Below are 422140 nucleotides of genomic sequence, written 5' to 3'. Positions count from 1 at the left end.
TGGTTAGGGGTTAGAAGGTGGAGTGGGTGGTGTTTAGGGGTTTGAGGGTAGAATGGGTGGTGGTTAGGGGTTAGAAGGTGGAGTGGGTGGTGTTTAGGGGTTTGAGGGTAGAATGGGTGGTGGTTAGGGGTTAGAAGGTGGAGTGGGTGGTGTTTAGGGGTTTGAGGGTAGAATGGGTGGTGGTTAGGGGTTAGAAGGTGGAGTGGGTGGTGTTTAGGGGGTTTGAGGGTAGAATGGGTGGTGGTTAGGGGTTAGAAGGTGGAGTGGGTGGTGTTTAGGGGTTTGAGGGTAGAATGGGTGGTGGTTAGGGGTTAGAAGGTGGAGTGAGTGGTGGTTAGGGGGTTTGAGGGTAGAGTTGGTGTTGGTTACAAGGTTTGGGGGTAGAATGAGTGGTGGTTAGGGGTTAGAGGGTGGAGTGGGTGAGGGTTGTGGGGTTTGGGGGTGGGGTGGGTGGTGGAAGGGGGTTTTGGGGTGAGTGATTGAGTGAAAAAGTATCTTGTGGTGCACATTGCCTGTTTGAGTGTACATTCCCACTGATTTGAGAATAATTTGATTGTCAAATTTAGTTTTCCAGCTATAAGTAAGGTCTCTCCTGCTTCTCTTCACAGAGGTAACTACAGTTACTGTTGGAGGTGTCCAGACTGCAGACGACAATGTATTCTCAACATCTGTCGCCGCAGCAACCTCTATCCCTGAGCATGTGCTTGTGAGTATTTGGGGTGATTTCAACAAAGTCTTAAAAGTGTCCCTTTTCTTATTTGGAATTGATGCAAATAATCAACTGCATCAAATTCAGAGGTATGAATTTAATTTTCTGACTACCAGTTTTAAGTCCGGTAAGCAAGATTTGCTCTTTTGCTGGTTTGGACCTACCAGCACCAACGATGTTTTTGTAAAATAATGGTGACAGAACACAATGCATTTACAGGACTAAAGAAGTGTACCATGTCTCTGACTGCTGTTTGTGGTGTGTGTAGTCAGGCAGAACCACCCTGCAGATCAGGGACAGTCTCAGCACACAGAAGGCCACACTGATCGTTGTGCACACAGATGGGAGTATAGTGGATGCCACAGGCCTGAAGGCAGCAGCTGCACCCATGACTCCAGGTGGGGGTGGGTGGCTGGGTGGCTGTTTTAAGTTTGCAGTAGAACTTGCCTTTGTGTAGACATAGATAAGGGAACTGGTTCATGTGCAACTATTATAAAGATCAAATAATTATCTGACTAACCCCTGTAGTAGTTCTTGATGAAAGCCTGTAGCTATAATTTAATGTTATCATATAATTGTTTCTGTTATGAGGAAACTTGGTGCTTCTCTCCCCTCATTGCTTAAAACTTTTGAACACCATTCTAGGATCTCAGACTCCCTCTACCCCGCTGACTGCGAGCCATGACAAAGATGTGTCCAAGTATAACTGGGATCCGTCTGTGTATGACAATGAACTGCCGGTCCGATGCAGGAACACTAGCGGGATCCTCTACAAAAACAGACTGGGTTCAGGTATCCTCTGCCCACTAGGTGGCACCAGAGCACTATCGACTGAGGGGCCAGTCTTGTAATCGAGCCTCAAGTAATCTGTGTACAAATAAAGAATGTAATACACTGTATTGTTATGAATGTATCTTAGTGTGCGCTTTGAATATGTATGTACACGTTGCTATCAGGGGGCAAAGGGCATTGTGTCAAGCACAACAATAAGTGGTACACTCCCACGGAGTTCGAGGGACTTTCAGGGAGGGCCAGCAGTAAGGACTGGAAGAGGAGCATTCGCTATGCTGGCCGACCTCTACAGTGCCTTATACAGGTCGGACTGGGAACAGTGTGTTCTCACCCTCACACGGTCCGCAACCAGAAGCAGTTGATGTTTCAAATGTTTTTGGAATAGAAGAACAGCTGCCGATTGTGAGGATGCAATTGTGATCGCGTGTTGGCGTTTTTTTTACAGGAGCGCATCCTCAACCCCCACGCTGCCTCCTGTACCTGTGCGGCCTGCTGTGATGACCTAACTATGGTCGGTGTCCTGGCCTCTTTTCCTCTCTGCATTATTAATACACAGACTGTCAGGGATGCAGGGTTTAGCAGTTTTCTCGTCATTTGGTAAATCAGTTTTGTTGTTGTTTGTTCGTCTGAATGTTTTTTAGCAAGGAGAACGGAGAACTTCTAAGCAACTCCAGGTTGTAAATCACAGGTTTTAAAATCTCAAGAGATAACAAGGCCAGCAGTCCCTTGACAGTTTACACTAAGCTTTTCTCTTGTTGTAGTAGATGGGGGTTCAGGCCAACATAAGCTGCTGGTAGTGGCTCATTCAGGCCCTGTCTGTCCATTTTGTTATTTAAAGACTCACTATTCTCCTCATTCTGCTATCTCTGTCCTCCCCTCATTCAGAGCAAGGATGGTTCGTTCGGAGGAGACAGCGTGTCCATGGTAAAGACAGACGGCTCTGTTGTTAATGTGCTGCTTTGCGCTCTCAGTGACGGTCGTGTCTGATACACGGCTGCTCCCTCTCCCGCAGACGGGCCCCGTGCGACTTTTCGTCCCCTACAAGAGGCGCAAGAAAGATAGCGAGCCTCCGGCCTCTCCAGAGAAGAAGGAGACCCCTCCGGCTAAGAGCATCGCACTGGCTCCAGGGGCCACGTGTGAGTGTGATCCCGCTGCTGCTCTCATGTGACATCACACCAGGCACAGATGCACACACACACACACACACACACACGCGCACACACACACACAGGCTTCTTCTGTTTATGATGTAGAAGCCACCCGATATTTTGTCTCCGTCAGGGCTCTGATCTGTTTAAGCAGAATTGTTAGTCTTACTCCTGACAGTCTGCATTTGTTTTCTGGTTTTATTTGACATGCAGGGAGGGAAGAGTACCACTTGACTTTATTTGGTTTGTTTTTCTTGTTTGTGTTGATCTTTTTTGGAGTGAGGTGGGAAGTAGAAGTCAGAGGTCACAGTTACACTAACCTTTTGGTATGAGAAGCACTGAATCCTGTTGGTTCAATCAGAGAAAAAAAACCTACAATTCTTTTGTCGTTTGAGAGTGTTGACATATAACACAAGAATGGGAGCAGATGTTTCCTGACACAACAGAAGACCTCTCTACCCCCCTACCCCCTACCTGTGTCTCTACATAAAGATGTTTCCTTTAGTAACCCCTGCCAAGAGGAACTAGCTCATGTGTCTGCAGCATTGCTTTATAGCTAAAGCAAAATCTTTAGAGTTGCATCTGTGTCTGTCTTCAGTCACGGTAACCCCATCAGGTCAACTCACTACGTCAAGCACGCTGACCTTTGACCGAGCAGCCACAGGAGATGCGACCGCCATCATCTCAGAGAGTCCTGCCCCGCCAGACGTCTTCAGCAACACAGCAGGTGGGTGATGGCCAATTTTACACAAGCATGCGTGCAAATATACATCTCCCCCGCAACACCTTTTCATTAATTGAGGTGTGACAAGAGAACAGTCCTGCCCTTGGGGCCATTCACCATCTATGGCCACTTTCATGCTTGTACATGCATATGTCCTGCTCTCCTTAGAGGTTTGTTGACTCTACGGGAAGAGTCCCGATTTAAAAATGAGTCTCTCCGCCTGGCTGGGTCAATTCAGGGGCTAGCCCCATCCTGATGGCTGTAATTGCAGGTTGCATTTAGGTACGTGACACCAGTGCACCCGTCCTCAGTTCAAAACTGATCTGTTTTGTACCTCTCAGTCAGCTGTACGAGTCTCGGAAAGAGAAAGGTGTTTTGGCAAGAGTATTGAATGGAGAAATAATTGGGTAATCAATCAGTGTGCTGGTTCTTCCTCAGGATGTGACTTTAGCTTACCACCTGTCATTGTAATGACAGGCTATACAGGCAAATTTTTACACACAAATAACTGGATCATTTTTTTTCCAGAATAGCCCACTGCTATCCAAATATCTCCACATACATCCTTCTCCATGTTCCTCCCTCTCTAAACTCCCACCAAACTCAGCTCTACATGCATCCTTCTCCATGCCCCCTGCCCTAAACTCTCAGTGACAGTTTTGACATGGCCTGATTCTGAGGGCCCTTCAGGCAGGTGTCTCCTGATGTTTGAGCATGGTGAGCCTGACACAGCACTGATGCCCTCTCGTTCACTTTTGGCTGGGGGCCTGACACACGGACACGGCCTCTCTCAGGTCACCTCTACCAGCTCACACTATTGCCTTTTACTCTGCAGTGAGAAAATATGGCTGCCAGGCTTGCAGACAATGAACTATGAACTTGGAAATGTGTTGGCTATGTTACTGGATATATAAATAATTCTATTTATAATTATAACTAAATTATAATTAATTATAACTAAAGAATATAATTGTCATTTTATTACTACTTGAATTGTCACCGGAAGAAGGCACATTAATTGCCATTAAAATGTACATGGTAGTGTTAGACATGCAACTGATCTTAATTGCTAGTAATGTTTAATACTTTTCTACCAAATTCCTTTTCCTTAATTTTTACTGCAGAATTTTGTGGAATCAGGTGCTACAGACCATGTGATCTGCCAGGGTCATCTTCCTTTGCAGGTTTCATTACATATTCTCTACACTGGCTTTAATCAGAATGCTGATTCAATTGCCATGGGCCAGTTAATCCACGTGGCCACCTGTGAAAAATGCCTTGGAATCAAGGAAAAGACAAATAAGAACATTATTGGATATATATGATCAGATTGGCTTGGCTTGTAACTGAAGCTGACTTTGCCCATGTGTGTGTGTGTGTGTGTGTGTGTGTGTGTGTGTGTGTGTGTGTGTGTGTGTGTGTGTGTGTGTGTGTGTGTGTGTGTGTGTGTGTGTGTGTGTGTGTGTGTATAAACACAGCCCCATATCTCTCACTCTCCTCTCAGAGAAAGAGGTAGTTGGGGAGTCAAGATTATGCTCGCGACTTTTCTATAAATTCCATAACTTCTAACTATAAGGATAGTGGAACCGTTAACATCTAACGTTATCAATACTACAGATTTTACTAATCTTTAACCAGTTTGTACTCAGGAACAGCTTTCAGGTGCATTCCTAGGCTGCAGTGTATCCGCTGCCCTGTAGAACGTCCTAGAGTACATGCACCAAGCTATGTAAGCTCTTCTGAGCAGAGCAACACAGAAAAAGCAGAAATGTTTTTTTCCCTTAGTGTTTAGCTCCCAGTTGTTCATTTTGGAACCCGCTCCTTTATATGGCGGAGATAGCCAGGAAACCTAAATGTAATTACAAGCCAATAACAGATCTAGTGTCTCAAAGTGTATATTGCTCCTCTCTCTGTGTGCTAAGAACAGGGATCAAGTGTCAAACATAATAGTGTACATATTGATTGAAGACTTGTTTGACTCTCATTTCTTAATTGATATTTTAATGTGCATGTGATAGTGGGTTCTGGTTTGTAGGTGCCTGATTTGTTTAAGGATCTGGAAACATAGGTCATAGCCAAAGCCCGATAGGTTCATCATGAATGGGCAGCCCAATTTCAGGAAAACAAGCAGAGCCTTGGTTGATAGCATAGCTGGTGAAGAGGCTCTGGACATGTAAATAAAGCATTACCGTTACACTACCTGTGTTCTAAATGACCTTTAATTACAGCAGGCATGGGTGGAGCTGATCATATGTCTGAGCTTCTGTCAGAAAGTTATAAGCACAGGTATAGAATAATACAGGGAGCTAAAGTAACATGCTGTGGTTATTATTCCTCTCTGGGCACGCCAGGCCAGCTGTGTCTCTGTGTGCAGGAGCCCCACGGTAGCTGCTGCCCTCAGTAGAGAACAAGGACAGAATGAAAATGAGGGTTAGCCCAGAGTCCTTGAGGACTGGGTTGGACAGCACTTCTCTACACTAAGGCGGAGAGAAGTTGTTTGCGTAGGACGCACAGCTATAGGGAACCCCGTGTCTGGGTCTGTAATGAATTATGTTATGGTTTGAGGTGATAAACTGTTGAAATGTGGAACACTGCTAGAACATTTAGGTCCCCTCCCCACTCTCACACCACATACTAGCAGGTTTAATGGGAAGATCTGTCCTGTGTGAGGTTTGTCCTTGGGCTGATAAATCAGGAACTGTTGAAATCTGTGGTGGGGATAAAATGTTTAGTGCTATGCTTTTTGACAAGTCACCTGCAACCAACCTTCAGCACAGCCTGCAGGCCCAACAAAGCAGCTTAATAGAGCCTGTCTTTATATTCCCTTTGCCCTCTGTTAGCTCCACCACTGCTGCTCCTAAACATCGGTGCTCTTCCACACGTTTCTGTTCCTTTTGCAGTGTTGGCCACACTGCCGGCACTGGCCGTCCTCCCTCAGCAGACCATGGTGCAGCCTAAAGCCGGGGCGGGCGGAGCAGAGGCGGGTGAGCAGCGCTCCACCTGGCTCTACCTGGAGGAGACGGCCAACGCTCTGCTCCACACGGCGCAGCATCTCCGGGCCCTCATCGCCCAGGCCAAGCAGGCCAGCCAGTCGTCTGGCACCGGCTCTGGAGGCCTGGAGAAGAGCGCTTGCTGCAGGAAGGACGTAAGTATCATGCGTCTGCGTGCACCGCCGCTGCACGGGGAAGAGGTTTGTGCTGAGCATGGATCAGTTTCCTTTCCTCACAGAAGCCCAGTCTTTCTTGGATAAGAAACTGCAAAACTATTTCCAGATCAGTGTAAAAGTGCATAGTATTAAATCTGCAAGTATGAAATATATTGATCTTTTAAAGAGTTTTAAAGGAATATTTAAGTAACCACACGTTTCTGATTGTCTGAACAGAGTTAAAACATTTTTTCATTAGTATTTTAATACCTCTCTAAAAATAGCTTGCGTCCCTTTTACAGATCAGCTCTAGTATAGTTGCTGAGAGGGTCCATCTCTGACCCACTGCCAGGGCTGATGAGCGGGAAGTTGTGACTGGTACACAGCTTTGCCAGCTTTGTGTGTAGCTTTTGAACACTGGGACTCCAAGGTGACCTGCCCAAGTGGCTGGTGTTCCCTAAAGAAAATAATTCAGTATACCAGTTCACTGGGTCCTTAATCATTTATTCATTTGTAGTGATAAAGTCTTGTACAGAATCCTTCATTAAGTCAGTAGTGTGACCCAGACTGCTTGAAAGAAAAAGCTCTAGACAAAGGCTACTTTAGCGAACAATTATTCTAACACCTTTAGCAAGTGGAATTGATGTATCATTATTATTATAAGGATGAATAATAATCTTAAAACCAAAGACCAGTATAAACATGAGGAAAGAGTCATTTTGTGCTTTGACTTACAGGAGGAGTTTTCAGACAGAAAAAAAAAAGATTGATACCATACTTTTTTACTAAATTTGTGGTTTTTCAGTACCATTAACAAAGATTTTACATTTAAATTCATGATCATAGTATGTTAGAGGAACTAGAGAAATTCCTGTGAATCACTTGCACTGCATTTAGTGGGTGAATGTGACTGCAGTAGTAGTAGTAGTAGTAGTAGTAGCTCAGTGGATAAAGTACTTGACTTGTAATTAGAAGGTTGCTGTTCAAGCCCCACTGTTGGGCCCCTGAGGCCCTTAACCCTCAATTGCTCAAGTTATACTCAGTCATAATTGTAACTTGTTTTGGATAAAAGCATCAGTTAAATATGTGCAGTGCTGAATGCTAGACTTTGATGTTGTGGGAATTTTCCTAAATAGAATGTCTTTTAGAGTCAGCCTGATGGAAAGACAAAATCTTTAACTGTTAATATGGAAGTAACCGTGCAGCATTGTAGTCTTGTGCAGCTTAGCTTTTACCATTCTGTGCAGAAATTATTCTCATACTAGTGTACCACGGCAGCTCAGTTCACCACTACAGAGACACCTTGTGATATGTGCTAAGAATGTGAAGGTGATGCTTAACAATGCCATTTCCCCTCCGCATCAGCTCTTAGTGGATCTCTCATCACTAAAGCTAATCATCACCTTTTACTGGGTCTGTCATCACTAAGTGGGCCAATCATGAGCTTCTCTCCTTCAGCCTTTTCCGAGCCAGCTGTCACTTGCTGATGACCCAGAGGGGAAGATTACTGAAATTATCATCAAGGCAAGTGGGCGTACTTCTTTCTCTCTGTCTCTCACCTTCTTTTCCTCTTTCTGCATCTCTGTGTCTCTGTTTCCCCCAGTCTTTCTCTTTTATGTACTTTTGTCTCCCACATTTGTCTTTGAACTCAGATTTCTGAAACCAAGAGTGTGTCTGTGTGTATTTCTGCCAGTATTTGTGTGAGTGTGCAAACACCAATCTATTCCTGATACAAGGAATATGCTTCTGTGAAGCTTCATAAGACAAATGTCTCTTCACAGCCGTGTCATGCCTTTTTGTCGTCACTACAGGGGGCTTGACTGGTATAGTTCTGATGTCCTGTAGTGCAGCTGACTGCTTTAGTTCACTATAACAGTAGAGTTTACAAAGAAACCTGCATTTTCTCATTACCTTCATTAGATCTGGTGCTTAACTACCATTATACTATATACAACAGAAGTGAGTACACCCTGTGCAAAATCAGTTAAATGTTCATTGAATTACAAATGGATCAATTTACAGTAATTGCATTATTTGTAAGTTGAACAGTAGGGTTGCACATATTTCTGGAGAGATGTTCTACCATTAGAGACTATTTTTTCAGCTGCTCTTTGGTGGAGGGTTTGTGTTGCTCTACCTTGCACTTAGCTTTAATTTTGGAAGGTGATAGTTTTCACCTTTTTTCTTCATTAGAAACTATTGTATGATTTTGGCAGTGAGATTTGGATTTTTATCATGCTGGAATATTCCTATTCTGCCAAGCTTATGGCAACTGGGAGTCATCCAGTATTTTGGTATATCCACAGGTATTCATGTTACCACCTATAAATGTCATATCCCCAACACCTTTTGCACTCATGCAGCCCCATATCATCACATTTCACAGTGTGCTGCACTATCTGAGCTGGGCGTTCACTGTGGTAGTCCTGGCTATGTTTACCCCAAACACGCTGGACCCCATCTGAGCTGAACACATTTACCTAGATCTCATCTGACCAAAGAATGAGCCCCCAGTATTCATTAGGCTTCTTACCATGTTCATGTTTTATGTAAAGTTTAATCTTGCAGTTTTGTGCCAAAGAGCAAGCAAAGCGTTTTTTTAGAGACTGACTTAATTGCAATGTCCTTCACACTGCCTGAGCTGTCAGAGAAACTCTGTTTTTCATTGATAGTCCCTGTAGCAAGCACTCTGTTTTTCAGAGCTAGACTGGGCAAGTAGCACACTGTGGCATCATTTTATGAGGACAGCCTCCACAGTTTAAATTAGTGCTCCTATATGGCTTGTTTTATACCTTCTGATTACTGCTGCATTTGTGTTTTGACTGATTTTAATTGGTGACTGATTTTATTGTTCTATGTTTGAGAAGTTTCACAATCAGATTTTTCAATACCTCTGGATATTATTTTCCATGTGAAGTCATGATACAGACATGCATATTGACACAGCCCATAGGTCAAATATTCTGCTGTTCAAAGGTCTCTTAATAACCTTGTCATGCAATTTGGCTAATGGGAAAACACAGGTGTACTAAATTTTGCTTCAGTGATCACAGATTTTCTAACTTTTGTGTCAGAAATCACAAGTATATTCAGTTGTGTTGCACTGTGTTCTACTTTAGAGCCTGTATTTTCAATAAAGTCTAAAGAATTTATTATTAAAGTATTTATTTTTGATTGTGTATAAGAGAAAATATTCTATTGTCAGCTTTGACATAATGCAATTATTAAGAAGATATTGCACAGGGGTGTACTCACTTTTGTTGTGTACTGTATATTTAACATAAACTATGGTCCTCCAGTAGTAATAAACTATAAATAACGCTAAGTAGTGATTAAATTTGTTTACATTTAAAGTGATTTTATTGTGTTAATATCACTGTGTTAATAGTCTTCTGTGAGCAAATTGGCTATTATGAACAAATTGGCTATTATGAGATGAGCAGGATTAGAACACTGTAGAGGTGATAGGAAGTAAAGACATATGGGGTTTCATGCGTTCTGGTTTATTATTGCTGAAGTGTACAGTGTGTTAATCTTAACTAGTTCCATAAATATTGTAAATTAAGGGAACCATAAACATAAGGTGTTGCTGCTTTGGCCTCTGTGTAGAGCTTGGTATCAGCCCTGGTGTCTGGATTCTATTTGATTTAGTTAACAAGGTCCTGTTGTGATTCTGTATCCATTCTATGTGATTCATTTTGGGACTAATGAATCGATACAATTCCCAAATTGTGTATGATGGTATTATAATTAGTGTTGCACATGGAACATCAAGTTATAATTTGTATATAGAGAATTAATGTAATGGGTAATGTTAAGCATTCAAAATGGGGCTCAAATCATTACATTAATTCTTTTTTTTTACTCCAAAATTTGGAATTGTTATGTAAGTATGCTAAGATTAAAAGTCTAAATATGTACAATGGAAATGACCACAACACCAAATATATAAGTTAAGTGTGCACTGTTAAGTGATAGGGGCAGAATTGCACGCAAGAGCCTGAAACTTATAAGCCAAAATCTTCACTGAAACAACAACACAAGAGTACACATGCTGATTATGAAAATCTGATTTATGAGATCAGTCTTATGATTTTAAGAATTGTTGGTAGATTAACAAAAGAAAATCATAAAAAATGTAAATGTTTGTGGTTTTATTTAAAGGTAGTTGTGTAAAGCCTTAGGCTGTAGAAACAAGACCTTTTGTGCTTCACAAACAAACAGTGTTATGTGTATTTGGAGCAGTTGCACAGAGGAATGGCAGTCCAGATGCCTATCCAGCTCACAGCTCTGTGTGTGGGGGTAGCTAGGAGGTCAACGGAGGAGGGGTTGGAGAATTGTTCTGTGGAGTATGATGTTGACTGAGTTGTTTTGTGGAGTGAACTGGGGTTTTGGGGTGTTGTTTTGTGGGGTGAACTGGGTTTGGCGAGTTATTTTGTGAACTGGGTTTGGGGAGTTGTTTTGTGGAATGTGATGTGTTTGGGTGAACTGGGGGTTTGGTGATCCCCAATATGGTCACATATATTAAGAAATTTTGTAAATTCTATATATTAATCCCGTATATACACTAAATATGTATCATTTTCTTTCATTTCTAGAACTTGTATTTAGGACTATTTTTTAAATCTCTTCTGCTGTTACCTGTCCTACATGTGTAAAAGTCTGAGCTGAAAAGGTGTTTGCCTTGTCCTTTACAGCACACCTGTGTGAACTGTGGCCGTGAAGCTTCGAGTGAATGTGCAGGGTGCCATAAAGTCCACTACTGCTCCAGCTTCTGCCAGAAAAAGGTGAGCAGCACCTCTCCAGAGTCAAAGACCAACCGCCTGCATCGTTAAATCCTGTGTGGTTGGTTTAGCCTCATATCATAATCTTGTCATATAATTTATACAAAATATTATATGGTTATATATTCTATAATTATTATATTATACTTACTGGTGACCTACAGAAAAACCTGATGCTTGGTGGTCTTCATCAATACCTAAAGAACACATTCACCGTAAATCTCAGTAACATGTCTCACAATCCAATGATGTTTCATAGCTCTGTGAAATACAAAGCAATGATTTGTTTGTCCAAATAATAAACTGTGTACATCCAGCACTGTGGTTATGTTGGTTGGGTGCATCCTTCTCAAATATCTCTTTGCAGGACTGGAAGGATCACCAGCACAGCTGCCCTCAGCCGAGTGGAGGTGTGGGCACACACGAGGAGGCTCACATAGCAAGCCTGGACACAGAGAAGGTTAAAGCCTAGCCCCCTCTACCACACAGCACATCTCCCCACACGACACTCACAGACTGCCTGGATCAGGACGATATGTGCATTTTCGATTCCCTGAAGATCTGACATGTGTGCATGCATGTGTGAGTGTGTGCGTGAATGTGTGAGTGTGTGTGAGTGTGTGTGCATAAGCGCACTTGCAAGTCCATGTGTAAAGCAAGAGACTGAAGCAAGCAGGAGAACCAACCTCATAAAGGATGGATGCATATTTCCCCTTCTGTATAACTCCAGCTGCAGCTGTAACGATGGATGCATATTTATGCCTCTGTATGACTCTAACTGCACTTGTAAAGCTCATTCACATAGATTTGGTTAAAGTTGTTTTTTACTTCAATAGTCATTGGCATTTTCAGAGCACACACACTAAACCAGGAGTCACTGCAACTGACAGAAGGTTTGTGATATGCTATCAACAGTAGCCTTTCAGGACTCTAACTTTACCCTTTACAGGGTAGCAATATCTATATTTTCCATCTATTTTAATAAATTAAGACTTAATAAACACAACTGGCAAAAATTAGAACTTTGCCAAGGTTTTTGTTCAAATAAATGTTAAGATGTTAGATTATTTTTTTCCATATTATATCCACACAGGTGTCCAACAGGAAAAGAAACCTTAGCACCAGCCCCTCAGTCCCAGCACTCATACACAAATAAATACATTTTACAGCCAGGCTTTGACAAAGCAGAAATAGATCATATGAATAAAATGAAATGACAAAAATAAAGGTTACATTGTGACTCTAAGTTTCTGTGCCCTCAACAAAGGTTAAAAAAGGATGCCAAATAGTATAAAACCTCCTGGAACACCCTCTGACAATGAAATTAATCTTCTCCAATTTGAGATGGTACATGATTTCTCTGACCCAGTGACTGTGTGTCAGTGAAATAGTGTCTTTCCATTTAAACTAAGAAATGTTCGAACAGTTAGGAGTTTTAATGAAATCATGCCAGTGAAGTACATCATCTAATCCAAATGTCAGGCCTAGCAATGTGGAACAGCAAATTAGTCTTGACCTAAAAATGTAATGATGTCATCCTAATTACTCAAATTAATGAATTTTAGACCTTCATACTGACATGCACTTATGATTACATTAGTAGCACCCAGAAAGCTGCAACACACCCTATGACCTTTTGAAAAGGAATTTATATGGGAATGTATATCTTATTTTTTTCATGCATCATGGTTATCCAGTTAGTCTGAATATAATCAGTATTAGTATTGACTGTAATGTTGATTTTATTACTGACACACTTCAGTTACTGGTGAACTTTGAGTTTATTGTCCCAAGACTGAATTCATGAACTGTATGTATTAAATATGCACAGACCATTTAAGATCTTTATTATGTCACTATCGCAAACTACCAGACAGGAGTAAAACCTGCACTTTCACATTCTTCAGGATTCAGCTTTGACACTGTGTGACCTGTAAAATTCAAGATACAAAGAACTACAAATCATCAACAATTTCTTGTATCATTGTTGCTTTATTGTTGAAAATATTTGCCATTTTCCCATACAGGACTGAATCCCTTTATTTATCTGTTGTAATGTGCCTGATACCATTGTCGAGTTTCTGTCTTTTGTAGCACATGCCATTATCTTCCCCATCTGTGGCTGTCTGCACTCTAATTGGCTTAGATGCCACATGCCTGTCAGTTTAAGCAAAAAATCTACAAGTTCTAATGGAGAATGAACACTATTGTGACATGTGGAGCTGTAAAGGTTTCATGAAGGTTTTGTACCAACCCACACTAATCAGCAAAAGTACAGGAAAACAACAAGTGTTCTGTTGTTATTTACATTTGTATCTCGGGTACAGAATCTCTGCTCTGTTATTAGGACTTGTGTCTCTTTAATCAGTGTCAGCCTGATAGGCAATCTGCACTTCCACCTGTTCCACTGAGCTGTATAAAATAATAACACACATGTACAAACAGATTAGTGTTTTGGAATTTATTTACACAGTTGGTCTAAGGCATGCGAGGCAGTGCTTGCCAGTGCTAATTGCCTTCCCACATCTTGGGTTAGTCTCTTGGTGCCAGGACCCTGGGCCTTGCCTCCTCTTTACAACATGGGCTAGTGTTGCTGTTGTAGTATCGCTAACTAGCAGTAGACTCCAGTAGACAGTAGACTAGCAGTGCACCAAGCAAAACCAGGCCAAGTAAAGAAAATTTGGCCATGAACCTGACAGAAACGGAGCAGGAGAGGAGGAAGAGTAACTGAAAAAGTAAAGCACTTTCTTTCTTGAAATTCATAAAGTTAATTTCTCTGGGTTTGCGATATTCAAACTGCATGAAAACTGAAAACTGCTCTTTGCTGTTAGTCTGCTGAGTTTTAAGGTGGATTTGACATTTTGAATAAGAAGCTGGAGAATAAGATAATGTTCACAAACTCTTTGTAGATTTAGTAGATTTTTGTTTGTTTTTTGCTAGAAAGAATAACCATTATGTAAACATTATCAGTTTAAATTTCTATTGGTTTTCAGCAGTGTTCGAGTGAAGAAAGATTCGTAGTACAGGTAGCTTCTCTGTGTGTTTGGTGCATATCTGGTAGAACAGCTGAAACAGCTGATTTACTGCTGAAGAACACAAGAAGAACAATTATAAGATTATTATTAAGTTGATGTTGTATTACTGTTGCATTCAGTAATGAGAAAAAATGCAGATGAACTATAATGGGAATTTCAGGACTGAGTGAGGCAGTCGTATACAGTGGAAACAGACAGACAAACATACCGTGTGGGTGTTTGTGTGTGTTGAGGGTCAGTACAGTAAAGCTGAGAACCAAGAAGGTGATGACCAAGGCAAGAAATATCAGCTCACTGAAACATTGACTCTAGGGTTAACAATTTTAGTTCTATTTATCTGTCATATCCATGCATGACAGCCGTAAAAACTGCATAATACATCCCACACAAAACAATTCCCCCAAACAAATGAACCACAGCTCCACTGTGGTTTTAATGAAAAACTATCACATTGGTGTTGATATCGGGTGACGTTCAAATACAAGATGTTGGTATTGGCTTGGTACAGAAAAACCAACTCCACCATTATCTTTTAATTTCAAGTATTAAGCCATGCACTACTTACTAATTTCAGCCAAAACCAGTACAGAAGACAATCATGACCTTGTGTTTCCTCTTTCTTGGAATTCTGAATTGTAAATGACACACACACACAGAGTAAAGTGCATTCCTGAAATGGCTTTTAGATAATGGCTGTGGCACATTGCAGAGATGACCTGGGCTTGCCCCTGAGGTGGCCATCCAATGTCATGCATCTGACATCATCCACATTAATCCAGAGCTGATGAACTATGCACCTCCGAGAATTACTACATTTGTACCTTTTCCTGAAAATGTTCACTTTTTGCACTATAGAAGGACAATTTGTAAAAGGTTTTCTTTGTAGTCGAATTGTTCCATGGATCTAGGATGCAAATAACAATAAAAAGTGCTGTTCGTACCATTTTGAAATGCTTTTGACTGAATATAGTTTTTGGTTTTAATGATAACCTTGGTGTTCTACGCTCATCTTAGTATAGCTCACCTTGCAGTTATAATAAATCCAAATAAACAGGTAAATATGGTATATTCCAAGGAGGTAATGACATTGTAAAACTTCAATGTTGGCCACAAGGTATGCCAGTGTTATGGGCCTGTTTTAGGAGGAACTCTCCAGGGTTGTCTAGTCAAATCTACCTGTGGGCGATTCGTGAGCCCACTATAATTTATTCTGCCTCTCTGTGTCCCTCGGCTTTCTACCTCTGTATGTATGCTCTCATGTCAAGGTCAGCTCCCTCGTGGTACGCTCATAACCAGACTCACAGAAACTACCCTGAACACACCCAGTGTTTCCATGACAACAAATATTACATCGTGGGCCAAAAGGAATTCAAAAGTGCCGTTTCATTGGTGTTTTGAAGTTGTCGAAAATCTGGCTTGGCTTCACTTTGCATTTGTAAGAAAAAGTTGATGGAAAAAGTATGTGAACTGCTAGAGAGGAAAAAGACACATTCTGGTGTTCTGATGAGTTCAGGTATGGGTTTGACCTGCCATGCTATAAAAATTTTCATTTTTCAAATTTGGCTACATGTTCTGCACCAATAAATTCTATTGCAATATTTGCAATATAGCTAAGGATCTGCAGATGTCCCTTACACTCGATAACATCTATGTCCGTGAGTACTATAGGAGCAATATTGTGTGGACAGATGATATAAAAGTTACAATTTTAGGTAGATCTACACAACAATATATTTAATGAAGGGCATATCACCAAACATGGGCCTGTTTATCATCTCAAAGCAGAATGTCAGGAGTTTGTTTCTAAAACATAAACAGGTTATGCAGCATGACAATAAAATAGGATCAACAGTGTCTCAAATATATTTTGTATTTTAGAACAGCCCTGCCCTAATCTTGAAAATGCTGTGCTGTGGATTGAAGCATGCCATTCATGCAAGACATCCCAAAATTATACATAAACTGCAATTTTTGGATAGAACAATATGCCAAATTACTGCTCTGTGGACTGATCATCTGCTCCAGAAAGAGTTTGGTTAGTTATCAATAATCATTAAGTATTTACCTGACACTTTTATCCAAAGCAGTTTGCAATTCTGACAGAACACAACTTGAGTTTAAGGGCCTTGCTCAGGGACCCAACAGTGGCAACTTGCCAGTGGTCAGGCTTGAACTGACATCCTTCTGATTACTAGTCAAGTACCTTAATCACTGAGCTTGACATCATAGGTACAAGTTACACTGAAATCCAGGTAATTCTGAAACATTTTCTTTTAACTGTTAACTTTATTGATATTTACCTGAAGACAAATTCAGAAAGAATTTTGAAGACAATAACTTCTTTTGACGTGATCTGTTGAACCACTAAAATGAGAAGGTGTATGTTTGTAGGTGTATGTTTCCTGCCTGTACTTGCATTATGTCTAGTTTCCATCTGTGCACCACAGAGAGAGGGCACAAAAGGTGTCGTCTCATTCATCAGCTAGCAATGACACACTGTAACCGTGATTGTCGTATGACATTTCATACTGAGGTGGTTTTATTCCCTGCTACCCCCTGTATTCATTCAGTGCTTCCGCTGGTACAGTTGTGTGGTTAGTTGCCATTGTCATATTTTAGGCTCCTCAAGACCCCACTGGGGGAAAAGCTTATTACTCGTTTTTCTCTTCAGGAGGTGACACCTCTGTGAGTTAGAGTTGGAGGCTTATTTTTGGTCTTTTGAAGAGTGCCAGAAACATCCTTCTGGCTTTTTAGGTGGAATCAAAAGTTCCTCCAAAAGACCAAATTTAAGTTGACGAAAGCTGATTGATTTGTTCATAGAAAAGGGAGTTGAGTAGAGTCAAAGACCAGGTATATATAAATTAAACCATAGGACAGCAAGGAAGGCTGAGCCGTGATGGACTGTTTCTCACAATGATAACAGAAATGAGTCCAGACATATGCACCCTGTCAAAATGAAATGACTGCATGCCCCCAATGTGCAGGAGGTTCAAATGTGGTCTGATGTGATTGGTTGCACCTGCAGTGCACTAGCGAGTCCTTGCTAATAGCCTGTGCTTGTGTTGTGAGAGGCCTAATAAAATCTGGTCACAGATTAGGTACATATTACCTATTATCACTTTAGATCCTAGTCACCTGTCAAGGTCATTTGACAGGACCTTTTTCTTCACTGGACAAAAGTTGTTCTGGAGTAATTGTGTGTGGCTGTTTCCTGAATTTAATGAAGACTGTCACTGTCCTGGTAAAAGCACTGAGAACTTCACTCACCCTGCCACAAAAGATGTACCTTTTTATTTTACCTTGATTCCATTACTATCTTTACTATCTTTGTTTTGGAAAAGTGAAAGGGATTTTCATTTTTTGATTTGGAAAAGGCTGCCTGGAGAGAATGACAAACATCATCAGAAAAGTGACAATTATTATCATCTGGAAGAACCATATTGACTCTTTATAAAAAAAAAGGTTAAAAAAAATTGAAAATGTGATTAATTGTCCTTTTAAAAATCCTATGATTTGTTTGTAAGTCATTTTAGTATTATTTCATCATCAACAACATCACAAGGTAGCTAGTGTGTCTGAAAAACAATGTATTTATTAGATCAGTCAAATACAAAGTCAATATCCTTCAAACAGCAGACTTGCTGGTACTGAAAAGCACGTGTCAGTCTTGAGAATGAGATCACCAATATGCAGAATAAGAGCCTGTGAATATGAGGTCAACAATAGCACTCTGCCCCACTGAACTGAAAAAGGTAAACTGTAAAAGAATGTAACAACAGTGTAATTGCAAGATATACATTCTAGCAGAAACAATGTATGATTACTGCTACACATGGCCTGCTGAACATTAGGCATGCAATTTGAACACTGAACATTATGCCAAATGAACATTAAGCATGCAAATTTGGCAAGAACTTTCTAAAGAATTTCCTGAACTCAGTGTTGAAGACGGTGTAGATGATGGGATTGAGGGCGCTGTTGACGTAGCCCAGCCAGGTGACGATGCTCATTAGGTTGCTGGGAATTTTGCAATCATCGCAGAGTGCACGCATCGTGTGAACCACAAAAAACGGAGTCCAGCAAACCAGGAAGGCACCTGGTGGATGAGAGAAAGGCACAGCCAACGTCAGGAGAAGAGCAAAGACTGTTGTGATGTCGGAACGCCCGTGTCACACAGCGTACTGTGAAGAAGGCTGGATGATTTAGACGATAAAAATGAGACATTTAGTGAAATTTGCTAAATTTGCATCTGCAAGATGCAGCCAGGGCAGAAAATTAGATTTGGCTAGTCGCTTCTGACAGTGGACACTTGAGTGGTATTGGCAGCCTGTGACTCAGCTGTCTTCGGATTATGAATTATAGACCAGCTATCTATCATTCTGCCTACTGTCAAATACTGAAGACCATCGTCACTTCATCATACTGGACAGGAAAAAAAAGGGTGGAGGGGTGAGAGGAAGATGGAGCTGGACAGTGGGAGGGCCTTGACACAGAATCATGAATGGGAATCAGGTGTCCCTTGGTATTACTGCATATTTATATCAGTGGTGCAGCATGTAGCAAGGGGAAGCTATAGACTTCACAAGACCCAGCATGTAAGCCCAACCTCTGAGAACATCCAGCATAATGAGTCTCTTAAGGGTTCTGGACAGTCTGACTTTCAGAAATACACTTACTGACTGAGTTTGATAAATGAGCCTGTCCTAGACTGAGCTTCTTAACAAGGCTTCGCTATATATGCTTTAGGAATAGACCATCTGCAAGACATATATATACCCAGGACAAGAAGAAACTTTCTGGATTTATGTGGCTCCAGTATAGGCCGTGTGTTCTGACACCTTTTTTTTTCATTACATAAAGTCTGTTGAATGTTTTAGGATATTAATACAACATAGCAATAGAGGAACTCTCTTGCATGGTGGTTGTGTTTTGACCTTTGTCTTAGCTCAATATGGCTGACCCTTGCGTCAGGCCTGGGATAAAGGCTAGGTCATAATAGGATTGAAGGATTTAAGTGAAATGATTAGCCAGTGTGGCCCAGAAGGGTTTACCTCATTTCACTGCATGTGTCTTTTTTCTAGATTTATAGACATATATGTTTTGCTTACCTGAAAATAAGGTGCAGTTTAGTCTACAGTTTAATGTAAGAGGTACAGCTTGAATATTATATTTTCTTACACACACACACACACACACACACACACACACACACACACACACACACACATATATATATAAATCCAAAGAAGATTCCATGTGAACAACTGAAGTGTACTGTAGTAAGAAATGTAGAGATATTCAAAATTGTTGTACACAGAATTCCAGAGAAACAGAACATTTTGGACAGAGCTGTGCAAGCAAAGTGCTTCTGAATTTGTTGACAGGGATCTGTATGAAGTGCCAGAAGTAGGTTCTTTGCCATTCTTCAAAAGAAGGGGTATAAATGCTTGAGTCAGGGTTGGGGGAAATTAACTTTTGACTGGTGCTGTGTGTGTGTGTGTGTGTGTGTGTGTGTGTGTGTGTGTGTGTGTGTGTGTGTGTGTGTGACCTGTATATGTGGAAAAATATTAGGCAGAAATACATCCGGAAAATGCTCACTAAACTGGTGCTGTACACTACAGAATTTAGACATTCAGTCATTCAGTGTCATCCTCAGTGTTTTTTTTTTAGTTTTGCTGTAGCCATCCCCTGTGTGTTTCAGCAGTAGTGTAAAGTTCAGAATGAACATCCACTCACCCACTACAACAGGAAGCACCCTCATGGCCTTCCTCTCTCTCCCATTAATCTTTGCCCTCTTCCTCTCTTGGTTCTTATTCTGATCTGCATTATAACCTCCATGAGGGTAGGCGAGAGAAGGCATAGGCCTGTCCTTGCAGTGTGTGGGACAGTGGCTGTCCTGATAAGCATCCTGGTCCAGCTCTTCCAGGTTAATGTCTGTGAACTTTCTCTCTATGATTGGGGGTAGGGGGTGTGGTAGGGAAGACGGAGGGCTTAGTCCTGCCGGCAGCCGCTGGAGCTTCGGAGGGGGCCGCGCGCCTCTCTTCAGCTTGGCCTTCCTTAGCTCTTCCCATCGCCTCAGGCCCTGGAATATTCCGCAGTAGAGCAGCAGCATGATGGGGCAGGGCACGAAGAATGAGCAGACGGAGGAGTACACCACGTAGTTGTCGTCCTCCAGCTTGCACTCACCATGCCTTCGGTTCGGCACGTCGTTGATGCCAAACAGCACAGGCGAGGCCACCGCCAGCGCCAACACCCACGTGGCCGACAGCAGCACGACCTGCCGCTGGTCCACGCGTTTGCGATTGTAGTTGAGTGGGACAGACACTGCGATGAACCTGCGCCAAGCAAAGCAGAGAGGTCATTAATGCCGGCGCCAGCCCACACGTTTGGAAAGATGGCCCTCTCTTGTCCTGTATATTCATACACAACAGCAAAGGTCAGACAGATGACCTGCCAAATACCTGCACGAGCAGAACTCTTTTTGCTGCGTATGTTCCCTTTGACCTGGTGGTATGTTCTTTTCCTCTGATACAGCACAAAGGCATGAGCCCTGCAGCTGATCTCTGACGTAATCTTAGGGCAGGTTTGTGAATGAGGATTCCACAGGCAACCTCTGCGTTTTAATACTCATGATCCCCAAGCTCTCTGACTCACTTTCTCAGGCACACTCTTTTACTGATACTGTTTCTCTCTTTAACATTCACGCTATTTCATCAAGGACACACATATGACCATTTTTGAAATATTCAAAACTCTCCCTCTCTCCCAACTAACCTGTCTATGCTGATGGCACACAGGTTGAATATGGAGGCAGTGCATAGCATAACATCCATGGTCATCAGGCCATCACAGACTGTCATGTTCAGTGTCCAGACTCCATCCAGGAACTGCAACACAGAAGAACCAGATGCCTCTTATCTCTGCCTTCATCCCTTGACCATATCTACCTACTACTTGCAGTATGGCAGCACATGGGCTGTGTTTGAATCTGAACATCCTCATTAGGTACCTTGTCTCATCAGTACATGCACTCCAGGGCCCTTGAGTTCATAAATAATTCTAGGCCTGATGCAGATCTCATTGTCCAAAAAAAAAAAAGTGGGGGAAAATGGAAACCTTTGAGAAGAGCATTTAATGGCATTTTAATGATGAGGCCCAAGAAGCGGACAGACTTTTAATTAGTCTTGAGTAATGGCTTCTATGCCATGCCAGTGACCCATATTCCACCCAAGTGGCAAGCATGAGCCCCTGAGAACAGGGTCTAGAGTACGTTAATGGGGAATCTCTGATGGATTACATGGCGACCATGTCATGCATGTCCATGCTCAAAGGTGACTGCCAAGTGTCTAATGCTACCTCTTTCCTGAGCCTTCTTTTTCCATTGGGTAGAAAAGCCAGAGGGGAGTAGTACAGGTGTATCTGCATTTGAGACATGTTCGTGGGCTCCCAGCGCTCTGAGTTTCAGTATGGGACTGCACATTTATAAAAGCTTTGACAGCAAAGCATGTCTATTGTCATGTGACCACACAGTCATCCAGATCTACTGAAAACAAATTAGCATGACGCACAATTGTGTGAAGAAATGACAGCTAATTGGGTTAATCAAACGAGTCATTTTTAGATTTACTGGTATTTTTCAGCACCCTGTGAAGGATTCAGGTTGGTGTAAATAAGAATATACATTTTAAAGTGTGAGTATAATTAAAGCAGAAATAATACGAGTGCCCTAGACTGATTTTTTAAAGATACGAAGTAGCTAAAGCAAAAACAAACTGTTAAAATACTTACCTCTTCGTACACAAATAGTGGCAATACCAGCACTGCAAGTAGCAGGTCTGCGACAGCTAAACTTACTATAAAGTAATTTGTTGTAGTCTTTAGAGCCTTTTCTGTATATACACTGAGGCAAACCAGCATATTTCCGCATATAATCACAACAATGAGCAATATTCCTAATATTAGCGCGGTAAAGTTGTAGTCCGTGACCGAGAGTTCCGTGGAATCCGAAAGGTTCGCTGGCATTTCTGTCGAAAACCAGCCACTATCCAGGGTCTGGATGTCCCTTCAACATGAGCTGTACTGGCAGCATCGGCATTGCTTGTGGGCTGCGCTCTGATGTGGAACTTGTATAAAGTAGTGATCTGAGGACGGCATCTTTTTTGCCATAATTTAAACGTAACTGCAACTTCTCCAGTTCCCCTTCGTTCTTTGTAAGCACAACGGACCCACTACCTGGCGCTCACGGTGAGACGCGTGAAATTTCTTCGTTGCATATTAACTTGTACCTACATATTAACTAAATAACCAATTTCTCCAAATAATTTAAAAAGTTGAATTAAATTTAATAGAGTGCCTGCTTTAACTGTTTAAAACTACACCGTAATCGATGAGGCATGTTTCTACTTTGACGACTTAGAACCTGCTTGCGCAACGCTCTTGTTATTTCCAGCCACCTGCGTGAAGGGCTTATCAAGATGCCGCTCCAGTTCAGATAGCTGAAAGCCGCTTATTGCCCGTGGTTGCCTGCCCCTTCTTGAGAACAAATGCTGTTATTATCTGTCAATGGATGACACGGGTACACAAAGCCTTAAGATACTGAAAATTCTTATAATAGGGAGAAAATTTTTGCTTATTCGCAACGAGAACTTTCTTTGCTTTTAGTCTTACTTTCTAATTAAGACCAATCAGGCAATGACATGCTTTTCATTTGATTCCATAATGTAAGTGCATCCTGCGTGCAAGAATTAACATTAGATTGACATTTAGTAATTAAACTTTTCTAGCTGTTTTCTCCCTTTGTTATGTTGGTAGGTTGGGGAAAGAGGTTGTCATGCATGACATCTCATGTTTTTTCCAAGCTAAACAGAAAATCTTTGCTGCTCAACTGATCTTATTTTGGAATTAAAACAATTATGTGCTCAATAAAATCAATCAAATATGTTCTTTGCAGGGAAATGTCTTTAGAAGCATCATGTTCTTGCTTATGATTAATCAAAACAAATTAGTGCAATTTTAACTTACTGCATGTGCAAAGACCAGTGCAATTAGGGTCTTTCTGCATGCAGTAGTTTGGTATGCTAAATACAAATAAGCCCGTGTCTCACAGCACCTTTCAGATATGTCCTTGTGGGCTGGGACACAGAAATGGGCCTGTTTTTGAAATCTGATTTTTGGTATGTGGTTTATGATTGTTCTTGTCATGCCTGAGTGGTTTAAGTTTTTGATTTAAAATATGTAAAATGGAAAACAATTACACAAATGTTCATGTCTTTTCTAAACTCATTGTGTGAAGAGCCAGAAAAATCCTATTATTTTTCATTACTTGGTTGTTTAGATTTTCACAAATCCTGCTTCATGAATATAAAATACTTGTCATGTTGGCACCATTGTCAAACATATAGTTCTCCAGATGTCTATGCACCAAATACTTTCATTTTACCTATACTGAAACCCAGTGAGTAGGTATAAATTAAATATAAAACTCAGTACATTTTTCAATTTTGAGTGATTATTGTCTCTACATGTTTAAGAAATGACATAGCAAACATGAGATGATGCATTCTAGTGGCAAATTATATGTGCACTGAACAGTGTCATCCCTATTCCTCAGCCTTTAGGGAAAATAAATGAGTTTTCCTGGTTGAATTTTAAAATTTGTTCAGACTGAAGGAATCATTAAAATTGTGCCAGCAACTGTATATACACTGCAGTGAGAAACACTGGTTTGCAGCTGTCTGTGCAGATTGTGAAGAGCTTGTAAACTCCATTCAGTCAACACCTCCACATAGAATATATGTAAGGATGCTGCTTCATTTAGGGATCAAAGACCTGGAGACGTATGCATCATCCATCACATAAGAAACCTATGCACTATATATAAATAAAAAGAATTTAACCAATAACAACACACAACATATGTGGCAGGGCATTTTGACTGTCACTGTATAAAAGAGGCAGAATCCCCTCACCTACATCAGTGCCACCCACCTAGATGTGCTAGAATCCAGCCGTGAAGCAGCAGTGAGGATCATACCTCCCACTGGTGACCAGGTGCTGTCTGTGAATGTGAACCCCACAAACCTGTCAGCCTTGACAGTATTCCCAGTCATGCCTTCAAGGACTGGGTTCACTGCATCTTCCTGATGCAGGCTGCTCTCCTCAAATCAGCAACTATCATTCCAGTACAAAAATGCAGTCAATTTCTTGCCGTAATAATTATCATCCTGTTGGACTTACACCAACTGCCATTAAGAGCTTTGAGCAGCTAGACATGATTCACATTAAGAACTTCACCCCACCAATGGATGCCATAACATCTGCCTTCCAACTGGCTTTATCCCACTTGGAAAGTAAAAATGCTCATTAGAATGCCTTTTAGAGACCTCAACTCAGTTTAGCACCCCACACCATTATACCCCAGGAGCTATTAGCGGTTTTCACTCACTTGGACTAAGCTCTTCAGTCTACAACTGGGTTCTTGTCATTGTGAGCAATGTCTCACACTGGATCTAGTAGAGGTTTCATGCTCCTGACTTTGAAAACCAGATACCCTCAAGGCTGTGCATTAAGTCCTCTGTTATACACACTGCTCATCCATAACTGGGTTGATGTAAACATGATGTAAACATCATAGCAATGACATCATCATGTTTGCTGGTGACATCATGGTCATGGAGCTCAGAACTAAAAAAAGACATCCTACAGATAAGAGGTGAGGCAATTGGAGTACTGGTAAAAGGACAACAACCTCTCTGAATGTCAGTAAAGCAATAAAGGTGATTTTGGCCCTCAGAAGGACACAAACCCCCTCCCCCCATGCACATCAACGGTACTAAAGTGGAAACAGTTCACAGCTTCAGGCCTCTCATGAACCTTGAACAGCCATGGACCTTGAATAGGATGGGGTTCTAGCATGTATAAACCCATCCTCTACTGCTTCTACTTATGCGCCTTAGGGAACATCGTGACCTGAAGGATCACTGCCTGTATGTAAACGGCCCTACCTCAGACAGGAAAGCACTGGCTGGTAAAGGCTGCTCAGCACATTACTGGGTCAAGTTTTCCTGCTAGCAAGGATGTTTACACTAAGCAGTTTATAAAGCTTTGTGTATAAGGCAAGACTCTTGTCTGCCCTAACACATAGGTAGTGGAATGAATTTTCCCTGACTGTCCATACATCTTAGACACTGGCCGTCTTCAAATGAAGACTAAAGATTCACTTCTTCACTGAATGACTAAGCATTTATTTATTTATTTTCTACAGCTCTTGACTCTCTTCTTTTCCAGTGTAGCCGAGGCTTTAGCTCGATAGTATTCTTAACAGTAACGTATCTATGCTGATATGAGCATGTTTCTGATAGACTACAAAGAATGTCTGTGCATTGTTTTGGACAAGCGTATCTGCCAAACGATGTAAATGTAATGCAAATGTAAATGTAATGCCAATGTAAGGAAGGCTTGCAACATCTGGTAGTCTCTCTCTCACCCCAACACTGTCTGTTTGCATTGCTCCCACCTGGACGTAGGTTAGGGAACATCTAGGGCAAGCCCTCTACGCCCATGGACAGTTTCTTCTTGCTGAACAGACCAAACTAATTCAAACTGAAGTGTTGCTTCAGCCCTGTTCTCACAGGTATTGTACTAGCTACTGCACCTTGCACTTTACACTTGAGATTACACTTCACTCACTTTAATCTGTACACATTGTCTAATCCTCTGACAGTGTTAAAGCAGCTAAGGTATAATACCCATCATCAATGGGCACTGAATGATACCTGTAAAATAGTCATTTTCCCACCCCATTTCCCACTCCCTGACATCTAGTCTACTGTTCTGGGCTTTGTTATTGTTTAATCTAATGTTTTGTGATCTATTTAGTTTATTTTATAGTGTTTTTAGCTTAGCGTATTTAGCTCAGTGGTTAAGGTACTTGACTTATAATTGGAAGGTTGCTGGTTCAAGCTCCACCACTGCCAAGCTGCCACTGTTGGGCCCCTGAGCAAGGCCCTTAACTTTCAATTGCTCAAGTTGTACTCAGTCATAATTGTAAGTTGCTTTGGATAAAAGTGTCAGGTAAATGTAACTATTATCTAAAATGGAGTATTGGCTAGGTATCAACAGATACTCATTGTGGCCATGGTTAGTACTGAAGACCAACTGACATTCATCACTTTCCTGAATCCTGACAAGTTTTAGGTACTGTTTAAATCCATTTTTGGGAAGCACTGTGTAAATCAATTTTTCTAGCTCTCTGCAGTTGGTATGTAATTGCTGTGGCATATGGGGTGTTGAATCCTTTATAGTCTTTGCAGGGCAAATGATTACAAACCTGTTTTACAGTGAAAGAGAAATATGCTGATGGCAGAGAGGTGGACAGTCTGATTAATTCTGCCTGTATGATAAACTCCTCGATGGATGTTGTCTCCTTTTCAGAAAGCAAGTAGTGTCTGAGAGAGGGGGAGTGGATTTTTGAACAGGGCCATGAGGTAGTTTATTAGTAGTAGTGAGGTAGAAGTTTTGTAGTAGTAGTTTTGTAGTAGTAGTGAAGCAGTAATTTTGTAGGACTACTGAGGTAGCAATTATGATTCTCTGGTTTTACTGAACACATCTTCATGGTTTTGATATGGGGGAGGGTCACCAGCTACATCTCATGCATGGAGATCCTATCTGAAATAGGCTTGCTGGATGATGCTAGACGAGTGTGCACACATGACAGGATCTTTCTTTTGGACCAGGAGATAAATAGAATGTTTTTTAAGACCCTCTCCAAACCCAGGAGTTGACCATTAGGGCACTCACAAGGAAAGGTAGGGTATAGAAAGGTAGGTATAATTGGCCATCAGAGAGACTTAGTCAAGATGGAATCAATGTGCACTTTATAATTAGATTTTTAAGGGAAATGTGGTGTGAAAAGATTGTGTAACAAGATCACTGATTGGCTCCATCACTAGGGTTTTTGCTGTGATCCTGAATAGTAGGTCAAGCAGGGTAGATGGATTTCAGATGACCAGAGCCACTGCAGTAGCAACACAGGCCTGCTCTTAATCACCTCTGTCTCTCTGCTGGGAACTGATGAATCCTTGTCGCTCATTTGGTTGAGGAGCCATATTCTTGACTCCTGATTCTGAGGTCATTGAGCAGGAAGGACAGTGTGATGAAGTGTGATGAGCTGACCCAGGCACAGAAAGTGTCCCGCAATTCTGAGTGTGAATCGCAGGCAGGGCAGTTCCCCTCATTGCTTGCAGCCAGGGTGCATACAGTGAGCATGTAATTATTGGATTAATAGGGCTTTGAGGTTGAACTCATCTAATCTGCCCATGTTAAATCTTCTGGTACAGTCAGGAGTACTAAAGTGAAGATGAGTAAACAGGCTACACTCCTGAAACTTTTTTTTTTTTTTACATTTTGAAACCACACAGTAAATTAAAAAAAAAGAAACATTTGGACGACACTCATATAATATGCTTGTGAACACACTGATCAAGGCATAGAGGTCAAAATGTTCGTGTTTTGTTTTACTACAGTCAGGAGGACTCCAGAGGCCCAGGTTTGCTTGGACACGTGTGTGCTGGATGTTTACTGAATACAGTGGCAGACAAATACAAAACAGGTCAAAATAATGACCAAAACACGAGTCAACATATAATACGCTTATGACAATTAGAATAACAACTAAGTGACAAAGACTGACTTAGTTATGCATAGGCAAGACTTCACAAGACCAGGAATTATTTTTTGGTCTATTTATAAAGCTATGTAATAGGAATGATAAAGTACAGGAGCAATGAAGAGATATGGTGCAGAGACATGAGTAGGACAGTTAAGTATATATTTAATCTATTTTTCCTCTGATATTTTGTAACGGTGAGCGGTAAGGAGGCGGAAGCATATGCGGTGAGCGAGATTTATTAAGGGCAAATCCAAAGCGAGAGTCGTTATAGCAGCCCAGGGTCATAAAGCCAACACGGAGATCACGAGAATACATGACAAAACAAAAACACACGAAGGCAAACAGGGGAATGAGGCTATAACAAAAGACGCTAGGAAAACTCGGGGCTAAGAAACATAAAGGCTAGGATATACGGAGTACAAACCAACATTCAATACAGCGAAACACAATGAACCTAACACACGCATTCAGTAAACGCAATTAAGTAAACAATAAACAGCCAAGACACAAGGCACAAGACAGGCTTTAAATACATGAAATTAACAAGCCTAGAAACGAGGAACAGGTGTGGAAAATCAAACGAGGGGCCGAGAAAACGAAACTACGGAATGGAGCTGAAATACACAAGACAGAGAAAACATGGAGCATATAAACTGGGAGGGACTAATCGTGGCATATATTTTGATATATGTTTATATGTATGTATATATACATACATACATACATATATATATATATATATATATATATATATATATATATATATATATATATATATATATATATATATATATATATATGTCACAATACAGCAATAGTACAGATTAAAGATATACTTTTTAAAAATACTTTTATATGTATATTTCTATACTTTTTTACTTCACAACTTTCAAAGTAAATTGACCTAAAAAATATTGGACATATTTTTAACAGTCATTGCAATAACTCTGGTCATGCTGTTTGCCTGGAGCTGATTAGATATTAGATCCTTGTATATTGTCTTATTTATTTGCCAGTGTTGTCTGTGACTCAAGATACTTCATTTCTATATATAATTTAAAGATTTACATTTTATTATTAAGCTGTTATTTGAAGTGTTTTAATTTCTGTAAACGTAACTAAATAATTGTTTAATGGACCAAGAGTAAACTGTTTATTTGATTCATTTAGTTACTATTTATTTATTTAAATGAATGTGTTTTAAAATTAATATGTTTATTTAAACTAATGTACCTCAATAAAGGATGAAATTCCAAGCATATTTTTAGAGCAAGATCTAGCTGATTAACAACAAAGGCTTTTTTCCATACTTTTCCCTTCATATTTAGGATGCCAATGCTAACCAGGATTAACATTAGTCAGGAATGGATTGCATCAACTTTTTTTTGGAGGAAATTTCTTTTGCTTGTCCCTTAGAGATGCTTGTGTGTGTAACTGAGACGCCCTCAGGCTGAGTCTTTGAATAAATGTTCTTTTTCTTTTTCACCCTTGCCTTCGAGTCATTTCATAGCACAGCAATTGCTGCGATCATTAAATTGTTTCTCTAACCTGTCTGGAAAGATTTCCACCACAAAACCTGGCACCCCAGATGGGACCCCGTGATTGAGGATGGTAGGGGAACCTCAGGGGGTATGGTGCACGTTACCCTGGAGGCTGTTACTCCATCCAGCTGACACCAAACCGTCGAAGGACCTGGGTTCGTGAGCCACCTCAACACTGGGGTCTCACCCTAAAAGGAAATCTCCAGGGCAGTAAGTATTATTAAAAATACATAGACTGTTCAGGATGTCTTAATGAAAATAACCCCATAAATCTGTTAATGGTTTGGGACCATGGGAATAGATTTCAGGGAAATCTAAAATATGGGGTTTTACACCAGTTTATTCTGTAAAAGACATGCAGAATCTATGTCAAGGTGCTCTTTCTGGTGGCCTGTGCTGGACCAACACTTTAATAGGATATGTTGCTTTATGTTGCTTTTTCTTTTGTCACACGTAATTTGGGAAACCATAGAACATCCAATTACATTGTCAGTTGCTTTTGGGATGTTCTGAACAAGAGCATAAAATATCCTACTTATATAGTCATTTGGGACAAAATGGTACATTAAACTGAGTCTTTCAATATGAGTGGGACACTCCCATGAGGGAACATCCACATTTATTTTAGATGGTATCAATTATTGGAATTGTTTGGAGTTTTCACATAAGACGTAGCTTTTCTACAACTAATAAAATACAATACACATATGCCTTTATAGCCCAGAGTGAACAAATAGCTAATTACTTTCTATAAAATCTGCAGTTTGTCTTATTAAAACATAACATCTGCCACTATCTAACACAGATTGAAACTGAATAGCTCAATGGCAATCCACTATTCTCACATTCACCCATACAGCATATTCCCTTTACTGGGAAGTGGCAATGTTAGATAGGGAAGATATGGCATGTAATATAGATGTGATGGGATACTGTGGCAAAATAAATCTACCAATCTTTCTTTGTGTCTAAAAGGTTTTTCCTTTTGAACATCTATGTCTGATTTGTACTTTTGTTCTAAAAGCTCATTTGCACCTTCAAACATTTACAATTTGAATTAATATTTTCTCTCGCCCTCCCGGTCTGGATGGATTGAAGCACATGGATGTATAATCCATCCAGACCCCAGTCCTGGTCTCCCCCAGTCCTGTTACGTAAATCTGTCCTGTGCAGGACACACACTCAGGACACACACTCTCTCCGAGTGCAGACCTGTGCAGGACACGCACTCACTTCGAGCACGGACCCATGCAGGACACACACTCACTCTGAGTACAGACTTGTGCAGGACACACACACACTCTGAGTGCTGTCTGACACACATGCCAATGTGAATCAAACTCCTGCTGTAATTACTGCAGCCTTTTCCAGCTCGCTAACCTTAGCGCCTGAAAGAGTGTGTTATTGAGATATCTGCCCTTCCACTGTCACCTGTCCTGTGACCCGGATGCATGACATGGCAGTTCACATTCAGTAAACTGTATGCTAACCCCAGGAGAGAGACTGATACCTTCAGTAACCTTACAGGAAACAGTATATTTTATTCCGCTCTCATTTTGTCATTACAATGAAGATGCAGACTACTGAAGCGTCAAATTAGGCAATGCTATTTACACTGTAGTAGGCACCATACCACTGAAAGGTCTATAAATCAAAAATGGGAAGTTAGTCTGTAGGGGTGTATGTGAATGTGTTGGTTTGGGGGCAGGACATCATCTAATAACTTAAATCATATTAAATCATATTCAGGTAAAGAACAGCAAATCTGGTTTGTTTTTGTGACAACTCTACAGTGTGACAAGAAGCATGAATTTTCTCATACACATTTTAATTAGTTGTTATTGCAGGTCCTGCTTTGCTTTTCAGAAATAACAGGCCATGGTTTTCACTCACACATAAAGTTTTTCTCCTTGTATTATATTGTGGATAATGCACTTTTGACAGGTTTTATTTGTTTCTACTAGTACGCTATTATAGCATTAGCCATAATATACACAGAAAAACTGGCATATGAAATCAAATTTAATTTGTTTGCTGAGTTATGGTGAGAGTATTTTGTAATTTAGTAATGCCTGCTAAAGCCATTCAACCAGCTCTATTTTTTATGCTTCAATCAGACCTAGAGTAGGAAATGCTTTATTGTTGTCAATTACAAACCTTGGGCTATCTTCTAATTTAAAGCTTTTCTTTCAGTTGTCGAGGTAGCAGAAAATTGTAAGTTAACATTGCCCCCTGTTGGCCACTGGCTGTTTTGAATACTAAGAAACTTCTTATGAAGTGAGTTTTTCAATGACAATGACTTTTTTATGAACACACTTTATGTGTGAACACACTTTATGACCTACCTTTGGACACTACCCACAAAAAAATATATAAAAACTTAAATCTGAATATTTCTTCTTATTCATAAGAAGACACACACACACACACACACACACACACACACACATAGTCTAGCACTGAGTCTAATATAATCACTTTATGAAACAAATCTATCACAATTTTGTGTAAATCTTTGTGTATTTGTGTGTCTGTACATACATGATTAGCCAATGTGATATTGTTTGTGAAACTGTTGAGGCACCTAATTTGTAATCGATGCATTGGCCAATGACATGGAAAAACTGCTCCAAAAACATCTCAGCATTTTCAAATACGATATGCAACACAGGAAGCCTAATCGGTAAGTCTTGTGTTCAAATGCAATGTTTCACTGTCAGTCAAACAATCCATTTCCCTCCCTGCATTGATTTTTCAGTGATTTCATCCATAACAAATTGAACTCTTAAATTTTATTATTTTATAGTCCACCAATTAAGGAAGTATGTATTACTAATGATATTTAACGTTATTAGCAAGCCCACACAAATTTCCCTTTAAACTCTGGAAAGTTAAAACTATGGAAAACACTCATAATGATGAATGTAAATAAGTAGAGTCATAAAGTCCTGGGTCTGTGGTTAATACATCCAGGATGTGAGTGCACCGCCCTCAGTAAGTCACCTTTCATTTTTTTTCCCCCTGGTCAATAATTTCTGGGGTACAAAAAGCAGTGCTTGGAACGAAGTCAGCACCATCACCCTGCCACTCCAGGTTCCTCGTAGCAAGCGGACTGTCTTGACTACCTCGTAGGTGAGTGGGACAGCTTCTCATTTTCGTCTTGGGTGTCCACATGAGCGAGGCTTCTAGGCCAGTCAAGAGTGCTGACCAGCTCTAGGACCTGATCCTGTTTCTCCAGAGTTGGTGTAACTGGGAACAGTGCCCCTAAGCTGATTTTATTCCTCATGTTCCTGGTAGGTATTGCCATGCCTTGTCTGCTGAGCTTAATGAAGGTTCTCCTGCTACCAGTGCTGCTCTTTCAGTACACGGCCACACTCCCAGCCCTGGACAGGTAGGACAGCACTCGTCTTCAAACTCGTCAAAAGAAGGAATTCTGTCCTTCTTTACCTTTGGGCTTTGTTTTTTCTGCCCTTGCTTGCATAGAAAAGGTAGATTTGCTGAATGAGAGCTTTGTCAGCTTCATTTTCATTCACATCTGATTCTCTCACAAAGGAGACCCTTGGCTTGCAATAACTTTGATTTCCAAACCACTTCTTTCTTTCTTGCGCTTTTACTCTCTCTCCCCCTATTGAGAGCTAATCATGGATATGGGCTAGGACCATTTCATGTGCTTGAACATCAGTGGGTCTACCACACTGCAGTGCATATTACTGCTGTCAGATAAACTGTGTGTTTTCACTAAAGGGGCACTGAGGAGGTTGACAGACTCATAAGAATGGACAGTCTTTCCTGCAGCAGTTGCTGTTTTCCCAGAGACGATGCAGATGCAGGTGGCTTTGTTGGAGAAGATAGAGGGTGGGTTGCAGATTGCCCTGCATTCTCTAGCCTCACCAGCGCTATGGAACTGTTCTGAGCAAATGTCAGACTGTTTTTATGAAAGCAAATGTAATATAAAACCTGTTATGTAATTAGATTTTTAATCTAGATTTGCAATCATTGGGCCAGATGAAGTTTGTGGTGAATAGGACTCTTGTGAAAGTGCTCTGCTACTTAGGTACAGGGGTGTGAAGCTGCACGCCAGGCAGCTGGGAGACCTGGAGTTCACCAACCGCTATGCTGAACTGCTTAAGTCTAAAGCCAAGCTCTCCTCTCTCTGCTCCTTCCTGCGGCGGATGCAGAACAGCAAGAAGAGGTAAGCCTTTTTTATCAGTGCACTGACATACCTGCAGCTGTCGCTCATTTACAGCTTTAGAACATTCTGGAAATCTCTAATCTGCACTATAGGTGCTTTCTTTATTAACTCTGTGAGAGTCATGCACATGCTATTTCATTATCCCTGTGCTATATTCCAGTGGACTTACTGGAGACACAGATCGAGTGAACATACTGATGAAACAATACATGTGTGCCAGCATCTACCAGTGACACATCCAACAGAACCATATCCAACAGTGCAACATGTGAAGACTGAACACAATAAACTGGTTATATTGGTTAACTTGCCTGACATTTATAATTATACAGGACAAACTGCTGTATACTTGAAAATAAACATTTCTTTTGTCAGATCTGTCACATGGACTTCTATTAGTCATACATACTATACACTGTACTCTAGTGAAAATGACTGTGTAAGACTGAATCCTGTTGAACTGTTGTGGAACTTAACTTTTAGTTCCTGCAAACTGAAATATGTAACTAGTTACATATACGTATTTGATCTTTTCAAAACTAACCAGCAGATTCATATTCCATCATACGCATTATGTTTCACATTTGCCTATACATATAATTTATAATAGGTAAAAAAAAAATAATTTGAATATTGTGTAGTGTAGCATTAATGGGTATATTTATTATACAATAATAACAGACTCTACCATGTGATGACACTGATAAGGTGTACATACCCACAAGGCAAGCACTTACCATTGAAGGCTATTACAGACTAGGTAAGGTAAAACCACATCAGGCTGCTTTAAAAGACATGTAAATGACAAAACCAGTTCATACTTTCATAATCTAAGCACTTAATGTGTTAAAATATGGGTATTGCTGTATCATAGCATAGATCATATGCTCAGGGAATGGCAAAAGCTACCTTTTAGAGTGAAAGGAAATTAGCTGTTCTGTTTCTCTTTTATAAAATTAAAAGTCTTTCCCAACTTTATACAGATCCAAAAGCTCAAATGCTATTACTCAAATATCTCCCTATCTGACAAAAAAACTATTACCTCAAAAAACATGTCAGCTTTGTTCACAATCAAAATTTTCCTTCAAAACACAAAAATAATGATACTACTGGTACAACTAGACAATAGTGCAATAAATTGAAAACATGGTATAAATGCAGGTTGGTGAAATGCATGGAAAAAGTCTAGCAGGATCAATGTAGTACCTGACGGATATTCCACTAAGGCTACTTCCCAGTAAGGGATATAAGGCACAAGGAAGGTATTTGAGACCTGTGGATTGTCGTTGAACTATAAGCTGAATACTGCAGTGAAAAACTGATTTTGTCCTAAATGACTATGTAAGCAGAATATTCTGGATGTGCTTTGCACTCTTATTCAATCATAGCATCTCAAAGACCATAGAGAAATATCACTGTACAGTTATCATAACTGTCGATTACTTATTAAAGTGGTGGACCAACGTGAGCCATCAGAAAGAGCTTTAATGTGCCATAACAGATTCTTCTGGTCTCTGGAATTGTACTGAAGGAATTTTCCAAAAGATATTCCTTCATTTGGTGATTTAATGGTGGTGGTGCACATTAATCCAAAATTGACCCTGTAGATGTTCAATTGGGTTGAAATCTGGTGATGGAAGTATTTAGATAATTTTTATGTTTTGATTTGCAGTGACCCTTACATACTACAATAGTGCGTAAGCATCATGGTCATTGAATGTACTCTTTGGACCACAAGTTTTACTTTTTTAACTATTTACTTTTATCTTTCCTATACATCTAAACACAGATGTCATTTTATTCAGTGCTGCAATATTAAATGTTCCTCAACAGTCTTGCTGAGCAGCTTTAGTGATTGAAACTCCTTCCCAAATAATTAACTGTCTCAAAGTTTCTAAGATTTTTTCCCCGTTCCATCTTTATCCAAAACAGATGTTAACCGGGCTGGCTCAGCATACTACTATATTGATTATATATCATGCAGTACACAAGTCTGGAAGTATCCACATGTCAAGTTTCTCCACTCATTTTCCATTAGTTTGTCACACATCTATATTGATTCAAATCACATTACTGTCTTCTCAATAGTTAACTGCATGTTTATAAAGATGTGTTAACAACTGTATAACTGTGTATTTAGGTCCATGAATAGTTCAATGACAATTCACAGTTTTCAACTGCCTTCTTCCCACCTTATTCCCCTTTTTGGGAAGGGGCCTTACTAGCCAGGGATCAAATCACACTTGATGTAGATGGAGGCCCAGAGATGGAATACTATGGCAGAATAAATCTGTATTTTCTGTCTAAAAGAGTCTTCTTATGGAACTTAAATGTCTGATTTGCACATTTGACTCAAAAACTGTTTTGTATCACCATAAACAAGAGTTTACAATTTGAATATCCCTTTTGTTCTACATTGATGCTCCTCTAATCAGATGGAATTCTCCTTCATGCATGTTTATACGTTTTTTCTCTTGTGCATGTATCAATTTATTAACATATTTGATAACAGTTGATTGCCCTAGTGTCTGATGATGAGTACTGACTATGCATTTGATTAATTTGTGTGTTTTGAAGGCAAAGTTTCACTCTGAACAAAGTTACCATCATTTTGAGTCAGTAGTTTGCGTTTGCCATACAATTCACTTGAAACTCATTTTCTCCTCAGCTAAGGCCTTCCTACTCCTACTCCTCATCTTCCTCGTGTAACTACGCCCTCCCGTCATTCTCTCACGCTACACCCACCCTTTTTCATTGTACTGTAAGATGCTGTTTTATTTGTGGTCATAGTTCAAACATTATGTTGATATCTATCCATCTGCACCATTTCTACATTAAAAGAAAATGTAATATATTTAATTTCTTAGACCTATCAGCCTGTGTTTGTCTTTGGTGTAATATTCTTTAATGAAATAACTCACGGAACGCTCCCATTGCCGCTGGTCACGTGGTACGGCCCACCGCGTGCAGTGGGAATTCACGTTGTCTCGCTTGTAGCCTATGTTGTACACCTATGTTGTTTAGTACCTGGTTCGTCTCGTTATGTCTCTGTGTATTTAATCCTCTGTTGATGTGTGCATCATTGTCGGTCGTTGTTCATGTTCTTGTTCACATCGTTCATATTAGCCGTATTCGTATTCATGTTCACTGTTTATTTTATATGTGAGCGGCGTTGTCTTTGTCGCGTGTCGGAGGGAGTTTGTACGTGCAGCAACTTGCCCTGCGGCACTCGGGCATTTACAATAACATTTTAACTATTTTGTCTATTGGCTTTGGGCATTTTCTGTTAATCTTATTAAAACTGTCCTAGTGTTTTGAAAAAGAGTATTGAGGGTCATTAGTAGTAAAAGGTGGTTAGAGTTTTGCACTACTGAAACAATCAAAAGAAACCTGCGCGTCAGTACAGACTCATATGACAGTTGTCAATAACATGTAAGCAGTAAGGAACTCTGTACATCTACAACAGCTCTGCACATCTGTAGCAATCACTTACATTCAGTTCGGTTTTTATCACTCATTCCAGCATGAATTATATTTAAAATAAAGGACAACTTATTTAAAGGGGCATGGACAGAGTTTCTTCCTTTTATCATTTCTTTCTTTCGTTCTTGGTCTGTATGTTGATTTGTTACTTTCTGTAAAAATGTAATATAAGAGAAATACCAGATAAGTGACAGTTGGCACAATCATGTCTGTATGGATAAGAGTTCAAGTAAAGCAGAGTTCTTTAATGCTCTACTTATGACAGTGTGATCTCATCAGTATGTTGAAGACAGTATGACAGTATGTCTGTCATTTATTTCCTCATGAATGTGGACAGTGAGTCCTGGACATGATCTGTCATTCTCGCTCTTTCTCTTTTTCTCTCTCTCTTAGATTCTTGATACATACTTGTGATGAAAACATTGGACACACTGTTAGCCTTTTTTTCTTTCATTATATATTTCCACCAATGCCCCTGCCAACAGTAAAAGCTTGAATACAATAGTTTGCATGATGCATGGTGAGGGTTTAGTATCGCTGCATAAACTACTTCCACATAGACAAGCATGTAAGCAGGGGGAAAGTCCATAGCTTTTATAGCCTATAAAGTTCCCATCTCAAAGGTTGGCTTACAATCCTGCTGTCCCTCTTATCAGCCCACACAAGAACTGTTGTATAAATATAAATCTGACAGCAGAGAAGTCTTGATGCTCCCTCACTTCTCATTCCTAATGTAACACGAAGCAATGGATCTAAAACATCTTCGTTTTTCACTCAAAACAGTTTTCTGTCTCCTGGCTGTGTTCTCTTCCAACACTTTTGGTCAAAACTGTAAGTGCTGTATCTGATTGAAAATACAATATATTGGTGTTAAACATGACCGTTTTCAAAAAGAATGTTTTAGAGTCTATAAAATATGATTTTGGTTAAGACTATGGCAATTGACATACAGCTCAGTTTTAGAATTGCAAAATAGAAATTTCTAGAAACCTTTTAAAGCACAGTATATGATGGTATACAGTATATATGATTTTATGAAATTATAAGAGGGTCTTGCATTCCATCTTGCCTTTAAAAACAAACATGTTCAAATATTCGTGATGAAATGCTGAAATTTAACCTTTTGATTACATGACATAACATAACATACTTCTTCTAACGAATAATTAATAAGAAGCAACAAAGCTTTAGACATGGCAGAAATCTTATCTCACATTTACCTGTAATAGGGTTTGTTAGGTTGAATTTGTATTATTTATATTTTCAAAGAAGCATGTCAGGCCAGTTCTCAGACCCAGATTAACCCTAAAGTAAAACTAAACAGAATTTCATGATTAGCAATGCAGTTTAGACTAGATTTAGGCCTAACAGATGTCCAGGAAAATAGCCCATTTTGTATTGTAATTCTGTAAATTGTAATTATTTTGGAAAAACCTCCCACAAGGGTTTCTGGTTTCTGGCTAATTTAAAAGTCTATATACAGGGACTATATATAGGACACGTACTACAAAAAGTGATTTTGATTTTCAAATAAATATAAATATAATATTATTTTTATTGTGTTCTCTTGCCACAGTATGCTCAGTTAAAGAGAATACATTTTTCATCAAAGAGAACAACATTATAGGGACTGAAATCACTTCCATAACCACTGAGGAAGGGGTGACACTTGCTATCACAGTCAACCCAGAGGAGGCTTTTGGCTTAAATGGCAATCTGCTTGTAGTAGTTAAAGTACTGGACTTTGAGGTAAATACTCCTGTTACCATTTTCAACTTTAGTTGTAATTTAAAGCCTGTGAGACACAACACTGGTGACCCAATATAGAAAATATGACTTTATATAACAAAAACCTTTTACAAGTTTACAGTGACTTGCTGGTGAAGTGAAATAAAGTTGATTTAACTTGGAAGATATCAGAATTAGATTAAAACACTTCTGCATTTCTGTTTGACTACAGTTTCTATAATTTGGTTTAAAACTTTACATGGATTAACATCTTTTTTAAAATTCATTTTCTCCAGGCCCTCAAAGAACCCAGTCTAGCTGTCAGTATACAGTGTAGAAGGGATGGCGGGACTCCGGTAGGTTCCAGCTTTTTGTACAAGATCAATTGTTTTCTTACTTTGTAATTCTGTATCTACAATCATTATTGTTAGTTTGTTATAAACCATGACCATGTTCCTATAATTCCTCGTGATGTTTGTTTCAGATAACTCTAACACTGTTTGTGTTTGTGGATAACATTAATGACAATCCCCCAGTGTTTAAACAAAGCCACTATGATCTGGAAGTTAATGAGGTAAAATCACAGTTCACTCAGACCCCACCTCTATGGGTTTTGTGAATGCTATTGGTATCAGGCTAGTAAAATTTGTGTTTCTTTCCTATAATTAGCTATCAGCAATTGATACAAGCATTGGTAAAATTGAGGCTATAGACCTTGACCAAAATAGGCTGTACTACATTCTTCAGTCTCCCAAGGTAAAGCCTTAAAGCTTTTCTGGAACCATTTTCCTAAATAATTATTATGCCACAGTTTAAATGGCCTAAATACTTGCCTAATCTTGGCCTAAAAGCACTAAGAGTACACCCTGCCCCCAGGATGAATTTATGCTCCGATCAGACATAAACCCAGAGATTCTGACACAGAAGGTCTTGTATTATGACACCACTCCAGAAGTCAATTTGATTCTCTTTGCTCAGGTGAGTGTTAGGTCTTTTAGGTATATGAGCATCTGATAACCTAAGGTGAAGTGATTACAGGTTAATCTTAAATAGGCTATTCAAATGGTGAAGTTATCTTTTCACTTGCAGTTGATCTGTTTGCCCCGAGAGATTGCTGCCTAACCCCCTTTCAATTTGACATTTCAGGACACACCCTTAATTGTACCTGAGTCACCATCTCATACTGCCTCAGCCACCATCAAAGTCACTGTTGTAGACATAAACAACCGTCCACCATGGTTTCAGCCTTGCACAGAGACCAATATTAACTCTGCCACAGTCTGCCTCAACTTCGGCTACCAAGGGACAGTCAACTTAACTGAGCAAGCAGTGCGTACCTCTCACCATGATTCCAATAATGACACTATCCATGTTGTTGGCTGGTAAAACAGACCCTACCAATTCTCTTCAGTTTTGAGATGTGTTTAACATACTTTTAAAATTTGTCTGCTGCCTAAAGCAAACCTGTGGATGGAAAGTGCTTTTATTACCATAGTTTGTGCTCTCGAAAGAGAGGTTCGCCAGATAAATAAGGTTGCTTCTGTTATCACAGACTGGTGTTTTACCATTGGAGCCTGCTCCACTGTATGCCATTGATGGAGACAAAGGCAGGAATGATCCAATCAGATACAAGATTTTTGGAGGTCAGACAACATATCTGATATTGTTGTATTGTGTGAACCCAGTGAACTGTGTGGCTTCGTGCATTTCTGCTCCATCCATCATCTGTTGAGTGGTTTGACTTCTGCCTGTTGAGTCTGTCACTATCCTTGAACAGGAAATACAGATGGAATCTTCAATATAAATTCAGAAACTGGGAGTATTATTATGGAGAAACCAGTGGGCGTAGCAGGACCCATCATATTATCAGTCATGGTAAGAAAATGCTTTATTTATAAAATAATAGGCCAATATAATATAATATTTCCCTGCATTTGCTCTGTATGTATATTTTCATTTGCACTGTTATAGAGGCAAATCACCTGTTAAATATATGCAGATCAAAATTTACTTTGATACATTATGTGAATGTATCAATTCAAAAACCTTGGTCCAAACAAACCAAAGTTTATGTTACTGCCACTGTATATTTATCCGGTCCACTGTGTGAGTTCGTGACACTCTATGTACACTATTTAAACATTCTGCAGGCCTTTGAAATGCTGAACCCAGACCAGTTTGCCACCACCAGTGTCACTCTGAAGGTGGTGAGAAAGAGCTTGCACCCACCACAGTTTGTCCAACCCAGTTATGAGGGCTTCATCTCAGAAGATGCAAACATGGGGAGCCTGGTGTTGGAGAGCAAGACCACCAACAATCCCCTCCAGGTTCAGGCAACTGATGCAGACTTCACTAATGTAAGAATCTGACTTCTAAAAATCAAATTCTGATTTTGACTTTTTTGTTTGTTTTTATTCCATTCTTATTTAGCCCAATGCAGTTCCACAAATACTAAAAGGGTCATGAAAATAATTGCCAGTAAGGGTGTGCTGGAGCAATATGCAGTATGAAAAATGCAGTCAGATTGGTGGTAAAGTTAATGAAGAAACTTACAAAGGATGTTACCTGGAGATTGAGAAACATACTTCTTTGTCTATACGAGTGAGAGCGCCTGGTAGGGTTCAGTTGTTCCCAGTGACGCATTCTGTAGCAAGTCTGAGCCCTTTTCTGCCCCAGACACAGCAGTCATAAGGCGTCTTATTGTGAATGCTTTTGGATGTATAAAAAAACTGGAATGTAAACTTTGCAGCTTGGGGGGGAATGGGACTCATGGGACACTTTCCCAGTCATGGGCATTGGACATTTGGCACTGGCATTTACTGGACAAAACAAGAAAGTTGATGACTGAAAATTTGAAGGCTCCTCTAGCCATCATCTAGACATATAACACCATGACAATAACGCTTCAAAGGATTATCCATGGTGAACAGCCAATGACTCCAGTGGACAGAGCCCTAACATTATAGTGTCACACCTTTTGAATGAGCACAAAGAAAAAAGAAAAAATTATATAGGCTTACTTTTACAGAAATCACCTTCACTGACTATATTGAGCTGTTTTATGTGACTCTCTTTTGTAGGGAATAAATCCTGACATTACATTTGAAGTGCCAAAAGACAGTGGCTTCAGAATTACTCCAGAGGGTTTTGTACTCACAACAGGAGCAGTTTCCACTGGCAGTGTTGAATTACAAGTAATAGTTTCATTTGAACCAGATGCTAACCTTTTAGAATTTTTCTTGGTTGTTTTTCTCTTACCTCTTGCAAAGTTGTAAAAATATGACTTTTTTTGTCATAGATACGTGTAATTGATACAACCAATGATGAATCCAGCACAGCTTCTCTTTCTGTAGAAATTACTCCAGGTGAGACCAAATGACCATGTGCTGTGGGAACATGTGATCTCACATTTACTACATAACAATGCCTAATATTATAGCCATAATAGAAACCAGGTGAAATCACCTTTATAATATAAGGAAATACATGGTGCCCTTTAGCCTTTTGAGCAGTCAGGTTTTTAAAGAATACCATCTACGGGAATTTGCATAATGCTGTAGACATCTTGCTTGCTTTTGGCGGGGGGCGTGAGAGGGGGAAATTGCTGGAGTTAACAGGTTTATGAGCAGGTCTCATTCTATCCAGCCAATTCAAGAAATGTGTTACTGCTCTTCCTGTAGGGATTTCTACCACTATGGATATGCACACCACAGTCATCACTAATGCTACCATATCCACAGACATGGCTACAACCCCTGCCATAACGACAAATATAACTGCAAATACTCCCATAGCCACAGACATGGCTACAGGTACTACCATAACCATAGCCATGGTTACACAGCTAAACGAGACCACCTCCAATCCCAACACCATCTTCCTGGTAGTACTCCCAGTCCTCACACATGTACATGCACATGTAGACAGGTGTACTTGCATGATCCACACTACTTTGTAATACTTGAGCAGCAAGGCACAACACACAATCTCTGCCTGCATTTGGTTGTCTAACGGGGTCCCTGCAATTCACTGCAAGTGCACAGTGGCTGACTGCTGCTACAGGCTGCTTGAGCTCTGTTTCTGCTGCTGCATGTATGTGCTGATTACAGTGAAATGCACTTAGGGATTACCTCTAGGGTCAGTTTAGGGTATATAAAAATCATTAGTTTTATCATTACAGTTAATCAAAAACTTTGCTATCAAGAACCTAATGCTGGACATTTGCATGCAGGCTGTTAAGATGTGTTGTGATTTGTTGTTAATTTTGTTCCCTCCCTATTGGTGCTGTTATGAAAAGATATTGGTTTATTGCCTGGTTTTTTTATTGTTTTAGATGGTCTGCCCGTGCTGGTTAGTGGTGGCTTCAGTGTGGAGGAAATGGTGGCCCTGGGAGCCAGCCTGGCTGTGGTGGTGAGCCTCTGCCTCGTGGTCATTGGGCTGCTGGCCCACCACCTCAGACGCCACCGTACCAACTGGAGAAAGATGTCTGAGGCTAGCGTCTTCCGTAGCATGGTGGGACACTTGTACATTAGTATTAAGTACTTCAGTATCTGCTCATGTACAGTGTAACTCTTTAAACCTAACCATGTTATGCATTATTTCTGGTACTGTATAAATATGCCTTAGTTCTTGAGGCAAAGCTGTAATGAAAACTTACATGGGTAAAGATAATGTGGATTATTGTTGAAAACGTTATTATAGTTTCACTCTTATTGATGCCTATAGCTGAGTGGGGGATCAGTTGGGCCTAAGGATGGCATGCAGTACACCAACCAGGGCTTCCAGAGTGATGGAGATGCAGGCAGCATAAGCTCCCAGAAGGCAGCAGAGCTGGACCTACCGCTGGGGCCCAAGCAGAGCTGCAGGGAGCTGGAAGAACAGGCAGCCCCAGGTGGTACTGTAGCTCTGCAGAGCAGGAGTGCTGAGCCCAGCAGCACTCCTCAACCAGACTCCAGCAGCCTCACCGCTTCAGACCACACAGACGGCGAGAAGGAGGTGAAGCCCATTCTCACCAAGGAACGACGTGTGGAGGATGGCTACAAAGCCGTGTGGTTTAGGGAGGACATCGATCCCAATGTCAAGGAAGAAGTGGTCATCATCCCTGACAGCGAAGAGCAAGACATCAGACATGAGGATGATGAGGATGATGAGGATGAGGATGAGGAGGAGGAGGACCTTACAAACACAGACATGGATGAAGTGTTGTCTGAGAGATACTTGACACAGCAGAGGGACTCAGACTCTGAGGATCAGGAGGGTATGACTTCAGACTTGTAGACTTCTCTCTGGAGATGAGTTGTCAGTCAGCAATGAACCCAATGCCCATTAAAATATCAGAGAAACCACTGCTGTGTCTCATCTCTGAAACAAAGATTCACTCTGGAGAATCATAGTATACTATCAATATTATGTACTTATGACAGCATCAACAATTTATGGGAGGTTGTTTCAAAATATATAGGACCTCTGGTACATTTGTCATTTTAAACTCTGTATTAATGCAATTATTTGGAAAGATGTGCATTAATCAGGACAAAATAATAGTCCACTGTAAATAGTTTTAACTGCCTAATAAAATAAATTAAAAACAGTAAATTATTGCAGGAGTTAAAGAATTAAATACAGTAACAGGGTTTGAAGACACATAAATAAGACTACTTTCAATTCGTGTCACTTGTCACTTGCTAATCCAACTCAAGGTAATAAATACTCAGATTATGAACATACTGCATTTGTGCTTTCATCCAGAACAGGTGCAGTGGGGGTTGCCTTAGCAACCTTCCACTGCAACTCTGTTTATAGGATAAGGTTCTCTGGAGCATGCAAGCTGTGTGGAGCAGTGTACAAGTGCCTTTTGGCCTCTAATCATAAAATCAATATTATAATTGCCTTATCTCAGAGACGCTAAGTTTTAATCATTAACCTGAGGTAAAGCTCCTGCATTATGATTAACCTTTTATTCTTTGCTGTCATTTAGTAAACTGGTGGGTTTTCTGTGCTGGATCCTATCACTTAAACATCAATTTTAAAATGCCTATACAAATGTAATACATAGAACAAACATTACATGCTGATATAAGTGTGATATATCATGCCTTTTACAACAGAGGGAAACAAACATTACAAACATAAACATCCTCACATGAGGCAAAACTAGTCTTTAACCTTATGTAATATACAAAGAACTGGAAGAACACTTAACACATCCAAATAGAATAATGAACCTTCTTGTAACTCTATACAGCAACCACATGTCAGGTGACAGAAGTTCTATTTAGTGTTGTATTTAGTCAGCCATTTTATAGTGTTGAATGATTTCTCTGAGATATATGGCTGAAGTAACAGGAGTTGGAGTTTAATAAAAGAAGGCCTGCTTCTGTTTGTCCTAATCCTCCCAACTTCTTATCTGCACCTCCTATACACACTCAGTGCTCTTCTCATGAGCCTGCTGGCACCCCTTCTCCTGTGTCTGAGTCCCGGATTTCTCAATCTCCTCTGTCTGCTCTATGTGCATCCATGAGTGCCTGTTCTGGTGACTGCACCTCGGAACGCCACACCTTCAACCTTCCACCATTTTGCTTGAGTTCAGTAGAGGAGTTCTTGACAATGTGCTGATATGTTAGACCTTATAGAGTCTATCCCAAGTAAGTATAAATGGCAATAAGTGTGAGGTCCTGATTTCATCAACAGGAGTTATCATGTGTTAGTTGTCTGCACTGATGAGCAGTCTCAACGGCTTGGGATAAGATCAATGTGCATTGAGAACCATTGTAGAAGTGCATAAGCTTCACAAGACTGTCCTTTATAAGTGAGTTCTCATTTTCAAGAGAGCTCTAGGAGAGTAACTTTGTGGGTTCACATAAAACATATTGTAATGTGCTGTTGGATGTACTCTTTGTTGACATGTAGAGCTCAGATGATGGCTATAATACTGTAAACTTGGTTTCCTGAGGGCACACACTTTTGCCTGGTGAGACATTGCACATTTCCAACACAATCCATTGCTCTTAATCCATTCCTTTATTTCACTAAGATTCAGCAGGATTTCTGTTTAGTCTTACAATATGGAGAGGACTCTGGGGTTTTGTTGGGCTTACATGGCCAAGACTCATGTTTGGTCTGTTGGAGAAAGGAAGTAGTGGGAGCCAGGTAAGAGGATTCAGTCAAACTTAGGTTTGACCGATGTGGGTCTATATGGCTTCATACTGTCACCACCATCCACAACTCTTGTGGCTATAACTTGACACTACAACATTTATCTGAATGCAATGATGATCCAATTTTGTATACCATGCAAATTTGGCAATTTAGTCAGTTTGAATTTCTGGTGTGAACAGTCAGGTTTAAGGAAAATAACACTGTGTATGAAAACAGTGGGGGGTAGGATGTAAGGTGGATGGGATGGAGATAGATGGTAGAGGTGGATGAGGTAGCTGTAGATGGATGCAGATGTATAGTTTATAAATACTACAGTAGAGGGAAACAAACAAACATTACCATATCCATCCTCACATATGGTATAACTAGTCTTTAACATCAGGTGCAACATTATAAAAAAATGAAGGACACTTGCATAAGACATTCAAACATGTTTATGAACACCTTCATGTAACTCAGCTATACAGCAACCACATGGCAGGAGACCAAAGCTTCCTGTTCCTGTTCCTTAGTCCCAACATGCTAAGCATGTGCCAGATGGACTATGGGTAATTGTTTTAGATTTGATGAATTTCTAACTGTGAGTGAAAATGACAACTGTCAATTTAATTCACAACCAACAGTTATCGAAAAACAGAACCATGTGTAATAACATTTTTATGCTACAGAGTTACTGTAATACTTTGTGTATATTGCAGGTTTATGTACATTTTGCATGTTAAGCATTGGTTTATCTTTTGCTTAAGATTTCAAACCAAAAAGAAGAATAAAGTTGAAATAGCCCCCTCCCCCTTCTCAACCACATGGTGAAGCTTGCCATGTGGCTTTGTGTTTGTGTTTAGTTTCTCCTTTGATGCATCTCCATGTGCTTGTGTGTACCTTTCCCCCACATGTTGGCATGACCCACTGTCTATTCCTCAGTTCACCTGCTCCTTATCCCAATCAGTGTGTATATATAAACCCCTTTGTTGAATGCAGTCGTGTCAGTTATTGTCTACTGTTTGGCAAAAGTTAGTATGTTCTTCTTCCATTACTGTTGGTAGTATGTTTTTCTTCGTTGTGTCTGCCTTGCCTTGCAAGTGTTTGTATATCTTTCATCATTGTGTTTCGTACTTTGTTATGTTTCATTTTTGTAATAAATGTTTCTACTTTGGATTTGTACATTTGCATTCTACCTTTCGCCAATGCGACAAAAAACTTTTCAGGAAAGAAAGTGTGTGAGATGGAATCTAATTTAACCTTTACATCTAGCAAACATCAATGCAGTAATTGGTTCCCTTCCTCTTCAGCTGGAGAGAAAAAGCTTCATTCATTCATGTGGCGCTGGGTCAGTCTGACCTGCCTCTGCAAATCTCTTCAGATGATGGATTGGAGAGGCCCTGGAACAAAAACAAAGGTGAATTAAACCCCCAGAAAATAACAAGAAAGGGATATCAGTACCATCATGTTTGGGAGAGCTAAGCACACTCATTGCATTGCCCTGTTTTATCTTGCTTTCTGTTATATAGGATTGCCTCTACTTAACATGTTCATCAGTGTTGTATTGTTCAGGACTGGATGAATAAGACAGAATGTGCAGGGTTTTCAATGACTCTTCACAAATAAAGTAGGGTGGTATCCAAGCAACGAGCAAAGTAAAAAGGCGTACAAGACTTTTTTCCAGCCCTGAAGAGACTTGATGTAAAATTGATCAGCTTTAAAATGAGGAGAGCAGACAAACTTCAGCTGGACTCAACTCACGCGGGCTAGTGAAGGATAAGCTGCTTATGAAGATATCAAATTATTCAGAGAACGTCTTTGAGTTTCTAGGAGACTATAGCTCAAAGCACAAAGTAAGTATAATTTATTTCCTTAAACTTACCGTATTTAAGGAAAAGTAGCTTGTAGGGTTTTTTGGGGGCTTTTTTTGTTTTAAAGCAGATTCACGTTTCTCCATTCAAGTTACGTCTCAATCTTTCTAAATACAACCCTATTGAAGATGTAGGAGATTAAAGCTTTATCATGTTGATAATATCTGTCTTATATTAAACATAACATTAAATTCACAGCACAAGGTCACTAGAAGGTTGCCTGATCATCTGAATTTTTCTCTAATGATTTTAATGTTATTAAAAAAACACAATAAAGTCCTTGATTTGAAAAACTGGAAATTGAATGGCTGACTGCCAAATCTCTTTAAATGACTCTTCTTTTTAGCGAAAGATAGAAAAATGAGAATAGGGAAGAAATCTAGAATAAGGAAGATTTTAGCTCACACAAAAAATCTTTGGAGCCATTAAAAACTTCCACACAGTCAATCATTTATTCACTCACTGCTGTTTTTTAGAGGGCTGCCCCCTCTGAGTCACTAAGACAGTTGACGTTAACAAATACAGAGCATTCAAATGGAGCCACAGGACCTGACCGAAACCATAACCACAATGGAGGGAACAGCATTAGAGGTTATGGCAGCATTACTGCTATTCCTACTCATCATTTTATTTGCAGCCTGTAACAGAAAAGACAAATCCACTGTACCAGGTGAGTGTCTACTTACTAGTTTAAAAAGAAATAATGGAATTTGCCTGAAATATTTAGGTGAGATTCTTGCACTTACATCTCTCTCTAGCTGTGATGAGGATAGGGCATGGGCATGCAGCAGTATTGATCAGCAAATGTTACAGATAGGTAAATATTAAGCAGAGAATCAGGGTGTCAAGTAGCACTGAAGTGATGCTACTTGACATAACCAGTTTCACTTCTGCCAGGCCCCTGTTGGTTGCTGGGTCTTGGTCCCACTCTGAGCTATTCTAGATTTCTGTGGACTGGTATTGGAACAGCCTGCAATTACTACAATGAAAGATATGGCAGCATGGTGCGGGTTTGGATTCAAGGAGAGGAGACACTTATTCTAAGCAAGTGAGTTGTCTAAAATGTGCATTTATGTATATGTGCATTCAGTCCATTTTTGCTTTCATTATATAACAGTAAATTCCAAGTCTGAGCATTTAACCCAAACCATCCCAATTGACTTTTGGAACTGTGTTTCAGAGCCTCTGCTGTGTACCAGGTTCTGAAGAGCAGTAACTACATTGCCAGATTTGCCAGTAAGAAGGGACTCCGATGCATTGGAATGGATGAGCAAGGCATTGTCTTCAACAGCAATGTTCTGCTTTGGAAAAAAGTGCGCACATATTTTGCCAAAGGTATTTTTATCTGGTCTCAGATAAATGTTTTGAAAAATATGCCTCTATTCTAATTATTTAGTTAATAGTTAATTAGTAATTCATTATATTATAGTTGATATATTTTTTTGCTTTATTATAGTCCAGTAAAAAAAGCTGAAAATAGATGAGTCTTAGTGTGAAAGTGTATATATATATATATATATATGTGTGTGTGTGTGTGTGTGTGTGTGTGTGTGTGTGTGTGTGTGTGTGTGTGTGAGAAACAGCCTTAAGTGGTCCTGGTCTGCAGAGGACAGTGGGAGTATGTGTCAGTGCAACCACAAAGCACCTTGGCAACCTAAATGAGCTCACTGACTCCTCCGGTCATGTGGACGTTCTGAACTTGCTACGCTGTATTGTGGTGGACATTTCCAACCGACTCTTCCTCCGAATCCCTCTCAACGGTCAGTCTACAATCATTGGCAGCTGCAAAATATGGCCACTCAACTACTTTTAATAAGTACTGTTTATTGGAATAAGGTGAAAAATACAAAACAACTGGAGTTGCACTACTTCTGACAATGCATAAATTACTGCAGTTACAGAAGTGATCAGCTACGTCTGTGTTTTAAAACATGATCTAAGTTAGTACCTTTAGAGAGAGGTGCTTGGCGACACCTGTTTCAAAACCTGTGTTTTTAGAACCGATCTAGATTCAACATCCAAAACTTTCAACTCAACCATGTAATTATTTCACTGCCTCGTCTATTTTTCCAGAGAAAGACCTGCTATTGAAGATCCACAAATACTTTGACACCTGGCAAACAGTCCTCATCCTGCCTGATATTTTCTTCAGACTAGGCTGGATGTGTAATAAACATCAACAAGCAGCGTTAGTTCCCTATCAAATAGAAAATGACAGGTAATATGAACTTATTTTTTTTTAAGTCTGTAGAATATTCTAACCAAAGCTGCTCTCTTGTAGCATGGAACTACAGGAGGAGATGGGGAGCTTAGTGGAAGAAAAGCGCAATGCGATCAATGCCATGGAGAAACTAGACGAGTCTGACTTTGCAACAGAGCTGATATTTGCACAGGTGTGTTCGTGCTCAGAAAACCAGACACCACAACTGCAAAGAGTACACTGAATAGACTACAACTACAACTGTTGACTACAACTGTGTATGCATGTCTCCATCAGAACCACGGAGACCTGTCAGTGCATGACGTGCGACAGTGTGTGCTGGAGATGGTGATTGCAGCACCAGACACGCTGTCGCTCAGTCTCTTCTTTATGTTGGTGCTGCTGAAACAGAACCCAACAGTGGAGCAGCGTATAGTGCAGGAGATGCACTCTGTTCTAGGTAACACTTACAGTGGACCTTAAAGCTGCTAAGCTCCAGTACATGGCTCTTTTGGTAGTGGAGAACAATTAAATCTTAAAGCAAACCCAGCTATGCTTTCAGGTGAGCGGGAGTTGGAGAATGATGACCTACAGAAGTTAAATGTGATGGAGAGTTTTATAAAGGAGTCGCTACGCTTCCATCCTGTGGTGGATTTTATTATGAGGAGAGCACTTGAAGATGACTGCATTGAGGGCTACAAGGTGACCAAAGGGACAAACATCATTCTGAACATTGGGCGTATGCACAAGTCTGAGTTCTTCCCTAAACCCAATGAATTCAACTTGGAGAACTTTGATAAAAATGTAAGCAACAAGTGGAGCACATGCATGTGGGTAAAAAAAAATAATACAGCACAAAGAAAATAACATTTTAAAATATTTAAAATAATAGAATGCATCTTTAAAATGTTTAGACAGTCGCTTCACAATGACCAGATCAGTAGGAGGGTGTACATTTGTATATTTCCCAATACTTATCAGCATGTCCATTACAAGTAGAGCTACATCCAGCAGAACCATACTGACTCTCCTTCCTCTCAGGTGCCGAGTCGCTTCTTCCAGCCATTTGGTTGTGGGCCACGTGCGTGTGTGGGGAAACACATCGCCATGGTGATGATGAAGGCCATCCTAGTGACGCTACTGTCACGGTACACAGTGTGCCCTCGGCCCGGCTGCACTGTCAGCAACATCAGGCAGACCAACAACTTGTCTCAGCAACCAGTGGAGGAGGAGCCGCAGGGCCTGGCCATGCGCTTCATACCCCGCACCCACACCAGCCAACCCTGATACCCCATGCCCACCCAGCTAGTCCGGCAAACCCGAGGCCACACCAACTAGCCCTGATACCTTGTGCCCACCCCAGCCAGCCAGCCCTGATACCACGCAAACACCCACACAGGCTTCTGTCCAGCCATCTCAAAACCAGGAACTCTTGGGCATCATCTAAGGATCAATATTTTCAATTTTTTCAAATGTGTGGCAGAGTGGAATGTTTATCCTTGACAAATTGTATACTTTATTATACTCTGTAAATCTCAAAACAGAACTTCCAGTTTTTAAATGGAAAAGGTTTGTGGATGCTTTCAGATGTAGATAATCTATTAGCATTTATTAAATTCTTATGTTACTTAGGCAGGTGATCAGTTGTGCTAAATATAATTTCAAAACTGAAACATATTTAGAGAACAGCAAGAAGAAAGACCACATCCCACAAATTAACAGAAAAAAGGAAACATTTGACAACTTTGTGTAGTGCTATGGTAAACAGTCAATGGCTTGAAATTATCGTCATTTCATAGGGCATGGCTCCACTAGCTCCAGTGGCAAAAATGATCCTCATAGGCATCATAGCAGATAAAGCATAACAGAGAACTCAGTGCCACCCCAGAGCTGTCTCCTTGGGTACACATGCTATTAGACCTCACTCCAGTCAGTGGCCACTTTTTGGTATTCACGCCACATCATAAAACCTTCAACTGAGAAAAAATGTTGCTCATTTAAAAAAAAAAAACAAGTTGTTTAATATGCCCCATCTCACCCAGATATGAATCTTAAACTAACGTAAATATAAAATAAAATAACAGGGCTGTCTGGTAACAGAGGAACTGAATGAACTGTACCAATATAACAATATCGTACAAAAAATAAAAGGCACATAGAACCAGATAATTATTTTAAATGATTGCAGAATGCCGTATCTCACACTCCATTGTGTATTACTGTAGGTGTAATCATAAAATAGCATATTTGTTTACATTCAGACTGTGCACTCCTTAAGGGTTGTACTTCTTATGAGCTCCACTGTATCATTCAACAGGTAACCAAACACTGTATTGCTTCATGGTGCATAGGCCAGAGTAACATTTTTCAAGGATTACCTGTATTCTTAGTATTTCATTAAACATCTCTTGTTGATGGAAGAGATAAATTTCATAACAGATGCATCTAAAAATAAAATTGCAGCAAACCAGACATGGGTATAGTTAATGTGTCTTATCAACAATATTAAAAAATATAGAATGAAACTAGAAGGACAACCAAGGGGTGAAAATGAAAAAGGACAAAGGGTTCAAAATATTAAAATCTATCTATCTATCTATCTATCTATCTATCTATCTATAGACACATACACACATCTATATACACACATACACACACGCACACTTGTAATAAGACAACACTGTAGCCCCAGGAATTTAATTAAATTTTTAAAATGTTAATAGACAATAAAGCTTCGCATTAGAGTGATATAATACACATATTGCTTTACAGATCAGTCAGTATTTCAAAGAAAAACACTATCTGCTTCACAAACAAACATGGGCTTCTTTAGCACATGCCCTTTGAATTCCATGTTCCTGGCAGAATGGAAGATTGTAAATCATTGCAGTGGATTGGATGTTCCAGAAAGTTCTAGATCTCAGTGTTCTTGCAGAGCTCTCTGGCAGTGGTAGAGGAGGCAGTCAGGGAAACTAGACAGCGAGGAACGCAGCCAAACCGCTAGAGAGGCACCGTGCACACGGCAGTGCATCAGACAGGGGGCGCCATCGAGCAAACGACAAGCCACAATACCCTCTGAACCTGCAAATTTCAGCAAATTCCATTATGCGCAAGAAAAACTAACAGTACAGTTATAAAATCCCCAAATGTGGTCTAAAATATATCATAACATGTACAGTATGGTTTTAAAAAAGAGATAAAAATTATCTGTTAATTAACCACAGCTGTGCAAAATCAGCCAAAACTCACTTCACTGTACTTCAGACAATTGAAATGGAAGTGTGAATGTTATTACCAATAATGTCTACTATGTGAAGCTGGAGGCAATCCTTCAGGACATTGAGTGTGGCTATGAGAGGATCTCCAGCATCTGTCAGGAGTCTCAGGTTCTGCTTCACATCATGAGAGAAGGACAACCACAGTTTCCCATACTCCTCGGTGCTTAGGACCAGGGGCCTATAGGCCAGGGAAGTAAGGAATACTCATGGTCATGTTCCTGGAAACAATTCATAACTATACATCCCTTGCAGCATGGTGCATTATCCTGCTGAAAGTGTTCTTCTGCCATAGGGTAAACAGCTGCCATGAAATAACCCCAAATTGCTGAATTTATTTTACTTTTTTTGTATACTGGCCCGTAACCACCTTTTAGGGATTACACTTTAAATAGTGTTATCTTTGACATCACAGAAAACGGTAAATCACGATAGCAAATTATGAGCTACTTTAAATCAACTCACCCTCCCATATTTCACTCACTCCGCATTGCTCTACTGGAGTAATAGAAATGGTGCTTATATACAAATGCTCAGTGTTTGGATACAAGCAGGAGGTTACTCTACATTTTACTGAGGACTCCTTTGCAAATTGGGTTCCATACAGCTCCGGATTTGCCTGTAGATTTACTGGAGGCAATGTGGTTAAGTTGGCAATCTCCAAGTCTTTGTTTTTAATAACTGTTTTCATTTGACACTTGGTCAATAATGTAGACAGTAATGAGAATATAAAAATGTACAGGCTAACCTTGTTCATTTTATGTAATTTAGCTCAGTTACAAAGTTATTTTTATAACTGATTTACACTTTAGCTCCCAACTTGTAAGTATAGTCAAAGCCCGTTAGCTAGACCTGGTTAAGCAGCCGAATACAAGATCACAAGCTAACACTAGCTAACGTTAGCCGATAGCTTTAATGTAAATGTGATCAATATTTAAGAAATGTACAGATGATACCACTCTAAATACGTTCTTAAAATGTGCATTGTGGCTTCTTCTAATTTAACCAGATAACTTGATTTGAAACAGACTCCACAGTTGATAGAGACCCCTAACTTGCAACCTTGCACCTCTTCAGGTTTGTACAAGTAGAGCCGCGTTGAGTCGATCCCATTTCCAGCCTGCTCTATACTAACTACGCGGTTACATTGGACACTGAGGCTGTCAAATCAATGTGCTGGGGACCACGCACACAGTAGAATGTTAAAAGGCAACAGAAAAAAAGCACTACTTTTAAGGTTGTTTTAAGAAAAAAAATCCGAAGGAAACTGGATTATTGTAGAGCATTCTTTGCGGAAATGTTTATTTTGTACAGATTTTAGAAAACAACTGTGCAGCACCTTTAAAATGAGCAATTCCATCTCCTACGTTGCCTTATAGATACTACAATAGAATAATCCATCTACACAGTCCACAAAATAACTTCCTGCTGATGGCATCCACTAATCAATCATAAGCTAAAAATAATCAAAGATCAGAATAACTTCATAATAATTATTCTCATGACTGTAATTGTCATACCTGATAAAGTCAGCTGTGGTGAGCTTGCCAGAAAAGTGCAGGGTGTGTTTGTGTCCAGGCTGTGTTTGGTATGAGACCGTGCCAGTGAAGGGTACATGAGTGTGAGGTCTCTCCATAAAGACAGTATAATGGCACACAGATGAAGTCCTGCCAGCCATACTCTCCATCACATTTCCTCTTAGACTGCCCATCTGGGAGGGGATAAAAACGGTGATGAGGCTGCATTCAGTTAGGACTCTGAGGGCCATGGTATTCTGACATGTTATCTCTTTGGTGCATGCAGAAATCAGTTAATCAAGCAAGTATGCAGAGCTACTTGACAACTGCATATTTTGTCTGATCTGATATGAAATCAATCACACCAGTTTAGAACTTGAAAAGTGCTACTAGTGAAATATGAAGAGAAACTAGAAGAAGCAATGTTAGAGTGACCAGACAAATTCTTTTTTTTGCTAAGGGTAATTAGATACATTTTACCACATCTGGCTAGATTTAATATAGCAAGCAACATGTTAAAATGGTAAGCACACAATATGATGATCAGTGGCTATATTTCAGTAAATACACAGTCAGGCACTAACGGATCCTTCCTGACCAATTAGCAGATGCACCTGGTAGACACAATGTACCTCCAAGATCCCAGCATACCTGCAGCTCCTCACAGCTGAGCTCCAGGGCCACGTCGCACAGCACCATCTCCGTGGAGTTAGAGAGGAACAGCACAATCAGCAAAGCATCTTCTCTGAACACACGGCAGCAAGAGATGCACAGGTGGGAGTCAGAGATCAAGCTTATGATGTCAGAGTGAGGCAGGTTTTGTAGTTCAAAGGGCAACTTAAGAACTTCAGAGTCAGAGCCACAGGAGGAGGTGGACGGCAGGTGTCTGCTGCAGTTTTGAGGGGGTACTACGGCACCTTCTGCTAATGCGTTGGGTCTCACTCTCACCATATCACTTTCTATAAGCTGAGTCGGGTGCGCTCGTTTCTCCTCCTTTGCACAGACAACAGCACCACCCCTGTTTTCATCCACACCATTGACTGTGAGGCCGTGCTGCCTGGCTTCACAGCTGCCACTGGCTGCGATAGGCTGTGGGGCGTGGCGTGAGCTCTGTATGGGTGTAGCTGGCTCCTCCTCTAGCAGACCACCATACAAGAAGCTGTCTGCTGTGCTGTGGGAGGAGTGGGAGGAGTCAGAGGACCTCTCACTGGTGCCTGATGATGATGCATCATTTAGGTGGGGCTTCCTTCTGAAGCGGGGAACTGTAGCTTCCGTTTTTCCCAACTGAAAGACACAGAACACATGAACAGAGCTTCAAAAATTTACAGCTAAATTACAGCTGGATTTGTAATATTTATAGCTGGCTGATGTTTCATAACACAAAATAAAGATACAGACACAGACCACCACAAACTTGTTATATAAATGTTATTTGCAGCAAATTCACCAAACATGCAGAGTTCTGGGATCCAAGACCAACAAACAGAGAGGAAGCCAGTTGCTGCTTCTTGTCCAGCTGTGGCGGCTCAGGTTCAGGCTCTGGCTGTGAGATGTCTATCACCACTTGCTGGTGGGAGGACTGAACTACATCACTAGGCTCCTCTACTGTGGCTGGTGTTTCTGAAGTATCTCTCTGAGGCAGGTATCCCTCTTTCCCCCACACTCTCTTCACCCCCTCCAACATGAGCGTGGCCACACTGCAAAAAACACACACACCAATCCCCTCACAACCATGTAAAGGTCCGAACAAACAAACACTGCTTATCCCATAGCTATAAAGATATAGAAAATATACACACGAACCCTGCCCTCTGGGATGGCTCAGTGCTGTTGGCAGAGAGGCCAGAGCTCATGGACAACACGCTGGGAGACTGTCTGTCTGTGACGGTGCATGACGACAGGCTCATGGGCAGAGACAGTGCATATGGCTCCAAAGTCGGGGCTAAGCACACACACAGGGAGGAGAAGACATTCAGGATTCTCTTATTCCATTACTACTCACCCAAGTCACGTCATCCTGTCAGTTAGCAGATGTTTGTGTATAATTACTGTAATAAAAATACTAAAATAGCAAATCCTAAAACAAAATAATAATATAGACAAAACAGTAAAAGATGGATATAGTAAGACTGCAACAAAATAAAGGATATAATAAACATGCAGCAGGGCAAGTCAGAAGAGGAGGGGTGAGAAAACCCTGCCATGTGCACACTAGTGTCTTGCAAAGCAGTAGAAAAGCGGTATAACGGAAATTGGCCAACGAACACTTTAATGTATGTGAGTTTTTCCAAAACAAACTTACACAGCTAACAGAGTTCTAAAGAGGACAAACATTCAGTGTGCAAACCGCAGGTATGTCGATCACAAAACCCACAAAATAATTTAATGTGTTGAAAATGAATGTCTTAAAACTCATGACAGCATATGCCAAGCACCAGAGTCATAGACCAAGACGGAGCTAAACAGACACAGCTAAATACCACAAAACTACGGCAAGCCAGCTATAAAAAAAAAAAAAAAAACCTGTGTAGTGGGAACTTCAGAAAGCTTTTTTTTCATTGGTATACTACTAGTATCCTCAGCTAATGCACATTCACAAAGAGCACAGGACCAGGAGCACAAGCATATACAAGGAATGTGGAGGGGAAAGCTCTGGGTGCTTAGTGAGAAGAGTCATTTCCATCTGCTTTCATCCTGAAAACTGGTCCAGTATCATGCTATACACATTATTTAGTTATGATTGCATTCCAAGAAGACTACCACTAAATCAACACACTGAAAATATATTGCACTGTTATTATATTGTGCTTCTGTTATTTTGTTCAGCATTGCTGAGTAATTATACAGGTTACACAAGTGCTGTCAAGTTTCAGAAAATAAAACACATCTCATGGCAGTACCTCTCTGCTGACCCAGCTCCTCCTGCCTCTGGTGGGGTGGTTTATATGGAGCGGCTCCTGCTGCAAGAGCGTCAGACACAAAACCATCCAGGAAGGAGAGCGAGGAGTCGACCTGTGTCACAGTCCCACCCCGCACCCAATTAGAGAACGCTGCAACAAACAACTAGCACCCCTTCCTAGAGGGATTCAACACGTTCTATATGCATTTCTGTCTATAACGAGTAGCATGCAGGAGCGCGCATTTCCGTCTTCACCTCCAGGCTGTTGGCAGGAGCAGGCTGGGGCAGCACCCGAGCATGGAGGCTCCCGTCCTGGATGAGGTGGCGCAGCTCATGGCCCTGCTGCCGAAGCACTGTGTCTAGGGTGGAGGAGAGGCTCTCTGCTACTGCCAGTGCCAGCTCTGCCCGCCCGGAGCCCCTGCACAGCTTGGTGAGGGCCGAGAGCACCCAGCTGCGGGTCTCCGCGCTCACTCCTCTCTGATCCAGGAGCTTCTTCAGGAGCAAGATGACCTCCTCCTGATCCAGCCCCTCCCTCAAGTAGGAGTACTCTCCCAGCACCTGAGGAGAAACACACAGATGACCCAGATGATGTCAGACCACTGTTGTTCCTAAATCCCCAGTCAGCTAGTTGTTAAGTTAAACATTCAAATATAAAAAGATGATGCAGACTTCAGAATTAGTTAAAGAGAACAGCTGGTCCTGTCCTTTATTGCAGGTTAACATTAACAAGCATTATTGAGGCACCCTCCAGAGAATGTATAACAATCAAACAAAGAACCCACATTTTTATACATTAGTCAGAAGTGATTATGTATTCACCCCACCGTTTTACATACTAGTGTTTGCATTCGCCACCATTACATCCAAACTATTCATTAGTCAACATGTGCAAACAGATTCAACAGCCGCACCAGCTAGAACGCGTTACCACCACATTCCAACAGAAGACTTCTCTTAACCTTGTCCTAAAGAAGATTGTTTTTCTTTATCATCATGACCAGGGTGGAGAGGTCATATATCTTACCCTGAGGTCCACCAAAGCCTACCCAGGATCCTTTGCTGAAGCTTTGTACACAATTCATTCTGAAAGGAGAAAGAATCTCTATACTCCTTTATGTTTTACGTTATTAATATGTCTATTAAGCCTCTTTTCCCTGTTAACACTCCTTTTATTACCTCACCACTAACCACAAACCCTGACAACCCAGCTCTGCAGCACTAATACCCACACTGGGCTGAATCTGCAGCCCTCCAGCTGCTCTGTCTGTGTGTGTGTGTGTGTGTATATATATATATGTGTGTGTACCCACCCAGCTTATGACCTGCAGGAAGCGTTGGGGCAGGTGAGAGCAGTCATCATTTAACACTGACAAATAGGAGTTCACTGCATATACCTTCAGCTGCCTGTCATCCACCTCACTCTGGGACCCTGAGAGAGACACACACAAGCGCACACAAAAGCAGTACAGCTACTAAATACATTTTTAAACATTGTATGCTAAAACACAGCAAAGAGAATCTGCTTATAAGAGTATAAGTTCGCACTACACTCCAGTCTTACCCTCGGCAAGCAGTCTGAGGAAGCTGCTGGGAATGTCTGGTGGCATGAGGTCACCACCGAGAGAAAACACCACAGTCATAGTCTGGATGAACCACTCGTTGTCTGGGGCATACGTACAGGGATTTTATAGGAATGCAACAATATGAGACTGTACAAGTCATCTGTAACTTACCAACTCATTTATCATCCTATAAAATAAACCCAATTGTACAAGTCCCTTAATATATAATATAGTGCATTTAAATATATATATATATATATATATATATATATATATATATATATATATATACATTTACTTCATATAAATGGTTTTAGAAAAAATATAATTTAATCAACAGATGGAAGGAAACTTCTGGCAACAATAAAAAGATATTTTTCAGCAAGCTCTGCCACTTTCCCCACAAGATCAATGATGGTGTAGTCATCATTACAGAGACGCAGGAAGCTCAAGATCCTCTCCACAATCACAGTGACATTCTGAGCATTAGTGATCCGGAAAAGTAGCTCTAGAGTCTGAGAGACAGACAGACAGAATTCTCAGGTAATCTAATGCAAATTGCATCTGAGCAGTTTCAGACGAATGAAAAGTTGGTGAATTATAGCACTACTCCTGAACTCATTGGTCACAAAAGAGTGGCGTTGGCAGTGTTCTTTTCCTATACTCTCAAAGCTATATGATGTAGGATGACCAGGTCAGAAGCCAAGCATGTCCTCCTCACCTCTCTCTTGATGAGGAGATCCGAGTGGTCCAAACATTCTATAATAGTCATCTGGTGCTGCAGAGCCAGACTGGCGTCATGCTGAACTACATACGTCAGAGCTTTCAAACCTACACCATACAAACAGAGGGAGAGGAGCTGCGGTTCAGTTATAGCAGAGGGTTCATGAGTGCTTGGCTTGGAGCTCTGCTTCAGTAGTTCATAGGAAACAGCGCTGGCTGGAGAAGGTGGAATAGGTATAACCCTTACCCAGGTACTTTAGGTTGATCTTCGGAGACAGCACAAAGTTTCCAATGCATTTAGCAGCTTTTTCCAGCAGCTCAGCTTTGGGGTGTATTGTGTAAATAGCCTTGACACACTCATACAAAATAGCTGAAAAAGTTATTATGTGCTGTCAGAGCCATGTGACTGCAAAATAACTACATTTACAGTTAGTTTACCCAGCGAGAACCCACCATATGTAATATTGTGGTTCATTTCTGCTCTCCGCAGCGATTCATTTAAGACATCGTACATCGTCTCGCTGGTGCTAGAAATGCAAAGAGCATCTTTGACCATCAATCTCAGCAGCGACCAATGATCAGCACACATGTGCAACAGGCTGGCTGTGCTGTAGCTACCTCTGGTCCTCTCTACCCAGCAAGGAGAGGATACGCAGCAGCTGCATCTGCAACCATGGAGCTGGAATACTGTGGTAGTTAAAGTCAAGCGGCAGCTTGCCTCCCACCACCTGCCTCAGGATGGTCACGAAGCTGCCCACCAGGTCCTTGTAGCTGTCTGGACTCTCCTGATGACAGGACAGAAGCAGGTAGTCACTCTCACTGGACCAGACCAGAAACAGAAAAGGATGGGGTGTGTTAACTGGGCTAAAGCCGTGACCCAATACACAAGAGGACTTTCAGAAAGAGCCATGTTGATAGAATGAGCGTGAGGTGAAAGCATCACACTCGTCCCTCAGTGCTTCCAGTGACAGTTTGAAAATGATGATTCCTGAAGTGAAAAGTAATGCCACTTGCTGTTTAGGTGCCATCATATCAAGTTTAAAAACACAAAAAAATCTAATGCTGAGAGGAAATTGTTAAATGAGTTACCTGTATCATCTGTAGGTAGATGTGTAAGGATGATGTCATGACACCCGGATCTTTGTCACACAAGGCTTTCCGGAACTTGCCATGAATGTGCTGAACTTGATTCGGTGCAATCAGGTAAAACTTGTACAAAGCAAGCACTGCTTTCCGCCTTATGATTTCCCTAAAGCAGAGTGGCTCAAATATCAGAGTGGATCACATACCTTACTTAAAAAAATGCAAGACTAAATAAGCAAAGGAAGTCCAGCAATGGAACTGACCCTCTATGAATGTTCATCAAACTTACTTTGGATGTGACAGCTTCTCCTCCACCAGTGGTAGAACAGCCGGAATCATATCTTTAGGAAATATTTGACTAACAACAGTCAGAGCCATGCAAACCTCAATGATATTGGTGCTTTGAAGATCCTGTAAATGACATATTTGGTTTCTGAAGTGAAATTCTTTACATAAGATCACAAGAGAACAGAACTGTAATAAATGTACATTAAGACACATACCTTTAACACTGTATTAACTAGCAGCAACAGCAGTTCATGATTCTCATTAAGAAACAGTGACACTGCAAGGTAACCTGAGACCATATGGAAATAAGATATTATACGATATTGTGACAAATAATAAAGATTAGAATTCTAAAATGTACTGTAATAGTGGCCTTTGTTAAAAGATCAAGTGGGTGCACACACCAGCTCTCTTCTCCAGTACTGTGCCTTGTTGTGCCAGTTTGATAGCATGGATGTAGGCAAAGGAGGCTTCATATCCAAGCATCTCGCAGTACATTGATCTTACCATGAGTTCCCTCATCTGTCTCTGAAAATACAATTTCTCTGTGTTGGGTTGGTGCCTCAGAGCAGGAAAACACATTCACCAGCAAATAGCTGTGCAAGAACTGTGCAGTCAGGTAATATAAACCCCAGACTAGGGTACAGAAAATAGACTCACCATCGTCGTATAAGGTGAAGACACCTGATCTTTGATGACAGCAAGTTCCTTCTTAATAAGCTTCTCCTCTTCCTAAAAAATCGGTATATTATAAAGCTAGGTAAAGTTGCTAGCTATCCAGCGAAAGGAGTAGCCAAGTCAGCACATCACTACCACAGACTGCCTGCTCACAGGAGAGGAAAGAGCATCGAAACTCATAAATAGTGGCATGGTATGCGTTGTGTGGACACATACTCACATGTTTCGATGTCAGTTCAGTGATATTTCTAATGAACTGTCCTAATTTCGAGGTAGATGAAAGTTTGCCGGCCCCTGGTTGAGAGTCCAGCGATAGCAGACTCGGGAGAGCTGTGAGTGTCTTCTCAACGACATCACTCATTGCAGCTTGGAAAGACACAAATTAAAATTAGCCCTATTATTTTAGACACTTCCTCAGAGAGAAAGTATAGAATCGCCCCCAAAAAAGCTCAAAAAACAAATCCTGACATTGCAGAACAGGAAATGTTTACAGTACAGCTAGGATATTACTAAACACAGCCATTACTTGACAGGACAGCAAAAAAAAAAAAAGCTTTTACTTCCCAGTCTGGCTTGTTCTTTTCCTGTGTGCTATTATGAGCAAAAATAATTAGTATCGCCACCTCCTGGCCAATTGCAACAATACAGCACAGGTCAAATCTTCCAAAGTAACTATGGGGAGCATTTATGTCCTTGTTAGAGGAGACGTGTGTCTACAACGTATGTAATATGTTTTTAACTATTGAATGAAGTTTAATGGGGAAGGGGGGCCAGCTTTATTTGAATCACCTTCAACTTTTTTTAAGAAACTAAAAACTGAGTGAGGTGCCTAGACATCCAATAGGGCTCTAATGTAAAATAAGATGAACGCTCCTTTAAATAATTATTTTGTAATATTACAAACAAGATAAATCACAGATCTTTCAATATGTAAAACCCATTTATTTTCATTGATGATGCTCTTATTGTGGACATTATTATTTACACTTCGCTACAACTGGTACCATAGTGCAAGTGTTACTTAATAACAATTAGACATATATATTTCAGAGGATAATGTATACTTTCTACTGAGTAAGGTTTGTTTGCATATTAGATTAACAATCTGCACATAAATCTCTGCTTTCTCTTGCTGCTTTGCTATTTGAGTCTAGGATCAGATACAGTAAATTAGTTAAATGGATCAACACACCAGCCTCTAGCAAAGATCTACACTATGTTACATACAGTTTATAACCATCTGTGTTCCTAACGTTATTATTATGTCATCAGGGAACAGAGATACATTTGCAGATTTGTAGTTTTTAAAGAGAGGGTCATCTTTTATTAAAGATAATGGTATAAATGATTTTAGGACAGGGGGCAATACACTGCACAGTTGTATAGACCCTTGTTTTAATGCTTCCTGTAGGTATCAACAAGCAAATGATCTGCATGTTGGTGTATAAACTAACATCTCCCTCAGTCCTGTTCTACTCTACTGTACATTTCTTATGAATCCCACACATTGACTTTCTGGTTGTTCTTGTAAATCTTGCTGATATTACTGAAACCAGCACTGAGCCGCTTGTAACGTTGTTAGGCCCAGACCTAGAGAGACCCCAAAAAAGGAAAGAGAAAACAGACAGTGTTAGGTAAGCCTGGATAAAGGATGCGGCAAGTTCTCTTTTGATAATCTTAACAAGCCTGTGTGTGTGTGTGTGTGTGTGTGTGTGTGTGTGTGTGTGTGTGTGTGTGTGTGTGTGTGTGTTATAGCTATTGTAGGTATGTATCCTCTTCCTACATACATATCATTTCAAGTGGTTTTCAAGTGGTCATTTCAAACAAATCTCTGAATAAGAATCAATGGATTTTTGATTTTTTGGATTTTGTAATATTAGTATTAACTGCTGGTTAATTGTTTCCACTCATTCAGAGCCATGGATTAATGTTTTACTGTGTTATGTTTTAAAAAAAAGATTTGAAGAATGCTGCAGGGAATTGAAGAATATGCACATGCTGCTGGGTCCTCTCACCCGTAGAGTGTGGTCCCAGGACCCAGAGCAGAATGCTGTCCCATCTGGGGACACCCGCAGGGTACTGACTCGGTTCTCATGTCCGAATAGAATGGCCACACGAGTTCCCTTTAGGACGTCCCACACATTGATCGTATAATCATTATAGCCACCAAATAGTAGTCTGCCTGCAAGACGAAATTTACAATGACATTTGCAGTGGGCAGTTTCATAAGAGTTATAGGTGTTATCATATTAGGTAGTTATGGTTATTATCAAATTAGGCATTATATACTTACATAAATGTAATTTATGCACATTTCACCATGTTATTAAATTAATTACCAATGTTACGATCATCATTACTGATGATATCAAATTAGGTATTATATACTTACAAGTCTATACAAATACACATAGGACCACTGAAAGACGAAATCTGATCATAGATCAGTGCTTTCTCTTTCTGGGAAGTCTGATGATATACATGTGCTCCTTAATAACTGCAACTGCAGATTCACATGGACAGCATAAGCAGCACTCACCACTGAGAGAGAAGTCCACACTGGAAGCTCCAAAGATGATGCTCTCTTTGGAATAGATTGCCACTTCTCTATCTGCTCTCAAGTCATAGAGACGACACTGAAAACAAAGCAGAATGATGAAGCTGCAGTAGTGCAATGGCATCTCACAGGACTGTGAGTTTATGGAAAGGACGGGATAAGGAAAACTCACAGTAGCATCATCTGATCCAGAGGCAAAAGCATCCCCACTAGGATAGTATCTACAAAAACCCCACAAGAAATCATTTGTTATGAATGCAAAAGCACATTTTTAGCAGTGCAAACACCTTCTGAAGGAACAAAGAAGCAATAAAGGAAATCTTAATTACAGTTGCTGCTTGGCTCCTGGGTTAATAAACCCAGGGCAAACTCACCGCACACTGTTAATATCTGACTCATGCGTCTCGAATGACTGGATGCACTGGCCCGTGCGCATGTCCCATACATTTGCCTTCTTATCACAGCCCTGAGAAAGAAGTGAGAGAATGAGACAATACAGGTCCCTGCTCACACGCCACAACCCCCTGTGTGGGAGTGTGTGGTGGGGAGGGCAGATATCAAGAAAACGCTGATTTATTTCTAGTGTATTTTGGCATCTTCTGACCCCAGAGACAAAGGTGTTGCCCGTTTCTGAAGGAGCAAGATCCAGGCACAGCACATCAGCTGCATGACCATGGAAACTCTGCAGAAGCTGCCCACTCTCCACATCCCACAATGCACATGTTCCATCACCGCTCGATGTTAGGATCTGGAATAAGAAAGGAGCTTTTGAACAGGTAAAATCCATAACTGTTACTAAAACTTTGTGATAGCAACGGTGTGGCACATGTGCTGTGTGTTCATTTATTGTCCATCTTAAATGTCACATGTTCTGTACCTGCATGTCTGAGTTGGTGAAGCTGCAGGCAGACAGATAATTGGTGTGCATGGCAACAGACTTCTTCTTAGCTGCCAAGTTCTCGTTCTTGTCCAGGGATAAAGGGTACACGGAACACTTGTTGTCAAGGCCACTAAGAGACACAAAAAGCTCACTTAACTCACAAGTTAGGGAGCTTCTAAATGTTAACTGCTTAACTATGTGGCTCTGCTGTAAAGTCCAGCACTTGGCATTGGCAAAGTGCAATTTATCCTATATATTACTATGAACACAGCATTCTGAGGACACATTCCTTTGAGTGCAAGAAACCACAGAGGGCCCAATGTCCTTACCCACAAGCCACTGCACACCCAGAAGGGGCGTATGCACAGGCCATCACCCATGTACATGGCATAGTCACAGCATGCTCCTATGGAAAGCAGAATGTAGATGAATCACTGTGTGCATATGAGCTAGATGAGCCTCAAACTGTCAACATTTTGTGCTTAATTTACCTTATTGGTTGTAAATGCATCCCATACGATCACCTTTCCATCCTATAGGGTGGACATACAGGTTTGAAAACTCAACACTGGAATACACAACATGAAACACTCAAAACTCAACACTGGAATACACAACATGAAAGTGTGCTGCCCTGAGGCTTCTTTACATGTACAAACGTAACATTTTTTTCTCAAAAAAATGTAATTTATGCACATTTCACCATGCTTTTAAATTAACTGCTGATGTAAAATGGAAAGCTTCTTTAAAGAGAATGTTTTAAAATCTAGGCCTACAATGCGTTCAAATTCAGATACAGTTATTTCATTTCCTTAAGCTTCCATGAGGCACAGAAAGAGATATTAAAATAGCCTTTAGAAACTCTGATATAACATAACAGCGCAGTACTATCCTAAAGTGTTGGTATTTACATCTTATATAATTTTAACTCACATGAGAGTATTTCGTTAATCATTGTGATTCGTCACGGCTTTCCGATTTAATTGAGCGTGTAAGCTTCAGCGTGTATACAAGCAAGAAAAGCCAAACGTAGGCGCACAGATAACATTAACCGAACTGCTAATTCTTTTTCGTTATAAAACCATATGGAAAGCTCACTGAAAAAAATACGCCGTACGGAGGTACGGTTTGCGGTTACAGTTTTATATTTTAATTACGTAACCATAAATTGGACATTAAATTGTGCTGTGAAATGTGCGGTGGAAATATAAGTCCTACACATTGGGGAAAACATTAGACTTTTACGTTAACAGAGATCCTATTTGGGACCACGGACAGCGCTAACTCTGGACAACTCTTTAGAGAACATGTATGGATACGTTTTTAAAAGAAACGTTAACCACCTGTGACGAGCTCACAATTCTTCTCTTGTCCTTACACCAGTCCATGCAAAGTACTTTATTCCCGTGTCCTTTCAGAGTCCTCCTCGTCTTCATGACAAACTGGCCGAGCGGCTCCACCTTTTCAGCCACTTGGTGTACTGTGTATAAGGGATCACGGTTTTAATAACACTCTGTTAACACAGGCTATTTTACCATTCCATGGAAACTTTAGCATTAATTATTTCCTCATCACCAAAGGGCACGTAGACGGTCAAGGAAACAATGTTATTAAATACACGCATTCGCATGATAACCTTTAGAAAGATTGAACAGCGATGTTTTTATCCTCAGCGAAAGACACGGCAGGCCTAAAGCTCAGAAAACAAATTAGGATGCAGCAATAACGCCATGATAACCTCATCAGGTAAAGGAGACCCACAAGCATCCATCTCGGTGCAGTAATGTAATATGAAAACACGATCCACTAAAGTGATGTTTGCTATATCCGATAAAGCTACACAAAGGCTGCGGATGTTTTAAAACGCTATAGGGATCATATGCTTTCTAAATATTGGTGTAAGTCACTCCAGATTTTGATTTGCCAGGCCCGTCTTCTATAGGCTACTTACGCTCGACATCGTGCAGTTTTGCTCTTTCCTCTTCAAGCTTCGTCTTCAAAGTCTCCGATTCCAATTTTAACTTGGCTATTGTTTCACTAGGCTGCACCTCCTGTGCAGCCATTTTCCGAGGAAGATAGCGTTCACCTGGCCCACTATTGTTATTATTAATTTTCCCGACGGGAGAAAGCGAGCCACGGAAAGACCGTATTACACAGCTAACAGCTGATGCAGCTGGTGTTACGTCACAGGAGGATGCTCTACCCAGCATCAACTGTGGCCCTCGCTCTTGCCTCTGGGGTATTCTGCCACGATCTTTAACGCTCTCCTTCCGCCAAAAGTCGATATGCAAATTCCAGCCTAAATAGAGCAGGACAGATCGTAGCGCCTCCTTTCACGTATTAGCCAGATCCGTGTTTGACAGTAACTTAATACGTGAATGTCTTTTTATACGAGTAAAAGTGTGTACATTACTATTTATAATGACCCACACGTGGAAGATATACTGAAATATAAATAATGAATACTTACAGGTTGCATCAGCCATAGTGGAGGTAGTAAACAGATTCCAGCAGTGATATTGATTTATTTCAAACAATGTGAAAGTCACAGAAATGATTTTAGTACATAAGACTAAAAAAAAAATACATTTAATACATATATGGCTTTTGTTGTCAAAAATATTGATTGGCACAATAAAAAATGAACACGATTGTTGGTTATGTTGACCATAACATTTTAAAAAATAAAATATATATAAAACAAAACAAACCTAAACAAAATATGTGCCTTTTACAGGAACATTTTCTTTTCATTCCTTGAAATATTAGAACTATAAGATTTCATGTCACAACATCTAAAATAACCAGACAGCCCCTTTTAAAGAGTGAATCAAAAATAATCATGAGGTTACCAGTTTGTGATTATTATAATACCATGTCGATCCAAGTAATTCTTGACGCATGAAGCTGAAGAGTCAGTGGGAGGTCAGGGTCAGAGGTCATATGCGGGTGAGAAATCCCAGGTGAAGACTGCTGGGTACTTGCAGGAGCTCCAGTGCTTGTGTGGAGTGGCAGAAAGGGAACGTGACCTGGAAGCGATACTGCGCATCCATCATGAGCTGGCTTGAGCTCTCCCGTTCCTGCAAAAGTGCCTGTCACCATAAAAACCATAAACAAGGATGAACCAGGTGGCCAAGGACACTCTTCAACTGCAGTGATTACTCTAATCTACCTTTCATATCATGAGATAAACCACTCAACTAGCAACAAAACCCTGCAATCCAACATTTCTGTAAGAAGATTAATGTTTTCAATGTGAAAAATTGAAAGTAGCAATGCCCCCCCCCCCCTTAAAAAAGTGAACATACGTGTGTACGTATGGTGGGGGTGGGGTTTATAGAGATGAGCTGAGTACTATTAAGCAGATGAGCAGTTCAGTGTAGAGATCCATGATTGTTTTTGTGCCTAGATTCATTCAGTTAAGATATACTGTATAATATGTATTTTGTGACAATTTTCAATAAAAACTGAATTACAAAAGAAATGTTTGCAAAATGATTATGGCAGCTGTAAACTTACCTGCACTTTACGCACAAACGACGGTGCAACCCGCTTTTCAAAATCATCAATAGGGGTGTAAGAGTTGAGGATCTTTACAATCTGAAAAGGCCCAGAGGTGAGAAACCATAGAGTGGAGCAGGCAGAAGTAGGCTTCAGGCCTGCATAACAGCTGAGAGGATGATGCACGTGTGTGTGTGTGTGTGTGTGTGTGTGGTCTGCTCTACCTGGACGGTGTAGAGTTCGCGACATCTCTGCTGGATCTCGGCTGCATCCTCGTCAGTGGTTTTGTTGACCTGAAGGAGCCAGGCAGCCTGTGCCAAAGGCCCGAGAGTCTCCATAGCACTGCAGGACTGCAGACCTTTCTCCCGCAGCCATTCCTCCAGGTAGCTGATGTTACACCTGCAGGAGAAATACAGAGGGAACCCACCACCGCCCGTCATTAACATGTAAAATCTTCTGTGTTAGGTCATAGTTATGCCAAATGCTAAAACTAAGTGGAGTGGCATCTGATCGATTGTGAACAGCATGCAATATTAGTTTTATTCGACTAACATTTGACCGCACCCCCTGGCTCACCTGATCTGCATGCCCTTGCGGCAGGAGCAGAGGTCCTTGCGGAGCAGGATGCTGTTGAGCGCCGTGGCTCCTATCAGGTAGAAAAGCTGGCGGAGCACCTGGTCCTGCAGCTGTGCCTCCATGCCCTGCTGCGCCATGGTGCTGTGGAAGCTGGAGAGCAGCTGCAGGATGGAGGCCACGCTGCAGGCCTGGCTCTCGCCCCCACCGCTCTCGCCCAGCACGCTGCGGGAGCGCTTGCGCAAGCCCGTGGGCTTCATGCTGGAGATGCCTTGCAGGCTCTCGTGCTCCAGCATCCCGGGAACTGCAGTGAGATGTGAACTGCATTTGCAAGTGGTTTTTTTCCCCACTGTGATGTTTCAGTAGCAATACTTACTATGTATACAAACACCTCAAGAGGTGTTTAATACTACTTATGGTAAAATCTTTTTATTTCGCTATAGATATTACTATCTGTCCATATACGCCCAATTTTGGATGTTGACAGGAAACACAAAACTGCTCTCAGCATACATACCAATCATAGGGAAAAGGGCATCTTCCATGACATTGATGAACTGATGATAGATGTGAATAGCAAGATCACTGAGGATCTGCCTGTGCTCAGACAGGTCAAAGTTCTGAAGGCAATTCTTATTCTGCCGAGGTGTGTTGTGCTTCATGAACTCCTGTTGGTGAGAGAATATGACACTTCTTCACTCCTGCATTTCCAAACAAACTTCCTAAGTGGTAATAAATCATTAATAAGACGTTAATGCTGGGTGGAGATGATGGGCTTTTAGGGTGGTAATGAAACCCACTTCCTCTCCACTGTACTGTTTGAGGCAGTTGAGCAGGTGGTAGGTGTTGGACAGCCAGAAGGACAAAATCCCAAAGTCCTCTTCATGGTCCTTAAAACAGATGGACAAACAATTATCATCATCATCATCATCACCAGTCCCATTGATACCTCTGTAGGTACTTTCATATTTAGTAGACCATTTAAAGACAATAAGGCAAGCCCCTATCCTCTTCCTCTCTCATGAAGATCTCCAGCACTCTGGATGCCTTACCATGATGACCTGTTTGATGCCACTGATGATGGCATGCATGAGGGACTTGAGCTTGGTTCCATCGTTAAGGTAGTCGGCGTGCCGCATGCACATGAAGAGAAGATGGGCCACCAAGCCAGGGATCATATTCACCACCACACCCCTCGGCTTCAGCTCTGCAAAACGACACATGCAGCTGAAAGTGTGTGTGCATGTGTACGTTCATGTATGCCCTTGAAGGCCTCTCTTTCACACACTTTTCAAGCCATACAATTCAGAGGAGAAGGACTTGGTTGTGTGTTATCTATATAGGGTTGGAAATGTGGTGGTGCAGAACAGGAGAATACCAAGTATGAGTGTTCGCACAAGCCTGTCCTCATCTTGCCTCTTATACTCCAGCATGCCAAGGTATTCTTTAGGAACGGCTGGTGCTGCCTTCTGACTGACTGTTGAGGACATCAAGCACAAGGAAGAGTAAGCGGAATCTAAACCCAGATGAGAAGATGTCTAGGTATGTTGAATGTAAACCCAGGCGAGCAAACCCACCTGTCACAGGTGCCTGGAGGGCTTTGACCTGGTCCTGCAGCCTCTTTATGGTTCTGTCCTTCATGTCCATTTGCTCTTCAAAGTCCTGAAAACAAAAAAAGAGTGCAATATATGCAATCAGATACATTATTCATGAAATGTGATTCACACGGGAAGCAGCCCCCCCCCCCCCCAACACACACACACACACACACACACACACACACACAGGCACAGTCACACATAGGGGCAGACACACCATGTTTTCAGCAGTGAGGCGTGAGGTCTCCTGTCGGAGTTTGATTTTCACTTCGTTCTCTGTGTCCTGGAGTCTCTTCAGCTGCACCATCTCTTCCTTGAGCTCCTCTAGTCTCCTTTCCAACTCTTCTCTTTCTCTCTTGCTCTCTCTAGAACCTTCCTCCAATAGCCTGTGTGCATGCAGTCAGTACCATTGGTTTTCCAGGTTTAAAAAGAGCAATGTAGACCATGAGTAGCTGCTTTATGACAAAACGCCATTTACCGTCTTTTGGCGCATTCCTCCTCAAGCCTGCCCTGAAGGTCATTGGATACCTTCGTCATTTTTTCTATCAAATAAATTTGAAAAAACTCTTTGGTATAAGAAGAAAGGTTAAGAACCCAGTTGTGGCTTGGCCAGCTGTTAAACCATGTTTGAGCTCAGTGGTGCTGTAGAGCTTACCAGTCATCGCAGTGCTTTGCTCCTTTAGCTGAGTTTCCAGCTCTTGTCTGTGGCGTTGCATCTCTGATAACTGCTGCTTCAGTTCTGGGATCACCTACCCACAGCACGTGGAATATCAGCACTCTTTAAACCTTAATAACCTCATTAAAACGGTGGTGACAACAGTTTGTGTGTTACAGATTCCCAGTAGTATCATAACAGTGATGTGCCACAGAAGCACAGGGCTGTGCCACACTGCACACACATACAGCATGGTTCTACACTCCCACTCAAGAACAAGTATAGTACTCTACAGTTTAGGGCTTTCTCAGCTCTGACACCTTTTGAAGCTGAATTAGGTGATCAGGAGATGTGAATAGATAAAGAGCAGTGTTGTGTCCAACCAGGAACAGGACTGAAGAACACGACATACGGTTTGTTTAGTGACAGTATTGCACGGCAGTTTGGATGGATGTATTGAACAGTACCATGTTCTCAGATGTGAGGCGTGCCACCTCTTGTCCAATGCTGTGGTTGACATTGCTTTTCTCCTGAAAGAGGGCTTGCAACTGCTGGTTCTCTCTGGTCAGGTGATCGTTTTTGAAGACCAGTGCCTCTAGCTGGCTCTCATAGTTCTCCTTCTGCTCCTGCAGCTGGGATTCCACCAACCTGACACACAACACGAGAGAGAGAGAGAGAGAGAGAGAGAGAGAGAGAGAGAGAGAGAGACAGAGACAGATAAGGGGGGAGGCAAAGAGAGAGAGAGGCAGGTAAAAACAAACATATGAAAATTTATGTTAAAGAGAAAACATCCACAAAGTTGCACACAACGGGGCTTAAACCTGGTAGCATTCTGCAGTCCATCAAAGGCAAACAGGAGATTTCCTTTGTCATTAGCAGCCTCTGTGGTCTCCTTTTTCAACCTGCAATTAGACCTTCAAAATCAGTGAGACATCATATACATCATCCTTTAGCATTTTAATAGCCTAAAGGGCTTGCATCTCACAAATGTCTTTTCATAGAAAACGTGCATATCAATGTCAGCTCATGAGAAAGGGAAGAAGGATGAAAAAAATCAGGCAGGAATGTCTGTCAGAACCTCAGAATGAGCTCCTCTTCTTTCGCCTCACCAAGAAGCTGCCTTGTAATCAAATTAATTTTCTCTAAGGAAAGAAAAGAATCTCTCTCACCACCTTACAAGTAACTGTAAAATACTAGCTTTAATTTGATTAGCTTTAATACTAGGACATGTATATTGTACATGTATATTGTACATGTATATTGTACATGTATATTGGGCATAAACCATAAAGGAGTGGTTTAATGCATGCGAGCATTTTATTACTGGTTTAAGCAAAAAAAAAAAAAAAAGCATTCTTAGAAATCACAAAAAATGTACATGAAATATTTTATATTTATTTAAATATTTTAGCTCTTTCAACAGTACCTGAGGTCTGCTGAGTTTGCTCACTCAATTTTCTGTCTGTTTCATCTTTCTCGATTTTGAGGCTGTTAATCTCCCTACGTAATTCTGGTATGACCTGCACAGACGACAACAGACAGTCAAATCACTTATGAAGCCCATCATTCCTCTCTGGATTATAACAATCTCACCTTAATCTCTCTTCCCCTCTGGATTATAAATCACACATCCTCAATCAAGTGTGGCATCCACCACTGACTTTGTGGCTGAAGCCAATAGGAGAGCAGCGCCTTAAGAGCATTCCCTTAATGCTGTGCGCCTCGCCACGGTTTATTTAGTTAAAAGTTAATGTTTTTGTATAATGTGTGGTTAAAATGTTGATGTGTGTTTATGTAATGGTTCTGTTTAGTCGCATCTCTTTTGCTCTCTGTTCGTTACCTCGTTCCATCGCCGCTGTATTGTTTATTTCTCTTTTTGCTTATTTGTGCTGTGTGCAAGCCTTGTTAAAGGCTTCACCATTTGGTAGAAAACAGAAATGTTTATTAGTGTGCTACAAATTGTGTACCTTCCCCTCCGGATTATAACATCATCATCCTCAGTCCACCTTCCTCTCGGGATTATGGCGATCTCATCCTCTGACCACTTCCCCCTCATAATTACGCCCTCAGTCAACCTTCCCTTGGGATTACAGTGATCTCATCCTCAATCTACTGTCCCTTGGGATTACTGCAACTTCATCTTCAGTCTACTTTGTCTCGGGATTACAGCGACCTCATCCTCGGTCTACTTTGTCTCGGGATTACAGCGACCTCATCCTCGGTCTACTTTGTCTCGGGATTACAGCGACCTCATCCTCGGTCTACCTTGACATGCTTGGCAAGTTGGCTGAGCTGCTCCTGGAGCTCCTGGTGGAGGCGTGTGTCCTCCTCGGCCTGCCCCTGCAGCCGCACCTTCTCCTCCCGCAGTCGGCGGCTATCTTCCTTCAACTTTGTGATCTCCTTAGCCACGTCCTCCTTCTGCAGCTCGCTGTTGTGCTCGGCCACCCTGACAGAGCAGAGCCAAAAGGCTGTCACTGGGCGCAGAGGAGGCTGAAAGACAACTGATACACTGCGGTGGCAGGAGAGGCAGAATGTGGTCTGCCAAGGTGAGGTTTTTTATTTATTTATTTATTTTTTTACTTGCGAAGTCTCTCCTCCCGCTCCAAGTCCTCCATGAGCTTTTTCTTGACGTCCTCAAAATTGTCTGAAAAAAGAAATACATTTTAACATCTAGCTAAAAAAAAAAAAGTGTTGATATTTTTAAAGGAGATCTCAGAATGTACTTGTCATCTGCTGTAGGGAGTCTTTCAGTTTCTGCTCAACATCCTTCTTCTCCAGGCTGATCTTGTCCCTCTCGCGCCGAAGCTGAGCAATAACCTTTTGGAATAAAATGTACAGTTACTACGGAAACAAATTATCATATGTTTTATGTGGAGCATACCAAATGTTTCATGTGGAAATATCCAGGCAACATTCAGTGATTTACAGTCTGTGACTGTAGGTTTTATGAAGGATGCAATTAGAAATTAGAAATCTTAGCAGACTCTTAGTCTCTGCCTTAACTTTTAAATCACACATTGATAAATGTTACAAAAACTACATTTTTCGTTTAAGAAATATTACATGAATTAGACGTTTTGTCAAACTACAAGATCCTGAGAACCTGATCCACGCTTTTGTTTTTTCATGTCTTGACTACTGTAGTGCGTTACTTGATTACCAAAAAGCACAACTGACAGACTGCAATTTGTTCAGAATGCTGCAGCCAGAATACTAACACACACACAAAACAAAACACCTGTTTTATCTTCACTTTACTGGCTGCCGGCCTTAAATCCTATCTTGAATAAATGAATGAATACAGTTTATCTTCTTCATTTGTTCTTATTTTTCATCATCCTGTTTATATTATTCTATATTCAATACCTTTCTCATAGATCTATTTAACTTTTTGTTATTACTGTTTTTAATTAGACAAACACGTCAATTGTTAATTTACTTCTTACTATTTCTTTTTGTCCTAATTGTTTTGCCTCTATTTCTGTGTTTTATTACATTTATTATTATTAGTAGTAGTGTCGGACTGCACCTGTCCCACAGGTCACATGGTACGGCCCGCTGCGTGATGCGGGAGTTTGTCTTTTCGTTTGTAACCACGCCCATGTTTGCACACCTGCTTCTGTGTCTAATGTTTGCATGTATTTAAACTGTTGCAGGAGAGTGCAGGGTTGTCGGTCTTTGTCCATGTTCATGTTCATGTCACAGTAGCATCGCGGGTTATGTTTGTAACTTGTTGTCCGTGTTCACATACATGGTTTTCTGTGAGTGCCGATATGTTCGTCCTTCGTGTATGTATAATAAATGTCTGTCTACATCAAGAGAGCCTGTCTGTCCTGCTCCTCGCCCTGCGGCACTTACAAGTAGTAGTAATTGTAGTAATTGTAGGTGTATTAGTATTTACACACTTTTTTTCAATTGCCTTTTATTTTGTTACTGTTTTAGGTAAATTATTTTTATTGTGAAGCACTTTGAGCTGCATTTTTATGTTTGAAAGGTGCGATATAAAGTTATTATTGTTACCTGATTGCTCTCCTCTTTAGCTTTCTTTTCCCTCTCCTCTACAGATGCCCTCTCATTGGATGCTTTGCTAAGCTCCACCTCCAGAGCCTGTATCCTGTCCATTGCCTGAGCATGGGTGTTTGCCAGACTCGTCAGTCTCTCCATCAGACCTCGGTTCTCTTTATTCTGCCGACAAGAAGACAGCTGTTTGTACTGAAAGGCTTAAAGAGCATTTCTGTTCAAAATAAATACACTGAAAAAACAAACAAACAAACAAAGAAAATCCCCCCAAAATATCTTTTTTGCCAGAAAATCCCTCAAAAATATATTTTTTGCCAGTGTTGAACAAACCTTGTATATAAATAACGCAGATTACAGCCCTCTTACAACAATACAGAAGATATAGAAGATACCTAATATATTAGTGCATTTATAGAATTAGTAATGCTGATATAATACCCAGGTGAGTTTATGGCCTCACCTGCTCCTCCACCTGTCACCCTTCATTATGAGTTTATGGCCTCACCTGCTCCTCCACCTGTCACCCTTCATTATGAGTTTATGGTCTCACCTGCTCCTCCACCTGTCACCCTTCATTATGAGTTTATGGTCTCACTTGCTCCTCCACCTGTCACCCTTCATTATGAGTTTATGGTCTCACCTGCTCCTCCACCTTCTTGCGCAGCTGCTGAACTCTGTAGGACAGCTGCACATTCAGGACAAGCCTGCGCATGGTCTGGAACCGACGTCGTACCAACCATGCTCGGGCATACTTCTGCAGAACCAGCGCTTTATGCTCCTCCACCATCTATGAGTGGTGCACACACGCATGTACACAAACATATAAAACAGATTCAGGTACAGAATACGTGCAAGCAAAGTTAAAGATGACAATTAAGCTGATAATTAAATAATTATACGTTTAATTATATTGCAGTATACAAACGCTTTGCCTTTTTGTAACGCTTGCGGGCCTTCCACCCCCTGACATAAGACTGGACTGTAACCGTGGCGATGAGGAGTAGCTGGAAGACCCGCCGTACAAGATAGCCACGGCAGTGTCTCTGGATGACCACCGCAGCCCAAGCCTGCTTCAATGCCAATGCCGTCAATGAGCGTCTAGAAAAAACACACACATACAAGTGAGGTGAGCACACAGAGATTCTAGCAGTGCTGTCTGAAGGCTTCTTGTGTAGCAGTAGTTACACTTAGGTGTAACTAAGTGCACTTAGTCAGGAATTAATAACTGACTTTTAATTCATGTCTCTTAAAAGAGACACCTTAATTCATGTCTCTTAAAAGATATCTCCAGGCTAATATGATACAGTGCAATTAGATACAATCCAATCTTTCAGATTTCTCTGAAACTTGTCTTTTGTCCTATAAGCTCCATTATAGAAATTTGCATACTTCATAGAACACCGATACATAGTAGCTGAATTCAGGGTAGGTTGGTTTCACCTAAGGGAGGATTAAATAATATATCTCGTGCCTGTCTGATTGTGAACTATCTTGAGGCTGCACACACTGACCCCAATACTACATAACATCATATACATAGTTTGATCAAAAAGGGATGCAAAGTGGGAATGGCAATTTTACAAGGGGGAGAGATTCTGTCTCTGTTGGGGGTATGGCATTCACATACAGCCCCCTCAAATGAACCACTGCCTACACACATAGTTACAACACACACTCTCCACACATAGTTACAACACACATACACCACACAACACCTACACACATAGTTACAAGACACATGCACCACACAACACCTATACACAGTTACAACACACACTCCACAGAAAACCTATACAGTTACAACACACTTACACACTCCATACTACCCAAACATAACATTGTACCTTTCTCATTGTACCTTTGCTAGTGCATACTACAGCTGAGAAATATTACTACCAATTTATGTAACTAAACTACACCACTTATTAAGTAGTAGGATTGACTGAGTTATAAAGGAGTCTTAAATCTATTTAGGCTTATCCTTGGATAATTTAAACCATCTATTTGAGTACTATAAGGCAGAACACTGTATTCACTGTGCAGCACACATGATGGATCAGATGAAATGCCACTCATTAGTCTGTCTGTGCTTTTCCTGTATGCAATTATAAAACCATTATCTAGACATTGACTCACAATCTTGAAGCAAATTCATACTAGTCCACACCTTCTGTTCCTTAATTTCACTGAAAGAAAACTGTACTTTGTTATAGGACAGTACAACAAAACACTGTATAAGAGAAGTGTAAAACACTTAAGGCATACAGTGAATCATTCAGTAATTAAATATATATGAATGCTATATAGATAAAGTGAAAAATGAGATTCTCGCAGCACCAGTCAGACCAGGGTATAATTTGTTATAGGTATCATGGAGCTGTGTGCACAACACCTCTCAGATTGACAATGTTGTCATGCTTCTCCCACTCACCTGACCTGCCTGGTGCCGCGGAAGTACTGTTGGATGGTGATAGCGGCGTGCTTCATGAGCAGGTAGCGCCGTCTCTGGCTCCAGCCTCTCACGTGCTTCTGGATGGTAATGCAGGCGGTGCGCAGACAATCCAAGCGCAGCTTCTCCAGGTAGGCCACCTGCCCTGCCCGCAGGAAGATCTTGGTTCGCCCAAACTTATACTGGTTCGAGTCCTGTTAAAACCACAGTTGGATATGTTCAGACTTGACAAAAACCTTTTTTATCTGGTGGTATCTGTTAATAATGCAAGCTCTTAACAAAAATACATATAGAGTGAGTCAGGCTTTTGTTTGTCGGGAATAAAAGGGATCAATAGGTGAAAAAAGAATCAGAGTGTACTGGAACTTAAGCAGTTGGTACACGAGGTTAACAGACTAAAAGTGGCCTTGTGTATGGTGAGAGGTGCGGGCGAGGGCGCGTCTTACAGGGATGAGTCTCTGCAACACGGTTTGACATGTCTGCTTCTTCTCTCCCAGCCTGAGCTCCACCTGGCTCATCAGAATACTGTAGCGGCTGTAGAACTCAATGTACGTCCACCTGCAAAGCAGCAAGAACAGCTCACGCCTTGATCCAGGTTCAGAAGTGTGCATGCCGGAGGCACTGAAGTTGTAATACCTCCTAATTCAGAAACAGGCCACTAAATACAAAGCTTTTGCAAATGCGATGCTGATGTTGCGGTAAATGTTTGTTTTTTTACACATTGGCCACCTATGGACCTACAGTGAAGAGAGCTAAAAGGCAGAAAGGTTATCAAAGCAGTGGTGACATTGGTGTGATTGGCCAGTGGATGCACCTGGATGGGTAGCTCTGAGCACTGATGTGAACAGTCTCTAGTACACCGCAGGCTCGAAGTTGCTGCACCACACGCTTTGAGTCATATCTGAACACACACACAAAAAAAATACATGAAAATAAATAGAGACATGCCATTGAATATCAAAAGCTGGTTGGGATCACTCACTCGAAAGGCAGTTTCTCCTCATTAGGTTTAATACAGCGGACGTAATGGGGTGTGGTAGCATTGAGTGTCTCCATTAACAGATACAAAGAACTGCGAAACTGCAATGACAAACAGAAAGAATGGAAAGATTTTGCTACTGTGAAAACAAACCGGATGACAATATCAAGTTGGCTAGTTACTGAGTTGTGCTTGCTATAAAAGTCACCCACAATCCACCAGGCATATGTGATTGTGCACCTTGTCTCCTACTGTGCTTCTAAGTTGCTTATTGACTGGTTTGACTCCAGGTCGTGCTGCTTTCACTTTGACAGCCTTTGTAACGGAATTATGTCTCTCTTCATTAAAGAAATCTGCCAAGAGAGGAACCTAACAACAACAAGTTTCAATCATCTTCAGCCATGCACATATGAGAAAAGTTGTTACTGTGCAAGAAGAAACATCTTTTCGCATATAAAGTGAACTTAATCTCAAAAACATTAAACAAAATTATTGGATACATTTTAGAGACGAATGTATCTTAGAAAGCCCCATACATCTTAGATGTCTATTGGTCAATCGGTTTATAGTGACAAATCCTCAGATCCTTATCCATACCCTGCACAAGCTGCGGTACACAGAAATTTACAACAAATGCCTTTATATTTTGAAACTTAAATGACACCTACTGGTCAAATCTGTAATCTGTAAAGTATTTAAAACTTCTGACAAATATAACTCTTTCTTTAAACACTCAGTCAATTTAAAGAGAAGGTTTGGTTTAGTGTAATAAGTTGTTTTTACCTTACTAGCTCGCATTATGTCCACCAACTCTTCATACAGGGTATCTCTGTTCTTTTCAAGAAAACCTTTACACTGATATTCTACCTACAGAAATGACAAGTGGCTTGAATAACATCTTCATACTGTCAATTATCCACTGGAGAGTAATGTGTCATGCTGATGATTCACTCATTACAAAACGCACAGTACACCTTCTCACCTTGTCTGCAAAGTGCTGGATCACAAACGCCTGATTGGACAGGCGGGGTTTCTCAAACATGGGCCTTGAGCCCAGATAATTATAGAGCTTCTGCAGCCAATTTTTATCAGTCCCCTGAAGAAACTGTGGACCATACACAACACATCTATCAAACATTTGAGCAAAGTCTAAATTCAGCTAGACATATGAGACAAAGCTGAACAACTAAAATATAATAATTTAGTCCTCAGTGAGATGTTATGTTGACTGGCTAAGGTCTGTTGTCAAAGTGAAGTGCTTCATTATAGTAACTATTGTTTTTAGAGAGGTTTGTCACCAGACACTCCTCATCCAGCAAGTCCAGGATGCCCATCTTTGCCTCAATAAGATCAATGACTGGCTGGTTGTCATAGAAATCGATTAATGTCCATGGGATGCCCTCCTTCATGTACTCATCTTGCTCTAGCTTAAACACGTGCTGGCAGGAAAAAACGAAGCACCAGGTCAAAAAATTATGCTCATGCTAGTTTGACATTCATTAATTCAATGAGCAAACTAAAGTGGAACGCGAACACAGAAACAGGGAGGCAACATACCAAGTTGAACTGCTGTTGCAACTTCTCATTTGCATAGTTGATGCAAAACTGCTCAAAACTATTCACATCAAATGTCTCAAATCTGTAATATCCCAAAAGCATGGTAAAGTCAGGAAAACCTTGATTATGTAATGAAGTACACTGTGAAGTTAGAAATATTAGCCTATATAGAAATGTTACTGAATATACAGTTGTGTTCAAAATAATAGCAGTGTGTTTAAAAATGTGAGTAAAGCTCATAATCCTTACAATAGTTTTTCTGTCCATGCATTGGGAACACTGCACATTATATTCTAAATCAGAACATGTATCAATTTTTAAATTACTTTACAGAAAATGAAGAAAAAATGAATATAGGGCAGTTAAAAAAAATAGCAATGTCCGCATTTTTCTTCACAAACTCAAATATTTGCTGTATAAACTGAAAAATCTTTAGGATTTAGCATTGTTGTGAATCACTAAACTAATATTTAGTTGTATAACCACTGTCTCTGAGAACTGCTTCACATCTGTGCTGCATGAAGTCGACCAACTTCTGGCACCTGTCAACAGGTATTCCAGCCCAGGATGATTTGACGACTTTCCACAATTCCTCTGCATTTCTTGGTTTTGCCTCAGAAACAGCATTTTTGATGTCCCCCTACAAGTTTTCTATCAGATTAAGGTCTGGGGATTGGGCTGGCCATTCCATAAGTTTAATTTTGTTGGTCTGGAACCAAGATGCTGCTCGCTTACTGGTGTGTTTGGGGTCGTTGTCTTGTTGAAACACCCATTTCAAGGGCATTGCCTCTTCAGCATAAGGCAACATGACCTCTTCAAGTATTTTGATATATACAAACTGATCCATGATCCCTGGTATGCGATAAATAGGCCCGACACCATAGTAAGAGAAACATCCCCATATCATGATGCCTGCACCACCATGCTTCACTGTCTTCAGAGTGTACTGTGGATTGAATTCAGTATTTGAGGGTTGTCTGACAAACTGTCTGCGGCCCTTGGATCCAAAAAGAACAATCTTACTTTCATCAGTCCACAAAATGTTTCTCCAATTCTCTTTAGGCAAATCCAAGTGTTCTTTGGCAAACTGTAACCTCTTCAGCACGTCTTTTTTTAACAATGGGACTTTGCGGGGGCTTCTTGCCAATAGATTAGCTTCACACAGGCATCTTCTAATTGTCACAGTACTCACAGGTAACTTCAGACCATCTTTGATCACCCTGGGGCTGATCATTGGCTGAGTCTTTGCCATTCTGGCTATTCTTCAATCCATTCGAATGGTAGTCTTCTGTTGTCTTCCACATCTCTCTGGTTTTGCTTTCCATTTGAAAGCATTGGAGATCATTTTAGCTGAGCAGCCTATCATTTTCTGCACTTCTTTATACGTTTTCCCCTCTCCAATCAATCAATCTTCTGTTCTTCTGAACAATATCTGGAACAATCCATTTTTCTCAGGTTTTCAGAGAGAAATGCATGTACAACATGTGCCACCTGATTGACATCTTTTTTTTCATAGAATGAATGACCTCACTAATTGAACCCCACTCTGCTATTATTTTGAACACACCTGTTTCAGTGATTTATTCAATTACACAAACTCAGGAGCATACATATCATAAATGTTGGGTCTGATGGTTTTCTATGACTCTACCACACCTACTGGTAAGTTATTTGCCATGTAGTAATATAATTTCTACCAAAAACAGTGATTGATCTGGTTAGTCATGTTGGACTGCTATTATTCTGAACACAACTGTAAACAGAATTGCTCATCCATTGTTTGTAGATATCTGTAAAGTCAAATGAGCCGAGCCAAAGGGGAAAATCCCCCAAAAATTGTACTCAGTCAGGAAATGAACAAATAAAACAAACAAACAAGAATTACATTCCTTTATTTACCCATAGATATCCAGCACTCCGATGAAGGAATGCTGCTTGCCAGGGACCTGCAGCGCCTGGTTGATCCTGCGGATGACGCAGTCGAAGAGGAAGGCGTACAGGTGCTTGGCCAGTGCATCACGGGCGTTGATGGCGCGCTCCACAGGCTGCGGCTTCACCACAGTCTCAGACGACAGGACAATACGCCGATGACACAGCCAGCGACACATTTCTTCCCCTCTGACTCCAAGCAGGTCACAGAATGCAGTCAAGTGAGCGTCTGTAGTCTGGGAGAAAGAAACAGAGAGGACTGATGCCACAAGAAGGAATTTTAGTGGATGTGCTGGATTTTCATGCGCAACCTACAAATCTTGTAGACCTGCATTTTAAAAAGTGATCAACCAATAAATGAATTGGTTGAATTGTAAAAGAATACTTAAACACTGGATTCTGATGAATGGGTGCTATGACATGGTATTGCTATAACGGGTTATGTAAAACACACAGCTGAAATATGTCTTACATTGACGGATGATTTATCTGAGTTAACTGCTTTGATCACCACATTGCCCAAGTGCAGAATCCCTGCCAGCATCTTAAATAAATCGGCCTGAAAGTCCTTCTTCAGCCCTGTAGAGAGGTCAGGACAATACCACCACACAACTACAATCAACTGGCTAAATGCTCAGTGTATGGAACTTTCTGCAGTTCTACTTTATGAATGTTGATGTCTCAATAATATAAAACTTCAAACTAAGTCATGCTGCAGAAAAGGAAACAGCCAGACAAAAGTCCAGGTATCCTACCCAGCAGGGTGAAAGTTCGGCAGGTTTCAGCCATCTCGGCGCGATCGTCCACTCCGGGGATCTCCATCTCCCCTCCCATATTAGTGTAATTAAACTTGTCGGCACTCACTGAAGTGAAATGCAGAGAAGACACCACATGAGTGTCATCTGTAGCGAAAATAAACTTAATTCACTGCTTATTATTCTTCTACTTTCAATCACTATTGTAATAATATACTGACTGGGTATAATATACTGACTGGGAAAAGCTCTACTTAAACAGAAAACATACTCACACAGTCTTAAGCTCTTAAAATCTGGTTGGTCTGCAGAAGCACACATCTGGTAGAAGATGTGATAGTTTCGTTCATTCTCCGACTGCAGGGTGTACAAAAATTAGCTAATAAGAAATCATTAAGCATATAAATTCAATGTTATATAAAAGAGCAGAAGAGGGCCATAGTAATAGATGTAGCAATTCCAAGTGTAGAGGACCTGACCTTGAAGCATAAAGAGACCCATCACATATACCCATCAAACCAAACCCATCACATATATCAACATTACTCACTTAAGTTCATTACCTGAAAAACAACCCTAGACTTTTCCAGAAGGTATGTCCTCATGTTGGCTCCAATAATCTGGTATCTTTTATCAAAGCTGATTTCTGTGTACTTCCCAAAACGGCTGCTGTTGTCATTCCTCGTTGTCTTTGCGTTACCTATAGCCTTCAGAAATACACCTGGTTAACTATTGCCTTAGCTACTGCCTCCAAATATACATCTAAAGCACTGATGAGTGACCAAAGCAATGCACAGAATGCTCTTGAACTTTTAGGACTCCAGGTTATTCCCTTTACCTAACAGCAGGCCATAAGTGCTGCTGAGATCAACAGTACCTCAGTGACTGGGTTTGATGCCAGAACCTTGTCCTCCACATGTTTATTGCTACCAGACTTGCTGACCATTGCAAAGTATCTCATGGCATAGCGAGCAGACACAGTCTTCCCTGCTCCAGACTCCCCACTGACTATGATAGACTGGTTCCTGTTGTTCCTGGATAAACATGTTAGGAGGATGAAATTAATAAATGGGAAGGAAAACTGTACAATTATATTGAATCTTAAACTCCACAACCACAAATCTAGTGAAGTTGAAAGAATGTTTTAACAGTAAACCCACAAAACAACTGGTTTGTTTAAACACTATAACACTCTTGCCTTGCCATCTGTTTGTAAGCTTCTTCTGCCACTGCAAATATATGAGGGTCCAGATCTCCCATATTCTGTCCAGAATAAGCATGGATGACTGCATCTCCATAAATGGGCAGTTGTTTATATGGGTTAACAGCCACTAGGATAATGCCTAAAGGATATGATGGTAAAGAGATGTATGGGAAGATAATGTTTATCTGATATATGGGAAGATAATCAGTACAGAAAGAGGAATTGTAAAATATTTCCTCAAATGCCACCCCATGAAGTTGTAAGCCCCTGGCCAGTTGTAAAGAAGTTCCAAGTCAGTTCCGAGTCAGGTTCTACAGCTTGTGTTGTTATCTCTAAGTTAGAACCACTAAATATCAAGGTTCTCTGAATGAATGACATGTTTATTGGCTACTTGACACTAATTTACTCACCACAGTATGTGTAGATGATTTTAGAGTCCACAAATCTCACGCGGAGGTTGTGCAGTACTGCTGGCTCGTGGAGGTAGCTCAGAGCAGTGAGGTCATTCTCCCCCACCAGGATATCTGGGTTGCGGAGGGGAGGTAACCGCCCATCCCCCTCCAAAGGCAATTGCAATTCCTGTTGCACAGAATTATTCATACTAATCAAACATATTAGTGCATAAAAATCTCACTACAGCATAATACATTGTATTGGTCTTGCTACTGTGTAAACCTATAAAGGTTTCCACAAATAAGTGAAGTGCTGGCTAGGCATTTAGATATTTACTGTTCCATCGTCAAGATGCAGCTGTAGAAAACGATCTCCCGGTGTGAAATCCTTTAAAATTTCCGCCGATTTCCAAACATCCTCTGCGTCGGGAATCCAAACTCTGTTGTACTGAAGTAGAGACAGGCAGAAGAAAGATGAATACGCGTTTATGAAAGAGTTGATCTTTGAAAAGTCGCTCAGGAGATGCATAAAAAGAACGAGTACAAATGAGTACGTATAGGCCAGTTGGACTTGATTTTTACACTTATAAAACAAGAGTCACGTGGAGCCTGCTTCCATTTCTACCATATGTTTGGGATTCAATAGAGAGTTTACAGTAGCCTATATAAGTTGTTGCTAAAAAAAAAAAAAACCCCAAAAAAACCCAAAACGGTAGACTACAGCGCCTAAGATAGTTTTGGACAGATATAAAAAGATTTGTTACTTTGTTAGCTAAGCTAGAGCACTTTCGTTTTCTATCTTACCTTAGTGTACAACTCCAACAATGCCATGGCAACAGGTTTCGTTTCACCTGACACCGTTTTGTTTCATGTTCTTTGCGTCCCTCGGCGTAAGTAAACTACATTATATTAAAATCTCAGAAGACTGAGGCGTCATTAAGCTCATTAGGTCACTCTCTAACCTTCCTTTACACACCTACGTACTTCGCGTCCTGTCGCCCTCGAGTCTTGTGACACCTGCTTGCAGTAGGGGTGTGTTCATTTGAACAAGGACTTAGAAAACAAAAGAAACAGGATCCTCACTCGTGTGCTCCCGCGACACGAATTCATACATTCTTGAAAGCAAAAAAATAAAAATTAAAAAAAATAACTGATGAAAATGCAACATAGAATTGGTCGATGAAGGCTATAATTTGCACATTTCAGTACAAAAAAAAAAACCACAAAACACAAAACACACAACTCGATGGGACAAGGAATGGATTTAGAACACATTTAGAAGTAAAAAAAAATAACTTTTATTTTTACATAATGCATTTAGTTTTAGTTGAAATAACATTTATTTAAAATTGTACCTAAATGTGTGTAAAGTATCTCTAAAGTTTGCACTTTTAAAAATATATCTTTATTATTCATATAAATGTAAAGAAAGATATTACAGATTACAAGGCTATCAAACAAATTAAAATTTTACATTTTAGCTTTAGAGAGAGTGAAATTCAACAAAAGGCTGAAATTCATCCAATCACAATCATCTTTTAATAAACAAACAATCAGTAATAAGTTAATGCAATAATTTAATCACCATATCACCTAAAGACTGGATAATAGTATTCAATTTCTGCCAACTATGACACATTAAAGGAGACTAGTCCTGGTTTCTTAGGTGCTCGGACATGAAGGTAGACAAGAGAAATGAAGTCATATTTAAAATGATCAATTTTGCATGTTCCCAGTTAACGCAAGCATGTATTGATATGTACCAGATAAGAAACAGCATACAGCAGAGATGCATCGAGTTCAAGAAACTTTTCATTTCAAACTTAAGAGGCAGAAATCCACAGACACCAAGTCTAAATTCAGTTTACAAAAGTAAATTCTTCAATCTGGGAAGGCATGACTGCATGAAAAATCTGTATCTGCTGACACATCAATATCCCTATTGTCACTTAAGTAACAGGCAACATGCCTGTTTTTTTTGTTTGTTTATTTTTTTAATGGAAAGTAACTTTTAGTGAGAAACTGAAGTAGGTTAATCTATGTACTTTTTAAAAAAACGTGCTTAAAATTGGGTGAAAAATTATTTTTTACTAATGTAGTTTTTGTGAGATTCTTCAGAACCATGTGCCTAGTAATAGAAGGTGAATACATCTGAAGATGGTGAGGGAATTAACCTCTTCATTTCTAAATATGTTCAGAAACAGCATTTTCACATTCCCATATTCCAAATAGTGAAGGCTACATCAAGTTTTGTTGTAGATGGTCAGAACAGATTGTTACCAATCATGCACCTCAAGACTGCAACTAAACGGAACACACTTTAAAGTAATACGGGCCATTCTGCAACTAATGTAGTTATCCAAGCTTACGTCTCATAAGTGCACCGGGTATGACTCCCCACTACCCCCTGCTCAGTGGTCAGAAGCATGTGAGGAAACTGAGGTTGAGGCTAGAGGGGATCTGGAGGTTCTCTAGGGCCACAGCAGATGGGCTGAAGGGAAGGAAGATGGGGAAGACGGTCTTACTATCCATCAGCAACTGAGGAGACTCCTGACGGCCCTTCAGGAAAGCCTGAAGAGAACATGTGCAGCAGAAAATTACAACACACGCACACATGCGCGCACACCCAGTAATGCACAACACCACGAGCAAAAAACTCACCTGTACAGATTTCATGAAGGAGACAGACACTCTTTCCTCAAACTCATTGAGTGGTGTGTAAAGGTTGAGTATCTTCACAATCTTTTGCATGGAAAGAAGATACATAAAAGGATTCAAAAGGTTAAAATAAATTTCCACAAAACAGTGTGGAAAAATTGGCAGCTACTGCACAACATGCATCCCCACCAGCATGCCAAAAGCATTAATACATTATATAGTTTTCATATTCTCTCTCTCTCTCCTCAGCCAGAGTGATTGTCAAGTTTAAACCATTATAAGGACACTTTATAGGGCACTGCATCAGGTTTTCTCCACTAGAAGGAGAAAAGGGCATATCAGGGACACGTCAGCGAATTTTCTTGCTCTAGAGGGCGGATCATAATTTATTACATGAACAGGCACTCTAGAGGGTACTCAATCATTCCCCCCCCCCCATTAAGGTCACTCAATAGGGCACTTCCTCTTATTTTCACATCTCCAGAGTGCATTATAGAAATGCATCATCAACTATGGGGGCACGAGATGGCTCCGTCCCCCAGCGCGTCTCTCTGAAACACAAACCCCCATGCTACATTGCCATACCTCCCCACCTCTGCATGTGTTTGAGTCATTACCTGTGGAGCTGTGAGGGCAGTGCACATTGTGGCGATGGCCTCTGCATCTTCCCCACTCTTCTTCTTGACCTGCAGCAGCTGAGCAGCCTGGATGAGGGGCTCCAGTGTCTCCTTCACCCCGCCCCCCTGGACACCCTTATCCATCAGCCACTCCTCCAGCTGACACACGTTATACCTGTGCATACGCACACCAGACCCGTAATTCAATCCTTATCTCTAAACAAAGATAATCAGAATAACAACAAGCTTAGACAGGGCTTTGGACAAAAATGTATTGGAGATGACCACTCATTCATGCTCACCTTAAAACTTCAATTAAGAAAACAAAAACAAAAAAAGTGTCCAAACTTTATTGTGCATAAGACATGGCACAGTGGTGCACCCTGCTGGCCAGTACCTGATCTGCAGCCCTTTGCTCCAGGAGCACATGTCCTTGCGCAGGAGCAGATTGTTGAGTGTGACGGCACAGATGATGTGAAACTGCTGTTTGACAGCCTGTCTGATGAGATCAGGGTCATTACCATGCTTGACCAGGGTGGAGTGGAAGGAATCGAGTTGTTTGACGATGGACTCCAGTGTATAGGAGACCTCCTCAGGGAAACTGGAGGTACGCTTTCTAAGCCCAGTGGGCTTCAGCCCCAAGACACCTGGGATGGTGTCCTGTTCCAACATGCCCGCCGCTAGGCGAGAAGGGCAAAGGTAAGGGAAACATTAGGACAGAGGCAAGAGAAACTGGAAGAAAAGTTCAACATTAGCAGCTCCGAGGGAGCAGAACCTGGCCCTCACCAGTCATAGGCTGCAGGATGTTCTCCATGCACTTGATGAGCTGCTGGTAGATCTGGATCACCAAGTCACTTAAAACCTGTCTGTACTCAGTCAAGTCAAAGTTCAGTAGGCACTGCTCATTCTGCTGTGGAGTGTTGTGCTTCGTGTAGGCCTAACAGTGTTCAAACAGGGGTCAAAGATCAGGGATCAAACACACAAAAAAGCATGAGAATAGAAAACAACACACACCCACACCTACCTCTTCTCCACTGTACTGTTTCAGGCAATGTAGGAAGCGACAGGTGTTGGCCAGCCAAAATGAAACTGTTTCAAAGTCATCACCTCTTTTCTGTAAAGAGAGGACAGATTCAATTCCATTTAAACTTAATCCTAATTACAATGGTGAAAATCTAAAAACAGTATATATCATTAAGGGCTAAGATGCTCATACAAAAAGACATTCTGTAATCCCCCCCTGTGCTCAGGCTCTCCACAGTGGCACCCATTAAACTAATGAGCTCGCCTCCTTAACAAAGAAGGGAACTCAATTAGTGAAATCTAGTTTTGTGGTACACAACTGGAACAAGCAAGAAACGGATTACCCATGGAATAACAGCACCCTAGGACCAGCCTGCTAAAAGGGCGTGCTGTGAGCAGCATCATTCTCGTTCTCTCACCTTCAGCACGTTCTTGATGCAGTTGATGGAGGAGTTGAGCAGCGTGTAAACCCTCTGGTCATCAGTGGTGTAGTCAGCATGACGCAAGCACATGAAGAGGAGGTACGCTGGCAGGTCTGGGATCAGGCTCACAGCAGACGCTCTGGGCTTCATATCTGAGGCATACAGCAGTGCATGCATCCAACAATAATATAAACACCAAACTACAAGCTACTCCCCCAGGAATCTGTCCCCAGATGAGGTCTAAAGCCACCTCACTGGCTCCAGGACAGGCTTTGAACTGTCGGTTATTTGAATACTTCAATTCCACAAATGTCAGAGTGCAAGAACTGCAGGCGAGTTGGTTTAATGAAAGCTTGTCACCTGTGATGAGGGTCCTGAGCAGCTTGCTCTCGTCCTGCTTCTTGTACTCCAGCATGCCCTCGCAGTGGCGCGCCTTACGCATGAGCGCCGGCAAAGCTGCACCCGCCCGAGCCTCTACACTCAAACCGCACTCGGCAGAGCCTTTCAGCATGTAGTAATGTGTCAGTAAACACCACATGAACTACTGCACCACTGCAACATGTCTAATAGACATTCATCATAAGATTAGATAGCATGAGATTAGATAGGGTTTATTGTAATGAACTTACTGTCGGATGCCTCAACCTTCTTCAGGTGAATCTTCAGCTGTTTCTTCAGCTTGCGAATGGTCTTGTCCTGCTTGTCCATCTGCTCCATGAGGTCCTACAGTTATTAAAATGATCTGTCATTCATTTAAAGGACAGAAAATCCCCCCCACCCAAGACCTCATTTCTAAAAGGGGAGGCTACATAGGGAAGGGCCAAATCATGCACGTGGGTGGAAGCTGTCTCTGTCTGCCTCACTGCATCTCCATCTCACCAGGTTGTGACGGGTGAGGCGGTTGATCTCGCACTCCAGGCCAACGTTCCTGCATCCGTCCTGAGGCTGGAGGGTGTGCAGGAGGAGCTGCTGCTCCTTCCTCTCCTCCTGGAGGGCATGCAGCTCCACTCTCAAAGCCTCCAATTCCTCAGTGTGGGCCTGCCTGTCACTCTGCAGCTGAGACTCCAACAACCTACAGCGAGGTAGGTCAGATATGGTGCATGAGGAACAGAGGGTCCTTTTCTTAAAATGAATTGTACATAAATGGACATGGGCAACTGTCTCTTTGCAGCTCACTTGTTAGTTTCCTTCAGGCCCTCGTATGCCAGCCACAACTCTCCATCCTCATTTAGCTCATGCAGATCCAGAGTTGGGGATCTTAATACGCAGACACATGAAGAGAGAGGAGTGGTCTCTGACAATTGCTGGATTTAGTAGGGTGGTGAATGCAGCCATGATGGGAGCAAGTGATCAGAGTTAGAATGTGGTAGGAGGGTACCTGCTAGCGTGACCAGAGTCACCTTCAGTCGCCGCTTCCTGAAAGAGAGCAGAAACGTGGTGTGGGAGTGAGAGAATGAGCAGGACCCGGCGGTAAGCATAAGCAGAATGGCTTCACGTCATAGCTGAATGACAGTTCCAGAACTAGTCCTGATGCTGTCATGTACGTGTACATGTGTGTGTGATATTATATATAAAAATGCCATATCTCTGGACCATGCCTTTATGCCTTTACCTTATTCTTGAAGGCCTCCAGGTTTACTAGCTGAGTGCGCAGAATGAGCACCTCCTCCTTGCGCATTTCCAGCTCCTCATTGGTGGAGTTCAGCTGTTCTAGAAGCACATTATAGGCTGGAGCTCCAGGGGACACCAGCCCTGAGCCCTCCCCAAGACTGAGAGCCACCCGCAGCTCCTTCAGGTCCTTCTTCAGCCTCTTATTCTCTGCCTCCAGCTCCTGCCGCTGTCATCAGGGAGCAGACCACAAAATGGATATTTCAGGGGTGAAAAAATAAAATAAGTCACAACCTGAGATTGAAGATTTTACAGATAGCTCATAGCATCATGTAAAAATGTACTACTAGTGATGGCCAGTAAGTGAACCAGACATTTTTAGATTTTATTCATAAGACACTGCTAGTATTGATCATAAATAATAAATACAATACAGTTAAAGGCAAAAGCTGCAGTACACATGTCTGTATATGGTCTTACCTTCTGTGCTTCGTAGTCTCTCTCAGCTCCTATCGCTCTCTGACACTCTTCCAGGTCCTGAAGGCCAGAAAGCATACACATTCATGAATGATGCTCATGAATAAAGCTCATCTCCTGAAGCAAGATGTGAAAGGGTCTTACAATATCTTTTTCTTTTTACAGATCAAGGCATTTATTCCCCACACCAGAGATGTAATTGCCGGCGTTCCTCAAAACAGTAACACTAAGCATGACAGGCTTGTGGCAGCCTGATGGAGATTACATTAGTAGACTTCCCTGGTCTTAGCGAGGCAGTATTCATGTGTTCTGGGCTGTGTGGGCACTACATGATGAAGTGGTGTACTTAAGCTGTGCCAGTGTGCTGATGGGAAAGGAGATTTCAATTTAGGGTAAATTTTATTCTAGATGGAGCACTTAAATTGTGCTCCAGTAACCAATAACAAAAGTGGAGGATTCCACTAAAACCATTCCAGTTTTGAAATCACATGCAACCTCTGAAGTGTTGTGAACCTGGTCTGATGTGGTTACATTGGCACGGTCCTGCTGGAGCTGCTCCTCTCTGGAGTCGCACTCGTTCTGCAGGTGGAGCCTCTGCTTCTCCAGCTCAGCCACTCGCCTCTGCAGCTTCAGCAGAAGGGCCATGTCCACGCCTCCATTCAGCTCCTCCTCCTTACAAGGCAAGATAAGGCAGTTATGCTGTGCATTCATATTTGTTACCATTTGTCAAATAGGTATATGTATTGTATAGTACTGACTGAAGCATAAAGCACATTAATTGAGAAACGAAACTCTCTAGATGTGAACATTGGCAGTAGCAAATGGGGCATGCTCAGGGAAAAAGACCACAAAAAGAAAAATAATTTCTCATTTTAAGCATTAAATATGCTGAGCTTCTCAATTGCCAAACATTTTATGAAAGCATGGGCCTTACTTTTGCAGCCTCTCTCTCTGATTTCAGATCAGCATGCTGTTCTTCCAGTCGGAGGTGTTCAGACAGAAGGTTCTGGTAGTGAGTACGCTCTTCATTTAGCTCCATCTCCAGACGCTCAGCATATTCCTGATGAGTCTTCTCCAGCTTATCTATAAATGTATTAGAGAATAAAAATATAACTGGAAAAATAACTTGACAGGGAAACCAGCGGGATAAGACCAACCAGTAATCTGCTGGCCCTGGTCCTGGATTAGCCTGTTCAGTTCATCTTTCTCACTCTTCAGCATACCATTCTTCTCATTCAGCTCTGCAACCACCTTCAAGGAGAGCACAGAAGATCAAAGCCCTTTTATATTATATACATACACACACACACACACCCCTATTTATTTATGTGTTTTTACACTTTGCTATCCTTTCATGACACGTCAAGACTCTTGACCTGCCAGTAAGTAAGTATTAGTAGATCTAAAAGAACATGAACTCATTATTGACATAATTCAGTTGTCTTGATGTTAAGGCTGCTATTCTGTGCATGAGCACCATCACAACTTTGTTCATAGTGGTTAAAACTCTTAGAACTGCCCTTCTGTTGCATATTCCTTACATCTTACCTTTCTGCTCCTATCCAGTTCCTGATGTACCAATCCCAGCTCCTCTTCCAGGGCAGACACCCGGATGCCAAGGTGACGTGCATCCTCTTCCACTCCTTGCAGAGTCTCTAGGTGGTGACGCAACTTCTCCAGCTCGGCCACACTAGTGCTCTCAACCACGCTCAAGTGCTCAGACAGCTGCCTGTTCTCCTTATGCTGGACATGGGGAGCATAAACACACATGCACACACGCACCTTTATCAGTAAAAAAAAATAAATACATTTACTCCTTACTTTAAAAAACAAAAAGCAAACAACAACAACAACAACAACAACAACGACGCAGCCTGAGATGCCAGGATAGACTCCACCCCCCCCCCACCACTATGACCCTCAGTTCCTAATAAGTAGTTTAGAAGATTAATGAAAACAAAAATGAAATAACACCACACCTGCTCATCCACTTTCCTCTGCAGTTGTATGATCTTGTTCTCCATTCCAATGCTGAGTTTCTTGTAGTGCTCGATGGAGCGTGCTTCAATCCTGAGTCTCTTGAGCTGTCGGCGGGCCAGTGTGCGGCGCACGCAGCACTGCAGGTAGATGACCGCCTGCACAGAACGTTTGTAGTGCAGCCGAGCCAGCCAGCCCCGCACCCACCTCTGTACCACCACCGCCTTCTGCTCACAGCGCAGCTGAACACGACACACAAACACATTAAAAATGACTGTGTATAATGGTCTAAATCCTAATGCAAACACATTAATTACATTTGTGTAGATCTCAGTTGTGACCTTTTTCTGTTCTTCTCAGCATTGCCAGTTTAAAGTGTCTGACTTGCATTCTACTCAGTCAAGCGTTAATTAGTTAATACCAAAATACCATACCCTCTGAGGCTGTCACACTGGTATAAAAATAAATTCCAGTGTAATGACTATGCTCATGTTTTAACCTAAACAAATCACCAAAACTATTGCTTTGAAACTGGTATTGTCCTACGCTCAACAACTGAAAAATAGCAGCACGCGTTTGGTATGACCCCGACACTGATACTATAGGAGGCCGCGGGCTCTACCTGTGTGTACCGTAGCCGTGCTGCGTGGCCACGGAGCAGACGCTGGAGCAGCACTGCGGCAGCTCGCTGGCGCTGGAACAGCCGCCTGGCTACACACATGCGCTGGTACTTTTGCAGGACCACCACCGCCCTGGTCCGCCTCAGCGACTTACAAAAGCTGACCAGTAGGAAGGTAAAAGCCGGTTACAGCGCTGCCCCTGAACAAAAGCTACACCACCAACAGCAGCTGGATGACGTCTAATGTAACAGAGGCACTGGTAATACTCAAACAATCAAAGCTTTGTGGGGGAACTCACGCTCGTGCCTGCTGGCCCCGTGCGCATCTCTGGATGGTGACCGCAGCTCTGCGGACACACAGGTATTTCTTGCGGGCAAGCCAGCAGCGGATGGTCTTCTGAATCATGACGCAGGCAGCACGCAGCTTCTCGGCTCGCAGTTTCTCCAGATACGCCACCTGTCCCGCCCTGAAGAAGATCTTGGTCTTACCAAATTTGTACTTATCACTGTCCTGTGAGAAACGAAAAGGAATGTTACAGACCGGCATGGCCAGCCTCATTCAACATATGCTATTAAGAGAGTTAACAAGTAATTAAAAGCAGCAGTGTTTACATTTGGTGTCCAGTGTTTTTTCACCACTACATAAATAACCTTGTTACCTGTATGAGCTTCTCTAGAACATTCTGGCATGACAACTTTCTGTCTGAGAGCACATCTTTCTGTTTCATCAGCACTCTGTAGCGGATGAAGAACTCCTGATATGTCCATCTGACAAAAGTGTTTATAAAACATCAAAGTCATCCTCCAAGGCATTTTAGCAGTTGGTCATAACCATTTTTATTGGTTTGGAGTAGAATAAATGAACCTGGATGGAAAGCCTGCTGCCGAGATACGGATAGTCTCCAGAACACCACACGCTCTCAGCTGCTGCGCTGCTCTACTGTTCTCCATCCTGAAGAGATAGCGAGAGAGAAAAAGAAGAAGGGGCAAGAGAGAAACTGTAATGCATCTGAACAACAGAGAATGCATCTTAATTAAGCCATCCAAGATGAAAGTTCAGGTTACTGACATGAAAGGGGATTTGTGGTCATTGGGTTTAATGCAGCGTACATAGTGTGGGGTTGTAGCATTCAGAGTCTCCATGAGCAAGTGGAGAGAGTTCCGAAACTAAAACAGAGAAGGAGAAGCTAAGCAAACACTCCAGCCGTGGCTAACAAAATTCAGATCTCTTGAATGGTGAATTAAACAGCTGGGACTGACAGGTGGTTTTAGAGGAACATGAAAGGTCAGTATAGGGTTGTCCCTCGAACCTGCAGCCCAACCGATTTCTTGTGCTCTCTGAAGGACTGCCCCACACGCGTCATCTTTGTGCGGCCAGATGCTGCGATGCTACTAGGACCAGAAGCATTTGCCTCTTCCTGGAAGAGCTCCAGCAGTAAAGCAAACTGAAAGAGGGAATTTCAAGGGAGATGCATTGAAACATGAGCAGAATCAAAACATATCCCACGTGCACACTGCACTAATATTCATTCAACGAACACTGTTTAAAAAATAAAATAAATCTAAATACAGGCAGATTATTATTCAACACATATTAAATATTTCCGGTCTTAAAATCACTTTCTAGTCTGCAAGATAAAATTGTTCTAAACCACAATTAAACCATTGGGAACTTTATAATGGCGTGTAATTTGCATTAGCTGTAATACATAAGTCTCAACTATGCATGTGTCTGAACTCATGACAAAGAAGTGCTCTCACAGCGCTCACAAATACTAAGAGTAAGCATTTTACTACACCAAAAAGACATCACAGAGACTAAAATTTCCAAGAAGTTCCAAGATAGGGAGTTGGGTGGAGGGGGAGGGGTTAATTCTACAAATCTTGAAAAAATGGCAACTGCACAAAGATCGTGACAGCAAAAACGACAGCAGTGTGGCAGATTCCCAAGCTTTGAATCAGCAGGAGAGATCGTACTGCATCTTACTTGATGTGATGTGTGGTACTGTGCACTACAAATGATCTATAAACTGACACCCTGTATATAGCCTCTCCATGGCAACAGATTAAATAGACAAAACAGTCCAATTGAATTTAGAAAAAATAAATCACAAGCACATGAAATTTAAGTGATTTTTAAAATTTAACCTGTTAAAATTTTAAATCTGTCAAAATGTCATGATGGCTGTTGCATGAAATTTGACAGCAAAGTTCAACTTTACGCTATAGCATGTTCCTCACAAGAGCAGAACTAACGGGTGACTTGGTAGAGTGGGTAATACTCCCAGGCTGCACAGACCTGACTCAACTTCAGCACTTGTATCTGCTCCTCGTTGACAGTGTCTTTGTTCTTCTCCAGAAACCCCTCACACTGATACTCCACCTGAGGTATAAACAAAAGTACAATAAGAAAACAAAAAGGAATAAACTCATGAAAAGAATTCTGGTTGTAGTTCTTGAACCAGAAATATTTCTGTACCTTGTCAGCAAAATGGTGGACGATGAAGGCTTTGTTGGACATGCGTGGTTTGTCAAAGTGACTGCTCTTCTTCAGGTGGCTGTTATAGAGCTTCTGAGCCCATGAGTCATCTGATCCCTTTGGCATCTGAGGAAATTATGGCAAGTTAGGAGACTAAAGCATCCACAATGAAGTGAAAAACCATCACACTGTTCATCTGCAAGGTACACACGCAAGATAAAATAAAAGAACATTTGGTTTGGTTTGGAGAGAGGGAGGGATGGATACATGTTTACCATGCATTCCTCATCAAGCAGATCCAGCAGTCCCATCTTGGCTTCAATCAGGTTAATGCACGTCTGATTGTCATAGAAATCAATTAGAGTCCATGGGATCTGCTCTCTCAAATATTCCTCTTGCTCCAGTTTGAAGACATGCTGGATAGAAAATGTCCAAGTTAAGGTGATGAGATGTTTCAGAAATAGTAAATAGTTTCGCTTATCTAAATAATGGAGAGCACATGCAACATCCCGCACTTACCACATTAAACTGTTGCTGGAGTTTCTCATTGGCATAGTTGATACAAAACTGCTCAAAGCTGTTGATTTCAAATGTTTCAAACCTAGACATATGAAATATTTGATTAATCGATCCTAGACTAACAAAACAACGCCTAGTAATCAAGCGGGCAACTCCCTCCAACAACACTATTCCCAACAATGTTTTCAATATTAAAGCCACAAGCATGTGTAAATCTTTTCACTTGCCCATAGATATCCAGCACACCAATGAAGGAGTGCTGCTGGCTGGACGAATGTAGAGCCCGATTGATCTGGCCGACTATCCAGGTGAAGAGCCTGGCATAGATGAGCTTAGCCAAGGCATCGCGCCCGTCCATTGCCTCTGCCTTGGACAGGGGTTTGCTGAAGGTTTCTGTGACTGTCTTCAGTTTTTTATGACACAACCAGTGGGCCATGGGCTCACATGACACCATCATCAGCTCACAGAACTTAGACAGGTGGCTGTTTTCAGCCTAAATATTGAATAGCATAAGCAAAAACAAGGGGAGAAGCATATTAAACAGGCTGTTCACGATATACGTTTGCATAATGGTAAAGGATTGCCTATAACAGTGATAAGTCACTCCTTGAGGCCAAGAACATAAGAGCACTGATCCACTCTACTAATGTTTCTGGTAATGTAGTTCATTCATCAGTCAAATGTACTACAGAGGGTCTAACTACCATTAAGGATAAATTCCATATAGATTTGTACCATGACATCATTTAAATGTGAAGAAACAGGACCTGAGTTTAGGTGTTTTACTTCCAAAAACAATGCTACTCTCAGGCAACTTAACATTAAAATTTTGGCCATCAGTTTGAGCTCCATTCAGATCAAGCCCTCTTCCATAAATATGCTAGATCTTAAAAATGTGTACTGGTATTCAGATTTGAAATTCCTTTTGGAAATGGTGTTCTGAATGGAGCTCTACTGCATGCTCACTGCAGTTTTATTTTCTCCATCTAAAACTCACTGAGATGCTGCAATTGGCTGAGCCTCTCCCCGACACCGCCACGTTGCCCAGGTGAAGGATGGCTGCCAGGACTCGGAACAAATCCAACTGTTGCCTTTCACCAATTCCTGCAGGTATCATTCACATGAATCTGACATTGCACAACACTGGTCCACTATGAGGCCTTCATTTGGTGAAATCAAAACTACCTCCAATAGAGAGAAAAAGAGACTTTTTTACCCAGGAGTAAGAATGCCTTGCAGGTGGCCTGCATCTCCTGGGCATCATCCACTTCTTCTATGATGGGGCTTCTGCCTTGGTTAGTGCAGTGGAAGTCACTCGCGCTGCCTTCAGAAAGAGACTGCTCATTCAGTGGGAAGTGGGTAAGGTACTAGGAAACTGGTCCAAGCTGATGCAGTAGGTGGGTGGGTGGGGAAATAAGACAATCTACTGTACTGGTGTCATCTTCCCCATTAACTAGAATATCTCAATTAACAGGCTTATTCACTCATCATATTTATCACTTATGTTTAAATCATAGCGATACTTCATGAAACAGGCAAGGTTTTTTGCATACATTTTGTTTCCTGAAACCTGTATGAACTTGAATGATCTTTAATGAACAGTGAACCGCATGTTGATGTAGATCACACAGAACGTGTGTCATACCTAACTGCAGAGCTCTGAACTCAGGCAGATGAGCAGAAGCACAGAGCTGGTAAAAGATGTGATAGTTGCGTTCTTCAGCCGCCTGAAATGCAGGTTATGGTCATTAAGGTTATGATCCTTATTGATCAGTTATTGAGCTTGTTTAAAGAACAAGTTGCAGTTTTTAAAAAAAGACCACATTATGACTTTTGGGAATTATTAGTCAGCTTGACTTAGGACATAACCAGCTTCTGCTTTTATAGCCAAACAGTATGCCAAAAACAGGGAAGCAAAGTTACTCTGGAAGTCATCCAGCATTAGGACAGAATAATGAGCATCTCAGTAAAAAAAGGCCCTCCAAAGCCAGTGAAGTACTGCAGTGAATAGTCAGCAAGATAAACAAATGACCTGAAACACCACTCTTGACTTCTCCAGTAGGTATGTCCTCATGTTGGCGCCAATGATGTGATGCTTCCTGTCAAATCCGATCTCTATATACTTTCCAAAGCGACTGCTGTTGTCATTCCGTGTTGTCTTGGCATTTCCAATGGCCTGGTAATGAATGTATCGAGTGTACATAGAGAACAAAATTTACTTGCTTCATCATAAAAATGCAGACAACACATTTGTAATACAGTTAAGTGGGCTGCTATGGCTTTACCCATCTGATAAGACACTAACATTTGTTCTACCATAGGCTTTCAAAAATGATTAATTTTCAGTACATTAAAAGATTAATAACAATAAATAAATACCTCCATTATGGGGCTGGAAGCCAACACTCTCTCCTCCACACTGGCCTTGGTAAAGGAGCCACTGACGGTTGCAAAATAGCGCATGGCATATTTAGCAGAGACAGTCTTCCCTGCTCCAGACTCCCCACTAACTATGATGGACTGGTTCCTCTCATCTCTAATGAGAGCGGACAAGATCATCCATTTCAGAATATACAAGCAAAGGAGTGCTCCAAACAAACAGGGAGAAAAAAAAAAAAAAAAAAAGATATTCAGGTATAAAGGTAATCTATTTATACTGCATTAGACTTCTTATTAAATGGTTTTTGATTAATGGCTTATCTATACTCATTAGGAAGGTATTGCTTTTACAAAGCAATTTAGTGTGCAGATTTACCTGTCCTAAGTGAGTGAACAGTGTTAAAGAACCTCAAACCAGTAAAGTGCATGAAACAGAAGTGTTTGACAATAAGATAATAACTAGAACTGGACTGTACAAGACACAGATAGGGCCTTTTTAAAGGGGAGAACTTTAACAACTGAAAAGCCTAGAACAAGGTCACAAACCTGGCCATCTGTTTATAGGCTTCCTCAGCCACGGAAAAGATATGAGGGTCCATGTCCCCCATGTTCTGCCCACTGTATGCATTGATGATGTCAGTTCCATAGATTGGCAGGGGCTCATAAGGATTGATGGCCACCAGGATGATTCCTAATTAGAAACTGCCATTTAACCCAAGAAGCTTCAGTGTGGAGTAGCTCAATAACGTGAAACTGAACAGCACAAGTGACAATTTTGCAAATAAAGCTACCAAGAAGCGCTCTCCTCCTCTTAGCAGCCTATTACTCAGTGCTGAAAGACTCAACAGCTGCCTGTAAAGATCTCTACACAATTATCTAAATGCATACTAAAGTTTGCAGCACACAGCTCTGCAGTGCAATATTCATGGGCCAGGCACGTAATCAAGCAACTCCAAAGTCTACAGTACACGCGACTATGGCCAGAGACCAGCTGACGTCAGAGTGGGCAACTCACCACAGTACGTGTAGATAAGCTTTGAGTCGATGAATCTCACGCGGAGGTTGTGCAGCACAGCCGGCTCATTGAGGAAGCTCAGGGCAGTGAGGTCATTCTCCCCCACCAGGAAGTCTGGGTTACGGAGGGGAGGTAGAGCGTTGCCTTTGGGGTCCAATTTATACTCCAACTCCTTTATTAACGTCAAAGGACACCATAAAGGAATGACCATCATAAATAACAACTTATGTAAAAATAAATCACTTTATTAGAAAGGAAGATGACAAACAGATCAGCTAGTCTGTAATTATACATAAATAAAATGCACCTAAGACAGGTGTAGTTTACCTTACAAAATGGCCAGTGACAGTAGGTGCAGTATATGTAGTTTCTAATATGGTTGGTGATGCGTGTATATCAAACTTTTTTGGAGTTTTTGTGGTGGTACGTTGTGGTGGATCTGCAGATTTTGTGCTACTTAGTCGAGTGAACTGGATCATGGAAGCATGGGCCCTGACACTAGATTAACAGCCTCAATTTGTGAAGCTTGACTAAATTGACTTATAAAGGAGCCTTGAGTACATTTGAGCTAGACACCCTCTCGACTGCGGATTCAGCAGGACAGCGAAGCTTTGGATAAAACATGCAAAGCAGCTTTAACTCATCAGTAAGACATATGCAGGCTACATCTAAATTTAAACGGACAGCTGTGGCACACAAATGACTCAATATCTTGATCCCACTGCAAGTGTTTTTTAAACAAGGATTCAATTATTGTGCAGTAGAATTTTGAGTATTCACAAACAAACTTCCTGCCATCTTTCACAATTAAGTCACTCTTTCCACCTGGGCTTGCTTCTCATGATATTTTTGTACCATCTTTGTCTTCCCTTCTCTTCCTTCCAAATGTAGATACACTTGTGACCAGTTACATACTGGCATCAGTTTCATTGTTATAACTGTTGTTTTTTTTACTGAGTATATTGGTGTCATTTGTACTTCACTCAGTAAAAAGCATTTTCTATACTTAGAGCTAGTTCATTTGTCTTGCAAAGAAAAATACTTCAGTACCTAGTAATGGATCAAGTCAACTTCTAGCTTGAGCATCAGGTTCAGAATTTGAGTCGATATTTACAGAAAGAAAAGAACATATGCAACGTTTCCCACTAACCGTGCCGTCCTCCAGTTGCAGCTGAAGAGCACCGTCTCCAGGGTTGTAGTCTTTTGTCAGCTCTGCTGATATCCACACCTCCGTAAGGTGGGTGATCCAAACCCGAGCATACTACAGAAGGAAAGGCTCGGAGTTCTCATCTCAAGCATAGAACCAATAATGACAAACGCCGTTTATACAAATTGGTTGCCTTTGTAGTAGTACAGGTTCTTTAGCACAAAATTTGTTCACGGACGTTTTTTTTTTCGTAGGCCACACAGTTGGCGTCTAGGGTCAGGTTACACTGACATGTAGACACGTGCAATAATGTTACCAAAAAACAAAAAGACAAAAAAAAGCGATTACAGACCAACTTAAACGCATATTGAGGGCAATTGCTGTTTGTTGCAGAGCTTTAGAGAGCACTCGAGTGCACTGGCAGTGAAGGTACAGATCCTTCCGATGCACTGATCAAAACAGCATAAAATGGAATGATTTACCTTTGAATACAGAGCCGGCGATGCCATAACGCTTTCTAAAAAATTATTATAATTTATTTTAGGAATAGGACGTAGTTCTTCATGTGGCGAACATTCACAAGTGTCGACATCTGTAATCTCCATGAACTTGCCATGCACTCTTTAATGAGTTGTATGAGTGCAGGCGAGTTTAAGATCATCCTTACAAAGTCTCTAGGCATTCTGGGTATAACGCTTAATGGATTCTATGATAAACCGCTGCTTGCTGAAGTTGTGCAAAAATCGCCACCCAGTCGTAAAGTAACCTGTTTCTTTTCCAAGACATATTAGGTGGATAGTAAGATCATAATTCTAAAATGACTAACAGGCAGTGTAAATACAGACACATTTTGAAATGTTTACTTTGATGTAATAAATGTCATTTTAAGCACCTGCACAACCTGTAGTGTATGCAACATTTAGCTACATAAGTTAAAGGTTGTGATTTTCCTACTTACAGGCATTAAATCAAAGCTTAAATTTTAATTCATGTTATGTCTTTTGAAATCAGTTGCAATACTTTTGGGAGTGGACAGTCTCGGTAGTCTACCTCCAAGTTGCAGTATCTATTTATCCACTGCTTTGAAAATTAAAAATATTTTATCAAAAAGACTAAACACCTCTACTAACTTTGTCAATAAACATTACAGGACATAGAAATTACAAGGGAAAAACATTCACTGCTCATTTGCACTTTGGACAGTGAAAGGAGTCAGAATTTATTTTCTAGTGAATTTATCAGTTATTAATTTTTTGCAAGTTTGTGTGGTCACATTAAAATGCAAATTAGTTTATGCATCTATGACAAGGGAGAACAATATGCTTATTAGGCCACCAATATTCAGATAAACAGACTAAAAAGTAGTCTGTCAGCTTTTTTTTTTTTTTTTTTTTTTAAAATCACTCTGCATACCACCGTGCAGATACAGGGATGACAAGAGAACATAGATCTGTAAGTTTATGTGCAAAACTATTTTATTTACAAAACAAATGGCACAGTTGTGACTAAGTGCTTGTGCAGTTTGAATATTATTTGCTGCACCAACTAGAAGACATAAGAGATGAAAGAAGATGAAATATCAGCACAAGCTCCTGACCAAAGCCACAAATGCCCCCCACCCACCCAGAGTGGGCAAATATTGCCCAGGAGAAACTGTGCCAGATACAATTAAGGCCGTTAACACAAGTCACAGACAGGAGGCAAGCAGCGCTAATCAAAAAATCCCTCTGCTTTTCACGAGACATAGTTTAGACAAATGAGATCTGTTCAAGCCTTTCAATCAAACAGCAAAATACACATAAATCACTGCAGGGAAGTGAGTACTTAAAAATCTAAAATCCTAAAAATGTTTGTTCAAGTCAAGATTACAGTGTGTTTAAACCTGAGAGTAGACTTTATAGCTACATCTACTTCTACAGCCAAAACCTTGATACCACAGATGAATAGGTTAAGAGAGCACCCAGCAAACAAGTGTTCAATTTTATCAAAATGTTTTCCCAATCAATTAAACAGGCAATAAGGGGGTGGGGTGGAGGCAAGGGAAAAAATAGAAAAATGGAGAAAGGGGTATTAACAAGCTCAAGACACTAGGAATGGTAAAGGGACACAAAGTCCACAGGGTTCATATCAGACAGCCAGTTTACTGGCAACCAGTGAGGGCTTCCTTTGGGGTAGATCCTGAGGTGTGGGGATGTGGTCTCCAGTGATCTCAGTTTTTTCAGCTGTGGCTGATGGAAGCTGTTTATTCTTCATCTTGGCTTTGGCCATATTATAATCTCCTGAATCAAAGTATTTTTGCTGCAAAAAGAGTAAAAACTAGGTTATACAGATACAATTACAATGTTTTTGGTCTGGTTTGATACCCCCCCCCCCCATCACGACACCAGCTTCCCCCAAAAAGTGTTTGACACATCAGTCTGTAAAAAACACTGGTCAGTTATTTTGGGATGGAACCATACCCCTTTCTGTAGCCTTTTCCTCAGCAGGTCTGACCCGCCAGGCTTAGTGCCGAGATGGGGGTACCGAGCCTTTAGTTTGGCTTCCTCTGCTTTCTCGGGACTCACAACCTTATCCTGCATCTCCTGCAAAATACGATATTGTTAATACAGACTGCAAGCATTAACTAAGCAAATACCAGATAAACAACTACAACAACAAAAAAAAGACAAACAAAGCTATCCAATAACAGAGTATAACAAATACAAAGCTAGCCTACGCCTTGGAACTTGCAAGGTATCGAGCATTGTAGCTAGCTAGCCAGGCAAGTTAGACAACATTGCCAAAATTAATACAATTTAAAAAGCTAAAGCGGGGTAATATAAATCTAAAAAGCTAATTAATGACTTGGCATAACAGTATATTTAGCTATGGTGATATGATGCATTTGCTTTCGACTAAGCTAACATTAGCTTCGGGACATCATGGTAACAATTAGCAAGCAAGCTAGGTTAGCGACCTAGCTAGTTAGCTACGTTGTGAGTTCTGATCAGCTAACCTGCTGCTCCTCCGTGGTCGCCTCCTCCATAGCTTGATTTGCAATTTCAGTTTCGTTAGACATTGTGATTAATTTAACTGTGACAGATTTAGTGTAAACAACACTATTTCCCTTCTTTACCACGACACCGCTAGCTAAGTCGTCCGTCTCCCACTGTCCAGAGCCTCTGCCACAATGCTGGTAGAGGTAGGTAATCTAGCTATTTTAGCTAAAATAACTTTTATTAACGGAGTAGACAGGCGTGCGTTGTTCAGTGCAATACCGCCCTCTATCGAAGTGGCGGTACCACTAGAAAATAATTAGCTACAGTACGTGCGAAAAATATCTTAGTTGTGGCAGCGTCACGTATGAATAAGTAAAATCATACCCATCTAGTATTTTTGGTATTAATAAACGTAGACTACCAAAGTAAACTTTCCGGGCAGTTTTGGTAGTCAAAATTCTTTGCATATTGATGGCATTAGAAAGGAAATAGTGGAAGTTTTATTTCCTCTGCACATAGGGAGCATGTCATAATGACAATAAAACATTTGCTTTATATAGCACCTTTAAGATACTCAACCTCACTACAATACATTCTTAAATTAGAGGGAAACAACTGAACACCGTTACAGTGACACACACTGACAGTTCAAGGGTTTAGAAGGATAAGGGCTGTGTGTCTGAAAAAACTGGATTTTAAATTCAGAAAGTGATAAGGAGTGGCTAATAGTGAGGGGAAGAGAAATCCATAGTTGCTGATCAGCTCTAGATAAGGCTTGCAAAAATGTTTAGAAGAATAGTAAAGAAGTCAGAGATTTAAGACCCGAGTGTGCAACATGGTTGGTAGAGAGAAAAGGAATCAGACAGACTGGAAAGAGCGAGGCTGATGACTGCTGTACAAGTGAGGATAATGATTAAGTGAATGTGTTACTTTATAGGAGTCAATGAAGGTCATTAAGCACAGGTGTAATATAAGGTTTGGAAGAAATGTTCAGGAGCCAAGCGGCTGTTTTGGAAAATGAGGATGTTAATAGCCACTGATTTGGCAGCAGCAAGTAATTGAACATCTTAACCACATAGTCTTTCAGAAAAGGTTCATACATATTGAGCTAAAGGTAAGCTGAAAGATAACCTGTTCCAAGATGTTTGGGAAGGAGAAGCTAGTGGTGGTATTGCAATTACTCATAAACTCCAGTGTCTAGACAAAAAAAAGGCCTAGTAGAAAAATCATACAAGAAAAATATTTTATTGGATAGAAGAAAAAAAATCTTCTGAAAAAGAAGAAAAAGAAAAAATAAATAACAATATCCCTTTGCCTATTCATAGTTACATGCTCCATAAGCAATACAGCCATAAAAATTCCACGATTTTAGTTAATATCCACAATGAGATTTTATTGACGCATATCATGTGGAAATGTTTAAAATAATGGAAATTAGTTCATAGAGTATTCATAAGGGAATAGTCCTTATATTTTCCAAACATACAAAACTTTGGTAAACAGAATTTTATTTTGTTACATTACTGATTCTACTGTAATTGAAGCAGTTACTGTTAAGCTTCGCACACATCTCAGAACAAAACAGACAGGAATGTATTCAGGAGCTCTCAATTTTATTCACCCCTTCCTTTCAAATGAACCAGGATGAAGCAAAATGAGATCAGCGAAAACAATTCCTTGTGTAAATAAGGATGAAGTACTGTATTGAAACAAAATAATAAATTTCTCATAAAACTGAGAACACATAGCAGAAAGGTTTGGAGAAACATCTCAGTTCTGTATTCGCCTAACTAGGTAGTAAAGCACAAAGAATAATAGCACCAGGCCTACTGATACATAGCACAGGATCTTCCGGTTATCTCTACCAGAGCGAACCATTGTGGAAAACCTCTTCACACTCCCTGTCAATAGTCCAGTTGCACTGAGGAAGTTTGAATCCTGAAAAAAATAAAAACACCTATGAATGTTACTGAAATGATCAAATAACTAAAAAAGGTATTCACAATTTTATTCCATGAATTATTAATAAATAAAAAATTTCCCCAAGCACATGCATGTATGTCTTGGACTACGTTATACCATTTTTCTAAAACTAGACTTCTTAGATTTTTAAGGTCAGTGTGTGTCAGCAATATCCTGGGGGTCATTAACAGCATAACACACCATGCCATCCAAGTATGAATTCTGGTCTTCTGCCTCTTTATCAATATCATATGCAAGCTGTGGATGAAAAGCAGAAAAAGTTCTCATTGTGAACTGAGGAACTCTAAATATACAGCATGTAGATGGTCCTCATTGATTGTATTGAGCAATGCCGACATACAGACTTCAGCCTGGATACTTTGCTTGCCAGATTCTCAGCCAGGAGTTTGTTTTCTCCATCCAGCATATCATCTACAGCACCATGTCCTAAAAATGCAATGGTAGAACAGGGACACAGTTCCTTCATCTTAATAGAAGTAAAATAAATGCATGCAATATTACTCTGTTAAAAGCAAAAGTGCTGCAGCCACCTGTCATGAAGTATTAAAGTTTTAAAAAGTGATAAAATGGAATGGAGTTAACTCTTTAAGGGTTGATGTCAGACTGACATTAAATTTGATTATCCAAGATGTGTTAACAGAGAATGCTAATTTAGGAGGTACAAACACCTGCGACCAGAAATAATCTATGCGAAAGACAAAGATTGTGATTTTGAATGCAACTCGACTGTGGATAGCATGACAATCGCATACACGAATTTATTTGGTTACTCGGATTGGCTTGCTAGCTAGCTAGTCGACTAATCTAGGTTAAATCAGACATAAAATACATTCCGATGTTAACCTTGCTAGCACATGCGTAAAACTTTAAAGATTCTATAATTCGTGCCCTCTTTGTAATTATTATTCTCAAGCAACTAATGGTTATTCTTAGATGTTAAAGAAGAACCAGAAATGTCCGTATGGACCAAAATGGCAATACACAATCCAACTTTAATAAACAGCTGTGCCTAGCTGGCTACGTGTCACTTACCCCTATTCCAGTTATCAGCCATTTTAACGCATAAACTTTCAGTGTTCTGCCAACGCTGAAGCCGTCAAAACACGTCGAAGAAGGAGTAGAACTAAAACCTAAACGCCTTAAAACAAAAACATTTATCAAAACTGAGGACTATCTGTAAGACAGTTTCACTATAAATATCAAAACAAGCCAGGTAAGCTCCGGAACTCTCCAAATGGAAATGTAGGAAGAAGGCATTGTGGGATATGTTAGTCCGCCCGCTTGAGCGCGTTCAGATGGACCAGTAGGAACGTCACCCAGCCGCCAATGCGTTTCATAAGATGTCTGGCTGGAGCGCATCCTCAATTTAAAGCCAGCCAACAGGTAACGAAGCTAATACTCTGCCTTTATATGTGAACCATGATTATGATTATGCATATAACACTTTAGCATAATACTTGTAGCTAAAATATATCTTATATTTTTGAACGGATGATGACATGTTGTCTTAACATGTTGCTATTGATAAGGGCCGGCTTGATAAACGTTACCTAGCTAACCTAGACAGGCTATCCATTAGCAAGTGTGATAGTTTAACTCGGCTTCTGCTATTCTTTAGCTATGATGGGTTGCTATTTACTCTTTTGTATTTGCTTATTACATTTTCTATCTTGATAAATTACCTTTTTAAAAAATATGTCTTAGTAAGTAATGGCAACATTAACGGTAGAATTATTACCCTTATTTTACATTCGTCAGTTATCTGTTTATTTTTTTGTGGATTGTTGTTTTATTTTATAGTCTAGTTCAGAAACACTAATCACGGTTTAATCTTGAAAAAAGTCCATAATAACCTCTTTTTGGTCTGGAGATATATATTTTTGGATATGTGCTCACTTTTTCACAAAGGCCAAAACTTCCGGTTAACGTAGGGACATTTAAACAAGCTATTGAGAAGCTCTTATGTTAGTAAGGTCCTTATGTTCACATTGTGTGTGAAATTCCCTGTGTAGTGTTCTGTATTGTAGCCTGGTTCCCATTCTGTCAAATACAACAAAATAAGTGACAATTAAAAAAAAATCGCCTCTCTTTTATATAATAGTCTATAACCCTATCACAACTGAGTATAAAAAGGACATATAAAGCTGTGATTAGAAGTATTTTAAATTTAGAACCCAAAACATTCTAGCATAGACTGTGCTGTTGTTTTATAGCAGCATTTCATGCTAAATAATGTTTGTAAAGTAATCTTGGATGAGTTTTGCCAACAATATTTGGCATTCTATAATTTGGCTCTCTAGGCAATTATATTACTTCTCCACCAAATATACAGTAATTTTGACATGAATTATTGATTCAGTATCATATTTAATCTCCTAGTTTAATAGAACAAAGCTAAAAACCCAGCAATGTTGGCCCGAAAAGGCCTGCTGCCAGAGGGATTTCTGTTGACCCGACTGGCTGAAGATGCCACACAGCCCAGCCGCTTTCGCACCAAATCACAGCGGGCTCGTTTCATTACCAAAAGTGGATCATGCAACGTCGCTCATAAGAATATAAGGGAACAGGTACAACACACTACTCATTGCTTTATGTATTGTAATGCATTCTCAGCCTTCATAGTGCTTTTCAAATAATTTTATATTGAAGACCAGTTTTACTCACTTCCTTTTGAAGTGAGCAAGCTCTTTATTTCAGACTATAGCAGTACGTTTTAGATTGTTACAGAAAAAACCTTCATTTTCATTTCGCTTTGTAGGGTCGGTTTCTCCAGGATGTTTTCACCACCATGGTGGACCTCAAGTGGCAGCATTCGTTCCTCATCTTCACTTCAGCATTCCTCTGCTCTTGGATGCTCTTTGCCATGGTGTGGTGGCTCTTGGCCTTCGCCCATGGCGACCTGGAACCGCGTGACCCCAACGAGCCTGGACCTGTCCCCTGTGTCACTGCTATTCATTCATTCACCTCAGCATTCCTCTTTTCCATTGAGGTGCAGGTGAGGAAAGGGTGTGATGGAATGAAGATGAACTGCAGTTCATCCAGATAGCTTTAAATCTGCACGTGAGTTTGAACTGTTCTTTGAAATAATAAATGAACGTTGCTGGACTGATTTACACCAGCGAGAAGCTGATTTTGAGACCTTTTGGCCTGTGTGCACAGATCATGATAAGATTATTATGGATGCAGCTTTTGTGTACTGATTGACTTATTCTAAATGAGCCTTCTACCACAATTTGTACCACCTATATTAGTGATGTATTTTCGTAGCTAGTTCGGTAAAGATTTGCTTAAACGATTCCACATTGTACCATTTTATCTCCTATGTTAATAATGTCAGGTGACCATTGGCTTTGGTGGAAGGATGGTGACCGAGGAATGCCCCCTGGCTATTACAGTTCTAATCATCCAGAATATTCTGGGCCTCATCATCAATGCTGTCATGCTAGGCTGTGTCTTTATGAAGACAGCTCAAGCTAATCGTCGAGCAGAGACGCTCATCTTCTCTCGCAATGCTGTGATTGCCCCACGCAATGGCAGACCCACATTCATGTTCCGGGTTGGAGACCTGAGGAAGAGTATGATAATCTCAGCTACCATCCAGTTGCAGGTGAGCAGGAATTCACAGGGGAAATTGAAGGAATTTAATTCAACCTATTTCTTGCATGGTCTTACAGTATACTTGCCTGGTTATGCATTATTGCACTAGGATCACCTTGTCTGATGTGATATATATATATATATATATATATATATATATATATATATATATATATTATAGGAAATATGACAAATGATGGTGAAAATTAACTGGCTGCTGATAGGTTGCCCTTTTCTACTCAACAATCAGGTCATTCGTAGGACAGTGACTGCAGAAGGGGAAGTGATTCCAGTATGCCAGCTGGACATACAGGTTGAAAACCCACTCAGGAGTAATGGCATCTTCCTTGTCTCACCCCTCATCATCAGTCACACTATCGAGAGAGGAAGCCCCCTTTATGAGATCTCCGCCCAGTCCCTGGCCACAGAAGATTTGGAGATCATTGTTATACTGGAAGGTAGTTTGGTTTCTTCTTTAACCATAATTCATACTATTATGAGTGCTCTGTGTGCAAAGTGATAAAGTGTGATTAAAGACATTGTTTGCATGCATATCATAGTTGCCTTTCACAGTAAAAGCACTGATTTGTACATGTTGGATGCAAAAGGCAAAATTGTCTGCATTTTGATGCACTCAAAGTAGGGTTGCTTGGATCCAACTATAATGTATTGGACAATGTTTTTGACTCCCTGTATGTCTTTGTTATTGACAGGCGTTGTGGAGACCACAGGCATCACTATGCAGGCACGCACATCTTACATACCAGAGGAGATCCTCTGGGGCCGGCGCTTTGTCTCCATCATGACTGAGGAGGACAGCCGCTACTCGGTGGACTACTCCAAGTTCGGCAACACGGTGCCTGTTCGAATGCCTGCCCTCAGCGCCAAGGAGCTGGACCAGACCCGTGGGGTGCAGGACAGGGGCCCCCACGAGGGCAAGCCACAGGGTTGGGGCCTGGTGCGAGCAGGTCGTGGGGGCTACAGGAGGGGTGGGGCACAAGCTTGCGAGGACACCACCACTAGGCCTTGGTATGCCCCCGCAGAGAAAGATGAAGATGAAAGGGGCAAAGAAAAGAAGGGGCAAAAGAAAATGGTGAAACTAGAGGTGATTGGAAGAGAGATCGAGGAGGAGACCATGGAGGATATGAGTGATTAAACTATAAATGGTTGACATAGGTTATTGATATGGAGATTAAATAGTGTGACTACATTCTGCGAATGCTTTTAATGGTGTTGAGATGTTTCTTTTTAAAATGAAGCATTATGTTGTATTTTATTTGGCAGTTTTTTAAATTATTTTTTTAATGAATGAATGGTAAAGCTGTTTGCTAATGAATTGTACTTTTCCTCCCTTATCTGCATTACTGAATTACTGGGCTATTCTACTTTTTCCTCAGGACCTCAACAACCTATTCTTGTAAAACCTGCAGAAACATCCACAAGCACACACAGTCCAAACAATAGAAAAATATTAATATAAGGCAGCTGTACATGGTGTTTTATTTCTACACCCCCATATTTTAAGAGAATGTTATCATGTTTTTTTTTTTTATCTTGTTGTTTTGTGCTTTATTTTGTGGTCTTGTATGTGCCAGTATTTCAGTGCTCCAGTTTTAGGAATCCTTGTTACTGTAACTGTTATTGATTTGTTTCCTTGTACTTTGTATGTCTTTGTAACCTTATCGTTATGGTCTTGTGCAAATATGTTTTGTAAATGAAGCACTGAATTTGACTTTTTTTACTTGTTTAAATTCCCTTTTTTCTTTGTGATACCACTGAAGCTACTATATTGTGTGGACCTCCATACATTCTTCACCAGTATGGTTGTAGGTTGAGGTATGAATCAATTTATTTGTGTATTTATAGTCTAAATTAAATACTTAATAAATGATTTTTATCTGAGCATTCTCGTGATTAACCTTTTTTGTTAACAAACATTGTAAACCATAATAGCTGATTTTGATGTTCACATTTTGTCCCCTATGGTTTTTAAATCTGTTTTTAGATTTGGTTTTAGCATTAGTTTAGATTTGGAGTATTTTTTTCCACAAACAGCTTTCAAGTATTAATGCAAGTTTATATAAATTTACTTCAAAAGCTGATGCTGAAACCAGATGATGAGACTTGTGGCATTATGTGCTCTAATGATGCTGAAGCTCTCTGCTAACATTGCACATTATTAGATTTGACCTCTTTCATTATTTGATAGTGTTTAATCAGACTTCAGTATCCATATTTTTAGTTAGGGAGGAAATTATGTTCTCCCCAGCACTGCTGTAAGGAAATAGATTTTTTTGTTTCGAACGTAGAATGTTTTTACATATTTAAAGATTTTTTAGAAGATAATCACATGAAAAAAACTTCAATTACCTTGAATGGTTAGGAGCAACCCATATGTAAGGCTGTGCACTTGATGTTTAGTCAGCAAGACTTGTTTTTGCAGATTGTATCTTTTAATGGATATATTAATCCCTAACAGTTCACCATTCCCAAGTCAGTGAACTTTCAAACTTTGTTCATTTTGAATAGTTTGACCTTTAAACCACAACTCTTTGTGTGAGTGGCATACACTACATCTCACGTCAGTTTATTCAATAATTAATACTGATTCTAAGATTTAAACTTTTTAGTTGAAACATAGTCACTTAAAATAATATTTGAATATTGGAACTTTTTGACTGGTATTACTTTGTCCATTGCAGAGGTTCATACTTTATATTTCAAATGTTATTTAATTTTTATAATAAAATTAGTATTATAACAGTAACTGTTAGAATAGATGTTACTCCTTTGGGAACAAAAAAGTAATAGTCTCTTTAACTCACTGTGGAGCTATCCATGGTGCTGAAACGCCCTTTTGCTTTGTTAGGTAGTATACACACACAGCAGGTGGAACTAGCTAGAAGTGTTTGGGACCTAGTTGTAGAGTCTGAAAGAAGAAACAGCTAATAAACATTTTTAAATGTTCTTTTTGTAACTTTTTTTCCCCTCAGAATACTTTGTAATTAGATATAACCTTTAAACTTAAGTTTCATGAAGAATGTGAACACCACATTAGTTTGTCTTAGTGAGTTTACTGATATAAAAACAAACTGAGACAAGATCCAGGATAACCTTTAGTTCCACATTTACATGATAATCAGCAACAAGCAAAGTGAATTAAAAAACTGAAAAAGTACAAAACAGGTTTTTTCATTAAAGTTCTGAAAATTGTTTAATTTGATTAAGCTCAAATGAGTTAATTTTCAAAAAAGGCTGTGTGGTTGTTAATTTAAAAGCATTAAGGTTTTCACTGTCTACAATCTCCCAGTATACCATACATATAAAACGTTCATATGAATTTGTAAGTTGGCCACAAAAGTTTTTTATAACTTTTGTGCAAAAGCTAAACTCTCACACTGCGTTCCAGCACCACCATAGGCCGAGAAGGGAGATCAACAGGCAGAGGAGAGACATACCCACAGTGTGACCACTGTTGCATAAATTACTGTTGCAACACCTGTAAGTAAATCCGGACACCGCTGGAAACATCTGAGACAGGCGAGAGTTGTCGCAGTCGGTGTACCTGATGCATTGCCGAATCGTTTTCCCTCCTACCACAGATACATTTTACGCATAAATGGCGGTTAGGTGATGATTTTGAACTAATTATTTGGTTAAATTAATGTTTCAACTAAATCCCGGACAGGCCTACCTTTCTCATGCAGAGACAAACAGGAGTCCTCGTAAGAGCATTCTTGTACGTTTTCACACCGTCCACCGTAATAATCCGAGCATTTATAGCATCGGAGAGACGAGCCTACAGAGGAGAAGCGCATTCCATAATGCTTATTGCCTGTTTCGAATAAAAAACACCGGGGTCATACACAAAACAATAGATAACGGTCGAAAATTCAAGGTATCGATTAAATAAACCTACCAAGGCTGATAGTCACCAAACATACTAAAGCGAAAAGTCCAACGGAGTATTTCATTGTGCTGGTGCTGGATACCTACACATATTAAGAAACCCTTTACATTCTAGCATAAACATCAAGTAAAAAAGTAACCAGACTATGCAGAGTTCAAATGAATAATAAGCCAAATATTTTTAAAAAATATTACTCTACTTACAAAAGTGGTTAACGTTTAATGAAGCTTTCAGCTGAAAAGAGTCAAACCCACACAGAAGACACCCGTTCACTGCAAAGATCGCCAATCATTCCTAATGCCGCCTCTTCTCTGCACGAGCTCTCGCCCAAGCTCACCCTTGCCCTACTTGAATGATGTCATTGATTGCAATTGTAGGCATCCTGGGTTTACCCATGCCACGCCGCACATGGCAAATAAAAGCCCAATCACTGACTAAGATACAAACCTCCATTAGTAGCCAGAAAAAAGACTACTACCCACGATGACCCTCATTTTATCTAAAATCACTGTCCAGTGTCTGTAATAAATATTTTATATATGCACAACATTGCTGTATGTTATTACTGTCGTTACTTTCCTCAACATCTCAACAGACGTTTTAAACATTGAACATGGGAATCAGGTTGCTGGCTACAATGTGGTGTCAAACAGATCTAAAATGCTATATAAGATTTACAAAGTCTGAAGTAAATGACAGAGTTTTAGTAAAAGCTACATAAACTGAATATCAATAGAACACTTGATATAGTTCCAAACAATGTTCTGTATAAGTACATGGTGATGACTGGTCTTTGGGAATGAAAAAAGGATTCAGCCATGTTTTTTGTGCTGCAGCTGTGGTGACAATAACAGCGCTGTGTCAGATTTTCCATGGACTTGCTGCAACAGACATTCAGGCGTCTAGCTGAACTGGGTTTTCTTTTTTCTTCAATTGGTTGCTTATAACTCTTGGGACTAGTAAAACCACTATATACTCTTGTAATTCTGGCTGTTAAAACATTGCTGAACTGAGAGCACAAGGTTTTATTTTCTTTTATCCTGGAACTGCTTTAGTTTCATTAAATCAAAGTTCTGATTTATTGCTCTTTGTGTGTGTCTCATCTCACAAAACATCATAGTAACAAATGTGCAAACACACATCTACCCAGTCATCAGCATGCTGAAACAATGTGACAATGACATGATATTTGTTCTAATGCCAGGCATCAGCATGCAGCGAGCGGAACTGGGGACAGATGAACAATGAGGTCGCGGTTGGACTTCAACAAAGAGGACTTGATCTTTGTTTCTGTGGCCTTCATTACTTTTCAACCATCTGAAGGCTACAGAATGAGACGCTTCATGTTTTCAACCTGATCAACTTTGCATTATCATTCAGCATTAATGCATTCATTCTTAAGAGAAATACTTTTATTTAAAAAGCTACACTCATGGGACACTCTTGAATTAGACTATCAAATTCCTTAAGACTGGATTACTGAAAAGACAGTTAAACATGGAAGCTTTTCAAATTCAGACAGATCAAAATAACACAAAAACTAAAATAAATAAAATACAAAATCTTTATTAACCATTATATGCAGAGGATACATAATTAAGCTTACATTTTGAGTGGATTTACACATTACTACAATCTTCAGCTATATAATTTCTTAAGTTCACATATAGTTTGTAACTAAGTATTTCCAGTGTTACAGTGTGTTCATGCAAATACAAAGAGTGCGATGTACAGAACTGTGTAAATGTATATATTTAGTGACAAAACGTATGTCTTCACAAAAATAATAAAAACATTCATTTGAATATAAACCTGAAATCAGAAATGTTTTTGTTCCTATAAATCTTAAAATGTTGCTCCCCAAAATTGGTTAATAAACAAAACACCAACAGCATATAGTGGGGTATCAATACAAAATACAATACAGATTATTGTGAATACAATTACAAAAAGATGTGAATCATGAAATACAAAAGTATGAATTTTGACTTGGAATTTACATTTTGGTACGTAATGTTTTTGAAGAAACAGACAAACAAAGCTCGCCAAGAGATAAAATCCTAAGATTGTTTTTGGCTCATGTTATAAGAATCTAAAAAAATGGGGTTGGGTGGTGAGTAAACAGATACATAGAAAGACTGATTCCTAGAGTGTGTGTGCGCGCGCCATTTGGTTAATTAAGGTAGACAACAAAAAGTTCAACAAATGTATATCATAACATTAAATTAGAAAAGAAAGCCCAACAATTATTCTTTACACACCAGGAAGACCATAAGCAGCAATGGCAGTTCCACACCACCCTAATGATAGAGCGTACACTGAACACACAAAAACTAAACAGAGAAATAGACCACTACTACAGTTTGTTGAATTATAGAGCTAGAGTACTGTATGTACAAAAATGCAAAAGCTATTCCATTTAATGGCATACCTCATTATGAGATAACAGTCTGTACAACAATAAAGAACATATTACAAAACATACAAACAACTAAATAGAACACACCGTACTACTATCCAGTACAACAGAGCCAATAAATTGGGCTTTAACTAGAATTAAAATCAAGGAATGCTATGCTATTAAATGCTACCAAAAGTAACAAAGTACACAAATATATATGTAGATAACATGCATCACATGGAAGTATAATAGTTTAACATACAACAGTAGAATGAGGTTATTTCTGGAAAAATCAGATGGTGCATTTTAAAGCTTTATCAAGGTGATTATCTTAAATCACACTTAAATCAAAAGCAGGAAGATTTAAATGCAAAATAATTTTCTAAAGCCATGAGCACATGCTTAAAAGTCTGTAAAAGACCAAAAACATTACAAAATAAAGACTATATCCATAATTTTATATAAATTCCTACAGGTGTTACAGCATAAAATCTTTTTTTGCAAATATAAAAGCTTTGAACAGTATTATTTGAACTATATATAGTAGTTGTGCAGATAACATGCAAGATTACTTACTGCATCAAATTTCTCTCAAATAAAGTTAAAATAAAGTGTATAATCAATACATAGTGTACAACAAATACTGCATAGGGGCATATTCTCCATTTAAGTGCTTCTTTTAAATGCAAGATATGTTACAGAGTTTCAAAGTAATACCAAAAATTATAAGGATACATCCCACTTTATTTCTAAGTTTTTTAATTATCGTTTCCGCAGAAACTTTGGCAATAAGGGTTAAGACTTTTTAGCAGCATCATAATGATTAAAAATCTACTAATTTCACTTTGTCCACAGAAAAGAGAGTGAGTGACTCACCCACTATAAGTAAAAATAATCAATGCCAGTATACAGAATTTTTAGATGACACGAGCTTTTTAAATCCACAGTATTCCGCATAAAAGATTTTTCTAACTACTTAATGTCCACAAATGTATAATAATTCATTGCACATGATAATGATATTTAGTGGCAAACCAGAAAGATTGTACACTGTAAATAATAAAGTAAAATAAAACAAGTTGTACTTGAAAGTATAAAGGTATTCCATGTATACCATGTATTCAAAATCTTTGTTCTTACAATCTACTTAAGTTTATAAAAGAACTGTTCGGAAGTTTAAATGTCCAATGTTGAAATGTTCATCTTAATACTTATACAGCACAAAGGGATATAATTCCACAAGAACAGCAAATTCTGTAAGTATAAGGCATTAGCATTTTGCATATTGCATTTCAAACAATGTTGAAGATTGGACATAAATTGCACCTTGCACGGTTATGATTGCATAATGCATAATGGCACATCCATAATCTAATCAATCAGTAATCATAAGAATTTTGCTTGAGCAAAGACATGAGACATAAAATAAAATGATTAACGAAATGAAAAGATTGGCTCTTAGTTCAAAGAACAAAATCTTTGAATTTCACTTTTTAAAAGGGAACATTTTATGTCCAAATGCATAACAGCAAGAAAGATGGCAAACAAACATTTCCTTCCATCTAAACAAATGTTTGAAACATGCGACAACGATCAATTGCCTTGCATTATATATAATTCTCATAAGGTAAGTAACCCCCCAAAAATATATATATATAAAACAAATAACAAAACAAAATGCAAAATATTGTAACTAGATGCTGAGAAGATAATATCTAAAGAAAAGAAATTCCATAAATTGTAGTATCCAATTTACGTATTTCCACAATTTTTTATACCCTCAAACAATAAGTGCTTTCCTTTTTCTTTGGAGCATCAGATCACATGAAATAACACATTCCAGAATAGCTGTAGGCGTGCAAGTGCCAATGTCCTGCAAAGGCATTCAGACTACTCTTATACAAGAATAGTATCAATAAGAACAGCTAACCAGGCCATTGTAGCAGCAGGGCCAATGTCATATATATATTGGCCAATCACATAATAGCCCCTAATCAGCTTACACCTACCGAGATGGCTTTTTGGAATATTACTGGTTAAAGGACAGGCTCTGTTCAGTCAAATATCAGGATAAAACTCTGAATTCACATCCATAGTGTGCAGCACAGGCTTTTGTTCGGTGTTAGACATTTTGCTTAGCACTTCTGATGAAAGTGTATAGCTGTTCCCCGACTTCTCCTCAAACCAGCTGTCTAACGACCTCTTGCCATCGAAGTTGGCAATGGGTGGGCCATTAACAGCCAGGTTGAGCAGGTCATTCATCTGCTCTAGGGTTAATCTGGAGCGGTTGTTCCTTCTCAATTTGTGTAAAGATCCACGTCCTTTATCACAGCAGACAGTTGATGTTGGCAGAACCCTGACCACCTGCAGAATCTGATTGAGCCAAGGAAATCGTTGTTTGTTTCTGCATATATGATTCATCACTTCCTTAAAGCCATTCATGCTATAATAGTCAGCTTTGAGATCCCTCCATTCTCCTATCAAGCTTCCTCTTACATCCATTCTGTCATGTGACAGCTCATGACCCGATGAGGGAATTGTTTCCATGTGGTCATAGATGAGGAGAATCTCTTCTTCTCCATAGGTTCTGAGGTCATTCCTGTTGCATGGCCACGAGGCCAGATCAAGCACACTGCAAGCTTGCACAACAGAACGGCTACGCTGGTCAATGCGCTGGGCCAGTATGCCCTGGCTCCGCTGGCAGATCTTTTCCCGAATAGACTGAAACTTGGATTCTGCTACCCGCAGGTTCTTGAGGTCAACACCATTGAAGCTTTCGCGGAAGTTCTCCTCAAACTCTTGTAGATACTCTCCTGGGGAATCTACCAACTGGCCAATCTCATGAATGGCCTCCTCAATCTTGGCATCAACATGAGAGACTAGAAGATAGTCTCCCTGAAAGACAAAGGCAAGGCGTGACAGAACAGCAATGATATCCAAAAGGAAATAGATCAGCTTTACAGACTGATAATCCATAAGGAATTGCAAGAGAGACAGAGCAATGGCTGCTGCATCTGCCCGCTGGGTCTGAGTGCTGATACACTTAAGATGAGTCACCACTTCCAGGTAGTCTTTGATGAGGGCATTAAGAACATTAGGCTCCCCAATGATCCACCGAACTGCTCGTATATCCCCAAGGAACTCTGTCTCCTCTGACAGAGTAGGTGCTGTTGATCTCAGCTCAGCCATCATACGCGGTGAGTATCTGTAGAAGCTCAATAGCTGCTTCAGGTTGTTCTCCAAATCATCTAAACATGACAATTCCTTCCCACATATGGCATCTAGTATCTCCAGATGGGGGCGATGGATCATAATGGGCAGACACAACACAAATGGAATAGTCTTCCGTATGGCTACATAGAGGTTTGCCCTAAGACTACAGGAAATGTTGGAACCATCTATTCCCAAACCCACCACTAGCATGTCCTGTAGCTTCAGGCCCAATACACCAAAGGCACGATCAACAGCCTGGAGGTAGCCATCTACATTGCAACTATTCAGCCTCTGTAAAGAGAGAAACTCCGTAGCAGGTGGGCCCTCTGTGGTGATGAACTGCACATAAACAGCAACAGTGTCTGCCAGCAAATCATCATTCTGCCCATCCATGATTACGCCAAGGTATGGTGAGAGGCGGATCTTCTCTGCCAAGTCCTCTTTGAATGCCCGAGAAATGTGGTGGATAAGTATCTGGCAATCACTCTCGTTCATGTATTGATCAACTACTTTAAGTTCACACTTCTTTAGGAGCTCAGCCAAAGGTCGAAGGTCAGAAAATGGCCTACCTTCAACCGCAAGATGGTAAGCAGCATTGAAAAGTGTCATCATGTTCCGACACATCTCCTCCGTCTTCTCGGGATGCATGCGTAGCTTGTACAATTGCAGACATTTCTTGTGAAGGTTGCTCTGGCTATGAAGCTTGATAGTGTGAATTTTGAACTGCTTGGAACCAATAATGAAAGCGGAAGTCCTTGAGGACTGCACAGTATACTGCCTGCACACGTGACACCACATCTCATTTAGCGTGGGAGAATAACGCAAGAACCAGAATTTCTTCAACCACTCCTGCTTGAAGCGGCGAATCCGCCGACCTGGACCAACAGACAATTTAGACGAGTCGTCAGTAGCTACCAGCATGTCAGCGGCAATGGATTCGTCTGCGGAGTCGAGGTCCTGGTCATCTTCCTCCAACACTGCTGGGATGGCTGTCATGCCTTCCACTGCTGCAAGAGAACAGAAATGTTCAGTTTACATAAACCTCCTTACACTGCTTACAATCAAACCGCCTGGTTTTCTTTTTGTCATATGCTGCTCTATGATAAATCCCTTACAAAAATCTCAAAGCGAAAAACAATATCATTGAACTGTTTCAAACACCCACACCTGCTCTTAGAACCTTTAACAGCACTGCAGTGCAATTCGTTTATTTACTAAACACCTAGTCATCTAATTTACCATATATACTGCAATATACCATTAAAAGTTGATCAGACAGCAAAATGAGAAGACAATGTTTTTTTTTTCAAATATTTAATAAGAAAATTAAGTTTACAATTAAATATGTTTACAATTCAATAAAAATCACACCGACAAATGTGATACACCAAAGCTTTGATGGAAACATTATTACCAAAGAAAAAACAGAAATGTATCCAAGCATATAAGATCATGCGCAGGAGAATGTATATGGACAACTAATTATATGAATAAGGTGCCAGTAGACATCTAAAACATAGCATGACATCATTCCACAGTAGTTTGTGCCCAGTAACAAACCTACCTCTGAGGTCATCACTGGGCAGGGGCTCAGATGGGGGTAATGCCAATGTCTCAGCCTGTTCCTGTTGTTTAAAACGGAGCAGCTCAGCCTCCAGTTCTCGTATACGTCTCTTCAGTCTCACACAGTTTGGGCAGAAAGATGTAGATGGGCCTTCACTAGTCATATTCTGTGGTGTAGGCTCTTCCTCTGTCTCCTCCATTTTGACATATCTTTCATTAAGGCTACTCTCTAACTGCTCCACAGGAGCCAGCCCAGAGGCCAAAGGAGCCACCTTACACTCCGTCTGGCTGAGGAATGTCTCCGCTACATGGTGGGAAAATGTCCCAGATTGGTTGAAGACATTGCTGACTTGTGCTCTTGCCCTCGGTAATGATAGAGTGCTATTTAACGGATTGTCCTGACTTTGGCTTGCTTCCAGCGAGGCTTCTAGAACATCTTTAAATATAAGATCAATCTTTTTCTTTTTGGCTTGAGGCTGGCTATCGGCCTCATCGCTCCCATGCTTGCTAATGGTCCTCCTCCCATGCAGAGCTGAACGTAGAATTGGACCTTGAACTTCTTCTTGGTATTGGGTGAGGCCTTCTGAATTTAACCCTAAAGAACCAAAAGACAGGGTTAAAATAAGGGTACCATTACTTACTAACACATCAAAAAGTGTGTTTACAGGAAAATAATATAAGAAAAGACATTTGAAAACAAGAACAAACAAATTGACCAAAAAGAACAAAACCTACATTACTTACCTGTAAAACCATTGTAGGTAAACCGCCAGGAACATTTCCTCTGTGATAATTTTATTGTTGACAAAAGTTGTTAAAGCTCAGTTTATATCATAACAATTAATTATATTTAGAAAGGTGTGTTTATCCTTAATATGACAATTACACTTTGTAGGTATTATATGTTTACTAAAAGATGTAAAACATACTATTTTGCCCCATAATATTTGATGGTGTTTGTCCATGGAAGAAGCCATATATAACATTTTCTTGCAACATATGATTTCAGTCTATTTAACATATGAACACACACACACACACACACACACACACACACACACACACACACACACACACACACACACACATATATATATATATATATATATATATATATATATATATATATGTGTGTGTGTGTGTGTGTGGTAGAAATGTTGCCATGAACATTACATTTTGAAGTTTGTATCTGCTGCATTTTATGTTGGTTGTTCATGATCCTATGGTGAATATACAGATTAATTTAAAACCAGTGCCTAGGGAAAAAGGCAACCTAAACTACACATTTAGACATTAATTTTAAAAACGTGACTATTTTAAGGGTTAGTGTCAAAAATCCACCAAACATATCTCAGAAGTTGATTACTGGGCGCTCAGGACCCCAGTAACAGCTTAGTACCATAGCAAGCGTTCACCTAATAAAACTGACAGGTTTTTTTTTCAATCAGAGTTAGCAGGAGGTAGCTCACCTGTGTCCAGGTGATGGTCGATCCTGTCCTGGGAGATGCTCTGCAGACGTTTCATGTAGTCATCACTGTACCATACACAAAGCCTCTCTCCCACTGCCAGTCTACGACACACACTAAAGTAAATGTGCTCGCCATGCTGGAAAGCACTCAAGTTCCTCTCATTCTCCTCGGAAGACACCCGGACATACCTGATAAAAGCAGCACATGGAGGAGGCATTTTTTAAGTAGAGACAGTTGTGTCTGTATGGTGCTTTAATGTACTGGGTAAAGCCAGAACTGTAGCCTTTACCTCATCCAATTTGCTATGGTTTCTTCACGGCCATCAATAGATTTGTAAGTGTTGTCCTCATTAACAATCTAAAACAAACCATTTACATCTCAAAATGTTAACAGAAATGTTGGTCAATTCAGAAGGAACACTTAAAAACAGACATACCATCCATGAGTACTTTCCTGACTGCTTGTCATTGGTTATCAGCTGGCCTTGGTACGGACCAAAGAGTGCCCCCTTGGGGATATTTTCATCCATGCAGCAAACTTCCACCTCCTGGCCCTCCTCAATAATCTCAATTCCTGAAGGCACAGTGAGGGCTGCCCGATTAGGCACACCCAGTGCAACAGGTGTATCAGGCACAAAGACAGGGGGACCATGGGTAGGGCATTCCTCCAAAAAGAACTCCCTACAATCTTCACAGACTGCAAGAACAAAAACTCATTTAGAATCTTTATTTGTAACGTACACTTCAAAACATGAATTATATGATCTTTGATCCTGATTTATTTCATTTGAAGACCCAATACCTACACCAGAAGTCAACATTTTGTTGTCCCACGTTGGCACAATGCTCATGGTTCACTTTTAACTTTTTGTGTGGCTCCTCAGAACGTTTGTTGATGACACTGAAATTGTACATATTTTACAGTTAATGAATGCATTAATTATCTTAATCACTTATATTGTCCATGCAGGTTGAACAACTAGAAAATGGAAGTTACTTCTCGATTCATCACTGTAAATGACATGTCTTTGGCACCCAACTTGAGGGAAGCCTTCAAGTGTGTGTTTGCTTAGGGTTAATTTTATTACCCTGTGTTGCAGTTTGGCTCAGTTTCCATACACGGCTCAGTTGGAAAGGTGGCAGGGTCTGCCATGGTCAGTACAGGGAGGAGGGCCAAACCCTGTGTGTGCCCCTTTCATGCAAACGTCATAGCACTGAGGAAAGAAATTGAAAAAGTAAACCTACAAACCCACTTAAATTATGCATTTAGGATAAAGGCATAGGTAAGATCTCTCTGCTCCAAGTTTTATATTCTGAGACACATGTGAATATCTTTATTTCGGTTTTACAGCGTATATGTCAAATCAGTAGCCAATGGGAGATTTAGGAAGAGGTGAAACATGATATATTACCATCATTTTAATAACAATGAAAACAGGAAAAGACATATAAGAAACTTAATCGACTTAAGAAAAGACAAAACAACAAAGCAGGTAGGTTTTTGATTATTCACTTTGATTAAGTGCGAAATAAATGTGAAACTCCTGTATGCATTTAAAAATGTACATAGCAAAAGGGCACACGCTGCGTTTCCTAATATACCGATCTGTTCATTTTTCCGATGTGAAACGATCACTTTCGAAGTAGTTCTGTTAGAAAGCTGAATTGTGATTGGCCATGAGCACTGTCGCTCTTGGTCCACTCACGCTATGAACACAGTACAACAAACAAGACAGTCATGGTCCTCAAAAAGAGTAAACTTCACTCCACCGGTTGGATTCTCCAACAAAATGAAGCAAAGTAACAAGGGCCACCGTGCACATATGATGTCCGTAACTATGAGCGAGGCTTTCGACGCTAGTCTACATTCGCAATTCACTTATGCAGACAACTGGCAATTTGCCTAACGCTTTCGGAAGCCATTTTCATTGGCCACATTGGCTAGTAAGAGAAACTCACCTTTTGGAGAATACGCAGTCCGTTGGGGGGGTCTTTGCTAGGCTCCCTAGCGAACAACCTATGCTGTACCCACATGTAAAGCGATGGTGACACAATAGTACAGGTTCATTTCACTAGTCCAAGGCGATGTAAAGTTTATCATCTCAAATATTTGTAACGAGTCAGCTGCTTCTCTCAGCTTTGACCACCATCTTTTTTTATTACAGGAAATGACATGGAAAACGGAAGAAAGCGGCGTTTATGGAGAAGGGGGTAAAATGCAAAAATGACAAGAAAGTTACATTTTACACACAAGTGTTACAGTGTTTAACCAGTCATACGTCTATTTCTGTTTAGGGAAAGCTATATCTGTCATAGCGTGCCTGTAAATACGTTCAGGTCGAATTTATCATCAATATTTAAAAATGTAAGTATTTCTACTCTTAGAGCAACAAATTAATATTATATGAACGTTACTTATTGCCCAGAAATGGGCTTTCCGAATATATTGTAAACATAAACCTCCATAGTTTAGACATGTTCATTGCAAAATGAATCTGGCAGAGCTCCTCCAAAGATGATCAATTTCTTAATATTTGACTGAAGTGCTTTTTTCGCCTCAGCACTGAATTGAAGTTTTGATCTCAAATCTGGCCAATCCATTAAAAAAAAACAAAACACGTAGCTAATTATATAGGGTTCATCGCCCTCAGAAGCTGTCAATCTGCCAATTATGTGCTCTATCAGACATGCCTAAGGAAGGTCGCCCACTAAAACATCATGCTCTTTAACAAATTTAATAGGTACTAGTAAAGTTATCGGTACCAAATAGTATGAAACAGCAGTGTTTGGTTACTCAAAATATGTAGAAGGAGACTAATTTTCTTGGTCAATTTATTAACAAAAATGATAAAATAAATAAATACAAATTGATCAAATGCTCCTAATATTAATTTCTTCTCACGGTCCCTACAGTATTTCTAAACACTGCATACAAACAACTCAGCACAGGCTCAAATACAGGAGAGAGGTAAGAGAACCAACCGATTCACTCACAATGTCAGGCGAACGAACAAAGCAAGAGCTCTGTAACAGAAGTCAAAAAAATAAACACACTCCTTTTTAAAATCATTATTAAAAAATACAAACAATTTTACAAATATTCATATTGTGTAATAAACAAATTTACACATAGTTCAGCACACCAGGTGAATGTTTTGTAATTACTCAAATCGCTACAATGCATCCTCTTTTGTGTTTTATTAGTGGAAGATTTTTTAATCCTTTTTTTTTTTTTGCACACGTAAACAAAAGTCCTCCAATTTAACAGCTGACTGCAGATGAGGTAAAGGACAAACACATACCCTCACATACACACAGACAGACCGACAGACACACAAAAAGGTGTACAACATCAGGGAGGTTACAGCTGTATAGATGAAATGTATCAACAATACTAGAAGGCCACAATCATGACTGAGTATAAGGAAAAATAACTAAAACTACAGTATCACTGAGGGAATATAATGCACGTTAAATATGGATCTAAATATTAAAAGGAAAAAGTAACTAGATGTACGGCTGGAATGAGTCTGCAGAGGCTCCCATTTACGTATAAACATGGTAAATGGTCCCTATAGTCCCACTTCTCAAACATTGTAAACCCTCAATTACACAGCATTGAAGAATGATGGAGAAAACTTAAAAAGCTTAAAAAATTAGACACCAGGCTAGTTCCACTTGTGACACGATGCTGTAATCCATTACTCATAGCAGAAATAGTGTGGGATTTTACTGATACGTCTTAAAAATAAAAATGTTTATAAAAGGCTTCCTAAAAGCAAAATGCACATTTGCCATCTCTTTGGATAAACAGACTGTAGAATGTGAATGTAGGCCGTTTCATACATTCCTCTCACTCCCCCCCTCTAAACCTATAAGACCACATTAGACCATTGTCCATCCTCTCTCTCCTCCCCTAGTGGTCCAAGGGAACTAATTCAGCGTGGCAAGTTCATCTCAGCACAGAACGTCCAAGTTTATGGCATACTGATATTTCCTGCACGTAGCTGTTAAAGTGTATGACTGATTACTAACAAACATATGCTAGAGATACCACTTTGAAAATGTATTTGTTCATTATCCCCCGCAAAAACCCTCAACAAAACAAAACAAAAAAACAAAACAAAACCAACAACAAAAAAAAAAAACCCAGCATACATGCATACCTTTCTATTTTGGCATCTTCCTGCCAGACATGTGAAAAGGAAAATGACAATTCTGCATACAAATCTTAGAAAATAAATTAAAACTTAATGCATATTAAAATAGATAAAACATTTATGTAAAAAACTTGCATAAGAAGGTATGTTTTAGGTTGAAGCAATTGGTCATGTGTTTTGATGATCTCTAAGTCTATCTAGTCAGCTTGCAGGCTCTTTGATCATTCCTAAGCTGCCCAGGTCTAGGCTAAATTTTGAATACCTGATTAACTTTATTTGATTTTTCAGTGTGAAACAGAAACAGAAAAAAGGTGGTGCGAGATATGATGAAATATTGGCTACCAGCACAAAACAGTCCTAGTTAGTGATTCAGTAGGAAAAACAGGAAAAAAGACTTCCAGTTATAAAGCTGTTGTATATTTGGAAAACAAAACATACAAAAAAAAGTACCAACTTTTTCACTAAACCTCAGTGAAATAAAGAAAAAGTAATTATGTAACAGTAGCAGATATGGATTATTATATAGCCTTAAGTCTTTCCCACTTGTAAGTGTTACACTGGAGATTTCATCAAATTCTGATGTCATGACAAGCCATGTGGCAAAACGAGTTATTAATGTATGATTTGCAAATGAACTGTGAAAGTATTACTTAGTATACCTTTAAGTAATACTACGGGTATTACTGCTGAAAGTGCATAAACAATTTATAAAATTACGAATATCTATTCACATGTATGTTTTATTCTGAATTGCATCCACAAAAAGGGAAAAGAAATAAGCATTCAAGCTTTCAAACTCTTGTATATGCCACAAATAACCGCGCTAAAAAAGGGACTAATTTTATCACAATATAAGGAACGTTTCCCCTTTACAGACAATTTTAGCTTGTGCAATTATTGATAAATATATTTTGTTCAGGATGTTTAAAAACAAAACCAAACCAAAAATTAAAATACCTCTTAAGGCAACTCCTTATAGAACAATTTTTTCTTATTTCCTTTTTATGTTCTCTCTCTCCTTTTTTTTTACATTTTAAAAGGGAACATGTGGGGAAACATCTACGTCAACTACAGACAGTCAGAGAAAACCAGACAATCACATCATTAACACCACATTATTACACCCAATTTACTTTTACCCAATAAAAATCACACACAACCTGCAGCTGTGCTAGTTATATTCTGAAGATTGAGGATTCAACACAAGGGCTTTAGAGAATAAATGTCCAATCAGCTCATCTGTGGTAATGTAATGGTAGCACAGGAGAGGGACCACTGGGAGATGATACTGTATGAAACAAGGCACTCTAAGGCACCTGTACAGGGAAAAGGTGGAGTAGTTTTGCTTTAACAACAAAACTCTCACACACTCAGAATGACCTTGACAATGACAGCTTTTAGAAGGCCATAACATGTCCTTTCAGGTTATGTGATTTTATATTATGATAACAGCTTGCAGTGATATGAAGAATTTGAAGCCTGTTACCCAGCCCTAGTTCAGAGGGTAATGCAGGTTAAACGGAATGCTTAAGGTTGATCAATGGTTCACAGTAGAGTGGGAGGAACTGCAGCTCGCTTCCCATGCACATGGAAGCAATAACTTAATCTGGATTTGACCATTTTTGTTAAAAAAAAATATATATAAATAAAAAATCAATTGGTCATGGTTCTCATAAAACAAACTCTAAACAGGATATTTACTATGCCTTGTTTGGTTACATCTTAGCAAAACAGTCTGATTTAACTAGACCTATCCTGCCCTGGAAACAATGACAATTGTGCAATTTTTTTTTAAAACATTGTAATGAACAGAAGCACATTTCAGTTGTCCCCACGCCCTAAATAGGAGTTTTACATTTATCATTTAAAAATAGCCCAATGGTGTGTCAACATGGATAAAGTACATATGACAAGTTAAAGACAGACTATGTAAAGATATGTAAGTTTGGGAAGAATAAGATGTAAACATACTGGAGGTGCCAACTGTGCGGTACCATTAAGATGTGATGTAACCCCGGATGACTCAAGAATGTATGCAAAAGAAACAAAACAGAAGGGGTTAATTCAGAGGAGCTAACAGGTCAAATCTGGGTCTGATCTTTTGGTCTTAAGGATGGCAAAAAGAAAGGCTCAAGGTGACTAGGTACAAAGCCTTACAGAGGATCCCTCCACTTGCAAGGTAAGTCAGCATCACAGCTTCATTACACGTTCTTCATATAGAAGAAACGTTGGCAAGCACAATGAACAGGAGTAGATATAGGGATAAGCTAACGTTAATAAGTTTTGCCATGCCTAACAAAGTCTTTCAAGAAGTTTTTAGTGCGTTTGCTTGAGTTATTTGCAATAAGCTTGTGCTTTAAATTCAGGGTTTTCTGTCTTATTACTAAATTTGGCTCAAACATCAAACCCTCAAGTTTAAGACAGCAAATTGTGAAATATTATTGTCATTTATGTATGTTTAACATACAGAATGGTTTAGGGGGTCAGGGGTGTAATATTTTTGTTGTTTTTTAGGCTATACATAAAATATGCTAATGTATCTATATTCTGGACTTAGAAAAAACCATTTGGCAGTTTAGAATATTAAAAAAATAAACATTACACTCATTATGCAAATGCTCCTCTCTTTGCAACAAAGAGAGCTACTTGCATAAATTATGCCATTTTAACACCTTCAATAACAAATTACTGTTTTAAGAAACAGAAAAGCACTTATTTTTTGTGAAAACTAGGAAGACCTGAATACATTTTCCTATAAAAAAAAAATACTCCTTAGTCATGGACACCTTTTTTTCTTCTCCTTAGTATGGGGAGTCTACAGTGCTTCCTAAAAAGGGCACAGGTAAGACCACCAGCACAGGTGTGCATGTCCAAATCGAAAAATAAAAAGTCCCACCATGTTTTTTGATTTTTCTAATTGATTCTGCCTGCTGGGCTGAACTTATCAGCACATCCGGGTGGTTTGAACAATCTCCTGGGGAGGACCTTTTGCTTTCTGAACCCAAATTATTCACCTTTGCACCAGACCAACATGATTTCCTGGTGTGTGGAGACGTAGCAGTCTCCTCTCCCAGCTCTGTCCTTTATAGAGTGCTTGCCTCAGCCAGCCATCTGTCTGAGTGGAGCAGCAGCTGTGAGCTGCGCCTGCCTCTCTCCTGGTGTTCAGCCTGAGGTCGACCCGACATGGAGCATGGGTGCATCACTCACATCCTATCCTAAGGCTCACTACTGAATGAACCCGGGCAGCAGGATGAAGGTGGATGGATGGAAGGGTTGTTACAGTTCTGACAGAGTCTGACAAATGACTTCAGAAGCCTCGATGCTGCCCACCCCTGGCAAATACTGTCCTGCTAAGAAAAAGAGACTTTTGGTTTTGGATGGGTCTTTCCAGGCCTGGCTATTGAGTCTCACGGGGACACAGCATGCCGTCTTTGGACGTGTGACCTGACACCCTCATCCCAGAGGGAAAAAAACTAAGACAACCTCAGAAACAAACCCTATGAGTCTCAAGGGTAACTGTTACAGGCACACACTGGTGTGATGTGATGTATTAAGGAGCCTCTTCCTTCATAATTATTCACTTAATTCTTTGTTGTTTTTATTTATTTTTATTGTTTTTTTTCCTCCCCAGTAAATGGCATGACACTATTACCCCCTGACTACACGCAATCCTTTGGGCCTATTGGTTGACAAGAACCATGACTAGTTCACCTTGGATGTAGAAGCACTGTTGTCACAGTCTCACCTTACACACACAAAAAAAAACAAACAGGAAAAAAAAACAAAAGCAAAAAAAACAAAACAAACATTTGCGTGTGTATATGTGTAATATATATATATATGTGTTATGTTTATTTATATATATATATATATATATATATATATATATATATATATATATATATATATATATATATATATATATAAAAATAAAAAAAAACATTGGCAATTTGGCACACCAGTGCTGGGTGCAGTAGAAGTTGTTTGAAATGTTTGCGAGCCGGAGAGGTGTACTTGATGTGACAAGGATGGGCATTATTTGGAGATGTCCACGTCATTGAGAAGCTGCTGGGAGGGTTCTGAGGTTTTGCTGTTGTTGGTGCCATTGCCATGGTCTGTGTTCTCTGGCTGCTCAGCCTCCATCTTGACTGCCTCTTCGGTGCTGCTTTCGCTAGAGTTGGGAGTTGGATTTTGAGCGTCAGTGGATTTCACGGGACTCTGCCCCTCCTTCTGGCTCACGCCCGGGCTCTGAGAATCCGTGGTGCCATTTGCTTTGACTTCCGTGGCTTCTGTCTTCGCCACCACTGTTTCACTGCTGCCTGCTGCCTGCTGCAGGGAGTCTACGGATCCCGCGTCCATTGAGCCAGCCTCTGGAGTGACCGTGGTGGCCGACCCAGCCGCCTCCCCCAGATCTGGCTGAGCCTGCACTTCTGGCATGCCACCTGCAGTCAGGACCTGTGCGCCGAGCTGGGCAGGATTCTGCTCTCGCCCTGAGGGCTTGGCAAGTGTGAGGATGGTGTCCTGTGGGTCGTCGCTCTTGTCCTCGGTGCTTTCGTCATGGGATGCCTCCACCTCCATTGGCTGAGACATGTTAAAGCTGTGGATGAGGCGCACCAGGTTCTTCACTTTGTCCAGTGAGGCCTGCATTTCCTTCTGGCGAGCTAGGATACTGTTCTTGGTCTCCATGCATTTCTTTGACAGGGAAGGAAACCAAATGACAGATTAAAGATTTGGCACAATTAAATGCGCAAATATATTCTACCTTGCATAGTGGCTGTATTACAACTGGAAGACATGTCTATAAATGTTCAAATTAACAGTAAAAATGATTTTGAAATTCTACATATGGTCGTCCTATCGTATCACCGATCATCTTTATAACTTAACTGCACAAAACTATGTACGGTCCTCATGGACAGTAGAACAAATTATCATCATCTCTTCTGACACATTCTTTCCATTTAATAATGGCCCATCAGTTCCAGGCTTTTACCGTTATCGAGTTGCTGAGCTGCTTGACTCGTTGTTCTAGTTGCTCTCGCTCCAGCTTGAGCTCAGCACTCCACTTCATTAGCTTCTGCTTCTCTTCCTCTTTTGCTGTTGAACAGAAACCAATGATTGTTTTGTTGTAAAGACTTCCAAGTATTGGAGGCATAGTTCATAGTTCTAAGATAACTGCTTTCAGTGTGTCACTGAAGTGTGAATAGCTGATAAAAATAATGCATGGAATGATACATTTTGTTTATTCTGCATTCTTGAGTATTTGCATAGAGCAGACAATGCTCAGAACAGTGAATTCCAATACAGTCAGTACTCCGACCTCAGAGTACAATAGAACAGTGGTGGATTCCAACTCACTGTAAAATGTGGTTCGCATGATTGCATTCCCATGTTAGTAATAACTGTCAGCAGACAGTTATAAAGTACTCCAAAAAATCCAAATCCTCAAAATAAATACTGAATAACTCTAGTTTTCTATCTAAAGCCAACCCAAAAACCTCCATTATATTTAAAGACTGGCTCTAGGATTAAATATTCTTCCCAAGGGCTTGTTTTCACAGCCTGTTTGAATTCTTTGGAGAGAAGTGATGAGTTTCAGTGTCACATCCTGGACCCTAACTTTAGCAGTACCAAAGAGCAACAAGAGTCACATTTTACCTTCCTTATATGCAATGTAGGAATGCACAATTGCCAGAGTACCTGGCCATGGAATGGCCTCCTCTTTCTTCAGTATCTGAAAAATAACACAAGGTGTTATTAGTGTGGCACCACTGGCTAGAGCTGGAGTTCTGGGTCAGCAGAAGAGAGCCCCTCCCCACCCTGGTGATCAACCACTAATGGTGTAGTGATGAACAAAGAAAGGAGTTCAATGGGAGTGTCGGATGCCATCTTCCATTTACATGATGAGTGAAATAAAAGAACGATCAATATCGGACCATATGGAAGCTTACAAAGGAGAAAACAGCCTTATTTCGATTATACATTAGGGGCAATGTATGGTTGCGACTGATCAGGCTTTAGGTCAACTGATCTAACATAATATATTCCATTAGTGTATCTATGTAAATAGCCTGGGAACCTGAGGTCAGGTTAGCGGGAGTCACTGCAGGCTGCTTCAGGGGTTTGGAGCTCTTGGTGGTGGAGTGAAGTGGTTTACCTGGTCTTGACATTTGGGACAGATCCACATGCCTTTGGGAATGTTTTTGAGGGGTGGGTCCAGGCAGTCGAGGTGGTAGACGCGTGAGCACGTGTCGCACATGAGTAACTGGCCACTGCGTCTGCACACAGTGCAGAAGTCCTCATGGATGTCTCCCTGTCAGGAAGAACGGCACGGGTCAGTACCACCGCTCCTTTGTGCCGGACCAATAAGACAAGGAAGGGGCGGGGCGGAGCAGGAAGGAGTTGGCTACTGACCGGCTGACTGGTCTAGAACTTCCTGATGGCCTTTATTAGTGACCTTGAAAAAAGTCACGTGGGTAGTTCAAATGCTTATGCGTGCAACGTAAAACGTGTGTGTAATGACTACATGCACGTATTTTATCACTATAAAATTGGCTTCTTAGTTACCTAGTTAATGCAATGTTTGCCTTAAAAGGCCAACAGGCAAAAGGGGCGGGAAAAGGAGCTGAAGAAGAGAACCTTTAAAATCACCTTAGAACATGATGACATTTTCACCAGCAGGGGAAACAACACACTAAGACTGTTTACTTTGTAAGGCTGTGGGCTCCGTTTGATGACGTAACAAAAAGGCAAATGGATGATGGTGTGCATGAAGGTCAATCTACTTCCGTCCACGAAGGGGTCATTTTGAACAGGGTATGCGTAAGAGAGGGGGCAGCAGCAGGCTGTGCCGCATAGCAGAGTACTCTACAACAGAGTAAAAAGTGGGGTGACCTCTCTGGCTACTTACATCCCCGGAGCTAGGGCTGGGCTGGGGGAGAGGGTGGGGGTGGACGGGGAGGGGGAAGCCCCCTATTTCGGGCCGCTCGGCGGCTGGGGAGGCAGGGTGACTGCTGGATGGGGAGAGCAGGGGGTGGCAGCCCAGCTCCGGCCCTGCCGCACTGCTGCTGTATTTGGGAGGGCGACCTGGGTGAAATGAGACAGACGAGAAAAGAGGGGGGGAAAAAGAAAAGGGAAACAAACAAACAAACAAAGAAACAAACAAAACAACAGAAAAAGATGGAAGGGGGGGGAAAAGAAAAACAAAACAAAAACACAAAAGGTGAAATAAAACACAGATGGCATATACTGGTCGCAACATACCTTTGAAAGGGGATCCTCATTGGCTAGCATGAAAATGAAGGGGTGAGGGAAAGCAGAGGATGAAGAGAGGAGGGACAGAAAGCAATTAATGCTCCAAATGATGATTGCAAGCAGGGAGTTAGAGCAGAAATAGAGAGGTGGATAGAAAAGGAGAGAGAGAGAGAGAGAGAGAGAGAGAGAGAAGTAGAGAGAGAGAAAGAGAGGAAACAAGAAACTCAAGCCAGACATATGTAATTCTCAAAAGAGAATTTCTGGCTTTCCTGCAAATTCTCCAAGCAGACTGAAGCGCACATTGTGAATTACAAAGAACAACAGATGTCCAGTCTCACTGTAAGGAGCATGTCAAAAGGGTTTGATAAAATTAAAATTTTATCTGATCACTAGGGTTTATCGTTTCGACCTAGGGTGAGTGGAATTCATGCTGGCCTTTCTTCCCACCCGCCGAACTTATGACTCCAACATTATAAAGGACTGCCATTTAAAAATCTACACTTCTTCCAACATGGTGGAAATATTTAAGCAGTTCTTCAAAACTGAATATGAGGCAAGGAAATAGAAGGCTGCCTCTTTTGCCTGGGATTAGGATATGTGGAATAGAAACATTTTAGCTAGTTTCTGCCTTGCTCATTTTTAGGGATACACAACACACTACAGTAGACAGGGTTTCTAGGGGTTGGCTGTGAGCACAGCTTGAAAGGAAGCAGCAGCGGTAAAAGTCATAGTAGTTAGTACGGTTATCGCTAAAGGGTTCTAAAAACTCTATTCAGCAAGGGTGCATGTGAAAGCAAGAGGCACAAGAAGCAAACTTACAAGACACACACAATGTGAGCTTACCCAAAACAAGCACACAGCTGCACCAACCAAGTTAATCAGTGTTAAAAGTGATGTGACAGCAGTGTGCAGATACAGACCTCTCTTTCTCGTTCCTTGATGGAGGGGAGTGTTCAGATAGGTGACGGCACTCTTTTTTCTCTGCAGGGAGGTAAGAGGAGGCGGATCATTAGAGTGTGTATTCATAAAGCCATGCCAAAGCTGTTTGTAGGTCTACTTAGGTCCACTTAGACTTAGGAAAAGCCAAGCCTTAATTAAAATTGAGCTGACTGTTCATAGACTGGGTTGAATTTATACAATTCTTTAAGGCTTTGCACAATCCAGAGTTTTCCGTTAATTAAAAATGCAAAATCATATTCTTAGATTGTGAACAACCCAACTGACAACTGAGTCATCTTTAGGAAGGTAGCCGTTTCACTTTTAACGCTCCCGAAGCAACATTAATTGATCTTTCATACGGAAAAATGCAGCTCAAATTCACAGCTAAATACTAAGGAGAACTGCAACATGATAAGTTCAGACCTCCTGTGTCACAGAAGTCTCAATCTGTCTGTTCCTTATTGATACTAGGTGCTTTTTTGAATGGGCCTGAGTCGCCTTGAACCTCTGGCTGCTAAACTAAGGCTGCTAAACTAAGAGATAGCACAAGTTTATCTTCAGACCTCACATGCAAACCTATAGATGTTATGTAGAGTGAAAGCAAGGGAAAATGAGCTATACCTCTGGCTCGAACACCGCTCCGCTGTACACAGGGTTGGCTGTCGTTCTTCTTTTCCGTTCCTGCCTTCTGCTCTGAATCTCTGCAACATGAGCACGGCAGAGAAAATGCTTAGCATTTAACTCACTACCAGTTTAACTTCACTGATCATTGTAGAAGCTAGTAGTTCTTACCTTCCAGATGGTCATGTGTGACCAACCCCAGAGACACCATGAAGGCAAGTTTCTACCAGAGAAAATGAGAAATTCTCACTTTCTGAATAGTTTAAATATGTGTTGGTGCATACTCAGTCACAAATATTGAAGCAAACAGCGTTTTATTCACTCCCTGAATTCTGTATAATGCTGAAGTTACCAAGATATGCAAAAAGTAAATGAGTGTCCTTCTGAGATGAGCAAAAAGAAAAAAAAGTCAGATTTGCTCATACTAGCACAGTATTTTCCTACCTGTGGATTCTCCTCTCGTTTAACCTTCGGAACAGGAGGAAGAGGAGGAGGCGATGAAGGAGTGCTCGTAGTCACCTGCTCTGAACCTCCCTGAGATTTCACAGTCTGTCAGTATAAGAAAAAGACGAGATGATGGATGTGTTTAGATTTTACAGATCATTGGCAATATTATGAAGGGTTGATTGCCACTCAGTGCTACGCCTTACCACTTTAAAAAGGGATCTCATAAAATAACAAGAGGGGAATTTTATTTTAATAAACTGGGTGTTTAAACATTCAAGATCATGTCAATACCTTCCCATCCCACAATATCTGGATGTCACATTGCTATACAATACAAAAAACTCTCACCTTGGTGTCTGGATTTAGGCTGCTGATCTGCAGTGTCTGCACAGGGCTGCTGATCATGATGCCTGTGACCTGGCCTGTGGTGGCCCCCACTGTGCCCAAGCCCGTTTTGGGCACAGCACTGCAAGTCTGCCCGTTGACAATGCGCAACTGGTGAATGGGCCCAGCCGAGGCGGGCAGCGCTGGCGTCAACTTGGTGGTGAGCATGACGGGCCGCTGGAGCAGCTGCGGTGCCGCCATCATGGGTGGAGGCGGGGCTGGTGCGATAGGCACGTTGTTGGGGGCGGTGGGTTTCGTACGCACCTGATGGGCACACAGGAGTGAATTGGAGTGTGGCACATCAAAAAATACGACCCACCAACCCCCCGTCGACAGTGGTTTGGTTAAGGAGAAGTCAATGCCCTTTATCAAGCATCATGCTGCATTTTGAGGCCACAAGTAATGCTAATGAGGAGCTCTGGTTAACTTTTTATCGCCAATGAGAAGCTCCCAAATTATTCTTTTCTGCTGCTGGAAAGCCCTTGAGCATTAACAAGGGTACCTGTTTAAGAGCTAGTTTAAGCACATCCTTCAAATTATACTTCTGGACTAAATGTTTAAAAAAACCCAACAAAAAAACCCCCTCTATCTGTCTTGTAAACAAACAACAACAACAACTTCACTCTTTACAAAATTGCCTAATCACAGGACTGTTACTAAGTAATAAAAATAACATTTAATCTATTTAACCCAGTGTTTGACAAGAATAAAATGGTTGGACTACAGAGCTCCCAGTAGCATTACATAGCTTTGCTTAAAGGTATTGCATATACATTTTTTAACACTGAAGGTCAATAAAAGGATCAGCCAAAGCACAAAAGGGGGAAAAATTAAGGTCAAACCAGTATAAAGAGCAAAATACAACACAGCAGCACAAACATGTAAGTAAAGCACTGCAAATGCTGCAACCTGTATACACGTGACACACACACGGACAATATTCACAGAAAACATTAATGGACACAGCACATTATGGACAACAACAACAAAACTGCAGCCAGTGCTGGGCTGGAAACCAACAACAGGAACAGCAGAACGAGGAGTATGGAGAATGGGGCCTTGCACTACGTGAGCGAGTGCACTACGTGAGCGAGTGCAGGCTTGCTATGAAACCTACTGGCTTTAAAACAGCAGTTGTGCTTATGCGTAAAGCACTGGATACATGACGCCATTCTTAAGTAATGAAGAGCAATGTGATGAAGAAAATCCACAAGGCTGAGCGTGCTGAGCAACAGTTTTATCAAATTGCCTGTAAACATGTTTTGATCAGTGTGGGTCAGAACTGAAGTTTTAAGTAAAGTGTCCTGATAGATTTGATCTGTTTGTTATGAAACAATGAGTCCCATGTATACATGGTGGCAACTTTGTACTTTATCCAAGTCTAAAGTTATTTAGCTATTAGAGTCCCTCTAGTGGCTTTTGTGTTGAACTGCACACACTGTGGAGAGGGAAGGGAGTGGGCGGGTCTTACATAGACGCACCTGTGGCAGAAAGGTGGGCCGAGGCGTCAGTCTAGGAGGAGGTACAAACTGGGGAACTTTGATAGGCTGAGTTGAGGTGGTGCTGGCCTGCACCTGTGACAAAACCAGTGCTTTATTGGCAACCAAAATGTTGAGCAGCTCTTCACTGTTTGGAGAACTTTCTTTCAATTAAATAATTTCCATAAGATTATAACATGTCAATTCTCAGTTTTAGTTAATTTAACTTTAGAACATTATCCTTGCCCTCTTCTCTTGGTTTTAAATCACAGATGAAGGCCAACATGCAACAAAGCCTAGAGCATCATCACAGGGGAAGTCGTCTCTTCAGTCATACATACAGATCATTTTCCATCCACAATATATCAAAGTACTTCATAGTTGAATACTGACTCATTCTGCATTTTTTAAAACCCTGAAATGAAACTGAATTTAATGGGACACATACGGGCCATGTCCTTTAAGTATATTGCACAGGGAAAACAAAGGAGAGATTTGAGGCAAAAATTTCCACTCACTACAATAAGGTTCTTAGTCACGACCCGCGTTGCCGCCTCCGTGTCTTGGTTGGTGAATTTGCTGGCCACCTGAAGGTTGACTGGTGCACTGTGGGAGTCTAGGATCGGGGTGGGCCTGGCGGGATTGCAATTGGCAGTGACCATGGTGACATTGGGGCATGGCAAGGGGGTGGTGGCAGCTTTCAGCACTAGAGGTAGAGTCTTCGTGTGCAGGACCGGTGGGACAGTCTTCTATTGGGGGAGGAATGAAATGGCAGGGGAACAGGGAAGGACAGTGTGAGTACAAGGCAGAGATCACATGTAGCACCAACACAGTAGAACTGTTAGAAGGCATGTTTTCCACTGCTTCTCTTTACATACAGCACTATTTCTATAGGCAGGAAAAAGAAAAGGTGAAAAGCAACCACTCTCACTAAACACCACCACTTCTCCGAGACTACACTTAGTTTTCCTCATTTGGATACACACTTTAACTGAATTAATAAATCAAGAAATTGATTGCTTATGCCAAAATCCTAATATTTCTTCACAATAAACACATTCTTATTAAGTCTTAACACAGTTTCTCAGCACACTATGCAGTTCACACTGGGAACACACCTGTGTCATTTACCCCCAAACACTGGCATCACTAATCAAAACTCAGTATGGCAATGAAATAAACCACAATCCCACATGTGAAAACATAGTACATGATTATTTACTAAGTTATTCTAATTGCCTGGGGCATATAAACTCACATACTGATTCAGGAAAAAAAAAAAAGCAAAGGCAAGAGAAAAACAGAGCAAGACAGACCACAGAGAGGAAGAGACAGAAGACGATAAAGAAATATTTCCAAAAACATCTGAGTAATTCTTGTGGATAGTGTCATACCTGTAAATCATGGAATGAGCATGAGAGAAGCTGTGCAGATTTGTGGCCAAATCCTCATGCCAAGATGAGGCCTGACATTGTGGGGGGTGGTTTTGTTTGTTTTTACTGTATCTAATTTTTTGGGATTTGTTTTTGTGTATTTACGTAAATATAATGTAAACATGCAGTACTGCTGCAATATTGCATTTGCCTCAGTTTTTTTCCGTAATACAGCAGTTCAGACGTTTTTGTGTCTCAGCACATTTTGTGTAGATTTCTGAACAGTTACATGAATGTAAATACTGTAAATGGCTTATCCAGAGACTGTTTCCGAGGCATTTGTATTTTGATAAAGTGCGTTTGCAGCACACAGCATAATTGGGTACATACCTACTGTATGTGTGTGGATTATTTGGTTTTGAGTCGTGAGTGTAGACTGTTTCTGTCAAATGTAAGGTTTTCCTCTACTGGTGTAAGGTTTTGAGAATAGTTTGTATGGTTAAGAACTCTGAGTTTTTAGGTTTGGGAACCTGGCCCACGGTCACATTCTTTGGGGATACTAAGCAAGAACAGAAGTTCCTGCTGCTTTACCTGTGGAGAGGTCTGGTGGTGAGGCGGTCCTGCTGTCTGCTGTTGGCTGGGGGGTGAGAGCAGCATAGCTTTGCCCTCTGCTGCTCCCTGCACCGCCTGCTGCTTCACCTCTGGCTCCTGCTTCACCAACAGCTCCTTTCTTAACTGCTCCACCACCTTTTTCTGAGACATGGGGGAGGATGGAGAGAGGTATTTAAACAAATTCTCCTCAAAAGGTGTTGCATTTGAACGTGGATAGCTGGATGTTGAAAAGGAACACAAGAATCCCCTGCTATGCAATGCCACTCCATTAGTTTTCTAGATATGCAATTTGGCCAAGTTTAGATTCACCTATACAGACACCCGTACACCCACAAACCCACACACACATTGAAATTCATCTCACACATTTCATTGCCTCCAAGTTTGCTGAGGCAAAGCATACCTCCAGGAGGACTAGTGCACAGACATACACCCCCAAATGCCCTCAGTTCAGATTTAAGTCCTTTCAGTTTGCACAAAATTAAGTATACGAAGGGGTAACCGATTCAACTTTATCATCAAGATAATCTAGTTTTGCATACAAACTGTGTGTCATTAGTTTAAAAGCTCAGAGCTCCTTTAAAGCACAGAGCTTCAAAATAAAGACTCATCGGGGTGGGGCAGGGCCACATGCCAAGGGCATACAGTGAACATGAAGTAATGTAAAGTGTAATAAGCACCAGGCTTTCATGGTTCATTAAATGCTCTCATGATAAATGAATTTTGTGAAAGGATTTACACTACCATTACATTTTCTGTCTATGCATATAAAATATAAAACATTCTAAATTAATCTAAAAATAAGATGACAATATTTTGCTGTTGCTTGCTGTAGTCCACACCCTGACTATGTTAAATCTAAAAGGTTAAAAGATTGTACAAAAGAAGGAATGATTTGATTTACGATATGATGCTAAATCAAAACAAAATATATTATTGTGACACATATTTTTCATGCTAATATCACCTAGCCTTGGGAAGTGAAAAACCACATGGTATGACAAATTTGTATGGACAAACAGGACACAAAAGAAAAAGGGCAGATACCATTCCATTCCACTTTGAATTCACAGCTTACTGGATTCACAAGAATCTCAGTAGGATACACAAACAAATGCACTTTCATCCAGCATCTCTTTATAAACGTGACTGGACAGGCCTAAATCAGTATTCCCTGCACTTGGGCTTAACTCCATCTGCCATGACAGGAGTTGCATATTTTCTCTCTCACACCCACCCACCCACACACACACACACACACCTCCTCAGAAGAAGGTACAGTATAAACACAATCAGGTTTGCCTAGAGTGATTATGTTTTACAACAGAATCTGCCTATACTCTCATTTAAGACATCAAGCAGAACTGGCGCTCCCTGCAGACACAAGTAGCCTCATTGATATAGAAATACATGTACACACATATTTACTAATTTGTTCATTCTTTACCATTATTTAAACCGTTTAATGCACCTAAAAAGAACTTCCACAAAATCCATCTGACCAAGAGTCAGGAGGTCAGAGTGAATAGTAGAGAATGCAGCAGGAAGGACCTCAAAGAGGGGGTGTGTTGCTGTGGAGTGCAGGGTTTCCCCAGCTATCCCAGTCCTGAAGTTCTTGTGCACTGCACAGGCCAGAGTTCCTCCAGCTGAGTCAGCTCACCACCAGCATGTTCTGTCAGGTCCGTGAGCAGGCAGAGTTGGCAGTGCACTGGTGACCTGGGCCCTTCCCCCGCTGGCACACCCAGCAGATAAAAAGCAAAGTTGGCAAGTGAGAGGTGAAAATGGCCATATGCTTGCGATGGGTCAGCATCGCTTTGCAAGACATGTAAACGGGCACAGTGGGGAACAGAGATGGGTCATAAACAAATAACAACAGAGGCCAAGAGGAGGGGAAGAAAAAAGCCATTGTAAAACAAAACAAAAAAACACCACCATCATAATCAAAGTCTTTACAATCACAAAAGGCAACAGCCAGCGATGAAGCCGCCTGCCTCAACTGCATCCAAACCCTGGCAGTACATCTTGGCCTTAAGATACGTTCTCAAAGTATCACAGTTTGCTGCTGGGTTACAGCCATCCCTGCAGTCCACGGTGCCCTGCCTTTGTGCCTCTGATACAACAGCCTGCACAAAAAGTGCTTTTAGTGACCAAAGCTTTAACACTACCTAATAAAAGCATGTAAAACGGGCACACGCAAGATTGATATAGGAAGTAAGACTTAAGAAAAAATGCTTAGAAAAAAAGTGCATTGTAGCTAATTATATGGGTAAACCGCGCATGACCAACATATATGAATGATTAATATGTTCAACTTTGAGCAACTTTTGTTCAATGCACAACCCCCCCAAACACACACACACACACACACACAGACACACCAGTAGTGATACTGTTTAAAAAATTTTTTTTTGGGGTCAAATGCTTGGCTTTGGAGTTAAAAACAGCCAAAAATTGACTTCCTATAGACTTCCACAAGGTGTATAATTCATCATTTGTAACTCTAAAACAAAGCATTACATAAATCCAGCCTAAAACTGTTAAACTCCTGTCAATGCTAAATAAAATAAATAGTTTGAGGTTTTAGGGCTGGAAAATTCCTTGAGCATTTCTGTAAAAGAAATTAGTAGCAACTGGTGCAGAATGATAAAAGGTCATAAATTTGGTGGTTCTTGGCAACATTTTTAATCATAGAGAATAATCAAAGCTGCCCTAACCAAGTTCCAGGAAGACGACATCCACATGCATACAAATGAGGACACATGGGGAAGGACATACGCCAGGAACACTTGACATCAACAAGCTCATTAAAAGATATCGTTTGGACAAAAATGGACTATGTTATGTTATTGACCTTGTATGGGACAGAATCTGTTGCCACAGAAACCAAAGCTCTTCAAACTTTGCTCTTGGCACAAAAGAAAATAGAACTTTGAAGCAACAGTGACCTGTGTCTGGCACAGGCAGCTATTTCCAGAGTCATAAACCACCTCTGATGACTCTTCCAGGGCCTCTGATCAGATGCATTCATTAACTTCCCGACCATTCAGCATCACGGTATGCAAAAACAAGCTGTATTCATGCAAGCAGCTGGTTTGCCTGGAGGTGTCTTTGTCACAGATGACATGCACATTCAGACTGCTATCCCATAGACACAAGCATACTACATAAAATCCATAAATAAATCACATGTGGTATGTGGTTTTCTTGTTAATTTTGATAATAGATGTTTTGGTCTATAGCCGAGTTTGTTTTCTCTATACACAAATACAAGTAGTGCTATTTGTTTCATTCCATGTTTTTTCCCAGTAGAAAAGAAAAGGCAAAAGTTCAAGCGGACTGCAGCGTATTTGAAATAATAAATAATATCTTTATTAAATAATATCTGTGAATGTGTTCAATCCACAGCACAACTATCAGAAAAATAAGCTCTACTCTTTGCTATAATGAGGTGTAGAAAGCTTTATAACAGCTGTGTCCTAGTCAGAACAGTGCAATTCATATTATAAATTTAAGCCTCGACAATTTTAGTCCTCAATAAATCAAAGTATATTAAAAAATTCACCAATAAGAGATATTACTGCACACAAGGTTGCAAAATTAGTGAATTTCAAACTCCCACTGAGTGGTGTACCTGTTTCTCACTCAGAGCAGTGATCTTGGCCTGAAGTTCATGAAGCTGTTTCTTCAGATCTGCATTCTGGAGGAAAAGAGAAGCAGCACAACTGAGATTCCTAGGTCTTCAGGTCTTGCTAATTATACTTCACAGATATTAAAGATGAGCAGTGTGCATAAGTCCCTTAATTCTTCAAATCAAGAGAGGTGAACAGAATTAGAATACAAAATCACTAATGCATTTGTTCAACAGTACTTCTGGTGCCGCCCACCAAAACACACTAGCAGATTCAGTGACAGAAACTAAAATATACTAAGACTGCACAATCACATATTAGGGGCACTCATGCTAAATAAGCCACGTCAGACACTAAGGATGTGATGAAGCTCTCAGTGACTGAGATGGCTACTACACTTTCTTTTTACAGAGACGTTGGCTGTGAGGAATCTCAAGGACCCAACTGCAGCTTTCATTTCATTGCTGTTTGTAGAGGTCTATTAACAGCTGATGCACAGTAGTTATAATTGCAGACACACAGTGAGAAGAGTAGGGGAGAGCAAAGCATTGTGGGGAACAGCATGAGAACCTAAGCTTTCAGTGCCTGTATAGCAATTTGTCACTGGCTGCTTTTGAAGCACAACATGCTCATACACTCCAATAAAAGGACTTTGTCGCTGTTCTGACTCCTAAAAACTGCAGGATTTTTTGGAAATAAAAGAAGAACAGTCTAAATGGGTCAACCAGAGACCTTTTCTTTTCCTAAGAACATGAAAGAATGCACATACTATTATGCTGCACTATAATCAGCTCCCTGAAATCTCCTGCTTAACTATCCATCCTGCTCAGGGGCGTGATTCTTAGCGTTACAGTGTGCTGCAAGAAATACAAAAGCTAGCAGCATGCACTGCTGCTCTGTGTGGAGCACTGTCAAACCAGGACAGTACATCTCATAGCTTTTCTCGTTGGCCCACTATGACTATACTGGGAGCCAAGCAGTGACAGAAAGCCCAGCTGAGAAACTAGATACACTTATACACTCGTTTTTAATGCTAAGCCACAAATGCATTGTCCTTCTCACAAGGGCACTGAACTTCCAAGTTTAATAACAGCAAAATCCTCCTTAGGTGGAAACAACCACATCCAGTGCACTTTCATTTGGCCAACTTTAAATCAATAACCATGGCTTTAGTAGATTTATACACAGCACATCATATACACTGCCTGGCCAAAAAAAAAAAAAAGGTCACCACCTGGATTTAACTAAGCAAATAGGCAAGAGCCTCCCACTGGATAATTACTGCATGGGTGATTATGTTTCAGCTGGCAACAAGTTATTGTTGACTGATGCAGTGAGTAACTTCTCATTTGTTAATCAACCATGTCGAAAGACATCCTGTGGTCATGGAAAAGATGTTAATCTGTTTCAGAAGGGTTAAATTATTGGCATGCATCAAGCAGAGAAAACATCTAAGGAGATTGCTGAAACTGCTAAGATCAGGTTAAGAACTGTCCAACGCATTAATAAAAAGTGGAAGGACAGTGGGGAAACATCATCTTCGAGGAAGGAATGTGGTCGGAAAAAAAATCTTGAGTAATGGTGATCGACGATCACTTAAATGTGTGGTGAAATCAAATCGTAGAAAAACAGCAGTAGAACTCAGGGATATGTTTATATATAGTGAAAGTAAGAGCATTTCCACAAACACAATGCTAAGGGAATGCAAGGGATTGGGACTAAACAGCTGTGTAGCCTTAAGAAAACCACTTGTCAGTGAGGCTAACCGGCAAAAACGGCTTCAATTTGCTAGGGAGCATAAAGATTGTACTCTGGAGCAATGGAAGAAGGTCAAGTGGTCTGATGAGTCCAGATTTACCCTGTTCCAGAGTGATGGGTGCATGAGGGTAAGAAGAGAGGCGGCTGAAGTGATGCACCCATCATGCCTAGTGCCTACCGTACAAGCCTGTGGGGGCAGTGCTATGATCTGGGGTTGCTGCAGTTGGTCAGGTCTAGGTTCAGCAATGTTATGTGCCCAAAGAATGAGGTCAGCTGACTACCTGAATATACTGAACGACCAGGTTATTCCATCAATGGATTTTTTTCTGCCCTAATGGCACAGGCATATTCCAAGATGACAATGCCAGGATTCATCGGGCTCAAATTGTGAAAGAGTGGTTCAGGGAGCATGAGACATCATTTTCACACATGGATTGGCCACCACAGGGTCCAGACCTGAACCCCATTGAGAATCTTTGGGATGTTCTGGAGAAGACTTTCCGCAGTGTTCCAAATCTCCCATCATCAATACAAGATCTTGAGGAAAAATTGCAGAAGTTTGTGGAAATGATGCCACAGCAGATGCGTGCCATAATCCAAGCGAAAGGTGGTCCATCGAAATATTAGAGTATGTGACCTTTTTTTTGGCCAGGCACTGTATGTAGCACATGCAAATGAACAGTTTATGAAAGTGTTTACCTGTGGGTCCTGCTTCATTTGTGCTACAAGTTTCTGTGAGGGGAAAAAATACAAAACAAAAACACAAAAACAAAAAGCAAACAAAACAGAATTTCAGTTAGATCATCAGTGCCACATATTTAACACAGAGCATCAGTGACACTTACAGGCCAAACTTTGGACTGCAGCATAATACACCTGTCCTGCTCTTGTTCAGGAAGTACCCCAGTACTGAGCAGCCATGTAAAGGCATTCCACAGACATGAGGGTATCATCCAGTTTTTTCCTCCCTCTCTCTTTTTTTTTAATTTACATTAATACATGGGGATAATTGGATGCATATTTCTAGTATCATGACTCATGAAAATAGTTTTGGGGTGTACACTGACTGACATTAGGACAAATAATCACAAATAATGCCAAATAACTGATAGAAAACACTTTACACTTTTGGGTGAACTCTTTCAGTGCAATTCCCCTGCTGTGATTTTTAAACAATTTTTCACCACCAGCTGGCAGCAGAGAGTCAATTCTCTAAAATCAGTGGCAAGTCATGGTCAGTAGAAAGGAGCAAGATTGGGGATGTACGAGCAGGAGACCCCTGTACACCCCTAACCACACTACAGAGGTTCTGCACACACAGACCTATGTAAAGACTCCTGACATATCATTAGTATGAAGCACCTGTTGACTGCTGTTGCCCATTACTGGAAAATGTTTTTTGCCATGTACCAAGAGTCGGTAGCCTGTCTTCTCCGGCATGTAAATGCAGAGGCTGTAAAGTAGCTAAGACTTGGCTTCAGTGGATGAGCATTCACACAGTGTTGTTGTGATCTCACCTGGATGCCCCCTAAACCCCGATTCAGGCATCTACGCTCATTCCCTACCTGCTGGAACACGCAGCTCCTAGCTACACTACAAAAAGAGGCAAAAAAGTGTTTGCGCCTATGCTTTTCACCAGGGCCCTTACAATAAATGATACAAGAAACGTGTCTGAAACTAGATGCATCAAACAGCAAAATGCACCATGTCCTGGAGTTAGGTTAAGCAAAAAGATCGAGAAAAATAGCGTTTGCTTATTTTGATTCAACAACATTCTTGTGCAAAGTCCCTTCCTCCACCCATGCCTGTTCCCCCAATGAAAAGTGCAAATCTTATTAATTCAAAGCTTCACTTAAAAATGAAATGGATTAAAGACACTTGTGTCAGAAGTCTCCAACCTGATGGACTTGTATTTCCACTTTCAGGGCCTCCTGTAATGTTTGTAATTCCATCATTAATCCAGTTCGCCAGCAAATTAGTCCCAGAAATCTTACAGCCTATACAAAAAGGGAAAAGACCGTTAAACAGTTCTTATAAAATGTTTATTTTCAACAGTTGATCAGGTTCTATTTAATCAAGTAGGTCCACTGGTAATTAAAATAAGACTATGAATTCCTATTGGTGCTGAATTAAAGCTGTGCTGTGAGGTACCTAGTGAACACTAGATTAAAGCATCTAAACAAGACTATAATGCACCCACCCTATTCAGGTATCTGCAACAATAATTTGTTCCATGAGTTCGAATATGTGCCTTCTTCTGGTTTAAGAGTACTATAAAGGCATAAGTGTGGCATACAACCACATTTATAGCTGAAATAAAAATAATGTAAAACTGAGCAAGAGATGGAAGGAAGCAGTAGGAAAGAACTTGGGGTGGGGGGGGTTGGATATAGATATACTTTTAACAGCAATATCCATTTGGCTCTGCACAGAGCATCACAATTACTCCACAGCAATGACTTCTGTGAAAGTGAGTCAGAGGCAGCCTTACAGACATTCGGTCCCATTGATTTTACTGTGCGAGGCACTGAGCCAAGAGAACAATTATAACTGAAGCTATTACAGGACTCACCAGCTGGCAATGAGACTGGTGTCCACTCACTCTCCAACTCCCTGCACAAAAGGAAACGCACACAAACACACAGCTTATTAGGTCGAGGGAGAGACACTCTTGCAGCCTGTGAGATGGTGCACCATTCAGCTGTCAGCTCATTACTGCTCCCACCTGTGAGCTCGGAGTTTTACTACAGAATAAGGAGAAAGAATCTATTACTGTACCTCATCCCTGTAGTCCTGAGTACATGGACATGTTAAACTACATCTAAAGGCTCCATCAGCAATTGCTGCAACTGCCAACCCGTTATTGATACTGCAACAAAACAAGCGTGCTTTCTATTTTTTTTTAAGGCAACCAGATAAGGCTACAGGACAACATACATATGGATATTTTTAAACCTTTTTGTCAATAGATAAAATATACATTTCAAGATAAAATGCACTCTCTTGGAAACAGCTTTAGAGAGTTAATATTATAAAACCCATGTCACACAATAACTGCCTTATTTTTCCAATAAACATTCCAAATATTTAAATGTTTTGATACTTTAAATACTCATTATAAATGCTAGTGCTGGTAGGTTTGCTCTGCTCTGAAAGTCCTTCAAGTAATCCCTCAGCTATTAATTTACCTGTGTGATTGTTGGGAATGTAGCTTGTTTGAAGACAAGCTGACTTCAGCAGATAGTCCTCTATGAAACATATAGTTATGCTGAGGTAAGACTCACAGATTCTGCTCAACCAGCTGTAAAATGAGTCACTTTGGAGAGTCTCTCACAAAGTTGGTCTTGAAGCAGAACACACAGCTTGGGGAGAGCTTCCTCTGCCATGAATTCAGTGCTTTGGGGTACAATGTACAATAGGCTCAACAGTCTTGAGCGGATGTTTGAACCCGGCGTTCTCTGTAGAATTGACAGGAACCATATCTTCGGCTCAGTGGCCATTTCTTTCCACTGTTTTACTACACTGCACTGTTCAACAGAACGAATGTATGGGTTCCACAGCACTGAGACAGGGCAGTGCTCACAGCAGACAGGCCCGCAAAGGTTCAGGCATTTGCCCAGGGTTCCGTTTCAGGTGTTGAAAGGTGCGTTTAGATTTAGAAGCAATCTCTGGGGCCAGTTTGCAAATGCCCATGCTTTGTTCTTACTTAATGCCAAAACATATCACTGAGCACAGGTTCATAGGGAGAAAACCATGTTACACCTTCACCCATTTCTCTCTGATTAAACTCTAGCTAGTCCTGGGGCAGTCATTGCACTGTCACAGCAGGTCTTCATCTGGGCCTTAATACTTCATGGGGGAGAGGGGTCATGAAGCTGGCCACTAGTTTACCAGCCCAGTTAGAAAATGTACAGGTTCTGATGCATGTTGCAGTCATTTACCATGACCACAGATGTGCACATATACACACCATATGTTTGACAGCTATTGTTAAAAGCCTTTTCATGTAAACACCACTTTATAACCTAGGACCATTGTAAATGTAAGTTTGCAGTTTTTTGGGGGTGGGGGGGTTATGATGGGTTACTGAAATAGTGTATTTGCAGAGGTCCATTGATATTTGGTATCTCAATTTGTGAAAAATCCATATGACATGAATGAAATCTGTATAGACATGAATGATATGTACATTACTCAAACAGGTTTATTTTATTCAAACTTTTGATGTACAATTTGACAATAGGGTGAATGCCTATTATGCAATAACTTGAAGTCTCTTAACAATAACATGAGTACAATATTTTATCATGACTAAAATATCTGTTGTACAAAATATAGCCCAAGACGTGTTTCCCCCCCTAAAAATGATTTTAATTTTCAGATTTTATTATCTATATTGCACACAGAACTATAAGGGCTACAACACACACACACACACACACTCCAACAAAGTCCCAACAATTATGCGTTTGGGAAAGTCATTTCATACATTTCTCTGGATTAACCCATTAGAAGATATAAATGAGTGACCTGAAGGTCTGCAAAATCTCAGTGCATACTATATATCATTCTGATTATTTAAACAACACTCAATTCAATATCATACTCTGATTACATCTAACTGCTGTTTTCATACTAATTACATTCCATTTAAAGACTATAGTAAAGAGTAAACTAAAGTGTGTGGGGTGTGTTTCTATATATTGAAAGCTTGTGTCATATTTCAGCATAACTAATTCTTTTATTTAGCTTGTTTTCTCACACTGATGGAGGGTGTTGCTAGATTAATCCACCCATCTAGTGCTTTTCATCCTCTCAAAATATTCCAATGCAGTGCTGATCCCATCTTCAAAGGTATCTTTAATCCAGTTATTTTCCTGTTTTTATTGTGATGCAATCATCACTTGTTATCTACTTGCATGTGCATATATATATATATATATATATATATATATATATATATATATATATATATATGGTCAGCATAGCACAAATTCACAACATTAATTCAAGTAACTTTCTGACAATAACGAAGTTGGTGAACAACAGCCTATACCCATGTTTATCACTACTTTGCTAATTCACATTGGCATTGGAATCAAATGCAAAAAGCTTAATCAAAGCATACAAGCATGACATTAATTGTACCGATGGTAGTTAAAACACTGCTTTAATGTACTAACTCCACCTTGAGTTAATTTCATTAAAAAGAGCATAATTTAGCTACGGTTCCTTGCAAGCTGATTAAAGCACTGTGACAATACAAGAACAGCACTACAGGTTAACTTCCAATACACTAGTGTACTACATATAATCAAATAAAATCAATATTTGCGTTTAATATTTGCGAGAGAGAGAGAGAGAGAGAGAGAGAGAGAGAGGCGTAAATAGGGGTTAACGCAACTATGCTGTTTTAACCTGATGGGTCGTCGTAAGCAACATCCTCAAACATGAACAACTACAAACAGTTTTGGTCAACTATATACACAGATATGATCAAAACTGACGTACATATTGGTCATTGTAATTAGCTGATTTTGTTATAATCTATCACGCAACACTAAAACGGCCAAATCCCACGTATCGCGGGCTCATCTGGCGCCCCTCAGGTTTTAATAGTGGCTGCATGTTGAACACCTGCAAACTATTATAAAGAGACTGATATGAATCTGCTTTGCACACAATTTGCGGAGACAACACACGTTTTCGCGATAGATTTAACGGGGAGAGTACTTGTTCCACGAACCAAACTTTACACAGTTCAGTCTCATTGTATCTAGCCTGCAAGGTGCAGACAACAGGAAAAGTAGTTTCGCCTACTAATAGTAGGCCTACTATTAAGTGAGGATGCGGTACTCGAAAACCTAAGAGGGGGAAAAGTGCAGTTTATTCTAAGATGGGCCTAGACTCAGATTCAGTTGTTCACGTGGCGAAATTATTCCACTACTATGAGTGGGAAAAACTAAAATCAGTATTATACAAAGTTTTTAACAAGCTTGCACTTGCGTTACAGTAACTAACATTACTGCTCCAACACGTTTACCTTTGCTAATTTAGCTAGCTAGCTAACTGTTTCTCCAAAAGAATCTGCTCAGTTTTGTACTTGGTGCAAGCTAGCTGGGTATGTTAGCAAGCCGAACAACTTAGCAGGAAACCAATAAAACACTTCTTACACATGGAACTGATTTTAAAGAGCGGTTGTCGATCGAACAATTCGTCTTAAGTTTCGTCAGCCGTTGTATAAACTACAACGCTAGCTCGCTTGACAAATAACTAGCTAAGCTACCAGACCTGAGGCTCACACACTGATGGGCTATGCTAGCACTTCGCTTCAGATCGAGCAGGCTAACGTTTTCCAGATGAGAAGCTAATACAGCTAGCTAACAGGCTAACAGTAGCCAATTGAAACGACAAATAACTGTTACAGCAAGCTAACTGTGATGAGCACGTTTCAAGCCGCGTGGCCGTTTCCAAACACCGCAACAAATTTGCTTGCATAAAGAGATTTTTTTTCTTGGCCCATGTTCCTTTGCTGTGTTGTAAACGAAGCTGGTGGTTGCAAGTTAAAATCGGCCCCTTTGCTGTTCGCTCGCTGTCCTCCAATAAGCACTGCACTTAGGAATACCACTCAACTCCTAGAATAAGGATAAATGAACGAAAATGCAGACATCCAGACTTCCTCACCTACCAGAAGACAACGATATCTTGAGTGAATGAAAGCAAAAGCGGGTCAATAAACGATCAAAGTCCAAAAACGCTGAGAATAAAAGTTCTAATAATAAAAAGATCCCAAGGTGCACTTACCCTGCACTACTCACTTGAGCAGTAGTCCTTCTCTCCTCACAATTATTTAAATAAATATTTACAAACACCCCAATATCTCGGCAAAGAATCCCCGATACAATCCCTTACATAACTGGAATAATACACCCGATTGAATTTAGTTAGATTATCCAGTCTTATTTTTGTTTGTTTAAATTTAATTTGTGTGTAAAAAAGAGAGAAACTGAGATACAAAACAAGAACTCTTCTTCAATCTCATTCACCACAGCCTAAGCACAGGGTGATCAATGCGCGCAGGAAGAGGGAGACGAAGGGGGTATGAAAACTCTGCTGTAAAAAGCCTAATTTTGCTTACTTACGCATCAAACTGGTTCAGGAACAATGGAGTGATGTAAAAGTGGGAACGGTTACTCTAATCCTTCTCATAAAGTAAAAACTAAACGGGTTTTAAAACAGAACTATTTTTGTGACGGTGCGGCGAATTTATTTCACTTTGCCTAGGGAACAGTGGTAGTACGACTTCCATTGCCTAGGGAAAAACCCGGATGTAAACTCGGCGAAACTCATCTGGAGAGAAGTGGCAGTCTAACTCAGTTCAACTCACACTGAGCGAAGAAGTAGGCGAAAGAGGCGTTTCATTATTCCAGACAACCATTTTTACCTGACGCTAGCCTTTCTCATTCGCCCTATCAATTCCGCATGGACAGTAATCCCTTTACTTTGCTGCAGTATAACACATTTTGTGACGGCTCTTGTTAATCAAATCAAACACGTGCATCGCTAACATTATAGAATATCTACGCCAGCGAACGCTACCATGTTATGAAAGAGGAGGGTGCTCCGTTAACCAATGGAAATGTCTCAAGCGAACAGTTTTTGCTGGGCCGCCATGACATATTTTGAAACTGATCGAAATAGTGGATCTTTTTTGACAGGCGTTTTAACTTATGCCAAATTCTACAAGCACTTTAATGATGACATTTAAAATATGAAATTAAAACCTGACAAAACGTTAAATTGTTCATTACAAATATCCATACGTCGTTACTATTACTACACTATGGGGTTACAGATTCAATTGCTGGTTTTTAAACAGCCTTTCTAGCAAACTGGTTATTGCCGGACCGTGCATAAATCATTTTTAAACTATAAAAGGTGGATCCAAGGAGAGCAAAAGATATGAAGGGCCCGAAAATCAGTTTAATGCCTATAACATACTTACCACAAAAAGCTTAAGATGGATGTTTTACATTACATGCCCACATTGGTATAGCCCAAGACTTAAAAGAGTATTGGTTTCTATAGACTATTATTAAGTCATGCCTTGTGTCCAAAACGTATCACATCAGTCACATAAAAACCACAATCTATATATGGCATTGGCTATCTTACCTCTACTTAGATTCTAATCTTAATGTGTCTTTTAAACTCAGTGTCTTCACTGAGATTGACCCTGCAGTAAGTCATTGTTTTATTGTGTGTGTGTATTTTGTTATATACTCTGGTGAAGGCATTGTATGTCTTTCCTTATGTCTTTTCTTACAGGTTTTATAAAATATGAATAACTAAGTTGTTATTTCAACAAGGAAAATAATTGGAACATGTGACCTCTAATTTAAAGTATTATGTATTGAATTTTTGCCCAGAAAAACAGATTAACTATAGCATTCTTGATATTGAAAGTAGCATACCACAAAACATGGAATGGCAAATCATCTTAGCATACTTGACCCCAAAGGTCTGTGGTGCCAGTGTGTTGGTCTTCCAGTCTAGACTGTTCAAATGTCTTACATTTAAGTTTGGTTTATTCTTAGGACCACTGGGCAAATCTTTTCATTACTTAGAATTAAGTTCCCTGTTAAAACAATGTTCAGTACTCAATATGTACTTTCATCCTTTCAGTGCAAGAAGCATTCCATTAATGATGAAAAAGACAAAAGATTAGCAATGGCCCTGTACTAAACCCTTCATTTGAAATAATTAAAAGGTTAAAATCACACACACACACACACACACACACACACACACACACACACACACACACACACACACAAAGTATTTACATTTACAGGTTAATTAAATTTATAGTTTAATTAATAGGTTGGTTGTGAGTAGGCATGCTACTACAGAACCAACTGAAAGTACAGTGACAAATGTTTTGTCTAGTATATATAGTATTCGTTTTTGTCAATAGAGGGAGACATTGTACAGAGTATTCTCTTACAGGCAGTGGACCAATGGACTTTTCATGTTTATAAATAAAGTACCTCTACCCATCCATCACCATTATACCTGTAAATCTCAGTTTCACACAAATTAATACTACCAAATTACCATCCTGACTGGACAGTACAAGCAAGCCATTTGTGATAGCACTGAACTTGCCACAGTATTCCGTTTTGACTGTTTAAATTAAGAGCAACTAAGCAGAGATAGGCAAGGTTGTAAATTAAACATGGCTGATGCAAAAGCTGTGAAAAATGTCTACAAACATTTCTTGTTTTTGAAAAAATGTTAATTACATTGCTTAAATAGCATTTTCCCAGAAGTATAAGTCCCAATTATTTTAGACATTTTCAATAAATTAAATTGAATTATATCTGTTTTCCTGAGCCTTTGACTGAAGTTAGAGGTTAAGCTTCCAATTAAAATCTTTAAAATTTTGACATAGATGAAATAGGGGACTGGACTGATCTTTAGATTCTTAAATGTTTATTTGCACACTTGGGGGATCTTCTCATCAATATTTTCCTCACCAGACATCTAGTAGTCAGTCAGTCTATCATCATTCTAACTACATAGTGAAAATTTGAATTTAAGGACAGAGATTAGTGATGAAGTGAAAGGATGGGGGATTTTAAAAGTGTATGGGACGTATGTGCAGACTGTGCCAGGAAGTGTTATCACCTCTGTGTTCTGTCACAGAGACACCTAGTACTGTGACATGTAGAATAAGAATTTTTACTCATTGACAGGCCTAAATATAAACCTTTCATGAAAAATAAGGTACATGCTTATATAGATTATTTAACATAAATCTAAAGAGTCAGACATAGCAAATGGTTAGAGAGCCTGAGGTATATAACTGTAATTTTTAAATTACAGTGCAGTTTCACTCACTACATGTAAAGCACTTTGGATTACTTCCACACAAAAATAAATTGATGTCAAGTTGGCTGATTTAGAATTTTGAATATATCAGCGCTTTGAAATAATTCTTACACATGGAGATGAAAAAATTAAAGTTTAATCTAAAAATAGGGGGATAACAGAAACAAACCTCCCATTATCTCACATCAGAAAAAGAATGGTAGTTTGTGACTTAAAAGGACTCGTAAAAATCCAAGTCCAAAAACACTGGCTGGATCATCAAGCATGGATTAAGCACTGACTTCAGTTAAACTTCAGCATCAATGGTGAATTACCATTGAAAATTGATTTTAGTCCAGGCCTAAGAATAATCGATACCTTGTAAATCGGACGTGTGATTCTAAAGGACCAGAAAACGGGAATAAGTATACATGATACAACTTACTCTAAAGATCCAAGTTGAAGCGCTCAAATGTTCTAAAACCGAACTACGTTTATTATATTTATCGACAGAGGGCGATGTTGTACACAAAATAATGAAGCGTTTATTTTACATCCAGCAAGTCTTTGTTACGCCTCCGTTCACCTCCGTTGGAGGTGAATAAATAATCGAGTTATTTAAACTCTATTTGGCAATACAGAGTTTAAACGCGGCTCACGTTAGTAGCCTTGATAAAACATAATAAAATAATACTTTATAATAATACTATTTTGTGGAAAGCGTTTTCGTTTAAATAGTAGATGTTTTGTGTGTGTGTGTGTGTGTGTGTGTGTGTGTGTGTGTGTGTGTGTATGCCTTAGAACTGAGACCTTAAGAGAAATTAGGATAAAAGTACTCAGGTCTAAACACAGAAAACCTGTATTAACATTACGTAACCCACAGCTATAACAAGGTACTTGGCGTTATAGGTTCTCCAGTGTGTCCTGTATAATAGGCTCAACAACAAAAGCAGGACTCGTGACATCCTAAGGGCGCCTTAACCTAACGTTCAAAGAAAAAAACAAACAGTTAAATTCGGCTTTCGGAAAGGAATAATCCTGAATGTCAGGTCTTTTAACAGGCAAGGCATCAAAGAGCTTTCCCCGTTAATGTTTTACGTTTCTTCTAAACTAGCCTCTACATATCAAAGGCACAGAGTATGTTATCTGTATCTATTTAGAGGCTTTCTGTCATTATATCATGTTACATTATAAAAATCAAAGGTTGATGGCGTCCACAACCTTTTTGTGCAGCTTGTACAAAACGTAATTTAATAATGCTGTCAGACATTTTTAGCAGACCCTACCCACACAACTCAACCTTTTTTGTACTGTACCATGAAATGAAATGGTACAGAACAATTTTATTATTGTTGTTGCTGTTGTTGTATTTTACTAGTCTTTTTTTCTTTTTAGTTTTATTAGTGCAAGCAGAACTATTTTTTTAATGTCCACTAAAAATAAATTGGTAACAAAATTAATCACTTGGCATTGATTTATTCTGTGTATGTGCTGATGTTACCATCAGGCTGATAGACTGAGCTCTACATTTATTTTAATTTTTTTTTTTTTTTTTTGGCAGAGACATGACCTCATGGGCTACATGGGTATTGCAGTGTGGGTTTGTTAGAACAAAGGATGTCCAGCCACACCTGGCCCATCACATCAAACAACAATGTTCCCAAATAACTTTAAATTCATCAGCTCAGAACAGGCTTTGTGTAGGCAGACCTGGAGCTCAAAGCATACTCTGATGCAGACATTAAAGGGGTTGCATAAAAGATAATGGGTCCTGGCTCGTGCACCGTTCTTTGGTCTCTGGATGCTCTGGTGTTGCTCAATTCACCAGCATGCACTTGGTCTGCTTTTTCAAGCAAAGGTATTATCTATATGTGGGCCTAGCTTTTCACACACACACACACACACACACACACACACACACACACACACACACACACACACACACACACACACACACACACAGATAGAGAGAGAGAGAGAGAGAGAGAGAGAGAGAGAGAGAGAGAGAGAGAGAGAGAAACGTACTCACAAACATACTCACAGATTTTTTTGTCTTCAGTGAGGAAAAAACTATCTCTGCCATGTGTATTCAATGTCTGGATGGTTTAGACTTCCAAAAATTGTCTTGCCATCATGACTGCAGAAGTTACTGTACTGTATAGAAATTCAAAGTTGCTAAGCAGTAAAATCAGCATCTACAGGTCTCTGCTAGTGCCTATAAAGGTACAGAGGAGATTGCTGAGGAATGGAACCCAAATATGGTGAGGTCACTGAAAATGGGAAGCGTGGGTATTTTTTTATTATTTTTTTTTACCATCATCCTATCTACAGACACATACATCACATGAGCATTATTACCTACATATCTGTCTTAGGTCTGAAACTAGTATCACATGTTTAGTCTTAAGGCAGTGCTGTGTGCTATTTGGAGCAGTATTTATGATACATTTTCCTCAAATTGTCTTGGAGCACAAAATGTCATTTAACTGACTTACAAGACCTAAAGTCTGTCTATAATAATTCCTCTCTTTGGTTCCCAAGCTATCCTTGGTCTTTGCATTATGTTATTGTTTTAGCTTTTGGCTGTATGGATTTTGCCTTTCCTGCCCAGACCACAGACTCATCCCTCAACATCACGTCAGTTTCCGTAATTCTGTGTTGCGCGCATCGGAAGTACGCAGGTGAAAACGCAGTCGAGCTGACCTGAAGCGAACAGGTGAAAACAGTGTATGCTGCGAGGTGACACCTCATTAAGACCTGGCTGAAACGCCTCAACTCATATTGCCCGATACCCACTTACCAAAATGAAAGCTTGGATTAATCATGGATATTTTCAATGTGTTAGCCAAAGCAGATTTTTGATGTCAAATATTTGATATTAAATGTTTTGATATTTTGATACACCTACAATGCACCACAGTTGGTAACTGCTGTACGGTGATGTGGTGAGACATCATCCTTTTATGCTAGAAATATTTTTTTTTAACTGAGTTATCTCTATATGAAAGGAAGAAAGTGAGAAGAATGATAAGCTTGTCTTAGTTTGGCTTCTTTTTCTTTCCTTTCTTTTCAGTTGTTCTGGCTCTAATCACGTCTTTTTCCTTATTTTCCCATTCCCCTTCCATTCTTTCCTCACTCCCTGTCCAGAACACTCCCTCTCTCCGCCTCTCTGTACCTGAGCTGCTCCATGCGTTATCTAACCGCGTGTAGGAGGTGGATTTTGTCCCGGCGTTCGCGCATAGCAGACGCGCATGTGTGCAGCAGAAATGTACTGCTGCAGTCCACGCTGCGCTAGCAGGCTGCAGGCCCACGGAGCACCAGCGGAGCATATTCACATCAGCGCAGCGCTGCCGTTAGCCTCCAGCCCGGAGCAGAGATAGGCGTTAGCCTCCATCCCAGAGCAGTGCTGTCGCAGAGCTGAATCAGCGTGCGCCACAGTTTTGTTTCACCTCGCAGGCTGTTTAAACAGCGCAGCGAGCAAAGTTGGCAGATTGAGAGACTGTGGAAGATGATGGTGGTTTCAGTTGTATAAACTGTGTTGACAAGGGTGAGGTCTGATTTGATCTTGTCATTGAAATGATTTCAGTCTTGTGGAATGATACATTTTAAATTAAAAACTTATATTTCTATAAACTTCACTGGCTAACTCAGTACAATCATTTCGGTTTTGAACATTCTTGTGTAACTTTTACCTCAGAAACCTAGTTTTAGTCAGTTGCATTTATTCCCGTAGTGCATCAAACCGCTATTGCTGAGCGATTTAATTGCACCTCCTAGCCATGTAACTGAGTTGACGAACTAACTCTCTGACACTTCAGAAGTGTACGTGAGTACATGTGCATGTGAGTGTGTGGGACCAGCCGTGTGTGAACCAGTGGCTTGCTGCGGCGCGTGTTCTAAAAGTGGCGTGTGGCGCGTGGGTTCCAGTGCGCCCAGCTTTATGTAAAGCTGAGTAGGCGCGAGGCCTCAGCAGCGCGGAGACTGCGGCGCACTCAGGAAGCCATAACAGTGCCAGTGGAGGGGGAAACACCCGCTCTTACCCGACAAAAGACGCTGTTTTGTTTTAACTCCAGTTATGGTTTTATAACTTCCAGAGCATGTTATCCACAGATTATGTGAGTTCTGATTTATTATAAACAGTGCTGTCCAATCTGCTTAGAATTCAAAATGTTTGACCAGTAGATGGCAACACAGGTTCATCTACATTGGGCTAATATGAGCGGGAGTGAGGGGAGGGTTGGAGCTTGCTCAGAGCGGTGCGCTGATAAAAGCGTGCCTCTGTGTGTGCGAGGCAGTCAGTCAGGAAGTGCATGAAGGGAGACCAGACCAGTGTGGCTTCAGCCAGGGGTGGAATAAAAAGGCAGACGACAAGACGACTATGGGTCCTGCTACTGCTGCCGCCTGAGGGTTTGACATTTCCTGGACTTGGTCCGCTCTTTTGAGACGGTGACTGATGTGAGAGCCAGAAGAGAAAGAAAGAAAAAGAAAAAACGAAAGGGGGCAAAAAGAAGCCGCTCCCTGGAAGAAGCGTCAGCCTGAGGCAAAGCTGTGGTCTTGTCAGTGGGTGGTGGAAGAACAGGCGGAGGAAGTCAGCAGGCTCCAGAACATGGAGGAGGAGAAAGAAAAGTTTACTGTGAGAGCCACACACAGACATGCACACATGAGGCGCACTTCCTGGTGCTGCCTGTGACTGATTGCCTGAGCTGCTTGGTGGAATGAACTCCCACAGCATGGAGGCCAACCGCACTGCAATACTCTTTCAAAAATCAGGGAAATTTCCTCAAGTAACGTTAAAGCTGTGAGAGAAGTTTTTTTCCCCTCTCTCTCTCTCTCTCTCTCTCTCTCTCTCTCTCTCTCAGCCTGTTGTTTTTTGTCCCACTGGAAGTGGTTTCTTGATGTATGACTGTGTGTGTGCGCGCATGCATGCATGCATCTGTGTGTGTGGGTGATGGATTGTCTTTACCTGGACTCTGTTTGCATTACTCAAAAGTGTCTAGCTGTGCGAGAAGGAGCAGTGCTGTGGGTGCGTGTTTGAGCTCACGATGGAAGGTCAGAGAGAGGGAAATGGGCCATCTGCCCACCTGGAGCCTCTGCTGTCAGGCGAGGATCCGGCTGCCCCAAACTCCGTCTCCTCCTCCTGCTCGGACCTGTCCAGCTCTGCCCCTTCTGTGCAGCCCTGCCCCCACCCCAGCAAGACCTTCACTGGCCTCCGGCTCTTCGGCAGAAAGTAAGTGTGTTTTTGTGCGTGCACATTTGTGCGCATGTGCAAATACGTGGGTTGTTTTGGGTCAGGGCAAAAATAATAAAATAAGGTGTAACCTCACCCTAAAGCAAAGCAACCAATGACACCACAGGCGAGTTAAAACCTGCACTTTCAGAAGAATTTGGCACTTTGGGTGTCAGTGTACCTTGCAGTTTACTTCCCATACAAACTTCTGTAGAGTCCAAATATCAGTATTATGGCTGTAAACAAGTACAAAAGTTCCTTTTCAGTTCATTAGAAAGCTTCATAGATGCCACAGATCTGCTAGAAGGATACTTATTTAAAATTTAAAATGGTCATGTTTGGTGCAAGTCCTTCCAGATTAGAATCCACTGTTCCTTTTAAAGTAGATACTTTTCCATTAGAACTGGACCATACTTATGTCAGTAGTGTCTTTCCTGCCTCTGTTGGTGTGCTGACACATTCATACACCACACAGCATTCCTATAACATACCTCCCTAACTTCAGTCTAGATATTTTTAAAATGTAAGTTTAGATTTCATCTGGCAGTTATATTAATACTAAAGTCTCTAATGATTCACTAAAAATGGCCTTAATGGATGGGTAAAGCAATTAATTAACATCTATTACGGTCAGGCCTGTCGGGACCTTAGTTACACCCACGTGTGTGGTGCACTACTGACCTTATGTTTTCAGAAGTGACACAAGAACTACAGTGTACTCAGATTTGAATTTAGAATGGTAGGTTAGAACTTGTACTCTATTGGAGACTAGCTATACTAATTGGAATATAGACCTTTACTGAACTATACAAGTAATGTGTTATGAGAAGTGTTTGTGTAGTATACATATTAACATGTAATATGCTAGTGTAAGATCTCAGGATAAGATAAGGTAAGACTATGAATAATATAGGAAGCAAAAATGGGAAGCAAACATTTTATTCATATTGTGGTTTCATATCATCTAATTTCAGTTGCTACCACATTTTAACTACATTTTACTGTAGAACTTCTAGAACTTTTGTCGCACTGTTTGTGTGTTTGAGGAGGAATGAAACAGTACAATCAAAACTCAAATACATACCAGAAATATTTGGGCATGCGATGTTGGTTCTTTATTTATTCCACTGTGATGTCAGTGTAGCACTGGCCATCTGCCTCAGTGTGGAATTACTCCTGGCATGTGGAAAGTTTGAGGGTGTGTGTGGTTGACTTGGAAAGAAACATGAAAACTGGATCATGGAATGAAATACAGTTGTGAGAGTTTTTGAACCCTTTGGAATTATCTGGATTTCTAAAAGGCTCCTAAAATGTGGTGTAATTCATAAAAATAAATTAAAGGCAAATAATGCATAGAACATTGTACATTGCTTTTACTGATCAAATCATTTAAATAGTCAATGTAATTAATAAACAGATACATTAAGTGTTATATTTAAAAGCTTGTGGAACCTACTTTATTGGAATAATCATCTGTTAAATGCTTTTAGTCATGCAGAGTAGTTAGGAGGTATTTTGACTCACTACTCTAAGCAAAACAACCTAAGGTCTTGTCTATTTTTTGGCATATTTTGCCAAAATGGCCTAATTCATATGACAACACTCTGTTTAAATGACACTGACGTCAAGACTGTCTAAAACACATAATTTCTTGTTTTCTGTTCCACTGTAGATTTACTACTGTGTTTTGGATCATTGTCATGTAGCATTACTCTGGGGATTTAGATAATGGACAGATGGTCTGACATTCTACTGTAGAATTTCCTGATACAAATTTGAAACTCATTTGTACCTCATTGCTGTCTGGGCCCTCAGGAAACAGAACAACCACACACCATGATATTCCATTCCTCATGCTTCACAGTTGTGATAAGATTTTGGCGTTGCAGCAGTTTATCAAAAAGTTACACTATAGACTCTTCTGTTCACGGGCCGTTGTTCTTGTAATGATCTGTAATGTTTCTATTTGAATATTCTACTTTGTGCACTTATCTTTGATGGATGCCCATTCCTAGGGAGGCCAGCAACAAGAGAGACCAGCAATTCATTTTATACTTTACATTTATGGCATTTAGCTGATGCTTTTATCCAAAGCAACTTACAATTATGACTGAATACAGCTTGAACAATTGAGGGTTAAGGGCCTTGCTCAGGGGCCCAACAGTGCCAGCTTGGCAGTGGTGGGGCTTGAACTAGCACCCTTCCAATTTTTGATTTGGTTGATCAGAATTCTATTTTGAAGATTTGGCAACCAAAATAGTGTTATGGTATGTTTTATTAATTTATTTACGTACTTTAAATTGAACAGTTCTAGCTGAATTATTGAAATAACAATTCACATTTCATTTTAGGAGCTATTTATGCAGCAAATCAAACTTTTCCAAAGGGTTTACTTTTTTTTTTTTTTCACCTTATTTTACACTGAGACAGATGATTCTGGTCTAAGTATTATTAGACTGAGGGTGGAGCTTTCCTGATGCACAATTGAAACCTAACTTCATCTGCTCCAGACAGGCTCTTCACTATGTTAGTAAACATCAGTGTATTTTGAAACTGAGTTCTCACCCATTACTTAGTCCAGCATTTTAAACCCCGGATTTCAGTAGGTAGGTGTGTGTATGTATGTGTACATGCATGCGTGTGTATGCAAGTGCACATGTGTTTCACCTGTTCTGCAGAGGGCTGAGGCAACTGCCTTGGCTCTTGGTAATGCGTGTTCCCTGACCGAGTGTAATCTGATAATGTCACCACAGCGCAGGCAACCGTGTTGTGCTGTGAAAAAGCAGGAGACCACTGTGATAGTGCAGCACAAGGGGGATGCTGTCTTGTCCCACACAGAGCCATCTTCTCCTCTACCTCACCACCTAAACCAGCTTTCAGACGAACTGATTCATTTCAGATACTTAGTCATTACAGAGGGACAAATCAAATATGTCCTATCAACATGTACACGTGCTGCTTCATGTGCATGTGCAGATATACACACAAACAAATCTTCAAGCTACTAGTCCACATTCGCATGGCTTCACTTTCCCTGTCAAGACCTTAATAGACACAGGCCAACTTTGCTTTTGGCTATACCAAATCTGCCTCTCTTCTGCTATATATTGATCAAGATCTATATATGTCTCTCTCTCTGTGTGTGTGTGTGTGTGTGTGTGTGTGTGTGTGTGTGTGTGTGTGTGTGTGTGTGTGTGTGTGTGTGTGTGTGTGTGTGTGTAGTGAGTAATGGGGAAGTAGGGATGCTCTGTGTTCAGGCCAGAAATCAGGGCACCTGCTTGTTTTGAAGTTTGTCTGTAGTGGGGAGGAAAGCTAGAGGTTGAACTGGAGTACAGGTCCCAAACACAATCTACATCGTATTGATGGAGTTATCCTCAAAGTGCTCCATTTAGACATGGAGGAAAACATTTTTTTATTCATATTTTTTCTTGAAGCCTAAACCTCATTTGGGAACCCCATTTGGTAGCATTTATGTATTTAAGTTTTAGTTTTAATAAATGATCTTTTTGACAGCACATATCCACCCAAAGGTTTTTGTGGTGGCATGCATCTCGCTGAGACAGAGTATGGACATCTTTCTCCTTGCAGTGAGCACATTAGAAAGTGAAGGTAGCTGGGACACTTGGGATTTTAAAGGAATAATGAGTTCTGGGACAGAATCTGGGATGCTGGTGCTAACTGTTGCATGATGTATTTTCTCTCTAGGATTACTGGAGAATAAAAAGTTCATTTTAGGTTCTTTGAAGTGGGTCTCTCTCGCTTTCTCTCTCTCTCTCTAACTCTCTTTCCACACACACACACACACATATATATTTCCATCTCTCTTGATTTTAACATGCAGCATGTGCTTTTTAACGTTGTCCTGCAGATGGCAGAAGTGCTACATGTTGCCTTCTTAATAACAGCATCTCTTCATCAGCTCACTAGGTTTTATGCCGACAGAGGAGTGTAAATTTAAAGTTGCAGTTACAGCAAATCAGTTTTTCCAAAAATCAAGCCAATAAACTCTTAAATGGCTGTGCTTTGTAAGTTTATTCTTATTGGTATTCTGTAAAAACATAAGGAAATATCTGAATTCAATATGTGGAAAGTCTTATGAGAATGTTATCCATTCATTTTCTGTCAAAGGAGCCAGGACAGACAATGAAGTACCATCCAGCAGCCAGGAGCAACTCTGGACTTATTTTAAAAGGTGAAATCAGTGCTGAAAGTTTTGCTCTACGTCCCAAACGGAAGAGAGACTAGCTGGTATGGGTGCCACGGCCCACTCCATAGTAACAGTGACAGTAAGCAGCAGAATTCTCCTTCTTAAAGAGCAGTCATTGTTTTCCTCATGTTGTGTGCCTGCGTGCCATAGCGCGTCCATCCAGAGCGGAACAGTTGTCAAGGATAACTTAATCAAACGGTTGGGACTGACACATTGTATTTTAAGTGACGCTCATAAGAGACGGTTAGGGCTTGGGCAGCCATGGCCAGCGCTCTGTGCTGCTAAATTAGTATGCAACTTTTATTTATTTATTTATTTATTTATTTATTTATTTGTATCCGGCCTTTGGCTGGTTTACCCGCACTGATCCATAATGCAAGAGTCTGGTGGCTTTGAAGTGGAAATGAATGGCATTGTGGTGGTGTTGGAGTGGCTCTGCCTTGCCTTTTTATCTGGTGAGATGCGCAGTAAGGAGCTGTCACAATGGAGGATGCTGGCCGTGTGCCAGACTGACCTGAGCTCAGTTGCAGTGCGTATCCTGATAACAAAAGTGAAGAGAAATTGAAAGTCAGTAGGAAGTAGAAAGCAGTAGACCAGTAGAAGGTTAAAAAAAGGTAATAAAACACACACACGCATGCTGTTTACATCACACAAGTGCGTTTATGTAAGGTGGAAGGAAACCCAGTAGGAGCCTGCACCACTTCTCTGATTGTTCCTCATGTAAAGCTTGCACTTTGTGTGCAGCTGGTTGCTTAGTTGTTTGAGTAAAAGCGCCATTAGTTCTCATTACTGCTAAAGGAGATTAGTGCAGAGAGGTTACCATTACACCATCCATCTTCCGGTCATGGTTTGTGATGGAGCCTCTGTAGTTTTAGTCGTCCTTAAAACAAATAAATACAGATTGCTTATTAAAAAGGCTAATGAAGTGAGGGAGTCTTCACAGGAGGTGTGCGTGCATGTGTGCCTCAGTAGTAACCACACTAGCGAGTTCTGCTAATCAGTAATGATTTCAAACCACAAGCTTGGTGTGTGGCTGCACTCCTCCTGTCTCCTGCACAGCCAATCGATGAGCCCCTTGTGTCCATGTGCTGTGTAGATACCTCCTCTTCCTTCACCTGATCATCCTCTCTCTTTATCAGTCTATTGTGTTTCGGGGCGACAGGAGGAGATCTACGTCTCTCAGGTTGTACGCGCCTACTTTCTCTACACCTTGATAAGGAGACATTCTGCTTGTATAGGAGTAGCCTAGGGCTGCAGTACAGCTTTTGGACAGGGTTCAGTAATAAGTATTGCAGTAAAGCTCAGTTCCTTAAGGTTGTCTATAGAAGAATATGTAGTATGTAGTTTTGGGGCACTTGTTAAATCTAGTACAAGTGGTTTGTGATTCCTAAAGGAAAGTTTTAATGGAATGGTGGACAGTGAGCTGCTTCTCAGATAACAATGTGTAAAGCTCCTCTTCATTTGTATGTTTTGATTCACTATAATAAGAGTTTAGGGCTCAGTCACCAGCATCTGACCAAGACATTCTGTATATGGGCAAAGTAGTTATTTCTACCAAGATGTTTTTAGAAATATTGCCTTTGAAAGTTATTATTAATATTTTCTCTTGAAAGATATTTGGTAGGAGGTTTTTTTGAGAGGCATTGTCATGGTGGTTTTGAACAGAGCTTACAAGTTTATAACATGTAATTCCTGTAACTGCCTGAATGTTAATCGAGTCTGTGTGCAAAGTAATCATTGTCAGTAATATGTGGGAAAACTGTACATATTGCAGGTTTGTAGCCTGGTAAACAAGGCTACAAGCCAATCAAAAGAAATTAATTTTTGGCACTGCTCTTCAACTTATTATTTTGTGCTTTATTCACAATTTTGCTCTGAAAGATTTGTCTGGTAATATAATTAGCTAGCTGGACTGACTGAGTATTAACAAAGAAAGATCTGGAAAGCTTCCTAATTATATCCTGTTCCTTCAGCTGGTCCCTGGCTGACATTGGTATGGATTTAGGCTGGTATGGCCCATGTGCTCCAGACAAGCTGTTAATGAATGTTATTCAACATTAAAACAGAGTTTCTGTATTTTCAAGTCTCCAGTAAAATTGCAGGATCACTTTGTTTAATTTAGAGTGAAAACAATTCGCAGTTTCATCACCAGTCAAAGGAGGATATTTATGGTTATTAAACACAGTGCTACATCATGCAGACAGACAACAGTGTTTGACTTGAGTGTAATTTCCACAGGTTTTAATAACTTTAGATGAAACCGAACACCTGCTCATCACCTCTAAATGAGCTAGAGAAAGGCTAAGTTGCTATAATTAGCCCAGGAAGCCATTAGTGAAGTGTCCAGAAAGCCCATTTAATCTGCTCTGGGCATCTACATATCCATCTCCATCTCCGCGTCACACGCTGATCATCAGAAGGTAAACGTCATCTCATTTCCTCGAAAGACTTATATGTCACTGAATGATAATGTCATCAGGGCTTTTCAAAGCAGCTCTACAGGGGCTGTTCTACTAGTAAACACCACTGGCTTAAGCTCTCAAACTACAAACTTTTCCATGGAGGTTATGAGTAGCCTAAGAGAAATCATTACATATTAGCTTAAGGTCTAATACAAACTGTAATGCATTTTAGTACACCTTTGAATGCACTGTTTTGGTGGCACATTTATCTAGTAAATAACGTAATAAAATAGCACATGCTTTGAGTGTAATAGCAAGAAGGGACAATTCTCTGGAGACCTGTGTTAGTTGAAGAAAATTTGTGTTATTCCACTAATGATTAGAATTAATTTGGAATTTAAGTCATTATGAAAATGTTTAGGATTGTGCTTAAATAAGTACCACTTCAAGGCTAAGGCTTGTGTTGGAAATTAATACTTCATGCTGACAGGTTGAATTTTACATCAACAGCCCCATAGAGTCGTTAGAAAGGGAGTTGAGCTTTTGTGGCGACCATGGACACATTTTTCCGTCGGCACTTTAAGAGGAAGAAGGTAGCGCTTGCTACAACAGAAGGGGAGGAGCCAGAGCCCTGTCGACCCCGGCGACCCAGCATGGCTGTGCCATCCAGCCGTGCCCGCAGGCGTTCCAGCGTAGGCCTTCCTTCGGCCATGCTGACCCAGCGCCGTCGATCTGTCGTCCAGCTGCAGCCTCTGCCCCATGCTGTGTCTGCTCGACCCGCCAAGAGTGCAGGGGTTGTGGGGAGCTTGGGGGCCTCGGGGGCAGTGGGGGGGGTACGGTGCCGCTCCAGCACCACCACGCCAGGGGCCAACCCACGTTTCGCTGTACGACAAAAGAGGGTGAGCAAGCTGCGTAACATCGACACGCACCTCCTCGGCCCTTCCATGCTGCTGGCCAGCCTCATTCAGATGACGGAGGAGGATGAGGAGGTTTGCGACCCAGCCATGGGGAAGTTGGCGCTCCAAGGGAACGTGTCCCGGGCCCTCATCAGATCAGACCTGGTGCTCTCTGGAGGAGACAGTGACAGTGCCAGTGCCAGTAACAGTACTAGCCCAAGTTCCGCTGCTGACTCAGATGATGGCCAGTGCTCAGAGCTGTGTGAGAGGCATTTTATCGAGGCAAATTCACCCGAATTGGGTTTCAGAAACTCCTCTCTTTGGTGCCAAAGTGATTGCTTGTCGCTAGGTGTAGTTATGGAGCAAGTCCAGGCTCACACACGAATTAGTGTGCCGCGCTGTCTGAGGAGGAACTCTTCCCATCTGGGACATGGCGAAGCTGGTCCACAAGGGCGCTATTGCCGCAGCAGTCAGAGGAGGCGCCGCAGGCGCGTTTCCACCATCTGCAAGGCAGGCAGCCCTTGGCCAGGGAGAGGCTTACCGCCGCCCAACCGCAGGAACTCCACCTGCTGGAAGACTCACACTTCCTTCAGCCCGCTTCTCGGAGCCCATTATGATCCCAGACTGGAGTCGTGGAGTGGGTTCCTCTCGTATGTAAAAATTCTACTTTTATTCTGTCCATAGGATCATCATCTCTCTTTGTAGTGTTTTTTGCCTAATCCCAAATTCAGATTAAGGTTCTCCTGCGCCTCTTGACTATTTATTTACCTTTCTTTGGAAATTATTTGCTACATTTTTGTTTCCTTACATTAAAACACAAGCATTAGCTGAGGAGCACTTTTAGAGCTCTTATGAAACAGATAAACCATTTTTTTTGTGTCAGGAATAACCCTCACAGCATGATCAAATGTGACCAGTTACCCCTGGCTGTTTCTTGACCTTAGAGACAAACTCTGCGATCACTGGCCAGATGTTAGAACATACAGACAAGCAATCAGAGTGAATGAGTACAGACAGCTGTCTATGCGTAAGGTTTTTCCCTCTGTGATGACCTTCTCATTCTCTATCCTGGGGCTCAGAGCTCCATGGCGCTTGCTCATTAGTGGAGCCGCTACTATAGCGCAGCGACGTGACTAATCAGTGCCGCTGATCACCCAGTGGGCTACCTTACCTCAGGTTGCTAATCGTCACTGATTTGCACAGCAGGGATTGAACACAAAGGTCACAGTGAGCAAAGTTTTGATCAAAACAGGAAGCAGAAGTGCATTGAACCTCCTCTTTCCTAACCCCATGGAACTGTACCTTTTTGGTGTAAAATTCAGACCTGTCCTGACGGCAATTGTTGCTTTGTGCAGTTTTGCGTATGAGCAATGGGTGTGTCAGGTTCGGGTGCATATGAGCTACCTAGAGACCTGCTAGTAATTTTTTTTCCTTTGTTTTCTTTCCATTTGTTCCTTTCTTTGTGTATCTTGGTTACAACAAAGTACTTGGGTTGGATTTGCCCGGAAAGCTATAACCAACTGAAGTGCTCATTGGAGGAGGATGGTGAAAATAGAATCATTGATTAATATGGGCATAAAACAGGAGGAGGTCTCTAGGTCTCTAGAGTGTGCTCGTCCAGATGAATGACCACACAGAGCCCTAATAGAGAGTCGGTTTCTAAAATAAATGAAAATCTATAACAAATCAAACAATATACACACAATATCTAAAAAAAAGAATTGTAGTGAATTACACAAGGTTTACAGAGAAAAAGGATGTTGCGGACAGAGGTTCCTTCATCAGCTATGCAAGCAAAGTGCTTCTGAATTTATGGTTCCTCCTATAACTTCAGAAGCACTTTGCTGAAAGGTCCTGTTTCTCTGGGAACCTTGTGTACATCACTGCAATTTTTAATGTATGTACATATTTTACTTCAGTACACTGCAGATATATATATATATATATATATATATATATATATATATATATATATATATATATATATATATATATATATATATATATATATATATATATATATATATATAATATGTGTAAAGCCACCAGGAAGAATGAAGAATATATATATTCTTCTATATATATATATTCATATTCTTATATATATATATAAAATATAAAAATACTTTGTTCTCATTCTTCCTGGTGGCTTAAGACAGCTTCAATCAGAATTCTGATTTAGACTTTTATTTTCTGAACTGCCTTTCCCTGAACTTGGCTTCCTCTGTTTACATTTGTGCCTATGATGTGTGTGAGTGTGTTGCCTTTCTCCCTGGTTAATGCTCTTTAGGATTTGAATATTGAACTGAATATGACTCACACACATGAGTTCATCAGCATGTGCATGTTGTTGTTTTAGGAAAGCTATTGCTAAGTCTGGTATTCAGCACCTGACTGCCCAGTCCAGTGCATCAATGCCAAACAAGTGTGAAGCTAACCAAGAGATCCCCCAGAAAGTCGACTGGACCGTGAGTTCCTCTGCTGTTCTAGAAACAACACTTTAAACAAAATCAAATTTACATAAGCGCTAATGAGGGAATGTCAGCACTGCGGCTTTCACATTTTAGCAATTATATCTTTCTGATTGGTGGCTGTTTGCAGTCTTCATTAAAATAGTTCATTAGTTCCTTAGAGCTAGACTGCATGTAACCAGATGCAAACCATTATTATTAACCATTATTACCATTTACATATAAGATTAAAAACTCAATTAAAAATCAATTAATTTTTAAGATCTGTATAAATTCCTAGATAAATACATGCTGATTGTAACTTATATCAATGATCAGAAATTTGATTTCAGATTAGCCTTATAATTACCATACAAATGGGTAGTACCCATGTTGACAATAAAGAGGTAATAGATTTGTTCTAAGTCTGGTTATAGGTTTACTGTTCCCAATAGGAGAATGCTCAGTTTGGACAACATGTCTGGTTTGAGACCAGTCTTTCTGGAGACTTCTGCTATGTTGGAGAGATTTACTGCTTTGCCAAATCACTGGTGAGCTGTGTTGAAAGCATCTGTTCTTGTATGTTCTACCCTTCTCTTTTCTTCTGCTTTTCTCTCGAGCAGAGAATCACTAACAAATTTGAACACCACTCAGAAGTTCTTTTGTTTTTTTATTCAAAAAAGAAAAAGAAAAGATGAGTGGCATGGCTGTGAATTAGGAAGTTCAGATAAATCTATTGGTCTCAGCTCTGCCTAACTCCAAATCTCTTTGGAAAGTCTTGTGCAAGAGCTCCCACCACTGTTGAAAGTGTGTAAGGACAGGTCCTATAGCAGACATCAGTGATGCTTGAAGAGTAAGACAGATTTTTTTTTCTCACCAACAGCAAAAATCACTGCCTCGCTATAAATGTGCTGCCTGCAAAATAGCGGTGCACACAGTGTGCATGGAACAGCTAGAGAAGGTAAAGGCCTAAACCCGTGGAAGACATATCTCATGTTGTACAGTACTTCATAGCAGTGTTCACTGATTTGGGCTTTTCCTTGCAGATTAATTTCAGGTGTAAACCTTCGTTCAGGGACCCGGGAATGAGGAATGTGCGAGAGGTAAGGAAATGCCCCATGAACCTGTTTTTACCTGTTTACTCTGTAAAGTTCGCAAGTTTCTCAGTCTAGCAGAACTAGCTAAGGTGTGTTTTCTGATGGAGACTTGATGCTTTCACAGGCTTCCACTGTCAGGCATCACTGGGTGCACAGGCGCCGGCAGGACGGGAAGTGCCGGCAGTGTGGAAAGGTTTATTATCAAAATGTCTATTACACTGTGAAGTGGTGCAGAAATGTCACTGTGTGATGCTCACTAGCTCTGAAGTTTTTGTTAGCATTATTAGCATGTGAAGAAATATGTATATTGTCCTTATTCTTGTTTGTAATTTTTAGTGTTATCTTTGTTGCTAAGAAAATTAGAAGAATAAATACTACATCAAATTGATATATCATTCTTGTTCCATTTCCTTACCTTACTCAGGGTTTCCAGCAGAAGTTCTCCTTTCACAGTAAAGACATAGTGGCTATCAGCTGCTCATGGTGCAAACAAGCAGTGAGTGTTTAATGAATCATACCACAGTTAGTGGCTGGAGGGAGGGAGCAAAGAGCTGATGGCGCTGTCCGGTTTGCAGTACCACAATAAGGTGACGTGCTTCATGCTGCAGCAGATTGAGGAGACCTGTTCTCTTGGGGCCCATGCTGCAGTCATAGTACCTCCTACCTGGATTATCCGAGTCCGCAGACAACAGGTACCTGTTTACACCTCCTTTCCAGGCCTGTTCATACTATCTGTAATGTGTAATAATGCACAATGTCTGATTTGCGGTTAATCAGCCTTTTAAAAAATTTATCCATTTAGATCAGCTTTTTATTGTCAAAACAACAATAATAGCAGCAACAACAACAACGACAGTGGCTGTTTGGTAACGTGAAGAAGAATCATTGGAAAAATAATTTATTGCTCCTTTAAAGACTACTTTACTTAATCCAGGCATCACTAAAGTCAAGTAAAAGGAGGAAGAAGGCATCTCTGAAAAGCAAGGGCAGCAAGAAAGGACCAGAGGTAGTCCATTCAGCCATGTTATCCAGGAGCATTAATGTGCTGCTTATCAAAGTGGCAAATGATCAAATCTCATCTCATGTGAATATGTTTCCTGTATGTGTAGTCCCATGCTAAGTCTGTGTATAATCGGTGTACTAGGATGGCAAATGGAAGAGCTTTATAGTGAAGCCAATTCCCTCCCCACTCATGAAGCCATTGCTGGTGTTTGTTAACCCAAAGAGTGGTGGAAATCAGGTCAGTGTTTTCTAAAGATACACCCCTTCCCCAGGTAACATTTTGTAGTATTTGTGGAGAAATGCAACATTCTACAAATGCATTTAATTTGTTATCTTTATAAGGGAGCAAAAATTATCCGGTCTTTAATGTGGTACCTAAACCCACGGCAAGTGTTTGATCTGACACAGGGAGGGCCCAAAGAGGGGTAAGTAATAGAATGTTAGTGGTTCTGATCAAATGAACCTCAGTGTTCATATGTCTTTCTTAGTGCAATTTCTAATTTCTCATGACCGCTTTCATTCTTGTTTTCCATTGTGTTTGTTTATTAAGGTTGGAAATGTACTGCAAAGTGCCCAACCTGCGCATTCTAGTGTGTGGAGGAGATGGAACGGTCAGTAAAATACCTGCGATCAGCCAGATGTCAAGCCCGATGCTGAGTGAGTGAGAGCGTGTGCTAATGAGTCTGTGGATTGCTTGTGTGCTGGACATGCAGGTTGGCTGGATTCTATCCGTGCTAGATGAGCTGCGGCTGAACCCTCAGCCCGCCGTGGCTGTGCTCCCTCTGGGCACAGGAAACGATCTGGCCAGGACACTCAACTGGGGAGGGGTGAGATAACCATAATGCTCTTATATGTTGAAATATGAGATGATGTGGGGTAGCAATGGCTAGCACAGATTGCTGAATGACGTGCTTTGATTTTTCTGCTTGTTTTGGGGAAAGTGATCAACTGAGTTGATAAATGTTATTAGATCAACTGAATTGATCACTTAGGATAGACATGTATGTCTCAGCTGAAGCTTCCAACTGTAATAAGTGTGTCTGTCTGACAGCTCATGTGGTGCTGTTTGTGATGCAGTTTGGTGCTGTTCATTTTTCAGGGATACACAGATGAGCCTGTATCTAAAATCCTGTCTCATGTGGAGGATGGGAACATAGTGCAGCTGGACCGCTGGAACCTGAGTGTGGAGCCCAACCTGGAGGCCAGTGAGGAAGAGAAGGATGAACAGCAGACCGACAAGGTGAGCTCTAACCTACAGCTACACACAATGCAGTGATCACCAAAAGCTCAATCTGATATCAGTTGCATGATGGAAGTTAAAGGGAGTGTTAAGGGAATTAAAGGGAGTGGAAGTTAAGGGAGTTTTATTGGTGAAATGATCAATATTAGTACAGCTGCTCATTTCCTGTTTTGTCTGTTTGTAAGCTTCCCATTGATGTATTCAATAATTACTTCAGCTTGGGTTTTGATGCACATGTTACCTTGGAGTTCCATGAATCCCGAGGTATGTATCTTTTAAAGATTTAAAGATATATATATATATATATATATATATATAGCAACTTGTTGGTTTCAGAGAACTTAACTTCCCCTATCTGTTTTTCAGAAGCCAACCCTGAGAAATTCAACAGCCGTCTTCGGAACAAGATGTTCTATGCAGGGGTGAGTCTGTTGTCATGCCTGTGAGGGTTTATCAGCTGTTATTTTTTTGCATCTTACAGTTCATGTGATTTTATTCTAGACGGCGTTCTCAGACTTTCTCATGCGCAGCTCCAAAGACCTGTCCAAGCACATCAAAGTCGTGGTGAGTAGACACAAGATCTTGTGTGAGAGCTATATTGTTGGTTATAGAAAAAAAGCAAACACACTCCTCACAGACTCATTTTGGATGTTTTGTGTTTAATTTATAATTATTTAAATATAAAGTGCTTCTTAATCCTTTTGGTGTGTTTTTGTCATATTTATCTGTTTGACATGTCCAGTGTGATGGCATGGACCTCACTAGTAAAGTTCAGGAACTGAAGTTGCAGTGTCTGCTCTTCCTCAACATTCCTAGGTAATGGTGCCTATAACAGTGCCCTCTGCTGTTTGTTCCCCATATCCTGACTTGGGCTCCTAGGCTAGTAAATAACAGCTAGCGAATGGTTTTCTTTCAAAGTATGTACATGTCTAGTGCAAAGCCTAACATCACATACTGAGTAGTTGTTATGTTTTGAAGGTACTGTGCTGGTACAATGCCTTGGGGTAACCCTAGTGAGCACCATGACTTTGGGCCTCAGAGACACGATGACGGCTGTATCGAAGTTATTGGATTTACTATGACTTCTCTGGTAAATCACCAAAGCCAGTCAAAACAAATGCTAAATATGCACCATGAACAATATATCATATCTTATTTTTCTTATATTTACATGCTCCTTTAATTTGCCAGTGTAACTGATGGGGAAAATCATCATGTGCACATGTGCAGTGTGTCCTGGCTCTGTGAGTAAAGCTGCTGGTCTTGTGCTGGCTGTGCAGGCCACCCTGCAGGTGGGGGGCCATGGGGAGAGGCTGCACCAGTGCCGGCAGGTGACACTTACCACCTTTAAGCCCATCCCTGTGCAGGTGGACGGCGAGCCCTGCAGGCTGGCCCCATCTGTTATCTGTATCAGCCTCAGGAACCAAGCCAACATGGTGCAGAAGACCAAGAGGAGGATCTCCATTCCCCAGCTCAACGAGTGAGTATAAGAGAGGTGGCGTGGTCTTCCACTTCTGTGGACCATCAATGTACTGCTACTGTTGTTTTTTGAGTTTTAATTTTTGTTTTTATTTGTTTTTATATCCAAAAAGACTTATTAAAACATGGATGGTCATATACAGCTATAACAAAACAGCATAGTATTAATATACTGAACACTTTTCTGTGTGCGTGTGCGTGCGTGTGCATGTGAAATAGTCAGCAGCCCATATCTGAACAGCTGCAGATTCGAGTGAGCTGCATCAGCATGCATGATTATGAGACCCTGCACTATGACAAAGACCAGCTCAAAGAGGCCTGTGAGTTACACTGCTCTTCAAACTGCAATATGCACAAATGTAATATAGTACATGGTACTCAGTAACATACTACATGATGAATCAAAAACTCAGATGTTGACTTTTATAATGTAAGCATAATCTCTGAGACTATGATATGTGTACCTTTTGTGGTTGGTGTTCTATTAATGCACACTCATCACAGCTTGTTTTCTCCAATTGGTTCTTCAGCAATCCACCTGGGCTTCATCACTGTCCCAGGAGACAGCGATTTGGAGACGTGTCGGCTGCATGTTGAAAAGCTGCATGAGGTACATTTGAATCGTTAACCTGATCTGAGAGTGTTCAATCACAGGGGATCAGGGTAGAGATAAAAAAGGATTGCAACAGGTCATTCTTCTACACTTTAAATATGCCTTTACACATTTAAACTGTGCTCTAGATGAGTATAAATCTATTGGTGCATGCCACTGTGTTAAATTGTTAACTGTTGCATTCAAATTGTTAAAATGTTGTTGTTGTAAACTGATAAAAACATAAGATACTTCCTCTAGAACATTTTAAAATGTGAATTTCCCATTGTTTAAAATATTAAGAACAGATATGTGGTGCAAGTGTCATATGAAGATGATGATAATGCGTGTAACTGGATAAATCAAAGTCCATGAGAGATTTGCTGGGGCAGGTCTTCCTCTTGTTCAGTCTTGTTGGTCTTTCTGTTTTCAGAACAGGTGTGGAGTGCATTCAGATACAGTAACTGCACCACAGCTCTCCCCCAAATGGTGCTTCCTAGACTGTAAGCAGTGTTCTCAAAATGGGTAGCAAAAGATTATGAAAATATCTTTGTTGTGTTTAAAAATGGTACTGCATATCTTCCTCCACTGTGTGAACTGAAGAGTCAAAATACGAACTCTTGCTTGCATGCATATTTTTGATAACATCGACTTATTTTCTTTTCCAGCAACAACTGCAGATCGTTTCTACAGAATAGACCGTGCTCAGGTATGAACACAAATGGATTAGATAATTTCTGAGCAGATTGACAGAATGATAGAAATATTAAACAACACAAAGTTAAAATGTACATCAGAGAAATATGTTAACTAGATTCGATATTTTAATTACTACAAAAACGGTAAAGCATGTGAGTATACTTTCTGTCACTCTGCAGACTCTAAAACACTGTTTACTGTTTCATTCTAAAATCTTGTGTCTTTCATGCAGGAGCATCTGAACTATGTGACTGAGATCTCCCAGGATGAGCTTTTTATCCTCGACCCGGAGATGGTCACTAAGGAGACAGTGGGCACATCCCCAGGAATGCCCGGAACGACAGACGTAGTGGAAGAGTGTTCCAATGGCTCCGACAAGTTTGCTTTCCCTGTGTACTCCCCCACCCCCCGATCACTGGACAGGTATAACTGGAACTCAGGGCATGGAGCACTGAAACGTGCTACATGTTACAGAATTGGACGGACTGAGCAGTTTTGTTGCTCGCTTGCTGTGTGTGTGTGTGTGTGTGTGTGTACATGCGTGTATAACTCTGTGTGTGTGTGTGTGTACATGCGTGTATAACTCTCTACTGTACGTCTCTCTACAGGGTTATTAAGGAACAGGCTACGAGTCTGGTGGCAAGACTGCCATGTGACGGCACCACTGCAGAGGAGCAGACTGTAACAGCACTGTCCTCAGGTGCAGGCTTGTCCAGGTGGGACCTTTTCCGGAGGGGCGTAAGGAGTTAGGCTTGGCTTACGCACAACTAGGCACTGACTTTTTGTCAGTGCCTGGTCATGTGTGAAAAAGCTGGTTCGTACCCCATTGGCCAATTATTGGTTTGAGTCAGCTCTGGGCACAGTGGGAGCATTTGGTCTTGTTCCAGAACACTGTGGGGTTTAGGGGTGCTGCCAAAATGGATAGGGCACCATTGTTGCTCTTTCGTAAAAAAACTATCAAACAAAAAAAAAACCCAGAAAAATGTTCCAATCTGAATGCAACAAAAAAGGTTTAAGGAATCTTGTGCTTGAGTGAGGGTCATACTTGTATTCTTTTCCCTCTGTGCTACTTGAACAGTGAGGAGAAAAAATTGTGAATATCACTTGTTCTAACACAACTGAGGAAGGCTCTGATCCGTCAGTGGGGAACTGTACATGAAATTAACATAAAATTAACATGCAATCACAAATACATACACACATGTTCTTTCTATGCTAATTCAGTAGTCTTTAAATATAATATCATGGTTTTTAATTATTAATATTGATGATGTCTAATGACTGAATTACTTCCTCTGTCTGCCTCCTGAACTCATAGGTCAGGTGGTGCTATCCAGAATGAAGCTGATAAAGGTAAAATCACATCACATCACATTGGGAAATGCTTTAGAGCAGTGATTCCAACTGAACTCAAAACCAGCCAGTCCAGGCCAAATGTTGTCCAGAATTACAGAACAGGCTTTTTCCATATATGCCACTACCCCTGAACCCTGGTTTGACATATTGTGAAAGTGTGCAGACAAACGATGCTACTAGCTTTTGGAAACAAAGTCTGTCTGGCAACACTTTGCTTGTAAAGCAATAAACAAACTTCTCAGGCTAAACTTTATTTGTGCTGTTTGTTTGTGTTGTTGCCAGTGTTACGATATCCAGTCAAAATGATCAATGACCAGTTGCTCTGGAGAATCCAACTGAAGCTGCAGACTTGTGCACTAGGAGCATTTTGGCTCTCTTGTTGCAAACACTACAAGTGAGGCAAAACTAAATTGCCTATAATTTTTTTAGTAGAGACTATGAAGATGCTAACTGAAGTTGTGAAGTCTGATAACTTAGAAAAGGTATGACATTTTTTCCACATACAGGTCACATCTTTGTATGATACAGTGTCACTTTTTGTTTTTGCTCTTGTCTAAGCTCAGCTTCCCATAAATCACTGCAGTCCTGCTGTTTTGCAGCTCGTGGCACAACACAAAGCAGGGGCCAGTCTGGGGCTGTGTGATGAGATGGGCTGCACTCTGCTCCACTATGCTGTAGATATGGGCAACAAGGACATGGTCAGATACATCTTAGATAATGGTACAGTGAAATGGTTATTAATTTAAACTTGGATGAGTAGTGGAAATCAAGGATTGAAATGCTAGTGCACTGAATGCTCTGAGTATTTCCTCTCCATGTTATTCTGTGCAGCTCCACCGAGTATTCTGGATGCTGTGGAAAAAGAGACGTAAGTAAAGCTGTAATTCATTCTTGCCCCCTCTTTCAAACCCTTAAGATCTCTTTGCTGGGTAGTGTCATGGTTTTCGTTGCTATACATAATACGTTTGCTTTGCACTGATGACCAAGAACTATAATATTCCAGCATAGTTTTTAAACCTTCTTATGTTTGTTACATTCCAATCATGCTACTTTATGTACATATCCAGAGGTGAGACCGCTCTGCACAAGGCAGCAGCTTTGTGCCAAAGGACAATCTGTGGCTACCTGGTGGAGGCTGGAGCCTCCCTTGTGAAGGCCGACCTGCAGGTAAGACCAGAGAAGCGAGCACCAACAACCCCCACCCCCCACCCCCATCAGCAGCGCTGATCCCATCCTGTGGCTTCCCTTAGGGTGACAGTGCGAAGGTGCGGGCGCAGAGGGCTCACGATCGGCCACTAGCTGACTATCTTGAGAACCAGCAGCACCGGCAGATGATCCAGAGGGATGACCACGAGACAGCAGTGTAGCCAGCGTCCTACACGTGCCTCTTCTTCCTCTGGGGAGTGGAATTGTTGGCTTGGGCAAATGAGTATTCTGGGACAGCATGTCAGAAGAGAAAGAGCCTGTTGTTGTTAACTCATGAGGGTAACGCCCCTTAAACGAGGCAACTTGTGATGTCTTTATGTATGACAATGCATGAAAGTGTTTATTTTACAGTTGTGTTGGCAACATGCTGTTTGCTCCTAAGGAAATAATGTGCAAAACCTTTTGGACTTAAGTATGTGTATGTGTGTGTATATGTATATATATATGTATGTATGTGTGTGTGTGTGTGTGTGTGTGTGTGTGTGTGTGTGTGTGTGTGTGTGTGTGTGTGTGTGTATATATATATATATATATATATATATATATATATATATATATATTACACATTACACACACACACACACACACACACACACACACACACGCTTTCACCTTCTACAAATCAAACCATCTAGACCTAAAAGAAATGTATGAAAGAATGGAATGAATTGAGTGGAGTTGGTCTCCATTCAATTCATGTTCATTGATCCTTCTTTTGACTTGGTATCAGTTTTGCATAACTGATAACATTTGCCATTGTTGCCAGATACATATATACTTATATTATTCCAGTGAACTTTTGTCAATTATTTTGAAAATGTTTTAGTTATAAGTATAAATATCCACCTCCTGTAGCTTTACTACTTCAACTGCTGGCTTTGACACAGGCTGTATTGGAATTGATTTGACAGACCCCTGTCTTTAAAATTGTAACCTGAGATGTTGCTTTTTGGGCTGTTTATGACTTTCTTAAGAAATGCCTGAAATTTGTGTTGCATTGTATCAAAACAACATAGTTACTGTAAATTTTTTAATATATGACACTTTTGGTTGCCATCACTATTTGTTAATGATATTGCTCGCATTACTACTAATTTCACTAATTTTCAGCTTAAAGATGGAACTCTCTGTAGAATTATTTGTTTCCTACAAGAGCCATTATAGAATACTATGTTTGCTTACTATACTAGCTTTAATGATTTATTGCAAAAAGGGGCCAAAATACTAGGAAATTTCATGAGGGTTTTAACAAAAACCCTAAGGTTCCATTATCATTTCTTTCCATGTGCTTGAAGTAGCCTAGTTTTCAGTAATATGTTCCAGAGACAAGGTCATTACAATGTGTCACTGTCAATATTTAACGACTAGACATATCAGTGACCTAGTGTGGTGGGTTACACTAAAATATTCAAATGCTCAGCTCTTTAAGGTTGTCCGTTTTATGTGTAGTTTTAAAGGTAAATGTATGTCAGCATATATTTTGATGAGTAAATTCTTGTGTATTGTAGTTAGTTTGGTTTTTGCTTACATGCACTCTGATTGTGACATCCTAAGGTATTAGATACGCACGAGGTTGACTGAATGTGTTCTCGATTCAACTGATTTTTTTTTTTTTTCTTTGAGTGCCATCTGCCACTATTGCCACAATGTTTATTTCAGTGCACAGTAATGATGGAGTTCAACTGCATTGTCAGGGCTGTTTCCAGTTGCTGTGCAATTCAACATTAGATAGTATATGTACATATCAGACATTTTACAAATGTGTCAATAACTACCAATATCCTGACCAAACTTGTATAACATTATCAACACATATATGTATTGTTTTATTTATAATAGATTTTAAAGTGTTATCTACTGAGGATTGTTAGATGTATATTTGTACTTTGGGCTGGTTTATTACTGTAATAATAATTAATAATAATAATAATAAAGTTATTAAATTTCAATATTTGTGTTTTAATTTTTACTATATTTGAGTATTGGAATAAGTTGTCTTTGGGTTAAAATATTTGCAGAATGTTCAGTAAGCTTCAAGGCAAATGGAACACTATGGGAAACACCATGTATGCCAGCATTACACTGTGTATTGATCCCAACAGCTACAGCCCTTCGAAACTGCGGTACTTACCTTAATGGTAGAGTTTTTAAGGGTAAAAGCTGCAGTAAAAGTCAGTTTCCAGAAATGAATATGTAACAGTAGATTGAGGTGTCTTGAAACATATACGTACCACTCCTCGTATTATATGTAAACCTTTTTTCCCCATCAGTATGACTTTGTATAGAAAAAAAAAGAGAACGGTGATGTTTAATTCTACATAAAACAATATTTGACTAGATATGTCTTCGTATAAAGTTTGGGTCACGTGAAACAATGGTGTCATTGGGGTGCATTTAAATTCAGTGCCGTGCGACCAGCTCAAACTAGTTTTCAAAAACAAAGAGTAGGCGAAACAGAGGGGGGAGCTGTCGTTTGGAGAGCAGGGCATACACCGAACTCTCGTGTTAAAAGGACCTTTATCACAACGAGGCGAGTATGCTCATTCTCTTTTTATGTATTTTAATGTAGCAGGAAATTCTCTCGACAGAAAAAGAAAATACCTGCTTTGCGTTTAAACAGACTTGAAATTGTGCGCTCTTTCAGTTTTGTGGCTATTTGAGAGGTGCATTGCACAGTGATTTTATTATCGTTAGCGTATAGTTGCTTAATTGTGCTATTCATGCCATTTTTCTTTGCTCTCTTCACAATGTAGTAGGCAGACAGGTTACTGGTATTTTGCGTGTCATCGGATAAAAAAAAAACAACTTATGGCACATTAAATATAGAATTGGTGTAGGTTTCACTAATGCAATAAAGACTATTCTAGTAGACTAATGATTTGTTATGATGCAGCAATGGTCCATCTGTTTAAATAATAAAATTGTGTTTCCACTATATATTAATTTTTTTTTTTAATGTTAGTATAAGTTTATTGCTTTGTTGAAATCTCTTACTTAAGCCCATTACTGCAAACATCCAGTTGGATGGTTAACTTGTGGAGCTTCGATGTCTCTGAAGTGTCGGTAGTTTAGTGATGCAGACGTTGCTCTCTTGAAAACAGTTGCTGCTGATGCTAGTTCTGCTGGCCCACTTCGGAAACTCATTGCAAACTGGGCTGCTCGCACCGGTTCCCTTTTTCATGGCATCAGTTAATCATTAATAGAAATACAGAACATAGTTGTCAAAAGATGCTCAGATCCCCGGATGCCGCTCATTTTAAGAACCGGCTTCAAATGTGTTTGTCGGTGAACTCTACGCGCTGTGAGGAAGTGTTCAAAATGTCGAGGCCTGCATTTTTAATCAAAAGCGGCATCCCCCGTCCCCTCGCTCTTCCACAGAGCTGTTTTTGTCCTTCGATGCAAATAAGCTTACATTCAGCAGTCCTGCCGAGAGAGACAGCATGGGATCTGTTTTTTTTTTCCTCAAAAAAGGGAAGGAAAACAGGCGAGACGCCTTTGTTCAGAGCCACTGAATCGGGCTCCTCTGAGGCTGAGCTGAAGTCCTTTGAGCGCTTGGCCTCTCTCTCAGTGCCTGGGCCCGAGGAGGGGAGGGCACCCCTGCTGAGCACTGCCTCTCTTCCCACAAAAAGCCCCTCTACATTTATGAGTCGGGGAAGAATGGCAGCCGTACTGCAGGCTGCGCAATGAAAGAGGAGGCTTTAATGGAGGGATAAGGATAATGAAAAGGAGAAGTGGTGTGTGCGCTATCCGGGAGGAGAGGGGCAAAATATAGAGAGGCACTTAAATGGAGTCACACACAGTAGAGCCTCAGGATGTTAGTTGAGTGCCTTATTGAGATGCTTTGTAGGAATGAAATATCCATCATGAGGTCTGTTTAGGATCCCAGCCTTTGCTTTCATGCCTGTATTTTGTTTGTATTTTTTTCATGTTTAATGTGATGTGAAAAACGCTGGTTAGTGCACGCCTCCAATGATGTATACATTAAAAAGTCACAATTGCTTATGTACTAAACAGTGCATTATGTTTCTGTAACTTTCCCAGATGAGGATCACCCACAATATCTGCTAATAAAAGCCACCCAGGGTGTCACCATACCAGTGTTATTCTAGTGCATCTATGAATTAGATTAAAATTTTGTCAATTATACTTTCTGCTTGCATTAACATACTGTCTGGGTTAGTTCTGTGCAGCCCTTCTGTGCAGTTCTTTTTTCTTAGCTATTTAGCTTACTGGAAAAGCCTTAAACACAGTAAGATCGAATGCCTGTTGGGACTTTTAAATCATTAATACTATATATTTTTGTTTGCTTAATCTTGATCATGTAAGATAGCTGTCTTCCTAGCAAGTGTTGGAGTTTGCAGGATCACCCTGTCCTGTATAGTGTTGTTACAGCACTTATAGCAAGAACAAACACAATCTCATTTGTTGTATTTTGACAGCCCTTCAGCTCACACTGGACTGTTCACACTGCTCACACTGGACTGTCACATTCCCAGTCTCAGTATCAGCCAATTATTCAATCAGCATCAACCAATTAATTAGTCACTACTTCATGACAAGGATACAGTGCTAACTGTAACCCCTTCTCCACTCACTTACTAATACTTTTCAAGAGAAAATATAATCTATATATGCCATGAAATTACATAATAATCTGTCCATGTATGGGTGTGTGTGTAAATATTTTAGCTGATGTTGGTACTTGCTGGCCATAGGATGCGGAGTTTATTCTCAATAACGATTGCGCTGCTGGTGGCTTTGACGGTCACTGTGGAAGCCATAAAGAGAAAAGGTCAGATTCAGATTCTGCACAGTCTGCAATCAAACATTCACCACTTTCCTCTTTTTAACGGCATTGATAACAGTAATGTACATGCATGTAATATTCATGTTCCTGCAGAGAATGGGAAAGACATCAAAGCACATGCGGAATGCTCTGAGTGGGTGTATGGAAAATGTGTCCCCAATAGCGGTGACTGTGGAGTGGGTGTCCGTGAGGCCACCTGCCATGAGCAGACCAAGAAACACAAGTGTAAAGTGCCATGCAACTGGAGGAAGGACTTTGGTGGTAAGACATTAGCATATATAAAAACATTTCAAATCATTAGCAACCTTGGTATATAAAGATGACTTGTGTAACCACATCTTTGATTTCTCTTAAGCTGAATGCAAGTACAAGTTTAGCCGCTGGGCAGAGTGTGATACAGCCACAGGCACTCGGAGCAGATCTGGGATGCTGAAGAAAGCCTTGTTCAATGCAGACTGCCAGACCACCATTAAGGTATCCAAACCCTGCACTCCAAAGACGCCCAAACCCAAGGGCGTGGAGAAGAAGGGAAAGAAAGGGAAAGAAAACTAAGTGGTACAGCCCATCTCCCCAGCCCCAAATGTCAATGGAACATCCCTGTGAACCCCTCCTTAACACTCACTGTGGTGAGTGGAGTTTCATCTGCAATGAGGGAAAAAAACAAACTGTAACCCTATCTATATTTGATCCTCGTTTGTTGATATGATTGTTGTTTCCATTATCGTATTTTAAAATAATTTCTATAGCAAATGGTTAACTGTAATTTACTTTTCATATATGAATAGAAAACCACAGAATACCATTGTTTACTAAAGGTATAGGCCTATATGGAGAAACCCACATTTTTGGGCCTTGGAGAATTTATCCAAAAACTGCAACTGTAGAAAAAAGATAAGTGATTTAACACAAAGACTTTCCCTTCAAACAATATCTGTGTACATTGCATAAATCAAACCTCAAAATTTTTAGTTTGCTGCACCAGTAGACAACCACAAATATGTATGTTTAAAATGTTCTGTTCCTAGATTTGTAATCAATGTACAATCAAAATTTCATCATCACTAACTGATTACGTCTTCAGGTTTGTGAATAAATAAGAAAAGTGTATTTTCAATAGTATCCCCATGTGTGTTTTCAGACAGACAGACACAAACAGTATGAAATTGAGTGACTTCCTTGTACCATAATGTAAATCCTTTGTACACCCTTGGAAACAGCCCACATGGTTCTGTATACTTCTTCCTCTTAGTGTTGCTTAGACAATAAATATAGCATATTTCTTTATAAGCTAATTTAGCCATTTTCTAAAAAGTAGTTCTATGGAACAAGTAGCAGGCAGGTTTAAGAGTGCTGCTGATGTAGCAGAGCCAGTATCCAGCTGTCCGCTGTCAGGAACGGATCATCTTCACCATTATGTTGAGTGGGGAGTGGTTGAAGGCCAGGAGCATGTCTGGATCACCCTCCTCTCCATTGCATATCTCCAGACTCTGCTCACCTGGCTTCCCCAAAAAAAGACCAAGATGGACAGTCTGCATCTTACTTCCTCCACACAAACATGAGTATTCCCTCTTTTGTTTTTGATGGGAGAAGAGCTTTCCAACTTAAACATGTAATTAAACTGAAACAATCCCATCCAGTGCCTTGTAGACTCCCCAGTTTGGCCCCCAGAGAGGCTGTTCTCCCTGCCCTCATGCTCAATAGGTTTTGGCAGCTCTGTATATTCTGGCCACAGGAGTCCAGCCTGTCCTGGTTGGCCAGCAATATTTTCACTATGCAAGTAGAAAACCAGGTAACAGTGGTCATAGTTACAATACTGATGGAGGATATCTGTCTTGGGGATTAAGTGGGTGGATTATGTCTCCCGCTATAACAGGATGGCAGGGTTCCCAGATCACCAGGAACAGTAACCATGCCATACACCTGGCCAGAAAAACTGAAGTTATTAACAACCGGCCATAGTCCATCACAAGCCAGAAGTCACACTGTCCCAGAGGTCAGCAGCCTCTAACTATGTTTACAACAGTGTCATGGGTCATGGAGAAGACCCTGGTGAGGCCAGTGCAGGGAAGACTGAAGAGGAAGTAGTTGGTGACTGTTGGAAGGGGATGGTTCATTTTGACCGACAGAAGTACCAGGATGTTGCCATGTTTACGCAGACAGGGTCAGTGAGCAAGACCCCATGTCTCTGGTGCTTCTCATACATGCCGTAGGATTCTGCAGGCAGAGGAAACCACCAAGGGTGGACCTGTACAGGGAGCAGCAGGAAGTGAACATAGAGACTGGTGCTGATAAAACAAAATGCCACTTTCTTTAACTGACTTGTATTCACTCATAACTCTAAACTGTGAATGTTTTGAAATGACACTGAACAGGTTGTATTGTCCAATCGAAATATACAAAAGAATTGCTTCAACGCTTGCATTCAGTTTGATGCTAACAGCTAATGAACCCCAGAGTGAGTCACCAGTTTAGCTGAACCATTTGACTTCCTTCATAACAAGCTGCAAGTCCATGCTACATTGGGGGAAAGCCTCTCACTACATTGGTCTTGCATATTATGGTTAGTAGAATATGCCAGACAGTAATGAAATATGTATGTCAAAGTGTGCTTGGTGGGCTGACAGGTAAGGTAGGAAGTAAGCAGAGTCTGAGCACCCCTCCCTTCTCTAGACACTCACTGGGCACAGAAGAAGGCCATTATGTTAGAGCTGAAATGAAATTCAACTATTATTGTTGGAAAACATTGTTGGATTCCTTCCATTTTAAACCTGCAGATGTGTTCAAACAAATAGAGAAACTAAGACCAAGTACAAGCAGCTGCATACGTTCAATATTCCCCATTTTTATTAAATCTCTTTTTCGCATCATAACACTGAATCTTTGGTGTCCCACAGCACTTTGTCAAACAAACACCTAACCCCTATTTTAGCTAATAAAAGAATGAACTTTCTTTGCTTGATAAAAGATGCTCCTCATATGTGAGGAGGAGAGACTTTTAAGTCCTATTTTTGCCACAATCATGCCTTTGATTTCTTCAGCACTGGCCCAGCAGTGAGGACATTAAAACTGGCAGAGTCAAGGTGTAGATCTATCAACTTTATGTTTTGCTTTGCTGGTATCTCTTCTAATGTCACATGGTTCAGTTCACCAATATGTACACAAGCTTCTCATGAAAGCCTAAAACACTAAAACAAACTCCATTGAGATACACGAGACATTCTCTCAAAATCAAATGTTCTGAAATGGGCACATGTTCTGAAATTATATGAAAGAAGAAAAAAGGATTACATCTTAATTGATATCTCTGTGATTAGATTTACAAGGAGACAAGAGGAAATAGGACACCATCCCAACCCTAAATGGTGAAGGATACATTTTGATGATACAATAAATCCATCTTTGCTTTATATTGCCCTACTTCAGTTCTCATGTTAGTAACAGTGCGTGGGGAAACAAAAATACAGAAATGTAATCAGTGTCTTTTCAACATATGTACCAGGCTAACCATATAAAGTGGAAAAAGACAACAAAACAGCACCAACAAGGATTTTAGTTTTACATACATTTGAAACAACAGCACTCAAAATCACTCAGTTCTTAAAAGGCATAAAGGCTTGACAGTTAAGTCACAAATAATGTTTTAAAGGATTCAAATGTTCTCACTCCCTCAGTTCCATTTGACAAGGGGCACGTGTAGATGACGGCTGGCCAAGGCTCCCGTAGACTTAGTACAGAAACTTAGAAGGTCAGGTCCTCCAGGAAATTCGGTGGTGGCAAAAACTACTGGACAAATACTAGCCAGATAAAAGGGGGACTACATTATCAGATGCATTAGATCTGTTAAAAGAATCAATCTGTTTTCCAGACACCAATAAAATCAAACCACAACATTAAGGGCTTGTTTTTCCACCAAGCAATGAAGATGGGGAAAGGCCACCTTAACGTGACCTTATATGACGCCCATGACAGGTCCTTGGCTCTACACCAGACGTCTCCGCAGGACAGAGGTGACCAGAGGTACAAGACCGTCAAAGGCGCACAGGCAAACAGAAGAAATATTATATACTTAACTAAAATTAATCAAAGAAAGAAAAAAATAATAATTGAGCTTTCAAGTCTTTTTCTTGAAAATAGTCATTTCTTGGTTGGAGATGCTACGCCTCCCTGTGATATAACCACTCATGCACAGTAGTACACGCACATGCAAGCACACATTCCCTCTACAAGGAGTTTAAGCAACATGTTTGTGTTTCAACGCAATCAAGTTAAAGTCGCTGGTTCAAGGCTGCCCCCCCCCACCAAACAGGAGTACTCCGCTTCACCCATTACAGATATTTGTACTGTACATAATTCAAGTATTATTTCCCCTCTATATGTAGGTTTGCTGTGGGAGACATGTCCCACCTGGCCTCCTAACGACTTTTACCCCTGCATGGATATTTCTGAACGAAAGCAGGGTGCTTAGTGCAATCAGATACTAGTCGTTACTGCAGCTGGCTCAGGCATGCTGTGCCGTTAGTGACAAGTTCTACAGAACTCGGCACCAGCAGCACCTTTCAGGGGACTGGTGCCAAAATGAGAACTAGGCAAACCCTGAACTGACCTGGCCATTGCGAACACGCTGATAAGCGACAGAACCTTCGGCAGGCAAACAATAGCAACGTGCTGACAGCTTTCGTTTTTTGGCCCTTGTCAAAAGGTTTAAAAGAAAATTTCTGACCCAACTAAACTTAGGATGAACCTTATGCATTGACAGTTTTCTAGTGAAAAGGTTTTCCAGTTAACAAATAATATGAAAGATGTATTCTTTAAAGGAACTTAAAAGTCATCATGGCGACACAGTTGGATGAACAGTTTGCTGCTTTGGGCTCACCCACCATACATATTGGTTGTTGAAAATCTAGAACATTTTGTGCGATAAATGGGGAACCGTTATAACTCTGTCATCATAATCTCTGCCCAGCACATCAAGCCAACATGTCACTAACTAATGTGTATTACACATGATTACAGATGAACTGACAGCAGTGCCTAAGAGAGTTTGTATAGCTCCACTCCATTTTTCGGACTGATGCAATTCGCTTACAGAAATGAATGCATAACCAGCTGGCACAGGTGGATGCAGCTGTGTTTTTTACTGAGCGGACCAGTGGCCCTGGACCCATTAGCCTGGCCCCGCAGGCCTGGTCCAGCGGCACTGGCCCCGCAACCCTGCGTGGCACTTTGACTGGTTGTGTATGACATTAATGAGGCCTAAAAGCAAGCAGTGTACTGTGTAAATAAAAGAGAAAGAAAGAGGGGAAAAAAACAAAACAAAAACAAACCAGTAAACTGAACCCCGCCAACTCTGTACCATGGTACGAGAACAACTCAAGTAGAAGCCCTTTCTGGCATGGAATGCTCAAACGTCCAAGGACTTGTATCAAAGGAAGCAAAACTACAACCGAAGTGCAATGACCAAGTGCAATAATGATGGCCTACCACGAAGAAATCGTCCACTGAAATGTCCGTTTGGGAGAGAGGCCGACACCGCCTCTGGAAGGAGGAGGCCCGGGGAAATTGGCACTCATACTTCTGCAAGTAAGGCCATACCAGGAGGCAGAACAGACAGGCACGCAGTCCCATTCCGTCAGCTCCACCACGCAGTCCTGATCCATCAGGCTCTATGGAAAACCTTTCCACAGCCAGCCCTCTGCAGCCTGCCTGCTGCACTGACATGTGGGTCTAGGACAGACCAAGGTAGCACTATCTGCTGTATAGGTCACCAGGGTAACCTCGGCTGCTACCCTCTTGGCTGTTGCTGCTATGGATGTCGGTCGCGTATGCACTGTTGGAGGAGGGCTGGGGTTGGGGCTCCACTGACGGGCCGTCCTCCAACATATCGTCCTCGGCCACAGAGGGTGCTGCTGCCTCCGGTGCTGCACTTGAGCCCGGAGGCGGAAGGACTGGACTTGAGGGACTTTCAGGAGGAAGAATGGAGTATCGAGAGCCTGAAGTCATGAGATCTTCCACAGCGTCAGAGAAGGGCTGTGTGGTGTTGAGGCTGTCCCCCGTGGGAGCTGCTGCGGCTGGGTGGCAGGCCTGCGCTGCCCCCGCCGGTGTCTGTGAGCCACGGTGGATGCGGTGGCTCACCACGATGTTGTTGCCAAAGCCGCCCATGGAGGCCATAGTGGTGCTGCGCTCCCTCTGGACAACCGCTGTCATGCCCCCCTCGGCCATCAGGCGCCGGATACGAGACAGAGCATCCTCCCCTTGGCCTGCCTCAGCCTGGGACTCCCCTGAGATGGATGAAGGTGTTATTTTGTGTCTCAAACCAAAGAGTTTGGAATGAAGGTTTAAGTGAGAATATGAGAGGATAAATTAGCGAGAATATGATGACAGCTCTTAGCTTAGGAAGTATAGATTCACACCATTTCTCTCCTCTTGCATTTACATTTACGGCATTTAGTCGACGCTTTTATCTAAAGCAACTTACAATTATGACTGAGTACAGCTTGAACAATTGAGGGTTAAGGGCCTTGCTCAGGTGCCCAACAGTGGTAACTTGGCAGTGGTGGGGTTTGAACCCACAATCTTCCGATTACAAGTCAATTACTTTAACCACTGCAAATAACCAAATAAATAAACAAACAAAGGGGGCTGTGTAGCAAATTTTTTGAGGGTGATCATCTGCAGATAATCAAAGATGCCCATCACTGTGACAAAGAGTGAAAATTAAATTACACCAGCAGCAGCAGGTGATCCCACAATAGTAACTGCCTGAACTACTCAGGTGGACATAAAACAGGCCCCTGTGCTCTTCTTCAGTTTCCACTTGTATCACAAGCAGTGCTTCCAGCATGGGCCTGGCTGGGAACACTAATGGCCAAAGTACAGTGATGCAAAGAAAGATACGAGATATGGACAAGAATGGATTGGGAAAGCAAGCAAACAAACAAAAAAGCCTATAGTGAGATACGTACCGTGGCTGGTAGTGAACGAGTCTGTATGTGTGGAGCGCTCGTACGAAGCTGCTCCAGGAGCCAGTGTGTGTCGGGTCTCGCTGTGTGGGAGTGTCTCTGTGCTGGTGGTCTGCACCTCACTGGTCTCCACCACTGAGAAGATCACCGTGAGAAAAAGAAGGCCCCGGGAGAGAATAAATACTTTATGGTACAGTAATGTTTTACACAAAGACTAAAGCAAGACTAAAAGGGAAAACCTTAGCATAAAAATAACCACAGTGTACAAGCAGGAGCTACTGCAGTGGCTGCAGTGTGTGAGAGCATCTCTTACAGTGTTGGGGCATTTGTCCGGTCTGTGAAACACTTGCTGAGGGAAGCTCTCTCTCCGTCTGCGTTTCTGCATTCTGCAGACGGACCACCGGTGTTTGTGTGCCCTGTGAGGTCACTGAAGGGGTGGGTTGACGGGGCTGCAAGCCAATGGCATTCATCAGCCCCATGTCTCTGTCCAATCGCCAGCCAGATCTACTTGTCCTACATCAGAGAGTGAAAATTATGAAAATCATAAGCTGCAGAAGATGATTACTGCATTGATTTGTGGATTTGGAAATGGTATTCATTTGAGTAACTTTGTAAAAGTGATGAGGACAGTAGAGAGCATTCGGACCCTGGCCGTTCCACTCCACGAGTCCGACTGCTACTGTTACTGTTGATGTTGAAGGGAGGATCTGAGCCCTGATCAGCACCACTGTCTCCATCGCTGCGATAATCTCTGCAAACACAAAACCACTTGGACTTTAATACACTTCAACACTGGGACATCTTATTCCATCAACAATACTGTAAAACTAATTGGCCAATTAATCATTATGTTGTTCCAAAAAAAACCCGAGAAGGTTCAATAATCCGAAACTGGCGTGATCTATGTGGGCTTTCACCTAGTTACAAATGAAGTAGGCACATCACAGTCTCCGAGCTCCTTGCAAACTGTGTTAAGAGTGAATACCTTGAAAGCAATGAGTTCCAAAAGACATTCAGTGCAGAGAGAATCTACCCAGAAACCTTGTTAAAAAGCAATCAAGGGCCAGTCATTTTCCAGAAGCCGCCCCCAGTTTCCTGCCAATAATAGTGACAGCAATCTAATAAGAAACTGCAGCTGGCAGCAGTGAGTCAGCTAGAAGCTGACCTGCTAAGATCCTGACCCTCACTCAGACTAACCCGTTACCGAGCTCCTGACCCTCACTTTGACCTGCATGTTAGCAAGCTCCTGACCCTCACTCAGACCTGAGTGTTACTGAGTTCCTCATGCTCACTCTTCACTATTAATAAATAACTCCTGTAACTGCATACATTAAGTACTCCATTAATAAAGCCTCACTCTGAAGCTGTCTGTATTTATACATTTTTAGCATGAGAAAATATTGAAAGGAGCGAGAATGAGTCAGTCATGCCTCAGACCCCTGCTGGTAGTAATAGAAGGTCAGCTCTTTGGGAGTCAGTGTCTTCCAAGGTACTCTTTCCAAGTTGGTATGGGTGCCTGTGGTATTCGCACTAGCAGATTTACTATATTTTGATCAATACCAATTGACTACACAAGATATGCCAACACAACCCATAGTAACTGTGTGCCATTAAGCAAGCTAACTAACGGAATTTTGGGTAGAAAACCCTGCGGCCGCCTGAAACCTGAGGGAGTGGGGGGGGGGGAGTGGGACGGCACTGACTCACACAGGCCTGCAGATGACCAGGTCTCCTTTATTGGTGCCATAAGCCAGGCCCATGCCAGGCTCTGGCAGCCAACGTGCAGAGTTAATGCTGACATGCCTGCGCTGGTCTGGAGCCATGGGGTACACCACATTATACACCATCTGCACAGCATGCACGCACACACGCGCACACGCGCGCACACACACACACACACACACACACACACACACACACACACACACACACACACACACACACACACACACACACACACGATGTGCTTTATTGTATGAAACAGATTGCAGGTTTTTTTGCAGATTGCAAAAAAAAAGGTAAAACTTAAATGGACAGAAGCAGAAGACCACACACACTTACCCTGATAGATGTCTCTCCTCCATGTGGCTGCTGCAGGCGAAACACTTGTGCCACCATGTGGTCAGTGCTAGGATGGAGCAGGATTCTGCGAGAAGCCAGTCCCACCATCACATAGCAGCCCATTGGAGACAGGCTCACGGAGATGGCATTGGGACCTGAAGACAGCATGAGGGCTATTGGGATATTTCAGTGGTTATATAATTCCCATTTAATTTAGCATTCTTACTTGACAAATTTCCAGCAACATAAAATGGCCAGAGCTCCAGTGTACACCTGAACATGTCCAGATACAGTCCAGATGAGCAATCCTCCTGCACAGTTTACTTACAAACAAAATCAAAACATGAATATTCAGGTATTACCAAAAAGAGTAACTAGCAGGAACTACCATATAAGGACAATCAGCCTTATACACTGGGTTACGGCTAGGAGTATGAGCCCTCCCACACTTTTTACGTCCACACAAAGCAGCTCACTGACCGAATCTCTTGGTGTAGAGCATCTCTCCCAGGTTATGGGGGGCAAGAGAGTAGATGGCAAGGATGCCCTCGTCCGGAAAGCCCCGCTGACTACTCGGGATGAACACAGCCAGGAGCTGCCCGTCCGCCGATATGTCACAGCTTGCATCGTTATAGATTTTACAGTGTGGAACCAGCACATTCACAGAGGCTGCACAAGACACGATTGATTTAAGGAAAAATTAATAAAGGCAACACCCTCAGTTAATTAGTGCTTCACCTTCAATGAGTCATTTTAAATCATATTTTTTTATATAGTGCAAGATGACAAGTCTTCTCTACTCTTCACTTATAAAAATCTGGCTCAGTCTATGTATCTACAAAAAGATTTTGCTTTATGTACCTTATTGAAAAATAAAACAGGCCTTTATAAAAAGTTCCAAGTCAGCTTTGCTACTCTAAGGTAGTGTGTAGTAACTATTATTAACTACCACGGCAGATAACTACCATTGCTGATCTCAGGCAGGTCAAACTTGGTGAAGTCCCACCACTGCAGTCTGTAAGTGGTATTGGCTATGTTACTAGCAACTGCAGACTGGCCATCACCAATCGATGCACCTGAAAGAAAAAGTACATTACAAACTGAATCTGAGCGCAAATTAGATCTTCACTACGCTAAGCATTACCCACACACCAATTGTTTCCTGTACTTACATGGAACCCATAATTATGGTAATGGTTTACAAGAGAAAATCTTTTAAAACCAGGTTAAATATTTCACTCAATGTTATTTTGTTGCTGGGAGAGCAGTAAATGCACTGAGGATACCTGCTAGCACTCGGTTGATTGAGGAATGGGTTGCCAGACCTGACTGACCCCTCTCATGAAAAATACCAGCATAAGGAAGATATTCAGGCAACAGGAACCTCCTTCAAAAGACAACAATTAATAAGTCAAAACCTTTTCCTCCTGCCAAACCTTTGAAACACACAGATTATTCTTTACTTTATTATAAGTAAAAAGAGTCCACTGAAATCAAAAGCCCCAGGCACCCAAAGCAAGCAAATACAACTTTCAAGAGAAGGAGTACGGCAGAGGAGGTCTTACGAATGATAGAGCTTGGCGGGGGTGATCTTACCGTGGCACAAATCTGCCGAGGGAGGGGGCAGACATCCGCGCATTGCGGGGCATTCTGTGCCTCGCCCGGTCTCCAGGCTCCCTGGAGACCAAAAGAAAAAACTTGAGACGAAACATCTCATTTGCTGAAAGAAGTAAACAGCAGCAACAACAATAACAACCGCCCTCGGCTCATTAACATACTCACACAGACTGTTCAGAGGGAAAAGGAAAAACAACCTACCCATCTCATTTCAAAACAGGTAAGGTCAGATAAAAACAACTGCCATTTTGTAAAAATGGGATTAGAATAGCAAACCAAAAAGTTTCTGCAAATGATTGAATGAATCGATCAAGTTATATTTATATTGCACCTTTCAAGGAACCCAAGGTTAACACAAGCACAGCTTGTCAAGTGTCCTAAAAAAACCCAACAACAAACAAACAAAAAAACCACCACCTTACACTGTACAGATAATCACTGCCAGTCCAATCAGAAACTTACTGTGAACAGATGGATACTGCCAATCCAATCAAAAACTTGTCCTATATACTGCCATGAAAAACTGTCATGAGTAGCCCAACAAGCCTAAAAATATACCTATGAAAATGATTATCTAATAGATATTTTTGCCAAAAACACCTTGATATTGAAGGAGGTTATATCATACATGTGCTTTAAGGAAAGAGAGGTGCTATGATGGAATCTACATGATGGAAGCTAACAATCTAATTGAATGCAAGATCTGAAATCTAAAGGGAAATAAGACCCACTCTATCTCCTCGTAGTCAGCATCGCTGCCCTCTGCTGGTGCGGAGGAAGGGTTGCTGGCCTGGTTGTCAGAGGAAGAGGAGAGAGTACGCAAGCGGTTCTGTAGGGAACGCTGACGAATGCTTTCCCTCCGGGACAGATACTGGATCATTCTCTGGGCATAATATGCCGCTGGAGATAACCTGCACAAAAGCAAACTGCTGGCACGAAACCAAAAATCAGGTGCATTGTAGCTAACTGGTTTTAAATTCTAAATTATATACCTGGCGGGATCCGGGTAAATAGGATGATCTCGGGATCCAGACATATCGTACCGGGAGAAAGGGAACAACGATGACTCCAAAAGCCTCCTAAAACAGGGGAACTCACATTGCCTGATTTTCTACACAAGCAAGACCAAAAACACTGTTCTGAGATTTTGAAAACTATGCTGGAAGATAATTGCAAGGTGGTGCTGAGCCAAACCAGGTTACCTTCTGAGCGAGTCCTCATCAGGGTTGTCCACAGGCACCTCTGGGTTTAAGGCTTCTTGCGCTGCTTCTGTTGAGGGGCTGCCTGTGGCCTGCCGGTACACTCTCTCCCACTGCCCCGACGCTTGGTTATATACCAAGCCCATGGGCTGTTGGCCCTGTAGGCCAGAAGATGCCTCGGTGGGCTCCAGTGCCCTTACCTCAGCAGGGTGGGACTCCCCTCTGGAACCCTGGCCAGGGTCCTCGAAAGCAGGCACGGGGAGCTGCCAAGGGGGGCCCTCTTGAGTGGAGGTGGAGGAAGCCTGGGCTGAGCGCTCCCAGCGCTGGGTGTCGTGGTTGAAGGTGAGGAGGTTGTGGCACGAGCGGCAGCGGTTAGGGTGGCTGGGTTGTGGCCCAGCGCCTCCGTCTGCTCCGTGGGAGGAGGCGCGGTGAGACGGCCCGGGTCTCTCAGAGTCCATGCTGCTGGCTAGCAACTCCTGCACGGGACCCTGGCTGGCCACTTCGCGGCTGCCGCTGGGCCTCTCCAGGTCCTGCATGCGTTCGTACTCCATAAAATATCGGCTCAGGTTGCACTGGAGAACGTTCCGGATGGATGCGGGGTTGCCGCGCTGGGTGCTGTCGTAGAACGGGTGGTGACCACTGCTTGTTCCGTCAGTGGCGCGGCCCTGGCGGGGGTCAGCACCGGGCACTGCCAGGCCACGCCCCTCTGTGGCTGACGTGTAGATGGGGGAGGAGGAGGAGCCGTCAGGGTACCGGTGCAAGGGGTGCAGACCCATGGAGGACGAGCTAGTCCTGGGAGGCAGTATGACACCCCTGCCCCCCATGCCCCCTGCAAGAGTGCCCAGGGCAGCCTCAGGACCAGTGCTTAGCAGGCTACCAGCCCAGTCTGGTCCAGGCATGCGTGCTGAGAGCTCTGCAGGGCCACCCGACTGTTGGCCCAAGGGTAGATTTGTTCTGAGAGACAACAGGCCTCTATGTAGAGAGCTCCCCGCGGTCCCGCTGTAAACACTACTGAAAGCTGAGGGCCTGTCCGAGGGAGGCTGTGGCTGGCTGGGGGCGGTGGAGAAGGCAGAGGCTGGCGGCGGGGCGTGGGTCTGGGGGTGGGACTCCGTAGGCTGGAGGGCTGAGGGGTTCTGGCCGAGCAGGTTTCGGGACGCAGCACAGCGGCTGCACAGGCAGCCGAGCCCCAGGTGTTGAGTGCAGCCCTGTGGGGGAGGGCGATCCCCCGGATCCCCCCGCCCGGGGTACTGGAACAGAGGCAGACTGGCAGGGGTCTCGCGGGGCTCCTGTGTGGCCCGCGCCTGGTCGCCTGCTGCCACGCCGCTGGAACGCGAAGACAGGATGTGCAGGAAGTTGTGCAAGATCGGTGTGCGGCGGACTGGAGGGGAGCGTAACAGGGAGCGCTGACGGAACAGGGCCATTTCCATGCTGTCCATGGGAACATCCGAGTCCTCTTCATTCTACAGAACACAGTGGAGAAACACACTTCAGTCTCAAAACCTGGCCAGTATCCGCTTCACAAGGTCTGCATGGACACAAGGTCTACATGGAGGAACATATCAGTTTTATATCTCACATATTTATTTTTCTAGTGTAAACAGGCCAGGCCAAACCAACATGAACCTTATAGGCATGTAAGAGACTTTTCATGCATATGGACAGACTGAAGAAGAGAATGGTTCTTACCTGCTGGTTGGATGGGTTAACAATAGCTGTCAGAAGATTGTGGCCAAGAGGATCAAACCTTACTAACCTAAAAAAAAAGAAGCAAAATTTGAACATGTGTCGAGATGCGACAAAAATTAAGGCTACAGGAAACCACGTTTACACACATACATACACACACACGCACGTTCTTATTAACCGTCCTACCTGACACGCTCAGCCTCACTGCCCGTCTTGACCACAGCGAAGGGCTCAGGTCGGCTCCAGTCCCAGAAGTGCAGCTCGTTGTTGGTGGCGATGAGCAGCAGCTGGGCAGTGGGGTGGAAGGCCAGCGAGGCAATGGCTATGTTCCCCTCAGTGAACCAGCTTTCACTGCCACCCTGCACAATGCGCACAGCATACTGTAACATCCCATTACAGCAACAGACACACAGCACACCCTAACATCCCACCACAGTAAGACACACAGCATACCACCATAGACAGAAACATACGTGTAGATCCCAAATGCGGACTTCCCCATCTAGGCACCCAGAAGCCACAAGGCCTGGGATTGTTGGGTGAAAGGTCAGACACCATGGCGTGCGCCGGTGACCGACCAGAGAATGCAGGCACTTTCCTGTCTTCACCTCTGTGATGTAAATGTTGTGGTTGACATGAGTGGAGGCCATAAGATTCCTGAAAGCCCATAAAACCACCATGAGCAGGATGCACTGTGATTGCACAATGGTCATTATTAGTTCTAAATATGAGCATTAATAACAGTGCTAATTAGAACAAAATCAAATTTCACAATACCAGAAGTTATGTACTGATAGTTCTTAATTGCCTACCTGTCTGGGCTGAAGGCCAGTAAGAATGTTGATCGAGGGTTATCTGGGAGTTCCACCTTCTATTTAAGGCACAATGAAATGATATGGCTGCTCAAAACCAATTACAATTACCAATTACACAATACCAAAGTCAACACCACCAATTACATCAAAGAAGGTCAACACCACCACAACAGCATCCCCTCCTGCAGTGCCCTCTGGGATGTCTATCGGCAACAGGATCATGAACTTCCATGTGCATGGTAGGCACTGGCAGGTGGAACTACAGAGACCACATTCGGTAGAACTGCTGCTGAAAGGATCAGTGTACCTGACTCTGCAGTTTCATCCAACGGGTTCTCTCCTCTGCCAACTGCTGCAAGAACCGGTGGGAGCCTAATATCCGGGCCCCACGCTCCCGCCCCGACAGAACCAGCACTGCGTTCCTGTTCTGTACGGCCATTTTCCTCTCCCCCTCTCAGGCCGAGCGTTCCGCTCAGCCCTTCAGCACACAAAGGCCAGTCACTAACTCAGCAGCACACAGGCCATGCAGACTAGGAGAGAGGAGACAGTGCACTCAGGCTAGTGCTATAGAACCATTTCGATTATAGATATTTTTATATAGGTATAAAACTGAATCTTTTAAGAAACCCCTAGTTATAGTGTATTTAAAACACAGGATACAGAAATGGATGGCACTCTAATACCAATACAATGAACATGTGAAAAAGTTCAGTTACAGTACTATAATATATAAGCAAACAATTATTAAGTGCTGGACACAGTAAGGAGTAGCCATGATTTGTTATTTGTAACCCAACAACTGCTGGTTATACATTTTAAAAGACTATTAAATCCCCCTTACTATCCTCTAGAATTACATGACATACTTATAGCTCACTGATATAAAGGAACAGCTTCAGTTTCTTAAATGTGTGGAAACTAATTCAACACCAATCTGGCTGGCTAACTTAAGAAAAAACAAATATAACTAGAGTTGACTTAATGGTTAATTTGACAGCATTATCTCCAGCTAAATTCAAGTTGACTTGTACTGCACTATTAGCCATTATTTCAAAGGAAAAAACAACCCGGATGTCCCAAAATTGACAATGTGGCAGCATTGCACCCATTGCTGCTCTCTTAACCTACTCTAGCTAGATAGTTCTCCAACATCTAAGTTCCCCTTCTATAAATATTGCTAGCTGAGATGGTTAACTACGCTACCTAGTTAGCCATCCTTGCTAGAAACTGCGTCAAATCTGCTCAGCCTTAGATAGTCCTAGCTAGTGGCGACTGATTACTATGCGGCTGAGGTGTTAACCCTGTACATACTGCTTTGGCTGACATACAAAAAACCCTCAACATCAGAACAGTCCATTGCATAAACCTCCTGTCTGACCGTAGCTAACAATAACTTGATAACGATAGTCACTAGTGTACCCGCCCAAATATGGAAACTGGTTGGCAGCTAGCAATGATTACATTAGCAACAATCAGCTAGCCAGATAGCCAGGAGGGACACTGCTTTTCCTCCCTAAACTAACCCTGCTAGAAACAAAAAATAACGTTTGATCAGATGAAGATACATCAAAGACAGCATAATAAAATAAAGCAGTTGGAACAGAACATACCCATTTTCGTGTATTTTCGTTGAAATGTGTCATCGAAGGCGTAGCTAAAGACTAGCTAGCCAGCTTACATAGCTAGCTAGCTAGCTAACAAGCCAACAAGCTTGTTTGCTACTTGAAACCAACCAGAACTGACAATTCCGTTTTTGAACATATAATGACGATGCCGTATAATTTCTTACACATCCATCGGATTACAGTCATATCCTTTAGTAATGTTTTAAATAATTCATTCTGATAACTTTATTCTTTAAAATCGATTTCTAAGAACCCAAGAAAAATATCGTTAGCTAGCTAGCTAGCTTATTGGTTAGTGAATACCTTGGTGTAGACAGGCATTTTAGACGAGCTAAGATGCTGTATCGTTGTGGTAGGTAATATAATAGACAACAGAGCATATAGATTCATCTTCATAAGCTACAGTTCGATGTTAAAGGTACAGCGCGATACAATATCAACAAATTGGTTGTATAAGAAACACTTTATGTAGTGTATAAGAAACAGTTTAAGTAGTGATTAACTAATTCATTGATAGGACTTTAAACTATTATTTTTAACCAAAACTAATGAGAAGGGAACTGTCTTCAAGAAAGGGCGATTTGCGGTGTGAGTTTAACTGAAGTGTATTTATCTTGAAATCATCTGTATGAGATATCTCTGTTTAGTCACAAGTTAATAAGGACAGGTTATTGATTTGTAAATATAGCTTATAGAATGTGAAATCACAAATATTTCTAGCTGAGGCTGTCTTTCTGGCAGTTTGTTTCATTCATTGCTCATCGTGGGGGATGCTAAATAGTACAAATCAGGTTTACACAGTTAACATTAAAGTATGCTCATTTTAGTTATTTTTAGTCATTTTTAGAACAATTTGTCAAATGTGGGTTTATTGGTGGTTGTCACATGAAATATTGATGAAATTAGTAAAACAATTAATGAGTGAATAATTTTTATTTAAACTTCAAAGCTTCTCAATATAAAACTATACAGCTATGTTATAACACCAGCACATCTGCAGTGTTGCATTAACTGTGTCTCAAAATTGAAATTCTACGTGCATATAAACATACTGACAGTGAATTTTCACGAAAATATAAATACAACGTATGCTACACTGCTTAAAACTACTGCACACCAGCAAGACCTTGAATGCAGCCACTACTCCTCATCATGAAGTAAAACAATTTACTGCCCACCACTGCACAATTTAATTGTACACGTACCCACAGTCATAGTATTTGCTTCTGTTACTACTCAACAATAGTTTAATAAGCAAAACTGGATGTGCTATTCTTAAAGTGCATGTAGGTGTCTGCATTGCTTTTCAGGAGTTGCCGCTAATTTGCGAGTATTAAACAACTGTGCAAAGTTGCACACTGTCGCTGTCAGTGGGACACTTTTTCAAATATAGAAATCAAATCCTCTGAAATGCTCCTTGAAATGGAGTTATGAAAGCTTATTAACTTCACAAACTGTGCATCTATATCTGAGCTGAACAAAGCTTAGACTACTGGCTTACATTTCAACAAGTCTTTAAATCCACACCATGATTCTGTCTCTAACATAAGTTACCTTGCAGGACATCACATATCTTTTTTGAAACTAACCTAGTTGTGCTTGGCACGACCCCCTTTCAGGTAAGTCTTCCAGCGCTTGGCATACTCTCTGAAAATGGGAGTGCTATCTATGGAAGCTAGCAGCTGCAGCTGGTTTATGTGAGTGGTGTGGTAGTCCCAGCGTGCCAGATTTGGTGCCACACCCAATGTGAAATGTCTCAGGTCATAGACAGTTCCCGAACCTGTATCAAACAGCGGCAACATGGCTTTCAGTGACTCTAATCCTCGGCCAAACAGCACACCTGCCTCACGGCCAAATTTGTCCCCTGCTATTTCTGCCACATCGTACAGTCCGATCAGAGAGTAAATGAAGCCATTGAGCACGAAGGAGCTAGGTGTGGTGGGGTACTCTTCATACCAGTCGTACTTGTTCATGAACAGGGCCTTCACACCGTGTTGCTCCGAGGTCCGTTTGAAAGGTGCCGTGGCCCGCATGGCAGCAATGAGGTACACAGGGTCACGTGTGACAAGGTAAGCCCTCACCAGCGTAGACATGGCCTGGCCCTGTGCCATGGCTGAGTACCAGCCAGGCTCTAAGGTCTTGAAGGCCTCCCCTAGCTTTCGAGTCACTTTTATTGGCCAACCTCCCCGCTCATCCTGGTTCTGGAGAAGCCAATCACTTGCAGCGAAGAAGGCAGCCATATGAGCTGTGGAGGAGATAGTGATGTTGCTGATGAAGCCTGAGCCGTGTAGTCCCAGCTGGACCACACGTCGGGGCATGATCCGAGTAGGCTTTACCACTTTTGTGTTGGACAGGCCAACTCCCTTACGCAGATCAGTCACCAAGTCTCGAGTCAGTGTACTCCAAGCTGTTCGGAGCCCAATGCCATAGATAACTTCCCTGTCCTTAAAGGAAATGAGAAGGGAGCTAGTGATGTATTGGATGACATAAGGGGGTCCTTTCTCTGTTGTCTCAAGCACCACCGTCAGGCTACCATTGGAAGTGAACTTCACATCGAAGGAGAGAACAAAGTCTTTTGAGTTGTCCAGAGGCAGAGATACACCCTCAGAACTGTCTGCACAAAATAAATGGGTCAGAGGTAAACATACATGGACATGCAGTGAGAGGGCATCCTATCTTAGAAATAAAAGTCTTTTTTTTTTTTTGTGACACATTTTCTGCAAATCAAAAAATCAAATAACATCACTCCAATGCTATAGCATGTTATAGTTCAAACTGTTATTTTGACTTGTCCTGCATGTGTGACATTAACATTTGAGCATTTACCTGGTGTGCTGAACTGATGAACAGTGGATGGGTAGCCTGGGTCATGGACCTTGGTAAAGGAGCAGCCCTTAGGGACCATCCAGGGATTGGGGCTGCCGTCTCTCTCCTCTACCACACCATAGTTCTTTATCTCAGGTGCTTTCTCTGTAAGATTCTTACTGTAGTGACTTAGTCCATACTGAGCTATCTGGATTGGGTAGAAGTAGCCCTGTGGGCCCCACTGTGTGGATATGGGCACACCTGAAGAAAGGCAAAGAAACAGAGGATTAAGCTGAAGTCAAAAAACATTATTAATTGATTAATTTCAGTCCACTCATGTTCTTGATCACCCAAGTCCAATCTTAGAGTTGGCTCTATTGTTGACTTACTATAATTGCTGGCTGTGGGTGTAAAACTATAAATGTAAATGATGAAAAACAGAAACTTTCCACAAAATACTGTAAACTTTAACAGCTGAAGAAGTAACATACCCTCCACGCCACTGATGCACTTCACCCGATCTCTCACCTCCACGTTGTAGCCCTCGAATGACATAAAGACACCATCTGGGTGATAGGGCTCCCTCTGGGCATACACACGTGAGTAGCTGTGAGAGAACTCAAACCGCTCCATACCCTCATGCTGCACCAGACGTCCATACACATCAAAGTACTTCTCCATCCAGCTGAAGGGCAGGTAAACCTCGTTGCCTTCCCGGCGGCCCTTGATCGTTACATCCTCATTTATGAGGCAATCGATTTGCTCGTACTGTACCTCCCTGGCCACCGGGGGCGCTTCCGGAGGCTGTCCATTGTCCCCTTCGTTCCCCAGCGTGGGTGCGGGCTCAGGTTGGGGCTTGGTTGGAGTGTGGAAGGATATGTCGCTGGAGCACTTGTTCCATAACAGCACAGTAATGAGAGTGAAAATTGCACAGATGACTATGAGAGTCTTGTGGTTGACTCTTGCCACCAGACAGCGCATCCTCACATCAGAGCCATGTAGGGGTAGCAGAGCGTACCATGAAAGACGTTCTCCACAAATACGGCATGAGCTGTCTGACTAAAAAATCCATTAGTGATCAAGAGCCAATTAAAACATGTAAAACATTATAGACATAAGCACTTTTATAACTTCTTGATGATTTTATTTCAAAATTAAAACACACGAGATGAGAGGTTACAGTACTATCAAGGTTTCGTGGAGATGTGACGATGATGACAAACAGGTTAACGTAATTTAGTTATTAATGATATTAATGAAGCTGGAGCTTAGAGGACATTTCAGTGTGACGGATAAATCTAACTTTATTAGTGGTGTTAAGATGAACGAATGTAAATCTTTATATTCTAACAGTTGAGCTGTATGGTTCCGATCTGAAGCTGCAAGGATTCACGTGATTGTTGAATGCTAAAGAGGGGCGTTTGGTAGAATGCAGTAAAGCGGAAAGGTAACACTTACCTGTTAAATACGGCCAAGAAGCAGACTAGAAAAGAGAAGTGCTGTTATAATCTAATTTTTAAAGCTATTTTAATAAGCAAAAAATCTGGGTTCAAAGCCCCCTTCTGCCAAACCCACAGAACCCACATCACAGAGTGACACAGCTCTGAGCCAATGACAACACAACGGACAGTCCCAAAGGCCAATCATCCAAACAGGGAGGTGTGGTCTGAAGAGGTTTTAATTACTGTATTACATGAACTAGGGCTTTGTGGTAATAACAATTCCACTATAGGCTCTGATCGAACGATCATGATATGTATTTAGAACTTGAATTAGGAATTAGAGGTAAAAAAACCCCCAATGGTCATCAATATTATTACACTCGTATGCAGTTGTATAACGCTGAAAATGACTGAACTAATCGGGCAATTGTTTATTCAACGGCTTAGACCTATACATTTATAAATTTTTAACCAAGTGCAGTTGCAAACCTGATCACGAGATGGCATTGTTTATTTACTACATCTTCCTCTTTTTTTAAGCATTTTTTTAATTTTTGTTACAATGAAAATTTAACATAAACCTTTTGAAGTAAACAAAGAAATAAATTAAACATATATAAGTAAAGCAATATTGGCACTGAATACTTACATTTTTGAAAACGTTTACATCCATGAATCCCAAGTATTGTATAACTGAGTAAATGTTTTTTAAATAAATGAAAGTCATGGTACACAATACAAATGACACATTATTATCATATTATTACACCACAGCATCTAGTCTGTGATCAAATATATATGGATAATATATATGGAGTCAAACCACACAAAGTCTAGTGACTAGTAGTGACCTCCAGCAGACAGTAAAGATAGATATGTAAATGTAATGTCTAATATGCTTATCATTAAAGTATGGTGTTCTATTTAAAGTGAATAAAGTGAATAAAGTGAATTTGCAATGGCAAGTGCATGCATACAGAAACATGGACAAATATACTTTCGATGAAAGAGGAAATGTCATACAGTTGAAATTAAATTAACAGTAGTTGCTAAGGATTATGTGAAAAAAACATGAATAGATATCAGAAGTTTTCCTTGTAGAAACTGAATCCAAATTGCTCACAATGTGCCTTGATGACCTTAGCAAGTGCAGGGGATCCACAGTAGAACACATGGACCTTGCCTTTCTTCTCCTCAGACACCTTCTGGAACACCTAGGACACATTCAACACAACATTTGAGAAGTCTAATCAGACTTATTAAGAGACAAACTGATGAATTCCTGAATGATCATGAAAAAAGTGCTACTACATTATCAGAAAGAACTGAGACTATTGCAAATGGCCAAGGCTCAAACTGCACCCTATGGAAAATTCAACAGTAGGTTCTATAGGAGCTGGTGATTTCCCACTGTGGCAGGCATCCTACCACGCACCTTCCTCCACTCAGGTCTGCCCGGCTGGGTGCGGGTGCGCAGGCCAGTGATCGAGTCCCTCTTCTCTTTCTTTGCCAGCAGGTCCAGTGCCATCTGCAGTCCAATAGCCTTCATGTCATTCTTACTCAGGGCTGAGGTCATGTACATGTGCATCTCCAAAAATCGACCTGCAGCCAAATGAATAGACACCTGTACAAACTAGTCTCTGGAATCTCTCTCTCTCTCTCTCTCTCTCTCTCTCTCTCTCTCTCTCTCTCTCTCTCAATTCAATTAATCAAAGGTGCTTTATAGACATGACAAATATTCACATTTGTATTGCCAAAACGTTGATGAAAAAATGAACATTAAACAAAAGGTAGAATAGATAACAACAATACTATAACCACTTCCATTAACAGTAATAACAACAACAACAATAATAATATAACTACAACAGCAGTACTCCTATTACCATTATTATTTCTACTGTTACCTCTATAACAGATAATACAATTCACTGTATTTCTGGTATCTGATATGGTCACTCACTGTCCCTCAGATTGTGGCAGGAGTGAACGTACAGCGCTGCCAGTGTGCAGCTTCTCCTCATCAGGGAGACTTTTAAACTCATGGAATATGTGATTAATTTGATTAAAGAATTTATTTATAATCTGAGTAAATTTTGTACATTCAGTTAGGAAGTGCAGCTATGTCTTGAGCTTATTGTCTACTCTTATCTACTCTTTAGGTAGCCAGGACTGTTTATGTCTGCTGGTCTCCATGGCCAGGCGGTGGTCACTGAGTCTGTACTTGGTCAGGGTAGACCTCAGTTTTAGATCAGACAGCATGCTTAGGCAAATTGCCATGCTGTACTGTCAATATAGGGCCAGAAAACATTCCATTTTACCTATGATTTCCCAATAAGTGATATAGTTTTGTTTGCATCATTCTGATTGGGTTTGCTGTTATTTTCTGGCCCTAAGCATGTGTAGTGTTAGTGTAGTGTTAGTGTGTGTTAATGTTGAACTGTGTTTCAGGACCAGTGGAATGAGGGGACTGTTCTCTTTGCTCACCTCTTGGTACTGCAGAGCTTTAGAATGATCTCTCTCTCTCTCTCTCTCTCTCTCTCTCTCTCTCTCTCTCTCTCTCTCTCTCTCTCTCTCTCTCTCTCTCTCTCTCTCTCTGCTCTATCTGTCCTCTCTCTATCCTCTCTCTGTGTGCTCTCTCTTTGTGCTCTCTCTGATTCCTCACCTTCGGGCTCCTCATCAGCCTGGTCCATCTCCAGCTTGGTCAGCAGGCTTACAAACCACTCAAAAGACTTCTGGTCTCGGTTTATCCAAATAAAGTCCACCTGTAAGGGGATTTAAAAGTCTAGCTCAGTTTAATTGATTAAATTATGCTAAAATCTTGTTTTAGTCCAAGTTTTCAAAATAACTCTTTAACAAATTCACAAAATTTGATATTAGCACTGCCATCCAGTTCTCAGGCCAGGGGGTGTAAGGGCTCACTTGTGTCCCCAGACCTCATTGTGCTTGTTTTTCTGCCAGCTTTACCTTCCTCAGATTCATCTCACTGTCTTTAATAGTCGCACACCACGAGTAGCTGCAGTTGGGACAGTTCTGTTTCCTCATTCGATAGCTGCAGGGGAAGGTTTGTTTTGATTCTTTCAGATTGTTAGAAACTTCACATTATGTTTGCAGTGTCTCGGATAGCAGTGCTGTTTGAAATATATTGTGTACTATGAGAGAAAATACGGTCTCCTATACATATTGTTGGAGCATCTTACCGGTACATGATGCTCTGCAGAATGGATGCAAAGGGTGTGATGCCAATGCCAGCCCCTATCAGCACTGCATGCTCTGAGGCGAAAATTTGCCTGGTGGGGGTCCCATAGGGCCCATCTACATAACACTATGGCAGAGAGTAATGTGACAGTTTATGAATTACAATACTAATCCCTCCTTTGTCATGTCTATGATAATATTATAAGTATTAAAATATACCATTACTTCATAATCATGCTTATGTAATCACCACTTACCTTGATATTACAAAATCTATGATTCTCACTCAGTTTGGCAGTGATCTGTAAGATGACAGATCATATTTGTAACATGTAAATGTCATAGCCAGCCAACAAAAGTATACACACAAGTTGTTATGAGTGAAACCTGACCCAATCTTTTTTGATTGCATATGGAGGTAGAATAAATGTTGATGAAATGAATCATTTGATTTCCCTTCGCATTCCTGAGGTAAGTATATTAAAACTTTAATAATGAGCAACTGGCAACACAGAATTAGGTCTGTTTGCCTAGAGCAGTGCAGGCCATTGCGGTCTCCAGCAGAAACATAACTTACATCTCTAGTGGCTAGAGGTGCATCCCCCTGTTCTGTCTGGACTGCGAGATCTGGGTATGGCCTCTGGTGGGCACTCCGTGTCCCACTCTTCCGATACATAGTTAGCTCGACAGCATTGTCCTCATTAGATGCTACAGTCCCATCGCAGCTCATTGACTTGAACAGCTCCTCCTACCATGCATTTGAGAGAAATGCATCAGCAGTGTGTAATACTGATGACGTCTACCACCAAAATGCCCTACTGCCCCCCCCAAAAAACCCAAACAGCCTTTGATTAAACAGCATGGTAGATCTGACTGAATTATAAGTTAGCTTGACTCTGATTAAAGAAACAGAGGGGTGTGTGGTCACAAGGGTTTGTGTCTGGTGATGTCGGTTCCTCAGGCTGGCTGTGAGTCTCTTGGTGCTGGTGGTTTGGCTCTCAGACTGAAAATACTCATACAAGCGATTTGTCCACTGGCCCATTGAGCGCACATGGAGCCACATGATATCTATGAAGACAAATTACAGACACATCAGCACTTTGCATTTACAGTATACAAAACATGATTGATATTTCTATGGAAAGAAATATGTGTAAATGCAAAAGTACAGTTATCCAAAGTACAGATTTTATTTTGCATTGGACTGAAATGGGCCTCAGAGAGAGAGAGAGATTCACAATTAATAGTGCATTTTAAACTGCTTATTGACTTCTGCGTGCTGTTTTATCTGGCTGAACTTGTTTCCATGTTTCCTCTATGTGCACCTATATTACTTCATATGTATAAAATTGGAATACAGTTGAAATACTTTGGACTGTACCTTGTTGCTCAGGAGCACTGCTGATGGTGAAGGGGTGCCACTCATACTTGGCTATTACTGGGATATTGATGTAGATAAAGTCTCCAGGTTTGAAGTGGAAGAAAGGTGGCCGTTTGATCACCAGATGCGTTACCTTCAATGTCCAACAAAAGAAAACCAAAGGTCATAGCGCAGTGTATGGATAAAGAACACGCTTCAATGTGTACTGTCAAGGATACTCTTTTGGCTCTTTGCTCTAGATATCTGAAGTTTGAACCCTGCAGATATCACCACACTCTGGGTATCCTTGGATACTCTGCATGGCTTGTATGGCCCTGAAAAACTTTGTTTTTTGGGTTATTGTCTGCTGACTTTTGACGCATCCACTGACGTTTGAGGCATATGGCTGAATCCGAGCAGTTAACATGCTACTGTACACTATAGCTCTTTAACCTCATAGTCAATGTTTAATTCCAAATCCCTTCCTCTCCAGGCAGCTACAAATTATATTGTTGGGATAACATAGAAAGCACATACAGTGATGGCCCATGTGCCACAGGGCTAGGAGCAGGACGCACAGACCTCTCTCGATGTAGCCAGACATTTATTAGACATTTATTACGCACTCATATAAACTAGTGCAGCATGATTATGATATACGAGAAACAGCACAAACGCTAATATAACCATTTAATATCTACACAAACGTGAACAATAACTGACACTGAATATCACACACGAGTTTAAATACATACATAAATGAAACAAATGAAATGTGTGCTAACAAGGGGGGCATGGTTACAAACAAGACACAAGTCACAATGAACAGTCAACAGTGAACATGGTGGGCCATACCATGTGATCAGTGGGAAGGGGAGCATACTGTGACAGACATTTTAAAGAATGCTTGTAATAGTACCTTAGATGGCAGCAAGTTGACTTCAATGATGTACTGGCCACTCATGCGAGAAACTGCAATGCCAACTAACTTCTCCACAATAAAGACTATACCAGGCACCACAAACCACTTCCAGAAATTTGCACAGTGGACTATGAGCAGTATCCAAACCCAAACATAGGAAAGATGGGTCCAATAGAAGACCTAAACAAATGAAAAATTCCTCTTGGTGACAGTGTATGGGTTGGGTAAAACTAGGACACTATGGCAAATAAAGGTTTTACTACACTCATGATGAGAACCTTATTATTTCCACAAATTTATGTTATGGTGCGGGGGTATTCAACATTCGGTTTCAGTGTTATAAAGAAACATCCTCAACACTAGCTTGCTTTTGGCTTCAAGCATCCCAACACCAGAAGAAATCACTTGGTTTACCTCAAAATGGCCACTGCGTCTCACAAATGTGCTGGAGCAAACCACCATGAGGCAGATGAGGACCTGAAGCACAACCCCCGTAATGGAGGCTGTGCCGTAAATCCAGCCTATACCAGGACGTGTGGTCAGGAGGTATTCCCACATGTGATACCTCCCATCCATCTGGATTAGGCGACCTGGGAGAGGACAGCACACATACAGCCAGAATATATGTAATTTAAATATAGTAAATGAAAGAATGCCATTTGCATGCCAAATAACAATGTATTTATTAGATTTTTAATGTACAGTTATAGACACATTTTCTTTAGCAATTGTACCATAATTTGTCATTGAAACAGTACTAGTAATTGCTTTCTAAAAGGTACATTAATCTTGGAACTAGGAGTAGTAGAGCTGTTTCTTGTGTAGTTACATTATAAAAATGAAAAAAATAAAAACTACACTATGACAAATCCACAAGCAAATACATTTCTTACACTTAATATGAAAATCTGGAACTTGACTCCAGTTGCAAAATATGGTACAGAAATAATGGTTTCAATTAGGGTACAAAATGTTTTGTACAATGGAGGTAAAAAAACAATGTTACCAAAGTTCATGACATGTGCCATCGTATGCCCTATGGTGAAGATGAGGATGGCATAACCCACTATATGATGCAGGAGGATGTTCTGGTCCAAAGGTAAGACTCTCACCACCCAAGTGGCCCGTAGCCAGGTGAGGCAACGCCGCAACATAAGAACCTATAAAAAGAGTAAGTCATTAGAAACTGACCTTCAAGCTGGGTAATGACTAAAGCCAAGATAGCCAGGAGGGCAAGGGGAAGGCCGCCAGAAGGCCGGTGTGCACTTTACAATGTGTATTTCAGAGTCGCACACAGACATGCTCACCATAATGAAAGTGCAGTTGAGGTCAAGACATGTGCCACAGCCTTTGGCCAACATGAGCCAGATGCCACCAGGGGCATGCTGTAGCATGGCCATGATGAACAGGAGCACATTAATAAGGCAGTAAAAGCAGAGAAAGAGCAGCTTGCGACTATTGTTTTGCCAGTATGCTCGGGTCAGGTAGCGAGGTGTATTCCGCTTCTTTTGCTCCATTTCAGGAGGCTTTAACCAGTTGGCAGCACTGAGAGAGTACAAAAATCACCAATACAGCAAACCTAATGTCAATGAGAAATGTTGATGCTACATTTAGGGAAACTTCTTCAGTGTACAGGAGGAGCCATATTACTTTCTAATAATAATAGTTTTCTATTAATGTCCAGAGTACTCACAAACAGTGCTGACCGGATTATTGAATAAATCTCTTAGGTCAAACCTGATGGTGAGGTTCTCCATGACCTCAGGGAATGTCTCAAGCTCTGCTTTTAGTTCTTCAAATGTGATGGAGCCGCTGTTGTCTTTATCTGCAGACTCAAACAGGGCCAGTGTCAGGTCGTCCAATTTTTCCTCGGGCAGGGAGATGGCGCTCTCCCTCAGGCAGGATTTCAGCACTGTACGCAACTCATCAGGGTCTATAGAGCCACTACCTGTAGAGTCAGGGTTGGATAGATGAATAAGTGAGATATCCTTGAAAGGAAGTCTGGCAGTGCTGAGTGGTAATTAACAAACCAATCAAAGAGCATCTGACATTGACACTTATTAACCACAGGCAGCATTCTTCCTTGGTGGTTGGAGCTGCCCATTCAGGGGGTGAGGACACTATCAGCAATCTCTCCTCTGGCCACCAGAAGTCCTTTTCCCATGAATTCTAGCCTAGTCACCATGACAACCATACCTACCTGTCACCAGTTCCCACTCAAATCAGCTACCCTTTTAAAATCCTTCAATTTCCCCACACCAGAGCAAAGCATTGCCAATTCCTGTATGTCTTCATACCAAGCCTGGTCTAGTGTTTTATTTGCGTCTCTTGAATGTTTTGCCTGTTTTTGGATTGTTTGCTATTTTTTCCTTTTTGTACCTTTTCTAGCATTTATTAGGACTGATTTAGTTTTGACCTCCTTTTGCTCTTGGGTTGGAATTTTGCATTGTTCCTTCTTGCATTAAAAAGTTTGAAAATAGATCCATCACAGTTATCTGAGTTTCAGACTTTACAGAATACTTTGCATCAAGCAGATTTTCAGGAAATACTTGCAGCTTTAGCTTCTCAAGAAAAACTGTTGGGGACTCATGAACAGCATCTTCAACACCCCAGGAAATAGAAGATCTTGCTCACACCGTCATCTAACCACCTAAAACACCCCCATGGCACTAGCCAACACTGCACCTCCTCAACCCCCATGAACAACTGAACATCCCATGCTTTCTCTAGTACATCTTTATCTTACCAATCCAGATAAACATGTGATGAAAAGGGGCATTTCTGGGATGAGTGTAGGACCCTTTGGTGAAATCTTGCAGTGTTGATGGTGGGTGTCAACATCATACCCTCAACAGAGACTTGCAAACTCACTGTTCCTGTTAGACTGACATGGTGTTCTTCCCTTTTGTTTCATTTCAGCTCTTATTGATTCTGGATCTGCCGGAAATTTCATAGATGCAACTTATGTTTAGGCCAAGTCTATTCCTTTACTTCAAATAAAGGACCTATTGGCTGGTACTATTGGGTGGTACTTTTACTGAATTGACAATTCCACTTACACTCAGTGTTGGTATTTTTCATACAGGAAGCACTTCCTTTTTTGTCATTGATTCCTGAAAATCCTTTAGTACTAGGATTCTCATGGCTAGCCAACCAAGTTGCCCTTTCCTGGACCATGAGTGACCTAACAAAATAAAGGACATATTGTCATACACACTGTTTAGCCATGTGGTACTTGACCACTAACATTGAAAGTCCTGACACTCAAACACATGCCATCTTACCCCTTGAGTACACAGACCTATCCATTATCTTTGGCAAAACCCAAGCTGCACAATTATTCTTGGATTGCCATGGGATTGTGCTATCAATTTCTTACTAGGAAGCACAAGAGTAGAGTTTCCCTCATTTCCATTCTTGAATCTGCTGCTATAGAGGAGGAGATCCAAGAAGCCCTTAAACCTCTGGAGGCCAACATGCTTGCATGAAATTCAAATGCTTTGATGATCTAATGTACTCTAAATTCTAATGAGTAAATTCTTATGAGTGCATTCTTATCATTCATATCAGGGTATTCTTGGATATTAGCCACCTCTCTTTTCCTGATCTGGTGAATCCTCAGAAGTCCCTGCGGTTGTCAACTGGTTCAGATGATGTGAGCAGACCTGTGACTATGCCCATGTGTGTCTGCCAAGGACAGTCCACAGACAGACTGCAGAGAATGTCCTTTGTATGTTCAGTTGGTACATACAAATGTGCATTTGGTATGGCTGTCCACCAAAGATCACAAGACCTCATGCAAAAAAGCATAATCCCAGAGATATATCTCACTTTGAAATCCTACAGAGAATAAATCTATTCTCATAACAATTTCCAATTGTCCTCACATTGTTGCATATCTTCTACCTTCCATTTATGACTGTTGAAACATGTTTCCTCTTCTGGTCATTTGTCCTGTGTCCTGATGGATCCTCCTCCTCCACTGGGTTATTGATTGGTGTCTGGGTCGTTTTGCTGGACTTTCTATGGTGTGGTTGCGTACTGTAGTTGATTCTGAGAGGTACAGCCCAAAATAATAAAATTGGGTCATCTCAGAAGATGTACTGTACCTATCTTTTATCTGGGACTTCCCCACCACCCTGCTCCTCATCCTCGTGGTTACCACCTGGAGCATACTTCCTTGGTGGTTGGAGCCGACTGCTTGGGGCAGGGGGTACTGTCAGCAAGCCCTCCTCAGGCCACCAGAGGTCCTCTTCCCTTGAATTCTAATCTAGTCACCATGACAACCATTATCCTACCAACCTGTCACTAGTCCCCACTATAATCAGCCATCCTTCTTAAACCCTTCAGTTTCAACACACCAGTACAAAGTATTACTGGTTCCTTTGTGTCTGAATGCCAAACTTTGTCTACTGTCTTGTTTCTCTTGTGCCTTTAACATTTTGCCTTATTTTTGTGACTGTATTTGCTCCTTTATCCTTTTTGCACCTAGATTTTTTCAATCTTGGTTTTGATCTCTTTTTGCTCTACTTGATTTCTGGACTGCCCTGTGCATTTTTGCATTAAAAAGAACATGCAAATGTGTCCCTCACAGTTCTCAGTAGTGCCAGTAATTACACCAACCAAGTAATTAATCATTGTTCATTATATAGCACTCACGCCTGTCTTCTACAGACTGATTGCTGTATTATATGCTAAAATGTAACTGACCATCCACATCGTAGACCTGGAAGAGGAAGCGCAGTTTGTCTGTCTTGCTGCCATGGATGAGGAGGTTCAAAGCTTTTAGCAGTTCATCCAGACTGATAGACCTACTTCCATCAGAATCAAAGAGCTCAAAAAATCTCTCTGCAAAGAATGACTGGAAGCAGAATAAACAAGAACAGACAATTAAGGCTGCTATTATTTACAGTTCTACTTCAAGCTGAGTGAAGTTTTGATATTCAGAACATCATGTTCACCAACACACATTTTATGACATGGATGAAAGAAGGTCGTTAAGTTCAGGTTATAATTTAAAAATGAATATTCTACTTGTTTTGCCAATATGAATGTAGATGACATTAATAGCTGCTTTATATTAGATCAGATGTTCATGAGATGAAACTGACATATTCTCTACAGTGTGGTTCATAAGTAAATGGTCAGTCAGGTGATTTCTTTTGCTTTAAAATTTCTTTATTTTGTACTGTAAATGTAATTTAATTTTAAATTAAATATTGACTATTGGAATAAAATATAAAATGCCATTTTAGGACTTTTTATCAGCAATGTCTATGAATAGTTCTCAAACTTTAGTATACTATATGGTTCCTAATGCTGCGTAAAGACTTGAGTCTGTGACCCACAGACATCATCACATCTCAGAAGACGCTCTGCCAAGAAATGTATGCTGAATGTTGGGGTTCAATTTGGGTAACAGACTTATTTAGTCAAGAACATTCCGCATAAGGAGCTTTGCACAACTCCATAGTGTCTAGCAGTGTGTTTTGTGTCTTGTCTTGCTGGAAAGTGAAGTGCAGTCCAGTGAGACATTTGGTTTGATCTGAGCCATTTACTTGTACACATCAGAATTCCTCCTGCTGCTGACCACTGGTAGTCACTTCATTACGGAAGACAAACCAGGATGTCCCCAGGCAGCCTGTCATGCCCATGTCCTGATGTTTCACAGCTAAGGTAATGTTCTTTGGATCTAAGGTTCTATTCTTTGGATCTTTACAGTTTCTGTTCCTTTTTTCTGTTCACATTTTCTTCATTGCATAATTTAATGGTTAAGAGTATTTGTATTAGAATGTGGCATTTTATTTACTCTCTAGAAAACATGGACCTCACCTGTACATTCTGATTTCTTAACAACTAACTTATTTATTATTATTATTATTATTATTATTATTATTTTGTCTTGAAATGGCATAATTTAATTAAATTGACATTTCATGGGTCAATGTGAGACAAACGTCATGGGTCCCTGTGAGTATGTATATTTAATTATTTTTCTACAAATATGAATGTTGAATAATTTTTCTAGAAATATGCATATTCTATTCTTTTTCTGGAAGTATACATATTGCCTCCTTTTTTTAGAAGTATGTATATTGAAATTTTTCAGGTGATATGTAGGTTCAGCCATACAATCTATATAAAGAACATGAAACAGATGCTATACAACTGCTTTGATCACAATTCTTTCTACTAATTCGTCTGCTGTTTCTATCTTTTGTAAGGTTTGCACTTGCAACATCAGCTCTCACCTCCTTCACTTTAAGGGCTGTTTTAAACTCGTCCAGATCAATCTCCTTGTCATCTCCTGCAATATTCCCAAACTGTTTGGTGACCCACTCAAGCCAACGTGTGTCCTCATCCAGACTCATGTCTCTAAAGTAATAGTATTTTAAATACACAAGAGAGAAAATGTATTTCACAACAATGTGAACATATATTCATATGCAGCAACTTTAAATTTAATTTGATAATGTCTAAGCAAGATACATCAACAGTATATAAACCAATATTTTTAGTGTAAAAAGTTTATAGCTATTTAAATAAGACCTACAGTGCACATTTTGAGACCAGTATAAAATCTTTTCTCAAACTCACTGCATACATATCTGCAATATATGACATAGATATGAAAATGAATGCCACATATCAAAAGTGTAAAATAGTCATACTGCATAATTACATCAGAAACTTACTTGATCAAGTATTTTCCACTATCCTGATGAGTATTTCCTTGAAATCTTAGGCAGGCAGGCTTTGACTTTTCTATGTATTACTTTTAATTTATTTTTCAGTTTCTGATATTCTCTCAGTCGGTTTTGAGAAAAATGTAAATATTTATGGGAAAGAGACACAAACACATGCATGCACTAACAAACAGGTAGAGAAAGATGGAGAGGTAGAGAGAGGCAGAGAAGGAGAAAAAGGAGAAAAGATGGAGGGAGAGAGAGAAAGAGAGAGAGAGCGAGAGAGAGAGAGAGAGAGAGAGAGAGAAAGAGATGTAGAAAAAGAGTGTAGTTGTGCATTATTAAGCGTTCCTAGTACACACAGAGCAGCTGTCTCTGACATCCCATTCCCTGCTGTGTGGCTCACTATAGCGGAGCCCCATTTCTTTTACACTGCCTACTGCATCCCAGCTCATTATAGGAGCTGACCAGGCATAAACTAACTGCCTCGACTGGATGAAATACATTTTAAAAAAAATGAATGGATTCAGGAAACATGTACCCAAGGATGAAAATCACATTCACAACAGGTATAAGAAATATTTATGTTTTAGAGGTTCATTAATTATTGAGGGAATTTTATTACAGTTCCCTCATGAGCAATTCTTTACATTACTTGGCATGGCACTAGCTCAGTAAGAATGTCTAACACTGGACAGTCATAGTTGAAGAAAAGTAGGAAAATTAAATTTTAGTGGCATAAAACTATTCTGTTCCAAGGTCAGTTTAGGGCACTTTGCTATGAAAAACAAATCCAACCAGCTAGATGCACATGTGGTCCTGTCTTTGTTGGGCAATTGCAACAATCGGCACATTCTTCAATGTGCTTCACAATGTAACAAGGATATGAGGGCAGATCAGTTTTTGTTGGGATAGTGCAGTGCATGCATGCCACAGCTGGCAAAAATGCAGGGGGAGATGAAGTAGAAATAAAGAGATGTGATTAATATCTGCTTAGACAACATTTTTGCTCATCTCAGATATTTTAAACACCTGCACTAAGCATGAAAATGGCACTTCTGTTTCATATCAGTGTTCTATGGAGCATTCTATGTGTTTGTTTGGGTGTGAGTGTGTGTTCATTGTGTGTGGGTGTGTGTCCACTGGTTGTCCGGAGTCCCTTGCAGTCTTCTATTTATGGAATATTTAGATGACCATTGATCCTGCAGCTATGTTGTGTAATTGAAACTCTAATACTTATTGTTTGGTATTGTTTGTTATTGCACTTATTATTGTCTGATATAGAGCTTATGCTTATTTTGCACTTCTTCTGGGTATCAGCATTGATTCCTATATTTCAGCAGTATTCTAGTTCAACAGTATCATGAACTCTAACCCATTATACTGGCTAGGATACATTCTATGGGTAAATGACAAAGCACTTTTGTAAGTTGCTCTGTGTTAGACACTGGAGCCTTTCAGTCTTCGGGCACCCAACACAAAGTCTCTGCTTATCAGCCATGACATGATGGCTTGACCGTGAGCTGATCACCCGAGGTTATTCGTTCCCTCTTCTTGTCTTCTCTCTTTCTCTTTCTCTCTCTCCCTGTCTCTCTCTATGCACAGAAGTGGCTCATGGCTCACACGGGAACAGCTTGTGGCTCGATCATGCAGAGAACATCTAATGTTTACTAACCTTGTCTCTTTCCTTTCTACGTAGACCTTTAGAACATGCCTCACTTTCCCCCGTCATCCTGTAGATTTAGATAGTAGATATAGGACACATATATACTCTGTGCTTTCCTCAATAAAGTGGAACTCTCTTGATTCACTACCCTGGTGTCAGTGTCTCTTGACTTCCTTGGATTGATCCGGCTACAGAGTACAGAGGGCAGAAGGTAACTTAGAGGAGATCGAACCTGAAGTACTGGTCACTTTGAAACAGTTTCTAACACTCTGGATAACAGCGTCTGCTACATGCTGAAAATGTCATAGTAAATGTGTATGTTAGACTGTAAGACTTATCTCATTTATGCCCCTCTTAGAGACATCAAGTAACAGTGAAGCTTTGACTTATGAAACTTTTACTTATGAAGTGATCTATAAGGTCACAAGCTGTTAAGCTATACCATATAATGCATGTCAAAACTGCTCTATAACTGTTAATACCCTGCACTGCACTAACCTCCCCTCTCTTGCACAATTGTACAAGTTGTACTGGGCACCCATGACACCCATTCCAAGGTCACAAGGAGCTTAATATGGTGTGAAGCTGCATGTAACGAAGATGAGAGCCAGAAGCTCTGAACACCCTCCCTCTGAATATTTGTCAAATGTTTACTGTCTTTAAATACATATTTGAATTTTTAAGTGGGTGTGGGTAGCACACTGCACACTGTACTCTACCAGTATATGATGATCTTAGACCTCCTCCAGTTGTTGTTTTTTTTTCTTCATTTTGGTCTTTGTTTGCAAGACCTCTGAGTTTCAGAGTCTTTTGTCAAAAGTTTGTAAATTATTAGTGATGACAGAAAATAGATGGCATAGGCATGATCAATGCAGCCCAGATGTATTCTTGGCAAATGCAAGAAGGATAAGAAACATTTTCATCTTAGATTACACACTATAATTAATTACAATATAGCACATCCAAAGTTAATGCAAGCTGATAATGCATTTGATACAAAATTCCATTGTTGCATATAATAAAGATGATCTTTATCAACAATGTATATAAAGATGTCTTAAATCAAACATATTCATTGGTGCTTGACAGAGGATAATATTTGAATCACTCCAATCTGAGGCGTTTCTGTGGTGATGGGGGTGGATCCAGAGAGAAAGCAGTGGGAGATGAAGGGCGTGACTCAGGGAAATGATCTGTACAGTACTTCTCAATGTATGGCTTAGCGATGTTCCACACCTGAGCAAAGAAGGGCACTCCTTAAGCAAGCTGAAGATAACTTGGCAGCTGAAGCCAGCTTTGTTGGCTCTTGTATAATAGTTAAAACTGACATTTGAATAGCATCTGTCCAGGTTGCAAGATGAAGTGGGTGAGTGCTATTCTTCAGTTAGAAATGCTGATAATTATTTTGTACATTAGTGTTATGTAAGCATTATGCAAAAAAGATTATCTTTTATTTAGGACTGTTTTAGCTCCAGAATAAGACTCACCTTTTGGTCTACAAGAAGTCTGTGAACAGCTTCAATGTCTGCAGCCATAAATCTGTCTTTTATCCATGGTCTGCTCATTAAAGAGAATGACAGAGGGAAAGTAACAGAGAGAGCAACAGAATAGCATAGTGACAGATGAAGGGAGAAAGAGACATGTAATTAAAATAACCAGTGTACTGGTTCAGCCATTTTAGTTAAAGATGTGTGAGTTTAAAAAATTTATTCCTTACTTACTTGACAACAGAGCGCACAAGGTCATACACCTTCTCCAGTGGTGTAGTGGTACGGAGTGGCCGGAGGAACTCAATACCCTGACAAGCCGCTAGTAGTTCAATAGCCAACACTGAGAGGGAACACATCCAACACACCTTCAATCCAGAACCTCACCAGACACACACCAGACCCTCTGCATTGTTGGGAGAGTTATCATATTTGATACTAGCACTTGATTATGGCCACACTGTTGATGAAACAATTACTGTTGACTGGAGTGGTTTGGAGAACCACATTCATTTGCATTACCAGCATTCAGCACTGTTCACCGTTCTGGACAAAACTGAGCTGTTTGGACTGTACAGTGCAATTCTGAGAGACTGAAGTGTTGTAAGTGATATACGATGCTTCGCATGCATGTGGTGTGAGCAGGCATGGGCCAGGCTTGTACCCTGCTCCACATGCTCAATTACACGCAGGGCCTTCCTGGCAGCCCAGCCTCCCATGGACACGTGGTCTTCTGTGGCTGCGCTGGTTGACAGCGAGTCCACCGAGGAAGGGTGGCACAGCACCTTGTTTTCGGAAACTGGAAGAAAAGAAGGCCCCTCAGTAAGTGTGCTCACAGAGCTAACATGAATTAAATACTTCAGCCTCACTGCTCAGTGCTTAGGCCTTTGGCACCATATGATAACTTGGAGGTGTGCACGTGTGTGTGTGTGTGTGAGTGGTGGACAACTGACCAAGGGCTGCAGCAGTGCAGTGCGCAATCATAAAGCCAGAGTTTAGTCCTCCTTCATTGACCAGGAATGCTGGCAACTCACTGAGAGATGGGTTACACAGACGCTCAATACGCCTCTCACTGATGGATGCCAACTCATGTACTCCTATACACAAATAATCTAATGCCTATATAAAAGGGGAGAAAGAAAACAAAATATGGGAGATCTGTCTAGGCAGTTAGAAAAACACATAGTTATATTACACATGGACGCAACATAAGTATGTACCCTAAACTCTAGTAACCTAGATTCTACTAACCTTTGCTGGATACTCTCCATGGAAATTTCCTCCTGAAATGGTCTCTCCCCTCTCTGAAAACACCATCTAGTGTATTTGTTATGGTTAAAACACTAACAAGGTTTAAAGCTGAGGAAAGTGGTTGTTTTTAATAACACTTAACCTAACCTCTCTTTCCATCCTGATGGCTTTCACTAAAACACATGCTCTGGGAAAGAAAAAAAGAGTGAGTTATGGCTGAAAGACTGGAAGGTGTGTGACTGAGGGGAGGGGTGGACTCTTTCAGTAACAACATCTGGCTGAATTTAGAAATCACTTTAAAAGCCATTACAGCAGCTTTAAAATGAGAAGTCAAGAGAAGCGCTGCAAGGCCTGCATCCTGCAGCAAGCGCAATGTTGCTTTAACAATGAAGAGACATCACTTCTAGAGCTTATTAGAATACAGGGAGGATACAGGATTGTCTGTAGCACTGTTAATTTCTGTATTTATGACATTTTTCACAAAAGCAATTGTATCATTGACAATACCATGGACCTGTAAAATAAAATGTGGATTAGATCTGTTTAGAAGAGCACAACACCATAAGTGATTTTCAGTGCTGATAGAGGGGTTGTTCATCAGTAAGATGAGTCTGGATTTACCTGAGGACAACAGCGCATGGTGTATGCGTCCTGGACTCGCTCACAAAACCTGTGGCTTTCTGTGGATGCAAACAGAAAACATGGTCAGCCAGAGATGGCCAGATGCAGTATACGGTAAGTATGTGTGAAGTAAGTATGTGTGAAGAGTGTATCCACCGGCGATCTCTGAGGCATGGTGGTCAGAGTCCAGAAGGGCACGGAAGCGCAAGGCCACCTGTTTCTGGCCTGGGTGGGGGCGCAGCTCATGAATGTCTGGAGGGGGGTGGAGAGTGTGTGTGAGACAAACATGTAGCACTGGGACAGGTAGCACTGTAAAAGGAATGTCATTACATTTGCACAGTTATATGTTCCTGATAAGCTGAGACATCACCTCTGGAACAGATGGATACATTTTGTGATAGGGAAAGGTCTGCTTTTGAAATGAAACATTCAGTACCAGCTGTTTTGGAACTCATCAGGTGACAATGAGTCCAAATATGGTTTTTGACTCAAACCAATGGGTATTCCTACATGTGCCTAACCATGTAGCAGGTCAATGAGCATGTGTTTCCTCAACACATATGTGTCAGCCAAATGGAGAAGAAAAAATGCATCCAGGTGAAAAATCTTTTGAAACCAGCATCTTATCTAAAGAGAAGAGCCATAGCTAAGAACAAAAAAGGTTTTTAGCATGTATACACTATATTATTTCCATAGGTCAGAAGGATTGGATTATAGAACTGTGGGACAGAACCATTTTCAGATTTAAAACATAGAATCTATATATAGTCTATGGTTTATTAAAAACATTTTTGTCAAACAAAATTCCAAAACTCCCCAAAATCCAAAAATCATCATATACTTCCAGGGATTAGTAGGAAATAGGAAAATAAGTGTTTTTACCACTATCAAATGCTTTGGTGGTTCCCTTCAGGACCTCCAGGGTGAGTGCAGCAATGATGTCAGCTTGCTGGGCCATGGACTCGGCTCTCTCCACGGCCTCTGCACCCAGTGATGTGATCATTTGTGTCCCATTAATCAGAGCTAGACCCTGCAGATGGAAACACTGTCAATTCATCCACAAAACAATTTAAATGGAGAAAGCATCATTGGGCCAGCCGTATTAAGTGTGATGGATATCAAGGTATTATAGTTCAATGCACAACTATTGCCAGTCACTGCTTCCAGCAATTACTATACGTTTTTAGGCTGGTGTTTTTATTTCTGACAGGTCATATTAATTTATCTTCTTTATCAACGTAAATTCCAGCCTGTTATGAAACCAATCTTTAGGTGGGTCAAGGACACATTTTTAGCTGAGTAAACTGTTTGTTAATACAGAGAAAGATAGAAGTGGTTAAACCTTAACAGAGGTAATCAGAGTAGTACCTCTTTTGGTTTCAGTGTTATAGGCCTCAGGCCATGGGCCTCCAATACCTGCGGGCAATGCAAAGGTCAACGATGAGGCTTTAAAAGGGGGTTGAGAGAAGTTAATATATTTCACAATGTTCCAGTTGCATCAGTTAGTTTGGCAAACCCAGGCCATGAATGAAGTTTTGAGTACTGGTATCTTACATATTTGGCATCAGCCCAGCCACTCTTAGGTGACCACATCTTCCCTTCCCCCATCAGCCCCAGAGCCAGGTGAGAAAGAGGAGCTAGGTCTCCACTGGCACCCACTGTTCCTTTCTCAGGAACAAAAGACAAACAGGATGCTGGGAAAACAAGATGGAAGGATATGATAAGCAACTAGCCCCCAAACATCAGGAAAGGGAAAAATTATATTGGGGAGTCCTTTCAGAAATGTCTTTTATTGTGTTAAATCTATGTTCATCAAAGCAGCGTCATTAATAGTGATGTGTCTTCTGAAAGAGACTTTGTGTCTCTAAAAGAACACCTAGGCACATCAAGGGCAAAACAGTATTCCCCAGAGATCAGCCCCTGCGAAAAGCTTTCATTTACCATTGAAGGCCTTAACCATGCAGTGCAGAGTTTCCAGGGAGATGCCACTGTATCCTTTAGCTAAGATGTTTATCCGGAGAGCCAGTAACATTCGGGTCTTCTCAGGACTCAGTGGACTGCCCAACCCTGCACAGCCACACATGCCACGCACATAACACACAACCACACACAAAAACCACCCAAAACACACACAGAAATACACACACCATACATCACACACAATCACAAGGCACCACACACAACACACATAGTTGCAAAGCAATATACAGAACACACACAGAAACATGCACAATGCAACACAGCCACAGCAAAAAACACAACATACAATCACACAGCAATACACCACACACACAACACACACAACCACACCACAAAATACAACACAGCACCACATAACACAACACACACAGTCAAAAAATACACAAAGCAACACACCACACACATAACACACAGCCACACAACAAAACTCCAAACACACAATAGGAGAAACAGATGGGAGAAACAGATGACAGGAGCACACTGCTTGCCAATGGCTGTGTTGTAATGGAGAAAGCAAGATAATTGTAGTCAACAATTGAATTCTGATTAGAAAATCCTATAATCTTACCAGCTGAATGTGAGCGAATAAGGTTCTCCTGTAATTCCCTATAAGGAAAAAATATATCAGACACACTGAAGGAGGTTACAAGACTGCAGGTGTATAGGGGTGAACTTGATACAAAGTTACACCTTGTACCTCAGGAAACCAGGAAAATAGAGAAAATATATAAAAGCAGTACAAAACACAACATAGACACACTATCCCACTACCCAAGCCATCAAAACTATGACTGTACTTGAGCTTGCTGTTAGGAATGACAGTCCGTGCAAACTTCCCAAATCCTGTGGTGATTCCATACACAACTGCGAAAGAACCAGAGTTTAGATTCATTACGCTTAACCTGAAAAAAAGTGCATTTACCCAAAGTGCATTTGATAAAAATTCTCAACAGGTTAAATGTTTTGGTTTTCATAATTCTCATTTGAACTGTAGGAGATGGCTCTATGGTATCTAACCAGAAACAGTTTGGAAATGAATTGCTGTAGTTGGTGTGCCCTCTGGCTTATGGTGTGACACCTCCTGACACAGTGTGTTCTTCATGGCTCCTCCACATCCACATATATCCTGCTTACCTTTCTTCTCTTTCACTATGGTGTCCAGAAGTTCTCGTGACTGCTCAACCTTTCTCTCAGCTTCAGGGGTCAGCTAGAGGTAATAAAATGTTTTTAGCAATGCCCACACTTTCTGTTCAGATGATATATACATCTCCAGGTAGAAGTTCACTGTTACTGATGTTAATTTCAGCATGTGTTTAAAAATATGCTGGTATAAAAGGTTTTAAATGCACAGTAATTATAATTTTTTTACAATTGTTTTCACACTTTTACAATTGTTTTCACACTTTTCTCAATACCATGTCCACTTTTTCAAAACACTTAATGCAATCTCCATACCAGTAGACTATATGTAACAATTGGACCCTCCGAACAGCCCTGTCTCCATGGTTTCCCTGTCTCGTGTCTTTCTTTTGCTTCTGTGTTTCATTTTCTCCACCTTTCATTTGTATCACCTGTGTCTTGTTTAATGTTCACTATACCATGTATTTAAGCTCTGTGTTTGTTCTGTGTTGTTGCTGGTCATTGTAATCCATGCCTTGTTTGTGTTTCCTCTGCCTGTGGTTGTTGTTGACATAGCCTTTGTTGTGTTTCTTTGTCCTAGTTATTTGTGCACATCCCTGCTCCCATAAGTTGTTTTATTTGTTATAGCCTGCTTCTCTTCTGTTATCGTGTGGTTTTTGGTCTCTTGTTTGCCATGTATCCCAGAACTCTTTGTGTTGACCCTGGACTGTGACTATGACTCCCGTTATGGATTTGCCCCTAATAAATCTCGCTCTTCTCAGCGAATGCTTCCACCTCAAAGTCCCTCCATGTTACACTATGTGAACTAAACTGTCTATACATTGGCATTGCTTTGATACAAAATGCATTCAAGCACCACTTCTTCCAAAATTCATGAATACCTCTCTCAGTCAATGTTCACCACCAGCAAAAGTCTGTACAACTACAGCACATTTTGCAGGCATTTACATACTCTTTTCAAAACAGTCAGGTTTCTTATTTTAGAAATATTTCTTATTTGGATACATACTGTAACTGAATTAATGCATCAAAAAATGTATTCCTTATGCTAAAATCCCATAATCATACAATAATTCTTCACAACAAAAAACATTATTTTTAATTCTTAAGATAGTTTGCAGTTCTGCTGCACTCAATTTGCAAAACTCTGCACACTTCTCAGCACACTATGCAGTTCTCATTGGGAACACACCTGTGTCCATTCAAAACTCAGTATGCCAATGAACTAAACCATAATCCCAAATGTGAAAATACAGTACACCATCATTATTTACTCAGATCTTATAATTGCCTGAGGTATATAAACACACACTGATTCAGGGAAAAACAAACTCAGCAAAGATGAAACAAAAATGGAGCAAGAAAGACCACAGAGAGGAAAAGGCAGAAGAAGAGGAAGAGCACGGGTAAGACAAAAAACATTTCCAAAAACATCTGAGTAATTCTTGTGGATAGTGTCATACCTGTAAATCATGGAATGAGCACAAGGGAAGCTGTGCAGATTTGTGGCCAAATCCTCATGCCAAGATGAGGCCTGACATTGTGGGGGTTTATTTGTTTTTACTGTAAGAGTAATTAATTTTATTTTATTTATATGTTTGTTTTTGTGTGTTTATGTAAATATAATGTAAACATGCAGTACTGCATTTCCCTCAGTTTTTTTATTGTAATACAGCAGTTCAGAAGTTTGTTTTGTGTCTCAACACATTTTATGGGTAGATTTGTGAACAGTTACATGCTGTTTTTTGAGGTCTTTGTTTTTTGATAACATGAACTCTGTGTTTTGCAGCATACAGTATAACTGTGGATTGTATGCATACATACCTGCTTTATGTGTGTGGTATTCAGTATAGATTATTTGGTTTTGAGTGATCAAAACCAAATCAAAAGTTTCTTTAGCTGGCTTGAAATATTTGTAGATGCAAAAATAGAGGAAAGGGAAACACAGTATATGTAGTTCTCAGTGTTACAAGTTGTTTCTGTTTTAAAGTTCATTGTACATTGAGCGACAAAGCAGTCTTGTGGGAAAGAGCATATGTTATATTTATGGCAGCATGAGTCACTTCTGGGTGAAATATGACGTGTTTTGGTGGTCGAAGTGCATTTCACATGAAAAGTTAACTGATGTGCTGAGATACATGTATCAAAAGCACGCTGTGTGATGAGTTTTGAAGAAGTGGACATGGTATTTAGACAGGTGTGAAAATGATTGGAAAACCTGTAAAATGGCAAGAATAATACAACCAACATATTCAGCATTATTCAGTCTATAGTTACATGACAAATTTTGGAGCTATCAGCAGCAATTTTTATGCAGTGCCAAATGTGTCAAATTCCTCTACCTTGATCTTGTAGAGGCCATGTCCTAGCTTAACTAGGTCAGTGGACGTCAGGCTGTTGCCATCTAGAGAAATGTACTGAACATAGCCACATGTGCTCAAGTCATCATTCAGGGGTAGATATATAAACATACATATGTATATTTTTTATTAGCATCATCTGTGCAAATTATTGATATGCCCTTATTGAAAAATATCTTAAAAGGAACATTTTGAAAGTATTTTAAAATAACCATTAAAATCAATTTAGTTAGTTAAAAGTTATTTCAAAGACCTAATTCTTCTAACAGATCATTTTCTTCAAGATCTTTACATTAAACCTCTATTAATTCATTAGACATCTCAAGTTCTTGGTAGTTCTCTAAAGATGTATGATGGATTCTTACCTCCTCTGGCTCTCTGTAGGCTCTTGTTCTGGTTACTGTTGTTAAGTTGTATAGGTTAACTGTTAATATAGTGCTTGCAAACAGCTTTACAACAATTTGCTACATTAATGAGTTTCCATTTTCACTGCAAGCGGTGATGTACTGTTACCAGGTGTTACTAAACACATTTCATTTACTATGGAATACATAGCACCAACACAATGATGTTTTTTCTAAGGATACAAGTATGACAGTCCAGGTTGGCTGGGAATGAAGTCAGATGACATGGTGTCTCCTTCAATCTCTAAACAAATCAGAGTGAAACAGAAAATTTCACTGAGCACTTTATCTTAAAACATTTGTCATATCTTTGACATTATCTTTGACATATCATCAGAAGAACTTTAAATGTAAATGTGTAGCTAGATATATTTAATATTACCAAGCTCAACAAAGTCATTGTCTTCCAAGACATCGTGTATCATGTCATCTGCGTCCAGCAGTCCATGTCCCTGGCACCTCCTGGATGTGAAGCACACATCTTTTACCTGCTGGATCCCTCCATTATCAGGTTTGTTTTTGGCATAGCGTTTGAGAGCCTCTAATCCTAACCATCTTATAGTGCTGGACGTGTCCTTACAAGGAACTGTCAGCCACTCATCCCTGACATGCACAGTGAACCGTGGCATTGTGCTTCTTTTGTAAAACAGGTTTGATGTCCACCTGTTTTTGGAATAAGGATCGGTGATATGAGGGAGCACATTTGGTGGAGGGCCAACTGACCAATCAGAGAGAGTTTGATGAACCCCTCCTCAGTGCATGAGCAGCTGAACCCATGACTGTGTTTGAGCAAGCTATCTCTACCCTCCTCAGGTTTGTTACACACACACGCACCCACACCCACACCCACACACACACCCACACACAGGTATACAAGAACGCACACCCACCCACCCATACAAACTACAAATGATTTTCAGGTGCTTCCAATTCAATAAGCAAAAATGCATTGGAAAAAAAGCCATTCTATTCATATAGTCATACTATACAATTTCTCACTGAGGAACTTTAGTAACATTAGTCAAAAGATTAAAACAAAAACACAAATTTATCACAAAGAATAATTAATTTTGGGCTGATGAAATGAAAAACAATAGCCTCATGGTTAGCATGCATTAAAATGCTATCTATATTTCCACACCTTTAGAGAGAAACAATGACCTTAAAACTAAAACAGCCACTAATTCAGTCCATCGTGTAATTTTAACTGTTGAGGTAAAACACGGTGGCACCCATGGAAGAATCTTGCTCATTAATGGCGTTCGTTTAATTACCATGAGTAAAATGTGTAGCCAATTTGAAAGAGGCTATATATTTATTTCAAAGGTCAGTTTTGGCATCCCTATGTCCTGTTTACTGACTGCATATTGCAGTCTACTTTAAAAGGGCACGCTTTTTGCCTGTCCAACACACGAGCAAGCTCTTTTTGTCTCCAAAAGTACAGACTTTCAAACATCTCCACTTTTGTCCCTGAACTTCAGAAGCTACACTTCACAGTTTATACATTCATTCACCCAGTCCTGAGGCTTGGCCAGATTCTAGGTGAACGAACACCCGTGCAGGTAAACCCCTCCAGTAGACTTCACTCTCACTGCAGCTGCTATGAGAGAGCCCTTGTGTGAAGGGCCCCATAGCCTTACACCTCAAATGCAAAACACTCCCTGCTGCAATAACATTTCATAGGCCTGGGATGTGAGTCATCTCGGTGTTGACAAATAATTGGATAAATAAGATGGATAAAGTAATGTTTTGGATGTTAATGAGGAGGGAGTAGAGTAGGCTTTCATCACAGGATTAAGGACATTATTTATCTACATCCTATGAATAACTCATGTAAAGTGTAAATGTTAATAAAATGCTTTTTAAAAGAAATAACATGACATAAATAAATAAACAAATGTCTGATTAACTAGAAACATGGACAAATAAACAGCATTCCATTGACTCTTAAAGGGAGGGCTAGTTCACCAGAAACAAATTCTCTCTGCTCCTCCCACTCTTCAGTTTTCTAGTTCCTGAATTCAATTCTTCTCCCAGCAGTGAGCTCTGCCTCAGAGGAGAGCTCCCTGCCATTCCTGTCTGGATCCCCTTTATAGCTGGCCTTCCTGAAGCTTGGAAACAGCCCTAAAAATGTTTTGGATGCGGCCTGTCTTGCTTAACTGTCTGGCTGTGCTGTTCATCCTCAAATGTGAGTATGACTGATACTCACAACCTACCTTACATAGAGTTTCTTGGTTTATGGAGTAAATGTTTTGGTCCTAACAAGAATAACAACAGTGTTCCAAATTATGTACCATGTAGCTGTGATTGCTTTCACATGGATCTGGGGGTGGGAAACACTTACTTGTGATGTTCTTTCTGATCTACTGCAGTGTTCCACAAAGCTGACAGTACGACTTTGTCTGATGGCAAGAAAGCAGCAGGTCCACAAGGTAACCAAAACACTATCAGCTCTCACCTTCACCCAGCCTGAGATGATTATTGCAGTGGTTGAATGCATCAAGGTTCTCAGGGAGGAGAGTAAATCAGGTTTCCCATAACAGTGAAAGTCTGTTGTGGTTGGGCGAGGGAACGTTTGTGTCCTTGAAACTTGACAAATGTAATATGTTTTTTTTCATTATCATGTGAATTAAAGGTGAGCTAAAGGGGATTTTCATGCAAGAGAGGGATGCCACTAACTTCTTCAGGCGCCGTAACAGAAGGGCAGTGAAATCACAGGATGAGATCAATGGTGAGTTTCTTTATATTGCACTAGGAGTTCATCCTGCTGAGGCTGAGGGCTGAAGTAAATCTGTATGATGTCTAGGTTGTAGGAACGAGTCTTGGGTAATATTCCACTCTGGAACACCAGTCTTCACACTGATCATTAGGATATTCCAGCTGCCTATAAGGTTTGACATGAATATTACAGTGAGATGGAAACAACACAAACTGACTACTGAAGCCTAAGAAATATGTTGGTGGTTATGCAGATGTGTGAATACTACAGGCAGAAAATACTTTTTTAATAAACATTGCTAGAGGTGTCTTTTAACCAAATGCTATGATTGAATGCTTCTCTATCAGCCAGTTAAGCATGAATGGAGCTGCTTACTTCTTCACAGGGAGTAGAATTATTTAGTATATATCTAGAATATTTTATATATATATCTCTTTTTTTTTAAAGTCAAGTTGGTGCTGGTGAGGTCGTCTGCCATCATGATTGCTCTGGCTACACTTTACACTTTTTGCACTTTTTCAAAGCAATTCTCTGCTAGTTATACCATGTATGACTATGTATGCAACAAATAAACTTTGAACTTTGAGAATTTAATTTTTTAAATTATTATTATTAAGCCTAAATGTTAAGGTGTATGGCTGTGGGAGAGAGGTGTGTGAGCACTGCAAGTGCTGCCTCTGGTCTGCCAAGTCTGGAGGTAGCTGAGGAATGTGATGAGGGCTAACCACAGTGGTAGGTAGGAGCCACAGGCAAACATGGAGAAACCAGCAATAAGCTGTCTGCTACTGTCAAAAGGAGAAGCTACATACACTGTTTGATTCGTCTTGTTTTGCCTTGAATGGCGTCTGTTTCTGTCTTTCACCCTCCCTAACATGACCTTCCAATAAGAGTTCATTATCTACTGTTTATGTTTAATGCAAATGTAAGGTGCATCGCCCATGCAGTGTGGGCCATGTCTAAACTGGAGTAATGGCAACAGATGCTTCACCACTCTCCCCTTTCCTACAACTTTTTTTTTTAATTGTGGCCCTGCAGCTGAGCTGAGACAGAGGCTGGCAGCTGATGAAAGGAAGAGAGAATACCATGAAGAGCGGATGAATCAGTTTGAGACTTATGCTGAGGAAGAGCATGATGGTACCACCAACTCTCCTGAAAAGCAATCTCTGTCTGTCTACTGATATATGTATTCTATGGATCTATTTATCTAGCCTCATGTTCATTATATCGTGAAGTCATTTTTCATCAAACACTCTTTCAGAGCAAGACGAGAGGACCCAAGAGAAGACTGAGCAGTGGAGAGAATTCCACTATGATGGCCTTGACCCATCTCATGAGTATAACCAGGGCACCATTTAAAACCACCCAGCACAGGTTTTGTATATTAAAATGTGCTAATGAACAAAAATAATGGTCCCAAACAATTGCATAATGCATTAAAGCACCTTCACCAGCAAGTATTCAGATTTGTTTACTAGAAAAAGGCCTCTTCTTCTATCTTCAGCGGGGCTTTTGACTCACTTGGGTCCAAGCTACAGTGCCAACCACTGGGGATCTTTTAAACAACAGTTACTTATGCTGTTTAAAAAATGCAAATGGAAGAGTGAAAGGCTCTGATATCACATAAAATGGTGTTTTTTCCAACTTATGATTTGATTTACTAATGCCATCAGAAAAGCAGAAATTTGAACATGAATTAGACAAGCGGCAGGACAGAATCAACTGCCATTCAATTCTTGCTCTTTCTATTAAAATTACTTCTGCACCATTTTTCATGTGCTAAATGCTTTGGCATTTCTGCACCTTAGCAGAGTGTGTAATGTGCAATGGAACGAATCACAACAATGCTAAAATGAAGCATGCACATAACCTAAATATATTGTGCAAAATATAAAAAAGCTAACAGTATCCTATATACATTGCTTTACTTGCAGATATACTGAGAAGATTTAATTTATGTAAAGGTATGTTGTTATGCATGCTGTGTGATCAGCCTCTTGTGTCAATGTTTTAAGTTTGTTATAATATATGACTTTGTAAACAATCCTGTATGATGTATTACATCTACAAAAGTATGTTTACATTTCAGAAATTCAGCAGAGGTCATATTCGGCTGTAGTCATAAGTAAATAATTTTTTATATCCAAAAATGAATATCGGGACATGATATCACTAATGGCAAAATATGCTATTAAGGCAAACAAAGTTAGCATATGTATGAATGTGACTATGTGCAAACTTTGTCATTACTTAAATTAAAAAAGGTTTTATCCAATCCTAAGGCATTTCTCCTTAAGAGTGAAAAAATATTGATGAAATAAGTTCTAAATCTGGACAACAGAAGCAAAGAGCTAAACAAGGCTTCTCTCAGCTTTGAGAGGGCAATGAAAAAAACTGCACCTAGCTGCTAAATTCAGAGTGCTTCTACGAAGAATGGGTAAAACAGGAGGTAGCTGTTTTCATCTTTCATATTTCAATATATACAGTACATAGCAGCAATCAAGATTGCATTAAATTGAATAATATACTGGAAGAAAGGCATACATTTGTGCAAATACAAAGCACCACTTTAATTAAATGTTTTCCAACTCCAACTTCACAAGATTCTTCTCTTGATCAAGGATTAAATTTGCCTATGAAACAAATTGCGTTACAATATACAATTATTTTAATAACAATTGAACATCCCTTTCCTGACACCATTTATTATCATTCAATAAAAATAACAAAATGTTGCAATCCACCATTATTAAAAGTACTCCTGAGAAAATGTATACAGTTCAATAACATAATAAATATTGCAACCAAAAATATACAGATAACCAAGACTACATGTAAAAATATGTAGATCCACTAACTTTGATAAATATTCAATTCAGGTAACATTACAAATAAGGTTTCATAAATCTGACACTCAAATACACCACAGTATATATTTCTTTATCAATAATCACACTGACAAAATTAAACCATATATTTCAGTACTGCACAAGGTCTGTGTTACTCAGTAATGTATGCATATATGATTAAACAAATGATAATCCAGTGTGTTGTTTGCCAAGACCAATGTTCTACACACAAGAGTGTAAAACAGGTAAGCAAGTATCACTGAGGACATCCACAGTACAGTGATTTGGAAAACTGCCTCCTGGTTGTCTGGTTAACTAAGCACATAGTCATATAGTATGTAGTCATATAGTTTGACTAACTTGATGATTGAATTACTATACCAATGAATGAATTACTACTATGCTATAAACATGAAGTTGACATCATTAAGAAATGAACACACAGCTTTTTCTTCTTTATCTTGTATGCTGTAATAGTGCTTAATTAGTGGTTTGTTGATGATCATGTGACCACTCACACAATTGCAACAAGATATTAATTCAAAATGCAGACCAAGGCCCAGGACCAGGTCAGTTCACGTTATCATCTAAATTTACATTTGGCTTTAGTGGAAGCTGCCGTTCTGTCTGGTTGCCCAGTCAATGTTAGCCCAGCTTAAACACACAATGGTCCACATAATGATTCTATATACACCTTCTCTATGTTACATAGTTAATTTTAATTTCAGTCTAAAGTGAGCATTTATATAGTCCATTAACTCAGTAGTGCATCATTTCATGAAGAAGTCACACCAGCTGAACTCAGCTGCAGTATCCAGATAAGACACCCACAGGTCCTCAAATGCAATTCTGATCCCTAACAGAGCCTCTCATCACACCTGCTGTTGCTTTCAACTCCTGAAGGACATGGCACTTTCTGACCCAGTCCTGCAGACCAGGATGCTACACTCCCATGGACAGGCCAGGGACTGAACAGAGTGCATAAAGAGCAGAAAGCACATGTCTGAAGGTAATGTTACCAGTGGATGACACAGATGATGCTTCACGTGTTTGATGCTTCTGTGGCCTGATGCTCCTGGGAGGAAGCGCCATCACTTGGAGCCGGTGATGATGGTGGTGACAGTGGTAGGGTGTGTGCATCGCTCCACCGCTGCCCCTGTGTTCACCACTCCCTGCGACTCATCTACCAAAAAATAAGACCCTCCTGACAAATTGCTCTAAGGTGGGTTTCCCAAAACTTTTGTAACACTAAATACTTCGTAACCTTGAATTTAAGAACTTACTTAAATTTATGAGCGTTTCCCAAAACCCATCATAACTAATGTAGTACTTAAATTCATTTGTAACTTAAGAGTATTCTGACCAGAGTACTTCTTAACTTGAAGTTCACATGCAGTTCTACCTCAAAAAGGATAGAAGTCACTAATTTTCCACATGCATGACAACAGCATATTTGCATATATAAAAACACAAAATCATGAAAATATTTATTTTTGAAAATGTAAACTGGATCACTTACACTATATCCAATGCCAACAGAAATTATTGTAGTTAGTATTTTCCTAGCATTAAATTAACTTTGGATGTATGTATATGGTTTAGTGGGTAGTGTCACAACTTCCCACTATGAAGGTCTTTTAGTTCAATTCTTAGCATAAACATATATTCTTTCATTTTATTCCAGGGTTTAAATAATTTCATTCACATGAAACAAACAATAACACCTGATTAATGTACAGTAGATTATTTGGTGATGTACAGATTTAATTGAAATAATTTAAATAAAATACATTTCCCATTGTATCATTATTATTATTATTATTATTATTAGTAGTAGTAGTGGTGGTGGTAGTAGAGTTAAATTAATAAATGCATTCTTTGAAAAGAAGTGCCTTCATTTAGGCTACTAAACTTGTTATGACAACCAATCAACTGGACTGTGTCACAGCCGAGGAGGCAGAGGCAGGATGCTGAGACAAGTCGTCCCTCAGAAAACACAGATGTTTATTGAACATGAAACAAAAATAAAACACAAAGAACAACACTGAGCAATAACAAGACAAAAATACTATATGCAATAAATGGTTTTAAGCACAGAGGGGCAGCTGAAACAGCATACACTGGGTCAAACACTGACAAAGAGAGGAACAAACACAGGGCCTTAAATACATGAGAGAAAGAGAACTGAAATGAGGAACAGGTGCAAGGAATAACTGACAAACCAGAAAGGGGTGTCACAATAAGGAGAAAGACACACACATACACACACATAGCAAGGACAAGACGCATACATGAAAGCCACGTGCCGATAGGCTACATGAGCTTAGGGGGAGGAGTCGAGGAGGGGGCTGTGACAGACTTACTTTTATACAATTATACAAGGTGGTGAAATAAGACAGTCTTCATTTTATAAATTTCATATACATATATGTCTTCACCACCTAGTATATATATTTTTAGTTTTCTCATTTTCTTTACTAAGTAGCTCAGCAGAGAAATCACAGAGAATTTCACTGTACTTGTACAATGACAATAAAGACTAATCTATTCTATTCTATTCTATGCACACTCTCAGACTCTTGAGCTCTAACTACATCTGCCATAAAGGCTTCTCTGCATTGAATTTGCAAGTCATATGCAAGACCTCTTGACAGACATTGTGGTCAAGTTTCCTGAGAGTACTAATGACTCCTTCATCTGGAGTGTGGTCAATTCTGGAGTGTGTCAGATGGCAAGGGATGGTACTTTTGTGGGCAGATATGTGTACTAGAGGACAGCAGGTATCCACTCCGAAGCTACTTACTCACTATTGTCATGAATTACCAGGAGAAAGGGAAGTAAGTACTTTACCAGGCTGGCTTGGAAACACAAAAGCAAATGATGAGATGTTTTTGCCTAAATTTATAGAAACATTTGTTTGGGATAAGTGACCTGTGTTTATTGTTTTTGTTATAAACTTAATATAGACTCCAAGGCATTTATTGGGGGGCAAGTTTCACTTTCACTAAACTTTATTTGTGCCTACCACTTGAAAGATAATTAATGAAATACAACAATCACTGAAAAAATATTTTCCTTGCAACTTTGTTAATCTCCTACAAAATCTGTAGCTTTGGAAAGAGTATTTTTCTTCAGTGTCTTCCAAAATTTGGGTGAGTTACATCTTTGCAAAAATTCCGTTTGCGCTGCTGTTTGGCATACTCTGGACTGATGCATGAAAGGTTAATTGTGCACCTTATTTGTAGACTTGATATGCGATAGCTAGGAATTGCAAGTGTAATGTTTTTCATTTTTCTTTTTTAACCAGTAATTTAAATACCTATTAATGATAAGTTTATAATAATTGTTTTCCTAATGATACCTTTGTGGTATAATAATGAGAAACTGTGTATAAATCGGTGGTTCAGTTTTCGACTGGTGGTGCTTTTCCAGCGCATATGCAGAGTAGGAGTAACCCGCTCCTAATTTTGGAGACTAAGGAGGCTTTTGGGAAACACTCTCGAAAGCTGGCCTTTTAAAAGTTGTGTCCTTCTTAAATTTTTCGTAAATCGCTAAGATTAATCGTTATCGGGAAACACACCCCTACATTCTAACTAGAACATAAGAACAGTTAGTCAGCAAAACCTCAGTTAAGTACACTGCACAGATATATTGTTAAACAACTTTAGGGGCTTTTACAATGTGTGTTAACAATTCAAGTGAGAATGGTAAAAAAAAATTAGGAAGAAGCTCAGTGAAAACAATATAGACAACGTACAGTCATTGCGGTTGTAAGAGGATACATCGACAGACTGGCTCTTGACAAGCACAGAGGTTTGCTTGGGGTTCATTTGCTGAGTGGAATCCATACTGCTGCCCAGATGCAGACGTCTCATATGCCTGATTACGGCTGCTGCGTTGAAGGCTTGCTAGGAGGGAGAGAGGCTGGTTGGCTCCCACAGCTTACTGCAGAACTATAAGAAGCGCACATCTGGAGAAGCTACTCACCCTCCATTTAGCCTTAGCAAAGTTCTTCTTCATCTGCCGACTCACTGACTCATGGATATTCTTACAAAGAGCCGTGTCGCCAGCTATCCTGAGGTGAGAAAAAAATATATTGATATTTGTCATTTGAAGGACGGACATATGAACGAGCAAAATAAAACCATTTGTCAGCTGGGGGAGGTAAAATTATTTAGTGTAAAATAATTTCTTTATTTACGATTGGCTGTTTTTGTCATAGACTTAAATGTGGCAGACCACATTGTGCAGCTCAGCGGAGCAAACGAGAGGTAGCTTGGTTAGCTATTATGGAAATTTAGACAATTTTACGAATTTAAACTCACATCCACACGATAACGTTATCTTAATTTTGGTGATTTATTGCTTGCTATTCTTCACCTTTCTAATTAAATTCACTTTTAATATTTTTGCTGCTTGCCTGATAAACCTGTTTTATTATCAGTTAGCCGTTAGCTAATGGCAGCTAATCTCATTTAAATCGGCCTGTTATTATAATTGATATATCACTGATATATCTTTTCGTATTTTTTATTGTGTGTTTCTCACTCAATAAACCTATATCAATAAGAAAACGGATCGTGCATCGTTTTCTGCTTCAAATTCAAACAAACAACATCTTAAATGACATCACATTAATCCACAACCGGTGGAAAGGAACATAAGTTTTACGGGGGGGAGGGGGGCGGGGTTGTCCTCGCTTTCTTAACTGGCGCATTGGCGTCTCCTCGCATCCCTCCTCCAATAAAGCTCTGGCTTTCAAAATATGACTGAACACACTAACCGCCCCGCCAATATATTTTTAAACACGAATATAAAACAATTAAATAATTAGATGCTTTTAAAATATAAAGGCTTTTATACAGATAGATGTTTTGTATACGTAATGGAGCAATAAGTCCTTTTTAACACCAAAAAGTAGAAAGCAGTGTTTATGAAAGTGATTATTATTATTATTATTATTATTTTGAAACGTGATGAACAATCAAATTTCTTTGTAGTCGTAGAATGAACTAGTTAATGCTCCATAGAACTGGTCCCCCACAAGCATGTTTAAAATATATTTAGTACAGAATCTCTGAAACATAACATCTGGGACACTTGCTGTCTTTATAATGGCCTCAAATGCCTCAAAAGAAGAAGAAAAACAATCCTTTGAAAAATGACTTAGTGCTCCTTTAAAAGTGTATGTCTAGTTTGATTTGGCACTTCTGTGTCTTCATAGTGAGGGTTACTAGTAAGTCTTTATTAAAATAAGTTATGTAATGTTGGGAAACTTTTGGATCTATCTTGCATTCCTTACATTACACTGGTCTCAACTTGGAATTTGATGACATAACAGAACTAGACATAAACTGGCACTTGCATAATTCCCCCTCACCCTACCACAAAACCTTTGAGAAGATGAATATATATTGAGTATGTGTACATCACCATCTAGCTGCTCAGACATGACCCACATTGTTAGTCAAGCGAACACAGCGATTCAAACACAGCACAGGATATTATTTGTCTCTAAGTCTGGGCTGAATTATTCAAAAGCATTATGTTCTAAATTATTAGACATGGTAATTACAGTGTCTCTTATACTACAGTCCAAGACTTACATACTATTCCAACCCTAATAGCCCAAAACCTCTAAAAGCTCTAGTACATGCACACACCTACTATGTCTTGTTTGTTGTGTAAAGTAGTACTAACCAGGGATGGCGAAGAGCCTCAGAACATGTGAACCGTTTCTCAGCATCCTTCTGCATTAGATTACTAATAAAATCTTTAGCTGTCAGAAAGCAATTTGCATTCAGTCATGCAGAGTTGCAGAATAGCAATCATCCGTATGTTTTTAAAACATGCATAGTAGAGAAACCTGAAAGCTTCTGAAATAATCATGTTATGTACAATGATACATTTTACAAACAGATGCATCTTCTCAGTATCAAATCCACTATTCACCTGAGTCTGATATGTCATCCCAGTATGGTGAATCAAACTCATATTCAGCCTTAAGGATCTGCTCAAAGAGTTTGGAGTCATTCTCATCGTAAAAAGGAGGATAGCCACATAATCTGTGACAGAGAAGACAGACAAACACTCAGTTTACAGTACAGCATTCATTCAAATGTTATTTTCTATAACTATAGAAATCAGGTAGCTATAACTACCTGGAAGTAGCTATAGCTAACTGGAAATAGCTACTCACAGTATGTAAGAAATAACTCCAATAGACCAGCAGTCTACTGCTTTGCTGTATGGCTTTTGTGCAAGCACCTCTGGAGCTAAGGTAAAGGGAAAAAACAATGCTGAATACACCAACAAATGATTAAAGGCTAACAGTGAGTGGCTAGTTGAAATTAACCAGTGACTAGACAATGTAACTGTGTACTGCTCTCTAGTGGAAAGTTTGTCTTTAAGGGTAGGATGGATAATGTCGAAAGTTCCTCAGAATAGATAAACTATAGCTAGCATTTGACTGACAACCTCACCAACATATCCTGGAGTCCCACAAGCTGTGGACATAATATCACTTGCAGCTCCTTCCATCTTTGACAGGCCAAAGTCACTGATCATTATTTTGGACTCATCATGGGGGTTGAAGTATAACAAGTTCTCTGGCTAACAAGACAGAGGACATTGAGGAGGAAATGACAACAGAGGATTCATATAGAAAACAGCCTTAATTACTATAGCCTCCAAATGGGAATGTTTCTCTATGTCTTGTTGCACCTTTAACTGACTGAGGGGAAAGGAGCAGCCCATACCTTGAGGTCCCTGTGGACTATGCCCAGAGAGTGCAGGTAGTTGACTGCATCTAGAACTTGTTTTATCAAAGCACTGGCATCTTGCTCTGTGTAAAAGCCTTTTTCCACGATCCGATCAAACAGTTCCCCTCCAGACACACTTGGAACAAATACAATGAACCCAGCACATTCATTACCTGCCCTCCATTTTAGACAATTAGTTGTTGATCCTGTTATAAATCTTCTGAAAATAACATTAAATAAACATAGAAACACACACACACACAAACAGGTACCATGACAAATGCTTGTAGTCTATTCTTTTTGTACGGATGCAAGAAGTCTCTTTTCTTCTGCTTAATATAAGCCACTCAGTAGACTAATTAGATTTGCCTTTTCTTTTTATTTATTAATTTTTTTTTACAGTCTAGCTGGTTTGCTGATGGTGATAAGTTAGTTTCAGTACAGAGTGAGCCATAGGTAGTCCCTCTCAATAAGCTCTCACTCACAGCTGCATGATGAGGTACAGGTAGTTGGGGCTCTCATAGATGTCTTCAAGAGCCACTATATTCTCATGCTTAATTCTGAAAAAAGGAACAAAACACGATCAGCTTGTGCAGTTTGGCAGTTGATGTACAACAGAACAGTGTGATGTGGTGTTGTGTTGTGTTGGAAATGTAAATGATTCAGACCTACATCTCCCTGACTCAATATTCCATATTCCATTTCACTCTCCACTAAGACATATTAAAGTATTGAATACTACTTATACTCCCACTAGGCCGACAGTCAATTCAGGCTTTTTAACTCACTATTGGTATGTGCAATGCAAATATATGCATCAAACACTTTATTATAATGACTGGTAGGTGTCCTATTAGTTTCAACACACAGCAAGTACTTTATTAGAAACATCTACAATGTATAGTACCTACACACACTGGTGACCTTATGAGGCATAACTGTTTGTAGGAAGGGTTTATAAGTGTATTCCTAAAGGCTGTAGCTCATATATTACTATGCACAATTCATCAGTCACTGCCATCTACGCCATTTATGTTGATGTGGTTTTACAATAGCACAGGACAGGGATGTTCCACCTATCTTAAAATTTAACTTCTATACAATAAAATAAAAACAGTAGGATTAATGCCAATACACAGACAATTCCTCTTGCGCATGTGCAGTGAGATCACAATTGAGTTTGATTTCTGTGGTAAAACACAAACATACCCTATCAAACTCTTAGGCATGTTGATATGTCCTGGTAGTTACAGTATACATGACTTCATAATGTTGATAATTACATACATCAAAATTACATATCAATCAATTACAAATCAATTTTAAGAAAGGTCTTTTACAAGCCTGCTAAAGTGTATATCTTAACAGTGCATAAGCCCTCAGTAGGGGTAGTGATATCCTAGTGGGTAGGCCTTTGGGCTAGCAAATGGAAGTTTTGGAGTTTGAGTCCTGGCTCAGCCGTGCAGTCACTGTTGGGCCCTTGAGCAAGTCCCTGAACCCCCTCAGCTCCAGGGGTGCTGTACAATGGCTAATCCTGTGCTCTTACCCCATTTTCCAAAAGAAGCTGGGTTGCCTTTTACTGAGTAACACCAAACTGAACCATAGCAGTTACCATATAGTTTATATGTATGTGTACACAGTTATTAGAAATAAACTATAAAGTTGCACTTTTATGTCAAATCCAATGGACTGGTGTACAGAGCCTTGACAGAACCCGTCACCTTCCAATTACTTATGGACTACGTTGTATCTGTAGCTTAACCCATGTGTGTGGCCTGGTGTGCCAGAGTATGATTCACAGCTGTCTGCACAGCCCCTCTGCCTCATCACAAGCAGCCATGTTCTCAGTGCTGCTCTTTTACCATGACAACCATCAAACAGTGCTCACGTGCAAACGTGCATAGAATAGCAATGGGAGCTTAAGGCATCCTGTGAGTCACCGCTGTGTGGGGGAGAGCACCGCAGCCCTGTGAACACTGCAGACCCTTAAAGAGAAGGTGCATCCGGGTGGGTGGGATAGGTAGGGCAGATTGAGGGCACTTTTAAAAAGCCTGACATATCTAGCTTTCAGTAGAGTAGATGCAACAGTTAGCACTGATTAGTATTTCAGTTTGTCTTAGGGACTCTTAGGGACTGTCTGCTATGTTGGCATTTCAACTGTTTAAAGGAAAATTGACATAGTAAGGGTGTATTCTAAGTGTGTGTGCATGTGTGTGTGTCCTGTTGATATTAACGGAGGAAAAGCAGTGACAGTTTTGAATGTCTGGAGTATATATCACTATTATCATCATATGATGGCTTTTAACAATTTCTCTACTGTTTCATATTAAGGAATTAATAAGCTGAGCAATACCTACTTCCTGAGTACAGCAATTTCATTCTCAATACTGCTCTCCTTCCCCCTCAGAGCCTTCTTAGGAATACACTTCACTGCATACATCTTCCCCGTGGTCCGCTCCTGAGCAAGAACTACTTCTGAGAAGGCACCCCTGCCACAGAATCAGAGGGAGAAATCACTCAAAAGAAAGATTAAAGCTGCTGTAAGATGTTAGCATTTCTTGCTTCCATCCAAGCATCTCATCTCATCACTCAGTCCCGCTTCATTGTGCTGTATTCACACACAAAATCATTAACAAGCCGAGATCGGTACCTCTGCTTTACTGACCATTTATTACTAACACACCATACTGAAATTTTAGGTTGCTGTTATGGAGACATTTATTTCTCTCATACCATCTATTTTAGTGAATGCTCTCAAAAGAAAAAGACCGTTTAGCCAAAGTGTTTCTCAACATATTGCTTATATCAGCTTTGAAAAGATGTGTTAAATGTATTAACAAAAAATTGTAGTTGTAAGAAAGTGTGAAATGCCATTTAACTCTATTGTAAATCAACATAGAGACATGCACATGTCAATTCTGTATTGGCCGTTCCAGAACATCCTATTTTATTTACTGAGTGCAATCGGTTGTGCACAATGGGTTCTTAAATCAACTACAGTTTGCAGTCTGTAGCTAAGCCTTCAGTGGTCACTGAAAATCCACAGTAATCCCTCTTGCCTGCCACTGCCACACACACACACACACACACACACACACAATCCAGCACAAGGACACAGATGTTCAGGTCTAACCCAGCAAGAGGTGGCTAATCAGTTCCCTCAGGCTGATGTCATGACACAAGTGAAGCTTTGACTCCTTACAATCTAGTAAAACCAAAGGTAATTTTTTTTGCCCAATAAATGTCTTTTAGCACTGAACTAAGATGTGCTATTTTCAAGTATTTTATAAGTATTTATCATAAAAAAAACCAAAAACCAAAAAAAACCCCCACACATTCTGACATCAAATTTATAAATGATCTGTAACTAGACCCCTGCACACTGGTTTTAAGATAGCTCCAGTTACACAGACTTTCCATTTATAGAGAAACCATGAAAATCAGATTAAACATGTCGGTCTCAATGAGAGGTGCAAAGTAAATAAATCTGAAAGATGGACGAAAATAGGACAAACATCATTTATATTTGATCAAAGCTGATCCATTTTAATACATTTATACTTGATAAACACTAATCCATTTTAATACCTTCACCAAGTTCACTACAATAGTATCTGCTCCATATTTCAATGTATTTAGCTGATATAACAGTCACTAAAAATATCTTCTTCTCAGATCAAAATGGCTTTCTGAAAAAAAACAAAAAAAAAAACAAACTGGAGTAAGAAATGATTATTCATGAATCAACAGTACTGTAAATACATTACACATACTTTTTTTTGATTGCTCTCTATTAGATTTGTACACAGGTTACACACACATGTATACAGGTTAATAGGAACTGAACTGAACAAGCGGAAAATAACAGACAGAAATCAGTTGCCCTCTTTTGCCAAACAATGTGGTATTTGTTTGTATTTACAGTCGGTATTTACAGTATTTGTCAGTATATTACAGTCAGTATTATCAGACCTTTGTAGCCCAGGACTGGGACAAAACTGAGTGTGGGAAAGAAACCTGTTCTTAGGTTTATTCTCAATAGGCACAGCCTACCACATTAAGAGTGCTTTAATTCAGCAGCAGCAGTTCTGGGTGAGCACAGGTAACTCGTACATGAATGGAGTCGCAAAATGAGAAGAAGATGGTGCATGCCAGCATCACATGACAGCACACTACTGAGTGTAGGCTGCACAATAATAACTAAATATTGCTTATTTGATTATTTTTCTTGAGATACATTACAAAACACATTAATGACTTCTTGATGCAACATGCCTAAACACTACTTGCTTTATTTTCACCTAAATAATTTACATTTGCCGATTCATCCAAACACCCATCCCTCTCTCATCTGGAACATCCTGATCAGGGTGCTCATAACACACAGTAAAAATGTAAGTTTTGAGAGCTTAATACTGCAAAGTTCAGTCCTGTGATGATCAATAGACAATGTTTGTGCTGCCTTGAGATGATGTGCAGCAACACTATGTTCAGCATGAACCATTACTATAGTATTGAGGGTTACGAGCGTCTCAGTCTAAAATGGTAGGTGGATTGAAGCTTGAACAATGGAATTATCCACCGCAAAAAGCACCCACAGGATGAGAATGAGGAAGTGTATATATATGTGTGTGTGTGTGTGTGGGGGGGGATTTTTGAGAGAACTAAGAGTCAAAACTAGAGAGGACAACAAAGCTGACAGGAGGAATCAAAAATGTGTCAATACATGCAACAGTTGTTTTTGTGTTCTAATGTACACAAGAAAACCAAAGGTGGTCTGAGTGTAAAAATCCAATAAATATTCACTTTTAGCATTGACAATTTTAGAGCCATAGTGTTGTTAATTGTTGCCAGCAGGTCTTCCAGTAGGCTGAATAATTAGAAGCATCTTGTGATAACAGTCTTATGTAAATTATGATGGGAAATCCTTAGAAAATTAGTCAAATAGACCTCTCAGCTTTCAGTCTGATCTTTCTTTAATGAGCTTTGCAAAACAGTCACTAAACCACTAACTTCTGAAACAATCTCTTGCTTCATTATGTTGTAATCCACAGTGCTGGAAATAGTTTGCTTGTGTATGTAGGGTGGGGTGGGTGAATGCTGATTCATTGGAGACTTAGGGATGACCTGTAAGAGGACAGCACATTATAATAGCACAGTAGTGCGCTGACAACTGCTGCCACTGCCACAAGAAAAGTAGTAATACAACTATTTGACCATAGTATACTGAAGGTTTAGAACTAACATAAGACTATATAGAAAAACACAAAATTATTTGAATACATGCAATTCAAACTACAAAACTTCTGTAAAGCAGAAGGTTTTCTGAGTCAAACTGCAGCCTTTTCTTGTTAGAGATTTATTTCACAAAACTTTGGGGGGGGGGGGGGGGGAGCACTTTTCTTTTTTTGCAGTGTTTCCGACTTGATTGTGCTGTATGTGACTTTTTTGTAAGGGTATGAGGACATGTCTGCAGATAATACCTGCCCTGTTCCACTCCAGTTCTTTCTCAGTTTTACTAAACCAGATATCAGGACACTGAATTACCTAAAATTAATTAATTATCCAGATATATTACCAAAAACCATTAGATGAAGGCTCTAAGAAAATTCCTTTATGGAGCTTTCATAATACGTTTACCACCGATTCTTGTCGTGATATGCGATTGTCATAGTTTACAACACAGTGGTTCATTTGTATCAAAAATTCCCCAAAGCAACACTGTTAGGAACGTGAACACACAGAGAGAGAGAGAGAGAGAGAGAGAGAGAGAGAGAGAGAGAGAGAGAGAGAGAGAGAGAGAGAGAGAGAGAGAGAGAGAGAGAGAGAGAGAGAGAGAGAGAGAGAGAGAGAGAGAGAGAGAGAGAGAGAGAGAGAGAGAGAGAGAGAGAGAGAGAGAGTCAAAGCGCTTTAGAGCCTGCACGAACTCGGGTACTGTTATTTTGAGAGCAAAAAAATCACAGATGCCAGAACAATAACATGTAGGTCTGGCAGTGAATCCGTTATCTAAAACATTATGAGGAGGTTTCCCTTTACACGTTCTTGATTCTGGTTTTAAAGCTTATGTAAGATAGGCTACATAGAGCCAGAGGTTTGCATCCCATAACAAGCTGACATTCCTTTAGTGTGCTACAACCGTGACGGCAGAATCTTAAGTACCATAACAAGGCCGTGTTGTGAAATACTAGAACTGACGTCCTATTCAATTTTTATTATGTAAATAAACACGAGTTTATAATTTTAGTAGCCCACCTGATGTGTAGTGTATATGAAGAGGCCTAACGTCGTGCGAAAGTTTTCTAACAGCTTTGGACAAAGCCAACATATACCTCGAATCAATGAAAAAAAAAAGTTAATCAAACCGTTATTGATTGGTCCGTGAATGAGTTAGATACTCACGTTCCTAAGATCTCCTTAACCTCAAAAATCTTCTTGATGTCATCGACTTGCTTTTTCCAACATTCATTCACGGACTCTTCGTTTCCGATGTCCATGTTGGCGCCAATAATAATATTCCGTAAATAACCTTGTTAACAAGGATTAAAAAAAATACCCTCCTCTTTTTAATTAGGATACATCGGTAACGCGAAAAAATAAAACAAGAACGCTGGTACAATTGTCACCGTTCACAGTCGCACCTCTCGCTTGAAGCGCCGACCGGCTCGAAACATTGCGGTCATTGCACTGGAGACAGTACCATAAAGATGACTTACGCAGTCAACCTAAAAATGGAACTAATTCAGTCAACATGAGCTGCTGCGCTTTGCCAGATCACTCCTACAGGGGATAACCAAGACTATCCGACACAGAAAGTGTAATATGACTGCATCATATTAAAGCTTTACGTGGACTAGTTTCGTTGCGCAAGAGATGTTGAGTCTATTGTGTGTTTTAAAAAAAAAAAAAAAAAAAAAAAGCAGTGGTGGTATGAGAGCAGACGTAGTCGGATTAGCAGTTTAACCAACGGCAGGCGGAGCAGCTCGGTGTAGTTTACATATTAAATCACCAAGGCTGATTTGATTGAGACCCGAATTTTAATGTGAAATTCAGCTCAGTCAAAGGCAAGCAAGCAAAAGCCAGCTCACCAAAATTCAGTTCATCAATGTATGTTCGGCACGTACCAATGTTTATCCACTAAGGATATTGCACTACTGATTAAATATATACGAAGATCTGTAGCAGCAATCAAGAAAAGCAAGACAAATTAGAAAAAAAGTCACTATAAAAGGCTTCTCAATATATTCAATGCTTCCCTTCATAACATTCACGGTCTCCTCAGATGTATTATGCATACGCCAGAGGTGAAGAGCAAGAGACTTGGTCACATAAAAACCATGTTTATTTGCTCCCCTAACAACTCATGTCTTTAAAAGTCATCGTAAAATGACAAGATACAAGATGCTGAATTAGGCCTTCATGTAATCAATTTCCAGTTGAAATGAAGACTGGAAGAGAGAATGAAATTTCAGACATCAAGTCTAGTTTTATACTACTAAGCAGTTTCATGGGACGACAGGATTTACCTGAAGATCATACTGGTGTTCAAAGTTACCTGAGATTAAAAACTCTACTGGAGATTTCAGTTTGCTCTGCAATAAATTAGTCATTAGTGATTAACTGATGCTTTAAGATTTTTGTCCTTCATTCTCATAAATGGGTGTTCAAGCCCTCTGGAGAGGATGAGATCTTGTCCTAACGGGTCAACGGAATGGCCTCCTGTAGCCCTTGTATTCACACTTTGACCACAGAGCTCCATTCATCTTAGCTAAGTATAAATATATAAGCATACTGTATGCAACCACTGAGTTGAGTACTGAGTTTGATCATCACAATTTGTCCATGTAAATTCAGACTGGGAAAAAAATGTAGGAGGTTAACACCTCATTCTAAACTTCATTTTGTAAACTTTATAGTTATTTACATTTCCTTCTTCCATGCATGCATATCCCAAGCACATAACATCATAAATATCTTTCCCTGTATGAGTTGACCCCCACCTCACCACCCCCCCACCTTTCTCTCTACACCACCTTTCTAGAAATTAGAATGACCTGACTACATTAGAACATACAGAGCATACTTAAACAATCCTGAAGTCTTGGGCATTTAGTAAAATCTGACAAATCATGTCGTGAGAAAGGGTCCTAAAAAGCTTGACCATGAAATGCAGAATGATGAACACAGCTGGAACATGCTGTGTGTTCAGCAGAGTTGCAATGGGTTAGTGCTTTGTGTGTTGGGGTATTGCCTCAGGAGAAGGAAGCTGCAAGTATGGTTTCATGCTGTTGATTATGGAGGGTTCCGATCCCCACAGCTGGAGCTGGAAGAGCAGGTCGACTGATCACTCGCAGCTGGGAGGAGACATGACCAACTGTTCAGTAAGGACTGGGTGGGTGGGGGTGGGGCAGCCCACTAGTCTCTCTCATTAATCTAGTATGATACATGACAAGCTCAACACTTGTAAGGTCATGTGGAAAAAGCCAAGGTCAGAAAATGTTTCAAAACTCACCTTACAGGTCAGCTGCTTTTCAAATCTGGGAGACACAAAAGACCAACATCCCATGTTTTGCGGCTCTTCCTGGCTCCAGATAAACTCTGCAAATGAGGAGTTAGAAGAAGCTTTAAAAAGGCTTCACCTTGATAAGATACTTCTACTTGAAGCTCAGAAAGCCTAAGAGATTTCAGCATAAAATTAACCACCTGATAATATAATGAAGATACTTAAAATGCTGTAGCATACATCAGTTTTTAAAAAGCCAATAATGGGATTGCAAAGTGCTTTGTACTGTATTAAGACATGGGGAGAGAGGTCTATGTCCGTTTCAGCGCAAATGTGAATGAGATTAGTGAATCTTCTCCTTACATTGGTCTGGAGCACAGCTGCAAGATTGTATGCTGCAGGAATGAGTAAGCATGGCCTCACCTCTAGCGCTGGTGTATTTGCCTAGCTCCAGCTGCAGGGCCTCTGTGGGGAAGGGACACAGCTCCTCCACTCTGATCAGCGCTGTGGTCTCACACACCTCCGGCAGGGTCTCCCTCAGCTTCAGGAGGGCGTAATAGTGCTTTCCTGAGCAAAGCAGCACTCTCTGCACACTAGCTCCACAGAGCAGAGGCAACTCGTCAATGAATAGTCTCGCACTTGAACTCAAGCTGAGTGAAGTAGTTAGCCCTCCTGCCCACTCCTAATGCAATGGGCTTCATCATCGCTCTGCTCACCTCTGAGGATTTACAGATTTGTCACCAATTACAGGCTTGAAGGAAGTGCCAGGGCCCATCTCTTCTAGGCTTGATACTGCCCCCTAGTGTAAGAGAAGGAATATCACAGGATTAAAGGAATAAAAGTAAGTAAAACTACAGTGACTGCTGTTGTATTCGACTGGTAGCAAGCTCACAGGAAAACGTAGCAGTGTTTTTGGTGCAGCCACGATGAGAGGCTTGCGGAAGTTACGGATCATTTGTCTCCTCAGCAGGTGGAAGTACTGAGCTGGTGTTGTGGGATTCACCACCCCCATGTTGACTGTGTCACCGTCCACACCTTCCTCCTTGCTGTCACACATCTACAGTGGGGGAGAAAACAACCAACCTGATCCAGGGCCAGAAGCTGAAGGAGGATTATAGAAAGCCTTTTGGTTTTGAACAGTGAGCACGTGCCCATTCACCTGAAGGAAGCGCTCGATGCGACAGGATGAGTGCTCGGGTCCTGCGCCATCATATCCATGAGGAAGCAGGACCACCATGCCACTCTGCAGAAGCCACTTAGCCTCACCTGTAAGAAGTTAATTTCGCACATGTCTCACACAGTTCTAAAATTATACAGCTGATTCTTGTTAATAAGTAGTTTGGCCTTTTTTCCTTCACCTCCAGAGACAAAGGTGTCAAAGATGATTTGAGCTCCGTTGAAGAAATCTCCAAACTGGGCCTCCCAGATTGGTAGAAGTTTTGGCTGTGCAATACTCATCCCATACTCAAAACCCAACACTGCCTCCTCAGACAGTGCACTGTTACACACCTGAAAAAACAAAACATCCTTTTTGTGATTTGTGTATTATCCACATGGTACTTGCTTCTGATACAAACCCAAAAATACTGGTAATACACTCCAAGTATCAGCTACTGGTACTACAAGCTCAGACAGAGTACTACTACCTCATTCAAAATAGGAAATACAGAGAACACTGCTGAGGTGACCTGACCTCCAGAAAGCCTTCCTGTTGAGCACTGATGTGATTGAGGGGGATGTACATGTCGTTGGACTCCTGGCACACGACCATGGCATGTCTCTGGCTGAAGGTGCCACGACCCACGTCCTGACCACTGAGCCGCACACTGAAGCCTGCATTTAAACCAGCAATAAAATATTTGGTGCAAAGCCAGATGTTTTTCTCACTTGGCCAGTAGTGTTCTGCTCCCAAAGGGTCCAAGCTCCCTTGCATCAATGTATGGCGTCAAGACTCAGAGAATGCTTCAGTGTAACTGTTGATTAGCATGCAAACCTCTGTTTAATTGTGAGAGAGAGAGAGCTCTTACCCTGGCAGAGAAGCGTGCCAAAAGCCAGGGCCTCAGCACAGGACCAGTCTAGCTTTGTTCCTTCGGCAAGTTTCTGTAGTCTGGACTGTCCAAAATTCAAATTTTTTCATGATTTTCATGACAGACATTCAGTGCACTGTATGAAATATGGTATACAATGTACTTTTCAAAATTTCTCTCTTAATATTTCACATTGTCCATTTACATGTACAAAAATAATCTCAAAACTCCTGGATTCATCAAAACATCCACCCACTGTTTTGCCAGTATCAAACACAATGCATTATTTTGTACTGCAGCACTACATTCCACTACAGCAGATAATCAACCTATACCTTTTAACTGACTTGTACTTAATACTGAAAACCCTGTGCTAGATCAACTCACTGCATTTTATATGCTTTGTATTTTAAAAAGCTACAATTTTACTGTAGTCACATACATTATTGATCAGTTACAAAGCGGTTTGTTCTTCTAAAGCTTTGATAATAATGAAATAATTGGTTTCAAACAGGTTGAAACTGCACATACAAATTTTATATATATACATACATATATATATATATATATATATATATATATATATATATATATATATATATATATATATATATATATATATATATATATATATATATATATATATATATATATACACACACACACACACACACACACACATACATACACACACACACACACACACTCCTGGATACGGGGATAACATGCTTTAGAGAAAAAACGAATTAAACAAATGCAGTCAGCCTTTGTAGAGCCCATCAGTGGGGGTGGGGTGTTCTACCTGCACATGGGTCTTCCTTAGGTGACTATGCACCTGGATCTCCTCAGGTATATCCACTGACTTGCCTCCCACAAACTGTAGCAGGGGAACAGCCACACCAGTGTCCCATGAGGAAACTCTGTTCTGGGGCTCTACGAGACCTCCCCAGCGGCCCTGAAGGTTGGTGGGTGGAGGACTGAAGAAAGTCATGTTGGCAAGGCGGTCATTGAGCATCGTGTTGTAAGCCATCTTGATCTGAGTGCGCTCCTCTTCAGTCATGAGGCCCTCCGAGATCAACAGGTCAGTGTATGAATCAGGGATGCTCTTCCTCGAGCTGGGAGATAGGGAAATAATGATAACCTGTATGCCCATTTCACTGCATTGATTTTTAATGAAGACATGAGAGACGGTGTGAAAGGTAGTAGGGAACAGGTACATGCCAGTGTGTGTGAACTGAAAGTGTCAAGACCTCGCACGCACACTGAGAGTGTGAACCCACCGGATGAGTTTGTACATGGCTGGGTTTGTGAAGAAGGGCTCGTCCAGTTCATTGTGCCCCCACTGGCGGTAGCAGAGAAGGTCCACTATAACATCCTTCCTGAAATGTCTCTGGTACTCCACAGCCAGCCTTGTCGCTCGGAGAACCTCCTCTGCATCATCCCCGTTCACGTGGATCACAGCACAACCCACCATCTTCCCTACAGTACACAACAAATCAAACTCTCTCAAAGCAGCACTAGTTATACTTCATTTGATTATTTACAATTATGGAGACGTTTAACTTTCACCCTTTTAGCTGTAAATGAGATTTATTCTACTCTGCCTACACTATATTTATCCAATATCACTTTGGTGAGTTTATAAATTCAATATTTGAAACTGAGTAGGCCACATGTGGACACTTTGACCTTAACATAGAAAACTGATAATTAAATGCAAATTGAATTGTTCCATATTTCACAAACATAAAATACATACAAATTAATTCAAAAAGGTCCACTACATGGAAATTCATGCTCAAATTTAAAACCATGCATTGTCAAACACCATCTCTTTTAAAAATAATTTCTGGTCACATTTTATATACTTTATAAAGTTATTTTTACTTGCTACACTCAAGAACTGTTTCAAATACTTATTTAACCACTGATAATATTTGTTGAGTAAGCATACCAACATCACTGCAGTACAAGGATGAACGACCCCTCTCAGAAGGAGTGGTATAGCCCACTTGATTGTTCACAATAAGGTGGATGCTTCCACCCACTCTAAAGTGAGGTAAGTTTGACAGGGTGAAGGTCTCTGGTACAATTCCCTGGCCTGAGAATGATGCATCACCATGAACCTGAAAATTGACAGACAGAATTAAGTTTAAGAATCAAAGCTTTCCCTTTTCAAAATGTGAATTGCGGCTCTTAATGTGTTTTTCACTTAAAATACAGTAACGTAATAGTAATCAAGTTGCGAGTAGGTGAATCAGTTTCTAAGTAAATGACCTTTCTTGAAATTAACAGATGTCATTCGGCACAAGTTCAATTGCTGGAAATTTACAAAATCAAAAGAAAAAATTCTAATTTACAAAACATTACTGTTGCTAGAGATGTAATGCAAACTAGAAAAACCACTTAAGTCTTGTTCCATGTCTATGACTATTATTAATGACATTTAATTTACAGTACAATTTACCTTTATTAACATAAGTGTGTAGTTTAAGAAATACACATTTACGGCATTAAATAGACGCTGTTATTTACTCATAGAATACATCCTAGCCAGTAGAGTAGGTTAGAGTCCAATATACCAATGAACTAGAATACTGTAGAAATACACGTATCAATTCTGATGCCTAGAAGTACAAAACACATAAGGTCTCTGATAAGTGCAATAAACAATAAGTACTAGAGTTTGTTAGACAACATCACTGTAATAAACAATATCCAGCATTACATTATGTGTAATTTCTGTCATAAATTACAAAATTTATAGCACAACAGATGCAACACACACCTACAAACCCGAACAAGTAGCATGGAAACCTGGTCACCTGTACACAGATGACTTTGTCTCCAGGCCGGGCATGGCTGTCACTGGAATAGTCTCCATCCCTTTTCACCTGTTGCCGCCCACGTGTCTTGCCCTGCGCCACAGGGTTGATGGCCTCCAGGTGGGAGGGGTTAGGCAGCATGGTGACATGAAGTGGGTGCCCAACTCCCATGTCCAGCTCCACAGATGAAGTCAGGTGTGAGAGCACGTCCCCGATGGAGGACGACTCCCCCGGGAACTCGCTCAGGCCCCTCATCTTACGAAACATTAACTGGAGCAAAGCACAGAGGGAAGCAAAGCAGAACTGATGCAAGTGGTTCACAGCAGCAGTGGCAGAAGGAGAGGTCTGGGCACCAGTTACTGCAAAATGACTTCATGATAAATAACAGGGACACAGCCAAGCCTTGTACATTTACAATGCACTTTCTTCTATGCTCTAATAAATCTGCTGGTCATCCTGCATAACTAATCGTCTTTAGTAGAAGCTGATGGAAGATTAGCTATAAACCATGCATGAAAAAAAGGATTTTCTGCAGTGTGATAAGTGTGTGGAAAAGAATAACCAAAAAATTGTTACAGCAGCAAAAGTCAGTGGTAATTTTCATCATAGTCACAGTACGTCTCTGTTCTCAGCTGCAGCAGATTTGTGCCCGTTATGCAGTTACTGCTGACTGTTTACAGCAAAGTGAGCTTGTCTCTTTCTTCCCTTCTTCAAAATGATCAAAATGGCTGACTTTGCTGTGGTCAATACTGTTCCACAGTTCTTTGGAATTCAGACCATTTGACAGGCATCAAAGGGAGAAACTTTGGCATTTCAGTGGGTTTGCAGACTTGACATATGCAGCTTTGAAAAAGTACTTGGATCCCATTCCATTTTCTGTACATGGAATCTCTAAGTTGTTTTACAATATCTTATTTTATTTGTGAACTGTACACACAGCTAAACATAGCCTCTGGTATAAGGAGCATGCAATTAAAAAAAAAAAAGCCTCACCGAAATAAAACAAACATCATACTTCAAATATTATCCACAATCAACTAAGGGACCCCTGGTGGCAACTGTAGGCAATAAAGTGCTCTGAACGTAATGAAGTAATATTTACCCATATACAGAATTCTTTATAAAATTCCTAGACTGTAAGACAACAATGCCTTCAAAATCTTTCTGCATGTGAGTTGCCTAGAATATCTTTTTTGTCTAAATATATTTTCCTGCTATAAGTCTTCACAGATTCATTTAGAACTATTGATCCATTAATTCTCAAAAACACGTACCTAACATTGTGTTAATTTTTTTGCGCACTGCTGTATATTTTGGCCCCATTATCTTCTGTTATGAGACTGCATTATACTTTTCTTTGCAATACATCTTCAGTAATTGGAAATGCCAATCTGGATCTCAGTACAGGTGACAAACTTTAATGTGTCCTAATGTGGTAAGATTACTCAGATGCCACTGAAAAGGCATAATAACCTTGGTCACAGTCATCAAGGCTTTGAAAACTGTTTAGATTCAATATTAAGATATTCCAAATATGGAATCTGGGATTTGGAAGTCCTTGGAGCTCATTTAGGGGTTTTAGCAAAGGAAAGCAGTTATTGGATAAAACAAATACAAACCTTTTCAGTTCTATGCAAAGGTTTAGACACCCTTGGCCAAATGGCATGTTTTCTTATTCTTCTTTTAGAGAAGATGTAAGAACAGCCTGTAGCTAGTCACAAATATAAAACAAGATTTTTTGCAAAACCTAATGCACACAGTTACCCTGTCTTTCTGAGCAAAAAAAATTTTTTTAATCTAAATCATCAATGTGAAGCAAAAGTTTGGACATCTTAGAGTCCTTAGTAACACCTCCTCTGGCAGGGATCACAGCTTTAAAATGCTTTTGTGTCAGCCAAGTCTTTCAGTTCTTTGGAACTTTTCACATTCATCTTTGCAGCCTCCATTTCTAAGATATTCTAGGACTGTCTTGCATGCACAGCATGTTTTAAGATCCATCCACAGCGATGATGTTTGAGTCAGGCGGACTGTGAGGGCCATTCCAAAAGCTTTGGGTAGTCCAAGGTTAAATTTAGGTACGTTTTAGATCAATATTCTCTTGTACAAGTCATCCTGTTTTAAGCTTCAGTCTTCCCTCCACCAGTGCAATATTGCCAGTATGATTGACAGTAACACGACCCCAAAGCATGACAGATCCAACCCCATGCTTTACAGTTGGAAAGGTGTTCTTTTATGAAATGCACTTCTTTTTTCTTCAAACATACCTTTGATAACTATATTCAAAGAGTTCTATTTTGGCTTCATCAGATCACAATGTGTGTTTCCAAAACTCAACTGGCATGTCTATATATGGCGTAGTGTACGTCAAACCTCGAGTTATGCAACAAGGTCACAATCAAGGTTTCATCCTTATGACTCTTAAAGATTATGTAAGTGAAGCACAGCTGCACAGTGAAATAGTGCTCCTCCACTCCTGACTCAGCTAAACCTTTCTGCAAGTTATTGTCCATCATAAGGGGATTTTGACTGGCCTTTCTTACCAGCCTACAAGCTGTCCTCTCAGAGTTTTTATGGTCTTCCAGATATCATCTTGACCTCCAAAGAAGCCCTGATCAGCCATGTCTTAATAATATTCCTGTAGATACTGCATGTTTAGGACACTTGGCTACCTTCTTATAAGCTTCCCCTGCCTTGTGGGCACTGATTATTTTCATATCTTCCGACAGTTGTCTAGAGGACCCTGTTAGTACAAAGTCTGAAGAGTCAGAAAATTTATTTTGCATCCTGTTAGCACTGTGTGCCAGTCAGAGAGTAACCATGGCCACAACCAATAATTCTACCTTTTACTCACCTCAGGTGGGAAACACAGAAGTCCAGTGAGCAGGTTGAGTCTCCCACGGTGAGGCATTCCCATAACCACGTCTGTCACACCGTCACTCGCCACTGAACGAAACAGCTCAAAGAAAAATCCCATCATGCTCTCTGCCCCTTCACCTCCATAGCGCTTCACAGTGGCAAATTTGGTGCCTAGGAAGTGGTCAAACTCCTGTAACAATCCACAGAGAGAAAAGGTGAAAATCTTTTATATGATATGCTTATTTTGACAGATTACATCTTGTATATTTGATAAAGCAAACAAAGGTGCCAATGGTATCAAATCCAAGCACCTCTTCTTGTCTCTTCCTTAGAGAAAAAAACAAAACAACAACACTATAGCAATCATCATCTTACTCCAAATCTTCCTTTAAAAAAAAGCTGTCCTCATGGTATAATATGTTACATTTTTATAGCAATGCAACACATTCCCAGTATGTCCCAAATGCCAAATAACCTTTATCACATTTATACAGCTAATTCAACTTAATAGCAGAATGTGTGCTCTGCTCCTGCTGAAATTTGTACCTGCGATTCAAGCATGAGTTTGGCCAGCTGTCTCCTGTCCTTGCTGGAGAATGTCTCCTTCTTCAGCTCCTCAAAGCGGTCTGCAAACCACACTCTCTCTTGCAGACTCTGCAGGTGGCTGGTCTCCACAGAGATTGTCCCACAGTAAGTGCTCTCCAGGTACGCTACTACTTCCTCTGGGCTGGCTTCTGCTTTCCCAAAGTGCCTCAAAGCTGACAATGTACCAGAGATACATGGAGCAGAAGTGGAATGTAAAGCTAAGCCTGTAGATGTTGGCAATGAGACTGATCTTAGATAGAACATACTGAAAAAACCTACCAGAGGTATTCAGGAGTCCTTGCAGTGTGCCATTCAGCAGGGTGATTTCTGGTACCTTCTCCATAACAGGCGTGTAGGGGAGTAACGGGTTAATTTTAGCAGCCTTGTGTCCATGTGTGCGATAGGCCTCCGCCAGTCGAGCCAGTCCATGGTCTATTCACATAGTAAGCAAATTCAGAACCTACGTCAAGGAGCATACTAAAATACTACCACTCCCTAAATATTTGTGATTTGAAGAACCATGTTCTATACTATAATCGACACAGCTAGCCATCTGATGTAAACTAACTAGGTTAGCTCACATTTTAAGATAGCTAAGCGAAGCTAGCTAAGTTAGTTTAATGCCAGTTAATAAATATCACATTAGCCACTGACCTTGATTCAGTAAGGAGATATTCTGTAGCGAAAGCTCTGTGTCGCCGTCCAAAGTTCCTCGCCGCGGTCTGTATCCATAAACGCCTCTTTCTGTGTGATACAAGGTTATTAACGGTCTTCGCGAAGCTATTAACATGCATCTATTAAGTTTATGTAAATTCTTGAGCATGACGCCCGACGACATACTTATACATAAAGCTAGGTAAGCTATATCCTTAAAAAGAACAATAGACTTAATTTAACACTACAAACATTATAGCAAAGAGCTATAAGGAGTTATGGGAGGGACATTTTCCACAATGGCTATTGGCCGGAGCGGAGGGTTAGAGTGAAAATAGCTGCGCAGAGATCCATTGGCTGGGTAAAACCTGTTAACTGAATGACGCGAAAGTTACTTACTTATTCGCAGCTTCCAGTTCGTTTCGTTAGTTATTCGGCCGCTGAGGTTGGTTTCCTATTCATAAAGGGAGTGTTTAGCCAGGCCCAAGATCATTTTACACCTCGAATCTAATTGGCACCACACAGGCACCTTGTTTCCATGGGGGAAATTTGTGATTTATGTCGGGATAGACAAATAACAAAACCATCATATAAAACATGTCCCGCCCTGTAAGAAATACCTGGTTTAAGGCTAGACCAAGATCATTTTATCCCTCAAAACTAACTGGAAACACGGCACTTGGAGCAGTGGCGCGCATATGCAAATGAATCAAAGAGGACATTTAAACAGACACAGAAAACATTAATTTCAGGTCAGGAACACCTGTTTTTAGTGTGTTCATTTTAAGTAATTAAATTGTATTAAAGCCACTGTCATCTTTGTGTCAAATGTTTTAAAATTAAGATTTACCTTACAATAAGTGTGTACTTATGTAGCTATATGTATTGTTTTAGAATAAATATATTATAAAGAGTAAAATCACCACAAACTGATTTTTACACAGCTATAGCTACCCTGTAAAATGTCCTACACTTAGATTTCACAGTTAGATTTGAGGTGTAAAACACAGGGTTACTGAAAGGGTTAACTCTTCACTCTAACTCCTTATTTTCCTGGCCCAAGGTCATTAAAGCCCTCAAAAATTATCTGGAATTTCATCTTTTCATTTGGTGTTGTTCTCTATTACTCAATGTGCCATGTTGCCAGTTAGATTTGAGGTATAAAACGAGCTTGTTCTAGCCAGGTTTTTCTTACAGGGAAAGACTTATTCCATATGATGTACTTGTTGTTTGTCTGGCCTGATATAAATGTAGGCCATCAGTATGCTTTTGAACTTGCCCCTTTGAGTCAATTTACATGTGCATACCATTGCTCAATGTGCCATGTTGCCAGTTAGATTTGAGGTGTAAAACAATCAAGGGCCTGGCTAAAACCAACATTTTCTTACACGGTGAGAACACTTGACTTTGCTTAACTCCTTATTTATCTGGCCCAAATTCATTAAAACACTCAAAGCTGATCTGGAATTTCATCTTTTTCATTTGCCATTGTGCCGTATTTGTCAGTTCGATTTGAGGTATAACATGATCTTGGGCCAGGCTAAAATCAGGTTTTTCTCACAATGTATTAAGCCTTCATTATCGGGAATGCCCCAGTATGTCTCTGAAATTTCCCCTTTCTTTTACCTGTGTGCACAACGTGTAATGCTGCTAGTATTGTGATGTATTGTTTCACCATGGGCCTTACTAAAATTAAATTCTCCTCACACAGAGACTTGTTCTCTGAATATTTCTTCTTCCGATCAATGTATGTACTATCACCAGTGGCATAGGTTTCATTTCAACTTTGGGAGAACACTGTTCACATCACCCAACCTAACACTTTATATGCGTAGTGTGAGCACGAATTATTGAAGGGGAGACACAATTTTTTTTACAGATTCGTCTGTCTGTAAAACGTAAAGTGCGCAGCAAAAATGTATCGTGAACACTCCCTTTATGAATAAGCAACCAACTTCAGCTGCCGATTAAAAAGCTACGAATAAGAAACCAAACGAACTGGAAGCTGCGAATAAGCCACTTCAGCGTCTTTGAACGGAAACACATTACATAATCTTGTCATGATATAAGAACCTGTAAGTATGCATTGTTTTAGCTTTAACATAGGGCGTGGAAATCTGAGTAATGCTACTCTGAGTTGATGCTACTCTGGCCTAAATTATGCCTTCTAGTAGCCTATCGCACTACATTTCTATTCACAAATTCCCATTTTATGCAAAAATAAAAGCAAGGCAACTCCAGAGCATGGACAGACCCAGCGATTCAAAAGATGATTGAAGTTCGCTGTCATCTATTGACACATTCAAAATATATTCCTTAAATAACAGCACACTGTTAATTGTTTTCCTCTTGAATAACTTCTGAATTATCTCGTGGTATGTTTAGTATTTATATGAGGCATTAAATCAAATGTATTATGGCAGAAAGGGTTTGGGACCTGCGTTGGAAAACCTACAACAATTTCACTGCAGCATATAGTCCTGTGCAGTATTAGCTAGCTAATAATTTTGGCAAGTACTCGAGACCCCTATGGGTACAAAATATTTTCATGTAATTTAATTCATTTAATACATTATGTTATATTGCCGGGTGAGCGCATGTGTTTTGGGTAGCCGTCGTGGGTTTGCTTACATCACGATAAAGCTCTTCTAATGCTCTGTGGAAAGGGTATTCTATTAGGGCACAATGGGTTTGTCTCATGTGATAATATTCTGTCATCTTGACATGCTGTGTACTATAAGATCGTATGATAATGATTAAAAAAAACCCCTCTCTCCTAGACACACACGCGGGGAAGTCAAGCAAAGCTGCGCGTAAGCACAACTACACCTGGCGTTCATACAAATAGGACGCATACTCCGAGCTTCAGCGAACTACAGATGTATGGATCGCTTTGAGATTGGCTACTGCTGTTCACATGCTGGAGAGAACGTTTACTAGGAACGTGAGATTGTATTGTATTCTGTGAATGAACGGCCTTCTCTGTGCTTGCTACGTCTATTTATAATTTTGTCCAACATATCACCATTGAGCTACTATCATCTTAGGCGATATGCTTCTATGTAATCTCGACTCAAACCATCATTAAACCGCTAACGTCATCTTCAGTGCTTGACTGGCTGCAGAAAACTAAAGAACATCAATCCGTCAGTTGTGAATGCCTAAAAGAACTATAGTAGCTCAGTCATCCAGCGCATAAATAAGCAATCAACATCCAGCACAAGAATCGATGCCGAGGGTGGTTCTATTGCTACTCCTCAAAAGAGGCGTTTAAACCAGGAGACATCTGGTTTTGGAGGTGGGCTGTAATACAATAAGAAGCGCGCGCTGGAGTTATGAAGGCTAAACGGGTAATTGGCGCTGTTCGTCCAGCACCACCGCCACAGTCACCTTGCACTGAATGACACCAAGATAGACGGGGCGTCAGACTTCTTGACTCATTTCCAGTGGAACCTTAATATGCTTTTAGTGTGAGTTCAATCGTTCTGATGTAATTCTGTTGTCCTTTTTTTGTGGATCGACGGGGAGAGAGTGAGGATTACGCGTTTAAATTGCACGCAGGACGCGAACACGACCGGCACCAGCAGTAGATTCTTGTACTTTTTATACAACAAAATAAATGTGTATTTTCCACTAATTCATTTTGTGAACTTTTTATTCCATCGATTTTGTTTAACCCATGAATCCATGCGTGACACTCGTATCAACAGTGTTGCTTGTAGCTTTTCGAACCCGTAGTGATGCCCGGAGCCGGTAGAAGATATGCCTAGGGCGACGCGATGGGCCAAGGCGACGAGAAGGATCGCATAGTGATCAACGTAGGAGGGATAAAGCATCAGACCTACCGCGGTACTCTGCGCACCTTGCCTGGCACTCGGCTTGCCTGGCTTGCCGAGCCTGATGCCCCGAACAACTTCGACTATGATGCCAAGATCGGGGAGTTCTTCTTCGATCGCCACCCGGGCGTCTTTGCACACATCCTCAATTACTACCGGACGGGAAAACTGCACTGTCCAGCGGATGTGTGCGGGCCATTATACGAGGAGGAACTAGCGTTCTGGGGCATTGATGAGACTGACGTAGAACCATGTTGTTGGATGACATACCGACAACATCGGGAAGCCGAAGAGGCTCTAGTTAGCTTCGGAGGGGGAGCTCTTGATATTGGTCATGAGGAACCAGAGGCCGACGGTATTACAGAAGCGGCAGAAGGGGATGAGGGGGTTGAAATGACTCGGAGACTGGCGCAAGGGGACTCGCCCGATAACAGATCCGGGCGCTGGAACCGCTGGCAGAAGAAGATATGGGCGCTCTTTGAGGATCCGTATTCCTCGAAATACGCGCGGGTGAGTGAGAATAAAGTTCATTAATACGCGATAGACCCTGGCTATAAATGCTCAATGAATGGGAACATTTGATTGCTAATGAGTATGTAACACAAATAACATTTAATCGTTCTATGCCTTTGACTCATATCAAAAACGCGAAATGTCTCTCTGTCCCTCATCGCAAGATAAATAAAGGTGTCACACAGACAATACCAAGAGCTCTCAAATCAGTAATGAATGATCCATCGCCTATTACAAGTTTAATGGCTGCAATTAGGTATCATAGTGTTAACTCACAGGTGAAGGTCAACACTGTTCTTGTTAATGAATAGTCCTTACTGCTTCTCCTGTTCATTTTTGCTTTGTGTCACGCCTGACCCCACGAATGAATGAACACTCTTTAATATTGGAATTTTTTGTAGTTATAAGATAGCACAAGGTGGAAATCCAGTGCTATAAGTAACCTTTTGGGAATAGTCTGTAATTTTCTCATGGAACACACGGCTACTGATCATATATCATTCACTTTGATGTGCTACAAACAGTAACCTCAACCCCTGGAGAATCACACACTCATCAAAAGCCATGGGTGTCCAAGTCTCTTTTTAGGCTGTTTTAACTGTAATGTCCATGCCTGAAAACTTCTCTTACTGATATTACAACATTAGTCTCACCATGGGTCTGAATGTATTTTCAGCATTTACAAATGTTTTGGCAGTCAAGTTAAAGTGGCTCAGTTCTCTGATGAAACGTGCTGGCACAGAGGTTACACAGGATGGCAGACCTCCAAGCTCCCGGCATGCTGCCTGTTGGAAACAACTGAATGTAGTCTACTGGAGAAACGGATGGTGTGAGGGAATAATGAGGCTATGTCAGAGAGACAGAACATAATGTGGAGACAGAGAGAGACAGGGAGAAACAGAGAGAGAAGGAGAGGGAGAGTAGAGATGTGTACAGGTTTTACACAGAAATAGCATTGGCCCAGACTACTTGCATTGGCTTCAGAATGATTGTGATGATGCTGAGCTCTGGTTGGAGATGCTGGATTCATTTGCCTGTCTGGGGTATTCCTGCTCTACTGCTGATAGTCAGACAGGATTAATTTGGCTGTCTGGGATAGTCCTGCTCTGCTGCTGAGAGTCAGACTGGCTTGTGACTCTGCTGTGGCTGGGACCTGCTCAATTTCCTTATAACATTGCACTGCCTAACTGCCTCATCAAAAACAACCAGTAGCAAGCTAATGAAGTCATCGTATGTTCCTACAAATAGGTAAAGCCCGTATTTCTAAATGTTTGGAACTGATGTGTTTGTAATCACTATGCCCCTCTTTTATATGTTCATGTTATTAACATATAAAATGCACAGATTTCATTAAGAGTAGGCCTGCACTTTATGTAAAGTGAGGAGCCTTATGGTTATCATGGAGTCAGGAATGTGGGGAATATTGTGCTTCGTCTTAAATAAAATATGTATTCAGAAGACAGAGTATTTTTTAAAACTGAGACTTTTCTAGATGCAATGCCTCACCCCTCAGTGCTGAATGTGTTAGAAGCCATGTGCAATAAATGGCTGCAATTAAACTGGATTGGATGCAAAATATATGGATAATCTAATGTCTATAGTTTGTTGGTGCAGATTCTGTATTATTGTTCTAAGGCTTTTCTCACTCTGAAAGAACGGGGCTTAATGTGTTTTCCCAAGACAATTTAATTGTGTGGAGCTATTTTTGGTCTCCCTCCATCAGACTGTACATCTTAATTACATTACAACTTGACAACTCAATTACTCGCTGCAATCACATTTACAGCATTTGGCAGATGTTCTTATCCAGAGCAACTTACATATTTATCAGGGCAACAGTATATTTGCTCCCTGGGATTCAAACCCATGACCTTGGTGCTACTAGCACCATGCTCTACCTGGCAGTACCACATTTTATCACTTTTTTACTCTCAATGTATCTGTGAAGCAAAACATGAATTTGTAGTGAGTAGCAAGGCTTCACCTATGAGTGGTGTGTTCCATCAAGCCTATTCCTGCAGATTTAGCGCCATCATTATCCAGTCTGTTATCACAAACATAAAACACATTATATCTGACAACCTGATTGCACCACAAAGCATTCCTTAGTAGTACTGGCTGTACATTTAAAGTGCATTACAAAGTACTCTACAACTACTGTGCTCATGGATGATGCCAAAGGGTAAACGGAGGGATTCACAGTAAGACGTAGTGCTCAAATGATGACAAAACAGCAGAGGTTCAGTGAAAAATGCTAAGCTCTTATATATGGAGAATGACAGCTTAGCTGCATATTGTTTGAAAGTAATACGAAAGATGAGATGATTTCAGACATTTGTCATGGTTCTTATGTATGTTTTTCTATGGTGTGAGGTATACTTGCCTTAGGTTGTTTTAAACTCGAACATTTTGTACCGATATCCTAATGTACTATATTAGTACACTGTGTGCACAATTATCAGGCAAGCTGTATTTCAGGATTTATTTTATTATTGAACAACTACAGTGCTCTTGGTCAGTCCAAAATGTTAAACCTTAAACCTGAATGTTTAAGAAAATAATTGAGGTTTTGGCTTTCTTGGGACAATATCTGTGCATAATTATTGGGCAACTATTAGTGTGCAGAATTATGCAACTAAGTGAAAATTCCCATCTCACTTGTTTATTTTCATCTGTTAAAGTGAGAATAACAAAATTTACAAATAAACACTTCTGACCAAAAAGTGATCAATATAGCCACCCTTCTTTTTAAAAACAGTCTGTCTTAATCTTCTGACGATGAACTTTTTGTGCAGCAGCAACCACAGCCTCCCAGACACTGTTCAGAGATCTGTACTGTTTTCCTTCACTTTAAATCTCCCCTTTAACAAGGGCCCATAAGTTCTCAATAGGGTTTAGGTCAAGTGAGGAAGGGGGCCCATGTCATTATTCTTTTATCTTTAAGGCCTTTACTGGCTAGCCACACAGTGGAGTACTTCGGTGCATGCGATGGAGCATTGATCTGCATAAAAATCATGCAGACTTTTTCCTGTACCACTGCTTGAAGAAAGTGTCTTTTAAAAACTCACAGTAGGTTTGGGAGTTGCTTTTGAGTCAATCTTCAACCCAAAAAAGGTGCAACTAGCTCATCTTTAATAATACCAGCCCATAGCAGTACCCCACCTCCACCTTGCTGGTGTCGGAGTCAAATTGGAGCTCTGTGCCCGATACTGATCCAGCCACAGGCCCATCCATTTGGTCCGTAAAGAGTCACTCTCATCTCATCAGTCCAGAAAACCTCTGAAAAATCTGTCTTCAGATATTTCTTGGCCCAGTCTTGACATTTCACCTTATGTCTTTTTCAGTGGTTGTCGGGTTTCAACCTTCCTTAGCCATGTCCCTGAGTACTGAACACCATGTATGTCTGGGCACTATAGGTAGGTTGCAGTTCTGGAATATGACAACACTGGTGGATAATGTGTTCCTGGTTGCTTCACATTTGATTCTTCTCAAATCTTTGGCAGTTAATTTGCATCTTTTTTTCTCATCACATTTCTTGTGACCCTGTTGACTATTTGCAACTAAAAGATTAATGGTTCTGTGATCACACCCCAAAATCTTAGCAATTTTAAGAGTGCTGCATCTCTCTGAAAGACCTTACAATTTTTAACTTTTCAGAGTCAGTTAAATCTCTTTTTTGGCCCATTTTGCCTGAGGTAAATAAGCTGCCTAATATTTATGTACACCTTGATTTAGGGTGGTAATCTCCTTAGGTCACACCCCCCCTCATTACACAAATACACATCACCTGATATGCTTAAATCCTATAAGCATTCAAGTTTATATAGCTTGGAGTTGGAAAATATGCATAATAATTATGATATGGTCAAAATACTCTCTTGCCTAATAATTGTGCACACAGTATATTGTTTTTGATCAGATAGGCAAACTGTGATTTGAGTGAAGAGGCCTTCACTTGTGCATCTGGTCAGGCTATGCATATAGAGACCAGATGGTCGGATATGTGTGTGTAGTTGATTGAATGTGGGCCTAAGAGTTGGCTTGCCCAGACTTGTCTTTTCAGTAATTATCCTCCCACTTGTCACTCATTAGCTTGCCTGGTAGGAGAGCATGTCTGTGTGTATGGGCTTAGTGAGAGGTCAGGAGCATAAACAGATGCATAAGACCAGCAAATACTTTTCTGCTAGCCACTGGCTTCAAAATTCTCCAGAATAAGAAAGAGAAAGACAGACATATACAGACACAAACACTCACGATCGCGCGCGCACACACACACACACACACACACACACACACACACACACACACACACGCACATACACATGCATATGCACATGCACATGGATAAGTAATGTTCAGAGACAGAGATAATTTAATTTATCAGTGTTTCAGCCTACAATATTGCTAAAGCTCCAAAATCACAATATTTATATTCATTATAGGCATTTAGGATCTATGATATGCCTTAACTTGTCATCACCTTTAATGCCACAGTGCAATACAGCACATTACAGCACATTATGGCCACACCTGCTGAGGTCATTATCCTGGGACATCAGGGCAAAGAGCATATAGTTCTCAGACAGAATGCCATAAGACGTGGATCATCTAATGTTTTTTTTTTGTCTCACACTGTAATTAATTAGATAGGTAGGATTAGAAAAGGTGAAATGACTTTATGAATATATACCCAGATGTAATTACCTTCAGTGTTGATCTACAGCATAATGAACAGATTAAGACCAATACAGATGTCAGAGCATGCATGGCCCAAAAAAAGGTTAAAATTGACACTAATGCACAGGGAGTCTGAAAACCTCTGATATCAAGTAATGAGACTGGATATCACTTCAGCGTTCTTTAGAGTACATTTTCTATACTCTGCATTCCTTCAAGGCCATTCTTCAGCAGAGGGCTCCTCTGCCTCTTTCTTTACAAGAATCTCATCCGCTCACTGTCCCACTTGGGTTTATGCCTTTCTCATTCCCCCTTGCACATCCTCCAACCCCTCCCACAAGTCATCCCTTCTATCCTTTTAAACTCTAATGTCCTTCTGTCTAGTTGTTCCATTCTACTGCTTTCTCTTCCAGTGAGATGACACAGGGCTGACCTTACCCAGCTGCAAAGTCCAGCCTCAGACCAAACACAGGCTTACTGCTGGGTACAAAGCAGAGAGGTGATCTAATGACTAATGAAAAGTGCCTATTAGTGTGTTTGTGTGGGTGGGTGGGTGTGCATGTGCGTGTGTGTGTGCGTGTGTGCGCTCATTGCCTCAAACAAAACATTCTTGCTTCCCACAAATGGCCATCAAACTCTGTCTATTTGACTAAGTACTGGCTGACCTAGATACAAACTGCCTGTGGCGAGAGACATTGTGAGATGCAGTGTGCTATAGAAAGAAATGAAAACTGATCAGTGGATGACTTTCAGAAGAATGGCTAGATAAGTGCTTGCATGGCAAAGCAGTCAAAATATAATTATTTAATAGTTTACATCTCCCAATCTGTTGCTACTTAGAACCAAATAAAAATGGACTCATCATACAGCCCAACCTCCATGAGCCTAACAAACAAATAAACAAATAAATAAAGAAAACTCTGAAATGAAAATGCTTGATGGAGCATTATCTATTTTTTGTTCAAGGGTTTTAGGTATAATTGCAGATTTCAACATTTTGTTTTCAGGAGTTGCAAACTACCTTGCCACTGGCAAATGATCCAGCAACTTGTCCTCTCCAGAAAACCAATCCCCTCACACTTGTTCACCTCTCATGTTTTAGTGGAGGAGGGATCAAATCCTCAAAGGGTCCACTGTCCATCCTCCTGAACCAGCACACAGCCAGCCCACGGTGACCGACCTTGCAGGGACAGTGCACGGTTCCCTGGTGAGGGGGTTGTAGTTAAATTTAGCCCAGGGAGGTGGAGGGGATTTGAGGTGGCGCCACTCTGCCATCCTCCGCTGTCCTTGGGCTCAAGCGGTGACCTTGAGCTTCAGCGGCAGTGGAGGTAGAGGAAGAGGGGCTTAAGTGACACGCTCTATTTGACACGGCAGGATCCTGTGGCACACAGAGACTGAAGTAGCAACACTATACTGCCCCAGATCCTTTAAGCTCTGCTGAAACAGCCATTTATGGGCAACTAGTATTGCTGTGATGGTGCATATGACCTCTTGCTCTGTTGTCTGTCCATCTGAGAGAAAGTGTACTTAGAGGGAACATGCACATTTAACACTGATGTTAGCACAGTTTTCAGTGATGACTTGTTTTGAGGATTGGATAATACAGATATGGTAATATTCAGAACTACTTACCTACCCCAGATAATTTTTCTTGCTCTGTGTTTTTCTTCTCTTTTTTAACACAGTGGATAGCATTTGCGTCTCTGTTCTTCATCCTGGTGTCCATCACAACTTTCTGTCTGGAGACTCATGAGGCCTTCAACCCCATAATCAACCGCACAGAGATTGAAGTGGTGGACAATGTGACCGTGGAGCACATTTACCCTGAGACAGAGACCATGGTGCAGCTCATGTACATCGAGGGCATCTGTGTCATATGGTTCACCTTTGAGTTCCTCATACGAGTCACATTCTGTCCTGACAAACTCAAATTCATAAAAAATGCCCTCAACATCATTGACTTTGTGGCCATCCTACCCTTCTACCTGGAAGTGGGACTGAGTGGCCTCTCCTCCAAGGCAGCAAAAGACGTGCTGGGCTTCCTGCGCGTGGTGCGCTTTGTCCGGATTCTGCGCATCTTCAAGTTGACACGCCACTTTGTGGGTCTGCGGGTGCTTGGGCACACGCTCCGTGCCAGCACCAATGAGTTCATCCTCCTCATCATCTTCCTCGCACTCGGGGTCCTCATCTTTGCCACCATGATTTACTATGCCGAACGTATTGGAGCCAACCCCAATGATCCTCGCGCTAGTGAACACACACATTTTAAGAACATCCCTATTGGCTTCTGGTGGGCTGTGGTTACGATGACAACACTTGGATATGGTGACATGTATCCTCAGACGACCTCAGGCATGTTGGTGGGTGCTCTTTGCGCTCTGGCTGGTGTATTGACCATCGCCATGCCTGTGCCTGTCATTGTCAACAACTTTGGCATGTATTACTCCCTGGCAATGGCAAAACAAAAACTACCAAAGAAAAAGAGCAAGCACATCCCTCGGGCACCCCAGCTGGGATCCCCCAACTACTGTAAGTCGGCCATTAATTCTCCAAGACCCAGTACACGCAGTGATTCCTGCCCGCTGGCCCAGGAAGAAGTCTCTGAGATTAGATATCAAGGTAGGATATCTAAACACCCAGTTCTTTATAGAATGTAGTTTGTTTTGTAAGCAGTCAGGGCTGGTCATTGCAATGTAATAAATAGGCAATCTACTGCAAGCTCTGATATGCATGCATGACTGCCCACACTATGTCATTGCTCTAAATCATTTAATTAGCATTGATTTCATGATAAAGAAATATAACATAGACAACAAACACTATACTAAACTTTTGAAAACACTGTATATTTAAATTTTATGAGGGTTTTGTTTGCTTGTTTTTGGTTTGTCTTTTGTTTTTTCTGTTTATTCTGTTACAATGGCCAGGGAAGTGGCCACATCAACCTGATTGGAGCAACAAGCAGGAGCTCAAAAACACAACCAGAGACCAGTATGGGTGAAAAGGAAGAGCTTTATTGGTGCATTGCATGTTTACACTCTCTGCTGACAGGCCTGCAGCTTTGTTCTCTTGCACTGGTTACATAGAAAGCCTGGTTTAAAGAGTTGAGACCCTGAATATAACCACATGCATATGCTTTATACCACATGCATATGCTTTAACCACATGCATATGCTTTATACCTAATACTTATAAAAGCTTTTAACTGAATGAGAGTGTGCCACCAGCTTTGCCTACAGGCATCAGTTCTTAGAATTTAAGCTTTAGTTCTCCACATATTAACTTTAATTTCAAACTTATTATACCTCATCAATAAAAAAACAAACAAAACAAAACAGAATGACCAAGGATGACTAGCCAGTCACTAGTGTTTGCTCATGGCAGTGAGACAGATTTTGACTGCTATAGATTTGCAACCAAGGCTCTAGATGCAGCAGACTCCATATAAAAATACTATGGTACAATAACCTTTGGATGTTTTGTAAGTTTTCTTAACAACCTGAAGCAAAGACCAAAAGCTAGTTTGGCTTGGGACATAAGCATACGTACAGGTGGTGGTGTTTTTAAAAGTGTAATTTTAGTCCTCTATAGCCATACATTCCCTTCAAATAGTACTGAGATTCTGTATTTCTGACTGATAGTCATTATTTCATTTCAGGTGCAGAGTACAGATCATAATACATATAACATCTTACATCTATACAGACTGCTTTGTATCCAGCATAGCAGATTTGAGGAAAAAATACAATAAGGCATTAAGAATGAATTAAAATAATACACAAATGTATTAAAAATGTAAAGCACACCTAAGACAACAAGAAAGTGTTGGTATGGTAAAGTCAAATAATGTCTTAAAATAAGATACAGTGTTTATTGTATTTCTGCTGATGTTGATTGTAATCTGTAACTGAACTAATGCTGTGAGATTATCTGTCTTTGTTTATGATTGTAGATTTTAAAGTTAATGGAGAGGCATCTAAAGCAGCCTTGGCTAATGAGGACTGTCCCCACATTGACCAGGCAGTGTCACCCGAGGAAGTGTTCAGCCCTGTGGACCGTGAGAGACCCTGCTTCCTGCTCACCTCTGGAGAACGGGGTAATCACATAGGGGCACGAGTCAGGAAGGGTACGTAACCAGCCAGTCATTATTAGCCATTTCCAGATTACTGAGTGCACACAAAGTGCTTACAGTAAAAAGTTAAAGCAACTGTGACAGTCAATTGCCTTTTTGCTGCAGATCGATTGTTGGGTAGTCTCACAATGTGGTCTGACGCCACCCTTCAGATTTTTCCTGAAGGTCTGCAGTGTACGTTGTCAGACTGACACATATGGAAAAGCATGTTCTAGACTTACTTGTATGGAAAACATAAGTTCTCTACTGTGTTTTTAGAAGGTACAATGTCACACATTCAGTGTCACAGACTGCAGTTTTCAATTCTGAACTATGAAACCTCCAGGGTCAATAATTAAACATTTTACATTATTTTAGCCTACCTCAAATCAACATGTAGGACAAAAATAATGAAAAACATTTGTCAGTCAAAATGATGAATTTGCTATCATTAAAGGAAATTAAAGGTGCTTGCTTTAAAAATAGTCATGCATGCAGATTCACTATGGTGGGTGGTACTGGTGATAGTGACGCTCAAAGAGGTCCGGCATGGGATATGAGGCATGTGGTTCCATGACAAGAACTCAGCCAGTCAGAGGCTCTTAGATCTTAGCTTCAGTTTTGACTCGCTGCACCACCAAACTGCCATGAATCCGAAGGCACGATGATAGGATATTACAGTCACGAGTGGGTTATTCCATACCAGATAATCACATAACTCCAAAGGCGTGACCTGAAGTTGACTTCGTCAGCTTCCTGCTGCTTGAGTAGGATGATACCAATTATGTTCCACTCCATTTGATACCAAGGCAAGGTTGTTTTCAGGCACTGCTGTAAACCATATGATGGTGGAAACTTGTTAGGTTATAACTGGAGCAGACAGGATTGTAGGTCAGGCTCAGAACATTCCATCAGAACCCATATAACAGCAGAATAGAATACAGAACCGAACAGCAAGACAGACTGTGAATCTTGCTTATACAGCACAATGGGAATCCATTGGCAAATGTAATTTCAGTTTCAAACAGTAAATGTATACAGAGCGTCTGGGGAAGAACTATTTTCTATGAGAACATTGATCATTTGCAACATGTTTTGTTGAGCTGATGTGTCTGGCTGTGTTCTTTGGTGTCTCTCTACAGCTGTGTTGTGCTGGTTAGCACTGTGATACCACCCCATGCATGCAGTAGACAAAATAATGCATAATGCATAACACGCATGGAGGATGATGCGGTTGACTTGGTGAATGGTCACTGTCAACCGTTTCACCATGAGCATAACTACATGATAGGGTAACACACTAATGCACCCCTAAGTGCCAAAATACATGTGTACTCAGATGCACTCAGATGTCTCAAATGTATACACACCCACACCCCCACACACACACACACACACTTTCACACATTTGGCATTTGAGGCTGCACTGTGGTGTACTGAAAGCCCTTTCTCTCTTCAAATGAAGGTTATGAAAAGCCATGGAGCCATAGCAGCATGTCTGGAGGTGTGGCCTCAGTGTCGGCCCTCCCCTGCAGCCCGCCCTGTCTCATGCAACAGGCCCACTCCCCCATCCCATCCATCCTGTAGCATGGACAACCAAACTAACCAATCAGAGGCCCCGCTCTGCAGTGCTGCGCTGAGACACCTGCCCACACTGTGTACCATTCGTCTCTCATCAGTCTTTCTATGAGCTCTACACTCTCTCTCTGTCTCTCTATGTTTGTCTCTTCCTCTCTGTCTGTCTGTCTGTCAGTCTCTCTATCTCCAATCTTATCCTAATTGTCCTAACTCTGGTTTTCTCCTAGATTTGATTCTGTTCTCTTGCCTGCCTACTCATGTCATGTTGTCATGTTATGTTCCATACTTTTGTCCTGCTTGTTTTCTTGTGCTTCTCCCTTTATCCATTGTTTCTCTTCTTTCGTCTTTCTTCCCATTCATGTATTTTCTTGTCTCCTCTTTTGAAACCCCTACATTATCATGCTCATTTCTCTTTCACCTTTCCCTCTTTCCCCTTCGGTGTTTCTAAAGCTGTGGTTTTCATCAGGTGCTATTGGTCACCTTTTTTAAAAAAAAAAGAAAAAAAAAAGAAAATGGCTGTTTCATATGATTTTACATTCTGAAAGTAATCATGTAATAAAAAATATCTTAAAAGGACACTAACCAATCATAATTCTATGATGCACATGTCACCAACATAAAACTATAACTGAAGGAACCTCATTTGCATTTGCATGCCTTGCATGGGAAACTGAAAAAAAATGTAAGTCTAATGAAAATGATCTTGTTTTACATTCAAACCTTCTTTACAAGTATACAATGCAGTCAAAGTATATCATTAAAGATGATATAAAGTACATGTAGCAGTGAAGACATTTTCTTTGCTGACACTTTTTGCCTTTCCCCAAACCATGACCTTGTGTGTGTTTGAGCACACAACATTTCTAATAGTAGCAGTGGTCAATTCGACCATCCAACTTTTCTTCTGGAAAAAGATTAAAATGCAAATAGTGAAATAATGCACTTTAACTTTGATAATGACCATCTATCTATTATTCTACTTTATTCAGGCTTAGGAAATAAGAGTATTGCTTTTGAGTAAAGTTCAGCATTTATTTTTCATAAATTGTTTCACGCCGTGATAATTGGAGTAACTAACGTATGTTGTTCTCTGTAGCAAATTAATTGTAAGTGTACTACATAAGAATATGTGCAGTTAACAAAAAATATGTATGTACTTTTTGAAGTTACTTGGGGAAAGGTAAATGCATGCACTTTTATGCAAAAAAAAAGAGGTACAGTATGCGAATGACACTGTAAAAAAACACTTGCATGAAATAAATTTTGTATTGAATCTGTGTTCGGACTCTGTTTTTATTTGACAGAACACACCTACACATCAGCCTCATTGCCTGGCAACAAGCCATGTACCTTCTTTACAATGGATTCTCTTTGACCTTTCACTCCTCTTTGCCATTGGATCATTCCATGGTGTTGTTCACCTTTACAATATAATACATACTAGATTCTGAAAAGCTGTATAAGTACTCTCTCACGCAGGATTTCTCGTTGTTCTGGATCCTTGAGAGGTCAGCAAGGTCAAAGAGATAATATATGACCCTCAAGGTGTGTAACCCAAGATAGAAAGCAGGAGCGTTGATGCATTTGCCCTGCTTCATACACTGGCATGACATACGTTTCCTGAGCATGACAGACATAGTACAGGCATTTTTTTTACAGACAGCATGTCCCAATGTGACAGACTTCATTGCCACGAGCCATGTCTTACGTTCATCGCCTATGCAATGTTTTTGGCCAAGCATGGAGAACAGTATGGTAAACCCACAAATTTAAGCTCATTTCCCCTTGTGCCCATCTCCCTGTCCTGCACAGACCTCCCACTGGCTTTGCTTGCATGGTTTAGGGGATGCCCCTCCCCCCTTCTCCTTCATCTGTCCTCACTTTTTTGTTGTTGTTGTTGTGTTTGGTGTATTAATATGATTTTCCTTGTTGTTTGTTGTTGTTGTTTTCTTCTTTGTGTGTTTTTAGAAGCCCAGCGAACGAGCCGAAGCAGACAACCAACAGAGTCAGTGTGTGTTATGAACCATGGTGTGCCAACCACTATGTGTGTCAACCATAAAGCCACATCTCCCACCTGACAGTGCTGTAGCGTGTGTCCATGTGCACATTTGTACTTGTGTAAGTGTGTATGTGTTCATGTTTGTGTGAGGGTGTGTATGTAGTAGATCAGCATTATTTCTAAGTGACAGAAAAATCTCAGCATAGATGTAGCACAGTAGTGCAGAGAAGCTGTTGTTCAGCCATATGTATCTCTGTTCTGTGAGTGATTGTGCTGTCGTACTGTGTGAAGTGGCTATTGTTTTGAGGTGTGTTCCAACGTTGTATATAGTGCTTTGTTTGCTGATGCGATGTGATTTTACTTCATCTTTGTGTTTTTGTCCCTCAAGTGATCAAATATTTGTTTTTGGTGTATGTCCAGTTCAGTGTAAAATGTTGCTCCAGTACTTTTCATATTGAGTGATTATACATATATTCTTCAACATAGTTCATGTATGGGGGAAATCATTATGCAGAGAAACCTTTTTTCCTATCTTTTTTTTTTTTTTTTACTACTGTAGCAAGTATTTAGCAAATGCCTTTTGCACTGTTTGCACCTGTTCACTTTTACATTCCTTTTCACACAGCATAAAATAGTTCAAATCATTTGTAGCTTAAACTTTAGACTGGTAACATTCGTTAGTTTAAGGGGAAATGACAAATGTAGCTTGCATTTCCCTGTGTATAGGTTTGGCTAATACACAAGGACCAAACGTTATAAGTCCTTCAATGTATGAAACAAACAAGCTCTTGGCTTTTAAAAACATTAAAAAAAACAAACAAAAAAAACCATAACACCTCAACAAACATTTGTTGTTTGTAACCTGTAAAAGCAATGAAAATAAGTGTACCTGTATAAGCAGTGAAAATAAGAACCCACATATTTTCTGGATTGTTCAGTCTTTTTGGCAGAAAGTGCCAAACTTTTTTAACAGACAATCCAGTACAATAAAACAGCAAAGTTCCGATTACAGTAGTCTTCTTTATCTATAGCAAACCATGAGCATACAGGGTTCTTAGTGGACAGGTGAATTAAAGAAACGAAACAACAGTGTCTTAGGTTTATTTAAATATGTCTTTTTTTATTGTTGTGAAAATGTACAGTATGCCCATTTGTTTGGGACCAACTTACAACACTGCCAGTCATACACTTGGGACTGTCCGTGTTGGATCATAGACAAATGTGTTTGTTCACGCCATGCCACCAGATCAAAGACTTGAGTCAGTAATAGTATTTAGACGGTTTTAAAGGTTTTAGAACGCAGCTCTATTTCACTGAGAAGTAGAACAACAAGAAATAGCTCACAGGGCAAAAAAACTTGGCCCACTTTAGGCTGATTTAATGTCAGTTGCTGATATAATGTACTGTAACATGAAATCAACCACATTACCATTAACACTGGTAAATGATCAATATGTTTTTAAATCAATCCAATACATTTTTAAAACTGAAGAACAGTTGTCTGTCAGGTGGATTCAGCACCGTATCACTGCAGTGGTGCAGAGCCCTTCACTGTCTGTGCTGTTCTGTGAGATGCCCTGTGAACGCTTCAGGCACCGTGCTGTGCATCTTGTGGTTATTTGTTCAAAACAAGATGTTTTCATTAATGGTTTAATTTGTTAAAGCAATTCTGTGTCTTTTTCCTGAGGAAAAAATGATATAAAGCATAAATGATGACAATGGTAAATAAATAAATTGCTAAGCAATTTTGTGCCAATTGTATTTTTCAGATACAAGTGAGTTGGCAATTCAGTGTCATTTTTAAAGGTCTGGGTTTGACTATTAAAGACTACAGTCCAAGAGTGTAATTTAACATGCATTGTAGAATAATATATTATTAGAATAAAATATTCTATATATTTGATAATTTGTACTTTCAAGAATGCAAGTTAAGTAACCTGTCAACTGAATCTCTCCTCCAAGAAACTTTCCAAGCAAAAATACAACACAAAAATCAAGCTTTCAAAATATATGTTGTATACCAGTCTACTGTACATATACATATTAAGTGAATGGTGTGTGCGTATATACATATGCCATAAAGTTAAACACAAAGTTGTAAAACATCAGACAACAAATAATACATATGTCATCAGTTGTAGACCAAGAGATGGCCTCATGATCGTATTCTGAGATGTAGCATTTCCTGACAGATCATATTACCATAGTAAACCACATGTCCTCTACTATGAAAAGTGTGGTTACAGTAAGGGTTGCTGAGTTGACACCTTTGCGAGATCGACAACAGGCAAAGTAATCCAAGGCTTTATGGGAAGACTGAAAGTCATAGTTCCCACAATATTTTAATAATTTGTTTTACTGCTGCCTAGAGAACTACCAGTACATTCAGGTTCATAAATCTTATATCAGATTACTTCTGAAATTTGGTTTAAATATTATTTTCGCGATAGCCTATAGATTAATGCTGAGTGACACCACAATTCATAAAAAAAAGTGAAAAAAAAAAACTTAAAAAGAAAACTTTATGAGCACCTTTAGCTGACAAACCCTTCACTGTTCTTCTGACAACACAGCACCATGGAATGGCCTGCTCCACAGCCAATTAGAAGAGCTTTGAAGCTTTTGAGGGTGGGGATTAGCTGGGGTTGTATAATGTCTCCAAAAGATCCATCTCCACACATTCCATGCTCATTCCAGCCCCAGGAAAAGACCTGATTCCCTAGAAAAAAATCAAATAGTCCTCAACCAAGAGCAAAATAAGTTCAGCCACCCAATTATGAACTTAACACCTTCAATAATATAAAAGGTCTGAGAACATTTTACAGCCTTAAATATTAGTATTGAGCAAGCAATTTTATTAAAACAAAACATATCAACAAGGCTTGATGGCATTCAACCATGCATTCTTAGAATTGGTGCCAATGACGCTTGATTTCATCATGTATTTCATTTTCAGGGTATATAGCATCCTCAATTAATCCATCAATACAGAAAATATGGTTCTAATGACAAGATTTTAGGCCAATTTCTCAAGTTATGTTTTTGAACTAGCAAACCACAGCACCAGAGAATCTATACTAGTCATTTCACACAGTATATTCTAGAAGTTGACTTTGCTCATCAACCTAAATTGGGAAAATACAATGCATTGCCGTATAACCAAAAAACCTACAGACCTGGTATGACCTAACAGGTATGACATAATCCTTTTTTCCCCCCTCAATACACAATTCAACGATAGTGTTTGGCTATTAGTGAACATTACTTGTGATTATGAGATGGCCAATAGACCAAAATGACCACTTTTTATGCAAACCCTACATATGCATTATTTTGCTTATGACAAAATTATTTTTTGACACTGAATCATATATGACTGTTAACAAAGCTTATAGTCACTAAAAAGACAAAGCAACAGTTACCATGCTTCCATCAGTTAGAACACTGAACATCATGATTGTTCAATAAGACATCAAGCAAGTAAAGAATAGATGTTTGGGGTCTTAGAGTATTCAAAGATGTAGATAAATAAATATCACATACATGGCATAAAGGTTTGTATATGTTCATTTTTTGTAATGTATGTAATCCCATATTAGTTTCTTTCCAATAGTATTCAGTTATACTGATTTTTGTGTGCTTACTTAATATGTGATTTGGGGGCGATCATAAGCATAGCATTTTTTAAGGCATTTCTTATGCCGAGTTCACAATACACGGTTTTAGCCCTGATCTTTCGTTCGTCAACATCTTTTGGAAATCGCTCAGTAAAGCCCCAGATTAGAAGCAAATCGTGTTCGCTCGTGTTTCGAAAATCGGCATGCGTGCATTGTTCAGAGACGTCGCCCGAGAGGCTCCGTGTCTCGTGCAAGATTTGGCCAAAATCCTCGCCTGTGGTTTTCTGACGCAACGTATTTCGGAGAACATTCAGACACGTCGGATGTGTATTGCGTTACTCTCTCCACAACGACTTCAAGTTTCCTCATTACGTGACATTAAGTTGTGTAGTGTGAACAGTACAGCGTTCCGACTACTTTGAAAGTACTGTAGTGTGTTTTGCATTTATTCCACTAGCTATGTCATTGTTATTTCTTGCTTAAATACTGCAAACTCCACATTTATCACATTTTACATATTTTCCCATTTTTCCACTGTAACACCCACAATTTAAATATCAAGTGAGGTAATTTCTGTTGATTATTCTTTGAAGTCATTATACTGAGTTCAAATTTTATATCCGTTTACACTCTCCTATATGACAACTATATGACATTTTTTTGAATTAAAGACAACTTTATATAGTCACTTGGCTTTTTTTAAATACATAATTATGCCAATTGGCTCCTGATATGAAGGAGTCAATTAAATATGAATTTACTCCCCTAAATGTACTTATACTATCTTTATTTTTCAATAAATGTTTTTTGAATGTCTTGTCAGGGATGATAATTATACTTTCCTTTTTCAGAAATCAAATTATACCATGTCCACCAAATCCACACAGATCAATGCCAGACGCAAGCCAAGCTCCATCATTTACCAATGATAAAGTCTGAACTTTGATAAACAAAACACAATTTTTAGATGCTAAAAAAAAAACCCCCAAAAACCCCAAAAATCAGTAGAATAAAAGTATTACATTACTGTGAATAGGCCAATTCAACAAACTATAGGAGCTAATTTATAGGAGGTCATTTTCAAGAAGGAAGATCTAAATGGAGGTGTCAGCAAAAAGCTCATCAATCAGATATATCAAAGTTGTCAGCTAACCACAGTCCAACACTTCAATATACGACTAAAAACATTTTATAGTTAAATTTGCACATCACACATCATCTAAAGGTTGTGAATGTATAAAAGCAGCATTCTGGGTTGCAAAGTATCCCTAAATAGCTGTTTATAATCCTCCTGTCATTGCATACATTTACTGACACATTCTAACCAATCAGAATCATCCATCTTTGTGAGTGACCTGTAATGGACTTGGACACTTTAAAGCCACCCAGCTGGTGGGTGTGGTCAAGCATGCACCACTACCGAGACACGTGCCATGGCAACACTGTTACATAATAGTTCCTGTTGCCACAGCAACCAAATGTGAGCTTGCTTTCTCAAGGGAAACTCATTTTCTTAGATTTGTTCCCCCTCTCACTTTACTATTCAGTTCACGCATGCTCCAAGTGATGCAGTCCAATGTGCTACCCATTCCGCCAAAACCTCAGACAGCATCAATTCGTGCTCCCAAAAATCGAATGATACCTAAAAAATGGACAATAATGTTATTTCCTTATAGGATGCAATTATGGTTGGGGGAATAAAAAAATCTCATAGGGAAAGCAGGATACAAGCTGGTTCATTGAATTAAGGGAAACTGTGCTAAAGAAATAGGCTACTGTAGCACAATTCACATTACAATAGAGCAGTACTCAGGCACTGATAAAAAAAAAATTCTGCTGTTCCCATAGCAACAAATCTATGGACCATGGCAACATATAGAGTAGCATACTAATCTACACAGGATGAGCAAGGATAAAGAAATCATTTCTCCTTCAGAAATTCTCCCTGTAACAGCTGAAGAGAAAACTATACCAGACTGTTGCCCCCTATACCTAAAAGGTACATCTACCTTATATGGGAGACATGAGACAGAAATATTTGTGATAGATATTTGCTCCAAACCCTGGTACTATTATTTAGACATGCTGCTGAACTTCAATGAGATAATTAGTGTTGTCTATAGAAAAAATAATGTCACCTTAAAGCTGCAATTAACTGACAATTAAAACTCGTCACTTATTGTTCTATCAAACAGAGAAGTGCTACATTAAACAAAGGTGCTACGTTAAACCCTGTGCCCAAATTCTTGAAAAGATATGAATTCCATTGAACAGTGGAGGAGTGCCAAAATATGTTATAATTAAGTTGAGGAAAAGAGTTAAGCAAACAAGCAAATATTCACTTAACTTATTAGGCCTAATGAATATTTAAAAGGGATAAAGGGAAGGTGACCACAGAGACCATGTATACTACATTCTTAAGCAATGTCTGTCTTGTAAAAATCAACATAATTATTATATTAATTACAATTAATTATATTATGTATACAAAAGGATATCAAATATTCTGTGCCAAGCCATTAGAGTTTCACATAGGGCCCAGCCCACTCAGTTCATAATAGAAAATCCCAAGTTTACAAGCTCTTCACAGGGGCCATCAGGTAGGCACTCCCTTCATCTGTGTTTCGCTGAATTAAGACCACGTCACCTTAACAGCGAGATCTGGCATCCAAGACCCAACCCCATCCAATAAAATTAAACACCATCAGAATCTTACCAAATGATGTAAACATGCTGGGCTTTAAAAAAAACAAAAAAAACAACAACTGTTTTTAGACAAATTCAAGTTAACATCTCTTTGCTAATTGGTCAGTTAGGGGAAATTAAATTATGCACTTGCCAAATTTTGTATCTATTTTTACTTTTAAAATGTGACATATTAGGATTTTAATCACATTTTTTCCTGACGAACTTTGTGTCACCCTGGAGCCTCTAAACTGCCTAAAAGGGTTCTTTTATCTGAATGAAAATGTTGCGCATAACTTGATTCAGAACCTCTTCATGACGATATTAATCCCTTTACATTATTACTTTAGGCTTCAGTTTGTCCCAGTCTATACCAAAATGTATCATGATGTTCTGGGCCAGTCCAGGTATGTTCTGGTCTTCACAAGTTGAGCCAGCCTTTGATGGGTACATTTATGGCATTTAGCTGACACTTTTATCCAAAGCGACTTACAATTATGACTGAGTTTAACTTGAGCGATTGAGGGTTAAGGGCCTTGCCCAGGGGCCCAACAGTGGCAACTTGGCAGAGGTGGGACTTGAACTGGCAACCTTCCAATTACAAGTCAAGGACCTTAAATACTGAGGTACCACAGGGTAGACAAAAAGTGGAAAGGGATCTTCTCCTAGAAAACCAGAAGAGGACATACTCTGCCTGTAGCCTTCAGGTAGCCAAATCCATCTCCAGTGAGCACCAGTGGCTCAGAAGATAGTTGTGGCTGATCAGGCAAAAGGTCTGGCAACCTTTGCACAGGCTGTCAGTGATGTTTTCAGCAATGTCCTTCCCGAGCTGGAAGTCCCTGCTGTGTAGGCAAAGGCGTCGAAAGTGATGGCCTTGTTGCTCCAGGCCATTTATTACCCAGCCCTCATCTTTGCTGCTATAAGAAACAAAAGCATCATCATGGTACATTAACTTGCTATTGTTCCCTATGGCTTCTTCATATCATGCACTAGCCATGTGACAGAGAGGAATGATGTAAGGTGGCCTCTTGCATTGCAACAAGGATGCCAACTAGAAAAGGATCAAGCTATGGAAAGCTGAAGCAAAGAGCACAAACTCTGTCTCAGAAAAGCAATTCTCCTTTCCATAGGCCTGCAGATTCTGAAGTCTGTCGAAGCTGTTGTCTGATGAGCACTGTAATTTATCTAGACTTGAAATCTTGATTTCAACCAGCATTTCTAATTCTCATTCACCCACTTGGACAACTTAGCATTATCTTATTATTATTATTTATATATACATAACTTATTATTATTATTTTATGGGTACAGTTAGGGTAATTAATATTTCATCCCAGTCTATATAGAAAATGAATTATTTTACAGATGTCAGATTTACTATTCAGCATATTTTTGAAAATATATAAGTGCAGGGAGCAGAAAATGAAACTGTCTCAGTTTGGTAGGGGATCGTCACATACATCAGTAGGTATTTTTGAAAGGCTGAAACTGTTAATATGCAGTGCTTTCAACTGGGAAAGGTCATTGAATACCCAGCATGACAAGACAGTCCTGCAACAGTTGCCCATTAACAGATGTAGTATTCTCAGGTTTGAAAGCCCTTGAAAAGCCCCAGGCTGAACTTGAGAACAGCCAAAGACCTGAAGGTACTCCAGTGAAGTGAAGCATGAAAACAATCCAGAAACAAGAGATCTCTTTGGTATTTTTTATGCTGATGCATAGGTCAATATCTATAACTTGACTGCAAAAAGCTGTGACCACCAAACCAATTACAGAGCTCTGCAAATCTGCCAACTTCACATCCTCAGCACATCATGTGAGCACTAGCCATTCTCACACGATGAGGTCATAGAACCCAAGCATTAAGACATACAGCAGAAAATTCATGTCTCCTTCATGTCTTCATGTAAAAAGAAGCACTTTACATCTCATTTTAGTTATGGTTCAGTCTAGTCTGGGTGGTTTGCAAAAGGCTTATGTCAGTGATGATTTTTAGGTAGAGTTAGATGTCTGATAAAGGTGAAAAAACCTTTTCACAACTGTGTCACTTGGCTGTATAAATGATGAACTGCAACCATGTAATGTTTAGTCATGCTGATATGCTAATTTGTGAAACCAAGTAGATAGGCCAGATCATTAATATATAGTACATTTCTAGTTGGTCATCCTTTCATGTTAGATGGACATGGAAGCTGGTGAATTAACAATTCTTCTTGTGTCAGAAAGGCAGTCAGAATTCTAATTTTAAATTTGAGAATTTGCCACAGATCCACTAAAGGATCACCCAGGATTCACCCACATATAAGACGAAATGATAACGTGGCACACATGGCAAAACTACACATACATAGGAGCCTTTAGTGTATATACATAATATATAGATTTATACATAAATACCTTATGTGTGTATTGTTGTATGCTTTTTTATGCTATTGCACTCCTATCCTGTGCCCATATATATATATATATATAAATAAATTAGATATTATTTATTATGCATTGTCCATATTTTCTGTAGAGGCCCATCTCCTACTCATACCCTTAACTGTAAACCTAAAAGCAAAAATAAACAAATAAAAATTCCATCAAATTGGCCTTTCTAAAGAACTGGCCACTTAAATACCTTACACATTTATACCAACCACATATTAAAGAGAAGCTAAACGATTTGTATTATTGAAATGCAAATGTTAGACTCCCCAAGGCTTTCAATCCAGAGATGTGATGAATTCTCCCAGTAAGACATTACTGATATCTCTTAATAGCTTGAGGATTTCAGTCATAAATCCTCCCTTGGTACCACACCCTTCACCACCACAACCCTCTCAATGCTGATGTGAATGTCAGAATGTTTATTTCAGAATGTTTGATCGCTTCATTATTTTACATCACAGCTCAATAGTCAGCAGAAAACCTAGCCTAAACAATTTGGAAAAAATAAGGAATTTTGAAGGATGGTCACTCAAGAACCAGCTGCACCATGAGCACGACAGAGACATGCATATGCACGCACACGCACGCAGGCACGCACACATGCACAATTTTCCAACCTCCCAACAGCATGCATGATGTGAATGTACTCACCCACAATGGCAAGGTTGTGCTCTGATCCACATACAATCTGCATCCATAAAGACATAAATTAGAACATTTGAAAATACAAAAACATCTGCACCCACATTTCTGTTTCCTGAAATGCTAAGTTGTCTGATTTAGGCTTTCCTTGAATAATCGCTGTCTATGCATATCTTTGATTTGGACAGATGTTATGGATCTGTTGTTTTGGATAAACTATTCAAGACCTGTTCTGTCACATGAGCTTCTCTGCATGATCCAGATACTGTATACATTTTAGTGACATCTCATGATGAATCCAAGAGGTTATCAGGCATTCCTGACTGGTTAATTAATATTCCAGGATCAGAACTTGTAAGGGTAAATGGAATGATCACTAAGGGAGAAAGCCACAGCACCTATGCATTGTGTTGATATCAAATGAAAAGAGAGAAAACCAGAAGCTCAAGCACAAAGTAAGTGTTCTTTAACAGAAGTCTGCATGATGCCCAGAGAGGTGGTGCCATTCTCCTTTTCAGGTATATGGTCCTCACTGTTGTTAGAGGAAACAGGCACAATTGGTCAGCAGAGGGTTTCAGATTCTCAAAAGACTGCAAAGCTAGAGAACAATTACCTGATCTTGCAGTTTGGTACTGAACAAGCATAATAAGGCTGAGTAAGTTTAATTTACTTCTTGCTATGCACTAATAAAGCTCTGCCTTTTTACCCCTACTGGTCTCTGGGTGTGTGTTTCTCAGACCCTGCTTGGTGTCCCAGTCAGGTGACATGGCCCTTCCCCTGCCTTTGTCACAGAATAGAGAGAACATGTTCTGAGTCTGGGTTCTGCTGCTGCGTTAGCCCTGGGTGAGTATGAGATTATCCTGTAGACTCCACCTTCCAAGTGCCTTAGGTTTCTTCTCCATCTCAGGCTAAAGCAAACTGCACTGTGCCTGGCTAACCATCCAGAGAACCATACAGCCCTTACTGGGAGGTCCCTGCTGAGAACTATGGTCCCTTATACTCTCTCTGTTTGGGGAGAAGTTCCCTTTATTGAGCTTTTGGGCAGGAGAAATGGGATGGTGACAGCCCACTGGTAAGCCCAAGGAAGTTCACCACCCAGAGGCACCTCCACCTTATCCACCCCAAAAGCAAGCAGAAACCACAAGAACCTCAAACACCCCAAGTGTCAAGCAGTAACTAGTAGTAACTATTTAGAAAATGCTGAAATCTCACAATCTTAGAATTGAAGAATTTTAGATGTTGTTTGCTATTTGTTTTTGACTTGTCTCTTAAAACCTAACAGCTTAAGGGCTCAATGCAAACTAGCTACTTATAAGTGTTCAGATGAAACAAAAACACTACTTTTGGTAAACCAGAAATGCAAGCACTTTGAGGTCCTGGCCTTTGACTGGAACTGGGATTTGTTATCAAATGAGACCAAAATAGTTTTTTTTGCCATAGCTTGGTTTGCAAAAAGGTACAGCATAACATGGTAATTCACATAATAATTTGGAATCTGATGTCATGGGACGTTTTGAATACACAAGCCTAGCGACCGTGTTGAAGGACTCCAAGTTCAAGTTTCACAGTAAAATCTGGCTACATTTGCTGAGACATCGAAAATGGACCACTAGATCATCCAGAAGGACGACACCACAAACCTGTACCTCAGATCCACACAAAAATAGCTCACAGGCCTTCTGGCCTGGACATAACTCTGTTGGAATGGGAACTTATGGCAAAAACTGAAAAGTAGAGTTAAAGATGTGCACACCAAAGTCTCAGACGGAGCTTGGCATATTTTGCATGGAGAAGGTGTCTTAGCTGTGTGTTATCCTTCACCAAACATTGAAGAAGAAGATTCTGTGGCCTAAGAAGCAACACATCCTTTTTAGGCAAAGAAAACATAATGCTGTAGATTTTTGAATGAAAGAATGATGTCACAAAAGCAATAAATAATTTTTTTTTTCCAATGTCAAGCACAGAAAACATCTGACAAACAATTATCTTAATCTTATGCACGGTGTGTGCACACGTTCCCTCCTTATTCATTTGCCTGACTTGCTATAAAAAAGGCAAAGTAAGTGGACAGAGGCAGTGACGAAAACAACACACTGCAAAACCCCCAGAGCTGAATTAGCACTTACAGTGCTTAGTTACTCTTTGCAGGGTCCATTTGTGTCTATGTGGTGTGGGAAAAGATGGCCCACCAGTCCCAACGCGTGAACCTTCCAGCCAGTGTTCTGTAGACATTCTGACGAGGCTAGTGGCTATAAAGAATAGCCACTTGGAGTCTCTTTCTTCATCTCATGAGCTCTCTACACAGACACTGCATTTATTGCACCAACACTGAGCATGCAAAAACACTGCAGATCTTAATTCAATGCTGTTTTTTTTCTATGCAAATATCTTCTGTACAAGGATGTCCCTCGAAATGTCTGCAAGACCTGGAGTCTACCTTACATCACAGGTCATTTGAGGTGATTTATTCCTATTTCAAATTAGCAGACTGAAGGAGATGAAATAATACACTCCCCAGTATGCAGTATGCTGGAATCTGATAGACCCTAAGATCCTCAGGATTCTGTGAGCATGGCAAGCCAAAAAGTCAAAGAGAGACATGGCAAGCACACAGGTCATAGAGAGGCTTCCTTCACTGCCCATTTGTAGAAATTCATTAAAGTAACGAGAATACCCGAGATTGGGAGTTATCGCAGCCATCATCGCAGCAATGATTTGGTTGCAGGCACAAGCCCAGGTAGTGTTGTAGATCATCACATCCTTGACATTCACCCAAAACACATGACCTCAAATGTCATAAAGCTGCAGTGAAAACAACGTCTATAGTTACTTAGAAACCAGGGATCAGGTAAATGAATATATGAAATAGTTATTGAGTAGTCAGTGGAAGAGTACAGATATAATATTCCTAATATCGGATGTAAGCAGCATAGGTAGAACACTTTTCAACCAATCAGTCTGTAATCAGAACAAAATGTTAAATAAAGAATTAATTTACCTTTGTTTCACATTCAGTCAGAATAATGCTTCACTGTATAGACCAAGCAAAAATGACTCATGTAGTATCAATCATACTTTTCATTTGACCCCATTCTGCTCCCATGGACTATGTATGGGAGTGTATACAAGCTCTTTTAAACATGAGAGATCTCATTTGTACAAAGGACAGAGAGAGCGAGACAGAGAGAGAGACAGACAGAAAGAGAGAGGAAGAGAGAAAAGAAAAGATCAGTTTCTGAATCAATGAGCTGCCTTTGGCTAATTGATGTGCTTTCTGCTTTGGAATAGGATCTTTTTTAATGCAACAGTAGCACTCTTGATGGAAATCTGGGGTGCGCAATGCCAAATGTGCTATTTCATATATCTACACGCACATTCAGAGGTAAATCAGGAAATTTTGCTCTTTAACCATGACATCCTTTAAAAGAAATCCTGGGGTCATACTTATGACAAATTATAAAATCAAGTATAGTCATGCATAATTCTAATTGTTCCTATACCAGTTTTATAAATAAATGTTTCTAAATAAGTCCCCTCTAAGCACACTCTATTGCATTTGTGTCAGGTAACAGTGAAGACCTACAAAGAACCTTCAGGGAATGTCAAGAGCTGATACAGACTCACGCGGGAGTACTGCTATAACATGACACAGACTCACGCTGGAGTACTGCTATAACATGACACAGATTCACGCTGGAGTACTGCTATAACATGACACAGATTCACGCTGGAGTACTGCTATAACATGACACAGATTCACGCTGGAGTACTGCTATAACATGACACAGATTCATGCTGGAGTACTGCTATAACATGACACAGACTCATGCTGGAGTACTGCTATAACATGACACAGATTCACGCTGGAATACTGCTATAACATGACAGACTCACGGTGGAGTGCTGCTATACCATGACACAGACTCATGCTGGAGTACTGCTATAACATGACACAGACTCACACTGGAGTACTGCTATAACATGACACAGACTCACGCTGGAGTATTGCTATAACATGACACAGACTCACGTTGGAGTACTGCTATAACATGACACAGACTAACGCTGGAGTACTGCTATAACATGACACAGACTCACGGTGGAGTACTGCTATAATGACACAGACTCACACTGGAGTACTGCTATAATGACACAGACTCACACTGGAGTACTGCTATAACATGATACAGACTCACACTGGAGTACTGCTATAATATGACACAGATTCACACTGGAGTACTGCTATAATGACAGACTCACACTGGAGTACTGCTATAATATGCTGACATGCACCACATGCATTAAGGCCTGCAGCTCATCACACACAAAGTAAGAAAAAAAGTTAAATCAGCTGCAGTGCTATCCTCCCAGAGAAGTAGACAACTGCTACGCTTGCTTTCTCTCTTTAGCAGAGGCACTAATTCCTACCTTCTTTAAGACATCCAGCACTGCACTTCTCATTAATTAGTGGTGCCAGGTCAACAATCTATTACTAAATGTCAACAAAACAAAGGAGATGATTGGGAACCAGTGAAAGAGGGTGGAGCAGCAGGGTTGAGAAGATGAATACCTTAAAATTCTTCATCAACGAGAATCTTATCTGAACTCCCAATACAACACAGCTGGCCAAAGGAGCAGCTAGAATTCCTAAGAACTCTTAACGGATATAGCACTGAGATCATACTCACCAGCTCCATCAGGGAGTGCAACACTGCAAGCATCTGCATTAGGTGGGCATGACCCTAACACCACTTGTAGGTTATATACCGAACCTGTCCGAAGTACTGTCAATATTCAAAGTTCAATTATGTAATCCATTTATTAAAAAACAAACAAAGAAAAAAACCCATTCAATTGTGAAGTGGGAGGGGGGTTAGTACTACCGTGGCTGTGTGTCTTGCGAGTTCTCACGTGAGCTTCAGCTGCTACACTGAGTGCACTGCATGACGAACAGGATTTACTTTCTTTGATTCAAGGCAAGCAGAAACAAGCACATAATTCACCAACAACCTTATGGTATCAATGACAGCATTCACAACTCAAGCACAGAGAGGTCATGCAATTAGAACTGTGGAATCTCCTGAGGGTAAAAGCTGTATGCCAGCCTTGTAAGCTACAGTTAGCCTGCTATTGTAGCAGTAGCTACCTAAGAACACATCACAAAAAATATGCACCCAAATAAGTATGGCTTGATGTCCACTAGCTAGATTTTTTATGCTAGCTAGCACTTTGGGAAATCTAGCTTCAAGAATGTTTTAAAAACATTTTTAAAAGCAATTTATTGTAAATTATCACTGAGTTGTTACATTTCTCAGAATTGTCTGTGTTAAATCTATTTAAACAAAAATACAAAGCCCACTGAACTGACTAAATAAAGTCTAGAGAAAGAAGCCTCATGCCCTGCATTCCCCAATGGTTTATTATTATTATTGTTTTCTGTTTTGTGTTAAGTTAAAAGGCATGCTTATGTTGCAATACATATATCTATTCAAATAGTTATGTCTCCCTCTGTATTGTTTTGTGCTCTTATATAGATAATGCGCAAAACAGATATTGAAACTGTTTGAGATTTTGTGGCAGACTCTACAGAAGTGTGAAATCTAAGACACTACACACTAGCTTTTACTTCAAGGTAATCACTCATTGTCCCTCCTCCTAGTAGCACCCCCTAGTCTGCTAACACAGTGAACTGTTTTATTATGTGCAGGGGGTCTATAATCCCATTTGCAACCCCCTCCCCCAACAAACAAAAACCTTGCACTACAATGTACAACTAAATAATCTGGTTCTTTTGCCTTTGGATATTTGCACTAAAGAAGATGCTGTTTATATAGTGTTTATAGTATTTAATGTACAATTTGTTTTATCAAAGGCCAACAGGAAATGAAATTTGAGAATTTCATCATACAATACAACTCAACTCTGGCCCCGAGATGCTTGATATATATGCATACAGACATCTGGAACTAATCTGCAAGCAGTTAGACAGATGTCTGAACCAAAGATGCTCAGTTCATATGCACATGGATGGCTCCATCTGCTGCAGAGAATCATTGGCCCAGTCTGGCCCATCCTCCAGAATTCCCAGCACAGCAAGACAAAAACTAGATCTGTAAGCTTGGGAGGACAGCTGCTGCCTCTGTGACAGGGTGGGAATGACTTAATCACAATGAATAATAATGCTTGTTACTGTGAACCTACTTCTCAACACACTTACTAATTTTTGCATATTGGTTGGGACACTTTATCCTATAATAATGTCTAAGCCTTTCTCAGAGGGTGATGAATAGGTGCTTTTTTGGTCCATTTACAAGCAGGTGATGTAACCTATAATAATGTGTTTATTATAACAAGTTGTGATTATGGGGGAAAGAAAACCCAGAAGCTAAACTACTTCTAGCTGAATAGTATACCTGCAAAATGCACTAGACACTAATCGTCTTGTTATGGAGACTAAATGCTGCAAGAACAGTGGATTAATCACACTCTAGGAGCAGATCCCATCTACTTGCCCTGCATGCAGTAAAATGCTTGCCCTTTGGATCCTTTTGGATGACCTTGCTGGACAGTAATAGAAGAAGCTTCACATAAAGCACTAGGAAGTCAAGGCGAGGAGGACAGAAACTTTAGGCTTTGATTCCGTGGTCTCACTGACGGTGTGGCATGTCCCCTGGGCGATTGTCCTTCACTGCTTTCCTTCTCACTTTCCATGAGAATTGTGGCGCGTTTTGCACTTTGCCGTGATATGAGCAGACCAGGAGACACTGGGGCGTTGGCTGCTTGGGAAGATAAAGCATGGTAAGGGGATAGCCCAGACAATGATGAGGAGGAGATGCGCCATGCTATTGCCAGTCACATGAGGACAGCAGTCCAAAGCTCTGAGCTAGGAGAAAATGGGGTGTGCTATGGCCAGTCGCGTGAGGACAGCTGCGCAAAGAACTGTGCTAGGTGGGAACAGGGTGTGCCCCCAACAGTATTCAGGCAGAGCCAGCCTGCAACTCCAGAACCGGGAGAGAGAGAAATGGCATAGATTGGACACCATGTCTTTCCACATCTACCAGAGATATTTCCGCTCTTTTCTGGATTACGTGTCACACACCCCCACACACCCCCTTCCTCTTTGCACCTTGATGCAAGGAGATTTCTATGCACTGTGCGCAATTATTTCAAAGTCTCTCAAAAGAGACTCACAGTTTAACCAATAATGTAAGTTTGCACACACAGAATCACAAATGTTGCATGCCCAAGGTTAACGTTGACCTTCAGTGTCTGTGAACACACTGTCTCTGGGCAGGATGTAACGAAAAACAATTACTGCTCATAGTTAAGTCCTCCCTCTGCTGGCTCTCTCTGTACACTGCACTGTAACTATTCAAGGGACTGAGGTACCACATTATTCTGAATGGCAAGGTTTGTTCTAAAGTTCTCTAAAAGAGGTGTTTAAATGTGTGTGTGTGATGTCTGGAAGGTTCTCAAACCTGGGTGGCTCCATTAAGTGTCCTGACCTCAAAAGGCAGACTTGTGACAGGATAAGAAACATCTGTTCCTGCAACTGCACTGTCATTAGATGGCCCTCTTCTTCCGAGCTGTCCGTAATCAGCTCTTCCCCATGTAAGCACTCTACCACTCTCTGAAAATGATCAATAGGATGCACTTAATGTGACAGTTATTGCTCCACTGAAGTCTACTACAAACCAGTGAGGTTAAGATGCACGTAACACAACACATTTACCATGTTCTCTAGAACTCACCTGTTTGGGCAACTAGGTGTGTCCAGCCACTGTATATAGCAGACACTTTTTCCCCATTCACTAGAGATTGGTCTAACAGAGTAGGCAGAGCCAGGAAGGACTCTGTGCTGCACAGCTGACCATGTTTATTACAGCCCCACAGGAACACAGCACCTGACACTAAACAAACACAAAAATAATGAAGAGTTCAAATAAAAAAAGATGGTGTTTGTAGGTCCCACTTCCAAAAATCTCAACACAGTCCCTATTTGCAACATTAAATTGCCCCTGAGAGTTGTGATATCACACATAGATATTTCCACTGTCATGCTTACAGGTTGCATGTGCAAGAGCTTAGATGCTATTGGGTTCTGATGACACTGCATTGTTTTAAGTAAAGGAATATTGTCACAGCAGTGTGAAAAGAAAAACCTTTAAATCAGACTTCTCACCAGTTAGACAGACACAGTGAGCAGAGCCTGCAGCTACTCTGTGGGGAGTTTCTTGGTCTAGTCCTATGAGTGAGGAAAGTAGGGTCAGTAAAGTGCACCCTACAAATGGACAGAACGCCTTGTTATATATGACCCCACATAATGAAGCATCAGTCAAGATATGTACAATGATTTAGGTTGATATATGTGTAAATTTGTGCAGACTTCCTTTCTTCTGTAACAGCTGGAATAAATCAGGAAGATGTGTGTGTATGTGCGTACCTGGGACCAAACAAGGCTCCTTGGAGGTGAAGTGTACAGGGACAGGCTGAGGAGTCAGTAATCGTCTCGCTTGAGTGGACAGACCTGTACCCCACTGATACACTCTTCCTGAACCTTCTCATGCAAAGATAATGCAGTGAGTGCACGGGGTGAGGGAGGGGGGGAAGCTGAGGTAGCGTGGGCTCATACCTGTGACTGCGAGTGCATGTCTAAGCCCTGCTGCTACACTGATGACAGGGTCACCCAAAGACTAAAGAGAAACAAAATGATACCAGAAAGAAACTTTACAAACATTTACTACATTATAAAGTATTATTCTACTCCATCTTCGCAATTGTAACAGCACCTCATGGTATTGGATTGTAGTTAACTAGCTCACACACACACACACAAGTAAACACACTCACTCACTCACACGTTTAAAAAGTAGGAATTTCTATGGTGATGTCAGTGGTGCTTGGCATTAATGACACCATGTGTCCTTGCTTTTAGCATGCACACACCATGTGCCACACAGACACAGAACAAATTTAGTTCTTACCTTGATGAGTAGAGGCTTGGCTGTGTGTTTTATCTGTGGGGAGATGCCCAGCTGACCAAAAGCATTGGAGCCACATGCCAAAACCTGGCCATCATCTGCCAGACACAGAGCAGGTTTCAATTACTATAGTCAGGTATTCAATGACTATCTAAACCAATCCAATAAATGATGCACTTTTTTTTCAAATTATTACAAACTAACTAGCCTCTTTATGTACTTTAAGTGCTTTACAGCTCTTGTTAATGTTGTAACAAGATTATGTTCAATTTATGTAATGATTACCCCATGTCAAAAAGCTGAAAGTTTTTCATATACTGGACATTTTCTAATGACAAAGTTAAATCATTAGAAAACTTAGATTAGGTTGCATTACCGGTAAGTATCACAGTGAAATCCCAGCCACAAGAAACCTGATGAACAGTCCTACTGCCAGGCAAAGGGCAAAGATTAAAGGTCATGACATCTGAGGTGTGGCCAAGACCTAGCTGTCCTTTGTGATTTTGTCCACATACCAACAGGTCCCCAGACTCTGGAGAGAGAGATATGAAAACAAAACAAAGAAATCTTGTTGTTATGAGAAAACCACTAGAGGGAGCTATTGACCAAACAAGCACCTTAAGAGCAAAATAAGCGTTGTGAGCAATGAGGACCTGCTGGCAGCAATAGAACAAAGTTAACAATTTTTAAAATTTTGCTTTGTTTTTAAATAAAACCACGTAAAAAGGGTTATATGTTTATCACCAGTGAGAAGCACCGAATGTCCACCTCCACCCGTGATGACCCGTAACGACCTTTGCAGTCCATGGCTGGAACACTGTGGTTCGAATTGATCTTCACCATGACCCTGGCCAAGCTGCCCATAAGTGTTCGCCCCCTGAGAGAAAGCACACAGTTCTTACAGAGCTGCTCGTTTTATTGAACTAACATCATACTGGATTGGGTCTTCTAGAGTTTTCTACATTTTTCTTTACATGGACATGAACATGGAAAATGTAACATGGAAATGTAAGTTTAATTGCATTAAGCAGGGGTTAAGGCAAATATCCAGATATGTAAATACGTATTGTGGGATTTCTCTCCTTCATTTTAATCATAGCAGGCCCTATTCGCTGGATATTTCCGTGTTCAGGGTTTACTGTGCAGAATAATGGACGAAAGGATATTAAAATTTGCACATTATGAACCTTGCCATGAAGGCATGTCCCTTTCTTCTTAAACAGCAGCAAGAATAGGTAAGAGCTGCCAGGACTTCCGTCTGCTAGGGCACCTAGGCGCGACATTATTAACAAATACTGTAGCTAGTGTTCTTCACACTAGTGTTGGGAGAGGTAAAATGGCACCAGCAATTAACCTCGCGGGAAACACAAGGAAAGAATGTCCAATACACCACGATGTTTCGCTCTGATGCCATGCCTTGCATGAAAATTAACAGGCTGAATATTATTGGCAGGAATTTTAAAATTATTCTAATAACAGGTGCAGATACATTCATAGTATAACCTCCCATTATAATTGGAAACGTTTAGACCGTAGCCACAGTTGCTATGTTACCAAAAACTTACCCACGTGTACAACGTAAATTTAATCTTCACTCTTGTTTCCATATTTTGGGGACGCTGGGTGATGACGACAACACATTTCAGCTAGACCAGCGTTTCATAGATCCGCCATGTTTGGTGGGGCTTCTACAATATTGCACTTTTGTTATGCGGGAATAGACGCCGCCATCCAGACAAATAAAAAAAAATCGACATGGATTTTTTGCAGTATAAAAATAGGAATTTTAATTATAATAAGCCTCTACACTACACACTTTATAGCACATTCTCCTAAGAATTGTAAACCTAAAGTCCAAGGTTTTTTTTTAGCAACGTTTAATATATATTATATATAAATACAAGTTCTATTTGTATTATGAAAAATGCTATCAAGCATACACATGATGCAACACAGGAAATGACATGGCAAGGCATAAGAAATATAAACATAAAAAGCTGATAGAATTAGGTTGATGTTGAAAAAAACATTATACACACTTGTCCTTCTCCTCTAATATTGTGTACTGAGAAAAAAATATTATACTAAAGTTACAAGTTTAATATCTTTTTTGTCTTTTTTTTTTTGTATTAGGTACCTTATAATGCCAAGGTGAATGAAATTATATGCACAAAGCTGAAATCACAAATACATTTTGACTAGAGCAAACACCACTTTCTCAAAATGGTATTTTGTAACATAATAATATAATAATATAACACATAACACTATCATGAAAGAATATTTTATACCCTTGCATAATCATTATGGGTAAAAATGAATAATATGGGGATGGAAATTCAAATACATTAAAAACAAATAAAGAAGTATTGTCATTAGATAAATAATTTAACTTTGAATAAAAAAAACAAAAACACAACAGTGCACATCATTTCAAAAGATCACCAGTTAAAATCATTTTAGAATTTAATGTAGCCTACAATGTGATTAACTCAGAATCATGAAGCTTTAGTGTGTTTGCTCTTTGATGGAATACATAAAAGATGAACTAAGGTCTTTCAGTCCTGCAGCTGTTTATCAAGTCTGCTCAGGGCATCTCCCACGATGTCCAGTTCATGCCTCAGCTCCTCCACCACACTGCTGATGCTTGGTGTGTCCTTCAGGACATCCACGCTCTGCGTGTAGGGGTTATAGCGCACTGTAAAAGGTCGCTTAATTGTCTTTGCAAACTCCCTGAAATGTTGAAAATTATTTTAGTTTGGGCTAAAACGATGAATTGCATATAGAATAGCAGGAGTTGCATGAAATGTTTTCAAAAAAGTATGAATTGGCAGATATCTTAAGGGCAAAACGGATATCAAATTCCACAATACATATGTTCCAAAAAACATATTCAAATTTTGTTGATTCCATAATAATAATACTTTCTTGTTCTTCTTTAACCTCACATACCTCATCTTGACTTTGGCCTCCTCAAAACTGTCTGACACAAAGTAGACATCCTGGAATGTGGTTATGATGCACTCCTGTTTGCATGTGACTTGAGGGTCAAAGGGTATAATTTGGGCATTTCCTGACAGAGCATGCTGTGGGAGAAAAGATTTGATCAAGCAAATTACATGTGCTGAAACTAGAACTATTTTATCAAACATTAAAGCAAGGTCTATGAATCGAAAAATAAGGATGAAATTATGTTAGAAATTATGTTATAATAAGGATGAAATTATGTTAGTTCAGATGTGTATTTGTGTGTGTTTGAGTGTGCATCTGTGTGTACAAATATGAAGCTTTACCTTTAGCTCACTGATGGAGGACAGCAAGCCTGCCCCATAGGCTCTAAGTTGACCCTCCTGCTTACACAGCCCAAATTCCACGGTGAAGAAGTAGCACTAAAGAACAACAGCATTTCAGTCAACATTAACTTTGCAGACTTGATGCAGTCTGAACATATGTCTCTGGTACTGATAACTCAGGATATGACAGCATACAGGCTGCAGTCACTATATAGGTCATTATATATTCAATTATATAACTTTTCACCCATTACATTTAAGGCATTTTGCTGATGTATTTATTCACAGCAACTTACAATTATAACTGAATATAACTTGAGAGTTAAGGGCTTTTCTCTTGGGCCCAACAGTGGCAACTTGGCGGTGGTGGAGCTTGAACAGGCCACCTTCCAGGTACAAGTTAAGTACCTTAACCACTGAGTTGGTGAGGTGATAAGACATAAAAGATGCTTAAATCTTTAATAAGGTAGTTAAGAATAGTTACTCACAGTGGCAAGTTTCTGAACTTCATCATCAGATGCTCCCAGTGAGGCAAGTCCAATCTCCTGGCTGAACTGTGCAAAGCTGGGCTCAGCCAAAAGAGGCACATGACCCAACAATTCATGACAGGTATCTCTGAAACACAAATTAGCACAGCGCTCACCTGAGTCAGAACACATACATATATAATCATGATCCCTTTCAGGGGTTTCAAATTCTCTGTCCAAAAAGACTAAACTTGTTTTCAAAATTTCTGTTACACTGCAGTATATTGAACCATGTCTTTTCAAGTTTTATAATCTTCTGTTTAACCTTTAGTAGTTTACCTTCCCCAATTTGGCTTTGATTTACCAGCTTAAGTAAAGTTTGTCCTGTATACACGTCCAGCTTCCCTGAGAGATCCTTACACCCCAGATGGTCAATATTTACACATATACCCATGTTGTTATTAAAAGTGAATTATATACTTACGGTTCAGGTGTGTAGAGTGGGTCTGAGCTGTGTCGCACGTACTGTGTGCAGTGGAACACACGGAAGGCCAGACCTGCCAGGAAGTCTCTGGGGGAGAGGTATCCTGCTACAGGTCTAATGGTGAATCCAGTCCGTTCTGAAGATACAAAAGCACAATCCCAACTATAGAGGTCCTGGGCAGTGGTTTTACACAGTCCTCAAGTATAACATAATCTAAACTCACCTACATATACACACACACTCCCACATGCAAAGTCAGTGCCGAGGATTCAAAATGTGGCACCTCGTAGGAAACGTGAGACGTCCTCCAGCTGGGGGATGTTGTCCTCTCTGCACTTGCAGTACTTGATGAGCAGTGGCAGGTTGTTCAGGTACTCACAGCAGGCGTGAGTGGGGTAGAGATGGTTAAGCTCACGGAACACAACCCCCCACGTCTTCACCTCCTCCTCTGTGAACTCAATGCGTGGAATGGCATCTCCACTTGGCATGGGGAACAATGCAAAATTTCATTAGGAATGATGTCACTTTATTCATCACATAGATGAAATGTTTGTGGGAACCTGACTCATATACAATTCTAGAATATTATTGAGCAAGTTACTTACTGCTTGTAACCCATGGCCAAGTCTGCAAAATATTTTCTACGTTTGCGGTAGACATTATCTTTAAAGCCCTGTCGAACAACAAAACACATGTGAAGGTACATGAGGGGACATGTGAAGGGACATGATTAATTTATGTTTACTCTTTGGAAAGCCCTGGCTTTATGGTTCAGACCATAAATCAGTGTTTACCGGGTGGTCTGCATCCAGGTCTGATCCATACATCAACACACGATTTGCACATCTATCCAAATCAGAGATCTTTTTGGGGAACCAGGGTACATCATCCAGTTCTACAGAAAAATAACATAGCCTCTCTGAAGTCTTTCCATAAATGCAAAATGTTTCTCTCTCTCTCTCTCTCTCTCTACACGTACACACATACACACACACACACACACACACACACACACACACACACACACACACACACACACACACATATATATATATATATATATATATATATATATATATATATATATAAAATTAAAACATACCGTTTTCCTCGGGTAAGCGGTTATCAGGTGCATCCATTTCGACTATGTTTACGTGCTTTCGCAACAGATGTATGATCTCGTTAAGCTGCTCGTGGTTACTGTCGCAGTCCACAAAAATCTCGAATTCCGAATTCCGCCTTCGAGATTTTCTGGATTCGATGTGAACAAGGTTGACCTGGTTTTCCTAGTTGCATTTATTGCAAAGAAAAGAAACGAATAAAAAATATGTCAGATGTAGCTGAATTATTGTTAATATCAATCAAGTTTTTTTTCCCCATATTTAAGAAAATTCTAACAATAATGGTGGGGAAAATGATAATACAAAATGATTTATTTTAATAATACCAGCAAAATTACCTGGAATAGTTTTAGTGCTTTGACGAGCCCACCGACTTCGTTTTTTAGAGAGAATACAACAGCTACGCGACCTTTCTCTGCAGATACAATCTTGTTATCTTTGTTCTCATGTATCTTAGGAAAGGCAGATTTGTTCATCTGTAAAAGACACACAAAAATCCGTAGCAAATCATGTCTGGATGTATAATTATTAAATTGTTAATAGCAATCAAATAAATATTGTGATTTATTGATTACTTTGAAAAGGCCTATTTTTGTGCTCTACCAGTTTTGCCCCCAACATCAAGTAAAGCAGGCTTGCACACTTCTACACTTATCTCTCCCACACTTTTACGCGCACAGATCGGTGAGAATTAAGCGAAATGCATTAGCAAATACTTCGTCACATAAGACCGCACATAAGCAATTCGACGTCCGGTTCGTTCCTTAATTCCGGGTAGAATAACACAGCCAGGTAACCAACCTACCTTTGCTACTTGTAAACTTGATTAGCTAATTTGTCTTGTAAAGATACTAAATAGAACACACAGAGTGTCTTTGTCCTATTAAAAGTACTTAAGATAATCATTCTTTGCGTCAGTTTAGTATCACGAACTGTCGGTCAGCACCAGTCGTTATCAGCATAAGATACGCAGGTATTAAAAGGCAGGCAAAAGCTACACATTTGGAGCTGTTTTAACAAGTCACAAATACTTAAGGTTACAAAGAATCTACAAATATAAACATGAATTCTAATAACGGAGGTTTAAATTCAGACGTATTCAAAGTGTTTTATTTTATCATATTTTTCTTCTTTCAGTAAAGACAAAAAGCCACATTTTCATCATTTCTTAAAACACTTCTCGTATACAAACCATTTTTAATTGCGCGAATTTGGGGGATATTATCTGTTGCTGCCCGTGTCTTCCTCCAAATAGGATTCGTGACAGCATTAGTGCACTAAGAAGGTCTCAGGGTCGGTCTCACGGGGCAGACACACCGTCTTGGTTCAACAAAGACTGTCTCACAGAGGCTCCTGACCAATCCCATTTAGATAACGAGGAAGCCTATTATTAGCACAGTCTTACCTTAATCTAACACGGGATTTGCAATTCATCGCTGTTCTACACGCATTTCTCTAAGGAAAATTAAATTAGTTGTCCCTTCATAGTCCCAGGTAGCCGGAAAGGATTCACTGTCAAATTTCTCCATGTAAAAACATGGATGTGCTGGAATATAGTGGATTGACGGGAAACGAAATAAACGTTCTATAACCTCTGACGTCCTCCTAAACCCGTTTAATTTTACATGTGATACATCATTTATTGTACGATACTCATTCTATCATTGTAATTCGTCTACCTTTTATCCTATCCTCAATATTTTCATGAAAGTGTTTACTCAGGAACGTTGCGTTCTTGACCTTCTAATCGCCCGAGGCACGTATATTCTTATTACACTGTTTCGGATTAACTGCTTTATTTTCAACGGCGACCTATCTTGATGCGTGATAAAACCAAGAACACCTGCTTATAATAAACTGTTATATTGTGTTTTAGCAGAATAAAGAAAAAATATTAGGTTTGTTTCTCGAATTTGGCTATTCCCACATTCAATAATTAGTTTGGAAAAAGTGTAATATCAGTTGGCCTATGCAACATGAACACAGGCATAAGTAACTGCAATGTCTTACCTCATTATTAAGTTGCTTTTCTTCGAAAGTTAACCCAATGTTCGTTGAGTCAAATGACCTTCCTCTGCGCGGTCCCTCACTTTTGGTCGAGTACATTCTGAGTTCGTTAAGACTAGTATTTATTTGCCTGTAATCTGGTATCTCTGTTAGTTTACCTGAGATGGAATAGAATAATGAGGAAGTGCGTTTTAGTATTTATGAAAACCAGTGAAGGGGGAGCTACACTCCGGACGGGCAGTCCGATAACCTTTATTAGGACAGCAAATGGAAAGCTTTGCTCACGTCATGGGGACATTCACGAGAGACATTCACGAGAGACCTTTTCACAAAAAAAGAGCAGTATGCAAATACTAGTTCGAGACTGCTGGGGTCTCGAGTCACACTTGAGTCTGAAAAGCAGAACTCCAGTCCTGTGCTGTTTAAACATAAATTAGGAATGGTTTTAATCTGGAGGATTAATTTTGGTTCTACAACAACACAAATTGATATAGAACAATGAAGAGTAGAACTGCATTTTAAAGGTGTTAAAATGCAGTAGTATATTGATATAAATTGTTTGAAAACAAAGAAAGAAAAAAGACATTAAGTGTCTGTGAGCATGTTTGGGGGAATGGGCCGGGACTACTCCGTACATTATTGCACTTTGTACATGCATCTTCCTAACATCCTCACTAATCTATATCCTTCACCCCCCTCCACTGTGCTTAATTCAAAGTTGTTGTTTTTTTTTGTTTTTTGTTTTTTAACTGACCACAGTCACTCTATAAGAAGCAAAGGTTTTTATGCCTATTTGTCCATAAATTAGTCTATGGAAATGTATTGGCCATTTAAAGGGCTCAAAATGCTAATTAGTTGCTATAGAAATAATAATAATAATAAAAAAATGAAACTCAAATTGTAACAAAAGTTCTGTGACAGTTTATTCACAGTTTGGGACAGCACCCGCCACCCCCTGAGGTAAAATAAAAAATACTAAATAATAAAAAAAATGTTTAAAGGGCCTCCACTCTGCTTCTTATGGTGGGGTCCCAAAATTTTGAGTTATGTTGCTGGTGATAATATTTTGCAAATAATTTTCCTTTGTTCATACAAACATATAACATGTAAACAATAAAGATTTTCATCTGTGGCATCTGTAGTTTGACATTTAATTTAAGTAGTGACATATGAGAGATCAGTCGGGCCACGTCACATCCTGTTTTCAACCCCAAATGTGGGAGAGGACAGGGCCCATGTAATCCATATGATCCAACCACTTGCCCTGTCTTGGATTTTTTAGGTTAGATTAGATTAGATTCATCTTTATTGTTATTTAGCAGAGCACATGTACGAAGCCAACAAAATAGTTGGCAAAATAGCAAGTAGCAATATGTAGTGCAAAAGAAGATAAAGTCAGAATGACATCAAAGTACAAATGGGATACAACTGGTAAATCAGTCCAGAGACCTGGATTAAACTAATCCAAGATAAAACAGTGACCATGCACCAGAACATAGATCAGGGATAGATTAAGGTAATCCAGACAGTACAGTACAACAGTCATAATGCAAAATGGAATGATAGTAGAGAAAGTGTTACATATAATTTATATGTAGATATAAATAATAGGCTAAAAGTACAGAAGGAATAAGGTAACCAGATAAAGTAATCAATAAGGAAAGAGACCGAATGGTGTGCAGATTGAGTGAAAATATCCTTAAATGATGCTTTTCATGATCTATTGGCAGTGTTTCTGATGAATGTCCACAACAGAGGGTAGCTGGGTACCAGTGATGTGTTGGGGGATTTTCATCAGCCCCTGAAGTGTCTTCTGGTTAGAGACTAAGCAGTGGCCATATCACACTGTGATCCATTTGGTCAGTATGCTCTCACTGGAGGAGGTGTGGCTTCAAGCCTAACAGGCTGGTCTTTTAGTAAGAAATTCCAGGGTCCAATTTCAGAAAAAAGAGGACAAGGAGAGGGCAACAGGACAGAAGTCATTCAGGATAGTGACAGAAAAATGTTCCAGAAGTGGTACAACAGTCACTGTCTTTAAGCATGTGAGAACGACTGCTTTGGCAAGGTACAGGTTCAAAATGTCTGTGAAAATCCCAGCCAGCTGTTCAGCACAGACTCTAAACACCAGCACACACTCAAAACACCCGGTCCGGGATGCCATCAGGGTGAGCAGTATTCCACGCAATCACTATACTCAAGGTGGAGGAGACATCACTGATGGAGGGTGTGAGTAACAGGTCATAGGGTGGTTGGAGTGCTGATTTGATGGGATGTTCTGTGTTACTCTGGTCAAAGCAAGCATAGAAACCCTAACCCTAAACCTAACCCTAACCCTAGCTCATCAAGTAGGGAGGGGTCAGTGATTGAAGGTGAATTGCTGCTTGGTATGTAGTTAAGAGTTTGAATACTACACCACATACACTGAGAGTCAGAATTACTGAAGTTGTCCTCAATCTTTAATTTGTAATTATATTTGGCTCTCCAATTTCCCCTTTTCTGGCTGCCCCTGAAGAAGAACCTCTTTGTTAATCCAAAGCTTTTTAGAATGTCTTAATACTCTTTATGGTGATTGGTGGTGGTTATCAACACAGCTGATGATGTGGGCTAGACCAGAGTTGGTGTAGGTATTAATGTACATGTGGGAATCCAGGATGGCTTTGGAGGCAAATGTGTTCTGGTCTGTGTGTTCAAAAAGGTACTGTGGAGAAGAGTATGTTCCATCTAGCCACACTTTTTACAGTCTTCACAAGAATTCATGTTTGATGATGAGGATGTATTTGGAGATTAGGAGCAGGATTTGCCTGAGGTTTGGAGGGGACATGGCCCTGTATGCTTCAGTAACATTATTGTAAACATGATTCAGGGTATTGTCTGCTCTCATGGGACAGGACACATTCTGATTAAATTTGGGAAGTACAATCCTTACAGTCTGGCATTCAGCTCCTGTGACTGGATACCAGACTTACACTAGACAGACTGGGGTAACGTCCTGCTAGTTAGGTAGATTCTGTTTCTCTTAGAAACATTGCAGTGGTAACACAAGAGTTGCTTAGACCAAAGCTTGGCATTTGGTGACTGTATAATTGATCTCTGATTCACTGACACCACAAATTGGGGCAAGAGTTATTAATAAAAATCCACATTTAAATCACAAAGTGTAATAAGATGGACCAACACATTTTTATTATGTTTAAGCCCTACCATTACATATTTTCATTGTAGGAACTGTCTTAACATTTATTTCTGTCCCCAAAACTCCCAGTGTGATGGTGTTAGGAAATGCTGCTACAAGTGTGTATGTTTATTAGGGTGGATGGGCCGTGGGTGGAAATGTGTAAACTAAGTAACAATAATGAAACTCACCTGGGGAAAGACAAACAAACTCACATCAGCATGAGAGAACAGCTGAGGGGCCTGTATGGGGAGGGTAAAGAGGATCAAAGCAGTATCCCCAGGGATCTGGAGGGAAGAATGACGTAATTTGGTAATGGACCAGAGAAACACCAGGCCACATCTACTGCCGGTCCTTAATAAGGGTTTTTATTGCGTCACTGTGATCATTACGACAGAGCTCAGGCTTTCCTATCTACTCTAAATGAGGAGAAAAAGGTTTTAAAAAATCCTCACCCATTGCATGCACTGGATTTATAGAGTAGGTGCTAGTTGCTTTGCTGGATGCTGATCAGTCACTGTGAGATTACCTACATCCCACGGACACGTGACCTCCGGTGGAAGCAACCAGAAAAAACACAGTAAAATCTTTAAGACAGAGGAATCATGATGCTTTACATTCTCAGGCATGACAAGTTAGCTGCTTCTAGTCATTTTTAATATTTGTGTGATAGAGGGCTATAAGAGATCCAAAACCATGGCCTTTGTCAACAGCTCATACACACACACAGTTCTGATCATTAAGGAGGTATGTCATAGACTGGTCTCATCAGTTTGAGCTCTCATCAGTTTGATGTGCTCTGTGACCCTTTGAATAATTAGTTTCAATGCTGCTAGCTACAACACAGTGTTGGGGAAACAGAAACTATGTGGATTGTCCGGAGTCAATACAAACCTATGACTGTTCAGTTCTGAGCTTTGAATGGGAGAAATACACTGTGTGTTTGTCCATCATTTAGTTTTGCTTACTTCAAAGGGTAATGCATCATGACTCGGGCTGATGTACTGTAAGATGACTAGGATGTATCAATTATTAATTCTGTTCAAACATACCCACACAAAAAGAATACAAACACAAAGCATGAATATGTGAATCATTTAAATATTTAAAAAGCAATCGCACACAATATTGAATGCTTGAATGACATAACTACCATAGACATTAATTTCTAATTAAATTTATTCAGTTCATTGTTCTCTATGCACTTTAACGTGACCCAATTGATTCCGTGATCTGTAAATTTTAACCTACAAAGACACAAGAGATTCACTCTGCACTTGTGAATTATAAGACAGTATTTGAGGTCTAGTCCAAGTGTTTATGTATGTATTATTAGGGTACATGGTAGAAATATTTAACACCATAAAATGTAGATTGTTGCCAAAAAAGTCTAGTCAGTGGCATTTGCAACGTATGACGTCAATAAAAAACAGAGATGTATTTGGATCCTGTATTTTGAATTTAATCTGAATCCAAAGCCTGAATGTGTGAAACATTTATTTAAATATAAAGATATCAATCATCTACATAATGTATGTAGTATATGGAATATAATTTCAATAAGACTAGTACATTTTATAAGCCGACACAGCATTAGCTCAGTTGTATTTCCCTCTCTGGACACACAAAAGGAGCTGAGCGGTAATTAAAGGCAGGGCAGGCTGGCATTATGCAGGCTCTGGCCCTTTGTGTGGCTCGTGCTCAAGAGGCTCTCAGCTGCTATGGAGAAAGAGCAGCACTGGCTGTGAGCTCAGCGGTGCCCACTCATCTCATTACAGACTCACTTCATTACACAGGCAGCACACAGGGTGGACAAGCGGGAACACATGAGAACTGGGGAACTCGCTGAAACCTGCAGCAAAAGTGTGCAAATTTGCTCAGTGAACACAATGTGACCATGAATGAGTGTGCTAGAGTTGATTCCATGTCATGTTTTATGAAGATATCCTTGTAGCAAGATAGAGCTTGACCAGCAGCAGGGCAATATGGTCCTACCTAAAAGCAGTAATTACACCTATATGGTCTATAATGGTGTCTAACTATTCACTTACAATGCATTACAGAAACCATATTCAGCATTTGAAGTTTGCATGTGTGTGTACGTATTTATAGGGGAAAAGGAAACAAAGCTCACCAAAGACATACACCTACATGTAATTTGTCCCAGGTTCTCTTATTTCAGAGGACTTACACATATGCAAGCAAATACATGCATGCCCACACATGCATAACTTGAGTGATCAGTTTGGAAATAGAGTAAACAGTGCCAGTGCAACGTATGGCCATAAAATATGCCATAGTACTACTTAATTCACTTCCTTTATACACAATCAGCCATTTACCATACTCCAGTTGTGCACACACAAAACAGTGACATATGCTGCCTCCTTGTATTGCAATTTTGCAATTTGAGTATGATACAATTTTCATGCAAATGCCATCAACACTGACCCCTAACCCATTCAATCGGGCCTTGAAAACACAACTTTATACACTTTCAAACGATTTGTCAGATTAGATTAATGCTTCAACATGCAGTCTGTCATTAGTAATAGCCATCAAGATGACCAGTGCCATTTACCAGCACAAAGAAAGGTCTCTTCTTTTTCTATGTTATATCAGTCAGCTAAAGGAAAAACTGAATGAAAATGGGAAAACAAACATGAAAAAGATGTATGATGGTGAGGACAAGCCTTCATTGGAGTCATCAAAGGTGTGATGGCGTCAGCAGTCTATTCTGGGCCAACAGGACCAGAAGGGTTTACTGATGGTGGATGTAGAGAGGGTGAGGGGAAACTTCCATTGTGCTGCTGTTGACAGGAGATAGAGAAGCTCCGGCTACAGGAAATTACATAAAGGGACCCTGATTAGAGTGAGTTTCACAGACTTTAATGAGACAGGTGGGAGAGAAAAACAGTATAAGGTAGTGTGTGAGTAAGTAAGAAAGAGGGGAGAGGAATATTCTACGTGACAAACTACATGTAGACAATCTTTCACAGTCGCGCATACCCACATAGTTCAGTAGCCTCATTGTCAGTACTCAAGGGCTTTTAAAGACTATTCTTAGTTGTTAAAAATTTTTCTAGGTATTATTGTATTAGCTTGTTCACCATAAAGCCTTACAGTTGGCTAACTCAAGTAATATAAGTATGTTTTTAATTTTGTTCAAGTGTTGCACTGACGAGATGCAAAACAGATCCTCACAGTACATGTATTGAGAGGACTGAGATTTCACTGAATTGCTGCTGCATTGAATGCAAATATACTGACAGAAAACAGCGGAAACATACCAACAAACAAAAATGATCTTTAGGCAACACAGGTCTGATTTTACATAGTTTTTTTCTGATGTTTGCCATGCGGGAGCTAAATGTTAACTTGACTGCATGAGAAATATTCTGCTTAGCAATGACACTTGTGCCACCCTCTGAAATGTCTCATGGGAAACAAATACACTTCCTATACACATCCTATTTTTAATGTTGTATATGAACACAATTTAAGGACAGTTCCTATATCATCAGGTAAACAGGACAACAAAGACTGACAACTGACCAAAACAGCCATCACAATTCTGCATTTCATTTCTACATCTAGGTCTAATTATGCCCTAAGATCCTGGTCACTTTTCATGAATTGAGGACTTATAAATGTGCCCATCACTCACAAGGCCAACGATTTCACTTGTCTGGGGATGTATTATGATGCACACAAGGGAGTCAACTACAACAAGCACATTTACCCCTGGCCTTTTTAATCTAACTCCAATAGATAATCACACAGATTAGACCACCACTGCACCTCTAATACATGTAATACTCTAAAAGGAGCAACATCACATTTTCACTGTTGCTTTGCTAAAATGTAGCCTTCACTGTGTAGCCTCTCAACTCTTCCTTCTACATACAGCATTTCCATGATAATCAAGCCATTTGCTGTTCTGCATATCAATCCAAACCATTAATTAAAAAGCTGTTATATTCTTACTGACGTAATGCACTAAGAGGGAAGTGTGCAGATCTTGTGTACGATGGTTTCCTGTGGGGGGGTTAAGCCAGGTCAAATTTACATACGCATTTGCATTTTGCTTTGTGATTGGATGTTATGCAGAGCAGGTTGTGTCCTAGCTAATTAACAAGTGCTACTTATATTTTAAACTTCTCACTGGGGCAGAATGCAGAACTACAGGTCTGGAAATTTACTCTAGTTTTGCCACTGCTGAAAGGAGATCCATAAAATTAGACAGTTATCACCCAGTGTAAAAACTGTCAGCACTGTCTAAATTACATTGGTGAATGATCAGTTAAAATTAGCAATAGCATTTTGAATTCCTTTCAATCAGGTTTCTAGGAAAAACAAATATAGTATTACCTGCTGGCATAATTCTCTTGATAGTAGGAAATCATGTGTTTATTATTAGATTTATCAAAATACTTTGACAGTGTAAAATCTTTTTTATTGCTTCAATTACCAAGGATTGGGCTCTCTGACAATGCCTTATTTAAGTAACAGATATTGGGTATGCAAATGAAACCATTATGTATTGCTTCGCAGCAGAGCTTAGATTTAGATCAGAAATAACTCTGTTCATCAAAATCTAAGCTCTTAAGGATCAGAAAACAGACTGCATGTTATTCTCCACCAATTTGGGTTTATTGTAGAAACAGCTATGGCTTTCCTCAACAGGCAAGAAAGAAACTAGCTGAAGCTACTTGTTCACTAATTATATAGTGACATATTATGCCTGCTTCAAAAGCAACCTTGGATTCTTTGGATTCTAATTATGATTCAGTAGATAAATAAGAAATGGTAGTCATTCAGTCATTCAAACTGTCAGTACAAGGACAAATAGAGTAACATTTATGTACAGAGCCATTATTGGTCAGCTTTCATATTTGTCTGTATTTTCAATAGCAAATAATTTACATTCTAATAATTATATTCAATTTGACGACCCAAGAATGTGGTCTAAATATGGTAAAGCACACTTACAGTGCATCTCCAATTTTTAAGCAGGTAAATGACATTTGAAACATTTGACATTCTTTGGCTGATATTAATTTAACTGTTGCATTTTTTTTTTAAATTACAGCTTGCTTGTTATTAATAGGTGGCTCCCCTTCCTTTGTTATAATATTCTTTTAGTTTTTATGTGACATTATATGCTGCTGTCTTGGCCAAGGCTCACATAAAAAAGTGACATCAATTTCAATATGACTACCCTGGCCAAAGAGAAGTTAAATAAAATAAAAACTATACTTCATGTGAAAACATAAATATAAAAAAGTTCCTTCATACTTTAATATGCATTTAGAATTTTTATGTATGGACTGAAGCTTTAATATTCAGTTAAAATCTTACTCTCAATTGTCATGGTGATGGGATACATCTCAGTATGTATCACATAGCATAAATTACCAACCTTTTTGAATTTGAAGGTTTAATAGGCAAAAGATTTAATGATTGTTGTCTGAATTAATCTATTTTACAGTTTTATATTTATTATGTAGACGTGGATGGAGGGTTTCAAACACACAGCTATATGCTAAAGAGATAAGGCCATAAAACCACACAGCTTTGCACAGGCAAAGGATGTACTGAAAAGTGAAAAGCTACTGGAACAGTTAGGCAACAATGTTGGGGCGAAGCTGCCCCCCCCAAAATGTATAAAAGCACTGACACTTTCCAGTGAAGACAGCAATAAACTTGCTCAACACACATACCTAAATTATGTATTTAAATAAGTCATAAATTACACTTTTCCACAAGTATTGTACAAAATCAAGAAACTAAAACCTGAAATGATTGATAGACGTGTTCCCTATAAAGATCAGTCATTTACTGCTACAACATAGCATCAGCTATGCTACTGAAGATAAAGTACCTTTTACAACAAACTATGTATGCTCTTTAATTGTCCTATAGATTTTAGATGATTTAGGGGGTGACTGTAGCAGTATTGTTAAGACAATGCATGTTTGATGATAAAGGTCCCACAGAGGCTAATCAAACTAATGGGCAAATTACATATTCAGATATGACTTCAAAAGATTTACATATACACAGATGTCAGGTTCATTGACACATGGTTACAATGAGAAATTGGTTACCGTGAGAAATCACAAAATAGGAAGCTGAGGATAAACACTGGAGTTGTACTTTGTTGTTGATAACAGTGTAAAGAGGAAAGTGATGAGTTTGTCAGCGCTTCCAGTTTCCCTCATTGGCCAGTCAGATGCTTGGGATAGTAGACAAAGTTCTGAAAATATGACCTGTACTGTTACCACTAATCATCTCTTACTAGCCATGTCTAAGCTGTTATGTATTGTGTATTTTTAACATTGCGAAAATTTCAATTGTGTTTTACACATTATGTTTCAGGATCTGAATTTTCATTGTTATGGTAAGCAAATTAATTTTTTTCCATTCTTATCATCTCCTATAAAAAAAAGTAGCTTGCTCTTTATCACCCAAGGGACTTCAGATAACATTTTAAAGTACATAGGGGCAGTTAACCAATCTATGCTGCTTGAAGTAAACAGCAAAAACAAAAATGATTAAATAAAAAAAAAAGAGTGAGATTTGTGTTAATCAGCAGCTGCTTTAATGTGAGGCATTGAATTAAGCATCTTGTATGTTTTGTAGCAACTTGTCAATTCTCTGTTTCTCAAGTTTACATGCATTTAATTTGTATAGCAAAATTCACATTTGCCCATGATTGTTTTAAAATTGTGACTGCATCATATCCAATCACAAAAAGCAGAAAATGGATACAGTGGTGCTTGAAAGTTTGCAAACCCTTTAGGTTTCTATATTTGTAGATATGTTTGACCTAAAACTTCACCAGACTGTCACACAAGTCCTAAAAGTAGATAAAGAGAATCAAATCAAGCAAATGAGACAAGAATATTAGACGCTGTCATTTATTTTTTGAGGAAAATTATGTAATATTACATATTTGTGAGTGGGGAAAAGTATGTGAACTTTTAGGAGTAGAAGATGATTTGAAGAAGAAATCTGAGTCAGGTGTTGTCAATCAGTGGGATGACAATCAGGTGTAAGCAGACACCCTGCTTTATTTAAAGAACTGGAACCTAGCAAAGTCTGATATTCACAACATGTTTGTGGAAGTGTATTGTGGAATGAACAAAGGAGATTTTTGAGGACCTCAGTGTTGTTGATGCCCATCAGGCTAGAAAAGGTTAAAAATCCATCCCTATAGTTTGGATTCCACCAATCCGTAGTCAGAAAGACTGTGTACAAAAGGGAGGAAATTCCAAACCACCATTACCCTCCCCAGGAGTGGTAGACCAATGAAGATCACACCAAGAGCAAGGTCTGTAATAGTCAGCGAGGTCAAATAGGAACCCAAGTTAACTTCTAAGCAACTAAAGGCCTTTGACACATTGGCTGAGGTTAATGTTCCTGAATCCACTATCGGGAGAACGCTGAACAACAATGGTGTGCATGGCAGGGTTGCAAGCCAGAAGGCTATTAGAACAATGTTTTGTGGACAAATGAGACCAAAATGGATCTTTTTGGTTTAAATGGGAAGTGTTATGTTTGGAGAGAGGAAAACACTGCATTCCAGCATAAAAACCTCATCACTTCTATGAAGTATAGTGGTGGTACCATTATGGTTTGGGCCCATTTTGCTGCATCTAGGCCAGAACGGCTTGCCGTCACTGATGGAACAATGAATTCTAAATGAAACCAGCAAATTCTAAAGGAAAATATCAAGCCATCTACCTATGAGCTGAATCTCAAGAGAATATGGGTCATGCAGCAAGGCAACAACCCTAAGCACCCAAGTCGCTCTAGCAAAACAGGCTAAAGAAGGTTCTGGAATGTCAAAGTCCTGACCTTGGTCCAAAAGAAATGCTGTGGAAGGACCTTAAGCAAGCACTTCATGGGTGGAAACACCAATATAATGGAGTTGAAGCTGTTTTAGAAAGAGGAATGGGCTAAAATTCCCTCCCAGGCATTGTGCAGGAATAATCAAATTACTGCAAATGGTTAGTTGCAGATACTGCTGCACAATGGGTTTCACACTAGATGCTCAGATACTTTGAGTATCATACCAGATATTCAAAGCAAAGGTTCACATACTTTTGCCACTCTCATATATGTATTACATAATTTTCCTCAATAAATAAATAAATAAACAACATTTCTAATTTGTTTGATATGGTTCTCTATCTACTTTTAGGACTTGTTTAAAGACAAATTTAGGACAATCAGAAGTTTTAGGACAAATCTATCTAGGAAATATAGAAACAGCTAAAGGGTTCACAAACTTTAAAGCTCCACTGTAAATAAATACATTTTCATATCAACCATCCCCCATAAAGTCCATGGGTTGCTGGTGTGCTCCTAGGCCAGGGGTAAAACATATTAGGCAGCCTTGAATATAGTTGAGGATGGGAATCACTTCACTGAGTAGAAGTGCAAGAGCTGCTCTGTTAGATGTCAGAGGTAATGACATTCAATTCAGATAATTCTGAAGAATTTGAAGAAGGAAATATGTCCAATGTGTCTAGTAATAAGCAAGTAACTGTAATACATAAGTCAGTAACAAAGTTGTTTTTATAAAAATCTTAATTGTATTACAAAGTCTCTCTCCCTCTCACACACACACACACACACACACACACACACACACACACACACACAATTTTCAGTTTGAATCAAAGAAGAGCCCATAACACAACAGGGTACCTACCATAGAGTCCATTCTCATCTTTGTATGGCATAAATCACCACAGAAAGTCACAAAAGTGCCATGTCAGAGAAAAGTTCTTCCTCTCCAAGCCAGAGATACAAATGGCTTCTCTGGGACTACACAAATGGCTTTCTGGGTCATCTTGTTATGACTTGAACTTAAAGAGTCCATTCCATTTTATGTTGGTCCTACTCGATCTAGTCTAGTTTAGTTGTGACTGGTTCAGATGGTATGGAACACTCCTGCTTTAGAATGCCTGCCAAGTTGGGTTCTACCTTTTCTAGTGTTGACAAAAAACACTGCACCTAGAGACAAAGAAAGGTAGTATGTGTTTTGAATATATTCAGGGGTCAGGGTCAAGGGGGAACAGAACAAAAACTTACCGCAGTAATGTACTCTGGCAGCAGATTCTTTAAAGCAGCCACCCAGATCTTATCAGTTAGGTGGTCATCTTTCATCAGGTCTGACACAGCATCCTATGGAACACCGAGGTGCAAGTTGTTTTATAAAGTTCGCTTCATCGTGAAAATATAAATGATTGGTGAATATAACTGGAGCAAGTGGATCGAGGAATTTGTGCCTATGAGCTCATAAAGCCTTCTGTGCCTGTGTGGCAGTCTTACTCTGGGCATACATGTGAGGACAGCAGAAAGCAACTCTCCTGCTATCTCAACCACAGCCTGGGTCTGAATGTCTCTCTCCGCCTCGTCCCTTCTGTTTTCTCCTGTCTGTCTTTGCTCTGACACCCTGTCCCAACAGTTCCGCTGGTTCTCAGCATAAAAGTATAGGATGCGAAGAAGGCTCCCTACCAAAGACAAACCTGCAGCAAACACAATACATGCTTCTTTACAAACCAGACTGGGCCCAGGTACGTGGCATGAGTTTGGAGTGGAGGAGATGTGTGCGTATCCTCACTAATGTCTATCTGCAGACTAGTGTGTAAGGCAGAGAGCAAGGCCAGTGCTGGGGCCAAGAGAGCCTTCTGCTCCTGCAGGATGAGGGGAGGGTCATCTGGCTGGCACAGGTCCTCACAAACAACTTCACACACAAAGGTCCATAATGGCATGCCAGACCCTCCATCTGACACTGCATGCACACACAGAAATGAATGCACACACCAGGTTCACTTAAAACATGTCATATCAACAAATGTTCCATCTGCTTTCTATACACAAGACACACGTAACACAACACTAAGCATGAAAAGCAAACTGTTTAGATAATTTATATACCCAAGTTTATATATGCAGTACTGTGCAAAAGTCATAGACTGGTTGTTTTAGCAATGGTATAATGACCATATACAATTTCTCTTTGCTAAGATAAAGCAGAAAATACAGGAAATATGTAGACAAAATTTTAAAAAAACAATTCTACATGCAAAAGTCAGCATTTAGTGTGACCTCCCTTGACGCTAAGCACATCTCCTTTGGTGAGACTATCCTGAATTTTTCTGAAGTAAGCTTCTGGTATATTATACCAGGCTTCTTTCAACACTTTCCAGAGCTCTTCATTGGATTTAGGCTGCCTTTTCTCGCTACTGCTCAAGTAGTAAGGGGATGTCACATACAATACTTGCCACTGTAGACTACAGAAGCTGTTGAGATATATAAAATACATCATGATTCCACATCATTCCATCTCCATTGCCTGACCATATATATCATAATAACAATGACATGTGTGTCTCACCAAGATGCTGAAGGCCTTCGTCTACTGTCGTCAGGAGCTGAAGAGCATGCATATATGCCTCAAGAGCCTCTGGACCTTCCTTTCTAAAACCCACACCCACCCATACACAAATTCTAAGGAAATCATCAGTTATGAACATTTCACACAGATTTATTTGCAGTTGCCATGAATTACATACAGTGAGCTACAGAAGTACCATCACCCTCCATCTCTAACACACTTTAACATGTCTGACCTGATCTGCACAGCAGCCTCCAGCAGGGACACTGTGATGTCCTGGTGCGTGTTCTTGTCTTGGTGACTCTCACTGGGCAGCCTAGATAGCCAGCTCTTCATCAACTCCTCATCTTCATCTAGAAGCTTATCAACCAGCTCCCCTACCTTCATCAACAACTCCACTAAAGACAGAGATGGCGAGCCAGAGAGACAGAGAGGAAGAAAGAGTAGAGGGAGGGGAGCAGCTTTACAAGTGCATTTACAATATACATATAAATCATTCATCCAACACCACACCTGCCCTCATGTCAAAATCAGGCCACTAATGAACGAGGCCTACAAAAGAAACATACCTTACCAGAGAGGGTCCAAGACTCTGATGCAGGCAATCAGAGGGCAACTGCAGTACCAGCACGGGTGGATTACAAGTTACTACCGACTGTAAAGTGCAGCCTTAGAGGTACAGCTTAGAGCATGGACACCTTATAAAATCATTCCTGAGTGTTTATTAACTATTCTGGCTAATTGACTAATTTAAACAAGTGCTGATTTTAGCTTATGAGAGTGTTCTTTTGAAAGAATCAAGCTCACTAATTTTAAAAAATTATAATTTTTTTTATGACACCTTGGCTTTGTTTTCTTGGGGAAAAAGGAAAAGGTACTAGGGCTCCTGCATCAACTTTGATTAATCACATTGAAACAATGAATCTACTCTGCAGTGGCAGACTGAACCCTTTGCACCTCTGACAGGGAGATAAGCCTCCCAAGACTATACAGCCTTTGCACATCTCATATTTCTTTATTTATTCTGACTCTGGGAGATTAAAATCGAACTCAAAAACATGTTCCAATACATGTTTTGAGGGCCTCTTCTCATACTGGATATTTTGTAGCCACTGACTTTGACTTTAATGTCCTTCACTTACCATTAGTGGAACTGCGCATTATGAAACACAGGTTGCTGCATGTGGCCGTTTGCTGCTGTATCCGCTCTAGCCACAAGGGGGCAACATCAGGTTGGGACACACAAGTTAACAGAAGCCTGAAAAGAAAATTAAATGAGGACAATAGAAACATCCACTGCATAATCAGCAAAGTACTTCCCTTTCTAAAGTGTTTAGATGATAGAACAACCTGGATGAGGCCTCTCATTTTGTTTGGTTAAGGCTAGAGGTAGGTAGCTATATTATGTGCTCAATGGTATAAGTTAAGGTTTGGATTTATGCATTATGGTCCCTTCAATTCAATAATGTCAGCTATATCATTACAAAGTGTTACAGACTGCATTGGTTGGGTTTCTTACCTGCATGTCTCCAGCAGCGTGGGGGGGTCATTGTCACCCAGTAGCAACAGCAACACAGCTCTAGGTGTGGAAACATGTATAAAGGAAAACAGAAAAAAATGAAAGAAAGAAAAACAATGTTTATGACTCTTATAATCATGATATACAGTAATATATCTCAAAGTGGTTGATCTAGTTATTAATGTGAGCCAATTTATGCATCTTTTATTAAAAAAAGTACACTACCACATTGCCCAAAAGGAAAAAAAAAATGTTTACATACCCTAGGTCAGCATTCTGGCTCAAAGACACACAGGTTTCATGGAAACAGGCCATATTTCCAAGAATTCCAACACAAATTTCCTGCAACAGCGATAGTGGTAATGAATAACCAGCTCTTGATGGGTGAATACTGAGAGCAGTGTAAGCAGCTGATAATGGATATAATATGGGCCTGGTTGCATATAACCACAATCATGACATTGCTTTCCACGGAAGAATTTGTAAATCAAAGTCAAATACAATGAACAGCACGGTTGAGTGATCTATCAAGTCACACATTTCCTTTATTAACAAAAACCTTGGAGGTTTGTCATGAGAAATATTCTGTGGATGAAACACATTTTTACAGCCTGAGTTTCTTTTGCCTGAGAAGTACTTTGCTCCTTGTACTAAAATACACTCACTACTGTTCACCCTGTCATTTAAAAATAGGTGCAATTATCATTTTAATACTGCACAGCATCTCAAATCCTGTAGTCAGAGTTATGAACAACATAATGTCAAACTTAATTGTAAACATTTTAGGATAGAAGTGACATTGTAACTTACAGTAAGTCGTGGACTATGAGACTTGGTGATCACTCCCAGAAGGATATCTGGAGCTTTAAACTCCTGCAGAAAACCAGCCACATCCTGAAGACAACATGCATGTACAAGACACAAAGCGAAGGCAGAAGGGACCAAAATTAGAATATGAAGTTTGAAGTACTGAAAATACCAATGGCTTATTAACTGAAGCCTTTGCTTGACCAGAAATACTTTCCATGTGTCCAAACTGTTTAAACTGTGAAAACTCTTCGATGTTACCAGAAACTTGTACACTGTGTGGACAACAAAAATGTAGAGTCCAGAATTTTACAGAGCCAATTTTGTCTGTTATCTGTATTGTTCCTGAACTATGTTTACTTAATGCAGATAGAGATATGATTTGAGACACATTAAGGGCTACAAAAGCACTCATTCAGGTCATTGCTGAACATGCAGAAATAATGGGAAAGGAAATTAAATACATTTGGTAGTCGTGGATAGCATACATAGCTTCCATGGTATAGTTTGAATGAATACATAATGTAAAGTAGTGATGATTTAAACCTTGTCCATGGCCATATCCCAGACTTTACAGAGCTCATTCTCTTGCTCTTCAGAGAGCTCTTCCAGACTGTCTCCCTGATGTGACTCATGCTCCGTCACCATCTATAGGGAGGCAAGCAGACCAAATAAAATGAAAGCCTTGTGCTATTTGTCCAGAGATAGATTTGTTATGGATTTGCTGTGGTACAATTTATCCAGAAATAAATAATTCACAAATCTGAGAACTTTATGTATCTGGCATGCATTGCACAGCAGCTATATTTTTTGCTATTCGTTTGTTCTGAACGGAGATCTCGGATGTTGTCCCTGTCCCTGGTGCTGGAACCATTCTCCCAGTTTGGGGGTCACAGCCCCTAGTGCTTACTACAGGAATCATTGTAGCCTTCATCTTCCACATCTTTTCCAGCTTCCCTCAGCCTTTGGTATTTCTCAAGCTTTTCATGTTCCTGTTGAGATTGTTATCATCTATCAGTTTTGCCCTCTTCTGCTGTTTATCCATCACTATGTCCAGTTAGGATTTTGTCTGTATCTGGAAGTCCCACTTATCCCCGGATACCTGAATAAGGCGGGTTAAGGTACTGAAGAGCCAGTGCTTGCTGTACACAGTCTCTCCGATAGCATCAGCCTCTTCGGCAGTCTCATCATCTCCCTCGGGAGGCGGCGAGGGGTTACGATCCATTTCGGGACTATTCGGAGAATCGGGGGGCGATGATGATCGACTGGACCTATTGTCATCCGCCTCTTCAGCGAAGTTCTCGTTACGATCTTAAAATGCGGTAACAATATGTAACTGTTAACGTTGGCTATGCGTACCTGAAATCAACACTTTAGGTTCAGTATGCAATTTCGACCAGCCGATTTGGACCAATTAGCTAATGCTAATTTAAAATACTCAATTCCAACTAGCTAGGTTAGGCTAGCTGGTTGCTATCTAAACCTAGAATGAAAACTCATTATTCTAATAATTCCTTCAGTTACTCTTTCCATCCTTAACGGGTGATTATCTTTGTAACGCCAGTCTTCACTTTGAACTTAAACTATCCCAAAATTCAGTTTTATGAAGTATCCCTCAGCTCAACGCATTTATGTTAATAGATGACTTAAATAGGTTACGTTAGCGAGGACAGCATCCTACCAGTATTAGCTAGCTAGCCAGCTAACCCAACTTAAGCTAACTAGTTCATTAAAGACAGTGAAACATGATTCGTATTGAAATTTAACGATTATCTCACCCATTAAAATTGATGTGCCAAAATTCTTAAACTCAGTGATATGATTCAAGATTAAATGGTTACAGACTCTAAATAAAAGACAATACCAACAGGACAAACCCAGTCCTGTTTAAACGCGCCTGTACTGAACTCAGCTTTGTAAATCGCGCACGGGTGATTACGCCACTACCTTCTTCTTCTTCTTCTTCTTCTGCTTCTGCTTCTTCTTCTTCTGCTTCTTCTGCTTCTGCTTCTTTGCTAGCAAGCGATCTGCCTAGTTCTTCCTTTCGGAGCTCAATGTATCTCGCCACCTACCGTTCATCAGGCAATTTGGATCTAAGAAATGTGAGGAGGAAATCACTAACAGAAATAAGAAGATGAAGAGCTGTGCTAACGGTCACAATTAAGGTTGTTACCATTTTTAAAAATCATTTTATCAATATTATAAGTTTTCTGCAGGACAGTCCGGTTTTTATGATGTATGTCCGGGTGTACGGTTTTGACTTTCAAGTCGAGTCAAGATGGCTTTATTGGCATGGCTGTACAAAACTAAATATTGTGAAAGCATTAAAAAAGGTTTACATTTTAACTTACTTAAAAAGCACTGCCACTATCACTACTACTACTACTACTACTACTACTACTACTACAACTACTACTACTACTACTACTAATATAATAACAACAACAGTTTTGACAACATATGACAAGTCATTAAGACATTAACAAGAAATTACAGCTACTTAATAGGTAAACCTAGCAACTAAACACTATGTGTTTGTAGATGTTGGAGGGCATGTGTGTATATAGGAGTAATTTAGTTGCAAGAAGTAGGAATGAGGATAGGGGAGGTTGTCACTAACAAGTTACTATCATTTGTCCTTTTCTTGCGTTGTTCTTTCAAATGGGTGGATTGAACCAGCAGTACAATTTTATTGCTCGGTTTGTTCACTGACAATGTTAATACAATAAAAAGTGGTAGGCAAAGTCATATGCAAAGTACAGGTGGAAGGCACATTAGTGGTGAGTATAATGGAACAAGTGAGTTTGGTTTTGGTTTGTTGAAAAGCTGCCACCCTAGTAACAATGCTAATGTAATAGTGATAATATTAATACAACACTGACACAATAAACTACAATACACGGAAAATAACTGCCCTAATGCCTGCGGTTGTTGTTGTTGTTGTTTTGTGTGTGTGTGTGTGTGTGTGTGTGTGTGTGTGTGCATGCAATTTTTTGTTTCCTTTTTTTTCCCATCAGAAGCAACAAAGATAATTCATAAAAATCTGTCAAAAGGACAGTTTAACAGCTGTAACACAAAAACTGTAGAAACGAGATTTAGAAACTAAACTGCATAAGGAGCATTCCATCCTGTCATATTTTGCTGTGTACTGATGCAGCTGTTACATGTATACTACAACAACTGATTTATTACCATTTGTTATGTTGTCCTTGAGTCATTGCTCTTAATATTAATTTTTCCGAAATATTTTAATATTTATTTTCTGAATATTTGTGCATAAATATTAGCAACATAGATTTGTAAATATATTTCAGTGACATACATATAAACATAGATTTTAGTGATACACATATATTTGATATATGTATCAGATATATGTAGCATATTGGGTTTATTGGGTCAATTTAAACTATTTACATATATTTTAATCAGAAGCAATGAATTTTAATATTTGGAATATATTGCTTTTACACATGGGTTTGAATTAAGGATATGAAATATGCAAAGTGACGCATTCCAAGGTACCAAAGTAACTGGTCAATAAAGTAATTCTAGGTTAACACTGAACCTGATCAAAAGCTAACCACACACAGGTGCACTTTGTATTATGAAAAAGCAACACTGTCAATAGCCTCTTGGATGACACCTCTAGACAGTATTAGTTCACACATTAGTTTACACAGGAATTGATCCATGTTGTCATCCTCCTTTTGCCAACACAATACCTTGAATGAGCAACCTTGGGTAGGGACACTTGGTAGAAAGCAGCTGTCACTTCTGGGCAATAAACGTTCTTGCTTGACTCTAGCAGGCAAGGGTGGAGGTGATACCAGGGCACAGTCATATATCTGTTTGTCTATGGAGGGGCTTTTGAACAGCAAGGATGTTTGAAATGTATGCATGACAGCTTTCAACAGTGTGAAACCATAGCTACAACAGTATATTTAGATTATAGGAAATTAAATGAATTTGAATTGCTTGGCTTTTTTATTTCAAAAAATATTTTTAAAGTATCACTTACCAATAGATTTGATATTTTTATATACACACAATGCCTTATATATACATTATGCATTTCCCCCTCTGGGCCATTTGAGACACCATATTTGTTTAACTATCTTTCTATTCATGCAAATCTCAGTAAACTGATGGCAGTAAAGTGTATATTGGAGCATGCAGAATTTGTACTAAAGGTGGTGACTAGCACTGAGTGATCTGGACACCAATCCTATATGGGCAGGTCAATATTTAGTGAAGCCCAAGGCATGGTGGCCTAATAAAAAAATTCAAGGTTATAATAATATGTTCCTTATTATGTGAAGTAAGACCAATCATGTGGTTATTATCAGTTGTAATAAGTTCTATAATCTCCAGCACTTCATCAGAATCTCCATTTACTGACCACTTCATTAGGTAAATCTATGTGTTTTTAAAATTGTACAATCACAACAGCATACACAATTTGGCTGTTCATCACTGGTCAGTATCTGACCACAGGACCACTAATGATTATTATTCTCAACTCATTAGCAAGTGAGTGTTGAGCTGGCACATGTTTATCAAGACCTTTTACATGTCTCAGTGTTACTTTTGGGTTAAGAGTTAAGAGTTGTCTGCTATCTAAATATTTCCAGTCAACAGCCCCATTTATAGTCATAAAATAAACATTGATGAAGGGCTAGAGGACATTTAATAGTGTATATGACAAAAAGTGGAATCTTGTATAGCGTCAGTATACCTACAAGAAGTTTCTTGAAAATAGCTTGTCAGTGAAAATAACGTTTACTAACTAACAATTGCGTATTTGAGTTGAGTGTGTCACAAACATTGCCAGCAGGACAGGGCAGGATATCTTGAAGGCCTTCCTGAGAGTACGGGAGCAGGATGTTAACACACTCAGATGTTTAATGAGTATCCTGTCTCCTGGCCAGAGACAGCTGGCACCCATTGCCTAGTGGCACACCCACATATCTGTGAGGATGCTGGTGTCCTTTCAGTGTATCACACGCAAACGGTTCCGTTTCTATGAACACAAAGGTTCAATTTTGGACTTTATTTTGCTATGGCTTAAGCAGAAATAGAGATGTGATGGGGACATATTTACAGAGTCTGTAACATAAATACAGTCACAGTGTATATTGGCGTATAATGAGGAACTTGTACTAAAGATGGTGACTAGGATGAATCTGATATGTGCATTTTGTAAGCATACCATTATACACTGGCCTAGATATTGATTTTCATGAGCCAACACGCATTCTTGCTACATGTGCCAGTGTCATCATGAGTCATCTATTACCCAGAAATATCCAGTCATTATGGTCCTGGGCTCAGAAACAGACTTCCGATGAAAGCCTAGAGGACAGTTATAGTTTGAGTAAGTGTGCATATATTAAGCAAAATATTATCCTGTAGTGTATTGTAATGTATGCTCAAAGAAAGGTTCTACCTTAGCTGGTGATTAGAAGAGAGGGGATGTACATTAGAATAGGACAGTAATAAAATCGCAATCAAATTTATTTGCCATATACATTTGCACATATTAGGAATTTGTCTCATTGCCACATAAGAACATAACATACAACTTCTTTGTTCACATTAATTCTACAACACACATAAATTGAAAACAAATATCTCATATATGTGCATTAGCAGTTATACAGCACAGCTGCCAGTTCTGTCAATTTATAATGGAAAATGAATCTGTATATTTGTAATTAAGATAGACATGTTAGTATGAGAGGTTTCATACTAAAATGTTTGTATTCCTCTTTTAAATTTCTCATACTTTTGAAAAAAGTATAGGAAAAAAGTCTAGGTGGTACAGGACCATAACAAGAGTGAACACAAAATGAATTTCAACTGAACCTTTATTTGTCACTGCACGTAAGGTCAGTGGGTAGTCTGGCTGTGGGCACCATCACAGGGCTACAGGGATGAGCAGAGTGACTGTCATGTTTAGATTGCCATGGATAGGTGTGTATAAAGTCAAATACTACTCTTGAAGATAGTCACAATGTATTTACCATATACATCAAGTTTAATTTCCAAATTGAAATTCAGGTTTTTTTTTCTTTAAAATAAACACGATCCATTAGAATGTTCATTGATTTTCTTTGGTAAAGTGCTATACATGACATGTACATAAGGTCCAGTGAATACACTACATACAAGAAAATTGGTGGATGCTCCAATTTCTCGTAAAACACTCACATGAATCTGTTCATATGACAAGTTATAGCATGAGGCCCAAGGCTGTGAACCTGTATATGCATATGTGACTACCTGCTCTTCTTACATACTTAGATTAGTCTAAACAATAATAATAAAAAATGCCAATCCATCCAGACAAACACTGGATCACTTCATTTAATAACTAAAATAATCCATAATGCTTTTAAAATATAAAAGTCAGCTGACAAATCTTCTTTTCACCATAGAAGACAGGAAGGACTAAAGACAAACATAGCGTGGTTTCATTCTCTCTCAGCATGGCTGTCTGTTCTATCAGTGTGTATTCATGGTCAGTGATGACATAGCTTTGGTTCTCCAAAATTATGTTCGCTAATGTTTGCCTGTGATTAACACATTTATGGCCATATCCTATTTCTCAAATGATATTATGGCCATAAAGTACATAAACAGCAGTATAGTATAGACCTTCAATAAAAAGCAGTAATATCACACAAAACTGAATAGGAACTCCAGATACTAATGTCTATATTACCATCTATTACAATGAATTAGTGAGTCAACTGCCACCTTATTCTTCACTGGTCAGTTTCTGACCACAAGACCACTGCTGACCAGTCTGGGTGTAGGACCATTCTCAACATAGCAGTGATACTATTGTGGGATGGAAATGGGTGTCATGCTGCTACAAATTACAGCCAACTGTGGTCTTTCAGAAACTGACCAGTGTTAAGAAGTTGGACGATGTCTAAAAAATATTGAACATGGGATACAGATGAACAAATGTGTCCAACTCTTTACCTACTAGGTGTTTTCAAACAAATAAATATTTCTAATAAAGGGGGAGATGAGTGGATGTTACATATAAACTGAACTTTCATCTTACATAGTTGATATGCATCAATAAAGTATATCTCTTTACCATTTTTCTCTCTGGAATCTGAAAAACATGACTGAAAATATAATATTTCAAGCTTTGTCAGATATTTGACTTAACATTGATAATGTAGAAGTAATCAAGAAAAACATTAGGTTAAGTATATAAACGTTACTTAAAAAAAATCAAGCTATGTGATTTGCAAGGAACTTTTTAAACATCAGAATGATTGAATGAAATTATTTATTTTTACATGAAAAACATTTATTAAAGCCAATTTCTAAATGTCTTCAGTTTTGATTCATTATTTAATTTACAAATAATGGTGTAAACAACAAAATTAGACCCACCATATTATATCAGGTTACTTTTTTTTTTTTGCTCTTTCATATACGTAGGATGTAGAAATTGCAAAGAGGCTGTGGGCCTCCTTTTGTTTTCCAGCAATTTTGTGAGAAAATTCCCGTAATGTCAAAGTTCACACAGTGTACTATTTAAAATGACTACTATCCCCAACTCACTTCTTAGTGGAGGAAGTGAATATAAGAGCAGTACACCAGACAGGATACACTGCTTCATTTCCACTCTATGGTCTATCACCTTATGTTATTACCACTGCCTTAAATCATTCCCCCTCAGTGAGGTTGCAGTTGGAGTAAGAATATGCCCCTGCAATATAGGGATGGGTGCATGCACCCATGCAGGGTCCACTAAGCATATCTGCCCACACACACAGGCATGAAGTACATGTACACACAAGCATACACATACTGGACCATTAAAATACCAGACTGGCCTTTTGTTTGTCATGTCTCAATAAAAGTGGAAGTTCCTCCTAAAGAGGGAGGGAAATAGTGAGACGTGAGTAAGAGGAATATAAGGGGGCTGAGAGAGGACTGACCCAGCACTACGTGCGCTTTACCTGAAGAGTGTGCCCAGACCCACTCTCGAGCCCACCATGGAGTGGAGGACACCTGCACTGTGTGTACTGCTCCTGGCTCTTAGCTGGGGCCTCCAGGCAAATGCTATTAGGGGTAAGAGATGATAAACACTTTGAACAGGACTAATAGTGTCAAGTTAATTAGATACTTTTGGTATTTGTATGTCTTTTAAAAAAATTATTTTACATAAAATGTGAATATTTGTTTTAGAATATTCAACATAGTTTACAGGTATGTTTGTGGTAGAAAGTGCACCTTGATTTTTCGAATCACTGTTAGTATTTACTTTTACATTTATTATGGTAGAAACAATACTTTTTCAAAATGATTAGCCAAAATATATGGGTTATTCTTCTAATTATAAGTATATTAGACTGAAAATAATTATAATGTAAAAAATGATATATTCACATATAGTAACTAATCCTTAAAACACAAATACAGATTAACTAGGTTAGCTAATTGATGAATTAATATTCACATCATAGTAGAACCACAAAGGACAAACATCACAAATGCCGCTGATAGTTTACTGAAAAATATGAAGACGAGACTATTGTTACTCTTCAGAAAAAATCTTCAAAGAGCTGTTGTTCACAGTGTTAAGAAATGAAGCTTGATCAATGGTGGCTATCTTACCACTTTGTGTTATAGTATTTAGGTGAGGAACAAAAAAAAATGGTACAAAATTGTTGGTTAACAAAAACTATAATAAAAGAAAATGCACTGTATTACTTAATACATGCTCTTAGGAGATAAAACTACCCAGATTACAATAATGCAACATAGAACAATTAGTGACTTTAGGTCATATACAAGATATTAAACAACATATTATCACACTCTGTATTAATCTGCAATCATATAAATTGCAAAATGTTTCCCAATAGCAGCAAATAAATTTTCTACCATTTCTTTTGAGAACAAAACTGCACCTGACAAATGTGTTTGGCTAGCATGCCAGCATACTAACTACACTCTCTAACTACATTGCTAACTAACACTCTATAAGTGCCAAAGACAACTACCCTTTGCACCCTTCATTACTGGTCAGTTTTTGCCAACAATAAAATTTATATGTGGATGCTATTTGGGGTGATACACCATTTGCAATGCACTATTAACAGGGACATGGTAGTAGCATGGAAATAGGTTGATAGTAGTCGAGGTGACTATAATAAACATGTTAATAAAGTGTGACTTAAATGTGACTTAAGTTAAGTTCAATAACTTAAAGTAATTTAATATGATCTGATTTCTTTTTACTTTCTTTGTTCTCGTTTACACTACGAGATCTTTAGGGTGCACCAATAAGAGAAAAAGGAACTAAAATTCAGTTAACATTTCCACTGTGATGAAATAATGATATCTGATCTTCACCATCCATGACTTGTGAATCTTAAAACAATGTCATCTTGTTTGCCCTTGTAAAAGGGTTAAGTTCATAAATAATCATTGACTGGTAAAGTGACAGTGATTAAAATAGGGGAGTATGACTGCATTAAGGCTTAAACACAACACCAGCAAGGCCCAACAAACTATCCATAGGCCAGGGTAAGCAATTAAGTGTTTTATTTGGATTTAAAAAGACCTAAAAATTCCCCCAAATTATAGATTCGGGCTAGACAAAAAATACAACTGTGAATAACTTAGAAGAAAATTTGTCAGACATGTAGATATAATAACATAAAAGCATAATAATATAAATCATAAAACATTAAAATCTTGAACTCTTTTGTTTCTTTGTGCATTTTTGTTTCTCCACCCTAGTGCGCCGCAGCAACCATGTGGACAACATCTGTAGCATGTGGGGTAATTTCCACTTTAAAACCTTTGATGGAGATGTCTACCAGTTCCAGGGGACTTGTGAATACAACCTTGTCTCTGAGTGCCAAATGCCTGTGCAGGGCTTCTCAGTACATGTGAAAAGATCACAGTCCCCTGGGAACCCACAGATCACCAGAGTGCTGGTTACCATAGGAGACATGGCCATTGTGCTCACCAAGAAACTGATTATGATCAACGAAGAGATGTAAGACACTGGTAGTGTTTGTAAATCTTAAACAAGAATGTAAAGATGTTCACTTCTAGTGAATAGTTGGCTATGAGTTGTAATTTTACCATTACACTTATACCTGAGTGCTTGATTCTGCCCCCAGCATTTACTTTCTGTTGTCATCCTCTCTCTCTCTCTCTCTCTCTCTCTCTCTCTCTCTCTCTCTCTCTCTCTCTCTCTTTCTCTCAGTATAAAACTTCCCTATTATTTAGCAGGAGTGCTGCTGGAAAATAATGCTATTTACACTAAATTATATGCTAAACTGGGCCTCAGTGTCATGTGGAACAGAGAGGATGCTGTCATGGTATTATCACAACTTTAATTTGGTTCTTTTTAACCTTTTTAAAAGCACCATATTATGTCTGCTCATCCAAAAATGGATCTAGAATTTTATACAGAAGCTAAATGAAAATGCACTTTACTTTTACATAGTCATTTTGAAGTGCAACAGATGAATTGGGTACTAGTGCTGTGGCATTGAACCACTGATGACAGGGGAAGCTGATTTAGTGCAAGTCATGAAATTTGCACCATTTCATTTCAAACATCTTTTGCACAATACATAGAAAAGTTATTGCGTGAGTTAGCATAGTGCAATACAGGTAAAGCATTTTAAGGGAAAGGCTCTTTCTAAGAATTACATTTTTAACATAGTCAGCTCTGTATTTCCATATATATTCACATAAATTCAAATTCACATACATTAACAATAATGTTCAGAAATCTTCCCTAGCCTAGAACACTGTCAGATGGCTTTCAGTTTGGCATAAAACTACATTAGAATGAAAGGATTTGCAAATAATAGATAAAAAAGTAAACAAAAATGTCATCTGTGGTGGAAGAGCCCCAATATTTTGGATGAGCATGCAAGATAGCATTCAGGACTTTAACCCCTTTTAATGAGCTAAGACTTTTCATTTAAAAATGTTTACTTTGCAACAATTCTTATTTTTCCTTTTAGTATTTTATAGTATATTTACAACAAATTATTACAAAGATGTAAAACTGCTCTAGAAATCACCAGCTTTGTCTTTCTTACTTAGGTGGAACTAGACACTAAATATTCTAATAACACCTGTGGACTTTGTGGAGACTTCAATGGCATTCCCATTTATAATGAGTTCTTGGCTGAAGGTGAGCTGCAATAAAAAAGCTTTTTTGAATCGCATGATTAACCCTCAAGTTGCTGTAATTGATTTAAAAGGAGCCCACCCTCTCTCTTTAATCTCATGGCCTCCATCTAAAGCTTTCTCCAGAGCACCTCCCTACAAAGACATCCCTACCCTTCTATGCGCTGTGTACATGCACAAAAGAATTGACAGGCAAGACGTACTGCCTGCTTAGATAAGTTTCCTGATTGATCAGTGCAGCCACATTATGCCCTGGACAGTCAGAGAGACTTTTTTCTCTGAGCTTTAATTTGAGAAATTTATGGCTAAGTGTTGTTAAAAAATTGCTTACATTAGTTTTAAACAGTCAAGAGAATATTGTATTTTTAATATAATATTAAGTGTGGAAAGGGAGACCTCCTTATAAGAATATGTGTTTGTTCTGAATGTTTGCTACATTCTGCCATACAGCTCGCTTGACTGGCTCTGTTGAGTTTGGTAACAAGCAAAGGATTCATGGGCCCAATGATGGCTGTGAGGACCCTTATGAAGAAGATGAGGCTGATCAAGACACAGTGGACAAGTGTCAAAAATTTGTAAGATGGAAATTCTTCCAGCAATAGCTGTTACTTTGAATTGTCACTGCAAATTCAAAGTAACAAATAATTAGTTTGTTGCCACTGATACAAAGTGTTACTCTATTTGATTTTGTACTACATTGCCCTATTGCCTTCCATTAGCATCCAGGAAATATTTGTGGTTTATAAAAAATTATTACATGAGTTCACCTGAATCATCATCATTTATATGTATAGTAATTATTGTTAGCCCTCTGACTACTAATTAAACCAAGCCAGTCAAGGTCAAGGCAGGTGTTTTTCATAAACCATGTGAGGAAGTGCAGTGTCACGGTACAGTTAGGAGTTCTGAGCACAGGCTTACTGCCTCTACTCCCTGTGTACAGCAGGGAGACTGCTCAGCTCTGCTGCAGAGTCAGGACTGGTCTTCCTGCAGGAAGGTGTTAAGTCCTGAGCCCTACATCCAGGCCTGTGTAGTGGACAGGTGCTGGAGTCGTCCTGGGGACATGGAAGACACTGCTACTCTGTGTCCTACGCTGTCTGAGTACTCCCGCCAGTGCTCCCATGCAGGGGGCATACCACCAAACTGGAGAACATCCACCTTCTGTGGTAAGGTCACTGCACCAATGTAAGATAAATTATTCTTAGTTTAAAGGACAGGTATGCTGTTTTTAAGTCAATAGCCTTATCATCAGTGATAGATTTAGTAATGAGAGACTTATCACTCTTCTGCACCCTCTCACTTGGTGTTATCACAATTTAGCATTTTGTTCATAGTTTTATTGGGGGGGTTAAATTACAAAGTGTGGCCTTAAACAGAACTGTATGAACAAATGAATGGTTATGCCAAGGAATAATTCTAAATTGCTCTAATTCTGGATGGAATTCAATGTCACAAATTAGTTTACATTTCATAGTTCAGTTACTGCATGGCACCCTCTACAGTGGTCTTAGGAAATTTCCCTGTATCACCTCTTCAACCTCCATGCTTGTAATTCTCAATGGTCTACTCAGGGCACCAAGGATATGCATAGATAAATATTTAATACATAGATTGTGGGCAAGGGTCAAAGGTCTTAAACACTTTTGATTGGAACAGATAAATGCAGCATAATTTATAATAAATTGGCATGAATTAACTGACTGCAGACATGGACATCAAGAATGAAAGGGTTTTAAAGTCACCAGCCATGTTCCTGTACTGTAGATAAACTCTGCAAGTTTACAAATGGTTGGAATGTAGGCTACTACAGCAAATTGCAAGTAATTACAAAACTTAAATGTGATATTACTGTTATTCTGAATCAACATAAAAAATGAACAATTTGTGAAGGCTTAAATGATCTAGTAAGAATCTGTAATGAGTGTTAAGTATCTCTGTAATATTTCTCATGGCCATGTTTTGCACCAATTTATAGTAAGCAACAATTTTAGTGATGTCCGGCTTTAAAACCAATCATACAGTCCTTGAAGAATCTGCTGTATCTGCTGTTTTCCTTATATTTCATTAGAATATTGACTTTTGATGCTGAAATATTTGATATGGGTAACAAGTTGCCTCTAAAAGTTTTGTACAGTTTTCCTTTATTATAAGAGAATATGACCTGAGAGTTACAGTGCAGTAATGTGACTTATAGGTATTTGGCTGGTTGTAGTACACTCACACCCACTCATCCTGCCCCAGTATTAATCCTGTCTGTTGTTTTACTCACTTAGCGGTACAGTGCCCCTTTAACATGGAGTACTCTGAGAGTGGATCTCCCTGTGTGGACACATGCACACACAGAGACACCAGCTCACTGTGTGAAGAACACAAGATGGATGGCTGCTTCTGTCCACCTGGTCAGTCATACATATATCCTTACATCACACACCATTTTACAGGCCATTTTTTGAACATCATATGACAAGCAAGAATACAGGCATGTTTCTCATGATCTCTTATATTACTACAAAATGTAAGGTTGTAACACGATGTATACTGATGTGCATGTGTGTGTGGGGGGGGGCTAAACTGGTTGCTGCAGGTACTGTGTTTGATAACATCTCAGAGAAGGGATGCATCCCTCAGGAAGAGTGCCAGTGTAAGCACAATCAGACCTATAACCCTGGAGATGTGCTCCTCAAGGATGACGAAGAATGGTACTGAAATAGTACTATTTCCCATCATGAACAAAACAGACCAATCTACATACTTTATGCCAAGTACATTCTATGTCTTTAACCATTTGTTTCACTATTTAAGCTGCAGGTTACATGGATAATTGTTTGTTTGCTGTGCTGCTCCAGACTGATAATTCTATGTGTTCTAGTGTGTGTCAAAATGGCAGTTGGGCATGTGAGCGTCTGCCAACCCCAGGTGTGTGTGCTGTAGAGGAGGGTTCACACTTTACTACTTATGATGGTAAAGAGTTTACCTTCCATGGGGACTGCTACTATGTCCTTTCCAAGGTGAGTAAACTAACTCTTAAGGTGTAATATATGTACAGTTGTAATTACTTTTGAAATTGCAAAAATTTCAAAGAAGAAAACAATTTCTATTTGCCCTAAAGATCAAGATGGTTTCCTGAAAAGAGTGTACTATTTGTGGGTGCTGTCCCCATGCTGCAGCCCACCCTTTAATATTTTGAATGAAAAGCAGGAATAACTGGGAAACAGGTTTTCTTAGCAAAGGTTCAGTGGTCCTGATCATGTATCACTGGCATTCTACATGCTCAAAACCTTGTGTAGTATATATTTCAACCTATAGTAATAGATGTTTCCTTCGTCTCTGTTTCTGCAGGACTGTGTAGGATCTAAGTTCCTTATTTTGGGTCAGCTTATTCCCTGTGTTGCTCAAAAAACTGACACCTGCCTGAAATCCATTGCCCTGCTACTCAACAATGACAAGAATAATGTGCGTTTCCATTCTGCCAGTATTTGCACTCTTCTTCTTCTTCTTCTTCTTCTTCTTCTTCTTCACACTACTACTACTACTACTACTACTACTACTACTACTACTAATAATAATAATAATAATAATAATAATACAAAATGTAAACACAATTATAAATAATACAACAAAAAATTGCACTAATTAATAATTTCCAAAAAAAGTTGTGGAAAGGTTTGGGAAGCAAAATAATGTTGAAAAGCTAAACATAATGTTAATATGAACTATCCTTCTGGTGAATCTCTTGTATAAAGGCGTTAATCATCAAAGAAGATGGCCTAGTCAGGCACAATGGCGAGATCGCCCTCCCTTACACCACAGGTAAGAGTGATTTATCGAGTAAGGTGTCTTGTAGGCTAGTACACCACAGTCATCACACTGCTGTAGTCATTCATTTTAAATGAGTAAGCTGAACTGAAAGTGAATTTAATTAACATTAAAATGTCTACTCTGAATATACACTAGATCTTTTATTGATGATGGGAGATTTGGACCACTGCACAAAGTCTTCTCTAGCACATCCCAAAGATTCTCAATGGGGTTCAGGTCTGGATTCTGTGGTGGCCAATCCATGCGTGAAAATTATGTCTCGTGCTCCCTGAACCACTCTTTCACAATTTGAGCTCGATGTATCCTGGCATTGTCATCTTGGAATATGCCCATGCCATCGGGGAAGAAAAAATCCACTGATGTAATAACCTGGTCGTTCAGTATATTCAGGGAGTCAGCTGACCTCATTCTTTGGGCACATAATGTTGCTGAACCTAGACCTGACCAACTGCAGCAACCCCAGATCATAGCACTGCCCCCACAGGCCTGTGATGGGTGCATCACTTCAGCTGCCTGTCTTCTTACCCTGATGTGCTCATCACTCTGGAACAGGGTAAATCTGGACTCATCAGATCACATGACCTTCTTCCATTGTTCCAGAGTCCAATCTTTATGCTCCCTAGCAAATGGAAGCCATTTTTGCTGGTTAGCCTCACTGATAAGTGATTTTCTTAAGGCTACACAGCTGTTGAGTCCCTATCTCTTGAGTTCCCTTCGCATTGTGTGTGGAAATGCTCTTACTTTCACTATTACTTTCACATATTCCTCCGTTCTACTGTTGTTTTTCTACAATTTGATTTCACCACACGTTTAAGTGATTGCAGAACACGATCATTCAAGATTTTTTTCTGGCCAGGCAGTGTGTAATATATAACAGCTAGAGCCTGGTGTATCTAAAGTATGCACGTTGTATACTCTATGGATGTTAATTTACTTGGTGATTTGGCTGTGTAAAATTACTTACAAAAAAATGTGCAAAACAGTATGTTTTGATTCGTTTAGTCTATAGAGTTCCAAGCAATATATTTAACGGCATGTAATCACATAGATGATATGAAGCCTGAAACATGAAAAATAACACTGCTGTAGAGCAATATAACAGACTTTAAACTTTTTGCTCTGCTGAGTTCATTAACAGGATACTTCCCCTGTCTCACTCCTGTTTTCCCATTCCACAGGTGACATCACCATGTTCAGACCATCGTCCTTCCACATCATGATACAGACATCTTTTGGGCTACAGATGCAGGTGCAGCTTGTTCCACTCATGCAACTCTACATCACTTTGGATAAGAGCCTCCAGACCAAGACCTGCGGTGAATGCTTGTCTATTTCATTATTACTGGATGGCCGGTCAACAAATTGAATAGACAGAGGGGTAGACATAAAACAACATCCCATATTGTTAGTCTAGTGGTCAGGTTTGCTCTACTTCAACATACAAGCATATGTAGTATATGTAAAATATTAGTCCATCTTACTTCATGTCAAATTAATAAGGTCTATTCTAAAATCCCTTGGGCCCCTATCAGGGATGCAAAAGCAGCTTAAAATGGTCTTAAAATATTTTGGGCACTCATACAAAAATATTTTCTCTCCATGGGGTGTATTGATGCAGGTCTGTGTGGGAACTTTAACATGGTGTTGTCTGATGACCTGAAAACCCCACAAGGCTTAGTAGAAGGGACAGCTGCCTCCTTTGGGAACTCCTGGAAGGCACACCCTAACTGTCCTGACAGCAGTGACAGGCTGGATGACCCATGCAGCTACAGCGTAGACAGTGGTGAGAATTCCAAAATCTTCACTTAAACCTCACCCAATAGTTGACTTTTTATCATTAAATCACTTTACCTATATTATAGCTCTCTTTAAAGAAATTGCTTATCAGATGAAAGAAAAGATAAATATTTATTGACTGTCTTTAGAGAGCTATGCAGAGCACTGGTGTCTAAAACTGAAGGAGAAGGAAGGCCAATTTGCTAAATGTCACTCTACTGTTAACCCAGAGAAATACTACAAGGTATCTTTCCTGTTTCCTTAAAAACATATATGGAACACTGTAGATCAATGACGTATTATAGCAGCCCAAAAACAAAACTAAGTGCTACAATAAAGATATCTCAAATGCTTGCTTACTGGGCATATCAATTGCTAAACACACATGAGTGTTTGTGTACAGAGATGCAAGTACTCAGCCTGCACATGTGAGAAGAGTGAAGACTGTCTGTGTGCGGTCTTCTCCTCCTATGTGCGAGCATGCACGGCAAAGGGAATCTTCCTGCAAGGCTGGAGAGACACAGTGTGCGGTAGGATCATTCACACTGCAGCCTAAGAGAGACGGATGCGTTTTCTATGGCTCTTGTCAAAAGATCAAGGTCTAACCTTTTGTCTAATCAGTGTGAGGCTGAATGCCAGAGCAAAAAAAGGATTAAGCATGTTTTCTCCTCTTTTCTCTCATGAATTCAGATAAATACACTGCGCGCTGCCGAGCCTCCCAGACTTTCTCCTACATGCTGCAGGGTTGCCAGCGCACATGTGACTCCCTGGGCTCAGAGCGCCAGGGCTGCAGCACTCAATACACCCCTGTGGATGGATGTGCCTGTCCCGCTGGACTCTATGAGGATGAGAATGGTGGTTGTGTGCCCATGGAAAAATGCCCCTGTTACCACAATGGAGAGCATGTTAAACCTGGCAAGTCCATTAACATCAGAAATGAGCACTGGTAAGAGATTAACAGTGGTTAATTAAAAGAATGGGAATGTAAAGTTAGTAAAGTGTGTGGAATATGATGAACCTTTCAAGAGTCCAACATTTCTGCCCTTTTAGTGTTTGTACAAATGGAAAACTCAACTGCAACACCTGGAAGCCCCTTATTACAGGTACGTAATCTTGTCTTTGTCCAGCAGCTGTTTACATAAGTAGAGAGGAAAACTGACCTACAGTGGTGTGAAAAAGTGTTTCCTGATATCTTACTTTTTTGCATGTTCTTTGTCACACTTAAATGTTTCAGCAAACACATTTAAATATTAGACAAAGATAACACGTAAACACAAAATGCAGTTTTTGGAATGAAGGTTTTTATTTTTAAGGGGAAAAAAATCCAAACCTACATGACCCTGTGTGAAAAAGTGATTCCCCCCCTGTTAAAACATAGATTAACTGTGGTTTATCGCGTCTTTGGAAAGCTGAGTTCATAGGACCTGCCTGACAAAGTAAAGTAGACCAAAAGACCCTCAAAAGCTAGACATCATGCTGCAATCCAAAGAAATTCAGGAGCAAATGAGATACAAAGTAATTGAGCTCTATCAGTTTGGAAAAGGTTATAAAGCTATTTCTAAAGCTTTGGGACTCCAGTGAACCACAGTGAGAGCCATTATCCACAAATAGCGAAAACATGGAACAGTGGTGAACCTTCCCAGGTGTGGCCGGCCGACCAAAATTACTCCAATTTTGGACGGCTCATCCAAGAGATCACAAAACATCCCACAACAACATCCAAAGAACAGCAGGCCTCACTTGCCTCAGTTAAGGTCAGTGTTCATGACTCCCCATAAGAGTCTGTTCCGAGATGAAAACCACTGCTGAGCAAAAAGAACATAAAGGCTCGTCTCAGTTTTGCCAGAAAACATTTTGATAATCCCCAAGACTTTTGGGAAAATACTCTGTGGACTGATGAGACAAAAGTTTAACTTTTTGGAAGGTGTGTGTCTTATTATATCTGGCATAAAAGTAACACAGCATTTCAGAAAAGGAACATCATACCGACAGTAAAATACGGCGGTGGTAATGTGAGGTCTAGGGCTGTTTTGCTGCTTCAGGACCTGGAAGACTTGCTGTGGTAAATGGAACAATGCATTCTGCTGTCTACCAAAAAATCCTGAAGGAGAATGTCTGGCCATCTGTTTGTGACCTCAAGCTGAAGCGCACTTGAGTTCTGCAGCAGGACAATGATTCAAAACACACCAGCAAGTCCACCTCTGAGTGGCTTAAGAAAAACAAAATTAAGACGTTGGAGAAGCCTAGTCAATGTCCTGACTTGAATCTGATTGAGATGCTGTGGCATGACCTTTAAAAAGGTGGTTCATGCTCGAAAACCCTCCAATGTGGCCAAATTACAACAAGTCTGCAAAGATGAGTGGGCCAAAATTCCTTCACAGCGCTGTAAAACACTCATTGGCAGTTATCGCAAATACTTGATTGCAGTTGTTGCTGCTAAGGGTGGCCCAACCAGTTATTAGGTTTAGGGGGCAATCACTTTTTCATACAGGGCCATGTAGGTTTGGATTTTTTTCCCCTTAATAATAAATACCTTCCTTTAAAAACTCCATTTTGTGTTTACTTGTGTTTTGTCTAATATTTACATTTGTTTGAGGATCTGAAACATTTAAGTGTGACAAATTGTAACGGTGAGCGGTAAGGAGGTGGATGCATGTGCGGAGACGAGTGAGATTTATTCAGGGCAAATCCAGAATCAGAGTCGTTACAAGGGTCCAGAGTCACATTACCAACACAGAAAGTACGGGGATTAACAAACAAAAACACATGAAGGCAAACGGGAAGCAGGCTAAAACAAGGAAACAAGGACACTAGGAAAAACTCAGGGCTAAGAAATACGAAAGCTAGGATAAACAAAGGCACGGCATACAAAGAACCATACGAAATGAACATTCAATGAACAGCAAAAACTAAGGGAACAAGACAGGGCTTAAATACAATCAACTAAACGAGGGACAGGTGTTGAAAATCAAATGAGAGGAGGAGAAAACGAAACTATGGAATGGAACTAAAAAGCACAAGACAGAGAAATCACGGAACATGGAAGTGTGAGGGACTGATTGTGACACAAACATGCAAAAAAAATAAGATATCAGGATGGGGGCAAACCCTTTTTCACACCACTGTATAGTAAAGTGTTCAGTGTAATTTTGTCAGTTAGAGGTTACTAATGGGGAACTAAAATGCTTGGACCTTTAACCAAATAATTTTCATTGCTTCTCTTAACATTCATTATGTCCTGCAGACTGTCCTGCTCCAAAGGTCTTCTTTAACTGCAGTGACGCATCAATAGATAAGCATGGGTTAGAGTGTGCACAAACATGCACACACCACAGCATTGATTGTGTGAGTGTTGCACACTTTTCAACCATGCACACATCAGAACACTGATGTCTCATGTTTTCTAGTTGTATATCTTTCTGTCACTCTAACTTGTTGCATTTTTGTCCCTTGTTGCATTCCTATGTTTCATTTTGTCAGCCATTTTCTTTACACTGTAAAGCTTAAACATCAAATTTATTATATATTCCCATTAATTCTTCCCGTTATCGCCTCTATTATGAACTAAAATGGCAGAGGATTGACTTCTACTTCATAAACAATTTAAATTTATCTCTTAAATGTACCACCAATTAACTATTGTCTCTCACTCTCTTTTTCTTTTTATCTTCTGTTAATTGTCTTCTTCTGAAATCAGTACCTTGCAGAGTGCGAATCTGGATGTCAGTGTCCCACAGGCCTTCTGGATGATGGTCTTGGTCACTGTGTTAAAGAACATGAATGCCCTTGTCAACACAATGGACACTTATACGCTGCAGGGGCTAAAATACCAGACAGTTGCAATTCATGGTGTGTACATAATGCTTCATTTTTCCACTATAGAAATAATTTAGCATTCAAGGAGTGACTCGATGAAAAACACTTTTCCATTCACTCCAAATGCATTTGATTGGTTGTATGATTTTCTTTCATTTTACATGGAAGCTGTGAGGCTAATGTTTCTAACAAGTAATGGATGTTTATCTCTCTGAAAATCTTTTTCCTAAATATTTGCTCATATCTTCTCACACTTCCTCAAAACTGCCTCCAGTGCTGTCAAAGCAAACCTCGCCTGTCTTTCTAATAGGCACAATTATTTAGCAAACTGCATGAAAGTGTCTGAGAATACTATAAATTACATCAGATTATAGAACAGCAATGGTCAATTAATAATTACAAAAAAGAATTTTAAAAAATGTACTCACTGGACCAATCTGAGATAAAGCTAGGTAGGTAGCTACTGCTGTGGGCCATTCACTACTAGGTATCAAAAAGTATCAAATGGAGCCAAGAAAAAAATAGCTATCACATTTCCCATCAATGTTTCAATTTTTAGATTTGAGATTTCTGATATTTCTTGGCTTATGAAAAGGTTTTGTTCCGTACCTTCTGCAACCCAGTTAGCTACCTATCTTGTTAGTGACACACACACACACACACACACACATATATATATATATATATATATATATATATATATATATATATATATATATATATATATATATATATATATATATATATATACATACTCTCTCTCTAATAAATTCCACACTCACCCTTGCCATATTCAAGCTCAGGTCCTCAGGCTCTTATCTTAGCTGTTCCCCAGACTATACTATTCTGAACAGAGATCTAAGATGTTGTCCCTGTCTCTGGAACCATTCTCCCAGTTTGGGGGTCTACTGGAATCATTGTACATCTTCCATATCTTTTTCAGCTTCCCTCAGCCCTTGGTATTTCTCAAGCTTTTCATATTCCTATTGAGATTGCTATCATCTATCAGTTTTGCCTTCTTCTGCTGTTCATCCATCACTACTATGTCCAGTTAGGATTTTGTCTGCATCTGGAAGTCCCACTTAGCATGGTCCACCATGGTCCACCTTTGGGGGTGTATCCACATTGACCTTGGAGCTTCCAGCTGGTACTCAGTACAGTTGTTTCTGTATGTTATGCCAGCTACTTAGTTATGCTGTTCCATGTATGCACTGCCTGCTAGCATCTTGCAACCTGCTGTTATGTGCAGGATTGTGTCAGGGGCATCTTTGCACAGCCTACATTTAAAAAAAACAAAAAAAACATTTTTATGGCATTTAGCTGAGACTTTTATCCAAGGCAACTTACAATTATGATTCAGTACAATAGAGAGCTTAGGGCCCCAACAGTGACAACTTGGCAGTGGTGAGGCTTGAACCAGCAACTTTCCAATTACAAGTTAAGTACCATAACCACTGAGCTACTGCTGCCTACAGTCTTCTATCCCAGCCTCTGTTGATCTTGTATTCAGAGTTATGATTAGTGCCTGCATGATGTCTTTCATTCAAGCCTTTTTCTGCCATTGGTAGGATTTTTCCATATCAGCCACTTCCACTAATTGCAGCTGGTACATACTATGCAGGGGATTAGCCTCCCCTAATGGTACCTGCTCCTCTTCATCCCCATCCTCCTCAGGTTTCTGCTATTTGGCCATCTTCCTGGTGTACTCCTGGATCTTGGCTGTTTCATCTTGGATAGTGGCTCTGAAGTTCAGTAGTCCTCGTCCCCCCCTCCTTCCACTTAGTGTGCAGTTTCAGAGTGCTGGATTTGGGATGAATCCCTCTGGTCCTTGTAAAGAGTTTTCTTGTCTTGATGTCAGTGGCTTTTATCTCCTCCTTTGGCCATCTTATTATGCCTGCGGCATATCTGATAACTGGTAGAGCGTCCTTGTAGAGATGGTGGCTTATGTTTCTGTAGAATGTTTCCATTCTGTAGCCTTTTACTGATGATTTTTCTGAGGGGGTTCAGGCCTAGACAGAACAGCAGTAGGGACAGGGCATCTCCTTGGTAAATCCTGCACGTAATGATTACTTGCGATATTGGTCTGAAGGGGTGTCTTACACAGCCCAATTCAGTTCTAAATAAAGGCTCTTAGAGTCCTGTTTATGTTATGCAGCTTCAAGCATTCCAGGATCCATGTGTGGGACACTGAATCATAGGTTTTCTTGTCAATCCAGGCGGTGCACAAGTTGGTCTGTCTGATATTACAGTCTGAAGTGACTGTTTTATCCTCCAGTAGCTGGTGCTTTGCTCCTCTGGTGTTCTTGTCAATGCCTTTCTGAGCCCCGCTCATGTAGAGCAATGCGTCTACTCATCTTAGCCGCAATGACGCTAGACAGGAACTTCCATGTTGTGCAGAAGTAGGTTATTGGCTGGTAGTTGGATGGAACTGCCCCTTTCTGGGGGTCCTTCAGGATCAGGAATGTCTAGCCTTCAGTTAACCATTCAGGGTGGGTTCCACCTGTTGGCAGCTTGTTCATTTGTGCTGTCAGGTGCTTACGGAGTGCAGTTGCTTCATCGCCCAGCAGGTGTGGACCATGTCAGGACATGGAGCTGTTCAGCTCTTCATACTTGAGACCTTTTCTTGGACATCTGCTAGAGTGAAGGGTGCTGGATCCTGTTCAGGACAGGCTGCTTGCTCATGAAAAAGATTTTCTGTGAGATAGACTTCCATTGATCCTTAGTTGCAGGTTGTTATGTTAGCCTTGTAGATCCACTTCCCAACTCAAAAAAGCAAATGTGAGACACAAAACTGCATTTGCGTTAAAGATAAAAGATTTACATAAAATATTCCTTTATGATGAACCGAGCTTATGAAATTACTGAGGTTATGATGAACTGAAGCTACATTGTATACATTTTTCATCTTAAATATTCATTTGGTATACATGTATTAAATACATCAACACAATTGCAGTACCTGTAAACGTGGCAAGTGGGAATGCACAGACAAAAAATGCCCTGGGACCTGCACCATCTATGGCAGTGGACATTACAATACATTTGACAAGCAGAGGTTTGGCTTCAATGGAGACTGTGGTTATGTAGCTGTCCAGGTACCTGCACTTTAGTAATTGTTTAGCTAAACCCATTTACTGAAGATATTTGAATACCTGGTGTGATACCTCCAGGACACATATTTCAAGGCATTCATCTGATTGAATTAAAACAAATTATTGTATTAGCCACATGAATCAATTGACTAAATTTTTTTTTTATCTCAGTCACGGAATTGAAAATATTGAAATGAATATTGAATTTACTGTCTCAGTCATTGAAATGAAAATGGTATCCAAGTAAATAATCAGTTTTAAGTAATATAACAGAGTTTAAGTAATATTACAACTAATATGATTTAGAAACAGTGTGGCATTTGTTTATTATTATCTAATATCTTTTTTCAATTGTTCAAAGAACAAGTGTGGAAATAAGACAGGCACATTCCATGTGATCACAGAGAATGTACCCTGTGGGACAACAGGAACCACTTGTTCCAAAGCTGTTCGGATTCTGCTGGGAGTAAGGATTAACCTTTATTCATCACTCATGATGTTAACAGAGTAAACAGAGTTTTGATATCTTCATTATGAAACACACACAGATTATGATAGGCTACAAATTGTCTCAACAGAGAACACAGTTGGAGCTGATAGATGGCATCATAACAGAAAGCGAGCTTCAAAGTGGGCCAAAAATTAACTACAAAGTGAGAAACGTGGGCCTTTACCTGGTTATTGAGTCTGATGCTGGCCTGGCAGTGTTATGGGACCGCAAAACCACAGTACGCATCATTCTGCAACCACAACACATGGTGAGTCCTGCTGAGCATCAAGCTTCCTTTGATGTGAAAAGCTATAGTCAGCTCTAGAGACGAAGAGTCTTGTGTAATGTCACATTTGCAAAATGCATATTTTTGCCCAGTTCTTCTGATTCACATTTTCTTTCATGTTTATATTAGTAAAGAGGAATTGGGAATTGTAAGTGAAAAAGTGACAACAAATGCGATGGATTCAATTGTTAAGTGTGTCAGTGTTCTGGATGCACGTTTCTGTTTTTAGGGAGAGGTTTGTGGATTGTGTGGAAACTACAATGGAAATGGCAAAGATGATTTCACCACTCAAGGTCAACTGCAAGTTTCTGACATCATGGAGTTTGTAAACAGCTGGAAAGTATACAGCTCCTGCCCTGATGCTGAGCTAAGCTTTGATCCATGTATTGAAAGACCCAGCCGCCACACTTGGGCAAAAACGCAATGCAGTATAATCAAAGGAGATACATTCAAAGACTGCCACAAAATGGTACAGTAGCATGAATTTATTTTAAATACCACTAAATAAATCAAATAATTTTAGATGGGACATTCCACCTTAAGAAGCTTCCAAGAGATTATATAGATATTTGTTTGAATTCCTGTATGTGCAGGTGGACCTGACCCCATATTTTGAAACCTGTGTAAGAGACTCATGTGCGTGTGACACTGGTGGTGACTGTGAGTGTTTCTGTACTGCTGTGGCAGCCTATGCCCAAGCCTGCAATGAAGCTGGGGTCTGTGTGGCCTGGCGAACACCAGAGATCTGCCGTAAGAAATTTCTGCCATTAATTACTAAATGTAGATTTAGGACATGTACTTAAGATTTATGATGTTACATGCAGTATTTTATAAATCTGATATATTTTACATATTTTATCCTCTGCACCCTTATATACTATAACAAATAGTTGCAGAATGGAAAAGAAGGGACTGTGTTTTTCTCAACTCTTTAAAATTAGACCTCTGAATTATAATACTCATAATGGATTGTTGTGCCTCTAAACACTGGGCTAAAATGTCTTGGAAAAAAAAACCCAACACATAAAAAAGAATAATTCCTGACTGTGAGCTTACACTGAGACAAATTTGTATTTCTCCCATTAGCTGTGTTCTGTGACTACTACAATAAACCAGATGAGTGCACATGGCATTACAATCCATGTCACACACCATGCTACAAAACTTGCCTGAACCGTGAAGGCCAATGCAAGGACCCTTTACCAAACCTGGAAGGTGAGTGATCATCCAGTCCATACTGTCTGGCTCTATTCAATATAATAACAATCCAGTTTTACTCCTATTTATAATATGGTCACATTTAAATGGGATAGTGTATTTTGTGACATAGTCACATATCTGTTGAGCACACATGTGCATGCTGAGTTTGAAGACCCTAGGTCAATAGGTTAGCACCCATCAACATTTTCTATTTGTCTATATAAGTAGCATTCAGTTTAATTAGCCTGTGAAAGCAGCAATCCATTGGCCTGCATGCTGGCCATAAATATGAAAGGTTCAAAACTTAGCATGCATAAGCTGGGCTTTAGGGAGATGGCATGCACTGTGTTTGGGTTGGCCTTCTGTGACCCTTTGAGTTGGCCCAAACAGGGCAAGTGTAATTGAATGGGAAAGGTAATAGTAACATTCCAGGGCCCTGTGGATGTGCAATGAGACCTAGTGGCCCAAAACATGGCATGTGTAAACAAGACCTTAGGATTATAACAGATATATGTGACTATGTCACAAAATACAACTTACATGACTATATCACAAATAGGATTGAGACTGGTAATAAATAACGGTGCTTATTCTAAATTTTTAGGACCTCTCGCTATTGCTATTATAAACATCTTAAAAAATGTTATTAATATTAGTAGCAGTAATAGCATTGGCTATGCATTAGGTAAAACCTGCTTTCACTTTATCTGAGTACATAGTTGATAGTGTTCAGATGCAGTGTGTACAGTGCACAGTATACAAATAATCTAATATGAAACACCCTCAAGGAACAGATTTGGATTATGTCAAAATTAGGGCTGAACTTTTCATGAGTTTTGTGAGGTTTTTATTTTTGTTATGTTTTTATTTATTATAATGTTTCTGTTATATAGGATGTTATCCAGTGTGTCCTGCTGACAAACCCTTCTTTGATGAGAAGAATCACACTTGTGTTGACAGATGTGACACAATGTGCTTTATCAATGGAACTGTGTATATTCCTGAGGAAGAAATCCCAAGTAGCAAACCATGTCATTCATGGTACAGCCATTCCCTACTATAAAATAAAGTTACATATTCATAATTAAAATGATTAATGTATTTTTGATTTATGTAATGTAATCAAAATTGTGTTTTGCAGTTACTGCAATAAAAATGGAAATGAAACATGTTTGCTACGTCCTGGTAAGCCATTATATTAATTATACATAATAAATACAATTACTGAATAACCTATTCAATTCAATTTAAATAAAGACTACATTCATAATACTGCTATAGGATATGAAACATGATACCTGAGATAATGCACTTTATCTCCCAAAAGGTTGCTGTTTTTACAATGGAACAGAATATGGTGAAAATGAAACTATATATGAAGTAACAGACAACATGGGAATGTGTTACTCTGCCATCTGCATAAACAGTACAGTTGTGAATAAGACGGAGCCATGCCATATAACCAGCACTCCACAAACAGAAACAACCTCCTATATTAAGACTACTAAAATCACGTTGACTACTTCATCAAAAACAGCAATTCCTACACCAATTAGCTCTACCAAAAATGGTTTGACACTAACTACATCTACTTTTGGTGAAACCTCAAAATCACCAAGTAGTTCAACAGGCTCATCAACACCAAAAAGCATTACTGCAACAGGACCTCCTCATATATCAACTACAACAGCTAAAATTAGTACCACACCTACAACAACACAGCAAACACGGACTACTGGGAAAACTCCAAAAGCAACAACTACTCCAGTGGTCACATCTGGGCCAACAACTAAACAAACAAGTGAGAAGTCAACTGTCATGACCACAAAGCCATCTACAACTGTATTGACACCACCAACACCCACTATAACAACACCATGCGTTATTTGTGAATGGTCTGAGTGGTTCAATGTGGATTATCCAGCATCAGGGAGTGACATTGAAACATATGAAAATATTAAGAACCATGGAAAAACAATATGTGAAAATCCAGAAAATATTCAGTGCAGGGCTGTGTCGAAGCCTGATCTATCTCTTGATGAATTTACACAACTTACAGGTCAAGTTGTGCAATGCAATATTTCATTTGGTTTAGTGTGTGAAAAGGACAAACAGACACAAAGGCCATACAAATGTTTTGATTATAAAATTAGGCTACTCTGTTGTGAGCCATGTGTTACTACAACACCTGAAACTGCAGTCACAATAGTAAAAACTACCAAAACATCAACACCATCAAGCATTTCGCCAACCGCATTTACATCAACAAGCAACACTGCATCTACACGACCACCTCATGTCTCAAGTACAACAACTGAAGGTAGCCAATCAACTAAAACATCCATGCAAACTACTACTGGAAAATCTACAAAATCAACAACTCCTGGTCCAACTACCAAAACACACGAAACAGTTATAACTGGTCCAACAGCTACAAACCCTCCTGTTAATTCACAAGGTGTCAGTAATGCTACTGTAACAACAATAACACCACATGTGTCTACTTCATCAGTTGGAAGCAGTTCAACCAAAGCAATAACTACCCCAATCATTACAACTCACCCCACAACATCTAAGCTAACAGAAACAACAAGTACACCTCTTAAATCAACAACAAGTGAAAGCAGACCAACATTTGAAAGCAGCCCATCACCTAAAACAACAAAAACATCTACAATTGGAAAAACTACAGCAGCAACAACTACCACAGTGCTTACAACTAGGCCGTCAACTGAAAAAACAAGTGGAAAGTCTACTGTTGTGACCACAAAGCCATCTACAGCTACAACTACAACTACAGGAACATCCCATGTATCAATTACAACACCTAAAATCAGTACAGCAACTATATCAACACAGCAAACATTGAGTACTGAGAAAACAAAAGGAACAACTACCCAAGTGGTTACGTCTAAGTCATCAACTGAAAAAACAAGTGGAAAGTCTACTGTTGTTACCACAAAGCCATTTACAACTACAACTACAGGAACTCCCCATGTATCAACTACAACAGCTAAAATCAGTACAGAAACTATATCAACACAGCAAACATTGACTACTGGGAAAACTCCAAAAGCAACAACTACCCAAGTGGTTACGTCTAAGTCATCAACTGAAAAAACAAGTGGAAAGTCTACTGTTGTTACCACAAAGCCATTTACAACTACAACTACAGGAACTGCCCATGTATCAACTACAACAGCTAAAATCAGTACAGCAACTACATCAACACAGCAGACATTGACTACTGAGAAAACTACAAAAGTAACAACTACCCCAGTGGTTACGTCTAAGTCATCAACTGAAAAAACAAGTGGAAAGTCTACTGTTGTGAGCACAAAGCCATCTACAACTACAACTACAACTATAGGAACATCCCATGTATCAATTACAACACCTAAAATCAGTACAGCAACTATATCAACACAGCAGACATTGACTACTGGGAAAGCTACAAAAGCAACAACTACGCCAGTGGTTACGTCTAAGTCATCAACTGAAAAAACAAGTGGAAAGTCTACTGTTGTTACCACAAAGCCATTTACAACTACAACTACAGGAACTCCCCATGTATCAACTACAACAGCTAAAATCAGTACAGCAACTACATCAACACAGCAGACATTGACTACTGGGAAAACTCCAAAAGCAACAACTACCCCAGTGGTTACGTCTAAGTCATCAACTGAAAAAACAAGTGGAAAGTCTACTGTTGTGAGCACAAAGCCATCTACAACTACAACTACAACTATAGGAACATCCCATGTATCAATTACAACACCTAAAATCAGTACAGCAACTATATCAACACAGCAGACATTGACTACTGGGAAAGCTACAAAAGCAACAACTACGCCAGTGGTTACGTCTAAGTCATCAACTGAAAAAACAAGTGGAAAGTCTACTGTTGTTACCACAAAGCCATTTACAACTACAACTACAGGAACTCCCCATGTATCAACTACAACAGCTAAAATCAGTACAGCAACTACATCAACACAGCAGACATTGACTACTGGGAAAACTCCAAAAGCAACAACTACCCCAGTGGTTACGTCTAAGTCATCAACTGAAAAAACAAGTGGAAAGTCTACTGTTGTTACCATAAAGCCATTTACAACTACAACTACAACTACAGGAACTCCCCATGTATCAACTACAACAGCTAAAATCAGTACAGCAACAACATCAACACAACAGACATTGACTACTGGGAAAACTACAAAAGTAACAACTACCCCAGTGGTTACGTCTAAGTCATCAACTGAAAAAACAAGTGGAAAGTCTACTGTTGTGAGCACAAAGCCATCTACAACTACTACAACTATAGGAACATCCCATGTATCAATTACAACACCTAAAATCAGTACAGCAACTATATCAACACAGCAGACATTGACTACTGGGAAAACTCCAAAAGCAACAACTACCCCAGTGGTTACGTCTAAGTCATCAACTGAAAAAACAAGTGGAAAGTCTACTGTTGTTACCATAAAGCCATTTACAACTACAACTACAACTACAGGAACTCCCCATGTATCAACTACAACAGCTAAAATCAGTACAGCAACTACATCAACACAGCAGACATTGACTACTGAGAAAACTACAAAAGTAACAACTACCCCAGTGGTTACATCTAAGTCATCAACTGAAAAAACAAGTGGAAAGTCTACTGTTGTTACCACAAAGCCATTTACAACTACAACTACAGGAACTCCCCATGTATCAATTACAACACCTAAAATCAGTACAGCAACTATATCAACACAACGGACATTGAGTACTGAGAAAACAAAAGGAACAACTACCCAAGTGGTTACGTCTAAGTCATCAACTGAAAAAACAAGTGGAAAGTCTACTGTTGTTACCACAAAGCCATTTACAACTACAACTACAGGAACTCCCCATGTATCAACTACAACACCTAAAATCAGTACAGCAACTATATCAACACAGCAAACATTGACTACTGGGAAAACTCCAAAAGCAACAACTACCCAAGTGGTTACGTCTAAGTCATCAACTGAAAAAACAAGTGGAAAGTCTACTGTTGTTACCACAAAGCCATTTACAACTACAACTACAGGAACTCCCCATGTATCAACTACAACAGCTAAAATCAGTACAGCAACTACATCAACACAGCAGACATTGACTACTGAGAAAACTACAAAAGTAACAACTACCCCAGTGGTTACGTCTAAGTCATCAACTGAAAAAACAAGTGGAAAGTCTACTGTTGTGAGCACAAAGCCATCTACAACTACAACTACAACTATAGGAACATCCCATGTATCAATTACAACACCTAAAATCAGTACAGCAACTATATCAACACAGCAGACATTGACTACTGGGAAAACTACAAAAGCAACAACTACGCCAGTGGTTACGTCTAAGTCATCAACTGAAAAAACAAGTGGAAAGTCTACTGTTGTTACCACAAAGCCATTTACAACTACAACTACAACTACAGGAACTCCCCATGTATCAACTACAACAGCTAAAATCAGTACAGCAACTACATCAACACAGCAGACATTGACTACTGAGAAAACTACAAAAGTAACAACTACCCCAGTGGTTACGTCTAAGTCATCAACTGAAAAAACAAGTGGAAAGTCTACTGTTGTTACCATAAAGCCATTTACAACTACAACTACAACTACAGGAACTCCCCATGTATCAACTACAACAGCTAAAATCAGTACAGCAACTACATCAACACAGCAGACATTGACTACTGAGAAAACTACAAAAGTAACAACTACCCCAGTGGTTACATCTAAGTCATCAACTGAAAAAACAAGTGGAAAGTCTACTGTTGTTACCACAAAGCCATTTACAACTACAACTACAGGAACTCCCCATGTATCAATTACAACACCTAAAATCAGTACAGCAACTATATCAACACAACGGACATTGAGTACTGAGAAAACAAAAGGAACAACTACCCAAGTGGTTACGTCTAAGTCATCAACTGAAAAAACAAGTGGAAAGTCTACTGTTGTTACCACAAAGCCATTTACAACTACAACTACAGGAACTCCCCATGTATCAACTACAACACCTAAAATCAGTACAGCAACTATATCAACACAGCAAACATTGACTACTGGGAAAACTCCAAAAGCAACAACTACCCAAGTGGTTACGTCTAAGTCATCAACTGAAAAAACAAGTGGAAAGTCTACTGTTGTTACCACAAAGCCATTTACAACTACAACTACAGGAACTCCCCATGTATCAACTACAACAGCTAAAATCAGTACAGCAACTACATCAACACAGCAGACATTGACTACTGAGAAAACTACAAAAGTAACAACTACCCCAGTGGTTACGTCTAAGTCATCAACTGAAAAAACAAGTGGAAAGTCTACTGTTGTGAGCACAAAGCCATCTACAACTACAACTACAACTATAGGAACATCCCATGTATCAATTACAACACCTAAAATCAGTACAGCAACTATATCAACACAGCAGACATTGACTACTGGGAAAACTACAAAAGCAACAACTACGCCAGTGGTTACGTCTAAGTCATCAACTGAAAAAACAAGTGGAAAGTCTACTGTTGTTACCACAAAGCCATTTACAACTACAACTACAACTACAGGAACTCCCCATGTATCAACTACAACAGCTAAAATCAGTACAGCAACTACATCAACACAGCAGACATTGACTACTGAGAAAACTACAAAAGTAACAACTACCCCAGTGGTTACGTCTAAGTCATCAACTGAAAAAACAAGTGGAAAGTCTACTGTTGTTACCACAAAGCCATTTACAACTACAACTACAGGAACTCCCCATGTATCAATTACAACACCTAAAATCAGTACAGCAACTATATCAAAACAACGGACATTGAGTACTGAGAAAACAAAAGGAACAACTACCCAAGTGGTTACGTCTAAGTCATCAACTGAAAAAACAAGTGGAAAGTCTACTGTTGTTACCACAAAGCCATTTACAACTACAACTACAACTACAGGAACTCCCCATGTATCAACTACAACACCTAAAATCAGTACAGCAACTATATCAACACAGCAAACATTGACTACTGGGAAAACTCCAAAAGCAACAACTACCCCAGTGGTTACGTCTAAGTCATCAACTGAAAAAACAAGTGGAAAGTCTACTGTTGTTACCACAAAGCCATTTACAACTTCAGCTACAGGAACTCCCCATGTATCAACTACAACAGCTAAAATCAGTACAGCAACTACATCAACACAGCAGACATTGACTACTGGGAAAACTACAAAAGCAACAACTACCCCAGTGGTTACGTCTAAGTCATCAACTGAAAAAACAAGTGGAAAGTCTACTGTTGTTACCACAAAGCCATTTACAACTACAACTACAACTACAGGAACTCCCCATGTATCAAATACAACAGCTAAAATCAGTACAGCAACTACATCAACACAGCAGACATTGACTACTGAGAAAACTACAAAAGTAACAACTACCCCAGTGGTTACGTCTAAGTCATCAACTGAAAAAACAAGTGGAAAGTCTACTGTTGTTACCACAAAGCCATTTACAACTTCAGCTACAGGAACTCCCCATGTATCAACTACAACAGCTAAAATCAGTACAGCAACTACATCAACACAGCAGACATTGACTACTGGGAAAACTACAAAAGCAACAACTACCCCAGTGGTTACGTCTAAGTCATCAACTGAAAAAACAAGTGGAAAGTCTACTGTTGTTACCACAAAGCCATTTACAACTACAACTACAACTACAGGAACTCCCCATGTATCAACTACAACAGCTAAAATCAGTACAGCAACTACATCAACACAGCAGACATTGACTACTGAGAAAACTACAAAAGTAACAACTACCCCAGTGGTTACGTCTAAGTCATCAACTGAAAAAACAAGTGGAAAGTCTACTGTTGTTACCACAAAGCCATTTACAACTACAACTACAGGAACTCCCCATGTATCAACTACAACACCTAAAATCAGTACAGCAACTATATCAACACAGCAAACATTGACTACTGGGAAAACTCCAAAAGCAACAACTACCCCAGTGGTTACGTCTAAGTCATCAACTGAAAAAACAAGTGGAAAGTCTACTGTTGTTACCACAAAGCCATTTACAACTACAACTACAACTACAGGAACTCCCCATGTATCAACTACAACAGCTAAAATCAGTACAGCAACTACATCAACACAGCAGACATTGACTACTGAGAAAACTACAAAAGTAACAACTACCCCAGTGGTTACGTCTAAGTCATCAACTGAAAAAACAAGTGGAAAGTCTACTGTTGTTACCACAAAGCCATTTACAACTACAACTACAGGAACTCCCCATGTATCAACTACAACAGCTAAAATCAGTACAGCAACTACATCAACACAGCAGACATTGACTACTGAGAAAACTACAAAAGTAACAACTACCCCAGTGGTTACGTCTAAGTCATCAACTGAAAAAACAAGTGGAAAGTCTACTGTTGTGAGCACAAAGCCATCTTCAACTACAACTACAACTACAGGAACATCCCATGTATCAATTACAACACCTAAAATCAGTACAGCAACTATATCAACACAGCAAACATTGACTACTGGGAAAACTCCAAAAGCAACAACTACCCCTGTGGTTACGTCTAAGTCATCAACTGAAAAAACAAGTGGAAAGTCTACTGTTGTTACCACAAAGCCATTTACAACTACAACTACAACTACAGGAACTCCCCATGTATCAACTACAACAGCTAAAATCAGTACAGCGACTACATCAACACAGCAGACATTGACTACTGAGAAAACTACAAAAGTATCAACTACCCCAGTGGTTACGTCTAAGTCATCAACTGAAAAAACAAGTGGAAAGTCTACTGTTGTTACCACAAAGCCACTTACAACTACAACTACAGGAACTCCCCATGTATCAACTACAACAGCTAAAATCAGTACAGCAACTATTTCAACACAGCAGACATTGACTACTGAGAAAACTACAAAAGTAACAACTACCCCAGTGGTTACGTCTAAGTCATCAACTGAAAAAACAAGTGGAAAATCTACTGTTGTGAGCACAAAGCCATCTACAACTACAACTACAACTACAGGAACATCCCATATATCAATTACAACACCTAAAATCAGTACAGCAACTATATCAACACAACGGACATTGAGTACTGAGAAAACAAAAGGAACAACTACCCAAGTGGTTACGTCTAGGTCATCAACTGAAAAAACAAGTGGAAAGTCCACTGTTGTTACCACAAAGCCATTTACAACTACAACTACAACTACAGGAACTCCCCATGTATCAACTACAACAGCTAAAATCAGTACAGCAACTACATCAACACAGCAGACATTGACTACTGAGAAAACTACAAAAGTAACAACTACCCCAGTGGTTACGTCTAAGTCATCAACTGAAAAAACAAGTGGAAAGTCTACTGTTGTGAGCACAAAGCCATCTTCAACTACAACTACAACTACAGGAACATCCCATGTATCAATTACAACACCTAAAATCAGTACAGCAACTATATCAACACAGCAAACATTGACTACTGGGAAAACTCCAAAAGCAACAACTACCCCAGTGGTTACGTCTAAGTCATCAACTGAAAAAACAAGTGGAAAGTCTACTGTTGTTACCACAAAGCCATTTACAACTACAACTACAACTACAGGAACTCCCCATGTATCAACTACAACAGCTAAAATCAGTACAGCAACTACATCAACACAGCAAACATTGACTACTGGGAAAACTCCAAAAGCAACAACTACCCCAGTGGTTACATCTAAGTCATCAACTGAAAAAACAAGTGGAAAGTCTACTGTTGTTACCACAAAGCCATCTACAACTACAACTACAACTACAGGAACATCCCATGTATCAATTACAACACCTAAAATCAGTACAGCAACTATATCAACACAGCAAACATTGACTACTGGGGAAACTCCAAAAGCAACAACTACCCCAGTGGTTACGTCTAAGTCATCAACTGAAAAAACAAGTGGAAAGTCTACTGTTGTTACCACAAAGCCACTTACAACTACAACTACAGGAACTCCCCATGTATCAACTACAACAGCTAAAATCAGTACAGAAACTATATCAACACAGCAAACATTGACTACTGGGAAAACTCCAAAAGCAACAACTACCCAAGTGGTTACGTCTAAGTCATCAACTGAAAAAACAAGTGGAAAGTCTACTGCTGTGACCACAAAGCCATCTACAACTACAACTACAACTACAGGAACATCCCATGAATCAATTACAACAGCTAAAATCAGTACAGCAACTATATCAACACAACAGACATTGAGTACTGAGAAAACAAAAGGAACAACTACCCAAGTGGTTACGTCTAGGTCATCAACTGAAAAAACAAGTGGAAAGTCTACTGTTGTGACCACAAAGCCATCTACAACTACAACTACAACTACAGGAACATCCCATGTATCAATTACAACACCTAAAATCAGTACAGCAACTATATCAACACAGCAAACATTGACTACTGGGGAAACTCCAAAAGCAACAACTACTCCAGTGGTTACGTCTAAGTCATCAACTGAAAAAACAAGTGGAAAGTCTACTGTTGTTACCACAAAGCCACTTACAACTACAACTACAGGAACTCCCCATGTATCAACTACAACAGCTAAAATCAGTACAGAAACTATATCAACACAGCAAACATTGACTACTGGGAAAACTCCAAAAGCAACAACTACCCAAGTGGTTACGTCTAAGTCATCAACTGAAAAAACAAGTGGAAAGTCTACTGCTGTGACCACAAAGCCATCTACAACTACAACTACAACTACAGCAACATCCCATGAATCAATTACAACAGCTAAAATCAGTACAGCAACTATATCAACACAACGGACATTGAGTACTGAGAAAACAAAAGGAACAACTACCCAAGTGGTTACGTCTAGGTCATCAACTGAAAAAACAAGTGGAAAGTCTACTGTTGTGACCACAAAGCCATCTACAACTACAACTACAACTACAGGAACATCCCATGTATCAATTACAACACCTAAAATCAGTACAGCAACTATATCAACACAGCAAACATTGACTACTGGGATAACTACAAAAGTAACAATTAACACAAAGCCCATAACTGTTATAACTGGTTCAGATATAACTACAACCTCTCCTCAGACATCTATCCCACAAGTTACAACTACTGTAACAACAGGAACACCACATGTATCTACTTCCTCACCTAGAAGTCCAATCACCACAATGTGTTTTTGTATAATAAATGGGAAGCACTATCAACCAGGTCAGTTATTCACATTATAAAACTTGGTAGACATTGATATTTGAACAATGGTTCAAAACTAAACTATTTAGCTATTACAATGTAATTAAAACTTTAAGATGTCTTTGTTTTGTTTAATTGTTGTCCTTTTGAAAAATAAGTTTATTTTTCAAATCAGCTTATCTCATTCCTTACAGGAGAAACAATATTGAACAAGACTGACATTGGATCAGGTATTTGTCTGACCATGAATTGTTCAGCTAGATGTGAAATTCAAAACACAACAGAACTGTGTGGACAGACATCCCCTTCACCCACTCCATACTATGATTGTCCACCGTGGGAAGTAAATGTGAGTAATAAACAGATTTGCTAATATACATATAATGGAGAAAGGTAGCAGAGGTTGTTAGCAGTGTTAACCTTTACAATGTAATTTATTCATGATTTTAGAGCTTTGATGAAAATCACGATGGAGCGATCACGAGACAGATGCTTATGCTGAGAAGAGCAAGATTTATTAAGGGCAAATTCATAAACAGAGTTTATGGTCCAGGGCCATAGAGCCAATGCGGAGAGTATGGGAATACAATGTAAAACACAGCACAAAACAGGCTATAACAAAATAACAATAACACAAGCAATCACAGACAAGACATGGATTAACCACTATCACAGGCAGAGCACATGCGCACATACAAAAGAGGCATAGAATCACCAACAAGACTAAACAAACACAGGGTATATATACATACCATAATGAGCATTAAACAACACAGATGATAGAAATCAAAGGCAGGGAAACTTAAACAAGGGGCGGAAAAACACTGACGCAAAGCAAAATAAAGACCTGAGACAGCGTAACCATGACTACAGGACGCTAGGGAGGGGCCAATCATGACAATAATTTATAGATTTCTTTGTGTCCAATGAAAGATAATTCCAACTCAAAAAAAAAAACAAATTTTGTGTTTGTTTGTTCTTTCTAACTATATTAAAACAGGATCTTTATCTTTAGTTTACAGTAGCACTGCAAGTAAAAGTATTGCATTGTGTGATAGTTCTTTAAATAATGAATGCTTTTTCATGGCAGACAAATGAGACCTTTATGCTTGAGACCTGTAACTGCACCATGGCCAGGTGCATTGAAGACAACATTATAGAGATCATCCCTTATGAGTGTCCACCTCTTCAAAACATCACCTGTTCAAATAAGAAGAAACCAGTGTCTGTGCTTGATAAGAATCATTGCTGTTATGAACAAGCCTGTGACTGTAAGTAAAGGAAGATTCATAACACATAGCAAGTTCATAACACAGATATTATAACACATCTGACATACGCAGCAATAAAGAATTTAGCACTCGTGACCTACATTTTAGCTGAATTCAAATCCAATGCACATTCTCTGCAATTACACAGACAGCTCAGTACAGGTCAGTAATATACAAAATACTAAATATGTGCTGTACAACTAGACTCAGAGCCTGATACAATTAATTAGATTTATTAAATGTATAAGAACACATACATTATACATACATCACATACATGACCACTATCATCTATCACAGATGGTATGAACTTTGTGTACAGAACGTGTATATTACATGACAAAAACGTTCTTTTCATCAAATGGTATTGAAGTTATATTTTGCATTATACTTTCAAGTGAAAAACAAATGCAAAAAGTCAGGTAAAGAAGGCCATCTATTTTCCATCCTAGGCATTTGTGAAGGCTGGGGAGACCCTCACTATATAACGTTTGATGGACTCTTCTATAGTCATCAAGGAAACTGCACTTATGTTTTAATGGAGGAAATCAGACCTAAACACCATTTGAAAATCTACATTGACAATGTCAAATGTGACCCCCGTGAGCCCGTGTCCTGCCCCAGGGCAATCATTGTGCACTATAACCATATTGTAATCACACTGAAAAACAACAACCTTGTAGGAGCTGCAAACCTGGAGGTAAGAGTTAACTTTAGTGGAACCTCTGTGCATAAGTTTATGAATGCTTTTCTTATAGTTGTGAACAAAAGGATGTGACTATTCTATGTCTCTTTTTTTTATTCATTCAACAACATACTGCATTCATTATAAAACAAAAAGTGGTATATTTTAATACTTTTCTGTTGTTTTTAACTTACACAGGCTTCAATAGGTCATAAGGTATTAAGATTACCTTTCGCACAAAATGGCATGAGTGTGGTGAGCTCAGGTGTGAACCTGATTCTGGAGATTCCACCGCTCCAGGTTGTAGTAACATTTGGAGTTACTGGTTTTAGTCTCTTCCTGCCATTCCAGTATTTTGGGAATAACACACAGGGACATTGTGGTATGGAAATATGTTTGCATTTACTTTTATGATATTTAGCAGATGTTCTTATTCAGAGTTACTTACAAAGATGTTTAGTTGTCAATTTGTACTAGCTATGTACTAGCTAAGAAATTAGAAGCAGCTAAGAAAAGTATCCTCAGCTATACTTAGCTAGTACTAATAGGTTAGATTCCTAAAATATCCTTAAATTAATATATACTAGCAGAAGGAAGAGTGCATTGTGGACTTACCTATGACAGGTACCTGCAACAACAACCAGGCTGATGACTGCATGCTACCAGGGGGGAAACTTGTTGATAACTGTGAAGTAATGGCAGACTACTGGCCAGCTAATGATCTGTACAACACAGACTGCCCTGTGCCAGCACTTGTGCCCACCCCTCCACCCACAAAACCTTCATGTCCATCCAACCCTGTATGTGAGCTGCTCAAGAGCAAGTGAGTAGCTATTCAGTTCTGCCAGTGTCTTGTTTGTTATAAGTAGCATGTCATGTGGTGATTGATCAGGACATCAACTGTATTATCAAGAAAATACACACATACACACATGAATGCATGCACACACATACACAAATGACATAACATCATGTCATATTTGGTACACACTGCAAAAATGACTCTCTAGAAACTAAAATACTTTAAAATCTAGATTAATATTAAATAAAAAATAAACATCTACCCACTTAAAACATTAAAACGCTAATTTAAAAATCCTCTCTGGATAAAGCTAAATTGCATCGATCCCTCACCAGTTTTAGCAATATAGTGTTTTTTAAAATTATTTCCTGCATTTTTGTTTGACTTACTCGTGCAACCTTCGGATACAACAGACACTGCTTGATATTAATCATCACTGCACAAACATCATTTTGGATCATCCCTTAGACTTCAGCCAGCTACCTCTGGAACCGAGACTGGTTCTTAAACACATCACAGTTCCCCACCATCAGGAAGTGAAATGGGGGCAGTGGTTAATGTAATTGACTTGTAATCAAAAGCCTGCTAGTTCAAAACCCATCGCTGCCAAGTTGCCACTGCTGGGCCACTGAACAAGGCCCTTAACCCTTAATTTCTCAAAGCTGTACTCAGTCATGATTATAAGGGTTTTTTTGGGTAAAAGCATCAGCTAGATGCTGTAAATGTAAATCACAGGCCCCCAGTTATACATCATCAATGATGTTTCTAATCCTTGCCATAGACTTTTCACCCTCCTTCCACCTGGCAGGTGTTACACCCTCCACTTTCACATCTCTTCCTGAGGCTGTGACCCCGCTGAGCTCTACACTGGCACTTTAACTGCACTGTTACATTATTTTATCTCCCAATACCATTGGTATTAAATGGTGGAACAAGTATTACAATGAACACTCTCTTTCTTGTTTAATAGAACCTTAACACTGCAATGCTTTTGGGGAAAACGCTCCTTGGTCATAGTTCAAGACCTTTTACTGTGCCACTTATGAACACTACAAGCTCACATGAAGGAGAGCCTAGAATCTCTCTTGAAATAAGAATGCAAAAGAAGGCATACAAATGCTTAAAATAATCTAGAAAAAGAACAAAAAAAAGAAGACTGTTTTCCTGAAACAGGAACTTCTGATGTTTCTAACATGGCTTTAATTCGCAACTTGGTCATGTGTTTTTTCCTATCCATGTGAAGTATATTGGAACTGATTTCACTATCCTCTTTCATTTTTCTTTTTTCTACAGCTTGTTTAAAGACTGTCATCCCTTCGTCTCCCCTGACAACTACTTCAAGGGCTGTCAATTTGACAGTTGTCATATGATAAACCCTGCTGCAGTGTGCATCAGTCTACAGACCTATGCCTTAGCCTGCTCCCAGTCTGGCATCTGTTTGCACTGGAGAAACCATACTGACCTGTGTGGTAAAGCTCACTAGTCATATACAGCGTGCAGTTTTAATAACATGTATTCAGCAACTTTCTGATTGACACTTACTGAAAATAGCTGCAAAGTTCTTTGAAAGCATATAAGAAATAACAAGCCTGTTGTTCCTCAGCTGTTCAGTGTCCAGGTAACAAAGTCTACAAACCTTGTGGACCTGCTCACCAGCCTTCCTGCCAGGACAGGTGTACTGTTATATTTATATTGAATTTAACAGCTCACAGTTCTTCCCCTCACTGTGTATTGAGTTGCAAACTAAAGGTGTTAAACATGTCTTTTACAAGCCTTATCTCAAGTGGCTGAGTATGTTAATGTAGCTATAGGCACACATATTTGGCTAGGTGGGAAGGGCTGAAATATTGGCTGATAGGTCAATTTTGTTATGTCAGACTGTTAAAGAACTCTTGTATACATATTGTTTTAATTAATGTCAAACAATTAATGAGAAAATTTATATTCTGTACCATTTTTAGTTACAGGCTTGATGAGCATACTATGAATGTGACTACTGAGGGTTGCTTCTGTCCTGATGGAACGTTGCTGTTTAACAAGGAATCCAGACTGTGTGTTAAAAAGTGTGGTGAGTGAATAGCCTGTGCTTCTTATCTGATCTCACTGAATGCACATAAAGTCGCCCATAAAGTGACTACATGATGCAAAGAATTCTGAGTGAAATGTGATTTTATAAGTGTGTGTGTGCTTGATGAAAAGAGTATTCCTTTAGTAGGTGTACTGATTTTAATAGAAAACAGTTTCGACTCCAAATTGTTTTTGGAGTTTGCAATGTTTGTATGTTGGTATAGATCTATAAAACCAGAGTTATCGACTGTGGACTCCTATGCAGTAATCTTTTATCTCTGTATGTGCACTGTAACAGTATTAACCAGATATGTCACAGTATTTGATAGGTTCATAATTATAGCATGGTAATATTTGCCTCATTGTTTGTCTCTGCCTTTGCAGGATGCCTAGACCCATATGGCCAAGCACGTGAGGTACATTCACTTCATTCATTTGAGACTAGTGCTGGCTGACAAACCAATATAACATTATTTTCTTGTTTTCAATGTCAGCCCAGAGAGGAATTCCAGTATGGCTGTCAAGATTGTGTTTGTGATGCGTCAACTATAGCTGTGAGCTGTAAACCAAAGCAGTGCTCAAACAGCAACCAAGTAACCTGCAGTGAACCAGGCTTCGTTCCACTCAATGTGACAGACCCCTCAGATGCATGCTGCACCATAGTCTTCTGCCGTAAGACCTCATACTTTAGACTCACCTTATCCAGTTCATCAGCTAATTATCAATGTCTTTGTGATCCATTGTGCTGGGCTGGAGAACTCAAAACCATGCCAAGCAGGGAGGAATAGCACAAAATTGTTTTTATGCAATTATTCATGTTAACCAACTTTTAATATTTTGCCCGTGATATACTTTTAAGGTACTGTTGTATTGTTCATTTACTAAATGTATTCATAGCAAAATGTCTCACACAATACAAATATGCTCTTTCAGTTTCACTACAATACTTATAGACTTGTTTTTGACTTTAGAATATATTTCATAGTATTTTTCTGCAATTTCTGTATTGAATTCTATCTATGGCACCAACTGTACCAGGCAGAAATAGTTAATTTTAGGTGTAAGATTGTATTTCACAATAAAATCCATGACCTCTTTTTCTTGCTCTCCACTGTTTCTTCTAGACTGTGACATCAGAACCTGCCCCAATGTAGAAGAGAAGTGCAAAATTGGTTATATTCCTGTCCTCCAAGTACCTGAAGGAAAATGCTGCCCTGAACTCATATGTGGTATTAATATCTAGCACAGATATTTCTCAGCTTCTTCCTTTCACATAATCACATTACCAGTTGTTTTCGCTATTACTTTTTTCTGTTTGTGACTGATCATGCTGTGTAATTTTATGTTGTTCCAGAGCCCAAGAAAGTCTGTGTGCACAAAAACATGGAATATCAGGTAACAACTTTGCACTCAAGATGCCACCCACATTAATAATATTCAACATTTTTGTTTGTTTTTGATACTATTGTAATGTTCTCTGTGATTCCACTTTATTTCCAGCCTGGTACCACAATCCCTGTGGTGGACTGCCAGGAGTGTAGCTGTACCTGGGAAGTGGATCCAAACACTGAGTTGCACAAGATCCGCTGTGAATTTGTGCATTGTAATGAGGAGTGTGAGCCAGTGAGTATTGCATAGCTTTCTTTATATTGTACACATCTCATATAGTCCTTTCACAAAAACTCCATGTTATTTAGTTATATATTATAGGTGCCTTGTTTGGACACCAAAGCTGTCTCTGTACACATTATTAAACTATGATGGATTAAACTGGACTCAACATAGTTGCCAGTCAGTGTCCTGATTGTGCCATAAATCAAAATATATGTGAATAAAGACAGACACTTGTGTTCTTTTCCACAAGTCACTGAAATGGGAAAGGTGTTTGCATAGGTACAATCTATGGCAGTTTTATCATATATTTAAACGTTTCGATAATTGCTGTTCTTTTTAATCCACCAACATTACCCTAATATTTGTACTTGACTCTACCTCTGCCTTTCAGGGATATGAGTATGTGGAATCATCCTCTGAATGCTGTGGCAAGTGTGTGCAATCCAAGTGCATCTTTAACCACAATGGCACCACACGCATGTTGCAGGTAAATGTCAAGCAGTCAGCCTAGAATACTCTGCACATAGCAACTGTACAAGATGTTCCTAATATGAAGTATGTTATATTTTTGCACCTGAAAAAGTCAGGTTTTTACTTGAGTGGGATACTGCATTGAAAAAAATATAGATTTACCAGTTCCAAGCCTCCAACATTTATTTTTTACATCTCCAAAAAATAGACAACATTTAAGGGAACATTTGAGCTTTTGAGGGTTTCCAAACTGTTGTTGTTTATTTGTGGATGATGTAGCATTCTCGCAATGTAGTGACTGGAATCATATCTCTTTCTGTGTAGAGTGGAGCAAAATGGGCCCCTAAAAACACAGGTTGTAACTGGTTCATCTGCACATACATTGGTGGAGAGTACATTACTACAAGCTACAAGACACAGTGCCCTCTTCTGAACATCGACAACTGCGAACCTGTAAATATAACACACACACGTACACGTACAACTTGAGCAATTGAGCAGGGTTGCTCAGGGTCCCAACAGTGGCGGGGCTTGAACAAGCAACCTTTCAATTACAAGTCAAGCACCTTAACCACTGAACAAATCTAAAAAAAATAGTTAACAGTTACTTGGATTTAATGAAACACATGGCATAGAATCAGTGCCCACTTTCTTTAGGAGAATTTGAATTTCCCCATTTACTAAGCATTATTCCTAGTAATAATGCATTCTTGGCTGTTCTTTGTCCAATTAATAAAAATGACTTTCATAATAAATTATTGTAAATGGTTGTGTGAGAATGGTAAGTAATCATTGTGGGTATTGGCAATAATCATTGACAAAGAACTTCCTACAAATTGCAATGTGATACAATGCAATGGAATATGAGTGTATTGGTTATTTGGGATTACTGTGTGGCCACACAGCAGAACAAATGTGATTTTCTGGTCTGATCTTTGATATGCAGGGTACAGTACAGCCTTCATCTGATGGCTGCTGTCAAGTTTGTGAGTATCACTTTACCATAATGTATCTTCTTAAAACTCTGCATCTGACTGATTGCTAGTGTAATATACCAAACATTAATATACCAAAACCATTCAGCTTAAATATAAATTGTGTTTCTGTCATCAGGTGTGGAAAAGGAAAAGGGATGTAAAGTACAGACCACAACTGATTACATAAATCACAATAGCTGCATATCAAATTTCACTGTGGAACAGACACATTGTCAGGGTGACTGCAACAGCTACAGCAAGTGAGAGCACAAACACATATGCGCACACACACACCAGCACACACTCTCATATGCACACATATCTATACACATCACCCACTAACATCTATCTATCTATCTATCTATCTATCTATCTATCTATCTATCTATCTATCTATCTATCTATCTATCTATCTATCTATCTATCTATCTATCTATCTATCTATCTATCTATCTATCTATCTATCTATTTCAGGTACTCTGAGCTGGATTCTTCCACCTGTAGCTGCTGCCAGGCTACCCACACCAGTAACCGTACAGTGACCCTGAACTGTATGAATGGAGATACAGTAACACACACCTATGTCCATGTGGAGGGGTGCAGCTGTAACCATACTAAGTGTCATGCAAGCAACACTTAGCCTGCACCACATATAGGAGATACCCACCTTAGCTCCGGTCTCCTTTTAAGTATCTACTGTGCCTGCAGTGTCATAGTGAAACTGTCATGGAAAACCCATGGTTTTGATCACCCTGCTATGTATTTCTCCACCAAATGTTTTTAGAAGATTTCAAGTGGTTTATTTAGATGATTTTTTCTGAGATGTTTTTTTGAAAGAGTGGAATGCTTTGCTTTTTATTCTTATAATTGTAACTGTTTAAATAAAATGCAGTGTGAAAAGTAGTTATAATATCTTGATTTTCCTCTGAGTAAAAAAAAAAAGTGTCTAGCCACAGAGAATATATCCATGTTTTCAACATAAAGCAAAAGCAAAGTAAATACATGATTAAATCTGGGAGTAAAGAACATTTCATTTGAAATATTTCAGGGTTTGTCATGTATTACAAGAATGTGCAAAAGATTATGGATTATCATTAGGGTAGTTTGTTATTCCAGTCATCAGAATTCAAAGCTTGGTAGTGTTCCATTAAAATGTCTAAAATGGTGTACATGATGGGAAAAAAATATATATATAGAAAATTACATTATTCAGTAGTTATCTAGTATCTTAACACAGAGGTTAGCAAATAATTTACTTAACTAGGAAAACCTAATAAAACATTAGAGGTTACATAATAATATAGGGTAGAACCTCCAAGCTATGTGTTAGACACAAACAATAGGCTGAGAAAAACAGATAAATTTTGTTAAATCATTTGCTAACAATAATATGCTTGGAGCAATTTTGAGATAAGGATGCTAAGCCCTGAAGCAGGAGAGAGTCCCACTGCTTGTGGGTTGAGTGAGTCTTCCATACTGTCAACTCTGCCCTCATTTAAAATACTGCAAGTCAATATCAGCAATGATGAAAAAACTCAAAATATATCTTTTTGCTGCTATGTAATGATCTAGTAAATAGAACCAACCAAGCCATTAGTATGAGGGTTCAAATTCCATATCCTACATTTACACTGTCTACTGAAGATATAAGAAAAAGCACATTTTACATTTTGTAAGCATTAGGTAAAACATACAAAAGAAAAAAACATCCAAAATTTTCAGAACGTATTGGGTAATCTTTAATTGTTCACAGTATTCCAGCATATTGTATTTGAAATGAAACAATGAGGATTATTTAAATATTGTTTAAAGTGTTTCAAGTGTAGTCATAAATATTGTTGAAATGCCTGTTGTATCGGGTTAATATTGAGTAAAATGCTAATTTGCTCTCAAAATGGGGCAAACAATTTGTTGGAAACATTCCTTTGAGATTCAACAACATTCCAAAGGTGCTCTATTGGATTCAGATCTCATGACTGAGGAGGTCATGGTACCAGTTTGATATGACTTGGACATTGTGATATGACCCTTTATTACGCTGGAAGTAATCATTATATTATGGGTGAATTATAGCTATAAATGGCTACACATAGTCAGCAACAACACAGTGACTGAGACAACAACACAGAGACTGGGTCATGCAAGGGATGACTGGTGTTAGGTGCGCCAGTATGTACCAAAACCAATCAGAACTGGTTTTGTTATTTATATTTTTGCAATTTTATCTGTCTTGCCTTCCAATTTAGCCACTGTACAGTTCCCACCCACTAATAACTGACACAGAGAATGACAGGGAGCAGAATAATGCCATGACATCCCATCCAGAGATCAAGACCAATTGGCTCCATTGCACCCCCAGTACAGATGGCAGGATTGGGGCTTTAATCAATGATCTCCCAATGATAAGGTAACCACTTATCTGATGAACCACTTTGGACTCTGCCAGCCCAATTTGGTGATACAAAGCAGGTTGAATCAATCAACTTCACACCTTCCTAGCTTCAGATTGAAAACATTTCAGAGCAGCTTTAGTGTGAAATATTTTCACATTTGGTAGTAATCCAAAGCAATTTAGAATTTTCAGTGTTACAGAGGTATGCATGCATAATGTTAGGAGTCTTGCCCAAGAACTATTGTTATAGCATTGAACACTTACCGGGGTGGGGAGTGAGCCTCAATCACCAAAAGCAGAGGCAGCATTGTTACCCATTACACTATACCAACCGTTAAAGCCCACAGTAGTCTTCTGCTGTTGTAAACTAATCCTCTAAAGGTTCAACTTATACATACATTCTGAGATGCTTTCCTGATCACAAGACTTTAGCCTTCCTGTAAGATCAAACCAGTCTGGCCATTTTCCTCTACTCTCTCATCAACTCTACATTTCCAACCACAGAACAACCACTCACTGGATGTTCTTGGTTTTTTTGTGTAGACTCTAGAGACTGTTGTGTGTCAAAAGTCCAAAAGAGCAAGTTTCTGAAATATTTAAACCAACCTTTGTGGGATTAACAGTCACTGATGTTTCACATGATGAATAAATGAAGCTCTTCATGCACAGCTCCATGACTTTGTGCATTGCACTGCTGCCATGTGGACAATTTAACAGTATTTTAAAGCATTACCAAGTTTAATAGTTTCAGATTGTTTGCAGTTATTGCCTGTTTAAAATCTGCAACCCATATACACCAGAAATTGGGTATCTATCTTGCTTCTTGATATTGTTTTGTATTACTGTAGTAACTCATGTACTAACCCATGTGCCAAACAAAGGATTTGGTCAGGTAATGCACACATAACTGAATACTAAGTAAAAGGTCCATCAAGGTTCTTTTTGTGCCCTAACTTAAAAACAGTAAAACATCAAAGCATGATCAAGAGCACATTTAGCATGGAACATGAAAGATTGTGCATAATATAAGAAAATACAACAACTAGCCTTTTTTTGTGCCTCAAGCAAATTTTCTGCTACACAAAAGAACTAATCAATCAATTTAGATTATGTCTGCCAGTGAAGAAAGTACATTATTAAGACCGTGCACTTTGCACGTTAGCTGAAAGGTTATCCATGAAACAGGACAAATTTAAATTATGTTGATACTCAGTATAATTTTAGATATTTTTATACAAATAATACAAATACAAAAACACACCAAGTTTGCAAATTGTCACCAAGAAACAAATTAAATATGTTTATATTCTTGAATATGTTGAAAGTACTGTAGCATATATTTAAACTTTTATATTAACCCTAGCCCAACAAAAGTAATGGAGCAAAGAGACAAGTAAACTGACTCTAATCTTGCATATCTTCCTCTCTCTACAACAAATAACAATTCTCACTTCATAACAGTGTCTCAAGACCCAATTTCCCAGACCCATATTAAGTGCAAGCCTAGATTAAAAATAACTTCAAATGGCCATTCACTAAATCCACATCCGGGAAACCGGCTGTTTGCATCTGGTTTGTTTGCATGTTTGCATCCTGTTTCCAGAAAACAGGTGTTTGCATACTACCTGAGGAGTGTAGCATATCCTCATATCCTTAACCCTCTAGTAAAATAATTGCTATTTTGGTTAAATAATGTCTGCAGTAATTATGAGTAAGTGAGTAAAGAATAGAAATATTAGCATTTGAAAATGGTGACGTACTAATCCGTTAAAAAAATTATTTGAATACATGGAACCGAGCAAAAGTAAATAGTTACTGCTCACTTCATGCTACACATCGAAAGGCCTCCCTAATGGGTGTTGCAGTGATGTGATTAGAATCAGCATGATTCGCCTGCAGCTTGTAGCAAATGTCAGGAGGTGATTCATAGTTGTGGTAACTTAGGTTAGTGCCTGGGCTATGAGGACCATCTCTGCACCTCTTTTTCCTATACTTCCTGGAGACCTGTGCCATCATCATGTTTTTACTGACAGGTGAATTATTGCCAAAATAAAGTTAAACACTATTTACCACAGGAATTAAATTCTGTACTGTACTTTTTAATGAAAAAAAGGTTGACAGTTGTTACATGCTACACACACATGCCCCAACCTGTGTTGGTATAACATTGAAGTTACACATCAGTGGTGAATAGAAAATTAGTTAAACACTCAGGTATTAGAAAGTTTACCTAAACCATATGTGATGTTAAACAAAAGCCTCAAATATTTGTTTTATCAAAAAAAAAAAAAAGCACAGACAATATAATAACGTTGTTGGTCGTCAGCCAAGATCCACCCTGACATGAGAATTACTGTTTAACCTAAGAAAGTTTCCATATAAAAATCACCGTAGAGGAACAGGTCCATGAAAGAGGAAACAGCAGCCTCGCACGTACAGGGCTGATAATCATGGGAAGGCCAATGACATCTCGAGTATGGATGCTGAGCTGGGTTACGTTGCTAATCATTCTGCAATCATTACAAGGTTGTAAAGAAATTTGAACATTTTAGTTCTTTCTGTCATTGTTTGGATTATACTTGTAAACTGTTAGATATTTAAAAGCTGTTTTGTTTACTCAATATGTATTGGTCTGTAATGGTCTGCTTGACCATTTATGCTCGCAGAGTGTTTCACTCAGATGAAAATAATCTTTGTTTATTCAATTAATATACAGTAATATAAAGTTGTACAGCAAATGTTGGGGAGGAATTTGATGGTCCTAGTACTGTTTTTTCCATTTTTTTTCCTTATGAATTTTTTTTTTTTAAAACTAGTATGGATTAGTTTAGTGCATATCATACTAACTAATTATTAACATAAGGCAACTAAAGTTTTAATACTTAAAGACATATATGTGAGTGTGTGTGTGTGTGTGTGTTACTTAATTGTTACTTCATTTATATATTTGACTTTATAACTTAACTGGGATATACTTTACTTAATTTATTACTATATATTTATTATTAGCTCATGTTTCTTCTGAAATCCATGGGAGGAAGTCAATGCCGTAATAGTGTATCAGTAATTAAGTGTATTCATTTAACTAGGTTACTACAATTTATTACATCATTTATTACTTAGGATAGGTTACAATGTTGATAATAACATTGACATGGCCATTTTAGGATAGGTTAAAATGTTCCAGGCAATTTCTATTAATGAGCCATTGTAAAGTATTAGTGAAGTATTTGATTAATAATCTGAATGGATATTCTCATTTGATCAGGTCATGTTTCTTCTGAAATCCATGGGAGTAAGTCAATGGAGGAGAAGGGAGCAGCATCAGGTATGCCTTTCTAGTGTATATCCCAGTAATTAAGTGCATTAATTTAACCAGGCTACTACAATTTATTACATCATTTATTACTTAGGATAGGTTACAATGTTGATAATAACACTGACATGGCCATTTTAGGATAGGTTAAAATATTCCAGACAATTTCTATTAATGAGCCATTGTCATGGCCATTTTATGGTAGGTTACAATGTTCTGGAATTTTGCTGATTAATGAGCTATTACAAATAATTTGTGAAGTTCTTGGCCATGACATGGCCATTTTAGGATAGGTTAAAATGTTCCAGACAATTTCTATTAATGAACCATTGTAAAGTATTAGTGAAGTATTTGATTAATAATCTGAATGGACATTCTCATTTGATCAGGTCATGTTTCTTCTGAAATCCATGGGAGTAAGTCAATGGAGGAGAAGGGAGCAGCATCAGGTATGCCTTTCTAGTGTATATCCCAGTAATTAAGTGCATTAATTTAACCAGGCTACTACAATTTATTACATCATTTATTACTTAGGATAGGTTGCAATGTTGATAATAACACTGACATAGCCATTTTAGGATAGGTTAAAATATTCCAGACGATTTCTATTAATGAGCCATTGTCATGGCCATTCTATGGTAGGTTACAATGTTCTGGAATTTTGCTGATTAATGAGCTATTACAAATAATTTGTGAAGTTCTTGGCCATGACATGGCCATTTTAGGATAGGTTAAAATGTTCCAGACAATTTCTATTAATGAGCCATTGTAAAGTATTAGTGAAGTATTTGATTAATAATCTGAATGGACATTCTCATTTGATCAGGTCATGGTTCTTCTGAAATCCATGGGAGTAAGTCAATGGAGGAGAAGGGAGCAGCATCAGGTATGCCTTTCTAGTGTATATCCCAGTAATTAAGTGCATTAATTTAACCAGGCTACTACAATTTATTACATCATTTATTACTTAGGATAGGTTGCAATGTTGATAATAACACTGACATGGCCATTTTAGGATAGGTTAAAATATTCCAGACAATTTCTATTAATGAGCCATTGTCATGGCCATTCTATGGTAGGTTACAATGTTCTGGAATTTTGCTGATTAATGAGCTATTACAAATAATTTGTGAAGTTCTTGGCCATGACATGGCCATTTTAGGATAGGTTAAAATATTCCAGACAATTTCTATTAATGAGTCATTGTCATGGCCATTCTATGGTAGGTTACAATGTTCTGGAATTTTTCTGATTAATGAGCTATTACAAATAATTTGTGAAGTTCTTGGCCATGACATGGCCATTTTAGGATAGGTTAAAATGTTCCAGACAATTTCTATTAATGAGCCATTGTAAAGTATTAGTGAAGTATTTGATTAATAATCTGAATGGATATTCTCATTTGATCAGGTCATGTTTCTTCTGAAATCCATGGGAGTAAGTCAATGGAGGAGAAGGGAGCAGCATCAGGTATGCCTTTCTAGTGTATATCCCAGTAATTAAGTGTATTAATTAACCAGGTTGCTACAATTTATTACTTAGGAGAGGTTACTATAACACAGGCTCAAACCCAGGTCAGATAGGTGATGACACGAACGGCCTACTGGCTGAGCAACCACGCTGTAAAGAGGGTGGGTGCATGTGCTAAACAGTTAGATCGTAGAACTGGTAAAACAAGAAAAGTAAATAACCAAAGCTGGGCAGTAAACCCCAGCCGCTTTGTTGCAATATAACCAAATATCCCCTAGAGCGCTGCAACTATAAAGTTACCTTCGCGTATATCGCCCTTCAAAGGAATGGAGGACGACAAAACCTGAGGAAAAAATTAAACACCAGGCCGAGCGTGGGAAAAGGGAGAACAAAGGACGCCACGGGAAGAATGTCAGTGCCAATGCTCTGAGGAAAACCAAACTAAAACTTCCCAAACAAAACCAGAAAACAGGGAGGAACTGTAATGGCTAAGGGGAGACTTGGGAGAGAGACAGATTTGAGGGGGAAAACTGAAAAGGGGAGGAGACGTGTAAAAACACGGACACCCTCGCAGCGCAGAAGCGAGGTGTAGCACAAGGGCTCACAGACCTCAATACCCCCAAGTTACCCGCTAGGTGCTTGGCTCAGAACTTTTGCAAAAACCCAGCGCTGACTGATTCGGTCACTTGGCTTATATAGGTCTAGCCCAGCTGCTGGGCATTAAGCTTGATTAGTGGTGTGCCTGACTCCGGCCACCAGAGGGAGGCCTCGGCCTGGCACTGACCCTTACAGTTACAGTGCTGATAATGGACATTGACATGGCCATTTTAGGATAGGTTAAAATGTTCCAGACAATTTCTATTAATGAGCCATTGTAAAGTATTAGTGAAGTATTTGATTAATAATCTGAATGGATATTCTCATTTGATCAGGTCATGGTTCTTCTGAAATCCATGGGAGTAAGTCAATGGAGGAGAAGGGAGCAGCATCAGGTATGCCTTTCTAGTGTATATCCCAGTAATTAAGTGCATTAATTTAACCAGGCTACTACAATTTATTACATCATTTATTACTTAGGATAGGTTACAATGTTGATAATAACACTGACATGGCCATTTTAGGATAGGTTAAAATATTCCAGACAATTTCTATTAATGAGCCATTGTCATGGCCATTCTATGGTAGGTTACCATGTTCTGGAATTTTGCTGATTAATGAGCTATTACAAATAATTTGTGAAGTTCTTGGCCATGACATGGCCATTTTAGGATAGGTTAAAATGTTCCAGACAATTTCTATTAATGAGCCATTGTAAAGTATTAGTGAAGTATTTGATTAATAATCTGAATGGATGTTCTCATTTGATCAGGTCATGTTTCTTCTGAAATCCATGGGAGTACGTCAATGGAGGAGATGCAAGCAGCACCAGGTATGCCTTTTTAATGGCCATTTTAGAGTAGGTTAAAATGTTCTAGACAATTTCTATTAATGAACCATTGTCATGGCCATTATAGGGTTACAATGTTCTGGATTATTGCTGATTAATGAGCTATTATAAAGAATTTGTGAAGTACTTCAATAATCTGAATGGATATTCTCATTTTTTCAGATCTTTTTTCAGATGATTCTTCTGAAAGCCAGTCAACTGAGATGATACCAGGGGTAGCAGGTATGCCTTTAAGTGTATTAATATAGACAGGGCTACAATAATTTATTACTTGATAATATTTACAAGGCCCTTTTTCGATGGGTTACAATGTTCCAGATAATTGCTATTAATGAGTAATTTGGTCAATAATCAGAATGGTCTCTCTGGTTTTTCTTCCACATTAATTATCCATGTTGCCAGTAACAAAGGTGATAGGTGGTAAAGGTAAATATATTATATAAATATTATTTCTAAAACTCTTAATTTTTACTCTGCAATACATCTAAAGAAATACTTCAATCTATCTTAAGAAAACATGTTAATGTTTTAACCAGGAGTGACTGTGGGTCACAATGGGCAGATCTGCAGCACATGGGGAAACTTCCATTTCAATACATTTGATGGAGAATTCTTCCAACTACCCTATACGTGTAACTATGTACTGGCCACCCTGTGTGATAGCACTAAGATGGACTTTAATATCCAGTTGAGGAGGCAGTATGTCAACAACATTCCTACCATCATTTCCTTTACCATAAAGCTTGAGGGAACTGTTATTAAGCTTCTCAATGGCAGTATTACCCTGGATGACGAAGAGTGAGTGTTTTTCTTTTGGCTTAAAAAAAAAAAAGCTAAATGATCTTTGACTAATACTAACATGACTGGCCCCTGCAAATTCCTCTGGTTTGCAGAATTCTACTAGATAATCAAATAAAACTAGAATTACTAACCAACTAAAAAAAATTTAAAATTAAAAATGACATTATTATCTTGTGTAAGATGCAGTATTGAATTGTTCAAAACACACTAAAACTGACCTTGTGGTCATTTGATTATGTGATGTGTCTTTTCTTAAATGTTTTTATCCAGAGTGACCCTCCCCAGCTTTCAGCGTGGAGTGCGTTTTGAGAAAACTACAAGTTACATTAAGATAAGTTCCAAGTTGGAACTGACAGTCTTTTGGGATGAAGTCAACTCACTCTCGGTACAGTTGAACTATTGTTTTCATTACCATTGCAGTACATACAGTATATTTGCAAAGTAGAGTCTAAATGGATCTGAACTCTTATTTTGATCTTATCCATGATGAAATGAACAAGTTTACCAAAGCATACTTGACGGATGGAATGCAGGAAATGAATATCAGCTGTAAAGCAGTTTAATCAGTCTTCTGATCACTCTGTCAGTGTCAGAACACAAGTGTGACATGGAGCCATACTTGCCAAGATTCAGAGACAAAATGCAACAGCACTTGTTCACATAAAGTGTGTTTATACAAACAAAGACAAGTCAAACAAAGTCAAACAGGATACCAACCAAACCTGTGATCGTCCTAACAAATAGGGAAACTTTTCATAAGAATAAGAAACACTGCACTGATTTACTTCTGTATGAAGAAGTATATCCAACCAAGAAGTTTCCGCATCTTTGACAATTTCTTTAACTTTTTACAGCACAAAGCCTCATATACAACCTGATCACTGTTAGGAATGGTAGTTCAAGAACCAAAAAATAATTCTACCTGACATCCAAGAGTTCTCAGAATACAATTTTTAATAATATTATTAAAATAATAAAAAATAATATCTATAACCTTGTGGCTATAAAGGCAATTTAAATAATTTTAAGAGGCCCATGCTTTTGCTTTTATTGGTGATTCTAGAACTCTTCCTTGAATATCATTATTTAAATTGCCTCCAGCTTTATGTTGCAATTATTGCATCCAAAAACCTGCACTTTTTAAAAAGGATACAGGTCATTTGTACAGTTATAGGAAATATATCCACTTCACTCAAATTAAAGAAAATTAAAAAGTGCTATTTAATATTTTGATACCACTGGATTGAAAGAACATATAACATGATTTAGAATATAATTATATAATGCAGCAGACACAAGCTATGTTTGGTTTAATAAACAATATTTGTGTGTAGACTGTTTGTACATTTATTTATTTATTGGTTTGTTTGGTTTATTTGGATCTATTAGCTGTGCCAATGGCAACAACTACTTGTTTTTCTCTTTCAGAAATCTATGATTCTACATAGTTGAAAGGAAGGTCAAAAACATTCTTAGCAGAAACACCTATACTGGTCAAATGATTCCATCATTACTTAGAGATACTGAAGCCCAGTTTACATAAAAAGTAGTGTCATACATTTATTTATTTCAGTTTATTTTTCCCCCTAAAAGTTTTATTACAACGTAAACAATGATTCATTGTTGTTTCTCCTAGTTATGCATAAGAGATGTTGGTTGTTAAACAGAAAACATGTACATTTGGTGAAATGTTACAGAAAACTTTGCCAGGGAAATGATCATTTTAAGTATTAGAACATCACTGCAATTGTTCTGGTGTGGGTTTCCTATTTTTAGCCTATGATATGTACTCACATCTTTTAAACACTAAATGAAATGGATTAGATAACGAGGTGATATGCAAATAATAATGCTTAGCTGTTTATGAACTAAAATATCCAATGAAGACTATCCAGCATTACAAAACTATTCTTATATTCACTATCTGTATGTAAGTGCTATGAATGACATGTATTTTGTCCTACTTATCAGGTTGAACTATCCACAAAGTACAGGAATCAGACTTGTGGGCTCTGTGGAGACTTCAATGGCATTACATATGATGAGTTCATAGAAAATGGTGAGACTTATTTTGGTAGTTACAAATAATTAGCTGTAGAAACAATAGTGTAATTACTATATTAGATTGAAAGTTAGATGCGCTCTAACTTTGTGTTTTGTTTTAGGTTTTTAATTAACTATTTATTTATTTAATATGCTGATTAATATAATTTGCGGCCTCCGTGAGGAATGGAATATTCAGCTTCGCATGTTTGACATACCACATTGCTACTGCTAAGAATAATAATTTGCTAATGAGATCATATTTCCTCAAAAAAATTATACTCTTTTTGATGATGGTACTTAAATGAACAAACAAGTGTCACTATATGGAGTGAGGGTAAAGTTGTTAAATCATATGAATTTATGATGCATAGTGACTCAATTATGTTGACCATTTTGCAAAAAACAACAAATGCAATTGGCTATGTTTTTATTATTTGATATGTATACAGACTTCTGAAATAATTGGTTATCCCGGGTTTGTATGAAGGTTTTTGGCAGTGGTTCTGCTATCAAATTGTCATTGTCTTTGACAGACAGCACACATTTAAAAAATAACTCGAGACACCAGGTTACAGATTGAAATTTGGAATGGTCATCCTACATAACGTAAAACAGAATTTCATTTTGTGGGGTTAAAAGTCCGACTGGTTAGGATGAATTTGGAATCACCTACAACAGGGTTTTTCTTTTAACTTGGCAGCTTTACTCCTCTCACGTTTTCATGCCTGCAATTAGTTGCATATTTATGACCATAATAAGAGTCTTAACAGTCATAAATATACTGTTATTACAGTCATTATTACGCATACTACATTGGGTATAGGCTAAGTAACCTAAAACCTACTTTTTGCAGGGTAGATGTCTAGAAAGATTTGAAGATTTCAATAATTTTTCTCTTAAGGTCTAAAAAAGACTTGTGCTTACTCACAATGCCCTCACTTTAGCTAATGTATTATAAGACTAATTAGGCTATGCTTTGTTGTTCATTTGCTGGCTAGGTACTGCACTAGCAAGGAACTAATGCATTTCTGCTAAGTTATCAAAATCCTTTACAAAAAGAGAGCTTAAAGCAGATTGTGTTACTGAATGGAATTGCATTTGTTTTCTACATTTATTTACACTTTTACAAAATTATTTTTGACCTATTAAATCTGAGGTACATAGAGGGATAAAATTCTTTCAGCAATTTTATTAATGTGATGGCTTGTTGTGTACTACTCGTGTACTAGCTGATTCTGTTGGCAAAGACAATGAATTTGATGAATGTATTTCAAAAGCAGATATATCATCAGGCCACTATATACTCTATATAACTGGATAAAGTGTTAATATGTTTTCTTTCAACAGTTCATATTTTTCTCTGCAGTTATTATGTATTTTTAAGTCTGTTGTAGTCCACAAATTGCTGCTTAAACATATAACTTTATTTTAATTTTAATTAACTTTTCATATTCATCTTAAAGGAGCAAGGCTAAATTCAAATGATTATGGCCACAAATGGAAGCTGGATGCACCAACTGAGATGTGTGAGGAAGTGAATGAGCATGAGACTTCTGAGAAATGCCAGAGCGAGGTATGAACTGTCATTCAAGAAGTGAAATGTCAACATATATTTATTTGTTTGTTTATTTAATCATTCATTCTTTCAATTCATTATTTATGCTATGTAATACCTGGCATACTGAGAATGATGGGAGTATTGCACACTTTCACCCAAACCTTCACCCAACCCTGACTATTATTAATATAAATCTAGTATTTATATTCAATGGTAGTTAATTAAGGTGATAGCATATCTGTTTTGCCGTTTTTATATGATGCTTGACTCCACAGTCAAGAGAAGAGGGGAGAATCTGTCATACTCAAACCTTTAGGGTGCAGGAGGGGTCAGGAGGGTAACACCCAAGACAGAGCCCCATCCATAGCTGGGCATGCAGGAATACACACACACGTTCACACACACACTCATACCAAGACAATTAAGATCAGATTAGACTAGACAAGGTAGACAGGATGATTAATATCAGGATCATGGGAGTTGGAGTCCATAGACGCAGGGGCAGGTGTGAAGGGAGGGACAGATGTAACACTTTTCTAGAATAATTTCCTAGGACATCATTTGAGTGCTCATATTTAGTTTAATGTTTTAATAATAAGAATTTATTGTATTTATATACTGCTTTTCAAGGACCCAAAGATGCTTTTTATCTAGTAATTACTAAATAACTTCAAGTACATGAACAATCAGCATTTTTAAAAATTTTGTACTGTTTGACTAATGCCTAGCTAGAAATTTTCCTTGAATAATGAGGTGATGATAAGGAAGTACTATCTAATAATTCTTTTCATTCTTAACAGATATCTACATGTCACAACTTGCTTTCCAGTCCAGCATTCAACAGCTGCCAGGACCTACTATCTATTCAAGGCTTTATGGATGCATGTGTAATAGATGCATGTCACTGTAACAGCAATACCACATGTCTCTGTGACACAATAACTGAGTTCTCACGCCAGTGTGCCCATGCAGGTGGCAAACCCCAGAAATGGAGGACAGACACATTCTGTGGTGTGTACCTGTAGAACTTAAAATCATGGTGAAGTTATCTGCAAAGCAGTTTTTGGGGACCATAGGGGATATTTATTTGACAAAGGTGACTGTCACAGTCAGTGAAGTGTATGGAGACGCAGGTTGGGTACAACTGAACAAAACTACAGGAGCTATAATTAAAATAGGTGAAATACAAAATATGAACTAATGGCACAGGAATGCATACAAAAGACTATGCAGAGACTAGTGGAACATCCTCATTTATTCTGTAGCAGTAGTGTGATGCAGGGAAGTTACAGGTGTAATACCAGGGGTTGTGGCAGTGGTCCAGAACTAAGAACACCTTGAATATTTGTGCTTTATAGTGGCATTGTTTTTCAGAGATCTTTAGGATGTAAACCAAACCAAAACACTATGGTGGCTTTATTTCGAAACACTGACCGTCTGTCCTTGCTGCATAGTGTGTTCTTTAGGATTTAGTGCCAACAAATGCCACCACAACAATATATATATTTTTTTGTACTATAAGTAATAATCAATATTACTAATTACTATCAGGCAATGGGGGATAATTTGCTACTAAATATTTAAAGTTTTAAAAAATGAAGGTTAAAAAAATTTAAGAACATCATTTTCATTTTTACCTTTGTTGTTACCTTTTGAGTGCTAATATTATGTTTTGTTTGTCCTGTGTAGCAAAAAACTGTCCATTTAACATGCTGCACAGTGAGTGTGAGATCCCATGCACAGACACCTGTTCTAACCAAGAAGGGATCCAGCTCTGTACAGATCACTGCATTGATGGCTGTTTCTGCCCAGCTGGTAACCCACTACTTATGAACACCAGTAACAGACACTTACAAATAACCCACATTGTATATTAATTCAGCAGTAATGTTGACTTTCCATATACATCAATAATTCAATAAATAATTTAATAAAATTTAAAGAACAAACAAATTCAGAGCTCTGAGGGAAATATGCTGGAAAAAGTGTTGCTAATAAAAAAAGGCATTTGGGAACTCTTTGATTAATATCTCTCTCATAATATTCAGAACACATTATAATATTCAGAGCACATTATTCCCAAGTTCTTATTCCCAGGAACTAAAAAATAAACATTTATGGATTTGTAAATAGCACAAGGATACAATTAACCATGAAAAGGTTAAATGAATAACCAACATGTACAACTAGTAATCCCAATATAGGCACACAATGTGAAATATTTAAATTGGATTTTGCAGTTCACCAAGCATATACTAACTATTCTTTTCGATCTTGCTCAATTCAGTAACATGTTGCACAGCTATTAAAGTATACAGTACTGAACTTTACGCTGCTTTCTCTTGTGTTTATTACAGCTATCTGATTAATCTGTATAGACTTCTATTGAGAACTTTTGCAAGTGGACCTTTCATTTAGACTGCTGGTCCTGTGTTAGTATAATGGAGTAATCTACTCTGAAAGTAATCAGTAGAAAGTACTGTTTATTTTATTAAGAACTCCTTTGACCTGGGTAGGGTGATCTCTTGGATTTGCAAACTGCTCCCTTATATCTTGATGTCGCTCACTGCATATTCATCTAAAAGTCTGGTATGCATACCATAAATCTACAAAACCTCTACAGTGAATTAAACACACTTGCTGATCTATTTCTATAGGCACTGTGCTTGATGATATTGGGAAAACTGGCTGTATCCCTGTTGATCAATGTCCCTGTAGCCACAATGGAAAAAAATTTAAACCTGGAGAATCATACACAAAACCTTGTCATAAATGGTAAGTAACACACAGCCACACCCACACCCACACATAGCCTACACACACATTTTAAACAAATTGTACCTTTTACTGTCTTCCCCACTCTCTGTATGTCAGTGAGTGTTCTAAAGGGCGATGGCATTGTAAGCATTTTGACTGTCCTGGCACATGCACAGTGAAAGGGTCTCACGTCACTACATATGATGGCAAAGCTTACACCTTCCATGGAAAGTGCTACTACACCCTAACCAAGGTCACTGCTATTGCACTCATTTAAAACCAAGGGGGTATCAGTTGTTTATTCAAGTGACTGATATATCAAAATGGGCTCTGTAATGTTAGACCAATTGGAATACAAATAATAGTTGTGGCAGGAAGAGTATTGTAGTAAAGTAGTAGAAATATTTGAAATGTACTTTTATTTTACAGGACAAGGATTTGACTGTATGGGGGAATCTGGTGCAGTGTGGTCAGACAGACACTGTAACATGTCTGAACACTGTGATGTTGACCATCTCAACAACTACTGTAAGCATTCTGAGCTAATTAAACATTTGAGGTCATCTGTAAATCTGGCAACATAAACTGATTATTTCAATATCTCATGTAATATTTCAACTTTTCAAAACGAGTTCATCATACTATCACAATGTATCATGTATCACAACACATATCTCCATTCCCATTTAATGTAATCTTGTTAGGTTTTCATCTTTCATCATTGTTTAGTGTATGGTGCAATTTTCTACTTGGTGGTCAATTCAGAAACTCAAATATAGTTATTACACTTTTTATGACATTTTATAAGATAAATTAATTTTTATCAATTACTTTGTAATTTTTATGTCCTCTAAACAGATAATTATCTTATCCAGTGGCACTGTAGAAGTGAATGGCTTCCCATCCAAGCTTCCAATTTATAATGGTGAATTTTCCAATCTGACATCTTTTACCTAAAGTAAATTACAGTGTCTTAGAGTTATGGATATCTATCTATGTACATTTCCAGATTTAAAAGCAATGCTTAATAAAGATCAATTGGTGGGTAAGCTGTGGTGTTTGATGACGCATTGCTCTCTTATTTTTCTCTCAGATCAAGTGACAATCTTCAGGTCTTCTACATTCTTTATTATTGCCAAAATATCAAATCTTCGTCTAGAGATCCAACTAGTTCCAGTCATGCAATTGTACATTGTGGCCAGTTCTGCAAGCAAGACAGCATTAAGCGGTGTGTTTCCATCAACTTCTGTAGGCCAGTAAGCATCTGCAACCATTCTCATGTGCTGAACTGTTCCATTTCATGACTAATACGTTACATCCCCATAGGTCTGTGTGGGAACTTTAACGATAATGATGAAGATGACTTTATGACAAACTCAGGGATTAAAGAGAGCATAGCGATGTCGTTTGCCGACAAGTGGTCGGTTAACTGCAAATTAGATGCTATCATGAATAAGCAAGACCCCTGTAGTATGAGTGTTGAAAAAGGTACAGTGTTTAACTTTTATATCTATGTAAGTTCAGCATAATAGTTTTAAACAATGAGCTTTTACATTTTATTTGTAATTCTTTAATATTTTTGTGTTATTATAGAGAAATATGCCAAGGAATGGTGTACCCTGATTAGTAACGCTAACGGAATTTTTGCCAAATGTCATGTTGTGGTCGACCCAAAAGATTACAAAGATGTAAGGTTTGGTGCACAAGCTAGAATTATTTTCCAACTCAGTCCTCAGGGATCCTTGTGCTCAGTCTCAGCTCTCAGAACAGTTATTCAAGTATTCTATGTTTGTGACTATTTGGTTAAGGTGTGCTGGGGGCTGGGACAAAACGAACAAACAAACAAACAGTCTGGGGGCCCGTAACATCTGGGTTGGAAAATAATTTTGGTTCAAATATCACATACTTTTGTGACATTTATGGAATTGCATTAAATTAATTCTGTTACTTCATTTTCTGCAGAGGTGCATGTATGATTCATGTAACTGCGTCAATAGTGAGGATTGCATGTGTGCAGCTATATCATCCTATGTTCGTGCATGTGCTGCTAAAGGTGTTCTGATCAATGGTTGGAGAGACATTGCCTGTGGTGAGGTGCTACTTTGAGTATTCGATAAATATCTTTAATCAGAGAATGAGGGCCCCAAGGTTTTCTTTGGAGTATCATGGTTTGATTCAAAGAGTAATTGTATTAACAGCAAAATTGGAAGGTCTGTTTCAAATGAAGGTTAAAAATAACAAAATTTAGCACTCCATTTCTTTAATTACCATTTTTCTATAACCTTTTATAAGCAAAAAAGTACTTTTCAAGGCAATTTACTTTTATGCACTTTTAGTGTCCCTTAAAATTGTGGCCATAAAGGGGTAAATTGGTAGCTCATCCTCCTGGGAGTCAAATAGAATACATACTCAGATCAAATTGCATGTTCGCTTGTAGCTGCTAGTTTTGTGGTTTGGCCTTATAGGTATGTTTGCACATTTGTGCCTGTTATGTATTTCCTCTTGTTAAAATGGTAGATTCTAGAAAAGGAAAGAGTACTGATGGCAGTTTGCAACTGTTTTAATTTACTAAAAACAAACAGGTCTACCCTCGGAGTAGAAATTTTGTTTACCTTTCTAAAAATATGGAATTCTCACAATAAAAGCAAATTTGTCTCACTTTGTGAAGGTACATATTCCAAGGATTGTCCAAGCGATATGGAGTACTTCTATAATGTGAGCAGTTGTGGGACCACCTGCCGTTCTCTCAGTGGCCAGGACCATACCTGTCTGGTGACTCACACACCATTGGATGGTTGCAGCTGTGCTAGAGGCACCTACCTCACCGATGAGGGCAAGTGTGTTAGCCCCTCCAGCTGCCCCTGTTACAGCAACAATAAGGTTGTGGCCCCCATGAATGTCATCATCGAGGACGGGGTTACATGGTATAAACATTCCCTGACTGGGTCACCTGTGCACAACACTTTATCCTATTATAACATATTTGACTCAACTCACTTCTAGCAGTCATCTATTAATAAAATTATCACATGCATATTAATAAACATTTATCCAATAAGATGTTTCATCTTTGTTAGAATATATGACTTTAAGTCCTACTTTATTTTACTTTATCACAGCACTTGCAATTACGGCAAGCTGCACTGCACTGGACGGCAGGACGTTCCTAGTGAGCATTAAATCCAAATTTTCTTATATAGTTGTATGTAAATGGATTTTGCTTCAACACTATTTATGCATTGTATGTTCTTTTTTTTATTAGCTTGCAAATATCCTATGGTGTACTTCAACTGTTCAAATGCTGAACTTGGAGAGAGAGGGGTAGAGTGCCAGAAAAGCTGCAAGACACAGGACTTTGACCAGTGTCTAAATCAACAGACAAAGGTAGACAAATGTGTGTGAAGAATAGGTGGAGGTGTGGATGGATGAATAGATCATCTTGTGAATAGATGGATCACAACTGATTGTAATATGACACACTCATGCCAGAAAAAGTATTAAAGCTTTTGAAGCTATATGTCTCCATTCACATAAATGGTGTCCAAGACAAAACTGGTGCTTCAAATCCTTGTTCATTTTTTTTTTTTAAATCATTAAATTATTTTTGAATTAGGTATTGCACGCAGGGCATGCTTATTCTTTATGGTTGGTTACATGAAATAAAATATGAGGGACATTTAAATAAAAGCTGAAAATATTGTTCCAGAATAACTGCTGTGGTTTTGAGCATTGACTGGCCAACTGTAGTGTTAACTGATGTCAATAAAGAAGGCTCCAGATTATGTGAATTAATTGCTAGATATGAGAAATAAACTGAGCCATTGATAAATATTATTACGGACTGGGATAATTGTCAGTCCCTGTACATGACTGTAAAATCTTCTTTCCCTCTATGGTGTGGGCCACAGTTGAGGTCAGGCTGTAAATCAGGGTGTGTGTGTCCAAATGGTCTGCTGGCTGATGGACAAGGAGGGTGTCAGAAAGAAGAGGATTGTCCATGTTTTTACAATGGAATCTCCTATAAACCGAAAGAAACCGTTAAATCTGACTGCAACACTTGGTGAGCAAGTTAATGTGGTGACACTGACAGGTTGCTGTTAATGCTGATCTTAAATGGTCAACATATTGGAAGTTATGTTAAATCTAAGCAAATGTAATTCTACATGCCTATGTTAACTGCTAATGCATTTGTTTATTGATTATGAACTCAACTCTGTTTCTTTGATGACATTTTGCATAAGCTTAACTACAAATTGTGGTATGTAATTTCAGCACTTGCAAAAACCGGAAATGGGACTGCACAGATAATGTGTGTTTTGGCACTTGCTCTATCTATGGTGATGGCCACTTTAAGAGTTTTGATGGTAGGAGATACTCTTTCAGTGGAGACTGTGAATACATGTTGGTGCAGGTAATGTTTTTGCTTATTATCTTGTTCTTGAATTTTTTCACTGACAAGCTACACAATCTTAAAAATTATTATGCTTCATGGTATAACTTTGTCATGCAATCAAATACATTCAAATTAAATGCCACAAATCAGCTTAACATATTTAAAGGATTTTGCTGAATAAATTATTTTCCAGTTAAGCTTAACATAAAAGGCACGTGTTAGCTGGCCATATCAACTCAGACCTTCCTGTTCAAAGAAATTAATGACATTAATTATTTATTGTGTATAGACTGAGGTGACCAAATTTCCTCAGTGAAATGGAATGTGTGGCCATTTTTAAAAAATCAGTGAATAAAGACTTATTCACTCTAAAGTTTATTTTATTAATTTGTAGGTATTTGTGAGACTTAAGTGATCAATTTATCCAGTGAATGTTCCACATAGACTTAATTTTACTACTAGTATTCATTCATAACTTGTAGGTATATATGCATATACTGTTGCTGAAGTTGAAGAAATTGTTGCTGAACATGTCAAAAAATGTCATATGTCCTAAATAACTGCTTGATTAATACTGGGTCACATGATAAACACAAAATTAAACTGAACAAAATAAAATATTAGTTAAGCAACTTGTGTTATGCTACACATGGGGGAATTTTGGAATTTGCTAAGAATATTATTATTACTGCTCAATTCAGAGCAATTTGACATAGAAATTCCCTTGGCTATGAAATTAAGCTATGACTGTGACTTTCACATACCTGAAACTGAAAGCTTCCTTGATAACGTGTAAAATGCAGTCTGCTTTAACTTATTCATTTCATCAAGTCAGCCATATCAACTATCCTATTTGACAGTCTTTCATCTTGGCAGGATTACTGTGGCAGCAGCCTTAATGGTTCATTTCGCGTCATCACAGAGAATGTCCCCTGTGGCACCACTGGGACCACCTGTTCCAAATCTATTAAAGTTTATCTAGGGGTAAGGAGCTCATACAATAGCTTTCTAGAATGGTAGAAGTCAATTCTACAATATTATTATCAACTGCAATATAGGTGCAACATGAATTCTTTCAAAATTGGAAAATGAACTCTCATTACTGAAAACCTGCTGAATCCCTAATAACCTCTTACCTTATTTAAACTTTGTCTTTCTTGTCACTGTTATTTTTTACTTTTCATTCCCATTTATATTTACAGAACCAAGAGTTGCATCTGTCAGAAGAGGATATTAAAGTTACACATCATCAAAATGTTTCAGAAATCCCTTACCATATCCACACTGTGGGGATATACATGGTCATTGAGGCGAAAAATGGTCTAGCTCTTTTCTGGGACAAGAAGACAAGTGTAATGATCAAACTCAGTCCCTCTTTTAAGGTAATCAGAAAGTTATATATAGTTGTTTGTGGATGTATTTATTGTTGTTTTCTGTTTGCTCATTTATAGGTTTTTAAATTATTATTAATTAAATGCCTTTTTGTTTCCATATACCGACTTGCACTTGCATTCTGCCTCACATCATCACACATACAATATCTTTTCTTAATGCCAAATGCTACATTTCATGCTACATCTCATGTCTATGCAATGTTTGTTTATTCTTTTTAAAATGTATTCATTCTCCTATTCATTCTTCACAGTTACTTATTTATTCTGTTAATCAGAGAATAATTACTCAGTCATTCATTCAGTCACATTTACTCACACTTTCCATACCACCTTTTCCCCATGACAGGGAAAAGTATGTGGCCTGTGTGGTAACTTTGATGGGAATGGGAAAAATGACTTTGTGACTCGAAGTGGGGAAGAAGTGGTAGAACAGCTCGAGTTTGGAAACAGCTGGAGAATTTCCCCGACATGCCCCAAAGCCAACAGTGTCAACAGCTCCTGCGATATGAGACCACACCGACAGGCTTGGGCCATCAAACAGTGCAGCATTATCAAGAGTGACATCTTTGAGAATTGTCACTCCTTTGTGAGTAACCAATAATATGTTGAGAGAGAGAGAGAGAGTAAGAGAAATTGTGACTGTAAGGTTTAACATCACTCCTTAGTTCCAACCATGAAAGTTCCCTACATTTTGTGTTTTCCCTGTTCTGCCAAGCCAAATTAATTTAATTAATAAAGAGTTTAATAAACGTTTGAGAGTTTGAATCAAGTGAGTTAGAGAAGATAAATTAAATCAGTATGTAGTGCAATGGTCCTTTAACACTGGCAGCACAGAGGGAGCGAGTGAAGTTCAGGAGCATCTTTATTCTCCATAACGAACTCATATGCAAGCTACAAAACAAAGCACTGAATACACAGCAATAAAACTCAAATGTTGTCAAATGACGAAGGGTGCAGAAGAAGGCACACATAAGCCATATGGCTTGAAGTGCAGAAGGCTAGACAATATGCAGCACTGATGGCAGGGCTTAAATAGTGAGAACAAAAAAGCTCGCAATGGTAATAGGTGTGGACAATTATCACTATAGTGAGTGAATGGGACTGTGGCAGGTGTGATTATAGCTAGCAATATTTCAGTGCCATATTAGAGCTATAACAATGCCTAGCTCTCTGTCTACCATGCCTTTCACTGTTTTATAGTGTATATGATGGATTAAACAGACATAAAAGTAACCTATTCTCAGGTCATGAAAATACAAACTACAAATTCTCTGAAAATACGATTTGTATTACAAAAATACTACAAAAATCATATAACATGTAGTTGAGCATAAACACAAGTGTAGACCACTGACTATATTGAGTTGCTCTGCTTTCAATTTTTGCATACAGGTGGACCATACTCAATATTATGATACGTGTGTGCAAGACACATGTGCATGTGACACTGGTGGTGACTGTGAGTGTTTCTGTACTGCAGTGGCAGCCTATGCGGCTGCATGCAGTGAACAGGGAGTCTGTGTACTGTGGAGAAGCCCAACTATTTGCCGTGAGTCAAAATGCAAAAACCAATACCTTAATCAGTGCACACTTTTAATAAATTTAGATGTGATACGTAGAAATTGACATGTGATAAGTATTTTTAACTGACACTGAAAATGAAATAAGTGTAATGAGATGCTAACAGCAATAGAACTTTATGTAAGGCTAAAGTTCTGCTAATGCAGTTTTTGAACTTGACAAGCCATAAACTGACTTAATCTTTTCCTACAGCTTTGTTTTGTGACTACTATAATTCACGTGAAGGCTGTGAGTGGCACTATAAGCCTTGTGGACAATCCTGCATGAAGACTTGTGAGAACCCCTCAGGAGTCTGCTTCAATAAAATTCCTCCACTAGAGGGTAAGGCTTTCTTGGCTAATACTTGCAGGTTGCTGTCCATACCTCATTTATACTTTTTTCCTCCGTAAAGTTATTATAACTTTATTATAAGCTATTATATATGTCCCATTAACAGCAAACTTCAAAGGAGTTTCTGCATATTGAGAACAACTGCACTAATAAACAAAAGTGCAAGAAGCAGAATTTTAACTGTCTTGCCTACTTGAGTGTTTTAAGGGATTCATTATCTTTTGTCTGAACGCTAATTGACTGCTCTGACAATAAATAGCATTGACAATACTATAAACATGTAGACACTGATGTGTCATAAGAGTTACATTTCCACAGAGGCTAATAGCTTATTATGATGCTTTAACAACAGATTCTTGAAAACGTGTGTTACAAACATTTCAATTATGTAGCAGCCTTTTTCTTTTTCACTTTTATCAAAGCTCTGCTCACTTATTAGAGTACTGATATGTAGTTTAGCTAAACACTGAGCTAGTAATCTAAACTCTGAGCTAGTAATCTCATTCATTAACACTATGACTGTTTTTTTGTAGGATGCTTTCCCCAGTGCCCCTCAGACAGGCCATACCTGGAGGAGACAACAATGAAGTGTGTTGAAAGAGATCAGTGTGGCTGCTACGTGGATAACACTCACTATAAAGTGGGAGATATTGTTGCTTCAGAGGAAAATTGCTATTCATGGTATATTACAACATCACATTTCTGCTTCTTTGTAGCTGTCTTGTTAAAACTGAGACTTAGATTCAAAACAGTTGGAAGCATCAAACAAAATGTCCCCATGCCCTTAAGGATAAGCAAGCTAGCGCAAATGTTTAAAAACAATCGTGTGTAAAACAGTGTATGGTATTATTTTTGGCATTTAAAAAAATTTGTCATTTTTTAGCAAATGTATCTCAAGCGGTCTTTCGTGTTTCTACAATGAAGAAGGTAAGCAAATTATATGAAACTGTAACAATTTTTTTACCTTTATATAGAAATTACTTGCTAGTATGATCTCACTTATTTGTTTTATCACTGTCAACATCCTCTTGATTTAGCTTGCAAGTGCATGTACGATGGAAAAGAATACCCAATAAGAAGTAAACTGTATTACACACATGATGGAGATGGTACATGTATTGATGCTACATGTGGGCTCAATGGAACAATTGTGAGGAACATGTTTAAGTGTATCACTACTACAACAACTACAACCACAACATTTACATTCACTACAACTGGTAAGTACAGCATTTGCTTTTGCAGCAAGAATTCATTATGAAAAGGGATGTTTATTAATTATTATTAAAATATACTGGATTAAAAAATTGTTGTTGTTGGCAGGGATATTTACAAAAATGTAAAAGTAGCCTAAACCTTTATTTTTTCATTTAGTTCTCAGGGACCCTTCACTTTCCAAATCACTTTCATTCTGTTAAATCTCTAAACACACCTCAGCCAAAGGGCTTTACAAAGCTGATTGCCTGTTGTATGTTAGGAACACAAAAAGTACACTGACTACAGGTTCCAAAGGACTACATAAAAATCTGTGACCTGAAATACAATTTCAAAAGTAAATGCCTTTAGACCTGTTACTGTTGGATGAATACATATTTAATTATAGCTGATTTAAGCTAATGTGACAGAAATTCATCCTAAGCATCAAATAGCATCAAATGTTTGGGAACATTTTAAATTAGTAGTTGATTTTAAAAATGCTTTGTGCAAAACATATGATAAGAAATTGTCACATATTGGTTCAATTACAGCTAAATATGGTTCTACAACAGAAAGCCCAGGGCCAGAAACTACTGGTACCACAATGCCAGAAATGACCACAACTACAACCACAATTGTATCTTCAAAAACTCCTCTATCAAGCACAGGCATCACAGAGAGTACAACAGAAAAACCAAGCACAACAGTAACACAGGTGGGATCTACAACAGAAACCTCAGGGACGGAATCTACTGGTACTACAGCACCAGAGATTACCACAGCTACAACCACAATAGTGCCTTCACCAATTCCAATATCAAGTCCAAGCACCACAGAGAGCACAACAATACAACCAAGCACAGCAGTAACACATATGGGTTCTACAACAGAAACCTCAGGGACAGAATCTACTGGTACTACAGCACCAGAGAGTCCCACAACTACAACCACAATTGTATCTAAAACAACTCCTCTATCAAGCACAGGCATCACAGAGAGCACAACAGTACAACCAAGCACAACAGTAACACATCTGGGTTCTACAACAGAAAGCCCAGGGCCAGAAACTACTGGTACCACACTGCCAGAGATTCCAACAACTACAACCATGATTGTGTCTTCAACAATTCCACTAACTACAACACAACCAGCCATAGGAACAACACAACAACCTAGTGGCTCTACAGCACAGCCAACACTAACAACAGAAACGCAACCATCCAGACCAACAACAGAACAGACAACCTTTATAACTACAGAAAGTTCAACACTGATAAGCACTATAGTCTCTCCAAAAACCTCAACGAAAATATCACCACCAACATCAGAGACTCCTTCTACAACACCACTGGCTACTTCAAGCACAAAAGAGACTACTGCAACAACGTTTATAACTGCATCTTCAAAATCTCCCTCAACAACCACAAGTATCATAGAGATATCAACTATAACACCTCCTAGCTGTATGAAGTGCACGTGGTCAGAGTGGTTAGACTCAAGCTATCCTGATTCTTCTCCAACCGGAGGTGAAATTGAATCTATTGCTGCAATGTGGAGCTCAAGAAAAATTCCCTGTCAGGAACCAATGAACATTCAATGTAGGGCCAAGGAATATGAAGACATAGATTTAAGGGAATTAGGTCAAATAGTTATATGTAATGCCTCTATTGGTCTGATTTGTGAAAATTCAAATCAGACAGGAATAGCATGTTTTAATTATGAGATCCGGGTAATGTGCTGTAACAACAAAGTTAACAAAGAATGTACAACACCATCACCAACAACTACTACTACACTAGAAACTTCAACATCAGAGCCTTCTATTACAACTCCTGTATCAAGCACAGGCATCACAGAGAGCACAACCGAAAAACAAAGCACAGTAGTTACACATGTGGGTTCTACAACAGAAACCTCAGGGACAGAATCTACTGGTACTACAGTACCAGAGATTCCCACAACTACCACCACAATTGTATCTTCAAAAACTCCTGTATCAAGCACAGGCATCACAGAGAGCACAACCGAAAAACAAAGCACAGTAGTTACACATGTGGGTTCTACAACAGAAACCTCAGGGACAGAATCTACTGGTACTACAGTACCAGAGATTCCCACAACTACCACCACAATTGTATCTTCAAAAACTCCTGTATCAAGCACAGGCATCACAGAGAGCACAACAGAAAAACCAAGCACAACAGTAACACATCTGGGTTCTACAACAGAAACCTCAGGGACAGAATCTACTGGTACTACAGCACCAGAGATTCCCACAACTACAACCACAATTGTATCTTCAACAACTCCTGTATCAAGCACAGGCATCACAGAGAGCACAACCGAAAAAACAAGCACAACAGTAACACAGGTGGGATCTACTACAGAAACCTCAGGGACAGAATCTACTGGTACTACAGCACCAGAGATTCCCACAACTACAACCACAATTGTATCTTCAACAACTCCTGTATCAAGCACAGGCATCACAGAGAGCACAACCGAAAAACAAAGCACAGTAGTTACACATGTGGGTTCTACAACAGAAACCTCAGGGACAGAATCTACTGGTACTACAGTACCAGAGATTCCCACAACTACCACCACAATTGTATCTTCAAAAACTCCTGTATCAAGCACAGGCATCACAGAGAGCACAACCGAAAAACAAAGCACAGTAGTTACACATGTGGGTTCTACAACAGAAACCTCAGGGACAGAATCTACTGGTACTACAGCACCAGAGATTGCCACAACTACAACCACAATTGTATCTTCAACAACTCCTGTATCAAGCACAGGCATCACAGAGAGCACAACCGAAAAACCAAGCACAGTAGTTACACATGTGGGTTCTACAACAGAAACCTCAGGGACAGAATCTACTGGTACTACAGTACCAGAGATTCCCACAACTACCACCACAATTGTATCTTCAAAAACTCCTGTATCAAGCACAGGCATCACAGAGAGCACAACAGAAAAACCAAGCACAACAGTAACACATCTGGGTTCTACAACAGAAACCTCAGGGACAGAATCTACTGGTACTACAGCACCAGAGATTCCCACAACTACAACCACAATTGTATCTTCAAAAACTCCTGTATCAAGCACAGGCATCACAGAGAGCACAACCGAAAAAACAAGCACAACAGTAACACAGGTGGGATCTACTACAGAAACCTCAGGGACAGAATCTACTGGTACTACAGCACCAGAGATTCCCACAACTACAACCACAATTGTATCTTCAACAACTCCTGTATCAAGCACAGGCATCACAGAGAGCACAACCGAAAAACAAAGCACAGTAGTGACACATGTGGGTTCTACAACAGAAACCTCAGGGACAGAATCTACTGGTACTACAGTACCAGAGATTCCCACAACTACCACCACAATTGTATCTTCAACAACTCCTGTATCAAGCACAGGCATCACAGAGAGCACAACCGAAAAACAAAGCACAGTAGTTACACATGTGGGTTCTACAACAGAAACCTCAGGGACAGAATCTACTGGTACTACAGCACCAGAGATTGCCACAACTACAACCACAATTGTATCTTCAACAACTCCTGTATCAAGCACAGGCATCACAGAGAGCACAACCGAAAAACCAAGCACAGTAGTTACACATGTGGGTTCTACAACAGAAACCTCAGGGACAGAATCTACTGGTACTACAGTACCAGAGATTCCCACAACTACCACCACAATTGTATCTTCAAAAACTCCTGTATCAAGCACAGGCATCACAGAGAGCACAACCGAAAAACAAAGCACAGTAGTTACACATGTGGGTTCTACAACAGAAACCTCAGGGACAGAATCTACTGGTACTACAGTACCAGAGATTCCCACAACTACCACCACAATTGTATCTTCAAAAACTCCTGTATCAAGCACAGGCATCACAGAGAGCACAACAGAAAAACCAAGCACAACAGTAACACATCTGGGTTCTACAACAGAAACCTCAGGGACAGAATCTACTGGTACTACAGCACCAGAGATTCCCACAACTACAACCACAATTGTATCTTCAACAACTCCTGTATCAAGCACAGGCATCACAGAGAGCACAACCGAAAAAACAAGCACAACAGTAACACAGGTGGGATCTACTACAGAAACCTCAGGGACAGAATCTACTGGTACTACAGCACCAGAGATTCCCACAACTACAACCACAATTGTATCTTCAACAACTCCTGTATCAAGCACAGGCATCACAGAGAGCACAACCGAAAAACAAAGCACAGTAGTTACACATGTGGGTTCTACAACAGAAACCTCAGGGACAGAATCTACTGGTACTACAGTACCAGAGATTCCCACAACTACCACCACAATTGTATCTTCAAAAACTCCTGTATCAAGCACAGGCATCACAGAGAGCACAACCGAAAAACAAAGCACAGTAGTTACACATGTGGGTTCTACAACAGAAACCTCAGGGACAGAATCTACTGGTACTACAGCACCAGAGATTGCCACAACTACAACCACAATTGTATCTTCAACAACTCCTGTATCAAGCACAGGCATCACAGAGAGCACAACCGAAAAACCAAGCACAGTAGTTACACATGTGGGTTCTACAACAGAAACCTCAGGGACAGAATCTACTGGTACTACAGTACCAGAGATTCCCACAACTACCACCACAATTGTATCTTCAAAAACTCCTGTATCAAGCACAGGCATCACAGAGAGCACAACAGAAAAACCAAGCACAACAGTAACACATCTGGGTTCTACAACAGAAACCTCAGGGACAGAATCTACTGGTACTACAGCACCAGAGATTCCCACAACTACAACCACAATTGTATCTTCAAAAACTCCTGTATCAAGCACAGGCATCACAGAGAGCACGACCGAAAAACAAAGCACAGTAGTGACACATGTGGGTTCTACAACAGAAACCTCAGGGACAGAATCTACTGGTACTACAGTACCAGAGATTCCCACAACTACCACCACAATTGTATCTTCAACAACTCCTGTATCAAGCACAGGCATCACAGAGAGCACAACCGAAAAACAAAGCACAGTAGTTACACATGTGGGTTCTACAACAGAAACCTCAGGGACAGAATCTACTGGTACTACAGCACCAGAGATTGCCACAACTACAACCACAATTGTATCTTCAACAACTCCTGTATCAAGCACAGGCATCACAGAGAGCACAACCGAAAAACCAAGCACAGTAGTTACACATGTGGGTTCTACAACAGAAACCTCAGGGACAGAATCTACTGGTACTACAGTACCAGAGATTCCCACAACTACCACCACAATTGTATCTTCAAAAACTCCTGTATCAAGCACAGGCATCACAGAGAGCACAACCGAAAAACAAAGCACAGTAGTTACACATGTGGGTTCTACAACAGAAACCTCAGGGACAGAATCTACTGGTACTACAGTACCAGAGATTCCCACAACTACCACCACAATTGTATCTTCAAAAACTCCTGTATCAAGCACAGGCATCACAGAGAGCACAACAGAAAAACCAAGCACAACAGTAACACATCTGGGTTCTACAACAGAAACCTCAGGGACAGAATCTACTGGTACTACAGCACCAGAGATTCCCACAACTACAACCACAATTGTATCTTCAACAACTCCTGTATCAAGCACAGGCATCACAGAGAGCACAACCGAAAAAACAAGCACAACAGTAACACAGGTGGGATCTACTACAGAAACCTCAGGGACAGAATCTACTGGTACTACAGCACCAGAGATTCCCACAACTACAACCACAATTGTATCTTCAACAACTCCTGTATCAAGCACAGGCATCACAGAGAGCACAACCGAAAAACAAAGCACAGTAGTTACACATGTGGGTTCTACAACAGAAACCTCAGGGACAGAATCTACTGGTACTACAGTACCAGAGATTCCCACAACTACCACCACAATTGTATCTTCAAAAACTCCTGTATCAAGCACAGGCATCACAGAGAGCACAACCGAAAAACAAAGCACAGTAGTTACACATGTGGGTTCTACAACAGAAACCTCAGGGACAGAATCTACTGGTACTACAGCACCAGAGATTGCCACAACTACAACCACAATTGTATCTTCAACAACTCCTGTATCAAGCACAGGCATCACAGAGAGCACAACCGAAAAACCAAGCACAGTAGTTACACATGTGGGTTCTACAACAGAAACCTCAGGGACAGAATCTACTGGTACTACAGTACCAGAGATTCCCACAACTACCACCACAATTGTATCTTCAAAAACTCCTGTATCAAGCACAGGCATCACAGAGAGCACAACAGAAAAACCAAGCACAACAGTAACACATCTGGGTTCTACAACAGAAACCTCAGGGACAGAATCTACTGGTACTACAGCACCAGAGATTCCCACAACTACAACCACAATTGTATCTTCAAAAACTCCTGTATCAAGCACAGGCATCACAGAGAGCACAACCGAAAAAACAAGCACAACAGTAACACAGGTGGGATCTACTACAGAAACCTCAGGGACAGAATCTACTGGTACTACAGCACCAGAGATTCCCACAACTACAACCACAATTGTATCTTCAACAACTCCTGTATCAAGCACAGGCATCACAGAGAGCACAACCGAAAAACAAAGCACAGTAGTTACACATGTGGGTTCTACAACAGAAACCTCAGGGACAGAATCTACTGGTACTACAGCACCAGAGATTGCCACAACTACAACCACAATTGTATCTTCAACAACTCCTGTATCAAGCACAGGCATCACAGAGAGCACAACCGAAAAACCAAGCACAGTAGTTACACATGTGGGTTCTACAACAGAAACCTCAGGGACAGAATCTACTGGTACTACATTACCAGAGATTCCCACAACTACCACCACAATTGTATCTTCAAAAACTCCTGTATCAAGCACAGGCATCACAGAGAGCACAACAGAAAAACCAAGCACAACAGTAACACATCTGGGTTCTACAACAGAAACCTCAGGGACAGAATCTACTGGTACTACAGCACCAGAGATTCCCACAACTGCAACCACAATTGTATCTTTAAAAACTCCTGTATCAAGCACAGGCATCACAGAGAGCACAACCGAAAAAACAAGCACAACAGTAACACAGGTGGGGTCTACTACAGAAACCTCAGGGACAGAATCTACTGGTACTACAGCACCAGAGATTGCCACAACTACAACCACAATTGTATCTTCAACAACTCCTGTATCAAGCACAGGCATCACAGAGAGCACAACCGAAAAACCAAGCACAGTAGTTACACATGTGGGTTCTACAACAGAAACCTCAGGGACAGAATCTACTGGTACTACAGTACCAGAGATTCCCACAACTACCACCACAATTGTATCTTCAAAAACTCCTGTATCAAGCACAGGCATCACAGAGAGCACAACAGAAAAACCAAGCACAACAGTAACACATCTGGGTTCTACAACAGAAACCTCAGGGACAGAATCTACTGGTACTACAGCACCAGAGAGTCCCACAACTACAACCACAATTGTATCTAAAACAACTCCTCTATCAAGCACAGGCATCACAGAGAGCACAACAGTACAACCAAGCACAACAGTAACACATCTGGGTTCTACAACAGAAAGCCCAGGGCCAGAAACTACTGGTACCACACTGCCAGAGATTCCAACAACTACAACCATGATTGTGTCTTCAACAATTCCACTAACTACAACACAACCAGCCATAGGAACAACACAACCTAGTGGCTCTACAGCACAGCCAACACTAACAACAGAAACGCAACCATCCAGACCAACAACAGAACAGACAACCTTTATAACTACAGAAAGTTCAACACTGATAAGCACTATAGTCTCTCCAAAAACCTCAACGAAAATATCACCACCAACATCAGAGACTCCTTCTACAACACCACTGGCTACTTCAAGCACAAAAGAGACTACTGCAACAACGTTTATAACTGCATCTTCAAAATCTCCCTCAACAACCACAAGTATCATAGAGATATCAACTATAACACCTCCTAGCTGTATGAAGTGCACGTGGTCAGAGTGGTTAGACTCAAGCTATCCTGATTCTTCTCCAACCGGAGGTGAAATTGAATCTATTGCTGCAATGTGGAGCTTAAGAAAAATTCCCTGTCAGGAACCAATGAACATTCAATGTAGGGCCAAGGAATATGAAGACATAGATTTAAGGGAATTAGGTCAAATAGTTATATGTAATGCCTCTATTGGTCTGATTTGTGAAAATTCAAATCAGACAGGAATAGCATGTTTTAATTATGAGATCCGGGTAATGTGCTGTAACAACAAAGTTAACAAAGAATGTACAACACCATCACCAACAACTACTACTACACTAGAAACTTCAACATCAGAGCCTTCTATTACAACTCCTGTATCAAGCACAGGCATCACAGAGAGCACAACCGAAAAACAAAGCACAGTAGTTACACATGTGGGTTCTACAACAGAAACCTCAGGGACAGAATCTACTGGTACTACAGTACCAGAGATTCCCACAACTACCACCACAATTGTATCTTCAAAAACTCCTGTATCAAGCACAGGCATCACAGAGAGCACAACCGAAAAACAAAGCACAGTAGTTACACATGTGGGTTCTACAACAGAAACCTCAGGGACAGAATCTACTGGTACTACAGTACCAGAGATTCCCACAACTACCACCACAATTGTATCTTCAAAAACTCCTGTATCAAGCACAGGCATCACAGAGAGCACAACAGAAAAACCAAGCACAACAGTAACACATCTGGGTTCTACAACAGAAACCTCAGGGACAGAATCTACTGGTACTACAGCACCAGAGATTCCCACAACTACAACCACAATTGTATCTTCAACAACTCCTGTATCAAGCACAGGCATCACAGAGAGCACAACCGAAAAAACAAGCACAACAGTAACACAGGTGGGATCTACTACAGAAACCTCAGGGACAGAATCTACTGGTACTACAGCACCAGAGATTCCCACAACTACAACCACAATTGTATCTTCAACAACTCCTGTATCAAGCACAGGCATCACAGAGAGCACAACCGAAAAACAAAGCACAGTAGTTACACATGTGGGTTCTACAACAGAAACCTCAGGGACAGAATCTACTGGTACTACAGTACCAGAGATTCCCACAACTACCACCACAATTGTATCTTCAAAAACTCCTGTATCAAGCACAGGCATCACAGAGAGCACAACCGAAAAACAAAGCACAGTAGTTACACATGTGGGTTCTACAACAGAAACCTCAGGGACAGAATCTACTGGTACTACAGCACCAGAGATTGCCACAACTACAACCACAATTGTATCTTCAACAACTCCTGTATCAAGCACAGGCATCACAGAGAGCACAACCGAAAAACCAAGCACAGTAGTTACACATGTGGGTTCTACAACAGAAACCTCAGGGACAGAATCTACTGGTACTACAGCACCAGAGATTGCCACAACTACAACCACAATTGTATCTTCAACAACTCCTGTATCAAGCACAGGCATCACAGAGAGCACAACGGAAAAACAAAGCACAGTAGTTACACATGTGGGTTCTACAACAGAAACCTCAGGGACAAAATCTACTGGTACTACAGCACCAGAGATTCCCACAACTACAACCACAATTGTATCTTCAAAAACTCCTGTATCAAGCACAGGCATCACAGAGAGCACGACCGAAAAACAAAGCACAGTAGTTACACATGTGGGTTCTACAACAGAAACCTCAGGAACAGAATCTACTGGTACTACAGCACCAGAGATTCCCACAACTACAACCACAATTGTATCTTCAACAACTCCTGTATCAAGCACAGGCATCACAGAGAGCACAACAGAAAAACCAAGCACAACAGTAACATATGTGGGTTCTACAAAAGAAACCTCAGGGACAGAATCTACTGGTACTAAAGCACCAGAGATTGCCACAACTACAACCACAATTGTAACTTCAGCAACTCCAATATCAAGCACAGGCATCACAGAGAGCACAACAGAAAAACCAAGCACAACAGTGGGTTCTACAACAGAAACCTCAGGGACAGAAACTTCTGGTACCACAATACCAGAAATGTCCACAACTACAACCACGATAGTGTCTTCAACAATTCCTGTTTCAACAAAGCAACTAGCCATAACAACAGAACAAATGGCTACTACAAGCACATCAGCTGTAATTCCCACCACAGAGCTAACTAAAACAACAATGTTCACTTCCACACACTCTACCAGTAAACAAACAACATTCAATGTAATCACCGGTCCACCTGTTACTGAAACAAAACATACAGGATCCCAAGTGGTTATCACAACTACAGTAAGTTGTGTCTGCATGTACCTGAATAATGCTTTCCCCCCAGGCAAGTACTCCTTAAGTTTCAAATAACTGTAAATAATACTGCCAGTAAACTGCAAAGCTTGTCGTGCTATGTATGGTAACAATCTCCACTAATTTAAAATTAAGTGTTTATTTTTTACATTTATGTATTTGCAATTTTGTCCAGGAATAAGCATGCTTTCTAGGTAAAAATAAATGTAGGACTTCTATATCTATGATTATAAATCAGACAATAAATTATAATAGTTTAACGACAGAATTGGAGCAGTTAGCAGTTTGAGCAATTGCATCTGATAATTGTATACCTTTTGGCAAAGAAAAGTACCAACATACAGATTTTATGTCAGTCAACGCTGCTTTACTGTAAGGATCATTTAATCTTTTATTTGGCTGCTTTACAAAACCAAAATGAACATTTCCTTTATCAGAATTTCTCCATTTCTTTCTTGTCGATTGAAAATGAATGCATAGATTCTCTAACAAATGATCAGTTTCCTCTGATATACAATAAAATCATGAAAGCAGCTAGTATTTACAGTGTTTTACAATTTCTTAGTCCTGTTTTCTTTTTTTTTTGACTTGAGAAATTAAAAAAAAAAAACTCTTCGTTCAGACTGCTGTTGAAATAGTGAATTATATTTCCATTAATTACTTGGCAATAATTTCCATTTACATATATGATTAGTTCTTGAATGATCTGTACATTTCACTCGTAACATGCAGTTATTAAGCATATAGAAACTTGACTTCATTGCTTTTTTTTAGGGAGAGATTAATTATCCAATTTTTACCACTTCCATATCTAGGGTCTTTCATGTATAATGAATCTGATGGAACAGGATGGTGTTTCACTTCTTATTGTGATTCACTGTGTAATGTTGACAAGAAGCCACAGCCGTGTGCTGCAACTACTACCCCACCTACTATATCACATTCTAGTACTACTGCCCTGCCTACTACAATATATTCCAGTATTACTACCCCACCTACTACAACACAGTCCAGTGTTACTACGCCTACACCTAATCCAGGCTGCAAATACCTTATTCCACCAAGAAAGGTAATTTGAATACATTTCACATTTATATTTATGGCATTTAGCTGACACTTTTATCCAAAGCGACTTAGAATTATGGCTGAGTAAAACTTGAGCAATTGAGGGTTAAGGGTCTTGCTCAGGGGCCCAACAGTGGCAACTTGGCAGTGGTGGGGCTTCAACCAGTAACCTTCCAATTACAAGTGAAGTACCTTAACCACTGAGCTAAAACTACCCTACATTTTGATAATTTCAGTAAATTTGATATACACTTGTATCTAAAATTTATGCTTTATATTTCAGTTAGAACTGAACCTGCCCTGGCAAAATAAAACTAAAAAAAAAAAAAAAAAAAAAAAAAATATATATATATATATATATATATATATATATATATATATATATATATATATATATATATATATATATATATATGCAATAAATGCACCAGTTAAGAAGTGAAAAAGAATATTTTCAAGATGTTTGTATACATTGCTCTTTCATCAGGTAGCTCATCATACATGAAGGTTATTTATTCATTTATTGCAGTTGTAGAGTTTTCCAAGCTTGTCTTAATGTGTTTTTACATAAAAATGATCTAAAAACCTTTATAGAATTATGGGTCATAATCAAACGTGAAAAAAAATTACTATTGTTCCTGTGATTTAAAACAGTGTTTAAAGTGGAATAAGGTTGTTAACTGTATTCTTCTACAGAAAACCTAGACTGAAATAAATGTGTATTTACATAAAAATGAGGCACAGGTGCTGATACAGACTGGGCTGAAGATAACAATATTTATTTATTTCTTTATCATCAATAACAGGATGGAGAAACTTGGACTGAAGATTGTGTGGTTAAAACATGCACAAATGGTTCCTTTTTGGGTCATCCTGTGTGTGCCAATCCAAATCCCCCTCTACCAAATTGTCAGAACGGCTTTCCTCCAGTGAAAGTCAAGGATTCAGACTGTTGCTTCCATTATGAATGTGAATGTGAGTTTGGGCTTTAATCAGTCCTTATTTCTCTCTCACTAAGCATTAATTGGGTAATATATATTTTAATCTGTAATTTCAAAACCTATGAATGAATTTAAACATTCTTTAAATATGAATATTTTTAAAAGCGCACTTAGATTGAATGATAACTCTGTTCTGTTTCAAATGGCAGGTAAATGCATGGGATGGGGCGATCCACATTATGTGTCATTTGATGGGCAGTATTATGTTTTCCAAGGAAACTGCACATACGTCTTGGTCCAGGAAATCATAAAGAAACACAATTTCAGTGTCCACATTAAGAACTACTATTGTGACATTCCCAATGGCTTGGCCTGTCCTGAGAGTTTGATTATATACTATCAATCATATAAAATAAATCTGACACAGACAAGAAACCCAACTAAGAATAAAGTGAGTGAGTGAGTTTTGTTACAAACCCAGTATGGGGCTAAGAATGCAGGCTGATCAATTGGATTTTCTTTATTTATCAAAGCAGGCTAATCAAACCTATACCCAAAAACATATACTGTCCATAAATGGAAGAAATTATGGAGCAAAAGAAATCAGAATTTTTTTTAAATGACTCACAAAGGAGTATTTTACTATTTTTCTGGTTCTGGGAAATGCATAATTAGTTACTGATGAGAACAAATCTAAACTTTTCCATGAAAACAAAGAAAAAAACAGAAATCCAGGACTTTACACTTTACAACAATGTATAACAAATTGACTCACAACATTTAACAAAAAGACTCACAATTGTGGATTTGTATATACACCATATAAAGAATTTATATAGTTTATTTTAAAAAATATTCAATTAAGGACTGCTCTGTAGTCATTGCTAAAGAAGACCAAGGGAGTCTGACATTGATGTACACAGTGTGCACAGTATAGAAGACATGTTACTGTGTTACTGCTGTGCCCTGGCTATGCTTGACCCAAATTCTGAGCTTACTAATATGGAACATGATTCTCATCCTTATTGTAAAGCAACTGAGCAAATGTAATTTTACATATCCAGGTTTGAGTTATTATAGGTGTAAACCAAATATTCTACTGTCACTATGTATATGAAGACATTTATTTGTTTATTCATTCAGGCTGTTAGCCATTTGGCCATTGTTTTTGTTATAAATTTAAGCTATGTGATATAAAGATATTTTTATTTGTAATAGGTATTCATCAATGATGTGCAGAAGATTCCAACTATCTCTAATAAGGACTTTATTATCACCACTACTGGGATTACGATGACTGTGGATATCCCTGCTATACAAGCTCAGATTATTTTCAGAGGAATGAATTTTGAGATCAACCTGCCATTTTCCTTATTCCACAACAACACTGAGGGACAATGTGGTACGTCCATAATTATGATAAAAGCTTAGCCAAGCTACTCTAATACTCTAGTAATGCGGCTGGTAACGGTAATGAATGTAGTACTGTATATTGGTATATTATATTATTATTGTATATTATACTACTTTAGTCCACGTCTTTTGATTTAGTCATTTTAAAAGTTGTACATGCAAAAATGCCAAAAGAAATAAACACCATATTTATTTATTTATATTTATTTATTTATTTATTTATTTATGTATTTTACTGAACAATCTTGAAAGGTGTTTGTGACAACAACAAACTCAATGACTGCAGTCTACCTACTGGACAAACGCAATCATGTGAGACAACTGCAGGTTCTTGGGAAGTGAAGGGCAAAACCCCTTGCCTTCCCCCACCATCTCCCCCCACCCCTCCAAAACCCTGCAAAACTACAACACAATCAGGCATCTGCAATATCATCTATAGCAAGTAAGACCATTGATGAAAAAGAGGGTTTGGCTTTGAACCCCTCCTGAAATATTATATGACAGTTCCAAATGGATATATATCCATTGCAGCCGATACGTGTGTGTAAAGTAAAAGTGTTTGGTGTAAATGTAGTAAATGCAGCACAGTGATGTTTATAAAAAGTCAAAGCTCCAGATGACAAATGAATGTGCCCATTAGTTTGTTTACTCACATTTTATTAGCTAACAGCTGCTTTGGTGATAAACATAGCTTGCTAATAAGGACCATGTATTTTTCTGATTCAAGTCAAAAGCTATAGCCAATTAGTTATGGACGTTCAGTCACATAAATGTAAAAACAATCAGTAACTTCAAACAAAGAAGTAAAAAAACAGTATTATATTTCATTTGGCTTCTAAATTGTCATCTGGTTTTTAATGTGATCAGATTGGGTCACTCTGTCTTTATTTATGCTACACCTGCTTCTACTAGTGTCTAGTACTCCATTTGCATTTGTCTGTTTAATTTTACATGGAGATTTCATTTAGTATTTTTCCTCATTCCCATGAAATTAACTTGTGGCTAAGACACTGGGTAGGGCGCACATAATAATTATGCACATAATAATAATGCAGTATTCAGACAGATTCTGCTTAGTCCAGATTAATGTCCTGACAGTCTAAAACCATAATTACAATATGTCTGCATATTAAATGTACAAATTATACTGCGTATTAAATGTTTAGCAATATTTGATATTAGTTTGGTTAGATCAGTTTCACCATAGTTCCATATCTCCATTTTCTGCTCATTTTAAGGGTGTTTGAAGAGTGCCGTAAAGTCCTTCCTGCAGACTATGTATATAAGGCATGTCAGTTTGACACGTGTCACATAGGGGAGGCGGCAGGCTGCTCCAGCTTAGAGACCTATGCTGGAATGTGTGCTGACCATTCTGTATGTGTGGACTGGAGGAACTCAACTAACGGACTGTGTCGTAAGGAACAAAAAATAACATTGCCATTAAATATTGGATTGCATTTAATATATGGATGGTCATTTTCATCAAGTTCTGATTTCTTTTTATAGCACACAACTGCCCTGAACATAAAATCCACATGCCCTGTGGACCGAAAGTTGAAAAAACCTGCAATTCAATGTAATGATTACACTTATCAGATAATTACACTACAGTATTATTTTGGTCTTTGCCCTATACTGTCAATAAGTGCCCCATATTTCTGTGTGATGAATTCAGGTACAATGAAAAGTTTGTGACATGTGAGTCTGAGTTTTGTAATGATGACTTCAGAGAAGGATGCTACTGCCGTGAAGGCACAATCCTCTTTAACACTGATAAAGACCAGTGCACAAACTTCTGTGGTAAGTACATACTGACTGTGAACATAACTGATTTATTATGCAAAATATAATCTGATCTCATGTTGTCAGCTTTTTGTCAAGACTCTTCAGTCTAGCCAAATGTAATTGTTTCTGTTTCTTAGGTTGTGTAGATTCTGATGGTCAGCCCAGACAGGTAAGTCAGCCATATGATTTGTAATATCTGGTAGTGTCACAGTACTTATCTGACACTAGGGACTACCAGACTTCTTCAGTTAGGTCTGTACAGTTTACCTGCCTGGCATATTTGTAGAACTTTTTAGGATATTTTAGAAATTTCCATAAGCTTTCACAGTACATGAGCCCTTTTGGATTGTGTTTATGAAACTTTAACACAGTGTAAAATATACTAGAACTATACAAAAAGAGACAGCTTTTAGAAATACAGCATGTATAGGGGTGTGACATACTGTGTGTGACATCATGAAACAGAAGCAAGGTACGAATGAAGAACTGAAAAGGGATTATATTCGTTAAGAATAAACAGAAATTTAAAAAAAGCAAGTCTTAGAAGCAGGCTTGAAAATCCTCTAGCCTGCTGACTATGGACTATCTATTCAAAGCACCGAACTCAGGCACCTGTGGGGATTAAATAGAGTGAGGTAAATGAGGGACAGGTGTAAGTGATTATTCAGTAAACAGGTGATTGGGGCCAGGGATATGAATGTGTGCTGCGATTGGTGGATGTGTTCAATGAGGGCTAGCTGGGTACGAACTACTGTATTTTTACAGTATGTACATCACCATTTTATCTACACAGCATTTTATACCCTCTTACCATGTATTTTTCCTGCAGCCTGGAGATGAATGGAACATGAATTGTGAGAAATGCACATGCTCAATGGAGACCTTTAGTCCAGTCTGTCACCCTGTTACCTGTCCACCCTTGGCGCACTGTGAGAAACCTGGCTATGAGATCCAGACAAAAAATTGCTGTCAGAGCTGTGGTGAGTGATTGTAGACCCTCTTTGATTTGTAGACATGCAAATAGTGTTGGCATTTTTCATATAATACATTAACAATTGAAGTTATTGTTCCACATATACAAGACTTGAATTTGAAATCTGTACCCTTTTCACTTTCAGTGTTAGCTATGAATGCTATGCATCTAGTGGTATAAAAATGTTAAGACAAATGGAAGAGTTAAATATTACAAAATATAGTTAAATTATACAAAAAATAATTTTTTTTGTGATGTCTGTAAACTTTTAACTATAACTGGTAAACTGTAAATACAGTTTAGCCCTTATTCAGCACACATGGGTGGCACAATTCCACAATGATTCCCTTAGTTCATGCAGTTTAGCATGATTTTTATATTTGATGGATAGAAGCAACATCTGAGTTAAATACTCCTATTAAGAAACTACTAACTGCTATGATCTTACAGATCTTAAATGATCATTGTATGAACTACATGCCCATATAGATGGTGTATTTTTGTTTGGATTTTTTGTTTTTCTTAGTTTTTGTTTTGTTTACACAAATGTGTTATATTTGCATTGTATCCATTTAATTCCTTTTGTAAATTATTGCATGTTAATTCATGATACAAAAAAAACCAAACTATAAACTGTACTTTTTGCTTTTAAACTTATAGCATTTAGCTGAGGTATTTATTCAAGGCAACTTATAATTATGACTGAATACAACTTATTCAGTTAAGGACCATGCTTAGGGGCCCAACACCCCAACATAGCAGTGGTGGTGCTTGAACTGGCAATTTCCCAATTATTAGTCAAACACCTTAAACACTGAGTAACTATGCCCTGTTCAGGCAAACCATGGGATGAATATAAATAATTTTGCTATCAATGATTTTTGCAGCATTTGTGCACAAGTAATAGCAACATTGCTGTTTGTTTATTCAGAACCCAAGCCTGTCTGTATAGTGAGTGGTGCAGAATACCAGGTGAGATTTGTTTTTTGTTATCATTTTGATTTTCTGTGTGTTTTTTTATCATGTACTCAAATTTGGGACTGTATTAGTGCAAGAGATTATATGCAAGAGATCAAATCAGGATGTAATGAGAAACAATTTGGTCTGAACTGTATGCAAAATGTGTGTGTGCATGTATAAGTGAAAAACCTCAAAGGGAGGGAGAATATGACAATATGTCTGTAAATTTTGAAATGTAGTGTTATATTCCAATTTGCCTTTGGGTGTATATAAAAATAACAAACAAACCCCCTCAAACAACCTATTTCATAAACACAGTGTAACTTACCACCACTAAAATTGAAGACAAATATGAAGGTTTCCTCAGTCCCTATTACAAAAGCAATTGCAAACCCAGCTCAACAAAAATGGCACAAAATACAAAATATTTATAAAGAAAACCAAGCAAGTAAACCAGATGGGGCTAAAGGCAATATCAAAGTTGGAATAATAACAAACACAAAGTACTTAAATACTCAATCTCTAGAAAGCATGACAAACCAACATGACAAAAAACAAAACACAAGTAAGCAGTGCTACTGGTACAGCACTGGTACAGTGCTCTTTTATACTGCTAAAGCCCAATGCACAAGGTTCTGTGGTAAGTATTGTGAACCATAAATGATTTATAATACAAAAATATCAATCTTTGAACAAGAAATGCACAAGTTCTGAGCTTTTCTCAATATTCCTTTTGTCAAGGAGGTGAGTGTAAAGCTATAAATGACATCCTCAAATAGCCCCAGATGATATCATCACACACACATGCACACACATACACACACCCCTTTCCAGATTAGAGGTACAGACATGTAAAGAAAGTAACACTGAATTAAATGATGCTTTATATCCAAAAGATGCTTTGATTAAATGATACTTTATATCCATTTTACAGCCTGGAGATTCAATTCCAGGAGACCTCTGTCAGACTTGCCACTGTGGTACCAGCATAGACTCCAACACCAGACTACATAATGTAGAATGTTCTCCTGTGACCTGCAACACAACCTGTCCTCAGGTAATGACCTTAACATGGCTGTAAGTGATGTTTATGGCTCTTGTTAACTGCTGACAGATTTAGCCACTAAATCTACCAATTCCCTTCAACCATGTACGCTCCAGCCATCCATCTTTCCAAAAGCCCATTTACCTCATTCACCCTTCTGTGACTGCTCAAGCATGCAAGAAGTTGTTAACTGGCAGGGAGAACTGCCTCAATATGTAAAGGTTTTCCTATATGTTAATTCAACTGGACTGTGTTGGAAGTTTTAGTTGCTGATTACAGAGCACAGGACAATCACAAAGATTTTGTTCCTCTCAGAGCATCTGTTTTATTGATGGCTGACAGGATATAGACAGTTTTGATAATGTGTTCTTACCTTAAATACTTTAAATAAGCTTTATCTTAAATGAAAATTATTTACCTGTTCTTACCTGTGAACTTACCTGTTCACAGACTTGGTAAGATTTCTAACATATCTACTCACATTTCTCAGTTTTTCTTTCTGAACAGCTGTAGCATATTTATGTATATTACACTTAAATAGCCTATTGTGCAATAACTGAACACTATAATGAAATTGTTGTTTTTATGTAGGGCCATTCATATAATGCTGTCCCAGGGAAATGCTGTGGAGAATGTATACCACAATACTGTGTTTACACAGGGCCAGAGAACACTGTAAAAACAATTGAGGTACTGTCAGAAATTCAAAAGGAATTATCCTATACAATTCTTGACATTCATTTCACCTTGGTCATTTTTGTTTGTGTTTCAAATTGTCTGTTTTTCCATCAGGTTGGACAGAGCTGGACCCCTCCAAATGAAACTTGTGGGACCTATAACTGCACTAAAGTTAATCACATGTTTGTGTTGGTGAAAATCCTTCCTGCTTGTCTGGAGTTTAAGGAAGAAGAATGCATCCCTGTGAGTATATATCCTGCGCTTACAATCACTTTTATGTACTATGCAAAAATGGTGATTTTCTCAAGGGCCCTTTAAGAAATGTAATGTTAATGCATACCAATCATGAGATACAACAATGGTAATAATAATAATAATAATAATAATAATAGTATACCATTATTTTGTCAAGGGTACTGAAACGACCACAGCAGATGGATGCTGCAGAACTTGTAAGATGATGAACATTTATCTCTTACCAATTATTAATTATTATTTCTTAACTGAAATGGTCAAAATGGTACTATTAACCTTAATCTTTCTTAACATTTTCTACTTGGTGTACAATGTGTATTTAGTACTATAGTTACCTAACTGAGTAAAAGAAATTTGTCTCAGTCATTATATTTGGCAAAAACAATAAAATATATGCTGAAAATGGTAAATTAATTATCGATAAGAGATATTTTAACTATTTAATAACTTTTTTGTCCAGTATTTTTAAAACCTTTTTTTCCCAGTAATAAATCTTTTTATCCAATATCACCATTCAAGGCTATATTGCATACAGATTACTCTAAACTAGTCTAACTAATAATAAGATTAGTCTAAATAATATTAGTCTTATATATAAACTTGTTCTCTAATATTTATTTGATTGCCCATGGATGATTGCACGTATGTTTCCTTATTCAGGTGAACAGAAGAAGTGCCATGTTCTGACAAGCACCATGCATTTGAAGGCCAAAAACTGCATCTCTGTTGACCCTGTGAAGATAGCCACCTGCTCTGGTGCCTGTGACACCAGCTCAATGTGAGTGTCCTTCTTTCCAGATACACACACATGCACGGACTCATACACAAACACACAAACAAAAATTTTAAAAGTTAAGGGAGAGGTAAAGATTGTAAAAGTAGAGGAAGTTTGAATGGGGAGAATTAACACCTACTCTCACCAACTTGACACTACTGCCTTGCTATATTTTCTTCATATATCACAAACACACACACATGCGCACACAGACACATACAGAAAATATGCTAAATGTTTAACATTCCATCCCTCTCTCCACTCCTCTGATGGCCATGTCTCTTATGCCTGTGCAGATACTCAATGGAAGCAAACAGCTATATGCATAAATGCTCATGCTGTCAGGAGCTGCGTACTAGCCAGAAGAAGGTGCAGATGAGCTGTCCTGGGCAATCTCAAATCACATACACCTATACTTTTGTTGAAGAGTGCGGCTGTAATGTCACAGACTGCAAAGACAGCCAGTGATTAAAAACGTCAGCTAATTCAGCTAATTTCTGTTAGTTCTCAATGATTACATCTGATAATGAAATATTGACATGGCTAAAACCATGATGCAGTGAATGTACTATACTGCAATAATAAAAAAATTATTGATTACTATGTTGTATGAACATAAGGCATAATCTTTTGGGGGTACAGGGTTCTACTACATTTCTGTCATCTAGCAAAGGTGCTGAGGATAAAAGCTCTTTAATCTCCTGCATGGATTATGGTTACATTTGTTTATATTTTAATGCTATATTCTTTTTAATGATTAATAAAATGAATCAATTAGCAACAATAATGACTTGTTTGGTTTTTTGATTGTTATGAAGGATGAAAACATGAAAACATCTATAGCATATAAACACATACAGACACATGCACACACTTATTAGGAACACCATTCCAATGTTTTTGTTTGGTTACTTTAAAATGTAGAAAGTTGTATAGAATAATTTAAATATTCTCTAATATGACATGTTTGGTTTTGTATAAGCCGATAAATGAATTGCATACTGCACTTTCCGATTTTTTTTCTTCTTCAAAGCGTTGAAGTTTGCAAGTTAAATCTACATAATGTCAAACATTGCTAACTGTGGTGAAAAAGACCCTAGCAAGTGCAGTCTAACATATACTTTCACCTCTCCATCTCTAACACACTTATCATGTACCTTCACCGTCCATCTCTAACACACGGTGGTGTCCTTGTGACTCTCACAGGGCAGCCTAGATAGCCAGCTCTTCATCAACTCCTCATTCTCATCGAGAAGCTTATCAACCAGCTCCCCTACCTCCATCAACAACTCCACTAAAGACAGAGATGGCGAGCCAGAGAGACAGAGAGGAAGAAAGAGTAGAGGGAGGGGAGCAGCACAGAAGGAAGGAGGGGAGAAGAGGACAGGGGAGACTTGCTTTTGACACACAAATAAAAGTATATTCAGGGAGTCAGCTGACCTCATTCTTTGGGCACATAACTTTGCTGAACCTAGACCTGACCAACTGCAGCAATCCCAGATCATAGCATTGCCCCCACAGGCTTGTACGGTAGGCACTAGGCATGATGGGTGCCTCACTTCAGCCGCCTCTCTTCTTACCCTGATGTGCCCATCACTCTAGAACAGGGTAAATCTGGACTCATCAGACCACATGACCTTCATCCATTGCTCCAGAGTCCAATCTTTATGCTCCCTAGCAAATTGAAACCATTTTTGCCGGTTAGCCTCACTGACAAGTGGTTTTCCTACATAGCTGTTTCGTCTAAATCCCTTGCATTCCCTTAGCATTGTGTGCGTGGAAATGCTCTTACTTTCACTATTAAACATATCCCTGAGTTCTACTATTGTTTTTCTACAATTTGATTTCACCACACATTTAAGCGATTGCCGATCACAATCATTCAAGATTTTTTTCTGATCACATTCCCTCCTTGAAGATGATTTCCCACTGTCCTTCCACTTTTTAACAATGCGTTGGACAGTTCTTAACCTGATCTTAGCAGTTTCAGCAATCTCCTTAGATGTTTTCTCTGCTTGATGCATGCCAATAATTTGACCCTTCTGAAACAGATTAACATCTTTTCCATGACCACAGGATGTGTCTTTCGACATGGTTGTTTAACAAATGAGAAGCTACTCACTGCATCAGTTAGGGTTAAATAACTTGTTGCCAGCTGAAACATTATCACCCATGCAGTAATTATCCAATGGGAGGCTCTTATCTATTTGCTTAGTTAAATCCAGGTGGTGACCTTTTTTTTTGGCCAGGTAGTGTATATTGAAAGCATTCAGCCAACACAACACCTGCCCTCATTTCAAAATCAGGTCACTAATGAAAGAGGCCTATAAAGGAAACATACCTTACCAGACAGGGTCCAAGACCCTGATGCAGGCAATCAGAGGACAACTGCAGTACCAGCACGGGTGGATTACGGGGGGTGTCTCATTGTCACCCAGCACAGCTCTAGGGATGGAGACATGTATAAATGAAAACAGAAAAAATGAAAGAAAGACTGAGAAACAATGCTTATGATATATCATGTATATCATGATTATAACAAACAAAAATCATATGTCTCAAAGTGGTTGATCTAGTTATTCATGTGAACCAATTTAGACATCTTTCATTATAAAATACACAATTGACAAAAATTGTATGTTTACATACCCTGGCTCAGAAACACACAGGTAACATTAACACATGCCATATTTCACAGAAATTGGACAAGTTCAGTGCAACAGAGGAAGCGGTAATGAATAACCAGCTCTTGATGGGTGAATACTGAGAGCAGTGTAAGCAGCTGATAATGGATATAATATGGGCCTGGCTGCATATAACCACAATCATGACATTGCTTTCCACGGAAGAATTTGTAAATCAAAGTCAAATACAATGAACAGCACTGTTGAGTGATCTATCAAGTCACACATTTCTTTGAGTGTCATGACCTACCTCTTTTTTTGTTTTTGTTAAATTTTCTTTGGATGAAACACATTTTTACAACCTGACAGTTTCTTTTGCCTGAGGAGCACTTGTACTAAAATACACTACTGTTCACCCAGTCATTTAAAATACTGCAAGGCATCTCACACCATCAAAAGTCAGTGGGTTACAAACAAGCATCAAGCACATTACAGCATCACATTACAACATCAAGCACATAACAGCACAGTAGACATAGCTTTTAATGCTCCAGATGTGTCTATCTGCAGTGTACAATATGAATGTATGGCCTACCTGCAGTGTACAATATGAATACACAACCTATCTGCAGTTTTCAATATGAATACATGCTGATTAACCCCAAGTTTACCGGGGCCCTTATAATAATATATAAATATAAACATTTTGTGTAATTGGGTCATTTATTGGGTCAATTTCAATATTTGCATATATTTTAGAACTATATTTCACATGTATAGCTTTTACATCTGTTTGGGTTTAAATGAGGGATATGAAATATGCAAAGAGATGAATTCCAAGGTATCAATGTGACTGATTGGCAATAAAGTGATAGTGAAGGCTAACCACACACAGGTACACTTTGTGTTATGAAAAAGTAACACTATCAATAGACTCTTGGATGACACCTCTAGACAGTAATAGTTCACACATTAGTTTACACAGGAATTGATCCATGCTGCCATCCTCCTTTTACCAACAACATACCTCTACTGAGCAACCTTGGGTAGGGACACTTGGTAGAAAGCAGCTGTCACTTCTGGGCAATAACCTTTCTTGCTTGACTCTAGCAGGCAAGGGTGGAGGTGATACCAGGGCACAGTCATATATCTGTTTGTCTATGGAGGGGCTTTTGAACAGCAAGGATGTTTGAAATGTATGCTTGACAGCATTCAACAGTGCAAAACCATAACAGCATACACTGTAAATTCTAAAAGCAGTCATGACGTAAATAGCCTAAATCTTGTAAAAACAAGTAATCTAGTAATTTGTTATCAACAAATTGCAAGTAAGGTAAGTTATGAAACAAGCAAGATAATAAGGTAAGTTATGAAACAAGCAATAATTCTGTTTGATTTGGTGTTTCTAAGAACTACCATAACGTCATGCATGTGAGCGTAAACAGTTTTATCAAATCATCGCAGCAGTAGGTCGAACACTTGCACTTTCTTCAGTAATAATGTAAAAACTATTTTGAGGTCACTTGTCATCTATATGCCATCTTAATTGTCCTTTATCCCTCTTTTCATAAAAAAATGTTAATAAGACTGACTATACAATGGTTTGACATTAAATATGTGTAAATATTGACTTTTCGCAGGCATAGCCTGAAAAAGGCAGTTTTCACATGAAGCACAGAGATGGGAAAAGAGTGGGGTAATGTTATAAAGCCAAGTAAAGCATGTGCACATCCATGTAGTTAGGTTGCATGTGCACGCCTTTGTACTGCAAGGCCTACCTGTTCTACTTGGTGATGACGTCAGTAACTTCTGCACCTGCAACACCTCTTAAAGGAGCACACAAAGGTGTTGGGAAATTTGCTCTGTGTTTGGGGGTATTTTACAGAGAGTCAGATAAAAAGATTAATGCCAAATATATCAGTACAAAGGTAGGCATGCACTCCATGGTATCCGTGACACCTCAGTCTAAGCCAGCTGGGTGACCAGGTGGTCTCCGAAGTTATTTAAATGCTACATCTTGCATATTTATGATCAGTGATGATAAAAAACATAGGTATGGACTTTTTTTTGCTTTAAATACATTTGGGGTGCCTGGTAATTCAGCCGGTAGAGGTATATCACATGTTAAAGCTGAATCCTAGATGCAGCAGACCAGGTTCGATTTGGTGCGAGCCTTATGCTGCATGTCATTTCCTCTCTTTCTACCCTGCCTTTCCTCTCTCTCTCTCTCTACTGTTACTTTCAAATAAAGCAGAAATGGCCTCCAATTCTGTTTTAGATTTTTAGATGGATATGGAGTTAGTGTCTCATTTCATATGAACTAGGCTAGTAGAGGCACCCATATAATGAAGCAGCCATACAACCAAAGGCCTTTATGCACCATTGTTTTGTGCACATCAATAAATGAATCTAAACAAATTAATAAATTGGTTCATGAAGTCTTCCACCACAAATGCAACCTGCAAACTCTTAAAAATCTCCTGTTGAGTTAGATTGTAACTAATCAAGAGTGATATTGTTTAAGAAAGAGAATTTTTTTTATTTATTTATTGTTACATTAACTGTATTAAGGCACTCCTTTCAAATGATCAGCCCATGGGCTTACCAGCAATGCATGTCTAAAAACTACCAGTTTATGTTCATTTTTGTGGGATCTGTCAGATTGTTGGTGTACACTTTTGTAAGATCTGTCAGATTTTTGCACTTCATGAAACAACCTTGTATTATCAGATTGTAGGTTCTTTAAAATCAACAAGCTGTTTCAGGATTATATGTTAAATTATTCAGTGTTAGCCTTACATACTTAGATTAGTCTAAATGGTCAAAATAAAAATGCCAATCCATTCAATCACTGGATCACTTCATTTAATGACTAAAATAATCCATAATGGTTTTAGAATATGCAAAGGAATTGACAGAGTGCAAATCTTTTCACCATAGAAGACAGGAAGGATTGAAGACAAACATAATGTTGTTTCATTCTCTCTCAGCATGTCTGTCTGTTCTATCAGTGTGTATTCATGGTCAGCGATGACATATCTTTGGTTCTCCAAAATTATGTTCTCTAATGTTTGCCTGGGATTAACACATTTATGGCCATATCCTATTTCTCAAATGATATTATGGCCATAAAGTGCATAAATAGCAGTATAGTACAAGCCTGCAGTGCATTAAGAAATAAATTACAGTTTTTTCTGACTGGTTATACACATTTCTCACCAAATAAGCCATTTACAATATTTACATTCATGTAACTGTTCACAAATTTACCCATAAAATGTGGACTCTTAAAACAAACTTATGAGGTAAATGCAATGTAAATATACAAAATAAACAAAAATACTTTATCCACATGAATTGCTTGAATGTCTTTGGAAATGGTTTTTGTCTTTTCCGTCCTCTTCATCTTCCTCTGACTCTTCCTCTCTGTGGTCTTTCTACCTCTATTTTTTGTGTCTTTGCTACATTTGGCCTTTTCCTGAACAAGTGTGTGAGTTTATGTCTCATGTGATTAGAGTAATAATTATGTTGTAGGATTAGGGTTAAGGTTTTCACATGTGTCATAACAGTTTAGTTTATTAGCATACTGAATTTTGATTGGTGATAAATGCTTAGGAAAACGAGACAGGTGTTTTCCCAATGAGAATTGAATATTGTGCTCAGAAGTGTGAGCAGAGTTTTGAAAAATTAGTGCAGCAGAACTATGGAAACTATGTTGAATCAATAAGAATGTGTTTATAGTTGTGGAGAAATATTGTATGATTATGGGATTTTAGCATAAGGCATCAATTTTGTGATGTATTATTTCAGTTACAGTGTGTATCCAAATGAGAAAACTGTAGGAATACAAGCATCCTTGCAATAAAAAGCAGTAGTATAAAACAAAACTGGATAGGAATTCCAGATACTAACTTCTATATTATCATCTATTACCATGAATTATTCTGTCAACTGTCACCTTATTTATCTCTGGTCAGTTTCTGTCCACAAGACCATTGCTGAACAGAAACTGTCTGGGTAGAGGACCATTCTCAACATAGCAGTGATACTATCATGGTTTGCAAATTCGGTTGACTGTTAAGTTTAGTCTTTTCCTGAATCAGTGTATAAGTTTATATGCCCCAGTCAATTAGGAGAAATTGAGTAAATAATTATTATGTACTCTCGTGATTTAGTTAATTGACAAACTGAGTTTTGTTTGGTGATGACTTTGATTAGTAAAATGAGACGGGTGTGTTCCCAATGAGAACTGAAAAGTGTGCTGGGAAGTGTGTGCAAAGTTTTGTAGAATAGTACAGTAGAACTGCAAACTGTGTTAAGAATCAGTAAGAATGTGTTTATAGTTGTGAAGAAATATTGTGATTTTGGGATTTTAGTGTAAGGAGTCAATTTCTTGATATATTAATTCAGTGGGTATCCAAATGACGAAAACTGTAAGTGAAAATCCATCAGGGTCATTTAAAACAGTCCTTGGTCATAATACAGGGAAGGTCTGAAAGAAGACAAAACCAGTATAAATAACAATATAAATAAAAATTCCACAAAAAACGCCATATAATACTTCATAATTATGACTTACTTTCTCATAATTATAACTTCTCATAATTGACTTACTTTCTCATAACTTATTCTGTCATAATTATGAGAAAGTCATAATTTATTAAGAGAAACTTTGTCATTATTATGTTATTAAATCATTATGAGAACTTAGGTCATAATTATGAATTCAATTGTTAATCATTTTTCATCACATAAAGCCAGAAGTGGTAGCCCATCAAAGGAATTGTCAACACACTGAAGAATACATGAACCATTTACAAATGATGAAATCTTAGCTTTAGCCATTGAATTGCATAGGGTTGTTCTAAGCAAACACACCCTTGAAAGGATTTTAAGCAGGAAGAAGCTTTGGCCTAAGAAGAACAAAGCTTAGTGGTTAAGGTATGTCACTTATAAACCGAAGATTATTGGTTCAAGCCCCACTGTTGGTCCCCTGAGCAAGGCCCTTAACCCTCAATTGCTCAAGTTGTGCTCAGTCATAACTGTAATTTGCTTTGCTTAAAAGAGTTAGCTAAATTCAATAAATGTGACTGCTTCATCATTCATTCACCATCAACTGCAAACCTCTGGTCAGTGTCATGGATATAAGTGGAAGCACCAAAAATGTTGGCTCAATGGCTTTGTAACTGATAGGGAAACAATTTGACGTTTGCTGTGGTCACTAGATGGTGAAGTAGACCTGAGGACAAGAAATCAATTGCGGAGGTGAGTTTATCATAGCCAATCAAAGATGAGGGTTGCCCTGAAAGACTAAGATTAGATTTAAGAACAGAAAATGTTCATGTGATCACCAGCAGTTTAATCAGCCCTTGTTTGTAAAGCTATCGAAAGTATATGAAGAATTGACCATAGTGATTTTCTCCAGCAAAAATCTCAATTCAACATATTGCTTTTAATGACAAATTGAAGTAATTTATGTTAGTATAATCAATCTTGCATTAACCTTTAAATCATTTACCTAAGATAGACCTTTGTTCAGCTCTTCATTAAGCCTCATTTGTGAGTTTATGTGTAACCTAAAATAATGTAATATGCAAAGAAGCCGTTATGTGCCTAGAGCAATTTACAAATTTACATTACAATTTACCTGAAATTAGACCTCCATTTTTCTGATATCTTCAATTTTCTGATATCTGCTTTGTCTGTTTAAGAAGGATGATCAAATCCTGGCTGATTAGCTACGGAATCAAATAATTAAAACATTTTATCTGGAGTGTAAAACCAAATTTCTGTATGCAGAATGCATTTTGCACCAGATCAGACTTATTTCTTGGCAGTTTCAAATAAAAGCTTTCAGAGTTGACCAGTTTCCCATATATGTGATTACCATTTGGAGTTTCCAGTTAATTACAACAACTACCCAGACTTCCGACATGAAAAGAACACAATTTTGGAGAACAATGTGTAGGTAATGGACATAGTCTAGCAGAGTTCACAGTCTAGCAGACTTCACTTTCAATACACTGATAGGAACAATAAGATGGCAGGAACAACAAGATGGCGGCGTCCAATATGACAGCGGCTACTCCATCACCTGTTAAATGTACTCCATGTCAAAAATTGACACGAATTGTCTACAGTTGCAGCACGTTACTTAGAATTCGGACATCTGACCATTCCAGTAATCTACAAGGTTATTCATCATAGAATACTGATTTGGGACTCTTACCTCAACAAGACCCAGAGGCCTGCACAGCAGTGGCTCTACCTACAAATACAGTCCAACACAGGAAATATCAAAGAGTTGCAAAAGGTCATGCAATATAGTATGAGTGCAGCCATCAGTGCAAGGCTAAGGAGCAAACCTTACAGACCCATGTTTCCATCCATCCTTTTGTCCACTATTAGATCACTGCAAATGGACTATCTGAGACTGGATGTGACGTTTGTGGCATGGAAGAAGCGAGAGGCGAGGTTGTAGCAAAGTGTTCGGTCATTATCCATCGGTGTCTGCCAATGCTAACACATAAACAATACTTTATGCTAACACATAAACAATACTTTATGCTAACATATAAACAATACTCAGAGAGACCTCTGAGGGGCGCAGTGATTAGATGAGATTAGCATCCTGGATCCTCTAATGTGCAGCCCCGTCTCTTGTGATCTGTGAATTTAAATAAGCAGACACTGATTATGAACAGGTGATTTCCTTCAATACTCCGGTGATTGTGAATGGGGCAGGTAAGGGGTGTGATCCCTAGCAGGAGTAGGCATGTCTCTCCTGCTATCTGGCCAACCAACCATGACACTGGAACACCCAACACAAAGTGAGCAACTGCTGCACTATCACTTAGCATAAAATCTCAATATGGTAGACTTTGCATTTATGTAAACAATGGCTGCTGCATGAACACAATGATTGTCTCAAGCTACAGCTCAGAAAATATGGAGTTCATCACAGTAAAATGTCGACCATTATACCTATCAAGAGAATTCATAACTATCAATATTATAGCATATAACTGTAAATATTAAATTGTAAGCTGGAACTGTACATTGTGTACATACATTTATACATATCCATATATACATTGTACATTGTGTATATAAACATATTATACATATATTGTACATACATTGTTAATATATTTTGTATATATATAGATATATATTTCCTTATACACCCCTGTTTTTTTTCCCCTCAGTTTGGACAGAGAACTCTCAAACCATTTCACTGCGATTTATATTGTGTATGACTATGTATGTGACAAATAAACCAAACTTGAACTTGAACTAGAACTTGAACTATAGCTACATACAACAAAGTGGACGCCCTGTCTAGACTGTACCAGTCTGTCAGCACTACACAAAATGCTAACCCAGACTGCGCATTTATTATTGCTGGGGACTTCAACCAAGCAACCTAAAATCACTATTGCCCCACTGCTACCATGTATGTAGAGTTTGCAACCAGATGACAAAACATGCTTGACCAGGTCACAGATGTAAACATGTAGAACATGTAAAGCAGGCATATAAAGCATATAAAGCAATTCCCCCTCCCACTTTAGAAATTTGGACCATCTCTCCATCATGCTGACCCCAGCACACAGGCCACTGCTTACTAGGAGAAAAACAGCAGTACAGCAGATAAGATCCTGGTCAGATAGAGCAGTGTCACCACTCCAAGACTGCTTCGAGTGTTCAGATTGGAATATGTTCAAACAGACACCCACATCTAATCTAGGCTATAAGGTCATTCATGCTAATAGCATTATGAGCTATCATGGTGTTTAGCCATGATGAAGAGAGCAATCAGAAAAGGATCAGAAACACAAACAGGCAATCAGGAGAATAATGCTCGGTAAGCAGAGTAACAGGTGCAGGCAATAGTCTGGTGATGAGGATCTTGTGAATTGTTTTTGATTGGCTGGGCTTTCCTCTGAGTGATAATCAGAATGCTGGGAGTTGCAGTAAGCTGGGTAAATGGGTGGCATGACAGAGACCATCATAAAAAATGTCACCACATGTATGAACCAAAAATGATGGCTCAACTAGGGAAATGCATATGAACCTGAAAGCAAGGAACAGCGCTTTCAAGTCATGCACTCGGGTCTGCAAGAACAAACCTGAATTGTAGTGTGAGGGCAGCTAAATGATCATATGGACAGAAAATACAGAACCAATTCATCAGCACAAAAGAACCAAGAGCTTATGGCAAGGCATTCACACCATCGCAGTATACAAACCCCACACATCACAATGTGGCAACAGTATTGAATTTCTCAATGAACTGAGTTCATATTTCGGTAGATTTGAGGAGCAGAAGAATACCACCAAAACAACAATAACTCCCCACATCATGGAAGGCATGTCACTATGCCTAGATTCAGATAATGTCAGGAAGACCCTTCAAAGAGTCAACCCATGGAGAGCAACAGGCCGAGACACCATACCAGGAATAATCAATTAATGACTACCGCCCTATAGCACTTACACCTATCATGATGAGGTGCATCAAAAATTCTGATAAAAGAGCACATAGCTTCCATACTTCCTGCAGCTCTTGACAAGCTCAATACTAACAAAATCTCTATAATGATGATGCTATAGCAGCAACAATAAACTTGAGCCTGGTTCACCTAGAAAACAGACAATTATGTATGGTTGCTTTTTATATACTTAATTTCTGCTTTCAGTACAATCATACCTCATCACCTAGTGAAGAAAACGGAATCACTAGGAATTTAAACTTTACAATGTAATTGGGTATTGGACTTTGTCACAGACAGACTGCAGTCTGTATGAGTTAGAACTAACACATTGAGACCCATCAACACAAACAAAGGGGTTCCTCCATGGCCACATCTTGAGCCCCCTACTGTTCACTCTAATGACTCATGATGGTGAGACAAAGTGCAATACAAACCACATAATAAAATTCACTGATGACACAACAGTGGAGGGCCTCATCAGCAAGTACGATGCTTATATATCAAGTTACAAACAGGAGGTGTACCAACTTGTGCAAGGTGCGAGGATAACCACTTTTTGCTGAATGTCAACAAAACAAAAGAAATTATAGGTGACTTCAGGAAGGAACATATGGAGCACATCATATTCATGATACAAGGCAACCCAGTGGAGCAGGTGAGCAGAAGGTGAGCAGTTCCTCAGAGTATCTACCACAGATATCTCCACTGAGAAAAAAACACAGCATCTGGATGAGGAGAGCCAACCTACCTCTTCTGAACCTAACAATATTTTACAGATGTGCCTATAGAGTATCCTGACCAGCAGTGATCATGCCCGGTACAGTGCTGACACTTATTTCTTTCCTGCTTACTTTCCTACTGCTTATTGTCTTACTGTGTTACAATTTGCCTAAAGTCCATGTAATGGACTTGCCTGTTTGTTAAATTGCACGTCGTGGCATGGAGGAATGCAATTTTGTTCAGCTATGCTCTGTATAGTATGAATGACAATAAAGTTGACTTTGACTTGACTTTATGTGACAAACATTCAAGGTTTAGGTTTTACAAAGGACTGTTTTAAAGTTTAATTTTATCAGTGAAGTTCTTAGAACCAGTGCTCGCTTTTCCATAATACAAGTTTCTTTACAAATACTTTTTAGTGCTGTTTTCAGGCTAAATTTCATATTTTGTAAACAGGTTGTTCCATTTAAAAGAAAATTCAATAAGTACTCTTCCAAACAAGCTTCAGTCTTCTCACAGCCCATGCCATGCCAATAGTCCTTTGCTATATTTACTTGAGGCATTGCATGCATGATGGATGGGCAACCATATAGACATCATGAATTGTGCATTGGATTTATCCTGTGACTGTTCCATGTTGAAGAAACTTAATTTAGCTCTTCTTTGGAGATAAATACTCAAACAATATACATACAACAATACAATCTTGTGATGCAGATAAACTGAGTTATGAACTTAGATGATGTAAGCATAATTGAGACCTCAGAATGATAATATTAACAGTATATAAGGTTTCAATGCATTGGTGTATTTTACATAACTGATAGCAACGAATACATTAGCTGACTGAATTCATTCACAATATGTAATTCTCCATACATTATCCATATATTATCCACAGTCATTAACCCTTTGAAGTCTAAGGGCATTTCCCTGTATTTGTATATTTTCTTAAATTCACTTTACTTATAGCATGATACCCATGTTTCATATCAAAATATTCAGAACAATCTCATCCTAATGGGGTACCATTTGACCCAGAGCACTGCATAAATAAATAAAATGGCCATAAAGCTGAAAATATGAGGTCCAATTTTAGAAATGCATCATATTTCATGTGAAAACATACCTTTACTCGTGTGAAACAAATGTTTATACATTATATAAGGTTTTTATTATTCAGGGGGAATAAAATCCAAACCTACATGACCCTGTGTGAAAAAGTGATTGCCCCCCACATAAATTATCTGTGGTTTATCACATCTTTGGAAAGCTGAGTTCAATTTCTCTAGCCACACCCATACGTGATTACTGCCACACCTGTTTTCAATCAAGACATCACTTAAATAGGACAAAGTGAAGTAAACAAAAAGATCCTCAAAAGCTAGATGGCATGCTGCGATCCAAAGAAATTCAGAAACAAATGTGATACAAAGTAATTGAGAACTATCAGTTAAGGTCTGTGTTCATGACTCCACCAAAAGAAAGAGACTGGGCAAAAATGGCCTGCATGGCAGATTTCCAAGACGAAAACCACTGCTGAACAAAAAGAACATAAAGGCTTATCTCAGTTTTGCCAGAAAACATCTTGATGATCCCCAAGACTTTTGGGAAAATACTCTGTGGGCTGACAAGACAAAAGTTGAACATTTTGGAAGGTGTATGTCCCATGACATCTGGTATAAAAGTAACACAGCATTTCAGAAAAGCAACATCAGGCCAGCAGTAAAATATGCTGGTGGTAGTGTGACGGTCTGGGGCTGTTTTGCTGCTTCAGGACCTGGAAGACTTGCTGTGGTAAATGGAACAATGAATTCTGCTGTCTACCAAAAACTTCTGAACGAGAATGTTCGGCCATCTGTTCGTGATCTCAAGCTGAAGCGCACTTGGGTTCTGCAGCAGGACAATGATCCAAAACACACCAGCAAGCCTACCTGTGAATGGCTTAAGAAAAACAAAATGAACACTTTGGAGTGGCCTAGTCAAAGTCCTGACCTGAATCCAACTGAGATGCTGTGGCATGACCTTAAAAAAGTGGTTCATGCTCAAAAACCCTCCAATGTGGCTGAATTACAACAATTCTGCAAAAATGAGTGGGCCAAAATTCCTCCATAGCGCTGTAAAAGACTCATTGCCCGTTATCGCAAATGCTTGACTGCAGTTGTTGCTGCTGTGGGTGGCCCAACCAGTTATTAGGTTTAGGAAAAAAAAAAAAAATAAATAAAATAAAATATATATATATATATATATATATATATATATATATATATATATATATATATATATATATATACACACACTATAGCTGTCATACAAGAACAAAGGAAACTTTTACTTTTTGCACAGAAGCAGCATTTAGCTAAATCCACTACTGTATTTCGTGATATTGTAAAATAACATTAATTTAGACATGGATCACTTTTATTTTTTTATTCTTCTCAAGCAAATGAATCAAACTCCTCAGGTTCTAAAGCTCCATTACCTTCATCACTACATTCCAAAATCACTGCCGCTTCATCAGATGTACACTTGTTGCACAGCATTTTAGCTAGCTGGCTAGCTAGATGTCAATTGAACGAGGAAGGAAATATTTCAAAAGTGAAGGGTAATGCCTTAATGATTTTATGATTGTTTATTGGTTTATTGTTTATTGTTTATTGATGTGTATCGTAACCTATAATCTAACCTCTGTGTCTAACCTCTCATATGCTCTTTTTTCTTACTATCGACAAAATTTAAATTAAGATCACTTGGACTGTACGGAGAAAACAACTGGACCAGTGATTTGTCTATCCTCTCTGTTTGTTGAAAAGATCAATCCAAAACTGGATACATTCACTACTAAAGATGAGCCACCATCTTTTGGTACACTGATTTACAGTGCTGACACCAAATGTTACCTTATCTGTTTCAGGTTGATCCTCTGAAAAGTGGAAAAATCTTTGAATCTCGACCACATGAAAACTTTCTGTTCCTAAATCTAATTTAGTCTTTCAGAGCAACCCTCAGCTTTGATCAGCTATGATAAACTCAATTGACTTGTTGACCTCAGCTCTACTCCTTCACAATCTAATAACAGCAACAGAACTCAAACTGCTTCCCTATCAATTACAAAGCCATTGAGCCAACACTTTTGGTGCATCCACCTATATCCATGACACTAACCTGGTTTGCAGTTGATGGTGAATGAATGCTTCTGCCTCAGCCACATTAGTTTTGTTCTTCCTATGCCAAAGCTTCTTGCTTAAAATCCTTTCAAGGGTGCATTTGCTCAGAACAGTCCCATGCAAGTCACTGAGTAAAGGTAGGATTTCATCATTTATAAAACCATGTTTGAAATATTCTTCACTGTGTTGACAATCTATTTGATGGGCTACCACTTCTGGCTTTATGTGATAAAAATTATTAAAACTTCAATAATTCTTCCTAATTATAACTTAAATTATCATAATAATAACTTTATAACTCATAATAATGAGTAACTCCTAATACTATCTCATTATTATGACTTACTATAGCAAATCATAATTTTCTTCTTGGCGGAAGTAGGCTTCCATAGTTATTTAATCCGGTTTTGTTTTAGTTCTGGCTTTAAATCATTACAAATTATTAATTAAATATAATTAATTATAATTATTAATTATAATTGTCTATAATTATGAATAAATTTCTCATAATAATGACTTGGTAACATAATAATAATGACATGTTTTCTCATAATTATGAGTTACTTTCAGAATTATGACTTAGAATCTCATAATTTGTCATAATTATGACATACTATCTGGCTTTTTTCATCAAGTGGTGGAAATGGTCTTCCATAAGAAATTGGTTTCCATAGAAAAGAGAGACAAAGCAATATACAAGGAACTAGACAAGTAAACATTAGTATATATGTAAAACTAACAAAGGCTGAGAGCAAGAACAAGAACAATTTAAACAAAGGCAAAGAACAGACTAATAGACTAACAGGTAGCTGACTAAAGGAACAAGGTAAATAACAAAGGCAAACAGGCTAAAAGGTTACAAGAACAAGGCTAACAGAAAAACAGGGTACAGGCTAAAGGAAACACACAAAATACAGACTAAGTGGGAACAAGAAACAGACTAACTGCAAGAATATAACAAGAGAAAGAAGTAGAAACAGACTAGGGCAAACAAGCTCCCTGGAGAAATAAAGCTGAATACAAATGAACAAGGAACAGACTAATAGAAACAGGCAGGCAGGTAGCTTGGAGCTAAAGATGGGGCTAACAGGAAACAGACTAAAAAATATAGAGGCGACCAGGAAACAGAGTACTTGAACCAGACGAACTGGTTGGCATCTCATCTGAGTACTAGATGAAAGAAACAAAGGGCTTAAGTAAAACACAGACAGTTGAAAACAATCAAGGGTGGAGAAACGCAACAAGGAACAAAACCAGGAACTGAACAAAAGCAACGGAACACATGGCAGATTGCCAAGGGAACCACAATACTAGGGCAAGGGAATCATGACAAGAATGTAAAAAATTTTAAAGACAATGCATTTCCTTTTGTTTTCTAGCAAATGTGATTAATTTCACATAATGTCAAAGTTCAGACAGTGGACT

At 39.6% G+C, this 422140-nt stretch overlaps 29 protein-coding genes and 2 long non-coding RNA genes across 80 annotated transcripts in view; 13 read left to right on the top strand and 18 right to left on the bottom strand.

The window, feature by feature from the left end:
* Window positions 1-15269, top strand: part of deaf1 (DEAF1 transcription factor) — an 18761-nt gene extending 3492 nt beyond the window's left edge. The window contains exons 2-13 of one of the 2 annotated variants that reach the window (XM_027021462.3): window positions 609-706; window positions 978-1107; window positions 1355-1501; window positions 1666-1805; window positions 1947-2012; window positions 2387-2425; window positions 2514-2637; window positions 3248-3376; window positions 6274-6518; window positions 7977-8042; window positions 11216-11305; window positions 11670-15269. In XM_027021462.3, coding sequence (XP_026877263.2) covers window positions 609-706; window positions 978-1107; window positions 1355-1501; window positions 1666-1805; window positions 1947-2012; window positions 2387-2425; window positions 2514-2637; window positions 3248-3376; window positions 6274-6518; window positions 7977-8042; window positions 11216-11305; window positions 11670-11774 — 1379 coding nt within the window. In that variant the 3' untranslated portion in view covers window positions 11775-15269. The remainder of the gene's footprint in view (window positions 1-608; window positions 707-977; window positions 1108-1354; window positions 1502-1665; window positions 1806-1946; window positions 2013-2386; window positions 2426-2513; window positions 2638-3247; window positions 3377-6273; window positions 6519-7976; window positions 8043-11215; window positions 11306-11669) is intronic. The other variant, XM_035523730.2, reaches the window with a different exon arrangement.
* A 2642-nt stretch (window positions 15270-17911) lies between these two features.
* On the bottom strand, window positions 17912-22754 carry drd4a (dopamine receptor D4a). 2 transcript variants are annotated; one of them, XM_027021459.3, is made up of 4 exons: window positions 22126-22754; window positions 21112-21224; window positions 20074-20672; window positions 17912-18433 (listed from the first exon to the last, which is right to left on the bottom strand). In XM_027021459.3, exons 1-4 carry the CDS (start codon window positions 22357-22359, stop codon window positions 18228-18230), a joined length of 1152 nt encoding a protein of 383 aa, XP_026877260.2. In that variant the 5' UTR covers window positions 22360-22754; the 3' UTR covers window positions 17912-18227. The 2 variants fall into 2 exon arrangements, with proteins under 2 accessions (XP_026877260.2, XP_081568464.1); XM_081712338.1 differs by lacking the exon at window positions 22126-22754 and adding an exon at window positions 21694-22111.
* Window positions 22755-33295: 10541 nt separating this feature from the next.
* Window positions 33296-34020, top strand: LOC145657597 (uncharacterized). The gene is made up of 3 exons (XR_014123487.1): window positions 33296-33402; window positions 33602-33739; window positions 33900-34020. It is a non-coding gene; the product is annotated as an uncharacterized LOC145657597 (long non-coding RNA).
* Window positions 34021-37968: 3948 nt separating this feature from the next.
* cdhr5b (cadherin-related family member 5b) lies at window positions 37969-44227 on the top strand. Its single transcript, XM_035523719.2, has 15 exons — window positions 37969-38053; window positions 38799-38971; window positions 39247-39306; window positions 39435-39524; window positions 39620-39706; window positions 39827-39928; window positions 40097-40279; window positions 40503-40593; window positions 40728-40825; window positions 41101-41307; window positions 42031-42144; window positions 42249-42315; window positions 42631-42762; window positions 43284-43462; window positions 43676-44227. The coding sequence occupies exons 1-15, from the start codon at window positions 37969-37971 to the stop codon at window positions 44225-44227; spliced, it is 2220 nt and encodes a 739-aa protein (XP_035379612.2).
* A 3446-nt stretch (window positions 44228-47673) lies between these two features.
* cyp19a1b (cytochrome P450, family 19, subfamily A, polypeptide 1b) lies at window positions 47674-51445 on the top strand. Its single transcript, XM_027021421.3, has 10 exons — window positions 47674-47940; window positions 48435-48628; window positions 48856-49006; window positions 49139-49293; window positions 49542-49718; window positions 50032-50146; window positions 50240-50351; window positions 50456-50618; window positions 50721-50962; window positions 51200-51445. The coding sequence occupies exons 2-10, from the start codon at window positions 48493-48495 to the stop codon at window positions 51443-51445; spliced, it is 1497 nt and encodes a 498-aa protein (XP_026877222.2). The 5' UTR covers window positions 47674-47940; window positions 48435-48492.
* A 307-nt stretch (window positions 51446-51752) lies between these two features.
* On the bottom strand, window positions 51753-62764 carry ap4e1 (adaptor related protein complex 4 subunit epsilon 1). 2 transcript variants are annotated; one of them, XM_027021418.3, is made up of 21 exons: window positions 62404-62759; window positions 62166-62237; window positions 61910-62033; window positions 61721-61794; window positions 61507-61628; window positions 61224-61383; window positions 60753-60919; window positions 60588-60661; window positions 60382-60504; window positions 60133-60242; window positions 59787-59926; window positions 59411-59523; window positions 59160-59278; window positions 58105-58407; window positions 57851-57962; window positions 56754-56892; window positions 56398-56647; window positions 55602-56234; window positions 54954-55144; window positions 53454-53614; window positions 51753-53239 (listed from the first exon to the last, which is right to left on the bottom strand). In XM_027021418.3, exons 1-21 carry the CDS (start codon window positions 62542-62544, stop codon window positions 53079-53081), a joined length of 3489 nt encoding a protein of 1162 aa, XP_026877219.2. In that variant the 5' UTR covers window positions 62545-62759; the 3' UTR covers window positions 51753-53078. The 2 variants fall into 2 exon arrangements, with proteins under 2 accessions (XP_026877219.2, XP_026877220.2); XM_027021419.3 differs by lacking the exon at window positions 51753-53239 and having other exon boundaries at window positions 53476-53614; window positions 55583-56234; window positions 62404-62764.
* A 340-nt stretch (window positions 62765-63104) lies between these two features.
* Window positions 63105-67873, bottom strand: gnb5a (guanine nucleotide binding protein (G protein), beta 5a). The gene is made up of 11 exons (XM_027021455.3): window positions 67572-67873; window positions 66964-67100; window positions 66112-66153; window positions 65950-66026; window positions 65618-65750; window positions 65345-65488; window positions 65115-65206; window positions 64913-64961; window positions 64723-64819; window positions 64199-64365; window positions 63105-63773 (listed from the first exon to the last, which is right to left on the bottom strand). The coding sequence occupies exons 1-11, from the start codon at window positions 67828-67830 to the stop codon at window positions 63762-63764; spliced, it is 1209 nt and encodes a 402-aa protein (XP_026877256.2). The 5' UTR covers window positions 67831-67873; the 3' UTR covers window positions 63105-63761.
* A 258-nt stretch (window positions 67874-68131) lies between these two features.
* Window positions 68132-86252, bottom strand: myo5c (myosin VC). 2 transcript variants are annotated; one of them, XM_035523591.2, is made up of 41 exons: window positions 86037-86252; window positions 85570-85680; window positions 85251-85419; window positions 84835-84979; window positions 84514-84670; window positions 84200-84343; window positions 83912-83993; window positions 83637-83744; window positions 83354-83460; window positions 82852-83117; window positions 80953-81034; window positions 80694-80834; window positions 80378-80500; window positions 80179-80262; window positions 79636-79764; window positions 79399-79496; window positions 79231-79317; window positions 78863-78974; window positions 78399-78610; window positions 76900-77065; window positions 76608-76754; window positions 75968-76132; window positions 74671-74764; window positions 74528-74591; window positions 74213-74393; window positions 73374-73467; window positions 73026-73089; window positions 72769-72849; window positions 72415-72595; window positions 71948-72041; window positions 71771-71834; window positions 71510-71678; window positions 71272-71356; window positions 71073-71171; window positions 70747-70901; window positions 70495-70584; window positions 70212-70362; window positions 69698-69998; window positions 69346-69520; window positions 69140-69220; window positions 68132-68712 (listed from the first exon to the last, which is right to left on the bottom strand). In XM_035523591.2, exons 1-41 carry the CDS (start codon window positions 86061-86063, stop codon window positions 68560-68562), a joined length of 5238 nt encoding a protein of 1745 aa, XP_035379484.2. In that variant the 5' UTR covers window positions 86064-86252; the 3' UTR covers window positions 68132-68559. The 2 variants fall into 2 exon arrangements, with proteins under 2 accessions (XP_035379484.2, XP_081568462.1); XM_081712336.1 differs by lacking the exons at window positions 84835-84979; window positions 85570-85680; window positions 86037-86252 and having other exon boundaries at window positions 85251-85382.
* A 1398-nt stretch (window positions 86253-87650) lies between these two features.
* On the bottom strand, window positions 87651-102681 carry myo5ab (myosin VAb). The gene is given in 39 exon segments (XM_081713847.1): window positions 87651-87803; window positions 87894-87974; window positions 88508-88682; window positions 88905-89187; window positions 89294-89444; window positions 89532-89621; window positions 89950-90104; window positions 90313-90453; window positions 90582-90675; window positions 90832-91024; window positions 91129-91209; window positions 91331-91368; window positions 91565-91789; window positions 92041-92097; window positions 92569-92790; window positions 92972-93120; window positions 93195-93288; window positions 93586-93780; window positions 94017-94256; window positions 94637-94793; window positions 94933-95144; window positions 95293-95401; window positions 95499-95585; window positions 95703-95800; window positions 95944-96078; window positions 96933-97016; window positions 97113-97238; window positions 97388-97528; window positions 97632-97713; window positions 97859-98124; window positions 98629-98735; window positions 98848-98955; window positions 99277-99358; window positions 99664-99807; window positions 100011-100167; window positions 100557-100701; window positions 101026-101197; window positions 102176-102286; window positions 102655-102681. Coding segments are annotated over 39 exon segments (5367 nt in total).
* Window positions 102682-103623: 942 nt separating this feature from the next.
* Window positions 103624-105394, bottom strand: arpp19b (cAMP-regulated phosphoprotein 19b). Its single transcript, XM_027021448.3, has 3 exons — window positions 105168-105394; window positions 104632-104754; window positions 103624-104470 (listed from the first exon to the last, which is right to left on the bottom strand). The coding sequence occupies exons 1-3, from the start codon at window positions 105228-105230 to the stop codon at window positions 104300-104302; spliced, it is 357 nt and encodes a 118-aa protein (XP_026877249.1). The 5' UTR covers window positions 105231-105394; the 3' UTR covers window positions 103624-104299.
* Window positions 105395-106379: 985 nt separating this feature from the next.
* On the bottom strand, window positions 106380-108361 carry bet1l (Bet1 golgi vesicular membrane trafficking protein-like). The gene is made up of 4 exons (XM_027021451.3): window positions 108166-108361; window positions 107474-107559; window positions 107314-107370; window positions 106380-107088 (listed from the first exon to the last, which is right to left on the bottom strand). The coding sequence occupies exons 1-4, from the start codon at window positions 108185-108187 to the stop codon at window positions 106921-106923; spliced, it is 333 nt and encodes a 110-aa protein (XP_026877252.1). The 5' UTR covers window positions 108188-108361; the 3' UTR covers window positions 106380-106920.
* Window positions 108362-108423: 62 nt separating this feature from the next.
* kcnj11l (potassium inwardly rectifying channel subfamily J member 11, like) lies at window positions 108424-112632 on the top strand. The gene is made up of 6 exons (XM_027021450.3): window positions 108424-108516; window positions 109513-109700; window positions 109892-110128; window positions 110471-110740; window positions 110981-111188; window positions 111444-112632. Exons 2-6 carry the CDS (start codon window positions 109542-109544, stop codon window positions 111884-111886), a joined length of 1317 nt encoding a protein of 438 aa, XP_026877251.1. The 5' UTR covers window positions 108424-108516; window positions 109513-109541; the 3' UTR covers window positions 111887-112632.
* A 3558-nt stretch (window positions 112633-116190) lies between these two features.
* On the bottom strand, window positions 116191-125440 carry prdm11 (PR domain containing 11). Of its 4 annotated transcripts, XM_027021426.3 has the most exons (8): window positions 125245-125437; window positions 124374-124499; window positions 124092-124186; window positions 123723-123982; window positions 123576-123643; window positions 123287-123474; window positions 121819-122412; window positions 116191-121261 (listed from the first exon to the last, which is right to left on the bottom strand). In XM_027021426.3, the coding sequence occupies exons 2-8, from the start codon at window positions 124436-124438 to the stop codon at window positions 119100-119102; spliced, it is 3432 nt and encodes a 1143-aa protein (XP_026877227.2). In that variant the 5' UTR covers window positions 124439-124499; window positions 125245-125437; the 3' UTR covers window positions 116191-119099. The 4 variants fall into 4 exon arrangements, with proteins under 4 accessions (XP_026877227.2, XP_026877229.2, XP_026877228.2 ...); XM_027021428.3 differs by lacking the exon at window positions 121819-122412 and having other exon boundaries at window positions 125245-125440; XM_027021427.3 differs by lacking the exon at window positions 125245-125437 and having other exon boundaries at window positions 124088-124186; window positions 124374-124495.
* On the top strand, window positions 124507-126272 carry LOC145657474 (uncharacterized). Of its 2 annotated transcripts, XR_014123158.1 has the most exons (4): window positions 124507-124778; window positions 125451-125496; window positions 125581-125650; window positions 126199-126272. It is a non-coding gene; the product is annotated as an uncharacterized LOC145657474 (long non-coding RNA). The 2 variants fall into 2 exon arrangements; XR_014123157.1 differs by having other exon boundaries at window positions 125451-125650.
* Window positions 126273-131357: 5085 nt separating this feature from the next.
* On the bottom strand, window positions 131358-153009 carry phf21ab (PHD finger protein 21Ab). Of its 5 annotated transcripts, none has more exons than XM_081712332.1 (18): window positions 152745-153009; window positions 148513-148553; window positions 147839-147937; window positions 146640-146672; window positions 144185-144250; window positions 140533-140694; window positions 139087-139317; window positions 138572-138664; window positions 137055-137354; window positions 136704-136808; window positions 136431-136482; window positions 136260-136339; window positions 135620-135680; window positions 134709-134731; window positions 133603-133758; window positions 133104-133179; window positions 132439-132542; window positions 131358-132137 (listed from the first exon to the last, which is right to left on the bottom strand). In XM_081712332.1, the coding sequence occupies exons 3-18, from the start codon at window positions 147893-147895 to the stop codon at window positions 131481-131483; spliced, it is 2256 nt and encodes a 751-aa protein (XP_081568458.1). In that variant the 5' UTR covers window positions 147896-147937; window positions 148513-148553; window positions 152745-153009; the 3' UTR covers window positions 131358-131480. The 5 variants fall into 5 exon arrangements, with proteins under 5 accessions (XP_081568458.1, XP_035391309.1, XP_081568456.1 ...); XM_035535416.2 differs by lacking the exon at window positions 134709-134731 and adding an exon at window positions 134356-134531; XM_081712330.1 differs by lacking the exons at window positions 134709-134731; window positions 152745-153009 and adding exons at window positions 134356-134531; window positions 149129-150830.
* A 7110-nt stretch (window positions 153010-160119) lies between these two features.
* dgkzb (diacylglycerol kinase, zeta b) lies at window positions 160120-180037 on the top strand. Of its 9 annotated transcripts, none has more exons than XM_081712326.1 (34): window positions 160120-160446; window positions 160804-161040; window positions 165169-165232; window positions 170905-171013; window positions 171451-171546; window positions 171879-171956; window positions 172042-172098; window positions 172217-172285; window positions 172517-172588; window positions 172668-172784; window positions 173027-173098; window positions 173237-173332; window positions 173437-173519; window positions 173645-173705; window positions 173808-173921; window positions 174194-174334; window positions 174520-174598; window positions 174701-174756; window positions 174836-174898; window positions 175077-175150; window positions 175313-175424; window positions 175615-175814; window positions 176033-176133; window positions 176344-176423; window positions 176839-176908; window positions 177074-177114; window positions 177337-177527; window positions 177713-177820; window positions 178423-178457; window positions 178890-178942; window positions 179060-179180; window positions 179292-179328; window positions 179528-179627; window positions 179711-180037. In XM_081712326.1, the coding sequence occupies exons 2-34, from the start codon at window positions 160878-160880 to the stop codon at window positions 179825-179827; spliced, it is 3030 nt and encodes a 1009-aa protein (XP_081568452.1). In that variant the 5' UTR covers window positions 160120-160446; window positions 160804-160877; the 3' UTR covers window positions 179828-180037. The 9 variants fall into 9 exon arrangements, with proteins under 9 accessions (XP_081568452.1, XP_081568453.1, XP_035378133.1 ...); XM_081712327.1 differs by having other exon boundaries at window positions 160120-160611; XM_081712323.1 differs by lacking the exons at window positions 160120-160446; window positions 160804-161040; window positions 165169-165232 and adding exons at window positions 165255-166430; window positions 167486-167667; window positions 168160-169195.
* A 2049-nt stretch (window positions 180038-182086) lies between these two features.
* On the top strand, window positions 182087-185587 carry mdkb (midkine b). 2 transcript variants are annotated; one of them, XM_027021465.3, is made up of 4 exons: window positions 182087-182196; window positions 184382-184458; window positions 184567-184734; window positions 184829-185587. In XM_027021465.3, the coding sequence occupies exons 2-4, from the start codon at window positions 184383-184385 to the stop codon at window positions 185023-185025; spliced, it is 441 nt and encodes a 146-aa protein (XP_026877266.1). In that variant the 5' UTR covers window positions 182087-182196; window position 184382; the 3' UTR covers window positions 185026-185587. The 2 variants fall into 2 exon arrangements, with proteins under 2 accessions (XP_026877266.1, XP_026877265.1); XM_027021464.3 differs by having other exon boundaries at window positions 184356-184458.
* Window positions 185588-187295: 1708 nt separating this feature from the next.
* ambra1b (autophagy/beclin-1 regulator 1b) lies at window positions 187296-200770 on the bottom strand. 2 transcript variants are annotated; one of them, XM_035534417.2, is made up of 19 exons: window positions 200421-200770; window positions 199118-199340; window positions 198808-198866; window positions 198469-198652; window positions 198182-198354; window positions 197996-198062; window positions 196313-197769; window positions 196103-196189; window positions 195842-196021; window positions 195090-195170; window positions 194780-194880; window positions 194459-194569; window positions 193974-194162; window positions 193494-193666; window positions 193140-193279; window positions 192079-192183; window positions 191746-191945; window positions 191436-191567; window positions 187296-190751 (listed from the first exon to the last, which is right to left on the bottom strand). In XM_035534417.2, the coding sequence occupies exons 2-19, from the start codon at window positions 199247-199249 to the stop codon at window positions 190219-190221; spliced, it is 4104 nt and encodes a 1367-aa protein (XP_035390310.1). In that variant the 5' UTR covers window positions 199250-199340; window positions 200421-200770; the 3' UTR covers window positions 187296-190218. The 2 variants fall into 2 exon arrangements, with proteins under 2 accessions (XP_035390310.1, XP_035390314.1); XM_035534421.2 differs by having other exon boundaries at window positions 193494-193648.
* A 533-nt stretch (window positions 200771-201303) lies between these two features.
* glcea (glucuronic acid epimerase a) lies at window positions 201304-204221 on the bottom strand. The gene is made up of 3 exons (XM_027021454.3): window positions 203732-204221; window positions 203262-203501; window positions 201304-203049 (listed from the first exon to the last, which is right to left on the bottom strand). The coding sequence occupies exons 1-3, from the start codon at window positions 204219-204221 to the stop codon at window positions 202025-202027; spliced, it is 1755 nt and encodes a 584-aa protein (XP_026877255.2). The 3' UTR covers window positions 201304-202024.
* On the bottom strand, window positions 204221-220298 carry nox5 (NADPH oxidase, EF-hand calcium binding domain 5). 7 transcript variants are annotated; one of them, XM_081712316.1, is made up of 21 exons: window positions 219234-219328; window positions 218663-218702; window positions 218524-218581; window positions 216414-216537; window positions 214873-215023; window positions 211900-212110; window positions 211470-211707; window positions 211169-211322; window positions 210577-210752; window positions 210160-210342; window positions 209262-209394; window positions 208809-208948; window positions 208458-208628; window positions 208138-208182; window positions 207883-208007; window positions 207650-207734; window positions 207348-207447; window positions 206118-206284; window positions 205806-205896; window positions 205332-205375; window positions 204221-204723 (listed from the first exon to the last, which is right to left on the bottom strand). In XM_081712316.1, exons 4-21 carry the CDS (start codon window positions 216531-216533, stop codon window positions 204580-204582), a joined length of 2478 nt encoding a protein of 825 aa, XP_081568442.1. In that variant the 5' UTR covers window positions 216534-216537; window positions 218524-218581; window positions 218663-218702; window positions 219234-219328; the 3' UTR covers window positions 204221-204579. The 7 variants fall into 7 exon arrangements, with proteins under 7 accessions (XP_081568442.1, XP_081568440.1, XP_081568441.1 ...); XM_081712314.1 differs by lacking the exons at window positions 218524-218581; window positions 218663-218702; window positions 219234-219328 and adding exons at window positions 220002-220071; window positions 220236-220298; XM_081712315.1 differs by lacking the exons at window positions 218524-218581; window positions 218663-218702; window positions 219234-219328 and adding an exon at window positions 216858-216991.
* hal (histidine ammonia-lyase) lies at window positions 219613-228466 on the bottom strand. Its single transcript, XM_027021460.3, has 20 exons — window positions 228140-228466; window positions 227941-228001; window positions 227719-227746; window positions 227336-227410; window positions 224988-225060; window positions 224651-224717; window positions 224422-224459; window positions 223815-223940; window positions 223428-223567; window positions 223242-223289; window positions 222756-222903; window positions 222030-222125; window positions 221874-221932; window positions 221686-221766; window positions 221253-221318; window positions 220955-221120; window positions 220666-220800; window positions 220236-220344; window positions 220002-220071; window positions 219613-219750 (listed from the first exon to the last, which is right to left on the bottom strand). The coding sequence occupies exons 1-20, from the start codon at window positions 228384-228386 to the stop codon at window positions 219619-219621; spliced, it is 1965 nt and encodes a 654-aa protein (XP_026877261.2). The 5' UTR covers window positions 228387-228466; the 3' UTR covers window positions 219613-219618.
* Window positions 228467-229679: 1213 nt separating this feature from the next.
* Window positions 229680-233196, top strand: ucmab (upper zone of growth plate and cartilage matrix associated b). The gene is made up of 5 exons (XM_027021463.3): window positions 229680-229945; window positions 230130-230189; window positions 230393-230488; window positions 231512-231610; window positions 231735-233196. The coding sequence occupies exons 1-5, from the start codon at window positions 229888-229890 to the stop codon at window positions 231830-231832; spliced, it is 411 nt and encodes a 136-aa protein (XP_026877264.1). The 5' UTR covers window positions 229680-229887; the 3' UTR covers window positions 231833-233196.
* On the bottom strand, window positions 233015-247269 carry camk1db (calcium/calmodulin-dependent protein kinase 1Db). Of its 5 annotated transcripts, XR_014123155.1 has the most exons (12): window positions 246483-247269; window positions 242441-242572; window positions 240569-240643; window positions 240081-240219; window positions 239805-239934; window positions 239522-239597; window positions 239275-239387; window positions 239023-239101; window positions 237310-237397; window positions 237080-237230; window positions 234342-234505; window positions 233015-233106 (listed from the first exon to the last, which is right to left on the bottom strand). XR_014123155.1 is itself a non-coding variant. In XM_027021446.3 (11 exons), the coding sequence occupies exons 2-11, from the start codon at window positions 242460-242462 to the stop codon at window positions 234414-234416; spliced, it is 969 nt and encodes a 322-aa protein (XP_026877247.2). In that variant the 5' UTR covers window positions 242463-242572; window positions 246483-247269; the 3' UTR covers window positions 233015-234413. The 5 variants fall into 5 exon arrangements, 3 of the variants coding, with proteins under 3 accessions (XP_026877247.2, XP_026877246.2, XP_026877248.2); XR_014123156.1 differs by having other exon boundaries at window positions 233015-234505; window positions 235235-237230; XM_027021446.3 differs by having other exon boundaries at window positions 233015-234505; window positions 242437-242572.
* A 135-nt stretch (window positions 247270-247404) lies between these two features.
* On the bottom strand, window positions 247405-258045 carry dhtkd1 (dehydrogenase E1 and transketolase domain containing 1). 2 transcript variants are annotated; one of them, XM_081712313.1, is made up of 18 exons: window positions 257930-258045; window positions 257531-257620; window positions 257156-257308; window positions 256838-257049; window positions 256287-256481; window positions 253436-253705; window positions 252565-252736; window positions 251891-252089; window positions 251413-251725; window positions 250611-250695; window positions 250277-250416; window positions 249942-250092; window positions 249743-249849; window positions 249476-249640; window positions 249300-249382; window positions 249007-249176; window positions 248593-248678; window positions 247405-248434 (listed from the first exon to the last, which is right to left on the bottom strand). In XM_081712313.1, the coding sequence occupies exons 3-18, from the start codon at window positions 257217-257219 to the stop codon at window positions 248333-248335; spliced, it is 2514 nt and encodes an 837-aa protein (XP_081568439.1). In that variant the 5' UTR covers window positions 257220-257308; window positions 257531-257620; window positions 257930-258045; the 3' UTR covers window positions 247405-248332. The 2 variants fall into 2 exon arrangements, with proteins under 2 accessions (XP_081568439.1, XP_026877259.2); XM_027021458.3 differs by lacking the exon at window positions 257930-258045 and having other exon boundaries at window positions 257531-257851.
* Window positions 258046-259490: 1445 nt separating this feature from the next.
* On the top strand, window positions 259491-275220 carry kcnc1b (potassium voltage-gated channel, Shaw-related subfamily, member 1b). Of its 4 annotated transcripts, none has more exons than XR_014123153.1 (5): window positions 259491-259605; window positions 260311-261876; window positions 268242-269175; window positions 270577-270682; window positions 274214-274317. XR_014123153.1 is itself a non-coding variant. In XM_027021436.3 (5 exons), exons 2-5 carry the CDS (start codon window positions 261310-261312, stop codon window positions 274321-274323), a joined length of 1785 nt encoding a protein of 594 aa, XP_026877237.2. In that variant the 5' UTR covers window positions 259491-259605; window positions 260311-261309; the 3' UTR covers window positions 274324-275220. The 4 variants fall into 4 exon arrangements, 2 of the variants coding, with proteins under 2 accessions (XP_026877237.2, XP_026877236.2); XR_003411413.3 differs by lacking the exon at window positions 274214-274317 and adding an exon at window positions 272133-272267; XM_027021436.3 differs by having other exon boundaries at window positions 270509-270682; window positions 274214-275220.
* A 122-nt stretch (window positions 275221-275342) lies between these two features.
* sergef (secretion regulating guanine nucleotide exchange factor) lies at window positions 275343-294259 on the bottom strand. 11 transcript variants are annotated; one of them, XM_081712304.1, is made up of 12 exons: window positions 293790-293958; window positions 293347-293479; window positions 292979-293134; window positions 292606-292700; window positions 292254-292314; window positions 292065-292178; window positions 291804-291866; window positions 291373-291531; window positions 291100-291251; window positions 283631-283667; window positions 276777-276963; window positions 275343-275926 (listed from the first exon to the last, which is right to left on the bottom strand). In XM_081712304.1, exons 1-11 carry the CDS (start codon window positions 293883-293885, stop codon window positions 276779-276781), a joined length of 1251 nt encoding a protein of 416 aa, XP_081568430.1. In that variant the 5' UTR covers window positions 293886-293958; the 3' UTR covers window positions 275343-275926; window positions 276777-276778. The 11 variants fall into 11 exon arrangements, 10 of the variants coding, with proteins under 10 accessions (XP_081568430.1, XP_026877238.1, XP_081568431.1 ...); XR_014123154.1 differs by lacking the exon at window positions 283631-283667 and having other exon boundaries at window positions 293790-293961; XM_027021437.3 differs by lacking the exons at window positions 275343-275926; window positions 293790-293958 and adding an exon at window positions 294168-294259 and having other exon boundaries at window positions 276776-276963.
* A 103-nt stretch (window positions 294260-294362) lies between these two features.
* tph1a (tryptophan hydroxylase 1 (tryptophan 5-monooxygenase) a) lies at window positions 294363-303643 on the bottom strand. Of its 2 annotated transcripts, XM_035536497.2 has the most exons (13): window positions 303602-303643; window positions 303338-303433; window positions 299978-300132; window positions 298306-298443; window positions 297949-298132; window positions 297641-297741; window positions 297452-297519; window positions 297130-297326; window positions 296847-296982; window positions 296384-296510; window positions 295896-295991; window positions 295555-295688; window positions 294363-295335 (listed from the first exon to the last, which is right to left on the bottom strand). In XM_035536497.2, the coding sequence occupies exons 3-13, from the start codon at window positions 300071-300073 to the stop codon at window positions 295161-295163; spliced, it is 1452 nt and encodes a 483-aa protein (XP_035392390.1). In that variant the 5' UTR covers window positions 300074-300132; window positions 303338-303433; window positions 303602-303643; the 3' UTR covers window positions 294363-295160. The 2 variants fall into 2 exon arrangements, with proteins under 2 accessions (XP_035392390.1, XP_081568427.1); XM_081712301.1 differs by lacking the exons at window positions 299978-300132; window positions 303338-303433; window positions 303602-303643 and adding an exon at window positions 299160-299287.
* A 584-nt stretch (window positions 303644-304227) lies between these two features.
* Window positions 304228-317827, bottom strand: saal1 (serum amyloid A-like 1). Of its 3 annotated transcripts, XR_014123152.1 has the most exons (14): window positions 317665-317827; window positions 316989-317197; window positions 316433-316534; window positions 315890-315973; window positions 315342-315421; window positions 315080-315139; window positions 314703-314818; window positions 313796-313958; window positions 313561-313643; window positions 312784-312954; window positions 312492-312688; window positions 312252-312344; window positions 311869-312173; window positions 304228-305984 (listed from the first exon to the last, which is right to left on the bottom strand). XR_014123152.1 is itself a non-coding variant. In XM_027021423.2 (13 exons), exons 1-13 carry the CDS (start codon window positions 317666-317668, stop codon window positions 305871-305873), a joined length of 1476 nt encoding a protein of 491 aa, XP_026877224.2. In that variant the 5' UTR covers window positions 317669-317827; the 3' UTR covers window positions 304228-305870. The 3 variants fall into 3 exon arrangements, 2 of the variants coding, with proteins under 2 accessions (XP_026877224.2, XP_026877225.2); XM_027021423.2 differs by lacking the exon at window positions 311869-312173; XM_027021424.3 differs by lacking the exon at window positions 304228-305984 and having other exon boundaries at window positions 311715-312173.
* Window positions 317828-323895: 6068 nt separating this feature from the next.
* LOC113592070 (uncharacterized) lies at window positions 323896-361731 on the top strand. Its single transcript, XM_081713846.1, has 54 exons — window positions 323896-323989; window positions 325667-325928; window positions 326142-326256; window positions 326996-327086; window positions 327533-327657; window positions 328026-328248; window positions 329356-329481; window positions 329667-329781; window positions 329952-330090; window positions 330422-330535; window positions 330826-330892; window positions 332080-332217; window positions 332520-332684; window positions 332827-332921; window positions 333081-333207; window positions 333368-333623; window positions 333728-333780; window positions 335922-336022; window positions 336375-336526; window positions 339450-339588; window positions 339947-340051; window positions 340164-340343; window positions 340591-340830; window positions 340955-341111; window positions 341448-341576; window positions 342455-342602; window positions 342703-342746; window positions 342889-344496; window positions 344737-344967; window positions 345505-346410; window positions 346651-347559; window positions 347800-348327; window positions 348982-349281; window positions 349528-349860; window positions 349912-351210; window positions 351295-352893; window positions 353070-353224; window positions 353966-354146; window positions 354599-354846; window positions 355030-355213; window positions 355456-355654; window positions 356927-357102; window positions 357237-357306; window positions 357595-357701; window positions 358085-358116; window positions 358195-358372; window positions 358825-358929; window positions 359055-359095; window positions 359201-359323; window positions 359706-359801; window positions 360110-360238; window positions 360732-360771; window positions 360899-361022; window positions 361237-361731. The coding sequence occupies exons 1-54, from the start codon at window positions 323914-323916 to the stop codon at window positions 361400-361402; spliced, it is 13749 nt and encodes a 4582-aa protein (XP_081569972.1). The 5' UTR covers window positions 323896-323913; the 3' UTR covers window positions 361403-361731.
* A 3848-nt stretch (window positions 361732-365579) lies between these two features.
* Window positions 365580-378433, top strand: LOC145657627 (mucin-2). The gene is made up of 20 exons (XM_081713845.1): window positions 365580-365680; window positions 366423-366482; window positions 368873-368932; window positions 369310-369369; window positions 369550-369609; window positions 369790-369813; window positions 369924-370185; window positions 370459-370573; window positions 372160-372247; window positions 373698-373807; window positions 374593-374803; window positions 375482-375607; window positions 376450-376567; window positions 376667-376802; window positions 376979-377077; window positions 377408-377474; window positions 377643-377777; window positions 377876-378037; window positions 378143-378242; window positions 378358-378433. Exons 1-20 carry the CDS (start codon window positions 365605-365607, stop codon window positions 378431-378433), a joined length of 2145 nt encoding a protein of 714 aa, XP_081569971.1. The 5' UTR covers window positions 365580-365604.
* Window positions 378434-378525: 92 nt separating this feature from the next.
* On the top strand, window positions 378526-406493 carry LOC113592069 (uncharacterized). Its single transcript, XM_081713844.1, has 32 exons — window positions 378526-378638; window positions 379218-379473; window positions 379669-379718; window positions 379812-379933; window positions 380458-380609; window positions 380822-380960; window positions 381819-381926; window positions 382145-382324; window positions 382683-382922; window positions 383729-383885; window positions 384110-384238; window positions 384781-384928; window positions 385131-385174; window positions 385285-385467; window positions 385996-395847; window positions 396632-396885; window positions 397688-397856; window positions 398032-398273; window positions 399041-399224; window positions 399488-399677; window positions 400474-400649; window positions 400742-400811; window positions 400911-401035; window positions 401158-401189; window positions 401850-402000; window positions 402925-402965; window positions 403888-404010; window positions 404590-404688; window positions 404791-404919; window positions 405089-405128; window positions 405592-405709; window positions 406003-406493. Exons 1-32 carry the CDS (start codon window positions 378557-378559, stop codon window positions 406172-406174), a joined length of 14157 nt encoding a protein of 4718 aa, XP_081569970.1. The 5' UTR covers window positions 378526-378556; the 3' UTR covers window positions 406175-406493.
* Window positions 406494-422140: the final 15647 nt, after the last annotated feature.

This window comes from Electrophorus electricus, chromosome 4 (genome assembly GCF_041902795.1).
Source record: "Electrophorus electricus isolate QZ-2024a chromosome 4, ASM4190279v1, whole genome shotgun sequence".
Taxonomy (NCBI): Eukaryota; Metazoa; Chordata; class Actinopteri; order Gymnotiformes; family Gymnotidae; genus Electrophorus; species Electrophorus electricus.
The sequence above is the reverse complement of the archived record's forward strand: the minus strand, read 5'-3'. Positions and strand labels throughout refer to the sequence as shown.

Excerpts from the sequence above, each read along its gene's own strand:
- drd4a (XM_027021459.3), bottom strand. The coding sequence starts at position 22,359 with ATGCCAGCGAACCTTTCGGATTCCACGGAACTCTCGGTCACGGACTAC. Across the intron at positions 21,225-22,125 it reads CACTATTTGTGTACGAAGAG|TTCCTGGATGGAGTCTGGAC; the intron begins GTAAGTATTTTA and ends TCTGTGTTGCAG. Across the intron at positions 20,673-21,111 it reads TGTGCCATCAGCATAGACAG|GTTCATCGCAGTGTCTGTCC; the intron begins GTTAGTTGGGAG and ends TGCTTGGCGCAG.
- ap4e1 (XM_027021418.3), bottom strand. The coding sequence starts at position 62,544 with ATGAGTGATGTCGTTGAGAAGACACTCACAGCTCTCCCGAGTCTGCTA. Across the intron at positions 62,238-62,403 it reads CTGAACTGACATCGAAACAT|GAAGAGGAGAAGCTTATTAA; the intron begins GTGAGTATGTGT and ends CCGATTTTTTAG. Across the intron at positions 58,408-59,159 it reads TCCTGCAGGTCATAAGCTGG|GTGCTGGGAGAGTACTCCTA; the intron begins GTGGGTACACAC and ends GTTTCTCCTCAG.
- nox5 (XM_081712314.1), bottom strand. The coding sequence starts at position 216,533 with ATGAGTCTGGATGAGGACACACGTTGGCTTGAGTGGGTCACCAAACAG. Across the intron at positions 211,323-211,469 it reads TCAACTGCACTTTCATTATG|GTTCTTATGTTGCGGCGTTG; the intron begins GTGAGCATGTCT and ends CTCTTTTTATAG. Across the intron at positions 204,724-205,331 it reads ATGTAAACGTTTTCAAAAAT|TCTGCTTCTTGGCCGTATTT; the intron begins GTAAGTATTCAG and ends TCTCTTTTCTAG.
- gnb5a (XM_027021455.3), bottom strand. The coding sequence starts at position 67,830 with ATGCTGGGTAGAGCATCCTCCTGTGACGTAACACCAGCTGCATCAGCT. Across the intron at positions 65,489-65,617 it reads TCACCAACTCAGACATGCAG|ATCCTAACATCGAGCGGTGA; the intron begins GTACAGAACATG and ends TTCTTATTCCAG. Across the intron at positions 64,820-64,912 it reads CTGGATCAGATGATGCTACT|TGTCGTCTCTATGACTTGAG; the intron begins GTGAGTTTTCCT and ends CTTTGTTTTCAG.
- dhtkd1 (XM_027021458.3), bottom strand. The coding sequence starts at position 257,714 with ATGTCGTCGGGCGTCATGCTCAAGAATTTACATAAACTTAATAGATGC. Across the intron at positions 257,309-257,530 it reads TATCTCCTTACTGAATCAAG|ACCATGGACTGGCTCGACTG; the intron begins GTCAGTGGCTAA and ends CTATGTGAATAG. Across the intron at positions 250,093-250,276 it reads AACAGGAAGGCTTTCTGGAG|GTGTGTAACAGTGCACTGTC; the intron begins GTCAGGTCACCT and ends TTGTTTTTTCAG.
- kcnj11l (XM_027021450.3), top strand. The coding sequence starts at position 109,542 with ATGTTGGCCCGAAAAGGCCTGCTGCCAGAGGGATTTCTGTTGACCCGA. Across the intron at positions 109,701-109,891 it reads ATAAGAATATAAGGGAACAG|GGTCGGTTTCTCCAGGATGT; the intron begins GTACAACACACT and ends TTCGCTTTGTAG. Across the intron at positions 110,741-110,980 it reads CAGCTACCATCCAGTTGCAG|GTCATTCGTAGGACAGTGAC; the intron begins GTGAGCAGGAAT and ends CTCAACAATCAG.
- saal1 (XM_027021423.2), bottom strand. Across the intron at positions 312,689-312,783 it reads TAGTCTGCAGATAGACATTA|GTTTGTCTTTGGTAGGGAGC; the intron begins GTGAGGATACGC and ends TGTTTGCTGCAG. Across the intron at positions 312,345-312,491 it reads TCCTCACATGTATGCCCAGA|GATGCTGTGTCAGACCTGAT; the intron begins GTAAGACTGCCA and ends GGTGTTCCATAG.
- cyp19a1b (XM_027021421.3), top strand. The coding sequence starts at position 48,493 with ATGGAGCCACAGGACCTGACCGAAACCATAACCACAATGGAGGGAACA. Across the intron at positions 48,629-48,855 it reads AGACAAATCCACTGTACCAG|GCCCCTGTTGGTTGCTGGGT; the intron begins GTGAGTGTCTAC and ends CACTTCTGCCAG. Across the intron at positions 50,352-50,455 it reads CAGAGCTGATATTTGCACAG|AACCACGGAGACCTGTCAGT; the intron begins GTGTGTTCGTGC and ends TGTCTCCATCAG.
- LOC113592069 (XM_081713844.1), top strand. The coding sequence starts at position 378,557 with ATGTGTGCAGCTATATCATCCTATGTTCGTGCATGTGCTGCTAAAGGT. Across the intron at positions 380,610-380,821 it reads AAATCTGACTGCAACACTTG|CACTTGCAAAAACCGGAAAT; the intron begins GTGAGCAAGTTA and ends ATGTAATTTCAG. Across the intron at positions 401,036-401,157 it reads CCAGTGCACAAACTTCTGTG|GTTGTGTAGATTCTGATGGT; the intron begins GTAAGTACATAC and ends TCTGTTTCTTAG.
- mdkb (XM_027021464.3), top strand. The coding sequence starts at position 184,359 with ATGTTGGTACTTGCTGGCCATAGGATGCGGAGTTTATTCTCAATAACG. Across the intron at positions 184,459-184,566 it reads GGAAGCCATAAAGAGAAAAG|AGAATGGGAAAGACATCAAA; the intron begins GTCAGATTCAGA and ends ATGTTCCTGCAG. Across the intron at positions 184,735-184,828 it reads CTGGAGGAAGGACTTTGGTG|CTGAATGCAAGTACAAGTTT; the intron begins GTAAGACATTAG and ends ATTTCTCTTAAG.
- tph1a (XM_035536497.2), bottom strand. The coding sequence starts at position 300,073 with ATGTACTCGACCAAAAGTGAGGGACCGCGCAGAGGAAGGTCATTTGAC. Across the intron at positions 297,520-297,640 it reads ACCTGGATGCAGACCACCCG|GGCTTTAAAGATAATGTCTA; the intron begins GTAAACACTGAT and ends GTTGTTCGACAG. Across the intron at positions 295,689-295,895 it reads CCTCCATCAGTGAGCTAAAG|CATGCTCTGTCAGGAAATGC; the intron begins GTAAAGCTTCAT and ends TTTCTCCCACAG.
- arpp19b (XM_027021448.3), bottom strand. The coding sequence starts at position 105,230 with ATGTCTAACGAAACTGAAATTGCAAATCAAGCTATGGAGGAGGCGACC. Across the intron at positions 104,755-105,167 it reads CGACCACGGAGGAGCAGCAG|GAGATGCAGGATAAGGTTGT; the intron begins GTTAGCTGATCA and ends CGTATTTTGCAG. Across the intron at positions 104,471-104,631 it reads GGAAAAGGCTACAGAAAGGG|CAAAAATACTTTGATTCAGG; the intron begins GTATGGTTCCAT and ends CTCTTTTTGCAG.
- LOC145657627 (XM_081713845.1), top strand. The coding sequence starts at position 365,605 with ATGGGAAGGCCAATGACATCTCGAGTATGGATGCTGAGCTGGGTTACG. Across the intron at positions 372,248-373,697 it reads TGATGAGTTCATAGAAAATG|GAGCAAGGCTAAATTCAAAT; the intron begins GTGAGACTTATT and ends TTCATCTTAAAG. Across the intron at positions 377,778-377,875 it reads AAGCAAGACAGCATTAAGCG|GTCTGTGTGGGAACTTTAAC; the intron begins GTGTGTTTCCAT and ends ACATCCCCATAG.
- sergef (XM_081712303.1), bottom strand. The coding sequence starts at position 293,885 with ATGTCGCGCCTAGGTGCCCTAGCAGACGGAAGTCCTGGCAGCTCTTAC. Across the intron at positions 292,179-292,253 it reads ACATGCACTCGCAGTCACAG|GTTCAGGAAGAGTGTATCAG; the intron begins GTATGAGCCCAC and ends TTGCATGAGAAG. Across the intron at positions 291,532-291,803 it reads TCACTGTGTCTGTCTAACTG|TGTCAGGTGCTGTGTTCCTG; the intron begins GTGAGAAGTCTG and ends GTGTTTGTTTAG.
- hal (XM_027021460.3), bottom strand. The coding sequence starts at position 228,386 with ATGCCACGGTTCACTGTGCATGTCAGGGATGAGTGGCTGACAGTTCCT. Across the intron at positions 221,933-222,029 it reads CCATGCCTCAGAGATCGCCG|AAAGCCACAGGTTTTGTGAG; the intron begins GTGGATACACTC and ends TTGCATCCACAG. Across the intron at positions 221,121-221,252 it reads ATGGAGAGTATCCAGCAAAG|GCATTAGATTATTTGTGTAT; the intron begins GTTAGTAGAATC and ends CCTTTTATATAG.
- ambra1b (XM_035534417.2), bottom strand. The coding sequence starts at position 199,249 with ATGGCCGTACAGAACAGGAACGCAGTGCTGGTTCTGTCGGGGCGGGAG. Across the intron at positions 197,770-197,995 it reads TTAACCCATCCAACCAGCAG|AATGAAGAGGACTCGGATGT; the intron begins GTAAGAACCATT and ends TGTGTTCTGTAG. Across the intron at positions 190,752-191,435 it reads CTCGTTCACTACCAGCCACG|GGGAGTCCCAGGCTGAGGCA; the intron begins GTACGTATCTCA and ends CATCCATCTCAG.
- kcnc1b (XM_027021435.3), top strand. The coding sequence starts at position 261,310 with ATGGGCCAAGGCGACGAGAAGGATCGCATAGTGATCAACGTAGGAGGG. Across the intron at positions 269,176-270,508 it reads CTCTGAGATTAGATATCAAG|ATTTTAAAGTTAATGGAGAG; the intron begins GTAGGATATCTA and ends TTATGATTGTAG. Across the intron at positions 270,683-272,132 it reads AGGGGCACGAGTCAGGAAGG|GTTATGAAAAGCCATGGAGC; the intron begins GTACGTAACCAG and ends CTTCAAATGAAG.
- myo5c (XM_035523591.2), bottom strand. The coding sequence starts at position 86,063 with ATGGCATTGTTGGAGTTGTACACTAAG. Across the intron at positions 85,420-85,569 it reads TGCATCTTGACGATGGAACA|GAATTGCAATTGCCTTTGGA; the intron begins GTAAATATCTAA and ends TCTGTGCAACAG. Across the intron at positions 70,902-71,072 it reads TGTGCGAACACTCATACTTG|AGCTGAAGCCGAGGGGTGTG; the intron begins GTATTCTCCTGT and ends GTCGTTTTGCAG.
- prdm11 (XM_027021426.3), bottom strand. The coding sequence starts at position 124,438 with ATGGCAGACCCTGCCACCTTTCCAACTGAGCCGTGTATGGAAACTGAG. Across the intron at positions 123,983-124,091 it reads ACAAAATGTTGACTTCTGGT|TCTGTGAAGATTGTAGGGAG; the intron begins GTAGGTATTGGG and ends TTGTTCTTGCAG. Across the intron at positions 121,262-121,818 it reads GCCCAGTGATGACCTCAGAG|CAGTGGAAGGCATGACAGCC; the intron begins GTAGGTTTGTTA and ends GTTCTCTTGCAG.
- camk1db (XM_027021445.3), bottom strand. The coding sequence starts at position 246,577 with ATGGACATCGGAAACGAAGAGTCCGTGAATGAATGTTGGAAAAAGCAA. Across the intron at positions 240,644-242,440 it reads GAAATTGCTGTACTCAGGAA|AATTAAGCATGAGAATATAG; the intron begins GTAGGTATTGCT and ends TCCTTTTTTCAG. Across the intron at positions 240,220-240,568 it reads CTGTACCTCATCATGCAGCT|TGTGTCTGGAGGGGAACTGT; the intron begins GTGAGTGAGAGC and ends ATTTGTTCCAAG.
- phf21ab (XM_035535416.2), bottom strand. The coding sequence starts at position 147,895 with ATGATGGAATTACAAACATTACAGGAGGCCCTGAAAGTGGAAATACAA. Across the intron at positions 146,673-147,838 it reads TGGAAATACAAGTCCATCAG|AAACTTGTAGCACAAATGAA; the intron begins GTTGGAGACTTC and ends TTCCCCTCACAG. Across the intron at positions 138,665-139,086 it reads TGACTAAGAACCTTATTGTA|GTGCAGGCCAGCACCACCTC; the intron begins GTGAGTGGAAAT and ends GTTTTGTCACAG.
- bet1l (XM_027021451.3), bottom strand. The coding sequence starts at position 108,187 with ATGGCTGATAACTGGAATAGGG. Across the intron at positions 107,560-108,165 it reads GGCTGATAACTGGAATAGGG|GACATGGTGCTGTAGATGAT; the intron begins GTAAGTGACACG and ends TTGCATTTTTAG. Across the intron at positions 107,089-107,313 it reads ATTCATACTTGGATGGCATG|GATTCAAACTTCCTCAGTGC; the intron begins GTGTGTTATGCT and ends TATTTTTTTCAG.
- LOC113592070 (XM_081713846.1), top strand. The coding sequence starts at position 323,914 with ATGGAGTGGAGGACACCTGCACTGTGTGTACTGCTCCTGGCTCTTAGC. Across the intron at positions 329,482-329,666 it reads TGGCTGCTTCTGTCCACCTG|GTACTGTGTTTGATAACATC; the intron begins GTCAGTCATACA and ends TGGTTGCTGCAG. Across the intron at positions 352,894-353,069 it reads TGGGAAGCACTATCAACCAG|GAGAAACAATATTGAACAAG; the intron begins GTCAGTTATTCA and ends CATTCCTTACAG.
- dgkzb (XM_027021434.3), top strand. The coding sequence starts at position 168,204 with ATGGACACATTTTTCCGTCGGCACTTTAAGAGGAAGAAGGTAGCGCTT. Across the intron at positions 171,547-171,878 it reads ACTGCTTTGCCAAATCACTG|CAAAAATCACTGCCTCGCTA; the intron begins GTGAGCTGTGTT and ends TCTCACCAACAG. Across the intron at positions 171,957-172,041 it reads GCATGGAACAGCTAGAGAAG|ATTAATTTCAGGTGTAAACC; the intron begins GTAAAGGCCTAA and ends TTTTCCTTGCAG.
- cdhr5b (XM_035523719.2), top strand. The coding sequence starts at position 37,969 with ATGGATCTAAAACATCTTCGTTTTTCACTCAAAACAGTTTTCTGTCTC. Across the intron at positions 39,707-39,826 it reads ACATTCTTCAGTCTCCCAAG|GATGAATTTATGCTCCGATC; the intron begins GTAAAGCCTTAA and ends CCCTGCCCCCAG. Across the intron at positions 42,145-42,248 it reads CTGGCAGTGTTGAATTACAA|ATACGTGTAATTGATACAAC; the intron begins GTAATAGTTTCA and ends TTTTTGTCATAG.
- ucmab (XM_027021463.3), top strand. The coding sequence starts at position 229,888 with ATGTTTTGGATGCGGCCTGTCTTGCTTAACTGTCTGGCTGTGCTGTTC. Across the intron at positions 229,946-230,129 it reads TGTGCTGTTCATCCTCAAAT|TGTTCCACAAAGCTGACAGT; the intron begins GTGAGTATGACT and ends GATCTACTGCAG. Across the intron at positions 231,611-231,734 it reads TGCTGAGGAAGAGCATGATG|AGCAAGACGAGAGGACCCAA; the intron begins GTACCACCAACT and ends ACACTCTTTCAG.
- glcea (XM_027021454.3), bottom strand. The coding sequence starts at position 204,221 with ATGCGCTGTCTGGTGGCAAGAGTCAACCACAAGACTCTCATAGTCATC. Across the intron at positions 203,502-203,731 it reads GTGCATCAGTGGCGTGGAGG|GTGTGCCCATATCCACACAG; the intron begins GTATGTTACTTC and ends GCCTTTCTTCAG. Across the intron at positions 203,050-203,261 it reads TCATCAGTTCAGCACACCAG|ACAGTTCTGAGGGTGTATCT; the intron begins GTAAATGCTCAA and ends TATTTTGTGCAG.